The following is a 576716-nucleotide window of genomic DNA, read 5'->3' on the forward strand; positions in this document are numbered from 1 at the left end:
GGGAAACTTAGAGTGTGCGTGGATCTCAAGAAGGTCAATGCCGCCACTAGGAGGGACCATTACCCCTTGCCATATTCAGAACATGTGCTTGAAAGAGTCGTAGGGAAGGAAGCTTATAGCTTTTTAGATGGGTATTCTAGCCACAATCAAATCACAATTGCACTAGAGGACCAAGCTAAAACATCCTTTATAAGCGAAGCTCAAGCTGAGGCTAAAGAGCAACAACAACGCATAAGACACCAACAAAAGTCCAACCTTGGAGTTACACATGCATTCCACATTGAAATAGAGGATGATTGGTTGGACTCTGACACACCTCTACAATACCCTATTGAGCTAAATAGCACCTGTGGAAAAGTGCTATATAACGCCTTATTGGACACGGGTGCTAAGTATAATCTGATATCATATGGGGTGTGGTGTCAGTTAGGAAAGCCATCTCTATCTGAGAGTATTATCCAAGTCAAGGGTGTCGACAAGAAAAAAACTTCAGTTTTTGGAATTTGGCACTCAAGACTTTTGGTCATGCCTATTGGAACTATGGAAGGTAATATAAACCTAGGACGCACGTGGATGATAGCCACCAAATGCACTACTGATTGGGGGATTGGGGGTGTCATAGCACAGAAACCAACTCTTACCCTGCCACTCAAGACATAGTCCCTAAGATATGCCTCTTAAGAAAATAAAACCCAAAACATTGCATGTCCAAGAGGTTGAACCATATGTCCCCATAGCCCAACTCTCTAGAGCTTCAATTGCTGTAGTTGTAATAAAGCTTGAGACAGACAAGACTTATCATAATATAACAAAGAAAACATACATGTGGGTCCCTAAAGCTTCTTTAGAGACCATAGATAGTGCTCAAAGATAGGAGCCTGGTAAGAGACGTCCCACTCGCCCCAAGAAATGTAAAGAAACATTGCGTTGGATTCCTATAAAACTATTGGAAGCCCAAGGCTATTATGAAGGAAATGATCAAATCTGGGTGCCAAAACATAAATTGTGCTCTTACCTGTCACACAACCCATGTGAACCCAATCATGTAGCTCCAAAACGAATTGACAATCACGGAAAGAAACAAATCACAGAATGCTACACACTCGCTCCAAAGCTAGTTTGGGTACTGAAGAGAGAATGATTTGTTCCATCTAGCTCAGGAATAGGGAAGTCAAATGAAGCTTCTTGCTCTTCATGTAGTTCCTATGCGAAAATAGAAGCTTCAACACAACCTCCACCTACCATTGTACATATCCATACAAACAAGGAAGAATTTGCACCTTTCGTTGTAAGTTCACCACCTACAACAACGAATAAAGTCCTGGGAGAGTACCTTACCACCCTTGCAACTAGATGAAATGCATAGGGCGGTTGAAAACGATTGGTTAAAGCCTTCACCCATAACAACTTGGAACAATTGGTTTCGAAAGGTGATGACATCATTCCAAAAGGTATGATCTACCCAAGGAAGGGGGAGTGTTTGCTGACATCCATCATTCACGTGCTCCTCTCTCAACCTTTCTCCCTGACCTCTCAATCTCCCAATCTTAGGGAATGTATATATAAAGCCTTATACTCACAAAAACAAGATAAGAAAGTAAAAGAGCAAGAGCCACCAAATAGAAATCTGGAAACCTACGAGTTCTATACATAACACAAAATCATAGAAACACATTATGCACAAGGACACAACCTTTTGACAAGACCCGTATAATATTTTCACTCTAATCATCATCTATCTGTGTGTACAAATATGCCTAGTACGCTAGAGTCATCCACTCTTGCCTTGGGTTAGAGGTGCCCTCGTTACTTTTCACAAGTGTTTCACATGGTCTCTTTTGGTGCTTGCTTGTGAATGGGATTTGGTAGATACGCTAGCATGTGAGAGGAATTTTGAGGAGTTAGAATGGCTGATATGTCTCTTGACCACGACTAATTCATACTTAGTAGAGAGCGTCTCTCCCATTGCACAAGACTACCCTCTTGACCAAGATGACTATAGGTGTCTAGTGACCTTCTTAGTAAACATTGATGCCTCTAATGATGAATTACATGATTACACGGATGGCACATATGGTCTCACGGATGATGACTTTGTTTTTATCGACGATGAGGATAGGGGTTTAGCCTTAGGGTTCCCCCCCAATATCTACAATATCCTATTTTCTTGACTCTTTAGGGGGAGTGCAAATAATTAGGTTAGGGTTACTTATGTTGTTTAATTGTGTTCAATAAGGATTGGTACCTCTTTCCACTAATGTGCCTCTGGAAGATGGATGTTTGGTGGTGACTATTGCGCGATTTGTGACTACATAAAAGGATGCTTTTGAAGGACAACGACAATGGATGTTTACATGTTACAACGGATGTTCTCCATTATATCAGGTGTACTACTTCCTTTTATCTATGCTTTCCACAGTTACATGTTGGCATCTTGTTATTTGAGTTTCTAACAATGCATAAAATTTATGAAGTTGTGACATTGCGAATTTAGATGCTATGATTTTTTCAAACTTCTAGTACCTTGTTCTTCTCTTTGAATTTGGTCTATTAGTTGGCTTTAAGTAGGTATCAGGACCTTAGGCTAAACTAGGCAACTTAATTACTGACTTTAATTCCTAATAGTCTATTAATTGTAGTAAGTATAGTAATGTTTTAAGCTATGAGGATATAGTTCTATCTAGATTATTCCACCTAAGTGTGACTTGTGTTGTGGAAGTCCATGTGTTAAGCTGGTATTTGAGACCTCGAGTCTCTCGGCTAGTTTATGCTCAAGCTGGTATTTGAGACCTTGAGTCTCCCAGCTGCTAGTATTTGAGACCTCGAGTCCCCCAGCTACTTGTAGCAACTATGACAACAACAACAAAAAAACAAGAGAAAAAATAAAAATAAAAATAGCACAAACTTTCTTGTATTTTATATTGATCACACTTAAGTGCTATAAGTGACAAGATCACTAGTCCTTAGACCCTAACGAGCATGCCTAGGGTTAACTACTCTTTGGTGGCCTTTTTTTAATTAACGTTGGTCAATCTAGTACTTACTTTATTCCTAGCTCTTGTGTACTTCTCTTAGAGTCAACCTAATAGACCTTAACTCAATTGCATTTCATTTAGGTACTATGCTTGTTCTAGTTGGCAATGTTACAATTCATGTTTTTTTTTGCATTTCCTAAAATATCATGTATGCATCTCACTTATTTCATGCCTGCACATGCTGCCTTTGAGCTCTCACAATGTTGCTTTTCTTCTAACACAAGTACTCCTATCGTGGATCCCGATGCTGCGCTGTTATATTTTGAGGGAGGAATCTACTTTAGGAAGGGGGGACATGTTAACCACCGGTGTCTACTTCTAGTAGTCATGGGTCGGCGGGTTTATCGGTCCAATAGGAAAAGGGTAAGAGTGATCGTCGATGAGAGGCGCACTCTAACTGGAACATTCAAGGGTTAGTTGACTAAGAATGGGTGCCCAAGTGTGAATGGGCGAGCTCATATAGAAGTCACCTAAACCTAAAAATCACTCATTCTCTCATTTGTGCAATTGAAGAGTGCTCTTGCTCCATCTCCATCTCCATCTCCATCTCCTTCTTCATCTCCTTGTGTGTGTGTGTGTGTGTGTGTGTGTGTGTGTGTGTGTGTGTGTAAGAGAGAGAGAGAGAGAGAAAGAGTGTGTGTGTGTGTGTGTGTGTGTGTGTGTGTGTGTGTGTGTGTGTGTGTGTGTGTGTGTGTGTGTGTGTGATTGAGCATTGCGACGGCATGACGGCGGTGAGGCGGTTGAGCGCGGCATGGTGGTAGCTCCTTCTTCTTCGCGGCAAGGAATCCTCCACGAAGGCGAACGTAGGGGGTGACACACCCTTGCTCTCTTGAGCTTGCTAGATTAGTCTAGTTATGTTCTTGCATTCATTTGTGGCTTGCACACAATGTACGGCGAGTCCCTTGCTTTGACACGTGCAACAGACACACACACCTTACATCTGTGTCCATTTTACATGTATAACAATACTACAATGGGATCGAGTCAATTGTGGTGTCATATCTATAATCAATTATAAATATGTTTCCTAAGGATGTGCTCGACCAGTTACAAGATCCACTCGAACGACAGAGTATTGGAACTGCAAGTAGACATGATTTTTAGACCAGTCATGAACCATTTTTGCTTCCCTCATGAAAGGACATCCTAAAATCATCTCAGATGACATAGGGTGCTTAGAAAATCCATACAATAAAGGTATGCCTTATTTTTTTATGAAGGTATGCCGTATTTTGTATCCAAAGACCTTGATCTTGAGATCTACTAGCGTCACAATAGGTTTAACAATAGTCCCATTGGCCATCTTTACGAGTATTTTTGAGTCCCAAGGTGAGGTCTTCCCATAGATTCCCAACAACTTTTAGTTACAATGCTAACCCCAAGCCACCATCAAGGATTCCCTTCACAGTTAATCCCTTGGTAGTGATTGGTATGGTCGCATTGGATTCATCACCTTCAAAGTATTGTCCCAACTTATTAACAGGTATTTCAACAACAGAGTTCTCATCTAAGTTGGGTTGTGGATCTAAATGTTCCTCCTCTATTGGCATTTCCCAATCTCCATCCATCTGTGCAAATTGTGGTAGCTTGACTTTTAGTTCTCCATTAAGGAAAGCTCTAAGAGTTGAGAATAGCTTGGGGTCTCCATATAGTTTGGACATGATGGTGGTTCTGACTTCTGAAGCCATGAACTCCATCAATTTGGCAATATTTTAATGGCACTTTTTGGGCTTCAGTCCCTTGACATGGGGAAGATGGGATCTCCATTTCTTTGACAAGGTCAAATAATCCCTCTGTAACAATTCTCTCCAACAAGAAGGGAGTACGCCCACTACCCGATGACTTAAAGTCACTTTCTTCTTGGATGACACTAGGTATGGCTAGTGGTCTATGGTCTTTGTGAAGTTGCTTTTGCATAGGGAACATTGTGTCGGTGATCTGGATCTGCCTAGGTGCTGGCTCTAGATCCTTTGGGTCTTCTCTACTAAACCCATTAATTTCTTGACTCACTTGATCTCCTCTATAGGGTTTGGGTAAGTTCCTATCTTCTTCTTGGGTCCTGGCAATTGTGGCTCATGACAATCTTTCTTTTTTGTTTCTTTCCTAGTGGTGGTTTTAATCTCCATGGTCTCACCTGAATCAGAATCCTCTTCAGTGTCATTCATATATACGGTGTCGTTACCAGTCCCTATGTTGGTCTTTGAACTGGGATCTAATTTTGCTTCCTTTTGTGATCTCTTCCTTCGTGTTTTCTTCTTCTTTTGAGATTGGGCAATTGATGTTGTGTCTCTTTCTTCAAGAATATAATTTCGATTCTGGAGCATCAATCGTCTGAGTACATTTACTATTACCACAGGCGTACTTTTGTGATTGCTCCTCGGTAACCTCAATTAGGTTCAATGGCGTGATCTTTGACGCATTCGAATTATTCGGACATCGGGCAATCAAATCTATGCCACATCAATTATACATGAGTATCGGCATTGTAGATGTGCTCTCTTGATTGGTTTGCATCAGTGTGGCATTCTTTTGTAATCTAATAGGACACTCGGCTACATGATGTGGACCCCCACACTCGTAGCATTGAAGGGGTGGTCTCTTGGCAGTGAAATTGATATTTTGGCCTCTTGCTGCAAGAGCAGCTACTTGATAGACAGGTTTGACTTGCCCCCAATAGTCCTCCATATAGTATTGTGGACTTTCTTCAAGTGCATCAATCCCATAGGCAATATCAGGGTCTATATCTTCCTCACAGCCTTCCAAACAAGCAATAGATGACTCACAACTCACGATTCACAAAAGTGATTCTCAAATGTGGGGGTTGCGATCCTAGCACTGGAGGTGGTAACGGTGGTGTTTGAAAAACATTTTAGGTCCCAAGGACCAAGTGTTGTGATGGTCGTTTAAGAGGTGGGGCCGGCATCAATGCAGGCACTCGAGGTGTGTCCGTCCATGCTAAGGTGGGTCTATTGACCATCGTGTATTTAAATACTTGTAATCCTTAGCTTGATGACCATACCTCCCACGGGCATTGCAATTCTCATTAAATTTTACTATAAACATAAGGCATTCACTGGTATTATGTGGACCCCCTGTGGACCATAGCAAACTGAGCACCATTGTTGCTCCCTTCTTGGATACATATGGTTGTTTTGTGGAGCACGATTGTCTCTAAGATTTTCTTGAATGGCCTTGGTGACATCTACTAAAGTCATCTCAGATATCTTTGGCTCTTTAGAATTAGGCTTTATGGTCATTGGCTCATGCCGTGATGCTTGTGAACTAGTAGATTTAGGCTCAACAGACACTCTTTCTCCTTGAATCATTAAGTTGTCCTCCAATTGGATCGCATTGATGGTGATTGCTTCCCAAGTGGTGATACCTCTAATGACTAGGCCATTGTAGATATCCTCATGTTGTAGTCCTCTAAGGAATATATTGAGAAATTGGTTGTTATTGAAGCGCTCATTTGGATTACAATGAGAATTCAAATGCTTCAAACGACTAATAAAGTATCTCACTGACTCCCCTTCCTCTCATTGGGCTTTCTGGAGCTGAGATTCTACACCCCAAAGTACTCCCTCTCGTATGTACTCTTTCAAGGACAGTATCCTCAGAGTAGGGTAAATCATTTTCTCTTCCACCCTTAGGGTTCTATACCAATCCCCCGCCTTTCCACTCAAGGTCAAGCTTAAAGAATTACTTTTATGCAGGTCATTGTGTTCTCCTAGGGAATCGGATATTTGTTCAAATACTTCAATATTCTTTCTCACATCCCCGTCTCCCACTAAATTTTTGTGCGATCTTGGCTATTTGTACTTCCTTACTTCTAGGCTCTCTATCCTGCGTGTTACGCATATTTTCAGCAATAGATCGACCGATAGCTTGAGAAAATGTTTCCAAGTCACCCAAGTGAGTAGGTATAGTGGGGACATGCGCTGTCGACACTGCATGTGGAATGGGGGTTGGCATTGGGTTTGGCGTATATGCAGCCCTTGGGTTCCAAGTTGGGTACGATGTTGTGCCATGTGGTGGCCCAAAGTTCATATGTGTGGCCCTAGGCATGGCAGACATGGGATATGACATGCTAATGCCAGCTGGTATGGTCCCATTGGAATAAGAGCTTGGATGTTGTGGTTGTGGATCATAAGTTATTGAAACAATGGGAGGGGTAGGAGCTATATGAGTATGAGGACCTATAGGTGCATATGATTGATACACAAATGTAGGTATTGTTGTAGGCGTTGGGCCACCATGTAGCGGCGCTTTACTAATGAATGAGGTCCATGGAGTGTTTTTTGTCATGCCCATCACTGGGGTAGGCATGGTAGATGTGGTGTCATCAAGAGAAAGATGAGCTAAACTTGGAAAGGTAAAGCTATCACTTGTGGGCTCAGATTGTACTGAGACCCCTGGCGAAACAACATATGGAGGATCCACGCTTATCGAGGCAGTCTCCATTTGTGATAAAGTTGGTTGCTTAGCCTACCCTGTATTCAAGAATCTCATGGGACCCATTGAAGGCATGTGGATCCCCTTGTTCTGCCTCTCCAGCTCAATAATCCTATGGATGACATTGCAAACTCTTTGTTGTTGCTCCTCTACACTAGTAGCTCCCGTTGTGGATTGTAGGACATCTAACCAACCCATGTGATAGGTGTGGCCTGTGTATAGGTCGGTTAAAGTCTCTGTTTGTAGCTCATACTCCCATTTTTCATTTAGAAACGCTCCATCTAGGATTGAGGTGCTAGGGGTGTCCTTTGAACTAGATGCAATGTGGCTCTCTATGGGTTGACCCTTAGTGGCTACTAATTCAGGAGTACTCGATTGCTCACCTAGAATGAATGTTGACATAGGGGCCTTCGCTTGTAACTATCTCTGTTGCTCTACCTTGCATAGGCTCTCAATTGCCTTTTCCCTAGCCGCAATGATATATCTCTCAACCTCCTGCACTTCGGCAAGGCTTCTACCATTAGGTAATCTAAGCTCAGAAGGGAATAGCTCTGAAGATTCAAGGGGTTCAGGGGTGCAGTGAATGGATTATTCACATGCACACTCTCCAGGAGCATGGGCCTACGTTGGTCGTGAATGGTGACTTTACTTTCCCACCCCCTTCATTCACATTGTTAGCTTTATGTCCGGAGTGAGTGGCTCTACTAGAAGTCCCCTTCAAGTAGCTAAGCACGCTCAGCCCTGACCGTGGGTCCATGGCATGCATGTCTTCGCTTGAATATGGGGATTAGGCATTGAGTAACCTTCGTGATGTTGTAGTCAGAGGAAGAGTAACTACATGTGGGTCCTGAGTGGTACTACCTTGGTTCCCGTTGAGGGCTTAGAGCCTAATGTGGAGGAATAATGGGTGTTCGCGTAAACGAACACACTCTCTATGTAATTGTCCTCTAGCACACGACCAGATCGTAGGTTCACGTGACCTCAACACTCTAGAACTGTTGGTGAGTGCTCGTGAAGGCCGCTTACCTAGTTGTTTGGGCGTTTGCAATCCAAATTTACTGTCAATTTTTTTGTTTTTTAGATATTTTTTTCTAACCAAGCCACGGAATATGGCGTGTGATAGCTCAAAACGAGCATCATGGTTAGAGGGATGTGCCATGCTTTACAACCCTTGATTCGGTTATGTAAAGCCCTCAGATCCTAAAAACAGTCTTTTCCTAGTCGAGAAGAAGGCTAGAATTAGTAAGTCCAAAGGGTGAGTGTGAAGGGGATGGTGAAGGACTTGAGGAACTTGTCCCACATGCCCTTGCTTCACTTGAGGTCCTAGTCTTTATATATATAGTAGTGTCTATACTATATCATAAGACTGAGGCATGGGCTTGGACTTGAGCTCGGACAATGATCGCGATCTCGATCCCGATCCTTTCTTTTAAAATAAAAATTTTTAATTTCCTTTTTGTTTTTAATTTTCTTTTTTCTCATATTTTTGAGCTTTTTTTTTTTAATTTTTAGAAGAAAAAAACTTTTCTGTGGATAATGCTGCACGTGGGCGTCGAGCTCACGGGCTCACACAGTTGCCCCTAGCAGCTCTGTCAAACCTGCCTACAGCTAACATAGCTAATTAACACTAATTATCTTTGCTAACACCAATCACCTCTACTCACACACTGCCTATCATAGTAAACTACACACTGACAGAACAGTCAACCTTCTCACTGTCTACTGCACATTACAAAACTAAACACTAACTAACAAACCTGCTAATACCTACACATTACAGAACTTAGTAGATCTAGCAAAATGTTGGAATTAGGGTTGCAGAGAAACGTACACAGCTTGGAGAAGACAAAGGAATCTCAAGGCACACAACTGAGAGTGTTTTACTTAGTGTGCAATGGAAAGATAGATAGCCCTAGAGTGATGGGCGTATATACAATGCACGGGGGAAAAAAACTCCTAAAGAGGGGGAAAATGCCCCGATGGTCCTTGTGTGTTCACACACATCACTACCACATGTATATGATAACAAATCCCCCCTGGAGTGATGTGGTGAACAAGAGCTGGCACATGAGTAAGGGAAGTGCCATGCCCTGAGGACATGATCAGTCCACAAAGGGGAGTAAGCCCAAAGATTTGCGGAAAGCTTCAAGCTTCTCATGAGACAATGCCTTTGTGAAAAGATTTGCAAGGTTGTCCTGTGTTGGCACATAAGCCACGTTGATCTCTCCTGCTGAGAGCCTCTCCCTGACATAGTGGTAATGCACCTCAATGTGCTTTGTGCAAGCATGAAAAATTGGGTTCCTTGCAACTGCCAATGCGCTCTGACTGACAGTGTAGATAGTGTTGGCAGTGTCCTGTCCAACACCCAAATCAGCCATAAGGCGTCTGAGCCATACACACTCAACCGTAGCTGTGAAAACTGCCCTGTACTCAGCCTCACAACTTGAAGTGGCCACAGTAGGTTGCTTCTTGCTCAACCATGATATACATGAACTGCCAAGCATGAAACAAAAACCACTTGTGGACACTTGCGTGTCAAAACAACCTGCCCAATCTGAGTCCAAAAAGGCATGTAAGTCTGACGGCAATGATCCCCCCTTGGGATAAAACAAGCCAAGATGTAAAGTGCCACTAAGGTAGCAAAAAATCCTCTTGACAACCTGCCAATGCTTAGACCTTGGGCTATGCATAAATTTGTTGACCTGTGAGACTGCAAACTAAATATCCGGCCTCGTGTTGCATACATAAATGAGGCATCCAACAACAATTTGGTAAAGAGTGACATCAGCAGGATCGCTAGCATCATGTAGACTCAACTTCAAACCTGTTTCCATGGGAGTGGCAATAGGTTTGCAATCCTCAAGTCCAAACTTACATAGCGATGTCTCTATGTAACTTTTCTGACACAAGGCAATACCACCATCACACTGCTTAAACTGTATGCCCAAGTAATGATGCAACAGTCCCAAATCTTTCATCTTGAAAGCTTTCATACGACACCTGTTAAGTATATAAGTGGCACACATGATGGCCGCAAGCCAAAAAGAATGCGGCAAAGCTTGACTTTAGACCATACATTGTGCCATTTCCGTAAGTGACCTGTTTTTCCTGTCAGCTACACCATTTTGCTGAGGCGTATAAGGCACTGTACATTGGTATTTTATCCCACGACTAGCCAGAAATGCATTAAATTCATGAGACATATACTCCCCCCCTCGATCAGAATGGAGGGTGCCCCTAGTACATTTCAAGACATTTTCAACCATAGCCAGAAATTGTTTGAAGCACACAAAAACTTCGGGCTTTGCTTTAAGCGGAACTACCCATGCATGCCTCGAGTAATCATCAATGAAAGTCACAAAGCAAACGTATGCACTACAAACATCACTATGCACAAGCTGCAACCTGCATGTGGCCCCAATTGAACCATCCTTTGGAAACCTCGAACGCTGCATCTCACCCAAAATACAGCCTTCACAAACATGTTGGACAGGTGCTTCAAGAGGCGGCAAAGAAGCAACCATATCATATTTTTGCAAATACAGCAAACTGACAAAATTCAAAAGCCCAAAACGTTCATGCCACAGTTTTTCATCTGAAACAACCCTTGAATCTGCAATTGCATTTGTAAAATTTTGTCCACACTTGTCATACAAAGTGAGCTTATAGAGCCCACGTCACAAAAGGCCAGATGCAACAATTTCATCACCAAAACTGAGATCATAAATTGTACATTTTGTCATCCACAAATTTGACTACAAGTCCAAGTCTAGCAAGTGCAGGTACAGACAAAAGATTCTTCTTGATCCCAGGTACATAAAGTGCATCAACAAGTGTGAAAGAACTGCCATTTGTGGCAGTAAGCACAATCTTTCCAACTCCCTGAACAGGATAAGAGGCATTGTTGGCATAAGTGACTGAATTCCCATGAGGGACAGACTTGAGAGAGGTGAACAATTTATGATGTGAGGTAATGTGCTTTGTAGCACCACTATCAAAATACCACACATGTGAATCTGCAGCAACCAACATGCATGCATCATGGAAAACAGGATTGTAAGTGAACTCTACACTAAAAGCCCATTCTGCATCAACATCAGCATCATAGTCTCCTTTCATAGAAGACTCAACAATGGCTGCATTTGTAGTTGAACCAGTATTTACAGTGGAACCACCCTCTTTCTTCTTAGCCTCTTTGGCCTTCAACTTAGGACACTTCTTGATCAAGTGATCATTAGCTTTACAATAATGGCAACGCATCTTCTTTTTGCCCTTATCACCAGAATTTCCAGAAGAATTACTGCCAGCAGAAGCAATAGGAATAGAATTTTTGCCATCGCAGCAGAACCATAAGAAGTGGCTGCATTATTGTTACCACCCTTTCTTTGAGAAGCAATAAAATCCTTTTCAACTGCACGCTGCCTAGTCCTATTTTGTTTAGAAAGTGACTCTTGCAACAGCAATGTGCATAATGCATCAAACTTGATAACTTCAGGATTTCGTTGGGTCATAAGTCTCCAAGTACTATCAAAAGTCTGGTAAGAATTTGGTAAGGCATCAAGAATAGTCTACACAAGGGAACTGTCTGAAATGACTTCACCTGCAAAAATAAGTTGCTCATTGATATTCTTAACACCAGCAAGGAAAGTGTCCATATCATCTTCCTCATGCATAATCTTTGATTCCAGCTCTTTATGTAGCAAAGCAATTTTAGCCTCATTGCGGCTTGCATAAAGACCTGCTAGAATATCCCAAGCCTGGTTTGCAGATTTTGTTGAATGAATGTGAGAAGTAATGGTGCACTTCACAAAAAACACAATCAATGCATGAGCCTATGCATACTTTACATCCCAACAAGCTTGTTTTGTCGTAGGCAAAACAACTCTAATAGCAGCAATTCTTGCAGCAAGACCTGCAACATCCTCAACATCGCCTACATCCTTCAATGCCTTGCACAATATTCCAGACACCCTTTGACACAAGAACATGTTGCATCATGTAAGCCCACATAAGGTAATTATCCCCATCCAACCTGTCCTCAGCAGCAAACATCTTGAATACATATGTGTTGTGGTCAGCCATGGAAAATGTCTGCACTTGATGTAAAAACTGCTCGAAATGAGGAGAAACTGAGTGAGACTAGCACATGCTATATAGAAAAACCCGTAGTAGACTGTGTAGGACCTGTTATGCAAAAAATGGCATTGACAAAAATTCTGCACAAAATGATGAAATTGCCTGTGTAGACTTGCCTATAGTGGAAACGGAGGCCAAAATGAGCCCAAATCAGAAATCTCTATGAGCTATCCCAAAATTTTTATTGACCTACAAACACTCACCAAAGCTCAAAAAAATCGAAGTAAGTGAGCAGGTGTGTGTTGGAGCTGTTGGCGATTAAGCCCGGGAGGACGCAACCTGCTATGATACCAATTGCTGGAATTAGGGTTGCAGAGAAACACACACCACTTAGAAAAGATGAAGGAATCTCAAGGCATACAACTGAGAGTGTTTTACTTAGTGTGCAATGGAAAGATAGATAGCCCTAGAGTGATGGGTGTATATACAATGCACGGGGGAAAACACCTCCTAAAGAGGGAAAAAGTGCCCCGGTGGTCCTAGTGTGTTCACACACATCACTACCACATGTATATGGTAACGCAAAACATGTACATTGCAGTACTTAACAGGGCTAACAAAAACCTCCTAAAACCTTCCCATTGCAACCACTTAAAAGATCTAACATAACTCAACAAAAAACCATAATGGCAGAAGTGAATGGCTTCTTGAGGTCGCAGTGCTCCTCAATCTTAGTGCAAGGCAATCCCCGACAACGGTGCAAAAAATGTGTGCTTTGTCGCACGTGTTGGAGGTTGGAAACTTGCCAAAACATCGTGTGCAAGCCACAAATGGCTACAAGCACACAACTAGACAATCCTAGAAAGCTCAAAGGGGCAATGGTGTGTCACTCACCGCTCAATGCTTCCATCGTGAAGGATCCTATTCCATGAAGAAGAAGGAGCGGCTGTCGATGCCGCCGCAATGCTCTCTCTCTCTCTCTCTCTCTCTCTCTCTCTCTCTCTCTCTCTCTCTCTCTCTCTCACACACACACACACACACACACACACACACACACACGCACGCACGCACTAAGCTGAAAAAGATCTCATGTACAAAAATGCATCATGCACATGCACACATACCCATGTTCTATAGAGAGTGAGTTAGACCATCACCAATTTTTTTACTATTATTATATGAAATTGTATCAATAAATTTTAAATTTATATCAATTTATTTGATTCACAAAAAATGGTGAGAGTATGATTTGCACATGTATACACACACACACACACACACACACACACTAGGTTTTGATGTTTTACAAAGGTCCAGTATTTATTATAAAAAAAAAAACAAAAACAAAAAAACAAACACATACACACACACACACGCTCACTCTCAAAGTTAGGAGATCCCCCCTCCCCCCCCTTTTTTTGGTGGGTATCTTATTATTATTTGCTTAAAATGTTTTTTGGGTGTGACTCTCACCCAACCCTCAAATTTGAATGGTGGCCCTAGTTTGCATTTTGAAGGCTCATTAAAACTACCTTTTCACTAGATGCACAAAAAAGAAAGTCATACAAGTGCAGCCGTGCAAGGCCTTGAGAAAGCTCTCAATTTCTTTCCATACAAATTGGAAGGGTACAAATAGGATATCCAAATACTTTTTTGAAAATCTTTCACTTGTTTTAAAATGTAATGGATGCATTGACAAGGAAACATGTAGGACCATCACTATACTTTTTCTTTCCAAACAAAGACAAAAGATGGTAAAATACTTTCCCTACCCTCTAAAAACTTCTCCCACTAGCTCTCATGCACACCAAACAAAAGAAGTTTTGGACACACACACACAACTCTCTCCTAGGCATTGATTTTTAAATAAAAGGGTATTGCTAAAAGAGGAGGAAATGGATTGCAGCTTTGTTGTCTTTTATCATTCTCTCCATGTACACACACACTCTTACAATATTGTCTCTATGCAAAACAGAAATTGGTGTATCTAATAATAGGTCACTCTACTCTTCAACAGATTGAGGACATATGAGGACAAAAGGAGAAGAACAGTGATGGCTGCCTACCAAGAGAGCTTTGAGTATACACAAGCTTGAGTTGTACTACACAGTAAAGCTTGAAAGACCATTTGCTTACTTTCAATTTAGCATAATTCTATGATAGCTACATATGTTGAGAAGCCAATCAAAGTATAAATTGTAGCACTATATCAATCATCAAGGTACCCTTGGACATCACAGACTTGGAGGTGATTTACAACATGGCATTACTTCTTGCCACAACTTCACAGGTGTTGTTTAATTCATCGTTTTGTCATCAATTTTAAATATGGTGAAGAAATTGTTGCAATTTTTGTACAAATGTTTTCATATGTATTCACACACCCATAGGTACATACATGCGTGTGCATGTATGTGCGCATGCACACACACACACACACACACACACACACACACACACAAAAGCAAATCAAAACACACCCACACTTGAAAATACACTATACCTACAAAAATGCATGCACATGTATAAAATCCTGTGCGCATGTGCGTTCGTGTGTGCACGTGTGTACACACAATCACTCATTCAAATGTAAGTAAGCAAAGCTAGAGATTATAACTAAATATACTTGTAATCGACATGTGTGCGCGCGTGTACACACACACACACACACACACACACACAAACACAAACACACAGTAAGGAATTTTGACATAGTGCATATGTATATTGGTTTATTTGTTACATCCATACAATGAAATGTAGGGTTTTATGATAAATACAATAGGGGATTATATACTACAAACGTGGTGGTGGTTTTAAATCTATAAGTTTTATGGACACACCCTCTACATTTATAGATACATACATATTCACAATAATATTTTTGTTGTGAATTCAACGTCTTGAGAAGATGTTCTTAACTTGTGTGATTACTAAATAAGAGATTGTTGGGAGTTAAAACTCATTTCTATTAAATGGTGATTATTTTTTGCTCTCTCCTTCTCTCTCTCTCTCTCTCTCTCTCTCTCTCTCTCTCTCTCAATAGATAATTTACCTCATTATTGGAGAATGCAAGATGCTATGCATTGCTAGATGTGACAACTATAACACGTGGATGGGGGGCGCTTTACACCTGTCACCCATTCAATACATGATTAATTCTAACTATGTGTTGTCTGGTTGGTTGGCAGGTGAGTCTCTCATCCCTCATCTAGGAATGCTTGTGGCAGAAAGCATCTCCTACAAAATCCAATTTCTTTGTGAATTTATCTTTGTAAAGCTGATTAATGCTATGTTCTTTTGTAATTTATGATCATAAAGATAATTTATTTGTATTGAAACTTCAATCTAAATTGTACTTAAGCATATGATTCCAATTGTGGTTAGGATTAAAACATAAAACACACACACCCCTGTTTCCTAACTAGCCTTTGGTCGGGCTAGTATCATATGCTTAAGTGTCAATTTAGTTGAAATTTGTTTAGAGATCTAACTGTTTACATGTATTATTTAGGAGAAATGGATTCCATCATTGGTTAAACTTGGATATGCTGCTACTAAAGCTCCTATTCCCATTCCTCCCATTGGTACACAATGCATTTTATCTTGTTTTAAGGGCCCTGATTTTCATAAGAAACTCCTAGATTTTGAAAAATTATCATGTGAAAACAAAACCCTGTCTGCCCTTAACATTGCATCTAAAAATGATTGGATTTCTCTTCTCGTAACATCATGAAAAAACCCCACTGATTGTCTTGAGGCATTTAATAAGCTATTAATCTCGTTAATAGATTGCCAAGATTCATGTGATTTGAATTTTTACTTTTCCTCCCTACCTAATATTGTAAATAAGCTTTTATAAATAAATGGTATTCCATCTATTCCTATAGAGCTTAAATCTCAAGTGGAAGTTGTCAACCCTCTCTTGGATTTAGACTTATTGGACCCTGAAGAGAAAGAAGCATTGTTTAGTCTAGCTTTTCATTCTTCTGACTTATCTCCTTCTAAAAACATCTCTGTAGCCTTCTCTAGTTTAGTTCCTTTACTTCCTCCTCGACAAGTTGAATTGGACTCTATTCGACTTGATCACAAGCTATGGGATTTTGAGCTCATATCAATCATAGGGCTCCTTTCTCACTAGAATCCTTAGCCCTTATTTGTAGCATCTCCCCTGATCTTGTAGAGAATTGTAAAGCCACTGCTATCCAAGCAAAGCACTTACTATCTTCTGATTTTTTTTTTAGCTTAACCAAATCAAGCTTTCTGATATAGATTCTTCTAAATGCTCTAATTTGTCACTTATAACACGAACAAAAGGGCCCATTAACCAAGACAAATCCAAGGATCCAAAAAAAATCCTTAAGAATTGTTGGAATACCTTTAGACCCTTTTTAAAATGTCAATGCAAGAAGGCAGACCCTAACTTATCTTGCACAGCCTCTATCCTTTGGCTAGACCATCTTTTATGGTTTGTCTTCCAAAATTTACCCAAATTTTTCTCATTCTCTTCTAGACCAGCACAAGTCTATGCATTCATTGGGTGGGTAGCAACTATTCCCATAGAGGTAAGAACTGCTCTCATTGTATACTTTTGGTTTCATGAGCATATGCTAGAGGCAGCCCGTGGCCTAGTCCTCTATAGTCCCAATACTCCATTACTCCCAAAGCTAGTAAATACTCCTATCGCAAACACCATTGAGTCTATTCTTAAGCCTTCTAAAAACAAAGACTCATTCAAAAGGCTTCCTTATACCCCTGGAAGTATGCAATCCGCTACCAAAAAGCCAAGACAGTTTCGTGGATCAGAGGAATTGGGAGAAACTTCGAAAGCTTTGGATTTCAATGATGATGATGACCAGGTTCGCTTCTTAACTAGAAAAGCTAATCATCTCTTCTCTTGACAAGGGCAGAAGTGAATGGCTTCTTGAGGTCGCAGTGCTCCTCAATCTTAGTGCAAGGCAATCCCCGACAACGGTGCAAAAAATGTGTGCTTTGTCGCACGTGTTGGAGGTTGGAAACTTGCCAAAACATCATGTGCAAGCCACAAATGGCTACAAGCACACAACTAGACAATCCTAGAAAGCTCAAAGGGGCAATGGTGTGTCACTCACCACTCAATGCTTCCATCGTGAAGGATCCTATTCCGTGAAGAAGAAGGAGCGGTTGTTGATGCCGCCGCAATGCTCTCTCTCTCTCTCTCTCTCTCTCTCTCTCTCTCTCTCACACACACACACACACACACACACACACACACACACACACACACTCACTCAAACATACACACACATGCACGCATGAGTACACGAAGGAGAAGAAGATAGAGAAGGAAGAAGAGCACTTCTTAGCATGCACCTCAAAGAATAAGGATTTTAGGTCAAAATGGACCTTTTATAAGAGTTTGAGCCATTCACACAGGGGCGCCCACAGTGAACGATCGTTACAAAAATATTGTAAAAATAAGATAAGTGGTGTGCCTCTCATCAGCGATCACCTACACATCTATTAGACCGAGAAGCCCGGTCCATGACTTAAATAAGTAATAAGACATCCGTCAAAGGTGATAGGGTGTCCGTGAGGGTTAACAAGTACCTTCAACATAGCCATAAACAATTCTGCACCTAATGGCAAGCTAGTTTTCATCGATATTTCCAATGCGTTTCTCACTGAGGAGATTTGACGTCAATCTCTTAATACGAGTGGGCATGGTGATGTGTATGTGGCTAGTGGCAATGTGAATAGCAAAGGTAGTGTGGTTGTAGCCACGGTCATTCTCAGGATCTCACGCAAGGTAGTAGAAGGAGTCGTGGCAAAGACATGAGAAATGTTGAGTGTTACTACTGCCATAAAAAGGGACACTTGAAGAAAGATTGCCTGCACATAGAAGTGTGACAAGGGCAAAGAGAAAGCGAAGTTTGAAAAGCAGCGCGAAAATTGAAGAGATTAATGTGGTTGCAACCATTGAGACAGTTTTTGACGTGTCAAATGATGTGTTGATTTTCACATCGGATTTGAGTCCTGATGCATTGTTAACTCTTGACGAGTGTTATGCACAGAATTGGATTATGGACTTAAGTGCTAGCTTTCACGTGACTCCTCACAAGGAGTGGGTTTCTACATACAATGCCACACATGGCACAATATAGCTAGGAAATTCTTATGAGCTTAGTATATGCGATGTGGGTAGCATCCAATTTTCTATGCGTAATGGCACTGAGTTTATGTTGCACAATGTTAGACAATTACCCAAATTGACAAAGAGTTTGATGATTGTTGGACAGCTGGATGATTTGAGTTACACTACCATATTTACTCATGGTTCTTGGATTATCAAGAAGGGAACTTTGGTCATGCTTAAAGGCCAGAAGTCTGGCTCATTGTACTCACTTTATGTCTCTTCCATGAACGAGAATTATATTTGTGTAGCCGAGATGCCCTCTATAGAGTTGTGGCATAGCCGGCTAGGTCATATGAGTTAGAAGGGAAGGAAAGTCTTGGAGCGTTTTGGTTTTACCCATTTGTTATATTACTCTAACTTCTCTTTATGTGAGTATTGCATCTAGGGCAAACAAACTAGGTTGACATCAGCACCTTTAGACAAGGAGTTAGGGAGTCCTCTAGATCTCGTTCATAGTGACTTTTGCGGACTTATGCCTGTCCAGTCTCTAGGGGCAGCATTATACTTCCTGACATTCATAGTAGATGACTCTACTAGAAAGGTGTGGGTTTATCTCTTAAAGCAAAAGAGCGATGTCTTGAGTGTCTTTCAAAAGTTCTTAGCCCTGGTCAAGGACCAATCAGATAGAAAGATTAAAGCTTTGCAAAGTGACAATGGAGGCGAGTACATCTCCTCTGAGTTCAAGGACATTTGCAGTAAACAAGGCATTAGAAGATAGTTAACCACACCTTACACACCCGCCCAAGATGGTGTGGCTGAGAGAATGAATAGAACCATTCAGGAATGGGTCACTTCTATGCTGTCTACAACCAACTTACCTCAAGAACTTTGGGGAGAAGTTGTTATAGTGGCTGCTTACTTGATCAATCGTCCACCTAGTACACCACTAAAGTACAAGGTTTGAGAGGATATGTGGATGGAAAAATAGCCCAATTATGATAGGTTACGTGTATTTGGGGGTGAGGCATTCTCACATGTGCAAAAGCGCTTAGAAAAAAGCTAGACCCCTAATCACACAAATGCATTTTCATTGGATATGGTGTGGACGGAGAGATGGTATATCGTCCCTGGCACCGGGAATCTGGGAAGGTTATACGCAGCTCACAAGTGATATTCAATGAGTCTAAGACACATAAACAGCCAGTGAAAGTCATTGGGTATTGCAAAGTACGGTTTAAGGATGTTGTCCCACCACTAGTTACATAGAATGTTGGATGTGCTAGTGATGCACCCTCCACTAGTACACACACACATGTTGCTCCAGAGAGAGAAGAATCCAACATTCAGGCACTTCAAAGATCTACTTGTACATCTCGTGCACCTGAGCGTTTTGAGTCGGGATTAGACTACTTGCTAGTCACTGACTGCGGTGAGCCCACTTGCTACAAAGAGGATATTCAAATGGACAATAGCGTGAAGTGAAAAGAGGCTATGCAATTTGAGTTATAACTCAATCTTAGAAAATGAAACTTGGGAATTGACAGAGTTACTTGCGAGTAAACATGCATTGCCATGCAAATGAATGTACAAGAAGAAGTATACAACAGATGATCTCGAGCCTAAGTATAAGGCTAGATTGGTTGCTAAAGGGTTCGAGCAAACGAAAGGCGTAGATTTCGATAAAATCTTTTCTTCCATGGTAAAGATGACTACCCTATCTTTTTTGCTTGGTCTAGTAGCCATTGAGAACATGGAATGGTCCAAATGGATGTGAAGACGGCATTTCTTCATGGGGATCTTGAAGAGGTTGTCTACATGAAACAACCAAAAGGTTTTGCGATAACGCCTGAGAAGCCAACATGGGAAGAACTGTTGTATAGACTCAAGAAATATTTGTATGGGTTAAAGCAAGGATCAAGGCAATGGTACATCAAATTTGATAAGTACATTCAGTCCTAGGGTTACATACGGAGCCAAGAGGATCACTGCTTGTACACAAAGAGGTTGAATGATGGTTCCCTCATCATCCTAATTTTGTACGTGGATGATATGCTCATAGCCGTGAAGTCAAAAGATGAGATTGCACTTCTCAAGGATGCCTTAAGCAAGAAGTTTTCTATGAAAGATTTGAGTGATGCACATCACTTTCTTGGTATGCATATCAAGAGAGATCACAAATGTGGCATACTTGAACTCTCACAGGAAGAGTATATTCACAAGCTCTTGCAACATTTTAGTATGCAAAGGGGGAAATCATTGAGTACCCTAATGGCTGCATACAAAAAACTTAGCAAGCTTTATTATCCCAAATCAGATGCTGAAAAGGCAGAGATGGCAAAGGTGTCGTATTCTTTGGCAGTTGGAAGTCTCATGTTCGCCATGGTTAGCACACGGCCAGGCATTGCATATGCAATGGGAGTGGTCAGCAGGTATATGGAAAATCCATGCAAAAGCATTGGGAAGTAGTGAAGCACATCTTGAGATACATCAAGGGCTCAGCCAGAAAGTGCTTACGCTTTGGGAACAGTGATGCATTCATAGTTGGATACACTAATTTGGATTATGCGGGTTGTGTAGACAGTAGGAGATCCACATTTGGCTACATTTTCTTGTTCACTAGAGCAAAAATTTCTTGGAGATCATGTCTCCAGAATTGCACTTTGTATTTCACCACTGAGGCAAAGTATGGTGCAGTTCCCTGTTCCAGTAAGGAAGCTACGTGGTTATCTTGTCTAGTGGGAGACCTTGGTATACACCAAACTCTAGTGCTACGTTGCGATAGTCAGAGTGTGATTGTGCTAGCAAAGAACCCCGTGTTTCACTCCAAGTCAGAACACATAGAGGTCAGGTATCATGTGGTACAAGATATTTTGGCTAGCAAACACATTGAGTTAGTCAAAGTTCACACGGATGAAAACCCAGTAGATGCTCTAATAAAGAGCTTAGCCTCAAAGCGGTTTTCACACCCCGTAGCTTCTTCATTGACTTGGTCATGTGTCCACTATGAGCTACAGAGAGGGTGTTAAAGTTCCTGCATCTGAAGGGAATGCCCAATGAAACCTTTGTTAACATTTTGTCTCTTAGGTATTTATTTTACTTATTTGACATAATTCTAGGTAGGCAATTTCTATTGGGTAGTATATGACTACATCTAGACCCCCAATGTATTATATTCAATTCATTGCTTAGTTTATTGGTTCATCTCTCTCTCTCTCTCTCTCTCTCTCTCTCTCTCTCTCTCTCTCTCTCTCTCTCTCTCTCTCTCTCTCTCTCTCTCGCATTCTCTCCCTAGCTCTACACTTCCACATCGTTAACTTTGACACCTACAATACAAGTTATCCATCAAACCAAAGATAAGAGTGCTCAATTATACATGCGGAAATGGCCTTTGGAAAATTTATCATGTTTAGATGAATACTGGCTCACAACATGTATAACATCCGCAACTATTGGTGGATACCTGACTATGCAAAATGGAAGCAAGTATTAGGGATTCTTGGCATAGATTCCAAAGTGTTGCACTTTCACAAAACCAAGAGACACCTCATGAATCTTACTCAAATACTAGACAAGCTTGGGTCCCTACATGATATCAATTTCAACTCCATGAACATCAAGCCCCGTAACATCATCCACGTTGAAACTCTCCCTCTCTCTCTCTCTCTCTCTCTCTCTCTCTCTCTCTCTCTCTCTCTCTCTCTTTGTGTGTGTGTGTGTGTGTACGTGTCCTTGGCCTTTGCATGGCATTGCCCCGCGCTTTCCATGAGGACAAGTTGCTAACTACAACTTTATTCTCTTGCTCTCAAAAAAATAGGGCTATTTCTCTCAATTGGGGCTTGAAGAGAAATCTAATGTGGAAGCTGTGTGGTGTTGGTACGCATGTGGTAAGTGTAGAGTGACAGATTGTGTGTGGGTAGAGTACTCACTACTAAATGAGTGAGAGCCCTTATTAAGTTTATGTAGAAAGAATAAGATTAGTGGTCAGTAAGTTAATCGACGGCTGGACACTGGACGTTTGGCCTCGAGGCAAGGCACATGCCTTCTTTACCTCAACATACTCCCACTTAAAGGCGAATGTATTGATAAGTGGGCCCTACTAGATAGCTACTAGTATATACAAGTAATATAGGAAAGATTGCAGCTATATTAGCTCTAGTAATAGGAGAGCGTACATCGAGGCAAGACATATACCTTCTTTACCTCAACATACTCCCACTTAAAGGCGAATGTATCGATAAGTGGGCCCTACTAGATAGCTACTAGTATATACAAGTAATAAAGGAAAGATTGCAGCTATATAAGCTCTAGTAATAGGAGAGCGTAAAAATCGTTGTTAGAGCCTACATGCAAATCCTGCACACAACTTGGTATGGTCTGCATAGCTTCACAAGGCATCATGGTAGTGTTAGTCATCGTCTGACTAAAAATACCTACTGTAAATGCTCCCACTATAGCTGCTAGGGTGGACCTTGATACTAGTAAATCGTACACGAGATGCCCGAACACTAACAAAATTTGCGCAACCCCAACTATAATATCCTCCTCACTGCTATCTCCATACATTGTATCATGAGGACTACTTATCACGTATGGATGTGTCATCAATGACAGTGAGATGGCTACGTCCCTCTCATACATAGGAGGAACTATGTGTCTTGGCATCAACTCATTAGCCTCTAGCATGAGCATATCAAGGAACTCTATGTTTGTCATCTCTGCTTGTGCCTCTAGGGAGCATACTTGCTATAGCTCTGTCTGCACAGACTCTGACTGGAGCAATCTCGCTCCATATTCACCTCTCCAAAGTCCACTAACACATCTTGCATAGCTACATGCCGTGTCTCTTGATGAGCATACTAGAGCTCACTCACGAATGAGACGAGTCTCGTCTTCCGCATACCACATGTCAATGATGCAATCAAAATCATCTCAAACCTCAAACATGTCCAATGGAGCAGAAAAGCCATATGTAGCTCTTTTCACAATCACAAGAAATCCGCAAAAATGCATCTATACAGATTGATCTTAAAGCATTATATGACTACAACAATCTGTTAGTTATCTCTTTGAGATCAAACTCTGTGCGCTTTCAGGAACATATGCACATGCCGTAGCATAATAGATGCATTAGTAGATAATGACAAGCATACATTTCTTGCTCTTGCAATGTCAAACACCAAACCATTGGCCAAGTGCACACAATCAATACTCCCACTAGAGAAAGCTTTAAACCGCTTATGACATGGTGTAATGTGAAAGACCATGTCCTCACCTAGCAACCAATGGGAAGTATCACATATGCTAGACATATAAACATGAGGAATGCTAGAGTTAAACATGGCATTCATGTCACTGGCATACTGAACCACCTCTCTAGCGTGTGTCAAAACCATCTATGCATCTCACATACATTACTGCCACTACCTCATACATCAAAAGGTGATCGAAAGCAATGACTTCTAATGAGCCATGTGTGACCACAATGCCAACAATGCAAGTATCCGCATGAACGAGATCTCCACCTCTCACGAGTCATCTCAGTAAAATCTAAAATGTCACACATATATGCTAAATAGATGTCAAGAAACCAAAATCTGCATAGGCATCAAGTCGAGAAATCTTCAGAGAAATATGGCAAAGTCTCCCTTGTAAACTGAGCAAAATCTCAACTATAAACTACATCTAAGATGCCAAAGTGGGAGATCTCCTTGACCACTATACAACCATAACTATGATCAATGCATCAATCCGATGCTTGCATATCCAATATAGAGCTCAATGTAGCTCTATCAAAGAAACTTGTAGAATTTGTAACTTATGACTATTTGTAACCTGTCTCAATAGTAGACTCACGATCAGAATATCCATCAATTGGAAACAATGCATAGCCTATAACTCGTAGCCACTATAAGCATACTCGATAAATCACTCCTGCGAGAGTGGATACAAGAACATCAAATATGTGTCTGAAAGAGACAAGAAACCTGTCCAAGTGAGAGTCAAACTCAATCTCTATCAAAGTAGGAGTCACATGCAACCACTAAAGTATCAGAGAATAAACTACAAATACGTAGAAACTATGCAGAGAACTTGGAAAAAATCCGTTAAAGTTTCCGATGTAATTTGAGCAAAATCTCAAAAAATATCACCAAAAATTTGGCATACAGAAAACTTGTGAAGCCAACTAGGCTATGCGCATAAACAGAGATCGAATTTCTCGTCCACTGTTTGTCATAGATCAAGTCAAATTGACTAAAATCTCTCTAAACACAATGGAGAGAAGCAATACAAATTGTTGGATTGAACAAATCACATAAACTTTTCAAAGACAAAATTGTTTCAAATCACAAATTACACTCGTTGTCAATGGTGGAGTGGTCGTGCGAATATGGAAAGCCACTGCTTATGTGCAAGTATGGTGGCACATGAGTATAAGAGATGTGGGAGAGATGCATAGGGGAGACACCACCATCAATAAAGACGTGGGAGGAGGAAGAAGCCGGCGTTCACTTGCGGGAGATGCTGTGAATAGGGGGAGATAAGCAAGGGGGGCAGATCAGAGAGTGCTACGTGTGGGGGGCGAAGCAGATGCAGAACAGATAATTCTCGTACTTGGAGGATAGCAAAGACAACATACACATTGGGTTGTCGTGGACAAAGAACTCCATGACGTCGTTGAAGGTGGTGAAGAGTGCAGGCTGCTATATCTTCTTAGCAGTTGGACGGGAATGTGGTCGTGGGCGAAGGCGCCAAATGCCATGATGTGCAGGAGGCCTTGCGACAGAGAACAGTGAGCACTGTGCTAGAGGTAGCGTCGTGAGCTAACTGCTCCTGCATTTGCTTGCTAGCAACAAGGTGCGGGTCTTCTGAAATGAAGGCAGCCTGTTGATCATGCATTTGGGAAATATTCTCACCTGCACAATTGCTGCCTTCTTGATTGTTATACACACATTTTCACACGCAGAAAGTTACCTCTATACGAAAGGAGCAACCTCCGTCCATGATATCTCATCACTAGCTCTCTCTCTCTCTCTCTCTCTCTCTACGGACTCTCAGTTTGAGCTACTTAATTGTCTGGACAAAATACTTTCATTGCAATATATTGAAGCAATGAAGACCATACATACAGAGTTCTTGTGACAAGAAATCACATAAAAGAGCGTATGTGTGGGAACAATATTCCATCGCATCAAGGATTCCAGTAAAAGCCCCAACATGCAGAAAAACCATACATGCAAAGCCTTGACAGAAACTCCTAGATATGGCACATGCTTTCAACACACTCAAAAAAGTATGTTGTTCTCACAGATCAGATCTTGTCAATGTCCTCATCTTGAAATTCCAGGTAATCATCACCAGCACCGTCATCTTCTTCATCCATGCCACTTGCAGTGAGGCGGACATTGTCACGAAGCTCTCCATATGCCACGAGCAGACCAGCTTCATCAGGCTGATACTTGAGGATCACATCTACATCAGCCTTGTCATCCTGATAGTCACGCAACCCACCGAGAACCATCTAAGTACTTTCCTCTCTCTGTCTCTCTCTCTGCGCTAGGTGTGGAGTACAGTGCTGCTATATATATAAAGCTACGGTCGCTTCCTTTTCGCTCTCTTTTTTTAAAGCCTCTCTCTCTCTCTCTCTCTCTCTCTCTCTCTATACATCCTCATTTAGCAGCCCAATCACATGTGGCCACATGGCATAGCTAGCCTCGCTCCCTTCTCCAAGTCGATCTTAAATAATCAAGGTAAAAACAAGCTTGTACAATTATTTTAATAAAAAATATCAATATTGATCTTGAAAAAAACCCCTTGAAAAGATAAAGTCAAACATATCTTCAAAAATCAAATTTTCTTGAAATAATAAAATGTCCACTAAAATTACTTTTTTTTTTGTTATGTGGATTTAGATTTGTATAGTTAGTCTATGTAGAGTACAAAGTCTTTAGACTTTAAAGTTGTATTCTATCTAGAGTACATAGTCTTTTATCTTTAGGCCAGGTTCAGACGAGGCGATGGTAGAGAAAGGGGAAGTGGCGTGCGTCCTCCCTGGCAAACAACCATTGGGCAAAAGCATTGCAAAGCTTCTTCAGACCCACCAGCGATGGAACGAGCCCCCCCCCCCGAAAGAAGCCCACTATCGGGTTGCTTTTCAACGCAAATGCGATGTGCTCGTCTTGATCTCAGGCCTGCAGCTTCGTAACCACATGATCAATCATTGAGCACGTTCGCACCATTACAATATTACTACTGCTACTGTTTTGTGTGAATAGCACGGGTAGAGGCATTGCGAGCTGCAGGGTTGTGTCATCACCCTGTCTGAACCCAACCTTAGAGTCATTTCCTACAGTCCTATCCTTCTACATTTTAAATTAAATGTTTTGTAAAGATTTCTTTGAAGTGAATATATGAGTGTCAAGTGCATGCCTCCTCCTTCCTTGAAAATTTTAAGCACCATTATATATATATATATATATATATATATATATATATATATATATGAGTGACAAGTGGATGCCCTCTCTTTCCTTGAAAATTTTAAGCTCCATTATATATATGAGTGACAAGTGGATGCCCTCTCCTTCCTTGAAAATTTTAAGCTCCATTATATATATGAGTGACAAGTGGATGCCCTCTCCTTCCTTGAAAATTTTAAGCTCCATTATATATACTATAGATGCTCCCATGGACTCTAAAACAATTGCAATTTATATTTTCAATTTGAGTTAGTATGCCCCCCTCCACATGAAAACTTCAAAATCAAGGGAAGCTTTAATGGTGCTATCTATCACTATCTTCTTTCTCCTACGATGACGTCTCTCTCTCTCTCTCAGATATATATATATATATATATATATATATATATATATATATATATATATATATATATATATATATATATATATATATATGTGTGTGTGTGTGTGTGTGTGTGTGTGTGCTTTTGGAAAACCAACTTGCATCGTGAGTAGGTTGCTGGCACTATCTTGGGTAACTTGTTACAAAGAGGTGTCGTGAGGAAGGGGAGGGGTTGCTAACGTAGGAGAAAACTCACATTAGTGTAGATTGGGGGTTGTTGTAGGAAGTTGTGGTGAGAGAAGGAACGGGCTCAAGGGGGGGGGGGGGGACTAAAGGGCGTGGGGTCTTTAATGAAAATCCCATGATGGGATCCACGGTGATCAAGTGCATGTGCCAGGTTGACTCGATTGCCTGATTTTAAAGGGGCGTGTCTACTTTTTGTGTCCTAGTTTACTACTGGGTGTAACAGTTTACTATGTAAGTTTTTGTTTGGGCATTGGGGACAACAAAAGGCACGCGCCGACGTGGTTAGGGTATTGTGTTGCCTCAACATAGTATTGGGTTCGAGTCCGGGTGGTCACCAACACGTGCATCCTTTGCTTGACGTCCACTCTCCTTGAGATTCGTGAATGCACTTAGCTGCTGTAGATTCCATCATGGGGTCTTCATTCAAGACCCCATGCCTTTTAGGGCTTAATGAAAACCCGCGTCCTTTGTGGCTTTTTTTGGGGTGGGGGGGGGGGGGGGACTTTTGATTTAATGAACTTAATTTAACACTTGTCAATATGTCTAAACAATTTTATGAAAATCGTGAAAAAAGGGAATTTGGAGATGATCCCATTTGGAGCGAAGGCCAGAGGTTGGCGGTGAGGCAAGTGGGAGGGTAGAGTTTGGGATGGATGGTGCATGCCCCCCTTTCGAGTCGAAACTACCCATCGACATCTCTCTCTCTCTCTCTCTCTCTCTCAGCCTCTGAAGGGCAGTGGGCGGTAGCTCTTGGAGGCTTTTAAGCCAAAAGCAGGTTCTGTTTGTGCCGGATGAGCACTACTCTGTGTGTGTGTGTGCGCGCGCATGCATGTGCGCATCCTTCCAATATCCCTGCCTTGATTGTAGAGAGATGTGAGGTGTATGAGAGAGAGAGAGAGAGAGAGAGAGAGAGAGAGAGAGAGAGAGAGAGATGCAATGCCTACAACGAGATGAGACAGAGAGGGAGATTCGATGTGCATGCTTATGTGGGGATAGCATGTGGGGGGTAGATGCGACACATGAGCATTGTTTGGTGTGTGGAAGAGGCAACAACAGGGAAGGGCGGCAAAGCGCTGCAGACATGGGGGTTTACGCGAAGGGGGTTTACGTGGATAAGAGAGAGAGGGGGGGGGGGGGGGGGGTTTAACGTGGACAGGGGAATATTCCAGGGTATCCAGTAAAGAAACATGTTTTCTTTATTGAAGAGGAAATACATGTGCCTACGATTTAAAGAAATGTTTTGTTAATAAGAATCTATGAAGATGCTCTATAGAGGTGACGACTCACATGCAGGCGCGTAGTGGCATGGGTACGTGCGGTGGCCGATGGCATCCACCTTATCGACTGCAGAGTCGTGGGATGATAGGCGTAGGAGAAGGGTGGCCATCACAGCCTGTTGTTTTTTCTAATTAAAAAAAAAGCTGCTAGAGCAGCGCACGAAGAGTGGCTTCTTAGCTAGCTTGAAATCCCGGTATCGTCCGTGTATTCTATCTGTGTTCAAATCTCGAGCTTGGAATTTTACTGTGGAAAACTCAAGCTTAACGCAACATGAAGCTTACCGCGGAATGGAATCTAAAAAGATTCGTGCAAATATAGTAGAGATTTGAGAACCTGCGATAGGGTGGCACAAATGTGGACAGGAAGTATATAGTGTGTGTATGTCAATATATAATTATAGTTATATAGATTATGTGCTTTAATAAGGGAGAAGTGGCTACAATGCTTCTCTTTTCTTTCTCGCTTGCTTTGAGAAAGACTATAATTAAAAGAGAAAATTATGAAAATACCCCTCTAATTGTGGAAATTTCCAAAATACCCTTTAAATTTCAAAATTCCCAATATACACCTCATATTTTGTCATAAATTCCCAAAATGCCCTTCAAATTTTCCAAAATTCCCAAAATACCCATCCAAAGATAATTTTTTTTGTAGATTTTCATGAGAAGACGGTTGTCTATCAATACAAGATACTAAAACTAGAATTTGAGCTAGTTATGTAGGCTTTAAAGATGAATTGCTTCCTTATTTTTAGACATAATTGTCTTTTTTTGGGAGGTAATTAGTGACAAATTACATGCTAAGCACTAAAAAACGGATCTCCAGTGTCAAAAAAGAATAAAGATTAGGAAATCATGAACAATCCAACTAAAATAGATACAAGAGTATTTTGGGAATTTTTGAAATTTGAGGGGTATTTTGGAAATTTCCACAAATTGGAGGGGTATTTTGGTAATTTTTCCTAATTAAAATTATGTACATTATGTAAGGGAGAAGTGGCTACAGCGCTTCTCTTTTCTTTCTTGCTTGCTTTGAGAAAGACGCTCTCTCGCTGTCTTCTTCTTCGGAAGGGGTGGGAGATGGCGACCTTCGGGAGCTTCGCAGGCCTTGCTGCGGGCGCCATGGGTGCCCTCTCAAGCTCCGAAATGCAGCTACTGGGCCTTTACGACTACTCCGCATCGGGTTTCAGCCCAAAGTCCTCTTCCGAGGTAACTCTTGCGTTTACTCATCTCCTCTATGTTCGTGCTTTGTTTATATTGTTTGGTTCTTCATCTTTTCTTTGAGCAGATTTGGCTGCAAGTTTACTGAGACATTGTACTCTGAGAATTCGCAACTTAACTGAGTCTCAGACCTGTTTTATAAGAAACATTGCACACTCATTAAGTATGGCTTGTGGTGTTTCCAGATCTTGCGATTTCAGTGATTGGAAGTTTAGGACACAAACTTCAATCAACCTTGCAGAGTGTTGTTACATATTGCATTTTGTTTTCCTATCCCTTGTTTTGACATAGAAAGATTATTGGACTATAGTTTCTAGGCTGCCAACCCGTGGTCTTGTATGCTCACATCCTCATTGCTTGTACCCTTTTACAAAATGTCTGGTTGTTTTCTTTTGTTCTTTTTGGGGTGGGGTTTTGTCTTCATTTGTTTGCTGCACATTTTTGTGTGGTGATTGTGCATACTTGTATTTCATGTAGCAAAGCGGGCGCACAACATGTTAATAGATTGAAAAAATGATATAGACTCCAGATAGGGGATCAAAAGATGGATTGGCTTCGAAAGTATATGTTAGCTGTACAAGCTAGAGCTCGATCGCTTGTACACCATGTTGGGTTTGCATGTAATCAATAGCTTTGATTTGTAGACAGATAAGTATGAGATCGATTTCGGCACAACCTTTGCCTTGTCTGCCGCAATATCTTTAAAAGAATAGATTGGTCCTGCAGGCTCTAACAAGGAAGTTAGAGCAATCGCTGGAGCCTAACGTTGAGAATAGAATCGCACCACATTGCCTTCCTTCCGCAAATCTTTGAGTGTATTAGATGAAGTGTTAGGTGCAATGGAATTGAAATGGTGAAGATCTAGATTTTACACTTATACAAATCTTTACTTCTTTTTTTGCTTGAATGTGTGCTACTTAGCCTCCTTTTATTTCCTTAAAAAGGGAGAATGAGAGAGACAGACATGTGTAGAGGAGGGGAGAGTGAGAGGAGGAGAATGACACCTAATAGGGTCTCAATCAATCCTCTCAAGGCCGATGTGGTATTTGCTTTTGATTGTGTAAAATGAAATGTACACACATGCAATTTCTCAAATGCAGACCCTACACATGTCACAATCAGGAGCGCATAACAATATAAAATACATTCGGATAAATAGGATTTATCACTTATTATTGAAGCCAAAGGATATAGAGAGAAATAGATAAAGGGAGAGAGATAAGAGAGAGTGAGAAGATCGATACAGTACTGGGACCAGAAGATGGGCTTGTCCCCCCCCGTAATAGTATCTTCATTACTGAAGAGTAGTCTATACAAGCACTTGAATCGAACGTATTACCACGTTCATTCTAGAATAAGACTCGATGGTTCCTGGAAGCCTCAGATTCCGATTCCTAGGGCAAAACCCTATTCCAAGGAACTTCCATTCCTTATTCCAAATCCTCGAGAACTAAGGTTCTTGCCTTTGGATCTCACCTTCCAGACTCGGGGCATGGCATCCCTGCAACTCTTTTCCGACTCTGTTTCCAGAGTCCTGTTCTTGCATAATAACTCCGCTTTCTTGGACACGAAGTCCTTACTTGGGAATCTCAGCGTCCGGATCACAACTCGAGAGACTACCTCTCTCCGATCCGTGGATCTACTTCGCAAACTTGGGTACAAAACCCTTGGGCTGATCTGGCTCTAGTTCCTCAGAGCGCTTTCTCCTGCAGAGGCTCATGCCTTCCTCTGCTCCTACTCCCTCACTAAGAGGAAGTACACCTGCAAACAAATACTTAAAGATCATAACATGAAAATCATTACCTTTAAAGTTTCCTTTGAACCCATCTTCATTAAGTGCTTGCTTTTCCTTGTGCACAATTCTAACACAGTTCGGAATTTCCTCTTGATTATGGATATTCCCTTTCTGATGCACCTGTCACCCACCTTGTGACGCATCAGGAATACCCATCACCTAGTCTTTTCCTACCGAACTTACGGTACAATCTCCTTCGCGATTCTCTATGTCACCCATCCTATGACGCATCAGAGGTGTCCGTTCCCGGGTGGTTGGATACTTCTTCCCGATGCTCCTTGCCACCCATTCGATGTGACGCATCAGAAGTACCCGTTCTTGGTGGCCTTACAGATATTCCCGTTCTTAGTGCTCCCTCATTACTCTGAATGACACACTTAGAAATATCTGAACTTGGATGTCTCCAGTGAGAAAAACCCTCTCACTGAAAATTCCAATAATTCATTTAGAATTATTTTTTCTTAGTGTTCTAAGCGAGAAAACCCTCTCACTTTAGAATTATTTTCCTGTCAGATAAAGCCAATTTAGCAACAACACACATGCAATACCTCAAATGCAGACCCCATTGACTCGAATAGGGAGTGTCGTTGCGGTAACTCTTGAAATTGAAGCACCACCAAGGCTGATTGGATGCACCTTTGGATCCGTCTCGATGAGGGGTTGTTGATGGCACCAAGGGGTAGATTTGGGCTGGCTGCAAAAACGTAGATCTAGTGTCACAGACTTGGGCACCCCAAGTTGGAAATCGGGCACGACACACGAGAGAATCACTTAAAATACTTGACAACTTTAAAATATAAGTCGACATGGCCCGATGAAGTTCCGTGCCCAAACGTGTTGGCCCCAAAACCTGGCGTCCCTTTCGGTATTTCTTTACTTGAATGCTTGAGCAAAGTACAACACCCGAGGGGTCCTTTGCTCTCTGCATCCAGATGCTCTGAAGAGTGAGGCTCCAAAGGGTCTATTTATTCTTACAAGGGATGCCCAAAAAGCAGAGCCCCAAAAGCAGTAAACTCAAAAGCAAGAAGTCCCAAAAGCAACTGGTTCTCAAAAGCTGTCAAAAGCCATCAGCGCAATTTGCGGAAATCCGTACAGACCTTGCATGTCATCATCCAACGCAAATTTCGGGATTTCGTGTAATCTGCCACGCTAGCGTCCGTAGTGTCCGCGGGTGGTCATGCCACGTCATCATTTTGTGACATAATCCCCCTCTTGAAAAAATTCTAATCACCCTCAATTACGCCTGCAAATTCAGACATAAGCCATAAACCAGTTCAGTAGACACTGACTCTAAGTACTGACGCACTAGACGACACAAATCCAGCACTTGTACAAAGACGACAATCACATCACATCGCATCACATCACCATTGTAAGCCCTTGGAATATCTGTAACGTGTTCCACTATAGGACTGTCAGAAATTGGGCGAAATTTGGGCTTTGCTTTTTGCTTTTTGCCTTTTCTGTCCTCCTTGCTTGAGTTAGAAGACCTAGAAGAATTGTAAGAAGAAGAAGAAGAAGAACCGGGTAGTCCTTCAAATCGTACATGCTTCTTCTGCTTTCTTGCAAATGCAAAAGAAGATTGATGGCCCAAATAACCGGGGTATTCAGTCCCCTTGCGCTTTTTCACTTGCTTTTTTGAATTGCTTGTTCGCATCCAAACGCCGACTGATCTGTGTCTGAACCACCTCTTGTAATTCTTGCTCTGTATACATCCTCGGAGAAGGAGGTTTCTTGATTGCCAGTTTAATGGGTGGTTCTATGGCTTTCTGCCACACTGGATGTGCACTTGTGCGATGAATTGCTAAGACAAAAATTTTGCAAATTGCGGATCCTTCGCAAATTTAATCATTTGCTTTGTGCACTCGTCAACCTGTTGTCGACTTTCCATCTCTTGAAGTTCGTACTGAGTAGGCCGAGGTCGCCCGTACTCTTGCTGTGTTAAATCATCATAATCTTCTTCGTGATCTCCTCCTGCGGTAGCGGATGCAAAAGTAGTCGACTGCTTCTTGTTGGAATCCCTAAGTGTCGCGAGGGAAGAATCGGTTTTTCCGGTAAAAGAGAAATCGGCCGCGCTCTGATACCTCTGTAAAAAACTTTGACACCCCAAGTCAAGATTCTACCGCGACACAGGAGAGATTCACTTTAAAGTAGTTCACAAAAGACAACATGGCCCGGCGTAGTTCCGTGCCAAGAGTATTGGCCCCAAAGACTGGCGCTTCTTTCGGTATTTCTTTTTATATTAATCTGTGTGCAAAGTACAAAAGAGTCGGCGGGATCTCACACTCAGAATTTGCATCCAGATGCTCTGAGTAATGAGGGCCCGTGGACCTATTTATTGTTAGAAGGGATGCCCAAAAGCAGAGCCCCAAAATCTCAAACTCAAAAGCTAACTGTCCCAAAAGCTCTCACTTAAAAACTTCCAGCCAAAAGCAGCCAGCGCAAATTACGGAATTCTGTACATACTGCCACGTCAATAGCCCAACGCGTTTTACGGAGAACCTGCCACGTCAACAGTCAGCGGAAATTGCGGCATCCATATAGTTTGCCACGTGTCAGCCTGTTAGCGCGATTTCCAGCACGTTTTCCGGGAGTGAGCCAGCAATGTGTGTGTGTGCAGGGGCCAGCCACGTCACCAGTTTGTGACACACTTCCTATGTCCGTTCCCACAAAGGAGAGAAACCTCTTGAGAAACCTCCTGCCAAGAAAGCGAGAACTACAGTGGGACTTATTCCAAGCATCTATGCAATTTTTGTACCCGATGCTTCCAAGCAATTGTGAAGAGCTTATGGAAAGATTCATGGCCACAAAGCACTTATCTTCTTTGATCTCGGAGCCACTGAAAATTTCATCCACTCAAAATTTCTCAAGCTCATAGACTTTTTGAGTACGACCAATTTGCTAGAGGCATAGAGGCAGAGTTGGCTACAAGAGATACCAGCATAGTTGTCCCGCTTTTTTTCTTTTTTTAATGAGAAAAAGTAGATTGATAAATTAAAGAGAGCTGAAAAAAAGAGTAGTAAGTACAAAGATCCCACAGGAAGGGGGTGGGATGGCCCCATTTGTTGTCGGCCTTATTGGTACCCTTCTCGTCACCATTCAGGGGTACCACGACAAGATCAACCTTCACATCATGAAGGGGCACTGCGACTCTCTTTTGGGAATGCCTTGGCATGACCAAAACCATGCTACCTTCCCGTTCCCCAACAGAACTATCACCTTGAACCACGATGGCAAGCTAGTCATCCTCAGAGTCTGAATGGAACTTTCAACTCCCTCAGTCCGCGTCTTAAGTGTGATTTTCTATTTCAGTCTCATTGCGAATAAGTGCTAAAATTTGTTCCATTTGTTCTTTGATTTGGCAAGTGGTGCCCAAAGTGGTTACAGCCAGAGCCTCTTGCATTGTCTTCTTGGAGTTCCCTCCCCAGCTCTGGTTTTTGGGAGCCAGCTACCTTCAGCAAGTAGATTGGTCTCTATCCTACCTGGTATTTCCTTGTCTGCTCCAGTGCAACGCTTTGCTTGTCTTTTTGTGTTGGATTGGTCTAAACCAAGTTGACAGTAAATTAGTATATACACGTATTCTCAATGTATATATATCCCAAGTAATTAAAAAAAGTTTGTGTGCTTTGAAGATTTCAAAGGCATGTAGAGGGTATATCAAAAGTTTTGGGCAATTTTTACTCGAGTGCATCACCTTTAAAAAAATGGTGTTTTCATATGAAATTCTATATTTCTTTTTTTAATAATCATCTCCCTACATGCCTTGAGAACAAATCCCTGACAGGTTTTGATGCGTTTTTTTGTGATTTATGGGAACAAAATTTTACACAAAAGTTGCTTATAGCCATAAAAGTGGCTTGTGTTCACACAATTCTGGTGTTAACAGTGCATATGAAAGTTGACAATTGCTATGGCCCTTGTAGTGCCCTCCAGACCAACCTACAAACAAGGGCTTCAGAAGTAATTAGAAAATGCTGAGTGGAATCTTTCATTGCCATGAGAAGGAAATATACGTAGCTTGTTTGCATCTCATAACCATGAGCACGTGGAGCAGACTTTGTTAAATGAGCCACGTTTACCATAATGTCTCAAGATTTGAGAGAGAGATTCTTTGCAAGTAACAGCAGAATTCAGCTCACACTGGTCGTAAACAAGTTTATGTAACCATGAGAATGAATGCATATGCTGATCGAGTGGCTCTACCTTTGTTTGTGCTTAATTCAAAGCTTCATAGTGGCAGTCTGTTTGACAATAGAACACATTGATGCATGTGCTTTATTGCCATATAATTTTAAAGAAAAATTATGTGCTTTTCCCTCTGTGGGTCATACGTTAAGATAGTAAGTTTTAGATAGAAGAAAAGTTGTTTACTAGAACCTTGTTTTATTAACAATTGAGATTGTTGGTTCTTTAGGAAAACTTGCAGGCTTTTCAACTTCTCCTTTAAATTTTGTTTCAGGCTAGTCCTCCAGCACAGGATTCAAATCACCGCCTGCAGACGCCTGCACAAAGAAGTGGTTTACTGTCTCGATTTGCTCTTGCAAAGCTTGCTCCTGAGTTCAATGGAATTGGTTGCTTTGACACAGTCTTTGGCTGGCAGAGTCCTTGATGATGCGTAGCTTAGTTTTAGAAGATCCCTGAAGCAATCGAGGATAAGCTCTTTGTTTGTCATCTCATTTTGTGGACACTCAAAAAAGTACACACTTCAGATTTTATTTAGCTATGCAGTTTTGGCATTCGAGTGTCATGTTGGATTGATTTCTGGCTGTCTGCACGTGTGTGGATTCTCCCTTGTAGGTGTTAATCTGAGAGGTGAGGTGGCTTCTTGTTTCCATCCGTTTTGGATGTCCCCTTCAAGAGAATCTATTTTGTGTGGTTAACTGTGGACTCAAATATCCCCTTCAGCAAAATCTATTTTGGCGTTGATTTGTCTCGTGACGTGCTTCTCGTGACGTTACGGGGGTTGACACTCAGAAGGTTCCCCATGGTGGTTTCTAGAGAGAGAGAGAGAGAGAGAGAGAGAGAGAGAGAGAGAGAGAGGAAACTGGAATAACCTTTCTATCACCCAAGTGTGGTAGATTGGTTATCCCACTTCCCTCATGAATGAGGGGTATTGAGTTCAAGACTCGTCTGAGAGATCTTTTGAGGTCTCTTGGGATTGTTCCTCTCTCTCTCTCTCTCTCTCTCTCTCTCTCTCTCTCTCACACACACACACACACACATCTCCATAAGATCTCTCTCACACACACACACATCCCCATAAGAGAGAGAGAGAGAGAGAGAGAGAGAGAGAGTTCTTGAAGACCAATCATTCATCCCCATAAGATCTCTCTCACACACACACACACACACACACACATCCCCATAAGAAAGAGAGAGAGAGAGAGAGAGAGAGAGAGAGAGAGAGAGAGAGAGGGAACTCTCTCTCTCTCTCTCTCTCACACACACACACACACACTTCTGAATGATTGGTCTTCTCTCTCTCTCTCTCTCTCTCTCTCTCTCTCTCTCTCTCACTCACACACACACACACACACACACACACACACACACACACTCTTCTGAATGATTGGTCTTCAAGAACTCTCTCTCTCTCTCTCTCTCTCTCTCTCTCTCTCTCTCTCTCTCTCTGATGTGTGAATGTGTGTGTGTGCGCGAGAGAGAGAGAGAGAGAGAGAGAGAGAGAGAGAGTGTATTTGTAATTGTCAATGTTCTCTCACTTCCATTTACTTTTCTTGGCTCTATGATCTTTGTTGGCTCTATGCTTTACCCAGTTGAGATATTTTTCTGAGCTTGATAGTCTTGGCACCTTGAAAATTTAGCTGAATCACTCACTAATTCAGAGAAGCAGGCAAGTTTGTGTGCTTAAAAGGACTTAACAAAGCAGTTCATAGTCATCACATAACATACAGTTCTAGTAAAATGATTTTGTATCTATCAATGATATTACTTGCGTGTTTGAATGCACTTTCAAATAATTTTGCTTCACGAAGATAAATTTTTCTTAAGTTTATGTGAGATTAGCCAGCTTTCTAGACAGGCAAGCAATAAGGTGAAAAAAGTCATAGTGGCCTGCATAAGAGGATTAGAAAAGAGAGTCTCGGCCCGCTCCACTCTCTCTCATAGTGGCCTGCATACACAAAAGACAATGCTTAGTTAATCCCTCTCTTACAAGAATAAGAGGAAAAAAATGATTGCCATCACTAACTTGCTTTATCCAATGGTTTACAATTGCTCCCAAAAGTTTCATGCTTTACTATGGCCTTTGGGGGCAGGGAATGGCCTTTCCCCATAATGCAATGACCCTTGGTGATCGGTGGGAGCTGGGAGCCATGGGGAGTTGCATTGCAAGGGAAAGGCCACTCCAGGGCCATTCCCTCCTGTCAAGCGTTGGGGGGAGCGGGGCCAGCAGGTGTCATCTGAATCCATGGACAATCGGTACAAATTCAACATTCCGAGAGCTAAGGTGGCAGGTTGTGGGCATCTCGGGCTGCAGTTCTTCCGCTAGCTGAGGTGTCAACAGTTGCGTGCTTTCCCTGCATTGACATGCCGGATCCTCATTGGAAGCATGGGAGTGGGTTTCGGGTGCTGACCTGGCAATCATCTAACGGTTGCAGTTGATATTCCTGTCAGTAATGGTGAGCTGGTTGACGGCCATGATCTCTTGCCCCGCGATCGCCGACCTTGACGGGGGCCCAAAACGTTGTTGTATAAAACAGTCAAAAGGCGGTAGAACCTGCACAATGTATATTGGACGTATGCGCATTTGCTTGGCAAAATTACAAATTTGAAAGTGTCTTTGAATGAGGTTGATACTCGCTTGCCCCACATCAATGATGTTGAATCTCGTTTTTGTCATGTAAAAGAGCTTCCACTTTGTATCTTGTCTCAAACAGTGACAAGTGAATGTCAATTTGTAAAAAAAGCATCCTTCTTCACCTTTCTCTTTTACATGTGTTTTTTTCCCAGCTGTATATCACTTACAAATCCTTGTCATAATAGAAATATAAACAGATAAGATTTTGTCTCTAAAGTCCAATCAACTCTAATTGTAAATGAAAGCGAAACCCATTATCTGATCACTCTGGGACGAGGTAGAGTGTGTTGGTCACCATTAATTGATAGTTTAATTAGTTTCCATATAGAGTCTAACCAAAGGGTTTGGATGGCCTACACAACATACCGACCGTATTAACTTACACGTCTATCATTTTTTTGTCCATTTTTTACTTTTATCTCTTAATTCTCTCTCTCTCTCTCTCTCTCTCTCTCTCTCTCTCTCCTCATTTTGGTATGAACCCACAATCGAGGACGACAACTTTGATTTTATGTGACTCGTTTTAAGGTTAGTGTGCTTGTTTTGAGGTCAAAGATACATGAGGTCAAAGACACATGTACATTGTACCTCTCTCTCTCTCTCTCTCTCTCTCTCTCTCTCTCTCTCTCTCACTCAAAAGGTGGTCTAATTGTACCTCCATCAAGGTTAGAATCTTGTGATATCCAGCATTGAATTTCTCTCTCAAAGATTGTTTTTCTCTCTCTAGATAGCATCTCTCTAAAATTGGATTTTAGATATTCTCGACATATTTTCTCTCTCTAGAATCTATTGAAATTCTCTCTCTATTATACAATCCTCTCTATAACAAATGATTTCAATACTTTTAAAAAGAATGCTCATAAGATTCCCTCTCCCTCTCTCTCTCTCTTCCTCTCTTTATTTTAATAGCTTCTCTCTCTCTCTCTCTCTCTCTCTCTCTCTCTCTCTCTCTCTCTCACACACACACACACACACACACACACAGATTTCAACTTGGGAGAGTCTTTTGTTTAATTTATAGCACTAATTGTGCCTATAAGAGTGGTATTTCCAAGGGTATGACCTAGCTAATGCAAAATTACTCCATGAGTGTTGATGGACATTGATTGATCTCTACAAAGTTGTCTTTTTAAGAAAAGATGTCCTCAATCACCAAGATGCAGTGGATAAGTTCAATTTCACAAGTTGATCATTGTTTTATTTATAGCACTAATTGTGTCTATAAGAGTGGGATTTCCAGGGGTATGACCAAGCCAATGCCAAATTACTCAATGAGTGTTGATGTTCATTGATTGATCTCTTCAAAGTTGTCTTTTCAAGAAAAGACGTCCTCAATCTAGTGAATAAGTTCACAAGTTGATTACAATTACTCTGGGAGGAGTTTTCATACAGAGTCTAACCAAAGGGTTTGGATGGCCTACACAACATACTGACCGTATTAACTTACATGTCTGTCATTTTTCTCTCAATTTTTTACTTTTATTTCTTAAATGTTTCTCTCTCCTTATTTTGGTATGAACCCACAATCGAGGACCACGACTTTGATTTTATATGACTTGTTTTAAGGTTAATGTGTTTGTTTTACATGTACATTGTACCTCTCTCTCTCTCTCTCTCTCTCTCTCTCTCTCTCTCTCTCTCTCTCTCTAAAAAGGTGGTCCAATTGTACCTCCGTCAAGGTTAGAATCTGTAATCACTCATGGAATTTCTCTCTCTAGATTATGTTTTATCTCTCCGGATAGCATCTCTAAAATTGGATTTTATATCTTCTCGACATATTTTCTCTCTCTAGAATCTATTGAAATTTTATGTCTACTATACAATCCTCTCTATGAAAAATTATTTCAATACTTTTTAAGAGAATCATAAGATTCCCTCTCTCTCTCTCTCTCTTTGTTTTAATAGCTTCCCTCTCTCTCTCTCTCTCTCTCTTATTGAAAATGAAAAAATAAATAAATGTTATCTCTCTTCTTTTCAATGCTTTTTTAGAGAATGCCCATAAGATTCTCTCTCTCCCTCTCTTTGTTTTAATAGCTTCCCTCTCCCCCCCCCCCCCCCCCCCCCCCCCCCCTCTCTCCTCTCTCTCTCTCTCTCTCTCTCTTCCTTCCTTCTTGAAAAAGAAAAATTATTTCTCTCCTCTCTAGATAGCATCTCTCTAAATTTGGATTTTAGATATTCTCGACATATTTTCTCTCTCTAGAATCTATTGAAATTTTCTCTCTACTATAAAATCCTCTCTATAACAAATGATTTCAATACTTTTAAAAAAAATGCCCATAAGATTCCCTCTCTCTCTCTCTCTCTCTCTCTCTCTCTCTCTCTCTCTCTCTCTCTCTCTCTCTCTCTTAACCTTAAAACCAGTCACATAAATTCAAAGTCGTCGTCCTCGATTGTGGGTTCATAATAAAATAAGGAGAGAGAAAATTAAGAGATAAAAGTAAAAAATTGGGAGAAAAACGACAGACACGTAAGTTAATATGGTCGGTATGTTGTGTAGGCCATCCAAACACTTTGGTTAGACTCTGTATGGAAACTGCTAAAACTATCAGTTAATGGTGTCCAACACAGTCTACCCTGTCCTAGAGTGATTGTAATCAACTTGTGAAACTTATCCACTACATCTTGGAAGACTGAGGACGTGTTTTCTTGAAAAGAAAACTTTGAAGAGATCAATCAATGACCATCAACACTCATGGAGTGATTTTGCATTAGCTGGGTCATACCCTTGGAATACCACTCTTATAGGCACAACTAGTGTTATAAATTAAACAACAGACTCTCACAAGTTGAAATCTTATTCACAATTGGATCTTGAAATAATCATATCTCCCCATAAAAAGAAGAGAAAGATTCTCAACACCCATAAGAAGGTAGTCTTACTAGGTGTTTGAAATAAGAGATTACCTGCTTGGAGGCTCTCTTAGTCGATTCATGTCATCCCATGAATTAGTTGACTGATAGAAAGACCATGCCTTCTTACTATCCACAAAAAGCATCATCTGTATTGGTGCACCTTGTGCATAGAGACATGTTGAAGATGATGAAACAGGAAACAGAAGGAAGATAGCAACTCAGAGTAGGAAGAAGATGGAGAAGGAGAAGACACAGAGCTTGCGTACGAGATCTCTGTAGTCTATCTCTCTGTATTAGAATAATAATGTATCTCCAAACTCAAAGCTACAAAGCTTATATGAAACCCTAAGAGATAAGGTGTCCTTTCACACCAGATGTCCAAGGGGAAAAACCCAGTGGGAGAAAAATGCCCCTGGTGAAGCGCGTATACACACTAACACTACTACATGTCTACAAATCCCCCCTGTAGTGATAGTGTGAATCTGTACAAGGTAGCAGATCATCATGTGTATGAGAGTAAGCCCAAAGCTTTTCGGAAAGCTTCAAACTTTTCTCGTGATAACGCCTTCGTAAATAGATCTGCAATGTTATCCTGTGTAGGACAGTAAGTTAGTGTGATCTCCCCTGCATGTAGCCTTTCCCTGACATAGTGGTAGTGAACCTCTATGTGATTTGTTCTTGCATGAAATATTGGATTCCTTGCAACTTCCATAGCACTCTGACTGTCAGTGAAAATGGTAGTGGGTGCCTGTTGACACTCACAAAGATCTGCCAATAACCTGCGTATCCATACACAATCAACTGTTGCCGTGAAAGCTGCCCTGTACTCAGATTCACAAGTTGATGTAGCCACTGTGGGTTGCTTCTTGCTTAGCCAAGATATACATGCATTTCCCAAGAAAAAACAATTGCCACTTGTGGAATGTCGTGTGTCAAAATCACCAGCCCAATCTGAATCGCTGTAACCAAGAAGCTGCATAGAACTGTGCTTTCCATACATATCCCCCCTTGGAAAGAACATGGCAAGATTAGGGGTACCTGAAAGGTAACGAAGTATGCGCTTCACAGCCTGCCAATGATGCATACCTGGGCTGTGCATAAATCTGCTTGCTTGTGAAACCCCAAATTGAATGTCTGGACGAGTGTTGTCTGCCAAATATATCAAGCAACCAACCGCTGCTGCATAAGTATGTACATCAGAAGGTTCTCCAGCATCGTGCATGCTCAACTTTGATCCAGTTTCTACGGGTGTAGAGATTGGTTTACAATTTTGCATACCAAACTTGTCCAAAATTTTATGCAAATATTTTTCTTGCAACATGTATATGCTATCCTCTGATTGCACAAACTGAATACCCAAGTAATAATGTAGCAAACCAAGATCAGACATTTCAAAGGTTTTTCTCAAAGCATCTTTAAACGCTTCAATTTCATTTGCATTATTGCTTGTAAGAAGCATATCATCCACATAAAGTGTTAGCATAATGAGAACTCCATCTCTGTTTTTGACATACAAAGTACTTTCTGTTGGACTATTCTGAAATCCCTGGCCAATCAAATAAGTATGTATCTTCTCATACCATGCTCTTGGAGCCTTTTTGAGACCATACAAAGCTTTACGCAATCTACATACCTTTTGCTCTTGACCTTTTACAACAAAACCACTTGGTTGACTTACATAAACTTCTTCCTGCAAATCACCATTCAAAAAAGCATTTTTGATATCCAACTGATGCACTTTCCAACCATGATGAGCAGCAATTGCAACTAATGATCTAACTGTGGACGCACGAGAAGTAGGAGCAAAGGTTTCATCATAATCTATGCCTTTCTGTTGCGCATAGCCTTTTGCTACAAGCCTTGCTTTGTACCTGTCAACAATACCATCTTGTTTCCTTTTTACCTTAAAAACCCACTTTGTACCAATAGGCTTTTTACCTGTAGGCAAGTCCACTAGATCCCATGTATGATTCTTATGAATAGAATCAATTTCTTGCTGCATAGCATCTTTCCGCTGAACACACTCTAAAGCTTGTTCAAATGAATCAGGCTCATCTGCATCACAAAGAGTGCTAAAGCAAGCCAAATCTACTTGCTCTTTGCCAAAAGTAGTACCAGCACGTGTTTTTCGTGGCAACGGTGCATCCAACTTGCTATCCTGCAAAGTTTTCTGAACCCATTTAGGCAAGGTTCTTTCTTCCTTGAGAACTTCTTGCTCTTCACGCACAATTTCCTCTACATCATGAGGTGTCACATGCTAATCAAAAGATTGATCAAGATTATCAACCTGTTGTGATTCTTGATTCTCCACAAAAGAAGGAAGCAAACCTTCAAATACATCATGTGTCTGCATATGCGGTACATCAAAAGCAACCATAGGTTGAGCAGTAGTTTCTGCAAAAATTACATCACGACTTTCAAAAATCTTGTTTGTAGCAGGATTGTAAAGTCTATAACCTTTACTTCCACTACTGTACCCCACAAATATACATTTGATTGCCTTATCATCAAGCTTCCCACGTAACTGCTGAGGGATGTGAGCATAAGCAAGACAACCAAAAACACGAAGATAACTGACTGAAGGTTTTCTGTCATACCAAGCTTCATATGGAGTAATGGTCTTCAAGGCACGAGTAGGACACCTGTTCAAAACATGTGCTGCACAAGCAACTGCCTCCATCCATAGCTTATGAGGCAAACTCTTAGCCTTGAGCATACATCTAGCCGTCTCCATTAAAGACCTGTTCTTCCTTTCTGCAACACCATTCTGTTGTGGTGTGTATGGCATAGTGCATTGGTGTTTAATGCCTTTCTTTCCCAAAAAATCCTTAAATGCACCTGACATGTATTCACCTCCTCGATCGGTACGAAGAGTCTGTACTTTGCAACCTGTTTCATTTTCAACCATGGCGACATAATGTTGAAAAACTGCAAACACATCTGACTTTGCTTTGAGTGGATACACCCAACAAAACCTAGAAAAGTCATCAATGAAGGTCACAAAATAAAGGATGTTTCCTATAGATGGCGTCCTCATAGGACCACATACATCACTGTGTACAAGCTGCAACTTTCGTGTCCCTTTAACTGAACCATCCTGCGAAAATGCAAATCTGTGCATCTTTCCAAGAACTCAACCTTCACATACATGTCTTGGTGGCATCTCCAATAAAGACAAATCATGTATCATATTATGACGTTGTAAAGTCATCAAACTGCCATAACTAACATGCCCAAATCTAGCATGCCACAACTCAGCATCCTGCATGGCTTGAGTCTTTGTTTCTGCAATACATACCTGAATCTGCTTTTCATAACGATCTAGCACAAATAGTCCATTTTCCAGCGTACCTGTAGTGATAAGAGAATAACCATTCTCTCGATCTCGTACAACACATCTGTCATCCTCAAAAATGACCCGAAGACCATTTTTTGCAAGAGAGGATACAGACAACAAATTCTTCTTGATCCCTGGAACATATAAGACATCTGGCAAGCATAAATCTGAACCATCTGAAATGGTAATCAAAATCTTACCAACGCCTTTGATCGGATAAGAAGCATTATTTGCACATGTCACCTTCTTTCCTACTGGAGCTACATCCAATGAACAAAACAAATCCTTCCTTGAAGTAATATGCCTGGATGCACCACTATCAAAGTACCAAATCATTTGTGTCTTGTTAACATTGTAAGTAGAAAAATCTAAACATACTACGAAAGCATAAGAATCCTGCACAAAGTTTGCAGACTCTTCTTTAGCTGTAGAAGAATCACCAGAAGTTGAAACAACCAAACTTGACTCTTTCTTCTTTTCTTTAGCAATTCGCTTTTTACACTCACTAATGTAGTGACCAGGTTTCTTGCAGTAGTGACATTTACCTTTCTTCTTGGACTTGTCGGAATCACCTTTAGACTTCTCTGAAGACTGTCCTGCACCAGACTTGGAGTGATGAGCACTCTCTTTACCCTTGTTTTTTTTCTGTACAACAAGAGCATGATCCATACCATCCACCTGTAAAGACTTGTTCTTACGTGATTGATCCTCCTGCAATAGCAAAGCCACTAACTCTTCAAAATGAAGAGGCTCATGATTAGCTCGCAAAGACAGAGTCAAAGAAGTCTGAAAAGTCAGATAAGATGGTGGTAGTGAATTGAGTGTTTTGGAAACCAAGTCCTTCTCTAGAATCACTTCATCAATGCTAAGCAATTGCTCTTTAAGATCCCTGGTTTTTGTAAGATGCTCGACGATATCGTCACCTTCGTCCATCTGTATTTTGTCAAGTTGTTTTTCAAAAACTCTATCCTGACAGCGTTTCTTCCTCCAAACATAGCTTGCAGAGTGTTCCAAGCATCCTCAGAAGTTCTGCAAGATCTGATATGTGGTGTGATTGTCCTCTTTATGGTTAAGGCAATCACATCCATAGCTTGTGCATCTTTAGTATCCCATCTCTTTTGCTCTGGAGTGACTTGTGAGGGTCCTGCACCAAAAGCTGCACCACGACCAGGCGTGGCAGGTGCAATGTTAACTGGACGAACTTCATCTCCAGATACATAATCCCACAATCCTTTACCAACCAAAACATTTTTGGCCATAAAAGACCAAAGAGAATAGTTGGTACCATCCAATTTGTCTTCGGATGTAAACGCACCAAAAATCTCTTTCTCTGTAGATTGAGCCATACTGTGGATGCACACAAGAGAGCAAAAGAACCTCCAAGAGATTCACAAATCTCCTCTCCAATGCAAGCAAAACTCTACACAAAATCTCAGCACAAAGCTAAGACAAGCTGCTTCCCAAAAGAACTGTTTACCTGAAGAAAATCTGTCAAAAAACACACCCTCTTGATCTAAAAGCCTCCGAAAAGTAACTTCTGCTACGCTGATCTGAACAAAATTCTGAGGGCTCGAACGGCTTCGAAAGGGGGGTAAAACCGTAGGTCATCTGTTCAGAATACTCCCGGAACGTCGAGGATGCTCCCACGAGCAAATTTTCCGAAAATTGCTTGAAAACTGCGATTGCACGCGCGGACGCGAAAACGCAAGTAGAGGCTCTGGAAATCACCTTGCTCTGATACCAATTGTTGAAGATGATGAAATAGGAAACAGAAGGAAGATAGCAACTCAGAGTAGGAAGAAGATGGAGAAGGAGAAGACACAGAGCTTGCGTACGAGATCTCTGTAGTCTATCTCTCTGTATTAGAATAATAATGTATCTCCAAACTCAGAGCTACAAAGCTTATATGAAACCCTAAGAGATAAGGTGTCCTTTCACACCAGATGTCCAAGGGGAAAAACCTAGTGGGAGAAAAGTGCCCCTGGTGAAGCGCGTATACACACTAACAGTACTACATGTCTACAAGACAATGACATAAAGTGCCCACCGTTGTAGTCATATATACAACGATCACAAGCACATATACTAGCTTCAACTATTATCGAGCAAAAGGTGACAACTATGGGTAACCCCTACAACAACATCAATATGAGGAACATCAAGAAAAAAACGTTGAAAACAAACGAGATCGTACCTTGTCTCTGATAGAGTAGGGAGTGTTATAGCGAAAGCGTAAACTATGATAGGGTGGAAGTTATTCCACCTTACTAGCACACCATGCATGCAAATGATAGGGTGGAAGTCATTGCACCTTACTAGCACACCATGCATGCAAATGAGAAAATAAAGTGATATGCCCTTGGCTTCAATGACGATCTCAACAATTTGAGCCAATATTATGTGTGCCTTGCACAGTCTCTATTGGAGTGGATACATCACAATTCGACATTTCCAAACATAAAATGTGAGCTTATATCACTTTATTACCAATGTCCCAAACTTGTCTGCAATTGCTCTTGATCCCAAGTCAATGATCAGTACCTCGATATGTGGTAGAAGCCTTGCTTCTCCTCCAAAGCACTTTGATTTGCAAAGTAGAAGATCGTGTCCAATTTAAAGATTGAAAACATAGAAAACTTGAAGAACTTGAAATTTGCGAGCCTTGTTGCCCATTTGCAGCCAGTTTCCATGAAAGTTAGAAAGAAATTTTTGTTTGAGAGTGAATTTCAACCTGCTTTGGTTGTTCATGCTTAAACCTAGCTCATTTCCATGCATGCTGATGAATTTGGCTCATAGCCAGGTATGCTGATAAATTGAGAGCTGTCATATGTACCATGCATGTCCTCTTGGCCTGGTTCATAATGATACCCAATAAAAAATCACTTATAAAATATCACCCATTTTAGACTTTGATGATCCATCTAGACCTCAAAAAGTGTCACCATACAAGTAAGGTCATCACTTTTTAAGAGCTTATACAATTGCTAGTAACTCTTGTTTAGAGGTGAGTAGTGACGTTAAGCTCAAATGAACTTCTTAATGTCAAATACAATGGGGCGTCCCATTTGCAATAAAATAATCCAAGATCTATTTGGGTCCACACTACTTAAAATTGGCACTAAAGAAATTTTCCACTTTGAGTGTTTCAAAACTTATTTGTTAGGACAACCACCACCAAATAGTGTTTTTTGACTTTCACCATGATTGGTCAGTCAGAGGCATTGTGATGTTTGTATAGTTCTTTCAAATTTTTGATAAAAAACCAACACACCAAGAAAATCTACAATTCCTCAAGACTATATTGCATTGGCCATCTTAAAATAGTCTCCACCTCTCAAGCTCCATCTATGTTCTCTCGATGGATATAACTATCATCCAAATGACGATTTTTTTTTTGACAGAACATTTGCATTTGCTTTTCTTTTCAAATAAGGTGTGTCTACACAATATCTTATACACTAGACATAAATGTCTCAAATGTTTTCTACGTGACCTACTACATACAAGTTGCTCATGAGAACTACTACAAATTTTGCAAAGTATGGATGTAATAATCTATGAGCATCATAAATATTGTAGGTGCATTGGTCAGTCCAAACAGCAAGACCAAGAACTTGTAATGTTCAAAGCCATTCCTAAATGTGGTCTCAGGGAATCTTGTTCCATAATCTTGAGTTTTTGATACCTGCATCTCAAGTGAATCTTATTGTTAACTGAGTCAATGTCAGTTAACAGAAGCTGCTAAAGACCGAAGACATACGAATGCACATCGAGGATGAATGCAAAGAAGTAGTAAAGATTGGAGTTACACGTTTTCCACGTTTTTCCAAAATGGTCACGTATTGTAAATTCTCGATTTATTTCAAGCCATTGTAATATTTCTAATGTGTTACGGGCTCAATGGGAGTTCCAAGCTGTAAAGAATAGGTCACTTACAGTGCCTAGGTTGCAGATTGAGTAAGTGGTGAGCCCTAAAGGCCTTGGGCGGCCGGACATTGCATATTTTTAACCTAGGTATATAAGGCAGTGTGTAAAAGAAATTAGGGTTCTCAAGTCATTTGTTGAGAGCATTCTTTGGTGAGAGCTCTTGAGGTGTGTGGCTATGGAGTCCTTGAGCTTCTCCTTGCTCATAAGACTTGATTAACACTAATCAATGATTCATTCTCCCTCACTATGCCTCTCTCTTACTTCTTATGATTGCCTGTGATGCTTAGATTAACTAGATCTTAACTAATTAATGGTTAATCCCTCTCTAATCTTGTGTAATTTCCCTCTTTTGCTTGTGTGTGCATGTAAGTTTAATTGGAGTGTGGTGCTTGATGGATCTATGTGTGTGCTTGTGATTAGTGTGTTGCATGATAGGATTAATGTTGTGTGCGTCTTGCAATCGTAGTGTGTGTGATTGGGTTGATTAGAGGTAAAGAGAAGTGGATATGGAGATTGCCCTTCATTGCGGCTTAGCTCCTACATAGGTCGAGAAGCTCACCTCATAGAGTTAACCATTTGTGTTGCCATGATTAGCTCAGTAACTGTGTGAGTGTTTCCATGCCCTAGCCGGGTAGCTCATCCCTCCGGATTGATAATTTTGTAGGTCATTGGAGCTATTGCAACGATGGAGCCAGTGAATCTTATAAAAATATTTTTGCTCCACTGAGCTGGCCAAACAACGCATCCATACGAGACATAGAGTACTTATTTTTAACCATCACTTGGTTACAAGGCCTATAATCTACACACATTTTCATGGACCCTTTTTACTTCTTTACCCAAAGAACAAGTGATGCCCATGGTAAAGGATTGGATCGGACAAATTTTTCTTTATAAATCTAGCCAATTGCCACTCCAATTCTTGTGCCTTGGAGTGGCTCAGCTGAGAAGTAGGCTTGCTTATTGATTTGGACCTAATAGCAACTCAATGCTATGGATCACCTCATGAGATGGTGGAAAATCATCTAGCAAACTCATCCTATAAGTTTTCAAAATAGTTTCATACTTTATATTAAATTTGATCTTTGTCTCTTACCTTCGAATCTTCCTTGTTTAACTCACATAAAGAACTTGTCAAACAATGGAGCTCACATAAAGAACTTGTCAAACAACGGTTCTTACCCTTTTTTTTCAAATGTGGAAACACTCTTCAAAGAAGTTTAATCTAGAGGAATTGAATCAAAGATAATATAACAAGCCTACACTTGGTGTTACATGTCCTTTTTGAATGTATGGCATAAATCACTAGAGGAAATCATTGCGGTTTAGTTAGGGACACTAAAATCTCTTTGTAGTTTAATAACTTTTCCTTGGTGCTCACACTCTAAAAAATTGTGTAAATAGATTTGCGATAAGGGGGGACCAATGCTAAATAAACACTCATGTTACAAGTTTGGACACCTTCTTGTTGTATATGGTTAGTGTTACAATTGGGATAGTTGGCATGTAACGGTCAATTACAGTGCTGTCTTTTCATTTTTGAAATTTTGGGAGTTGAGAAGAAGGCCCAAATAATCTCTCTTGACTATGTTCATTTGCATAGTGTTTTAGTTATTGTGTCAATATGGTTTCATTGCATAAGGGTCATTCAAGAAGTGATAGCCCCACTAATGGACTAAAGTGTAAAGAGGAGCCTCAGATACCTGGCTCCTAAAATATATTAACATTAAATACTTAACTTCACCAAGAGGTGTAGTGGAGTTTGAGGGCTAGGATTTAAAGGCCATTCTTTTGCAAGATTCTTCTTTCTCACTCTTATGCTAAGTGTATGTGCAAAAATTATGTCTACATCTCCTCTCTTACATGCTTTCACTATCTAGTATATTCTTTGTGTGTGCGTGCGTGCGCACGCGCATGCGCACACATGGTGTCTTTGTCTGATTTTATGTATTCGAGTTTTGGGAGAGATGGTGAAAGGTCAATGATCATGTGTGTAAGGAAAGATTGAAGGGTTTTAGCTTTCGTTGTCCCGGAATCCCAATAGTGCTATTAGAGCGAAGCATTAGGAATTTTTTGGGGTCTTCTTGGGCCCTTTAAATTGGATGCTTAGTGATACATATTTGCATTCCTTTGAAAAAGAAAATAGGTTTCAGTCATATCTAGTCAATAGATCCTCTCAACCTTTTGGGCCTACTATACCCCACATCCCTTCATGTACTTTTGGGTGTTAGTGCAACCCTACATATCACTCCCCCGCTTTTGAATTTGAAAATTTTTGTCACCTTTCCCTCTCCCATTTTGGAGATGTTGCAAATGTACTTCTCTCTCTACACCCTCTCTCTAAAATGAGTTTGGAGAGTTATTCTTGGTTTTAGGCTTCTTTTTCCCTCTTTGGAAGCCCTAGCCTACAGATATGAAGCTCCTCTACCTACCCCACTCTCTCTACCCTCTCTCTCTCTCTCTCTCTCTCTCTCTCTCTCTCTCTCTCTCTCTCTCTCTCTCTCTCTCTCATAGGCTACTATGCATTTGTGTAGACCAGCACATCCTTGCAAATTCCATCTCTATCTCTAGCTCCAGCTCCATCTCCACCTTCACCTCCACCTCCACCTCCACCTCCACTTACACTTGCACCTGCACCTGCACCTCCATCTCCATCTCCATCTCCAACTGCACCTGCACCTTGATCGCCATCTCCATCTCCATCTCCATCTCCATTTCCATCTTCATCTCCATCTCCATCTCCATCTTGTCTCCATTTCCAACTACAATGGATGTGCTAGACATCACCAACAACAAGACTTCGAAGTAGTTCAACTTACACATCAATCTAGAGCAGGAGTATGAAACTTTGCGAAGCAATCGAGGCAGTGGGTCTATTCTGATGGACATGCTATGATTGCAAGGTAGGAATGCCGTTGACCTTTGGATAGATGGTGCGATTGACCCCCTTGATCCTCAGAGAGGTGCATCTCCACCATTCCGCAACATCACGCAACTCTTACGCTTTTTGGGCAACAACTACCACAGTTTTTTTGGCTATTGCTAGAGTCTTTACACTTTGTACTTACAAGAGCTCTTGACACGTAATCAAATTCGAACAAAACTATACATGCTGCACGTTGCAAGCTTAACTGAAAAGGAACAATTTCAGGCATTAGCCTTGACAGAAAAGGAGTAATTCATGGTGCAAATAGTGGAATTTATGGAAGCAACTTGCAGAGTAAAAGGTGAATCTTGTCAACAATAATGAAAGATCGGTTGGGTTGTAGAAAATTACATGTGTCTTCGGCATTCAACTCACCTTCCTATGGGATTCAAAAAGAGACAATGAAAACGCAGGGCTATGGGGCTCCTTGCTAAACTTGGAGGCGCTCATAAGAGACATATGCACCAAACAAGGTAAATGCAGGCTGTAATTGCATAATTTGTTAGTAGAATTTAGTAATTGACTTATTTCTATTTTCTTTTTCCAGACAATGTGCGGAAGAAATTCTAGGTGAATGCGTCCATACTTTGGCATGTGGTTGATGAGAAAGACATTCTAAGACAATCCCTTCATAAGCTAATGCTGAAGGAATTTAAGAATATTATTCCCACTTACGACATGCTTATAGTGCATGACTTAGCTAGGATCATTGATAAGGGGTACAAAGTATTATATACATGCATAACAGGGCATCTATGCAGCAAAGGAAAGGCTCAATCAATGTTACCAACCCCATATAGTGTGGCTATGGCAAGAAAAACCACAAACCACAATGTTTTGACTTTCCTAGGCGGGTACAAGTGGGTGGATGGCAACATGCCAATGTCTTCAAAGAGTTTTGTAGAAGAGCATATGGTGAGCATCATGGGCACTCGACACAAGGATCATGACAGTTTGAGGTGGTATTTCAACCTTTTAGGTATTCAAGAGGCAATTGATCGACAATGCAATGGGGAACTCCTCAATGTCCCTGGCATTGGTGACTTTGAAATAGAGTGGCACCTTGGTGGCAGCTTGAAGACCCTAAAATGCATGTTGGGCACTAAGGGTGGTGCAAATACTTTATTTCCATGCATTTTTTACTGCCATGCAAAGATGCCTAGGGATGCATTGGGGAAAGGCACAAAGGTTAGAAGAGCAAAAGTCCGTAAGCAAGCAGGTTCTAGGAGCTCAAACAAGAATCAAAAGGCTAGTGGGGGCACGCGTGGTTCAATGGAATCATGACTTGCAAAGAAAGCCAACATCTTGTGCAAAGGAGGATCTAGGTTGGTATCCCATTCTTTGAACTTCCCTTAATCGAGTGCATGTGTGTTTCTTGCACTTGAGACTTAGAACTTTGGAAAGTGCTAATGCTCCACATAAATTATGCATGGAACATGGAGCCAAGGAGTGCATTCGAGCGCTTGATGAAACGACCTCATCATCAGTGGGGTTTCACTCTGGTGCAATAACCCTCTCAAGGGACTGCAAGAACCCAAAAACCCACACAAGATAACCCTAATAAGATATACATGGGTGGTGCAATAGAAAGAAACTTGAGTTCAAACTAAGGTGAGGCTCAAAGCCACACTCCTTTTCAAATATGGAAGCAGGCGTGTGACATAACAACCTACCTTGGCAATGAGGCAACACTAGGGTTGAAGAGAGTGCATGTGTGGGAAGCATGCGATGAGATGATGAGGCTTCTTGAGTGGCCACACCTTACTGAAAATGAGATACAATCATTCAAGGTGTCTATTAATAAATTCATAGAGCTAATGGTTGATGCACCCATATCACACATTACATGCATATCTTGTTTGCCCATGCTCCATACTTTCTTGATGAGTATGGATCCCTTGCACTATGAAGATATCAAGGGATGGAAATATCACACTATCAAGTAAAGGCTACCTATTTTAGGAGCACTCAGCATGGTGGTGGAAAGATCGACGCGTTTCATGACATGTTCAATTGGTTCAACCATGCACTAACCAGTAGGAAGAAACAAAGGGCAGCGGGAAACTTGTCACTTAGGTGCCATATTAGGAAAGTGATGAGTGCCCAAACAATGCAAGGATACCATGGGTCAAATGCATGCAAGAGAGCATCAATGTGGCGGAGAAATCGGCAAAGAGTAGGATGCGTGTGGCTTCTCACATAGTAAAGTTTGTAGTTTCTACATTTTGGAGCATATTAATGAGAAATTGTAATTTATTTAAAACTTAGATCTTATAAATATTAAGTGCGTTTTTAAAAGTCTTTTATAAGTTTGTAAGTTCTTTCTCTCTCTCTCTCTCTCTCTCTCTCTCTCTCACACACACACACACACACACACACACACACACACACACACACACACACACACACACACACACACACACACACACACACACACACACATCTCCTCCTCCCTACTCTCATCTCCACCCATGGAAACCAACAACCAGGAAACAACCAACCAAGAAACCAACAACCAAGAAACCAAAAACATCACAAAAAACTTGGCCATAATCACAATTGTGCAGTTTTTTTATTGTCTTGATCCACTCCCACATGCTCAAAGGTCAGTGATACCCAACATCGAGCAACTACAATAGTTGAATGCAGAGGCAAAGAGATTACCATCCAAGAGCAAGCTTCAAGAGAAACAAACTTTGATCGGAATCAACAAGATATCTAGAGGTTAAAGGAGCAAGAGTTTTATGAAGAGGAAGAGAAGTATCTGATCGCAGAGGCAAAGAGGACTTATAAGGTGCTCCAAGAGCGACGATACCCACATAGTAAGATTGATGAGGTCTTAAACACAGAGATCACTACAAAGAACAAGAGACATGGGGAGTAGAGGCCTAACAAGATTCACAACTACTCATAGATGAGCAGGTGCTTGAGCTTATAGAGAAGTCTTTGAGAAATTCTTGCAAGACGAGAGGAGGAGGGAAGAAGAAATATGGAGGGAAAGGGGGGAAGAGGCAAGATGCCTCGCAAGGGAGACAAAAGAAGAAAAGAAGAGAGAGGAGGAGGAAAGGGCCAAGAAGGCCACCCAAAGGAGCCCCAAGAAGCTGCCTCTAAAGAGTCTAAAGAAGGCCAAACTGAAGGAGTATGAGCAGAAGTGCGACGCGCGAGAGAGTGCGAGAAGAAGAGCACGACGATATGGTGAACTCGCTCTACTGTAATGTGTAGAGCATAGTGAGTTCTTATTAGGTTTTTACAAAAGAATATGTGTACATACCTGGCGGCCCGCCCACTTACCTGGGCGACCACATTGGGCTTTATACCCCAACAACCTCCCACTTAAAGTCAAATGTGGTACTTTAAGTGTGAGAGAAGCTACTATACAAGCTAATATACAAGAGATGTAGAGAAGTGATGTACTACCCTACACCTAACTGCTTGCGAAAATGCGCAAAGCTCTCTGAGGGAAGTCCTTTTGTAAGTAGATCAGCAGGATTTTCTGTGGTGTGAACTTTGACAAGCTGAAGTTGCTTATCCTCGAGCATTTCCCTGATGAAATGATACTTCACATCCACATGCTTTGTCTTTGAGTGATAAACTGGATTGCGAGCCAATTGTATAGCACTTTGACTATCACAATATAGCACAGGCATCTCTTCTTTGATTCCCAAATCTGTTACTAGTCGATTAAGCCAAATTGATTCTTTGCATGCCTCTGATGCTGCAACATATTCAGCCTCTGTAGTAGACTGAGTAACACAATCTTGTAATCTAGAACGCCATGATACTGCTCCACCAGCCAATGTAAAGACATACCCTGACGTAGACCTTCGGTTGTCTAAGTCACCTGCATAATCTGAGTCTGTAAAAACCTTTACACTTAGCTCCTGACTCCCATAGCATATACGCATACTCTTTGTAGCTTTCAGGTATCTCAATATTCCTTTCACTGCCTCCCAATGTTTCTTGCCTGGGTTTGACATGTATCGACTTACTACTCCCACTGCAAATGCAATGTCTGGGCGAGTAGCAATCATTGCATACATCAAACTACCCACTGCAGATGCATATGGAATCTTATCCATTTCAACCTGTTCTTCCTCAGACACAGGACAATCTTGTTTGCTAAGTTTCACATATGGTGGCAATGGAACACTCAGTGCCTTTCCCTTCTCCATATTGAAACGTTGCAAAACCTTGTCAATATACTCTGTTTGAGATAACCAAATCAACTTCTTTGATCTGTCTCTCTCAATGCGCATACCAAGTATATGACTTGCCTCACCCATGTCTTTCATGTCAAACGATTTTTCCATCTTTGACTTCAAAGCTGAAATTTCTTCCAAGTGCTTGCCAGCAATCAACATGTCATCCACATACAAAATAAGGATCAGCCAACTACCATCCTTAGCCTTCTTTGTATATAGACAGTGATCGAACTCACTACGTTTGTAGCCTTGAGAAAGCATAAACTTGTGGAACTTATGGTACCATGCCCTCGGTGATTGTTTTAAGCCATAAAGACTCTTTAACAACTGGCATACCCAATCTTCCTTGCCTTTCTCAACAAACCCTTCTGGCTGCTGCATGTAAATTTCCACATCTAAATCACCATGCAAGAACGCTGTCTTGACATCCATTTGGTGCAACACCAAATCTAATATGGCAACCAATGCAAGAAAGCATCTCAATGTAGTCATCTTGACCACCGGAGAGAAGACTTCATCAAAGTCAATGCCTTGTTCTTGCTTAAAGCCCTTGGCAACAAGCCTTGCTTTGTACTTTGGCTGACTATCATGAGCGGTGATCTTATACCTGTAAACCCATTTACAAGGTAGAGCCTTTTTTCCCTGTGGTAATTTAACTAGCTTCCATGTCTGGTTTTTATGCAGAGCTTTCATCTCTGACTGCATTGCCAATTGCCAATTCCTAGAGTCCTTCATTTGCACTTCTTCCTTGTAACATGAAGGCTCATTGCAATCAGTAAACATGACATAGTTCATAGATGGAACAAACCTATCAGGAGGTCGCGTGATACGTCGAGATCTACGCACAATAGGTGGCTCAGGCTCAGCCACAACCTGTGGTTCCACTCTATCTTGTCCTTGCTCCTCTTGAGCCCTGACATTTTGTCTTGCACGTGCAGGTCCATCTTCTTGGAAGACAACTCTTCTAATCTCCTCAACCCTCTCTGGTTTAGAATGATATTTAGATTCATTAAAGTGAACATCATTGCTGCGGACAACCTTTCTGGATTCGGGATCCCAAAGTCTATACCCCATCTCACCAGAATTACCATAGCCTAGAAAGATGCACTTTCTACTCTTTGGCTCAAGTTTGTTCGTAAATTCCTTTGGAACGTGAGTATATGCCTCACAGCCAAAGACTCTGAGATGCTTGTATGAGGGCATTTTGCTTGACCATACCATCTCTGGCACTGAATCCTTCTGCAAAACCTTGCTAGGAGATCTATTTACAAGATGAACAGCTGTTGATACAGATTCAGCCCAAAACCCATTTGGCAGCTGTGCATTAGACAACATACTTCTGACCTTCTCTTGTATGGTCCTATTCATCCTCTCAGCAACACCATTTTGAGGAGGATTGTAAGGAGCAGTAAGTTCACGTTTTATACCTTTTGACTCACAAAAGTCCTGAAAGGCCTTTGAAACATATTCTCCACCATTGTCAGTGCGTAAGCATTTAAGCTTCTTGCCACTCTGATTCTCCACAAGTGTCACAAACGTTTTGAAAACACTAAACGCTTCATCCTTGTGCTTGAGAAAGTAAACCCATACTTTCCTCGAGTAATCATCTATAAATGTCATAAAGTAAGAAGCTCCCCCTAGAGATAGGTTAGGCATAGGTCCACACAAATCACTATGAACAAGTGCCAACTGTGTATCTCTTCTACTGCTTCTATGCTTATGTGGTTGCTGTGTTTGCTTACCATACAGACAATGTTCACAGAATTCAAAATCATTAAATGAAAAGCCAGGAAAATAACCAGAACGAGACAAGATTTCCATTCCCTTCTTGGACATATGTCCTAACCGGCTATGCCACAAAGAAACGTTCGGCTGCTCGGTTACATTGATTACATTTTTAGAGACATTTGATACATAAATCATGTAAAGTCCTCCAGACTTTACTCCATGTGCTACTGTCATAGAACCCTTGGATATCTTCCACATGTTCTGTCCAAAAGTGGTGACGTAGCCAGCATCATCAAGTAAACCTGTGCTGATCAAGCTCTTTGTAATTGCGGGAACATTCTCACATTCTTCAGCGTGAAAGAAGAGCCATTCTGAAACTTCAATTGAACATCTCCAACACCTAAGATCTAACATGTCTGCCCATTGCCTAGCCGAACATGATCTTTAGTGGTCACATAAGAGGTAAACCACTCCTTGTTTGGAGACACATGAAGTGATGCCCCCGAGTCTATAATCTAGTCACTCAAAGCATTTCCATCAGATGCTGTAAGAAGAGCTGAGTCCATTGTATTCTTCAAGAAGTAGATGTCTCCTGACACTAGACTGTCATCCTCTGCAACAGCTTTTGTCACATTTATTTCTTGAATCTTCACTAAGGACTTGTTCTTCTCACCATGGTCTTCAGCTTTCTCTTTGCCTTTTTCTGCTTTTATTCTCTGCAGTCTCTTTTCATGTGACCCTTCTTGCCACAATGGTAGCATTCTATGTCACTCTTGCCTTTAGCACTACGGGACTTGCTACGAGACCGATTCCTCTTTCCACCTTTGTACTTTTCTTTGGTCCTTCCCCTGACAACTAAGGCTGTTCCTTTGCCTTTGTCCATTGTCTTTCTATTGGTTTCTTCAGTAAGCAGACTTCCTTCTACACCTGCTATGTTCAAACCATCTGGAGGTGCAGAATTACTCAAAGCTGTGCGAAAAGTGTCCCAACTTTCCGGAAATGTGATCAACAGGAATATAGCTCTAACAGGTTCATCAAACTTGACACCTTGAGCTGACAACTGACTATAGATTGTGTTGAATTCATTCAGATGATTGGACATAGGTGTCCCTTCTTTCATCTTCAAGTCAACAAGCTTCTTAAGCCAGTATACCTGTGAAGCTGCACTCTGCTTCTCATAAAGATCACTCAGCTTTAACCATGCTTGATAAGTCGACATCTCGTCTGCTACATTGAAGTAAACGCTTTCTGCCAAAGTCAGCATAATGGTAGAAAGTGCCAATTCATCCATTTCTCTCCATTCATCTTCGTCCATATCTTCTGGTTTTATCCCCTTGAGATTTATAGGTTTTATCTGCTTCTTTTGTACCAACACGTGCCAAATCTGCTGCTTCCACAATGGGAAATTGGTTCCATCCAGCTTCTTGATATTGTAAAGAGCAGTGTCCTGTGATCCAGCCATAGCTACGCTTCACAGTAGTTTACTTTCCTCGGAAAAATTCGGCAGAGTTTCCCCTGTAAACTGACCTCTGAACCAATATCAACCTGTCAAATGAACCAAGAAAGCTTCAGATTTTGCTGAAATTTTGGCAGAGTCTCCTTTGTAAAATGGCTTTGGTGTACTAAAAACAGACCAAAAAACAACTCAAAAAACTACTGTCTCTCTGACACTGTAAGCTGTGGGTAAACCTGTCCTGCACATGTACTGTCTCTGACTGTCCTGTCACTGTCCTGTAAGCATAGACTGCGCCAATGCCTCAACGGCAGTAAAGCAAAGATGCAATCCCAACTGTCTAACTCACAGTCAATACATATTAGCTGCCTATCTAAGGGTGCTCGAGGGATCGCTCCAAGACCTGTATCACCGAAAGGATCTCAACATTCGAGAATCCCCCAGCTCAATAAAACCTCACTCGACCCTCAACAAAGGCTGCAGTAAATCTGACAGTACATAGACTTCCCACAAAGTCATACATCCACAAATTTCCCACTGTATGCTGTAACCGCTGCGGCGGTTGTTTGCTGCGTGACTCACAGCCAGCAAACCCTCAACAGACATACATCATCTCTGACAATACATCCCATGTGGAAGTACCTGCAATGTCAGGATGAAATCTGGAATATCAAGAAGCAAACACAAGCTACCTGATGAACTAGTGGATGTCGCCTATAGTCTGTGTGTAGATGTGCCCTTGTTGTATGTGACACGCCTCCAAGAACTGTGAGCCGTCCTTCGATGTGTAGACAGCCACAAATCAACACTCTGGGAGTGTCGATATCCTTAGCACCTGTAGTCGTAGGCCAAAAACCCCAAATTTGCAGAGTCGGATCTGCACCCGTCGAGACCACGTAGTCGAAAATGGCCTGTGCAGACCTTTGTCGAAGGCGAACGGTGGCCGAGATGACCTCAGAATGAAATTCTGATGACACCTAGCCGTTCGGGCTTTCCCACGAGATTTGGGGCCGTGTCTTCGCCTGTCGAATTTCACTCCAATCTGAGCTGGTGACTCTAGCCTCCTGTAGTGCTGCCCCGAGCCTCGATCTGAGCTCTGATACCAGTTGAAGGAGTACGAGCGGAAGTGCGACGCAAGAGAGAGTGTGAGAAGAAGAGCACGACGATATGGTGAACTCGCTCTACTGTAATGTGTAGAGCATAGTGAGTTCTTATTAGGTTTTTACAAAAGAATATGTGTACATACCTGGCGGCCCGCCCACTTACCTGGGCGACCACATTGGGCTTTATACCCCAACACAAACAACCCCCAACTAAAGCAACCGGTGAAAGTAGTCATGCACCAAAAGGGAAGATGGTGAAGAAAAGGAAGAATCCTCCACAAACTGCAGAGGAGGCCAACCAGTGTGATGAGAGGCACAACAAGTACTTCAATGATATTGCCCCTTAGGTTCACACTACCAAGCCTCCACCACCACCACCATTTCTCAAGAAGAACTTTCGCTGGAGACTTGGCACATGTGCATTGCGTGAAATCCACCTTTTGTGCCCCATTTTCTCGACTCGTGAAAGAGATTATGGATGAGTACTCAGAGAGTGTGACCAAGGTGCAAGCAACGACACTAGGTATGTTGTAGCAAGGAGTGGAGGATATCATTGTATCCCTCTTTCAAGACACCGTTTTGGCAATGGCCCATGCTAAGTGTGTGACTATTAAGCCAACAGATATTTCTTTAGCACTTTTCCTTCATGGTGATGATTAATTTTGTAATACCTAGATAGGAAAGCCGTTGTAACTTCTCGAGCAGCATCTTTGCGAGCTTTATCATATAATTGTTTTGACAATGGAATTATCATATCTATGTTTGGCAATTATAATATAGTGCTTGAGATTTTAAGCTTGTGTTGGTTATGTATTTGAATGTGGTTTCTTGGGTCAATTTATCCAATCAATAAACTCGCGGGGTCCGTGTTAGCCGAAAAGTAGCAATAAGGGGTCATGTGGTGGACCATCTGGATGCCCACGTGCCTTTTGTGCCCCGTCACAATGAACATGTCAGTTGAAGGAGCCGTTTCATGGCCCCGTGCACCACAAAGTGACTTTTGACTGTTTGACTTGCGACATGTTCACCGTGGTGGGGCACAAAAGGCCCGTGGGGCTCACCTAGGGCAAGAAGACATCATGCTAGTATGCAAATGGCTCGTGATGTACAACCAATCCAATGAATCCATATAGATATCCACAAGGTGCTCACAACAAGTGTTTTCATGCTCTTCATGAGGTCCGCGTTAGCTGGCAAGTAGAAATTAGGGGTCATGTTGTGGATCGTCCCGATACTCACGGGCCTTTTGTGCCGCACCGTCGTGAACATGCCGGCTGAAGGAGCCTTTCCGTGGCCCCGTACGCCATGAAACAACTCCTTCGATCGGCATGTTCATGGAGACAGGGCACAAAAGGCCGGTGAGGCTCACCTATGGCAAGAAGACATCATGCTAGTGTACAAGTGACTCGTGACGCACATGGATCAAGACAAAACTTTACTCAAGCTGATAACTTTATTGATTGAAAAGATACATTGAGACGTGCAATGCACATGGCTAAGATAGCCTTTGACAAGCTCATTGAAGGAAACCTAGGTTCCGTATAGATGGTTTCTCACCAATGCATGATACAATATCTTCTTTGTTTGTTATTCCTTGCAAAGGTCTCAATACCCTAAAAGGTTATCGGCCCCTCTCTCACCAAAACTATGGATTGCTGCCTCTCTGTTTACAAAGAGTAAATTTTTTGGCATTTAGGGCTATAGGAAACTTGGCCACAATAGAGCTTAGCACTCTACACTTGTACATCTCTGTTGATGCATAGTCCGTATACTCGTTGTGGATGACCCATACCATCTCTACATTGAAGCTTGGGAGATAATGGCATAGGGAGGCATCCTTTATGCCACCCTCCATACGAGATCACTTTTGTTGGGAAATTGATCCATATCCAAAGTGGACTGCAAGGAAACAACATTGGATTATGATTCTAAGAAATAACAATGAGTTGAGAGGAATGAAGTACTTACTAGTGTTGCATCATCTTGCTCTCAAAGGTTCTTGTTGGTTATATCGATTGTGCCAAGATCAGTGCGCTCTGAGCAGATGAGACGGTTGTGGGGAGCAAACCTACTCTCGAGCACACTCTCATAGAAATCATTCTCCTCATCAATGATTTGTATAGTTTCCACCACACGAGGGAATCCATGAAATTATGTCCCTCTAGCAAGGCGAGCATGTTGATGAGGGGAACAGAGGAGAAGTCCACCCAACTCGGTATTGTGAATGGGGTTCTCTGTATCACAAACCCCATCATATATTGCAAGAATAGAGAGGGATTCATCCTGATGCATCTCAAGGGAGTCGGTAATGTTGTCAAGGAAGAGAAATTTTTGACCGTCCACTATAATTGGATGCAGGGTACACAAGAGTAGCTCTAGGATCTCATCTTCAACATCCTCCCCTTATAGGACTTGGCCAACATCTACCAAAGGAGGCTCATCTTGGAGACATAGGAGGGCCAACAAAGCCTCTTCCTGGTTAGACATCTTCTCCTCTTGGGCTCCGTCCCCTTTACAAGAGTCTTGGAGATGGCTGCTTGCTGTCACTTGCTTTACTTGTCCCTTGTGTTGTTTTCAATTTCCTCCATCACCATCACAACAAGAGCCATGTCCCACAAATCTTGTGCGGATGTTCCCCATGCCAAGTTCTAGGAGGTTGTCCTCCTCTTCCTCTTTTGTAGTGTTCCTTGGTGAGCCCTTTGATCACCCTACCCAATTTGAAGCGAAAACTAGTGTCTTCTCTAAAGGTGTGCTTGAGGAGATCAACTGGCACCTACAAACCTTCTTCATATTTAAAATTGATGGAGTACTCTGATATGTGTTTTATCCATGTAGGATGTAAACACTTAAAATGCATCAGCATGCAGTTTGGTGGAAGCCTCCATGTTGATGGATACGTAGAACACAGTGCTAAGCTTTTCCATCATGTGTCCTAGGTCATGCGCAAGGAGTTGGTCAACGAGGGCTTGAGTAGTAGCAACCATTCTTACTGGCAGAGTGCAAGGGACAATAGTACATGCTTGGGGATGAATAGAGCAAGGTAGCAATGGAGAAGACGAGAGCAGGTCAAAAACAAGAAAGTGACTTTAAAATGGGCCTCACAAGTCTTATAAAAGAGATAATTAAAAAAAGGACACTTTTAATCAAACTTAAAATTTTAGCGATAATTAAAATTTAAACGTTCTCTTCCGACAATAACTCGGGGCTATGATGCATGATATTGCAGTCCAAACACCATAGTTTTAAACAACGCAACTCCACCACCCACCACAACTCTAAAGTCAACGCTTCTAAAATTGAAAAGACATTCTCGGATGATAAAAGTAGACAAAAATGTATCGTATTAATATGAGAATATTACATTGCAACGACAATTGTTTGCTTGATATGGATAGATTTAGGGAAGGGGATGCTCTTACAAAGAAAGGCTCTCTCCTTTCTTGTACGCAGAGGGTTGCCACCAATTACAAACGAGTAGTCCATCTTGAGCTCAAACCTAAGCATCAAGTACTCCCTTAGATTTGCCATATTCTAATAAGCATTGAACAACCACATGCCGCACTTCCTCTTGCTTGCACACATGCACTTCAACCTGCTCCATATCAGTGATGTCCGAATTGAGTGCTTCCCATTCACCTCGCGTTTGCTTCCACTGTCGGTAAGGGAATATAATGGAGATTTGCTGCTTTGCAATGTGGTATCGGATGGTCATTTTTTGTGTCACAACCATGCACTTTATGGTATCCCCATTGAGCTGAACGATCTTTGAGTCCCAAACAAAAAGATGTAGAGGGATAAAAGATGTTAAGGTTGCACAATGTGACCCGTATGTGCACTTCATTGCATTGAAGATTTTATTTTTGATCCGCTGCCTGGTTAATACAATAGAAGTAATGTTAGGCATTGGCCAATCACCGTCCATGACAGTTGGTGGAATTAGTGTTTCCAAGGTCCTGTAGCCATTCCTTGTCATTGTGACTACATACTCTGCATCAAAGAAAAAGATGGACCGTTTTGCAAGCTCTGATGTAGTGCATCTAGAATATAGCAATGAGCCGAACTCAAAGTGGTGAGCCTCAGAAGTTCCAGAGAGCGCCTCCAGACGCTCCCATTCCGTAAATGTTGACCAAAAAATATTTTCACATCCCAAACACCATGCCCACAGAGTTTCATCATTACAGACTTCATGCGAAAGCATAGCGTTTGCTACAAACATCACTAGAAATACTTACAATTAGCAAAAAAGCGCTTGCGAGATCGGCGTCGTTGATCCATACTTGAGAAGCCTCCAAGGTAGAAATGAAGATGTACATGCCTACACTAATTATTTTTGGAATTGTCTCATTTAGCTTCAAGCCATTGAACATGTCAAGCATGTAATAAATTAAAGTGTAAGTATATATATGGGTTAGCACTACAAATAAGTGATGAAGTAGACATGTTTCAGCCAGATTTACTATCCAAAGCTATTAATTTGGCTCTCAATATAGAGAGAAAGAAAGGCGGACATCAACTCCATATTGATCAACTAACTAACATTAACCATAACAAGAGAGTTTCTTTCTCTCTTAACTTTGACGAGAACAAATATCAAAGTTGTACCTTCTTCCAGAGATGTACGTCCTAATCAACCTTCCAACGGTAATAAAAAGTAAAAATGTTTCAAAATGTTTTCAATTTGGGCACTATGTTGATAAGTGCAGAAACAATTTTGCTAAGAGCAATGGTCATCCCAATAGCCAATCTATTGGAGTCGTACGCAATCACAACCAAAGACCATTCCACAAAAATCGACCAAATGGTGCACAAGTTAACCTCATCGAAGATGCTATTTCTAATGACAATGAAGTCAAAGTTACTTACAATGAGGGCTATGATCCCAATTATGATGCCAATGGAGATACTTCTCCAGGTATTCCTTGTTGGGCGGTTACGCCGTTAGCGGTGGCTATGATAGCGAGAACTCAACCGACAACCAAGAATGTCAGACAAGGATGGAGCTTGACCCACAGGCGCATGGAAACAAATAGGTGGGTGTCAAATCACCTACTCGACCTTCTAATGACAATCACTACCAAGGAAATCAAACCTAAGTTCTCAAATACGCAAATGATTGAAATCCGTACTACGAACAAATGCTATCCGAAACATGATCTAAAGTCATTGAATCAGCCTCAAACTCAAAGGGGGGTCTCTACACTAGGTAAGGACGATACCCTATGAATCTACAATACAATCTCAACCTGTAACCACTCCGTGCGGTAAACGCTTATGAAGATAGGCTGAAAAATTCAGGTGAATGAATTCCGACTCCGATGGTACTAATGTGTAGCTCTACTCACTGCGGTTCTATAGATATATGGCGTGCTCAATTTCGACACACAGGTAGGGAGAAAACTCACATAGAAGCTCGTGGGAGATCACCTCGCGTGGAAGTCGAATGCACGCACACTTGGTATCGGTGCGTAGCTCTCGCCGTTGCTAACACAATGGCTGTGTCGCTTCTCCAATGGCGTCTCCGTAGCTCGCGTAGCAAGAGGATAGACTCTCTCTCTCTCTCTCTCTCTCTCTCTGTGACACAGTCACGACGCTTCAAAACTTATCTTGATTAATGATTTAAAAATTTGTCCTTAGGTTTACAATAATTGTCTCTTATACCTCAACCTTGGAGGTGTGAACACATCTCTAATCTAATTACATAAGCAGGTGAAACTACTTGGGGAATACAAGCTGGAAACTCAATTGAGTCCCACTAATTACAATGAATCGGCTCCATGAAAAAATGAAATGTTGAAAAGACATTTATTACAATAAGTGTTTACAAAAATATGAGTGTGAGAAAAAATGTATAGGTGTAGTCCTCCATTCAACACTCCCCCCCTCCACGTTCATGTCGTCCCTGACATGACATCCTTGCTTTGTCTTTAGTGGAGTCTCGCCGATTTCAGCATCTGAAGATGTGACTCGTATCTCAGGTTTCCAATGGTCAGTGTAGGGCCGAATATCTTACTTTCATGAGTAAAGAAACTAGTATAGAATGCCTCCTCAAAGGCCTGCATGTGGAAGCTCGGCATAAACATGATTCTTTGATAAAAGAGGTGTAATACTTTTGGAGATGGCTGCAAGGCTAGATCATACATCATATTTGTCACAGTGTCGGCCGTTGACAACAATGTTGAGCTGGTAGCTTTATCCAGCGCGAACACTTCAATGCAAGCCAATAATGTTCTGCAAATCTTGTTGAACATTTGACACGAAAGGTCAGGAGAGCCAGTAAAGAGCTTAATGGTGCCCGTTAGGGTTTTCACCATGTAGTCCTTACTTATTCTCTCTCCCACCTTCGGTCCTGGCATCCTGGGGTAATTAAGCCAATTCGGCTTCTTTGTTGTGATTCTGTCATGTTCTTGCCAACTCCTGACACGTGGCATTGAACAGAATGTTGCATCTTCTCTAATTCCTTGGGTGCCTCCACCAAATAGATTAGGTATGGTGGGTACTTTGTCAACCACCCTTTCCTCCATCTCGGCTGGGAGTCTACTATCTTCTTTGATTCATCCTCTTTTGTGATGCCGCCTTCGTATAGCACGACATACTGCTCTTCTCATTAGAAAAAATGTGGACTCTCTTTGGGCCATATAGGATTAAGGTTAATTAAGCTCCAACCAATAGGAAGAGAGCAATGTATATAAGTCTAGAACCTAAGAAAGTAGAGAGAATAATAGGGTTGTTGTCCACTCATTTATTGCTTTGTATCCTAGAGGGAGGTGTGTTAGGAAATAAGACGTAGCTAAATAGATAATTGAGTAGATTACTTAATGGAGAGAGACAGATTTATATACACGAGATTATAGAGTAGAGAGAGAGAGAGAGAGAGTACACACGATATACGTGGTTCACCCAATGTGGCCTACGTCCACGAGAAAGCAGCCACTCAATGGCTTTAGTACTTCAAAACAAGAAGTAGTTTACAAAGGGATTATACCCTTAATGGAGCTCCCGCCTTGCTTCACTCTCACCACCTCACACTCACCTTGTTGCATCAACTTCACACTATGAAATGTGTGTAGAAATGGCCTCCTTTTATAGGCCAAAAGGGCTGCCCTCTCTTATGAGAGACAACCATGTGTAGCCGCCCTTGTGCGAATAAGTCCAAATCGGACCCTCCAATCCGCCCATGTGTGGCCGCCCTTGAAAAACAAGTCCGCTTTTGAATTCGGCCACCGGCCACCGGCCATTGACTTCCGACCACCGGCCATCGGCCATTGACTACCGGCCATCGGTCAACCGACCGGTTGTTTTGCGACCACTTTCCGGCCGCCGTCCGGCCATAATATTTCGGCGAAGAAGAATATTCCGGCAAAAAAAAAAGTCTCGGGGGCCTCCGCCCCCGAGGCCTTTAAAGTTGCCCCTGATTCTTGTCCGTGAAAATTTTGGTTTCCGGTGAGTGATTTTCCTTCACGCACGATAGCTTCTCCTCATAATGGGGGCCTTACAAATGTGCGCTTTTACCACAGAAAATTACAAGGGTAAATCAGGCTCCATACTTAACAATCTCCCACTTGGAGACTGATCTCCAAACCAAACCTGTGAGTGCTTTCCCTTCTGGCTTCTTATCCTTGAATGCCAATTGAAGATGAGCAAAAGCTCAACTTCTCCTTGTTGACCACCTTTGTAAACATGTCTGCAGGATTTTCACTTGTATGCACCTTTCCTAGCTTTAGTTGTCCCTCTTCCAAAAGAGTGCGTATGAAGTGATATCTCACCTCAATGTGCTTTGTCCTTGAATGAAAGGCTGAGTTCTTTGCAAGATGGATAGCGCTTTGGCTATCACTGTACAAGACACAATTGTCTTGTTTGAATCCAAGCTCTTCTAAGAATCTATGAAGCCACAAAATTTCTTTGCTTGCCTCCGTCATTGCTACATGCTCTGCTTCCGTGGTAGAAAGTGAAACCACTTTCTGCAGCTTTGAAGCCCAGCTTACTGCTGTGCCTCCAACCGTGAACACATAGCCAGTAGTGCTCCTTCGAGTATCTTTGTCACCTGCCATATCTGCATCAACCGTGAACACATAGCCAGTAGTGCTCCTTCGAGTATCTTTGTCACCTGCCATATCTGCATCAGCATACCCTTCTAGAAAAATATCAGTTCCTCCAAAATACAAAGCATTTGTTGTTGTCCCTTTTAGATACCTAAGTATCCACTTCACAGCTTGCCAATGCTCTTTACCTGTGTTTTCCATGAACCTACTCACAACTCCCACTGCATGTGCAATGTCTGGCCTTGTCTAGACCATAGCATACATTAGAGAACCTACCGCTGCAGCATATGGAACTTTAGACATATAGGCTATCTCCTCTTGTGTCTTTGGACACATATTCTTCGTTAGTTTAAAATGACCAGCCAAAGGTGTAGAAACTGGTTTTTCATTTTGCATTGCAAACCTTTCTAGTACCTTCTTGATGTAATCTTCTTGAGATAGCTTTATTGTCTTCTTCGTCCTGTCCCTTGATATTTTCATACCAAGTATCCTCTTTGCAGCACCTAAATCTTTCATTGAAAAAGATTTGGACAGCTCCTCTTTTAGGTCTTTGATGTCCTTCATGTTAGCACTTGCAATCAACATGTCATCAACATACAACATTAGGATGATGAATTTCCCATCTCCCAAATTCTTCGTGTAGACGCAGTGATCCGAGTTGCATCTTGTGAATCCATGATCCAACATCCATCGATCAAACTTCAAGTACCATTGTCTTGATGCTTGCTTTAAACCATACAAGCTCTTCTTTAATCTGCAAACCATTTTCTCCTTACCTTTTACTTCATACCCCTTTGGTTGAAGCATGTAGATTTCCTCCTCTAAGTCCGTGAGGGAATGCCGTATTTACATCCATTTGCTCGAGATTTAGATCATGAGCAGCCACAAGTCTTAAGACAAGCCTAATTGAGTTCATTTTTACAACAGGAGAAAATATTTCATTGAAGTCAATACCTTTCTTTTGAGAAAAACCTTTTACCACAAGCCTAGACTTGTACCTTTTCTTCCCACCTTCTTCTTCCTTTAGCTTGTACACCCATTTGTTTTGAAGTGCCCACTTACCTTTAGGCAACTCAGCCAACTCCCATGTTTGGTTGCGATGTAGTGAGTCCATCTCCACTTGCATGCTCTTCGTCCATTCTTCTTTGGATTCATGTTGCATAGCTTCTTCATATGATTCCGGCTCTCCAGAATCTGAGATCAAGAGATGGTTGAAGGAAGGAACAAACCTTTCTGGAGGTCTACTTGCTCTTGTAGATCTTCGGGGAATAGGTTGAGGCTCCTCATTTGGTTGACGTTGTTGCACATTGTCACCGTTTGCAGTCCTTGAGTCTTCACCGTCCTCAAGCTCCATGTACTCATCACCTGTTTCTTTTGTTTGTTTTCATTCCAAGTAATCTTTGTATATATTTTGTTCGTTAAAAATTACATCCCTACTCCTTAAGATTTTACCATCTTCAGGATTCCATAGGCGATGCCCAAAGTCTCCTTCTCCATAGCCAATGAAGAAACACTTTTTGGACTTTGCATCTAACTTTGATCTTAGGCTTCTATCTATGTGCATGAAAGCCTCACACCCAAACACTTTGAGAAATGCATAATTCACCAGTTTACCTATCCATGCCTCTTCTGGAACTCCCCCATCCAATGCTGTTGAGGGTGACCGATTGATTAAGTACACAGACGTACTTACAGCTTCCGCCCAAAGCTCAAGCGGTAGGCCTGCATGTAGCCGCATGCTTCGTGCTCGTTCCATGATTGTCCTGTTCATCCTTTCCGAAATCCCATTTTGTTGAGGTGTCCTTGGGGTTGTCCTTTGCCTCCGAATGCCATTGCTAGCACAAAAGCTTTCAAAAGCTTGGCTGCAATATTCGCCTCCATTGTTGGATCTGAGGCATTTAACCTTGGTACCTATTTCATTCTCCACAAAGGCTTTCCACCTTTGAAATATGGAAAATACATCGGATTTATTCTTCATGACATAAACCCATGTTTTTCTAGTCGCATCGTCTATGAATGTTACATAGTACAATGAGCCACCAAGTGATGGTGTACTTGCAGGACCCCAAACATTAGAATGAACCAACTCAAGTTTTTTATTTTTTCTTTCATTTCCTGATTTTTGAAATTTTACCCTCTTTTGTTTACCATAAACACAATCTTCACAGAACTCTAAGTCTGCTTCTTTCAAACCTGGTAGAAGCTTATTTGTTTGAAGGATTTGCATTCCTTTGGCACTCATATGCCCAAGTCGGTAGTGCCACACCGCATTGTCAACTTCTGTAGTTGCTGCACAAGCTGAAGTTTGCGTGCTAACAGTACACAAGTAAAGTGTACCGACTTTTTCACCCTTGGCAACCACCAAAGATCCCTTTGAGATCTTCCACCATTTGTTTCCGAATGCAATGTTGTGACCTTCATCGTCCAATTGTCCTGTAGAGATTAAATTTTTGCGAAGAGAAGGAACATGCCTAACATCTTTAAGCTTCCATTCATTTCCGTTAGCAGTTTTGACAGAAACTGTACCTTTGCCGACAATCTCACAAGCTTCATCATCTCCCAAGTATACATACCCAAAATTACCTTTGGTGTAGTCTTGGAAATGTTGCTTGTGTGGTGTCGCATGGAATGAAGCCCCAGAATCTACTATCCAGGAATTAGACACATTGTCTAATGAGAGAATTAGAGCATCTTGCTCTACTTTACCTGCCACATTGGCCTCCGATGTTGACTTGTTGTCTTGAGACTCTGTCTCCTTCTTCTTCTTGGACCAGCAATCCTTCTTGACGTGGCCCTTCTTGCCGCAATTCCAACATTCAAGAACTGACTTTGTGCGTGACTTGCTCCGCCTTGAGCGATCACGACCCTTTTGGTTTTTGAACCTCTCCTTAAGCCTTCCTCTTGTTTCCACTTATAGTGCAGCACTTGATGATTCTCCTGTGCGTCTCCTTCGCATTTCCTCGCTTAGGAGAACACCCACAACATCATCAAACTTAAGAGTATTTGTGCCAGAGATAGAATTACTTACAGCCATCACAAGGCTGTCCCAACTATCCGGTAGAGATGATAGTATAAGGAGAGCTCGCACTTCGTCATCGAAATTGATTTTCACTGATCGAAGTTGACTTATGTTTGTGTTAAAGTCATTTAGGTGTTCTGCAACTGAACCATTCTCTGCCATCTTTAGATTGAACAAGCGCTTGATAAGAAATACCTTATTGGATGCCGATGGTTTCTCGTAGAAGTCGTCAAGTGACTTCATCAAGTCCTCCGTGGTCTTCATGTTCGAAACATTGAAGGCCACCGTTGACGCCAAGCTTAACCAGATTGTTCCCAGTGCCTTTCGATCAAGGACATCCCATGCTTCATCTGCCATTGTTGCGGGCTTCTTCGCAAGACCGCCTAGTGGCAAATAGAGGTCCTTCTGGTAGAGATAGTCTTCAATCTGCATCTTCCAATGTTGGTAGTTTTTGCTGTTGAACTTCTCAATCTTGAGCTTCCCTTACTCCGCCATAACTCCCACTCAATTCAAGGAATCCTTTCCTTGAGATAATTTAGCTACGAGCAAACCTTGCTCTGATACCAGTTATTAGGAAATAAGACGTAGCTAAATAGATAATTGAGTAGATTACTTAATGGAGAGAGACAGATTTATATACACGAAATTATAGAGTAGAGAGAGAGAGAGAGAGAGAGAGAGAGTACACACGATATACGTGGTTCACCCAATGTGGGCTACGTCCACGGGAAAGCAGCCACTCAATGGCTTTAGTACTTCAAAACAAGAAGTAGTTTACAAAGGGATTATACCCTTAATGGAGCTCCCGCCTTGCTTCACTCTCACCACCTCACACTCACCTTGTTGCATCAACTTCACACTATGAAATGTGTGTAGAAATGGCCTCCTTTTATAGGCCAAAAGGGCTGCCCTCTCTTATGAGAGACAGCCATGTGTAGCCGCCCTTGTGCGAATAAGTCCAAATCGGACCCTCCAATCCGCCCATGTGTGGCCACCCTTGAAAAGACAAGTCCGCTTTTGAATTCGACCACCGGCCACCGGCCATTGACTTCCGACCACCGGCCATCGGCCATTGACTACCGGCCATCGGCCAACCGAACGGTTGTTTTCCGACCACTTTCCGGCCGCCGTCCGGCCATAATATTTCGGCGAAAAAAAAAGTCTCGGGGGCCTCCGCCCCCGAGGCCTTTAAAGTTGCCCCTGATTCTTGTCCGTGAAAATTTTAGTTTCCGGTGAGTGATTTTCCTTCACGCACGATGGCTTCTCCTCATAATGGGGGCCTTACAAATGTGCGCTTTTACCACAGAAAATTACAAGGGTAAATCAGGCTCCATACTTAACAAGGTGGATGGGTAAAAGAGGGAGGGGGAAAAAGGGAGGGGGGGAGTGGTGGGTCCACAGTTACGTTTTTGCAAAAACCCTAAAATTTCAAATTTTTCAAAAAAAAATTAAATTCAAAATATTCCATCCAAAACTCCCCCCAAACCTACCCTATGATCAAAAAGTCATTTTCTCACTCTAGAACCTTTTTTCCAAGACTCCCTTCCTCCATAGCCCCTTTCCATAACACAAAGCTCTCACTCTCTCTCTAAACTTTTACACCTTCCTCCTTCAAGAAGCTCTCCATTGCAACTTTAAGCTCCCACTCTCTCTCTAAACTGTCTCCCTCCTCCTTCCTCAAGCTCTCCATTGCAACTTTAAGCTCCCACTCTCTCTCTAAACTCTGTTTCCCTCCTCCTTCCTCAAGCTCTCCATTGCAACTGTAAGCTCTCACTCTCTCTCTCTAAACTTTGTCTCCCTCCTCCTTCCCCAAGCTCTCCATTGCAATTTCAAGCTCCCACTTAAGCATCCATGGAAAACAATGGTCAAAATAAACGCCCCAAACCCATCATTCAAAGTATGGTTCTCCACAACTCGAATAATGAGGAGCAGCAATGGGAACCTCAGCTTTTTCAAGAAGGTGCGTGGGTCTACATGCAACCTTCCACAATCGTTCCCCATCGTGTTCGTGAAAGAACAAACGTTGATCTCCATTGGAAGGGAAGACTACTAGGCTTCAAGCAAGTAAAAGACAAGGGTACGGTGGCAATCGTTCAACATGTTTTCATGTTTGGACACATGCGTCTACGAGGGATCACCAACCCAAGGGATTTTCCTTGTAATTGTACGTCCCTTGCACTTCAATGGTTTTGGTGGTAACAAAAAAATGGACTTTTTACATCTCACGGAATGTTTTGTTTCTATGTAGATGTTTTTCCTTCTAGCCTTGTGGAGGTGCAACCACTCTCGTGCCTTTCAGGTACATTTAAGGCCATGCATGCAAGTCTTGGGGATATGCTCTTCTCCAACACAACTTCATTAAACCTTGCACGACAGAGGGTGTTCTTCTACACCCACAAGTACATTGTACCTACAGATGAGGAAGGCTACGGAGAGCTACAACCTTTGGAGGCTACAACCTTGCGTAGCATGGACTGGCCAAAGCCAGATGCATTCAGTGTAATGTCTTTGAAAGCCAAGATTGTAGCTGATGTGAGAGCATCATTAAAATTTGGAAAAGCCTTGCGTTCCGTTGGGCTTGGATGGTGTTGTCCTGCTCATGTCTTCGCTAGCATCTTTGGATCTTTGCCTTTCCATCATACAAATACTATGTATGTTTGCAAAGATCTACAATACGATACATTGGAAGCCATCCTTGGGGAGAAGTGGGGGTATCTTGAAGGACTTCACAACGAAGATCGCTTTCGGTGTCAGGTTGGAAGTTTCGGCATTGCTATCCGTTTCATCAAGGTGCACTCCTCTCTTTACGTGCGGTACTTCTATGAAAGGTGGATGTGCAAGCTTGGTGAATGGATTCCATTGCAATCCACCGATGCTACGATTGAGGTATTTGATATTGCAATCAAATTGTCGAGTGGTGCCCTTGAAACCGTCCAAGTTTTGGACATTGTCCTTCCCCTTAGGCTCGTTGGAACCCTTGTTTTCCGTGGGCTTATTATTTCTTTTAGCCCCCATTTGGAAATTGATTCGAGAGGCCACCATAGTATGGTGTATTACCGCCGATATGGTACGTGGCCTTTGAGAGTTGACATAATCTGCCATTTCTTCGGTTAAGCCCGCACAAAATTGTTGCTTTTGCTATCCAAAATCCAACTTTTTGAAGATAGTAGCTTTGAGTTGTAGGTCCCAAAACTTGTCTACATATTTGTGGATGGATTCATAGGGAGAGAGCTTTAAGCTTCACCATTCGGTGAGTACTTTGTCTTTGGCATCGGTGGCCAAAAACTGCTTCATAATGGAAGCTCTTAAAGCTTTCCATGTTCGTGGAGCTTCACCGTTGGCTCGTAGGCTAGACCACCATTGCGTGGCAGACTTTTGAAAGTGCATAGCTACATGGCATAGCTTAGAGGACTCCATGAAGCCCTCATCTCCAAACGCCGCATCAAACTGTTGGATAAAGGCCAAGACTTTGTTCATAGCACCAAAGGTGCCATCATAGGTAAGGAAAGAAATGATCTTCCCTCCCTCTTTGAACTTCTTTAGCTTGGATGACCTCTTCCATGCGGCATAGGATTTCCTATGGCCTCTTCTTTTTGATGGTTCAAAGGTTGCACCATCACTTTCTTCAGAAGGTGAAGAATTTGAAGAAGGTGGAGAAGAGGGTGACCTCTTTCTCGCCTTTTTCTTGTCTTGATCTTCGTTGTCTTCACCATCACTTTCATAAGAGGAAGACGATGAAGAAGATGGAGAAGAGGGTGTCCTCTTTCTCGCCTTTTCCTTCTCTTGTTTTTTATCATCCCTCTTTGAATTATGGTGTGGAGAAGGTGTGATGGTCTTCTCCGCTTTGGTGGTGATGGAGAGCGTTTAGCCCGCCGTCTTCGTGGAGCCATCTCCACCGAGGTGGCGGGAGACTCACTTCTTTCTCGTTCCTTCGGTGGAGGCTCTTGAGTTCTCCTTTGGGAAGGAGATGCATCATCAAGAAGTAAATTCGTGAGCCCTTCGTATGGATTCTCTTCTTCTTCCCAAATCGGAGAGAGACCTCTTTTGGGAGTCTCACAAGGAGGCTTCCTAGGTGTTCTCTCGTCATGGTGATGAGCTTGGAGAATCCCGTGAGCACGGAGCTGCCGTTGCACTTCACTTTGGAGAGATGGATTGCCCATGGCTTGTTGAAGCCTAGAAACAAGATAGTTAACAAGCATCGGAGTATCATTAGTAGCTTGCTCATTAGCAAAATCAAAGTTATCAACATTAATTCCACTCTCTTTACTATTGTCATCCATTCTAACAACTTTTAGGTGTAAACTTTTTAGGTGTACTTTGGCACTTCAAGCCCTAGTTGCTACTCCTCTTTACCCCTTTAGAAAAATCACTCAAGCTACTGTACCCGTGGCTCGAATACCATTAATTGCAAGGAATAGAAGAGAGGGTCTTTCAACACCAAAATAGCACCGGCTCCTGTCAAGCTTCTAATAGCTCAATAGTGGTTAAGCCGTAGGCAAGCCCCGTAGGACTCCACTATTAAGACCATAGCTCTCGACGGTGATGCCCCGTTAACTGCAAGAAGGCAGGCTCACTGCAAGGCTGAAAAATCCCTATTCTACTTACTCACAGGCAATTAATAATACCAACCATTTATAGCTAGCTTGAGGACCTCCCTTCTTGAGCAAGAAAAGAGAAACCTTGTGCTCTGATACCAATGTAACATTTAATGGCCTACAAACTTGTGTGTAGCGGAAATTAGCATGAACATGGTGGGCATTTCATTAGAATAGATTCCTAATGAGAATTACAAGAGTGCTTGGGTGGAGAGAGCAACAAAAAGCATAACACCTAGTTAGATAGCATCAACAATAGTTTCAAAAGAGAGAGAAATTAAGCTATTGACAACAGTTGAGGACCGGATTTGCATGGAGCTAGTCCCCCCTCCAAAAGGCTTTGTATTATGGTTTCTCCCATCAAGAGAGAGATTGTACAATACAATTCTTTGTGTTCCTTCAAGATTAGCTAGTGCAATGAAGATGAAAGCTTCATGCACTAAGCAAAACACTTAGCAAACACAACATCAATTATCCCCGGTCTCAGACCCAAGACCTCATACACCTTCGAAGATGGTGAGAGCTAGCAGGCTATGAGAGTAGATTGAGAGGAAGAAGGAGTATCTTACGAGAAAGATGTACATCTCCTCACATAATCACTCATATTACCATAGCTTAGCTTAGTAATTAGCATGGTAGACGAGATGAGCATGCATTGAAGCTTGGCTCTTGGTTGGATTTGCATCCACATGCCAAGAGTGAGTCGATGTAGGCTTCTATCTCACAAGCTTGGAGTAGGTGATGAGCTCTCCATTAAAGCTTGGGAAGAGATAGTCTTTTTCTTGCTTCTCACATAGACTGTGTGAGAGTGTGTGTGTGATAATGCCTTGCAAAAATCAGCCCCCTCTCTCCTTTGGGCGACCCCTCTTGCTATTTGCTCTTGTTGTCCTCCCATTGGACCTCCCTAGGGCTAGCCAATGACAATTAAGCAGCATAAGTGATAGCCTTCTGACATGTGTCCCCCTTTCCCCTTTTGTGAGAGCTTTAGGTATTTTAATAACTCAACTAAACTCTCATTGGACCCCTTTGCCTCCTGGCCAATAGGAATCTGGCAAGCCATTGGGCTGCTGAATGCTCATTGGACCCCTTGGGAGACTGTCCAATAGTCATCCAGGAGACTTAATTTTCATTGGTTCTTTTTATTAAGCGTTTTTAAATTAATTAAACTAGATTTACTCTAGCCTAATTCTCATTGGTCCACCTCCAAGGCCATCTAATAGGAATTGGGTACACCTTGTGGGCATATGGGCTAGGGAGCTGACATGTGTCCCTCATTCCCTTTGTGTAAAGGGAGCTTGTGTGTGTGTGTGTGTGTGGCTTTCTCTCTCATCCCCTACATGCAAGGCTCGCCCCCTCCCGAGTAGGGATTGCAAAGACTTTTTTGTATACACACAAAGTATCCAATTCCCTTAAGGTTGACCTTTGGACACAACCTTTGAATTTTGGAACCTTAGCATTTTGGAAGTCTTAATGGGCTGAACCTTAGGGTCTTTTTAGCCCATTGTTGCACATGGCTCTTTTGCAGATGGCCCCCCCTTTGGATCCCTATTTTCCCTCCTTTGGATCCTTGTTGTGGCCGGTCTGCTAGCTTAACCAATATTCTAGCTTTCTCTCCATTGGCACTCCCCCATATTAAATGATCAATTTAACATGAGAAAATCATTTAGGAGAATTAGATATTGATTATTATGACATCACCTATATAACTTTCGTCTTCAATTGCCCTTTCTAAAACACATTTTTCGCGCTTCAGACTTCCACAGTTCGAAGCTCCACACATCCATAACTCTTTGGGTTTGCCTAACGAAGCTGGAAACTCTGATTCTGCCAAAGTAGCTGAATCAAACTCTTCAACTGGTGTTCGGTTCACATCCTTGTAGCTATGGTCTTTTAGGTTCACGCGAGTAGTGGTTTCCATATGTCTCAAGTATATGTAGTCGTAACCCCAATCGTGGACCATTTTCAACTGTCTCATGAACGGTCTTCCAAGTATAATATCATAGTTATTCTCCTTGCCAAAATCAACAATAGCAAAAGTATGCTCGTATTCAATTCCGCAAGAAGTCACTACAAATTTCTCTAACAGTCCCAAAGGTCTCTCCATATGTCCGTCCGCTAGTTGGAGTTTCAACCTCGTATTTCTTATCACCAGTTTTCCCCATTTTTTCCAGATTTCTTTCGTAGCATGGCTACTCCAGCCCCGCTGTCAAGTATTGCCATTGTGTTAACTCCATGGAATTCAATTGGTAAGGTTGTATTCCCCTCTTCGCCTTCGCAATACTCTCCGACCTTGTTCAAAGGTACAGGCTTAGCGTTTTTTTGTGGCGTACTCAGCTCTTGTATGCCCTCTTGCAGTTTTGCAGTTGGGTCTTTTATCCCAAATTTCTCCAAGCATTTTCCTATAGTTTTCCACATGTTTGGTCGTAGTCTCAAAAGCTCAGGTAGGGTGATAGTGTATGTCACTGGTGTTGACAAAATCTCTATCAATCCTTGCGAGTCTATAACTTTTTCTGAAGAGATTCCTTGTGAGGGAAGCGCTCTAATCTCAGACTTTGCTTTGTATTCTCCTAAGTATGAAGGTAAGGTTTTCAGCGAATGAGGTTTACTCTCTACTGTTCTAACAGAGCCTCCATCTCCCCAGTAAGAGTGTAGATCTAAGTCCACTTGAGATCCTGCCTCAAATTCCTCTATGGGAGGATTCCTGGCGTCCTTTTCCCCATTAGTCTGATTATCTTGACAACTCAGCTCGTTTGCAAAGTTTGCCTCTCTCACTTGTTTCCAAAACTCATTGTAATCCTCATCTCTTCCGTAAGACCTCTGTATCACAGGATGAAAACTCTCTATTTCTTGATCTGTGGTGTTCATCACTATACGTTCATCCTCGTGCATTTTTTCAGGCTTTTGTGCACTATTAGGCTTTTCAACTACCCATGAGAGGATAGTCTCTTTATGAATTGGGTTTTCTGCTCCACAATTCATTGGTTCTCTAGGTGGTTCTAACAAGGTTTGTGCAGTCTCAATCATTCTCTGACACATTTCGAGTCTCTGCTTTTCCAGTTCCGTGTTTGGATAAGTCAACCACCATTGTTCTTGTGTTTGGTTGCTCTTTAATCTCGCTTCGTAAGCTCTCATCAGTGCATCCAATGGTTCGTGTACTTTGTCGACTAACACTGATCCCCCTGAGCTCACACTCGTTGTCTCTTGACTCTCTTTAGTTCCGACTTTTCAGAGTCCATTTCCCGTATTTAGTTTTGACTCTCAAGTTTCTCTAATCTATCTTTTGTTTGTTTTAATTCCTCAGCTAGAATCGCGTCTTGCTGTTCTTTTTTCAGCTTCATGCGTGCTTTCCTAGCTTTCCATGTGTTTCTATGGCTTCGTCGTCCTTGAATTGCCAATTTTGTCTCTGACTTTCCATTCTCTGGTTCTCTAGTGGTTTTCTTTGCTTGAGCTCTAGTCACAACTTGTGTTGGTATCTTGGTTTCATTTTCAGACCCACTGCTAGTAGGAATCGACTCTAGCATGTTCAATGTCATCTTTTGCACTTTGTTGGGATTCTTTGAACAATCCTCAATGAAGTGAGTGACACCACACTCTGTGCAATATGCATTTATTCTAATGATCTCTGTGTGTGGACAAACATTCATCAAATGGTCACCTCCACACTTATAACAGGGTCCCAATGTAGGTCTTGGTGTCCCTTGATTTGCTCTTTGTGGGTAGGCTGGTCTTTGGTCTGAAAACTCCCCATGAGCTATGAACATAAGTGTTCTTGCATCCAAGTTATACCTCTCTTCATCTGAGGCATGTGCGGTTGTTGGTGGTCCAACATTTCCTATCATGCTCCAAGGTTCTGGTTGTTTTGGTTCTTCAAGTGGGTAATACACAGTAGGAGCCATGGGTGCACCAGAATCTTTGTAATAAGTCTGAATAGGCACTAAAGCTCGTTCTTCCTGATTCTCTAGGGTGGGTGTATATCTAATGCCCATTGGTCTCACTCGTGGTAAGGGTGGTTGTTGCCCCAATACCGCGGCTGTGGTCTTTCTATCCCCATAGGTCCTGGTACGTTTCCCGTTGGGTACCTAGGTACTGGATGTACCTGAGGTGGTGCTATTTGAGCTGGAGGTGCATACTGACGCTCCTTCTGATAACCCTTGTTGTAATAGCACTCCTCTGTTGAGTGATTCATCCATTTTTGTTCAATCGCACACCATTTCGTTAGTTTTGGCATTGGTTTAGGGTATGGTGCTAATATCCTTATAGCATCCTCTATCATTTGTTCCATGTTCGGCACTGTTGTTGTTTGGACATTCTTCTTAGTGGTGGTCTCGCTATCTATGGATGATGAGATACTGGATGCGACATCTGTTGGAATTAGGGTTGCAGAGAAACACACACAGCTTGGATAAGACGAAGGAAGCTCAAGGCACACAATAGAGAGTGTATTACTTAGTGTGCAATGGAAAAGATGGATAGCCCTAGAGTGATGGGAGTATATACAATGCACGGGGGAAAAAACCTCCCAAAGAGGGAAAAAATGCCCCGGTGGTCCTAGTTGTTCACACACATCACTACCACATGTATATGGAAACAAATCCCCCCTGGAGTGATGCGGTGAACGAGAGCTGGCACATGAGTAAAGGGAAGTGCCATGCCCTGAGGACAAGATCAGTCCACAAAGGGAAGTGAGCCCAAAGCTTTGCGGAAAGCTTCAAGCTTCTCATGAGACAATGCCTTTGTGAAAAGATCTGCAAGGTTGTCCTGTGTTGGCACATAAGCCAAGCTGATCTCTCCTGCTGAGAGCCTCTCCCTGACATAGTGGTAATGCACCTCAATGTGCTTTGTGCGAGCATGAAAAACTGGGTTCCTCGCAACTGCCAATGCGCTCTGACTGTCAGTGTAGATAGTGTTGGCAGTGTCCTGTCCAACACCCAAATCAGCCATAAGGCGTCTGAGCCATACACACTCAACCGTAGCTGTGAAGACTGCCCTGTACTCAGCCTCACAACTCGAAGTTGCCACAGTAGGTTGCTTCTTGCTCAACCATGATATACATGAACTGCCAAGCATGAAACAAAAACCACTTGTGGACACTCTCGTGTCAAAACAACCAGCCCAATCTGAGTCCGAAAAAGCATGTAAGTCTGGCGACAATGATCCCCCCTTGGGATAAAACAAGCCAAGATGTAAAGTGCCACTAAGGTAGCAGAAAATCCTCTTGACAGCCTGCCAATGCTTAGACCCTGGGCTATGCATAAATCTGCTGACCTGTGAGACTGCAAACTGAATATCCGGCCTCGTGTTGCATACATAAATGAGGCAGCCAAGAACAATTTGGTAAAGAGTGACATGAGCAAGATCGCCAGCATCATGTAGACTCAACTTCAAACCGGTTTCCATGGGAGTGGCAATAGGTTTGCAATCCTCAAGTCCAAACTTACATAGCAATGTCTCTATGTAACTTTTCTGACACAAGGCAATACCACCATCACACTGCTTAAACTGTATACCCAAGTAATGATGCAACAACCCCAAATCTTTCATCTTGAAAGTAGCATTCAAATCAGCCTTAAATTCAGCAATATGTCTCTCATTTGGTCCAGTGATCAGCAAATCATCAACATAAAGAACCACAATGAGAAGTACATCACCCTCACACTTTACATACAATGTGCTTTCTGTTGGACTGTTACGAAAGCCTCGTTTAACCAAATGAGTGTCAGCTTTCTCATACCAAGCATGAGGAGATTGCTTCAACCCATACAAAGCCTTCTTACATCTGCACACTTTGTCCTCTTGTCCTTTTATGACAAAACCACGAGGCTGCGTTACATAAACTTCCTCAAATATTTCACCATTCAAGAAAGCAGTAACAATGTCTGATTGATGTACATCCCAACCAAAATGAGCTGCCAATGCACATAGAAAACGTACAGTAGTCATACGACAAGTGGGAGCAAAAGTCTCTTCATAATCTATGCCTTTTTGCTATGCATAACCCTTTTCAATAAGTCCAGCCTTATGGCGATCGATCTCACCATCCGGTTTGCGTTTCAACTTGTAAACCCACTTCGTACCAATGGCCTTTTTGCCAGGAGGCAAATCACATAAAGTCCATGTGTCATTCTCTATAAGTGCATCATATTCTGATTGCATGGTAGCCATCCAATTTTTTGAATTCTGTGCTTCATCAAAAGACAGAGGCTCCTGAACATCATGTAAACTAGACACAGCCAAAGCATAACAATCCGATGCATAAGATGCATGGCGAGAGCTTGAACGAGTACGACTAGACAAAGGTGCATCCAATTTACTGTCACGCAAAGTGTGCACGAGCCATTTTGGCATACCTCTAGCCTGCTCATTTTCAGCCCTTTCCTCATCAAGTACATCATGTACATCTGCATCAGTAATAGGCTGATCTAAAACATTTTTAGAAACCCCCATAGGCTGTACATTTGCTTCATTGGAACTTACATTCGTATTTCCACCACTGAAAAGAGGCAACAGAGTGTCATAAATGTCCTGTGAGCTTACATTACTGTCTCTAGTACATGACAGCAAGGGCTGAACAGAATCTTCCACAAACACTACATCCCGTGAAACCAGAATATGTTTTTTTTGCGGATGATACAACTTGTAACCTTTCCTTTCAGCATTATAACCAACAAAAATACATTTGACAACCTTATCATCCAATTTTCTGCGCTGCACTTGTGGCACCAAAGCATATGCCAAACAGCCCAAAACATGCATGTGCTCAATAGAAGGCTTTCTATCATGCCATGCTTCATATGGAGTAATAGACTGCAAAGCTTTCGTAGGACACCTGTTCAGTACATAAGTGGCACACATGATGGCCTCAAGCCAAAAAGAATGCGGCAAAGCTTGACTTTTGACCATACATCGTGCCATTTCCGTCAGTGACCTGTTTTTCCTCTCAGCAACACCATTTTGCTGAGGTGTTTAAGGCACTCTACATTGGTGTTTTATCCCACGACTAGCCAGAAATGCATTAAATTCATGAGACATATACTCCCTCCCTCGATCGGAACGGAGGGTGCCCATAGTACATTTCGAGACATTTCAGCCATAGCCAAAAATTGTTTGAAGCACATAAAAACTTTGAACTTCGCTTTAAGCGGAAATACCCATGCATGCCTGGAGTAATCATCAATGAAAGTCACGAAGTACAGGTAATTGCCCAAGGACGGAGTTTGCATGGGCCCTCAAACATCACTATGCACAAGCTGCAACCTGCATGTGGCCCGAACTGAACCATCCTTTGGAAATTTAGAACGCTGCATCTTACCCAAAATACAGCCTTCACAAACATGTTTGACAGGTGCTTCAAGAGGTGGCAAAGAAGCAACCATATCAGATTTCTGCAAACGTAGCAAAATGGCAAAATTCAGATGACCAAAACGTGCATGCCAAAGTTTTGCATCTGAAATAGCCCTTGAATCTGCAACAACATTTGCAAAATTTTGTCCACACTTGTCATACAAAGTGAGCTTGTACAACCCACGACACAAAAGCCCAGATGCAACAATTTCATAACCAAAACTGAGATCATGAACTGTACATCTGTCATCCACAAATTTGACTACAAGTCCAAGTCTAGCAAGTGCGGATACAGACAAGAGATTCTTCTTGATCCCAGGTACATAAAGTGCATCAACAAGTGTGAAGGAACTGCCATTAGCAGCAGTGAGCGCAATCTTTCCAACTCCCTGAACTGGATAAGAGGCGTTGTTGGCACAAGTGACTGAATTCTCATGAGGGACAGACTCGAGAGAGGTAAACAATTCACGATGTGAGGTAATGTGCTTTGTAGCATCACTGTCGAAATACCACACATGTGAATCTGCAGCAACTGACAAGCATGCATCATGGACAGCAGGATTGTAAGTGCACTCTACGCTAAAAGCCCATTCTGCATCAACATCAGCAACACAATCTCCTTTCACAGAAGACTCAACAATGGCTGCATTTGTAGTGGAACCAGCATTTGCAATGGAACCACCCTCTTTCTTCTTAGCCTCTTTGGCCTTCAACTTAGGACACGACTTGATCAAGTGATCATTGGCTTTACAATAATGGCAACGCATCTTCTTTTTGCCCTTATCACCAGAATTGCCAGACGAAGTACTGCCAGTAGAAGCATTAGGAACAGAATTTTTGCCACTCGCAGCAGAACCATAAGAAGTGGCTGCATTACTGTTACCACCCTTTCTTTGAGAAGCAATAAAAGCCTGTTCAACTGCACGCTGCCTAGTCCTGTTTTTTCTGGAAAGTGACTCTTGCAATAGCAATGTGCATAATGCATCAAACTTGACAACTTCTGGATTTCCTTGGGTCATAAGTCTCCAAGTACTAGCAAAAGTCTGGTAAGAATCTAGTAAGGCATCAAGAATAGTCTGCACAAGGGAACTGTCTGAAATAACTTCACCTGCAGAAATAAGTTGCTCATTGATATCCTTGACACTAGCAAGGAAAGTGTCCATATCATCTTCCTCATGCATAATCTTCGACTCCAGCTCTTTACGCAGCAAAGCAATTTTAGCCTCATTGTTGCTTGCATAAAGACCTGCTAGAAGATCCCAAGCCTGTTTTGCAGATTTTGCTGAACGGATGTGAGGAACAATGGTGCGCTTCACAGACAACGCAATCAATGCATGAGCCTGCGCATCCTTAACATCCCAACGAGCTTGCTCTATCGTAGGCAAAACAACTCTAACAACTACAGTCCTTGCAACAAGACCTGCAACATCCTCAACATCGCCTACATCCTCAGAACCAGGACGTACATCAATGCTCTTCACAATGTTCCAGACACCCTTTGACACAAGAACATGTTGCATCATATAAGCCCACATAGGGTAGTTGTCCCCATCCAACCTGTCCTCAGCAGCAAACATCTTGAACACATCTGTGTTGTTGTTGTCAGCCATGGTAAATGCTGCACGTGATGTGAAAACTGCCCGAAAATAGGAGAAATGGAGCGGGAACAACCTGTGCTATATAGCACAAACCGTAGAAGACTATAAGGCACCTATTATGCAGAAAATGGAACTGGCAGAAATTCTGCACAAAATGACGAAATAGCCTGTGCAGTACTGTCTTTAGTGGAAACGGAGGCCGAAATGAGCCCAAATCAAAATTTTGAGCAGACCATGCTCTATGAGCTTTCCAAAATTTTTATTGACCTGCGAACCCTCACCAAAGCTCGCTGAAATCGGAGAAAGTGAGCAGGCGTGTGCTGGAGCAGCTAGCGACTAAGCCCGGGAGGACGTGACCTGCTTTGATACCAATTGTTGGAATTAGGGTTGCAGAGAAACACACACAGCTTGGAGAAGATGAAGGAAGCTCAAGGCACACAATAGAGAGTGTATTACTTAGTGTGCAATGAAAAAGATAGATAGCCCTAGAGTGATGGGCGTATATACAATGCACAGGGGAAAAAACCTCCTAAAGAGGGAAAAAATGCCCCGGCAGTCCTAGTTGTTCACACACATCACTACCACATGTATATGGTAACAACATCCGTATCCGTTGTCACCTCTCCATACACAACACAGTTATCCACTAAGTACAATGCTTCTCTAGTCACTTGCTCAAAACTTGTACAAGCTTTCAGGTGCAAGTCTTTCTTGAGAGTGTCATTTCTCAGTCCTTCTATAAAGAGGAGAGATAGTCTGCCATCTTGCGATCTTTCCCGTACTAGACATCTCTCTATGTATTGTTTGAAGCGAAGCAAAGCTTCCTTCATCTTTTCTTGCTCCTTTTGTTTGAAAGCAATACCGTGTTGTGTTTGATCCCTCTTTTCAAAAATTCCTCGGCAAACTCTCGCAGCAAGTGGTCAATGTCATGGAAAATCCACCATTCAGTGGTTGAAACCATGTCAATGCCGTCCCTTCTAAATTAAGACCAAATCCTTCGTATTGTGTGTGGAAATCTGTTATCTGCTTAGCTCTTAAGACTTGCTTAAAGAGTGAGACGTGTGCATATGGATCTCCTGAGCCACTATACTTCTTCGGCATACACTTGGCCACTTGAGATGGTCTCATGCGTCTATTGTCTGCCACCAATCTCATTGCTTCTGTATCCCGACTAAAACTTTCTCTTGTGTCATGGACTTCATGGGCTGCTCTAGTTGGCTCCCTTGCCACGAATCTACTACTAGGAGGTAAATGTGATGGTGATGCTACAAACATCGGACCTACCGTAGTATGTGTAGAGAATGGAACTGCACTACCTTGATTCGTAGCCATTGACTCTCTAGAATGTAATGTTCCCATTGGGCTTGGCATAGAATACTGAGGTCGACTGAAAGATTCAGTTACATGAGTCCTCTCTCTACCTTTTTCCATTGGGTCTGGCATGACAGTTGTAGGTGTTGGTCTCAGTGGGCTTGGAGTGACAAAATAATGGTGGAGTGGTCTCCCAAAGTATGTGTATCCTTCCAACTCCTTTTTATCGATTGCTGCATATCGTCTTCCATACTTGTCGTATGCGACAATCTTCATTTCTGATCCCTCTGTGTAGGTAAAGACATAAAGTCTTTTCCGCTCTGTCAACTCATCAACGTAGGGTTCCTCGCATCTATAATAGAGATCTTCCTCTCCATTATTAAACTTGTATAACCCCACATAGACGTTGTCTGTGTTGATTCTCAAAGTTGCGTTTTCTCGTCTTAATCTAGCATTAGGGAAGCTCATTGTTGGTGCTTTCTCTTTGGGTTCTTCATCTACTTTGGCTTTCGTGCCCATCAATCCCCACTTGTCCACAATGTTAGGATTCAGGACTACCATGTACATGATACCTTCATCATCTAGGTACCTATCTCCTTTATAGCTCACAGGCACTAAGTCCTTGAACTCACTTGGTCTATCTTCTATTTTCACACAGTAGCGGTCCATACCATCTTTGTAGATCTTGGCACCTTGCTTGTTGTCATATTGATACTTGATGAACAATAGCTTCATTGTGGCCGAAGGGTTTGATGGTCCTGCTGCCATGTTTTCTCTTTCGTTTAAGTTCAAGTATCCTAAGTGTTCAGTGAAAATCTCGTAAGATCTCTCTGAAGAAGTCTCGGAAATACTTCCTTCAAGGATCGGCTCTAACGGTCGCACTACACTTTGGTTTACACTCTCCTCGGTCGATATAACACTCGCTTGTTCTCTTTGTCTCGGTTGGTTATTCTGGAGATATCTACCGGATCTCAAATTCATCAATCCCCTAGAGGAATCTAACTTTCAGTCTCGGCAGTTTGTTTTATCCCCGTTTCTATGATCAAAAGTGATCCAAACTGAATGATACTTGGTCAAATGGTTTGTTTTGTCAATTGGAAGACTTCTGTTATCTCAAGTGAAAATTTTATATCAGATTTGCTCAAAAAGACATTATACGCGTATGATGTCTTTTTTCAGAGATTTTGGATATTTTTGCTTTGCTCACTCCCAGTAGCACCCTTATGCTCTGTCCACTCACAAAATTCAATTTGAACTCTAGTTGTGCAAGTTATGGTGAGATTAGGCTTTTCTAGGCAATTTCCCGATTTTTGACTTACCTGGGGTAAAATGTGATCCAAATGACATGAAACTTGAAATACAAGCTCTAGACAACTAGTACAAAGGATCTGTGATAGCAAAATGTCAAAATTTGCCCATAATTAGGTTGGAGACATCATAGGCGTATGATGTCTTTTTGTCCAATTTTGGTCCAAACTTGATATTCAGCTATTCACTATATTTGCAACAATGTTGTCAAGTCAAAACTCAAAAATCACATTAGCAAGTGCAAAAAGACATTATACGCGTATGATGTCTTTTTCCACAGATTTGCCCAATTTTCTATTTTAAGCTTCTCCAATTGTTTATCTTTAAGTTTCAAGTGTTTTTATCAAGTTTGAATGCAAAAATGAGCTCTGAATAAATTTTCCGTATTCTTTGCGTTTTCTTGCACTATGACTTGGTCTTTTGAGTTTCTAGGGTTGTTAAAGCCCTTGTTTTAAGTTGATCTTAGGGTATAACCCCCCTTCTGAACACTCTGGTAATGTCAAATTTTCTGTTTTGGTCTCTGTTTAGCCCCTAAGACATCATACGCGTATGATGTCTAATGTTACAGAATTCCAGTTTTTTGGCATAGAACTCTTCCAAGAGCTCTCTTAAGTGCTTAGCAACACTCAGTTTCACTGAAAATTTCTCTGAACTTTGTTTATGCCAGTTTCACTACCAAATCAACGGTTTAGTGATCTAACATGCCAACAAACACATCAAGCAAATAAATCACTGATTAATAGCTCTAGATCAGGATCAAATCAAGTCCTACCTAAGCTACTTCTAATCATAAAATGGGTTTTTGCAATGGTGAGTATAAAGAGATTCACTGCCACACACGGACTAGCAAATACCTCAATCTCAACAACCACTCAACACCAACAAAAATCAATCTATTCTAAACTAAAAAACTGTCAAACAAGAAAGACCCAGGAATCTCCAAGTTTCCTAGTACCTCTCAAAAATCCTCGGAGTCCACCACTCCTAGACCTTTCTAACTAAAATATATAAAGTAAATGAAACAATTCACCTCGTAGGATTAGTCTAAGGTCACCTACTTAGGGCTCTCGTCCCCGGCAACGGCGCCAAATGTTGGGTGGTTATGCCGCTAGCGGTGGCTATGATAGCGAGAACTCAACTGACAACCAAGAATGTCAGACGAGGACGGAGCTTGACCCATAGGCGCATGGAAACAAATAGGTGGGTGTCAAATCACCTACTCGACCTTCTACTGAACAATCACTACCAAGGAAATCAAACCTAAGTTCTCAAATACGCAAATGACTGAAATCTGTACTACGAACAAATGCTATCTGAAACATGATCTAAAGTCATCGAATCAGCCTCAAACTCAAAGGGGGGTCTCTACACTAGGTAAGGACGAGACCCTATGAATCTACAATACAATCTCAATCTGTAACCACTCCGTGCGGTAAACGCGTATGAAGACAGGCCAAAAAATTTAGGTGACCGAATTTCGACTCTGATGGTACTAATGTGTAGCTCTAGTCGTTGCGGTTCTATAGATATATGGCATGCTCAATTCCGACACACAGTAGGGAGAAAACTCACATAGAAGCTCGTGGGAGCTCACCTCGCGTAGAAGCCGAATGCGCGCACACTTGGTATCGGTGCGTAGCTCTCGCCGTTGCTAACACAATGGCGGTGTCGCTTCTCCAATGGCGGGTCCGTAGCTCACGTAGCAAGAGGATAGACTCTCTCTCTCTCTCTCTCTCTCTCTCTCTCACAGACACAGTCACGATGCTTCAAAACTTATTTTGATTAATGATTTAAAAAACTATCCTTAGGTTTACAATAATTGGCTCTTATACCTCAGCCTTGGAGGTGTGAACACATCTCTAATCTAATTACATAAGCAGGTGAAACTACTTGGGGAATACAAGCTGGAAACTCAATTGAGTCCCGCTAATTACAATGAATCGGCTCCATGAAAAAATGAAATGTCGAAAAGACATTTATTTCAATAAGTGTTTACAAAAATATGAGTGTGAGCAAAAATGTATAGGTGTAGTCCTCCGTTCAACATTCCTATATCCCCACACAGTCTACTCAAAGTGAAAGGCACAATTAAGGGTAAGATATCACAATTCTCTTAGATGATGGTAGTAGCCATGATTTCATTTCTACACAATTGGCACAACATCTTTCACACTCAAGCCAAACAAGCAATTTGAAAGCAAGGGAAAACATATCTAGTGCTTGTAAACCAACTCTCTACCCAATCTGAAACTTCTCAAGAGTCTTCACACAATGATTTTTCTCACAATTCAAGGATTATTTCATGCATGATTTGCCGCTTGGAATATCACCATCATGCCTTGAAGACCATAAAATTGATATATATCAGGTAGTGAAACTCCCTGCAGAGCACCTTATCTTGTAAACCCAACCACACACACAAAAATACAAAACCAAATCACAGATTTACTTGACCGAGGGCTTATTAGACCGAATATTTCACCATACGGAGCTCCAATCCTTCTTATTGAGAAGAAAGATAGAACCTTTTGTATATGCATTGACTACAGGGCTCTTAACAAGATCATCACTAAGAATAGGTTTCCTATTCCTAGAGTGGATGATCTACTGGAAAAACTGAAAGGGGCAAACATTTTCATTAAAATTGACCTTAAATCTAGGTACCACCAAGTTCAATTTTTTGAAGAAGATGTTTACAAAACTGCATTCGAAACACAAACAGGGAACTATAAATTTCTTATCATGCCATTCAGTCTGACAAATGCACCAACTACCTTCACTTAAATGTTGAGCTGAATTTTCATTGACCATCAAGACTTTGTCATTGTATTTTTTATGATATTCTTGTGTTCAGTAAACACGAGCAAGAACGTAAGGAACATTTAGTTCTTTGACCTTCTCCAAAAAGAGTTCATTTTTTTCAAATTGAAATTGAATATTTGGGACTCGTTGTATCGGAAAACGGAATATGTGTAGACCCCAAGAAGATGGAAGATATTCAATCATGGTCTAGACCCAAAAACTTTCATGAGCTACATTCTTTTCATTGGACTGCGCAGTTTTTATTGGAAGTTTGTTCTAATTTTTCTTACAACTCTCATTATTTGACTCTCTTGTTAAAAAAAACCCACACTCCATATATATATGGATTGAAGTACAAGAAAGCTCATTCACTGCACTCACGAATTCTTTGACTAATGCACCCGTGTTACAATTACTTGATTTTGATTGACCATTATTTGTTGTAGTCACTGATACTAGTGGAAAAGGTATCGGTGCAATTCTTATGCAAGATAACCATCCACTTGCTAATTAAAACTGACTTGATAATCAAAACTGATCAACAAAGTTTAGACGGTGGAAACAGTCCCCAGACAGATATTCAGACTGGTGGAACCAGCAATTACTAAGTCAATTATTGTGGTAACTACATAATGGACAATCGGTTAGAGACCCAGTTTGACACCTATAAATAGAGGCCATTACTTCATTTGACTAGGGGAGGATTTGGGGAGTAACACGCTATTGTATTGTGCTCTTGAGTCTAGTGTCTTGAAGCTCATAGTACTCTTGTATTCTTTTGCCTATAAGCTCATATCAATCCTCTAGATCATATTGTACTTTGTTCCAATTGTACTGAATTGAATATAATCCAAATCTGATTCCAGTTACAGTCTATGCGTCAATTTCATTTCAATTACTATTTCCATTTCCATTTCAGTGTTAGTGTCTTTGTCTAATTTGTTGTCAAGTCTACCGATCTAAAATGACTTATTTAACTCTTAACCTAACGTGGAAAAGTTGTCTAAAGAGACCGACTATTCACACAAGATTGTTTGCATGACTCGTGTATGGCCAGACAGAAACATAAAGTATCAAAAAAGATGCAGGTAACCACGGATGTGATGAATATGCAAACACAAGAACTCTTAAGTTTAGTGGCAGAAATTTCATGCTCAATGCCACACCATAAGATTGGTAAGTATGTGCTCTAGCAGAATGAACAACAACTCATCAAAATTTGGAATTTAGACTTGGTGGTGGAAGCCACAAAGATACCCTTTGATGCAGAAATCATCTAGCAAGTGGTAGATACTTTCAATCCAGACAAGGGGACAATTGAAATTCATGGCAGGACAGTAGAAGTTACAACGGGAGAACTATTCCATGGGCTACATCTGTGTAAGATTTCCAGCTTCTCCAATCAAGAAAAAAAAGTTCAAAGCGTATTTAAAGAGGATTGACTTTGAAAATCAATGAGAACTTGCTCAATTATAGCAAAGATTGATATTTTTGAAATCTTAAGTATGACAATGCTATAGCTAGAAATTTTCAGAACTGAATTCGGGCAAAAATCGACGCCACTCTTCCCCCTTTGTAATTTTTCACAGTTACTTTAATTCACAAAGATAATCGAAAGCTTTTAGTAATTATTAAAGCACAAGACTTTCATCATAACTAATTGGTATTTTTTAGATATTTATCGTTAAAGCAGAAAATGGGCTTGAAAATTACTAGATTTGAAAGTTAAAATGGGTAGGTGCTAGGAGGGGCCATCATGGACCTTCCATAGTAAATAATAGCAACAAGGGGTGCCATCTGGAGCTGGGGGGATAGTTGGGCTGCAAGAAACTGCTAAACACATCCCCTGTGTGCCAAGAAAAACTATAAATAGGCCCTATGCTTCTCAGTTGGAGTTAGACTTGGAGACCTTGGCCAGAAATCTCTTGTGCTTAGAGAGATTCTTCCCAAAAATCACAAAGAGAGCAAACCTCTTCTTATTAATCAAGGTGATTAGTAATCTATGTCTAATTTTCTTAATTACCTAATTAATTAGGAAAGAATAAACTTCTCTCTACTATTGATCGCATTATTATATGCTGTTAGACTATTGATTACTCAAATATTGATTATGATTAGTAATCAAAGTAGTTATTAACGTGTATTATGACTAAAATTCATTAATTTTGACCTTAATTCACCAAAAGCATATCATTTAAGCTTGATTAATTACAATATAATTTTCCAACTTAGTGCACAATGTTAAAAAGTTGTGGGAATTATTTCATAATTTTCTAATTAATTGAGAAAAATTTGTTTGATTTTCAACCAAAAAGTAAAGGAAAAATTAGAAATATAGATTTTAATTAAGCATGGATAATTATCAAAGAAATATTTAATTGTTAAGAAATCATGATAATTATCTCATAATTAGTTCATTAATTTTAGTAATTATCTTGACGTAAAAACTCAATTTATGGTTGAAAATTAAACAATATGATTAGCAAACATGTCTAAAAGTTAGTGAGATAATTATTGAAGAAATATCTAAGTGTTAATAACTCGTGACAATCAGCTCATAGTTAGTTAATTAATTTTAATAATTATCTTGGCCTAAAAACTTTGGTTTTGGCTAAACATTAGACAAGATAATTAGCAAACATATTCAAAAGGTATTAATATAACTATCAAAGAAAGATATAAGTGTTAAAAAATAATGATAATTAGTTCATAATTATTTAATTAAATTTAGTAATTATCTTGGCCTAAAACTCTATTTTTGGCTAAAAATTAATCAAGATAATTAGCAAAAATGTTTAAAAGTTAGTGAGATGATTTTCAAAGAAAGATCTAAGTGTCAAAAACTCGTGATAATTAGCTTATAAATAGTTAGTTAGATTTAGTAATTATCTTGGCCTAAAAACTTTATTTTTGGTTGAAAATTAATCAAGATAATTAGCAAACATGTTAAAAGTTAGTAAGATAATTATCAAAGAAAGATCTAAGTGTAAAAAACCTATGATAGTTAGCTTATAGTTAGTTAGTTTTACTAATTTAATTGATCTAAAAACCATTCTTTTTTGCCAAAAAACAATGGATATAAATAGTAAATCCATTTAGAAGTTTTTTAGATAATTAATAAAGATATAATACCCTATTAGAAAGTTGAGGTAAATATATCTTCATGAGATAATTACCATAATAAATAACAAGTAAAAAAGTCATTTTTAAACTTGATTAAAAGGGGAAAATTACAAAAATTACTCAAAAAATTATAAGATAATTAGAAAATCCTATAAATCTTATAAGAGAGCTAGGATAAAAATATCTTACATATGTTAATAGTTGAAAAATTATTAGGTCGAGAAGTTAGTAATTTTGACTACCATTTAAAGAAAAAAGCTAACAGATTAGTTTTCAAAAATTAGTCATGGATTCTTATGACTAAATTAAGGTATAAAGAGCTACGAGGATGATATTAATCCACAAGAATCTACTTATAAGAATATAAACAAATAAACTGCCCTAGGCTTTTCGTGAAAGGGAATTTAGATTAATTCATAGGAGTATGTTATGAAATTTTTATGGTAAAGTCAAGTTTTGATAATTTACCTATTGAGTAGACGTTATTTTTATAAGGATTAAAGTCACGGCTCCCAAGAGGACGTGTATAATTTTTCACCCCGGACTATGAATAAGGAAGGGTGCCATTTTTTACCCCAAACTATGAATAAGGAAGGGTGCTGTTTTCCACCCATCTATAGGTGTGCTTGAGACAAGTTGAGAACAGGTCAGGTTTTCATGGAATATTTTTAGTGACCGTACCTTGTCTTTAAGTTTAAAGATGCTTGTTTGTTAAAGATTGTTTTTGATACTAGTTTCAATACTTGTTTTAATGAATCACTGTGATGGAAAGTTAAAATGAACTATTATTTAAATGTTGAAAGAGGGTGGTAGTAATAAAACAAAACAAAGAAGCATGTGTGAGTGCGGGGTGGTAAGTGGATCGACCAAGGTTGTCAATCATGGACAGATCGACATGAGTAGTCAGGTAACTATCCATTCCCACGCACTAAATGTTAGAAGACTTCTTCATTGGAAGAGGAGTCCACCAGTGGCTGTGCCCTCACTCACATAGAGGGAAAACAACGTTGGACGAGGACCAAACTCCATATTAGAGAGCTTGAGATTTTAGAGCAAATTTGGGAATCACCAATGTCTTGAAGATTTGGCCATATGGACAAATCTCAAACTATTTTTTAAGGCGAAATACTTCCACAAGGTAGTACTTGAAAAGCTAGTCTGTGCCATGCTTGCAAAACTTTATCTAGAATTTGGCCATGTGATCAAATCTTAAGCTTGTTTTGAAAGTGGGAATTGGGAAATCCCAAATTCACTAATATGGTGTTACCAAAAAAGTTTTTGGACTTTTAGATTTTGTCTCGTTTTTGTTTGCGAGACAGGACTAGGTCTTTTTCTAGGGCTATAGTCCCAAGCCATTTCCAATGGCAAAGGTCTGTTCCCTAGATTTTTCTTACTTGAAGACTTTAGTTCTATTAGATCTAGAGACTTGTCAAGGACCCCATCTCAACCTTGGTGCCAACAGGTTGGGGACCTCTCAATATGCCATTTTCTACTCAGCCCACACCGTGCAACCCTAATGAGGTCAGTAAGTTCTTGAAAGAGGATGCATCAACTAAAAAGAAGCGCAAAACAGGAGGCTAGTGAATTCTACTAGTTGGATTAGAATGTAAGGATGTGTACAAATTTATTGATGAAGATATTAGCCTCAAAAACAACTCGACCCATGTATCTGAGAAGTTGTTTAGTATGTTACTGGCAAGAATTATGAACTCCAAGGCTGAGATCAATGTTAGTTACTTTTTGTACAACAGCATTATACAACAAACAAAAATTATTGTGCTACTTGCATACTAGCACATGTCAATGCTGAGAAGGTATGGAGACATTGGGAAGAAGTGACCCACTCAGTCAAAAACTTCAAAAGAGCAAGAGACAGAGCAGACTCTAGAGGGTAAGGGTAAAGACCTGGCAACAATCACTTCCAAAAGATCAACGGCCAAGTCAGACGCGAGCCCATCTGAAAAGAAACAAAAAACAATAGCCTTGTTGTAACAACTCTAGGGCAAGAGTGCACACAACTAGGGATAATAATCAATCTAAGGACACTTCATCAAAGAAAGTAGTCGACCTGGTTAGTACTCTAGAGGATCCACAATAGTTAAAATGAGTTGTCAAAATAGGGAGAGTAGACTAGTAAGTACAAGTCACGGCCAGGCAGCGACGAGACTATTGGGAAGGATAATGTGCATGCTAGCACATTTGAGGCTCAACTTGAATTAGCAGAGTATACATAAACTCAACTATTTCAACTACTCATGTTATAGAGGTCACAAAAACGACCTATGGAGGGAAGATCAATTATTGAAAAAGTAGACAAAGCATTACTACCTTATTCATTCATTTGAATATTTATGAAATTGATTAGACTGATTGAGACACAATTACATATAGTTGTGTAACTACCATTCAGACAAGATGGAATACAATAGTGAACGTGATGGACCAAATGATGGAGGCCCAAGGTTCATCTTCTAGGTTAGAAATGATTTCTTTGAAGGAGGAACTTCAACGCACTAGTGGGAAGCCGATATATTGAAAAAGGAAAAAGTAGAATGGAAGAAAAAGATACTGCATTATCAAATTGACTATAATCGAAATGCCAAGATGGTCACTACTCTCCAAAGAAAGATAAAGCATTGGACGGGCTGATAATGCAGTAATGGAAGAAGAAAAGAAGATAGTTGAATAGACAACATAAAAGTTCAAATGAATGCTAAACAATAAAAGAGTTGCTTTCAGTATGCTCAATGAAATACACAATCTAATGAAAAAGGCCATACTGGATAAGTACATCTATTAGTCCCTCATCAATATCACTGATACGGATGAAGATTTAACTTTGAATTTCAATGATCTACAAAAGTTTGTTGCATCTATCCAATCTGACCTGCAGCTAATGAAGTGCTTATGGAATATATACGAAATCAGGACCAAACATATGAAGATTATGAAAAAGATGAAAAAGAAGAGCCTAAGGATAATGATGTAGGTCCCAATGATCAAGGGGGTGAGAATAAGGACGATGATGTAGGTCCCAATGATCAAGGGGGTGAGAATAAGGATGATGATGATGATGACACCCCACCTTCTCCTCCACCACCAAGAGCAACAGGTGGGTCCGGGACCAATAATGGGCAAGTCTCATATGAAAAGAAAGATGGGGAAGCTAGTGGTCAGACATAAACAAGAGAATAGACAAGAGCCGACCCACCCCAATAGCCGACCCAATAGATCACCCAACAAAAATAAGGAAGGCAACAATCTAGATCATCAGTTCATAGCCCGGATAAGGATAAGCAAATTATCCTAGATTCAAGTTTGGATTCGAACACAAACCTGAACTTTTCTATTGAATTGCTAACACTAAATAAAAGCTTGAGGAAGTAAAAGATGACTCAAATTTAGGAATTTTTGCATGACAAGACAATTTATTCTGACCTAGAGCAATTTCAAATGTTGTACATTGGAGCCAAAAATGGTATAATAGTGGTAGAGCCGATCAAGTATCATGATCAAACCACTTATGAACTCTATCCTTACCCCAACTACATTCATGTACTGGAAATAATTCAAGCATGGTTCTTGACAATGATGATGTGGTGGTGAATCCACACATAAAAGAACCTTCTACTATCAATCTTTAGAGTCTAGGAATGCAATTAGAAATGCTACCACATGATAAACCCACATACAGATGTATGAAGGGTATCAAGGTCCAAATCATGGAGATGCTAGTAATAATGCAAATTAGTTGAGGAGTACTAAACCAAAAAATCAAGATGCTGCTAGAAAACAATGTACCTAGTAGCAAAGGGGTAAAAGCATGCATGACACTACAAGAGTAGGAGATACATTTGAAGAGCCTGTTTTGTCTCGTCATGATATACAGGAATATGCTCCAATAAGAAAATCAGATTATTAGGAATTTCATTGAGTTTGTTCCTAATTCATCGATCCTATTGTATGCTCTGTCACTTAAAGAGGATGAACTTTCTCATTTCAAATGTTGTACATTGGAGCCAAAAATGGTATAATAGTGGTAGAGCCGATCAAGTATCATGATCAAACCACTTATGAACTCTATCCTTACCCCAACTACATTCATGTACTGGAAATAATTCAAGCATGGTTCTTGACAATGATGATGTGGTGGTGAATCCACACATAAAAGAACCTTCTACTATCAATCTTTAGAGTCTAGGAATGCAATTAGAAATGCTACCACATGATAAACCCACATACAGATGTATGAAGGGTATCAAGGTCCAAATCATGGAGATGCTAGTAATAATGCAAATTAGTTGAGGAGTACTAAACCAAAAAATCAAGATGCTGCTAGAAAACAATGTACCTAGTAGCAAAGGGGTAAAAGCATGCATGACACTACAAGAGTAGGAGATACATTTGAAGAGCCTGTTTTGTCTCGTCATGATATACAGGAATATGCTCCAATAAGAAAATCAGATTATTAGGAATTTCATTGAGTTTGTTCCTAATTCATCGATCCTATTGTATGCTCTGTCACTTAAAGAGGATGAACTTTCTCATTGCTTTCCTACCCTCTACTTGAAGTACAATGAGCGAGCTGATCAACACTTCTACATCAAGATTGTGGATAAGCTGTGAGTTTGGTATGATGAGGGAAAAGCTTAGTGGGATCCAAATAATAGGGTAGTGGTTAGTGATGGGCAGCCAGTGACATGGCATGAACCCTAACAATCTCCCACTTGAAGGCCAACGTGGTCCAAGTGTCTATAAGTGTAAGGGTTAATATGTACAACTATACAAGTGTGAAGCATGACCATAGAATCACCCTACACCCATCATATGATATCTCTCTACAATGTGCAAAACACTTTGAAGATAGACTCTTTGTTAGAGCACCCGCTAGTTTGTCTAACTCAATGCATTTGGATATAGTGATGGGCAACCGGCCACTTGGCATGAACCCTAACAATATCCCACTTGAAGGCCAACGTGGTCCAAGTGGCTATAAGTGTAAGGGTTAATATGTACAACTATACAAGTGTGAAGCATGACCATAGATTCACCCTACACCCATCATCTCTATGCAATGTGCAAATCACTTTGAAGCTAGACTCTTTGTCAGAGCATTCACTAGTTTGGATAACTCAATGAGCTTGCCATTCAAATTATCCAGTATCACATGATACTTGACCTCGATGTGTTTTGATTTGAAACACACGGTTCTTTGCTAACACAATCACACTTTGTCAAAGAATCTGCTAGGTTCTCATCCGTGTGGAGTTTAACTCACTGCGTTCACTACCCAAATCATCCCATATCACATGATACCTAGCCTCGATGTGTTTTTATTTGGGATAAAACACACGATTCTTTGTTAATGCAATTGCACTTTGGTTATCACACTGTAACACTAGAGTTGAGCGTATACCAAGGTCTCCCACTAGACGAGTTAACCACATGGCTTCCTTGTTGTTGGCACTTTCAAGGTTAAAATCAGTTTTTTGTGCTAAAGAGATTTTAATTCTGGGACATATGTATGATCAAGAAGGAAGATGGCTAAGTCTAGCTAAAGTAGATGCTATACAAAAGATGAAAGAAACATACACTTCAGTTATTGAGGTTTGAAGTTTTTTGGGTGCATGTGTGTTTTATCTTATTTGGTTGCCACATTTTCTCATGTTATAGAGGTGCTTTATCAATTGCTAAGGAAGGGTAAAAGGTTTCTATGGGAAGAAGTTCATAGAAGGCCATCAAAAAATTGAAGAAGATGCTTCTTGAGGCTCTTACCTTGAGAAAGATTGACTATAAGTGTGGAAGGCCAATGTATTAACCGTTGACAATAGCCCAACAGGTATTGGGTGGACTATAGGGCATGATGATGAAGATGGTCATAGGTATGCAGCCTGCTTTGGGGAAAAAGTGCTTAATGCTTGTCAAAGAGGTTACCAACAGGTTGAGAGAGAATTTTGCGGTGTTGCTATTGTCGTGAGCTCTAACAAAGAATATTTCATAGGTGCTTCAATTGTAGCCATTAATAGGGATGATTGCAAACTGCTCTACTCTAGACATTGCAATGTTGTAATGGATAGCATTTATTGAGTCTCTTAAAACGAGTTTTTTCATATTGGAAGCATAGATAAACCTCTTTAGATATGTTGTCAAGGGCCAGGTATGAAGATGAAGAGGAGATTCTTACCACCAGTGATGATGTGGGCATAAAGTTCTACACCTCTTCTCATTTACTTGCAAGATGTGGTACTCTTGTTCGCATTTTTGAAGTCTTTTTTGAAAAGATGTACGATGGAGAATGGTTTTTAACAGGCTTCTACCTCAGCACTCTTACCAAGTAGGAGGGATGGAGTGATCAAGAGTACAAGAGATTGAGGAAAAAGTCTTATGGCTACTTTCTAAGAGTTGGTCATTTATGAAAGCAGCCAAAGCGTTCAGGAGGGGTACCACAACAATTTTTTTATATATAAAGAAACTCAACAACAAGTGATTAAAGAGTTTCATGAAAGGATATGGGCTGGACACAAACGGGTATGGGCAACTTTTGTCAAAATCAAGGACCGCTACGTGTATGCAATCTCTTTTCTCTCATGCAATGGTGCTATCAATCCCTTATTAATCAACACATCTTGCACACGCTGTCTAGATTGCAAAGTTTGTGCCATCAAACTTCTTAATGTAGTACTCATGTTTGTCTAAAGCAATACTAGAAGCCATAGTTCAAGAGTGTGACAAGACTTATGGAAAAAAAATTGAGAGAATTTTGGCAGAGTTTCCCGTATCATAGGGGCAAACCTCAAAACAAAATGCAGCAAAATCACCGCGTGTGAACAATCAAGTGTGCCAAGAACGCAAATGGATGACTCGTAGGAAAAATTTGGCAGTCTCCTCTGTTCGAAGATGACAATCTCAAGAAAAATTAAACAAAAAAATAGCGCATAAACTAGCAAAGAGTAATCACTGGGCATAAACTGAAATTTATTGCTCAAATAAACCGTCGAATGACTGCCTATGGTGGCGAGACCATGAAAGGAATCTCCAGCAACTTAATCCACCTCACACTAGGTAACCCAACCCCTAGTGCTTCAAAAAGCCTCATGCAACAACCCTCACAAAAGGCTATGAAGATTCAATGACTAGCCATGGTCTTAGAAAGGGCTCTTTTGGATTGAGTCTCAGAATCAATTGAGTAACTTCCAAAACACAAGCCAAAAAGAGGCTCCACAACATCGTACAGTGGTAGTATCTGCAGCTCAATGTACATGTAAAGGTAGTCACTACTAGTGTAGCAAGATCTACGCACAAACAGGGGCCAAAAAGAGTGCAAGAAAGTCTGAACCAATACCTCTCCTTGCGGGAAGTTAAAAAAAACCCACTCTCAACAGAGAATAGTAGAACTACAAGTGCTAATCATACATAAAACAACGCATAAAGCTCCCACTAGAGAAAAACTTGTAATGTGTGGCTCACTGGATATGCAATGAGAAATTACCTACCATAATTGTTTGTAGATCAACCACAATGCTCATACATAGGATCTCGATGGATCCGCAAGCAATTGGGAATGGTGCTATAAAACTAAGTCAATGATGTCAAGACCAAAACCAAATAGTGAGAGCTCACAGGCTCAAAACCGCATAAAAAATGCATGCAACCCTCTTGTAAGATCCACGTAAACATCATGCCGATCAATACTCATTGACAAGAATCAAATAATAGGGTCCAATGTTTGGTGTGAGCTCAGAGCTCAAGGCAGCCAACATGTAAACAACAAAAGCATAACCTGCCAAAGACAATCAAATCAACCCCCAAATGGCATATCAAAAGGGCTATCATCACCCTGCACAAAGAATTCCAACTCTCTTCCTCAAACCCCAAAGTGCAATAGCACACTCTAGCTATATAGAGGCCAAGCAGCCTAACCAACAACATCCCGATAAGGGCCCTACATAACACCCTACATGGTGCGTAAAACTTGCTCACAAATCCTTATACAATCGGCCTTGTTGCACATATCTATTTCCTTGTCAAAGATGTGTGTGCGTATGTATGTGCATACACATACACGCGTGCTTTTTTGTTGCTTTCAAACACCCAAGACGCTCTCGCTCATGATCTCCTTGCTCTCTCTCTCTCTTTGTGGCACTGCAAAAAACTTCAACGCCATTCTTTGTTGCTTGTAGTTCAACTGTATTGAACACTACTGTATACTAGCACTACCTTTTTTTATATTATACTCAGTGCTACAAAATGCTTAAATTCACCAACACTATCGCTTGCCTTTTGTAGTTAGTGCTACAAAGATGATAACTACACAATATTATCTTTTATAATCGATACCTCCCATATGCCCTGCAGTCTTGGTTCACGAGTAGAGCTTGTGAATCTAGAATCTCTTGCTTGCTTGATACCACTACTCAATTCGCTTCAAAAATTGCCAAGCTAGGGTGACAACAAACAACTGGTGGGGAGGAGAAAACCGGGTTCATGTCCGTGGAGTTGTTTTGATTGTGATGGAGGAGCTTCCAGTCCGAGATTTTGTCTCTTGGAACGCAGTGATTGTGGGATATGCCCAACTTGGCCAAGAGTTTTGGGTCGTTTTTGGCAGATGCAAAGCGAGGATGTCTCTCTAGATGCAATCCACCGAGCTGTGCCAAGAAAGCAGGAATATCCACTACACATGCAAAGATGGAGTAGAAGAGCGCAACATTCCTGTCCGCAATGTTGTCTCATGGAGTGCATTGATTGCACAATATGTAGAATAGGGTCATAGTTAGGAAGCTCTAGGCTATTTTAAGGAGATGCAGAGAGAGGGCATCTCTCCAAATGCATTCACATACACTTCCACCTTGAAGGCATATGGCATTACACAAGACACTGATATGGGCAAGAGAATTCACGTCGACACAAAAGCAAAAATCAAAAGGCAAAGATTCTATTTCAATAATCAAGTCCAAGGTTGCTTTTGCCAGGTATTTACCTATTTTGCAAGGTGAAATGTGAGTTACTCTACAAAAAATGCATTGGAAAGCCTAAAAATTTCAGAAAATCTTGAAAATTTGAAGGATAAGGGTGCCCTTCAAAAATCAACCCTCGGACTCCGACTATGATTCAAGCCTCAAGGAGCAAGAAAAGAGGTTTTGAAGCGTTCAAAGGACATGGTGCTTTTTTGTCTTTTTGCTTTACATTGGAAGTTGGAAACACTGAATTTTGATAACATGACGCCATATGGGCAAACAAAGCATTATCATTCACATGGTTACTGAAGGTCATCCTCTTTACATACTTTTGACATGCACAAGAATCAAAGTTGAATGCTAGGTTATATGTATCATTTGTACAGAAGAGGATCCATTCGTGTTTGGTAATGTTCTCATAGAAAGTAATGTCTTCACATGGGTGAGGGATGTTTTTGTCTCTTATGGTAGATTCCTAGATTGCCTTGTGTAACTAGTAGTAGCTTAGAGGGCTCTCACGTAGCGAACTTGTAGTCCTACAAGGAAAAGGGGCCAATAACGGACCCGGGTTCAATACAAGGGCAACATTGAATGAAATGGAAAACATTTTCAAGATATATGAAAATTATGATGGGTATGGCATGTGGAGTGACCAGAGTTTGCTATGAGCTATATTTTCACATCAAGTTCATTCAAAACTGCTAATCTTAGCATAGGATCTAGTCATTCCTTTTTATGTCCTTCTATTGCCTTCCACTTCTTAAGTGGCCTTATATTGGCCCCTTTACCCTTTCACTTTTTGCCTTTTGCAATTGTCATTGATGAGCTTTAAGATGCAGTGCTTGCATTTTTGATGGGGAGTGCTTGAAGCACCCTTCTACATCATAGAATCACCGTTTGACTAGCCGCAACATGTCTTGAAAGTGCATTACGATGGCATATTCAACAAATACGAGTATAACTCCAGCCTGCTACAAGTCAAAATGTGATGCAAATTTGGTATATGAGTCCTTGGCTTCAAAACGAGAGGGCCCTCTCGTTGCCAGTGTTCGGGAAAAATGTGTCTCAGCTTAATATCGTGCCATTTTCAATTTCAAAAATGCGGGTTGAGGGCAAGGGAAAAAGGAGAAATGCCGCCTTAGAATAGACAAAAAGAGTGTAAAAATCTAAAAAAATAACCTAATTTTCTAAAAGTTCCTCTTGAAATAAACAAGGAAAGGAATTTTGTATGTTTGGGAAAATGATTTTTCCCGAACACTGCTTGTTGTTGAAGGGCCCTCCAAGTTGCAGAGCCTCTGGAACAACACAAATATACATGGACCAATTCCGCCCACATTCTAGGCCGAATCACTCAGGGTTGATTTTTGACAAGCACTGTTGTCCTTCAAATTTCCAAGATTTTATGAAATTTTTATGCACTTTAGTGCAGGGTAGCTCACATTTTCACCAACAAAATACTCCAAAACGAGAAAAATGTATGGCAAAATGGAACTATGAGAGTCTGAGTCCCAGTGCTCGGAATAAACCTAGGTTTAGTGAAATGCCACCTTTTTAAATGTACCTCTAAATTTTATATTTGAAGGTGAGAAAATCTACGAAATTTTGAAAAAATTAGTGTAATTAGGTGTAAAAACCTTCAAATTTTGTGAATTTACCTCTGTTGTTTCACATATGTAGGTTTTCGGGAAAAGTTTTTTTTCGAGCACTAGATGTTGCCAGACTCCAGTGTATCTTTACCACATTCACGCAGATGTCGATGTCAGCGCATGGCAGGCCTCGTGATGTGGTTTTTTCCAAAAAAATTGGGGCAGCTTTTGTAAGGTTAAAAAGTAGCATTATTATTATTATTATTATTTTTATTTTTTTTGTTGAGTACTTTGTGCTTTGGGGCTCGTAGGTTGTAGGTCGGCAGTACTTTGTGGTCTGTAGAGAGAGTGAGAGAGAAGGGGGGCGTGGGAGGCTGCTGCGAGCTCGAGCTCTGATGGAGCGTAGAGCAGTTCGTCGTTGGAGTCGCGCGCGCGTGTGTGAGAGAGAGCGAGAGCTCCCTCTTGCAGATTAACGACATGAAATCCTGCGACAAGGGCTTCATGAAAGCATTCTTAAAGAACGTGTGTTGAGAGAGATAATCTGCACCAAATGGATGGGGACCAGCATCAACAACAGTTCCACTCCTGCCATTGCAGCAAACGCGACTCCAACCTCCCCTATGAGCGCGACTGTGAATCTTGTAATGACCACATTTGGATTTCTCATTAGTGCAATTTTCATCATCTTTGTACTGGTTCGTCTTCTCTGTGCACGCTTTTGCCGTCATCGGCATGCATCCGGACAAGGGGAACTTAATCAGGTACAGCCCCATCAGAGAGAGAGAGAGAGAGAGAGAGAGAGAGAGAGAGAGAGAGAGAGAGAGAGAGAGAGTTGCTTGCGTATATGTTGAATGTGAGAGTGATACGTTTTGCTCATGTATGGTCCTGAAACAGGGCGGTGGACGTGGTGCTTCAGGCATGGACCCACTCATGATCACCCTGTTTCCCACTATCATGTTCAGTGGGGATGTATTTGCATCACAAGAAGATGCGATGTGAGCTCTGTTCCTTTCACCTGTCGGAGTTTTCCTTGCTCATGGTTTTTTCTGCAGAGTGTATTTGCTCTATGCTGTATTTCTTGTCTTTGTCATTCCAAAAGAGCTTAATGCTTTTTTGGGTTACCCAGGTCTGGTAGTAGGGACATATGAGTAACTTCTGATGGAAAACTTGATGTGGGTACTGACACAAACGGGTCTCTTTTGTCTAACAGGTGTGCCGTATGTCTAGGAGAGTACGAAGACCATGACTTTCTACGCATTCTACCACATTGTGGGCACACTTTCCATGTGGGTTGCATTGATGCATGGCTTAGACGGAATTCAACTTGCCCAGTCTGCAGAGTTTTCATTCAAAACACACCTTCAAGAAGAAGAAGCTCATCACAATTGCTTAGTGAAGCTGCAAGGTCACGCTTTAGTCCAGGCGTGATTCCGGAATGTCTGTTTGAGCAACCGCTCTCCACATTAAGTAGCTCAATTTTGGATGCGAGGGCGGCACCTGCTCATTTTGCTTTGCATGTTAGACATTCTCATGGAGATCATGTTAATGGTGATGTCCATACCCATGTTAACCAGATTGAACCCACGGAAGACTCAAGGATTGCAGTGCGTGACTCTGTCTCATGCTATCAACTGCAGGGGCGCCTTGATGTGTATGAAACAATTGCATTTTTTGGGAATGTGCCATTTGCGAGTGCAGATCAAGAGAGAGCAAGTGCCTCTACCAGCACAACGGTGCAGGCACAAGAACAGGATTTTCTTTGCAAGCTTCCTGAAGATATCTTGTTTGCTAGTAAGCAGGGAGTTTCAGAGGGGTTTTCAGTAAACAAGTGCTCCCTATAAGTTGGCTTTTTCTATTTTCGGATTGCGAGCGTATTGGCAAGGACAGCGCTTTGAGGGTCAAGACTCAAGTTGAAGGAACCTTGTACAATGAGATGGGCATTTTGCAACTTTCTATGCAGAGCCAAGGTATATACCACAGCTGTAATGCTTGCGAGGGTTGTACCATAGAGGCCTAGGAAAGCTCTGTTATGTTAGTTTGGGGCTTGTTGTAAGTGGAGACCTTGGGTAGTAGATAATCAATGATTTATGCTAAACAGAAATGGAAGAAGCGGTGTTCGAGACTTTCGGCCTAGATCGAGATGGTCAAGAAATGGTGTTTTTATAGATTTTTGCGAAGTCAGCAGTCACTCGTGGCTATCTATTGTGCTATCTCCGAGGGATTGCAATGAATTCAGGCTACGAATCAGTTAATCTGATGGAGGATTCCTTTTGGGTTCTATCAGGTGTCTTCAAAGACCCACAGTTGTAGGTATGAGTGGGAATTAGTGGGATATGTATTGTACCCAATGTAGGTGCTACTTTTCTTTTTCACAACGCTGCCATTAACTTGGGTGCTATGAAGACTGTGGGACCCTGGAGGAGAGGCCAAAGGGGAAAGTGTTTGATGAAGCTTTCTGTACACTTATGTTAAAATGGTTATGGAATTCGCAATGCGGCTTGCTGCCACACCACAATATTCTATACCGACTGCATTTATGTAGGCGCCTTTGTATAAAGTGATGTGAATTGGTGGTTGTCAAGCTTGTGTAACTTCTATCTGATTGTGCTCCGTCAATCTCTCAGCTGCAAATAGGACGATGCAATGAGGGTGGACTGGTCACAAGAGTTACAAGGTATGGAATGGTTATTATGTGTGAAATTATTATGAAGTCGTCTCTAGCGTGCATCTTAGATCACTTTCCCGAGGAATAATACTTGGTTAGGGAAGCATTTCTTGCACATAGTGAGCCCCTCCCAGCTCTAGTGAGCCCCTCCCATCTCTTGTTTTTGGCTTTTGAAGACAAGCCCAAGTGAAGAAGGGAGTTAATCTGTTAGGCACAAGTTTGACTTTTGTATGTGAAGCATTGAATGGTGAATTCTTCCTGGGTATTTAAGTTGGAAACGGGGCATTCCATGGTTTTTGAATGCCAACTTCCCCTTTAAGGAGTTCATGTGGGACCAATGGCTCTTTGGTCATTGATGTACACAAAGCCTATCAGAAGTTTGAAGGATAGCCTAGCTTGTATTTGGAATTGATGGTAAAAAAAGGTTTGGAGTCCAATACTTGGATGAAGGGCGTGCTTTAGGAAGAAACTCAAGGGAGGGTTCAGCAAATTCTATTGATTTGTATAGACTGATCTTAGCATGGAGTGGTAGATGTTACTAGGTTTTTTTGGTATTGCAGAGACATTGATATCTTGTATTTTAATGGGGTAAGGTGGAAGGAAACATGTTGTAAAACCCATTAAATTATTGAGATGACTATTGAATGCTTATAGGCATTACAATTAAACATAACAATTTCTTTAGGAGTGATGGGTGAAACATCAAATGGATAGAGTGGGTGCCTAGCTTGAAGAACTACAATCAGGCGCTGGTTTGTCTTTATAATCACTGATCTTAGGAAGCTTGTCCTAGTGCTTGAAATGAGCTTTTTTTCTAACCCTTGGAAAACCTACACATAAAATTTTTTAGAGGTAAATTGATCATGCACATGCTATAGGCGATTTTAAATATGGGAGCAAAGTGCGAGGCATAAATACTTCAAGAAAAAAAAAACCTTTAGATAGATGTGCATTAATGCAACTTGCATTTGGGTGAAGTAAACTTCTCTCCATATATCATATCTTGCTCGTGTGCATGTATCTAGTCAATATAGCTAGTGCAACATACACTAGGTAGACTAAGTTATTAGTTGATTGAAACAACTAATTAATCCTTACACCAATCGATCCTTATAAAGGTATTCACAATCACCACTAATTAGTTTTCATTAGAAGCTTTCATAATTGGTGGACCAAATGTAGTAGTCTTTCGTAAATGGTAGACCAAATTATTAATGCAATTTCCTCCCTTTTGATTGGGACAAATGGAAACATGTTAGTATCCACAAACGATAATTGACAATACCTTCATGCAATAATAATAACATTGAATTTTAAATATTATAAATAGCAATTGTATAAACAATTTCGTTGAGGCTTAACTCTTCTATAGTGTAACTTGTGGCCTAATCATTACATCAAATATCACATTGCAAAGATTGCCAGCTGCCAAATCTTGACACAATACGTTACATATAATAATTATTGTCTCTAAATTCTTTTTTATAAAAAAGTGCGCAGTTGAGCTAGACTTGCACACGGTTCTCATATCCTTTGCACATGGTTTTCAAGAAAATAATACATCAAAGGGGGTTGCGAGAGCTCGATTACATTTACATACAAAGCTTACATTTTAAGCTCCTTTGTTTTAATTTAATGAACACAGTAGCTTCCACTGACACAATTCCAGAATAACATTGGGGTCCCCCTTCTTTTGAAACAGTAGTTCAATTTTGCAATTCCAAATTGCTCTCAACACAATAGCTCTTACAATGCAAATGTTCGTCAGAAGATCCATACTGTCGATGTGTCTAGACCCCATAGCAAGGTCTGGTCTAAAGAAGGGAATTCCCAAATGAGTGTACACCCACTTGCAAATAGAGGCCATGAAAGCTCTAATTTTCGAACAACCCCATAATAGGTGCATGAGGCATTCGTTCGGCTGCTTGCACCTGACACATAAACCTTCGCCTAAACCTCTTGCTTTAGCCTTGTCCCCGGTGGGAATGAAACCAAAGAGGAGTCTCCAAAAGAATACTTTATCTTTCTCGTCACATTTGGCCTTCTAGATGTTGCTGATCACTTGGCTCCATTTGGTTCAAATATGTGCCATGGGCTCAGTCTCTGGCACGTCTCCACGTGGGAGTGCAAAGGACAAAGTACTAGCTTGTACCGAGTTGAAGCAATATAAAGAAATACCAAAAGGGGCGCCAAAATTTGGAGCCAATGCTCTTTTGGGGTGGAATTCCGTCGCTCCCCGTCTCGTGTGTCGTGCACTCTCTCTCTCTCTCTCTCTCTCTCTCTCTCTCTCTCTCTCTCTCTCTCTCTCTCTCTCTTTCAGTTCAATTGTTATTTGAAGTGCTTAAAGTTGTTCAGTACGTTCTTTTTCGCTGGCATGTGGTGCCTGCTTGCAACCCACTTCTTGGACCAGATCGAGTTGAGGTGATCTATCCATGCTGCTGAAGTGCAAAGCTTTTCATAAATTGGTTTCGTCTCTTGGGCGAGCAAAATAGACTTTCTCTAGGCCATTTCCATGCTTTCCAATCAAGTGGTGTGGAACAGGGAGGAAGGGTAAGGTTTGAGATTTTTTGAAGTGGTCTTCCGATGAGGATTTCCTCATGGAGTGATAGATTGTTGTAGAGCTTCAGATGTTCAAATGAGCTCCAATCTCCGTTCTGGTGATCCTAAAGAGAATCCAAGTTGACAAATCCTTTCTTGTTAAGATTCCTGGCTATTTCAATCCACTGGCTATTTAGACCCAAGCCTTCCACAATGGGACCCCACGAGGACCAGTTCCGGCCAATACCTTTCCAGTATCTTCTCTCTTCCTTCCACTTGAGTGAGTATGCGGCTTTACAACATTTTTCAATAAAACCCCCAGTAAAACCTCTCACTTGAGCCCTAACTCCGAAAGGGGAGAGAAGCTTGTTTTGTATGTCGAGGATGGACCATGAATCTCCTTTAGACCTCATAGGGGTTGCCATTGCCATTTCCCTTGCCATCACTGCCCAACTCTCTTTAGAACTGGCAAGGGCGTAGAAAAATCTGGCACATAATGCTATATCATGAATGATAGGGTTAATAATGCCTACTCCTCCCTGAGCTTTCGGTTTAGCAATCACTGCCCATTTACCCCACTGCCAAGGTTTGCTAGCAGAAAGCTTATTTCTCCACAAAAACTCTTTGATTGGTGACAAGAAGGAGTTTCAAAATTTTTGGGATAATTGTAGGAATGGTGACGTGAAGGTTATAAACGGTATGAAGAAGGAGTTAATTATCATGGCTCTACAGTGGAAGGGGATCAAGATGAATTTCCAACGTTTCATTTTATTTTTAGAATTTTCTTGAACCCAATCAAAGTCTGTCTTGCGATTAATTCCTTCCCCAATAGGCATACCCAAGTGAGGAAAGATGTTACCTCTCTTGGCGTACTCCATCCCTATCATTGCAGCCAGGATGTTGTCATATATTGATCTTCCTTTAATAAAACCATCTTGGTGGGGAGAGATGACATCTACTAACACTGGGGTCATCCTTTCAACTATGAGTTTGGCCAACACCTTGTAAACCACTGTCATCATTGTAATTGGTCTCTAGTGTTTGAGTTGAGAGCAAGCTAATTGCTTTGGGATGAGTTTAATTATTCTTTTCTTCAGCCGTGATTCCTCCCAGAACTCTTGACAAAACTCGGCCGTGATTCCATCCCATCTTGGTGACTTTTCTTGGCCTAGATTTTTGAGTGCCCTCAAGCATTCCTCCGGGGTAAAGGGTCTCTTGAAGTAGCTTGCTCGGTCAAAGTCCACCATGTTGGGGTGCAAAAAAAATCTTAGTCCTGACTTTTGTGATTAATGGAGAGGGAGAGTCCTCCTTTCCAATGGTTTGATTGAGGTGATCAAGAATCGCTTTGCTCATTTGATCGGGATTGTTAATCTGGACTCCTTGGTTATCGATCAAGGAAGAGATTATAGCCTGACGTTTTCTTAGCTTGATCAATCTGAATAATGAGATTTTTTTACTTCCTCTATCTTAATGCACCTCTCTTTGGATTAAATCCCGAGGAGGTTAGTCTCATCCATTTCCCTCTCGTGCAATGTCTGCTTGATCTTCACCCAATCAGTGTGATCTCGGTCGAAGGCCTTACCTTGCATTTTCTTGAGGCCTATCTCCTCAAATCTAGGTTTGCAGATTGATATTGCCTAGTTGTTAGTCTTTTTGAGCATAGGTCCTACTCTCTTGATTGCAGTTTGGATTTTTAAACTAAATCTTTTCCATACAATGGTCCTTTCCAGGGTGATGTCTTGACTCAACTCTTCCACATCCCTAAACACCAGAGCCTTGAACTGAGAGTCTTTGAATACATTTGGGTAGGTGATGAGTAGCTTCTTGGCACGTTGCGACTTATGTATATACTATACATAGAATATCAAGGTTCCAAGAAGGGAAAAGTGGTCAGATAGATTTTCATTTACAAGGACCTGCATATACAATGAAGAAGGCACCCAATCACCACAGTGAGAGAAATAGATTCTATTGAGTCTGGAGGCCAAGTCTAGAGGCCAACTGAGAGGATTGTAGATAGTGGTAAGTGAGCCCCGCATCATCCTTCCAAGGATTAGTCTTTCGGGCCTCAACAAGAGACCATTTGTCCTCCAGGGAAAACCATTTCTTACGCTCACTCCTTGTAAGAATACTTGAAGGGCCCTGTCTATCTTGTCGGTAGAAAACATGTTAAAGTCTGCCACCAAGCAAAAATCACCCCTCTATTTGCAACATAGAGAGGTCATTCCATAGCATCTCCCTGTCTTTGGAATCATCAGGAGCGTAAATGTTGACAATGGTGAGCAACTTGTTATTTATCTTAATAGACATTGCAAGAGCCCTTTCGGACGGGTGTTGAAAAAAAACTTTGGGCTCAAGATCCCTGTGAACTCATGTCATCACTCCACTAAATCCATTAGGAGCGGTGCCGTAAATAAAATCAATCCACTAAGCATTTGTTTTCTTGACACTGAGTCATCAAGATGGTGTTCTTGTAGACACCAACATTTGGTGTTTTTGCAGACACCAACAATTGACATCTTTTCTCCTCTTCATCCACTGCCAAATATTTTCTCGCTTCTCTTTCATTCTTATTCCCTTCACATTCTAGGATAGCATTTGTAGTGTGGGGTTCATGTGGAGAGAGGGAAAAATTCCTCAACATCTGCCCCCTACCCAGACACTACAGTTCTGACACCGGGAGAATCTGGAGGCTCTTCAAAGTCTTAGGACTTCTTTATCAAAAGTACTTCAAAGGGGTTGTGTATCAGGATGCCATTAGTCCCCCCTTTTGGTAGAGCAGGAGTGGAGAGGTGCCTTTCCCTTTCAAGGCGCCAGTCGTCCCCAATGTCATGGATTCTCTTGCCACTGTCTTGACCCTTTTGGCCCTCTTCAGCCCTAGAATTTGAATTGCCGACGTTGTTGTTACTGTGAAAATATTAGGAGGAGAAGCCGGGGAGACTAAAGCATTCTCTTTGGACGGAGTAGCGGAGTGACTCTTTTCATCTCCACAACATTATCCTACACAACGGTGACCTCTTTGTCGCAAATTATAGCCTCTTTACCCTCCCTTGCACTTGTGACTTCATTACTCCTTATTTGTACCACAGTCTCTTCCGCTATTGTTTTGTTGACAAGGGCATGATTGTTGTCTCCTATAGTGTCATCTTGCATTGCAGGACTGTCACTTACTTTAGCTTTCAAGGGGAAATCCTTGGCAAAGTGCCCAAATTTGTTACACTCAAAGAAAGCCGCGAAGTAGGTTTTGAAATTGAGGGGAATAGTCATAAGGCCAACTCCAACATTGATCACCATGCTCTTTGGAGGTGTCTTGGAAACATTCCAGCATATGCAAACTTGGTTGGAGGTCCTGCCTAGACCTCTCTTATTAGGGACAAACAGAGGGGTGCCCAATTGGCTGGCAAGCAACTTGTATTATCCCAAAGCCAACTAGGCATCTTGCGAACTCTTATCAAGAAGCAGCTAGCTTTGCAGGATAAATTAATTCTTGTGTTTGGATTTAGTGGGAGAGTCTTGAATAGGTATGAGCTGACTCAATGGGTTCGGGGACCTCAAATTCTTGTCTCTAAATCTTAAGCACATCGTGAATCCATTTGTGTCTATTTGAGAAAATCATACAAAAGATGATGAAGGGATGTGTATCCTTACGCTTTAAATTAATTCTAATTTGAGAGGAATAAATTAAGAGAAATTGTGATGCCATGACCATGCAACATCCATTGTCCACATGCCATGACCATGCAACGTCCATTCTACACATCTTTGAGAAGCTTCCTTGGGGTTTGGGCTCTTGCTAGAAAGAGTGAAAAGAAACTAGAGAATCACTACCCATTCTACCTCTTACTGACATATAGCCCCTATTTGGATACCTTGTCTCTAGGGTTGTCTCCCACAAGATCCTTGTCTTCACACTACTCCCCCGTTATGGACGAGTTAAAGTAAAACATATCTTCTTGTAAGGTTTTTACTGACATATAGCCCCTATTTGGATAACTTGTCTCTAGGGTTGTCTCCCACAAGATCCTTGTCTTGACACTACTCCCCCGTTATGGACGAGTTAAAGTAAAACATATCTTCTTGTAAGGTTTTTACAAATAATTCTCATAATTGAATCCTTCTTGTGGTTATATTTCACTTGGCAAGTCCTTGTTTTCCAACGTAATGTTGCATACATTGCTCATTATAATCCACATTCTTGCTCATGGGGTTAAAACAAAAGTTCAATGAAATCCACGTGATGTTGCTTACATTGCTCATTATAATCCACATTCTTGCTCATGGGGTTAAAACAAAAGTTCCATGAAATACACCAACGTGCCTATGTCCACAACATATTTGAAATATAGAGTCATTTTCTCAAACGGCTCACCTAGAATACTAAATGGACACCCGAGTCAATAGATAATTACGACCTACAAGCAACCTTGGTGTTGGAAACATGGTTGCAGAAATGCATGCGAAGATGGGAAAGATGAGGAGAAGCTCAACAAAACACAACAAACTAAGTAGTATTATTTAGTGCTCTAATACAAAAATAAGGCTTGCCCTAGAATGATGGGTATATATACAAGCCGTGAAAAAAGACCTCCCATCAAGGGGAAAAAGTGCTTCATTGGTCCTAAGTGTGTTCACACAGACACTATCATTATATGGTAACAAATCCCCCTTAGGAGATATCGGAACATGAGTTGGCACTTCTATAGGAAAGTGCAAGACCCTATGTGATTAGTCAACAAATGGGAGTGATTCCAAAGTTTTGTGGAAATACACAAAAAAATTTTTCATTTTATCACGAAGGCTATGTCTCATGAGAAGTTCAAAGTGGCACACATGCCAAGGTAATCGTTCTTGTAGAGAGTGTCTCCCCAAGATAATGATAATGCACCTGAATGTGCTTTGTACGAGAATGGAACACTGGGTTCCTCACAACTACCAAATCACTCTAACTATGAGTGAAGATAGAGGTGGTAGACTCCTATCCCATACCCAAGTTGATCATAAGATATGTGAGTAAAATGCACTCAACCGTAGATGTGTAAACGATGCCTTATGCTTAGTCTCCCACCTAGAAGTGGACACCATAGGCTACTTCTTGCTCAACCAAGGTTGCCAATGAATATGAAACAAAAACCAAATTGTGTGCCATAACAACTAGCCCAATATGAGTGTGAAAAATCATGTTAATATGTCTACACTTGGAAATAAATAACCCACAATATATTGTTCCACTAAACTGTCAAAAGTAACAACCTTCCAATGCTTGGACCCTAAGCTATGCATGAATCTGCTCACCTATAAGGAAACTGACTAAATATATGGCCTCTAAAATGCATACATCAAGGAGGCAGTCATGAGTCTGCTGATAGATATTGACATCACAATAATCTCTAGCATCATGAATGCTAAGCTTGAAACCTATGTTCATAAAATTAGCAATAGACTCGTGGTCCTCAAGGTCAAATCCACAGAGAAATATCTCTATGTACTTTGTCTGACACAAAGCAATTTACTTCCATCACATTCCTTAAATTGTATGCCCATATAATGATGCAAAAGTCTTCAAACCATGCAAAGACGTTTTAAAAGTGCACACCTTGTTTTCCTCCCCCTTTTTAATCAAAACCATGAGGATGTGATCCATACACAAATCACCATGAAAAAATGAAGTCTTCATGCTCAATTGATGTTCCTTTCAACAATTGGGTCCTCCATGCTTTGAATGGTAGGTATACGATAATAAGCGGGAAAAAATGTCTCAACAAAATCAACGCCCTTCTCTTGAGCATAATCTTTTGCCGCCTATTTAGCTTTATAGTGGTTAACATTACGATCACACTTACATTTTTTAACTTGAAAAACCACTTATTTACCGATGGACTTTTTGGCAAGGGGCAAATCACACAAAGACCATGTGGCATCCTTCATAGTAGCATCATACTTCGGTTATATTGTAGACAACAATCAATTTTTGAAATTTGTGCTTCATCAAATTACAAAGGGTCTTTCCATCTCACATATAGACACAACCATAGCATACCAATCTGATGCATAAGGGGCTTACCAATAACTTGAACAAGTATGGCTAGATAATACTATTATTTGGTTGTGATGTGTGTACTATTATTTGCTTGTGATGTGTGTGAACACACGTAGAATTGCCAGAGTGCTTTTCTCTCTCACTAGGAGGTCTTTTCTTTGGACTTGTATATACATGCCCATTCTTCTAGGGCAAGCATTCTCTTTGTATTAGCACACTTTGTGATACTACTTCATGTGTTGTGTGCTCTTGAGCTTCTCCTTCATCATCTCCATCATTGCTTGCATTGTTGCAACCATATATCCACAAAATCAATATTAGAGTGGGCTTTGGCATCTAGGACATCATTGCCGACACCCTCCTTAGCACCCTCTTTGCTGAATTTTCCATATTGAAGTGATTTTTTGGTGAGTAGTTGTAGGGAAAAATAAACTTTGGGACCACTTGTACAATTAAGTATGGTTAGAGTTTGGATTTGGGCTCATTTTGAGCTTCGCTTTTAGTTTTGGTAGTATTGTGCAGGCAAGTTCATCCTTTTGTGGAGGGTTTTTAAGAATGATTTTTTTTCAAGAAATTATTTGTACCCTTTTGTGAGTTGTGCTATATAGAACCTGTCAGTTTTGTGCATTTTTTCCCTTTACATAGACCACTTTTGCATCAAGTGCAGTTATTCGCTAGCAATAACTATATTTTTGGCATGCTATCTTCTGAGGAAAAAATAGATGGAAAAAACTAACCACATTGGGCATACATGATGGATCAACTCCTCATTGAAAAATGTATTTGGAACATTGTGGGAGGCTCTGATATAAGACCACGTTCCGTGGATGTATGTTCTATGGATGATGATGCAATTCTTGCAGTGGAGTTTTTTTTTAGCAAGCACTTTTGGGTGTTAAAGATGCTCATGCTCATGAATTTATTCCCCTTTGGTTAAGAGTTACATTAGTCCACACGTTATCTTAGCACAAATAGAAATATGTAATTTCTCTTCTCTATATGCGGGACCTAATCTTGCAAAAATTGCTTATTTGTATAAGGACTTAGAGTCAAAGCTATGCATGAGCAAGAGGATATGGATGTATTTCTTACGAAGATTAAAGATCTCCATGCTAATTCTCATTGTTGGTGAGGTTATTCTTGATATTTCTCTTATGCAAATAGTAATTGATCCATTTCAATCTTTTGCCTCCACATTTAGGCTCGTGATAGAGAAAAAACTTGATGATATGAAGCTCAATGTCCTTGTCTCTCTATTGAGGCAAGAGGCCTAATCTAGGAAAAACAAGGCTAAGTAAACTACTACTAAACATGCATTTGTGGATGCATGGCAAAACAAGAATATTTTTGTTCCTACCTCCAATGCTTTTTCATGTAGCAAGCTTGCCACCATTGTTGCTTCTTCTTCAAACATGAATAGGTATAAAAAATGATAAAGGCAAGAAGAAGATGAAATTCCATTTATGTAAGGCAAATGATATCTCATGAAGAAATATTCTAAGTTTAAGGCTAAAGAGGCTTGCAAGAAAGAGACAAATGAAGCCATTGCAAATTCTTCTTCAGATGTAGATTCGAAACATGTTGTACAAGTTGCAAAATGAGCGTTTAGTGTGCAATGCCAATATGATCATTGTTTTCATGATGCAGGTACTACGAAATCTCTCGAGATTGTCCCTAACCAAAATATTTTCCACATGTGGCAACAATGCCTCTTATCTAGTTAAGGGATTTGGAAATATTGTGACGATTGCTAAAAGTTGTAGTTATTTTACACTTGCTTATGCTTTTTAAGTATGTAGGATCAAGAAGAAACTTTTGTATATATTTGCACTTGCAAATATATACAAAAGGCCAAGTTTGCACTTGAAAAACTTGGCCTTGTAATGAAATTTGTGGATGAGAGATGTGGCATGCATGGTTCAAATATATTGATATTATGGTGGTATTTGGTACTTTTCTTTGTAGGCTGTCTAAGCCCAATGCTTACAAGAAATATATAGAAGATTTATATTTCACAAATCTTGACTCAGAGGTTGTTTTTGATGAAAACCTTAGGCATGCTCGTTTTCAAAGAAAACGTTAGGCATGCACGTTTTGATCATCTAAACTTCACCAATTTGGTGTGTTCTCAAGATTATGATATAATTGCTTCATTGCTCACTATTTATTCATTATCTTAGAGTGCTATTGATTTAGTCCATAATCTTGTTTCTCATGGACATACCAAATACATTGATGTTCACTACCATTTTGAACAAAATTAAATTAAAACTGGTCATATAAGCTTGGAGCGTTGTCTTTGTATTGACAAAATTGCACATCTTCTTATCAAGCCTCTACCTTGAACTATATTGTATTATCTTCTTCACAGTGATGAGGAATTGGACCACCCATCTAAGTTAACTAAGTAGAGGAAAGTTTCACAAAACTACTATGGATATGGGTGGTCTTACATGCATAGGCAAACCACATCATGCTCAACACACAAATAATGCAAGCACAACAAGAATGCTCAAACACATGCAGATTATGCAAGTGAAAGAAATGTGCTTAAACACACTAAGAGTATAAGCAAGCACCCAGAGAAAGTTAGTGGAGAGAGTGAGGAGGAAGATGATGGAGACTCCATACCCAAGCTCTCAAGCCACTTAATGCCTCTCACCCTCACAAAAGGTGAGTTCACATTCTACAAAGTGTCTTTTATACTTATGTTACAATATGCATTGTCTCAACGCTAGTGAGGGGTTGGATGGTCCTAACTCTACGTGGGGCAGGTATGCAAGCTCTGACATAGAGGAGAGGGTGTATACAAAAGGTAAACCAAGGAGATAAAGTCCCTGATTGGATGAAAACATGCCCTTAGGGTGTCCAACTTCTAAAAATCACTTATAACATGTTTGTTTGAGAGGTATTTTTAAAATTCCTCCACACATATATTTCATCATGAATCAAGTGACCCCTTTTTGTCCATAAACCTAATTTATTTTCCAAAAGTCTATCTTTCAACCCATTTTGTAAATGCAATTTTGAAATTTAAAAGACCCTTCTTAATGCAATTATGTACTAAACTTATACATTTTGAGGTGGAACCCCCAAGGACAAGCTAAACATGGATGACAACAAGGCTAGCAATGATGTGCTATCAGACGCACGGAGAAAAAGGGTGTTGATGGCAAGAAAGGAAGACAAAAGATATGTACTGCGAAGGGAGATACTATAGAGGGGGATGTGGATCCCAACCACACAACATCTATGGTCGAGAAAGATCCAAGTGATAACAATGGTTCATCCACTTTTTAATGATTTTCTATGTGAGAGGAAAGAAGGACCCTTGAGGACATGGGTTAAAGCCCCATGCCTACAAGAGGTGTGGCTGCTGTGTGAGCCATTTACACTTTTCATGTTATCCTTTGAGTAAATCCAATGCAAGTTGTCTTTGTTTCTCATTGTCTTCATCCTTTGGTTTTTGTCTAGTTTTGTTATTCTTTGGTATTGTCTACTTTTTTCTTTCTTGTACGATTTTGGAAACTCTTAGTCCACTACCATATGTCAAAATTCAAACTACAGTACCAAGCATGGCACTAAAGAGTACCAAGTTTAGTACTACCAATTATTACATTTCTCACTTCATAGTGGCAAAATTGAGTCTCCATTTTCTTAAAGATTCTTTGAATATGATACAGAACCAAATCTTCTACTATAGACAACAAGTGTGGTGCTGTGGAAGTTAAAATGTTGGCTGTTGCTTTTGTACTATAGAGTACCAATCTTGATAGTGTATAGAACTAAGGTAGGTATTTTGTATTTTGTATTACTAGAATTGATACTATGTAGCACCAAGATTGGTACTGTGTAGTTCTAAGATTCGTACTACAGTAGCACCAACTTTGGACTCTTATAAATTATTTTTTAAGTGTGGTACTAGACTGCGTTTATATCTCATATTGTATGCTATCAGATTTGGCATTATGTAGTTACAACTCTTAAATCACATGTCTATTGCATATTAGGCCTCTTATGTGCATGTATTCTTCCACTCATTTATAGTTATATAATGTAGCAAGAAATGCTTGATGGATAGATGCGCAAACGCTAGCCATATAGATTCTAAAGGAATGGAGTGCTTCAAACTAGTGGCTAATTGTTCTTGATGTGAATGGTGTATTGCTAAAAAGTTAAGCGGATCCACCAAAAGAGAATTGAACCTTGCTAAAGGAATGCAAACTAAGGATTGTGTGTGTGTCAATATCTCTATATTTCATGCAGTCAAGCCTAACGGATAGGAGTTTATCCTTAGTCTAATGAAGAAAGCTAATCTTATGTTGTGATCCTACTACCAAAAGCGAGATTGGTGCTTACCTATGATCGCTAGATTCAAAATATTATGTAGCATGGGTTGGCAATGTGTGTAGATTGAAAAAATTCCATCACATGTTTACTAGAATGGAAAGTTGAGATGCACATTTGTTGGAAATAGGGTTGCAAGGAAACACATAGATCTTGGAGAAGATGAAGAAGCTTAAGGCACACAACAGAGAGTATATTGCTTTGTACACAATGTGAATATAAGTTAGCCCTAAAATGATGGGCGTATTCACATTACACGGGGGAAAATACCTCCTTGTGAGGGAAAAAATTCCACCAAACGGTCCTAAGTGTGTTCACACACATCACTACCACATGTATATGGTAACAATCCCCCCTAGGAGTGATGCGGTGAACAACAACTTGCACACAAAATATAGGTAAGTTCCATGCCTTGTGTGCATGATTAATCGACAAGACCAAATCTTTGTGTAAAGCTTTGAACTTGTCACGATGAAATGCCTTTGTGAATAGATCTACAAGGTTGTCCTGTGTCGGTACATAAGGCAAGTTGATCTCTTTTGTTGAGAGTCTATCTTTGACATAGTGATAATGTGCCTCAAGGTGCTTTATGCAAGCATGAAAATTTGGGTTCCTCGCAAGTGTCAATGCACTCTATTGTTAGTGTAGTTGATGTTGGTAGTGTCCTGCCAAACACCCAAATCACAGCCTTAAGGCATCTGAGCCATACACACTTAATCATAGCTGTGATGGAAGACTGCCCTGTACTCAACCTCACAACTGGAAGTGGCCACAATATGTTGCTTCTTGCTCAACCATGATATGCATGAACTGCCAAGGATGAAACAAAAACCACTTGTGGACACTCGCGTCTCATAACAACCAACCCAATCCGAGTCCAAAAACACATGTAAATCTGACAGCAATGATCCCCCCTTGGGATAAGATGTAAAGTGCCACTCAAGTAGAAAAACCTCTTGACACATGCCAATGTTTAGAACCAAGGCTACGAATAAATCTATTGACATGTGAGATTGAAGCATGAGTGTGATGTATTTCTCATCGTTGTTCTATATGTAGATGATTTTTTGATTATGAGACACACATTGCTAAATTCAAGGCTGATTTGAGTGCTACTTTCAAGGTAGAATGCTTGGGGCTTTTGCATCATTATTTGGGCACATAGTTTAAGCAATCTGATGGTGCTATTGCCTTGTGTCGAACGAGCTACATAGAGACATTACTATGTAAGTTTGGACTTGAGGACTGCAAACCTATTGCTATTCCCATGGAAACAGGTTTGAAATTGAGACTTCACGATGGTGATGATCCTACAGATGTCACTCTTTATCAGTGGATGCCTTATTTTTACATCATCAAAGTGCTTTTTGTTGGATTGTTACAAAAGCCTTGTTGTCAGCTTTCTCATACCAAGCATGAAGAGACTCCTTAATCATACAAAGATTTCTTACATTTTCACACTTTATCTTCTTGTCCTTTTATTGACAAAAGTGTGAGGTTGCATTACATAAAATTCCTCAAATATATCACCAAAGCTATAAAAATGTATAATTGATGTACTTCCCATCCAAAACGAGCTGCCAATGCACAAAGAAAATGAATAGTAGTCATATGACGAGTGGAAGCAAAAGTCTATTCATAATCAATCTCTTTTTACTGTGCTTAACATTTTGCAACAAGTCCAGCCTACTTTGTACCAATGGCAGAGGCAAATCATATAAAGTCTAGGTGTCAATTTCTATAAGTGCATCATATTCTAATTGCATGGTAGATCCAATTTTTTGAATTTTGTGCTTTATCAAAAGAAAGAAGTTTCTCCAAATCATATAAACTAGAAACAACCAAAGAAAAGTATGCACTAACCATTTTGGCCTACCTCTAGCCTGCTCATTCTTGGGCCTTTCGGCATCAAGTACATCATGTACACGTGCATCAGTAATAGGGTAATCTGAAACATTTTCAAAAACCCCCATAGGGTGTACATTTGCCTCATTGGAATATACATTCACGATTCCACCATTAAAAGGAGGCAGCAAACTGTCGCAAAAAATGTCCTGTGAGCTTACATTGCTATCTCCAGTACATGACAACAAAGGCTAAACATAATCTTCCACAAACACAACATCTTGTGAAACCAAGATACATTTCATTTGCAGATGGTATGACCTATAGCCTTTGCTTTCAGTACTGTAACCAACAGAAATTCACTTAACAACCTTATCATCCAATTTCTTGCACTACCTTTGTGGAATCAAAGAATAAGCTAAACAACAAAAAATTTGCATGTGATCAATAGATGGATTCTTATCATGCCATTCTTCATAAGGAGTCATAGACTTTACAGATTTTGTAGGAAACTTGTTAAGTACATAAGTAGCACACATGATAGCCTCAAGCCAAAACAAATGTGGCAAAGCTTGAGTTTTGACCATAAATTGTGCCATCTCGATAAGCGACCTATTTTCCTTTCAACAACACCATTTTGCTAAGGTGTATATGACAATGCACATTGGTGTTTTATCCCTGACTAGCTAGAAATGCATTTAACTCATGAGACATATACTCCCCCCTCGATCTGAATGGAGAGTGCCCATAGTATATTTAGAGACATTCTCAGCCATAATTAGAAATTTCTTGAAGCACATGAACAATTTGGACTTAATCATGCCTGGAGTAATCATCAATGAAAGTCACAAAGTATAGGTAATTACCTAAGGACGGAGTTTGCATATGCCCACAAATATCACTATGCACAAGTTACAATATGAATCTAGCCCTTACTGAACCATCCTTTGGAAAATTTGAATGATGAATATTATCCAAAATGTAGCCTTTCTCACAAACATGCTTTGAAGGTGCTTCAAGAGGTGGCAAAGAAGCAGCCATACCATATTTTTGCAAACGCAACAAATTGGCAAAAGGAAAATCCCCAAATGTGCATGCCAAAGTATTGCATCTAAAACACCCTTTAAATCCATAATTGCGGTTGCCAAATTCCACTTTGTCTTACAAAGTGCGCTTATACAACCCACAACACAATATTCTAGATGCAACAATTTCATCACCAAAACTGATATCATGAACTATACATCTGTCATCTACAAATTTGATGACAAGATCAAGTCTCGCAAGTGCAGATATAGACAAAAGGTTCTTTTTGATTCTAGGTACATAAAGTGCATCAACAAGTGTGAAAGAACTGCCATTTGTAGCAACCATCACAATCTTTCCAACTCACTTGACCAGATAAGAGGCATTGTTGATACACATGACTATTATATTCGCATGTGGGATAGACTCAAGAGAGGTAAAGAAGTCACCTTGTGAAGTATGTGCTTTGTAGAACCACTATCAAAGCACCACACATGTGAAGCTACAACAATTGACATACATGCATCATGAACAAAAGGACCATTAGTGTACTTTGCACTAAATACCCACTTTACTTCTACAATAGCTGCACGTGTAGTGGAACTAGCCTCTTTGTTCTTGGCCTCTTTTGCCTTTAATTTAGGTCAATTCTTAATAAAGTGACATTAGCCTTGCAATAATGGAAATGCATCTTATTCTTACCTTTTTCACTAGAATCCCTAGACAAGGTGTTGCCAACAAAAGCATTAGAAACAGGTGATTTGCCAACCATTGCTGTTACCACCTTTTCTTTGAGCAGCAACAAAGGCATGTTCAATTGCACTTTGTGTAGACTTGTTCTGTCTTGAAAGTAATAGCAATGTGCATAATGCATCGATCTTGAAAACATCAGGATTTTCTTGGGTCATAAGTCTCCAAGTACCAACCAAAAAGTCTGGTAAGAATCTGACAATGCATCAAGAATTGTGTGCACAAGTGCACTGTCAAAATTGACTTTGTCTATAGAAATAAGTTGCTCATAAATATCCTTGATATCAGCAAGGAAATTTTCCATGTCATCTTCCTCATGTGTAATCTTTGATTCTAGCTGTTTATGCAACAGTGCAATTTTAGCCTCATTGCCACTTACACATATAGACTAACCAAAATATTTCAAGTCATTTTGCTGATTTAGCTTAGTGAACGTGAGGAGTAATAGTGCACTTCATAGATTGTGCAATTAATGCATGAGCATGTGTATCTCTAAGATCCCAACGAGACTGCTTGATTGTAGGCAAAAAAACTCTAGCAGCAATAGTCGAGCCACCAAAACCAGTAACATCCTCAATAGAACCTGTATCCATGGAAGGTGGACGTACATCAATGCCCTACACAACATTCCAAAATTCCCTTTGACACAAGAACATATTGATCGTGTAAGTCCAAATTGGGTAGTTATCTCCATTCAGTTTATCCTCATCATCCAACATCATGAAAACGTCTGCATCAGTGTCAATCACGACAGTGAACAACACCTGATGTGAGAATGTCCAAACAGAGGAAAAACAAAGTAGGATCAACATGTGCTATATAGCACAACCAAATCAAGCATATAAGGGACCTATTCCATAGAAAATTGCGTTGACAAAAAGTTTGCACAAAATGACTAAATTGCCTGAGCAATGCTACTGCTTGTAATGGAAATGGAGGCCAAAATGAGCCCAAATGAAAATGAGAAGCAGACCAAGATCAATGAGCTTACCCAAAGTATTCATCAACCTGTTGACCCTCACCAAAGCTCACCCAAATCGCAGAAAGTGAGTAGGCAAGTGCAGACAATGCTGACGACTATGCCCAGGAGTACGCAACCTGTCCGATACCACTTGTTGGAAATATGGTTGCAAGGAAACACACACAACTTGGAGAAGATAAAGAAGATCAAGGCACACAACAGAGATTATATTTCTTAGTGCACAATGGAAAGATAAGTTAGCCTAGAATGATGGGCATATATACAATGCATGGGGGAAAAAAACGTCCTAAGTGTGTTCACACACATCACTAACACACGTTGGAGAGGGGGAATAGGGAACACACCCAACACACAAAATGTTTGCCTCTCTATAGCCCAGGGATTCCACAGCACCTCTAACCTCTCTAATAACACCTTCAAATTGGCTAATTTGCAATAACAACTCCACTTTGGCATACAGAACAACTATTTCACGCCTTTCAAAAAAACACCTTATAGCACAAACGCACCCACATTGCTCAACTCACCCTTTCTGACTCACAGGACACCCCAATTTTGTCCTCTTGGTAACACCCTTCAAGCTGCAAGAAAACCCTCTGCAAGAACTGGAAAGTACACAAAGAGCGAGAGAAAAGGAGGGGGATAGGGAGAAGCAACACAAGAAGTAGGGGCAAAGGTTTGGTAGTATTGCATAGGGAGACAGTACAATCAAGTATGTAGCTTCAATGGCAAGCTTGTAATACACAGGCTTGAGGACCTCCAATAACTCTCTCTGGCAAAAAAGCCCTCAAAAAATCACTTCTATGCCCTTTTATAAGGCTTGGCTAAGGCTAAAAAGAAAAAACAATGAGCTACCTAGCTCGTACAATTAACTGAAGCTCTCTTTAGAAGTTTTCTTGCATGACCACCACTTGGCACACTTGGTATTTTGGTATCTGCATGGTGCCAACCTCTTGACTCCTCGTCCGCTCAATTTAGCCTCCTTTGCATTTGCAACTTGCATTATGGTCTCCTTTTGGATGGGTTCCTTCTTTCTCTTCGTTTGCTCCCTTTTTGTCCTGCCTTTGGGCTTCCTCTCTCTCTTTCTTGCTCACTGCCCATGAGATCCTCCCCTTGACCAGCCTCGAGCTCACCTTCTGTTTTTCCCTCTCACCTCTTGCACTACCGCTGGACCCCTCCCCTCTACTAGCAATAGCAACATCGCTATTGGGGGGGGGGGGGGGGCTTCTCCCAAAACTTGGCCTCATGGTACGCGGGCACAAGACCTTAAGGGCCGCCACAGCACTGCCTCGTCGAGCCGCTGTCGAGCCGCTGTCCACTGGCATCGCCGAGCCACCGTCCATTGGCATCGCACCACTGGCGTAGGGCGCCAGCGCCCTTACTCTCCAAAAGCCGCTGCCTACTCGGCAGCGCCGCCGGCGCACCACACATGCAGCGCCCACGGCTGAGTGGCCATAGCCAAGGCACCACGGAGCTCCCCTCATGTTTACACACTCTGTATGATGCATATCCTACTCTAGAAGCTTGTCGAGGCTCAAAATATGCTAGATGGCACACCTCCCCATGTGGTCACAGGTGGACACCAACCTAGCCCCTGGTAAAATTTCAACTAGCCATAAAATGTAAACCGTGGCTTAGATTTGCAATACAAAAAGATGGGTGGGCTCCATAAATAGAGCACTACACACTTGTACCTTGACTTCCACTTGGACCACGTGTCCTCAGCTGCCTTGCCCGACAAGAATCTGCAACACATTGAACCTTCAACCTTCAATAACTTGGGCTCTGTAGATTTGTTTGATGAGCCGTTTGGACCTACTCCTTCACCACTTCAAGCTCTACATTCCTGGACCCAAAAGCTGCACTTTGCACATTCTTCACTTGCTACCCAAATTACCCCCTTATGGAGCCCTTCTTGGCCTATAAACCGCATCAGTCATACACCTCCGCTGCTACCTGTCAGTCCATGATCTTCCTAGCTGCTCCAGCCTTTTGCCAAGCTTCTGCTAGCCTGCACATATCTGGCCATGGCACCTTCTATGGTCGACACACTTTGGTTGTACCATCATTGCCCACCGTGTAGTTGAGCATTTATGCTCAACCATATAAGAGATTTATTACCCTACAAATTGCAAACACTGAGCAAATTATGAGAAAACCCAAAAAAACTCAACTGTATGTACATAATTTTATTCTTAGCGTATGAGAACACTGCTTAGGTTGGTTGCCCACCCCCTCCATTAGAACCTGATGCACTACTGGCACCAACTCTCTCTCAAAATAGTGCTTGAGACGCACACCATTAACCCTGTTCTTGAGAAAACGATCGTCCATCCTCATTATTGCATAAGTACCATTGGGAAAATCTTGATGGACCTTGTAAGGCCCTTTCCACTTTTTTTTGAACTTCTTTTGAAAGATGAAGTCAAGATAGCTTTCGTACTGCATCACTAGATCGCCCTTCTCAATCAGCTTTTCTGGCAAATGTTGGTTGAACTTTGCTACTCTTTTCTCTCGCTGCTTCACATAAAAATTTGCTGCTTCCTCGTGATCCATCTTCAAATTTTCAGGACTTGTAATCCTATCCTGCAAAACATCTTGATGAGTTTTATCAATTTGCCACAAACCTTTGAGAGCCCCTAACTGCACATGTATAGGTAATACTGCTTCCTTGCCATATACCAACTCATGAGGAGTAAAGTTGGTAGCCACCTTATAAGAAGTCCTGTAAGCCCACAAACATTTGTCAAGGTTAGATTCCCACCCTTCAACCTGCTGGTAGATGTACTTAGTAAGCATCATGACTATCTGTCCATTGGCACTTTCCACCAAACCATTGCACTATGGATGGTATGGAGATGAAAATCAATGTTGAATCCCCAACCTTTCCACTAGGGCACGGACCAACTTACTTCTAAACCCTTGTCCTTGATCCGATATAAGCACCCAAGGTACTCCAAAATTACAGCATATGTAATCAAAAACAAACTGAGCAACAGTATGTGCATTTACCTCTTTGACCGCTTTAGCCTCGACCCACTTGGTAAGGTAGTCTATGGCCACCACCATACTTTTTACCACTTGCTGACTTGGGCAATGGACCAATTGCATCCAAACCCCACTTTTCAAAAGCATCGTGTGCTATGATAGCCCCTTACTGCTCGGCTACCAGTCGTCTTTCACCCATCACTTGGCACTGATGGCTGTAAAGGATTCGATGTAGCACCCCATCTCTATCGTGCATCATAAGATCCTCTCCTATCATAGTGAACTTTCGAGCTCTTTGAACAACTCTCCTCTTTTGTAGCTTGGAGAGCCCTTCAGAACATTGGCCTGTACTCAAGAAATCATCTATGTCCTTCAAAGTCTCTCTACCTGCATAAGTAGCCGGTGCCACATACAAACTTGACACATGAGTGTGAACACAACTGCTAGACAACCGATCTGCTTCCTGGTTTAGTTCCCTTCTCACATGTTTGAACTGCACCTCTTCAAAAAACTTCAAAAGCTTCTTTATAGAGAAAAACCAATTCTTAAGAGAATCATATTTACCTGCCATTGGCCCAAAAGTTGTTTGATAACCAGTAGAGCATCACCTTTTACTACTAACTATGGTATGCCAAACTCTATACACTGCTTTAGTCCCAGATGTAGAGTAAGATACTCCGCCTCATTGTTGGTATGCACCTCTTCCAAGTCGTAAGCTTTGGAAAAAATGACTGTGCCGTGCGGATCTTGAATGACCACACCTCCACCTGCTTTAGGTGTTACCCTTTTGTAAGCGCCATCAAACCACATAGTGAAGGCCCCTTTCAAGTCTGGTTCCTCCTTATCCTCCTCTCGCACCACTCTTGGATAAATTGGTAATTTGACCTCCTTGTTGACTAGGATATCCGCTAGATGAGATCGACTCGTGTGATCTACTTTGAACTCAAACTCAAAAGCTTGAAGCTCTATCACCCATTTCATGATTCATTTCCCTGGCTTCAAGTGTAGAAGCACTTCAGGAAAAAGATTGTTAGCCATCAACACATAAAATTTACTAACAATCAAATGAACTTTGAACTTTCTGCAGGCAAAGACTAAAGCCATCACCCACTGTTCCACCTCCGTATAAGTAGTTTCCTTTGGACTAATGACCCTGATTTTGAAGTAAATAGGCTTATAACTCCTCCCCATTTCTGTAGCAATAGTGCTCCAATAGTCACCACACCCACCGCCATAGCAATATAGAAATCATCCTCTTGGTTAGGAGGGCACACTATAGGTAGCCGACATAAAATACCTTTCACTTTGTCAAATGCCTCTTGAGATTCCTCATCCCATTGAAATCCATGCACTTGTCGAGCCCTTTTTTGAAGAGGGTAAACATATTGAGACAACATCCAATAGAAGCGGGATAAATACTTTAACACTAGGTTGGTAATGGGACACTTTTATGTCCTGTTAAGTGACCATTTTCCTTGAATTATGTCAAGAGTTTCAAAATGGATTTTGAGGTGCTATCTATCTAGAAAGTTGTCTCATGAGCTCAAAAAAACTCGACAGTTTTTTGGAATATCAATTCTATCTTTAACCTTGTCCTTGCACAACATTTCACGACCTAAACTTTGTGAAAAAACGGGTCCTGTTTTTGGCTTTTTTCAACTTTTTGCAACTATACCACTCTAGAATTCATTTTTGTGAGGTCTATAATGCTAGAGAACTATCTTTAGTAGTCCTCAACATGTCCTGATGCTTCTAGGGAGAAATAAATATTAAAGTTGTAAGTTATGACCAAATTACAAAAATTGTCAAATCCTGTTTTTTAGCCAATTTTAGCTCTTCTATGATTTTTTTGGTGGATTTCATGATATCCAAATGCATTTTTTATTTTCTATGTCGCATATTGTAACATAAAGCTAATATTCCTTGAGTTTTGGGGCACCTAATACCCTATTTTGCATAGTACACAACGATGGTTGAGTTTTTCAATTATAGAAGAAAACGAAACATTCTAGTATATCAAGTATAGATTTTTCAATATTGTTAGTTTCTTGTGAAAACTACATGCATTTTGTAGGTAGTAACCATATCTAGTCATAAGGATCAAATTTGGCTAGATATTGAATAGTTTCTATGGGATTCTACAACTCATAATGTTGAACCCAGTTTTTTCATGTTTGCTGTATTTAGCACTTCATCTTTGTCCCCAAGATTCCCCTTGGTAAGAGATGTATTATTCTTTTGACATGCTCCATGGATCCTTATGACCATAAAGGACAATAGGGAACTAAGAAAACACGCATATATTATTTGTATTGAGCGTGGCTATAGAAACTTTGATGATAGGTTTGCAGAATGGTAAAAAATCAACTTCTTGTACCTATTTATTTTGGCAAAACCAAAAATAGTGAGTGAGAAGCAATCATATTTTCTGATCACCAACCCATTGAAGTTAACTAGGGAATTTATCTCAGGTCCTACAAAAATCCCTAATCTTATTTTTATGCAACAAAATGTAAGAAATGACTGTTTTGATGAAAATGCACTGGTCCATCAACTTTGGAGGCTTGGTGTGACCAAAAGATAAGAAATTTTACAAGTTTCTTATTTTTTCCATGTATAGTAGGCCTTGAACTATAAGCTCATGAAAGGATTTTACAAAATGAGTGGATCTACTATGGTTTTGGAGGTTTTTTTCAAAACCCTGAAAGGACACTTTTATGTCCTGTTAGGTTACCAACCTAGTGTTAACTTATCCACGAACGATGCCAACCCTATCACACTGGTGGGAGGCTCCATAAGAACCAATGCCTTCACCTTGTCTGGATCTGCTTCTATTCCATTCTGTGATACCATGTGACCCAAAAACTGAGCCCTTGGTTGTGCCAACTTGCACTTCTTTGGATTCAATTGACCTCCTTCTCCATCTAGCCTTTGAAAACACAGCCTCAACTTGGACAAATGTTCTGCCCTGGAACTATAACAACCAATATCATCCATGAAAACTCTGATGAACTTACCCAAGTATGGTCCTAACACCTTGTTCATCCAATCTTGAAATGTAGCATATGCATTCACCAATCCAAAAGGCAACGTGCGGCGGTAGGCAAAGCACCCCCATGGAGAAATGAAGGTAGTCTTTAACTGGTCCTCCAAAGCAATAACAATCTGAAAATATCCTGAAAAACCATCCATAATAGAATAGTGTTCGTGTCCGGCAACCTGGTTTAAAATCTCATCCTGAAATGGCAGAGGGTAGTGATTTTGCTTGGTTAGAGCGTTCAAAGGCTTATAGTCTACACATACACGCCATTTTCCATTCTTCTTTGGGGTAATGACAACAGGAGAAACCCACTTAGACTCTTTCACTGGATATATAATACCTGCCTCGAGCAACTTGTTGATCTCCTGCCATAGAGCCTCCTTTTGAATATCTCCCAACCTCCTTAGCTTATGTGCTTTTGGCCTGCATCCGTCTTTAAGTACGATCTAATGCTCCAGTCCTTTAGCTCCTCTCAGATCTTTATACTCTATCGCAAATAGGGCAGGATAGGATGCACATAGGCCCATATAGCCTTCCATCTCCTGCTTTGTTAAATCTGTACCTAGCATACCTTGCACCTCTTTAGCCTTTAGACTACAAACAGGGGCTTGCATACCTTTCCTTGCAATGGTAGAGTCTACGGTGACTTTGAATAGATCTGTATCTAGATTCAATAAATCTTTGTTGCTCTCCTCCTCTTCGACACTGGTGAACCCTTCATCATAAGTTGACTCAGTTTCATACTCGTAAGTGGTGCTGAAGTCTTGATTATCTCCCCCGGCTGATGGACGAAAGTGGCTCTCCTTGGTCTTTAGATCCAGCACAATTTGTCCTCCATTTTCTTGATCCGACAAAGTAAACACCCCATTCTCCCAATATTGCTTGGCCCCAATTGCCAACAACCATGGCCTCCCCAATATAATTGGATAAGCATTTTCTCCTGCTTTCATGACAAAGAAATCGATTAAGCATTCAACTCCTATAACCTTTACCTTCACATCTTGTGCCACTCCTAAACACCAAGCTTTGGCATGGTTGGCCATCCTCATTCGCACATTGGACTTGACAATAGCTTTAATACCAATATCCCTCATACTAGATTTGGTGATCACACAGACTTGGGCACCACCATCAATGTAGGCTTGGACATCCTTCTTCTTTTCAAGCAAAACGTCCACCACTGGAAGCACATCGGTCGGACTCCCCACCCTTAAGGCTAGATTCTGTACCGCATGCACATCTCCTTCTACTCGAGGAAGCATCGTACTGATGCTTGTTGATCACTGCCTCCTTAATTTAGGGTTTAATGCAAGCAGCTGCCCAAAAGTGATGTTAGCCTTTTGATTTTGAACATCTCTTACTAGATCATATTCCGGATCACCGCATCCCAACTGAAAATCCTTCTGAGTAATTCTTTGTCTTCGTCTTCTTCTGCTTGGATCTGGCTTCTCTCTACCTTCGTTCGCATCAACAGCGGAATCGTTTGAATTTTGCTATCTTCATTCGGCATATGCAGTGATAGCATATACAACTCGAAATGTGACATCCACTCTTCCGATCTTCTTCTCCGGTGAAAACTGGTTCATAACTATGCACTACCATCTCTCCTTGATGGAAACAACCGTCTTTGATCAACACAGATGAGGAATCAGTTGCTCCTCAGTGGGGGCACCAGAAGATGGAGAGGGGGAATAGGGAACACACCCAACAAACAAAATGTTTGCCTCTCTATAGCCCAGGGATTCCACAACACCCCTAACCTCTTTAATAACACCTTCAAATTGGCTATTTTTCACTAACAACTCCACTTTGGCATATAGAACAACTGTCTCACACCTTGCAAAAAAACACCTTACAGCACAAATGCACCCACACTGCTCAACTCACCCTTTCCGACTCACAAGACACCCCAATTTTGTCCTCTTGGTAACACCCTTCAAGCTGCAAGCAAACCCTCTGGAAGAACTGGCAAGTACACAAAGAGCGAGAGAAAAGGAGGGGGATGGGGAGAAGAAACACAGTAGGGGCAAAGGTTTGGTAGTATTGCATAGGGAGTCAGTAGAATCCATTATGCAACTCCAATGGCAAGCTTGCAATACGGAGGCTTGAAGACCTCCAATAACAATTAAGTGAAGCTCTCTTTAGAAGTTTTCTTGCATGACCACCACTTGGCACACTTGGTATTTTGGTATCTGCATGGTATCAACCTCTTGACTCCTCGTACGCTCAATTTGGCCTCCTTTGCATTTGCACTTGCATTATGGTCTCCTTTCGGATGGGTTCCTTCTTTCTCTTTGTTTGCTTCCTTTTTGTCTAGACTTTGGGCTCCCTCTCTCTCTTTCCTGCTCATCACTGCCCATGAGATCCTCCCCTTGACTGGCCTCGAGCTCACCTTCTCTTTTTTCCTCTCACCTCTTGCACTACCGCGGGACTCCTTCCCTCTACTAGCAATAGCGACATCGCTATTGGGGGGGGTGCTCTCCCAAAACTTGGCCTCATGGTGCGCGGGCACAATCCCTTAAGGGCCGCCACGTCATTGCCTTGCCGAGTCGCCGTCCAATGGCATCGGGCCAGTGGCAGAGGGCGCCAGCGCCCTTACTCTCCAAAAGCCGCCGCCTACTCGGCAATGCTACCGGCGCACCACACATGCAGCACCCACGGCCGAGTGACCATAGCGAAGGCACCACGGAGCTCCGCTCATGCTTCCACACAACACAATGGGCTTCATGCCCCATCCCATATACCATGAGCGCGCGAGCCATCTTTGCGCATGTGGGACTACTCACTGCCACGTGGCAGCCCCAGGCTCAAGCCACTCTTTTGAACCCCTTGAAAAATCCAAAATGCATTTTGAAAAAAACTTTTATTTACTGAACTTGTCCTGCCTGTTAGTTACCAACCGCCAATTTGACTGTCGAGCCTCAAAACCCGGCCACAACCTCACTTGTCAGACTTTGACTTCCACCCCACCTTGCCCCACTTCTCAATTCCCGAGCCCCCGAACCGAGGCCACAAAAACCAAGAAAGTCATCTGCAACCAACTCCGGAGAAATGCATCCAATCTTCAGAATTTTATATCTTTCCGCTCCGGGCTTCGCTTGATGTGCAATCAATTTCTGCTAGGTCTGTATGATGCATATCCTACTTTAGAACCTTGTCGAGGCTCAAAAGACGCCAGATGGCACACCTCCCATGTGGTCAGGTGGACACCAACCTAGCCCCCAATAAAATTTCAACTGGCCATAAAATGAAAACCGTGGCTCTGATATGCAATCTGAAAATACGGGTGGGATCCATAATTAGAGCACTAGACACATGTACCTTGACTTCCACTTGGACCACCTGCCCTCAGCTGCCCTGCCCGGCAAGAATCTGCAATGAATCTTCAACCTTCAATAACTTGGGCTCTATAGCTCTGTTTGATGAGCCGTTTGGACCTGCTCCTTCAACACTTCAAGCTCTACATTATTGGACCCAAAAGATGCACTTTGCATATCCTTCACCTGCTACCCAAATTAGCCCCTTATGAAGTCCTTCTTGGCCTATAAACCGCATCAGTCATACACCTCCGCCGGTACCTGTTAGCCCATGATCTTCCTAGCTGCTCCACCCTTTTACCAAGCTTCTTCTAGCCTGCACATATTTGCCCATGCCACCTTCTACGATCGACACACTTTGGCTTTACCAACGTATATGGTAACATCATATTCATTCGACATTTTCGTTATGATTGGACACTCTTGGATATTCAACATCACCTCCATCATCCATTGTCAACATCATGTTTTGGTTTGCAATTACAAAGCTCAGTGGTAGAGGAGCATCTGCAAATTGTTCATTTTGATCTTGCGTATCATTGGTTTTTCCATGATTCCCATGCTCCTTGGTTGCTATGGGAATGATTGCTCCACTAATTAATATAGCTAGAGAATAAACTTTGCATACACTCCACCAATATATTTGTATTTCCTTTACCTTCCCAATAGTCTCTAACTTTGTTCACCAAGAATGATTATATAGTTTTCTCTGGAGACTAATCTTGCTTCAAATCCTATAAAGCACTCTACTTAGACCTTTGATTCCCTTTTTATCTAGGCTTATTAGTCTTTGGAACACCAGAGAATACACTTGTAACCTGTGGATTCTTTGAATGAAATTCAATTCCCTTGGTTGTGCCAATGTGTTATACGCTAGGCATGAGGGTGAGAGATACACCAATGCACCAGGCTATGTGGGGGGATGCCAAGAGGTGTGATACATCCTTATAAAGGGATCCTACCATTCTAATATAAATCATCAAGCATTTATCCTTGCATTCATCCAATCAAAGTAGTTATGGCAGGTGATGCTTGGATCTCCCTCTTCTTTCTCATGTGTCAAGGAGAATGATAAAGAGAAAAAATCATTCCCTTCCCTTCAAAGATCTATGAATTATCTATATCAAAATCTTGAGGGCCAAAGAATATGAAAACCATCATCACCGACAATGCTGCAAATTACAAAGATGTAGGTCTTGCAATTCAAGCAAAGTATCTGGAATTAACATGGGTACCATGCGGTGCACATACTATCAATCTACTTATGAAAGACACTGCCAAACTTAACAAAATAAAAGCTACTTTGTTGGAAGCAAACACAATATTAAAGTTCATTAGAGAGCATCAATTTTCATATGCTCTACTTTGTTGGAAGCAAACACAATAGTAAAGTTCATTAGAGAGCATCAATTGTCATATGCTCTTGTCGAGTCACCTCTAGCGAGGCATTACAAATTTTTTGTGCGACTCAGTTTGCTAATGCATATTATGTATTGTCAACACTACAAGATATTCAACATGTGCTAGTGGAGACAACTGCCCGACAGATGATGGGATGTATGACTTAGCAAATATCCCAGCTACCAAGCTACACCCATTAAGAGTTCATCAACTCGTCAACTTTCCACTGTTTAAGAGAAATGTGGAAAAAGTTATCAATGTTACCAAACCCTCTGTGGACCTGTTGCGCTTGGTGGATAAAGAATCTTTTGTCTTTAGAAGATATATTGGTATATGTCAGAAGCCATTGAAAAACTCAAAAGACTTTCAAGGATACACTGGTAAAGATAAAACATTTCTAGTTTCATGTGCATAATCTCCATGGGCGCAAATGCACACACCGTTACACAGCACATCATTCGCTTTGGATCCATAATTTTAGCTCCATGAACAATCCTCCAATTCAAAAGTGATGCGTGGTTTCAAACCTGCGTCCATCTAACTCTTAGGGTCAAATGAGGGGGAAAGATGCATTTCATCAATGAGTTGACTATGCAAATAGGGTTGGTATGTTTGGTGATCCTTGGCACATTGACGCCATCAAAAAAGTTAGCGCACATATGTGGTGGAAAGAATATGGTGGAGAATAGATAGAACTGCAACACATAGCTGTCATGATATTATCGATTGCTACTTCAAGTGGTAGTTGTGAGAGAAATTGGTATGCATTTGCCTTCTTACACATTAAGAAATGAAATAGATTAAAACCAAAACAAGATGAGGCTCTGGTATATGTGTTTTGTAATAAGAGATTGTTGCATGCTCCAACCAACATTGTGATGAGAGCAATTGAACATTGTTTTGGTATAAAGCAAATGCATGAGGTAGTTGATCAGCTCTAACATCATCTTCTACAAGGGGACTAAACTTCTTGTTGTAATTTGAAAGCTTGCTTTGAGCTAGTGCAAGCTCTCTTTTGGTGGCATCAAGACGTGTCTCAAGACCTAACACCTTCAACCTCAAGCTTGCAGGAGTTTCACCTTGGCTTTCTAGGTCAACTCCTTGGCTTGCCATCTCCACAATGATTTCATGCTCCTCTGGTAGAATAACAACAGGACAATTTCATGATGATTGGGGTCTTTCATTCTGTGCTGAACCTTGTTGGGAATGCGGCCAAGGGGACAACACCTGTGTAGGAGGTTTATCATCCCAGTTGTCTCTCTTGCCCAATATGTAATGTGCATAGCACTGCTGAATGAAGTATATGGAAATCTGGTTATTATTGGGGATAGCTCGTTGTTGCTAGATAAATTGTTGGAGAAGAACTCGAGCTAAGCCCATGTGTTGCAAGCCAAAGAGCTTTACTAGTGGATTTCCTTTGTGTGGCCACTTATTCTGAAAAGTGTATTCTAGACAAAGTGGTTCGACATAAGTATTTGCATTGTTTGCGACTCAAGGGCTCACCCTCTAGGCTTGATTCATCCTCTTGAATGATGGCAATAACTGATAATTCTGATTGTCCTCATCAAATTTTCTCTGCGATGATAATTTGTTGTGCCTCGTCGTAATCAAGGTGTTTAGCCATATCTACAAAAAAAATACCAAAATTCAACAACCATATAACCAATGCAAATCTTTTGTAAACTAAAATTGACAAATCAACATATAAGCAATGACGCAAATGTCACTTCAACCAATTTCAATGATATAATGATATTTTAAACTAAAAAACATTATTGTCACTTGCATCGTGATGTGATATTGTCTTGGAAGCGCTCTATACTACCAATTGTCTACAAAAACTCTCTGATGGCAAGCTTGATTCCATTCGAGTGACAAGCTTGATTCCATTCGAGTGACATGCTTGTATCCACTACTCCACATGGCTGTCGTTCAACCATGTGAAGATAAGCATTGGCTGTGGGGAGTGATACACAATGCTATGTGATAGGATAATACCTTGGTGTTGGATATTTACAGCGATGGCTTCTTCCATGGTTTGTTGTGCAGCAGTTGGCTCGTATGGCTAGATTTTAAATACTTTAGCTGCATACACAAGGTCTGAGAAGGCAAGATGTAGTACAAGAACTTGCTTGACATATGCCCATCTACCTTCTTTGAGGTGGGGAGCTTGCAAGTGGAAAACGTGTTGATCTTGTAGAATGTGCAATGCTCGTGAATCATTACCGTGGGCTACTGCTTCTACATTGATCGGCTGAGCGGGAGTAGTTTCTATCTCATTGGTGGCTCAATAAGATCATCCACTCTCGATCTTTTGTAGGGCCTTCTATATTTCTCTTTCCTTTCATTTCTGCATACAATTGATGAACCAATTGCATTCTTTTGTGTCCTGAAGGGCTAGAGCGGACTTTAGGGTTTTATAGAGCATCAAAAGCAACCAAGACTTGGCCAAAAATTGCTTGACAAGCCCCTGCAATTGACCGCCACTTAAAATTGCAAATCAAATGATATTTTGGGGAATGATTTGTGTAAGCACTCGGAAAAATGTTTTGTCAATGTGTCGACAAAATCATTGAAGCTAGAAGGCTCTACAGTTTCAAAACATCGACGCAATTAATTGCTTCTCTTCCACAACGTGTAGGTAGGGAATCAATAGCTTCAGTGAGGGTTTTTTGTTGTGCTCATGATAGCTTTGTATCTGGCATGGCTATTAAAATAAATAATGATATATTAACACCAAGCATGTTGAAACAAAAAAATGCTTAATATCAACACTTAGAAAAATTAAAAGTGAATGATTTGTTGCAACAAATGAAATACTAATACAATTTTTATTGATTATGATTTTGGAATAAGATTTTGTTATCAATAATTGAAGAAATGTACATCCAATTTAAAAAATAGATGCCTAAAAGTTAACATTATGAAAAAGTAGTCCAACTGTGTGGATACTACTAAACACAGGTCACTGGAAGTTTACGTCACACGAAAGTTGTCTACTAGACTACAAAAAGTGTACAATACACACTAATAGCCCAATTGTGTGAGCTAATAGCTCTAACACAAGAGTGGCCACTATTATTAATTTGATTGAAAAATTAAAAAATCACTCTGGTCATTGTTGAAGCGTGAGAAAATCTCTAGAAAAATGCAACAGTCAAACCATTAATCATCATCTTGAAAAAGGCTATTTTTCATAGTTACAAGTCACACATAGAGAGTATATCTTTACTCACATATTGCAAGTATGAGACAATGATGAAAAGAGTAGCAAAGCTTCAACTTAACACTCACTATTTGATACTATTGCTTACGTGAAATGAAAGCATAAACAATAGTGCAAACCAAATATAAACATTGATACATTTGTAGTTGTAGAGAAAGTTAAACTTAAATCTTGACTCTTCAAATGTGGTAATGTGTATACTTTATTTATATTATAGTTTAGCTCTATCTCTAGTGTGTAAAGTAAACCATATTGAATAGAAAATTTTTAAATATGTTTGTATATTTTGCCAACTTCTGAAGTGTGAGTATTCTCATACACAACACGAAGCGACAAACCCTTAACCCATCTTTGAAATGCGAGGAAGGAACCTCTACACAGCACGAGTGGGATTATCCACTCCCTACGTCTCTCTCTAGAGTGTAACCAATTGGTCTACACAACCACATGACAAAGCTCTAATGTCCTATCTATTCCAGGAGTGTGACTATGTCGACACAACCTTGGAATAGGCCTACACACCTGCAAACTAATTTTGTGTGCGAGGTGAACCTCTATCACAACACAAATTAGCAAAAAAGAAAAAGTGAAAAATAATACTTAAAAATGCAATTATACATGCTTGCTCTATCACCTCTATCTATGTTAAGCCAAAAAGCTGCAATGCGCTCCTTTGATTGAAAAGGCCTATATATTTAATGGTTCTTTGATCAAAGGTTTCTTGATCAAATAAATTTTTTGATTATACGATTTACAAACGTATTATTAGAAAAAACAGTGAATAATCCAAATAATATGTATAATTTTCATTATACGATCGTAGAAATGCAACCAAGATTTACATACAAAGTGATTTTTGTAGGATTGTTACAAAAGCCTCCTTTAACCAAATGAGTGTAAGCTTTCTCATACCAAGCATGAAGAAACTGCTTCAACCCTGTAAGGTCTCTACTTTCAAATTTCACACAAGTTCTATTACGCATTTGAATTTTTTTAAACCATCACTCATTATTTAAGATATTCGAGTTCAAATTATGAATCGTAGGTTGGGAAAACCTAGAATTTAAAATTAACGCTACAAAATTCTGACATGTTTAGCTATATGAATCAATAACTAACTTATTGCAAGACTTATTTTACTGATTGTAGAATTTTCTTTTACTAATGTAAAGTTAATATAAGACTGTAAAGTTTAACTTAAAAATGTAAAGTAAGTTATCATTAAGTAAATAAATAAAATAATTATAAAGACAAAAGAATACACAGGGATGACAAATGAAGGCACATGGACTCACCTGGACTCACATAGGAGGGGACAAAGTGCGACACACTGTCACATGAAAAGAAGAGGTTAGTCTTGACTAATCTTAATGAGGGGGGGCTGTGTGGCCTTATCTTTTGATGATAATGACAAGTGGTCAAGCTGATGGGTACCACAAGGGTACCAAAAACGTGGGTATGATTTTTGGAATTTTTTTTTTTTTTTTGGAAAAAAAGTTGGACGTTTCTTTTCAGCTATAAATAGAGCATCCATGCTCACACTTTAGACATAGAGATTGCCTCTATAGTGCTCACGAAGTGCTGCCACTTCTCTTAGAGAGAAGACGTCCACAAACCATTAAAAGAGAGAAAAAACTCTAGTGGACTAATAAGGTGCGTATTAATTAAGCATTCAATTAACTTTAGGAATGATGTATGTGTGCTATCTCCTAATCTAATCTCTCTAGTAGATTAGTAAGATTCAATTAGTTTTAAGAAGGATATGTGTGTATGTGTGCTATCTCTTACTCTAATCTCTCTAATAGATTAGTAAGATTCAATTAGTTTTAAGAAGGATATGTGTGTATGTGTGCTATCTCTTACTCTAATTTCTCTAATAGATTAGTAAGATTCAATTAGTTTTAAGAAGGATATGTGTGTGTGTGTGCTATCTCTTACTCTAATCTCTCTAATAGATTAGTAAGATTCAATTAGCTATGTGTGTGTGTGTGCTATCTCTTACTCTAATTTCTCTAATAGATTAGTAAGATTCAATTAGCTTTAGAAAAGGATGTGTGTGTGTGTTCTCTTTTACTCTAATCTTCTAATGGATTAGTAATATTCAATTAACTTTAGAAAAGATGTGTGTGTATGTTTTCTCTTACTCTAATCTCTCTAAGTATATCTACTCTCTCTAGTTAGTACATCTTCACCATTAACTTATGCATAGTTAATTGAAAGTTAATACATAAGAGAACTCATCATATTCTTATTATACATGATGAAATTCTCATTCACCAATTTTATTGTCAATTAGTTTAAGTAGAATTTTGAATAATACTAAAAATTGATTTAGTTGAAGTATAAAAATTGAAGTTGGAATTGGATTAGAAATGTGAAGCATAAAAGTAATGCATTCCTAAACTTTCACTCGTAGTTTACACACTTAATTTTTGATTAATTACGATTAGCAAATATTTGATGTATAGAAATTAGATGTAGAACAACAACACTAAGTGTGAATCCGAGTTGGCGAGGATTCAAATTACAGACTCTCTTTGGAAACAAGGAGATTACTAGGGAAATTGACCAATTTAAAGTTCTAAGTGTATAATATAAGTGTAGTACAAAAAAAATGGCCCCAAAGCGTGCTCGGACCCAAGGTGCTAATGATCATGAAGCTGGTACAAGTAACGGTGGAACTCCTGCGGAACATGCTATGTCTCCACCAATCGGACCAATCGGAGCTATGGTACAGGTTAGTATTGCAGTTTCAAGTTATGCATTATTGCATATGCGAGACCATAGGAATATATTATTTACCTTATGAAAAGAAAACACGGATCGAAACCACGGGGCTTAACCCCAAGAAACTCAGCATATGTTTGACAAGTAGGAAAGATTGTTTGGTTAAACTGGTTGCTATAGGAAAGAATGTTTGTCCAAAACCTTCGGTAGGGTTTCTCTCAAGCCTATCTACTTATTAGCGCTGGTATTATGTGGCAGTTTCCGAGGCCTGAGATGACGCCCAGGATGGCACCGCTGATGCTGTGGTGGGAGTACACCCAGATTAGCCCAGTTGGATACTGCAGTTTTGTTTTGCCGTGGCGTGAGGATGATGCCTAGATTGGCACTATTGTTGCTGTGGCGGGAGTACGTCTAGATTTGCACAAGGAGTACTTGTCGAGCGGTATGGGACGCTCATGAGGACAAGGGTTTTTATAAATAATGTATATACAGATCGGACATAATAGCGCTAGTAGAGATTCTTGAGTGAACCTAATCCAAGGGTTGTTGGTTTAAAATTGGACGACTTCTTGTTTGACTATTGTTTGTAATACTGTTTGAAGAGCTGTTTTAACGAACCAGTATCATAAATAAAGTAAAGGAACATGTATGTTTAAACAGTGTGGTAGTAATTAGATAACAAAAGAAGGGTGAGTGCGGGGTGGAAAGTGGAAGAATGATACTCCGACGGTATCATTCTATGGACTGGTGGACCCGATGAGTCGGGTAACTTTCCAACGCTAGAAATTGTTTTTTTTTAAGTCATAAATCTTAAAAGAGACAAACCTTGGCGGCTGTGCTTCCGAAACATGGGAAAAAAAGCGCACAGGTTGGTCACTCTAAGATTTATACTTTTAGGTATAATTGATTATAGATAGTTTTTAGATAGGGTTATGGTGGTCACGCTCCACCATAGTGAGATAGGACCAATCCTTCACTAACGGTTCATGCCCGTGGCTACGTAGTAGATAAGGCAATGTCGTTGGTTTTTCCTTCTCAGGATTGGAGACCTATCAAAGGTACTCCGCTCCTCTCGACAAGGGGCAGGGACCTCATAAACCCATACAAAGTTTTCTTGCATTTGCACACTTTATCTTCTTGTCCTTTCTTGACAAAACTGTGAGGTTGTGTTACATAAACTTCCTCAAATATATCACAATTCCAGAAAGCAATAACAATGTATGATTGATGTACGTCCAATCCAATTTTTCCTTCACTTCAATGGGTGTAGCTTGCATCTATGTAGTGTGCCAAATCACTACCTAATATTTTTCTTCCAGATGATTTTCTTGTGCTAAATATGATATTGTAAGCCTTATGTTGAATTTTTCAGGGTGTGTAAATGAAGTGAATGTTGTTTTGGGTGCCACATGTGGGAAGTTTGAAGGAGTGAAGAATGGGTACTAAAGTCTATTGAAACTCATAGATTTGAGGACTATAAAGGATGTCCTACAAGACTTGAAGTTTAGTGATATAGAAGTAAAAGGGAGTGAAGTGGGGTTGGATGGTCCTAACTCTACGTGGGATAGGTATGCAAGCTCTGACATAGAGGAGAGGGTGTATACAACAAGTAAATGAAGGAGATAAAGTCCTTGATACGACAATATTGGGGGGGTTTTATTTTTGCGAGCTTTCAGTTTCGAGCTTTTACAATTGGAACCGTTTTTTCGAGCTTTTAAACCCAAATTTTACACCAATGATATCTTTAAATATCATTGTATAGTGGAAAAACTCAAAACCTTACAGTACAATCCTTCAACTACCAAACACTTTTAAGAAATATGGAAGCATGTCTATGCTTATGCAAAATGAAACTTTATAAAAAGCACCATTTGTATGTATTTTTGAGGCTGTACTGAAAACGGTGGGCTCCCACATGGGATTTCTTTCACATAAACTCTTATTTCCATCACTTTAATGATTTTGTTATCTCACAAAAATCAACACACAAGCCAATGGTGTCAACATAATATAACTACAAAAGAAATCTCCAATCAAAGTCATCTCCACATCATGTGGCGGTCATGTACCAAAAAAACACAAATGAAATATCCAAATGAAATGTATGGAGCATACCAAAATGCCATGTCAATGTCATATGGCTGCCATGTACATAAAAACATAAATCAAAACATAAAGATGTGTACTGTCAGAATAGAGTTTCCTCAACCAAATGTGCATCCGCAATCAACATTTCACAGGTCCACATGCAATATCGGTCAAACATCTTTCATAGAGCACATGATCTAGTTCTAGACACATGCAATGCCTCATATCTTCCGTAGAAGCTCGGCCCAAACCACCACACCCCGCAAACAAGTCCAAAACATAGTCATGAGGCTCAGTAAATGTTGCCAGCAACCACCTGACTATATAAAAAATAAATTAGAAACCGAATGCAAACACATATATACCATAACATTCACTAGTATCATACTTTGGACTAGTCTTACCGAAAGAACAAAGAAGACCGCTCTGCCCCGCCTCTAAGAATAACACTATCAATCTCAATGGGGAAGGCTACATCATCTATCATGTAGCTACAATCTGCTGGAAACAATCTCTCGGAAATTTTCTCCCCTGCCTCTCTATCATAGTGTGGCACAGGATGGCCAATACGATACCAAAGACACATGGTAAGATCAAGTACCTGTATGAATAAAAAACTCAAAGAATGAATGGCATAGCTACAATGTTTTTAGTTAGGAAATTAAACTATGAAACTAAGTTTGTTATCTTACCACCTCTCTAGTGAGTGGATGCCGATATGCCTTCTTATTACACATGAGAGTCCATGTACGTAAGAGCAGAAGTCCTACCCTAGTTGCATCTGCAATAAAATCTCCAATATGCTCGGCCATGCACATGGTCACTAAAAACCCCTCATCGGCCAAAAACTCATGAGCAACATCCATGCACCTTGTCACTAGACCCCTGGAAAATGTGTTCCACTTGGGAACACTCATGCCCTCTACAAAAGTGAATGATGACATGTAAGCATACAACCATAGTTAGTTGTAGGTACTAGTCCAAAGAAAAGTTACTTACCCAATGGGATTGGTCCTAGACCATCCACAAGCAAACTTGTAGGAAAATCTGCAAAGATAAGCCTAGCAACCTCACGACATGGCACACCATCTTTGCTATATAGATTTGTATTCTGTGTCGCAAAAAATTTGTTGATGCTATAAGAAAACCAAACATGAATTACGTTCAAAATCATAGAACAATGCAAGAAGAAAATGCAAATAAGTAAGCACTATGAAAATCTACCTATCAAGGGCAAACTTATCAATTTGTGATATATCCACAAGCAAAACATCTACAATAGTTTGGTAATGGAACCCTGCAAGCATTATCCAAATTAGCTTTGAATTAGGAAATATGAAAGATAGATATGCTAACAATTTTCTTAAACTTACCAACAGATCGTGTGATTGGCCTTCTCTCCCAAGCCTCTCGCCCAAGTGAAGACTGTGCAACAAACGAAGTAGTGTGCACCAATGAGGATGTAGTGGGCACATTAGAAGAGGGTGCCATATGGGGTATAGTGGTTCCCAAAGAGGACATGCCAGGCTCTGCAGATGGCACAATGGGAGGCATTGAAGAAGGAGTGGATTTCCTTGATGTACTTGGAGGCTCCATTTTACCTTTACCCTTCTTGAGTACATTGCTTGCTAGTGGAGTACCTTGAGAGCCACTCTCAATGGTGTTTTGAGTAACTCCTTGAGAAACGGGAGGGAGAGACTCTTCTTGTGTCTCCTGTAAGTACTCATCACTCTCATTTTGAAACCCTTCACTCAACAACCATATAGCACAATATCACATAAATTAGTACTAAAGTAAGACATATACATTCTCAAAATAAAAGAGCCACTAGTGTTAAGATACTTACTCTTACGTAATTCCAACTCTTGCTTTGGAATAACTCCTAGTGGATAATCCAACCACCAAGGACAAACCTTGGCTTCCCATGTTGTCAGATTCCTTTCAATCAAAGAGGGAGAGAACATTGTATTCTCATGATGTACATCAATCCACTTTCTAGTGAATAATGGGGCTTCATTCAATTCCTACACCTCAACGCATTGTATAACCGATCTACACAATTTTTAGAGCATCATCCACTTTGAAAAGCATATAAACGCAATGGCATAATAAATGTCATGTATCAAAAAAAAAAGTCAGAGTCTCCTTTGTATGGAGAATACTTTTTCAAAATAAACCATAAACCCTATCTTGGGCTCCCACAAGGGATTTAAGTGTTTTCAACATAGACATTATACACACGAATATTGTCAAAAGAACCATCCACCCCATATCCAGGGCTTCCATAGGGAATTTAAGGATTTTTTGTAAACACAAAATGAAGTTTCATCATTCTCAAAATGACACACTGTCACCAAACTATGACAAAAAAATGAAATGCTCTTTTTTTGCAAAGAGTACAAGTGGAAGATGCAAACCTGTAAATCACTCTCTTAGCCGACAACACAAGCTCCGGCATCTTCTCACTAGGGTCGGAAGACTTCACCGCATCCATTAGATAAATAAAATCCTACATACATAGTAACAATCAAAAAGCACACTCAAGTTGATCTTGTGTAAATTAAAAAAATTCTATATTCTTTTAAAAACAATGGTCAAACGTCTACCTGCAAAATATGATTCTTCATGCTCATCTTGTAGAATAGGTCAAAAGAATTAGGAAGTTGTGGACCTTCTACTTTCATCCTTTCAATCATAAGTGTAGCCTCCCCATGCAAGTGAGCCCAATAAGTCTCCTTTTTTATGTAACTTCTAAAAAGCTTGTAATCACCAAAATGAAGATATTGTGGATCCTTAGACTTAGTGAGGCTCATGAGGTGCAAAATTATCTTCTTTCTACAAGCAATAAGAACAACATACCACTTAATCATATAGAAAAACAAAATTGAATGAATACAAATAAAAATGAGAAACTAATAGCTTCAATACCTCTCAGGAGTGATTTTAGAGCTTGTCAAATAATAGAGCTTATCTCTAGTGATCTTTAGCATTCCAGGTTCATCCCATTTAATGCTAAAAAGAAACTTGAAGAACTCATCACCATTAAGAGGATTGGCGATTGACAAGTACTTGTAGCCCCTATCTTTCAACCATTCCTCTTCTACCTTTGTGGCCTTGTCCAGTCTCTTCTTCTTCTCAACATCATTTAGTCCAAGTGCATCTAGCTTTGCTCTTTCTTTGGACATAAATGCAGTGAACTCATCCTAATACAAAACACTGTATTGAAACCATAATAAAATTTTACATTAATTACCCAACATGTAGAGTAGGTATCACCTTCCACACAAGTTGAGATATCAATCCACATGGAGTGTTGTACCATGGTGCAGCACCATGGTAATACCTTGCCTCCACAGTCATCTCCACCCTAGCCCATTCTCTCATATTAGGTGTTGATTTTTGAAGGATTGAATCTTTATTTGCCATGCCAAATCTTTGAAACATATAAACTTCATGAGTGATGTTTGGCATGACATGTGCCCTAGAAATGCTGCAGAAAAATTGAAAACAAAGAGTTGAGCACATGCATTGCTTGCAAAAAAATGAGAGTCAACATGCAATTAACAAACTTACGCATTGGAAGTGTCAAGTGCATGAAGCAACTCTGCTTCTTTTGCTCTGGACAACTCAAGGAATTGGCAATGAACACTAACATGGTATTGACCATTGTCCGAGTACTCTATCACACACAAAAAAATCATCATTTGTAAAAACAAAGCTTTACAACAAAAGAGTGAAAAGGTGAAAGATCTTACTATCTTTGATTCTCTTCCACCATGTTTTTAGCCTATGGTTTCCATCCCATACCAGAAACTTTTTTCCTTTGAGCTCCTGCCATTATCTACCAAGTGATCTCTCGAATTCAGCATTTCTTTCCTGCCAAAGTGGTCCCCATTCCTCCAAATCCGCTGCGGTCACAAGAATGATATCTCCTCTAGAATCCCCAGCGGACACAAGGAAATGCCCCATAGTTTCTAAATACCCAGCAAAATCAAATGAGGAAATGAGCCATTCTACATCATCTCTAGCAAACCTAACAGCCTCATGCACCATGAGTCGACAAAGTGGAACCGGAGGAGGCAATGTCTTCTTCTTTACATAAAATTGACTTAGAACATCTTTCATCAAGCCAAGAGAAATTTGCTTGCCTAGGTGTTTGGAATTCTTATTCTCCTCATCCCCTTCATGATCACTATTTTCTTCATTGTCATGATGATCTTCAATGTGAACATTGGTCTTTGCATAGAGATAACAAGTGACAAACATTCAATTGTCCAAAAACATATGCAATTAGGATTAGATAGTGTAAAGTATTTAATTTACAGAAATTTTGCCAGAGTCTCCTTTGTACGGAGACAACTTAAAAAAAAAAAAAACCGCACACCCTAGATAGGGCTCTCACATGAGATTTAAGGACCTTTTCTCCAACATAAACAAAAACAATACTTAATATTTTCTCTAGCAACTATCAATGGTATGTATTTAAAAAATGGTTCACCCTTTCTTACTCTCCCACATGGTTATTAATTACCAAACTTTCCAAATGAAAAAAAACGTCCACCATCAAATTTAACAATCTACCATTGAAAAATTTATAATATAAACTACGTATTGACATAAAATTATAGCATACACTCATAATTTACCTGTGATCTCTACGTCATCTTCGATGTTGTTGGAGTCTTCATCAACTTGAGCCTCATCATCAATAAAAACACACCTTTTGAGAATCCTGTTCTTTTTATTTGGTGGAGTGTCCAAATGTCGGACTCGTGATGATGCCTCCTGATCGATAGCTCCCTTTGGTATACAACCAGACCTAATCTTCATGCTCACTTGACGGTTGCTAAAAGGAGAGACTGGAGGTTTTCTTTTCTTGCTATCCCTCTTTGGTGCCATTATCTACACAACACATATAATATAGTTTTTAGTTTATATAAGACCACATAAAAAATGCAAAAAAAAGGGGAGGCAGAGCTCCCCCATCATCCGCGTGCGCGCGGATGATAGGGGAGCTCTGCCTCCCCTTTTTTTGTCGACACAGATGATGGGGGGAAAACATTTCAAAAACCTTAATCAAAAGACTATTTCCAGCAACACCATTGACAAAGCTCACCAAATCTATAAAAAAAGGGGGTTGCTTTGTCTCCTCATTTTTTTTTGGTGCGTTTTTGATGTGTTTATTGAACAAATAATTTAGGTTTTATTTCAATAACCTCAAGCAAAAGATTTTTTCCTACAATACCGTTGACAAAGCTCACCAAATCTACAAAAAAAGGGGGAGCCAGAGCTCCCCTATCATCCGCGCGCGCAGTGTCGAGAAATTTGCGGTCTTGCCAGGAAAGCACCGGGCTTATGGCTATGAGAGTTTGTGAGAGAACTCAACAAAAACTATATGAAGGAGTTAAACCATAGATGCCATGAAGACTAGGGTTTGGAAAGAAGTGCAATCAAAGAAGACTCACTCTTTCTCTCTTGCACTCACACCTACAAAGAAAGAACACAAAAGAGAATGTCAAAACAATACAAAAATGAAAACATCAAGGCTATGGTCATATCGTATCATGGGTAATATGAAAGGGTTAATAGATGAGTTAATGGCATTCAATCTTGGTTGACCAAATAGGCTACGAATTGTTCTTTGGAATTGTAGTTTTGTGCTTACCATAATATATATATTTTGTCTAGTGATTGGGATTAATTGTGTGTACAAATCCTCTTGGTTCATAGCAAGATAACTACGCTTACGTCAAAAGAAAAGTTATAGTCTATGAGAGGTAGTATGATGGGATCCGGTGATAGAAGTATTTCATTAAGCCTTTCTGGACCAAAGAGAAACACTATACGTTGTTGAAAGTGTATTTTTCGGCTAATCCATACGTTAATTCTAATAGATCGTACCGAGTGAAAGCGATAGAAATGATCATCATGTGGGTTATTCATCTAGGATAGTATGTGAGAAATGTAGATATGAGAGAAGTGAAGAGATGAGAAGTTTCCCTCCCAAGCCCTATTCTTGCCCGTAGGCAATAAGGATACTGCGGGGGCGGGGAGAGATGTACCTGTAGCAAAGAGAACCTAAAATTTGTAGAGAGGATGAATTACTAAGAGTGAGAGAGATAGATTTGGTTAAGGAGATAATATTAGATATATATATATATATATGTTGGATTAGAGATGAAAAAGAAAACAACAAGAAATCAAGAAAACATCAATGTAGAACAAATCTTACTTGAAACCCTTCGGCACCATTATTGATGGGAGAGAGAAGAAGAGGGGAGAATTCAACGTTGATTGATACGCCAAGTACAACACCTTCTTTGATTAGAGTTGATCTTCTAAGGATAGCGTACAAGAATGGTTAGTCTTCCTCTAGGAGAAAGTGTAGGCTTGGGCTTATGTTAATGGGGCTAAGTACAATTAGGCATTACTACTCACTCCCTCAAGAATTCCTCTCATCAATGGCTTGAATGCTTGAGTTCATTTTCAAGGAAGAAGAGGTCCCCTTTTATAGGTGAAGGGAACCCCCAAGGGTTTACACAAGAAGAGAGGAGCCAGTGTGAATAGGAATTGGAAAAGTTAGAAATGAGCTGTCCCTGCATGATGTGGGTAGACTGGGGTCCAGTATTTTGATCATATCTCCTCAACCGTGGTTGCAAATAAAAAAGTAAAAATATGGGCAAAAACTTCAGCTCATTAGCTACGATTTTCATTTTAAAATCATTTTCCAATTTGAATTGGAACCTTGTGTAAAAAAATCATCAAAATAGGGTCCATTTCTGGCAGTAAAAGTCTTCTTGTTGTCCCCTTAGCCTAGACTTTCATTTGATTCCAAAGGACACCTCATGCCATACGAAAGCATGACATTGCTCCTTGACAAAGATTTGTAATCATTCTTGCAATAATGCATTAAAATAAGTGTATCTTTGAAATCATGCCACCTAGTGTCCCACTAAGATTTGATTCCCTCCTAGTAGCTATTTAAAAAGAAATACGAAAAAAATATGAAAAATACATAAAATATATATATATATTGGATTTTACCCTAGATATAGGATCTAGCTAGGGTGTGAGATGATAATGAGATAGTAGAAATAAAGAATCAATGATTTTTGCCCCAAGTTAAAGAGGCGGAGCTATTGATGCTTTTCCCATAGTATTTTTTTGATGGTAAAGTAAGAATAGGTTACTTTTGAGAAAAATAATAGGATGAGATAGAAGGCTTATTATTATACTTAAATATGCATATGTACATTATAGGAAAGATAATTATGTATCTAAAAAATTACAAGATAACTTTTGTAGAATGCGTTCCCACTATGTACGTGTCACAACACCACACACACCCCCTCTAAACCTGCACATCCTCCGGCATGTGCCAACCTCATGGTAACTTGTGAAAGCAACTGTATCCCTTGTCATCCCATGACCTCCTCCATGATCATATGGGTAACTCAAAAACTTGTATTGTACTAAGCATTGAGATTCTCCGCATCTTTTAATTCCTCTCGGATCAGAAGGAATTGTTATATACATCTGTCTCCAAAACATTTGTAACAAATCTCCATTATGGGCAAAATCTTCATGAAGTAGAGACATAAGTTCCTCATCCTCCTCTTCAAAAAACACTTCCAGGATTTCGGTAATATACTTGAAAGATTTTTGAAACTGCACTTTAATCTTCTCACCAACCTCTAAATCCATATGTACCTCTTTCGCATATAATTCTGAATCTGCATCTTCATTCTCAAAAGAATCCTCTAGATAGCCTTTCTCAACATCGAGAGAAACCTCAGAAATATGCATGGTAAACCTCTCATCAATTCTCTCACCTTTTACCAAATACCTCTCCAGGTTTACATCATAAAACTTTGCATACCTCTCAAATATGGTGTTTAATTCCCTCTCCAAATCATCCTGGTAGGTATGCTCCCGGTCACTTGTAACCGACTACTCAAAAACCTCCTTGGAGTTAGTCTCTGACACAATATCTTCACCCCTTCTTCCTTTTTGACCCATCGCCAAATTATCTTCAACTGAATCATGTCTCCACTTATATAGGGAGAATACTTCTTCATTACATGACTCTGGTGTCAGCATAGAGATAGCATCCTCTTCTTGCTTCAAGGCATCACCATGTATACCCTTCCTATCCATAGCAGATAGATGCTCACAAACCTGCTTGCAATTTATACCCTGTGACACAAGACCTAAATCCCTTTTATGCCTCAGATATTGTTTGCATACCTGCAGGCAACCAAAATTCTTAGAACCTTGTATAGTAGGCACTTTATGGCAAGCATCTTTATTTGCATCTTCACACAAATAAGAAATATCACCCCAATCACAGACCATATCCCAAGAGGTTTCTTGCTCTTCTACTCTATCCTCTGATGTCACTTCAACCTGTATAGCATAACCAAACACTTCTCTATCTTTGATTTGTGAATCTTGAAGATTCATAGCTTCATCCGCAGAACCCCAATCCTCATGCAGAGAATCTACATCTGTCATTACTTCCTCTACCATGGAATTGTGAAAGCTTGCTGCATCTTGGTCTAAATAAGGCACAATTTCATGAGTCATCTGCATCACATCTGCTACCCCATATATACAAGACATACATATTACTCTGTCAATGCACTCCTCTTCTTCCACCTCGTCTAACTGAGGTACTTCACAATCCGCAATGCTACTAGCAGAGCTATAATCACAAAGGAAGAGATTTTCAGTCACCCCCTCTAAATTAGCACTTTTGCAGCTAGGCATATCCATTTGGGTAGTACCACATGCATCAAACTCGCATAGGAAATCATTGATAATGTCTTCTTCATCCTGGTATATGTCTTCAGTATAGGCATCCGGCTCTTCTAAACTTGGTAAAAGTTCCTGGATCTGCTCAAAAGGAGATTGTAGCACATCACTAATATAGCCGTCTTCCACCTGTTTTCCCTTCACATCCTCTATCAAAACCATAGCATCCTCATCCTTGTATATACACTCATGTGCATCTTCAAACGAATCAAAAGGAGCATCCAAATCATCTATCATAGCCGGCGAGTTTGCATCATCCTCTAAGTCGCTTTGAGCCGTTTCAGGTGCTTGGATAGCATCATGAGAGTCATTATCTTGAGATACGAAGGTTACAAGACCCAAACGTGCATAAATAGCTTGCACTATGTCTGCTTCATCTGCATACAATAAATTTTCATCTTGCAAAAGATATGCATCTATTACTGCTTCTAAATTAGCCCGTATGGATGTGTTGACACTTGCATGGCTTACAGGAGACACCAACTCTAGCTGGTCACATCCACTTCCACTCTGCTCCATCTCTTGGTCTTGATGTTCCAAGCATACCTGTGTTATAGTTGTAGAAAACTCACCCTAGTTGCTTGCATATACATTTGCATAGTCTTGAACTTGGTGCTTGAAATCATCACTCACAAGTTCAATAAATGCTGCAATCATCCGAGATTCTGGAATTGCTTGAAGCCTCATCTCTGTCACATAGCACTCAAGATATCCTTCTGGATCATAGCCTTCGAATATATTAAGCTCATTATATACGGATCGCATAGCGCTTTTAATCGCTTTTTGAATCCGGTCTTCTTCTTCAAGCCATTTGCATCTGTCTGCAAGCTCTTTCATTTCAGCATATAGCTGCTCCACTTTACTAGCCATCTTTATGTACTCTCACCCCGGCTTGTTCGCGTCGGGTTCACCAAAAATATGTCGAGAAATTTGCGGTCTTGCCAGGAAAGCACCGGGCTTATGGTTGTGAGAGTTTGTGAGAGAACTCAACAAAAACTATATGAAGGAGTTAAACCATAGATGCCATGAAGACTAGGGTTTGGAAAGAAGTGCAATCAAAGAAGACTCACTCTTTCTCTCTTGCACTCACACACACAAAGAAAGAACACAAAAGAGAATGTCAAAACAATACGAAAATTGAAACATCAAGGTTATGGTCATATCGTATCATGGGTAATATGAAAGGGTTAACAGATGAGTTAATGGCATTCAATCTTGGCTGACCAAATAGGCTACGAATTGTTCTTTGGAATTGTAGTTTTGTGCTTACCATAATATATATATTTTGTCTAGTGATTGGGATTAATTGTGTGTACAAATCCTCTTGGTTCATAGCAAGATAACTACGCTTACGTCAAAAGAAAAGTTATAGTCTATGAGAGGTAGTATGATGGGATCCAGTGATAGAAGTATTTCATTAAGCCTTTCTGGACCAAAGAGAAACACTATACGTTGTTGAAAGTATATTTTTTGACTAATCCATACGTTAATTCTAATAGATCGTACAGAGTGAAAGCGATAGAAATGATCATCATGTGGGTTATTCATCTAAGATAGTATGTGAGAAATGTAGATATGAGAGAAGTGAAGAGATGATAAGTTTCCCTCCCAAGCCCTATTCTTGCCCGTAGGCAATAAGGATACTGCGGGGAGAGATGTACCTGTAGCAAAGAGAACCTAAAATTTGTAGAGAGGATGAATTACTAAGAGTGAGAGAGATAGATTTGGTTAAGGAGATAATATTAGATATATATATATATGTTGGATTAGAGATGAAAAAGAAAACAACAAGAAATCAAGAAAACATCAATGTAGCACATTTTACTTGAAACCCTTCGGCACCATTATTGATGGGAGAGAGAAGAAGAGGGGAGAATTCAACATTGATTGAAACGCCAAGTACAACACCTTCTTTGATTAGAGATGATCTTCCAAGGATAGCGTACAAGAATGGCTAGTCTTCCTCTAGGAGAAAGTGTAGGCTTGGGCTTATGTTAATGGGGCTAAGTACAATTAGGCATTACTACTCACTCCCTCAAGAATTCCTCTCATCAATGGCTTGAATGCTTGAGTTCATTTTCAAGGAAGAAGAGGTCCCCTTTTATAGGTGAAGGGAACCCCCAAGGGTTTACACAAGAAGAGAGGAGCCAGTGTGAATAGGAATTGGAAAAGTTAGAAATGAGCTGTCCCTGCATGATGTGGGCAGACTGGGGTCCAGTATTTTGATCATATCTCCTCAACCGTGGCTTCAAATAAAAAAGTAAAAATATGGGCAGAAACTTCAGCTCATTAGCTACAATTTTCATTTTAAAATCATTTTCCAATTCGAATTGGAACCTTGTGTAAAAAAATCATCAAAATAGGGTTCATTTTTGGCAGCAAAAGACTTCCTGTGGTCCCCTTAGCCTAGACTTTCATTTGATTCCAAAGGACACCTCATGCCATATGAAAGCATGACATTGCTCCTTGACAAAGCTTTGTAATCATGCTTGCAATAATGTATTAAAATAAGTGTACCTTTGAAATCATGCCACCTAGTGTCCCACTAGGATTTGATTCCCTCCTAGTAGCTATTTAAAAAGAAATATGAAAAAAATATGAAAAATACATAGAATATATATATATATTGGAGTTTACCCTAGATATAGGATCTAGCTAGGGTGTGAAATGATAATGAGATAGTAGAAATAAAGAATCAATGATTTTTGCCCCAAGTTAAAGAGGCGGAGCTATTGATGCTTTTCCCATAGTATTTTTTTTTGATGGTAAAGTAAGAATAGGTTACCCTTGAGAAAAATAATAGGATGAGATAGAAGGCTTATTATTATACTTAAATATGCATATGTACATTATAGGAAAGATAATTATGTATCTAAAAAATTACAAGATAACTCTTGTTGGATGCGTTCCCACTATGTACGTGTCACAACACGACAGCGGATGATGGGGGAGCTGTGCCTCTCTATTTTTTTGTAGATTTGGTGAGCTTTGTGCTATTTTCATTAATTTTGTGGAGTTAATCCCAAAATTTAATGACATCTATCTGATAGATTGTATGCTTTAATCCAAAATTTCCAACAAAAAGGGGGGAGGGCAGAGCTCCCCCATCATCCGCGCGCGCGGATGATGGGGGAGCTCGGCCCTCCCCCCCTTTTTTTGGTAATTTTTGATTAAAGAATACAATTTATTAGATAGATTTGTGATGAACACCAAAATCATTTTTAATCAGAACTTGAAGAAAGCCAATCATCGTAAGAAGATAGACCGCAGAGAACCGTTCAATGCGGAAAAAAGGGGGACGCAGAGCCCGCCTATCATCCGCGCGCGCCCGTTCAACGCGGAAAAAAAGGGGGGCGCAGAGCCCGCCTATCATCTGCGCGCGCGGATGATAGGCGGGCTCTCCGCCCCCCTTTTTTTCCGCGTTGAACGATTCTCTGCGGTCTATCTTCTGGCGCTGCAACGACAATAGTGTGTGTGTAATTGTGTGTGTGTGTGTGTGTGTGTGTGTGAGAGAGAGAGAGAGAGAGAGAGAGAGAGAGAGAGAGAGAGAGAGAGAGAGAGAGAGAGAGAGAGAGAGAGAGAGAGAGAGAGAGAGAGAGAGAGGAGGCACCAACATGATGCGCGCACGATGGTACTGGACTGTGTTAGCTCGAGCAGGTAGACGATTGGTTCTCGAAGTAGTAATGCTTCAAACCTAAGCTTTGACATTCACTATTTTTGACGATTGGTACTAGACTGGTACTGTACTGCTACTAGACTGGACTGGACTGGACTTGATTGGTACTCGACTGGACTGGTACTGTACTGCTACTGGACTGGACTTGATTGGTACTGGACTAGACTGGACTTAACTGGTACTGGATTGGACTTGACTGGTACTGGACTGGACTGGTATTGTACTGGACTGGACTAGTACTGGCTAGACTAGACTGCTACTAGACTGGACTTGATTGGTACTGGACTGGACTGGTACTGTACTGCTACTAGACTGGAATGGCCCGGTACTGGTGCTGGTATAATGTAATATAACTATATATACTATATACTTAAATACCATATATTCTATATTCTATATGTACTATTCTATGTCCATTTTAATTTTAAAGCGCTTAATTGGGAATATAAAAAACTATACTCTATACTATATATATATATATATATATATATATATATACATATATTATAAATAATTTTTAAAACATCGTATATTTTATAACTCCTATGTTCATTTTCTTAATATGCGCGTATTTGGGGAGATTTTGAAAGCTCGATAGGTGAACATATGGATTTGACAACATGCTGATTCAAATGTATCTTAATGGCTATGACTGTGCATATCTTAAAGAGTGAATATTCCAAATCTATTTAGAACAGTTTTCAATGAATGAATTAAATTTCGAACAGTTTTCAATAAACGCAGCAATAACTTTTTGCAGTTGCATGCTTTTACACTTTCTTTGTACCTTATGCACATTCTCTTCCTTCTCTTTTCGTCAATTTTTTTACCTCAAGTATTATTCCTCCTTGTCTGTCTCAAACATGACAGCTACAACTACAGCAATGCTTTCATGGACGATTAATGGTGCTCATATGGATTATAGAGTGTCATTAAGAAATGGAGAGCTTCTACTTAGTGAATATTTTCTTCAAAGCCTATTGCCTCCTTCTATTCACTTTGAAGGCTTGCAAGCAGTCGTTCAGACATGGATCTCTGAGTCTAAGGTCAATGTGTTGCCTAGATGGGATCATGAAGATCAAAAGCATTACCTTCTTGACCATTCTCTGTCCTCATCTTACCACATTCTTCATTCAGATGGCTATGTTTATGTGGCTGACAGTTTAGAAACAAATGAAGAAGTCGGTGATTCTTCTATGTTCGCTACACCATGTAACAAAAGCTCGACTCCATCACATTTAAATGTTGATATTGATGAAGGTACAGACACAGTTGTTTTGGAGATAGTGGAACTAACCAGATCATTAGGACCCTTTCAAGACACACAAGATGGGGTGGAGCATACAATGCAGGAGTATTCAAAGGATATATCCATCATTTCATGGATGAAAGACAAAGGTAAATCGTGTAGGTTGTCTAAACTTTTAGAGATTTGTGGAACTCCCAAAAAGGTTGTCGAGCTCCCAAATTTTTATAATGGCAATGTTTGTTTCGAGCTTCCTCCAATTCACAACAATAAAAGGATGCTCGGTATGGAGCAGAAGTACGACGGTCACCTTTGGTCTCGCCCAGCATCGACCAACATGGCCATAGATTGCACTGTGCGTTTGAGTTATTGTCTTGGAAGCCTTCAATGTTGCAGAGTGAAATGCCCTTTTTACCTTGGTGAAAGTAAATACAATGATGCCTTCTTTCATGGACATCTAGACAGACAAATCAGCATGGGCTATCCTGCTAGCGAAGGTAAATCTAAAATAACCTGCCACTATTGTGACAGAACGGTCATTTGTTCAAATGTTTGCAAGTGTATGATCTATTATGTGATGCCAAAGGAAACAAAAATAACACGTTTGGTGATCCATCTGGGAGTGCATGACCACAATGTACAGCCAGGTACTAGAAGGGAAGCTCTTGAAAAAGTGCGTAATCTTGTTAAGACAGTTTTAAAGATTGAGAAGGGGGGTCCTAGAAAAGTACAGATGTTAGTTGCTCGTCAAATGCTATTTCAATCATTGACTAAAGAAGATGATTTAGAAGCCACTGATGTAGAGCTTAACCATTTTCTTGAGGAAATGATGCCCCTTGTTCAAAATAGGGGATTCAAAAGTATTTTGTCAAATGAGAAAGCTAAACAGGGTCAGGTTGTTGGTGATGGATAGGACAATATACTATTGCTACAGAAACAGTGTGTTTTTCCATTCTTTCATGGAAGTCGTTTTCCAGGCCAAGGTGGACCTAACGACAAATGTTATGTATTCAAAATGTCCACAAAAGGACCTGCTTCTGGAGTTGAACTAGTCAATAGAATGAGGCGAGGAGGGACAGGAGATTTGAGTAGTGCTTGGGTGCACTTTGATCATACTCATCGAATTGAAGGATGGGCAACTATGTCCTGCTCGGTTTATGATCCTGGGTAAGTGAATTTATAAAAATATGTTAGATAGCATGTTTGATATAAGACACATGTTATTACTTATTTGTTCTATGTGTACAGCATGTGAGCATTGCAAGTGATTGCAATATGTGAATGTAAAGAAGAAGACGAAGAAACACAAATCTTGTTTTGGAGAAATTTAAACACAGTTATGGAGAGGTGTGGGCATGAACTAGCAGACTTTGTTGGATTTATGTCTGATGAAGCTGGGGCTAATTGGCTAGCAATACGAGTTGTATACAATGGTGGACGGCATAATGTAATGGAGGGAAGGGAGCGCTCATGTCTTTTCCATTGGGAGCAGAGTCTACACAAACATACAAAAAAACATGTCGCTAGAGATAGACAAATGCATCACATTGAAATGTGTGAAGCATGGCGCTTACCAAAGACTACAAATGAGGCCTCTCGTATAGCTTCCACAATACGAGAATGGTGGGTGAAATATGTGATAGGGGATAATAAAAAGGCTTTAGAGAGATGGTTTAATTGGTGGGAGCAACGGATTGCCCATTGGGGAAGCACTAAGACAATGGTATATCAATTGTTTTTTTGGCTCTTATTAAATACTTGAAGACAGAGATTTACATTTATATGGTTTTAATTGTTTTGTATTTATAGGTCAGTAAGAGTCCATGGGAGAGAGCTCAAATTCCAAGTATAAACTTGTCAGAGAGCATCCATGCTAGTTGGCTGGCAGGTGAAGGTGGTAAACGTAAAATCTCACTTTATGATGCATGTGTCAGTGATGTTTTGAATGCATATATTCAATGTGCAAAAAGATTGGGATACACCACAGGCAGATACATCGGAACGGGCCCTTCCATAGAAGCAATGATAGCCAGTTCCAAACACAGAGAATCTCCAAATCCAAATCATTTTACGAGTACATTAAAAGGCTTGGTTGCTGGTAGTCCTTTGTATGAGGAGCCTATGATGGAAGGTGATAAAGAGACAGTACAACGGAAGAAGAAAACATGTGAAGTCAGTACAAGCTCACATAAACTTGGATATGTAATGGAAGCAAGACAACGAAAAACCAGAGGGAGACCACGGAGTATACATTTTGATAGAGAGGATAATGAAGAAGTATATATTGTCACTGACAGTGAAGTAGGAGATAGCATTCCAGTGCAGCCTGGGGAGAATTCAACAAGGTGTATTCAAGAGGTCCAAGTTGCCCGTGAAGAGTGGTCTTTACGAAGGATGCCGGCCAATTGCATGAGGAAATGTTTTGGAATGGTAGGGAAGAAAAGTTGTGGTAACAAATTACAAAGCCGTAATGTGGGAATGGTTGCTCCTTGTTTTTGGTCTGAGAGAACTTTTAAAGACAAGACAATTGCACAGTGGATATGGTTCTGCAATTATGAAGTAGGCCACACACAAAAAGTACAGAGGCAAGTTAAATTCTCACCTGTCGTTCCTACTTTCTGGCAAGTGGATATTGGAACCAATTTATCAAAGGAAGAGAGTGACAACTTGGTACAAAGTGGATTTCAATTTGCAGATTTTGCAGCACCACTACGACGCATGAACAATACAAATGCTACTCTTACACAAGGAGGCTCCAGTAGTAGCAGGAAGCGTAAGTGGAGACATGGTATTTCCAAAGAAGCGCAAAAGAGATTGGAGTCATTTGCAAGCATGGTTGCAACGTTCTTCGACGAGAAATTAGAAAGTGAACAACACATAGTTTTTCGAATATTGACAGAGAGTTTTTATGATGTACACATTAAGGTAGAACCTAGTTGCACCTGTCCCGATTTTCAGAAGAGAGAATCTACACATAAAGCATTTTTGGCATGTAAGCACATGTACTATGTGTATGTAAATATTCTAGGGCTTCAACCAAAAGAGCACATGGTCATTCATCAGCCTGCACTAACTCCCACAGACCTTGCATTTGTATTAGGGCAAACCAGCAAGATAAAGCCTGTGGTGTAGTGAGCCTAAATCTTAGAGATTGCCCTGTAGAGGTATGCATTGAAGTAGAAATCTCTTTTGTATTAGATGTGGAGTAGCTTTTCTAGACATATGAGACTTTATTTCTCCTTTTAGTAAGAGAAGCATGCTTTGTGGTATCTATCTAGACAATTGTACAAGCTCAAAATTAGGGCTTTTGGAATCTTGTACATGTTTTTGCTGTGTATCGTTAAAAGAGACTCAAAATCTTAAGCCAATTTTTTGTGAGATTATAGATCTTTTTAGTCGTGTATAATATTTTGATGTCTTTGTTTTGGATTAATTTTTTGTGTCGTTAGAAAAGGCTCTAAATCTAAAATCAAAAAGCTCGCAAAATTGGGTTTGATTGCAAAAGCTCGAAATTGAAAGCTCGCAAATAAAATGCACTCCAATATTGGATGAAAACATGCCTCTAGGGTGTCCAACTTCTAAAAATTACTTATAACATGTTTAGGTACTTTAAAATTCCTCCACACATATATCTCACCATGAATTAAGTGACCCCTTTTTGTCCATAAACCTAATTTATTTTCCAAAAGTCTATCTTTCAACCCCTCTTGTAAATGCAATTTTGTAAATATTTGAAATTAAAAAAAAACCCTCCCAATGAAATTATGTACTAAACTTATACATTTTGAGGTGGAAACGCCCAAGGACAGGCTAGATGTGGGTGACAACAAGGCTAGTGATGATGTGCTATCAGACGTGTGCGGAGAAAAAGGGTGTTGATGGCAAGGAAGGGAGACAAAAGATATGTACTGCAAAGGGAGATACTATAGAGAAAGATGTGGATCCCAACCACACGACATCTATAGTAGAGAAAGATCCAAGTGATAACAATGGTGCATCCACTTTGTTAATGATTTTTTATGTGAGAGGAAAGAAGGACCCTTGGGGACATGGTTTAAAGCCCCATGCCTACAAGATGTAGCTAGTGTAATAGCCATTTATAATTTTCATGTTATCCTTTGAGTAAATCCAATGCAAGCTGTCTTTGTTGTCTCATTGCCTTCATTCTTTGGTTTTTGTCTTGTTTTGTCATTCTTTAGTATTGTCTAGTTTTGTCTTTCTTGCATGGTTTTGGAAACTTTTAGTCCACTACCATATGTCCAAATTCAAACTACAGTACCAAGCATGGAACTAAATAGTACCAAGTTTAGTACTCCCAATTATCACACTTCTCACTTAATAGTGGCAAAATTGAGTCTCCTTTTTTTAAAAGATTCTTTGAATGTAATACAGAACCAAATCTTCTACTATAGACAACAAGTGTGATGCTGTAGAAGTTAAAATTTTGGTTGTTGACTTTGTACTATAGAGTACCAATCTTGATATGTATAGAACATAGATAGGTATTTTGTATTTTGTATTACTAAGAGTGGTACTATGAAGCACCAAGATTGGTACTGTGTAGTTCTAAGACTCATACTACACCAACACCAACTTTGGTAGCACTCAAATCAGCCTTGAATTTAGCAATGCGTGTCTCATTTGGACTAGTAATCATAAAATCACCTACATATAGAACAATGATGAGAAATACATCACACTCATGCTTTGCATACAAAGTGCTTTCAGTTGGATTGTTACAAAAGCCTCGTTTACCCAAATGAGTGTCAGCTTTCTCATACCAAGCATGAAGAGACTGCTTCAATCATACAAAGATTTCTTACATTTTCACACTTTATCTTCTTGTCCTTTTCTTGACAAAACTGCGAGGTTGCATTACATAAATTTCCTCAAATATATCACCAAAGCTATAACAATGTATGATTGATGTACTTCCCATCCAAAATGAGCCACCAATGCACAAAGAAAATGAAAAGCAATCATACAACAAGTGGAAGCAAAAGTCTCTTCTTAATCAATGTCTGTTTGTTGTGCATAACATTTTGCAACAAGTCCAGCCTTGTAGCGATCAATCTCACCGTGCGGCTTATGTTGCAACTTGTAAGCCCACTTTGTACCAATGGCCTTTTTTCTAGGAGGCAAATCATATAAAGTCTAGGTGTCATTTTCTATAAGTGCATCATATTCTAATTGCATGGTAGCCATCCAATTTTTTGAATTGTATGCTTTATCAAAAGAAAGAGGTTTCTCTACATCATATAAACTAGAAACAGCCAAAGAAAAGTATGCACTATCCATTTTGGCCTACCTCTAGCCTGCTCATTCTTGGGCCTTTCCGCATTAAGTACATCATGTACATCTGCATTAGTAATAGGCTGATTTGTAGCATTTTCAAAGCCCCCATAGGCTGTACATTTGTCTCACTAGAATTTACATTCAAGATTCCACCATTAAAAGAAGACACCAAATTGTCGTAAATGTCTTGTGAGCTTACATTACTATCTCCAGTACATGACAACAAAGGCTGAACATAATCTTCCACAAACACAACATCTTGTGAAACCAAGATACTTTTCATCTGCAGATGGTATGACCTATAGCCTTTGCTTTCAGTATTGTAACAAAAAAAAATGCACCTACCAAGCTTATCATCCAATTTCTTGCATTGCCTTTGTGGCACCAAAGAATAAGCTACATAACCAAAAATTTGCATGTGATGAGTAGATGGCTTCTTATCATGTCATGTTTCCTAAGGAGTCATAGGATTTAAAGCTTTTGTAGGACACTTGTTAATTACATAAGTAGCACACATGATAGCCTCAAGCCAAAACAAATGTGGAAAAGCTTGAGTTTTGACCATGCATTGTGCCATCTCCATAAGCGACCTATCTTTCCTTTCAACAACACCATTTTGATGAGGTGTATATGGCATTGTACATTGGTGTTTTATCCCATGACTAGCTAGAAATGCATTTAACTCATGAGACATTTACTCCCCCCCCCTCAATCTGAATGGAGGGTGCCCATAGTACATTTAGAGACATTTTCAGCCATAGCTAGAAATTTCTTGAAGTACATGAAAAATTTGGACTTAGATTTAAGCATACACCCATGCATGCCTGGAGTAATCATCACTGGAATTCATAAAGTATAGGTAATTACCTAAGGATGGAGTTTGCATAGGCCCACAAACATCACTATGCACAAGTTGCAATCTGCATGTAGCCCTTACAAAACCATCAACTTTGAATGTTGAATATTATCCAAAATGTAGCCTTTTTCACAAACATGCTTTGAAGGTGCTTCAAGAGGTGGCAAAGAAGCAACCATATCATATTTTTGCAAACACAGCAAACTGGCAAAAGGCAAATGCCCAAAAGTGCATGCCAAAGTTTTGCATCTAAAACACCCTTTAAATCCATAACTACGGTTGCCAAATTTTGCCCACATTTGTCTTACAAAGTGAGCTTATACAACCCAAAATGCAAAATTCTAGATGCAACAATTTCATCACCAAAATTGATATCATAAACTATGCATCTATTATCTAAAAATTTGACGACACGATTGAGTCTCGCAAGTGTAGATATAGACAAAAGTTTCTTTTTGATTCCAGGTACATAAAGTGCATCAACAAGTGTAAAAGAACTGCCATTTGTAGCAGCATCACAATCTTTCCAACTCCCTTGACCAAATAAGAGGCATTGTTGACACAAGTGACTATATTCGCATGTAGGACATCCTCAAGAGAGGTAAACAAGTCATGTTGTGAAATAATGTGCTTTGTAGAACCACTATCAAAGTACCACACATGTGATGAGCTACAACAAATGACATACATGCATCATGAACAAAAGGACCATTAGTGTACTTTGCACTAAATGCGAGGCTTGCTTGGCACACATGCTTAGTTTGCACGTGTGTATAATTATTATGAGGTTGTGTAAACCTATACGTCACACTCATGGAGTGGATAAAAATTAGCGCCTTCTCTTGTGGTTGTGTATAAATTTTAGTCACATTCTAAAGAGGGCTATAGTGAGTGTAGATAGAATCCCACTCATGTTGTGTTAAGGATTCATCCTCACACTTCAGAGATGGGACAAGATTTTATGTTACTTCGTGTTGTGTTAGAGAATTTCCTCACACTCTAGAATTTGAAAGCAACATGCACATATCTAGAATGTAACTACCAGCTTTAGCTTGCTACAAATGTTAGAGACACAAAGAAAGCCCATTGTGTATATACAATATACACAGCGATAGAATTGAAGAGTGAAGAGTTAAGTTTAACTTTCTGTTCATGTCCTTTTGTGTCAATGTGAACATTTCTTTACACTATTGTCTATGATTTACTTTTACATGTCCCACTCGCCCAGCTGCATATATGCCAAAATCATTGCACTAGATTTTTAGGATTTTCCATCTTAAAACTTAACCATAATCCTACTGTGGTATTATTTGGCTATGTCCTTCACCATTTAAATGACGTAAGGAATAAACTTGACCTACAATTTTGTTTCTAGCTTCACCAAATAATTATGACAATTTGCTAAAAAGTTAGGACACTTGAGTGTGCAATTACAGAACTAGTGTTAAACGCTCTTAATTTGTTTTAAAAATATGATGTTCAAATTTTATGGTACTGAAATTTTATTGCTATTCATTTTGCTTCAACGGATATTTAAACATGAAATTGCCTATTATCTAAATATGTGAGAATATTGATCATTGAATATTGTAGACTTTTCTATCTTATGCTGATGTATCTATATTTGTTTTAATAGTAAAACTAGTAGTAGCCATGCCAAAGATGAAGATGTCGTGTGCGCTTCAAAAATCCACCACTAAGGTGCTTATTCAATATGTATGTGTGCTATATGATTTATTAATCTTGAAGCCCCTTCTCTCTTCATTGGATTCGTCATCAACAGATTGATGAAACATTGCTTTGAGTAGGTGTGATGAGCATTCTATGTAGTATTGCCATTTGATATAGAAATTCTTGTTGGCAGTCAACATAGGGACTTGTGCGACAAACTTTAGGGTAAGTAATGGTTTCTTTTGATGCTTTACAAAACATTGAGGTGCGATCTCTCCCCCTAGTGTGTAAAAGGATGCGTGTTATTCATCAATTGCACTGAGAATTGAAAAGAAAGGAGAAGCTAGTGATAGCCGTTTTTCGGCTCTCCATAATTGCCATACTAGATTACTCCACCCTACCAAATTCACCCAAATGCTATGGCTATCCCTACCATTTCACTGTACATAGGCGTGTGTGAGTTAGGGGGCTTTTCCCATATCTTCTTAAAAACCCTCAGCTAGCTAGTCACTGGGCTAGGTGAGCCAAAAAAAATAAAAAAAATAAAGAATAAAAGTATATTATGGCCTCTTTGTGTGTAAATATTTCATTGTATATATGGCCTAAATATAGGGATTTTTTATAATTATTTTGGTATTTTATTTAAATATTTCTACTTAGGTGTGTGTTTTATTAAACCTATGTACACCTTCTTTCATCCTCTTACACCATAAGTATATTTTTTGCCAATATGTACATATTCTAACCTCATTTTTTTCCTTTATACAAATCACTCCCACATTTCCACCCTCACCCTCGTGAAAACAAAAAATTGATTTCTATTCATTAGTTACGTTTATTATATTATTTACTTGCATACCTTTTCCTCTTTCACCCAAAATAATTCAAAGAGGGACCATATCATATGATTCCAATATCTTTCCATATCCATAACTCCTCCATATTTTTATTATTATTTTTACTCATTATTCTAACACCATGTGCTCATTGAGCTAAAGTCCATGAATAGTCCATACACTAGTCCCACCATGTATATATTTCTTTATTCACCAATAATCCTCCTCCATGCATGTGTCAAGGGCAACTTGGATGCTTTGTATTATGATATGACAAAGGAGGGGCTCACTCTTGGATGCATTGTACAAATTCAACAAAGGAGGGGTCCACTAAAAGACTTTTGCAAGCATAAAAACAGGCTTTTTGGTGAGAATTTTGGCACCTTTCTCCACTCCGAATTTGGAGCAATGGTCAAAAGAGAAAATGTAGCCCACGCTCTGAATAATCACCTCAAATTTTTTCATGATTTTTGAAGCTACCAGCGGTGAGCTATGATTTTTTGAGTGGACCCCAGTCTGCCCACTTTTTTCACAAGTAGCCCATAGTCTTCTCTCACCTCTTTCCACACTTCTACACACACACACACACACACACACACATTTCTCTCAATCCCTCACTCAAACCTGCACCTTCAATGGTTTCTCTCACCTTCTTCACCATTAACCTCCCCACTTACTCCCATAGCTCTCATATGAGCTCTCCATGTACATACACCATCTCTATGCCTCTCTCTATTATCTCCAAAGTACAATTCCATCTTACTCCTTATATATATACATAAATTCAGCATGTGTACCATGCTTAACCTCTGCAAATCAAAAGATCTCATCAACGGAATTACCATTTTCATCACGATGATCAACCTTGGCAGCAGTGGCGTAAAGAAGAGAAGACGAAGAAGAAGATCGATGGTCATTTTGAGAACCTACACAAGTAAGTCTAAAAATTCTTCAAGCTTCACCATCACAAGGATTTGATCACTTCATTCAACCATCTTACTCCAACCATCCCACCCATTCTACCCATTGTAAATATATCATTAACTTTCTAGTGATTACTAACACTAACCACTAATATACTAACACAAAATAGCCATTGACCTAACCATAAAAGACACCTCACCTCAAGACATGTATATAGTAACTCTCTCTCTCCTTACTTACTTTCACCTTATCTACCATCAATAATGCTCTCTTTTGAGCCCACACCCATGACTCAAGCAGACAGAGAAGGCCCACAATGTTTTGATATTCAAAAAAATCATAATCCTGATTTGTTAGCTTGTAAATTAGGATTTCCAATAATCCTAATGAGGGGTCTCCAACCTATAAATAGGCCCCTCTCCTTCTTGTAAAACAACCTCCAATATCTCACATAGCACCCCAACACTCTATGCATGAGGAGAGACTTAGGTGTAGCAACCACTTGTGAGCTTCACTCTGGGTGTGAGAGAAGCCTTCAAGCTACACATTGCAAGTGAGAGAGCGTGAGTTCCACAAATCTCAAAACCACTATTGTATATGCTCCTTCATCATCAATAAATTGAGGTTTGGTGCATCAAAGGCGTGATTTGACGTTCAAATCTTCGTCCTTCCATTTGTGCAATACGGTTTGGTGAATTCAAGGTGACTTGTGTATTTTGAGTTTTTATCGGTTGATCTTGATTTTAGAAAGTGTTTTAGTGTGTTTTTCATTGCCAGTTTTTTGTCCATTGTAAGAGGGTATTGTGGTGAGAGGTCTCCCACACCCTAAGACAGTGTGTGTGTGTGTTTTGGCAATGATTAGCAATCACTAAGCATTGAGTGAGTTTTGTACAAGTTCTACGATAGCATCATAATGAACCATCTCCATTTGCAAGTCACAAATAAGGTATTACGCAAGATCCTTTCCTCTCTCTCTTCCATTTGCTCTAGCTCTCTTTGGTCCATTTCATGTGTGTCTTGGTGTGAGGTTGCTTGTGTGTGTTGTGTGGTGCATCTTCTTGGTTGTGCCAAAATCTCTCTTGTGTCCTAGTTCGCATACCATAACTAGGAGGTGCCCCTATCTTGTTTGGGTTTGGCTGTGGGTTTGTTGTTGTGTTGTGCTTGTGGTTGCCCCAGCCCCAATTGAGCAGCACGGGAGCCTTGAGGGGTGTTTAGAGGTCGCCTCTCTTGTTGCCCGCCCCGGACCGCCTCAATTTTGGTGCCCCCACTGAGGAAGACTTGTGTATGTTTTGTGTAGGCTCAACCTTTAGCATAATCAAGTAGCTTGCATGAATCACGAGAATTTGTATGATCCCTTCATTCCCATTGCAAGGCAAAAGGTACACATAATTGTTAGTACTAAGTTGCAATTTCAACGTGTAATTCGTAGAATTTTAGGTCCTCTTAGGTTGGCAGAGATAAACGCATCAGTAAATCCTTTTATTTTGCCTCTCATTAGGTACGACCTTAGTTTGGACGTCTATATTTTTGTTTTGTTTTAAGCATAAGGTCATGCATAGACAATGGATAATGGCCCAAGAATAGAGGTTTTCCCCTTTCATTTCACTCCACACATTAGAATTAACATTGCAATTAGTAGAAAAATCCATTTTCAACAACGTATGGTGTTCATGTTTGGTGCCCAAAGAGTAGGAGAAATTCTCGCGTCACCAAACCCTGTCATCCTACCTCTCATTGATTATCATAGGTCATTTGATGTGAATATTTTTATTTTGTTGTAGAATAGATTGCAATTTAGAGAATATTATTGTGTAGATCTTTTAAAGAAAGAAAAAACAAAACGCGTGACTTTGAAATCAATTCAATGGAGAACCAACGCCAAATGTCTGGATATCCTCTTTTCTTTGGAGATCCTGGAGAGGATGCAGAATTATTTTTGGCAAATTTCAAGATGTCTTGTCGTATCAAGAGGATAGTAACTGATCAAGAACGTGTAGAAATGTTTGAGGTAGTCCTTAGGAAAGATGCTAGCACTTGGTTTGACTCTTTGCCTGAGGAAGTTAAAGAAAATTACATGGAAGTTGTCAATCATTTCAAGAGATACTTCTTTGATCCCCAAAACACTCAAAAGCTATGGCAAGACATTGTTTCTCATAAGCAAAAAGACTTAGATGACTACTACTTGTACAAGCAAGAGTTCCTACGTCTTTGGGCTCTATGGATACGAACTGTTGCTAACCCTGGTGATGGTGCAGAATTTCTAAAGAAGGAGAGGTTCATAGCCGGACTCTTTCCTGACCTTAAGGTAAAAGTTGAGGCGGGTGCACCTGCTACCTTTGATGCAGCTAAAACTAGGGCTGTTGAGAAATATAGGAAACTCAAGTGCTTAAGGGGGGAGGTTCCAATAGAAGGTCTTAGACCCAAAGGTAAGTCACAAGCATCAACATCTAAGGAGCTTCCTGAGGTAACGGTTGAAGTGATTGAGAAGTTAAATGAATCCTTAAGCAGCCTGTCAATTCACCTTGCACAAGCCGTAGGTCCAAAGGGACAAGCAAAGAAGTCTGAAGAGCGAGACCCAAGACCTAGGAGAGTCTTGCAATGTTGGAATTGCGGAGAGTCTGGACATGGGATGTATAATTGTCCTTGGCCCCGTGGAGAGCCAGGGAGACCTAACTTGAATTACCCAGTGATGAATGCAGGAGAAGGAGCTGGTCAACAACCAAGGCTTCTACAAAGGCCAAATGGACCAAGACCACCTCCACAAGGGGTAGAAGGAGTTCCACCTTTGCCAGATCCAAATGTGCATGTGGTAGAGGTGACAAATTCAAATGAGGTTGACATGGAAGCCAATGGCATTAAGCGTGGCCGACGAAAAGGTAAAGAGAAAGAAGGAGTCACATCACAGAGTGACCATGGACAAGGCAAGAAGGCAAAGGAAACCAAGGAAACCAAGAGGACTCGACGTCGTATCAACCTCCAAGACTTCCCTCTTGGACATGGTATGGCTCCGTACAACTTGTTGGAAGACATGAGAGGTAAGGGTCCTGATATTTCATGGCCTCAATTTCTTGCATTATGTCCACAAGTTAGGAGGGATTCAACAAGGGCAGTTAGCACTAGGAGAAAGGTAAAAGAGAGTGTGCCTGTTGTAAAAATTGCACAAGCTGAAATGAATGAGGACATTACACCGGTGCTAGACTATTACATCAAAGGGAGATTGGTTAGGAAAGGTCTAGTGGATGGGGGTGCACAAATTTGCATCATGACAGAGGGACTCATGCAAAGATTAGGCATGCACATCCATGAGACACCTGAAATCAAAGTGAAAATGGCAAACAATAGCAAGGCTAGGTGTGTAGGCATTTGTAAAAATGTCTTTGTAGAGGCCTTTGGCATTAAGAAAGCGGTGGATTTTTATGTTATGTCGACCAAGGGAAGTGGTTATCCATTTATCCTAGGAAGACCATGGCTAATGAAAATGCGAGCTTTGCAGGTTGGGAGAGTGGGAAATTAATTTGCAGGAATGACAATCATAAGAAGGTTGTCTTTGACATGAAGGAGCAACGCCAAGAGGAGCTCCATGAAGAATCATCTCAAAGTGAGACGGAAGAAGGTTGGACCGATAGCACTTCAGAAGAAGAAAGTAGCGGCAGCATTACTGAAGAGGAGTCTTCCATCGAGGTCATGGGGGTAAGGTTTAAGCCAAGCAACCAAGAGACCTCTTGTCAAGTCTTGGAGGAGGTAGGTCCTCAAGAGAACCAAAAGGTGGAAGATGAAGGAATGTTAGAAGGTATGTTGTCTACAACACTTACAAAGGATGAAAGAGAGGAGTTCAAATGTGTGCTAAGGAAATTTCCGAGGCTTTTTGCTAAAGACTACACCGATGTGCGTGGAGTAGATGTTGTTCAACACAAGATTGAGTTGAAGCCAGAGGCCACACCTAAGGCTCAAAAGCTACGAAGGCTAGGAGTCATTAAGGAGCAGGCTCTACTCAAGGAGGTAAGAAAGCTTCTAGCAGCAGGTTTCATTTATCCAGTGGAGAATTCAGAGTGGGTCTCTCCCGTTGTTGTCACTCCTAAGAAAAACGGCAAGTGGAGGGTGTGTGTGGATTATCGTCCACTCAATGAGGCAACAAAAAGAGATCACTTTCCCCTCCCATTCCAGGATGAGATACTAAATGAGGTAGCTGGTCATGAGAAGTACACTGTGTGCGATGGCTACTCAGGTTACTTTCAAATAGGTATCGCATTGGAGGATCAATTGAAAACAACCTTTATCACTCCTTGGGGTTGTTATGCTTTTAGAGTCATGCCATTTGGCTTGACAAATGCTCCTGCAACTTTCCAACGCTTCATGAACATGGTGTTTCAAGCATTCTTTGGAAAGTCCATTAGGGTTTTTATTGATGATTTTTGCATTTATAGCTCAAAATCATTGCATCTACAAAGGGTAGAAGAAGGTTTAAAGAAGCTCTATGACATGGGAGGTCAACTCAACCCCGACAAGTGTCACATAGCTGAGGATGAAGTGATCTTGCTTGGTCACAAGGTTTCCTATAAAGGCATTGAGGTGGATCCTTCAAAGGCAAAGGCTCTTATTGAGCTCCCATCACCGAAGAGTCTTAAGGAGGTCATCTCTTTCATTCAGAAGGTGAAGTATATGTCACGCTTCATTCACTTAGCCTCGGAGTTGCTTCATCCTTTGCAAAAGTTGACACAACAAGTAGAATTTGCATGGTCTGATGAGCTTGAAGAGTATTTTTGTAACATTAAAGTCATTTTGTCAGAGCTACCAACACTCATGCCTCCTTGTTGGGAGTACACATTCTTTGTTAGCTCTAGTGTTGGAAGGGAAACAATTGGTGCTGTGTTGCTACAACAAGATCCCCACAGTACAAGGATGCGACCCATCTACTTTGCTAGTAGGGTCATGAATGCTTTGGAGAGAGACTACACAGAAGCAGAACTCATGATGCTTTCTCTCATGTTTGCGGTGAGAAAGTTTAGATCCTACTTACTACCAAAACCTTTTGTAATTCTCACTGCAGAAAATTTGTTCCCTTGGGTGTCATCTCAAATGAATCTTAGTTCTAGGATCTCAAAGTGGATTATGGAGTTGCAAGAGTTCCAATACTCTTTCAAGGTAGAAGATAGTGTGCGTGCACAATTGGCAGGGATTCTCACTTATAGGGTACATGAGAAGGAAATTAAGGTGCCTCAAGTAAAGACCCTACCATTGCCACCACCAAAAAGTATTCCCAATGCTTTTACCTTGTTCTTTGATGGAGCTTTTCGACGAGCCACAGGAAAAGCAGGGGGAGGGCTAGTGTTGCTCAACCCAAGTGGAGAGGTGGTCATGAAAGAGAAGGTCAATCTACCAGGTTCAACTAGCAACAATGAAGCAGAATACGACACACTACTTCATGGTTTGAAGATGTGCATTGGCCAAGGGATAAAACGTCTCATGGTAAAGGGAGATGCACTTCTCATTGTTAAACAGATTTTAGGCATTTGGGCATGCAAGAATGAAAGCTTAAGGACAAAAGTTCATGCCATTCGTAAGATGTTTAATCAGTTTGAAGAAGTGCAACTATATCATATTCCGAGGAAACAAAATGAAGATGCCGATTTACTTGCACAACAAGCAGTTACATGTGTTGAGAGAGAAGTGCAGGTCATCATGGTGGCAGCAGCTGTCAAGCAACCGAGATACGAGGGATTGGAGTCATTGGCTCCCATTATCGGCTACATTTTGGAGGGTGAGTTTCCACAAGACTTCACGAAGGCTCAGAAGAGGAGACTCATGAAGAAGGCAAGTTTCTATCTCTTCCTAGAAGGCTTCCTCTATCAAAAAGGGAAGGATCAAGTGTGCAGAAGAGTACCAACTATCGAGGAAATTCCAGCCATTCTAAAAGGTTTGCATGAAGAGGCATGTGGTGGTCATTTTTCCCAAGAATCAACTATGAAGAAGATTTTGCTTGCGGGGTATGTTTGGCCAAGCTTGCATGTGGATGTTCAACATTGGTGTAAAAGCTGTCACAATTGTCAGATAAATGGAAATAGAAGGTTGGTGCATGGCCCGAGGCAAATAGTGCTTGCAAATGGACCCTTTGAAAAGTGGGGCATTGATGCTATGGGTCCTCTGCCTAGGACAAAAAATGGTAAACTCTACATTCTAGTGGCTGTAGACTATATGACTAGGTGGGTGGAAGCTCAAAGTGTGGCAAGAGTGAATGAGAGGACAGTTAGCAAGTTTGTGTACACTCACATTTGTTGCAGATTTGGCACACCTTTGGAGATTGTTTCTGATAATGGTCCAGGGTTTAGGAAGGGCTTGCTCACAGAAGTTTGTGAAGAGCTTCACATTCTACATCGTCATAGCACACCATACTACCCACAGTCAAATGGTTTGGTGGAGAAGGCTAATGGTGTCATTGCAGGAATCATTAGAAAGATGGTGCAAAACAAGACAAAATTATGGGATGACTTCTTGGATGGTGCCTTGTGGGCATATCGAACCACATATAGGGAAGCCACGGAGTTCACACCATTTCACTTGGTCTATGGTCAAGAGGCTTTGCAGCCTATCGAGCTCAACATTCCAACAATGCGACTTCATGGCAAAGGAGCACAAGATGATCAAGAGGTATGGATGGATCGACTTCTTACGTTAGTGGAGCTTGAGTGGAAAAGAGAAGCAGCATACGAGTGCTACAAGAGGAAAGCCACACAAGCGAAAGAAACGCACGATAAGAAACTGAAGGACAAAGGCATCAAGGAAGGAGAGCTTGTGCTAAGGTATGACAATCGACTTGACAATCGTTTTGATGACAAGTTTGAAACTAGATGGCAAGGGCCATACATAGTCAAGAAGGCTTTCAATTCTAGTTACTATCAGCTTATGGACTTGAATGGTAAAGAGCACTCCAGGAAGGTAAACGGGTATCGCTTGAAGCCCTATTTGAGTCGCCTTCTACCAAAGGATCTACCAAAGATCTATCCAAAGGCCGCTGTCTCATGTAAGTATTGTTACATGAAGCATGAGTGTAACTCCAGCCAAAATTCTGAGGGGCCAAACAATGAAGATCTCGTCAAGGACTCTGAAGCACTCTCTTTGGAAAAGATGCTCTATGATGGTACATGAATATACCATCATCCTGGGGGGAGGGCTAATGATAGCCGTTTTTCGGCTCTCCATAATTGCCATACTAGATTACTCCACCCTACCAGATTCACCCAAACGCTATGGCTATCCCTACCATTTCACTGTACATAGGCGTGTGTGAGTTAGGGGGCTTTTCCCATATCTTCTTAAAAACCCTCAGCTAGCTAGTCACTGGGCTAGGTGAGCCAAAAAAAATAAAAAAAATAAAGAATAAAAGTATATTATGGCCTCTTTGTGTGTAAATATTTCATTGTATATATGGCCTAAATATAGGGATTTTTTATAATTATTTTGGTATTTTATTTAAATATTTCTACTTAGGTGTGTGTTTTATTAAACCTATGTACACCTTCTTTCATCCTCTTACACCATAAGTATATTTTTTGCCAATATGTACATATTCTAACCTCATTTTTTTCCTTTATACAAATCACTCCCACATTTCCACCCTCACCCTCGTGAAAACAAAAAATTGATTTCTACTCATTAGTTACGTTTATTATATTATTTACTTGCATACCTTTTCCTCTTTCACCCAAAATAATTCAAAGAGGGACCATATCATATGATTCCAATATCTTTCCATATCCATAACTCCTCCATATTTTTATTATTATTTTTACTCATTATTCTAACACCATGTGCTCATTGAGCTAAAGTCCATGAATAGTCCATACACTAGTCCCACCATGTATATATTTCTTTATTCACCAATAATCCTCCTCCATGCATGTGTCAAGGGCAACTTGGATGCTTTGTATTATGATATGACAAAGGAGGGGCTCACTCTTGGATGCATTGTACAAATTCAACAAAGGAGGGGTCCACTAAAAGACTTTTGCAAGCATAAAAACAGGCTTTTTGGTGAGAATTTTGGCACCTATCTCCACTCCGAATTTGGAGCAGTGGTCAAAAGAGAAAATGTAGCCCACGCTCTGAATAATCACCTCAAATTTTTTCATGATTTTTGGAGCTACCAGCGGTGAGCTATGATTTTTTGAGTGGACCCCAGTCTGCCCACTTTTTTCACAAGTAACCCATAGTCTTCTCTCACCTCTTTCCACACTTCTACACACACACACACACACACATTTCTCTCAATCCCTCACTCAAACCTGCACCTTCAATGGTTTCTCTCACCTTCTTCACCATTAACCTCCCCACTTACTCCCATAGCTCTCATATGAGCTCTCCATGTACATACACCATCTCTATGCCTCTCTCTATTATCTCCAAAGTACAATTCCATCTTACTCCTTATATATATACATAAATTCAGCATGTGTACCATGCTTAACCTCTGCAAATCAAAAGATCTCATCAACGGAATTACCATTTTCATCACGATGATCAACCTTGGCAGCAGTGGCGTAAAGAAGAGAAGACGAAGAAGAAGATCGATGGTCATTTTGAGAATCTACACAAGTAAGTCCAAAACTTCTTCAAGCTTCACCATCACAAGGATTTTCTCACTTCATTCAACCATCTTACTCCAACCATCCCACCCATTCTACCCATTGTAAATATATCATTAACTTTCTAGTGATTACTAACACTAACCACTAACATACTAACACAAAATAGCCATTGACCTAACCATAAAAGACACCTCACCTCAAGACATGTATATAGTAACTCTCTCTCTCCTTACTTACTTTCACCTTATCTACCATCAATAATGCTCTCTTTTGAGCCCACACCCATGACTCAAGCAGACAGAGAAGGCCCACAATGTTTTGATATTCAAAAAAATCATAATCCTGATTTGTTAGCTTGTAAATTAGGATTTCCAATAATCCTAATGAGGGGTCTCCAACCTATAAATAGGCCCCTCTCCTTCTTGTAAAACAACCTCCAATATCTCACATAGCACCCCAACACTCTATGCGTGAGGAGAGACTTAGGTGTAGCAACCACTTGTGAGCTTCACTCTGGGTGTGAGAGAAGCCTTCAAGCTACACATTGCAAGTGAGAGAGCGTGAGTTCCACAAATCTCAAAACCACTATTGTATATGCTCCTTCATCATCAATAAATTGAGGTTTGGTGCATCAAAGGCGTGATTCGACGTTCAAATCTTCGTCCTTCCATTTGTGCAATACGGTTTGGTGAATTCAAGGTGACTTGTGTATTTTGAGTTTTTATCGGTTGATCTTGATTTTAGAAAGTGTTTTAGTGTGCTTTTCATTGCCAGTTTTTTGTCCATTGTAAGAGGGTATTGTGGTGAGAGGTCTCCCACACCCTAAGACAGTGTGTGTGTGTGTTTTGGCAATGATTAGCAATCACTAAGCATTGAGTGAGTTTTGTACAAGTTCTATGATAGCATCATAATGAACCATCTCCATTTGCAAGTCACAAATAAGGTATTACGCAAGATCCTTTCCTCTCTCTCTTCCCTTTGCTCTAGCTCTCTTTGGTCCATTTCATGTGTGTCTTGGTGTGAGGTTGCTTGTGTGTGTTGTGTGGTGCATCTTCTTGGTTGTGCCAAAATCTCTCTTGTGTCCTAGTTCGCATACCATAACTAGGTGGTGCCCCTATCTTGTTTGGGTTTGGCTGTGGGTTTGTTGTTGTGTTGTGCTTGTGGTTGCCCCAGCCCCAATTGAGCAGCACGGGAGCCTTGAGGGGTGTTTAGAGGTCGCCTCTCTTGTTGCCCGCCCCGGACCGCCTCACTAGAAGGCCCCAACAAGTGACAAATGATTTTTTTGCATCCTGGGTGACTTGACTTGAGATTCTTGAGCTTGTATCAAAGACTTCTCAATAATAGGAAATCTCGTATCTTCAAAAGAAGAAAGATGAGAGACCAATTTGGAATTTTTTACTTCTTTTGCCATACCCTTTTGGTTGTCCCTTTGCAAGCTTGTAGGCATGGTACTTGCTTGACATTGATGACGTCTTGTTCTCTCTAATTCTCCAAATGTACTTAGGCACCAACGCGCTTGATTTGGTATTTGAAATTTCCACATATATTGAGGTTGTTGTTGGTGGTTAAGAATGGGTAGCCAAATATGTGTGTTTCCCTCATAGAACCCCTTTACCTAAAGTAGCTTCATTGGGACCATCTGTTGTTGTCTTTGGATAACATTACATTCATTTTTATACCCCTAAATTGAAAGATTCATTTCCAGCTTTGTTGCTACCAATTGAGACTTTGGAACCCAAATCTGCTTAACCTTTTGTTGTTGGTGATGGTGTGTATAGTAGCACTCTTCTTGGAGTTCATGTTTTCATTTTGTGTCCTCCTTTTGGTTGTTGCTTTCATGGAAGATCCCTGAGGTGTTTGACCAGATGATAGGGTGCATCCCTTCTTTGCTTTTGTGGAAACCCATATGTTCATAGTTCCTTGGAAATATCCTTGTGCTTCCAATGATTGCCTTGACATGATCCATCCTATGGGTCTATCTTCATGATGCATTTGAGTTGTTAAACTAGATTGGCAGCTTGGATATCCGCCAACCAAGGGAACCAACACTTGGTTCTAATTTTTCTTCTCTGATGCCTTGAATGATGGGTACTTTGTTTGATAGAGTGGCTATTTTCTTGGTTCCTCTGAACTTATCATAGAGTGCGTAGGAGAGGGTGCTCTTGTTTCCTGATAGTGCTAGCTTTAGTTGTGGAGATGTATATAGAAAATTTTGTCAATGTTTTTGTTTCCACCTCAATCTCTTTTAGTTTGAAGATTACAAGTGAAGGTGGTGAATGAACTTCTTCCCTTGGTGGAAAGAACTCCTTTTAAATGTTTCCTTTCTCATCACCAATTACAACGTCTCCACTTTCCAAGTCCTTATCAAAGGTAAGTTGTACATCATTTTTTTAGCTTGCTAGACTGCAAACTATTTGATTCCAATGCCTCTGTGGCAAGAGCCAAAGCAATAAGTTGAGGTAAAGTAGACTTAGGATGCAACTCGGTGACCTTTTGAAACAGAGGAAGTAAGACTCCACTGAAATTTCTCTTCTTCTTTCCTAAATAATAGACAGAAATGGGGAGGCTTGTAGCAAAGCCTCCAAAACTTCTCTACATATTGTAGAACCTTCTTACTCTCTAATCGTCCAATTTTATCCCATATTTGAGTGAAGGTTTGCATTGATTTTGGTGGTAGAAACTGAAAAAAGAAGCATTCTTTATAAACTTTCAAAGTTGTGATTGGTTGAGGTGATAGATTTACAAATATCCACCAAGCGTGTAGTTGTATCTTTCAAAAACATGTAGTTGTAACTTTCAAAAACATACTTACATGACAAAGCATGGATTTTTTGATGAAGACTTCATTGTCAAAAACAATATCAAACTAAGCAAAAAATGCCAAATACTTTGCTTACATCATAGTCACCATAACATGGATTTAATCTTGTCCTTGAAGTATTTAGGCTCCATAGATTTGTTTGCATTACTCGAGTGTTGTAAACGCAAATGACACTTGAATGGAGCTATTGGCTGATGTATTATTTTCTCTTTTGGGGAAGGTATAAGTAGTTGTATATCACAAATTTTCACTCTAAATGGCTCTACATGATCACCCATTTGTATAGGGACATGTTCTTCCACTTCATCCCTATCATATGAATGCCTTGAAGCATGTTTTGCATGGGACATGTGACCATGGTTGCATGTGACTGAATATCCAGCCTATGAATTGATCAATGTGCATTAAGGTTTTTAACTAAAATTTGTGCATTTTCCACATCATACATCCCTTGTGACTTTCTTGCATAATTGGAATTGATGGAGGGCTCCTTTCTATGTGCATCCATCCTTTGCCTTTTTGAAAAGTGCTCATTGTCCTCTTATAAAGGTGTGCACTCAATTACGTTTTTCTCACCTACACCTTCATGACAAGCCAAATATGCACATGCTAGATCCAAGGGTTACATATATAGCTTGCCATATTGTTAATTCCACTTGATTTTTCATTATATGTGATTCATGTGGTACTTGTCTTGGATGACAACCTTTTGATTGGTGATTGGAAGAAGTAGGATGTGTGGACCATATAATTTAATAAATCAAATCAATTTCAATGTTTAAAGAGGGTTTGAGTGGATTCCCAAAGGCGTTCACAACTAGTATCTCTGAATTTTGAGCTTGTATGTACAATTTTGCAATCTATGGTGCAAAATCTAGAATGTTCGTACAACTACCATGTTAGCATATTATTTAGGGTCGAGTGATTTCCTTAATTTTTGGTCTCTTTGAGCACTCTAAAATAGGCCCTCTTCAATGGAATTGCCACATCATCAGTTAGTGAACATACTCCCTATATTGAAGAAGAGTAATCACTTGTGATTACTCTTGCAAAACTACTCAATTCAATTTGTAATCATAGGTGTAATCACTTGTGATTATACCTGCAAAACTACTCAATTCAATTTGTAATTACCAAACAACAAATTCTTTAGTTTGCATCACACCATACAATTCCCAATCAAATTTTCATCTAGTCAGCTCATTCACATCAGAGGTCTTGACCATCACATCCATATCTCACTGATGTCTAGAAGATGTCTTGATGCACTAAGATCACATAACCAAGAAATCTCATCCAATTGGAACTATTGATGCACCAAATTCATATGATTAAGAAATGCTTTAGAGATGACATAGATTTGTGCAGTCATACCCGGGGTATTTACTTTGGTTTACCAGATGGTGTCGGGGATAATAGAATTGTGAGATTTTACTTTAGATCTTTTTTTGAACATTTAGAGCTTTTTCGTTGCATGCTCAAATAAGCTTATTGTCTATGAGTACGAGGGGAAGCAAATTGAATACTACCTATGAACCATTTGTAGAGAATGATAGCCAATGGAGCTTGCACATTATATATATATATATATATATATATATATATATATATATATATATATATATATATATATATATATATATATATAGAGAGAGAGAGAGAGAGAGAGAGAGAGAGAGAGAGAGAGAGAGAGAGAGAGAGAGAGAGTCAAGGAACTTCAAGACAATAGTTTCCTCCCAAATTTTTCTCTCACAATCTTCTGAAGATATGTAACAACTGCATATTGCCGATCCTTTGGAGGGCATTGCTCTAGAGGCCTTCCTTGCCGATGCATATGTAGGTTGATTTTGGATGATCGCGGTGGATTTTGTAGTCTTCTTTCTAGTATACTATGTACTACATAGCTCTCAAAGTGGAGCCACATTTAATGAAGGTCTTTGACTTACGTTAGAAGTGTAGGGAAGGGTACTACTAATACTCTTTGCATCCATCCACCTTGTTCTAAGTTGTGCCCATTGCCATCTTAGAAAGATCTAGTGGTGGTAATTAATTATTTAATCCTTTTGACTGTAGTAGGATCAGGCGGCATTCACCCATGCGTTGCTGCACATTTGCAGAAGACCAGATTGAGCTAGAAGCAATCGACAGCTACAGTAAAATAATGAGGGAAAAACCAAATGACAAGATCTTAAGTACATGGAGTTCTTCAACTGCTATTTCTTTGTCACGTGTGGATTGATAAAGCATACTTGTATGTGACTTAGCGACTGTGCAAACACCTCAAGACAAACAAGATATTGAAAGCTTAAATCCATGGAGACTATGCACCCGAGATTGAACTCGCAGAGCTGAACATCGTCATCCACATGACACACATATGGAAATCTGGCAACATACTAATGATTGACTCTGAACAATAATATACCTTTTTTAGTCCTCCAAGCATTGACGTTGGACATGTGTCAAGAGAAATTTTTCAAATACCTCTAGGTTCCATGTACGTATTCTTTACCAGCATGTCTGTACCCATGTCTTTTTTATAGGAATCTTGAAAGATCCCTTGGGCTTAGGAGAAACAGAAAAGGAAAGGGAAAATTTTTCATTGGAAATCATAGTATGTAGTAGTGATTATGGTATATATTTGGAAGCTTGAGAACGTTGAAGCAAAAGTAAAAGGAGCATAATTTTTTCATTTAGTGGAAGCTTGTCTGTGTGTAGATCCGTGGAATGATGAGGAGTGTGCATAGATGGAAATGTCTAGCTGGGGAGGGATGTGTTGAGCCATGAGGCTAGCTCAAAGGTGCCAGGTGCCGGACCACATTAACACTAGAATGGTAACCTAACAGGACATAAAAGTGTCGTTTCAGGGTTTTGGGAAAAAATTCCAAAACCATAGTAGATCCACTCATTTTGAAAAATCCTTTCATGAGCTTATAGTTCAATAACTACTACAAATGGAAAAAATGAGAAACTTGTAATTTTTCTCATCCCTTGGTCACTACAAGCCTCCAAAGTTGATGGACTAGTGCATTTTGCCCAACACAACAATTTCTTACGGTTGATTGCATATAAATAAGAGTGGGGATTTTTGTAGGACATGAGATAAAATGCCCCGTTAACTTCAATGGGTTGGTGACCAAAACATATGGTTGCTTTTACCTCACTATTTTTTTTTGGGGCAAAAAAAATAGGTACAAAAAAGTTGCATTTTTGCCATTCTGCAGACCTATCATCAAAGTTTCTATAGTCATGCTCAATATAGATACTATATACATGTTTTCTTAGTTCCCTTTGGGCCTTTGGATTCAAAAGGAGCCATGGAGCATGTCAAAAGGATAATAGGTCTCTTACAATTGGAACCTTGGGGGCAATGATAAAGTGCTAAATACAGCAAACATGAAAAAACTGGGTTTAGCATTATGACCTCTAGAAACCCATAGAAACTACTCAATATCTAGCCAAGTTTGTAGTCTATGATTAGATATGGTTACTACCTACAAAATACACACAATTGGCCTAAGAAACTAGCAATATTGAGAAAGTTATACTTGCTACTCTAAAATGTATCGTATTCTTCAGCAATCAAAAAACTCAACCATCATCATATACTATGCTATATAGCATATTAGGTCCCCCAAAACTCAAGGAAGATTAGCTTTATGTTATACATTACACTTACACAATCAAAATTTAATTTGGATATCAAGAAAGCCACCAAAAAAATCATAAAAGTGCTAATTTTGGCCAAAAAACAGGATTATACAATTCTTGTAAATTGGTCATAACTTTCAATTTTAACACTTAGCTCTCCCTACAAGAATCAAAACATGTTGAGAACTATGAAGGCCTAACCTCTAGCCATCTAAACCTCACAAACATGATGTTTAGAGTGGTATAGTTGCCAAAAATTGAAAAAAAAGCCAAAAACAGGACCCGTTTTTTCACACAGTTTAGGTTCAAAAATGTTGTGCAAGAGTAAGGTTAATGGTGAGATAGATACTCCAAAAAAAATGCTAAGTTTTTTTCAGCTCATAAGGCAACTTTGTGGATATATAGCACCTCAAAATTCATTTTCATACTCTTCAAATAATTCAAGCAAAATGGTCACTTAACAGGACACAAAAGTGTCCAAGGACATAAAAGTGTCTTGTTACCATTCTAGTGTTAATGAAAGAGTTCAATGCATTTTTAAAGGGAGAATGACCAAAATATACCCCTCTAATTTGTGAAAAATTTGGTTTGGATTCTTCAAGAGTTTCTAATCTTTACTCTTTTTGACAATTGAGATCCAGTTTTGAGTGCTTAGCATGTAATTTGTCACAAATGAAGCGATTCATCTCCGAAGCCTACATAACCAACTCAAATTCTGATTTTAGCATCTTTTGTTGATACACAATCAATCTTCTTATAAAAGCTACAATTTTTCAATCTTTGGAGGAATCTAATCTTACAACCAGGGCATTTTGGGAATTATTTTAAATTTGAAGAGTATTTTGGGAATTTCCTTTAAAAAAGGTATTTTCTAAAACTCGGCCGTTCTCTCTCTCTCTCTCTCTCTCTCTCTCTCTCTCTCTCTCTGTGATATCTTGTGTGCATCCCCCGTCTACTAGCTATGTCAAGCAACCAATCTTAAAGGGATCTCTCTCTCTCTCTCTCTCTCTCTCTCTCTCTCTCTCTCTCTCTCTCTCTCTCTCTCTCTCTCTCTCTCTCTCTCTCTCTCTCTCTCTCTCTGTCTCTCTCTCTCTCTCCTGTGATGCGTGTAGGTATCAGTAGAGAGAGACGAGAACGATAGATGCGATCCCGGAGTGAAGGAGTCATCTTGAGCGAGACTCAAAAGATGGTGATAGGTCCGAGTCTACAAAGATCTCTCCGTGCCGAGGATGAACATGTAGGAGGGTACGAACACGCAAGCAAGAGGTGGGTGAGGGAGAGGGAAGTGTAGCCATGGGGCAAGCACAGTATTAGATCTCTCTATCTCGCTCCCCATAGCAAGAGATCAGGACCATATGGCACTTGTAGATTAGATATATCATTGTACAATCATGTTCTGCAATAGTTAGTGGCAAGGGTAATGAGGCATTCATGGGGAATTACACGTCTGCAAAGGAGGGGGGCACTGGGGTTTGTGGTGTAAACAATAGCTCCCCCCGTTCATCAACACCCCGCCAACAGCTATCTATAACATCGCTATCATGCTCAAGAGCACACAGTTCGTCTGCGCGTGTGGACGGTCTTCGAGCTTTTGCTAAGGATCTCACATTTCCTTCATTGTGTTCATTTAATATAAAAAATGTTACCAAAATACCCTTAAAATTTGAACATTGTGTAGGGGGACCACACGCTCGGGGGGTTCACTATGTGTAAAACTACCATATCACGTGCGTTCAAGACATGTTTGTAAAACCCCTTATCTGTGAATTTTGTCAAGGAAACAATGTACCCTTTTCTTTTAAAATCTATAAGTTTTTTCAAATTTGAAACTTCTGTTGAACTCACGTAATAGGTTACATTTTTATTAGGTGACCTCCTCGGGACCACACGTTTCCCCTGATTGTGTTCATTTGCTATCAAAAAAGTTACCAAAATACCTTAGCAATTTAAAGATTGTGTAGGGGAAGAGCTCACAGCCCGTCCACGCGCGCGGATGGATTGTGAGCTCTTAGTGATGCACGAAGTGAAAAAATCTTTCATGAAATTTTGAGACTAATTGCAGGAAGACCAAAGAAAACATCTTTTTTGCACACGAACGGTCTCTAAGTGGAAAATTATTTCTTGAAATTGTGAGACTAGACTTAGTGCGAAGGGGAAATTAGTACCCTTCAAATTCCAAAAATTCTGGTAATACCCCTTGTATTTTTCCAAAAAAAAATCAAAATGCCCTTAAAAATTTTTAAATTTCTCAAAATACCCCTTGTAACTCTCATAAACATCTCCAAACACTCTTCTTTCTGGAGCTCCTGATAGGAAGATGAGTTATCCCTCAATCAAAGATGACAAATCTATGGTTTTGGATGCATGGCATTGTGGGCTCTCAAACTAGAATGTATTATTATAAGTAGACACAAATGCCTCTATTTGTGAAAATATTATATAAATATGACACTTTAAGATGGAACTCTATTGTTAGAAAGACACAAATATTTGGAGCAATGCATTAAAATTGATAAAGGATATTTTGATAATTTTTAATTTTGATGAATATCTTGGGAAAAGATTTTTTCACTCGTTCTCTTGCAATAAATCCATGATTTTGGAAGAAGAATTCCAGTCATAATGCCGTTGAGAGATGAAAGATTGTCTGCACGACTCTACACAATCTTCAAATTTGAGGCTTATATGCTAGATAATGTTTTTAACAAATATAGCACAATCCAATATAATTTTTACCTTAGAAACCTTGAGAAAGATTGTGAGTGGAAGATTTGAAACTGGATATAGTTGTGGAAGAAGCAATTGAGTATGGCATTGGTGCTACACAACACATAGATAAAAGAATTTGGTAGATGAATAACAAAGAATCTAGCACCACCATGGTAAGGTTGAAAGTATCCCTAAACAAGTAGCCAATGACATCATTAATGAATACAAATGCAAAGATGTCTAGCTAGAAAGCTTTTTTTGTAATCAAAATACTACACCTTGATTTCTAATCTTATTACATGGATCCAGTCTATGAACTCTTTTTCTATGAACGCTTAGACTGTCCGTGTGTGGTCTCTGAGATTTTCCTATATGAAGATTTGGAAACTAAATTTTTTTGACCTAGATCTTAAACACTAATCTTTCAGCTTGCTAGTTACATCTTTGTGGTCTTTTCACACCACTCAAATTATTAAAAATGTTATTCTTCTATAAGCTTATAGACTATCTTCATTCATGCCATTGAATTGTGAGCTATTGTTGTATGAATATTTTAAAGCCAAGGCTTTATAGACCAGGAACAAAGTTCAGAATACCATTCTTTTAAGTTCAACACTTGTGCTTTATATTTTTTGGGTCTCTTTGGATTGGTCTTACAATGTAAAACTTGTACTTTTTCCATAGATCAAAACAATCTACACACTCCAAAATTACTTGCTTTACAAGTAATTCCCTAGAAGGCATAGCTGAAGTAAGATAATTTTTTTTTGCACTAATGTAGCATATGTAAAATCTACAGGTTCAAATGTATAAATATCCTTTATAGTTTCTTCAGTCCCATACTTGACCTTAATATATATTCCATCTTTAGTAAAATTTTCTATTATAATTGTTACTTTTGTTTTATCTAAATAGAAGCTTGCTCAAAACCCCAAAGTGCATACTTACCAATAGTCAAAAATTCTATCCTCAACCCAGTAGGGGAAGGGAGGGGAACAAGGATACCCCCAAAAATGTAATTATAGCATGCAAATCTCAAAATATGGGGTTTTCAATTGGGAATTTTTAAAAAACTAGAAAATTTGCAATTATAAAAGAGGTTCTATTGCATTATGGGAAACAAATCCATAAGTCTCTTAAGGAAAAGGGGTTGCCAAAGCATGCACTTGGATCATAGTACATTAAATTTCTCTATTTCCATGCAACATAGCTCAATATTTATCTATTTATTTGCAAGGCTTGTGCTAGAGCTACAATAGATGAAGAAATACAAAGTTTGATATCACATGTAAGAAGCAACGATAGTCTATGTGAATGCTAGAATACTAATGAAAATTAATTGCAATAAATTTATTTCTTAAGAGATTTTACAGTTCAAATCACATTCTTATGCACTTGTTTTGGATCCACATGTAGGTCTTAAAATAGGTTCAATGTGGCGCCTTCTAGGATAATGGTGTTAAATGTGCTTGATCTCCTTGTTAAAATGAATGCTCATATAAGAGATTGGATAACATGAAAATATTAGTAGTAAAAAATGAAGGGCTCCCCCTTGTTGTAGGGATTGTGTGTTCTCCTCAATGTGTTTACCACTTTGGAGGTAACTTGAATTTATTGAGTAGTTTTAGCAAGGGTATGTAGCATGAAGACAAGTGTCCCTACCATTTACCTGTCATATTTGTTTTTCATAGGAGTGACAACTCACATGATAATTCCGTAAACTTTTTCTCTTGTAGTTAACAATGCGCCTTGCTCTCTCCTCTCAATTTATGAGTGCCTATCTCCAAAGTCAATAATTCCCTTCACATACTATTTCCTAACAATGTAGCTTTGTTATATACACTCACAACCTAGTGCATAGCATGAAGAAATTAAAGTGAACTTCTATAGTATAGAAAAAGATTTTGGTTGTGAATGACATAACATAGGCATTACAATGTAATTTTGTTTACAAGGCTCACAGTCTACCGCATAGCATGAAGAGCATAATTTGAACTTTCATAGCATAAAAGAAGGCTTTGATTGTGAATGACACAATAGAGGCACCGTTTAGACTACTACAAGTTGTGTAGTCCAAGGTCTTCTACTTCAAGGGTAGAGGGGCCAATAACGGACCGGGGTCCAAAACAAGGCTACCTTAAAATGAAATGGAAATATTACCAAAATGTATAAAAATCATGATTGGGATGGCATTGGGAATGGCAAGAGCTTGATATGATCTATCTTTTCATATCAATTTCATTGCAAACTACCAATCCTATCATATAATTTTGATCATTCAAAGTGAATGTCCCTCTATTGGCCCTCATGTTTTAAGTGGCCTCATATTGGCCCCTTTACCCTACGTTGATAGATGCAATGAGGATTCTGATTTCTTTGAATCTTACTATTTAAAAATTGCTTAGTAGAAAAGTAGTATCTTGGTCTTATAAATACTAATTAACAAAGCATACTACACAAGCCTCTTGAGAAGCACTTAGAACAATGGTTTGAGGCATTTATTTGCTAATCAAAATCACTAGCTTGTGTCAATACTCAGTATATATTATACTTTATTTTAAAATGATTTGCTATGAGAATAATGATAGAGAGAGTACATTAGGGTTGATGTCTTGAATCCAAGTGTATTGATGTATTATGATCAATAATGCATTGAAAAAGATATTGTTTTGGGTACTACAATGAAAAATTAGCATCATGATTAAAAAGCTCTAAATTCTCTTTAAAAGCTCTAAATTAGAAGCTCACAAAAAATAAGCACTCGATGGTGTCATGTGAATGTACAATAGGGGGGTTTAATAAGACAAAAAAAGTAGATTTTACAAAGGAGGCTCCCATACGTAGGGGCAAAAAGGAAACTTTGGTGCACACAAGTGACATCTCCCTAGTACTAATAGTGAATCCCCCAAGCACTCACATAACCTAAAGACATCCAAATACAACCAAACACTCCCCAAATTGAAATTTTTTGTGTTGCTATGAGGGTTCCATATATGCCCAAACACTCCGCAAATTGTATCTTGCATCTTTAGAGGTTCCCATCTACAACTAAATGCTCTCAAGACTGTTGTCTTTGCTCCACTGACTATAGCCTGCATTGAGTATAGTTAAAAAAAGAACATTGAGACCAATATTAAAACCACAACCAAACAAATTAAATTAGCACCAACCAAGTTTAAAATTTATATAATTTATTACAAAAAAATTAAACAGTGTTAAAAAATTTCCAAAAGATAAAGCAAAGCTAAAATCATTCAAGATTGGTTTCTATTGATCAAACTCAAAGCCAATTTGGTTTGAAGTGATGGTTTTGTTGCGAGTATGAATGGTACCATCATTTTTGTGCTAGAAAATACCCAAAAGAGAATCACAATGCCCTAAATTCATGATATGAAAATCTACATACCTTGCCATGGTACCCTTGACTAGTGACAAGAAGAGCATCAATAAGTGGGACAATTGTGTTGGTATCTCTTGTAGCCAGATCTACCTCAATGCCTCCAAAACATTGTTCGTACCCAAAGTCCATATTCTTGAGGAACTTTGGGTAAATGAAATTTTTGGTGGCTCTTGGATCAAAGAAGATAAATGATTTGTGGCCACATGAATCTTTCCATAGGCTCCACACAATTCCTTGAAAGTATCGGGGATAGAAATTGCCTAAATATCTAGAACAAGCTCCATTGAGGTTTTGGATTTCTTTGTAGGAGGTTTCTTTAGAGGTTTGTCACTTTTGTGGGGATAGGCATAGGAAGTGTGCCCACTCTAGAAGCATTCACAACACGTGCCTTCTTGATGTCTCATTGGTGAGTGGTCAAGAAAGGTGTGAAGGTGGAGTCAAAATGTCATTAGAATCTTGATAATTTTTGCGTTGTGGTCGAGGATTCTATGTAGTTTTTGGTGGTCATCAATTTTAAATTCTACTCTTTGTGTCATTATTTTGTAGCCAACCACAACATGGTCCATGAGCTCTTGGATGGTAGAGACTTGCTTGGACAAACAGTATTCCGAAAGCGATGATGCAAGTTCTCTCATAGGCTTGAACATCCAAGCAAGAAATAAATAGAAACACAATAAAAAAACTACAAAAATTGAACTTGAATAGAGAGAGAGAGAGAGAGAGAGAGAGAGAGAGAGAGAGAGAGAGAGAGAGAGAGAGAGAGAGAGAGAGAGAGAGAGAGAGAGAGAGAGAGAGAGAGAGAGAGAGAGAGAGAGAGAGAAATGAAATGAAATGTTATATTAACGTCTGCAAAAGGCCAGAATGACCTATGAGACCAAACTGATACAAAAGTGGTGAATCTGTTACATTGTCTGGGTACCTTAGTACCAAAGTACTAAGTGTGAAAGTGTGAAAATAAATGTGAAAAACTAAATACAAAGTATTAAATAAACTTCTTAGGAGAATTCTGGGTGTCTGGCTAGAATGCTTCTAATCCTTTGTTGTAGTCTCCTCCGGTGAAGTGTGCTTCTGCATCTCGGTCGTGGTCGTGGTCGTCTCGATTTCCTAAGCTCAATCGCCTTGTCAATGAGGGTGCCTTTGGTATGAATGTGGGTACTCCTTTGTGCTGGCTGCTGGCCTCTTGCTTCTCCTTCCACTTCTGCTACTCTCGATCCGAAGAAATCTGTGATCTGCCTTTGAGGCTGTAGTGCTCTTTGTCTTCTCATTAGATTATCCCTGTGCCGATGTAGTTCCAGTAGGTACAAGCCTAAGCATCTTTGATCTTGGTATTGCATGACTCTATCTAGAGGTCCAAAGCCTTCTTTAAATAGGCAATGGAAACGCCCACATATCTCATAGTATATGGTGCAATGGCATATGTAGTGTAATTCTGTCTCTGGCTCCATTCTGCATAACTTGCAAATTCTGCTCTCAGGTGGGATTCCCCTAAATCTGCCAAATTCAATTTCCAGCTGGTGTGAGGATGTACGAATCTGACCAATAGCACATCTCAAACCATGAGATAGGTGGGTATCCATATAGCTCGGGCGAATCACAAATCCATCTTCAGATAGCTATAGGAAGTTTTCTTTGTAGTTGGCCATCTTCGTGCCCAATTCTTGTGTAGGGTCTACCCATGTCCTCTTAGTATCCAACTGTATAAGATCCCGACGGATGACTTTATTAATCTCTGTTCGTGTAATTTCCAGTGATGGAGCCGCAAGAGAGTATTGGAAGGGGGGTAATCTTTCCATACTAAACCCGTGTCTCTGAAACCACGAGGACAGTTGCGCATACCAGCATGATGTACCCCCTTGCATTGCTAATTGTCGAGAGGATTCGAGGGCCAGTCTAGTATATCGGCGATTATTTGTATCCCACAAGCCATGTATAAAGGACACTGATCTGGTAAGAGCTTCAATTTCTATCGGAGGGGCGGCTAGTTCCGCTCGGGTAATCGCGTGTGGTACGGAGGCCTTGGCTCTAATCATTCGGGAAATCATAGATACCAAAGGTCTCTCCATTGACTTCCAACTATCCTGATCCACAGATGGTCCCCAAATCTGGACCCCATAAAGCATAGCCGAAGCCACCACAGTATCAAAGCGCCAAAGTTTTGTTCGTGGTTCCTGAAACTGCACTTGTGAACACATCCTCTCCAACCCTCCCAAGGCCGCAGAGGCTCTGGACAATCTAGCATCTGCTGCTTTCTTAAGAGTAAAATTCGGTCCTACAAATACCACACCAAGGTATGTGTATGCATCTGTGTACTCTACTGTAACCTGGCCATATGCAAATGTAGGTGCCGATCTCCTAACCCACTGCGGTGTGGTGTTAAACACCATAACTTTGGTTTTACCCAAGTTTACCGACAGTCCACTGTCCTCCGCGAATTTTATGTAATGCATCTAGCTGCCTCTGCATTCCATCTGGTGATTCTGCTATCAATACAATATCATCTGCATACAACAACAAAGGGATCCATGACCTTGCAAGTTGAGCACCTCTGTCACCCTCTCTATCAATGTAATCTGATACCTCATCTATGTACATACCAAATAAAGTATGGGACAGTGGGCATCCCTGCTTTACTCCAACGGTGGAATGAGCAGTGTCGAAATCCCCTTCTAGAGTACGTACATAACCAGATACTGACCCGTATAAGGCCATGATCCCCCAAATAGTCTCTTTGGGGACCCCTAACTTTTGCATCCTGCGCATCAATCTGGCCCTTGGTACTGTATCAAAAGCTTTCCGAAAATCCACAAAGCAACAATACATCCTTCTCCCGCTTGCTCTTCCTTCCTCAATAATGGCTCTGAGCGTAAGAATATGATCTAAAGTGGAATAACCCCACCTGAATCCAGATTGTCTTGTTGCCCTTATGCCCTCATTCTCTGCCCATCTACTCAATTTTTGTTCAAGAATGGATGCGTACAGTCGGGCCAATGTGTGACCTACCATAATGGTAAGGTAGTTCTCGGGTATCATAGGATCCCCTGACTTGAAAATAGGTACGATAGTAGATAATTTCCAAGATTCAGGTAATCCTTCACACATGACCCGATTAAACAGACGAGCAAGGACTTCTGAAAGTAGATCCCTTGCATGGATCAGATGTTCTGCTACTAAACCCTCATGATCTATGCTCTTCTTGTCTTCATCTTATCAATGGATTTTTCCACCATTTCCGTAGTAAAGAAAGTACTAGTAGCAGGGCATGGCTCTAGCGGATCTGGTAATGGAGGCTGTCCAGATACCGTATATAATGATGTTACATATTGACCCCAAATCTCAGGAGAAGTAATTGTCAGAGGTGATGAGTGCTCGTGAAATAAACGCCAGGCCTCATGTGAGTCCTGACTCAAGAAGAGCTGATATAAATCCTTCTCTAGTTTGGCTAAAAATGTCCTTTTCTTGCGATGTACTATACACCGAAGAGCAATCCGAGACTGCTTATATGTGATGATTCCAAGTGCAAGCTCTTTCTGGATCTGGGTTCTCGTCTCTTTGCATTCCTCGTCATACCAACTATTTTGAGGCATGTTCCCAGATCCTCTCTTCTGATCAGGTTGAGTATGTGGGTATGCCTCTTGTGCTGCTCCATGTAGTATCTCTATTAGCTGAGAAGTAATCTCCTCTACACTATATACTGGCTCGACTGCCCACATCCTATTATAGATCTTTTCCACATAGACTGAATCAGTCTCTGGTGTGAAAGTATATCTTGTGTGTGTCTTCTTCCTTTGTACTTGAGAGGCATTGTATTGGAAGGAGATTGATAAGGTCAAGAGAGCATGATCCACTGCAATCCCAACCGGTCTGGGTCCCACCTTAAAGTCCTCGATACTAGAAATAAATCTTGGTGAAGTCATGACATAATCCACTGTACTGGCCCCATGCCTGTGCGGGAAACATGTGAATCCCCCAGATAAAGGGAAATTCTCTAGACCATTAAGTATGGCCAAACCATGTATAGTTGCCATTTCCTTGAGATGTCTCCCATATTCAGTGTGTTCTTTATCCAATGAGTTTCTAGTAAGCCCCTCCTGTGATAAATCCACTTCTCTGAGCATTTCCTCAGAGGTATCATAGAATACTTCTTGAGAGTTGGCCGTTCTGGCATTAAAGTCTCCTAAGAGAACGATGTCTCCATCTCTAGAGAAATCCCATATGTCATTATTCAATATGGAGAAAGGGGATTGTCCTTTAGGTGAGGAGTAGACTGATGTACTTGGAGGGAAGTAGCATATAGCGATATATAGAAATCTACCTATCTCGGCTCTCATTCTCACCCACATATACCTTGCTTGTTCATCTTTCCTGATAATCTGTAGTAGTGGTTTCAGCTTCTCTTTAAATAAGACTGCTACTCCTCCTGAACCCTGGCTACCTCGCAGAGATCTCTTGTCTAGTCGACCAGCTGTTTCCCATAAATACCCCTTCACATGTGGCATAAGCTGTCCCGGTATCTGGTGTGTCTCTGAGTAGAAAACTATGTCTGTGTCCCTAAAGATGTCTTCAAAGGCACCTACATCTAGCCTATATGATCCATTACAATTCCACGCCGCTATCCGGAGCGTTGCCCCATAGGTCTCGCACCGTCATGATGAGCGCTTTTCCAGAACCACTACTTTCCCTCCTCTATAAAAGGTGATTTTCCCCTTTTCTCTTGCTGCCCTGATCTCTGGCATCAACTCTTGCATGTGTGCCACTTGTGCCAATGTAGGGTCATCTCCCAGGAAAATACCGGTTTTCTTAAGAGTTGGCCTCTTCTTTAGAAATTCTTTCCTTATTTCTATATTCGGGAAGCGGAGAATATGTGCCCTATCCTTTACGTTTCCCTTCTCGTCGATTCCTTTCATGCCCACTCTCCATTCACTTATGTGAGTAGGCTCTATGATGCCCATGCGTTGTAGTAGTTCCCTCACTTCTTCATCTACATTCTCTTTGTCTTTGACTCCTGTGACCCGCACATGCAGAGCCCGATTCTTCCTTTTTTTCTCTTCCTCAATGGTCATGTTAATAATGGTGGAGGTAGGTGTGGTCTCAGGCCTCTGGGCCTGCCCTTTCTTTGCATCCTCAATCCATTTCTCTGCTTCATCAACCTTTTCTTGTGTCTTAACAAGACGTTCCTCCCATGAAGATGCCGTTTTTGATTTCTGTTCATCTCCTTCTCGTAGAGCTTTCATCTGATCCTTCATGTCCTCGAGCTCCTTCAGCACCGAAGGTTGGTCGTCTCCCTTATCCTTAGTTGCAAATTTGCAAGCCGCAAGTTCTCCTTTTAGCTCCTCGATTATTGCATCTTTTTTCCCCATGTGCTTTTCCATATTTGTTCTCCATGCTTCAAAACTTGCTACTGCCTCATCGAGTTCCTTTTGCATAACGCATTCTGTTACATTTACTTCGGCCTTGATTAGGTTTCGTAATTCCATTTTCAAGCTCTGAATTTCCTCATTCTGTACCCCTCGGATCTCTCTCATCATGTCTCTATACATGGAGTTCCTGTAGCTCTCAGCATTCGCATGCATTTCCTTCCTGATGTCATCCCTCATATGGTTTAGCTTTGATTTGAGCATCACCTGGACCTTTTCCATCAGTAGCTCATCATGTATCCTAGAGGTTTTCCCAACTCGTAAGGATCCTGGTGATAGCACAGTATCTCTGTTTCTCCGTTTAAATGTAGATGTTGCTTTTTTTGGGGTGGTGTAGCTATCTACCCCCGGCCCTTCCCCATCAATAGGCGGATCCATCGAACCCGAGCCACAAATGTGGCGAGAGAGAGAGAGAGAGAGAGAGAGAGAGAGAGAGAGAGAGAGAGAGAGAGAGAGAGAGAGAGAGAGAGAGAGAGAGAGAGAGAGAGAGAGAGAGAGAGAGAGAGAGAGAGAGAGAGAGAGAGAGAGAGAGAGAGAGAGAGAGAGAGAGAGAAGAGGATAGTCGACATGAAGCGATGGAGTTCTACTTCCACATGCACTAGCCCCAAATATGGTTCCCCTTTTGGTATCTCCTTCTTGATTGCTTGTTCACAAAGTACTACCATGGCTCTTTTCTCTGCAAGTCTACCACAACTCATTTTCTAGAGAGAGAGAGGCCCTAGGCTCACTTATAAAGGTACAGGGGACCCAGAAACTAGGTGTTCCAAAAAGCTACCAATCCTAAAAGCTGGTTCTCCCAAAAGAAGTACCCTAATCTAGCATTAAAATATGCACCAAGGCTGTCATACATCCACTCATGATTTGCAATGTTAATTTTGATGCCAGTTGGGTGTCCATTGGAGGGGGACACTTTAGAAACCTAGCCTTCTTTAGGGCTATGCCACTTCATCAACTTGTGACACCCTCTTGAAAGAAGATAATTTGACTTGATTATACACACAAAATAGAAAAGGACACAAAAAATAGCTTAGTAGACATTTCCATGCACCAGACTGCACATACCTAGTACTTGCACAAAGACACCAATCATTGACAATCATAACATATTCCTGTCTAGATCCTAGATACAAATCATGACCATTTGCATCACTAGAAAATCTTGGCTTTTTCTCTTTTGTTTCTCTTGGACCTTCTATGCCCACGTTCTCTATTTTCAATATTTTCTTTTTTTTTAATGGAATTCTTCCACTATGGGAGGCCCTTGCTCTTCATATGTTTGGTCAAAAACTAGACATGCTTTCTAATAGTAAAATCATTAATAAAATTATGAGATTTTGTATCAAGCATTGATAATAGACATGGTGTGTTAGTCCACAAATCCTTTATGATGCTCTTCCCACTCTTCTAGAATAGCAAGTTTGTAGTTCTCTCTTATATAAAAATATTATGCTCAACCAAGCCTTTGCATACACTATTTTTGAGTAAGGAGAATACCATTACCAATTGACATTTTTTTCAAGTGTCTCCTCCTATGAAAATTTAGTATGTCTGGACAAGCCTCCGTATACACTATTTTTGCATAGGGAGGATACCATTAAAAATGACATTATTTTCGAAGTGTGTCCCCTTTGCACGAATTTATCATAATTGGACAAGCCTTTGTATACACTATTTTCACATTGGGAGAATAATCATTAGCACTTAGTATCTTTTCCATTGTACTTTTGTTGATGATACAAGATTGGAATTAAGTGATGGTGGTAAGGACAAAACACTACAATAGAGGTCCCTAGAGAAGATGTCAAAAGGAAAGAACCATCAATGAGTCAAAGCAAGGAGAGAGCTCAAAGAGGAAGGAGAGAACTCAAAGAAAGGGTAAAGGGCTACATTTAAAAGAAATCACCCAAACAAGGACTTGATATCAAGCTCCTACTTCTAAAGAAGAGAAGTTTTTCCCCAAAAATGAATTTTTTTAGGGAGATTAGGAGAGCACAAAAGGATCTCATAGTGGAAATCCCTAGGCTACCTCTCCAAAGGATTTGCAAGTAGGTCATAGAGCAGTTTAAGATATATATGAGGTGGGAAAAAAGTGCCTTGGACTGTGTGTAAGAGTCTACTAAAGACCTTTTAATAGAGCTCTTCCAACACTAATGGAGAAAGACATTATTATATTGAGGAGGTTAAGGTACAGACTTTGCAACCTTCTTGAACTCGTACCTCTATAGGATGAGAAACCACCCTTCAATATCCTTGACATACCTTCATCAAGAAAACCTAAAGAGCCTAAAGTGGTAATTGATGAGATCATATAGGAGAAGGAAGATGTGAAGCAAGGGGAGGAGATGGATATTCATAGGGAGGTGTTGGAAACAAGGGAGCATTGAAGAAAAACTACCATCATTGTTGAGAAGTGTTAACCCCAAAGTCTATGTGGTCCCGGATGTCGAGAGTGCTGACATTCTTAAAAATTGGAAAAGAAAGGGATCAATGATTCTATTGTCTTGGCATATTTAAGGTTTGGCCTTGCACCTAAGTCCTTGCATTGAGGAAGCTTATTGAAACTTAATGAATAACCTTTGTATCTATATGTAGATTATTGATGCAAGATTATAAGTTAGATGTCCCCAACAAAAAGTGGAGGTGGTTAATCCAACATCTCCCACTATTAAAGAAATGAAACACTAGTTAGTGAATTGAAGAATTGGCTACTTGTGAGACTTTTGCTTGGCTTATGTGTCAGCACAAAACAACCTTGCAGATCCGTTCCTGAAGGCATTGCCTTAGGAGAAGTTCAAAACCTTCCACAAAGCTTTGGGATTGATCATGTCCTTAGGGCATGAGACTTCCCTATACACTATGTGCTAGCTCTCATTTACTGCATCACTCCCAAGGGGGATTTGTTACCATATATGTGGTAGTGATGTTTGTGAATACATTCAAGATTGCTGTGCCACTTTTTTCCTCACTAGGAGGTTTTATCCCCCATCATTGTATATACTCCCATCACTCTAGGGCTAACATCTTGAAGGTGGCCAACTATCGATTGTTCATACACATATTAATGTCTTGGATGGAGTTCTTAGTATAATCATACATCTTTTGATCTAAAGAGACCAATTCATCCCCACATGATGCCAACAATTGTTAAAAGATGATAGAATGAAATTTTGGATATAGATAATGTATTTATAGGTAATAAAGCGATATTGCACTTTGCAAATGACTCTATTCACTATGTTTTGAGTCCAAATTTCATCCACAAATTCTATTACATGTTTTGTGTCTAGGCACTTAAATGATATCATTGTTCTAAAACCTTTTACATTTGTAATTGTCAAAAAAAAATCCACAAAATAAGCTGATTGGCATAAAAAATTCACAATTTATGATCTTTGTTTATAATGTTAGCCTTTAGACATTTTTGGATTTCATAAAAGATCCAGCACATATAGATTTCACTTGTTGTTAAGTTTGGTACTGGCCATTCTCCACTCCTAAAATCAAGCAGTGCAATCTTGGAGGCACTACGCCGATTGTTCATGGATCTTAGTGGAACATAGAAACGATCATAAAAGAATACCTCCTTTGCAAGAAAGACATGAGTTATACCTTTGTAAATCTCCTTCCCAATGGATCCATGCAAAAATTCAAAATGTCTTTGACACACTCCACTAGTTTTAATTCTTCTATGCTTGAGGATACATGTCTGTAAGAATCATAGTAGTCCAAAACAAGCATAAAAATATAACAATCGATAGCACAAAGAAGTAGAGTGAAAAGAATAGTCAATAAACTAGTGTAAACATATAAATTACTTATAGTTAGCTATGTGCACAAGAAGATTGGAGCTCTCAAGATGCAGGTGAAGCTCCTTGCACATAAAAACATGTTGCACTAAAAATTCCTTCATTGTCTTCTTAGATCCAAAAAACTTAAAATATATCTCACTCTTCCTTTCCAAAATTACAACAATTGATTTTTTTGAGATATATTTCCTTCTCTTGCTCTACTGTATTTTAATCTAACTATCGTTGTTTATGGATATTGGGATCCACTAGTTGTGATCGTCTAATGTTCCATAGATGGTGATGGTTTCAATGGATGTGCTGGGGCACTTTGACTAGGTGGACTCCACTACTTAAGAAAGATGACACACAAACGATGAAGGTGAAGAGAGGGTAGCAGGAAGATGAGGGAAAGGGAGGTGGTGGGACAAGGAGGGAGGTGGAAATAGGAGGGAAAACAAGGACAATAGAAGATTCAAAAACTCTTTTTGGTTGGTGAAAGATACCTTATTGAGCTAAAATGATTACGTAATGAAAATTTACCTCATAATGTCTTTCAAAGAGAAGTCATTTAAAAAATTCAAAGGTAGTTTTTGAAATGAAGTTTCCATAGCAAATGCCCTCACCCCATTGGCCTAGAGCACTCTCTCTCTCTCTCTCTCATTCTCTCTCTCTCTCTCTCATTCTCTCTCTCTCTCTCTCTCTCTCTCTCTCTCTCTCTCTCTCTCTCTCTCTCTCTCTCTCTCTCTCTCTCTCTCTCTCTCTCTCTCTCTCTCTCTCTCTAAACATTAAAATGGAACAACAATACATAAAACTTTCTCTAATGTAAAGCTGAATTGGCAAATTTTTAAGTCAAATTCTTAAAAGTGGAAAATTGGTCTACATTGCCTAAACCTCTTAGTAGAACAACCTAAACTTTTCCAAAATAATTCAAAATTGTTTGAGTCTCTTATGGTGTTCCATAAGATTGAACATGGTACTCCATTTCGAAGCAGAGTTTACTGATTTGATGTTTTTGTAGTCAAGTCTTGATGCAACTGATGTTGTAATTTCAGATTTTTGGATTTTCTTGATGAGAAGAATGTTGTGACACTACAAATGCAGCAAAAGCCAAGTTTGTCAAAGTTTGAAGTTGAAGGAGTACAAATGCAAAGTTCTTCGGATGAGATTTTTCTTGACCTAATAGTGAAAAATCCAATGGTAAATTTGAATGTTTTGATGTTATCAAATGATGAGTATGACATGATAGTAGTGTTTCCTAAGTGTACATTAACAAAAATGTGTGGTCAAATTTTCATTGATCTGAGTTTTGATAATTCAAATTTTGGTGATCCAGATGCTTGTGAGATGAGCAAATAGAATTGCTTTTATGAAAAAGTTTTGAAGTTGAGTGACATTTGTTGTTTTGTGGACCTAAATCCCAAAGTATAAGGGAAGAGAATAAAAATGATTGATTTTTGCAAGGAAGTAAAGAATGCTAGCTTGTTGAAGATTACAAGTTTCCAATCGTGTCTAAAGTGTTTAATGCATATCCAAAGATGATGTAGAATCATTGTTTTCTTGTAGCAAAGATGGTTTTTTGCATTGAGCCATTTTTATGTCACTTTGAATAGAGATTTAACTTGTTTGAAGTAATCTTTGCTGCAAATTGATGACTGTAGTTGATTTTAGACATGTTTGTGAGATATTGGGAGCTGATTCTCAAAGTCACGGATTGTAGATATTTACTATGTTAGAGCTCTTGAAGATCAAATTTCTATATCTAAAGAAGATTGTTCTAGATATTATCTTGGACAAACTCTCTTGGAGTGCTCTTCCAATCGTACTAAAAGCGTATACTCAAAGAAGGAATGTATCGAGTCATAAGAATACACAAAGAACTGGGGAATCTGAGCATATTGGTGAGTGTCTATACAAAATGTGGTACCCTTACAAATGCATGATAAGTTCTTGATGGCTTCTTCTCCGGAATGTCATCACTTGGAATGTGTTCATTGTCAAATGTGCCAACATGGATGTGGAAAGGGAGCACGAAGCTGATTGTAGGATACGCCCAACATGGATGTGGTGAGGAAGCTCTAGGCTAGTTTAAGGGAACGCAACAACAAAAGAAAATTTTGGTTTATGCGTAGTGAAAAGATTCACCTTCAAATTTTATTATTCTTGAGCTTTGACTCAGCACCGATCACCACTCATGTGAACGTAGGGGGTGATATTCGCAAGTTGCAAACAAGTTGGCAATGCCCTGCATGGTTGTGGCGAGGAAGCCCTAGGCTGGTTTAAGGGAAGGCCTCACTCCAAATCCAACATGGCTATATCTATGAAAATCTGGACTGGTTTAAGTGAAGGCCTCTCTCCAATCACTTCTGCTTGCAACTTGATGCGGACTTACACAAGATGTTGCTACTCAGTTGTCTTGATCAATGTGTATGCCAAATGTGGTGCCGTCCCAAAAGCATGAAAGTTCTTGATAGGCATGCAGCCTCTAATGTTGTCACTTTGAATGCATTGAATGCAAGATATGTCTGATATGATATGCTTGTGCCTTGATTGCAAGATTCCCAATAGGGATTTGGAAAGGAAGGTGTGGGATTTTGTAACCAAATGCAAAGTGAAATCCTTTCTCCAAATGCAAGCACTTATGCTTGCACCTTGAAGGCATGGATCCTTGTAGAGTACCTTTCTCCAAATGCATTCACCTATGCTTGCATTTTGAAGTCTCCTGGCCTTACACAAGAGCTTCACATGGGTATGAAAGTTCACGATGAGAATTCTAGTCACAAGCCATTAAAGAAAGATGGCATGCTTGGTAGTGCTTTGATCAATATCTACAACAGATAAAACTTCAGTGTCTCTCGCTAGATAAAGTTGCTTAGAGTACTCTTACAAACCAAAATGGCTTGATTTTTTGCGAAGGCATTCACTTACGCTTTCACATGGAAGGCATGTGGCCTTACACAAGACTTTCATATGGATGTGATAGTTCATGATGGGATTGCTGGTCACGGCTGTTTGAAAAAGATGTTGTGCATTGTGGTGCCTTGATGGTCATTCTCTCCAGGATGTCGTCTCTTGGGGATTTCGTCTCGGGGATATAGTCTTGGAGAGTTGTTGGTTGAAAGATATGCCCAACATGTTTGAGACAACTACGTTGTGGGATACTTTAGCCACATGCAAAGTGAGGGCATTTCTCCAAATGCAATCACCTATCCTTGTAATCAAGACGATGCCAATATGATCATCCTCTAGTTTTGTCAATTCTTTGAAAGCCTATGGTCTCCCTGTGACCTTACACGACTTGATGTGGTATACCAATGGGAGCATGCCAGGAAACATGCCGGAAAGTTCATTCATAAAGATTTGCCTAATGGTTCCAATAATGGACAAATGAGTACCAAAACATATGGGTGTGTAAAATGCCCTAAACTCTTCTCTTTAATAACAATGCAATGAAAAGGACAAACCAAAAATTGCATGTTGTTGTGGGAATGACATGTTTCCAATTATTATAAAAACTGGGGAGGTCTATGCAAACTCTCCCCTGCAAGGAGACTTGTATGTTCTCTTTTTTCCTTTTTTTTCAAACATACAAAGTAAACAACATCTATAACTGAACATATTGAAAATGATATATATCATCAATTTATATAAGTTTTAGCCCTTCTTATCATTCTTTTGCAAGGTACATGGATCAAAATTGGAACGTCACAATCCCCATGTACTATAGAGGGTCCTAATTATAAGACAAGGTAAACATCTCTCTCTCTCTCTCTCTCTCTCTCTCTCTCTCTCTCTCTCTCTCTCTCTCTCTCTCTCTCTCTCTCTCTCTCTCTCTCTCTCTCCCCATTCTCTTCTCCAACGGATTTATACTCTTTTGAATTTTCAAATGACACAACCACAGTTACACAAATGACAAGCATGCATGCAAGAGAGCAAGATTGAATCAAAAAATTTATACAATTTATAACCTAAGGACAACTTTAGATATATCAAAATTGGGACATGAAGATCATCACGGACTAAACACAAGAGTATTAAGGTTACATTTGTGGAAAACAAAGCACAAGGTCTCTCTCTCTCTCTCTAAGCTTTTCTCTTCTAAAAGTTCTTGTTTAAAGTGAATCAATACATATAGCACATTTAAATTTTCCCTTGGCCTCACTTTAGTTCAGTACAAATGCAGCTAATGAAGTACTCTAGTTAGTACTCTTAATAGTACATCTGGAAGGAGTGCCTAAAAGGCATTGAGATGCCAATAGGTGGGCCTGGAGGCTAGAATTTGAACATAAAACATCATGGATCTGTAGTTGGTATGAGCTTGATAATTCAGCTTCAGAAAACTTGACGCATGACCCTCACAAAAGGTTATGCAAATACAATGATTAGCCACAGTCTCAAAAAGAGCTCTTTCAGACTGAGTTTTGAAAACAGTTGGGATTGCCAAAATAGGCTCAACACCAATGTACATAGTTAGTATCTGCAACACAATGTATATGAGTAATGAAATCACTGCATGATATGCACATTATCAAGCACCAATAATTGTGTAAGCAAAGATCATAAATGTATTAAACTCAACTCCCTATGGGGAGCCAACTCTCTCAATAGAGCACAAGCACTCTCAAAGTGCTAATAATGCATATACCGTATGTATACAGCTCCTAGTAGAACTTAAATGGCTGATATAATGCCTATAAACACTTGCCTCCAGTGAATATGTAACCTATCTAGACCTTAGATATCCAACTAAGCTAGAACAAATATCAAACCACAAATGTCATACATCATAGCCAAAAACACCTCCTATGGCAATGAAAATCTACTCTCAAAATGCATGGAAAGCTCAAAACACCTATGAACACATGAAATTTGTTGCTAATAGTAAGTAAGACTCCACATGTAGTTCCGGTGCCGAGTGCCAAAAGTTACAAAGGTCGTGTCAAAGTCAAGAAGTGTGTGTGTGTGTGTGTGTGTGTGTCATGGAGCGCACCTCTATCAATGTCTCTTGTCCAAGCCACAATCCTATCAATTTGTAGCTGCAAATGGGGTGTGTGCACGTGTGCCAAAAATTGTCGTTGAGTAGGCTGAGTGTGTGTAGCATGCACAACACCCTTGCCAAACTGAAAAACCATCCTACATTCTCACTACACTCCCTTGCACTATGTAGAAGATCTGCATCTTTGCTTTGTTGTGATGATTGGGTCAATGCCTTGAGCTCTCCCTCTCTCTCTATTGTTGCACTACCAGGTTGAAGAATACCATTGCTTGGCAATTTAATTTACCACTACTCATTCAATCTCAAACTAAAGCGCTACCCTATTTTCACGTTTCAAAAGACCTACTAATCACTAAATAAAAGTTTCATCAACTTTGGCCTTCTCTATTTGGAACCTCAAAACATTCTATTTTGAGGTCGAAATTGAATTTTTTGTCTTAACCTAAGTTTACCCTCTTAAGATAATCTTTCCATTGTTTTTATCTGTTTTGGATGTCTACTTTGATCATAGGATCATATTTAGTGAATTTTTCACGATTTTTGGCTTGGGAATTTCTTAACTTGGCCTCCAAATGTCAAAATGACTTGAAGCTTGATCTAGAAATTGGTATTGACTAGATTTTCCACTAGTAACGAGGTGGAAAGATTTCACGCTCATGATATGTTGCAAGAGACATTCATCCATAATGAATGATTGACGAAAATGGGGTCAAAACCCAATTTTGACTTTACCACAAGCATCACTTAAGCAATGACAAGTTTATACACCAAGTATCACTAGGTTTGAACTTTTGGTTTTACTCAAGCAAATGAACCCAAAATTGATACACAATATGGCACTAGCATGAATAATCAGTGGGATGAGTTTGGCCCAAAATTGACGTTTCGTTAGGCTCCCCTAGACATCGATGAACTTTTACTAGGACAATCTAGGGTGAAAATGAAATTTTTCAAGGCACTCTGGTATACTAAACATGCACATCATTTTTTGCCACATTGGACTTGTAAAACTCAAGATATGCAAATTCTAGCAAAATTTGGTATAAATTTGAGTCATTTGGTTACTAGATCTTGTCCAAGTTTCGAGATGATTCTCAATTTTGTAGTGAAAGGGAACTGCATTATAGTGAAAATAAGAGCGACTAGTTCATGGTTGTGTTTGTGTGTTAATCACTTGAGATGAGGAGAGAGAGAGAGAGAGAGAGAGAGAGAGAGAGAGAGAGAGAGAGAGAAATTAAAGTGGCAAATTGTAAGTAGATCGATGTATACAATGGAGTAAAAAATGGTCTAAAGTGATGGGGTAGTGAAAGGATGAGTACAAAGTGGGCTAGATTGATAAGGTGGCAAAGCATAAGTAGAACGATATATGCAAATGAGTACAAAGTGGGCTAGAGTGATGGGGTAGTAATTGGATGTAAGTTCATATATGAATTGGATACAAAGTGTGCAGCATAGGCTTCTTTTATAGAATTTAAAGAGAGTCTTCTAGTGATGTAAGCACTAATGTCAAAGTGTAGACTTCCAAACTAGAGGGGTCCTCACTTGTGGTGGTGCGGATGTGTCACACACTCCAACATGTAGGAGTGGTCCTTATGCAATGGTTAATGCCATGGCATGCAAGATTTCCCCAATCTTTGGCAAATCATCACCTACAAACATTTATCAGGATGAGTGACTTATATAGCAAATAAGAAAAAAAAAATCCCAACCTTTTTATATGCCTTGATTGCCCCAACACATTCATGTGCTTAAATCAAAATTTACAAATTTTAATACAAGATGGACTAGAGTTTTACAACTTGCCTTTTCACAATTTAAAGAATGGTTTTGTAGGTAAATAAGATGTCCAAAATGCATCGAAATTCGTGCACAAGCTATAAATGACTTGGTGAATTACAATATGCAATCGGCAGATGTTGGGTTTGACCTAATGAGGAATCCCAAAGTCCGAGCAAGTGTTTCCGAGCTAATACAAAATCCAGCGGCATCTAGCAAAGCACCTTGAACATATCCATGTTGTAACATTGATGCAGCTCATGATCAAGCAAGAAAGCATATTCAAAAGTACATTTTTACGATTTTTAACTTCACATATGCATCTTCTCCATCATCTATGTTTACGGCCTCGAAACATCACTTGTGCTTCCAAAATGTCAATGGACACAAATATACATGGTCTCCCATAGACCATCTATTGTCAACTTTCCAAAAACCAAAAGTCATGTAATTGTTTTGAAGAGTCAATTGTCCAAAAACCAGATAACTCTTTTGGTGTGTCAATTGATTAATATCCATGTCTCTCTCTCTCTCTCTCTCTCTCTCTCTCTCCATAGTCAAAGACTCAAATGTCATTTGCATTGATGATAGACACATGCGGGTATGAATGTAAAATCCCTACAAAATTCAAGTCCTAAAAATATCGCTTAGTTCTTGGATATCTTTGTGGTCTTGCTAAACGCGACTATAATTAGAGCAGCTTCAACACCAATAGCTCTTCCCTTCTTGCACCCTTCCTCTAACAAATAGCCTTTCCTTGGGCTCTCTGATATTCAAATTGATTTGAAAATGTATTCTTGCGTGCCTTTTTAGCCTTTGACGTGTGGATTCTCTCCACAAAGAAGTCAACATAGAACACACATGCATCTCAGCCACAAGACCTTGGATGGAACCACACTTCATCCTTGGCTTATATTAAATATTGGCTAGATTCCAAATTACAAAACCATCTTTGATGATCTTGGTGATTTCTTGCCATACTAAAAGTGAATTGGCCAAGGAAATCTCATTGACCTCATTGGGATTGGGCCATCACACATTTGAGAATGCTGGCTACCAAGAACTTCTGCAGCTTGAGAGAAACCATGGACTTCACGCGAGGTGACACTCACTATTCGCCCGTGTGTGTGTGTGTGTGTGTGTGTGTGTGTGTGTGTGTGTGTGTGTGTGTGTGTGTGTGTGTGTGTGTGTGTGTGTGAGTGAGTGAATGGACACATACTTAGGCCTTGGCTCTGATTCTATCGATAGAGAGTATGTGGAATGCAGCTTGACAATGGGGACCACTTGAATGGTATAACCTCTCTATCAAACAAGTGTGGTAGATTCATTATGCCATTTCCCTCTTGAATAACAGGTCTTGAGTTCAACTCTCCTCGTCTGATAGATCTTTAAGGTCACTCGAGATAGTTTCCTACGACCTTAAAATTCTTGTGTGTGTGGGTGTGCTAATAAAGAGGAAAATGGTATAATCTTTTTATCACCGAAGTGTGGTAGATTGGTTATGCCATTTCCCTCTTGAATAAGAGGTCTTGAGTTCAACTCTCCTCGTCGGATAGATCTTTAAGGTCTCTTGGGATAGTTTCCTACGAAGTTAAAATTCTCTCCTTCTTCTTCTTCTTCTCCCTCCCTCTCTCTCTCTCTCTCTCTCTCTCTCTCTCTCTCTCTCTCTCTCTCTCTCTCTCGGACTTCATGCCACTTCTCACTAATTATATAAGTATTTTTTATGGTTTGATTTAATGGGTTTTCCCCCCACTTATATCATTGTTACTGTTCTAGGGTTTATTTTTATGCAATGCAAAGCTGTGTGTGTGTGTGTGTGTGTGTGTGTGTGTGTGTGTGTGTGTGTGTGTGTGTGTGTGTGTGTGTGTGTGTGTGTTGTGTTTGTGTGTGTGTGAGAGAGAGAGAGAGAGAGAAAATATACCGACTATAGTATCTTCTGAATGAGCAAGGAGAGGATCCCACTGCAGGTTGCAAGCCTGCAGGCAAGCTGCATAAGCTCTTGCTCACCTACTGGCTCTCTCTCTAAAAAAATACCGCTAATACTTTAAAGATGCCAGATTCCTCATGCAGGTTGCACCATCCTCCTCAGCCTTTGCATGGACCTCTTGCTCCTTCTCCTTACCATCCTCCTCAACCTTGTAAGCAGGCTACACCTCCTCCAAGCCCAAGGGATTCCTCCTCATCTAGACACACACAGAGAGCCGTAAAACATCTTGCAAAATATTGGCTAGGCAAGTGATGAATGAGTTTGGCAGTTTACTCAGGAATCCCATAGCTGGAAGAAACACCCCCAGCTCGAGCTTCGCCATTCTCGTCGTCCTCATCGTCATCATCCAAACCTAAAAGTTGATGGGAGCCCTATAAGAGAGTAGCTGCTCCGCCTGAACCTAAATTGTGTGCAGCTATGCTAGATTTTGCAGCTTCTTCATCACGAGGAAAAAACAGAGAGAGAGAGAGAGAGAGAGAGAGAGAGAGAGAGAGAGAGAGAGAGAGAGAGAGAGAGAGAGAGAGAGAGAGAGAGAGAGAGAGAGAGAGAGAGAGAGAGAGAGAGAGATTCTCTTTAAACCTCATCCACTCACGGCTGGAGACACGGGGAAATGTCTCTTTGTGTTATTTGAGCGCAAAGGCTTCCACTCTGCATCCATCGCTACAATATAGGCTTGATCCAAAGCTCACAAAAACAATGAGAGCCGATCTGATGAGTCAATCGAAAGTGTTGAAGTGCGCACCATCGCTCGATAATGGCCACGGCTCCATCTGCTCTAACCTCTCACATTATTCACGGGAGAGAGAGAGAGAGAGAGAGAGAGAGAGAGAGAGAGAGAGAGATCACATAGTCCTTGATGTATCTATACATGACAACATGGATGTGCGCACACGGGGGTGAGCGGGGAGGCGGGTCCGAAACGAGTGTATGTCGAGTAACATGGAAAGAGATCAGAGGGAGAATTAGAAGTGAAGAAGGTGCACAATTGCTCCACCACCTCACAGCTCAGCTGGGGCACCCGAATTCTCTCTACTGCTCCATAGCTGCGTCTCTCATTACCTGCATCTAACATAGCGCAACATTCATCTCTCTCTCTCTCTGTCTCTCTCTCTCTCTCTTTCTCTATCTATTTCTCTCTCTCCCTCTCTCTCTCTCTCTCTCTCTCTCTCTCTCTCTCTCTCTCTCTCTCTCTCTCTCAGTGCAGCCGTTTTTTGACCTAGTAGACAGTAGTCCACTCTTTTGATCATAACTTCTTCATTCGAACTCCGATTTGGGTGATCTATAGCCTCAATCGAAGAGCACGAAGTCCTCTACGCATTGATGTAAAGACAAAAATTTTCAGAGTTATGGAAGGCGTTTCTGTAGCAGCATTTCTGAAGTGAACAGGCTCAACAAAATTGATTCTCATCTCCTATTTTACATACAATGTCTTCCGGCACTCGCAAGGGTTCTTCTTCTTCAACAAGGTCCACAACCATTGTGGAAAATGATCCAAAATCTCCTAAGTGTGGAGATAGCAACACAACCACCCAACCAACGACATCGAAAACCATGATCATGGCGTACTTGGTATCATTGCAAGAGACCGTAAACAAACAAGGCGAAGACTTACGAGCACTTGCAATGGAGAATGGCACACTAAGGGTACTTGTGGTTGAGAATGAGAATCTCAAGAGGACACTTGAGATGCAAACAACACGTTTGATGCAACTTGAAGAGGAAGTCAAGGAATGTAAACGCTCTCTTGTGGACTTGAATGCTTTGAAGGAGCGGATGAGCAAAGTAGAGCATGACCATGTATTGAAAGAGGAAAAATTTGACACTATGAGCCGGGATGTATGCGACATGAAAAATGTATGCACAAACAAGTCTTGGGCTGATGTATGTGGTAGCAATGTGGTTTCTAATTCCTCACTCATGCAAGCTATGGTTCAAACAAAGAATGTTGAGAATGTAGATGTGGAGGAGTTGAAGGAACGGGAGCGACGTTCCAAGAACATTGTTATTCGTGGAATTCCCGAAGAGAAGTTAGAGACACCTCCTTCTCTTGCCATTGTTATTGAAGATTTTTTCAAAATCCACTTTGGCATGTCCGGAGTTATGGTCTATGGAGCACATAGAGTGGGGAAGCAAGGAGCTCCTCGCTCGGGAGAACGGCCAATTGTATGCACCATGCCGGATGAGACCAAGCGAAAGATTATCCTTGATAATAGTTGGATCTATTTGAGGAATACAAAATGTTTTGTATGTGAAGATCGCACTGTTAAGCAACAAAATATGCGTCGCAAGGCATATGAGGAAAAGGATAATAAAAACAAGGAAATCTCTCATGAAGAAAATGTGCCCAAGGAGGAGGCAAGTCTCTCAAGCAAATAGGGATGCGTGACCTATGAGACCGAGTTACAATTGAAAATATGCTTTTGGAATTGTAATGGATACCCATGGAATGCGGGGGTTGGCATTGATAAACTAACAAGCAAAGCCGATGTTGTACTTCTTGTTGAAACTTGGGAGCATGATACACAAAGGATTAACGGCTTGGAGGATTACAATGTACATTCATTGATGTGGTCAAAGAATCTCAAGCAACGAAGAGGACAAGGAGGGTTAGCATGTATGGTTAAGAAAGGATTGGAAGATTTTGTATCAATTGTGAAAGATGACAAGTACAAACGTTATGTATGGCTGAAAATTATGACACCAAAAAGAGCACCCATTTTTGTAGCCGGTTGCTACATTCCTCATCATGATGCTCTCTTTTATGCTTGCATGGATAGAGATCAACCATTTTCTGATTTGGAAGAGGACATTGCTTATTTCAAAGGTGAAGGTGATGTTATTGTATTTGGGGATATGAATGCTCGCACAAAAACATTGCAACATGATACTCAACAATTTGATATGCCATACATTTCAAGGGAGTTGGAGGAAGTTCACTTGTATGATCGTACTTCAATGGATGAGAAAGAGCCGGATCACTATGGAAAGTTACTTTTACACATGTGTAATAGCACGGGTATGCTCATTGCCAATGGTGTATCTTTGTGGAGTGGAACCAATGGATTTACATGTAGAAGACATAATGGGGATAGTGTGATTGACTATATGCTACTCTCTGAAGCCATCATGTATTGCATAAAGAGTTTTATGTTTGGTCAATGGACCCCGGAATCCGACCATCGCACCTTATGTATTGACCTTTCATGTGGAGAAGCAACTAAGCATGATAATCTCAGCCAAAGGAAAGAGAAGTTATCACTATGTATGGATTTCAAACGGGCACCAATGTACATTGAAATGGTTGAGCAAAAATTATGGATGACAAAGCTTCAATCTGATGCACCATTGGAAACTAAATGGGAAGCTTTCAAGAAAGCTATTTGTTCTTGTGCGGAAGAATGCTTTGCCATAAAGCATCTCCATGGTATCAACAAAGATAGATCACGCAAAAGGTGGTTTGATAAAGAATGTCAAGATGCTCGAAAGTCCTTGATAAAGCTTGATGCAACTATGGACAAAGACAACTATCAAAGTCATTTGCATACATACAAGGCATTGATTCAAAAGAAGAGAAGAAGATGGGAAGTAAAGCAACAAGAATTTCAAGTCCAAGAAAAGGCACATGCATGTGGAAGATTTTGGAAAAACTTGAGAGGCAAGCGGGTTGAGAATTTTGGTAACTTGAGTCTAGTGGATATGTACACACATTGTAGGCAATTATATGAGCAAGAAAATACTGAAAAAATGCCATTTTATGGTTCACTCCCATGTATGCCGTCTTTTTTTACTATTGAGGATGTATGCGGTGGGCTTGAAAAGTTGGCCACTCGCAAAGCGGGAGATCTTCAAGGTATCAAGCCGGAGATGATCAAATGGACGGGAGATTTTACCCATGAGTGGATGTGTGATATGTTCAACCTTGCACTTCAACATGATATGCCTTATGATTGGAGTACTAATTGGGTTAAGCCTTTGCATAAAGGAGGGGATGTAAAGAATGTAAGCAACTACCGGACTATAATGATTGGGTCTCTTATGGCAAAGTTATTTGGGTGCATAATGGAGATGAAATTGAGTGATTGGGCTGAAGAGAATGATAAGCGTGCAAAGGGACAAGCGGGTTTTCGTCGATGCCATAGCACCATTGATCATCTTTTCACTCTTCGTGTTCTCATGGAGGAAAGTCGGTTGAAAGGCAAGCGATTGTATTGTTGTTTTGTGGACTTTAAGAAAGCCTTTGATATGATTCCACGTAGCAATTTGTGGAGAAGGATGGAAGAACTCCAAGTGCCAAGTGAGTTTATGCTTGCGGTTTCTCGAATCTATGAGAAGGTGATTTGTCAATGGCGCATGGGAAGAGAAATTTCAGAAATTTTTGTAAGCACTATTGGGGTTAAACAAGGATGTCCATTGTCACCAACTCTCTTTGGTCTATGCATCGATCAATTGGAACAAATGGTACTTGACTTTATGCAAGAAGAAGGCATTGAAGAGGTCACTATTTGCAATGCGGTAATCATGCTTTTGTTGTATGCGGATGATGTAGTGCTTCTAGCACACACTTTAGAAGATGCACAAAAGCTTATGGTTGTCCTTGAGAACTTTTGCTTGCATAGTGGGCTGATTGTAAATGAATCCAAAACAAAGGTTATGCTTGTGAAAACCAACCATAAGGAGAATCCATGCATTGTGTACAACAACGAGACACTTGAAGTTGTTGAGAGCTTTAAGTACCTTGGCCTTGAGGTTCCATCCAATCACAAGTGGCATGAATGTGCTATGCGTCGTTTGGAAGCGGGAAAGAGAGCATATTATGCATTTGAGAACATGTATAATGTGGGAAACATCAAGTGTTGGGTTCTCAAGAAGTATCTTTTTGATGCATTGGTGACACCGGTTCTTCTTTATGGAGTTGAAGTGTGGGGTGGGAGCATCTCAAAGTCTACTTGGAAAGAGTTTGAGAATGTCCAAAAGCGTTTTCTTACAAACTTTCTCCAAGTTAAGACACAAACACCATATATGCTCCTTTTTCTTGAGTCGGGATCTCTTCCAATTGAGGTTATGGGCATGGAAAGGGTTGTGGAGTACATGATAAAGATGCGTCAAAACCCCTCACATCGACTTCCTACAATTGCATGGGAAGCAAGCAAAAAAGTTCAAAAGACGCATAAAAGCAAGATCTTGAGCACGGGATGGATGCAAGACATAAAGAAGTGGTTTGGGAGATGGGATGCATTACACTTGCTACATGATGCTTCAATTGACTCTCAAGTGAATGAAGCTTTTCTACAACGCCAATGTTTTACGGCTTGGGAGAAATCCGGTGGGTCACGCTTCATACATTACACCACCTATATTGCCCCCAACTACAAAACCATGTTCTTCGCTGAGAGAGGAAACCGTACTCACACTTACATGCTTGAGCCTATTCCCTTGTCCGCGATACGCACTACAGCAGCAATTCGGCTTAGCTCCCATTTCCTTCGATGCGAGATAGGGCGTTGGGGCAATGGAGAAGAGTCAAATCGATTGTGCACATTATTCTCACTGCAAGTTCGAGAGTCTGAGTACCACACACTACTAGAGTGCTCAGCTTTTGATCACATCCGAACTTGCTTCTCTCACATTTTCAGCCATAACTTAGACCTACACACTTTCCTCTCCCAGCCAAAGTGTGGGCTCTCCATTGCGACTCTCATCACTACAATTTTGGAGCATCGAGAGTCACTCATCAGCCGTACACATACTACATCACATGTAACTTTGGTCCCATAGGTCATAGTTGACCTCCGAGGACGATAATAAAATCTATCTCTCTCTCTCTCTCTCTCTCTCTCTCTCTCTCTCTCTCTCTCTCTCTCTCTCTCTCTCTCTCTCTCTCTCTCTCTCTCTCTCTCTCTCTCTCTCTCTCTCTCTCTCTCTCGCGCGCGCGCGCACACACACACACACACACACACACCTTGGGCTTGTTGCAGGAGGGAACAAAAGAGTAAGGTTGCTGCTTCCAGCTCCATTACGAACTCGAAGCCCTCCTCACTCTCCGGCGTCACCTTCTTCAGTACTGATCTCTCTCTCTCTCTCTCTCTCTCTCTCTCTCTCTCTCTCTCTCTCTCTCTCTCTCTCCTCTCTCTCTCTCTCTCTCTCTCTCTCTCTCTATCTCTCTCTCTCTCTCTCTCTCTCTCTCTCTCTCTCTCTCTCTCTCTCTCTCTCTCTCTCTCTCTTTGCACTGTAGCATGGATTTGTAGCATGACATTAGACAAGAAAAAACAGTGACATGAAACTAGCCTTTCATCTTTGCGCTGTATCATGGCATTAGACAAGAAAAAATAGTGACGTGAAACTACCTGTAGCTATCCACGCCGGCGTGGATGGCTACAGGCAGTTCATTTTTGGGATAATTACCAAAATACCCCTTTAAGTTGTGGAAATTCCTAAAACATAGCTACGCTTTATCCCTCCTCCCCTACCTCCCTTCCCCTCCTTTCCTCTTGGCGCACAATTTCTTCCCCACTCTACTTCCAAGACACCTTGCCTATAGACAGTGCTTTCGCTGTGCACGCACGTACAGAATTGAAGCGAGGAGGGAGAATATGCATGAGAGAGAGAGAGAGAGAGAGAGAGAGAGAGAGAGAGAGAGAGAGAGAGAGAGAGAGAGAGAGAGAGAGACGGCCTTCACTACCATGACAACATTGAGGGAAGGAAAGAGAGAATGGCCTTTGCAGGCTTCTGTGCATGCGATAGAGAGGGAAAAACGTGGTTTGCAAAAACTTTGTTGCGCATGCGACAAAGAGAGAACGAGAGAATTCACACCACACATGTCTGCAACGAGTCGCCTCCCGAAATAGAGAGAGAGAGAGAGAGAGAGAGAGAGAGAGAGAGAGAGAGAGAGAGAGAGAGAGAGAGTCGCTACGACTAGAAAGAGGAAATCTGTAAAAGATTATGCATATTTTTTTTAAAAAAAATTGAACCACCTACTACCTTTCAAATTTAAAAAACTCCCAATGCCACAATGGTACATACTGGCTCCGCTGATATTATATTCATCGGATACTCATCAGATTCTAGTTCTGAGTTGAGATCTCTCTCAAGAGAGTAAAAGGCGGATGAGGAGTTCGAACGCGCGACATAATTATGGTACGACCTCACAATGTTCTCGTAGCCAACACAGCATGCAATAGGTGTTGCGATGTTGAGCACAATTCCCTGCATATAAAATATAGCCTGAACCTCTTGTGCCCCCATAGCTGCTAGTTCCTTGCGCGACAGGATGCAAAGCAGCTGCTGCAGCATGTGGCTGGAGCATGAGCAGCCGAATTCGCCTCGTATCTCCCCCCTCGCTCAGACGTTTGTCTGCAAACATCGACACCTCCCATTCAGCTTCGAAATGGATCTCGCATGATTCTATCATTTTTTTTATTTTCCCCAGCTGGGTACCCCCTACTTTGTCATAAATTCCCAAGATGCCTTTCAAATTTTCCAAAATTCCCAAAATACCCCTAGTTGTGAGAGTAAATTTGTCCTAAGATTAAAAAATTTGTAGCTTTTCATAAGAAGATTGATTGTCTATCAATACAAGATACTTAAACTAGAATTTGAGCCTGTTATGTAGGTTTTGGAGATGAATTGCTTCATTATTTTTACACATAATTGTCTTTTTTTTGGGAGGTAATTTGTGACAAATTACATGCTAAGCACTAAAAACGGATCTCCATTGTAAAAAAAGAATAAAGATTAGGAAATGGTGAACAATCCAACTAAAATAGATACAAGGGTATTTTGGGAATTTTTGAAATTTGAGGTGTATTTTAGGACTTTCCACAAATTAGAGGGGTATTTTGGTAATTTTCCCTTCATTTTTTGAACGACCGTGCCAATGTTTGTAGGAGTGACGGGTAAAGATTTCCATTCCACGCCGGTGTGGATGGCTATAGGCAATTCCATTATGCACCAAATAATTTCCTTGGTACATGTGGCGCTCATAGAAGGCAAATGAAACAACTCCACTAGCTACTTGTAGAAACTCATACGTAAAGATTTCCATTAGAAACTTGCATGTAGCAATTCGCACCGGTTTAGATGGCTACAGACACTTCCATTATGTACAAATAACTTTCTTGTCACATGTGGGTACTCTTACAAGGCAAGTTGAATACCCTAGCGAACACACATAGACAATGAGCCGAAGAAATGAAGGTCTCATCTGACTATAAAGTGTTCATGATGCCTCCTCGTGATCTAAAGTTCAAGACACTTAAATGTCATTCTTGCCTCTAATAAAAGGAATTTCTTTTTCTTCTCGAAGAGGTTGCTCTGAACAACAAACGTCTCTTGCAATGTAGCTTCTTGCCACAAGTTGTGCACAAACATAAAGTTGGGCATGTCCAAGGAGCAGACATATGTGACACGACCCACAATGTTTCATTCACATCATTTGAATGATGATAGATGTCTTGTTGCTATTCTAATGTACTTGCTTACTAAGACTTTATTTGTACCCCACAATGTCAACTTAGTTGATGGCTAGAGACACAACCATTGCAAGCATCATTGCTAGCACTTACACTAAATAAATAGCAATAGAGGGATATTAATCAATTGACACACCAAAAGCTACAAATTAGAACTAATTTTAATGACTTAAGTTGACCTTGTATGGCATGCTTTTCTCACAAAGAATTTCATGTAGCCATCCATGTTGCCAAATCCTCTCCATCCAAAAACCAAAGCTAGTGCTTATGGATTTTCCTTTTTTTCCACCTTTCATTGCATGTACCCATCCGTGTTGGCACTCATACCTACAAGTAATAGAAAGAGATGATTTTTTTGGGGTTATGCAATTCATATGTGCATGTAGGTTGTTGCATCCTAACAATATTCCGGGGTTAATCTCTGAAAATTTTGTATTTTAATTGAATAGATCACTTTCATGTTGGCTTAGATAAGTTGATGGTCAACTCAAATCCAATATGGATTGATGCTAAAACATCATTGGAGCTTAAGCTCATGTATAAATCTCCATTGCCCCCCCTACTTTTCAAATGGTTTACCCCCCTTCCCCCTACCTTTTTAGGGTCAAAGGTGGAGGAGACCCTACCAAAACAGCCCCATTCAAAGCCTTTGTCCCACTTAATCTTGGCAAGCTTCCTTGAAATTAGGGATTCTTACAAGGCCCATGGAGAGTCCATATTTTTCCTAATGAGTCCAAAGGTCAAGCATTGGGGGAATCAGATGCTTTGTGTGTGTCCCAAAAGTCTTTGGAAATCCCTACATAGGAGGGGACGAGCCTTGCAAGTAGGGGATGAGAGAGAAACTCGCACACACACACACACACACACACACACACACACAAGCTCCCTTTACACAAAGGGAATGAGGGACACATGTCAGCTCCCTAGTCCAGATGCCCACAAGGTGTACCCAATTCCTATTGGATGGCCTTGGAGGTGGACCAATGAGAATTAGGCTAGAGTAAATCTAGTTTAATTAATTTAAAAACACTTAATAAAAGAACCAATAAGAATTAAGCTCTCTAGAAGACTATTGGATAGTCTCCCAAGGGGACCAATGAGCATTCAACAGCCCAATGGCTTGCCTGATCCCTATTGGCCAGGAGGCAAAGGGGTCCAATGAGAGTTTAGTTGAATTAAATAATTACCTAAAGCTCTTACAAAAGGGGAAAGGGGGACACATGTTAGAAGGCTATCACTTATGCTGCTTAATTACCATTGGCTAAGCCTGGGGAGGTCCAATAGGATGCTAGCAAGAGCAAATAGCAAGAGGGGTCGACCAAGAGAGAGAGGGGGCTGATTTTTCAAAGGCATTATCACCTACACACTCACACTAGCTCATGTGTGAAGTAAACAAGACTCTCTCTCATTCTCAAGCTTGAATGGAAAGCTTATCACCTACTCCAAGCTTGTGAGAAGGGAGGCCTACACCAACAACTCTTGGCTTTGTGATGCAAATCCAACCAAGAGCCAAGCTTCAATGCATGCTCATCTCCTCTACCATGCTAATTAGTAAGCTACGCTATGATAATATGAGTGATTATGTGAGGAGATGTACATCTTTCTCGTAAGAATACTCCTTTTTCCTCTCAATCTACTCTCATACCCTGCTAGCTCTCACCATCTTTGAAGGTGTGTGAGGTCTTGGGTCTGAGACGGTGAGGGAATTGATGTTGTGTTTGATAAGTGTTTTGCGTAGTGCATGAAGTTTCCATATTCATTGCACTAGCTAGTATTGAAGGAACACAAGATATTGTATTGTAAAATGTCTCTCTTGATGGGAGAAACCATAATACAAAGCCTTTTGGAGGGGGGACCGGCTTCATGCAAATCCGGTCCTCAACTGTTGTCAATTGCTTACTTTGTCTCTCTTTTGAAGTATTGTTCATGTTATCTAACCAGGTGTTATGCTTTTTGTTGCTCTCTCCACCCAGGCACTCTTGTTATTCTCATTAGGAAGTTATTCTAATGAAATTCTCACTATGTTCATGCTATTTTCCGCTACACACAAGTTACTAGGACATTAAATGTTACATTGTATCAGAGCACAAGGTTTCTCTTTTCTTGCTCAAGGAGGGAGGTCCTCAAGCTAGATATAAGTGGCTAGTACTATTAATTGCATGTGAGTAAGTAGAATAGGGATTTTTCAGCCTTGCAGTGCGCCTGCCTTTGTGCAGTTAACGGGGCATCACTGTCGAGAGCTATGGTCTTAATAGTCGAGTCCTACGGGGCTTGCCTACATCTTAACCACTATTGAGATATTAGAAGCTTGACAGGAGCCGGTGCTGTTTTGGTGTTGAACAACCCTCTCTTCTATTCCTTGAAATTAATGGTATTCGAGCCATGGGTACAGTAGCTTGAGTGCTTTTTCTAAAGGGGTAAAGAGGAGTATCAACTAGGGCTTGAAGTGCCAAAGTACACCTAAAAAGTTTACACCTAAAGTTGTTAGAATGGCTGATAATAGTAAAGAGAGTGAAATTAATGTTGATAACTTTGATTTTGCTAATGAGCAAGCTACTAATGATGCCCCGATGCTTGTTAACTATCTTGTTTCTAGGGTTCAACAAGCCATGGGCAATCCATCCCTCCAAAGTGAAGTGCAACGAAATCTTCGTGCTCATGGGATTCTCCAAGCTCCCCACCATGAGGAGAGAACACCTAGGAAGCCTCCTTGGGAGACTTCCAAAAGAGGTCTATCTCCGATTCGGGAAGAAGAAGAGGATCCCTGTGAAGGGCTCAGAAATTTGCTCCTTGATGATGCATCTCCTTCTCAAAGAAGAATTCAAGAGCCTGCACCGAAGGAATGAGAAAGAAGTGAGTCTCCTTCCACCTCGGTGGAGATGGCTCCACGAAGACAGAGGGCTAAAGGATCTCCATCACCTCCAAAATAGAGAATACCATCGCACACTTCTCCACACCATACTTCAAAGAAGGATGAAAAAAAGCAAGAGAAGAAAAAGGTGAGAAAGAGGATACCCTCTTCTCCATCTTCTTCATCCTCTTCCTCTTATGAAAGTGATGTTCAAGAAAACAAAGATCCAAGCAAGAAAAAGGCGAGAAAGAGGTCACCCTCTCTCCGTCTTCCTCAAATTCTTCATCTTCTGAAGAAAGTGATGGTGCAACCTTTGAACCATCATAAAGAAGAGGCCATAGGAAATCTTATGCCGCGTGGAAGAGGTCATCCAATCTCAAGAACTTCAAAGAGGGAGGGAAGAGCATTTCTTTCCTTACCTACGATGACACTTTTGGTGCTATGGACAAAGTCTTGGCCTTTATCCAACAATTCGATGCGGCATTCGGAGATGAGGGCTTCACGGAGTCCTCTAAGCTACGCCATGTAGCTGTGCACTTTCAAAAGTCCGCCCAACAATGGTGGTCTAGCCTACGGGCCAACGGTGAAGCTCCACGAACATGGAAACCTTTAAGAGCTTCCATTATGAAGCAGTTTTTGGCCACCGATGCCAAAGACAAAGTACTCACCGAATGGAGAAGCTTGAAGCTCTCTCCCTATGAATCCATCCACAAATATGTAGACAAGTTTTGGGACCTAAAACTCAAAGCCACCGTCTTCAAAAAGATGGATTTTGGAGAGCAAAAGCAACAATTTTCTGAGGGCTTAACCGAAGAAATGGCGGAGTATGTCAACTCCCAAAGGCCACACACCATATCGTTGGTAATACATCATACTATGGTGGCCTCTCGAATCAATTTCCAAATAGGGGCTAAGAGGAATTCTAAGCCCCCTGAAAACAAGGGTTCCAATGAGCCTAAGGGGAAGGACAATGTCTAAAAGTCTCCTAAGGGAAACTCCAACAAAGCTAAAGAGAAGGGAGTTTATAAAGGAAAAAATAAACTCTCTCCTGAAGAGCTTAAGCGTTATCGAAAGGATAACCGGTGTTTCAAGTGCGACGAATAAGGACATGCGTACCTGCCCTTCTTCTGGTTCATCCTCCTTCTCTGCTTCTTCTTCCTCCTTATCATCATCCTTCTGTTGTTCAATATAATCAAGGATAGCTTGATTTTCTAGAGCACTGTTATATTCAGAAATTTTATCTTGCAAATCACTTTGCACTGTCTCCATAAGAGACCTCAAGTTATCCATGTTGAAAACAGCATTCCCTTTTGGATTCAAGATCTCGGCCATATTATTATAGATATATCTTTCTGTTAATGTGGCCTTCAGAACAGTGTGGCTGTCAATAAAGAGCTCTATTTCCATGTACATGATTTTTGTTAAAGATTCTAAAAAAGAACGTAATGTTTTAGCAAAGAAAATATACACAATCAAAAGGAATTAGAGCTATCCAATTTTCTTGAGGGGTTTCAAGATGTCTTTATTGACGACATCCTTGTGAGCTACCTCCTAAACGAGGTAATGATGACCATGCAATTGAACTTCTTCCAGGAAGTTCACCGCCTAACAAACCTCCTTATGAAGTTTCTCAAGATCAAAAACAAGAGATTATGCGGCAAGTGCATGAGTTAGTTGAGAAGGGTATGGTTAGACCTAGCTCATCTCCATTTTGCTCACCTGTGCTATTAGTGCAAAATAAAGACGACACATATCGTATGTGTGTCGACTATAGATCACTAAATAGGATCACTATCAAGAATAGGTTTCCCGTTCCACGGGTAGAAGACCTATTTGATAAGCTACAAGGGTCCACCTACTTTAGTAGGATTGACCTAAAAAGTGTCTATCATCAAATAAGGATAGTTGATCAAGACATTGTAAAGACCGCATTTTGCACTACGTTTGGTCTTCACGAATACATTGTCATGCCTTTTGGCTTGAACAATGCACCAGCCACATTCAACCGCTTGATGGAGAAGCTATTTAGGCCTCACCAAACCTTTATTGGAGTGTTCTTTGATGATATCATCATCTACTCTAATTCATTAGACGAACACAAGCAATACCTCCAGGTAATATTTCAAGTCCTAAGAGAGAATAAACTTTATGTTAATTGAAAGAAAAGTGAATTTTTCTTACAAGAGATTCATTATTTAGGTCACATCATCTCTCAAGATGGCATCCAAATGGATCCATCAAAGTTAGAGGTAATAAAAGGATGGCCTAAACCAAGGAATCTTCATGATCTAAGAAGCTTTATAGGTATGTGTGCATACTATAGATGGCTCTCACTAATAGCAGGACCATTACATGACCTAACAAAGAAACACGTTAGATACACAGGGTCTGCCAAGGAGAACAATGCTTTTGAAAAGCTTAAAGAAAAGCTTATCTCTCAACCTGTGCTTACACTAGTAGATCTATCAAAACCATTTGAGGTCCAATATGATGCTTGTGGTGATTTCCTTGGAGCTGTTTTGCTGCAAGAAGGGCATGCCATAGGCTATGAAAGTTGAAGGCTCGACCCTGTTGAGCAAGCTCTAGGCATATATGAAAAGGAACTCCTCACAGTTCTACATGCCTCATGGAAGCACTATCTATTGGGGACTCTTTTCATTCTGCAACAAACGGATCACCAAAGTCTTAAGTACTTCATGATGCAGACCAAGCTCTCCGACAAATAAATGAGGTGGGCAAATTTCCTTTTGCAATTTCATTTTCATATTGCTCACATTGATGGCAAGCATAATCAAGTAGCCGATGCACTCTCAAGACTACCGAGAGTGAATGCGGTTTCCATAGCAACTCACAATGATCTATCCTCTATGATAGATGAGTATGCTATTGACCCCGATTTTAGACATGTGATTTCAGCCCTTGCACTAGGAAATAAAGAGGAACCATTTACTTTACAAGATGTTTATCTTCTCTATGGTAATAGACTATGCGTTACTAACTCACTCTGTGAGAAATTAATGTATGAATCTCATGCTCCTCCTTATGCGGGGCATAGAGGGATTAAGTCTACCCTAAAGGGGATTGAAACATATTTCTATTGGCCTACCATGAAAGCAAACATACAAGAGTATGTTTCTAAATGTGTGGTATGCCAAAGACAAAGTTTGATAGAGGGAAGCAACCTCGATTGCTTCAACCTTTTCCAATCCCTAATTCACCATGGGAGAGCATATCCATGGATTTTATCTTTGGATTACCTAAGTCTATCCATGGGAATACGGGAATATGGATGATAGTAGATAGGTTCAATAAACAAGCTCAATTTATACCTGTCAAAAAGACTATCAAAGCCCATCAAATGGCAACCCTCTTCATTTCACAAATCTTCAAGTACCATGGCTTGCCAATGTCCATAGTGTCGAATAGAGATCCTAGAATGACCAATAATTTTTGGAAGGGTCTCTTTGAGAATTTAGGAACAAGGCTAAATTTCTCTTCGGCCTATAACCCGCAAACAGATGGCCAAAGTGAAATAGCTAGCCTAACAATTCTTGATCTATTAAAAGCCTATGTAACGGAAGTAGATCAAAGATCCCAATGGGAGAAGTACTTACCCTTAGTGGAGCATGCCTACAATAACACTATACATACTTCCATGGGAAAATCACCTCTTGAGGTAATAGAGTGAAGATCAAAAAGTTCCTAGCTACTTAAGGTACATGGGAAGATCTTCGCTGCAGATGAGTATAGCCGAGACCTACGAGAATCTTTCCAAAAGATTAAGGATGCTATCTCTATCTCATAGAAAAGGCAAAAGGCCGCTGCTGACAAGCACAGCAGATCCCAAGCCTTTAAAGAAAATTATTGGGTCTTACTCAAAATTCCCAAGGCTCAATTAAGGCACACCACGGGCAAGAATCCTACGGGACACCAAAAGTACTATGCCGAGTTAGCAAAAAGGTACTATGGTCCCTTTCAGATTCTTAGGCCAATCAATGAGATGGCCTATCAACTCAAGTTGCCCAACCACTGGCTCATACACAATGCTTTCCATGTGAGCCTACTAAAGCCTTATAAAGGAGAGCCACCATAAGAACCAACAATTGAAGACCCATCGAAGATCGAGGACCAAGAAGAGGTGCTACAGCCCGAGTCCATTCTCCGACATGAAGACAAGGTACTAAGAGGCAGTAAGGCTATCCAACGATATCTTATTAAGTTTAAGAATTATCCTTTTGAAGATGCTAGATGGATGCAAGGCATACAATTAAAGGATAACCTAAACCTTGTCAATGCTTACAATGCTTCCCTAGCAAATGTACAAATGTTAAAGATGAACAAAGCTTTTGTCTTATAAGACTCTCTTTTTGTTATGTGCACAAAAATGAAGTAGTATGCATGCTTAGATCAAGTTTGTGGAGACAACGTCTCCCAAAGACCAAGTAGAGCTTGTCACTCTACTATGGAAGGATGATAGGACTAATGTGCAGACATGCTTGCGGTAACTTAGACACTCAAGCACCAAATGGACTAGTCATCCATTCTGGAACGATGTTGTAGGGTAAGATAGGGATCCTCTACCCGCTAAGAAAAGGACTAATGAGTATGCTTTATCTTCTCTACCTCATAGTCGAGGACGACTATGATTTCAGGAGAGAGGTAAAATGTCATAAAAAATAATATCTAATTCTCCTAAATTATTTTATCATGTTAAGCTGATCATTTAATATGGGGAAGTGCCTGGGGAGAAAAAGCTAGAATATTGGTTAAGTTGGCAGACCGGCCAAAATAGGGATCCAAAGGGGGGGCCATCTGCAAAAGAGCAATGTGCAACAATGGGCTTAGAAGACCCTAAGGTTCAGCCCATTAAGACTTCGAAAATGCTAAGGTTCCAAAATTCAAAGGTTGTGTCCAAAGGTCAAACATTAGGAAAATTGGATGCTTTGTGTGTGTCCCAAAAGTCTTCATGCATCCCTAATTGTAGGACATGAGAGAGAAACTCACACACACACAAGCTCCCTTTACACAAAGGGAATGAGGGACACATGTCAGCTCCCTAGCCCATATGCCCAAAGGTGTACTCAAATCCTATTGGATGACCTTGGAGGTGGACCAATGAGAGTTAGGCTAGAGTAAATCTAGTTTAATCAATTTAAAAACACTTGATAAAAGAACCAATAAGAATTAAGCTCTCTAGAAGACTATCGGACAGTCTCCCAAGGGGTCCAATGAGCATTCAACAGCCCAATGGCTTGCCTGATTCCTATTGTCCAGGAGGCAAAGGGGTCCATTGAGAGTTTAGTTGCATTTATTAATTACCTAAAGCTCTCACAAAAGGGGAAAGGGGGACACATGTCATAAGGCTATCACTTATGCTGCTTAATTTCCATTGACTGAGGCTAGGGAGGTCCAACAGGATGTGAGCATGAGCAAATATCAAGAGGGGTAGACCAAGAGAGAGAGGGGGTTGATTTTTCAAAGGCATTATTGCATTACACACTCACAAAATCTCATGTGTGGAGCAAGAAGACTCTCTCTCTCTTCTCAAGCTTTAATGGAAAGCTTATCACCTACTCCAAGCTTGTGAGAAGGGAGGCCTACACCAACAACTCTTGGCTTTGTGATGCAAGTCCAACCAAGATCCAAGCTTCAATGAATTCTCATCTCCTCTACCATGTTAATTACTAAGCTAAGATATGATAATATGAGTGATTATGTGAGGAGATGTACATCTTTCTCGTAAGAATACACCTTCTTCCTCTCAATCTACTCTCATACCCCGCTAGCTCTCACCATCTTTGAAGGTGTGTGAGGTCTTGGGTCTAAGACCGTGAGGGAGTTGATGTTGTGTTTGATAAGTGTTTTGCTTAGTGCATGAAGTTTTCATCTTCATTGCACTAGCTAGTATTGAAGGAACACAAAGAATTGTATTGTAAATTGTCTCTCTTGATGGGAGAAACTATAATACAAAGCCTTTTGGAGGGGGGACCGGCTTCATGCAAATCCGGTCCTCAATTGTTTCAATTGCTTAATTTCTTTATCTTTTGAAGTATTTTTCATGCTATCTAACTAGGTGTTATACTTTTTGTTGCTCTCTCCACCCAAGCACTCTTGTTATTCTCATTAGGAATCTATTCTGATGAAATGCTCACTATGTTCATGCTATTTTTTGCTACACACAAGTTACTAGGCCATTAAATGTTACACACACACACACACACACACACACACACACACACGTGTGTGTGTGTGTGTGTATAAAATAAAAAATAATATATATATACATACATGTGTGTGTGTGTGTTTGAGTGTGTGTGTGTATAGACACACACACACACACACACACACACACACACACACACACACATGTCACTTTCATTTGTGACTTACTATATTATGAGAATGGATACTTGCTGACATTTAACACTACATGGGTGGTAGGTATAAGTTGCAAAAGTTTTAAGTAGGACATGGATAACAACTGCTGATAAGTTCATCGATACTTGTAATACGTTTTCAAGGCTAACAAATTTGTTGTCTTGTTTATATGGATGCATGTGATGACTCTATCTTTACTTAAGATCTTTTTGGCTAAGTTTCTATCCATCAAAGTTGAACTTGGCCTCTTTCATTCTAGAATAAGTTTTTCTTGACTATATTATGTATAAAACACTAGAATGAGACCTCATTCTTATATCTATGTACATAAATAATCTAAAGACTGAGTTGTTTTTGTGCTAGCCCTTATCACTCGTCTAAATCTAGTTGTCTCTTGAACTATTAAGTTCTTTTGTGTATATGTATTAATTTAAAATACCAAAACACACACACACACACACACACACACACACACACACACACACTTAAATGTGGGAAAGGGAGACAGAGGGAATTGTCATGTTGCATGCAAAGGTATTTTTTGAAAAGCATGCAAGATCTAGGTATATCTATATGCGGGTTATTATGGCATGGCATGGGGTCATTTTTTAGAAACCTCATTAAGAACTGATGTGGCTGATGTGGCCCCACCTGATGTATACACACCAAGCTAAAATGCTTTCCTCTTCTGCACCCTTATCACTAAAGCTACCCTGGTCTCCTCTTCTCCATCCTTCTCATCAAAGCTGCCCTACTCTCCTCTTCTCCACCCTTCTCACAATGCTTGCCATGAATCTCATCAGTAAGCCACCATATTGGATTAGTAATAGTCAAGGTAATGACCTCAAACATCAATTAGCTAGCTATCTCATTCATGGATTCATTCAACCCTATTTTGGTGGTACAACCAATAGCATCTAGAAGGAGGGAACTTTATTGTTTTTCCAATGTGGGAAAGGGAGATGTAGGGAACTTTCATGTTGCATGCAAATGTATATTTTGAAAATCATTCAAGATCTAGGTGAATCTGCATGCGTGTTTGGGTGAGTTTTGCAAGTTAGATATATCTCTTTTTCACATAGTCACATTTGTGTATGTTGTACCTCCTACTCATACATTTGAGTTCAAGGAGGAGGTCCTTCTCAGCCTCCACTTATTAATCCATCAGATATTCAAATGTGGAATGCTAGATCAGATGATGGGCTGGAAAATGATGATCACAGATTTGTCAATCAAGCTGATTTTAATGCATTTCATGCCAGTTTTACTATGTCAGGGATTATGTTTATGTTCTAAAGGATAATGTAGCCAAGCTCTTGCACTTGGTCATGACATTTATGTATTTGCATTCCATCACGGGTTTCAGTGTGCTAGAGGCCACTCCCCCAGTATTCTATCTTCTTATGTTCCTCCATCTAGTCCTCTTGAGTGAGCCAAAGTGTTTTGTGGTGAGAAGAAGGACTGGAATAAGTACACAATGAATACTTTTCTTAGTAAGTGGTCCAATATACATTGTATGCAGCAAACTACAGGTGTGGTTGCTATACACACACACACACACACACAAATATTCCTCTCTCTCTCTCTCTCTCTCTCTCTCTCTCTCTCTCTCTCTCTGTACATATATATATATATGTGTGTGTGTGTGTGTGTGTGTGTATATATATATATATATTGGAGAAGCCCTTGAATCTATATGCCTCCTCTTTCTCCCCCCCCCCCCCCCCCTCTCTCTCTCTCTCTCTCTCTCTCGTTGAACTAGCTTGGCAAGAAAACCTAGAAGAAATCAACACCGCACTAGATGCAGGGTGCTTCTTGGCTGTGCTGTTAGCCTCAATCCCATCCTCCCCCATGCCAGCCCTATCGTGCGAGCCAATCCTCTACTGCCTGTGACCTACTCTGCAAACACAACAGCAATTGCGACCTGCTCTGTGATGCCTACAAATCCTCGAACACAGTGATCATTCAAACACAGCAAACTGTGACCTACTCTGCTACCCATGACCTGTTGCTTGCAATGTCTCAAACACAGTGAGCATTCGACGATTAAAGTCTACCTTTAGGACAATGTTTGGTTATTTTTAGTTTTTGGTAATGACTTTGGGCTTAACCAATGCTACAAATATGCTCATGACTGAAAGGCTATGGTGGATATACAAGTGATACATTCTTAATGGGTTGAAGCATGTATACGTGGTACCACTTTTTTCTTCATTATGTGTTACGACCAATAGCCCCTAGAAGGAGGTAACTTTATTTTTTTGCAAATGTGGGAAAGGGAGATAGAGAGAACTCTCATGTTGCATGCAAAGGTATTTTTTAAAAAGCATGGAAGATCTAGGTGTATCTGAAAGCGGGTTATTATGGCATGGTGTGGGGTCCTCATTTTTTAAAAACCTCATTAAGAGTTGTTGTGGCTGATGTGGTCTCGATTGATGCCTACGCCCAAAGCTAACGCCCAAAGCTAAACTGTTTTTGTCTTCTCCACCCTTCTTGCAAAAGCTACCCTGCTCTCCTCTTCTTCACCCTTTTTGTAGAAGCTGCCCTACTCTCCTCTTTTCCACCCTTCTCATAATGCTTGGCATGAAGCCCATTTATAAGCCACCATATCGGATTAGTAATAGTCAAGGTAATGACCTTAAACATCAATTAACTAGCTATCTCATTCATGGCTTCATCCAACTTTGTTCATCGGCATAGGTGGCACTTATTTTACTGGTGAAGATGAAATAAAATATCATTTGTATGTGTATGGACTATTGTGGTCTTAATTTGGTTACTATTAAGAGTAAGTACCTATTACAACTTGTTGATGAGTTATTTGATCAACTTAAGGGAGTGCATTATTTTATGAAAATAGATCTCTGCTCAAAATATCATCAAGTTTGTATATGTGATATTTTAAAGTCTGCCTTTAGGACAATGCTCATGACTTTTGGCATAACCAATGCTACAACTATGCTCGTGACTGAAAGGCTATGGTGGATATACAAGTGACACATTCATAATGGTTTGAAGCATGTACAGGTGGGACCACTTTTTGCACCTTTTGGTGGTACCATCAACAGCCCCTAGAAGAAGGGACCTTTATGGCTTTTCAAATGTGGGAAAGGGACATATAGGGAATTGTCATGTTGCATGCAAAGGTATTTTTTAAAAAGCATGCAATACCTAGGTGTATATCCATGCAGGTTATTATCGCATGGTGTAAGGTCCTTGTTTTTAGTGGCTGATGTGGCCCCGCCTAACACCTACACGTGAAGGTAAAGTGCTTTCGTCTTCTTCACCCTTCTCACAAAAGCTACCTTGGTCTCCTCTTCTCCACCCTTCTCACAGACTCTACCCTACTCTCCTCTTGTGCACCCGTCTCACAATTCTTTCCATGAAGCCCATCAGCTCGCCACCACATTGGATTAGTAATAGTCAAGCTAATGACCTCAAGCATCAATTAGCTTGCTATCTCATTCATGGCTTCATTCAACACTATTCATCACCATATGTGTGACCTATTTTATTGGTGAATAAGAAAGAGGATATCATGTGTATGTATATGGACCTTAATTTGGTTACTATTAAGAGTAAGTATCTATTACCACTTGTTGATTTATTTGACCAACTTAATGGAGTGCACTATTTTATGAAAATAGACCTCTCTTCAAGATATCATCAAGTTTGTATTTGTGATATTTCAAAGTCTGCCTTCAGGGCAAGGTTTTGTCATTATTAGTTTTTGGTAATGACTTTTGGCTTAACCAATGCTACAACTATGCTCATGACCGAAAGGCTATGGTTGATATACAAGTGACCCATTCATAATACGTTGAAGCATGTATAGGTGGTACCACTTTTTGCACCTTTTGTGGTACCACCAATATCCCCTAGAAGAAGGGAACTTTATTGTTTTTCAAATGTGGGAAAGGGAGATAGAGGGAATTGTCATGTTGCATGCAAAGGTATTTTTTGACGAGCATGCAAGATCTAGGTGTATCTGCATGCGGGTTATTATGGCATGGCGTGGGGTCCTCAATTTTTGAAAAACTCATTAAGAATTGATGTGGCCTCGCCTGATGCCTACGTGCGAAGCTAAAATGCTTTCCTGTTCTCCACCCTTCTCACAAAAGCTACCCTACTCTCCTCTTCTTCACCCTTCTCACAGAAGCTGCCCTACTCTCCTCTTCTGCACCCTTGTCACAATTCTTGCTATGAAACCTATGTGTAAGCCACCATATTGGATTAGTAATAGTCAAGGTAATGACTTCAAATATCAAATAGCTAGCTATTTTATTCATGGCTTCATTCAATGTTGTTCATCGCCATAGGTGTTTCCTATTTTATTGGTGAAGAAGAAAGACGATATCATGTGTATGTGTTTGGACTATCATGATCTTAATTTGGTTACTTAGTAAGAGTACGTATCTATTACCACCTGTTGATGAGTTATTTGATCAACTTCAGGGAGTGCACTATTTTATGTAAGTAGATCTCTGCTCAAGATATCATCAAGTTTGCATTTGTGATATTTTCAAGTTTGCCTTTAGGATAATGTTTGCTATTTTTAGTTTTGGTTCTGACTTTTGGCTTAACCAATGCTACAACTATGTTCATGAGACTGAAAGGATATGGTGGATATACAAATGATGCATTCATAATGGGTTGAAGCATGTATAAGTGGTACACTTTTTGCACATTTTGTTTGAACCACCAATAGCCCCTAGAAGGACATACCTTTATTGTTTTTCAAATGTGGGAAAGAGAGATAGAGGGAGCTGTCATGTTGCATGTAAAGGTATTTTTTGAAAAGCATGCAAGATCTAGGTGTATCTGCAAGTGTGTTATTATGGCATGGCATTGTCGGGGGATATGTGTTCGAAACGTGAGTCGAGAAGGCATCGGGCCTCTGGCTGTGAGAGTTGAGAGAGAGAATAAGAACAACATGTGAAAAAAGCTATGGCAATCACCATAAAATTCAATTAATCAGATCAAGATCTAATTACATTCTAGTCAATAGCCAAGGTGGGCTTTTAGCACTGACACTTGGGTTCACTAAAATCTAGGAGTTTAGGCTCCCTTTACAGTTACTCGGGCTAGCAACACCGGGACTTAACATAATAATTAATCAATCTTCAAGCTGATGATGCTGATGGAGGTTTCCTCCATGTAGCTCTTCCTGCTTCAATTTTCCTTCTGAGATCTGCAAATTAACTCTCTATAGAATTCTCAGATCGCCTCTATCGTCCACCTCATGCTTAATTGAGAGAAATATTGAGAGAAATCTGAAAAATTCCTCCGTCTTCCTCGTTCTTCACCTCCTTCATAGATGCTCACTTTTACTCCTTCACTTTCCCTTAAGCTATCTGCCAAACTCGCCGATAGCTTAGGGTTTTATGGTTCTTGTCCAGGATATATGATTGTTCTCTCCTTTGATTAACCTCAAACCTTGGTTAGACCTTCTTGATCTTCTCGGTCATTCCATGACTGTGTTGCTTCAAAAGAGAGAGAGCGACCCCCCTTTGCCGAGGCTTTGCTTCTCCAACGAGAGAGAGAGAGAGAGAGAGAGAGAGAGAGAGAGATTTACTTTGCTTTGTTTGTCAGAGCCCTCTCTCGAGAGCCTTGCTTCAAGACTTGGCTCCGAGAACCCTTTCCTTTGCTCGCCGAGGACAAGAGAAAGAGATCCTCCGTTTGCTTGCTTTGCTTCTCAAGCACAAGAGAGAGAGAGAAAGAGAGAGAGACTTACTTTTTCCTCTTCAACACGAGAGCGAGAGAGAGAACCTTCCTTTGATTGCTTTGCTAGCTGAGGACGAGAAAGAGAGCGGGAGATCTCACCTTCCCTCCTCTCCCTATTCATTTCTCTCCTTCCCTCCTCTTGATTACGGCCAAGAGAGGGAGAGAGATCGAGAGAATCCCCTCCTTCAACCTTCCTCTGTCACATAACAATCCCCTCGCTTGCTTCATCGACCCTTCTCATGCTCCTCCTCGATGCCTCCTCACATTCATTCTTCCTTTCCCCATTTATTTTCCCCTAAAAATAGCCCTTTTATTCCTAAGAAGTGGCACTGCCATCATTGACGTGGCGCGGGATCAAGACAGAATGATGTGGCAAGTCCGGGCCTCAGAACAGCGTGGAAGTTGACGCTGGTAGTGCCAAACTTGGGCGCCCCGACCTCTTGAGCATAACCTGTTTCTTGGTCCTGCTCGTCTAAGCGCCTCCCAAGGAGCTACGACTCCCTTCCTTCCTCTCTGCGCTGCCTTCTACTCACCCGCCATGCCTCCTTTCTCTTTTCCCTTCTTGTACACACTTATACCCTTATTAAATATAATGGGCGACCTTAAAGGCATTCTCTTGGGCAGATGGCCCTTAAAGGGCACCCCATTTCGCATAGATATCAACCTAGGCTTTACATAGCACCACTTGCTCCGATAGCCCTGAGCTGGCAAGGTGAAAGCACAAGCAAATGCATTGCAGAAAGGCCTTCCCTTTGCATTCTATAAAAGCAGCTCAAAAGTTCCACGCCATAGCTATGTAAAATGTACCGCAAGAGACGACATTTAAAAATAAATAAAATCCACTCTCTGAAGTGCATCACATTTGGCATACATCTCAACCAAAGCACTACTAAAACATTGTATTAAGCATACTTATTGGCCAAATCATCATCCAAGCACCACATTTGGTATACACACTGGCCAGAGCATTACCGTGCTTCCATAATTGTTGACCTAAGCAGTGTCGAGCTCCATTTTTGCCTATTGAGCACATCCAGCTACCAATGCACTGCAAGTGGGGAAATTTTGGACAAGATTCTCCTTAATCACTTAATCTACTACATTCAAATCCCCTGGGTGCAGATCAAAACTCCCAGATGGCAAGTGAGCGGACTAGAGGCTGGTATAGAATCAGCCCCCGGTGAAATTTAATCTGGCGATATCTTGGTAGACGTAACTCTGATCTCACTGATATGAAAAGATCAACACGCTCCACAAAGTGAGCACTTCAGGCCCGTGGATTCACTTCATCTTTGTCCCCTCAGTTGCAGTTGCCCAATCCAATACGGATCTGCAATCGACTCAAAATTCAACCTGCCATAACTTCTTCATCGTAGCTCCAATCACGAGTTGTAAAGATAGGCCACTAGAGCACTTCAAGCACTATAATTCTAAATCAAAAACTACCATTTGTGCTCACTTCAAGCATACTACTTTTTAGCATCATCAAGGCATCTGTTGGCCTTTTTTAGCCGCATCTGGCATACATTAATCATTAAACTTAGCCTATTAGCAAACCCTGATCACTACTCAATAAATGTGTAGGCTTCAAAGAATCTTAGATTGCATTTCTTTGCTCATTTTCCCATCATGGAAGCAGAGCTGCACGACATCCACTCCCCTCTGAACCTGCACAACCTCCGGTCTATGCCAACTGCACTCCAACTACAATCTGCATCTGCTATAGGTACCTTAAGCTCTTTTCCATCATCCCACGTAACTGGTAAACATATGAAAAATAAAATAAGGTGTATATCCTATCATCAATGTTCTAGCTTAATCATTAGGTAGCTATCCATCACAAATATTTGAACCATATCTGCCGTATCTCCAAAGCATTCAAATTATGGAAAACATGTTTAGTGAACCCCGCCAAACTCAAGTGCTCCAGTTAATGATGCACACGGCTTGACCATCAAACTCGCTTAGAGAACCCTGTCATGCTCAAGTATGCCTTACTCTATTTGCACATGGAATGGCCGTCAAGTCCTTCACTTCAAGTTCTGGTAGCAAAACCAACTCAAAAGATGCGAAGATACTTTATCAATTGTCCAATGATTTTAACTGGAAGCTAGCCATGTAAGCTTATTGATTGCATAACCAAAGACTCTTCTGACTTAGCATAAATCTAGAAAACAAAACCTGTACCATGCAACCTGCTACAACAAACATCTGGTATCCTCTGCACCTGCAACTTGCACTTCAGTAGCCCCCATGATCAAATGGAATAATAAGGAATTTACCACACATGGGAGCATCATAATATCCACATGAGCATACATTTCATGTATCAATCAACATCAAGCATTTCTAGTGCAAATATGCTACCCCTAATAGCACACAATTACTATGCATACTTAACAACATCCATCCATATTGAATCTGCTTATGAATATCTTTAGAATCTTCTGAATCAAACACCATTGAGATCACATAGCATTGATGGGCTCCACAATATACTAGAGCTTCACCTGAAGCATAGTGCAGCACCCACATATTGTAAACTGTTGGTAGCTTAAGATCATTACCAAAAAGCATGAAAGAATTTTGACTCCCTTTTATTGGCAACCAAGAAATCACTGACATAAGCATCAATAGGAATAACATCCAAATCCAACCACATTTGGCACATTGTCCAAGGAAATGAAAAACCATATGCACTTTATGCAATATCAAGGATGATTTAGCATCATCACTCCCTCTAGCATGCACATTATGAGGGCAATATTGCTAGGGGCTTGACATGTGGCCTTAATGCCTCTTGAGTCTTGGGCTTGCCTTGAGTGTGTGTGAGTGTTCTCTCATATGCCCCTACCCTTAGGTCTCATCTTTGACTTGAACACCTCAATCACCTTAGTCCTTAAGCATGATAATCACCTCAAGCACCTTAGTCATCAAGCATGACAAGCACCTTAAACACCTTAGTCATTAAGCACACCAAACACCTTAAGCACATTCCTAGCTTGCCTAAAGTCTAAAGTACCTAAAGGTCCTAAGACTAAGGACTTTTAACAATAATCTTTGGAGGCCTTTAATGAATCTAACCCTAAGGTATTTTAAGCTCCAATATATTTTCATGGCTCTTTGGTAGACCATCTCCTTTTTGGACCCTCAATGAGATGTAGCTTTCTCTCCCTTTGGTCTTGTGCTAAGATAATTCTAAAAGCACATATGTGTATTCTAACTTTTGTTCCCATTTAATTTCTCACATCAAATGATTAGTTCAATATGAGAAAATCATTTGAGATAGGTAGATATTAGATTTTATGACATTACCTTTCTCTTGAAACCATAGTCATCCTTGACTATGAGGTAGAGAAGATAAAGCCTTAGTCATTAATCTATGTTTCTTAGCGGGTAGAGGATCCATTTTTATCCTTTGATATCATTCTAAAATGGATGACTAATCCATTTGGTGCTTGGGAGACTTAGCTTCCACAACCATGTTTGCTCTTTAGTCAGTATCATACTCCCAAAGTAGAGTGATAAATTCTACTTGGTGTTTGGGAGATGTCATCATCACAAAAATGATTCTAAGCATGCATACTAGTTAAATTTGTGCACAATAAAAAGAGAAATAGTCTTATAAGACAAAAGGATTTCTCATTTAAAAAGAATTTACATTTGCTTACTCTAGTGTAGCATTATAAGCATTGACAAGGTTCATATTATCCTTAAGATGTGTTCCTTGCATCCATCTAGCATATTCAAAATGATAAATTTTGAATTTAATAAGATATTGGTGGATAATCTTACTAGGTCATAGTATCTTATCTTCATGTCGAAGGATGGATTTGGGATGGAGCACCTCTTCTTGATCTTGGATCTCGAACGGGTCCTCAATTATTGGCTCTTTTGGTGACACTCCTTTGTAAGGCTTACGTAAGCTCACATGAAAAGCATTGTGTATGAGCCAATGATTGGGCAACTTTAGTTGATAGGCCATCTTGTTGATTGGTTGTAAGATTTGAAAAGGACCATAGTATCTTTTTGCTAGCTTAACATAATACTTTTGGTGGCCCGTAGGTTTTTTGCCCGTAGTTTTTCTTAATCAAGCCTTGGGAAACTTGAGTAGGAGCCAATCATTTTACTTGAAAGTTAAGTCCCTTTTGTGTTTGTTAGCAATAGCTTTTTGCCTTTGTTGTGAGATGGATATAGCCTCCTTAATCTTTTAAAAAGATTCTTGTAGGTCTCGACTATACTCATCAACAACAAAGATCTTCCCATGTACCTTAAGTAGCAAGGGACTTTTAGGTTTTTCCTCAATGATCTCAAAAGGTGCCTTCCTCCTGTAGTAGTATGGCTAATGTTATTGTACGCATACTCTACAAGGGGTAGGTACTTCTACCATTGTAAGTGTTGATATACTTCTGTAACATAGTTCATGAGTAGATCTAGAATGTAAGGTTAGCTATTTCACTTTGGCCATCCATTTGTGGGTGATAGATTGAAGAGAAATTTAACCTTGTTTCTAGATTTTCAAAGAGACCTTTCCAAAAATTATTGGTCATTCTAGGATCTCTATCTGACACTATGGATGTTGGCAAGCCATGGTGTTTGAAAATCTGGGATATGAAGAGGGTTGTCATTTGATGTGCCTTAATAGTCTTTTTGATAGGTATAAATTGGGCTTGTTTGCTAAACCTATCGACTATTGTACATATTCCCGTATTCCCATGGATAAACTTGGGTAATCCAAAGAAAAAATTAGTGGATATGCTCTCCCATGGTGAATTAGGAATTGGCAATGGCTGGAGTAATGCAGGTTGCTTTCCTCTATTATATTTGGTTCTTTGGCATACCACACATTTTGAAACGTACTCTTGTATGTCTACTTTCATGGTAGGCCAATAGAAATACGTCTCTACTCCTCTAAGAGTAGGTTGAATCCCTCTAAGCCTGCATAGGGAGGAACATGGGATTCATACATTACTTTCTCACAAAGGGAGTTAGTAACACATAGCCCATTGCGATGAAGAAGATAATCATTCTGCAAGGTGAACAGTTCTTCTTTCTTCCCTAAGGCAAGGGCTGAAATTATATCCTTGAAATTAGGATCAGCAGCATACTCATCTATCATAGAAGATAGATCATAGTGAGTTGTTGTAGACACTTCATTTACTCTTGGTCATTGTGATAGTGTATTGGCCACGTGATTGTGTTTACCAACAATATGAGCAATATAAAAATTAAATTGCAAAAGAAAATTTTCCCACCTCATTTGTTTGTCAAGAAGCTTGGTTTGTGTCATGAAGAAATTAAAACTTTGGTGATCCATTTGTTGGATGAATGGAGTCCCCAAAAGATAGTGCTTCCATGTGTCAAGGGCATGTAGACCAGCTAGTAGCTCCTTTTTGTATACGCCCAACACTTACTCATAGAAATTGAGTCTTTGATCGTCCTATGTTAGGGCATGCCCTTCTTGAAGCAAGACTAATCCAAGGAAATATCGACAAGCATCACATTGGACGTCAAATGGTTTTGAGAGATCCAATAAAGTAAGCACAGGTTGAGTGGTAAGCTTTTCTTTTAGCTTCTCAAAGGCATTTTTCGTTTTTGCAATCCATGTATACTTAACATCTTTTTTCTTAAGTCATGTAATGGTCCTGTTATTTGCGAGATTTTCCTATGAAGTGTCTATAGTATGCACACATAGCAATAAAGCTTTGTAGCTCATGTAGATTCCTTGGATTAGTCCATCCTTGTATTACCTCTAACTTTGCTACATCCATATGGATACCATTTTGAGAGATAATGTGACCTAAGTATTGAATCTCTTGAAGGAAAAATTCACTCTTCTAATAAAAAGTTTATTCTCCCTCAAAGCTTGAAAGATCACCTGGAGATGTTGCTTATTCTCATTGAGAGAATTGAAGTTACAGATGATGATATCATCAAAGAATACTACTGTGAACTTGTGGTAGGGCCTGAAAATTTCTCCATTAAGCAATTGAATGTGGTTGGAGCATTTTTTCATAAAGACCAAATGATGTACAAAAAGGGGTCTTTACAATATCTTCATTGGCTATCCTTATTTGATGGTAGCCACTTTTAAGGTCAATCCTACTGAAGTAGGTAGAGCCTTGTAGCTTATCAAATAGATCTTCTACCCATGGCATGGGAAATCTATTTTTGATTAGTGCTCTATAGTCAACATGCATATGGTATGTGCCTTCTTTATTTTGCACTAAAAAGACTAGGGAACAAAATGGAGAGGAGCTAGGCCTCACCATCCTTTATCCACCAGTTTATGTACTTGCCTCCTAATCTCTTCTTGTTGAACTTGGGAAACTTGATAAGAAGGCTTATTAGGCGGTGAGATCCTAGGTAGAAGCTCTATTCTATAGTCATTGAACTTTTCATTGACTTATCAAAAGCAAGCGTATTTACAAGGGGTATAGTATGACCTGACTCATTAGCATCTATGTACATGTTCTTTTCCTTGTAGTTAAAATAAATTCTTCTTTCATGGAACTTCATATTGATAGCCATGCAGTTGAATCATGGTGCCCCTAGAATAACATCCTCATGTTGGGGAGAGGGGGATGATTCATGAAAAACTAAAGGTCCTAGGTCTAAGGAATTTTAACACTAACATTTGGAGGTCTTTAATGAAGCTAACCATAAAGTCTTTTAAGCTCCATTATCTTCTCAGTCCTCTTTGGTAGACCATCTCCTTTTTGGACCCTTGATGAGATGTAGCTTTCTCTCCCTTTGGTCCCGTGCTGAGATAAGTCTAAAAGCACATATCTATATTCTAACTCTTGTTCCCATTTATTTTCCCACTTTAAATGATCAGTTTTATATGAAAAACTCATTTGGGATAGGTAGATATTAGATTTTATGACACAATATCATGTGTATGTGTATGGACTATCGTGGTCTTAATTTGGATACTCTTAAGAGTAAATATTTTAAAACTGAGGACATTTTCTGGTCAACTGGCCAAAAAGGTACATGGATCGTGATCCATGTTGGGCAAACAATCTGGGAAAAAACTGCTCATTTTGTCTCGTAAAAGCTTATATATCCATTTTTGCCAGGTTTTGTTGAGTTTAATTCAACTTTGAAGCTTTGACCATCACTATTGCAACTTTTCAGAGTTATGGTCTTTGGTACCAAAATAAGGTTTTGGATAGTTTGTGCCCTGATCCTTTTGGCCCCAATTAATGGTGGAAATTGTTACTTAACCTACTCCTATAAACTGAAATGTATCCACTAACATAAATAAGTTAAACAATGCAAAAATGACAAAGAAATGTATGGTGAAAAAATCCTTTTCAAGCATGGGAAAATCAAAGAACAGAATAATTTTTTGTATCTCACTCACAACTCTCTTTGCTCATAAAGAGTAGCACTGGGCTGGTCCTTGACTCCAGTCTCTACTAAGAACTAAACCTATGTCTAGCTGCTTTATGTCTAAGTGTAAATGAAATGTGTGTCAAAATCTTTGAAAAGGACTTTTTGTACAACTAGGTTACTCACCACCTAAGGATCGAATTCCCTAGCAATGGTGCCAATGTTAGCGGGTCGCCGTAAACGGATGTCTGTAGCATAGCTATATGGTACTAACATAATGTCAATAGGAAGTGACTCCGGATGGGGAATGGAGACTCAATGAGATTGTCAATTTCAAAGAAGTGAACCTAAAGAACCGTTCATACATCTATAATAGCAAATTAACCACTTCCTAGTCAAAAAATCACCCTATGTCCAATCTCACCGCTCTAGGTCATCACGCCTTTTCGGCATCCAAACAATTTTGGAATGTAATGAAACTTAAGGAGGGGTATTACAACCTCTAAGGGAATACCCTACCAAGTTTTGCAGTCATTTGGGAAGGTATATAAATAACGATCCATTCCAAAAAAATGTATAGAAAATTGAAATAGAACTACACAAAAAGGTTCCTTTAAGTTTAGAAACACTCTTTGTGGGATGCATGTCTAACCTCACCATCCTATCTTATTGCAGTATTAGCAAGAACCACGATTGATTTGTCAAACCATGGGATGAAGCTGACTCAACTAGTGCATAGAGGCTACAAGAGGGTGTCAATCTCTCGAAAAACAAAAACTCGCATTTAACTCAAGCTATACTCAAGTGACTGAAATCACCAAAAGCCAATTGCTCTCATCGACAAACAATTCACATCCGTTATAGCATCAAATGCCATCCAAACATAATGAAACTATTAGGACAAGTTTTGTAAGACCTAAGCACACATGCCTATGGCCTCAAACCCCACTTTAGGCCAAGTTCCAAAATCGCGAATATTAACAGTAGTGGATTTTTTATCTAGTGTTTTCGACCCAGAATGCCTCTAAATGCTTAGCAATGATGCCCCAATACCCCGCCTATGCTTAGTTTTTTATTTGAACATGTAAATTCTTAGGTATGATGAAATTAGGACGCCGGTCAACGACGCCAAAAGCTACAAAATACTGTGAATGGCTTACGTCAATGCGTAGAGCTCTTACCTGTGGTTGCAATGCAAAAAAAGTGACTGCAATGTGACAACAAGGGAGGGAGTAGGAAGCGCGAGAAGGAGAGGAGTGAGCGTCGTTAGCTCACACTGCTTTTCTATTATCCAAAAACTTATAAAAAACTTACAAAAATTGGCTTTTATACCTTAGCCAAGGTTTTTGGGTGGTCAAAACTAATAATCTGGAGTTCAACCAAAGCTGGGTAATGATAGGTTGATACAATCTAGAATCTTGTAGCCCCGACTCATTAATTACAGAGTTTCTCCGAGAAAATAGGAGTTACAATTTCCAATTTATCAAAATAATAAGTGTTTTACGAAGAGAGCTCCAAAAAATGGTATCCGTGTTAGCTTGCTGCTAACATTCCCCCCCTCCTCGCCTGTGTCGTCCCTTGACACAACTTTATGGGTTGAAATAGCTTCGAGTTGATGGTTGGCAAGGTGCTCTTTAAGCGCATTCAGTGCCTTCTGGTATCTGATTTTTCTTTCTTTATCTGGCACTTGCAGAAATTGCATGGTCACTCTGTTCTTCAGCTCTACCGCTGAGCAGCCTACAAATCTTGAGGTAAGGTTGCTGATCACCAGTGCAAATATCTTCGTTCGCCAGGTGAAGAATCCCTTGTAGAAAGATTCATCGAATGCCAACATATTATGTGATGGCAAGAACATACACCGGGCGTAGAAGCCATAGAGTACTTCTTTGTAAGGTTGACTACTGAGATCATAGCATAACCCTTTATTTCCCTGGAGGAATGACATCCACGGGGCGCCTGCTTGATTTGGCTCATGAAAAACTTCAATACAAGTGAGCAGCATTTGGCATATCTTATATAGAATTGCACATAAGAGATCTGGTAGACTCTTGAAGAAAGACATGGCGCCCATTAGGGTTTTCACCATGTATTCCTCTGTTGCTTGTCCTTTATCTAGAGCTGGCAGTCTTGGGTAGTTCAGCCAGGTTGGCCGCTTCTTTGTCAGTGCCTCATGCTCTTGCCATGTCCTTACTCTGGGTACAGGAAAAAATGTTGGATCTCTTTGTAGGGCTGCTAGTGCTCTTGTGAACAAAATCAAATACCACGGATTCTTGTTGAACTAGCTCAACCTCCACTTTCGGTGGTCTCTATCTACGTCATCTTCTTGCATGTAGAGCCTCTCTTTACCTGTAGTAGTTCCACTTTTATGAGGGGGTATGGCAAGGATTACTGATGCCAGAGCCTCTCTTTTACCTGTAGTAGTTCCACTTTTATGAGGGGGTATGGCAAGGATTACTGATGCCATTGTGCATTGATCTGATTGGGAGTGAGTTGAGTGACGTTGACAGAGTGTAGAACTCTCAACTCCCAATCCATCGCGGTTTTCCACTGCTCATCCACCTCTTGGGTGATCTTTTCTTTTAGTGCATCCTCCTTAGCTTTTGATAGCTAGACCATAGGCACTATGTTGTGCGCTCCTTGCCGCACTGTCGAAGCAAGGGACTTGCCAATACACCGTGTGCGAGCCACAGACGGCTCCAAGCACACAACAAGCCTAAACTAGCAAGCTCAAGAAAACAAAGGGTGTGTCACTCACCGCTCTACGCTCACCTTCGTGGTGGATTCCTCGCCGCGATGAAGAAGAAGCTGCAGTCGTGCCGCGCTCAACCGCTTCGCCGCCGTCGTGCCTTCGTAATGCTCGATCTCACACACACTCTCCCTCTCTCTCTCTCTCTCACACACACACACAAGGAGGTGAAGAAGAAGAAGATGGAGATGGAGCAAGAGCACTCTTCAATTGCACAAATGAGAGAATTAGTAAAAATTAGATTTAGTTGGCTTTTATAGGAGCTCACCCCATTCACACTTGGGCGCCCATGCTTAACCAACTAATCCCTTGAATGTCCAAGTTAAAGTGCGCCTCTCATCGGCGATCACTCTACCTTTCCCTATTGGTCCGACAAGCCCGGTACCTGACTCTATCGAATACATAATACGCGTCCATCGTAGGTGATGGGGTGTCCGTGAGCCATGAGGGTTAACATGCCCCCCTTCCTGATGTAGATTCCGTCCTCGGAAGCTATTGAGTTGAAGTTGGTTCGTCGAGGTGGAAGAGCATTTGAGATGAATGTCCTTAGCCTTCTTCAGTCACTGCAAAATCAAACAACATTGGCACAGTAATTGCATCCTCTTAAAAAGCATATGCAGTTTTAGATAGAAAAATTGATTGGTCAAAGAATTTCAAACAATTTGGTAGCAATGAACATTAAATTGCAATGTAATCAAATGCATAAACAGATGTAAAGGTAGAAAATTAAACAAGTCTGGGGTCGCTAATTTGACGGTCGAAAAGCACTAGAGATCGAATATTAATACCATGGGTAAGCTTCTTAATTTTCAGTGGTCAATTAAGTTGTTTAATTGCGAGAGCCAAGTATTCATGTTCGAGGGCTGACTAGAGGCTATATCTAGAAAACCTTGTAGTTAAGCTACCATAAAAGGAATTTCTCATGAAATCATCGCCTGACTGATTACTTTTTCTTTGACCCCCCACAGTCTTTTCACACTGATTCAATTATGATGTGGGTGCTTATTTTGTATGCCTTGGGTTTTTTGCTTCTCAAGGAAAAGCGCCCACACTGGGAACCTCTAGGGCTCTAGTACCATAGGCAATACATGTGAGTGAAGTACCAATTCAAGCTGAGATTTCTTTTCCAGCTTAAAATTTTACATTGTGGCACTTTGATTTTTTGTTTGTTCGTTTTCAACATTTTAATTTTGTAACTTTGGGGGGTCATATAACACTGTTACCCTCCCCAGGCTCATCACATTAGTAAAATCCCTTTATAATACTTAAGCTAAAGGTCGATAGGGTTAAGCCCACTAGAAAGCCCTAGTACAATTCACACAATGCTGCCTAAATCGGATTAAGAACCTAAGTAACCATTGCTTATTAGGAAGGCATTCCCCATGGTATTAAGAGAAGATCTCTAACACCTAGCTTGGTCAAACTAGCTTAGTTGGACTGCTTGATTTTTACACCTAAACAAGTGATTATGACAAAACATTACATTGAATTAAATGTTTGATACTAAGCAAATGCGCTGAATATTATGCTACCAATCACAATCAAAGCAGACAAACATGGATGCAAAAAAGATAAGGGCAATGCTAATGGACAAGAAACACCTGTTTGTGTCGATGGTCGCGCTTGATTTGAAGGTTCCATGAAGGTCCAAATCCTAACCACAGCAACACGTTCCTGTACACACTAGGAAACAAAAGGAATACCTCCAGGAGGCACATCAGTGGGAAAAGAGAACTTTGCTAATCACTCAACTCTAAAACAGAAACACTCCTATCGTACTAATCTTACCTACCCTCCATCACTCAAGTGATGAGGATCAAAGGTGTTTCATGGCATAGGTTTCTGTTTCACTGTACCAGATGTGACATGTGTAGGTCTGAGTCAATGTTTTGACTTTTAAGGTGCATACTCGTTTGCTAATTGCTCTTGCTCTTTTTTTTTTTTTTTTGAGTATAAAGCTTTATATGTACATTCCCTAAGATTGGAATTGAGAGGTCAGGGAAAAAGGTTGAGGGAAACAAATGAATAATGACTGTCAGCAAACACTCCCCCCTTCCTTGGGTAGATCATACCGTTTGAAATGAGCTTGTCACTCTTTGAAACCAATTGTTCCAGTTGGTAATAGGTGAGGATTTTTGCCAGTAGTTTTCTATTACCCTAGGTGCCTCGTCAAGCTGCAAGGGTGGTAAGGTACTCTCCAAGGATCGAACTTGAAGTGGTTCATCAGGTGATTCTTGAACACTGGGAGGTGTGGATTCTTTTGTAGCTTCATGGAGGTCCACTACTATAGATGGAGGCTGTGTAGAAGCTTTTACCTCTATGGATGGATTACATGAGGAGCTAGAATCTTCATGGGACTCCCCCCTTCCTGAGCTAGGTGGAACAAATCGTTCTTTCTTTGGTACCCAAACTAGCTCGGGAGCAGGTGTGTAGCATTCTGTGATCTTTTTCTTTCCACGATCATTGATTCGTTTTGGAGCTACGGGATTGGGCTCACTTGGGTCAGGTGATAGGTAAGAGCACAATCTACGTTTTGGCACCCAGATTTGATCATTTCCTTGATAGTATCCTTGGGCTTCCAATAGTCGTTTAGGGATCCATCGCAACATTTTCTTACTTTTCTTGGAGCGAGTGGTACGTTTCTTACAAGGCTTCTATTTTTTAGCACTAGCTATGGTCACTAAAGAAGCTTTAGGGACCCACTTGTATGTTTTCTTTGTTACATTAGGATGAGTCTTGTCAGAAGCGATATGCATCGCTTGTAGCATATTTAAGGGTACAGGAATTTCATCCCCCTCAGGTGTTACCCAGGTCGTCCCCCTATTTCCCCAAGTGTCTATGGTTGATGCTAGGTGGACCCAGTCTACATTGTCTGATTCCGTCATACCCGGTAACACATCCATGTAAGGAGAATCTTGGCCAATGTCTGTATCCTTCTTACAAGTGTAACAATATTGTAGTGGGGCCGAGTGAACTGTGGTGTCAGAGCGATGATCAATAATGGTTTTACTCCCTAAGGGGTGTACCTTACCAGTCACCAAATCCACTCTAAGGACAGAGTCTTGGAATTGCAAATAGACATGATTTTTAGACCAATCGTGAACCATTTGTGCTTCCCTCATGAATGGTCGTCCTAAAATCATTTCATATGACATAAGGTGTTTAGAGAAATCCATTACAATGAACGTATGTCGTACCTTGTGTCCTAGAACTTTGATCTTAAGATCCTTGACCATCCCCATAGGTTTGGCTATGGTACCATTTGCCATCTTTACCACAATGTTAGTAACACTGAGGCGGGGTTTTCCCATGGATTCCCAACAATCTTTTGTAACGATGCTAACTCCCGCACCACCATCAAGAATTCCCTTAATAGTTAATCCCTTGGTAGTGATGGATAGGGTCGCATTAGACTCGTCGCCTTCAAAATACTGCCCTAATTCGTTAATGGGTACCTCGATCACAGACTCGTGTCCATCTAAGTCAAGTGATTGCACATGATTTTCCTCATCAATCATAATCGAGTCAGGCCTATTTGGTTGCACAAACTGCGGTAATCCCGTTCGTAGCTCTCCGTTAAGGAATGCTCGAAGTGCAAGGAATAACTTAGGATCTCCATACAGCTTTGCTATGATCGTGGTTCGGACCTCAGAAGACATGAAGTCCACGAGTTTGGCAACATTCATTGGTGTTTTGCAGGGTGTAGGTCCTTGACTAGGAACTGGTGAGGATGGAATCTCATATTCCTCAATGGGATCAGGTATTCCTTCGTTAAACATCCTTTCCAACAAGAAAGGTGTATGCTCACTTTCTGATGTCCTGTCCTCACTCCCTTCTTGGATGATACTAGATATGGCTAACGGTCTATGGTTCATGTGGGGTGGATGAACTTGCGTGGGAAACACTGTGTCATGAATTTTGACCTGCATGGGTTCTTGTTCTAGTTTCCTTTGAGTCTCCTCCACTAAATCTCTTAGATGTTTCACCTGCTTGATCTCGTCTACTGGGTTTGGGTACGTCCCAATCTTCTTTTTACGATTCTTCCCTTTTTGCCCCTGCGGTTTATCTTGGGGGTCTTGGATTGGATTTGGAAACACTTGTGGTGTTTTCAGAGGCTCTTTATGGTTTTCTCTCATTCGGTTTTCATTTGGTCCCATGTTACGGTTTTCTTTGTCGGTCTTTCCCTTTGTGGTATTGGTTCTAGTCTCCATTGTCTCGACTGAATCTGAATCATCCTCGAGGTCATTCATATACACGGGGTCATCTCCTGTTCCTATGTTTGTTTTGGAACTTGGCTTTGAATTTTCCGTATTCTGCGACTTCTTCCTTCGTGTCTTCTTTTTCTTTGCTTGGATAACTGACGCGGTATCTCTCTCTTCGAGGATATGTCCTGGCCCTTGAAGCATGGACCGTGTAATCGCATAAGCGGGTGCGACGGGTGGCATTGGCGATGTCACACTAGCAATTTCGACCAAATTCAGGGGTGTGATTTTAGGCGCATTTGGGTTATAGGGGCATTGGGCAATCAAGTGATCTATGCCACAACGATTACATGTGAGTATTGGCATTGCAGACGTGCTCCCTTGATTCACTTGCATCTGTGCAGCATTCTTTTGCAGCCTAATAGGGCATTCCGCTACTCGATGTGGTCCACCACACTCGTAGCATTGAAGAGGTGGCCTCCTAGCCTGGTGGTTGATATTTTGACCTCTGGATGCGAGAGCAGCAGCTTGATAAACCGGCTTGACTTGTCCCCAACAATCTTCCATGTAGTATATAGGACACTCTTCCAATGTATCAAGTCCGTAGGCAATACTAGTGTCTATTTCCTCCTCACAACCATCTGCATAAGCATTAGATGGCTCGCAACCCACTTGGTTCATAGGGGCGACTCTTGGATGCGGGGGCTGCGGTCCTAGCACAGGAGGTGGTAGCGGTGTAGCTTGTACAACATTTTGAGATCTAGGGACCATGTGTTGCGGTAGTTGCTCAACAGGTGGAGTAGGCATCAATACTGGAGGTCGAGGCGCATCCGTCCAGGCTACAGGTGGTCTATTTGCCATCATACGTTTGATCATTAAACAATCCTTAGCTTGGTGACCATACCTACCACATGCGTTGCAAGTTCCATTAAATTTTACTCTAAACGTAGGGCACTCACTAGTGCTATGTGGACCTAAGCAAATGGAACACCATTGTTGCTCCCTTCTTGGATACATGTGACTATTTTGAGGGGGTCGATTATCCTTAAGAGACTCTTGGATTGCCTTGGTGAGGTCTGTCAAGAATGTCTTAAATACCTTTGGCTCATTGGCAATGGGCTTTGCAGTCATGGGTTCATACTCAATGGCTTGTGAGCTAGTGGATCTCGTGTCAGTAGACACCCTCATGCCTGCTATCATCAAGTTGTCCTCTAGTTGGATTGCATTGGCAGTGACATCTTCCCAGGTTGTGATACCTCTAATCACTAGTCCATTATAGATCCCTTCATTCCTCAACCCTCGAATGAATCGATCAAGCAGTTGGTTATTGTTGAAGCGCTCATTTACAGGGCAGCGAGAGTTTAAGTGCTTTAGACGACTAATGAAGTCCCTTACTGACTCTCCTTCCTTACGTTCGGCCTTCTGTAGCTGAGATGCTACACCCCAAAGCACACCTTCTCGTATGTACTCCTTTAGAAACAACCTTCGAAGGGTAGGGTAGATTGTTTTCTCGTCCACCCTTAGGGTTCTATACCAATCTCCAGCCTTCCCACTTAATGTCAAGCTTAAGGCATTGCACTTATGTAGTTCGTTGCGTTCCCCTAAGGAATCACATACTTGTTCAAACACTTCAATGTGTTTTCTAGCATCTTCGTCCCCATTGAATTTTTGCGTGAGTTTGGCAATTTGTACTGCCTTACTTCTAGGCTCTCTATCAGATGCGTGACGCATATTTTCTGCGATAGATCGACCTATGGTTTGAGCAAACGCTGCCAAGTCACCTATGTGAGGAGGTAGGGCCGGTGGTGATACTCTTGGAATCATATGTGGGAGAGGAACGGGTACCGGTCTTGGCATATGTGTAGATGATGCAGGATATGGAACATAACCGGGCATAGGTCCACTCGGATAAGAGCTAGGGAGCGGCACTCGAGGAGCATAAGCAAGTGGTACAATTGGAGGTGTGGGGGCCATGTGTGCATAAGGGGCTAGAGGCACATACGGTCGAGGCCCCATATTAGGTACTACAACACTAGGTAGTGGCACTGCGCTAACCGTAGATGTCATCGGTACATTCTCTGTTAGGCTTATCCCTGGAGTGAGCACTATGTTTTCCTTAATAGAGGGTTGAGCCAAGTTAGGGAAGCTAAAGTTTTCACTCGGGCTCAAATTGCATAGAGACCCCAGGTGAAATGACGTAAGATGGGTCCATGGGACTCATTAGAGGAGTCTCCATTTGTGATAGAGTAGGCTGTTGAGCCTTGCTCGTATCCAGAAATCTCATGGGGCCAGTTGAGAGTATATTTACCCCTCGGTTTTGCCTTTCTGATTGAATAATGCCATGGATAACATTACAGATCATTTTCTGTTGATCTTCGATGCTCGTGGCACTAAGGTGGATTGTACAATCTCTATCCATCCTACATGGTAGGCGTGGCCAGAGTGTAGATCCGTCAACACCTCAGTGTGGAGGTCGTATGTCCAATGATCATTAATGAACAATCCTTCTAGAGTCGACGTGTTAACGGTTTCTTGTGAGGTAGAAGCAATGTTGCTCCCCGTGGTTTTACTTGTCACCAATGGTACTCTAGAGGGAACTTCCGAAGGAGGCAGCTCAACAGGGCCTTCTTGGTAAGAAGTTGGTAGGATATCCACATGGACACTCTTTGGGGGTGTGGGGTCCACGTGCGATGTGAAAGGAGAGTCCACTTCCCCACCCCCTTCGTGTGCTTCATTTGCCTCAGGTTCCGAGCGAGTAGCTCTACCTAATGTTTCCATGAAACGGCTAAACATACTAGTACTAGGCTGTGGAGCTTCGGGAGGTGCATGGCCTTCTCTCTCAGTGTTTTGGGTAGGGTATGCTTCCATGATTTCTGAGTCGGAGGAGGAATCACTAGCAGCTATTTTAGGGTCTTGGGTGGTGCTACCTTGTGTCCCCGCTGAGGGTCTAGAGCTTATCGTGGATGGGTAATGGGTATCCGTATGAACAGAGGCACCCTCAATATGCTCGTATTCTAGCACTCGCCCAAAGCGTAAGTGCATATGCTTTTGATACCCTAAGGTGTCAAAAAGCTGCTCTAGGAGGCCTTGTGACTAGTTTTTAGCGTGTTTTTTGTTTGTTTTTTTGCTAGATTTTTTAGAGCGTGTCGTGGAATGGGCCGTGTGATAGCTCGAAACGAGCGTATCGGTCAGAGGGTCGTGCCGTGCTTTACAGCCCTCCGTTTGGTCACTCTATGCCCTCGGAATCCCTAAAACTGTCAATTTCCAGTAGGGAACTAGGCCCAAACTAAAAAGTCTAAAGGTGCAAGTGGGAAGAGAAAGGAGGAGAGTGGAGGACTTGTCCCACATGCTCTCATTCTCTCTTGAGGGAGTAGGGTATATATATAAGAGTGAGTCTAGTATATATCATAAGACTGAGGATTGAGGCCTGGGCTTGGGCCGTTTTAAGAGTCACGTTTTTAATTTTCGAAAAATTTCGCCGCCCGCTCATTCGCGTTTTTTTATTTTCGATTTTTTTTTTTTAAAAACTTTTTTTTTGTGCAGAAAATACAGAAATTAAAAACGCAGGTATGCAAAAAATGCAGAAATTGCAGAAAATTGCAGGAAAAAACGCAGAAATTGCAGAAATTGCAGGAAAAAACGCAGAAATTGCAGAAAATGCAGAAATTGCAGAAAATTAAAAAAACACAGAAATGCAGAAAATTGCAGAAATTGAAAACGCCGAACTTGAAAATGCAGAAAGTGCGGAAATTGAAAAACGCAGACAATAGCAGAAATTGAAACTTGACAGCAATTGCAGAAAACGCAAAAAACAGAAATCTCCACACACTCCTTCCCTGCCTTTCCTATGATAGAAATTGCACCACAAGGAAGCGTAAAGTGCTAACCGAGCTTAGTGTAGGGCATATCCCCGGCAGCGGCGCCAAAAATGTGCGCTCCTTGCCGCACTGTCGAAGCAAGGGACTTGCCAATACACCGTGTGCGAGCCACAGACGGCTCCAAGCACACAACAAGCCTAAACTAGCAAGCTCAAGAAACAAAGGGTGTGTCACTCACCGCTCTATGCTCACCTTCGTGGTGGATTCCTCGCCGCGATGAAGAAGAAGCTGCAGTCGTGCCGCGCTCAACCGCTTCGCCGCCGTCGTGCCTTCGTAATGCTCGATCGCACACACACTCTCCCTCTCTCTCTCTCTCTCTCACACACACACACACAAGGAGGTGAAGAAGAAGAAGATGGAGATGGAGCAAGAGCACTCTTCAATTGCACAAATGAGAGAATGAGTAAAAATTAGGTTTAGTTGGCTTTTATAGGAGCTCACCCCATTCACACTTGGGCGCCCATGCTTAACCAACTAATCCCTTGAATGTCCAAGTTAAAGTGCGCCTCTCATCGGCGATCACTCTACCTTTCCCTATTGGTCCGACAAGCCCGGTACCTGACTCTATCGAATACATAATACGCGTCCATCGTAGGTGATGGGGTGTCCGTGAGCCGTGAGGGTTAACATATGTCCACATCTGTAATGTTGATCTGAAAATCGTCTTCACCACTCGGCTCTGCGGTGGGCTGTGTCTCAAACTCAACAAATAAGACCAAGGGGTATATCTATCTACGGTGGCTCTGAAGTGCCTGCCTCTTCCTGTGTATCCGGCTTTCCTTCCCTCAGGAGCAAGTTAACTCTCTTGAGCTCAACTATTTCCTTTAGGAGCTCTTCTTCTCTCTGCACCCGCATCAATGCCAGGTCCTTGCGCTGTAACTGATCTAGCTTTAATATATACTCGAGGTCCTTGTTCTTCTTTTCTAATGCCTTGTATACTTCATTTGTCCCTTTGATCGAGGCCACGGCTGGATTTTCTCTGATTTGCCCGTAAGAATATTGCGTGATCATTTATTCTCTATTCAGAGTATTGCAAAGAAGCATTTGCAACATCCAATTGCACTTGAATTTTTTGAGCTGATAGGGATGTTGTAAGAAGTTCATTTGTAACTTCTGTCAGCTATTCATCTTTTGCCTTGCGAGCATATGATAATTTGGTGAGCGGATCACCTAACTCTTCCATTTCTTTTTGCTGACGATCTCTTGCTAGCTGATGCTGTTCAGCTTCGGCCTTCATCTCATGCACTTGCCTCTGAAGATCGGTGATGACAGTCATTCTGTAACTCTCCTTGGAGAGCGTCAATCACCATCTCGAGCTCTTTGGCCTTTGTATTACGGCCAAGTGCGGCTAAACGGAGTCTCTCCGACATAGCTTGCATCTGCCTTGCATATTCATTTACTTGCAGTATAACCTCATCATTAGACTGCTAATCCTCCTGTCTTGCCACCGAGTGGATGTGCCTGCAGCCTCTTGTGTATCCTTCTGCTGCGTTGTGGTTGCTGGTTCTTCTTGCGTGGAGGTAGAAGGTTGGTCTTCGGCTTCTTTATCTTCCTGAGGCTTTGATACCTCGGTTGTTTCTTGCTGTGTGAAAGTAGAGGATGCTGGCTCAGACTGTGTAGTCTATTCAGGTGCAGGGCTCACTTCCTTTTCGGGCTCAGGTTTTTTCTGTTGTTGTTGCTCTTACGCAGTGGTAGCCTCTTTTTGTTTAGGTTCTTGTGTAGCTTCTTTCTCTTTTTGTTTCTCTTACTGGTCAGCCTTTCGTGTAGATTCTGTCTCTTTGGTGGACCTAGATTCTTTGGCTCTTTCTTCCTCAGGCTCAGCTTCTTTAATTGGCTCTTTTGCGGTGTCTTTCCCTACAGGTGATGATGGTGGGCTTGGCATAGGATGGTCCTGTTGTTCTATAGGCGGTGAGGTGGGTCTAGGAGACTCATAGCCTTGCTCTTGTGCTTCTTCTCTAGCCGTCTCCTTGGCTTGTCTCTGTTCCTCTATCTCTTTTGCCTTTCTAGCCGCTTCTTCGGCTTCTTTCAACTTGAGGGTTTCAACTTCTTGGTACATTTTTTCCAATGTCTCCGTCGGATCCTCAGCCTCTTTTCTGGTGTGATGCTTCATTCTTGGGCCTTTAAGTCCACTAGGCACCCATTTCTGTGAGTCCTTTCCTTGTGCTTGTCGGCTACGCTGGTAGGCATGTTTTTCTCTTTCAAAGCGAGCTTGTTTCTGAGCGGGCTCTTCTTGGTGGGCGGCCACAACTTTTCTTTTCATTTCCTCAATTTGTTGTCTCCTTTCTTCATTGTCTGAACTCTCGCTGCTATGCCTTTTTGGCGAGCTTTCAGCTGTTTCTGCATTAGATCTATAGGCTCTCTTTGCTGACCCTGTAGCTCTTGGAGACGGTTGTGATGTCAATATCCATGTATTTTGGTCAGGGGCAGGTGGTAGATTGTCGGCCATGCTGATGGCATGGTATGCTATCCTTGTCAAAACTTTTGGCACACCCAAGTAAGTGATCTTGCCTTCTTTCTTCGTGCCCTTCAAAGTGGTCAGGATGTACTGAGCATGGTCCACTGGTTGCTTGGTTGTTGACTTTAGAACTTGGGTAAATGTGGTGGCAACCACGTGATTTGGCGTAGTACACCTTGGTGGCCTTTTTGCAAGAAGTGGAAGTGCTGATGGTATAATCGGGCTGGCTCTTCCACTTGTTTGTGAATCAAATCTGCAAAGGTAGCCATGACGGTCTCCTTGGTGAAGGTGCCTGCTGTTTTCTTGTCCCTTGCTCTCATGGTCATTCCTTTTGTAGGCAGTCTGAGTGTCTCTGCCACTATATCTTTGGTTATGACCATCTCGATCTTGTTTCCCTGAGTGTCAAATATTTAAGCCGTTCCATCTTCTTTGATTATGGATAAAATCTCATAAGCTTTCTGAAAATCCACTCCGCAAGGCTCCTGTTCATAAAACTCTCTGAGTCCTAGCCTGCGGTCGGCTTCTTTGGTCTCTGTCTTCGCGGCAACATCATATACTTCCTTCGATAGGAGTTGCAACTCCACCTGATGTCCCTCTTCACTCTTGAATCTGCCGGTGAAGACTGTAGTGTGATGCTCTTCAACTGTTCTTTGGAGAGGTATGCTACCTTGGCTACTTTGACTGATTCTGGATCCAACTAATATGCGGGCAGTTTTTGTAGCTTTCCCTTTTGGTTGAGCTTCTTCTTGGCCCTCTTTGCTGCTTGCATGGCTCACGTTCAATGAATAGAGTGCAAAGTTAGCAGATTTGTCGGAATTTTCTCTGAAATGTCCTTTAGTCTGAAATGCTGACAATTTTGGTCCAAATTGCTTCAAATCAATTTTTGAACAAGCAAAGATGCATAAAAACATGCAAGGAACAAAACTGTAAAGTCCAAACAAATTTTTGCAACCACAGTAAATAATCGTGATTATTTACAACTGAGTATTTTTTCCAACTTTTTGCAACTTTGGCTTCATAGGCTTGAAGTATATACCAAGTACATACTTTGTGTGAAGTATGGGCTCATTTGGATGCATAGAGTGAAAATGGTACCAGATTTTGGCTTTAGGTCTCTGAATCAGTAGATATAAAGGAAATTTGAGATTTTGAGCTCCAAATTGGTTCAAACTTGGCTAGTGGGCTTAACACATTATGTACTTTAGATGTATGATGGCAAAATATCAAAAGTTTCCCAATTTGGCTAGAAAGTAAATAATCGTGATGATTAACTTTTATCCCGAAATCAAGATTTTCTGGTACAATTTGGTTCTAGGCATTGTATAGACCATGTGTATGAGATATGAGGTGATTTGGATCTATAAAAGTTGTCCATAACCCAAAAATTGGCTTGCAAAGAATTCTTTGCGTTTTCTGGCAATTTTCCAAGTTATAGATGTTCATTATGGCTCATACTTGATTTTTGGCATGTAATAGGTGTATACACATGATAGATGAGGAGATGTGAAAATTTCCAAGCAAAAATGATGCAAAAGTAAATAATCGCCACCATTATTACAACAGTGACAAATTCTTTGCAAAACTTACAACTTTTGACCTAAACATATTCTATACACCTAAAACAAGTCCTAAATTGAATTTGGTCAAGTTTGGTCATGCCGACATCACTTTGTGCTTTGTCGACTCTAAAATCATCATTTTCTATGACTACACTTCCTGTTGAGTTGGTCAGTCAACTTTGAGGCTTTGGAATTGTCCGCAACATAGTCGTGAAGCAGCCTGTCCAATTCTGGCTCATTTGGAGTCAGTTTGACCCCGTATGTCGATTTTGATGCTTTGTAGCCTTTGAGCCGTTTTCTGCTTTTTGAGGGCTTCGCTTGATTGATTTCACTAAACCAGTCATATACAGTGTATATGAACCTTGTAGGCAAGATACCTGTGGAGTCAGATCAGAATTCTAGCATTTGCCAAAAATCTAGTTTTTTCTACTGGAGACCCCCTCCACCCCTGTTGAATGGTCAACTCTTGATATAGAAAGGTTCTATTATGTAAGGGCATGCTACAGTTCAAATCCCATCTGATTTGGTCGAGATAACAAGCCGCTATGGTCAGTTTTAGGTCGTAGATCTTCGTGCATTGCTCGATTTCTAGGGTTTTTTCTAGGGCTTTAGACTAGCTACCGGCCGTATAAAACGGATCATTGATGAGTAAAGAACTTACCCCTCATGTCTCCTGTGAGATGGCGATGAAAACGGGCAAGTGTGGACTCTGAGAAAGGCGCACGAAAAGAAGTCGAAAGCTCTCTCTGCAAAGACTGCTAGTGGAAATGAGGTGGTTTTAGCCTACCTTGGATATCTATACCCGGACTTCCTGAACCAATTTTCCCTAGTTTCCCCGTTAGTCCTACTAGGCCGTGAGATCTATGTTAGACTCAAAAATTTCTCGGATCGGATTCCTGTAGCTCATTCTGCAAGAATTTTGCAAAAGTAGGCCTGGCCACCTAATTTAGGCTTCCCGCTTCCATCTTCTGATTTCATTGAAAATTTTTGTGCTTGTCCACCTTGTCTTTCTAATCACCATCATGTATTTTGTTTTTCCATCTGAGCTTCCCTGCTATTTATTATTAATTTTTGACCTAATTATTTAAAAAATCAAAGAAAATAGAAAAATGCTTTGAAAAAAGTAAAATGAAAATACAATAATTAAGAAAATCCATCAAAAAACACAGTTTTATTGTTTTTTGTTGGATTTTTCTATTTTTAAGTCTCACTCTCACAAAAAATGATGAAAAATACCCAAAAAGGACTATTTTTTAAATGATTTTCTGATAGTATATACACTATTTACACTCATTGAGAAGATATTATCAGTAAATTTTTCCTTGATGATGAATCATAAGGGAATTACCAGGTAATTTTGCAAAAAATCACACGTTAACATCGAACTTTTTTCTCCCTGTTCAAACATTGCCCTTAATTACTTAGTACTACTTAGTACTTAGTGCCCTTTCACCCCTCCTAGATGGCATACTCCGGGACGACTGTGTGCATGGGTTGAAAAATCATGTCTATGCATAGCCATGGGTGGCTCTACCATGCTTTGAAGATCAATGCAGTTCAAACGAATATGTTGTGCAAGAGGTGGGTGTTGAGTAATTAACTCAAGGGTTTTCGATGTTGAGGTTTTCTGCTATGTCTTCCAAAGAGAAAATCTTGTAGCTTGTGTGCTCTCTATTTGATTGTACCATTAGGATGCTTCTGCACGCTGATTGCTTGAGCTGTTGCTAGCACTTTTGACAGTTGTCGAGCTTTTTCTCGCCATTGGTAGCTCGGTTTGCTTGTTCCTGTATGGATTGGAGGAGTCTTTTGAGACTTAACTCGCCATTGCTTGATTTGTTTTACAGTATGTGGAGAGGATAAGTGCTCCTTTTTCTTTCAAACCCATTTCATGTTAGGCTCCTTGTTTGGAGATGGTCGTCTCTGTGTCTTTACCCTTGGAACCTGCTTTTGTTTGCACCCAGATCTGAATCGGTTTATCCTTAAGCTGTGCTTTGGGTACCCAAATATGCCTGACTCCTTGCATGCTACTTGTAGCATTTTCTTGTCGAGGGGATGGAGAAGATTGACTACTTTGTGGTTTGGTCCGTTGATTACTTCTTTTCCACTCCTCCTTGCTTAGTGCAATTGGAACAATGAGTTGCCCACCTTTAGGTGATAGCTTTAGCTGATTTGTATCCAAATCTGGTACTGCTTTGTATGTCCGCATCCAGGGAATCCCAAGAATCATAGTCTCATCCATGTGTTCATCTGGTAAGCATACAAATTGATGAAAACATGAACAACCATGCACTATCACGTTCAAGTTGACTACTCCCAATGTTGGGGTTGGGTTCTGGTTGCATCCTTTAATTGTTGCTATTCGTGCTGTCAATGCTTGACTTGTTGCCTTCTTGTATGTGGAATAACTGACCGCATTTACTCTAGCTCCTGTGTCGACCAAAGCATTGGTGCTATGATTGTTGAGTTGTACTTTGATGCGCAAGTCCATTCCGTCTAACCTGTCATCATTTGTTGAAACTACATCCTTAGGTAATTTCCATTGTCGATCATCTATTTCCAAAGTGTTGATGGGAATCGATATCTGTTGATTTCTAAGAGCAGCTTTTTGTTTGAGTACCCGAAGCCAAGATTCCTCTTGGGCTTCATCAATTATTTGCTGTCGTTTAATCCTCCTTTGCTTGGTTGCTGCATGCATTCTTTCTAGCAATTCATTGGCTAGCGGAAAATTGTATTTCTTTAAACGACATCCACTAATCCAATTAGCCATTGGTTCACCATCTAGGGTGGACAATTTTACGGCTCCACTTGGAGATATATCTTCATTTACAAATGGTCCGTTTCCCTTTTTCTTAAACTTGGGAATGTGTTGCTTAAGGGAATAGACTAAAACTAAGTCCTCTTTCTTGAAGATTTTTGTGATTAAATGGGAATCAAAAAAATATTTTTGTTTCGGCTTTTGTGCATAGATGTGAGCTACAGCAGTTAGCCTTTCCTCGTCTAGCTTTTCCAACTCATCGAGTCTTTCTGACAATTCATGTCCAGTCCACTCAAGATTCTGTGCTACCCTTAATGTCAGCAATAGAAATTCTATTGGCAGTATGGCATTTAAATCTGTTTTGAATGAAACTCAATAAGCCCATAGAGCAGCATGGAGATTCATTTCCCAATCTGTTCTTCCTAAACTAACCACTTTAGTCAGCATCGACCTAAGAATTTTGTTCGTATGCTCAACTTGTCCGTTTGCTTGTGGGTGATAGGGAGTTGATTTGTTATGGATGACCATAAAGTCATTAAGAAAATACTCGATTATCTCATTGAGGAAATGAGTTCCCCGATCACTGAAAATTTCTGTCGGTAGTCAATATCTCGTGAATACATACTCCTATAAGAATGCAGCAATTGTTTTGGCATCATTCTTTTGAGTTGCTTTAGCCACGACGACAAGCTACTAGGTATCACTTGGATTACGTTTACGACTGTTTTACCCTTGTTTTAAGGATTTTTAGAACAATCTTACGAAAAGTTTCCTCCCCTTTTGCAACATTGTATGCAATAGGCTTCAACTGGTTTGAGGTTTTTGTCAGGCTCTGGACATTCATTTTTCGAGTGATCATCTGCACCACAGTTGTGACAGTTTCTTGTTCTTAGCTTAATCATGGGTCGTACCATGGGAGGTCTGACACCTTGATTAGCTACATAATACATTGGTGCGAGCTCTGGTGGAGCATAAGTCACGGTTTCTTCCATTGGTGGTGGATGTGAATTATATCAATCTCCTTCTACCATTACTGTAGATGGATTAGGCTCTGCATAGGGTGTAACAGGCACTAATGCTTGTTCATCTATGACTCCTTCCGAGTGCATGTCTTGGATAAGGAGATTGTTGTCCCAACACAGGTTGAGGTCTTTCCATACCCATAGGTGGTCTTTGAGCTTGGGCCATATTAGGTTGATATTTGTACATGGGTTGTCCTTGTGGCCTCAAAGGCACGTGCTGACCATTCCCATCATACTTTGGTCTGAAGTAACACCCTAAGTCTCATGGTTGGTCCACTTACCTACAATTGCACACCATTTTTGTGGCCTAATTGGTTGTCCCTGTTGAGGTATCCCTTGTCCTGGTCCCCTCATAGGTGCTTTTTGCATGTTGTTCATCATGTCGTTCATCCTTTTAAGCATGTCTTCTATGGCTGAAAATGGTGCTGCAGAAGCCGTTCCCACTTGTGCTGGTTTCGTGGATGCTGTTTTCTCACTTTGATTATCCTTAGGGTGTCATAATAATCAATATCTAATTCTCCTAAATGATTTTCTCATATTAAACTGATCATTTAATGTGGGGAAGTGCCAGGGGAGAAAAAGCTAGAATATTGGTTAAGCTAGCAGACCGGCCACAGTAGGGATCCAAAGGAGGGAAAATAGGGATCCAATGGGGGGGCCATCTGCAAAAGAGCCATGTGCAACAAAGGGCTAAAAAGACCCTAAGGTTCAACCCATTAAGACTTCCAAAATGCTAAGGTTCCAAAATTCAAAGGTTGTGTCCAAAGGTCAACCCTAGGGGAAATTGGATGCTTTGTGTGTAACTAAACAGTTTTTGCATATCCCTACATGGGAGGGGGCAAGCCCTTCTTCTAGGGGATGAGAGAGAAAGTCACACACACACACACACACACACAAACACACACAGGCTCCCTTTACACAAAGGGAATTAGGGACACATGTCAGCTCCCTAGCCCAGATGCCCACAAGGTGTGCCCAATTCCTATTGGATGGCTTTGGAGGTGGACCAATGAGAATTAGGCTAGAATAAATCTAGTTTAATTAATTTAAAAACACTTAATAAAAGAACCAATGAGAATTAAGTCTCCTAGAAGACTATTGGACAGTCTCCCAAGGGGTCCAATGAGCATTCAAGAGCCCAATGGCTTGCCTGATTCCTATTGGCCAGGAGGAAAAGGGGTCCAAGGAGAGTTTAGTTTAATTATTAAATTACCTTAAGCTCTCACAAAAGGGTAAAGGGGGACACATGTCAAAAGGCTATCACTTATGCTGCTTAATAGCCATTGGCTTGACTTGGGGAGGTCCAATGGGGAGCCTGCAAGAGCAAATAGCAAGAGGGCTCGCCCAAGAGAGAGAGGGGGCTGATTTTTGCAAGGCATTATCACACACACACTCACACAATCTCATGTGTGAAGAAAGAGAAGACGATCTCTACCAAGCTTTAATGGAGAGCTCATCACCTACTCCAAGCTTGTGAGATAGAAGCCTACATCGACACACTCCTGGCTTGTGGATGCAAATCCAACCAAGAGCAGAGCTTAAATGCATGCTCATCTCCTCTACCAAGCTAATTACTAAGCTAAATCTATGCTAATATGAGTGATTATGTGAGGATATGTACATCTTTCTCGTAAGATACTCCTTCTTCCTCTCAATCTACTCTCATACCCCGCTAGCTCTCACCATCTTCGAAGGTGTGTGAGGTCTTGGGTCTGAGAACGGGGATAATTAAAGTTGTGTTTGCTAAGTGTTTTGCTTAGTGCATGAATCTTTCATCTTCATTGCACTAGCTAGTCTTGAAGGAACACAAAGAATTGTATTGTACAATGTCTCTCTTGATGGAAGAAACCATAATACAAAACCTTTTGGAGGGGGGACCGGCTCCATGCAAATCCGGTCCTCAACTGCTATCAATAGATTAATTTCTCTCTCTTTTGAAAGTATTGTTGATGCTATCTTACTAGGTGTTATGCTTTTTGTTGCTCTCTCCACCCAAGCACTCTTGTAATTCTCATTAGGAATCTATTCTAATGAAATGCCCACTATGTTCATGCTAATTTCTGCTACACACAAGTTTTTAGGCCATTAAATGTTACATTGGTATCAGAGCACAAGGTTTCTCTTTTCTTGCTCAAGAAGGGAGGTCCTCAAGCTCAAGCTAGCTATAAATGGTTGGTATTATTAATTGCATGTGACTAAGTAGAATAGGGATTTTTTAGCCTTGCAGTGCGCCTGCCTTTGTGCAGTTAATGGGGCATCACCGTTGAGAGCTATGGTCTTAATAGTGGAGTCCTACGGGGCTTGCCTACGGCTTTAACCACTATTGAGCTATTAGAAGCTTGAGAGGAGCCGGTGCTGTTTTGGTGTCGAAAGACCTTCTCTTCTATTCCTTGCAATTAATGGTATTCGAGCTGCGGGTACAATAGCTTAAGTGCTTTTTTCTAAAGGGGTAAAGAGGAGTAGCAGCTAGGGCTTGAAGTGCCAAAGTACACCTAAAAAGTTTACACCTAAAAGTTGTTAGAATGGCTGACAATAGTAAAGAGAGTGAAATTAATGTTGATAACTTTGATTTTGCTCATGAGCAAGCTACTAATGATGCTTCAATGCTTGTTAACTATCTTGTTTCTAGGCTTCAACAAGCCATGGGCAATCCATCTCTCCAAATTGAAGTGCAACGGCTGCTCCGTGCTCATGGGATTCTCCAAGCTCATCACCATGACGAGAGAACACCTAGGAAGCCTCCTTGTGAGACTCCCAAAAGAGGTCTCTCTCCGATTCGAGAAGAAGAAGAGAATCCATACGAAGGGCTCAAGAATTTACTTATGGATGATGCATCTCCTTCCCAAAGGAGAACTCAAGAGCCTCCACCGAAGGAACGAGAAAGAAGTGAGTCTCCCACCACCTCGGCGGAGATGGCTCCACGAAGACGGCGGGCTAAACGCTCTCCATCACCACCAAAGCGGAGAAGACCATCATACTCTTCTCCACGCCATAATTCAAAGAGGATGATAAAAAGCAAGAGAAGAAAAAGGCAAGAAAGAGGACACCCTCTTCTCCATCTTCTTCATCCTCTTCCTCTTATGAAAGTGATGGTGAAGACAACGAAGATCAAGACAAGAAAAAGGTGAGAAAGAGGTCACCCTCTTTTCCACCTTCTTCAAATTCTTCACCTTCTGAAGAAAGTGATGGTGCAACCTTTGAACCATAAAAAAGAAGAGGCCATACGAAATCCTATGCCACATGGAAGAGGTCATCCAAGCTGAAGAAGTTCAAAGAGGGAGGGAAGAACATCTCTTTCCTTACCTATGATGGCACCTTTGGTGCTACGGACAAAGTCTTGGCCTTTATCCAGCAATTCGATGCGGCGTTTGGAGATGAGGGCTTCATGGAGTCCTCTAAGCTACGCCATGTAGCTATGCACTTTCAAAAGTCCGCCAGGCAATGGTGGTCTAGCCTACGAGCCAACGGTGAAGCTCCACGAACATGGAAAGCTTTAAGAGCTTCCATTATGAAGCAGTTTTTGGCCACCGATGCCAAAGAAAAAGTACTCACCGAATGGCGAAGCTTAAAGCTCTCTCCCTATGAATCCATCCACAAATATGTAGACAAGTTTTGGGACTTACAACTCAAAGCCACTGTCTTCAAAAAGTTGGATTTTGGAGAGAAAAAGCAACAATTTTGTGCGGGCTTAACCAAAGAAATGGCGGAGTATGTCAACTCCCAAAGGCCACGTACCATATCGGCGGTAATACACCATACCATGGTGGCCTCTTGAATCAATTTCCAAACGGGGGCTAAAAGAAATAATAAGCCCATGGAAAACAAGGGTTCCAACGAGCCTAAGGGGAAGGACAATGTCCAAAAGTCTCCTAAGGGCAACTCCAACAAAGCTAAAGAGAAGGGAGTTTACAAAGGTAAGAACAAACTCTCTCCTGAAGAGCTTGAGCGTTATCGCAAGTATAACCGGTGTTTCAAGTGCGGCGAACAAGGGCATGCGTACCGTGCTTGTCCCCAAAAGAACAACCGCCAAGATCCTCCTAGAGCTTCCTTGGTTGAAATCCAAGAGGAGGAGACTCACCAAACTCATCACAAAGGATCTCCTCTATGCCATTCTTGGGGAAAGGTAAGAGAACATGATGATTTTATTCTCTTTGACTCTGGTTCTACTCACAATTTTATATCTATAGAGTTGGCCACCAAGCTGGGCATACAATCCTACGAGATGGGAGATGTCCTACCCGCAGACGGTGCCTTCAAGGGGCAAGAAGCTTCAGTCACTCCCTTAATCGGGAAATTGAGGCTTCATGTCCAAGGCTATGTGGACAAAGAGGACTTCTTTATCTCTCCTCTCAAGCATGAGGATGTAATTCTAGGGGCACCATGGTTTGACTGCCTGGCTGCCGATGTTAAATTTCCTGAAAGGAGAATCTCCTTTAACTTCAGGGAAAAAGACATGTATATAGATGCTAAGGAAATGGGTAACACTATCCCCATTGTACATACACCAGATTTCAACAAGTCAATAAAGAGCTCTATTTTCGTGTACATGATTTTTGTTAAAGATTCTCAAAATGAACTTAATGCTTTAGCAAAAGAAAATAAAAGCAACCAAAAGGAATTAGAGTTATCCAATTTTCTCAAGGGGTTTCAAGATGTTTTTATTGACGACATCCCTTGTGAGCTACCTCCTAAACGAGGTAATAAAGACCATGCAATTGAACTTCTTCCAGGAAGTTCACCGCCTAACAAACCTCCTTATAGAGTTTCTCAAGCTCAACAAGAGGAGATTATGCGGCAAGTGCATGAGTTAGTTTAGAAGGGCATGGTTAGGCCTAGCTCATCTCCATTTTGCTCACCTGTGCTAAAAGAAAGATGGCACATATCATATGTGTGTCGACTATAGAGCACTAAATAGGATCACTATCAAGAATAAGTTTCACGTTCCATGGGTAGAAGACCTATTTGATAAGCTACAAGGATTGACCTACTTCAGTAGGATTGACTTGAAAAGTGGCTATCATCAAATAAGGATAGTTGATCAAGACATTGTAAAGACCACATTTGGTCTTTACGAATACATTGTCATGCCTTTTGGCTTGACCAATGCACCAGCCACATTCAACCGCTTGATGGAGAAGCTATTCATGCCTCATCGAACCTTAAAGTGAAATAGCTAACCTAACAATTCTCGATCTACTAAAAGCCTATGTAACGGAAGTAGATCAAAGATCCCAATGGGAGAAGTACTTACCCTTAGTGGAGTATGCTTACAATAACATTGTACATACTTCCACGGGAAAAGCACCTTTCAAGGTAATTGAGGGAAGATCAAAAATTCCCTTGCTACTAAAGGTACATGGGAAGATCTTCGCTGCAGATGAGTATAGCCGAGACCTACAAGAATCTTTTCAAAAGATTAAGGATGCTATCTCTATCTCATAGCAAAGGCAAAAGGTTGCTGCTGACAAGAACAAAAGAGCCCAAGCCTTTAAAGAAAATGATTGGGTCTTATTAAAGTTTTCCAAGGCTCGCTTAAGGCACACGACGGGCAAGAATCCTATAGGACACCAAAAGTACTATGCTAAACTAGTAAAAAGGTACTATGGTCCCTTCCAGATTCTTAGGCCAATCAATGAGATGGCCTATCAACTCAAGTTGCCCAATCATTGGCTCATACACAATGCTTTCCATGTGAGCCTATTAAAGCCTTACAAAGGAGAGCCACCTCAAGAACCAACTATTGAAGACCCACTGGAGATCGAGGACCAAGAGGAGGTGTTGCAGCCCGAGTCCATTCTCCGACATGAAGACAAGGTATTAAGAGGCGGTAAAACTATCCGACAATATCTTATTAAGTTTAAGAATTATCCTTTTGAAGATGCTAGATGGGTGCAAGGCATACAATTAAAGGATAACCTAAACCTTGTAAATTCTTACAATGCTTCCCAAGAGTAAGCAAATGTACAAAATGTTAAAAATGAACAAAGTTTTTTTTGTCTTATAAGACTCTCTTTTTCTTTATTGTGCACAAAAATGAAGTAGTATGCATGCTTAGATCAAGTTTGCGGAGACGACATCTCCCAAACACCAAGTAGAGCTTGTCACTCTACTATGGAAGACTGATAGGACTAATGTGTAGACATGCTTGCGGCAGCCTCAGGCTCTCAAGCACCAAATGGACTAGTAATCCATTGTGGAATGATGTCGTAGGGTAACATAGGGATCCTCTACCCGCTAAGAAAAGGACTCATGAATATGCTTTATCTTCTCTACACCATAGTCGAGCACGACTATGATTTCAAGAGAGAGGTAATGTCATAATAATCAATATCTAATTCTCCTAAATGATTTTCTCATATTAAAATGATCATTTAATGTGGGGAAGTGCCAGGGAAGAAAAATCTAGAATATTGGTTAAGCTAGCAGACCGGCCACAGTAGGGATCCAAAGGAGGGAAAATAGGGATCCAAAGGGGGGTCCATCTGCAAAAGAGCCATGTGCAACAATGGGCTGAAAAGACCCTAAGGTTCAGCCCATTAAGACTTCCAAAATGCTAAGGTTCCAAAATTCAAAGGTTGTGTCCAAAGGTCAACCCTAGGGGAAATTGGATGCTTTGTGTGTAACTAAACAGTCTTTGCATATCCCTACATGGGAGGGGGTGAGCCCTTCTTCTAGCGAATGACAGAGAAATTCACACACACACACACACAGGCTCCCTTTACACAAAGGGAATTAGGGATACATGTCAGCTCCCTAGCGCAGATGCCCACAAGGTGTGCCCAATTCCTATTGGATGGCCTTGGAGGTGGACCAATGAGAATTAGGCTAGAGTAAATCTAGTTTAATTAATTCAAAAACACTTAATAAAAGAACCAATGAGAATTAAGTCTCCTAGAAGACTATTGGACAGTCTCCCAAGGGGTCCAATGAGCATTCAGGAGCCCAATGGCTTGCCTGATTCTTATTGGCCAGGAGGCAAAGGGGTCCAATGAGAGTTTAGTTTAATTACTAAATTACCTAAAGCTCTCACAAAAGGGGAAAGGGGGACACATGTCAGAAGGCTATCACTTATGCTGCTTAATAGCCATTGGCTTGACTTGGGGAGGTCCAATGGGGAGCCTGCAAGAGCAAATAGCAAGAGGTCTCCCCCAAGAGAGAGAGAGAGGGGGCTGATTTTTGCAAGGCATTATCACACACACACTCACACAATCTCATGTGTGAAGAAAGAGAAGACGATCTCTACCAAGCTTTAATGGAGAGCTCATCACCTACTCCAAGCTTTTGAGATAGAAGCCTACATCGACACACTCCTGGCTTGTGGATGCAAATCCAACCAAGAGCAGAGCTTCAATGCATGCCCATCTCCTCTACCAAGCTAATTACTAAGCTAAAGCTATGCTAATATGAGTGATTATGTGAGGAGATGTACATCTTTCTCGTAAGATACTCCTTCCTCTCAATCTACTCTCATACCCTGCTAGCTCTCACCATCTTCGAAGGTGTGTGAGGTCTTGGGTCTGAGAACCGGGATAATTAAAGTTGTGTTTGCTAAGTGTTTTTCTTAGTGCATGAAGCTTTCAACTTCATTGCACTAGCTAGTCTTGAAGGAACACAAAGAATTGTATTGTACAATGTCTCTCTTGATGGGAGAAACCATAATACAAAGCCTTTTGGAGGGGGGACCGTCTCCATGAAAATCCGGTCCTCAACTGTTGTCAATAGCTTAATTTATCTCTCTTTTGAAAGTATTGTTGATGCTATCTAACTAGGTGTTATGCTTTTTGTTGCTCTCTCCACCCAAGCACTCTTGTAATTCTCATTAGGAATCTATTCTAATGAAATTCCCACTATGTTCATGCTAATTTCCGCTACACACAAGTTTTTAGGCCATTAAATGTTACATAGGGACATCTTCTTCGTTGAAAATTTCACAATTGTCTCCTAAGTCAATAGCATCTGACACACAAGCTTCTAGGGTTGTATGCTTCTTGCTATAGAGTATAGCATGAAGTTCTTAATCCTTCTAGAAACAATGATACTAGTCGTTCTTCTGCAGGTATCTCTAGCTCTGGGCATCTAGCAATGTATTGCTTCATTCGAGTTGCACAATCCCTAGCAGACTCACCATGTTTCTGTTTAAAGCTGTAGATTTGAGCGATCATATTGTGTTTGATCCTCGTTTTGGAATAAGCAGCTAAAAATCCTTGAGCTAAAGTGTTCAAGTCCATGATTGACCTTGGTGGGATGTTTTGGAACTATGTCAATGCTTTTCCTTATAATGTCATTCCAAACCCCTTGAATTGAGTATGGAAATCGAATATACGTTTTTATCTTAGCACTTGCTTAAAGCTTTCTAAGTGGTCGTATGGATCCCCTAATCCAATTAATTTTCTGATCCATTTCTAAAAATCAGATGGTCTGACATATTTGTTTGGTTCAATTCCCGGTCTCCTAGCAGTTGGGTCCTGTTCCAAGTCCTTCAAACCAGTCTGTTGGAAATAGTGACTCATGTAGCCCTGGACTGGCCTTAGTGTCACACCTGGTTTTCTACGTGATGAAGTGGTTTCTGGTTTCTTCACATTACTCCTAGATGATCTCTCACGGTGTTCATCTCTTGGAATTGTTTATGGTCCTTGTCCCAATATCCAAGCCCTTATGGAATACCCTTGGTATTTGGTTTGTACCTCCTCAGGAGTCATCATAACAAAGTTGTTGTTATAACAATCCCTAAACAGGTAGGTTGGTAGGTCTATTGATCCCTTATCTTTAATCTTGAAGATATAGATGATTGTCATGGTCGTTAGTTGTCCTGGCTTGGCATGCGAAGTCCATATGATGTCTTTTATATTTCCATCCTCCCAGCAATAGACTCCGATCCTAGGATTATCCGTACTCAGCCATTTCAAAGGCTTCAAATCTACTTGGTCGTATACCTCGAATTCTAAAGTTGGTGGTCCTTCTTTTGCTGGCATATCTGGGATTATGGTGTTTACTTCTAACCCCTATTTTTCTACCACATCAAGGTTTTCAACTTGTACATACTGAGCTCCATTTTGGTCTATGTACATTTTTCCTTGTTTGTTTGCCCTAATCTCTTCTTTGAACTCAATACCATGATCATCAATACAAATAGCATACTCCTTGTTAGGGTCCAGGTAAACCTGAGCTCCATGGTGGTTAGTCTTGTAAAAAGAGAGCATATGCTTATAGCGCATTGTCGTCCGATTTCCAAGGGAGTCGAGTAAGAAGACATTTCAAATGTTAAATTTTAAAAAGTGTCTGAGACTTCTTCAGGAATTGTGTGCAAGGAATTGCCTTGATTCACACTTTCTTCGGTGAATACCCTACTGGAGGTTTCTCTTAGTATGCCCTGATATAAGGTTCATAAAGACTTATGAAGCCCTGATTAGATTACTCACCTTTGGATTGACCTGTCATCAATTTCCACTTGATTCGATTGCAGCTTTCTGTCAAGCCATTGATTCCTTGTCTGAAACCTGATTCCTATACAAATTTGGTCAAGTTAGCTATTCTTCTATAAAGTCAGTAGATTTTTGCTAACTCTCGTGATTGGTCTATGTGTATCACTTCAACTCGAGCTATGTGAGTCAAAATTAGACTTTCAGCTTCGACTTTTAGCAAAAATCAAAGGTTAATCTGCAATCTGGAAAGTGAGTGAACATGTACCAAGTTTGATCCGACTGAACCCAAAATTGTCCGGTGGCTTTATATTATGTTAGTCTAACACTGTATAAGTTCAAAAGTCAAAATTGATGTCTCTGGATAGTAGTAGTAAATAATCACGATTATTTACTTTTGCTAGGTTTTTGCACTTTTTGGATTGGACTAGCTCCTTTCGGACTTCTTATGGCTCAATAATGGTAAAGCCGTAGGCAGCCGTAGGCAAGTCTAAAAAGACTCCATTATTAAGTCCAAAGCTCCCGAGGTGTGCACCATCCCCCACATAGTGGGCTTAACAAAACCGGTATTAGATCCCAGTTCCACTTACTCTATTATAATTAACAACATCAACCATTTATAGGCTACTTAAGGACCTCTCTTCTTAAGCAAGAAAAGAGAAACCAAATGCTCTGATACCAATGTAATGGAATTTGCCTATTCAATTTGAGAATAGCGGAATTTAATGAGAGTACTTTCAAGAAATGATTTTGTGAGCATAGCGGGTAGACATAATTGAAGATAGCAACATAATCATAGCAATTAGTTAACTTGGCATAGACAATACTTTTGCAAGAGAGAGAGTTTAGAGAACATGACAACAATTGAGGACCGGATTTATGTGGAGCCGGTCCCCCCTCCAATAGGCATTTGTATTATGTTTTCTCCCATAAAGAGATACTTGTTACAATACAGTCTTTGTGTTCCTTGTGACCTAGGTGATGCCATGAAGATGGAAGGCTTCATGCACCACAAACATAACATAAACTTGAAGAAAGCTTTAACTATCCCGAGCCTCAGTCCCAAGACCTAAAACACCTTCGAAGGTGGAGAGAGCTAGCAGGGAATGAGGGTAGGGAAGAGGAAGAAGAAACATTTCGTAGGAGAAAGAATTAGTTCCTCACTTATCATACTCTTGTTGCTAGCATACATAATAGCATAGTAATGAAGAAGAAGGATATGGCAAGCTTAAGCATTGAAGCATGGCTCTTGGTTGGATTTGCACTCCATAGCCAAGAGTGTTGGTGTAGGCTCTCAACCTCTACTTGCTTGGAGAGGGAGCTCTTGCACTTTGCATATCACACAATGAGAGTGCTTGTGAGTGTGTGTGGGTGAGTATACCCCCTAGGAACCCCCCTAGCTTGCTTGGGTCGACCCCCCCTTGTAGCTCATGCCTGAAGCTCATTGGACCCCTCCAGGCCTAGCCAATCACAAGCAAGAGCCATTACAAGCAACATGGGTAGCCTTGGGACAAGTGTCCCCCTTTCCCCTTTGAGAGAGAGGACTTGATAAATGCTAAAACAATTAGATAATTCATGTAATTTATCATTGGACCCCTTTGAAGCCTAGCCAATAGGCTTCAAGCAACACATGAAGGTAACATGGGTAGGGGCCTGACATGTGTCCTTGCTGCCTCTTCAAGTTGGGCTTCCCTTATGTGTGTGAGTGGGTGTTCTCTCTCTAGCCCCTAGGAAAAGGGCTCGCCCCCCCTCTTGTAGGAATGCTTTTGACTTTTAGGTGATCAAGCACCTTACTCACCAAGCATGACAAAGCACTTGAACTAGGGGGTGTTCCCACAAGCATCTCATGCAAGCTTCTCAAGGCACCTCAAGTACTTTAATCATGCAGCAAGTCAAGCACCTCAAGCATGGAGCCAGTCAAGCACCTCAAGCATCTTAATCAAGCACCTCAAGCATGAAAAACACCTCAAGCATGACAAGCACCTCGAGCTTGGGCCGGGTTCCCACCTCAAGCTCAGCCCTAGCTTACTTAAGGTCAAAGGACTTTTACACACATTTATTGGAGGTCTTCAATGAATCTAACCCTAAGGTCTTATGCTCCATTGGTTAGCCTTGCTCTTTGATATACCATCTCCCTTTTGGGCCCCTTTACCATTGGCCCCGTGTTGAGATAGATCTATAAGCACATACCTATATCTTAACACTTGTTCCCGTTTATTCTCCCACATTAAGTGATCAATTTAATATGAGAAAATCATTTGGGTTAGTTAGATATTAGATTTTATGACATTACCTCTCTCTTGAAATCATAGTCGTCCTCGACTATGAGGTAGAAAAGATAAAGTCTTAGTCATTAGTCAATCGTACTTAGCGGGTAAAGGATCCCTTTTTACCCTATGACATCTTTCCAAGATGGATGACTAATCCATTTGGTGCTTGGGAGACATAGCTGCCGCAAGCATGTCTGCTCTTTAGTCCATTTTATTCTCCCAAAGTAGAGTGTCAAATTCTACTTGGTGTTTGAGAGACGTCGTCATCACAAACATGATTCTAAGCATGCATACTAGTTAAATTTTGTGCACAATTAAAAAGAGGACTAGTCATATAAGACAAAAACATGAGTTATTTAAAAGAAATTTGTACATTTGCTTACTCTAATGTAGCATTGTAAGCATTGACAAGGTTCATACTATCCTTAAGTTGTACTCCTTGCATCCATTTAGCATCTTCAAAAGGATAATTTTTGAACTTAATAAGATACTGTCGGATAATCTTACCATGTCGTAGTACCTTGTCTTCATGCCGAAGGATAGCTTCGGGTTGTAGCACCTCTTCTTGGTCTTCAACTTCGGGAGGGTCTTCAATAATTGGTTCAATTGGTGGCTCTCCTTTGTAGGGCTTAAGTAAGCTTACATGAAAGGCATTGTGTATAAGCCAATGGTTGGGCAACTTGAGTTGATAAGCCGTCTCATTGATAGGCTTCAAGATTTGGAAAGGACCATAGTATCTTTTTGCTAGTTTAGCATAATACTTTTGATGGCCCGTAGGATTTTTGCCCGTCGTTTGCCTTAATCGAGCCTTAGGAAACTTGAGTAAGACCCAATCATTTTCTTTGAACATTAAGGCTCTTCTGTGCTTATCAGCAGTAGCTTTTTGCCTTTGTTGAGAGATGGCTATAGCCTCCCTAATCTTTTGAAAAGATTCTTGTAGGTCACGGCTATACTCATCGGCGGCGAAGATTTTCCCATGTACTTTCAGCAGCAAGGGACTTTTAGGTCTTCCTTCTATGATCTCGAAAGGTGCTTTGCCCGTAGAAGTATGTACAGTATTATTGTAGGCATACTCTACTAGCGGTAAATACTTTTCCCATTGTGAGCGTTGATCTACTTCGGTAACATAAGTCTTGAGTAGATCGAGTATCGTAAGATTGGCTATCTCACTTTGGCCATCCGTTTGTGGGTGATAGGCCGAAGAGAAATTCAATCTTCTTCCTAGATTTTCAAAGAGACCTTTCCAGAAATTACTGGTCATTCTAGGATCTCTATCTGACACGATGGATGTGGGTAATCCATGGTGTTTGAAAATCTGAGATATGAAGAGAGTTGCCATTTGATGTGCCTTAATAGTCTTTTTGACAGGAATAAAATGTGCTTGCTTGCTAAACCTGTCGACTATTGTCCATATTCCTGTATTCCCATGGATAGACTTGGGTAATCCAAAGATGAAATCCATGGATATACTCTCCCATGGTGAATTTGGAATAGGCAATGGCTGGAGTAATCCAGGTTGCTTCCCTCTATCATACTTGGTCTTTTGGCATACTACACATTTTGAAACATACTCTTGTATGTCCACTTTCATGGTAGGCCAATAGAAATACGTCTCTACTCCTCGGAGAGTAGGTTGAATACCTCTATGCCCTGCATATGGAGGAGCATGGGATTCATACATAACCTTCTCACGAAGGGAATGGGTAACACATAGCCTATTGCCGTGAAGAAGATAACCATCCTGCAAGGTGAATGGTTCCTCTTTCTTCCCCAAAGCAAGGGCTGACATTATGTCTCTAAAGTCAGGGTTAGTAGCATACTCATCTATCATAGAGGATAGATCATTGTGAGTAGCTATAGACACCGCATTAACTTTTGGTCGTCGTGAAAGTGCATTGTGCTTACCAGCTATGTGAGCAATATGAAAATTAAATTGCGAAAGAAAATTTGCCCACCTCATTTGTTTGTCAGAAAGCTTGGTTTGCGTCATGAAATACTTGAGACTTTGGTGGTCGGTTCGTAGGATAAATGGAGTCCCCAATAGGTAGTGCTTCCATGTGTCTAGGGCATGTAGAACAGCTAAAAGCTCTTTCTCATAAATGCCCAAGAATCGTTCATCACCATTGAGCCTTCGGCTCTCATATTCTATGGCATACCCTTCTTGAAGCAAAACCGCTCCAAGGCAATCACCACAAGCATCACATTGGACCTCAAAGGGCTTTGAGAGATCCGGAAGCACGAGGACTGGTTGGGAAGTAAGCTTCTCTTTGAGTTTTTCAAAAGCATTTTGCTCCTTAGCAGTCCATACAAACTTAACGTTCTTCTTGGTTAAGTCATGTAGTGGTCCTGCCACTTGAGAGAATTTTGCTATGAAGCATCTATAGTATGCACACATACCAATAAAGCTTCTTAGCTCATGTAGATTCCTTGGGTTAGGCCATGATTTTATTACCTCTAACTTTGATGGATCCATACGAATACCATCGTGAGAGATAATATGGCCTAGATATTGAATCTCTTGAAGGAAGAATTCACTTTTCTTTTGGTTGAGAAAAAGTTTGTTCTCCCTCAAGGCTTGAAAAATCACTTGGAGATGTTGCTTATGTTCCTCCAAAGACTTGGAGTAGATGATGATATCATCGAAGAACACTCCAGTGAATTTTCGATATGGTCTAAAAATTTTCTCCATCAAACGATTGAACGTAGCTGGTGCATTAGTCAAGCCAAAAGGCATGACTAGATATTCATAAAGACCAAATGTTGTGCGAAACGCGGTCTTTAAGATATCCTCATCCACTATCCTTATTTGATGATAGCCACTCTTAAGGTCAATCCTACTGAAGTAGGTAGAGCCTTGTAGCTTATCAAATAGATCTTCTACCCGAGGAACGGGAAATCTGTTTTTAATAGTGATATGGTTTAGTGCTCGATAGTCCACACACATACGGTATGTACCATCTTTCTTTTGCACTAAAAGGACTGGAGAACAAAAGGGAGAGGAACTAGGACTCACCGTCCCTTTGTCTACCAGCTCTTGTACTTGCCTCATGATCTCCTCTTGTTGAGCTTGTGAGACTCGATAAGGAGGTTTGTTAGGCGGTGAGCTTCCTGGAAGGAGCTCAATACGATGGTCATCATCCCCTCGTTTTGGAGGTAGGTCCATAGGGATATCATCGATGAACACATCTTGGAATCCTTTTAGAAAAGTAGACAAGTCTAACTCTTCTTGATTCCTATCATTTTCATTTGATGAAACATTATTAGCTTTTAGAGACTCTTTGACATAAATCATGTACGCAGAAACTGAGCTCTTCATTGATTTATCAAAAGAAAGAGGATTTACAAGTGGAATAGTGCGACCACGCTCACTAGCATCTACATACATGTTCTTTCCATTCTAGGTGAAGTAAATTCTGCTTTCAGGGAACTTCATGTTGGCAGCCATGCGATCAAACCATGGTGCCCCTAGGATAACATCCTGATGGTGGAGGGGAGAGATGAAGAAGTCTTCTTTGTCGACATAGCTTTGGACATGAAGCCTCAACTTCCCAGTCAAGGGAGTAACGGAGGCTTGTTGTCCCTTGAAAGCTGCATCAGCTGTTACTATATCTCCCATCTCAAAAGCTTGAATGCCCAACTTGGTGGCCAACTCTATTGATATGAAGTTGAGAGTAGAGCCAGGGTCAAACAAGATGAAGGCATCATGCTCTCGTACCTTTCCCCAAGCATAGGAGAGTGATGATCCTTTGCAATGAGCATCCTCTTTTGGAGCTTCGATGGTGGAAGCCCTAGGAGTCTCATTGCGAGTATTCTTCTTGGGGCAAGAACGATAGCCATGTCCTTGCTCCCCACACTTGAAACACTTATGGTCCTTGCGAAAAGCTTCAAGCTCTTCAGGAGAGAGTTTGTTTTTACCTTTGTGAACTCCCTTCTCCTTGGACCGATTGTTGTTGTTGTTGTTGGAAGTGCCTTGGGAATTATTTTGAGCATTGGATTTCCCCTTTGCATCATTTTTATCTTTGTTTTCCATGGGCTTGACATTACGTCTAGCCCCTTGATGGAAATTGATGCGTGAAGCAACCATGGTTTGGTGGATTACTTCGGTAATAGTACCGGGCCGTTGAGAGTTGATATATTCGGCCATCTCTTCTGGTAATGCCGCACAGAATTGCTGTCTTTGCTCGGCAAAGTCTATCTTTTGAAAGACAGTAGCTTTGAGATGTAAATCCCAAAACTTATCTACATACTTGTTGATAGACTCATGAGAGAGGAGCTTCAAGCCGCGCCATTCGGTAAGAACTTTATCTTTAGTATCGCTTGGAAGAAATTGCTTCATGATGGAAACTCGTAGAGTTTTCCATGTCTTTGGGGCTTCTCCATTGCCACGAAGGCTAGCCCACCATTGACGAGCTGATTTTTGGAAGTGCATAGCTACATGGCGTAGCTTGGAGGACTCTGTGAAGCCCTCGTCCCCAAAGGCCGCATCAAATTGCTGGATGAAAGCCAACACTTTGTCGGTAGCACCAAAGGTGCCATCGTAGGTGAGAAAAGAGATACTCTTTCCTCCCTCCTTGAACTTCTTTAGCTTTTGTGACCTTCGCCATGCAGGAAATGATTTGCGATGCCCTCCCCTCTTGTATTCTCTAGGAGAATAGCCATAACTTTCATCGGAAGAGAAGGAAGGTGAAGAAGAAGGAGAAGAGGGTGACCTCTTCCTAGCCCTTTTCTTCCTTTGTTTCCTCTCTTGCCTTTGAGAGTGATGAGGAGAAGGACTATGGGTTGCTCTTTTCCTCTTGGGAGGAGTAGGCGATCGTCTAGACCGCCTTCTTCGTGGAGCCACATCTTCAGAAGAACTTAGACTTTCATTGCTTTCTTTCTCTTTGGATTCCTCCTCTCGAATGGGAGAGAGTCTTCTTTTGGGGGTCTCTTCAAGAGGCCTCCTAATCTCTCTCTCCTCTTGGAGAGGAAGGGAAATTCCATGGGCACGAAGTTGTTGAGTAACTTCGGCTTGCAAGGTAGGGTTGCCCATAGCTTGTTGCAACCTAGTCACAAGATAATTCACAAACATGGGAGCATCATCATTAGCACCTTCATGTGCAAAATCAAAGCTATCAATGTTCATTCTACTCTCTTGATTATTGTCAGCCATGTTAACAAAATTTTATGTATGTACTTAGTGTATGCTTTGGCAATTCAAAACCTTAGTTGCCACTCCTCTTAGCCTTTGAAAATCGGCTCTTAAGTATCTACACCCACGGCTCAAAGTGGTTAATTATAGAGAGTAGAGGAGTAGGTCTAACATAGCAGAGTTGCCAAGGGCTAGCTCCTTTCGGACTTCTTATGGCTCAATAATGGTAAAGCCGTAGGCAAGTCTAAAAAAACTCCATTATTAAGTCCAAAGCTCCCGAGGTGTGCACCATCCCCCACATAGTGGGCTTAACAAAACCGGTATTAGATCCGAGTTCCACTTACTCTATTATAATAAACAACATCAACCATTTATAGGCTACTTAAGGACCTCTCTTCTTAAGCAAGAAAAGAGAAACCAAATTCTCTGATACCAATGTAATGGAATTTGCCTATTCAATTTGAGAATAACGGAATTTAATGAGAGTACTTTCAAGAAATGATTTTGTGAGTATAGCGGGTAGACATAATTGAAGATAGCAACATAATCATAGCAATTAGTTAACTTGGCATAGACAATACTTTTGCAAGAGAGAGAGTTTAGAGAACATGACAACAATTGAGGACCGGATTTATGTGGAGCCGGTCCCCCCTCCAATAGGCATTTGTATTATGATTTCTCCCATAAAGAGATACTTGTTACAATACAGTCTTTGTGTTCCTTGTGACCTAGGTGATGCCATGAAGATGGAAGGCTTCATGCACCACAAACATAACATAAACTTGAAGAAAGCTTTAACTATCCCAAGCCTCAGTCCCAAGACCTCAAACACCTTCGAAGGTGGAGAGAGCTAGCAGGGAATGAGGGTAGGGAAGAGGAAGAAGAAACATTTCGTAGGAGAAAGAGTTAGTTCCTCACTTATCATACTCTTGTTGCTAGCATACATAATAGCATAGTAATGAAGAAGAAGGATATGGAAAGCTTACGCATTGAAGCATGGCTCTTGGTTGGATTTGCACTCCATAGCCAAGAGTGTTGGTGTAGGCTCTCAACCTCTACTTGCTTGGAGAGGGAGCTCTTGCACTTTGCATATCACACAATGAGAGTGCTTGTGAGTGTGTGTGGGTGAGTATACCCCCTAGGCACCCCCCTAGCTTGCTTGGGTCGACCCCCCCTTGTAGCTCATGCCTGAAGCTCATTGGACCCCTCCAGGCCTAGCCAATCACAAGCAAGAGCCATTACAAGCAACATGGGTAGCCTTGGGACAAGTGTCCCCCTTTCCCCTTTGAGAGAGAGGACTTGATAAATGCTAAAACAATTAGATAATTCATGTAATTTATCATTGGACCCCTTTGAAGCCTAGCCAATAGGCTTCAAGCAACACATGAAGGTAACATGGGTAGGGGCCTGACATGTGTCCTTGCTGCCTCTTCAAGTTGGGCTTCCCTTATGTGTGTGAGTGGGTGTTCTCTCTCTAGCCCCTAGGAAAAGGGCTCGCCCCCCCTCTTGTAGGAATGCTTTTGACTTTTAGGTGATCAAGCACCTTACTCACCAAGCATGACAAAGCACTTGAACTAGGGGGTGTTCCCACAAGCATCTCATGCAAGCTTCTCAAGGCACCTCAAGTACTTTAATCATGCAGCAAGTCAAGCACCTCAAGCATGGAGCCAGTCAAGCACCTCAAGCATCTTAATCAAGCACCTCAAGCATGAAAAACACCTCAAGCATGACAAGCACCTCGAGCTTGGGCCGGGTTCCCACCTCAAGCTCTGCCCTAGCTTACTTAAGGTCAAAGGACTTTTACACACATTTATTGGAGGTCTTCAATGAAGCTAACCCTAAGGTCTTATGCTCCATTGGTTAGCCTTGCTCTTTGATAGACCATCTCCCTTTTGGGCCCCTTTACCATTGGCCCCGTGTTGAGATAGATCTATAAGCACATACCTATATCTTAACACTTGTTCCTGTTTATTCTCCCACATTAAGTGATCAATTTAATATGAGAAAATCATTTGGGTTAGTTAGATATTAGATTTTATGACACTCGATGTGGCTGATGTAGCCCTGCATGATGCCTATGCATGAAGCTAAACTACATTCCTCTTCTCCACCCTTGATGCCTACACGTGAAGCTAAACTGCTTCCCTCTTCTCGACCCCTCTCACAAAAGCTACACTGCTCTCCTCTTTTCCACCCTTCTCACAAAAGCTACCCTGCTCTCTTCTTCTCCACCCTTTTTACATAAGTTGCCCTACTCTCCTCTTTTCCACCCTTGTTACAGAAGCTACCCTGCTTTTCCATCACTCAATACAAAGATGAGAACTCCCATCCCTAAGTAGACCACACCCCCTAGGAAGTGGAAGGACCATTTCAAGATTCAAAGTCTGTTCAACAGACCCCATCATACGCACTAGAAGTGGAGCATGCTCAAGCTTCTTGGTCTAAATCCGTCCACCCCAGCAACAAAGTCTGCTTGGAAAGGTGCTCAAGTGTTCAAGTCCATGATTGACCTTGGTGGGATGTTTTGGAACTATGTCAATGCTTTTCCTTATAATGTCATTCCAAACCCCTTGAATTGAGTATGGAAATCGAATATACGTTTTTATCTTAGCACTTGCTTAAAGCTTTCTGAGTGGTCGTATGGATCCCCTGATCCAATTTATTTTCTGATCCATTTCTAAAAATCAGATGGTCTGACATGTCTGTTTGGTTCAATTCCCGGTCTCCTAGCAGTTGGGTCCTGTTCCAAGTCCTTCAAACCAGTCTATTGGAAATAGTGACTCATGTAGCCCTGGACTGGCCTTAGTGTCACACCTGGTTTTCTACGTGATGAAGTGTTTTCTGGTTTCTTCACATTACTCCTAGATGATCTCTCACGGTGTTCATCTCTTGGAATTGTTTATGGTCCTTGTCCCAATATCCAAGCCCTTATGGAATACCCTTGGTATTTGGTTTGTACCTCCTTAGGAGTCATCATAACAAAGTTGTTGTTATAACAATCCCTAAACAGGTAGGTTGGTAGGTCTATTGATCCCTTATCTTTAATCTTGAAGATATAGATGATTGTCATGGTCGTTAGTTGTCCTGGCTTGGCATGCGAAGTCCATATGATGTCTTTTATATTTCCATCCTCCCAGCAATAGACTCCGATCCTAGGATTATCCGTACTCAGCCATTTTAAAGGATTCAAATCTACTTGGTCGTATACCTCGAATTCTAAAGTTGGTGGTCCTTCTTTTGCTGGCATATCTGGGATTATGGTGTTTACTTCTAACCCCTATTTTTCTACCACATCAAGGTTTTCAACTTGTACATACTGAGCTCCATTTTGGTCTATGTACATTTTTCCTTGTTTGTTTGCCCTAATCTCTTCTTTGAACTCAATACCATGATCATCAATACAAATAGCATACTCCTTGTTAGGGTCCAGGTAAACCTGAGCTCCATGGTGGTTAGTCTTGTAAAAAGAGAGCATATGCTTATAGCGCATTGTCGTCCGATTTCCAAGGGAGTCGAGTAAGAAGACATTTCAAATGTTAAATTTTAAAAAGTGTCTGAGACTTCTTCAGGAATTGTGTGCAAGGAATTGCCTTGATTCACACTTTCTTCGGTGAATACCCTACTGGAGGTTTCTCTTAGTATGCCCTGATATAAGGTTCATAAAGACTTATGAAGCCCTGATTAGATTACTCACCTTTGGATTGACCTGTCATCAATTTCCACTTGATTCGATTGCAACTTTCTGTCAAGCCATTGATTCCTTGTCTGAAACCTGATTCCTATACAAATTTGGTCAAGTTAGCTATTCTTCTATAAAGTCAGTAGATTTTTGCTAACTCTCGTGATTGGTCTATGTGTATCACTTCAACTCGAGCTATGTGAGTCAAAATTTGACTTTCAGCTTCGACTTTTAGCAAAAATCAAAGGTTAATCTGCAATCTGGAAAGTGAGTGAACATGTACCAAGTTTGATCCGACTGAACCCAAAATTGTCCGGTGGCTTTATATTATGTTAGTCTAACACTGTATAAGTTCAAAAGTCAAAGTTGATGTCTCTGGATAGTAGTAGTAAATAATCACGATTATTTACTTTTGCTAGGTTTTTGCACTTTTTGGATTGGTTTGGTATACAATCTGTTAAAGTCCCTAGACAAGTTTCAACAAGTTTGGACAAATTTTGACCAAGTTTATCAACTGTTTTGTGTCTGTAGACTCTGATTTTAAGAATCTGGCTTAAGTCTCACTCTTGTGATCCAAATTTCACCAAAATGGATTTGTGAGGTCTACTTGATATGCTTGACCCTGTGGTATGTCCAAATTTGCAAAATTTCCAAGTTTTGAAGCAGATGTAAATAATCGTGATTATTTACTCCAGGTATATTTTTGCAACTTTTTACCCCAACTTTGACACAGATCTGTTAAGCACCTTAAGTTAAGGTCCCTAGCCAAGTTTTATGAAGTTTGGATAATTATTGGTCAAATGGTCATCAATTTCCTGTCCGCAGACTAACTTTGCAAATTTGGTCACAATTTTCAATCCACTGATCCAAATCTTACTAAATTTGGTTTGTGGGCTTATTACAACATGGTCAAACTAGTGGTATGCCGACTTGGTCAAAAAAGTTGAACAATTTCTCATATGTAAATAATCACTGACAAATTTTTGCATCTTTTTGGTCAATTGAGCATGTACACATGTTTATCACATCAATATAAGCCTATGAATCAATTTTCATCAAGTTTGGACAATTTTTTTCCCAAATTACACTCAAGATTCAAAAAATTAGTACAAACTTTAGTTTTTACCCAGGTTTTGACCAGTTTAGTGATCCAAATCTTTTGGGCCTTTGCAAAAGTTGTTTGTACACATGCTGTGAGTCAATGGTATGAACCTTGGTCAATTTAGAGCAGAAAGTTAATAATCACGATTATTATCTTCAGGCTTGAAATGAACACTTTTTTGCAGTTTTTTCACAGACAGTCTTTACATGAGCTATTTTAAGCCTATGAATCAAGTCAAAACTTAATTTAGCTTAAAATGTCAAGAAAAAGTAAATAATCTGAGTTTTGGCCAACTCTTGAAATTTTTACCTCGAAGTGTTTTTGAGCTTACCAGTTGGTTCAGACAACTTTTAAACTTACTCTCCACTCGGATTGAGTGGTTTCGAGTCTTTTCGAGCTATTTCTAGCCATAACCTGAAATTTTGCAAATTTCAATAACAAATCACTTTTGATTCTTTCAGAGAGAGAAATGTTTTGAAATCCACCCCGGATCCTACTTACCCTACTCCTAGATTCCCATGCAATGGGGTTGTGGAAAGTATCCACAAACACTAGTTTTCTTGTCTTTTACGATTTTCTGAGCACTGATCTTAAGACTTGTCTCATCTACCAATCATTCTCAAAATCCTAATCTATTTCTACAATCCTACAATCCTAAAGGCACTCCACAAGTACGATTACTTCCAAGCTACCTCTACACAGCAAAAGATGACAATCTTAAGCTATGCGGTTTCTAAAAGAAAGTTTTGAACTCTAGGCGAACCTAGAGGAAGTTAAAGGATAACTTCACAAGATGCTCGTGTTTTTTCCTAGTTTATGTCTCTTCGATCCCCGACAACGATGCCAAATGTGGACGCACGTCTAACCTCACCATACTATTTTATTGCAGTATTAGCGAGAACCACGATTAATTTGTCAAACCATGGAATAAAGCCAACTCCACTAGTTCATAGAGGATACAAGAGGGTGTCAATCTCTCGGAAAACAACTAACAACTCGCATCTAACTAGAGCTACACTCAAGTGACTGAAATCACCAAAAGCCAATCGCTCATCGGCAAACAATTCACATCCGTTACAGCATCAAATGACATCCAAACGTAACGAAACTTCTTGGAAAAGTTTATAAGACCTAAGCACACATGTTTATGGCCTCAAACCCCAGTTTAGGTCAAGTTCCAAAATCGCGATTATTAACAACAGAGGATTTTTGACCTAGTCGTTTTCAACCCAGAATGCATCTAAATTCTTGGCAATGATGCTCCAATACCCCGCCTATGCTTAGTTTTTGATTACATGTAAATTCCTCGTTATGATGAAATTAGACCGCGGGTCGGTGATGCCAAAAGCTATGAAATACTTTGAATGGCTTACATCAATGCGTAGAGCTCTTACCTGCGGTTGCAATGCAAAAAACGTGACTGCAATGTGACAACCAGGGAGGGAGTAAGAAGCACAAGAAGGAGAGGAGTGAGCGCCGTTAGCTCATGTTGCTTTTCTATTATCCAAAAACTTATATAAAACTTACAAAAATTGGCTTTTATACCTTAGCCAAGGTTTTTGGGTGGTCAAAACTAATAATCTGGAGTTCTACCAAAGCTGGGTAATGACAGGTTGATACAATCTGGAAGCTTGTAGCCCCGGCTCATTAATTACAGAGTTTCTCCAAGAAAATAGGAGTTACAATATTCCCAATTTATCAAAATAATAAGTGTTTTACAAAGAGAACTCCGAAAAATGGTATCCGTGTTAGCTTGCTTCTAACACTCTTCCAAGGTCAAAACATCAAAAAGTAACCATTTGAGACCTCAAATTAGCGCATTTAGCTCACATACAAGACGTCGCAAACCACAACATAATTGAGAATGATTACACTTAGATTAAAGAGCAAGAGACAAGGAAGACAAGGTGCTATTCGGAATCAAATTCTGATTACCATACAAGGAGAAAGGTTGATTAAAACTTATAGCAGAAGTACAACTCTCAATCGACGTCCAATAAATTCCAAAGCCTTAATGATGATGTCTCTCTCAAAACTAAGGGTTTTGACTTAAAAGCTTGGGACCTTTCCCATAGCCATTCATCACTTATAAGGCTTGTAGGTTCTGAGTGGGTAATAGAGAATGATAGACTATATTACAATTTGAGAATCATCAATAGCAGAATCACACAGCTTCTTTTGAAAAAATGATTGAATACAACAAAGTTTGATGTGTATCCGGCTTTTAGGTGACAATCCGCTATATCCACCAAACAATGACCTCAAACATCAATTAGCTAGTTATTTCATTCATGTCTTCATTTAACCCTGTTCATCGCCATAGGTGTCACCTATTCTATTGGTGAAGAAGAAAGATGATATCATGTATATGTGTATGGAATATCGTGGTCTTAGTTTGGTTACTATTAAGAGTAAGTATCTATTACCACTTGTTGATGAGTTATTTGATCAACTAAAGGGAGTGCAATATTTTATGAAATTAGATATCTGCTGAAGATATCATCAAGCTTATATGTGATATTTTGAATTCTACCTTTAGGGCAAGGTTTAGTCAGTATTAGTTTTTGGTAATGGCTTTTGGCTTAACCAATGCTACAACTATGCTCATGACTGAAAGGCTATGGTGGATATACAAGTGACACATTCATAATGGGTTGGACCTTTTTGCACCTATTAATGGTACCATTGATAACCCCCTAGAAGGAGGAAAGTTTATTGTTTTTCAAATGTGGGAAAGATCTAGGTGTATCTGCATGCGGGTTATTATGGAATGGTGTGGGGTTCTTATTTTTCAAAAATCTCATCAAAACTCGATGTACTGGAATTTGCCTATTCAATTTGAGAATAGCGGAATTTAATGAGAGTACTTTCAAGAAATGATTTTGTGAGCATAGCGGGTAGACATAATTGAAGATAGCAACATAATCATAGCAATTAGTTAACTTGGCATAGACAATACTTTTGCAAGAGAGAGAGTTTAGAGAACATGACAACAATTGAGGACCGGATTTATGTGGAGCCGGTCCCCCCTCCAATAGGCATTTGTATTATGATTTCTCCCATAGAGAGAGACTTGTTACAATACAGTCTTTGTGTTCCTTGTGACCTAGGTGATGCCATGAAGATGGAAGGCTTCATGCACCACAAACATAACATAAACTTGAAGAAAGCTTTAACTATCCCAAGCCTCAATCCCAAGACCTCAAACACCTTCGAAGGTGGAGAGAGCTAGCAGGGAATGAGGGTAGGGAAGAGGAAGAAGAAACATTTCGTAGGAGAAAGAGTTAGTTCCTCACTTATCATACTCTTGTTGCTAGCATACATAATAGCATAGTAATGAAGAAGAAGGATATGGAAAGCTTAAGCATTGAAGCATGGCTCTTGGTTGGATTTGCACTCCATAGCCAAGAGTGTTGGTGTAGGCTCTCAACCTCTACTTGCTTGGAGAGGGAGCTCTTGCACTTTGCATATCACACAATGAGAGTGCTTGTGAGTGTGTGTGGGTGAGTATACCCCCTAGGCACCCCCCTAGCTTGCTTGGGTCGACCCCCCCTTGTAGCTCATGCCTGAAGCTCATTGGACCCCTCCAGGCCTAGCCAATCACAAGCAAGAGCCATTACAAGCAACATGGGTAGCCTTGGGACAAGTGTCCCCCTTTCCCCTTTGAGAGAGAGGACTTGATAAATGCTAAAACAATTAGATAATTCATGTAATTTATCATTGGACCCCTTTGAAGCCTAGCCAATAGGCTTCAAGCAACACATGAAGGTAACATGGGTAGGGGCCTGACATGTGTCCTTGCTGCCTCTTCAAGTTGGGCTTCCCTTATGTGTGTGAGTGGGTGTTCTCTCTCTAGCCCCTAGGAAAAGGGCTCGCCCCCCCTCTTGTAGGAATGCTTTTGACTTTTAGGTGATCAAGCACCTTACTCACCAAGCATGACAAAGCACTTGAACTAGGGGGTGTTCCCACAAGCATCTCAGGCAAGCTTCTCAAGGCACCTCAAGTACTTTAATCATGCAGCAAGTCAAGCACCTCAAGCATGGAGCCAGTCAAGCACCTCAAGCATCTTAATCAAGCACCTCAAGCATGAAAAACACCTCAAGCATGACAAGCACCTCGAGCTTGGGCCAGGTTCCCACCTCAAGCTCAGCCCTAGCTTACTTAAGGTCAAAGGACTTTTACACACATTTATTGGAGGTCTTCAATGAAGCTAACCCTAAGGTCTTATGCTCCATTGGTTAGCCTTGCTCTTTGATATACCATCTCCCTTTTGGGCCCCTTTACCATTGGCCCCGTGTTGAGATAGATCTATAAGCACATACCTATATCTTAACACTTGTTCCCGTTTATTCTCCCACATTAAGTGATCAATTTAATATGAGAAAATCATTTGGGTTAGTTAGATATTAGATTTTATGACATTACCTCTCTCTTGAAATCATAGTCGTCCTCGACTATGAGGTAGAAAAGATAAAGTCTTAGTCATTAGTCAATCGTACTTAGCGGGTAAAGGATCCCTTTTTACCCTATGACATCTTTCCAAGATGGATGACTAATCCATTTGGTGCTTGGGAGACATAGCTGCCGCAAGCATGTCTGCTCTTTAGTCCATTTTATTCTCCCAAAGTAGAGTGTCAAATTCTACTTGGTGTTTGAGAGACGTCGTCATCACAAACATGATTCTAAGCATGCATACTAGTTAAATTTTGTGCACAATTAAAAAGAGGACTAGTCATATAAGACAAAAACATGAGTTATTTAAAAGAAATTTGTACATTTGCTTACTCTAATGTAGCATTGTAAGCATTGACAAGGTTCATACTATCCTTAAGTTGTACTCCTTGCATCCATTTAGCATCTTCAAAAGGATAATTTTTGAACTTAATAAGATACTGTCGGATAATCTTACCATGTCGTAGTACCTTGTCTTCATGCCGAAGGATAGCTTCGGGTTGTAGCACCTCTTCTTGGTCTTCAACTTCGGGAGGGTCTTCAATAATTGGTTCAATTGGTGGCTCTCCTTTGTAGGGCTTAAGTAAGCTTACATGAAAGGCATTGTGTATAAGCCAATGGTTGGGCAACTTGAGTTGATAAGCCGTCTCATTGATAGGCTTCAAGATTTGGAAAGGACCATAGTATCTTTTTGCTAGTTTAGCATAATACTTTTGATGGCCCGTAGGATTTTTGCCCGTCGTTTGCCTTAATCGAGCCTTAGGAAACTTGAGTAAGACCCAATCATTTTCTTTGAACATTAAGGCTCTTCTGTGCTTATCAGCAGTAGCTTTTTGCCTTTGTTGAGAGATGGCTATAGCCTCCCTAATCTTTTGAAAAGATTCTTGTAGGTCACGGCTATACTCATCGGCGGCGAAGATTTTCCCATGTACTTTCAGCAGCAAGGGACTTTTAGGTCTTCCTTCTATGATCTCGAAAGGTGCTTTGCCCGTAGAAGTATGTACAGTATTATTGTAGGCATACTCTACTAGCGGTAAATACTTTTCCCATTGTGAGCGTTGATCTACTTCGGTAACATAAGTCTTGAGTAGATCGAGTATCGTAAGATTGGCTATCTCACTTTGGCCATCCGTTTGTGGGTGATAGGCCGAAGAGAAATTCAATCTTCTTCCTAGATTTTCAAAGAGACCTTTCCAGAAATTACTGGTCATTCTAGGATCTCTATCTGACACGATGGATGTGGGTAATCCATGGTGTTTGAAAATCTGAGATATGAAGAGAGTTGCCATTTGATGTGCCTTAATAGTCTTTTTGACAGGAATAAAATGTGCTTGCTTGCTAAACCTGTCGACTATTGTCCATATTCCTGTATTCCCATGGATAGACTTGGGTAATCCAAAGATGAAATCCATGGATATACTCTCCCATGGTGAATTTGGAATAGGCAATGGCTGGAGTAATCCAGGTTGCTTCCCTCTATCATACTTGGTCTTTTGGCATACTACACATTTTGAAACATACTCTTGTATGTCCACTTTCATGGTAGGCCAATAGAAATACGTCTCTACTCCTCGGAGAGTAGGTTGAATACCTCTATGCCCTGCATATGGAGGAGCATGGGATTCATACATAACCTTCTCACGAAGGGAATGGGTAACACATAGCCTATTGCCGTGAAGAAGATAACCATCCTGCAAGGTGAATGGTTCCTCTTTCTTCCCCAAAGCAAGGGCTGACATTATGTCTCTAAAGTCAGGGTTAGTAGCATACTCATCTATCATAGAGGATAGATCATTGTGAGTAGCTATAGACACCGCATTAACTTTTGGTCGTCGTGAAAGTGCATTGTGCTTACCAGCTATGTGAGCAATATGAAAATTAAATTGCGAAAGAAAATTTGCCCACCTCATTTGTTTGTCAGAAAGCTTGGTTTGCGTCATGAAATACTTGAGACTTTGGTGGTCGGTTCGTAGGATAAATGGAGTCCCCAATAGGTAGTGCTTCCATGTGTCTAGGGCATGTAGAACAGCTAAAAGCTCTTTCTCATAAATGCCCAAGAATCGTTCATCACCATTGAGCCTTCGGCTCTCATATTCTATGGCATACCCTTCTTGAAGCAAAACCGCTCCAAGGCAATCACCACAAGCATCACATTGGACCTCAAAGGGCTTTGAGAGATCCGGAAGCACGAGGACTGGTTGGGAAGTAAGCTTCTCTTTGAGTTTTTCAAAAGCATTTTGCTCCTTAGCAGTCCATACAAACTTAACGTTCTTCTTGGTTAAGTCATGTAGTGGTCCTGCCACTTGAGAGAATTTTGCTATGAAGCATCTATAGTATGCACACATACCAATAAAGCTTCTTAGCTCATGTAGATTCCTTGGGTTAGGCCATGATTTTATTACCTCTAACTTTGATGGATCCATACGAATACCATCGTGAGAGATAATATGGCCTAGATATTGAATCTCTTGAAGGAAGAATTCACTTTTCTTTTGGTTGAGAAAAAGTTTGTTCTCCCTCAAGGCTTGAAAAATCACTTGGAGATGTTGCTTATGTTCCTCCAAAGACTTGGAGTAGATGATGATATCATCGAAGAACACTCCAGTGAATTTTCGATATGGTCTAAAAATTTTCTCCATCAAACGATTGAACGTAGCTGGTGCATTAGTCAAGCCAAAAGGCATGACTAGATATTCATAAAGACCAAATGTTGTGCGAAACGCGGTCTTTAAGATATCCTCATCCACTATCCTTATTTGATGATAGCCACTCTTAAGGTCAATCCTACTGAAGTAGGTAGAGCCTTGTAGCTTATCAAATAGATCTTCTACCCGAGGTACGGGAAATCTGTTTTTAATAGTGATATGGTTTAGTGCTCGATAGTCCACACACATACGGTATGTACCATCTTTCTTTTGCACTAAAAGGACTGGAGAACAAAAGGGAGAGGAACTAGGACTCACCGTCCCTTTGTCTACCAGCTCTTGTACTTGCCTCATGATCTCCTCTTGTTGAGCTTGTGAGACTCGATAAGGAGGTTTGTTAGGCGGTGAGCTTCCTGGAAGGAGCTCAATACGATGGTCATCATCCCCTCGTTTTGGAGGTAGGTCCATAGGGATATCATCGATGAACACATCTTGGAATCCTTTTAGAAAAGTAGACAAGTCTAACTCTTCTTGATTCCTATCATTTTCATTTGATGAAACATTATTAGCTTTTAGAGACTCTTTGACATAAATCATGTACGCAGAAACTGAGCTCTTCATTGATTTATCAAAAGAAAGAGGATTTACAAGTGGAATAGTGCGACCACGCTCACTAGCATCTACATACATGTTCTTTCCATTCTAGGTGAAGTAAATTCTGCTTTCAGGGAACTTCATGTTGGCAGCCATGCGATCAAACCATGGTGCCCCTAGGATAACATCCTGATGGTGGAGGGGAGAGATGAAGAAGTCTTCTTTGTCGACATAGCTTTGGACATGAAGCCTCAACTTACCAGTCAAGGGAGTAACGGAGGCTTGTTGTCCCTTGAAAGCTGCATCAGCTGTTACTATATCTCCCATCTCAAAAGCTTGAATGCCCAACTTGGTGGCCAACTCTATTGATATGAAGTTGAGAGTAGAGCCAGGGTCAAACAAGATGAAGGCATCATGCTCTCGTACCTTTCCCCAAGCATAGGAGAGTGATGATCCTTTGCAATGAGCATCCTCTTTTGGAGCTTCGATGGTGGAAGCCCTAGGAGTCTCATTGCGAGTATTCTTCTTGGGGCAAGAACGATAGCCATGTCCTTGCTCCCCACACTTGAAACACTTATGGTCCTTGCGAAAAGCTTCAAGCTCTTCAGGAGAGAGTTTGTTTTTACCTTTGTGAACTCCCTTCTCCTTGGACCGACTGTTGTTGTTGTTGTTGGAAGTGCCTTGGGAATTATTTTGAGCATTGGATTTCCCCTTTGCATCATTTTTATCTTTGTTTTCCATGGGCTTGACATTACGTCTAGCCCCTTGATGGAAATTGATGCGTGAAGCAACCATGGTGTGGTGGATTACTTCGGTAATAGTACCGGGCCGTTGAGAGTTGATATATTCGGCCATCTCTTCAGGGAATCCCGCACAAAATTGCTGTCTTTGCTCGGCAAAGTCTATCTTTTGAAAGACAGTAGCTTTGAGATGTAAATCCCAAAACTTATCTACATACTTGTTGATAGACTCATGAGAGAGGAGCTTCAAGCCGCGCCATTCGGTAAGAACTTTATCTTTAGTATCGCTTGGAAGAAATTGCTTCATGATGGAAACTTGTAGAGTTTTCCATGTGTTTGGGGCTTCTCCATTGCCACGAAGGCTAGCCCACCATTGACGAGCTGATTTTTGGAAGTGCATAGCTACATGGCATAGCTTGGAGGACTCTGTGAAGCCCTCGTCCCCAAAGGCCGCATCAAATTGCTGGATGAAGGCCAACACTTTGTCGGTAGCACCAAAGGTGCCATCGTAGGTGAGAAAAGAGATACTCTTTCCTCCCTCCTTGAACTTGTAGGAAATGATTTGCGATGCCCTCCCCTCTTGTATTCTCTAGGAGAATAGCCATAACTTTCATCGGAAGAGAAGGAAGGTGAAGAAGAAGGAGAAGAGGGTGACCTCTTCCTAGCCCTTTTCTTCCTTTGTTTCCTCTCTTGCCTTTGAGAGTGATGAGGAGAAGGACTATGGGTTGCTCTTTTCCTCTTGGGAGGAGTAGGCGATCGTCTAGACCGCCTTCTTCGTGGAGCCACATCTTCAGAAGAACTTAGACTTTCATTGCTTTCTTTCTCTTTGGATTCCTCCTCTCGAATGGGAGAGAGTCTTCTTTTGGGGGTCTCTTCAAGAGGCCTCCTAATCTCTCTCTCCTCTTGGAGAGGAAGGGAAATTCCATAGGCACGAAGTTGTTGAGTAACTTCGGCTTGCAAGGTAGGGTTGCCCATAGCTTGTTGCAACCTAGTCACAAGATAATTCACAAACATGGGAGCATCATCATTAGCACCTTCATGTGCAAAATCAAAGCTATCAATATTCATTCTACTCTCTTGATTATTGTTAGCCATGTTAACAAAATTTTATGTATGTACTTAGTGTATGCTTTGGCAATTCAAAACCTTAGTTGCCACTCCTCTTAGCCTTTGAAAATCGGCTCTTAAGTATCTACACCCACGGCTCAAAGTGGTTAATTATAGAGAGTAGAGGAGTAGGTCTAACATAGCAGAGTTGCCAACGGCTAGCTCCTTTCGGACTTCTTATGGCTCAATAATGGTAAAGCCGTAGGCAAGTCTAAAAAGACTCCATTATTAAGTCCAAAGCTCCCGAGGTGTGCACCATCCCCCACATAGTGGGCTTAACAAAACCGGTATTAGATCCCAGTTCCACTTACTCTATTATAATAAACAACATCAACCATTTATAGGCTACTTAAGGACCTCTCTTCTTAAGCAAGAAAAGAGAAACCAAATTCTCTGATACCAATGTAATGGAATTTGCCTATTCAATTTGAGAATAACGGAATTTAATGAGAGTACTTTCAAGAAATGATTTTGTGAGCATAGCGGGTAGACATAATTGAAGATAGCAACATAATCATAGCAATTAGTTAACTTGGCATAGACAATACTTTTGCAAGAGAGAGAGTTTAGAGAACATGACAACAATTGAGGACCGGATTTATGTGGAGCCGGTCCCCCCTCCAATAGGCATTTGTATTATGATTTCTCCCATAAAGAGATACTTGTTACAATACAGTCTTTGTGTTCCTTGTGACCTAGGTGATGCCATGAAGATGGAAGGCTTCATGCACCACAAACATAACATAAACTTGAAGAAAGCTTTAACTATCCCAAGCCTCAGTCCCAAGACCTCAAACACCTTCGAAGGTGGAGAGAGCTAGCAGGGAATGAGGGTAGGGAAGAGGAAGAAGAAACATTTCGTAGGAGAAAGAGTTAGTTCCTCACTTATCATACTCTTGTTGCTAGCATACATAATAGCATAGTAATGAAGAAGAAGGATATGGAAAGCTTACGCATTGAAGCATGGCTCTTGGTTGGATTTGCACTCCATAGCCAAGAGTGTTGGTGTAGGCTCTCAACCTCTACTTGCTTGGAGAGGGAGCTCTTGCACTTTGCATATCACACAATGAGAGTGCTTGTGAGTGTGTGTGGGTGAGTATACCCCCTAGGCACCCCCCTAGCTTGCTTGGGTCGACCCCCCCTTGTAGCTCATGCCTGAAGCTCATTGGACCCCTCCAGGCCTAGCCAATCACAAGCAAGAGCCATTACAAGCAACATGGGTAGCCTTGGGACAAGTGTCCCCCTTTCCCCTTTGAGAGAGAGGACTTGATAAATGCTAAAACAATTAGATAATTCATGTAATTTATCATTGGACCCCTTTGAAGCCTAGCCAATAGGCTTCAAGCAACACATGAATGTAACATGGGTAGGGGCCTGACATGTGTCCTTGCTGCCTCTTCAAGTTGGGCTTCCCTTATGTGTGTGAGTGGGTGTTCTCTCTCTAGCCCCTAGGAAAAGGGCTCGCCCCCCCTCTTGTAGGAATGCTTTTGACTTTTAGGTGATCAAGCACCTTACTCACCAAGCATGACAAAGCACTTGAACTAGGGGGTGTTCCCACAAGCATCTCAGGCAAGCTTCTCAAGGCACCTCAAGTACTTTAATCATGCAGCAAGTCAAGCACCTCAAGCATGGAGCCAGTCAAGCACCTCAAGCATCTTAATCAAGCACCTCAAGCATGAAAAACACCTCAAGCATGACAAGCACCTCGAGCTTGGGCCGGGTTCCCACCTCAAGCTCAGCCCTAGCTTACTTAAGGTCAAAGGACTTTTACACACATTTATTGGAGGTCTTCAATGAAGCTAACCCTAAGGTCTTATGCTCCATTGGTTAGCCTTGCTCTTTGATAGACCATCTCCCTTTTGGGCCCCTTTACCATTGGCCCCGTGTTGAGATAGATCTATAAGCACATACCTATATCTTAACACTTGTTCCCGTTTATTCTCCCACATTAAGTGATCAATTTAATATGAGAAAATCATTTGGGTTAGTTAGATATTAGATTTTATGACACTCGATGTGGCTGATGTAGCCCTGCATGATGCCTATGCATGAAGCTAAACTACATTCCTCTTCTCCACCCTTGATGCCTACACGTGAAGCTAAACTGCTTCCCTCTTCTCGACCCTTCTCACAAAAGCTACACTGCTCTCCTCTTTTCCACCCTTCTCACAAAAGCTACCTTGCTCTCTTCTTCTCCACCCTTTTTACATAAGTTGCCCTACTCTCCTCTTTTCCACCCTTGTTACAGAAGCTACCCTGCTTTTCCATCACTCAATACAAAGATGAGAACTCCCATCCCTAAGTAGACCACACCCCCTAGGAAGTGGAAGGACCATTTCAAGATTCAAAGTCTGTTCAACAGACCCCATCATACGCACTAGAAGTGGAGCATGCTCAAGCTTCTTGGTCTAAATCCGTCCACCCCAGCAACAAAGTCTGCTTGGAAAGGTGCTATAGTAGTCTTTTCTTGTCTGAGCAATGCATGTGTCTCACTATTGGCAACAAAACTAACTTCTCCTAGTCTTATTGGCAGCACCGTTGGAGTATCTAGAATTGTCATGATTTTGCTACTCTGCATTGGAGTTGCATCAGGAGTACGGGTTGAGCATGGAGGGAAAGGCCAAGGAGCTCACCAACAAGGACTTGTCACTTGATCAGTGGCTCACTATCTTCAAGGTGCATGAGAAGAAGAAGACCAAGGTCTTCTTCCCCATGGTGCATGACCACCTCTATGATGCTTGTTGCCTCCCTTTATTAGAAGGTATACCAGGTTTCCCCCTCCAACGATGAACACATGACCAAGTTTGCAAGGGGCTTTGCCTATGAAAATTGTCACAACAGCCAAAGCAAACCTTGAAAGCCACAGGATTCCATGGGTAGTGGTCGGTGGCATGGTCTTAGAGATTGTCAAGTCACAAAAGGGGGGGTTGAATATGAAAGTGATGAAATTCATGAGAGATTACGGTGTGCGTGTTTTACCAGGGCATAAGGATTTTGTTGTGGAATCCTACGGCCCTACTATGTCCAATCTCCCTTTGAACAAACTGAGATTGCAACGCACCCTTGTACAGAGAGTGGGTGGATCAAATTGCAGATGAACCCATAAATCTAAAGAGAAGGTCGCTTCTGCTAAATATGTCTTAGCAAAAAAGCGTGATTTATGGCTGCACAATGAAGGTAGCTACTCAGCTTGTGCTCCGAATATTGGAGAGGTGGGGAGGCTCAAAGAAAAATTGCAAGTATTGAAAGCATTTCCATCATGATGAAGGTCTTATCGTCCAAAAGGAAGCTGAGATTGGAGTGGTGATGAGGGTACTTTCAATTGGTGGTGGCTTGACCAATGTTGCAAATATGAAGGATGAGGTGTCTCTAATGTAGGTACTAAACTCTTACAATTCTAAATTGTTGTGTCTATACTTCAAAGTGCTTGGATGTCACTTGAAAGATCAAATCACTTGAAAGTGATTAGAGTACTTTAAAGTGCTAGGACCACTACCAAGTCCATGAGAAGTGATAACGCTTATAAAATTTTGAGACACGTTATACCACTTAAAAGGGCTTGTAAATACTTGCTAGCACTTAAAAGTTCTTGTAAGTACTTTGCTGTGCTTAAGAGGATTGTACATACTTGGTAGTGCTTAAAAGTGCTATAGAGTCACGTTTCAAAGTGCCTCAAAGTACTTGGAGTGCTTCATAACATCAAAGTTCTATAAATTAGTACAATGTGCTTCAAGAGTGCTTCTGATTGCTTGAGATTTCTTGCTTTAACTTCACCTTATGGGAATTTCTAGGCTCTCTACACCACTTTGAAGTGTTTCAAGTACTCCAAAGTACTTCAAAATGCTTCCAAGTGCTTAAGATTACTTAAAATGCTTCTTCTTCATAGAATCTTCAAACACTTGAAACCACTTTGAAGTACTAGAAAGAATTCCCTTGCACTTTGAAACACTCTGAAGTGCTTGAAAGTTTTTGAAAGTGCTTCATTGTGCTTCCAAGTGCTCTGATTCTTCAAGTGATAATGCCTAATAAACCTTCAAGCTTTCATGGTTGTTTGTGCAATTTTTTTATTTTCTTTTGTTTTTCATTTTGTATAGACAACAACTTAGGATATGGAGAGGATTCTACGTGAGGTTAGAAGGTAGGCCTCCTTCATAAAGGAGTCCTGCAAATTCTTAAAGAGAGAGGGTAGGGCCCTTCTAGTGCCTACTCCACTTTCCAAGTCTGCCTCAAGTGTTGAAACTATTATAATTGGTGTAATTGGTGGAAATTGTGTGTCTTGTCGACAAGTGCTATAGGGAAAACATGAGGCCGGGGTTTTTTATCTACCATGTGTCCACAAGTACCATCCGTTCTACTTTTCTGTTGTTTTTGCGACTAAGCCCAAGTGCGTTTTACCGGACTATCAATGTGAGATACCTATTATAGAAAGATGCTTGGGCCCTTGGGAGTGTGTATGAGGAGCCTATAGGTAAGCTGGCAAGTCCATAGAGCACGAAAGAGTGTTCATTACCTTACCATTGCAAACCTTCTATCCTCCCAACTTGCCTTACTGTTGCAAACCCAGGTTTTCTGAGTTACTGGATCCAAAAAATGGATGCAACCCTACAATTCGTTTTAGGGGAATTGCAAAAGAAAATAAAAAAGCAAGTGGATGTGCTGGCCTGTGACCTCAAAAAAAGTATTACCATACTTTCCCCCAAAACCAGAGCATTCAAGAAGATTTAGCTTCTTGTAGCCTTGTAATTTTTTTTCATGCTATCGTACTATCTCTCAACGTTATAATATATTAGTGTTTTCTCTCAGATTTTATTCATTTGTTATGTAGTTAAAATTCATGTCATTGGCTCAAAATACCCACCAATGAGGTACAACACATTGATCGCAAAGCTAGCTCCTCCTTGCATCATCATAGATTTTCTCACTTGCATTGATTCAAGTAACAAAGACGTTTCTATGGACCTCTTGTAATCAAAGAAATTTGGAACATGCTATTAACAAGTACCTCACTCAGGCCAAGTGTTGCTTGAGCTTGCCATGTTAGCAATCGATTTTTTGAGAACCCTCCAAAACCAATGTTCTTCAAAAAGCTAGAAACTTTTTGGTATCTTTTCCCTAAGTTCAATAAGTCAAAGACATTAGTGCTAGATGATTCTTTGTATGAGATGTACTTCAATAATCTTTCTTGATATGTAATTTTTTCTAGGTTGGAGCAGCAAAATGAGGGAGCATTTCTTGAAACAAGATTTAGCTGAATTTTTGTTACAATGGGATGAGAGTGCTAATAGAGCAAAAACCATTAGTGTCCAGGAAGGATGCTCTTGCACAATGGAATTGGGATATTGTGCATTATAAGGTACGATTCTAACATGAAAGTTCCTCTCTGTCCCTCCCAAAAGTGGCCCCAACCATACTCCAAATGCCCCATATAAGTGGCAAAAGATGGGAAAATTTCCATAGTCTTTATATATTAACATCGGTTCATACCACATATAATGAATTCAAACTTATACAGGAATGCAATGTGTTGGTTTCTACTTTATTCTTATCTTGAGTGTGTTGTAAATTGCTAGTCAAGTAGTGCGAACGTACTTTCAAGTAGTACAAAGTGCATGATTAATGGTTTCAAGAGGTTATCAAACAGATCGTGCTAATAAATGCTAGAGTGTGTCTATTATAAGTGTTGATAACTACTATCAAGTGGTGCTAAGTGGTGGTAAAGTGCTAAAAATGTGTTTTCAAGTAAAGCTTATTAGTGGTGAAGTGTTTTGTTTTGGTGAAGTGGAAAAATAGTAGTGCACAGTGGTGGTGAGGTCCTATAAAGTGTTATCAAGAGGTGCTAATTGGTGTGGTAAACTGCTAGAAATGTGCGTTCAAGTGGTGTTAAGTGGTGTAAAGTGCTGAAAGTGTGATGTCAAGCAGTGCTTATTGGTGGTGAAGTGCTAGAAAGTGCTATCAAGGAGTGATTTGCTTTGGTGAAGTGGTGAAAAAGTAGTGCTTAGTGGTGGTGAGGTCCTGTAAAGTGCTGCCAAGTGGTGCTAATTGGTGGTAAAGTGCTGGAAATGTGCTTTAAGTGGTGCTAAGTGGTGGTAAAGCGCTAGAAGTGTGTTGTCAAGTAGTACTTATTGGTAGTGAAGTGCTAGAAAGTGCTATCAAGAAGTGTTGCGTTTTGGTGAAGTGAAAGAAAAGTAGTGCTCAATGGTGGTGAGCTCCTATAAAGTGTTGTCAAGTGGTTCTTTTGTGGTGGTAAAGTGCTGAAAATGTGATGTCAAGTAGTTTTTATTGGTGGTGAAGTGTTCGAAAGTGCTATCAAGGAGTGCTATGTTTTGTTTAATTCCAAGAAAAGTAGTGCTCAATGGTGGTGAGGTCTTGTAAAGTGTTGTCAAGTGGTGGTTTTGTGGTAGTGAAGTCCTAGAAAAATGTTTTCAATTGGCTAAACTACTCCTATTGATTGAGTACAAACTATGGGCTAAATGATCACATAGATAGAACTTACAAGCTCTCTTCATGGGGCATGCTATTACAGGTTTGTTCAAATACATCATTTGGCATATCACATACATTACGCTCACCTTCCCTTGGGCACATTACAACCTACTGCATCACACCAGGTGGGAGTAGATAAGAGCAGAGAGCTTGTTGTCCAAAAGAACATAGGTATCATTTCACCCATTTACCTTGTCGTAGAATAGTCCCTCAACGACAAATGAAATTTATTTTAATACGGTCGTGCCATTCATCCCTTTCAGAGTTTATGATCGAGTGCTTTGTCTTAGTGCATTTGAAGATGTAGAAGTCTACGCCTGGCTCCTCTGCAGTCACTGCAAAGTTTTGGCCAACCATCAAGGCATCTCTCAGGTTGTCATGGTGGCCAGCGTATATGGTGGCATATTCATCCTCATCCTCACTTGACGCTTGATCATCCCTTTCATCCCTAACTGCTGGATGTATTTGCAAGTAATCCCACCCCTCCAAATGATTTTTGTTTGCACATCTCCTCCATTGACCTTTGATGAATGCATGGCAAAAGCAAGACAATATTTTGCACCTTAGCGCGTGCTTATTTGTTTGATTGTAGCCATTATCATAGTGAAATGATTAAGGACCTTTGATGCACACACATTACCATGTTGTGTCTCTATACACATTACCAAGGTTGACCTCCCAGAATAAATGATCGACTTTCTTTCCTACATGTGGACATTATTTTTTGAGGGTTGCATTGAGGAATGCAGCAATGCTTGAAGCATCATGAAGCACCCATCCATCAGGTTTCAAATGTTCATGTGTGAGATCTCTTTTGAGCACTACACCAGTCCCATTATGTTCACCCTTTCCATGGCCAGAAGCAAAGAAATCGTGCATCATCTTGATACCAGTCATATTGAAGAATCGGGCTACAAAATAGAATGGCCACCTTGCTTCGAATTGTGAAGCAACACCATCAGACCACACCCAATGTCGCTTGACACTATAGCCTTGAGTTTTCAACCACTCATTGTGCAAAACAAAATAGTGTTGCACAAACAAAGTGTCATGTGTTCTGTCATCATAGATGTAGAAGTGACTCACCGTCTCAATGGCACCAAGTGCATCACATAAGTATGAAATTTGAACCAAAATTGTGACCTGAGTTGAATACCAATACATTGATTGAATCTCATTCTGCACCTTGAAGGAGTAGTTCTCTGCAAAATCTACTGCAGACACCACTACATCGTCAGGAAATATATCAAGACATCCCTTGATTGTTGAGCTTGCCATCTATAGACATAGTTGTGTATAATGAAGTTCATTAATTTTCTTTGAAGCAAGGAAAGAACACATTGGACTAACCTGCCGAACCACGAGGTCTTTTTGGGAATTTTTGTTACCTTTCTCATCCACTTCCTGCATAGGAACCTCATCAAAAAACTTCACAATCATCCTAGAGATATCATCACTCTGTTTGCCTGGACGTAACGATAGCCTATCAATGCCACAATGTTTGCATGTTCCCAAGAGACATTTTTTCTGATGATAAGAATTGTCAATGTGATTTGGACACTATATAGACTCCTATAAGTCTGTTAAGCATGGAAATGTGGTATTTGAAGCTTTGCACTACGCTATTCCATCATGAGAATTGCAAACAACACACCTACAAAATCATGTCGTTCTATTTAGCCTGTATCTTCCTTGGCGCAACTGATTGAAGGCTTGCTTGAAGTATACAAGTCGAACATGGTTTTCACAGGAGTAAGTGTTGCAATCATTCAACTTGCATACGAAGTATGACTTCCCTCAAAGCATCTGAGGAAGATCCTAATGTTAGGATGAGCCTCTTGGAACCGCATGTAGAAGTATTTCTATGAAATAGAAGACACATTATTATGTACTAGAAACTACTTGCAAGCACAATAGCACACATATAGCTAGATTTGAGATGCTTTTAGAAGCACTTGGAATCAGTTATGAGCACTTGGAAGAACTAAGACGTATTTAAAAGCTTTTGGGAGTACTTGAAAGATTTTTAAAGAATTTAGAAGAACTTGCAAGCACTCAAAAACCTTTAAAAGCAATGGTAAGCACTGAAAAGGAGTGGAAGCATTGGGAAGCACTAAGAAGCACTAGGAAGCACTGGGAAGCATTGGGAAAACCTTGGAGGCACTCTCAAAATATTTTAGAAGCACTCAAAATAATTCAAAAGCACTGGGAAGCACTCGAAAGAACTGGCAAGACCTTGGAGGCACTTGGAAGCGTTTGAAAGCACTCAAAAGCATTCATAAGCACTTGGAAGCACTGGTATGAACTTGGAAGCATTGAGAAGCACTGGGAAGTACATAATAGCACTCAAAGGACTTTCTTTTGAATCACTTTGAAGCACTCAAAGTTTGTGTTGAGCTCGTGAAATCACTCTAAAGTATTTGGCTATTGGAAGCACTTAAAAGCACTCGGAAGCATTGAAAAGAACTTGGAATCACTTAGAAAGAAACATTTGAAATCACTCAAAAGTATTTGGAAGCACTTACAAGTACTTGGAAGCCTTTGAAATATATTTAAATCACTAAGAATCACTCATGGTCACTAATCAACACATGGAGGTACTCAAGCACTTCACATGGTAACACACAAGAATGGATTGTCAAGCACTTGGAACACTTGAAAAATTTGGAATCATTACGGGACATTTTGCACTTGGATGCACTAATAGGAAATCATAAGCAGTTGGGAATCATTTATCAATCTCAGTCAAGCACTATATAGCACGGTTAAGTACTATAATGGACAACCCTACACATGAAAACAGTTGGAGGAACCTTCAAGCTGTAAATGCATTTTGAAAAGATTACAAGCACATAGCTAAGAACCTAAATAACACTAATTAGAGCATTATGACACACTCCCAAGATGTTTAGGATGCTATACCTGAGGCAAATCGAGTAGCTATAGTGAATGTAGTACATGTGCACTCTTTCCTATTCTCTTTCTAACAACATCTTTCTTATTTGGTGAGATGCGGGTTTCCAGCAACCAAAATTGAAACACAATTCCTCTAATTTAGGTCGTTAAGATGCTTCCTCTATGCGTGACAAGCGTCTAAGGGAAGTGCCCCTCCTCCACATCATGGTGCAACAAAAAATTGGCAACAATGACATTTCTTTGGTGAAGTCCTAAAGCCTTGGCAACATTTCTACTGCTTATTTGATTGTTACCCCCACTTGCTCCATTGAGGCATTCCATGATAGTATCCCGTTTCAAAAACAACTTGTTATTTAAATTAGGTGTCTTCACCTCAGATAATGTATGACAAATGTTAGAGAAAAAGACTCTCCTTATAACATAAATGTTGTCAGAGAAGAGGGGAAACTATCAAATTTGTGTCATATTTGTTAATCCATATTCCATACACAATTTGACTTAATTCATAGCAAATGATGATATATTATGATTGCAATACATACATTTTACAATAGAGAGGAGAATACACAAAGAGAGAGATGGAGAGGTGTGAATAGGCTAGGAGTGTGAGGTACACTCACCACAAGAACTGGACCCTGTTATGTGTGTTACATAATACACGTAAACAATCGGAGTGTGAATGTGAATAACTCAGCTGGTGTGAGGTACGCTCAACACAAGTCCTGGACATTGTTGTAATGTTGATTGATAGTTTAATCAATCTAATCCTTGATGAAGTGTGTGGAACATACAACACAACCATCAGCGGCGGACAATTTAAAAATCTCGGATTGTAGTCAAACATTGTACATATTTATATCCAAGACAACACCAAGTCATCTACTGATGAGTGACGTATCAACCAATTAGAAAGTACAAGGCGTGTCATGCTAATATGAAGAGGGCATAGGTATGCATCTCTCCACTCTTAGGTAGAAAAATGTATCCCTCGTAGTAAGAATGATGATGTGACTTAATCTAATCCCTGATGAAGTGTGTGGAACTCATAACACAAACATCAACGGACAACTTAACAATCTCAGATGCATGCCAAATATCGTATGTATCTACATCCAAGACAACACCAAGTCATCTAGTGATGAACAATGATGTGTCTTTGGAGTTCAAAACACAAGAGTAACCAGTGTATCACACAAAGATGAAGAGGGCATAAACTATGCATCTCTCCACTCTCTGTTTGACAAACAAAACTCTTGTGTGTACGTGAAACAAACGATAATTTGAGTCGATCTAAAATTGAGTAACCTATAGGTCACTCTGGAGTGAGAGGTGTAGCATCATGCTTATTGCACACCACGAGTTGACGGTGAGAGATAGACAATTGCACCACACAAGTGAGAATCTAAGTCTCTCCTAAAACCCTTCTCTATAGTGAGCCAAGTGGCTGCACAACACAAGAGAAATGACTAATTTCTATACACTTCTGAAGTGAGCTAGATGGCTACACACCACGAAGTGGCCTATAACCGGCAAGCCAACTATGTGGTGAGAGGAAAACAATTGCACCACACGAGTCTGGAACAACACACAAAAACAAGTTAGAAAAGAGCAAGACAAGTTGAAAATACTACCTCAACCTCTGGCTGTCCCAAAATCCTCCTCAATCTATGGCACTGCTTTCGATTGAAGCCGGCTCAAGCTCTAGAATTGCTTTTGATCGAAGCCAACGACGGTTTCTTATATAATATATTTTTTGATCGAAAGGCTTTTCGATCGAAAGATATTTTGATCAAAATATCTTTCAGTCAGAAAGAAATAACACGGGTAGACGATGATTATACGAGATTTCGGCGTAAAATAGCATTTTATAGGTATATTTATGGACGTATAAATGCAACCCACATGGCATCGTGTGGCCCTATGGCAAGAGCGCGTGCACACACACACTTGCACCTACAGATGTGTGTGTGTGTGTGTGTGTGTGTCTGTGGGAGGGGAGGGGTGGCATGCGTGGGCCACACGCTACCAGGTGGTGGCATGTGGCATGTGGCAACATGTGGCCCATGCACGCTTGGCGCCTAGTGCCGTTGGGGAGCCACGCATCGCCCAACGGCCAGGTGGTAGACCACGTGGTCACGGGGTGTGGCCACGTAGGCCACCTCGTGGTTGTGGCATGCCATGATGGCCACAACATTGCCACGTCGGTGGCACGGTGGTGAGGTGGCATGCCACGTCTATTGCCACTAGGCAATGGTACACTTGGCATGACACATGGACTCTTTTAAGGGGCCATGTGTTGTGCCATGTGTATCGCCGCTCAATGGCAGTACACGTGGCCATCGCGTCGTTGACGTGGCAGTGTGGTGTCCACCGTGGCATGCCACATGTACTGTCGGTTATCGACGTTACACGTGGCCACGAGGCGACCTACGTGGCCACCTCGTGGGCACACGGTTTGTCACTTAGCCATTGGGCGGCGTGTGGCCCAAGGTCCATGCGTCGCCCAACGGCCCTTGACGCATGAACACGTGCTCATGCAATACGGTGTGTGGAGTGTGTGTGACACACACACATGCACGCATGTGTCTATGTTGTGTCAACAACACAACACACACACACACACCCATGCCAGGGTGTGTGTGTATGCGTGCTTTCCACAGACACACACACCCGCATGGGTGTCTGTGTGTGTGTGCTCGCCACACACACACACACACACACACACATTTGCGCACGCGTCACACACATCACACACACCGTGTGCACACACACACACCTACACGGGGGTGTGTGTACACGTACTTGCCACATACACACACACCTGCACGGGTGTATGTGTGTGCGTGTGTGTGTGTGCTTGCCACACAAAGACACACACATCCACGTGCGCGTCATACACATCACACACACCATGTGTGCACACACACACACATATCCATCACACACACACACACACACTCTCGTATTATTATAATATTTTTTTTAAATCAAAAAATATATTTTTATTTGAAACTTTAAAAATAGCTTTCCATAGTTCTTTTTCAAGTTCTCTCCATCTCTAGTTCTCTACCTTAAGCTCATTTTTCTCCATCCTTTCATCTCTACTTCTCTATCTTAAATTCATTTCTCTAGCTTTCACTTGATCTCACTTTCTTCCTCTCAAGCTCTTAAATTTTCATCTCCATTCCTTGTCAAGTTCTCAATTTCTCATAAACCATAACTTTCTTTATTTCTTTAGCTACATTATGAGGACAAGAAATCAATCAAAAAACAATGGTGTCGTAGATGAATTTTATGCTACTACATCGCAAGAAGTCCCCCCGCGATGCACTCAAGAGAGCGAACAATCTCAAGCTGTAAGCTCTCTAGATCAGATTGTGTCCATCATAACCGGTGTGGGTGGAACAACGCAATCAAGTGGAGAATTGATCCATCGTGTGGAAACTGTTAACACAACAGAAGACACAAGAAATGAAGCGTTTGCAAATGTGGTCAAGAAACATATTTGTTTGGGTTGGGTGGATTCTCATAGAGCTCCCTATGATGGCAAACTTCTGTGCTTACCTCTATGTCGACTTCTTTCAAACCCCGCCATCCACATGCATGATGAGCATGTGGTGCATTTGCAACTCTCCAGTGCAAATAAAAGCTATCAACCAACCATGGCAAGATTTATTGTAAGTAAGCGGATTCTTGGGGATGATCATAAGCAATTCTCTCATTGTGGTCACACTTCGAGAGATCTTGCGATGTCATATGACTTGGACGAAGAGCTTTGTCTAACCCCCAAGCTTAGTCACATGGTCGAGAGGTACTTTGGGGTTTGGGATGAAAATCACAGATTGGAGGCATGGATGCGGTGGATGAACGAGAATGACATCTCCATTGAGGAGACACCACCGGTGGAGTGCGTGCTTGTTGATTTTCAACCCCATGAGAGAACGGAGTTTCTATTGGTTTTGGGAATGATAAAAAGGTAAATCCAATTGTTTCTTGCAAATGTAAATGCATCTTGTTGTTTTTGACAATGTGTATTACATCCGAGTGTTAAACAGAGCCACAAGGGTTTCAGTCCCTCACACCACTGCGCATGATATACAAATTTTTTCAAAAATTTATATCATTTACAGGCTGGCGCGAGAAGACCACCAAAATGATACCATCTAGAGTGGCTGAGCTTGTGTGGGCATGCATTAGCCCCCAAGAGTAAGTAAATGTTTGTAAGTCATTTGATATCTTTCTCTTTTGATTATGTCTCAATGAAAAAGAAGACTCCCTTTTCCTATGCTATGAAGTGCCGCTTAATCAACTTGCTCCAAGCTGGGGATGCAACCTTGAAAGAGAATGGCATAGGGTTGACGGAGAAGGCATGGATCCAATGGCTTCTCTACCATGTGTATTGGTGGCAATTGGATAGGTGGATCAAGTGATTATGTCCTTGAATCAGTATGTTGGTGATCTAACTTGTGTCCTTTTATTTGATGCAAGAGAGTGCTTGAGATGGCTGCGAAAATGGAGGGCGAGAATCAACATGTTGCAAACCTACACGAGAAGGCTGAAGAGAGGCATGGTTGCACACTCGCACAAACATTGCAAAAATATAGATGGAACCACTTTGGCAAAGCCTTCAAGAAGTGGAGTGCACATTTCAAGTCCACACAAGATCCTGAAGAGCAACCCCACTTTGCTTGCATGACACTACGCATGTTCTACAGGTTGGATATCTTTGCTAGACCCATAATGTATGTTTTTTAGCACACACAAATCTTGTCATGGTGGCATAAAAAATTATTTGTTGTCTTGTAGATGGTGGAGATATGCTCTAGTCTTTCCCATTCCCGAGCATCCCAGTGATGCATGGCACATGTCGGAGAGAGACGAGACGGGCTTATATCCAGACACATGGATAGATGACTTGCAATCAAAGGAAGCATGGGGAAAGTGTCCTTGGTGGCTGGATTACTCGGATAAGGAGTACCCACCCAAAAGAGGAAGCACTTTACATAGGTATCATGCTATGTAGATTTTTCCTTTGCCAGGCAATACAACATGGGTATAGTAACCTTCCTTTTTTAATTAATAGCGGAGCATAATGATTCACGGAAGAAAGACGTTGTGATAGAGGATGCACTCTCTCCAAACAAAACAAAGAAACCGGCCTCAAAGAAAGACCCAAAGATTGGCTCCGGATTGGTCCCACAAGCCCCCTTGGCTAACCGGAAACGTGGGAAGAGAAGGAAGAGAGCTATGGCCTCCAGTGATAGTGAGAGCGAGCATGTAGTTGAGGAGAATTCTATAGGGGTCAACGATAGTGCTCGCAGTCTGGGTGCTATGAGCCGCAGTGCACAACACTTTCCTTCACTCCGAGACCAGTAGGGACACCCAAGAGTCACCTCCATCTTCACCATCACAAGACAGGGCTACAAAGGACCTATCAGACATGGCTAGAGTGGTCGAAGTAAACCCTCCAGGCATGTGAAAATGGTTAATGTTAAGTTTTTCTCTTTATCATTGCATGCAAGATATATTTAATCTTATGTTGAGATTACAAATATTCTTGTATAGCCATGCCACCTTGCAGTGCATGCTAGTATCAAGTGTTTGGCAAAAGCTATTCCTGATGTGTTGTACAATGTCAAATAATCCACGCTATTTTCTCTTCCTAGTTATGGCCACAATTTTAGTGCTAGCAAAGATTTTGTGTAGATCTACACAATCACTACGTAGATTCTTAGTCTCTCTAGCAGAAACAGGGCAGATGACCCCCAACTTGAGTTTGGGTGGCGTATGTTTGATGTACATGGCCTTTCCCATACACACTAGACCACATGCAGCTAGCACGAGTGGAGTTCCTTTATGGAATCAATGGGATAGCGAGCTTGTGGACGCTGCATTCCTTCTTGCAACCAAGTTTCTTTGGGTTGATGGCATGGTTGTGGCAACATGTCATGCAAAACATCTATCCATTGTCACTTTGAAGGCAGAGGGAGCTCATTCGTAGTTTTTGAGGATATTGTACATACGCCTGCCGGAGTCTAGCTACACGACTGTTTAGGACTATGTAGAGGGGGTACGGGATTTTTGTTTTATTGTTGATGATGAGTATATGTGGTGTTCAAATTTCAAAATATATTTTTTTAATGTTATTTGTAGGTTGGTACTTTGTTGCTAGTCATTTTTCCACCCACTAGAGAGGGCGGGTGTCAGCTTCCGAGGTATGATCAAGCGGATGGAGAGATTGCAACAAATGTATGTGGCTTCTCTGCAAATGACGACATGTTGTGGGAGAAACTACCAGGTACGGATCCACACAGTAGTGGACACTTGATCGTATGGGAAATCCTTATCATAGAGGTGTTGAGAGGAGTCCAACATTTGCTAGGTGCTTGAATCTTATTCGATGTTTTGACTTTATGTTCCTAAAAAAAATGGAGGTATAAAAAATCTAAGGATTTTTGTTGCTTTGTAGGTGGCTACTAGGTACCTTCACAAACATGGGATATGCTATGTTTGACTGTTTTGCAGGAGTGCGGACATTGGCATGTTTACTGCTACGCAGGCATTGCATCAATTGTAAGAAGGATTGGTAAGTTTTCAGTGCTTTGTCTAGGGCCGGCTGAGTGCCTATCTTCTGATTTAGGCTCGATATTGATGATTCGTAGGAAAAATAGAGGTCATGTAACTGAGCATCTGGAGCAAGTGACAGAGCAGATTCGTCCATTGGATCCACCTTTGCCTACACCACTCAGCAGTTAGGGGGGGGCAATAGCAGCTCCACATACGACTTTCACGGACCCAATCTTGGCATGGCCTGCAAACTAGACCATCCCCCAATGCATTTAGTGCCTCTACATCTGAGGCCCCACCCAGAGTCAATCCATTTCCCCCAACACTACCTATAGGCCTATGCACATATAGTTCGTACCCTCTACCATTTAGAGGAGTTCCCCCATCATTTGGTGCACTACCCCCATTTGCACGACCTTTGTTTCCTCTACGAGCATATGGCCCTCCACCGCCCTTCTTTCATCCACCCCACCCATGATGTAAAACCCCCCCCCCCCCATGTATTTACCTTTGATGCAATGGAACACATAGTTTTTTTGTTTGCTATATCAAATATACCATAATTGTGTGTAAGGAACTTCTCTTTGTCTTATCAATAGTGTATTGAATGCAACCATGGTGGTAAATCATGTTTTTGCGACAATGTAAGTTGGCCCTGAACATGCAAACTTCAATGTCACATTTTAGTTGAAAAGGGAGTGAGAGGCACATAGCTAATGGTTCTGGACTCTGTAATAGCCGAGAGAGATAGAAAGAGAGAGAGGTAGATAAAAAATCTTTTGGGAATCCGCTCGCTCGATTCTTAAAAAGCGCTCGCCAAAAATTGTGTCCATCATATAGCTTCATTAATATTCACTAATCTATTTACAAACACCATTAGTGCTTGGGCATGTACGTCTAATGTGCCACTGCCCTTCATTGATGTGCGTTTGAGAAGATATTAGTTTTCTTTTAAGAGGTGAGTATTTTGAGCCCTTTAAGCATCAAGATTTTGAGCCCTTTAAGAGGTGAGTATTTTGAGCCCTTTAAGCATCAAGATTGCATTTGTACTTGCTATATAAGGTGGATAAGAAGTCTTCCATGCAAGCGGACTTCCGAACCTTTGCTTGGTGAACGATTGCTCCAAGCTCTATTGAAGGAGTGATGACTATGTGTGTTAAGGCGGTTACGCCGCTAGCGGAAGCTAAATAGCGAGAACTCAACCAACAACAGAATTTGTCAGACGAGGACGGAGCTTGACCCGCAGGCGCATGGAAACAACTAGGTGGGTGTCAAATCACCTACTCGACCTTCTAATGACAATCACTACTAAGGAAATCAAATCTAAGTTCTAAAATACGCAAGTGACTGAAATCCGTACTACGAACGAATGTTATATGAAACAGGATCAAGAATCATTGAATTAATCTCAAACTCAAGGGGAAGTCTATACACTAGGTAAGAACAACACCCTAAAGACTTGAACTCCAAAATCAACCTATAACCACTCCGTGCGGTAAACGCGTATGAAGACAGGCCAAAAAATACAGGTGATCGAAACTTGACCCCGATGGTACTAATGTGTAGCTATACTCGTTGTGGTTCTATAGATATGCTGAACGCTCCATTCCGACACACGAGTTGGAAGAAAACTCACACCGAAGCTCGTAGGAACTTACCACACATAGAAGCCGATAGCGCGCACTCTTGGTATCTGTGCGTAGCTCTCGCCGTTGCTAACACAATGGCGGTGTCGCTTCTCCAATGGCGGCTCCGTAGCTCACGTAGCAAGTAGATAAGACTCTCACTCTCTCTCTCTCTCTCTCTCTCTCTCTCTCTCTCTCTCTCTCTCTCTCTCTCTCTCTCTCTCTCTCTCTCTCTCTCTCTCTCTCTCTCTCTCTCAGACACAGGCACGGCGCTCCAAAAAACTCACTTTGATTAATAATCTGCCTCCTTTAGGTTACAAAAACTTTGGCTTATATACCTCAGCCTTGGAGGTGAGAACATCTCTAACTAATTACATCAGCAAGTGAAATTACTTCGGGATTACAAGCTGGAAACTCAATTGAGTCCCGTTACTTAATGAATGGCTCTAATCAAAATTAATGTCGGAAAGACATTTATTACAATCAATGGTTACAAAATGATGAGTGTGAGCAAAAATGTGGGTGTGATCCTCTGCTGGCTCAACACTCCCCCTCGCCGCGTTCATGTCATCCCTGACATGACTTTTATGCTTGTTCAATAAAGTCCTGTCGTCTTGAGCATCTGCAAATGTGATTCGTATCGTAGGTTGCCGATGGTCAAGGTTGGGCCGAATATTTTGCTTTCGTGGGTGAAAAAGCCGGTGTAGAAAGCTTCTTCGAATGTTTGCATGTGGAAGCTAGGCAAAAACATAATCCTTTGGTATAGGAGGTGTAACACTTTTGGAGAAGGCTACAATGAAAGATCGTACATCATATCAGTCACTATGTCGGCCGTCGATAGTAGACTCGAGGTTGTGGCTTTATCTGGCGCGAACACTTCAATGCACGCTAAGAGAGTCCTGCAGATTTTCTTGAGCATCTGACATGAAAGGTTAGGAGAGCCAGTAAAGAGCTTGATGGTGCCCGTTAGGGTTTTCACCATGTAGGCTTTACCTATTCTCTCTCCTGCCTTTGGTCCTGGCATCCTGGGATAATTAAGCCAATTTGGCTTCTTTTCTGCAATCCTGCCATGCTCTTTCCAGTTTCTGACTCTTGGCACCGGGCAGAAGGTTGCATCCTCTCGAATCTCCTTTGGTGCCTCCACCAAGTAGATGAGGTAGGCTGGGTATTTGTTCAGCCAACCTTTCCTCCATCTAGGTTGTGAATCTACTATCTTCTTTGATTGTTCCTCCTTTGTGATGTCGCCTTCGTAAAGAGCGACATACTGCTCCTCCTCTACTCTCTTTTTCGTCTTTAGCACTTCAAATTTCATCAAAGGGAAAGGCAGGCTGGTGAAGGAGTACGAGCGGAAGTGCGACGCGAGATAGAGTGCGAGAAGAAGAGCACAACAATATGGTGAACTCGCTCTACTGTAATGTGTAGAGCATAGTGAGTTCTTATTAGGTTTTTACAAAAGAATATGTGTACATACCTGGCGGCCCGCCCACTTACCTGGGCGACCACATTGGGCTTTATACCCCAACAACCTCCCACTTAAAGTCCAATGTGGTACTTTAAGTGTGAGAGAAGCTACTATACAAGCTAATATACAAGAGATGTAGAGAAGTGATGTACTAACCTACACCTATCTGCTTGCGAAAATGCGCAAAGCTCTCTGAGGAAAGTCCTTTTGTAAGTAGATCAGCAGGATTTTCTGTGGTGTGAACTTTGACAAGCTGAAGTTGCTTATCCTCGAGCATTTCCCTGATGAAATGATACTTCACATCCACATGCTTTGTCTTTGAGTGATAAACTGGATTGCGAGCCAATTGTATAGCACTTTGACTATCACAATATAACACGGGCATCTCTTCTTTGATTCCCAAATCTGTTACTAGTCGATTAAGCCAAATTGATTCTTTGCATGCCGCTGATGCTGCAACATATTCAGCCTCTGTAGTAGACTGAGTAACACAATCTTGTAGTCTAGAACGCCATGATACTGCTCCACCAGCCAATGTAAAGACATACCCTGACGTAGACCTTCGGTTGTCTAAGTCACCTGCATAATCTGAGTCTGTAAAACCCTTTACACTTAGCTCCAGACTCCCATAGCATATACGCATACTCTTTGTAGCTTTCAGGTATCTCAATATTCCTTTCACTACCTCCCAATGTTTCTTGCCTAGGTTTGACATGTATCGACTTACTACTCCCACTGCAAATGCAATGTCTGGGCGAGTAGCAATCATTGCATACATCAAACTACCCACTACAGACGCATATGGAATCTTATCCATTTCAGCCTGTTCTTCCTCAGACACAGGACAATCTTGTTTGCTAAGTTTCACATATGGTGGCAATGGAACACTCAGTGCCTTTCCCTTCTCCATATTGAAACGTTGCAAAACCTTGTCAATATACTCTGTTTGAGATAACCAAATCAACTTCTTTGATCAGTCTCTCTCAATGCGCATACCAAGTATATGACTTGTCTCACCCATGTCTTTCATGTCAAACGATTTTGCCATCTTTGACTTCAAAGCTGAAATTTCTTCCAAGTGCTTGCCAGCAATCAACATGTCATCCACATACAAAATAAGGATCAGCCAACTGCCATCCTTAGCCTTCTTTGTATATAGACAGTGATCGAACTCACTACGTTTGTAGCCTTGAGAAAGCATAAACTTGTGGAATTTATGGTACCATGCCCTCGGTGATTGTTTTAAGCCATAAAGACTCTTTAACAACTGGCATACCCAATCTTCCTTGCCTTTCTCAACAAACCCTTCTGGCTGCTGCATGTAAATTTCCACATCTAAATCACCATGCAAGAACGCTGTCTTGACATCCATTTGGTGCAACACCAAATCTAATATGGCAACCAATGCAAGAAAGCATCTCAATGTAGTCATCTTGACCACCGGAGAGAAGACTTCCTCAAAGTCAATGCCTTGTTCTTGCTTAAAGCCCTTGGCAAAAAGCCTTGCTTTGTACTTTGGCTAACTATCATGAGCGGTGATCTTATACCTGTAAACCCATTTACAGGGTAGAGCCTTTTTGCCCCTTGGTAATTTAACTAGCTTCCATGTCTGGTTTTTATGTAGAGCTATCATCTCTGACTGCATGGCCAATTGCCAATTCCCGGAGTCCTTCATTTGCACTGCTTCCTTGTAACATGAAGGCTCATTGCAATCAGTCAACATGACATAATTCATAGATGGAACAAACCTATCAGGAGGTCGCGTGACACGTCCTGATCTACGCACAATAGGTGGCTCAGGCTCAGCCACAACCTGTGGTTCCACTCTATCCTGTCCTTGCTCCTCTTGAGCCCTGACATTTTGTCTTGCACGTGCAGGTCCATCTTCTTGGAAGACAACCCTTCTAATCTCCTCAACCCTCTCTGGTTTAGAATGATATTTGGATTCATTAAAGTGAACAACATTGCTGCGGACAACCTTTCTGGATTCGGGATCCCAAAGTCTGTACCCCATCTCACCAGAATTACCATAGCCTAGAAAGATGCACTTTCTACTCTTTGGCTCAAGTTTGTTCCTAAATTCCTTTGGAACGTGAGTATATGCCTCACAGCCAAAGACTCTGAGATGCTTGTATGAGGGCATTTTGCCTGACCATACCATCTCTGGCACTGAATCCTTCTGCAAAACCTTGCTAGGAGATCTATTTACAAGATGAACAGCTGTTGATACAGCTTCAGCCCAAAACCCATTTGGCACTTGTGCATTAGACAACATACTTCTGACCTTCTCTTGTATGGTCCTATTCATCCTCTCAGCAACACCATTTTGAGGAGGATTGTAAGGAGCAGTAAGTTCACGTTTTATACCTTTTGACTCACAAAAGTCCTGAAAGGCCTTTGAAACATACTCTCCACCATTGTCAATGCATAAGCATTTAAGCTTCTTGCCACTCTGATTCTCCACAAGTGTCACAAACGTTTTGAAAACACTAAACGCTTCATCCTTGTGCTTGAGAAAGTAAACCCATACTTTCCTCGAGTAATCATCTATAAATGTCATAAAGTAAGAAGCTCCCCCTAGAGATAGGTTAGGCATAGGTCCACACAAATCACTATGAACAAGTGCCAACTGTGTATCTCTTCTACTGCTTCTATGCTTATGTGGCTGCTGTGTTTGCTTACCATACAGACAATGTTCACAGAATTCAAAATCATTAAATGAAAAGCCAGGCAAATAACCAGAACGAGACAAGATTTCCATTCCCTTCTTGGACATATGTCTTAACCGGCTATGCCACAAAGAAACGTTCGGCTACTCGGTTACATTGACTACATTTTTAGAGACATTCGATACATAAATCATGTAAAGTCCTCCAGAATTTACTCCATGTGCTTCTGTCATAGAACCCTTGGATATCTTCCACATGTTCTGTCCAAAAGTGGTGACATAGCCAGCATCATCAAGTAAACTGTGCTGATCAAGCTCTTTGTAATTGCGGGAACATGTCTCACATTCTTTAGTGTGAAAGAAGAGCCATTCTGAAACTTCAATTGAACATCTCCAACACCTAAGATCTCACATGTCTGCACATTGCCTAGCCGAACATGATCTTTAGTGGTCACATAAGAGGTAAACCACTCCTTATTTGGAGACACATGAAGTGATGCCCCTGAGTCTATAATCCAGTCACTCAGTGCATTTCCATCAGATGCTGTAAGAAGAGCTGAGTCCATTGTATTCTTCAAGAAGTAGATGTCTCCTGACACTAGACAGTCATCCTCTACAACAGTGTTTGTCACATTTATTTCTTGAATCTTCACTGAGGACTTGTTCTTCTCACCATGGTGTTCAGCTTTCTCTTTGCCTTTTTCTGCTTTCCATTCTCTGCAGTCTCTTTTCATGTGACCCTTCTTGCCACAATGGTAGCATTCTATGTCACTCTTGCCTTTAGCACTGCGGGACTTGCTACGAGACTGATTCCTCTTTCCACCTTTGTACTTTTCTTTGGTCCTTCCCCTGACAACTAAGGCTGTTCCTTTGCCTTTGTCCATTGTCTTTCTATTGGTTTCTTCAGTAAGCAGACTTCCTTCTACACCTGCTATGTTCAAACCATCTGGAGGTGCATAATTACTCAAAGCTGTGCGAAAAGTGTCCCAACTTTCCGGCAATGTGATCAACAGGAACATAGCTCTAATAGGTTCATCAAACTTGACACCTTGAGCTGACAACTGACTATAGATTGTGTTGAATTCATTCAGATGATTGGACATAGGTGTCCCTTCTTTCATCTTCAAGTCAACAATCTTCTTAAGCCAGTATACCTGTGAAGCTGCACTCTGCTTCTCATAAAGATCACTCAGCTTTAACCATGCTTGATAAGCCGACATCTCGTCTGCTACATTGAAGTAAACGCTTTCTGCCAAAGTCAGCATAATGGTAGAAAGTGTCAATTCATCCATTTCGCTCCATTCATCTTCGTCCATATCTTCTGGTTTCATCCCCTTGAGCTTTATAGGTTTGATCTGCTTCTTTTGTACCAACACGTGCCAAATCTGCTTCTTCCACAATGGGAAATTGGTTCCATCCAGCTTCTTGATATTGTAAAGAGCAGTGTCCTGTGATCCAGCCATAGCTATGCTTCACAGTGGTTTACTTTCCTGGGAAAAATTCGGCAGAGTTTCCCCTCTAAACTGACCTCTGAACCAATATCAACCTGTCAAATGAACCAAGAAAGCTTCAGATTCTGCATAAATTTCGGCAGAGTCTCCTTTGTAAAATGGCTCTGGTGTACTCAAAAACAGACCAAAAAACAGCTCAAAAAACATTGTCTCTCTGACAGTGTAAGCTGTGGGTAAACCTGTCTTGCACCTGTACTGTCTCTCACTGTCCTGTCACTGTCCTATAAGCATAGACTGCGACAATGCCTCAACGGCAGTAAAGCAAAGATGCAATCCCAACTGTCTAACTCACAGTCAATACATCCTAGCTGCCTATCTAAGGGTGCTCGAGGGATCGCTCCAAGACCTGTATCACCGAAAGGATCTCAACATTTGAGAATCCCCCAGCTCAATAAAACCTCACTCGACCCTCAACAAAGGCTGCAGTAAATCTGACAATACATAGACTTCCCACAAAGTCATACATCCACAAATTTCCCACTGTATGATGTAACTGCTACGGCGGTTGTTTGCTGCGTGACTCACAGCCAGCAAACCCTCAACAGACATACATCATCTCTGACAATACATCCCATGTGGAAGTACGTACAATGTCAGGATGAAATCTAGAATATCAAGTAGCAACAACAAGCTACCTGATGAACTAGTGGATGTCGCCTACAGTCTGTGTGTAGATACGCCCGTGTCGTATGTGACACGCCTCCAAGAACTGTGAGCCATCCTTCGATGTGTAGACAGCCACAAATCAACACTCTGGGAGTGTCGATATCCTCAGCACCTGCAGTCGTAGGCCGAAAAACCCCAAATTTGCAGAGTCAGATCTGCACCCGCCAAGACCACGTAGTCGAAAATGGTCTGCGCAGACCTTTGTCGAAGCCGAACGGTGACCAAGATGACCTCAGAATGAAATTATAAGCACACTGAGCCCTTCGGACTCACCCACGAGATTTGGGGCCGTGTCTTCGCCTGTCGAATTTCACTCCAATCTGAGCTGGTGACTATAGCCTCCTGTAGTGCTGCCCCGAGCCTTGATCTGAGCTGTGATACCAGTTGAAGGAGTACGAGCGGAAGTGCGACGCGAGAGAGAGTGCGAGAAGAAGAGCACGACGATATGGTGAACTCGCTCTATTGTAATGTGTAGAGCATAGTGAGTTCTTATTAGGTTTTTACAAAAGAATATGTGTACATACCTGGCGGCCCGCCCACTTACCTGGGCAACCACATTGGGCTTTATACCCCAACAGCTGGGTTGCATCCACTGTTCATGGAGCACTTTTGTGTCTAGTCCCTGCAGTCTAATGGAGATTAGGAGTCTCCTCTCCCATTCCATTTCCGCCTTGGCACTCTCCTCTGCTGACTTTTCTATTTGGTCATGGAGCCTTTGTTCTTCTTCTTCAGAGATTCTTGAAGTCGAGGCCACCTCTTGAGCTGGGGCTGGATCTTCAATTGTGGTTGCCTCTCCAGTTTCTGGTAGCTCTATGGCTGCTCCACCTGATTCTTCTTGTGGTGTCTCTGTCTCTCTTCTTTGTTGCTCTTGTAGATCTTGGAGCTGTTTGCGGAGGGCCTCATTCTCTGTCCGTAGTGTTTGATTTTCTAATGTGATCCTCTCCTCTGCGGCCAATGATCCCTCCACAATGTGCAACCTTTGCACTTGCTCTAATCTCAGCTCTCTTTGTAAGCTTCGGACCTGGTCTTCCAAAGCTGGTATGATAGCTCCCTCTTGTTCGGTTCGTGCTCTTCTAGCTCTAGGGGTAGTCCTGAGTCTAGTGATTGTTCTTTCTTGGAGCTCGACTCTCTCCCTTAGCTCAATGAGCTCATCGTTGGCCACCTCCAACTCATCCTCTATCCGCTCCCTTGCTTCCTGTGCACTTGTTACTTCTCTTGAAGCCTCCGCTAGCTGGAGTATCAAGCCGTCTCTCTCGTTTTCCGCGTCATAGAGTGATGCTTTATGACTTTCAGATTCAGTCATAGCATTCTCTAATTTTCTCTGCAACTCCGCTTCCCTTTGTTTGGCTGTCTCAATCTCTACTTCCTTTGCCTTGGACCTTTCTTTTATCTTGCTGAGCAGTTCATGCACCATGTGCATGTCTTTTTCATCATGATCTGTCAACTCTAAAGCTCTTTCTGCCACCACCTCCACTGGCTTTGGATCTTCTAGTACCTTCCGTTCGTCCAGTTTCTCTTCACTTTCCTTTTCACTCTTTGTTTTTTCCTCCGTTCCTCTCCGTTCATCTTGTTTTTGTAGGGTGATCCCATAAACTGCCTCAAGGGCCTCTTCTTCGGTGTATCCTATCTCTACCAGATCCTCATAATCATTTCTCTTTTGCTAAACTGGATCTATCTTCTTTTCTTTGGTCTCGGCCTCTGGCTTTTCCAAATCATCTGTGTCCACCTCTACTGTGGTCTCCTCCACAATTTTTTCCATCTTCTTAGGGCTTGGTACATTAGTCATAGAGGGATATCTGTCCTCAGCTTCCTTGGCTTTCCCTTTGTCGGCTTGCCCATCTTTCTCTTGAGGCTTAGTAGACTCATCTACTTTCCTTTTCCCCTTGTCGTCTTTTTCAGCTCAGCTTTTAATTGCTGTACCTCCTCTTCAGTGTATGGCTCGACAGGTTGCTGCTCCAGAATAGCCTTTGACTCCTCATAAGCTTTAATATATTGATCGTATTGATCAATATGTGGCCTGGCTAAGCTAGTTCCGATTTTAGTGGGGTCTGGCACCCACTTTTCTTCAAAGTCACCCTTTAGAGCTCTTTCCGCTCTAAACTACTCCACTAGTCTTTCCATTCTTGCCGCTTTCTGACTTTTGGTTTGCTTGGGAGCAACCTTCTTCTTTACTTTCTTCTTAAGCGGCTCGTCCACATCCTCTGCAGGTTCTGAAACTACTTCTAGTTTCCGGCGTGCTCTTGTGGATGCCCTCTTGGATACTTCGAGCTGTTCTTCCTCCTCGTCGGCTTCTCTAAGCCACTCATTCTAGGAGGGAACCTTTGGCCACTAATCTCTAGCTCCAATAGCTTCATAAGCTATTCCTGTCAGAATTTTCGCTCCTCCTATGTACTTTGGCTTCTCGTTGTGCATGGCAATTACTTGCTCGTGGATGTGTTGAGCGTAATTCACCTCTTTTGGCATATTGCTCTTTAATGCCCATGTGATGGTGGTCGCAATGGCATGGGGTGGTGTCGTATACTTTTGCGGTCTTTTACTGCAAACATGAAGAAATTGGTTGTACAGTCGGCAAAGGGTTGCCGCTCTTGGGTCCGCCATATCTCCATAGGTTGCATTTTGCTTCTTGGGCCCATAGACCTCTATGGTCTCCCTTCTTTCCCTGACCGAGCTCCCTTTGTTGTGCAGCTTCAATGCGTCTGCAATGAGCTGTGGAGTGATCTGTACTTCTACTTTCTCTCCATCCATGGCTGTCAATGTGGCTTTTGCATCCTTCTGAATGGATGTTGCCAACTCGTACACTCTTCTTGTATCCACACCTGATGGTCTCAAGGTGAAGAAACTGTGCAAGTGTGCCCTTTCCAGGTACCTGATGACGTCTTCTGACTTGCTATAATCTACCAATTCCTGTGGGATCATCGGTACATCCACCGCTTGCCCTTGAGGATCTCTGAAAGTCCCCTGGTAGATCTTTATTCCCTCTTTCTCCAATACTGCTTCCTCCACCCAAGTTTTGGTTGGCTTGAGGGTTTCTGCTGGAATGCCAAAGGGTTCCGCTTCTGCAAGAGCATCTTTGATTGTCGGTCTTTTTCTCTTCGTTGCCGATGACTTGGCGGAATCCATGGATCCTGTAACTCCAATTTCATAAGTTAGCGTCGTTTTAGTACTGAAAGCCGAAATGAAGCTTTTAACTATTCAAATGACTTGAAAATTGAAACATGAGCTATTCAGGGCCTAAGGATGCAAGGTAGGTGAAAAAATATGCAAAATGGACTCAAAATCATTCTGTAGACATCGTACGCGTATGATGTCTTTTGTGTCAAAATGACTTCATATTGGTTGTGCTTGTAGCTGATAGTGTATACATGAGTATCATATGCTTGGATTTGAGTTTGGATCCCATTTGGTCAAGTTTTGGCCAGTTTAGTCCAGTTCTGGCTCTTGGCAAAATTTTGAAAGGGATTTGGATTTTATGATCCAAATTGGATAAAACTTGGTGGTTCACTTTCAAATGGCATGTAGATCACTTTTGTTTGGTGGTTGAAGCCCTGAGGTGCCAAAATCACATAGTGAGACATCATACGCGTATGATGTCTTTTAGTGTATTTTTGGATCAAATTTCTCTATAAGCTTGGATTTGGCTATAGATAGGCTTATTCAGTGGATTTATGAAGTTTGGATAGATTTTGGCTAAAAATGGCTCTGGAGACATCATACGCGTATGATGTCTTTTTCATCATGTTTGCATGGGATTGGTTCTGTGGACTCCCCATGTACTAGTAAAGGAGTGTTTCTACTCAAATCTTGGTTTGAACTTGAGTATGTTGGATTTGGGCCAAAAATAGGCTTTAGGTGAAGGATTTTCCCTCAATTGGACTAATGGGGTGATCCTCTTGACCAAATGGTTCCAAATTTCATATGTAGCATGTATTAGATATATATAATGGATGTATGATGACAAATGAGCAGTTTTGGCTTTGTAAGTGCAAATAGACATCATACGCATATGATGTCTTTTGTGTCAAAATGGTGCTTTTTGGTTCCAGATAGCTTGTAGATGTGTTAATCAACAATCCTACAAAGTTTCAATGAGTTTGGAGTTATTTTGACAAAATTAGGACCAAAAATCAATTTTATGGCCTACTTTGCGTCTTTTTGGTTTTCCTTGGGTTTTCTAACTCCAATTCTCATGATACTTGGTTCATAGGATGTGATTAACATGTGGAATGAGGCTATGCACTCAAATGTTGAAATGGATGTGAAATTCATGTTGTGAGACATCATACGCGTATGATGTCTTTTCTTGAAATGTTGGTCTTTTTGTGCAAAGAATGCTTTGTGCTAGTGCCCTAAGCCCTGCTAACTAGTTTTCAACTTAAAAAGTCATCAGTTTAGCTAAAAAGCCCCCTTATAGGCATTTCAGTCTCCGAAGTCGTCTTTTTGCCTTGGAGTTGAATTTCTTCAACTTTTCTTCTAGAGAGTTGCATTTCCAGCTCATTGGATATGTTGTGAAGCCATCTATTTGGTTGAACTTGACTTTGGCTCCCCGTTCTCCATCTTTCTTCTTTTGGTTGCCCGAAAGCGTCTTTTTCACCATCGATAAGTGAATCAGCTTTCTTTTGGTTTTTGCTTGCAAACATAAGTCATCCATGTATATTTGAAGCTGCTTGTGAAGTTTCATTTCATTCGGTCGTCAATTTCAGCCGTTATGCCAAAATGACGCTTTGTGTATCCGCAGCCGAATCGGTTGTTCCGACCTACTTTTGGTGGTCCAAACCTGGAGATACTCCATGGTTGCATTGCCCTCGATGTTGTTAAGCTTCCTGAGAAGTTTTGTGTCGTTTCGACAACTTTTTCCTGTTTGCCTCTTGCAGGCTCTGTTGACCTAGGGTTTTTCCAATCGTTCTTTCTCGAGCTTTGAGTGTTAGAAACCCATCTTCTATACTAGGGTAACCCACCTATAAGTTCTTGCAAGGTTTGGTTAGGCGGTTGTGCCACTACCTAGCATTCTACCGCATTCCCCGTCTGCTCTTGTTTCTTGGTTTTGGTCAGTTTTCGCGACAAAAGTTAATGATAAGCATCAAAAGCTTATGGCAACGAGTCTACCTCTCATGTCTGGTGTCCTCTGAGCTCTCGTAGTAGTCGTAGAAGGCTGTAGAAGGTTGGATGCTCCTGTGTGCTCTTTGCTCTCTCCAAGAAGGTAATAGTGGAAATGAGCTTGAAAGTGATGTGAAAAATACTTAACTTCGGACTTCCCGGATCACTTGTTACCAAATTTGACATGTGCTCCTATCTCGTCGTGAAATGCACTTTAGGATTTGAAATTTCTCAATTTGGACTCCGTTTGACCTGTTTCTGAGAAATCTTTCCACTTTGCCAAAATTCTGTCATTTCGGACTTTCCGCAACTTTTTCAGAATTGTACCCAATTTTTACCATGGGTTGCCCTTGTCATTAGGACCATCACCGTCTATTCTTTTCTTTTTTCCGATCTCATTTCACCTGCTTTTTTTTATTTTTATTTTACTTTTATTAAGAAAATCATAAAAAATAAAGGAAAATAGCAAATTGAAGCCAAAAAATTCCAAACATACACAATAAATAGCTGGTAATCCTGTGTATATGAATATACACTTATTTGTGATTTCTGGACTTGGATTACCACTTTTTTTCACTTTTTAGCTCCAAAAACACTCTTATTTAGTGATATTTACACGTCTAGAGACCCAAATTCATCATTTGATCTCTTCTTGTTGCAAAACAAGGTATATAAGGGCATAAATATTATCAATATCCGCAATCAAACATAAAAATTACAAAATCATGTAAGACACTGCCCTTGTAATATAATTTTTTGTTTTTCTTTGTTTTTGTCGCTTGTAGCTGCTTTGTAGCTCCTGTATACCTGTATACCTCCCCCCCCTCCTAGTCTGAGTCCTCCTGGACGACTATGAAGTTTCTGTGGGCGAAGCATTGTAGTTGTTTTGGTCATAATTTCCCAATGCAATTGTAAAGCGATGATACAACAGTCTTTCCAATAAAGCTGCTCTTTGTTTGATTGAAGGGTTGGTGGTCGGGTTTTGGGTTGGTTTTGGCACTTCGGTAGTAGAATCAATAGATGGATTCTTCTTTACCTTGTTGTTCTTTTTCACAATCCAAATCTGCTTCCGCTTCACTTGTGCTTGCCACAAACTCTTTGCGACCCAAACCTGCTTTGTTCTTTGTGTTGATTTCCTCGCCTTGAAATACCTAGGAGTTTCCGTGGATTGTACTGAAGGGAGTTCCTGTTTACAAATCCTTGGGATCCAAATTTGCTTGCTATAGCTTTGTGCCGTCATGAACTTCTTTGGAATCCAGATCTGTTTCACTGTCCTTGATTGTCTGGAATCACTCTGTTGTCTGGTATTGAAGACTCTGTTTTCCACCTTTGTGTTCTCTGGCACAACCTTTTTTGGTCTCCATACCAACGTTGACTCCGTTTTCTCCCAAGGTTGAGCCGTTATATTATTGCTTGTCTTCCTTATCCAATGTTGAGAGTTCCTCGTCGAAGAGCAATCCAGTTGTATAGAAACTTTTGGTTGCCATTGCTTCTTCTTTTTCTCTGGTTGTTGTTTACCTTTGTTCTTGGATTCTTCCTTTGGAGTTGGCTCTGCTCCTTTGGTGAACTTAACTGATTGACTTTCACCGTCGTATTTGATAAGCACTGATTTAGAACTCCGGTCAATCATTGCATTGTATTGCTTCTGCCATGGTTGTCCTAGCAATAATGGATGTTTTGTAGCTTGGTCTTCAACCACGTAAAACATATGAGGATACACATACTGGTTAATCTGTATATGTAAACCTGTGCATCCGACAGTTTTGATTGAATTCTCAGAGTAACTCTTTAACTCTTGCTTGGAAGTTTGTAATTTAGTGTCATTTGTCAATTGTCTGTACAAACTGAGTGAAAGTAGGTTAGTTTGAGCTCCTGAATCCAATTGTGCTCTGGCTTTGATTTGGTTGGTTCCTACTTTGCATTCAATGATGGATTCTTCTTTGTCATTATCCATTTCTGTTATACTGACTGCGTTTATTCATATTGCTCCTTCATTGCGCTGTTTCTGACGTAGTAGTCTTCTTTTCTCCATTCTTTCCTTCACCTCGGCTTGCGCTTCCTCCACAATCTTTTTCTTTTTCTGGACACGCAGCTTTTCTTGATGTATTTTGAGAAGCATGTCTTGGGTTAGCAGCAAAAGATACTTTTTCACTCTGCATCCACTAATCCAATTGGGCATTTCTTCTCCGTCTAATGTAGCAAGCTTGACGGCTCCACTTGGTGATAGATCTTTAATCACCAGAGGTCCCATCCCTCGCTTTTTAAGCTTCTTAGCATGCTGTTTCAGAGTGTAAACTAGGACATAGTCCCCAACCTTAAACTCTTTAGTCTGCACATGCTTATCAAAAAATTCCTTTTGTCGCCTTTTTTGAGCGTAGATACAAGCTACTGCTTTTAGGCGAAGCTCGTCTAGCTTTTCCAGGTCATCTATTCTATCAGAAAGCTCGTGCCCTGTCCACTCTAGATCCTTAGCCACCCTTAAGGTTGAAATCAAGAATTCTATTGGTAAGATAGCATTTAGCCCAAAAACCATGTTATATGGGGTCGTTCCTATTGATGTTTTATATGCTACCCTATATGCCCATAATGTTGAATGCAACTTCTGGTCCCAGTCAGTTCTCGACTCAGATACAATCTTCGTAAGGACCGTGCATATGGTTTTGTTTGTTGCTTCAGCTTGTCCGTTTGCTTGTGGATGATACGGGGCTGATTTCCTATGGATTACCATGAATTCATCTAGAAGGATCTCTATCACTTCATTTATAAAATGTGTGCCTCGATCACTCACAATTTCTATTGGCAATCCATATCGTACAAAGACGTATTCATATAGAAATTGTGTCGTGGTCCTGGCATCTGCTTTTTGAGTTGCCTTTGCTTCGACCCACTTTGTTAGATAGTCTGTAGCCACAACGATGTATTGTGCATGAGTCTTATATGCAGGAGGTGAAATGGGTCCGACATAATCAATCCCCCATTTTGCAAAAGCTCTTGCCCCCATCATTGGTCTAAGCGGCATATCATCTCTTTTAAGTGGTACTTTGGTCCGCTGACAGTCATCACACCGTTTAACGTATTCCTCAGCGTCCATATGTAATGTTGGCCACCATATTCCTGCGGCTAAGACAAGTTTTGTTGTCTTATCACCTGAGAAATGGCCTCCACCTACTCCTCCATGAGCTTGCTCCAGGATTATCATATACTCAGACTCTGATGCACAAATCCTAAGCTGGTTGTCTTTACCTCTCTTATAGAGTTGATCTCCTATTAAAGCGTAATCTCTAGCTTCTGTCTCTACAGATTTCTGACGAGCTTTTGACGTTCCTTCTAGGAAAGTTCTATTTGTGAGATATTCAACAATATACTGACTCCATTCCGGAGCGATCATTATCTGATATAATGTCGAATACTCTGCTGGCGGTTTTGATGAACATACAATACATACAGTGACATATTCATGTACGCTTTCTTTCATTCCTGGCCAATAGACTCCCAATTGCAACAAATTCCTATATGTGTTCCTTCTTGAACAATGAAATGCACATTCCTGAACATGTGCTTCGCGCAGATATATATTATATTCCTCAGGATTGATGCATAGTCGTAAAACATGATCATTTCCCAATTGATACAACCTTCCTGCAACCAATTGAAGATTCTTGGATTGCTGAATAGCAATATGTTTCTGGTTGTATTCTCTTCTATCAAACTCTCCTCCATAGGTTAATAAGCTAACGACATTTTGAGACCACTTCGGTATCATTTCTATGTTGAACAAGTACGCGTCTGGCATGTCGTCATCTACTCCTATAGGGTCTTCCCCATTCGTCAATCGTGAAAGATGATCAGCTCTAAGATGTGTTTTTCCTTTCTTTACTACTACCGTGAAGTCGAATTCCAGTAAGATAATGAACCATCTCACTATTCTCCCGGTATTGCATGGTTTATTCACTAGGTAGAGCAAGGCTTGGTGATCCGTAAAAAACACAAACTTGTTGGCTAGAACATAATGCCGAAATTTCTTCACAGCATATATCATTCCTAATCCCTCTCGCTCTGTTGTGGTGTAATTCTTCTCTGCATTGTTGAGCTGTCGACTTGCGTAACAGATAGGAAAATCCATGTTTCCTTCTTCTGGCTGAGCCAGAATGCATCCTATTGCATATGCCGAAGCATCTATATACACATGGAATATCTTCTCCCAATCTGGTGATTTCAAGACTGGAGTAGTAATGAGTGCCTCTTTCAATTTCTTGAATGATTCCTCACACTCCTCTGTCCATTCAAAGTTCACTATTAGCCTGTAAAGTGGTTGGCCTATTATAGGGTACATGTAAATGAATCGTCTATAATATCCGCAATGTCCCATAAAGCTCTGTACTTGTTTCGCATTGGTTGGTCTAGACATATCCACTATAGCTTTTATCTTCTCTAAATCCGTGGATATTCCGTTTTGTGAGAAAATATGTCCCAGAATTCTGCCCTGTCAGACCATAAACACACATTTCTCAGGATTGAGACAAATGCGATATGTCCTACATTTCTCAAATACTTTTCTTAGGTGTTCTAGATGCTCATCTCTCAGAAGAGAATGTACACATAAGTCATCCATGTATATTTCTAGAAACAACCTTAAGTATTCTTTGAAAGCATGCGTCATCAGCCTCTGGAAGGTTGCGGGAGCATTGGTTAGACCAAAAGGCATAACCCGATAAGCATAAATTCCCCACTCTGTTGCAAAAGCTGTTTTATGTTGATCTTCCGGTGCTATGGCTAGCTGGTTATATCCTGAAAAACCATCAAGAAAGGAGTATGATGTTTTCCCTGATACACGCTCTAGAACATGATCAGTTATCGGCAGGGGATAATTGTCCCTGATTGTTGCAGCATTCACTTTCTTTAAGTTGACACACACTCGGAGTTTTCCGTTCTTCTTGGGTACCACCACAATCGGAGATACCCAATCGGTGTGTTCAATCTCGTATATGAATTCAGCTTCCATTAGCTTATCTATCTCTTCTTTGATTCGCTTAGCAAACGTATCATTATATATGTATGGTCTCTGTCTGCTAGGCTTTGCATCTTGTTTTAGTGGGATTGTGTGTTGGCATATCGATGGGTCAACTCCCCTTAAGTCCTTATAAGACCATGTAAACACATCCCTGTACTCTCGAAGAAGACTCAAAAGTCTCTCTTCCTCGCCTGGAGACAAATCTGTGGCTATGTACACCGGTCTAGGTGTCTCACCTGGAGCTGCTAAATCAACTTTTTTTGCATCCTCCTGTCCGTCATAAGATTCGTTCGCCTTTCTCTCTCAAATAGGTTGGGTTAATACCACCTTCCTATCCTCTATTGTGAATTTCCTGTAGTGAGAGGGAACATCCATGTTTTTCTTGATTTTGGCGTTTTCGTCCTCTCCTCTCTCAATTTCTGTCGTCCAAACTTCTTTCAGAGTTTTCTTGAGCTCTCTGTACTTGTTTCTACGTTCTAACTTGGACTCCGTGTGTTCTCTGTTGCGCTTGTTCTTTTCTGATTTTTCTGTTTCAGTTTTCGTTTCATTCTTTTGAACTTGATTTCTTGAGCTTCTTTTGTCTTTTCGTAAGCTCTTTTGATCATTGCCTCTCATTCTTCCAGAAATCTTGTCCTTAACACAATCTTCCGCCTTTACTAGCATTAGGAATTGATTTTTTCCTCTTATTCTAGGCATCGGATTGGTTCTAGCCCCCTTTGTTTTTCTCTTTGCTCTATAGCGTTTCTGGCGTTGTTTAGTTTGGTTCGGAAAATCATAAAATCTGACATCCGTTATAGTTTCTTCATTTCCGCTTGAATTGTCCGTTGACTTGTTGTCTGCTTCATTTCCCCACTCTGGATGATCGAGAATGTCGTGAAACACCTCTTCTTCATCTTCCTTTTCCAGTATATCGTTCTTTTCAGTTTCTTTTTCGAGTACAGTTCTCAACATGAAGTACGGAACCACGTCGTACCCGTCCTTGTCACAAAATTTTGTTGTGGGACCATCCAAAATTGCACAAACATCTAGGGTTGCTAGAATGTGTGTCCATTCTAATGGTTCAAGCGTGTCCTCTGGAAAGGGTTCTCCTATATAAGTTTCGTCTTCGATAGCCCTTTCTAAAACATATTCTTCTCGCCTCAGACTTCCACATTTCGAGGCTCCACACATTCATAACTCCTTGGGCTTACCTAACCAAGCTGGAAATTCGGATCCCGCCAAAGTAGCTGAATCAAACTCCTCTACCGGTGTTCGGTTCACATCTTTGTAGCTATGGTCTCTCAGGTTCACACGTGTAGTGGTTTCCATATTTCTCAGGTATATGTGATCGTAGCCCTAATCCTGGACCATTTTCAACCGTCTCATGAATGGTCTTCCCAGTATGATATCATAGTTATTCTCCTTGCCAAAATCGACAATAGCAAAAGTATGTTCGTATTCAATGCCGCAAGAAGTTACTACGACTTTCTCTAATAACCCCATAGGTTTCTCCATGTGTCCATCTGCTAATTGGAGTTTCAACCTAGTCTTCCTTATTGCTGGTTTCTCCCATTTTTCCAGATTTCTTTTGTAGCAATGGCTACCCCAGCTCCACTGTCTAGTATTGCCATCGTGTTCACTCCTTGGAATTCAACTGGTAAGGTTGTATTCCCCTCTTCACCTTCGCAATACTCTCCGACCTTGTTTAAGGGTACAGGCTTAGCGTTCTTTTGTGGTTTGCTCAGCTCTTGTATACCCTCTTGCAGTCTCGATGTTGGGTCTTTTATCCCAAATTTCTCCAAGCATTTTCCTACAGTGGTCCACATATGTGGTCTTAGCCTCAAAAGCTCAGCTAGAGTGATAGTGCATGTCACTGGTGTTGACAAGATCTCTATCAATCCTTGCGAGTCCATGACTTTTTCTGATGAGATTCTTCGTGAGGGAAGTGCTCTAATCTCGGATTTTGCTTCATACTCTCCTAAGTATGAAGGTAAGGTATTCAGTGAATGAGGTTTGCTCTCCATTGTTCTAACAGAGCCCCCATCTCCCCAGTAAGATTGCAGATCCAAGTCCACTTGAGATCCTGCCTCAAATTCCACTATGGGAGGATTCCTGATGTCCTTTTCCCAATTTGTCTGATTAGCTTGGCAACTTAGCTCGTTTGCAAAGTTTGCCTCTCTCACTTGTTTCCAAAATTCATTGTAATCCTCATCTCTTCCGTAAGACCTCTGTATGACTGGATGAAAACTCTCTATCTCCTGATCGGTTGTGTTCAATACTATGCGGTCATCCTTGTGTGTATCTTCAGGCTTTTGTGCACTGTGAGTCTTTTCAGCTACCCGTGAAATGATAGTCTCTTGCTGAATTGGGTTTTCCGTTCCACAATTCATTGTTTCTCTTGGTGGTTCTAATAAGGCTTGTGCAGTCTCGATCATTCTCTGGCACATTTCAAGTCTCTGCTTTTCCAATTCCGCGTTTGGGTATGTCATCCACCTCTGTTCTTGTGTTTGGTTGTTCTTTAACCTAGCTTCGTAAGCTCTCATCAGTGCGTCCAATGGTTCGTGTACTTTGTCGACTAGCACTGATCCCCCTGAGCTTAAGCTCGTTGTTTCTTTGATACTCTTTTGTTTCGTTCTTTCCGGGCTCATCTCTCGTTTCCCGTTTTGACTCTCAAGTTTTTCTAATCTATCTTTAGTTCGCTTTAGTTCCTCAGCTAGAATAGCGTCTTCACGTTCTTTTCTCAACTTCATGCGTGCTTTTCTAGCTTTCCATGTGTTTCTCTGACTCCGCGGTCCTTGACTAACCACTTCAGTCGCTAACTTTCCATTCTCAGGTTCTCTAGTGGTTTTCTTAGCTTGAGCTCTAGTAACAACTTGCGTTGGTATCAGAGTTTCATTTTCAGACCCACTGCTGGTAGGAATAGTTTCTAGCATATTCAATGTCGTCTTTTGCACTTTGTTTGGATTCTTTGAACAATCCTCAATGAAGTGAGTAACCCCACACTCAGTGCAATAAGCGTTAATTCTAATGATTTCCGTATGTGGACAAACATTCATCAGATGGTCACCTCCACACTTGTAACAGGGTCCTAGTGCTGGTCTTGGTCCCACTTGATTCGTCCTTTGTGGATAGAATGGTCTTTGTCCCGTTAACCCTCCATGAGCTATGAACATCAATGTTCTTGCGTCCAAATTGTATCTCTCTTCATCAGAAGCACTTGTAACTGTTGGTATTCCAACATTCCCAATCATGCCCCATGGTTCTGGTTGTTTGGGTTCTTCTAGTGGGTAATACACAGTTGGAGACATGTGTGCACCAAATTCTTCATAATAGGCTTGAACAGGCACTAAGACTTGTTCTTCCTGATTCTCTAAGGTTGGTGCATATCTAATGCCCACTGGTCTTGCTCCTGGTAAAGGTGGTTGTTGTCCCAATACCGGTTGCGGTCTTTCTATCCCCATAGGTCCTGGTACATTTCCCGTTGGGTATCGAGGTACTGGATGTACCTGAGGTGGTGCTAATTGAGCAGGAGGTGCATACTGACATTCCCTTACATACCCTTTGTTGTAATAGCACTCCTCTGTTGGATGGTTTGTCCATTTTTGTTCAATAGCACACCATTTCAGTGGTTTTGGCAATGGTTTTTGGTATGGTGCCATCCTTTTTAGAGCATCTTCTATCATTTGCTTTACATTTGGCATGGTTGTTGTTTGAACATTCTTTTTAGTGGTAGTCTCGCTCGCTACGGAGGAAGAGCTACTGGATGCAAAATCTGTATCCGCTGACACCTCTCCATAAACCGTACAGTTATCCACTAAGTACAATGCTTCTCTCGTTACTTGCTTGAAACTTGTACAAGCTTTCAAGTGCAAGTCCTTCTTGAGAGTGTCGTTTCTCAATCCTTCAATAAAGAGAACAAATAGTCTATCATCTTATGGTCGTTCATGTACTGGACATCTCTCAATGTATTGTTTGAAGCGAAGTGAAGCTTCCTTCACTTTTTCGTGTTCTCTCTGTTTAAAAGCATATATTTGTGAGACCATATTTGTGCTTAATCCCTCGTTTTGAGAATTCCTCAGCAAACTCTCTTAGCAAATGGTCAATGTCATGGAATCCCCCTCTGCTCAGTGGTTGAAACCATGTCAATGCCGTACCTTTTAGAGTAAGACCAAATCCCTCGTATTGTGTATGGAAATCTGTTATCTGCTCAACTCTTAAGACTTGCTTAAAGAGTGACACATGTGCATACGGATCTCCTGAACCACCATACTTCTTTGGCATACACTTGGCTACTTGAGATGGTCTCATACGTCTATGGTCTGCTACCAATCTCATTGCTCCTGTGTCCCGGCTAAAGCTTTCTCTAGCATCATGGACTTCATGGGTTACCCTTGTCAGTTCCCCTGCCCTGAGTCTACTACTAGGAGGTAAATGTGATGGTTCCGCTTCGAACCTTGGACCTCGAGTGGTATACGTGGGGATTGGAACTGCACTACCTCGATTCGTATCCATTGACTCTCTGGAATGTAATGATCCCATTGGTCCGCGCTTCGAGTACTGAGGTTGACTGAAAGAGTCAGCAGCCTGAGTTCTTTGTCCTCCTGTCATCATTGGGTTTTGCACTCCATTTGTTGGTGCTGGTCTTTGTGAGCTAGAAGTAACATAATACTGATGTAGTGGTCCCCCAAAGTATGTATATCCTTCTAATTCTTTCTTGTCCATTGTTGAGTATTGCCTCCCATACTTGTCGTAAGCGGCAATTTTCACTTCCGATCCCTCTGTGTAGGTAAAGACATAAAGTCTTTTTTGGTCTGTCAACTCTCCGGTGTAGGGTTCTTCACATCTATAATAGAGATCTTGCTCCCCATTATTATATTTGTATAGCCCCACATAGATGTTATCAGTGTTGATCCTTGTAGTTTCATTCTCTCTTCTTAACCTCACATCAGGGAAGTTCATTATTGGTGCTTTCTCCTCGAGTTCTTCATCTACTTTGGCTTTGGTGCCCATCAATCCCCACTTGTCCACAATGTTAGGGTTTAGGACTACCAAGTACATGGTACCCTCGTCATCTAGATATCTATCTCCGCTATAGCTCACAGGCACTAAGTCCTTGAACTCACTAGGTCTATCTTCTATCTTTACACAATAGCGGTCCATTCCATCTTTGTAGATCTTGGCACCTTGCTCATTGTCGTACTGATATTTTATGAACAATAGCTTCATTGTGGCGGAAGGGTTTGATGATCTTGCTGCCATATTTTCTCTGTTATTCATGTTCAAGTGTTCCAAGTGTTCGGTGAAAATCTCGTAAGATCTCTTCGAAGAAGTATCAGAAACACTTCCTTTAAAGATCGGCTCTAATGGTTGCACCCAACTTTGGTTTACACTTCCCTTGGTTAATATGACACTTGCTTGTTCCCCTTGTTTTGGTTGGTTATTCTGGAGATTCCTGCGCGATCTCAAATTCATCAATTCCCCTAAAGGACTTTAACTTTTCCGTCTTGGCAATTTATTTTCCCAAGTTTTTGTGGTCAGAATTGATCCAAACTGATTGATACTTGGTCAATTGTTTAATCTTGTCAGTTGGACAACTTCTGTTTCATCAAGTGAGAATTTTGTTGCAGTTATGCTTAAAAAGACATTATACGCGTATGATGTATTTTTTCATAGATTTGGACTATTTTGGTTATGCTCACTCTCAGTAGCCCCCTTATGCTCTGTCCACTCACAAAATTCAGTTTGAACTCTGTTTGAGCAAGTTATGGCTAATTTAGGCTTTTCTTGGCAATTTTTCGCTTTTGACTTGTTTTGGGTCAATTGTGATCCAAATGGATGAAACTTGAAATATAACCTCTAGACAGCTATTACAATGGATCTGTGTTGGCAAAGTATCAAAATATGTCCAAAATTAGGTCAAAGACATCATACGCGTATGATGTCTTTTTCATCAATTTGGGTCAAGACTTGATAATTATGCTTTCTACAGTGTTTGTAACAATCTTGTCAGGTCAGATATCAAAAATAAGCAGTGGATGTGCTAAAAGACATTATACGCGTATGATGTCCTTTGTCCCAGATTTTGACTATTCTTGGTTTTAAGCCTTGTCCAATGTTTATAATTGAGTTTCAAGTGTTTTTGCCAGGTTTGAATGTAAAAACAAGATCTGAATCCAAAATTTCCTATTCTTTGCGTTTCTTGGACTCCGGCTTGTCTTTTTGGGTTTCTTTGAGTGTTAATGCTCTTGTTTTAAGTTGAAATTAGGGTATAACCTCCCTTTTGAACACTCTGGTAAAGTCAAAATTTCTGTTTGGTCATTTAGACATCATACGCATATGATGTCTAAAGTTGCAGATTTCCAGTTTTTTGGCACAGAATCCTTCCTAAAGCTTTCTCAAGTGCTCAGCAGCTCCCAGATACACAGAAAATTTCTCTGACTTTTGTTTATTGCAAGTTTCACTACTAACTCGACGGTTTAGTGATCCATCATGCAATCAACCATATCAATCAAATACTCCAATGATTACTGGCTCCAGATCAGGATCAAATGAAGTCCTACCTAAGCTATTCCTAATCATAAAATGGGTTTGGTAATTGTGATTTTAAAGAGATCCACTATCACTCATGGACTAGCAAATTCTTCTTCTATCAACAACTACTCAACACCAACAAAACAACAAACAAATCTAAGCTAAACTAAAAATACTGTCAACAGTGAAGACCCAGGAATACCCCACTTCCTAGTATCTCTCGAGATCTTCGGAGTCCACCACTCCTAGATCTTTTCTAACTAAAGTATACAAATTAGTTTATACGACTCACCTCGTAGGATTAGTCTAAGGTCACCTACTTAGGGCTCTCGTCCCCGACAGCGGCGCCAAATGTTAAGGCGGTTACGCCGCTAGCGGAAGCTAAATAGCGAGAACTCAACCAACAACAGAATTTGTCAGACGAGGACGGAGCTTGATCCGCAGGCGCATGGAAACAACTAGGTGGGTGTCAAATCACCTACTCGACCTTCTAATGACAATCACTACTAAGGAAATCAAATCTAAGTTCTAAAATACGCAAGTGACTGAAATCCACACTACGAACGAATGCTATACGAAACAGGATCAAGAATCATTGAATCGATCTCAAACTCAAGGGGAAGTCTATACACTAGGTAAGAACAACACCCTAAAGACTTGAACTGCAAAATCAACCTATAACCACTCCGTGCGGTAAACGCGTATGAAGACAGGCCGAAAAATACAGGTGATCGAAACTTGACCCCGATGGTACTAATGTGTAGCTCTACTCGTTGTGGTTCTATAGATATGCTGCACGCTCCATTCCGACACACGAGTTGGAAGAAAACTCACACCGAAGCTCGTAGGAACTTACCACACATAGAAGCCGATAGCGCGCACTCTTGGTATCTGTGCGTAGCTCTCGCCGTTGCTAACACAATGGCGGTGTCGCTTCTCCAATGGCGGCTCCGTAGCTCACGTAGCAAGTAGATAAGACTCTCTCTCTCTCTCTCTCTCTCTCTCTCTCTCTCTCTCTCTCTCTCTCTCTCTCTCTCTCTCTCAGACACAGTCACGGCGCTCCAAAAAACTCACTTTGATTAATAATCTGCCTCCTTTAGGTTACAAAAACTTTGGCTTATATACCTCAGCCTTGGAGGTGAGAACATCTCTAACTAATTACATAAGCAAGTGAAATTACTTTGGGATTACAAGCTGGAAACTCAATTGAGTCCCGTTACTTAATGAATGGCTCTAATCAAAATTAATGTCGGAAAGACATTTATTACAATCAATGGTTACAAAATGATGAGTGTGAGCAAAAATGTGGGTGTGATCCTCTGCTGGCTCAACAGTGTGTATAATAAATCAAGTTCTTAATTGGACTTCACTCATTCAAGGTAGCCAGAATTGAAGGAAGAAAGTTGGGTAAGCGCAATTGAAATTGGCCTCACACACAAAAAGAGGAATTAGCCCCTACAAGCCTGCTCTTCATGTGCAAAACCATAACCAACCCACCTACTACCTCACTTGCCAACCTTGCCCTGTAGAGGCACTTAAACTAAGGGGTGAAGCCATTTTACAAGCAATTGGTCAATTGAAATGTTAGCTTGCTAATTGCCCAATCCTCCTCCATGATTGCATCATTAGCTTGAATTGTCCAATCTGCCTTTTCACGCTTCTAAGCTTGTACTAGCCATCACTATTGAGGTAATCAATGCTATTGATTTTAGTCAATTAGATGGGGCTACCATGAGAGAGCCATCCACAGAGAGCCATCCAACATCGCAAGTTCTCCTCAATAGTGGTCTATCTCCCATGGCCATGTTGACTTTGCTAACGCTACCTACACGTACACACAGTTTTTGGCTCTAGAGTCCAGACGCTTGACAAAAAAGTCCCACGTATCTCTCTCTCTCTCTCTCTCTCTCTCTCTCTCTCTCTCTCTCTCTCTCTCTCTCTCTCTCTCTCTCTCTCTCACACACACACACACACACACACACAAATACACACTACCATTTTCTGCCTATCCTCCCATTCATAATTGATTCCAACCCTGGCCAACTGCACACACACCAGTATTTGATTGAATTTACCCTACCCACACGTTGATCTCCCTCATTTGATGACCTCCATGTGGCTCCATAATTGGTCCAATCTTTCTTAGCTTGAAATTGTATGAGTGGTTGATCACGCACAACATACATTACAAAACATTTAATGTTCAAAGCGCTCTGAAGGATCCATTTCCATTGCTCCTTATCCAAGTAGAAAGTGGCTCAAGCTAGCAGATGTGGTTAAAGATGAAGGGGAACTTGAACATGAGAAATTCATCAATGAAGGAAAATCTCATTGACAAAGCATCATTACCATTGTCTGCACATATCCATTTTTATGTTACAGCACACAATATCAAAATTATGTCATGGTTACTATGTTTCTTTGCATGAGTTTAGACACTGTCGCACATGAAAGGTGGTAAGACCTACCCTAAAACCTATGCATGGATGTATCCAAGTGTGAACCCAAGAATGATGCATCTAATTAGAACCGTGTCTTTATGAATTCAATTGTGAACTCATGCCTATTCCTAAGGATGCTATTGTGAACCATGAGTTTTTGAATCCACTGAGAACTAGCCATGATGTATCGAGGCATACCTAGGATGAATCTAGGTTTAAGGTGGCAATTGTTAGGGAGACCCTATCTTCATCCATGTATCCTCTCTTGTGTCACCATGAGTTAATGAATTCAAAGAGAACTAGCCATGATATATCCAAGCATACCTAGGATGAATTTGGGTTTAAGGGGGTGATTGTTAGGGAAACCCTATCTTTATCCATGTATCCTCTCTTGTGTGTGCAACGCCTCTTACAACTTGACAGCCATGTGTAAGCAAAGACTTTAGCCTCATGCATGTAATGACACCTAGAAGCTCAGGTGTTAGCATGTGTGTCAAAAAGCCACCTCTCCCTCTATTCCTATATAAGAGGCTCTTTCTACATGAATTTTTATCTATCTAGTAATATTAAGCATCTTTTTCATTAAGGTGAAAGCATGTTTAGGTGGTACCAAAAAGGAGTGCCTTGGATACTCCTTTGGAAGGAGGGAAAGTGGGGTGTGGTTTGTTTAATTTCAAATGTTATAAGTAAAAGTAGAAAGCGGGAGGGAATACGGTGAGCGGGATTGGAATTTTTAAATGTATAGAAAATGGACTTGGACCATTAAAGCTATTGAATATTCTACCGCCACCGCCACTAATTCTGGACTTTGTAGAGCTCGCTCAATGGGTCCCTCTCTCCCTTGAATTGTTCATGTGCCATCTCTCTCTCTCTCTCTCTCTCTCTCTCGCCCCCCCCCCCCCCCCCCCCTTCTCCATTGCCTTTGCTTTTGGGCTCCTTAGTCTTGTGGTTTAGGGCTCATAGTGAATTCCATCTCTCTCCTTCATAGCCTCTATAATTGCTTTGGGGCATGCCATATTCAATAGCAACTAAATTTCTCATTATCTGGTAATTTTAGTATCTTAGTAACGTAGCATCTTAGTGTCCTCTCTCTCTCTCTCTCTCTCTCTCTCTCTCTCTCTCTCTCTCTCTCTCTGAACTTACTATTTCTGTGTTTTGATGGTCTTCTTTGTTGTATCATTAGCCTCGTTACTCGTTCCACATGGAATCACATGATGTCAACAATGACACCCTTTATCTTCCTCAAACTCGATTATATAATCTGTGTAACGGTTTTCAAAGAGTAGCCCATGCAACAATCTGCTATGAAGCTCAATCTCCAGCATGGAGTAGTCCATGAAATATTGCAAAATCCTCTTGTGAAGCTCAACCTCCAGCACAAAACTTGTGATGAAGCCAAAGCAACCTACATCAACCTCGTGTGACACAACAAGCAATCTACAAACTTTTGATGAAGTACTCCAAGAGGATCTTGAACATGAGAGACAAGGAACAACAAAAGCAATGGTGATGGTAGACATGATAGCAAAAGTGAATGCAACAATCGATCGATTTGATGGAAGAAGTCATAGAAGATATGATGATGGAGATCAAAATAGACATGATTGACTGAATGGTGACAATCGTGGTAGACATGATCGACATGAGATAAGTATGGAAGGCGAAGAGAAAATGGCAAAGAGGTTGAATGTAGAAGGGATGTTAGCCACAAGTATGATGATCGAAGGACTCACAAAGAGCATGGTGTATGGTGATTGAAGGATGCACTTTGATGAACAAATCTCCCTTATCATTATCAAGTTATTGAGTTTGAAACGTACAACTGAGAGCGGGGACTCTCACGCGACTTGTAATCTTCATATCTTAAGCTCTAGTAATCACATTTCAAATTTGAAACTTGCATTGGGTTCCTTGTGCATTGCTCTTTCATCCAAGTATACTCATTGTCGATTCTGCTGTGATTTTTTACTAAGTGTTAGTAGGCTAAATTCATTCTTTTGAGTGCATTGATAATTGTTTTTGACATTCCCACCATAGGAGAGTGTTCCTAGACACTAGGGTGACTTTTTTGGTATGTTCTGTTGCAATTTCGAGGACCTAAATCATGATGGATTGTGATTTTGGTACTTTCTCATATTGCAACCAAACTTGGTAGGTTAGTGACCCTAAGTGTTTTAGACCTCCTCCTAAAGTTTTGTAGCATTTGGACTTCGTTCGAGTGCCGAAATGGGTTGATGACTGAGTGCAGTGACATAGGACATAGGCAAATTGCAAGATTCAAGAGTGACAGATTTGTATGCGCAAGAGATATTTTGTAGGTTCACTTCTTGAGGTTGACACCCTCAAAGAGTCTCCGTGCCCCATCCGAGTTGCTTCCGTGAGTATTGACATTATGTTAGTGCCAAAAAGCTATTCTATAGACGTCCATCACCGCAACCCGCTAACATTGGCGCCATTGCCAAGGAAAGTGATCCTTAGGTGGTGAGTGACCTAGTCGTAGCTTTTTTTACTTAGAGACTTTGATTTGATTTCCACTTCATTTACACTTTAGCAGTTAGACAGCTAGACACAGGTTTAGTGCTTGGTAGAAGCTAGAAGTCAAGGACTTGCTAGGTCTACTCTTAAGAGGTATAAGGAGTTGTGGGTGAGATACAAAATCATTTCTGGATATTCTCTGATGCTTTGAAAGTACTATTCCATATTCCATTTTTCTTCCAGTTTTGCACCAGTTGTTGGTGTTTAGTCATAGGATTTAATTATGCACTTACGAGTAGGTTAGGTAACATCTATAACCATCAAATTGAGCAAAAAGGATCAGATTAAAATTTGTCAAAACCTTATTTTGGTTGCCGAGACCATAAACTCTAAAACTTTAGAAATCTCATGGTTTGAATTCAAAAGAAAATTTAAATTAAAAAATGAGTGAGACAAGGGGTTAGGCGAGGCATAGAGAACTGATCTGGAAAATTTTAGAGCAAAAAGGGTAGGAAGATGGATCGTGATCCAGGACCCCCTTGAGACAGATTGAGAAAAAACTGATACTAGAGGGTTATGTTGGGTTCCAAATCTCTAATTACACACATTTGGTGGAAAATTGATACTAAAACCTCACTCAAATCAGGAAAATTAGGCTAAGAAACAAAAAACCTTGGAGTTAAGACCAAAAATGAAGGTTTTTGACTTTTTGGTGTCTAAAATTAAAAAATAAGTAAAGATCTGATCTCTACAGGGTCATACAGCTGACCAAATTCCATGACCAGATGAAGTGAACATGGATCTGCCGGCGCGCGCGGATGATGGGGGATCTTTACCACCACCACCCCCCCCTTTTTTTCTTATTTTTAAGAGAAATGCTGGAAATTCATCAAATTTGTGCTTTGGAATTTTGATAAATCTTTGCAAAAAATGAATAAAAAATGGAGAGGCAGAGCTCCCCCATCATCCGTGCGCGCGCGGATGATGGGGGAGCTTTGCCTCCCCTTTTTTTATACAATTTTTGGAAGAAATTTCCGTGTTGGAGCTTCAAGTTTTGGCTTATCTACTCCATAAGTTTCAAAATATGAATATCTACTATATAGTATAAATATATCGTATATATAATATATAGTATAAGTGTATATAGTATATTTATAATATATAGTTGAAGTAAAAAGTATATATGTTTGTAACTATAGTAATCAATATAGCTTTATTCATAGCATGCTAGAAGTCTCTACAAACAAGCAAAGGGAAATTTCATGAAAGGTCCGCCCTCCAGCACACCACATTTGGCATACATGTCGACCGAGGCAGTGAACATGGGGAGCTGCTTATCCCTTTCAAATATATTTAGCAATGAAACATGGTCGGACAAAGGCTGCATAGCATGGGGCAAGAGCCACGCGTAGCATCACCAATATGGCCACCTAATTGATGCATGAGAACGACGAAGAGAACTAGCCATACATAAAAGTTTGAAAAAAAAGGGGAGGGGTTGGAGCCCTCCCATCATCCGCGCGCGCGCGGATGATAGGGGGGCTCCTGCCCCTCCCCTTTTTTTTGCTTTGGCTCTATGTTGTACTGGTTTCTCTCTCTCTCTCTCTCTCTCTCTCTCTCTCTCTCTCTCTCTCTCTCTCTCTCTCTCTCTCTCTCTCTCTCTCTCTCTCTCTCTCTCTCTCTCTCTCTCTCTCTCTCTCTCTCACACACACACACACACACACACACACACTCCTGCACAACCCAGCAACAGCAGTAGTAGCTGATGGAAAGATGAGGTGTGTAGGGTGGCTCCATAGGGGGAGTAGGGCGAGGCCCGGGCAGGGAGCACCCACACGTGAGGCGAGGCGGCAGATGAGGCGACCAACACACACACACACACACACACACACGTGCACGCATGGGGGAAGGAGAGGGTAAAGCTGGAGGTGCAAGCCAGAGGCTGTGCAGGCGAGAGTGCTCAAGCGGGAGGCTTGGGGAGGAGGTGGGTTGGGTAGGAGAGTATGTTTTGCTTTGCATGATTTGAGTGTGTTGACACTGCAGTTGCCTACACGGATAAGCTTTGAGCTAGCTGGCTCTCTCTCTCTCTCTCTCTCTCTCTCTCTCTCTCTCTCACACACACACACACACACACACACACACACACACACACACACACACACACACACACACACACACACACACACACACACACACACACACACACACAGACATAGTGGATCACCACGTAAGATCTCATAGCTATATATTCATATATTGGGTGATTTGGGATGAGTCCTCAGTGCCTAATGAGATTATTCTTGTGCGCACTAGCTACCTCCCCTCTCTTGGTGGCCGCCAGCATCATGCAGAGGAAAACATGGAGGGAGGAGTTGTGGGCCACCAACAGCATGCAGAGGAGCGCATGGAGGGTGGAGTGATTAGCAATAAGCAAGCACTTTCTTTCACCAGAGAGGTAGGCCACGAGCAGAAATGAGGAGATATAAGCGGCCTGCAACTGTACTTTATAAGGGAGGAGAGGTGGTAGAGCATGAAAGGGGGGGACCGAGCAGGACCTAGCAGCAATATCGTAGAGAAGGGGCCAATAGTTGCAGATAGAAAGTTTTGAGAGAGGGCTCTCCAATTGTCGAGGCCGACGCTGCTTAAGGCTCTCGTGACGAGTCTTGAGTCGCCCTGACCACGAGCGCTACAGAGAGACACACCATGCTGGTATGGGCTTGAAATCATGGTTTCAATCACATGGCTTCAACATGGATAGACTAACTCCATTTCAGTACTCCTTGCATGCACCCTCCCTATCTCTCTCATGTTCTCTAGACTTGTATGTCGAGGTTTGATTCACCTAGATACTATAAACATATGGATACAGCCAATTCACGAGATGGAAACGATAATGGATTTTTATAGAGAGAATCTTCTCCAACTAATAGAGGATGGATATGTGATCAGACCAATCTATATGGACCACTCTATATGGACACTCAATTATCCTATGGGATATGATATGCTATTGGTCATATGCACACATCATTGCAGCAGTTAGAGATTGGCAGATTTAGGAGAGTACCAATAGATTTGGTAAATTCCTCAAGTTGATTTTGCTAAAGCTATGCAAACACATGCAGAGTCTCTTGAAGAGATCATGTAGTTGGAGACATTCACAGAGGGAGATCACTGACTTCTTTAGATCAGGGACTTAGCAGCCAAATGAGCATGCTTCATAACAGACTTCATAGCCCACTTATACCAGAGGATACTAGTTGATAGAGCCATTGAGCTTGTGAGAGCTAGACGCCCTCGGTCTACGAGAGTGACAACAATATTGATGGAGGCTCCATCATAGGACTAGGAATATTCTAGCACGACATGGGAGAGGCCCAATATGACTATTTACAGAGGCATACATTGACAAAGCTCTTCAACGACCAATGCAATACTTTTTCAGACAAGGCCCGACGCCAGGCATTTTCAAGCATTGATGATGACGATGATAATTTTAGTCTTTCAATTCACCTAGACATTGGATTAGATCCACTAAGATTGTATCAATTTGTTCTCATAGGTCATTTTGGCCTTTTGAAGACGTTTAATATAGCATTTCATCTCTCTCTCTCTCTCTCTCTCTCTCTCTCTCTCTCTCTCTCTCTCTCTCTCTCTCTCTCTCTCTCTCTCTCTCTCTCTCTCTCTCTCTCTCTCTCTCTCTCTCTCTCTCTCATGCAAATCGTCATCAAGCACTTGTGTTGTCTTTACTAGACCACCACATTTGGCATAGATATTTGCCAAATAGAGTCCCCTCCCCCAACAGCTCCTGTTTCATGATATCATCATATATTTTCTCTCTTTTTTCAAGTGGTTGAATGCTAGAACAAGCTTTTTGAAGCGAAACATAGGTGACTACATCAAGATGCTTTGAATTTCAATGCATCCACACATAGCAATTCAAAGCATCTTGATCTTTTCCATGTTGGGCATAGCCCCCCAGTCAGTACAAACCAAGGGACCACATCACAATTGGGCAGCACCTGAAATAATTGTTGAGCTTTTATTAGAGCACCACATCTCGTACACATATAATGTCCAAGCGTAGTATTTTTTTCCTGGGAATCCTTGTCTGGAAATCTATTTACAAACTTGTTTCCCCAAGTCAATATCTTCTACATTGCCACATGTTTTTATGTAGCTGGAAAAAGTCACCCTATTCAAGGAGAAGCCCTATCGGTGCATTCATTCTAAACACATTAAAGAATTGATCCTGGCCGATTTGGGCACATCCTGGTAGAACTGCATTCCAAAAGATTACATTTTGTCACCAAAATATGTAGGTGTTTTGCCAAGGCATGGCAATTGGCATGCATATCAACTCACAAAAGTGTCCAACACTACATCACTTCCAAGTAGCTCTAATGTGTAGCTACCTATGCCTCTGAGACACTTCATCATGATTGTTATAAAAAAATTTTATGGTAGACAACACATAATAGTATAAAATTAAAACCTTACATCACACGACCTCCTCCCTAATTTGTACACCAACTATTGACATGCTGCTTCTAGAGATATGAATATTGTTAATTATTTTCTCTCCCTTGACTGCTAGGGCATACAAGACTATAGCTGCCTATGCCTCTAAGACACCTCATCATGATTGGTGTAAGAAATTTTTCAGGCAGACAACATATAACAGTATGAAATCAAACCTTACATCACACTGCTTTCTCCCTAATTTGTACACCAAATATGGGCATGCTGCTTCTAAATATCTGAATAATGTTTTTGCTTTTGCTCTCCTTTGATTGCTAGAGCATATAAGACTAGGAGCCTTTGGAGCCAACAACCCCTTTTCCCTCCATTTGTAACAGCCCCTTGCCATACCATATGACCATCTCTAAAACAAGTTGCTCATGAAATTCATCTTTCAAAAAAGTACAACAAGAGCAATGCTTCATGTCAAACTCCCAAATGCCATAGGTAGTAGCTTCTGATTGACACATTTTTGTGCATTCATACTATCCCTTTTGAACATCTGATGCGCATTTTACACCTTGTAGTTCACAAAAACATTCATTATTGATCTTTAACCATACACAAAAGAATAAGGCTAAGTCAAGGCTTTATTTTCACAATGCACATTGGCCTCTTGGCCCTCATACCTCCACTCTGTGACAAGTCTCTCCTCTCTCTTCATTCCTGACCTCCCTTCGCCTACGACTTCAAACTCTCAATTGACTATTATCCCCTCTTTTTGAAAACAATAATAAGCATGATATTCACTCGAAATACACACAAGCCTATCAAAATGATCTCTAAAGTATGTTGTTTGCTATTCTTTAGAATATAAAGCTCAATCAAAATTTATTAGAAATGGTTCTTTTTTTAAAGTTACATTTCAGGAAAATAAGAGATGCGCCACAAGCAAGTCCATGCATGCATGTTACATTTGATTGTTTGGTAATTGAAGAATTTTACAATCTATTGAAGATTTTTCTCATGCCACACTAATATTTAAAGATATCATTAGTATAATATGAGCATTAAAAAGCTCGAAAAAAATGTTTCAATTCCAAAAGCTCGAAAACGAAATCTCGCAAATATAAATTCCTCGAGAGAGGGCAGCCCTTTTGGCCTATAAAAGCAGCTTCTACACACATTCATAGTGTGAAGTTGATGCAACAAGGTGGGTGTGAAGTGGTGAGAGTGAAGCAAGGCAAGAGCTCTATTAAGGGTATAATCCCTTTGTAACCTACTTCTTGTTTGAAGTACTAAAGACATTAAGTGGGTGCTCTCTTGTGGATGTAGTTTACATTGGGTGAACCACATATATCGTGCTCTCTCTCTCTCTCTCTCTCTCTCTCTCTCTCTCTCTCTCTCTCTCTCTCTATAATCTCGTGTGTGAAAATTTGTCTATCTCCATTAAGTAAGCTACTCAAATATCTATTTAGCTACGTCCTATTTCCTAACACAAATAGCTTCAAAAGGAGTACAAGATAAAAACTTCTGCAGGCCAAAAAGAGGGGTGCATTGACAAAGCTTTTAAATAAAATACAACAAGTGGAACAAGAGTTACAGAGATTCCAAGGGCTTACAATGGTGATCTTGTTTTAGAATTTCCACCTATCATAGGGAGGTTGCACCATGTGGATGCAATGGAGCATAAGTATGATCCTCATTTGTGGTCGAAGCCACAAACGTCCAATATAGTTTTCCCAAGTGTAGTGCATCTTAGTCATTTCCTAGGATCTTTGAAGTGCGTGAATGAACAATGTGACCGCTTGGTATTTTATCATATTCCCAATACAAGTCATTTCAATGGGTACATACTAAAGGCACCTATACTCGGACAATATTGTAAGATTGGAGATAAGATCCTTACATGCCACTTTTGTAAGGCAATAGCTTTCTGTACTGCAACATGTATACTATGCCATGCCATCAGATGAGACCGCTACCAAACTCATGATTGATCGTGGCACACATAGACACGGTGTGCGCGGCAGCACATCCAAAACACTAACAAACAACACCAACGTGATGGTGCAAAGGATTTTGACCGTTGATCCACATGCAGGAGCCAGGAAGGTTCAAATGTGTTTGGCAAAAGAAATTATAAGTACAACACTTCTTTGTAGCAACATCAAAATGAGGGAATTTTAGGTGAGCAACAACTATTTTCAATCGCTGAGGAGTTGGGACCATTGGTGCAAGATAATTGGTATGAGCATTTCTCAGATTCTTATTTCAATGCAAAACTCTATGTTGAATTATTTTTGCTCTGAACACTATGAACGTTGCTATGTTTTGAAGGTCGGTATCTAGTTTATAGAGAGGTGGTGAAAAAGAATCTTTTGGCATTGATGCGATCCTAAAGCTGAAGCGAGACTGCACATATGACTTTTTCCATGGAAGCAGGTTTCTTGGTCAAGGTACGGAGGGAAGGAAATATTATTTCTTCAAAATATCCACAATTGGTCTAGCATCTGGTGTGGACCTGGTGAACCGAATGAGACAAGACGGGGATGGCGATCTTCGACGTATGTGGATCCAGTTTGACCACACTAAACACATGAACGATTGGGTGACTATGGCATGTCATGTCTATGATCCAAGGTACGTGGCACACCTTGATAGCAATGTGGGTTGCCTTTGAATCTCTCTCTAACAATTTGTTTACAACATGGAGGACCTTCTAACTATTGCAACTTGTGAAATGAAAGAGGAAAACATGGAAACACAATTTCTATTTTGGGAGTGCCTCAATGATGTAATGCTATCATGTGGGTGTAAAAGAGCTAATTTCTTTGGCTTCATGGCGGACGAAGCTCAAGCAAATTGGAATGCAATTGAATTGTTTTCAATGGATGTAGTGGAACGCAAGGTCAATGAGTCAATGTGGTCCATACGACGAACTTCACAAGGTAGTAGAGTCACATGTAGTGGCACTCCAAGAGGAGGACAAAGGTGTGGAAGCAGTATTGCAGGTTCAAGCCTACGTATACCAGCCCCATCTTTTGAAGGATATCAAAAGCATCCAAATGGTGCGGTGCACCAGTGGTTTTAGTTTTGTCTGGATCATGTCTTGCATTGCCACATAGTAGACCAGAACATTGCGCCGCAGCCTCAGCATCCACCACACATTTGGCCCTGCAGAGGATGCGGTGCAAATATTGCATGAAGGGGGGTATCAAGTGGAGTTCAGGAAAGAAGGAATCTCTACTATGATGCCGGTTGTTCCTGCACAAAATACAACCAATTCTCCTTTCAAGTCAAAAGATACATCCACTCCTGAAGGCAGTGCACGATTCATAGTGCGAGATGATGTGCATGTATAGTACCGAACTTCCATTTTTGGGGACGTGCTCTCAAGATCAGTCTAGCACTAGCGCTGAGAGCAAAGCTCGTAGAAGAGATATCTGGGGCAGATGATGTTAATGAGGTCTTAAAAATAGAGACCAAAGGTGAATGTAAGATCCCCAATTTTTGGGTCTTTTCGTTCAATATGTATTTTACTTAACACTAGGTTGGTAACCTAACAGGACATAAAAGTGTCCTTTCAGGGTTTTGAAAAAAACCTCCAAAACCATAGTAGATCCACTCATTTTGTATAATCCTTTCATGAGGTTATAGTTCAAGGACTACTACACATGGAAAAAATAAGAAACTTGTAAAATTTCTCATCTTTTGGTGACACCAAGCCTCCAAAGTTGATGGACCAGTACATTTTCATCAAAATAGTCATTTCTTACGTTTTGTTGCATAAAAATAAGATTAGGGATTTTTGTAGGACTTGAGATAAATTCCCTAGTTAACTTCAATGGGTTGGTGATCAGAACATATGATTGCTTCTGACTTACTTTTTTTTTTTTTTGCCAAAAGAAATAGGTACAAAAAAGTTGAATTTTTACCATTCTGCAAACCTATCACCAAAGTTTCTATAGCCACGTTCAATACAAATAATATATGCATGTTTTCTTAGTTCCATATTGTCCTTTAGGTTCATAAGGAGCCATGGAGCATGTCAAAAGAATAATACATCTCTTACCAAGGGGAATCTTGGAGACAAAGATGAAGTGCTAAATACAGCAAACATGAAAAAACTGGGTTCAACATTATGAGTTGTAGAATCCCATAGAAACTATTCAATATCTAGCCAAATTTGATTCTTATGACTATATATGGTTACTACCTACAAAATGCATGTAGTTGTCACAAGAAACTAACAATATTGAAAAAGCTATACTTGATATAATAGAATGTTTCGTTTTCTTCTATAATTGAAAAAATCAACCATCGTTGTCTACTATGAAAAATAGGGTATTAGGTGCCCCAAAACTCAAGGAATATTAGCTTTATGTTACAATATGCGACATAGAAAATCAAAACTGCATTTGGATATTATGAAAGCCACTAAAAAAATCATAGAAGTGCTAAAATTGGCTAAAAAACAAGATTTGACAATTTTTGTAATTTGGTCATAACTTACAACTTTAACATATATTTCTCCCTAGAAGCATCACGACATGTTGAGGACTACTAAAGATAGTTCTCTAGCATTATAGACCTCACAAACATGAATTCTAGAGTGGTATAGTTGCAAAAAGTTGAAAAAAAGCCAAAAACAGGACCGTTTTTTCACACAGTTTAGGTTGTTGTGCAAGGACAAGGTTAAAGATGGAATTGATAATCCAAAAAAATGTCGAGTTTTTTTCAGCTTATGAGACAACTTTCTAGACAGATAGCACCTCAAAATCCATTTTGAAACTCTTGACATAATTCAAGGAAAATGGTCACTTAACAGGACATAAAAGTGTCCCATTACCAACCTAGTGTTAAGATGCTTGATTGACAGTATTGGAAGGTTATAAAGTTAAAAGCTACGTCGTTTCTATATTCCAGTAGGCTAGATGGACGTTTGGTACAGTTTTGAAAAAATTTGCTATTTTTAGTTTTTTCATGCTTTTTATGGTTTTAGGTGTTTTTTTGCAAAAAGCAAGGTCGGATCCTTAATCTACATGTTCCAAAGAATCTATGGTTCAATTTTATAAAAATCTGCTCTTTGAGTGCTTTTCACGCTATTATAGCTTTTCATGATTTTTAGTGCTTTTTAGTGAAAAGCGAGTCCGCTTTCTTATTCCGGTGGACGAGGGAAACCCATGTTCAATTTTAGAAAATTTTACTTTTTTTGTTTTTTACGCTATTTTTAGCTTTTAGTGCTTTTCGGCGTTTTTGAAAAGCAATGTGCTTTTTATGATGACCTAAATATAAAAATATTAATTTAAGTCTTCATCGGATTTAGAAATGATCACTCGAAGCAAAAACGGGACCTGACCGAATTTTTACGGGAATTCTTTTTATAAAAAGCGATACCATAAATACGTCGGGCAGTACGGAAAACTCATAATTATGTCGGGACATTACAGTGCGGCATAGTCTAGCTATGGTGTCCATTAGTTGGCTAGATACTGCTCATATGGCCAATTTTACGATAAAAATTGAATGGTAAGTGGGAGAGTTGACCACCAAAAGCAAAGGCTTGTTTTTAGCAAAGTTCCTAGAAGCTTGCATCTATTCTTGGCTCAAAAGCTAGCTCTAGTTTTTTACTTGGGACACACTCCAGCCAACTGCAGAGCCTATAAATTCACCTGCAAGCTTCAACTTTCAGTGTCGTCTGTTGCATCTACTACCGCAAGGCTATATGTATTTATCATACAGAGTGGTGTAAGCTCTTCATTACCATCTCCATAAGCTCTTCTTTCTTGGGAAGAAGAAGAAGCAAAAGAAGAAGAAGAAGAAGAAGAAGAAGAAGAAGAAGAAGAAGGATACTCTCTCTCTACTTGCTAATTATCTTTTCTCTCATTTCACTGTGTACGCACTCTTCGGAAGCTTTCGTGGCGGATACCTCTACGTAGCTCTCATCACCGCTCTCTTGCGGCAAAGGAAGAAGCCTTTTGACAATCCCTAATCGATTCCAAAGCACGTTGGGAAGCTCTAAAATCCATAGCCATCATCTCTCTCTCTCTCTCTCTCTCTCTCTCTCTCTCTCTCTCTCTCTCTCTCTCTCTATATATATATATATATATATATATATATATATATATCGTTTTTCTGAGTAGTCACCCTTTCGGTGATTGTTTTTTTGCATACGAGTGCAAGTATGGATTAACCGAGTACATACGAAGTTTCCCCATGATTATTTCATCATGTTTAACACGCTTATTTATGCACATGATGCGTTTATGATCACGTGCGTGCATAAAAAGTGCTTTTTGTTTCACGTCATAGAGGCGGTAGGGACATTGTTTTGGTCATAAATCACAAACCGAACCCTTTATAACAGAAATAAAACACATCACTTAGAACATTTTCTCTCTTGGTTGTCATGTGAAAAACATGCACGAGCTAAGAGATATGGTCAAAAAACAGCTTGCTGCCCATTGCACAACCAAATTTTTTGACTATAGGCTCTTTGGAGAACCACTATATACATTCACAGGATGGGCAAGCCCACTTAAACAATTGAAAAACTTGATGAAACTTGATGATAAATGAATTTAGTTCTCCGTTATCACTTCAGGAATGCGAGTTATTAATCACTCTATAATCGGTTTTACATATACGTATAGGGGTGTTACCAAGGGGGGGTACCATATGACGTCGTGAGTTGACCAAGCTGTTTTTATATGTTTTATGGTTTGTTTTGGTGATTTGATTTCAACTATTAGATGGCCATAAAGTTATGTGGGAGTATATGGTTAAACATCCCAAACCGCATAGGCATATATGATTAAAGTGGCTTTCTTTTGGGGTTACCGTTTGTTGTGTGAGTACCATATGGTCGAAGTGATGTGATAGAGTAATGGAGCTGAACTCGATGCATCAGTTTGAGGTCAAATACTTTCATTTGCATGTTTTGCATGCTCTCGAAAATGTCAAAAATTTGTTTTTTGCATATGTGTGAAGTTATGGTTTATGGTTGACCGAGAGGTCGGAGCTGTTTTGCATCATGTTTATGGTGTTGGAATGTTATCATATGATTTATGGGAATTCATGGATTGATGTGGATTCCTCATATGCATGGTTATGATTGCTTTCCACCTTTCTAGGTCAAAAGTAGATCTATAATTGTAAAGACATAAAGTGCAGATGTGATGCATCAACTTTGCATGGTTGGATGTTGTCAAAATTGGATTTTTACATCATGATTAGTTGTTGGTTGGCCTCCTATTTATGCATGAAAGAATCACGTCTTAAGAGTCACATGTATGTGGACTCTGATTGATTGCAAGGGATGTATCAAACTCCAAGTGTGAGAGTTGGTTCAGTGTGATTATGATTTATGGTTAAGGGTTGAGATTCCCTCATGGATTATGGTGGAAGTCGTGTGGCTTATGGGTTTTGTTTCTTGATTTGGTTATACTGTCGAAATTTTTGCAGCCATGTTATGTTCTATATTGGTTATGCAAGATTGGTCGTACCTCACCCAAGTAGGGTAGAGTGCTCACCCATGTGGTGTGATTGGATTATGGTTTATGATTTTGGATTGGATCATGAAGTGATCAAGATGGTTTATGGCACACATATAAGGGTAGAGACCTTGTACATTCTAACTGTTTGGAAAAGGATTGTTTGTGCATATGAAAAGTGCTATTGTGATTGGACTCATGTGTTATGTTTCTCATGGCAACGTCGCTACAAGACTAGAATTACCTACTTCGCTTAGCCTTAGACTAAAGGGTCGTTGACTTGGGGCTTTGCTAGATCGGGGGTGTTTCCTAGGTCTTCTTCTTTTTGTTAGGCTCATCTACAAGGCTAGTGCGTTGGGGGTTGAATGACCTACATGGCTAACACGTTTGGGATTTTGCCTTGGCTTTGCCTAAGTACCCGATGCTGGGCATCGAAGAGACGTGGCGCCTAAAGTGGTATGATTGGTGTTGATATCTATCACCTACTAGTACTTGGGATCCTTTCAGAGCTCGGGTTCATGGAGGGAGGCGAAGCGGCCTCAGCCTATGTCTGGCTAAGGTAGGTTGGAGGTGTTTTGGCCCACTCCCGCAAAGTGAAATTCTCCATGTCCGTAGTAGAGCGGAAGTGGATGGGTGGACTGGTCGATCCCTATACAAGGTCCGATGCTCTGCTAGTTATTTTGTTATAAACTTTTTGATGTTATGGTATACCCAGATTTTGTCATTGCATTAATACATGGTTGCCTGTTCCATTTAGATGGGCATTTAAAGATTCTTTTTTGTCATCTTCTCATGTCTCCGTGCACTCTATCTCACCCTCCACTATATTCTCTTTCTCTCTCTCTCTCTCTCTCTCTCTCTCTCTCTCTCTCTCTCTCTCTCTCTCTCTCTCTCTCTCTCTCTCTCTCTCTCTCTCTCTCGCTCTCGCACTCACAGCACAGAGTACAAATATATTCACCCTCCACAATGTTGTATTTTTCTTGAGTATGCTTTCATTCATAACACCAATTCAGGGGTAGCACTAGTCGCTAGGTACCTGTAGATGTAGTCCAGCTCATGTCCTAAACTCTATGCTTTATCGGATGCTGAGAATTCTTCCCCTATGAAAATGCTTTCGCAACTTTGACGTATATTGAAAATTGTATAAAGGTGTGAATTGTATATGTTGTGCATAGACCCCCGGGGAGGGGTATCTCTCACCTGGTATCAGAGCCAATGCTTAAGGTTATCGGGATAGCTTAAATCCTAATACTTGTCGGGTTAGTTATGCATTGTGCACGCATTCATGCATGTTGTTTGAGAAAGGACATTGTATTCATGATGCATCTTCAAGCGATTTTGGTTGGTGGTACTTGTTTGACTTGTCTTCTTGTGTGGAAGTGTTTGGTTTGAGTTATGATAAAGTTTTTGAAGTGTTCATTGACAATGATGTAATTTTATTTGAATGTTTGTTTTATAGCAACAAATGGATCCCAGAGTGACGTCTGAATGCTTTAGTCAAGGGAATGAGGTTTTGCCATAGTGTTCAACAATATGGCGACACGATTGTCAAGGGATGAACATGATCTCTTTTACTTAGAAATCAAAACCAAAGTCTTTAGCATACCAGGAAGCACAACTTGTTAGAAGAGTGTTGACCGTAGTTACCTTACCCGTCATCAAGAACACTTCCATCAAATCTTCATCTATATTGACGACAGTCCAAGAGATTGGTTTGTCAACCTCAGACTCCTTCAACTCAGAATATGGTTAGGCTTAGAAGACATGTTCTACTACTTGGTGATGCGTTCTCAAATGTTAAGGATTGCCAAATTCACTAAGAAGTTTGAAGCTTTTGCAACAACTGTCATAAGAAAAGAGAAGTTGGAAGATAACTACAGACCACGTTGTCGCGTGGGAGGTCTGAGAGAATACCCTATTATGAGAGTTAAAAGAATATTTAGAGAACTAGCTCCACGACATCCATAATATTGTAATGAAATCATAAAGATAAAATTTTGATGAATAAAATAAGCGTAAACTTAGTTTTGGTTCACATGTGTATTAAGTTTTCTCTCTCATTGTCTTGTTTTGGATGAATCTTCTAAACTGTCTAGATGAACTCCCGAGTGATTTTGCACAAAGAATCTTTTTCAATTATGCGGTTGGATTCAATCTCCATTGGGAAATTGAAGTGGCTTGAATTAAAAAGGAGACTACAGATTACCTTATACCCAACACTTACGTAGCATGGGAGTTATATGTTGATGCTTAGCTTGAACATCAAACACAAGTGCCTGATAGGTTCATGACCAACCCACAACTTTGGGTGAAGGAAAAGATCCAAGAATGCGATGTTAAAGTGCAAGGATATGTTCTTTATCTTAACTTATGCTCTCTTTTGGACATACCAAGTCGTGAACTCATACTTAATAAGAAGGCCCTTATGCTAAACCGAAGATACCGATTTTGTGAGAAGGTCATAATCAAAGTATGGAGAAGTCAAATGACGGCAACCAATTCTATTTTGTACCCCAGGATTGGTTCAATAGGGTCTATGGACCTATTCTCAAATACAACCCTCACAATGTTACTATTACCTTTGATAACTACCAGAAACCAAGGTACATTGGTGACTTTGCCCGAGCACAACCAATAGCAGTGAACATGAGTAGATACTTCTACAGAAAAGATATAAATGATGCCATGCTCATGTAAACTCCTTTAATGGATTATCACACAAGGATGTACCACGAGGGAAAGAATGGTAAGAAAAGAAAGACGTGACTTTTAGTGCACAAGTTGAAGTATTAAACTTTGACACCCGAGATGTGAACAAGTATAAGGGTAGAACCACAATTGTAGGAACCAAGAATTGGTTCATAAGACCCTTTCGTATTTATGTATCTCCTTAGAAACACTGTATATCTTTGGTCTTTTGCGGTTATAAAAATTTGATTTTGATATAGCACATATTGTTTTGAGGATATAATATTTGAGTTTGAATCTTGGTTTTCATCATTCTAATTAACATGAACGATGGGGTGTGTGTGTAGATGACTGACCATTTACCTCGAGGGATATGGGCAGATATACTCTCTCTCGCCTTATGGTGGAAGAGCATTTCCAAACTGGAGTGAAAGTGCAAAGGCTTGTCACTACCACGCATAACGCGAGAGGAAAGAAAAGGTTAATGTCTACCGATTTCATTGTACCAAATACCTTCCGAGCTTGGTATCATTATCCTGTAGGGAACCCCGAGTTTAGACCACCTCAATGCAAACCCTCGCCTGTTGGGAGTATCGAGTGGATACAATCTAAGTTGGGAATGAAGATTGTTATCACTAAATAAATATTGTATATAAATGCTTATAAAGTTACCCTAAGATCGACAAAAGAAACGTGGATGGCCAAAAGCATACTTCCTTTAGTAATGGCTACGGGATGGTTTGCCATTGTTATGTTTAATGTATGGGGCCGACAATGCAAAAACAACGACCGACATTCCTTCAGCCCGGCACCTTAGGAGTTATTCTTTGACTTATTTGGAAAGTCACTAATCTACAATCCTTGCAATGTAAAAAATTTAGACAATGCCTATAGTAGACCTCAATGCCTTGCAGATTGTGCAAATGTTCTTAGCTCAGTGGGATGGAACACATCGGATAGGTTTTCAAAGGAATCTGCTTTCTTCGATGACTACTTCGGATACAGGAAGACGATTATTCACACCGAAATGGTGGTACGTGTAACAAACAAATCTCTTACTCAAGAATGGTATGACTCACACGCCAACGAAGAGATGTTCGAGCCAAAGATAGGTGTTGGCTTTCGAATGCTATTGCATGGCCTTCTTGATTGAGCATAGCACCAATGCAATTGCCACAAGCATCTGCTTCAACGCTGAATGGTTTTGCCAAGTCGGGGATAATGAGAACAGGGCCCGAAGTGAGTGCAATTTTAACCTTTTAAAAGCTGCCTTCTCTTTCTCCTTCCATTGAAAAGTGTTATTCTTCCTAGTTAGGTCATGAAAAGGAGAAGAAATATGGAAAAATGTTCGATAAAGCGGAGATAGTAAGAGCATAACCCAAGAAAAGATCGCACTTGATGAACATCACAAAGATCTGGCTATTCTTGAATTATTTTTCTCTTTTCTGGATCTGTTTGGATACCTTTTAAAGAGATCACATGCCCAAGATAATTTATCTTCTGCATGAAAAACTCGCTTTTCTTACCATTAATGAGAAGCTGGTTCTCATGAAGAAGTTGTAAAACATTTTCCAAATGTTGACGATTCTTCTCTTTATTCTTGCTAAACACAAGAATATCATCAAAGCAGGTGCCGACATATTGGCGGTGACCCCTAAAGATGTGCTCCATCATGCGATTGAAAGTTGCTGGTGCATTAATTAATCCGAAAGGAATCACCAAGAATTCGTATAATCCAAAAGAAGTATGGAAAGCAGTCTTGTGGGTACTTGTGGAATCACCCTCATCTGGTTATAACCCCTCTTTAGATCAATGTCGCTGAAAATCTTGGCGCCACCAAGGCAATCCAAAATGTCATCGATTTGTAGAATGGGAAACCTGTTCTTCATAGTTATTTTGTTGAGTGCACGATAATCGATGCACATTCTGAAGGTGCCATCCTTTTTCTGGACAACAAGAATTGGAGAACAAAAGAGCGAGCTACTAGGCTTAATCAACCCACGACTAAGTAGGTCTTCCACTTGCTTCCTAATTTCCTCTTGTTGAGGACGGCTCACTCGATAAGGCGCAATGTTGGAAGGAGAGATACCAGAGATGATATCTATTTGATGATCTTCAAGCCTTTCTGAAGGTAGTTGATAAGGAAGATCTTCTGAAAAACAATCTTTATACTTTTCCAAGAGAGTTGTTCTTGATTTTCAACATGCATCTTATCATGGCTATCATTTACATAAAACAAACAACATTGCACACAATCCTTAATTGCTCTGGAGGCTTGAGTATGGCTTACCATGGGTATGGTGTCCCCACTTACGCCTGCTTTGATCTCGTACTTTTTGCCTTTATGGGTGAACTCGATGGTCTTCTTTTGAGAGTAGATAGCTGAATCCACTCTATGGTTCCAAGGCATGCCAAGTATGACATCTGCGGCGTCAAGATCTGCAACGCAAAAGGTATCTTGATCTTTGAAACCTTGAAACTCAAATTTAATCTTGCCGATGTAGGGTACAATTGTCTTCAATGTGTCTTTGTCATTGGCATTTAGGGCTTGGTGAATCTCTAAGGGTGTCTCCAAGTCGTCATTCTTCAAGCCAAGTTCTTTGGCTAAATTTCAAGAGATGAAATTTTCGTTTGCGGCGGGATTGATTAGAAACAAAGCTTGCTTTCCTTGAAATTGTCCCCAAGCTTTAAGTAATTGGCGCATTGCTGGAGTATGGTTTGTATTGCCAACCACATCTCGTATAGCGTTGATTGTGGCCATTGGCTTGGCTTTATCTTCAGAAGAAACCTTGTTGTTTCCTTTGTTTGCACACTGCTTTGCTATGTGTCCGTCTTTACCACATTTGAAGCACTTCCCTTCTTTCATATATTGTTGTTTCTCTTCCTTAGTAAACTGCTTCCTTGGAGGATATAAGGTTGAACAAAACTAGCGAGCACCAGAGGATGAGTAGGGCTTCATCCTCTTTGGGTTTGGGGCTGATTTTTTGTGCTAATTTTGTCCCTCTTTAGGGGCTGAATTTGTTTCCCCATTTTTTTTTCAAGAAAGAGATCCTTCTATTAGTTAATGAAAATGCCACTAGAGAGGACTATAACAAAGTTACAAGCATAAGGGGAGACTCTCCCAATGAAAAAACAGCATATGTACAATGAGGCTAAATCAGGAGATGGGAGGAGGGAAAAGCCACACAGGTGGACGGTAGTGCCATCTGAGCACACCCAAGGCCATGGTGAAGAAAGGCCCAGGGTGCCAAAGTCGAAGGAACACCTCTCTACGCTCTCGCATGTAGTCAGAGCTTCCCTGGAGTCTCTCGAACTATCCCCTGAGAGTATGGATCAGCTCTAGCTAGAAATCTCAAACAGTCTAAACTGGTGGCACAAGGCGAGCCTCAAAGATGCTGAAGCAACGGGCCCGATGAACGAGAGTGACAGGCCACAAACGAGCTCCCAACACTCTTCTCTCTCACTACACTACTCCAAATTTAAAAAAACCCTTCTGTTAATATAGTCCTATTGAAATTTTAAAATTTTGGCAATTAAAAAACCCATTCATTCAAACATATGTGATAACTTACATGTCTAAGAGGTGAACCCCCCGAGGACATCACCGACTCTTATCATATAGATACCACACCTATCAAAAGGTACAAAATCTTGCCCAGGGAAAGCTTCCGACCCAATAAAATGACCATCATAGGTTTATATTCTCTTTCAGCTATAGAAGCCGTGAGTTTTGCCAGACAATCATTGTCTTTTTCAGAGTCCGCATCGCTCTAAACACGCTCAAGGTAGAAGGCAAGAACGTTACGGCCCTCGTCAAGCTGATATTGGATGATTTCTCTAAAGGTCATAACGCATGAAGCTAGTCAGTTTATTTTGCTCATTAAGAAGGGTTTGACGTAAAAGGATATAAGCGTTTTATTTTGTGGAAAGAGCTCCATGAAGGATTTCACCTTAAAATAGTTTGCTAGCCCTTTAGATTAGCTGTTTATGTGCTATTAGAGATGGCTATTTTCTTTTCTCTTTATGCAAATTTTACCATTTTGCGTGGTTGGTATGCCGAATTAGCTTGTGTATTTTAGCTCTTCCACACATAGCATCAACATTTACATCAATACCACATGTTAAGCGTTCAGTCAAGCTTTGACTCCTTTACTAAAATACACAAGCTAATGCAACATACCAACCACTCAAAATGGTAGAATTTGCATCAAGAAAAAAGCAAATAACCATCTCTACTAGAACATGAACAGCTAATCTAAAGGGCTAGCAAGCTATTTTAAGGTGAAATCCACCATGGAGCTCTTTCCACAAAATAAAACGCTTATATCCCTTTACGTCAAACCCTTCTTAGCGAGCAAAATAAACTGACCAGCTTCATGCGTTACGACCTATAGAGAAATCATCCAATATCAGCTTGTTGACGAGGCCCGCAACGTTCTTGCCTACTATCTTGAGCGTGTTTAGAGCGATGCACTCCCGAAGCATCCCTTCCAAAATCATCCATCGCTCCTTGCCAACTTGAGTATGAGCGTGCTCATTCACCTGTTCGTAGGACATTAGCAAAGTCTCCAACTGTTTTGCTCTACTTGGACTAAGAAGCTTGGCAGCATTAATTGCTGTCCGCCACATCGCAAGCTTATTCTCTGCTTCCCTGAGCTTTGAGACTAAGTATGACGCCTTCAAGCTAGACACTTTATCTTTGTCGACAATATGCTCCTTCAGATTTATGACATCCTTGATGGTTGCTTTCAAAGCATCCACGGTCATATTGCTGTGAGGCTCCAACTTCTTGCAACCGTAAGTAGCCAGTCTCCTTTTTCATCAATTTCATAAGAACCCACTCTAGTTGTTTCGATTCCAGATTAGAAATCCGTTACTCCATTTCCTCCATCCTTCCCTGACTATCCTTGAGACTCTTCTCCATAAGTTCGCGCAAGCTCTTCATCTCGTTGGCATGCCTTTTCTGTTCTTCTTCCTTGGACTTTTCCATTGTTTCTAGTTTAATAAAGATTTTTTCAGTCATATCACTTTCTACAAAACAAGAAAAAATGTAACTTTAGCTCTCTCTCTCTCTCTCTCTCTCTCTCTCTCTCTCTCTCTCTCTCTCTCTCTCTTCCCTTCCTATAGAAACACCACTGAACAAAAAAAGGAGATTGTTAGATATTTTTTTTCGAGAAAAAGATCCTTCTATTAGTTACTGAAACTGCCCATAGGGCTACAACCACCTCTTCAAGAGAGGGCTACAACAACCATGGTGGGAGACTCTCCCAATGAAAAAACCAGCATATGTACAATGGGGCTAAATTAAGAAATGGGGGGAGGGAAAAGCCACACATGTGGTCGGGAATGCCATTGGAGTACACCCTAGACCATGGTGTAGAAAGGCCCAGGACGCCAGAGTCGAAGGAAAGCCTCTCTGCGCTCCCACATGTGGTCGGAGCTGCTCTGTAGTCCCTCAAGCTGTCCTTTGAGAGTGTGGATCAGCTCTAGCCAAAAATCGCGAACAGTCTTTGCTGGTGGCACGGGGCGAGCCTCAAAGATGCAGAAGCAACGGTAGCAGGCTGGAGGGTAGGTCGCCCCTCCTGCATCACTATCATCCTGCAGGTGGAAGAAGCTCAAACTGAAGTGCAGGGCCTGAGAGGGTGGACCAAGCCGCTGCTCCCCAAGTTTACTGTCAAGCCGTGGAGAGAGCAGGCATTAGCCGAAGAACTCGTAGCCACACCTGCTAGGCTGAGGGAGAGTCCCAAAGACAGTGACGCTGACTCTCCACAAGGTGGTCACAAGCTGCACATGCGGCCGAGAGACCACTATGCACTAGCCAGCTCCCAACTACTGTAGCTCTGTGTGCGATCAGCCACTGAAACAAGGTGACTCGCCTCGGCTGTCTGGAGTCCCACAACCTCTCCCAAAATGCTACCAAGAACTCAGCTGTGAGACCCTCCTCCTGCCAATGAGGTGCTGCAACGGGGCGGGCCTCTCTATGTGCTGCTAGTATATGACATCCCAGTCAAACAGTGTACTGAAAGAACGGGACTCTTGGGTGGTGTGCAGAAGAGAAAGGATCCCTCCATAGCCACTCATTAGGATCCCACTGTACGTGTGCCAGTGGAAAACACTTCCAAGCCCACAGCCTCCCGTGTCCAGTCTCAAGAGCTGCAGGGTCAGGGTCTATGACACAAGTCCTCCCACAGATGCCCACTACTTGGATCCTCTGAAAACACCACTCTGCTACCTGCAGGGCCTCTACTGCAACTCGCTGAAGGCGTCCCCCACCCTGAAGCTCGAAGAAAAGGGCTGGGACAGTCTCTGAGCAGGCCCTAATTGAGATGAGAACCTCCAGTTGTGTGAAGGATCTCATCCACCGGGGTGCTACTGGCTCGAGAGGCGTGAGCCACTCTGCTGGAACTGACTCTGAGATGTCCTGGCACATGCTCTGCACCCCTCTCATGCCCTATAGCGGGAGACCTTGCACCTCCTCTGACAAACCTGTGAACTCTAGCCAGTCACCTAAAGAGCGCGTTGGACTTGCTGCCATGGGACCCCAGGAAACATGAGGCCGATTACCAACCAAGTGGCCTCTCTGAGTGCTAACCATGGAGTTCCAGACGAGGGGCCACCATAGGCGCTCCTTCGTCCACATAGGATGTCTCTGCTCCAGGCCACGCCGCAAATGCTCCCAAGATCGAAGCAAACTCACAGCGAAGCGGTCCTCCAATCTCCTACTCAAACCAACTCTGCACATCTCTGTAAAGATCCATCTTGTCATAGGTTGCCAAGGGCCTCCTGCCTGAGGCACCCTAGCACAAAGCCGCTGTAGCAAGAACTCCTTCCAAGGCTCCTCACCTGGAAGAAGTCCTCTGACGATGAGCTTCCCAAGAAGGGCTCTGCTTTGCTGTGCTGGATCAATGATCCCAAGCCCTCCATGTGAACAAGGAAGAGTGATGACCTGCCAAGCCACCTTGGCTCGGGCTATCTGAGTGTCACGTCTTGACCAAAGGAAGTTCCTGATCAGCCTGTCTACCTGGCTGATACAAGAGCTCAGGAAGATCCAGGAGGAAGTGATGTACCACATAGTCGCCAACAACACCTGGTTGGAAACTACTACTCTGCCAGCCAAAGAAAGTCGTGCTGAGCTCTAGTGTAACAAATTTCTCCCAATAGACAAGAGAAGGGGAGCAATCTGCTGCTCGATAGACAAGTCCAAACCAACCTGACAACCCAAGTACCGAACTGCAGTCCATGGGGGAATCCACCTAAAACCCTCTCCTGGCATCCAATCTAGCACATGAGCACTACCAACCGAGAAATCCATTGTCTTTCTCCAGTTGATCAGTGCGCCCGATGCACAATAGAAGGCCTCCAGAGCTTGCTCACACCTATGAAGGTTGGCCTCCTGGCCATCTAAGTACAAGGCTGAGTCATCGGCAAACTCAACGTCCAGTAGCTCATCTCCCCGAATAGGGAGTGCTAAGCCCCGTAGACCAACCTGTTGCGACACCAAAAACCTGCTCATCACCTCTGCATAGAACAGAAAGAGGAAGGGGGCAAGAGGACAGCCCTGTCTGACCGAGTGTGTAAGCATGAATCGATCACCTGTACCTCCTGCCAAGAGTACCTGACTATGAGACTGTCTGTACAAAGCTGACACCCCTCTGATCCAAGCATCTGAGAAGCCCATCTTGCGTAGAGTGCCCTCTAGAAAGTCCCAATCAACTCTGTTGTATGCCTTCTCAAAATCGAGAAGAAGAATCACGAGGTCCTCACCATGGAGCCATGCCAGGGCAGAAGCCTCCCAAAAGTAAAGATGTTGTCAAGGATACTGCGTTCCTTGACAAAACCTGTCCGAGTCCCATGTATAAGGCTCTCTAGAAGTGGCTGAATCCTCAAACTCGGAGCCTTGGCAAGAATTTTGTAGGCTGAGTTGAGGATGGTGATGGGGCACCACTGTCGAATCTCATCCAAGGAGCCACCCTCCTTGGAAATGAGGTAGATTAGGCCCTCACTCATGCTGTCAGGCATCACTCCTGTGTGCAAAATGTACTGAAAAGCACTGTAGAGATCTGGGCCAAGCAGGTCCCAGTACTCCAAGAGAAAACTGGGAGTCAAGCCATCCTCACCTGGACAGCTTCCACGAGGGAGTGCCCTAAGAGCCGTGTGCAGGTCCTTAAGCTGAAGTGGCAGCTCAAGCCTCTGACGCATCTCCTCTGTCACAAGACAAGGCATCCAAAATTGCTCCCTGCATGCATCCTGACGCTCTGATTGGGACTCCGCAGACAGTAACTCAAGGTAAAAGTCAGTAGCAACTGCACGTGTATCCTCGGGCTCAGAAGCAACTCACCCGTCGGGCCTCCTCAACCGACTGACCTTGGCATGCGAGTGCCAAGGTCCCAGTGCCTCAAAGAAAACACCAGTCACTCTGTCGCCCCCTTGGGTCCACTGAGATGCCTGTCGGTGGAAAGCAAACTCGTGTCGCCTCTCCTCTATGCTAGCAAGCTCCTGTCGAACTTTCTGTAACTGCTCCTCCAACCAAGGACTGTCGAACTTTCTGTAACTGCTTCTCCAACCAAGGACTGTCTGGATGCTGCTTCTACATCCTCTGTAATGAAGCAATGCCCCGTCTGAGACGCTGCTCTGCCTGTCATAAAATCTAATATCTAACTAACCCAAATGATTTTCTCATATTAAATTGATCACTTAATATGGGAGAATAAACGGGAACAAGTGTTAAGATATAGGTGTGTGCTTATAGATCTATCTCAACACGGGGCCAATGGTAAAGGGGCCCAAAAGGGAGATGGTCTATCAAAGAGCAAGGCTAACCAATGGAGCATAAGACCTTAGGGTTAGCTTCATTGAAGACCTCCAATAAATGTATGTAAAAAGTCCTTTGACCTTAAGTAAGCTAGGGCTGAGCTTGAGGTGGGAACCCGGCCCAAGCTCGAGGTGCTTGTCGTGCTTGAGGTGTTTGTCATGCTTGAGGTTCTTGATTAAGATGCTTGAGGTGCTTGACTGGCTCCATGCTTGAGGTGCTTGACTTGCTGCATGATTAAGGTACTTGAGGTGCCTTGAGAAGCTTGCCTGAGATGCTTGTGGGAACACCCCCTAGTTCAAGTGCTTTGTCATGCTTGATGAGTAAGGTCCTTGATCACCTAAAGTCAAAATCATTCCTACAAGAGGGGGGGCGAGCCCTTTTCCTAGGAGCTAGAGAGAGAACACCCACTCACACACACAAGGGAAGCCCCAACTTGAAGAGGCAGCAAGGACACATGGCAGGCCCCTACCCATGTTACCTTCATGTGTTGCGTGAAGCCTATTGGCTAAGCTTCAAAGGGGTCCAATGATAAATTACTTGAATGATCTAATTGATTTTTCATTTATCAAGTCCTCTCTCTCAAAGGGGAAAGGGGGACACTTGTCCCAAGGCTACCCATGTTGCTTGTAATGGCTCCTGCTTGTGATTGGCTAGGCCTGGAGGGGTCCAATGAGCTTCAAGCATGAGCTACAAGGGGGGGTCGACCCAAGCTAGCTAGGGCCTTGCTTGAGGGGTATACTCACCCACACACACTCACAATCACTCTCATTGTGTGCTATGCAAAGTGCAAGAGCTCCCTCTCCAAGCAAGTAGAGGTTGAGAGCCTACACCAACACTCTTGGCTATGGAGTGCAAATCCAACCAAGAGCCATGCTTCAATGCTTAAGCTTGCCATCTCCTTCTTCTTCATTACTATGCTATTATGTATGCTAGCAACAAGAGTATGATAAGTGAGGAACTAATTCTTTCTCCTGCGAAATGTTTCTTCTTCCTCTTCCCTACCCTCATTCCCTGCTAGCTCTCTCCACCTTCGAAGGTGTTTGAGGTCTTGGGACTGAGGCTTGGGATAGTTAAAGCTTTCTTCAAGTTTATGTTATGTTTGTGGTGCATGAAGCCTTCCATCTTCATGGCATCACCTAGGTCACAAGGAACACAAAGACTGTATTGTAACAAGTCTCTCTTTATGGGAGAAATCATAATACAAATGCCTATTGGAGGGGGGACCGGCTCCACATAAATCCGGTCCTCAATTGTTGTCATGTTCTCTAAACTCTCTCTCTTGCAAAAGTATTGTCTATGCCAAGTTAACTAATTGCTATGATTATGTTGCTATCTTCAATTATGTCTACCCGCTATGCTCACAAAATCATTTCTTGAAAGTACTCTCATTAAATTCCGCTATTCTCAAATTGAATAGGCAAATTCCATTACACTGCCTCTCTCGCTACATCCCGACGAGCCACAGACTCCTCGAGAAGAAAATGGCTAATTTGAGCTAGGCCTGAAGCCACTCTCTCAGCAGGAGAGTCCTGCCTGTCCAAGCCCTCTATCTAGAGAGCCTCTACCCTTTCTCTGAGTGCTGAGTCCAACAAGACCCTCTCTGGGATGCGAAGCATCGTGCTCCCACTCTTCTGCCTGTCTGCTACTGTGAGGATCACTGGTGCATGGTCCGAGAAGGAGGTCCCTACCAGGATGCCCACTGTCCCTCCCAAGTCACTGAAGTGGTCACTAGTGTAGAAGCGATCTATCCGCGATGGATTCACTCCTCCCACTTTGTGGTCCGATCGAGAGAACGCAAGGCTGTCTAGGGGCCTCACAAAACCAGAGTGCTGCCAAACATCCGAGACCCTCAAAGTCATACAAAACCTCTCCCAAGCTGCCAACTCAACTCCATGCACAGTAGCATGGCTACCACCAATCCTGTTAGAAGGGTCCTCTAGCATGTTGGAGTCCCCTCCTATGCACCAATGTTCTGCCTGCGGCAGAGACTTAACTATCTGTGACCAAAACTCTACACGAGCACTCGCCACATTGGGCGCATGGATGTTTAGGAAACCCACTAGGCCACCCTGTACCTGCATAGTAATCCAGTGAGCCTTGCCTGGCACAATAATCCCTCTGCCCACAATGGCTTGCGGCAAAGAGTTCGCAATAGTCATACATACCCCACCCTGGATGCCTCCAGGTCCAAGAGCAGCTGACCAGAGGTATCATATTGTCCACGCAAGAGCTGACCACAACGTCTAATGCGGCTCTCACACCGATGGTGCTTCTGAAGCATAAGGAGATTAATCTCTCCTCCCACAAGGCAACGCTGAAGTTCTTGACGCAGTCGGCCCCGCAAATGCTGAAACTGGGGCCCACCTAGTCCCTGCACGTTCCATGAGACAATCCTCATGGGGAGCGAGAGAGAACAGATGTTGCTGCAGTAGCTAGACGGGCTATCTTCGAGGCTAGCTTGGATGGGGAGTAATCCGCATCCGAGCGTCCTCTAGATAGGCATGACTGCGACGAGTGTGTGGTCCAAGCCCAAGCAGAGCGAGCCGTACGTAAAGCAACCTCCTCTGTCCAGGAGTCCTCATGAATGTATACATAGCATGGCAAGCACTGTGTATCGGCAAAGAAGTAAACCACAATGTGTCTACATCCTGCTGAGTCTGGAGGTGTCACCGCAAACTTGGCCAATGGCCACAAAGTCTGGAGCATGTCTGTAACGCCTAGTTCTCCCATGTGGTGAGAGAACTCTACGACTTGTGTGTGTAACCATCCCAACACTGAGTTGAGAGTCCACTCTGTCTGGTCTTTGCCGCAGAGGGGGAAGGAGAAGCCAATTGCTGATTCCAAGGCCTCTGTCCCCCTAGTGGCAAGGAACAGAACATGGACCCTGAAGCAGGCTGCCTCATGGTCTGCTGAGGGGTCGCCGAGAAAACGAGTAAAGCGGTAGTCAAAGAAGTCCCATCAGCGCCGGATTTTAATGCTCATTAGACCACGAGGGATAGCTGCAAGGGAAGATGTCTGTACCTGCAGAGGGGGCCGCAAGAAAGGCTGTCCCTCTCTCGCTAAGCGGCTCGTGGCAAAGGCGCTGCCAAGAGATCTCCTAGCTGTAGGAGAAGGCCCTGCCCCCTGGGTGGACTGTGGAACTGAAGCAGGAGGGGGGGGGAGAAGGAGCTGGGGGGAGCGGTGGAGAAGAGGGACGGGAGGGAGCGACAGAGGTAGAGGGGCGGGGGAAGAGGCGACGGGAGCAGGAGGCGGGGGGGAGGATGAGGAAGAGGGAGGGAACTCTTGGGGGGGAGAGGCTGTCGAGGGTGAAGCTGGGGTGGGGACTGGAGCAGGGGCCTCATCCTGCTCAAGAGGACCAAAACGGTTCCCCGTGGGAACCCACTGCTGCTGAGTAGGCGCCTGAGGACCACTCTGAGTGCCAGGCTGATGTTGTGGCCCCTGTCGTTATCTACCACGGGCCTGCTGCCATACCTCCTCCGCTGGAGCCCCAGGCTCAAAGGGTGGCTCTGCCTGTGTGCGCTGTGTCTCTGGCTGTGTCTGCTGGCCAGCCCTTGCAGAGAAGCTATGGTGTAGGTCGAGGCCTCCTTCGTGGACAGGCCTTCGCTAGATGGCCCATATGTCGACAAATGAAGCATTGGTTCGGGAGGCCCGAATACTCCACACTCTGTCTAAACCAACCCCCACTCACCCGAGGCAGAAGAATAACCTTCGAGAGCGTGTGAGTGTCTCTAACCAAAACGCGAACTGAGGGAATGCCAGCCGCCTTGGCAGCTACTAAGGCTGCCATGCGAGGTGTCTCCATGACAATCCCAATGGCCGAGCCAATCCTGGACAATGTGGTAAGTACTCCCGCCACAAACCTGGAAAGCAGACAGAGATGGGGATGTCTGCCTCCTCTATTAGAAAATCCGAAGCAGGGTCGAAACCATGTCTCCACTGTCGAAAGTGGACACGTGCTGCTTGGATGGTCAGTGGACTCATGGCGATGACCTTAGACACCATCTTGGAGGTCTCAAACTCGATCTGATAGTAACCTCGTCCGAGTATCTGTACGTCCAAGATCTTGCCTACCTCTGTGAGAAGGCGGACCTGGAGAAGGTCACGCAGCTCTCCTCTGCTAGGTCGGGTGCCGAGAATCTTGCAAATGACAGAAGTCGCCTTCAATCGCTCTACCTCTGCGGCTAGGATCGCTTGCTCTGTCGGCGAAAGAGCAAGTCGAATGGTGGGCTTAGCGGGGTCGGACGAGGGGGCTTCGGACAAGTCGCTTTGTGGTGAAGCTCGATCTGTGTCTACTACTGTGGCGAAAGAACGGGCGGTGGAGAGAATCTGCAAATGAGTGCGCCGAGCACTACCCAAAAAAGTCAGTGCGGTACGAGCCAAATTGCAGGAAGCTTCGGGGAAAAAGGAAAGCACGCGGAGGGGGGGGGGGGGGGAGGTGGGGAAGTGCAGGTGCACAAGCGGCAGCGGGCGGGGGAGATTTGGGGGGGGGGGGGGGGGGGGGGGGGGGGGGGGGGGGGGGGGGGGGGGAGGCAGCGGGCGGGGGCAGCGCTAAGGGGGGGGGCAGAGAGGGGGGCAACGGGCGGGCGAACAAGGACAACGGGGCGGCAGAGAGGGCGGGCAACGGGCGGCGAACAAGGACAACGGGGCGGCAGAGAGGGCGACAGGGACAGTGGGAGGGCAGCGCGAACGGGGGGGGCAGCAGGGCAGGCGGGGGGGCAATGGGGATAGGAGGCAGCGTTGGGGCATGGGGGGATTTGCGATGGCGCAGGAAGGGGAGGCGATCAGCAACAGCGAGCGAGCAATAGCCGATGTTGATATTCTTCTGTCTTTCATGAGATCTCTAGAAGATTGTTAGATTTGCTCTCATCTTTCATTCTTTTTCTCTCTTTGCATTTATTCATAGCCTTCACACAACCTGTGCGCACACATCACATTTCAATTTCCTGCATTACATTTGCGTGACACGTGTATCAGCACAAAGTACAATTTTCCCTATGTGTCTCTTTGTTTTATCTATTGCATGCTAAGCCTTTCACAATCACATTTTTTTCTTTTTTCTTTTTTTCTTATTTCTTCCCCTTCCCTGTGACAAAACCAGAGAACATGTCTCTCGATCAAGGGCTCGCTGCTGCTTCTGTGGCAACCACTAACCTTAGTTGGTTTCTCTCCTGTGATTTTTATTTATTTTTGGGCTTTTGAGGTCATAGATGGTCGGACAATGTGGACAGTGTGAAACAGATGACGGCCAAGAGTTTTACCCGTAATCGAGAAGGGCAGGTCGCCACGAGATGGTCGGGCCAGTCGCATTAAAATCTGAGCAGTAAAAGGATGTTTAGGCTCAATTCAAAGTCATTTAGGCCCCTCGCTACACTTTATAAGTTCGGTGGGTACTAGGAAATTAACTGAATGTAGGTTGTGAAGAGAGAATTATCACTTAAATTGCTTTTGTCTTAGCGTATGCATTTTGACTTGCGATCTCGCCAAAGGTCACAATGCGTGAAGGTAGTCAACTTATTTTGATCGCTGACAAGGGCTTGGCAAAAAGAGATATAAGTTTTTGTTTTGTGTAAATAGCTCCATGGTGGATTTCACCTTAAAATAGTTTAGTGGCCCTTTAGAGCAAATGTTCATGTGCTACTGGAGATAGCTATTTGCATTTCTCTTTATGCAAATTTTGCCATTTTGCCTGGCGGGTATGCTAAGTTAGCTTGTGTATTTTAGCTTGACTGGACGCTGTAAATGTTGATGCTCTGCTATGGAAGAGCTAACTAGAATTGTGTCGTAAATTGTGAAGAGAGAATTATCACTTAAACTGCTTTTGTCTTAGCCTATGCATTTTGACTTGCGCTTTAAAGCAAGAATGAAGGGTGCTTTTATAGACCTTAGGGCTTCTGCGCATCAAGTGAACATTGGGCAGGTCTTAGTGTCTCTCTGGTGCAAGAACGATGATTACTATAGGAGACGCCTCGCAGTTTCTAGGGATGGTATCCATTATCAAGAGGTCTTGCACTCAATTAAGATGCAAATTTTGAGAAGTTAGAAAGATTATTATAAGCCAAGAAGAATGGTAAAGCATGTATGTGTAGTACTTGCTTGTTTTTTAAGTCAAGCTCGAAGATTTTCACAAAGTTATACACACAGATTATTTAAATGGAAGAAAGAAGTAAAATTTTCAGTCATGGTATCGTTACCAAAGTTATATTTTTTGGATCTACTGACATCCTAGGGTTTACAACGTACCCGCTTTGAAAGCTATGGTAGTAGAATAGACAAATTGAAAATATGGTCAAGGAGTTAGGTAGTTGAGATAATGAGCTTGATTAAACTACTAGTAAAAGAAAACAAGAGTATGAAACAAGAGGGACAAGCTTAGCTTTGATAGTGGATGGAAGTTTCAATGTCAACTTTGTGTGCCATCTTGTGGGGCCCTATCCTATTTACTCGCTCTCCCTTCATTAAGCGGAATCTATATAGATTCCTACTACTCGCTCTCCCTTCATTAAGCGGAATCTATATAGATTCTTTCATTCCTCCAAGGAGAGCCTCCCTTCGAATGCTATGAATCGAACCAAAGTCGATGCAACTACCACGTTGTCCACATCATCCCCCTCACCCCGAACTCCCATGGAGACCTTAGCCCGTCTTTTGCTCTTCTAGTGACCATTGCAGGAGCCTATTACTGCACAGCCATGCGAACCATAGCAAGCATAACCCATTGTCATGACCATGCGCTTCAATCCATGGCGGCACAGTGAAGCCCATGCATGGTGCAATACTCTCAATCCACGGCAACAAAGTGAAGCCAACCAGTGCGCAGAGGGCTTAGGCCTTGCTGCTCGTCATCGCTGCTGCATCTACAAGCCGAGCTCGGGTCTGTTGCTTGCTGAGAGGTCACACACTCTCAGTCTTCGTGAACCCAAGCTATCTCTGTTTTGCACACTTGGACCTAGAAGGAGAAGGAGAAGAGAGAGAGAGAGAGAGAAATCGTCAGGGCTCTTGGTCGGTGACTACACCCTGCTCCCGGCCATGGATATTTGCACTGCACGCGGCATCCTCTCTCTCTCTCTCTCTCTCTCTCTCTTCGCACCTTTCGTCATTAATTTCCAAAATGCCCTTCAGATTTTGATGTAAAAAATATACCCCTGGTCGTGAGATTAAATTTGTCTAAAGATAAAAATGTTTGCAAATTGCAGCTTTTCGCAAGAAGACTAATTGTCTATCAATACAAGTTGCTAAAACTAGAACTTGAGTTGGTTATGCAAGCTTTTGAAATGAATCGCTTCATTATGTTTAGACATGCGTCCAGACCTACCTACTGGGTCTATGTTGCGTCAATTAATTAATTTCCGCTCGAGATTCCTTCTGCTTTTGAGTTTTAACCAGTAGCATCTTGATTAGAGCCGATGCACGCGTTGACCCTGTTCTGCTTCCCACCCTCCTCACTGCAGAGAGAGAACCCATCAGTGCGCAATCATGTCGCCCTCTACCCATGCTTGCACCTGACCCCCTCCAAGATCCGTCGGCTACCTGTAACTAGCTCCAGCCTCTCAAAGACCCCAGAGCTGAGTGGCAAAGAGAAACGGACCTGCTCGCCCGTCGTTGGTCCTCCTGCTCGCCCGTCGTTGGTCCTCCTGCTCGCCCGTCGCTCACTGGCCTGCAGCATCGCCCACGCCTCCTCTTGTGGTTCTGCTCGCCTCATGCATCAACCAGGCCCCCCCGAACAGCATGAGGGCCTGGCATGTGCGATCGATACACACGCCTTGCTCCAGGCAGGTATGTGCGGTCGATACACACGCCTCGCTCCAGGCAGGTATATGTTGGCGTTCACACATAATCATCAGGGCAAGTCGTGCAATCCCTCCGTCTCTTGCCCTGAGAGCGTGCAGGCAATGCCTCTCTCTCTCTCTCTCTCTCTCTCTCTCTCTCTCTCTCTACAAAGGTCGCCGCCTACGTAACTGCAAAAAAAATCAGCGCCTCTCAAGCAACTCGTGACACTTGGCTCTCTCCCCACTTCTCTTTATAATGGACACTTTCCTTTTCCTTTGGTTTTTTGGCGGTATCTGATCAGATACCGTCTAATTAGACGTGCTTGCAAGATTGGGACAACATACTCGCTTCATTATGTTTAGACATAATCGCTTTTTTTTGCAAGGCAATCCATGACAAATTACATGCTAGGCACTCAAAAACGGATTTCCATTCTCAAACAAGAATAGAGATTTGAAAATCTTGAAGAATCCTACCAAAATAGATAAAGGGTATTTTGCGAATTTTTGAAATTTGGTGAGAGAGAGAGAGACAGAGAGCACCTTTAGAACATTATGGCCTTGCTCACTCGCAACTTAGCACACACCCTCTCCCCTGCGCACCAAGAACTACAAAACTCTTCGGCCCTGCTTGTTGGCTCGCGCGCACACTCCCCCCAGGTTATATTCATGTCGACAAGGTTCTACATGCGTTTGGGCGAAGCTCTTTTTGCAACCCCTCTCCTTTCACGTGTCTCTCGTTCAAGCCCGAATCAAAAAAGAAAAGACACACACCCATATTGTGTAGCACTTGCGGCAGAGAGAGAAGCTTCTAGACCGATAAGGGGAAACCCCCCCCCCCCTTTCTTCCCCCTTCTTTCTTTCTTTTCTTTTCGTTTTGACCATTAACCATTAATCTCTAAGCAAAAGTCTTTCTTTCTTCTCTTTTCGTTTTCACCATTAACCATTAATCTCTAAGCAAAAGTTAACTTTCCTTCTTTTTTGCTTTTGTTTCCCTCTAACTCCTAAGTCCTAAGGGATCTACGAAGATTCTTATTACAAAGACATGCGTCCAGGTCTCTGTCGAAATCGAAACTCAATTAATTTGTATTCCAGATTCCAGATTCCAGATTCGGTGCGAATCTGTCAAATTGGAAAGGAAAAGATGGCTATCATCCTGCTTCGCATTGCGTGCTCGCCCATCGTCCTTGCCATCGTTGGCTCTGCGGATTGCTTGCCGCGAGAGATCGCCGCTCGTAAACCTACACCCCAGGTCCTCCGTCCCCACTCTTTTTGTCTCTCTGCCTCTCCGCCTTAGCCCACAGGCCTTCCTCCTCCTATCCCCATCTTGTGATGCATGCAATCCACCCCTGCCCTCCCACCATGGCCGAGCAAGGCCCTGTCTCTCCAGGCCTACCCTCAACTCTCTGCTCGTATCTTCCTTTGTCACTCATTGTCAGACATTGCATATCTCCCTCTGATCCCACTGTCTCTCTGCTCCACGACCACACACCTGCTATCGGATGCTCCCACAATCTCTGATCTCTCTATCCCCCCGACTTTGCGACTCGCTTGCAAAGCGAAGGGAACAAAGGTACCTCATGCCTTGCATCTCCCAGATTCTCACCTGGCCTCAAGACGGATTCTGCTCCTTTTCCCTCTATCTCCACCCTCACGTCTTCTTTGGTGCTGGCGCCGCCTTTCTCGTCCTGCTTGCAGAGTCTATCTTCTTTTTGAATAGACCTGGGAGGTTAGGAGTGCGATTCTCTCTCTCTCTCTCTCTCTCTCTCTCTCTCTCTCTCTCTCTCTCTCTCTATGGTTCCTGTGCAAACCGCAAAAAAAAAAACATTTGCCTCTGCCCGCTCATGGTGGGTCTCATTCCCTCCCTTCCACCACGTGCCCCCCCTCCCTCCCCCCCCCAAACCCTATTTTCCGTCGAAGCTTCAAGAGCATCTTTTGAGATTCATATTAATCACCCCCAAACGAAAATTGGCACGACCTACTTTGAGTGAATGCTTGCTTGCTACCCTCAACTAAACAACATTCTCAATCAACTAAAAAAGCCACCAGGTGCTTCCCTTCCGGGAGGCTTATCATCCATGGAGTGAGTGACCCCTTGGATGTGGAAAGTTTTTAAGCTTCCCGCACGTTGTCTCCCCTTTATCTTACCTCCTTGCGTATCATAGCCATGTCCTCAACCAAAGGCCATTGAAAGTGCATGGCTTCTTTGGTACAAAATGTATGCTTAATGAGAAGCTCCACAAAGAAATTTCCAACCACGCCCTTGAACTCCACACCGGCATACACCGGAGTGTACCCACCATCTAAAATGCTTCCAGCATTTTTTTTTTTTCCCACAATGAAGCTCTCACACTTGCTCGTTAACCCTATCTAATAATTATACATGGCTTTCTTAGGCAATAAAAAGGTATTACAAGGATTATAAAGGGTGAGCCCTTTGTGTCATGTGTGTTGATACCCTCTTTAGAGGCCATGGGGCCTCTGACTTCAAGTTTTGTAAAAGAACAATTATGTTGTTTAGCTCCATACTCACATGTCAATGCAAGCTGATAGCTCTTTGTGTGTGGTGTTTTGTGGAGAACAAACACTTTTGGAGGAGAAAAGAGAGATTCCATGTATAGTTTAACCATTGGGACCAAAAATAGTGGCATGGCATAAGCACTAGCTACCTTTGGTTTCTAGATATTTTCTTCGACTTTGTCTTGCTCACTCTTTATTCTTGGATGTTGTTGTGTATTTTGTAGACTGAGAGATTGTGTAACAAACTGCTGGCGTGTCAAAGCCTAAAGAATCGAGCCAACTTACAGATGTGGCCGAGGGGCCTAAACTGTCACAAAGTGATGACGTGGCTGTCCGAGAGCAGAAACCCTAACCTTAATTTTTGCCAAAAACCTTAACTGTTGAAACCCTAATTTTGAAAACCCTAACCCTAAAACTTGCAAACCCTAATTCTGGAATCCCTAACCCTAAAACCTATAAACCCTAATTTTGCTTCCAGAGACCCTAAAACTGCAAAAAATTTAACCCTAACCCTAAGGACAACAAGGAGATTTCCAAAAATTGCGCTGGCTGATGACGTGGCAGGCTGTATAGATTTTTGTGATTTACGCTGGTAGCTTTTTGGGCTTTGCTTTTGGACAAAAAGCTTTTGAGTTTTAAAGGCTTTTTTACTGTAACTGCTTTTTACCTTCAAATATGAGGTTAGGGCTCATTCTCTGGCATGCTTCCTAGAGAAGGTGCAGAGTCTGGAGTACTGGCTTGTACTGTGTTGATGCAATATAACGAAATACCGAAAGGGACGCCAAGGTTTGGGGCCAATACTCTCTGGGGTGGTATTCCACCACTCCGTATTGCACGTCGTCTCTCTCTCTCTCTCTCTCTCTCTCTCTCTCTCTCTCTCTCTCTTTCAGTTCAGTTGTTATTGAAGTGCTAATATTCGTTCAGTCTGTTCTTTTCTATTGGCACGTGGTGCCCGCCTTGTAACAGATTGGCATGAAATCTGCAAGCAAATATGCTTTGTAAATCCCCCTTAGGAAGTGCAGATTAAACATGAGAACATCCACGTAGCCAACTTTGTCAAAGAGAACAAGCAATAGCTTCCTACTATAGTGGCATCTAAGGAAGACAATTGTACACAACTGAAAAGTGAAGCTCACAAGGTCTGACCCTAAATCTATACTAATAGATAAAGGGGGAGGAGATTCCGGCTCCCCCCCCTGACACGTGTCAAATGGAGATCCATCCGACAGTGTCGCCTGCAGGCCCGGGCAACACAGTGACGCAAGGAGAGAGAGAGAGAGAGAGAGAGAGAGAGAGAGAGAGGCGACGAAGCCGCCGGCTACACTAGTCTACATAATGTATGCATTGGTCAACGTACTCGAGAAGAACATCCATTTCACCAATGTACATAACATAGTCATTACAAAATAATCTGTTGCCTAAGCTGGTAGAAGGTTACCAAAGGAGATACTTTGCCTCTTCATGCACCCCAATGCTTGACAACGACAATTGACCAAAACTCCGGCAATGGTACAAGCAGTCTTCACACATAGTTCTATACTAACGGAACATACAATTTACTATGGCATTCACACCATGATTAAAATTTTTAATTCCTTCCTTTCACTTTAAATAATCTATGCGTGTATAACTTTGTGAAAACCTTCGAGTTTGACTTCAAAAACAAACAAGTACTACACATACATACACTTACTTACTGGGTCTACATTGCTCTTTTAAACGGAATCTCGCCAGATTCCTTCCTCCCTTCATTCCCAAAACGCGTAAAATAGGTTGTCTCTCTCTCCTCTCTCTTCCCTCGGTCGTCGCCCGACCTGCTTCGCCATCGTTGCCCTGTGAGCCCTGCTGCACAGCACCTGCTCAGCACGATCTCCAGTGAGGCGCACCCCCCCCCCGCCCCCCCCCCCCCCCCCCCCTCGCTTGCTGGATCCCCTCCGTGGCCGCGTGTGTCTCTGGCTGGATGTCCTTGCCGCCACGCCCATCTACGCACTTCAAGCATCACGTTGTCTCTCTGCGGTTGCCATCTTTCTGGCCTGCTCTTTGCCCATGCACACATTGAAAACATCGCCCTTTTGTGTCCCCACGTACCATCTCCGTGGCCTGTTGCGCAAAATATCGCAGCCGTTTAACACAGTTCCAGTGCAAGGGCACAATTTCCAGTGCAAGGACCAGGCATTGCAAGCATCGCCCTCCCTCTCTCAATCCTCTGGTTTGTGCCCACACTCTCTCCACAAGCCGACCCCGTGATAGCGTTGCACAGAAACGAAAAACACACAGACACACACACACACACCTCCTCTTGGGGCTTCAGGCATGGCAAAACCACCTGTGTTGCATTGACAACCGAGAGAGAGAAAGAGAGAGAGAGTTCTCCCCTTGCGGGTGCTTTCCTGTGCCTCCGCCTCGCCTCTGCTTGGACTGCCCGAGACAAGCTCCTTTGTTGCTGAGAGCGCAACACCCACTTTACAAATATCTCCAGGCTCAGTAAAGATATGCCCTTCACAAAATAAAATTTATCCTTGCGCCACTTGTCACCGCTTTCAACTTTGCCTTTGGATATGAGAAGGTATCCTTTGAGATACCCTTTAAACAACCCCAAAACCAACATTGGCCGCTGCTACTACTGGGTCTATGAGCTCATTAACCCGAATCTGGCCAGATCCTCCGAGAAACGAAAAGACGGAAAATACTCATTCTCTCTCCTCTCTCTTCCCTCGCCTGCTTCGCCCCGTGCCTGCACAGCCATGGAGAACAGCCCCGTCTCCAATCCTGCTCCCCTCCAGCTTGAGCGCAACTGCCTGCCCTTCTGTGGCACCACCTCCGTGACAGCCCTACATGCTCGTACACTGCCCTCCCTATGCGCCATGCAGCGATCTGCTCCTGCCATGCATTGTCCTGCTCCTCTTCTTGGACCTGTCCGCGAATGGCCTGCACTGCCAGAACCGAGGCTCCCACCCTGCAAATAGATGGCCTTGGGCGCGCGCTCCCTGGAATGCACCCCCTCCCTCCGCCTCGCAAAAAAATCTACCTCCTCTCTCCACCACGTGCCCCTCCACCCCTTTTTTCCCTCAAACATTCAAGGGCATCTCTCAAGATACCCTCTAATCAGAGGTGCTTCAAAATTGGGCAGACATACTTAAACGCTGTATTGCTTTACCATTCTTGGCTTATACTAATCTTTCAACTTCCCAAAATTTGGATCTTAGATAAGTGCAAGACCTCTTGATAATGGGCACCATTGCTGGAATCTGTGAGGTCTTTCCTATAGTAATCATTGTTCTTGCACCAGAGATACACTAAGACCTACCTAATGTTCACTTGATGCGTAGAAGTCCCGAGGTCTATAAAAGAACCTTTCATTCTTGCTTGGGAGAGCAAGTCAAAATGCATAGGCTAAGACAAAAGCAATTTAAGTGATAATTCTCTCTTCACAATTTACGACACAATTCTAGTTAGCTCTTCCATAGCAGAGCATCAACATTTACAGCGTCCAGTCAATCTAAAATACACAAGCTAACTCAGCATACCCGCCAGGCAAAATGACAAAATGTGCATCAAGAGAAAAGCAAATAGCTATCTCCAGTAGCACATGAACACTTGCTCTATAGGGCCAGTGAACTATTTTAAGGTGAAATCCACCATGGAGCTATTTACACAAACAAAAACTTATATCTCTTTTTGCCAAGCCCTTGTCAGCGATCAAAATAAGTTGACTACCTTCATGTATTGTGACCTTTGGTGAAATCGTCCAACATCGGCTTGACGATGTCGACAACATTCGTGCCTTCTACCTTGAGCGTGTTTAGAGCGATGCGCTCCTAAATCATCCCTTTCAACATCACCTGTAACATTTTAATGGCCTAATAACTTATGTGTAGCGGAAATTAGCATGAACATAGTGGGCATTTCATTAGAATAGATTCCTAATGAGAATTACAAGAGTGCTTGGGTGGAGAGAGCAACAAAAAGCATAACACCTAGTTAGATAGCATCAACAATACTTTCAAAAGAGAGAGAAATTAAGCTATTGACAACAGTTGAGGACCGGATTTGCATGGAGCCGGTCCCCCCTCCAAAAGGCTTTGTATTATGGTTTCTCCCATCAAGAGAGACATTGTACAATACAATTCTTTGTGTTCCTTCAAGACTAGCTAGTGCAATGAAGATGGAAGCTTCATGCACTAAGCAAAACACTTAATCAAACACAACTTGAATTATCCCCGTTCTCAGACCCAAGACCTCACACACCTTCGAAGATGGTGAGAGCTAGCAGGGTATGAGAGGAAGAAGGAGTATCTTACGAGAAAGATGTACATCTCCTCACATAATCACTCATATTAGCATAGCTTAGCTTAGTAATTAGCTTGGTAGACAAGATGAGCATGCATTGAAGCTTGGCTCTTGGTTGGATTTGCATCCACATGCCAAGAGAGTGTTGATGTAGGCTTCTATCTCACAAGCTTGGAGTAGGTGATGAGCTCTCCATTAAAGCTTGGGAGGAGATAGAGTATTATTTCTTCACACATGGTCAAGTGTGAGTGTGTGTGTGTGTGTGTCAATACCAAGCAAAAATTAGCCCCCCCTCTCTCTTGGGCGAGCCCTTCCTGCTAAATTGGTCTGGCTTTTGCCTCATTGGACCTCCCCAAGTCAAGCCAATGGGTGTTAAGCAGCATAAGTGATAGCCTTCTGACATGTGTCCCCCTTTCCCCTTTTGTGAGAGCTTTAGGTAATTAAATAATTAAACTAAACTCTCATTGGACCCCTTTGCCTCCTGGCCAATAGGAATCAGGCAAGCCATTGGGCTCCTGAATGCTCATTGGACCCCTTGGGAGACTGCCCAATAGTCTTCTAGGAGACTTAATTCTCATTGGTTTCTTTTATTAAATGTTTTTAAACTAATTAAACTAGATTTACTCTAGCTTAATTCTCATTGTTCCACTTCAAGGGTCTTCCAATAGGAATTGGGCACCCCTTGTGGGCATCTGGCCTAGGGAGCAAACATGTGTCCCTAATTCCCTTTGTGTAAAGGGAGCCTGTGTGTGTGTGTGTGGCTTTCTCTCTCATCCCCTACTAAATGGGCTTGCCCCCTCCTTTGTAGGCTTTGAAGAAGACTTTTGTACACACACTAAGCATCCAATTTTCCCTAGGGTTGACCTTTTGGACACAACCTTTGAATTTTGGAACCTTAGCATTTTGGAAGTCTTAATGGGCTGAACATTAGGGTCTTTTTCGCCCATTGTTGCACATGGCTCTTTTGCAGATGGCCCCCCCTTTGGATCCCTATTTTCCCTCCTTTGGATCCCTACTGTGGCCGGTCTGCTAGCTTAACTAATATTCTAGCTTTTTCTCCCTTGGCCTTCCCCACATTAAATGATCAGTTTAATATGAGAAAATCATTTAGGAGAATTAGATATTGATTATTATGACATTACCTCTCTCTTGAAATCATAGTCGTCCTCGACTATGGTGTAGAGAAGATAAAGCATGTTCATGAGTCCTTTTCTTAGCGGGTAGAGGATCCCTATGTTACCCTACGACATCATTCCATAATGGATGACTAGTCCATTTGGCGCTTGAGAGCCTGAGGCTGCCGCAAGCATGTTTGCACATCAGTCCTATCAGTCTTCCATAGTAGAGTGACAAGCTCTACTTGGTGTTTGGGAGACGTCGTCTCCACAAACTTGATCTAAGCATGCATACTACTTCATTTTTGTGCACAAATAAAGAAAAAGTGAGTCTTATAAGACAAAAATTTTGTTCATTTTTAACATTTTGTACATTTGCTTACTCTTGGGAAGCATTGTAAGCATTGACAAGGTTTAGGTTATCCTTTAATTGTATGCCTTGCATCCATCTAGCATCTTCAAAAGGATAATTCTTAAATTTAATAAGATATCGTCGGATAGTCTTACCGCCTCTTAATACCTTGTCTTCATGTCGGAGAATGGACTCGGGCTGCAGCACCTCCTCTTGGACCTCGATCTTCGGTGGGTCTTCAATAGTTGGTTCTTGAGGTGGCTCTCCTTTGTAAGGCTTTAATAGGCTCACATGAAAAGCATTGTGTATGAGCCAATGATTGGGAAACTTAAGTTGATAGGCCATGTCATTGATTGGCTTAAGAATTTGGAAGGGACCATAGTACCTTTTTTCTAGTTTAGCATAGTACTTTTGGTGGCCCGTAGGATTCTTGCCCGTCGTGTGCCTTAATCGAGCCTTGGGAAACTTTAACAAGACCCAATCGTTTTCTTTAAAGGCTTGGGCTCTTCTGTGCTTGTCAGTAGCATCCTTTTGCCTTTGCTGTGAGATAGAGATACCATCTTTAATCTTTTGAAAAGATTCTTGTAGGTCTCGGCTATACTCATCTGCAGTGAAGATCTTCCCATGTACCTTAAGTAGCAAGGGACTTTTTGATCTTCCCTCAATTACCTCGAAAGGTGCTTTTCCCGTGGAAGTATGTACAGTGTTATTGTAAGCATACTCCACTAAGGGTAAGTACTTCTCCCATTGGGATCTTTGATCTACTTCCGTTACATAGGCTTTTAGTAGATTGAGAATTGTTAGGTTAGCTATTTCACTTTGGCCATCCGTTTGTGGATGATAGGCCGAAGAGAAATTTAGCCTTGTCCCTAAATTCTCAAAGAGACCCTTCCAGAAATTACTGGTCATTCTAGGATCTCTATCCGACACTATGGACATTGGCAAGCCATGGTATTTGAAAATTTGTGAAATGAAGAGGGTTGCCATTTGATGGGATTTGATAGTCTTTTTGACAGGTATAAAATGAGCTTGTTTACTGAACCTGTCTACTATCGTCCATATTCCCGTATTCCCATGGATAGACTTAGGCAATCCAAAGATAAAATCCATGGATATGCTCTCCCATGGTGAATTAGGGATTGGCAAGGGTTGAAGCAATCCAGGTTGCTTCCCTCTATCAAATTTTGTCTTTTGACATACCACACATTTGGAAACATACTCTTGTATGTTCACTTTCATGGTAGGCCAATAGAAATATGTTTCAATTCCCTTTAAGGTAGACTGAATCCCTCTATGCCCCGCATACGGAGGAGCATGAGATTCATACATTAGTTTCTCACGCAGGGAGTTAGTAACGCATAGTCTATTGCCATAGAGAAGATAACCATCTTGTAAAGTAAATGGTTCTTCTTTCTTCCCTAATGTAAGGGCTGAAATCACATCTCTAAAATCGAGATCAATAGCATACTCATCTATCATTGAAGATAGATCATTGTGAGTTGATCTAAAATCGAGATCAATAGCATACTCATCTATCATTGAAGATAGATCATTGTGAGTATGCTATTGATCTCTAAAATCGAGATCAATAGCATACTCATCTATCATTGAAGATAGATCATTGTGAGTTGCTATGGAAACCGCATTCACTCTCGGCCGTCTTGAGAGTGCATCGGCTACTTGCTTATGCTTGCTAGCAATGTGAGCAATATGAAAATGAAATTGCGAAAGGAAATTTTCCCACCTCATTTGTTTGTCGGAGAGCTTGGTCTACGTCATGAAGTAATTAAGACTTTGGTGATCCGTTCGCAGAATGAAAGGAGTCCCCAATAAATAGTGCTTCCATGAGTCTAAGGCATGTAGAACTGCAAGGAGTTCCTTTTCGTATATCCCTAGAGCTTGCTCAACAGGGTCGAGCCTTCGGCTCTCATAGCCTATGGCGTGCCCGTCTTGGAGAAAAACAGCTCCAAGTCAATCACCACAAGCATCACATTGGACCTCAAATGGTTTTGAGAGATCCGGTAGTGTAAGCACAGGTTGAGAGATAAGCTTTTCTTTAATCTTTTCAAAAGCATTGTTCTCCTTAGCAGACCATGTATACCTAACGCTTTTCTTTGTTAGGTCATGTAATGGTCTCGCAATTTGTGAGAACTTTTCTATGAAGCGTCTATAGTATGCGCACATACCTATAAAGCTTCTTAGTTCATGAAGATTCCTTGGTTTAGGCCATCCTTTTATTACCTCTAACTTGGATGGATCCATTTGGATGCCATCTTGAGAGATAATGTGACCTAAATACTGAATCTCTTGCAAGAAAAATTCACTTTTCTTTCGATTAACATAAAGTTTATTCTCTCTTAAAACTTGAAATATTCCCTGGAGGTGTTGCTTGTGTTCCTCCAATGAATTAGAGTAGATGATAATATCATCAAAGAACACTCCAGTGAAGGTTCGATGAGGCCTGAACAGCTTCTCCATCAAGCGGTTGAATGTGGCTGGTGCATTGGTCAAGCCAAAAGGCATGACAATGTATTCGTAAAGACCAAATGTAGTGCGAAATGCGGTCTTTACAATGTCTTGATCAACTATCCTTATTTGATGATAGCCACTTTTTAGGTCAACCCTACTGAAGTAGGTCGATCCTTGTAGCTTATCAAATAGGTATTCTACCCGTGGAACGGGAAACCTATTCTTGATAGTGATCCTATTTAGTGCTCTATAGTCGGCACACATACGATATGTGCCGTCTTTCTTTTGCACTAATAGCACAGGTGAGCAAAATGGAGATGAGCTAGGCCTAACCATGCCCTTCTCAACTAACTCATGCACTTGCCGCATAATCTCCTCTTGTTGAGCTTGAGAAACTCTATAAGGAGGTTTATTAGGCGGTGAACTTCCTGGAAGAAGTTCAATTGCATGGTCATCATTACCTCGTTTAGGAGGTAGCTCACAAGGGATGTTGTCAATAAAAACATCTTGAAACCCCTTGAGAAAATTGGATAACTCTAATTCCTTTTGGTTGCTTTTATTTTCGTTTGTTAAAGCATTAGGTTCATTTTGAGAATCTTTAACAAAAAACATGTACACGGAAATAGAGCTCTTTATTGACTTGTTGAAAGCTGGTGTATGTACAATGGGGATGGTGTTACCCATTTCCTTAGCATCTATATACATGTCTTTTTCCCTGAAATTAAAGGAGATTCTCCTTTCAGGAAATTTAACATCGGTAGCCAGGCGGTCAAACCATGGTGCCCCTAGGATTACATCCTCATGCTTGAGAGGAGAGATAAAGAATTCCTCTTTGTCCACATAGCCTTGGACATGAAGCCTCAAGTTCCCGATTAAGGGAGTGACTGAAGCTTCTTGCCCCTTGAAGGAACTGTCTGCGGGTAGGACATCTCCCATCTCGTAGGATTGTATACCTAGCTTGGTGGCTAACTCCATAGATATAAAATTGTGAGTAGAACCAGGGTCAAAGAGAATAAAAGCATCATGTTCTCTTACCTTTCCCCAAGCATGGCATAGAGGAGATCCTTTGTGGTGAGTTTGGTGAGTCTCCTCCTCTTGGATTTCAACCAAGGAAGCTTTAGGAGGATCTTGGCGGTTGTTCTTTTGGGGACAAGCGCGGTACGCATGCCCTTGTTCACCGCACTTGAAACACCGGTTATCCTTACGATAACGCTCAAGCTCTTCAGGAGAGAGTTTATTCTTACCTTTGTAAACTCCCTTCTCTTTAGCTTTGTTGGAGTTGCCCTTAGGAGACTTTTGGACATTGTCCTTCCCCTTAGGCTCATTGGAACCCTTGTTTTCCGGGGGCTTATTATTTCTTTTTGCCCCCGTTTGGAAATTGATTCGAGAGGCGACCATAGTGTGGTGTATTACCGTTGATATGGTACGTGGTCTTTGGGAGTTGACATACTCCGCCATTTCTTCGGTTAAGCCCGCACAAAATTGTTGCTTTTGCTCTCCAAAATCCAACCTTTTGAAGACAGTGGCTTTGAGTTGTAGGTCCCAAAACTTGTCTACATATTTGTGGATGGATTTATTGGGAGAGAGCTTTAAGCTTCGCCATTGGGTGAGTACTTTGTCTTTGGCATCGGTGGCCAAAAATTGCTTCATAATGGAAGCTCTTAAAGCCTTCCATGTTCGTGGAGCTTCACCATTGGCTCGTAGGCTAGACCACCATTGTCTGGCGGACTTTTGAAAGTGCATAGCTACATGGCGTAGCTTAGAGGACTCCATGAAGCCCTCATCTCCAAACGCCGCATCGAATTGCTGGATAAAGGCCAAGACTTTGTCCGTAGCACCAAAGGTACCATCATAGGTAAGGAAAGAGATGCTCTTCCCTCCCTCTTTGAATTTCTTCAACTTGGACGACCTCTTCCATGCGGCATAGGATTTCCTATGGCCTCTTCTTTTTGATGGTTCAAAGGTTGCACCATCACTTTCTTCAGAGGGTGAAGAATTTGAAGAAGGTGGAGAAGAGGGTGACCTCTTTCTCGCCTTTTTCTTGTCTTGATCTTTGTCATCTTCACCATAGTTTTCATAAGAGGAAGAGGATGAAGAAGATGGAGAAGAGGGTGTCCTATTTCTCGCCTTTTTCTTCTCTTGCTTTTTATCATCCCTCTTTGAATTGTGGTGGGGAGAAGAATATGATGGTCTTCTCCGCTTTGGTGGTGATGGAGAGCGTTTAGCCCGCCGTCTTCGTGGAGCCATCTCCGCCGAGGTGGCGGGAGATTCGCTTCTTTCTCGTTCCTTCAGTGGAGGCTCTTGAGTTCTCCTTTGGGAAGGAGATACATCATCAAGAAGTAAATTCTTGAGCCCTTCATAAGGATTCTCTTCTTCTTCCCGAATCGGAGAGAGACCTCTTTTGGTAGTCTCACAAGGAGGCTTCCTAGGTGTTCTCTCGTCATGGTGATTAGCTTGGAGAATCCCGTGACCACGGAGCTGTCGTTGCACTTCACTTTGGAGAGATGGATTGCCCATGTCTTGTTGAAGCCTTGAAACAAGATAGTTAACAAGCATTGAAGCATCATTAGTAGCTTGCTCATGAGCAAAATCAAAGTTATCAACATTAATTTCACTCTCTTTACTATTGTCAGCCATTCTAACAACTTTTAGGTGTAAACTTTTTAGGTGTACTTTGGCACTTCAAGCCCTAGTTGCTACTCCTCTTTACCCCTTTAGAAAAAGCACTCAAGCTACTGTACCTGCGGCTCGAATACCATTAATTGCAAGGAATAGAAGAGAGGGTCTTTCGACACCAAAACAACACCGGCTCCTGTCAAGCTTCTAATATCTCAATAGTGGTTAAGCCGTAGGCAAGCCCTGTAGGACTCCACTATTAAGACCATAGCTCTCGACGGTGATGCCCCGTTAATTGCACGAAGGCAGGCGCACTGCAAGGCTGAAAAATCCCTATTCTACTTACTCACAGGCAATTAATAATACCAACCATTTGTAGCTAGCTTGAGGACCTCCCTTCTTGAGCAAGAAAAGAGAAACGTTGAGCTCTGATACCAATGTAACATTTTAATGGCCTAATAACTTATGTGTAGCGGAAATTAGCATGAACATAGTGGGCATTTCATTAGAATAGATTCCTAATGAGAATTACAAGAGTGCTTGGGTGGAGAGAGCAACAAAAAGCATAACACCTAGTTAGATAGCATCAACAATACTTTCAAAAGAGAGAGAAATTAAGCTATTGACAACAGTTGAGGACTGGATTTGCATGGATCCGGTCCCCCCTCCAAAAGGCTTTGTATTATGGTTTCTCCCATCAAGAGAGACATTGTACAATACAATTCTTTGTGTTCCTTCAAGACTAGCTAGTGCAATGAAGATGGAAGCTTCATGCACTAAGCAAAACACTTAATCAAACACAACTTGAATTATCCCCGTTCTCAGACCCAAGACCTCACACACCTTCGAAGATGGTGAGAGCTAGCAGGGTATGAGAGGAAGAAGGAGTATCTTAAGAGAAAGATGTACATCTCCTCACATAATCACTCATATTAGCATAGCTTAGCTTAGTAATTAGCTTGGTAGACAAGATGAGCATGCATTGAAGCTTGGCTCTTGGTTGGATTTGTATCCACATGCCAAGAGAGTGTTGATGTAGGCTTCTATCTCACAAGCTTGGAGTAGGTGATGAGCTCTCCATTAAAGCTTGGGAGGAGATAGAGTATTCTTTCTTCACACATGGTCAAGTGTGAGTGTGTGTGTGTGTCAATACCAAGCAAAAATCAGCCCCCCCTCTCTCTTGGGCGAGCCCTTCCTGCTAAATTGGTCTGGCTTTTGCCTCATTGGACCTCCCCAAGTCAAGCCAATGGGTGTTAAGCAGCATAAGTGATAGCCTTCTGACATGTGTCTCCCTTTCCCCTTTTGTGAGAGCTTTAGGTAATTAAATAATTAAACTAAACTCTCATTGGATCCCTTTGCCTCCTGGCCAATAGGAATCAGGCAAGCCATTGGGCTCCTGAATGCTCATTGGACCCCTTGGGAGACTGCCCAATAGTCTTCTAGGAGACTTAATTCTCATTGGTTTATTTTATTAAATGTTTTTAAATTAATTAAACTAGATTTAATCTAGCTTAATTCTCATTGGTCCACTTCAAGGGTCTTCCAATAGGAATTGGGCACCCCTTGTGGGCATTTGGCCTAGGGAGCTAACATGTGTCCCTAATTCCCTTTGTGTAAAGGGAGCCTGTGTGTGTGTGTGTGTGGCTTTCTCTCTCATCCCCTACTAAATGGGCTCGCCCCCTCCTTTGTAGGCTTTGAAGAAGACTTTTGTACACACACTAAGCATCCAATTTTCCCTAGGGTTGACCTTTTGGACACAACCTTTGAATTTTGGAACCTTAGCATTTTGGAAGTCTTAATGGGCTGAACCTTAGGGTCTTTTTAGCCCATTGTTGCACATGGCTCTTTTGTAGATGGCCCCCTCTTTGGATCCCTATTTTCCCTCCTTTGGATCCCTACTGTGGCCGGTCTGCTAGCTTAACCAATATTCTATCTTTTTCTCCCCTGGCCTTCCCCACATTAAATGATCAGTTTAATATGAGAAAATCATTTAGGAGAATTAGATATTGATTATTATGACATCACCCATCCCTCGCTGCCGACTCAAGTGTGAGCGTACTCATTCATCTGTTTGTAGGACATCAGCAAAGTCTCCAACTATTTCGCTCCACTTGGACCAAGAAGCTTGGAAGCATATATTTTTGTCCACTACATCACGAGTCTATTCTCAGCTTGCCTGAGCCTCGAAACCAAGTATGATGCCTTCGCGCTAGATGTGCCACCTTTGACGGCAATTCGCTCCTTCCGCTTGGAGAGACTTCTCCATGAGTTCCCGCAGCTCTTCATCTCATTGGCATGTCTTTTCTCTTTTTCCTCCATTGACTTTTCCATTGTTTCTAGTTTCTTTACATCACACTGAACTTGGCTAGAGGCCAAAGTGTCTGTATCAAATATGTCACCCCTAGGTACCCCATGTGGTGTGAGAACTCTAGGGCTTGGACTTGGAGCCACTCAAGAACGACGTGCAAGGTCCACTTTGTGTCATCCTTGCCACACAACGGAAAGGAGAAGTCTATCGCTGTATCCAAAGCCTCTATGCCTCTGGGTGCTAGAAATAGGATGTGAACTCAGAAGCAAGCTGCCTCAAGGTCAGGAGATGGGTCGCCGAGGAATCGGGTAAAGGTGTAGTCAAGAAAATCCCATCGTTGCCCAATGTCAAATCTCGTCAGCCCAGGGGGGACAGACGCAAAAGGAGGGACCTGTACTAGAAATGGCGTCCTCAAGTAGGGTTGTCCCTCAGGAGCCATTGGGATTGTAGTGAAAGAATTACCAACTGAGCAACCAGCTGCAGATGAATGTCAAGTCCCTTGTGTCGGAGGGGGAATATGGGATGGGTTGAGTGATACGGCTAAGGGCGCATCGGGGGGAAGGGGAAAGCAGGAGGAGGGTAGGGTGGGGGGAGGGTCTGGAGGGGGAGGATCAGAGGAGTTGGTAGGTAGAGGGGGAGGGGAGGAGCCGGCGACGGTGAAACCGAGGTGGAGGAAGACTCCTTAGGGAAGTCGTGCTGCAAAGGGTCGAAACGGTTCCTTGTGGGAACCCAATGTTGCTAGGTTGCAAGAGGTCGTCCATAAGGGGGGCCACGTGGCTATGGCGACGACGGCCGTGCACTTGCTGCCAGCCATTAGCTGGCGGATTGGTGGCCTTTGTCGAAGTGTTAGCCTCTGTGTCTTGGATACCTGTATGTTGTGCATGTTCAGCCGTCGGGGGCTGACCCTGCACTGTAAGTCGAGATGTCCTGCGAGGAAAAGCCTTTGCTAAGTGGCCCATTTACCTCCAAATGAAGCACTGGTTTGGGAGTCTTGAATACAACACCTTCTGGCGTAGCCACTAAAACCTACCCGTAGGGCGGTAGACTTTAGCTTTCACCCGATCCTTTTACCGGGCTGAAAATGGACTACTCTAGCCTAATTTCGGCAGCATAATCGCAATAGGAGGCCTCACAAAAAAAATCTCCATGCAAAAAGTGACTTTCCCAGTCATGAAAGCACTTTCCCAAACCTCGCGAGAATCTGTAGCACACTGAATTCTCTGTTTTCTGCCTCAAAAATGCACCAGATCACCTGTATAGTGATCCCATCGCTTCCCTAAAGTTCCTCGGGGTATTAAGAATCAATTAGGGTCAAAACCCTAAACCTACAAAATTACACAGTAGATTGTAATTTACCGTTTCGGGCTTCGTTTCGTGTGTTGGTTGCGTCTGTAGCAAGCCATCAAGCTCCCGCACTTGTATGGCTACTTGCCCTTTGAATCGGACGAGATTTCTCGCAAGATATCTCTCTGAATTCACTTGTACCTGCAGGGGACTAGCAATTAGCTAATCCAGGATCCGTGCAAGAGGCTCTTGCCTTGGCAATCGTGCATGAACCCACACAACTATGCATACAGATGAAAAGCCCTTAACCAAGGCACACAATTTTGAATTCAAAAAGGGAAGGAGATGCACGAGAGCAGAATCATCGTGATACATACAACAAGGGAGAAGACAAGCTTTTCATTAAAATTGTGATCACGTACACCCACTACTCACACACACAGTAGTTCACAATGTGGCAAAATAAATCAGCTCCTCTCTCGTGTTGGGTCAATTTTGGGCGCCCCCCCCATGCTGACTAGACTGGCAAAATCACCTGGAGCCTCCATGTGTCCAGTTTGCCTCTTTTGAGTTAAATTCCTAGTACCCACCGACTTATAAAGTGTGGGGAGGGGCCTACATGAATTTCAACTAAGCCTAAACACCCTTTTACTGCTCGAATTTCAGTGCCGACTAGCTCAACCATCCCGTGGTGACCTGCCCTTCCCAACTACGAGTGAAACTCGTGGCCATTGGCTATTTCACACTGGCCACACAATGTCCGGCCATTTGTGACTTCAAAAAGAGGATCCCAAAAAATAAATAAAAATCACAGGAAAGAAACCAACAACTAAGGTTAGGGGTTTCCACAGAAACCAACAACTAAGGTTTAGGGGTTTCCATAGCCTCGTGACATCCCCCCCTCTTGAAATCACAAATGTCCTCGATTGCATGCCACATATACATGCCATAGATAATATAGTATGATTAACCCTTTTATCATCACATCTATCCTCAAGAAAGGTCATGAAACATAGATACAATTGACTTAATGAAACCTTCATACTTTTCTTGTTTCCATCTATCATAGAAGTGAGCATAATACCTTTAACATTTGTAGAACATTGTAAGCTTGAAACTTGGGACAAGATCTGAAACTGTGGGGCTCGCTACTGCCTACGCCCCCCCCTTCCCCTTTGCTGCTACCTTCGCACCCCCTCTCCTGCTGTACGTTTCAGCCAACGCGCGCCCGCCTCTCGCTGCCTCGCCATTGCCCCCACCCGCTGCCTTCTCCCGCTGCTTATCTTCCAGCCTTCCCTCCCCCCTCCCCCCCCCCCCACCGCTCATTTCATTTGCAGCCTTTCTCTCCCCAAAGGTGTTCTTTCGACTGGCTCCGACAGTGCTGGATTTCTAGGCAATGCTCGTCAAGGTCTGTTGCAGAGGAACTTCTCTTTCCGACTCTTTTCTGTTCTTTCTTCGCCACAACAGCAGCAGACACAGATGGAGGCTCCAGCTCCGCCACAGAGGGACTCATCCGAAGTCCCCTCAATCGACCCCACTGAGCCCACCATTCAACTTGCTCTTTCACCGACAGAGCAAGCGAGCCTAGCTGCAGAGATAGAGCGCTTTGCAGGCGACTTCTCCACTTTACAAAACCTGGCGAGAAATTACGACATAACCACCATAGAAGTCTCCACGGACAAAATCCCAAGTAAACAGTGACTTTCCACACACTTTTACAAAACCTAGTGAACAGCACGCAGAAATCCCTATTTTTGGCCTCCAATTTGCACCAAAACACCCCTAGCTTTCTCGAAGCTCCTGAGACCTGTAGGCATCAAAATTATGCCAAAACCCTAAACCTAAAAATAATTACAACAAGCTGTAATTCTCTATTTTGCGCTCCAATGTGCGTGCTGGATCACTCTTGTGGGTAGCCCTCGAGCTTTCGCACTCGGAGGGTCACCTGCCTATTAAATTAGACGAGATTCCTCGTGGGAATTCTTTCTAAATTGTCATGTACAAGCACCCATCGCCTTCCCAAGGTTCTGCTGGCTTTACCTTGCAGTTTAGGTGCAAAACCCTAAACCTGCAAAAAAAACACAGCAAGCTGTAATTTTCTGTTTTGCATCATTTTGAGTGGATCAAACACGTATACGCGTTCCTCAAAAGCTCCCGCACGCAATGGGACAGTTCCTTTGTAAATAGGACGAGTTTTCATGCGAGAAAACTCTCCATTTTCGCATTCTTCACGATGGAACTGTGCGTACTTGAAGAGGATTAGCAATTAGCTAATCCGATTCTTGTACAGAAGGCTGTTGCCTTGGTGAATGCGCATAAAACCCCAGAACTGTACATTACCAATTCTGAGAAGCGCAACTAGAGGGACATTACCATATGTGTAAAGGGGAGAGAGAGATGCACCAGAGCAAATCATCGCGCTGCATGAGACGAGGGAGAAGGCAAGCTTTCCATTAAAGTTGTTGAACCTGAAAATCCACCACAAAGCTCTGTCTCTCAATTTTCAAACCCTCAAGGATCAAGCTATCTCTTTCTCAGATAATCCAATTATCCATGGCCTCTTCTTCTCGTACAACCCCTCCGTTCATGCAGGCAACACCCAAAAGGAAAAGGAATGGTCGTGATGGGAAGAAGTGACCTCGGAGGGCACCTTGTCGGTGGCTGGAGGTTCTCGTGCATGGGCATACAAGCTATGCTCTTACACGCAGAAAGGGGGGACATGACAAAGTGAGGGCATGCTTTATTCAAGTGTCGGGACATGAGGTGAGATTGCACCGTTATAACCATCAAGAAGTGGAAGGAGCTTGAGGAAAAGGATCGGCAACTCAATCGTAAAGCCAGGCTTGCACGCAAAGGTATCGATCCAAAGACTCTAATTTTTCCTTCTTTTTCTTTACTCGATGATAGTGGAGGTGGACCTTCATCGGTCCGATTCGTTGCCAAAGGACCCTTGCCACCTCTTGGGACCCAAAGAAGGAAGAGGTGGATGCCCCCGTAGCCCGATTTTTCTATCACGACCATATCCCATTTGTTGCGGCGAGGTATGCTTTATCAATCTCTCATTTCTTCCATTATCATCGTTTCCGTCATTATGATCTCTAAAGTTTAAACTATGAATAATCAATTACCATACTAACCTCTTCTGTGTGTGATCGAAATAGGTCGGAGTATTGGAAAGTTATGGTGCAGCAGATAGGAGATTACGGCACTGGCTATGTGCCGCCATCTTCAGAGGATCTCCAAACCACTTTGATCGATTGAGAGAAGGCGATCGTGGAGCAAGCAACACTCAATGTTCAACAGCTTTGGGCAAAACATGGCATTTTCCTCATTGCCGACGGGTGGAGCGATACAAGGAAGAGATCTATCCATGGCTTTGTCGCATACTTGAGTGGAGAGATGTGCTTTGTGCACTCTCATGATGCCGCCGAGAGTGGCAAGTCCGTCGATGTCCTCTCTGCAGAGTAGAAACGATTGGTGAGCAACGCGTGGTGGCCTTTGTCACAGATGGGGAGGCATTGAGCAGGGTAGCAACAACTATTGTAGAGGACCACTATCTGCACGTGAGTCTACTTTTGCATGGCACACTGCTTGAACAACCTTCTAAGAGGCATCGACAAGCTAGAATGGATCACTCTAGTCATTGCTGATGCAGTAAAAATTGTTACTTTCATCAACAATTCCAACTTGGTTCGGAGCTATTATCTCAAGAGGTATGGCGGCAAAGTGCTTCTAAAGTATTCAGACACCTACTTTGCATTCAACTTTCTTCTTGTGCGCAGGCTGTCTGAATGTCAAAATGCGGTCCGACATGTCTTCATTAGTGATGAGTTCACCACCTCCCCCTATGGAAAGACAGTTGTTGCAGGGATTTTGTGCAAGGAGAAGGCAGAGGATCTTGAGTTCTGGAAGGAGCTCAAGAGTCTAGACGCACAAGTAAAACTGGTGGTTCATTTGCTTCGAGTTTTGGAAGGCATGGACCCTTGCATTGTCAAGGTTTATGAGGCAATGGACCGCATGATCGAGCAGCTTGCATAGCTTGAGCCGAAAGCAGAGCGATATGAGGAGATTCATGCGCTTTGCAGCTCGAGGTGGAATTCATATGCCTCTTCTTTACATGGGGCAATGTACATGGTGGATCCAGAGTTTCAAGGTGCAGGGCAAGAAACAGATAGCGAAGTCATGAACCAATTCACAGAGATCTTAAGCAAAATGGTTCTAGACAAAGATGGGTGACACATTGTCAGAGATCAGTTGAGACAGTACAGAGAAATGCGGGGATCATTTGGCAGTCCAGATGCTCATATTGATCGCATGAAGATAGGTTCAATGCTATGGTGGGAGGACTATGGCTATGATGGCCCTGAGCTTCAGAGAGTTGGCGATCTGTATTCTCAGCCAGTTAGTTAGTATCTATGCTTGAGCAATTGTGGAGTACCTTTAGCCACATTTCTTCCAAGAAGAGGAATCGGCTTGGAGTGGAGAAGGCAAATGATCTTATCTTTGTGAGCGCAAATTTGAAGATTCTTTGCAAGAGTGCAGGTAAACAGACAGATCCTTTTACATAGTGGGAGATGGAGCAAGAGGCTCCTCACGCAGATATAGAGACACTAACACCAAGTACTTCATCCATGGCTGAGGTTGAGCCGTGCCTAGAGCTCGATGATGAGGAATGGGAGGAAGTGCACGACAACAGCTGGCTACTACGAATTGGAAGGCTTCTCAAGCTAGTGGCTCTTGAGTCTTGAGTCTTGAGACTCGAGAGTTGAGACTTTAGGACTTCCATAATCCATCATCCTTACCTTTTTTTATTGAGGCTTGCCTCTTTGTAGAATCTTTATGCCATATGACATAAGTCACTTTTGGTCTTTTTGTATTGTGGTTTGCCCCCCTTTTAGTCTCATTATGCCATATGGTATATGTCACCTTTGGTTTTTTTTGTAGCGCCTTGGCGGGCCTTGTTAGCCAAAATTAAGTGAAAAGTGTATTTTGTTCAATGTTATGACTCACTTTCAAGTCTTATCTTTGACTTCTACTCTTGCAAGTATTTGAGAGCTCTGTAATTGCATATGTCATTGTGTATGGGCATTATGTATGTACCATGACTGCGGCGCCACACATCACAATCAAGTCATAATAAGGTTGAATGGTCTTCAAATCGTGTTTTTTGTGGGTAGTAAAGTCAAAGGACTCTAGTACTACTTGTATTCAAACACATACTGCTAAAAATTACATTATTTAGGTGTTTTTTAAGCCTCCTGTTCCGGACTCGTTCTCGTTCCCCTGTTCCGCAAGGAGGCCCGTCGCCGTTCCTGTTCCATGTTCCGGGTAACTCTGCCTGAAATAACTTCAACCAAGAAACATGGAAAATGTTGTACATTGACCATGAGTTTGATAACTGCAATTTCATAGATACATCATTTATCATTTTAATGTCTGGAAATGGACCATACATCCAAAAAGACAACTTTGGACACTTCTTTCCTACTTGCTAAGATGTTGCTTCATGATTTTACAATAAACCTAATCTCCTTCCTTGATAGTAAGATCCTGACGATGCTTATTAGCGTGTCATAAATAAGATTCCTGAGCCTTGCTTAGCTGAAGCTTTACAATCTTAGTAATCTCGTCTAAGGACTGGCTCGCAGCATTGGCATGAGTCAATTGATTGACCGATCTAGTCAACAAAGACTAGAACAGATGGCCAAATGCTTCCGCATATAGAGTTCTATCAATGGCACTGGAATAAAAGTCATTTAAAATTGATTCAACTAGTGGGAGATAATGCTTCGAATGAGACTGTTGATCATGCATAGAAGACTTTAAGACATCGAAGGCTAACTGATTATAGATCTCAGTTTGACCATTGGACTATGGATGAAATGCATATGAAAAATTCATCTTAGTGCCAAAATTCTCAAAGAGTGCTTGGCAAAAATGTGATGTAAACTTGACATCTCTATTTGATACTATCGAATTAAGCAAACCACAAAGGGGATACCAATGCTTAATGAACAAACGTGCTACATCATGTGCTGTGAGTGTGGCCTTGCAAGGAATGAACATACAAGACTTGCTAAAATGATCAACGTGATTGTTAAACACTGTGTATTCCTTGAATGCAAAATAGGTAGGAGATTAGTCACAAAATCCATGAACATGTCGTGAAATGGGCCTTTGGAAATAGGCATAGACATCAAAACACGTTGGTATTTACCCCTAGGGGCTTTTACGTTTTGACAAATGGAACACTGTGTCACGTGCACATCTAACCCTATGTGTACGTGGACAAGCTACTTCATGACAAGGGTTCAGTTTAGTTAGCTTAGGAAGTGTTTTGACACTTGTGAGTCTGTTCGCAAACCGTGCATGTCCAGGCACTTAGAGTAGATGCATATCCTCTGGTTGCACGCAACATGATTGTGCGCGTATGTCGTACGTGTCAATGCAAGGAACTTGCCGATACACCGTGTGCGAGCCACAAATGGCTCCAAGCACACAACAAGCCTAAACTAGTAACCTCAAAGAAGGCGATGGTGTGTCACTCACCGCTCTACGCTTGCGTCGTGGAGGATTCCTCGCCGCGAAGAAGAAGGAGCTGTCGCTTCGCCGCGCTCAACCGCTTCGCCGCCGCCGTGCCTTCGTAATGCTCGATCGCCCACACACACACACTCTCTCTCTCTCTCTCTCTCTCTCTCTCACACACACACACACACACACACACACACACACACACACACACACACACACACACACACACACACACACACACACAAGGAGGTGAAGAAGAAGAAGATGGAGATGGAGATGGAGCAAGAGCACTCTTCTATTGCACAAATGAGAGAATGAGTGAATTTTAGGTTTAGTTGACTTTTATATGAGCTCGCCCCATTCACACTTGGGCGCCCATGCTTAGCCAACTAATCCCTTGAATTTTCTAGTTAGAGTGCGTCTTTCATCGGCGATCACTCTTACCCTTTTCCTATTGGACCAACAAGCCCGGTAACTGACTCTACCAAATAAATAATACAATGTCTGCCGTAGGTTACAACGTCCGTCGTAGGTAATAGGGTGTCCGTGAGCCATGCGGGTTAACATGCCCCCCTTCCTGATGTAGATACCGTCCTCGGAAGCTATTGAGTTGAAGCTTGTTGTGTCCATGTTGTAGAGCATCTGGATTTGAATCTGCAAGGCAAAGTCACTGTTTCAGCAAGCAGAATTATATGGCCATAAATCATGAGGGGAATGCAAAGTACATGTGGAAATGAGTAAATGCAAGATTTATGAAATGTTAGACTTCCATTAAGGATAAATAAATCGTACTTTGAGTAAATTAATTAATCAAGAGTTTTGGGTTTATGGGTGAGTCTATCAATTAGTTAGCTATGACTAAGGTTAAAATAACTACTCTAGTACTAGCTAAGCTAAGAAGATTATTTAAATGCAAGATTCCCTAATTGTGCTTTTTAGTTTTGATTAGCCAACTAGCTCTCACAACTGTAAACAAAAGCTTGAAATGTTAACTGTAAGCTCGATGGAAGTCTTTTAAATGTCATTCATTTTTTTCTTTTTCTCTTTTTTACTTTGGTTCACAATCATTTGACGTGTGTGCTTATTTTGTATGTCCAGGGCTTTTTGCTTCTCAAAGAAAACTGCCCACACTGGGAACCTCTAGGGCTCTAGTACCATAGACAATACATGTGAGTGAAGTACCAAATCAAGCCAGGATTTCTCTTCCAGAATTAGATTTTTCATTTGTGGCACTTATGTTTTTTGCTTCCATTTCCTTTGTATTCTCACTAGTGTTTTTGTTGTTTAAGTGAGCAAGTTTCTCTATGCCTTAAACATTCCTAAGGTCTCAAATACTCAGATAATTTTATCAGCAAAGGCCTAGTGGTCAAGTAAATGAGTTAACCTAAAGTCACGGTCTCCTAATCTCAAGGCTCATCCATAAGATTAAACTCTAGTTCCATCAACTTAAGCAAAGACAAATTTATACATCTATAATGGCAGATAACAAACATAACTATTGCACTCAAACAAACCATGAAAAATCATTATTAGCAATTATACATATCCACCAACATGAATCATGGAAAGTAGTACACTTGGAGGTATGGAGTTGCTCATTTCGTCGAAGCAGATGTCCTCAGCTATGTGGATAAAGATCCATATAAGTCCTACCTAACACATCCAAAAAAACAAGCACTATACCTCTATGAGGCATGTCAGTGTGAAAAAATTAAAACTCCTAGAAAACAAACTCAAAACACAATCCAGACCCCTAACCTACCTATCTGTCATCCCTTTTAGAATCAAAGAAAGAGGATATTATATAAACCGGGTGGCCACCCTAAGGCTAGGCCTCTAACCTCATCATCTAGATAAACGAAATCATTTTCTGTGAGGCCATAGTCTTCTTCGGTCTCTATTATTTCTTCTTCATCATCCTCTTGCGCAAGCGTGTTAATCAAGAACCTCGCGATGCGTGGATACTCATCCTGTTCAAAAGAATAAGCATGTGCCACCGGAGAAACATTCGCTACTGGGTAGGGATCACTAGTTATCCATAGACGTATCAGCCATTCTAACTCCTCAAAATTTCGCTCACGCGCAAGTCTCTCTACCAAATCCCATTCGCAAGAAAGTACAGGGTAGCAGATGTGAAATACTTGAGAAAAGGAAAAAGGGTACCTTTCATAAAAAATAGAAGCGCATGCCTCTGGTGAACTATCCATCTCTGAGAATACAGATAGATTTGGTTAGGTCTTTAAAACATGAGTTGTTTTTGTGTGTTGCTTGATGTGACATGGTGAATTTAGACTTATGTGTAGGATCTGATAGGGTGCTCTCTCGTTGCTAGTCGCTCTTGCTCTTTTACTTTAATAAAAAAAAATAAAAAATCTTTTTTTGTTTGTTTGCTAGAACTACTATAAGGCTTTATATATACATTCCCTAGGATTGGAGATTGAGAGGTCAGGGAGGAAGGTTGAGAGGGAAGCAAGTGAATGATGGATGTCAGCAAACACTCCCCCCTTCCTTGGGTAGATCATACCTTTTGGAATGATGTCGTCACCTTTTGAAACCAATTGTTCCAAGTTGTTATGGGTGAAGGCTTTAACCAATAGTTTTCGATCGCCCTATGTGTTTCATCTAGTTGCAAGGGTGGTAAGGTACTCTCCCATGATTTTATTTGCAACATTGTTGTAGGTGGTGAACCTACAACAGGAGGTGCAAACTCTTTCTTGCTTGTATAGATATGTACAATGGTAGGTGGAGGTTGTGTCAAAGCTTCTATTTTCGTATAGGAACTACATGAAGAGCAAGAAGCTTCATTTTCTTTCCCTGTTCCTGAGCTAGGTGGAACAAATCGTTCTTTCTTTGGTACCCAAACTAGCTCTGGAGCAGGTGTGTAGCATTCCGTGATTTTTTCCTTTCCACGATTTTCAATTTGTTTTGAAGCCACAAGATTGGGTTTACATGGGCTAGGTGACAGGTAAGAGTACAATTTACGTTTGGGCACCCATATTTGATCATTTCCTTCATAGTATCCTTGGGCTTCCAATAGTCGTTTAGGAATCCAACGCAATGTTTCTTTACATTTCTTGGAGTGAGGAGGACGTTTCTTACAAGGCTTCCGTTTTTTAGCATCAGCCATGGTCACTAAAGAAGCTTTAGGGACCCACTTGTATGTTTTCTTTGTTATATTAGGATGGTTCTTGTGTGTCTCAAGTTTTCTTTCCACTACATCAGTTGAAGCTCTAGAGAGTTGGGCTATGGGAACGTATGGTTCAACCTCCTGGACATGCAATGTCTTGGGTTTTATTTCCTTAGGCAATATCTCAGGGACTATGGCTTGAGTGGTAGGGATAAGAGTTGGTTTTTGCGTTGTGACACTCCGAGTCCCCCAATCAATAGTGCCTTTGGTGGCTATCATCCACGTGCGTCCTAGGTTTATATTACCCTCCATAGTTCCAGTAGGCATGACCAAAAAGTCTTGAGCTACAACCCCATTGTCATAACTGAAAAAAGTGTGCCAGATTCCAAAAACCGTAGTTTTTTTCTTGTTGACACCCATGACTTGGATAATACTCTCAAATAGAGGTGGCTTCCCTAACTGACACCACACCCCATATGACAACAGATTATATTTAGCACCCGTGTCCAATAAGGCGTTATATAGAACATTTCCATAGGCATTATTTAACTCAATAGGGTATCGTAGAGGTGTGTCAAAGTCCAACCAATCCTCGTCGATTTCAATGTGGAATGCATGTGTGACTCCAAGGTTAGCCTCTCGTTTTCGTCTTATACGTTGTTGTCGCTCCTTAGCCTCAGATGAGCTTGTATCTTCCTCAATTCTATTTGTGCCTTGGCTGCCTTTTTTGTATGGATGGCATGCAACTCCTCTTGGCTTAAAGGATCATAGTAGCTTTTAAATTTTCTCCCATTGAGGAATCCAATGGTTTCAACTCCATCAAGAGTCTCCACACGAATGGTTCCTTGTGGGGTGATCTCACATACTCTATATGGTCCTTTTCCCGCATATTTCAACTTTTTCTTTTCGTTACGCACTCCATACATAAGAACTTTATCACCAACATTGATATCTGTGTTCTTTAGATGACAATCAAACCATTTCTTCCTCCTATCTTTCTCCACAAGTGCATTTTGCACAGCTAATTGCCTCTCTTCATCTAGCCTTTCAAGGATATATAATCGCTCAACTAAGGGGTTACCACCCCAACCTTCTTGAGAAGCTACTCGAAGACTAGGAACCACAAACTCCCATGGCATAACCGCTTCTTGGCCATACTCCATCTTGAATGGTGTGCAATTAATGGCAACTTTATACGTAGTACGATAAGCCCATAGAGCTGATGTAAGCTTTAAATCCCAATCTGTGCGATGAGCTTCCACCGTTTTGGTTAAGATAGAGATTAAGGTCTTATTGGTGCTCTCAGCTTGGCCATTTGCTTGTGGATAATAAGGTGTGGACTTATGGTGAGCTATCATGAAGTTAGTAGTGAGTTCTTTGATTACTCCATTTATAAAATGAGTACCATTATCACTCACAATCTCAAAGGGACAACCAAATCTTGTAATAATGTTCTCAAAGAGAAACTTGGCAGTTGACCTTACATCGGCCTTACGTGTTGCCCTGGATTCCGCCCACTTTGTCACATAGTCAGTGGCAACGATAATATATCGAGATTGAGTGCTACGAGATGCCAGACTAATTGGGCCTACAAAGTCCAAACCCCATTTTTCAAATGGTTGAGTCACTTTAACAGGATGTAACGGCATCCTATCCTTTTGTTGTGTGATTTTGTAACGTTGGCATTCATCACATCCTTTTGCAAAAATTGATGCATCCTTAAATAAGGTTGGCCACCAATAGCCTGATTGCAACACCTTTCTAGGTGTTAGTTCCCCCGAGAAATGTCCTCCGGCTATAACCATGTGGGCTTCTTGCAGTATGTATAAATACTCATCCTCACGGGCATAACGTCTAAGAATATCATCCTTCCCTAGCCTGTAGAGAGTTCCCGCAATGAGAGAGTAAGGTTCACATTCTTTTAATAGTTTTTGAGCTATGTCTTTACGAAGCTCTTTGTGTGGAAAACCATTAACTAGAAAGTTCACAATCTTCTCACTCCATTCAGGTATGGTTTCGACTAGGAATAGAGAAGTATCAGGCAATTCATCATCGACTCCAGTAGGGGCTTCACCATTCGGTATGCGAGACAAATGATCAGCCATGACATGTCTTTTACCAGGTCTCACCACAATGGTAAAATCAAACTCAAGGAGAATTAACAACCATCGTGTAATTCTTCCCATGGAACAAGGTTTATTTACTAGATACAACAAGGCTTGATGATCAACATAGAATACAAACTTGTTGGCCAGAAGGTAGTAGCGAAATTTCTTCACTGCATAAATCATACCTAAACCTTCTCTCTCTGTAGTGGTGTAGTTTCTTTCAGCATCATTCAAATGACGACTTGCAAAGCTAATGGGGTAGTCCAGTCTATGTTCTCCTGGTTGAGCTAGAACACACCCAATAGAAAAGTTCGATGCATCAATATGCACATGAAAAATTACATTCCAATTGGGCACTTGTAGAAGAGGAGCGCTAGTCAAGGTCTTTTTCAATGACTCATAAGCATGGTCACACTCCGCAGTCCATTGGAACCCAATAAGAAGCTTGTACAAAGGACGAGCTATCTCGGCAAAGTTTAAAATAAACCGTCAGTAATAACCAACATGGCCCATGAACCTTTGAACTCCTTTATAGTTTGTAGGTGGTGGCAATTCAGCAATGGCTTTATTTTTGCTCTCATCTGTGGAAATCCCATTTTTGGACACTATATGCCCTAAAATGACTCCATGTTTAACCCAAAATTGGCATTTGAAAGGGTTTAAGGAGATGCGATACAATCTACACTTCTCAAACACTTTTCGTAAGCATGATAGATGTTCTTTCCAAGAGGAATAAACACAAAGGTCATCTAAGAAAGCTTCACAAAACTCCCTCAAATATTCTCTAAAAGCAGTGTTTATTAATCTTTGAAAGGTAGCCGGGGCATTGGTTAAGTCAAAAGCCATAACACGAAATGCGAACACTCCAAATTCGGTTATAAAGGCTGTTTTAGCTTGGTCCTCTAGCGCAATTGTGATTTGATTGTAGCCAGAGTACCCATCTAAAAAGCTATAAGCTTCCTTCCTCGCAACTCTTTCAAGCACATGTTCTGAATATGGCAAGGGGTAATGGTCCCTCCTATTGGCGGCATTGACCTTCTTGAGATCCACGCAGACTCTGAGTTTCCCATTCTTTTTTGGCACAATCACTATTGGTGACACCCATTCTGAGTGCTCAATAGGGTATATGAATCCGCATTCCAGAAGCTTTTCAATCTCTTCTTGAACGATTTTTGCATATTTAGAATTCGTTGGGTAGGGTCGTTGCTGAACTGGTTTAGCCATGCTATTCATGGGGATTGTGTGCTGCACCACGGAAGGTGGAACACCTTTCATATCATGATATGTCCAAGCAAATATATCCATGAATTCCTTGAGAAGTTCTTTAAGTACACACTCCTCAGTCGCTGTCATATCTTGGGCAATGAAGACAGGTTTAGACTCTTCTCCTGGGTCTGCTAACTCTATTTCCTTAACTATCGTTGGACCATCATAGACTCCATTGCTCCCATCGATATGTTTTCTTTGAGCCTTTGTATACACAACCTTACATTCCTCTATGGTATAGGATTTGAAATGTTCAGGTGCAGGGTGTAAGTCTGTGGGGTCCTGTTGTTCTGTGGACTATGATTTAACTTCTGATTCCTTTTGTTGTTGAGCTAACTCTCGATTTTGTCGTCTCCTTACGGTAGGCTCAACTTTGCCTTATCTGTAGCCTCTAGTTGTGCGATGTCAATGGGTTGTGGACTACACCACATAACGCTTTGAAGGTATTCACCCCAGTTATCTACCAACTTTCGATGAGCATCACATGCCCCTATATAATTAAGCCATTCTGCGGTAGATTTCTTGTCATTTATTCTAGCACGCACATTTGCTCGATATCGTCGCCTCTTATATCTCTTACTCTTCTTGTTTAATTCTCGATTACGGTCGATTTCTAGTGAAGACTCACTAGATGAATCACTACTTGTTTCTTCTGCTCCCTTGGATAGATTATCATCTAGGTTACCACTGGGCCCTGAATGGTTTGTCCCCACATTTGCACTAAGATTTAACTCAAATTCTTCGTCCTTAGAGTCAAAGTCAATTGATGATTCTGACCCCAAATCGTGTGGGCTATAGTCTTGTGAGGCGCTACTGGTTTCAATGCCAGTCAAACTTTCATCTTGTAGATCATTAGAAGCTATATGCATTGCTTCTAGCATGTTTAAGGGTACAAGTGGTGGTATTTCATCCCACTCAGGTGTTACCCAGGTCGTCCCCCTATTTCCCCAAGTGTCTATGGTTGCTGCTAGGTGGACCCAATCCACATTGTCCGACTCAGTCATCCCAGGTAGTACATCCATATAAGGAGAATCTTCCCCAACATCAGTGTCCGCTTTACATGTGTAACAATACTGCAATGGGGCCGAGTGAACTGTGGTGTCAGATCTATGATCAATTATAAACCTGTTTCCTAGAGGTTGTGCTCGACCCGTCACAAGATCCACTCGAATGACAGAATCTTGGAACTGCAAGTAGACATGGTTTTTAGACCAGTCATGCACCATTTTTGCTTCCCTCATGAAAGGACGTCCTAAGATCATCTGCGATGCCATAGTGTGTTTGGAGAAATCCATAACAATAAAGGTAATCCTTATTTTATGTCCAAAGACCTTGATCTTGAGATCTTCTAGCATCCCAATAGGTTTAACAATAGATCCATTGGCCATCTTCACTACTATGGTTGTGGTTGCAAGGTGAGGTCTTCCAATAGTTTCCTAGCAATTTTTAGTCACAATGCTAACCCCAGCGCCACCATCAAGGATTCCCTTCACAGTTAATCCCTTAGTAGTGATTGGTATGGTCGCATTGGATTCATCACCCTCAAAGTATTGTCCCAACTTGTTAACATGTATTTCTATAACAAGGTTCTCATCTAGGTTGGGTTGTGGATCTAAGTGTTCCTCCTCTATTGGCATCTCCCCAGCTCCATCCATCTGTGCAAATTGTGGTAGCCCAAACTTCAGTTCTCCATTGAGGAAGGCTCGAAGAGCTGAGACTAGCTCGGGGTCTTTATATAGTTTGGACATGATGGTGTTCTAACTTCTGAAGACATGAAATCCATCAATTTGGCAATGTTTAACGGAACCTTTTGGCCTTGAGTCCCTTGAAGTGGGGAAGATGGGATCTCCATTTCTTCGATAGGATCAGGTAGTCCCTCTATAATTATTCTTTCCATCAAGAAGTGAGTACGCCCACTTTCCCATGACTTTAAGTCACTTTCTTCTTGGATGACACTAGGTATGTCCAAGGGTCTATGGACTTGGTGAGGTTGTTGTTCCGTAGGGAACACGGTGTCTATAATCTGGATCTTCCTAGGTGCTGGTTCTAGATCCCTTTGGGTATCTTCTATCAAACTCCTTAATTGCTTGACTCGCTCAATCTCCTCTGTAGGGTTTGGGTAAGTTCCTATCTTCTTTTTGGATCCTGGCCATTGTGGCTCATGAACATTTTCCTTGTTGGTTTCTATGTTAGTGGTCGTTTTGGTCTCCATGGTTTCACCTGAATCAGAATCTTCTTCAGCGTCGTTCATATATACGGGGTCATCACCAGTCCCTATGTTGGTCTTTGAGCTGGGGTTTGACTTCGCTGCTTTTTGCGATATCTTTCTTCGTGTTTTCTTCTTTTTCTGAGATTGGGCAATTGATGCCATGTCTCTTTCCTCAAGAATATAATTTTTTTTTTGGAGCATCGATCGTGTGGGTACGTTTACTGGTACCATGGTGTACTTGGTGATGGCTCCTCGGTAACTTCAATCAAGTTTAATGGCGTGATCTTCAGTGCATTTGGATTATTTGGACATTGGGCAATCAAATGATCTATGCCACATCGATTACACATGAGTATCGACATTGTAGACGTGCTTGCTTGATTGGTTTGCATTAGTGTGGCGTTCTTTTGTAGCCTAATAGGACACTCTGCTACACGATGTGGACCTCCACACTCATAGCATTGAAGAGGTGGTCTCTTAGCAGTGTAATTGATATTTTGGCCTCTTGCCGCAAGAGCAGCTACTTGATATACAGGTTTGACTTGTCCTCAATAGTCCTCCATGTAGTATTGCGGACTCTCTTCAAGCAAATCCATCCCATAGGCGATATTAGGATCTATATCTTCCTCATAGCCTTCCAAACAAGAAATAGATGACTCACAACCCACTTGATTCACAGAAGTGATTCTCGGATGTGGTGGTTGCGGTCCTAGCACTGGAGGTGGTAAGGGTGTTGTTTGAACAACATTTTGGGCCCTAGGGACCATATGTAGTGATGTTTGTTCAAGAGGTGGGGCCGGCATCAATACAAGCACTCGAGGTGTGTCTGTCCATGCTAAGGTTGGTCTATTGGCCATCGCGCGCTTAAATACTATGAAATCCTTAGCTTGATGACCATACCTTCCACATGCATTGCAGTTCCCATTGAATTTTACTCTAAAAGTAGGGCATTCACTGGTACTATGCGGTCCATAGCATACTGAGCACCATTTTTTCTCCCTTCTTGGATACATATAATTGTTTTGCGGAGCACGATTGTCTCTAAGACTCTCTTGAATAGCCTTGGTGAGATCTGCTAAAGTCATCTCAGATATCTTTGGCTCCTTAGCAATAGGCTTTAGGGTCATTGGCTGATGCCCCGATGCTTGTGAGCTAATAGATTTAGGCTCAAGAGACACTCTTTCTCCTTGAATCATTAAATTATCCTCCAATTGGATCGCATTGGTGGTGACTGATTCCCAAGTGGTGATACCTCTAATGACTAGGCCATTGTAGATATCCTCATGTCGTAATCCCCTAATGAATCTATAAAGCAATTGGTTATTGTTGAAGCGCTCATTTGGATTACAACGAGAATTCAAATGCTTCAAGCGACTTATAAAGTCTCTTACCGACTCTCCTTCCTCTCGTTGGGCTTTCTAAAGCTGAGAGGCTACACCCCAAAGCACTCCCTCTCGTATGTATTCTTTTAAGAACAGTCTCCTAAGAGTAGGGTAAATCATATTTTCTTCCACCCTTAGGGTTCTATACCAATCCCCAGCCTTTCCACTTAAGGTTAGGCTTAAAGAATTGCTCTTATGTAGGTCATTGTGTTCTCCTAGAGAATCGCATATTTGTTCAAACACTTCGATATGATTTCTCACATCCCCGTATGCACTAAATTTTTGTGTGAGCTTGGCTATTTGTACTGCCTTACTTCTAGGCTCTCTATCAGGCGTGTTATGCATATTCTCAGCAATAGATCGACCAATAGCTTGAGCAAATGTTGCCAAGTCACCTAAGTGAGCAGGCACCGTGGGTGAAGGTGCTCCAGAGACTACATGTGGAGTAGGTATTGGCATTGGGCTTGGCGCATAGGAGGACCTTGGGTTCCACGTTGGGTACGATGTTGTGCCGTGTGGTGGTCCATAGTTCATATGAGTGGCCCTAGGCATAGCAGACGTCGGATGTGACATGCCAATGCTAGCCGGTATAGTCCCATGGGAATAAGAACTTGTGTATTGTGGTTGTGGAGCATAGGTAGTTGAAACAATGGGAGGGGTAGGGACTACATGAGTGTGAGCCATAGGTGCATAGGATTGGTACACACTTGTAGGTACTGTTGCAAGCATTGAGCTACCATGTAGTGGTGCTTTACTAACAAATGAGGTCCATGGCGTGTTTCTTGGCATGCCCATCATTGGGCTAGGCATGGTAGCCGTGGTGTCATCAAGGGAAAGATGAGCTAGACTTGGAAAAGTAAAGCTATCACTTGTGGGCTCAGATTTCATTGAGACCCCTGGCGAAACAACATATGGGGGATCGATGGGACTCACTGGGGGAGTCTCCATTTGTGATAGAGTGGGTTGTTTCCCTTTGCCCGTGTCTAAAAATCGCATAGGACCCATCCAAGGTATGTTTATTCCTCGATTTTGCCTCTCGGATTGGATAATCCTATGGATGACATTGCAGATCATGTGTTGTTGTCCCTCTAGACTAGTGGCACTAGATGTGGATTGTACAACTTCTAACCAACCCACATGGTATGTGTAGCCCATGTATAGGTCGGTCAAAGTCTCCGTGTGTAGGTCATATTCCCAATTTTCATTGAGAAATACCCCGTCCAAACTTGGTGTACTAGAGGGTTGCCGTGAGGTGGATGCACTGTTGCTTCCCGTGTTTTGACTTTTAGTCACCGCTACCTTAGAGGCGACTTTGGAAGGTGGTAGCTCGGTAGGGCCCTCAATAAATGAGGTAGGTAGAATATCCATGTGGACACTCTGAGGGAGTGTGGGGTCTACAAGAGATGTGAATGGTGATTCTACTTCCCCACCCCCTTCGTTTACTTCACTAGCCGTAGGTTCAGAGCGTGTAACTCTACTAAAAGTTTCCATCAAACGGCTAAAAACACTAGTTCCAGGTTGTTGTGCCTAGCTAGGCACGGTTTCATTTGTTCCCCCGGGGCTTTGTGTAAGATGCTCTTCCATAATATCGTAGTCAGAGGAAGAGTCGCTAGCCGCTATATTTGGGTCTTGGGTTGCACTACCTTGGGTCCCCGTCGAGGGCGTAGACCCTAGCATGGAAGGATAGTGAGTACCCCCGTAAATCGAAGCACTAGCTAGTTGTTCGGACTCTAGCACACGACCAGAGCGTAGATACATGTGCTTTGGGTGCCCTACAAGTGTCGGCAAGTACCCTTAAAGGTTACTTGCTTTGTTTTGTGGGTGTTTTGCACCCGGTTTTCTACTTGATTTTTTTTTTGTTTTTGATATTTTTTGAATGTTTTTTAATGTTTGATTTTTTTGATTAAAGTGTGTGATAGCTCGAAACAAGCGTATCACTTAGAGGGTCGCTGTGTGATTTACAACACAATTTTCGGGCATCTGACGTTCCGTTGGTCCTCAGAAAATTGATTTTTAGCTACGTTGAAGGGAGCAAAGCGAACCCCGAACCCCGACGGCCTCTAAAACACCGGGGACCGAATGGCGCGCCTCGAGCCTGTCATGGTAAAGCAAACAGGGGCACCACCTAGCTTCAGCGGCTAGGACGCAAACAACACACCACCATAACAAAGTTTTCATCCAAGAGAGATGGATGCTTGGGAGTAATGATGAAGAGGAAAGGGAATGAGATCAAGTGAGTGAGAGAGAGAGAGAGAGAGAGAGAGAGAGAGAGAGTGAGGGAGGGGGTATAGCGGCTTAGTACTTAGGCACCACAAAAGGATGGCGAATCCGCACACCCTTCACACATACACAAGCTCACTCCAAACACAAGACTAGGTGGCGATTCCGCACACCCTTCACACAGGCAAAACATTGCAAGAAAACATACTCACAAAACCTCAAGCTTTATTTAGAGAATAAGGCGATGAAATGGGGAGCATAGGGTAGGGGAATGAGAAGGGAGAGAGTGGTAGAGCACATGGTGGATAGGTGGGAGTTGATGGCGAAGACTCCCATGAGGGTTATGGCCATCATCCTTCATTTAGTTGCCCTTCATCTTCCATAGCCAAGGGTGTAGAGGTCATGCTCAAGACAAGCATGGTGATTGCGGTGATGGTGATGGTGTGGGTGTGTGTGTGTGCACTAGGCACACACAGTGCATAGTGTGTTCTTTGGTGATGTTGTGTGTGGTTTAGTGTGATGGTGACCCCTCTTTATATAGGGGAGGAGGGGGAGAAATTCTAGAATTTAGAAATGAAGAAATCATTATCTACATAGGCCATGTGGCTGTGGGCCCCACTTGTCTGGCTGTGTGTATATGTGCCAGAACAGCAGTCTCATGAGAGAGAGACTAAGAGAGAGAGATGGGTTGATGAAAAAAAGTGAGAGGTGACATGGAGAATAAAGTAATTACAAGAGGGGAGAGAGGGGAGTGTGTTCAGAGGTGAATCTGTGTGCAGATGTGTGTGAACACAAGAAAAATCGGGTAACCACCGGGTGGGGATGGGTCTGTGGGCACCTTTTTCAGTGAAACTGAGTGTGTGTGAGTGTGGGGGAGGTTATTTAGCTACAAGACAAGAGACATGGTGCCCTTTAGAGAGAGAGAGGGGGGTATTTGGGTCATGGGATATGATATGAGAGTGAAAGAGGGGGTGGGGTATACTATTTTGGAAGATAGGGTAAGTTGCATGTGAGTTAGGGTGCATTATTGGTGAGTTATAATGCATTATTGGTGAGAGGTGGGGTAGCTTGAGTGGAGAGAGAAAGGAGAAAGGACAAGGGGAAGAGAGAGGGGGTTGACCTTTTGAGTGGAGGAGAGGAAAAGGGACACCCGGCGGGGCAACAGTGAAGAAAAAGGAGGCAAGGTGGGCATGGACTACCCCGTAGGCATGAGGTGGCCTATTTTACCTTTCTTATATATTTACATAATCATACTTTATTTTTTTCTTACTTTTTTTCAATGCCTTTTATCACTCCCTCCCTAAGAGGGGGTTTTCATGGGGTGGGGACGAGAGAAGAGGGGTATGGGAGCTTGGCTTGTGAAAAGCCCCCATCAGTAGCCCTCCCCTTTTGGCTAGAGGCATTCATGTCTCTAGCTCATCTGTTTGATCATTATCGTCGGAGGTGGCGGCTGATGGTGTGTCCTCATCTGGAATGTCAATTGGTGGAGCCTGGTCAAATCGAAGAAAATAAGGTTTAAGTCGCCAATCATTTACCCTGGTTTTATGAAGTTTTCCATCAGCCTCCATAAGCTGGTAGCTTCCATTGGCATACTTTTTCCTGATGATGAAAGGGCCTTCCCATCGGAGCAGGAGTTTCTTATCCTTGCGCGTGTCGAAGCGATTGTCGTAGCGGAGCACCAACATTCCTTTCTTCAATTCTTTTTTCCGGAGATGCTCATTAAAGCTAAGCCGTCTATGCTCTGCTTGTGCTGCATAATAATTTATTGCTTCTTCTCTGTCCAGCTGCAGTCTTTCCAAGTTGATGATGTGATCTCTCAAATGCATGTTGGGTTGTTGAAGTTGGCTTGCCATTACTCTGAGACTTTGTAGTTGCACTTCAATGGGCAAGATTGCTTTCTTACCAAATACTAGATGATACGGTGTGAATCCCAAGGATGTACGAAATGAAGTTCTGTAGGCCCATAAAGCTGGTAGTAGATACTTATCCCAGTCTCTGAGATGATTGTTTACCTGCTTGGTAATAATTTTAGAAGCCATTCCATTTACCTTTTCAACTAGGCCATTACATTGAGGGTAATATGGTGAAGAGTGCCTCCTTGTAATGCCCAGTTTCTGCATTAATTCTCCTACCAAGTCTGCTCTGAAACCTGGCCCTCTATCAGAGATGATCTCTAAAGGTGTGCCAAACCTATAGCATATGTGCTCGTAGATAAATTTAGCTACCTCTACCGCTGTGATTCTAGTGGTGGCTGTAGCCTTTGCCCATCTAGTCATGTAGTCGACCCCCATGATAATGTAGAATTTTCCTGAGTTGGCCCTAGGTAATGGCCCAATGGCATCGATACCCCATTTTTCAAATGGGCCATATGAGAGAATAGGTGTCTGTGGTTCAGGCATAAGTGACCTAGTGCCGGCCTTTTGACACAACTTACACGTTTTGCACCAATGATGTACATCACGGTTGAGGCTAGGCCATATGAAGCCTGCCTGCAAGATTTTCCTACTTGTTATGTCTAGGGAAAAGTGACCACCACAAACCCCGTCGTGACAGCTAGCAATTACTCCCGTGATTTCCTGAGAGAGAGGGACCTTCCTGAGTATTTGGTCCTTACCCTTACAGTACAAAGCGTCATTGATGAGTCGATACCTTGTGGCCTTCCGCGTCAGCCATTGCTTCTGTCCCTTTGTTAAATCTGATGGGCATTCCCCTATTTCCAAAAAATGCATGATGTCAAGCAAGGCATCACTGCCTTGAAATAGAGGGAGCTTTAGTTTTATTGCTCCAACCACCACTTCCTGTAGTCTTTCACTTGCTAGGGCATCTGCTTCTTGGTTTTGAGCCCTTGGGATATGGTGTATTTGAACTTCTTCAAACTTACCCAGTAAGGTTTTTACACCACTTAAGTGAGTCCTTAAACTAGGATTCTTGCATGTCCATGCTCCATTTACTTGCCTTACCAGAAGTAGAGCATCCCCAAATACATTAAGGCGTTGTACACCTTGTGAGACGCACCATTGTAGACCCTTGGTTAGTGCTGCATACTCAGCTTCATTGTTAGAATGTGAATCTAAAAATTGGCCCAATGAAAATACCTTTGTCCCTTTGTCATCAAAGACCACTATGCCTGCATCTGCTTTGTCGGACTCTCGCTTGTAGGCTCCATCAAAGTAGAGAGAGTATGCTCCTTCTACCATCGGTGGTACTGGAGATAATCGGACTTCTCCTTCCCTTCAAAGACTTGGTAGGTCATGAGTCCCCCCAAACTTGCCCTTGTCGTGCTTTCTACCTGTACCGTGTAGTCAAACTCTTGCAGACGAACTAGCCATTTAGTAATTCTAGCAGACACATCCATGTGTTGTACAACATAGGGAAATATTTCATCCGTGGTTAGAATCACAAATTGCTTAGGCAGTAAATATGACCTAAACTTTGTAGTTGCAAATCTAAGAGCTAGGACTAAGTGTTCCACATGGGTGAAACCTTTCTCTCCTGCTGTCATCATTCGACTAGAGAAGTAGATTGGCCTCATGAAAGATGTCGTCGTATCCTTTTGGAGTAGCACAGCCCCCAATGAGTCATCACCAACACTTGAGGTGACATAGAATTTTTCATCCCACTTAGGTGGTGAGATAGTTGGCAGAGTGGCTAAAACCTCCTTTACCTTGTTGTAGTGATGTTCGCTTTCCTCGTCCCAAGTGAAAGTTGATCTTTGAGTGAGTTGTTGCAGTGGTAGAACAAGTTGCGATAGTAGATGTATGAATCTACTTAAGTACCTCACCTTCTGTAGAAAAGAGACCAGTTGACGTGCGGTCGTTGGTGAAGGTAGGGCTATGAGTGCGGACACCTTACTTGGGTCGGCGTTGATACCTCTTGCTGAAATTTCATGGCCTAGTAGAATGACTTTACTCTCCCCAATGTGACATTTATCCACATTTAATTGCCCACCTAGGCTCTGCAACCTGGCCAAACCTTCAGTTACCTTTTCTAAATGTGAAATACGGGAGCTATATATACAAAAATCATCAATGAACACTCTTATGGATGTTCCAAAGAACGGTTGAAAAACATATGTGACATATCTTTGGAATGTGGCAGGTGCATTTGTGAGACCAAATGGCATAACCCTGTATGCAAAACAACCCCATGACGTGATAAAAGTGGTTTTTAGCTCATCTTCCAAGGCTATGCGTATTTGAAAGTATCCTGAATAACCATCACAGACGGTATAGCATTCAAAACCCGCTACTTCATTCAGAATTTCATCCAAGAAAGGGAGAGGAAAGTGGTCTCTCTTTGTAGCTGCATTTAGTGGTTTGTAGTCAACACAGACCCTTCACTTACCATTCTTTTTAGGCGTCACCACTACGGGTGACACCCATTCTGAGTTTTCTACAAGATAGATGAATCCCGCCTCCAGCAGTTTCCTTACCTCGGCCAAGAGTGCCTTTTCTTGTATGACCCCCAGTCGTCGTAGCTTTTGCACAACTGGTTTTACCCCTTCCTTCAACTTAATATGATGTTCCACCACTGTAATGCCTGTGATTCTTTCATAGTTGTCAATGAACAGGTTAGGAAATCCCATCAACATTTGCAAAAAACTATCTTTCTCCTCAAGTGTTAATTCCGTAGACAACATACCCTTCAACCTACTTCCTCCTAGGCCAGGTGATTTGCTCTCCTCTTCATTGGGTTTCCCTTTTGGTGATGGATCACCAGTTGTGCTTACCCTTTGTGGATCCTTCATAATGATACCCATCACATCAATGGAACTGTCACTTTCGTCGGTGGATGTGGTCTCCTCCTCAGAACTGGAAGATTCGCTAGTGGTTTCATCTGCCGATGTTTCCAGATTCATTTGCTTCTGCTTGCCAATCCTCATGTCGTAGTAGATTGTCTCCCCTTTCTTACCGGTCATGCGTAGAAGGCCAGTACCCCAGTCCTGTTTTGTCTTCATGGCCATCAACCATGGACTTCCCAAAATTAGTGGATAGCCCTCCCCCTTAGTAGGCATTACAAAAACATCTACCTCTACCTCAGTGTTGAAAGCTTTGATTTTCACGGCACTTACCACACCCACACACTTTACTTTTGCGTTGTTTGCCATCTTTGCCTTGCATGGAGAAGGCCTGTCAACCTCGAGCCCTAATCGAAGCATCATAGCTTCGCTCATTACACAGATTTGTGCACCGCCATCAATGTAGGTGTTTCCAACCCTCTTTCCTTTTATGTTTACGTCGACAATTGGAAGGATGTCATCCATGTTGCATCCCGAAATTGCTCCGGCTACCTTTGTTTTGGAGCGTCTTGTACTTACCATTTTAGACCATTGTCGCCTTACTTTTGGTGCAAGATGTAGCAGCTGTGGCCATGTAATCTTCGGTCCTTGCTCTGCCACATCCAATGTTAGATCATAGGGCTTAGAACTTTCCCCTAGCTGGAAGTCGGTGATGCCCAATTTCCGTCGTGGCCTGGATGGCCTCTTGCTAGTTTCTCCTCTCATGCTTCTCTCATCATCTGATTGTGTAGCTTTCTCCCTCCTAGCTCTTTTCACAGTCATGGCTTCAAGTGGTTCTAAAAAGGTTACCTTCTCCTTACCCTTGTCCCTCTGCTTTGCTCTGGGTGGCTCCACTACTATGGCTTTTCCTTTCTCTTCTAGCCTTATGATGTTTACAGGGCGATCAGGTGGTGGGGCTGGTGGAAGAGGTGGGATGGATGCTTGTAGTGGTGTCTGGGGTGGACGTAGAATTTGTGTTGGTGGGGGTGGTGCTCGGGGTGGGGGTGTTCTTTCTCTAGGGGGTGACAATTGGTTCCTCCTACCTCCTCTATTATAGTTTTGTCGTGGTTTGGGACAGTAGTACATACCGTGACCGTCTTCTCCGCAGTTGTAGCAATGATACTCCCTGTTTTGTCGTCGTGCTCTTCCAGGGTCTTAATCTCTTTCTTGACTCCTCCCTTGTTGTATTAAGTGGACGGACAAATTCTGCAGTTGGTCAGTAATATGGGCCAACATATCTTGTTGGTCATCTCTTACCCCAAGAGCTGGTGGTGGTGGTGGAATGGTGGTTGTCGTAGTTGCTGGTCGACGCGATGTTCCTGATTCTGTTGACTCGGTTTCTTTGGCTTTCATTCGCAGCTTCTTGTCTTTAAGGCGAGCAATCTCAACGGCTAACTCGTACGTAGCCGGGAATCTACCTTTCACCTTCTCCTTGAGAAGCGGCCATAAGCCATGCGTGAACCGATCTTTTTTTAGGAAATCAGGTGCAGCTTCCCCCCTAGCCAGTGACTCAACCCACCATTCCCACAAATCCACAAATTTGGACTCATAGGTGGCATATTCTAAAAGACCCTCCTGCTTCAAGTCTCTCAACTTGTCCCACAACTTTTCTGAAGTGGTACCTCCCCCAAAGCGCCTCTTAAAAGCGGTTTTTAAGGGTTCCCAGTCATCCTTGGTTGCTTGTGGAAGTGCATTGTACCATGATCTAGCTTCTAGCTTCATGAGATGCTTAAAGATTCTAACCCGGGATTCATCCTTATCTTTGTTGCTCACTACACATGCTACTTCAAAGTCATCTAGGAAGTCTGTTACCAAATCCTCCCCCTTCTTTCCTTTAAATGTTGGAAATGCTACACTTGCCATGATTAATGAGAGAGAGCTAGAAAGACACACTGCTTAACTTGCAAAAGTTTTTTTCTTCTTTACAAGGAGGCGTGTATACCCTCTTATACTAGGACATAGATTAAAACTTCAAACGGTACATTGCCTTGTACCAAAGGTAAGACAAATGGTTGATCTGATGCCAGAACCTCCAAAAACCGCTCCCCACCCGGCATGGTGTCAATGACGTGCTGGTAGTGAGCCTTCAAATCCATTATTACCTTGATTGAGCGTATACGTGTTGGTATGTGTGATCTATCTTGAGGTAGGTTGTACTGATTCATGTGAAGCTTAGAGGTGCTTAGTCACTGTCCAAGCTTGTGGGAGAGGGTGGTGTTCTTTCCTGAAACAAACTCAGTAGATCCCTAGTTTCTCTAGTGAGAGTGTGAGCCAATGATTCCGTTATCTGTGCTGCAGCATCAGGTGCGACTTGAAAACTGACTGTGATAATTACCTCGGTGACTTGAGTTACCCGATTCTCAAAGTAGAATAGTGTTGATTCTCTATTGTGTAGAGCTCCTTCCATTTTGTTGTTGTGGGTTGGTTGTAGGTTGCGGACATGGTTTCGACCTTCTCCTTCTTCTTCTTGGCACTTGGCCTATGTATATCCACTGGGTTTGGCGTGTTGCTCTCCCACTGCAAATCGATTACCGTTACGCCTGGCACTCGAGCTTCGATGGAGATGCGGACTTCGTCTAGTTGTGCTTGGAGCTCTTCTTCTTCTGTCGTCCAATTAGCAAATCTTGCTAGCCATTCATCCATTCACAATAGTTTAGGGGTTTCAATCTTGTAAACTGAAGGGTTTCATGAAAAGATCCTCAGTGGGGGCACCAAATGACGGGAGCAAAGCGAACCCCGAACCCCGACAGCCTCTAAAACACCGCGGACCGAATGGCGCGCCTCGAGCCTGTCATGGTAAAGCAAACAGGGGCACCACCTAGCTTCAACGGCTAGGACGCAAACAACACACCACCATAACAAAGTTTTCATCCAAGAGAGATGGATGCTTGGGAGTAATGATGAAGAGGAAAGGGAATGAGATCAAGTGAGAGAGAGAGAGAGAGAGAGAGAGAGAGAGGGAGGGGGTATAGCGGCTTAGTACTTAGGCACCACAAAAGGATGGTGAATCCGCACACCCTTCACACATACACAAGCTCACTCCAAACACAAGACTAGGTGGCGATTCCGCACACCCTTCACACAGGCAAAACATTGCAAGAAAATATACTCACAAAACCTCAAGCTTTATTTAGAGAATAAGGCGATGAAATGGGGAGCATAGGGTAGGGGAATGAGAAGGGAGAGAGTGGTAGAGCACATGGTGGATAGGTGGGAGTTGATGGCGAAGACTCGCATGAGGGTTATGGCCATCATCCTTCATTTAGTTGCCCTTCATCTTCCATAGCCAAGGGTGTAGAGGTCATGCTCAAGACAAGGATGGTGATTGCGGTGATGGTGATGGTGTGGGTGTGTGTGTGTGTACTAGGCACACACAGTGCATAGTGTGTTCTTTGGTGATGTTGTGTGTGTGTTTAGTGTGATGGTGACCCCTCTTTATATAGGGGAGGAGGGGGAGAAATTCTAGAATTTAGAAATGAAGAAATCATTATCTACATAGGCCATGTGACTGTGGGCCCCACTTGTCTGGCTGTGTGTATATGTGCCAGAACAGCGGTCTCATGAGAGAGAGACTAAGAGAGAGAGATGGGTTGATGAAGAAAAGTGAGAGGTGACATGGAGAATAAAGTAATTACAAGAGGGGAGAGAGGGGAGTGTGTTCAGAGGTGAATCTGTGTGCAGATGTGTGTGAACACAAGAAAAATCGGGTAACCACCGGGTGGGGATGGGTCTGTGGGCACCTTTTTCAGTGAAACTGAGTGTGTGTGAGTGTGGGGGAGGTTATTTAGCTACAAGACAAGAGACATGGCGCCCTTTAGAGAGAGAGAGGGGGGTATTTGCGTCATGGGATATGATAGGAGAGAGAAAGAGGGGGTGGGGTATACTATTTTGGAAGATAGGGTAAGTTGCATGTGAGTTAGGGTGCATTATTGGTGAGTTATAATGCATTATTGGTGAGAGGTGGGGTAGCTTGAGGGGAGAGAGAAAGGAGAAAGGACAAGGGGAAGAGAGAGGGGGTTGACCTTTTGAGTGGAGGAGAGGAAAAGGGACACCCGGTGGGGCAACAGTGAAGAAAAAGGAGGCAAGGTGGGGATGGGCTACCCCGCAGGCATGAGGTGGCCTATTTTACCTTTCTTATATATTTACATAATCATACTTTATTTTTTTCTTACTTTTTTCCAATGCCTTTTATCACTCCCTCCCTAAGAGGGGGTTTTCATGGGGTGGGGACGAGAGAAGAGGGGTATGGGAGCTTGGCTTGTGAAAAGCCCACATCAACGTGTGAAGCTAAAATTCATTTTTTTAAAAAGCGACTAAGGCCTAGGCCTGAGCGTGAGCTTGGGCTTGGGTCTGAGCTTGGGTCTGGGAAATATTCCCGATCCCAGTCCTACCTTTAATTTTTTTTAAATTTTTTTAATTATTAATTTTTATAAAGGATAAGGTCGCCGCGGCCTGCGCGAGAGCACACACACACACACTCTATCTACCTACTTCTAACTAATACACCTACTCTTACACACTAGCACACTCTATTAACTCTCACTAATCTATTTCCTACTTACTGTACACAGAAAACTAACTACCTTAATACACAGAGAATAAACACAGAACCTTTGAAATCTCCATTAACAAAAAAAAATAACTACCTTAATACACAGAGAATAAACACAGTACCTTTGAAATCTCCATTAACAAAAAAAAAACACACAGTATAACACCAAATCCCTCTTCTCAACACACACACACTCTTTCCCTACCTTTCCTATAATTGAAATTGCACCACGGAGAAGCACAGAGTGCTACTCGAGCTTAATGCACGGCATTCCCCGGCAACGGCGCCAAAAATGTGTATGTATGTCGCACGTGTCAATGCAAGGAACTTTCCGATACATCGTGTGCGAGCCACAAATGGCTCCAAGCACACAACAAGCCTAAACTAGTAAGCTCAAAGAAGGCGATGGTGTGTCACTCACCGCTCTGCGCTTGCGTCGTGGAGGATTCCTCGCCACGAAGAAGAAGGAGCCGCCGCGCTCAACCGCTTCGTCGCCGCCATGCCTTCGTAATGCTCGATCGCCCACACTCTCTCTCTCTGTCTCTCTCTCTCTCTCTCTCTCTCTCTCTCACACACACACACACACACACACACACACACACACACACAAGGAGGTGAAGAAGAAGAAGATGGAGATGGAGATGGAGCAAGAGTACTCTTCTATTGCACAAATGAGAGAATAAGTGAATTTTAGGTTTAGTTGACTTTTATATGAGCTCGCTCTCATTCACACTTGGGCACCCATGCTTAGCCAACTAATCCCTTGAATGTTCCAGTTAGAGTGCGCCTCTCATCGGCGATGATTCTTACCCTTTTCCTATTGGACCGACAAGCCCGGTACCTGACTCTACCAAATAAATAATACAATGTCCGCCGTAGGTTACAACGTCCGTCATAGGTAATAGGGTGTCCGTGAGCCGTGAGGGTTAACAATGATCATCAGATTACCATTAGAACCCATTATGAGCATTTTTGTAGTGCATAGACCTATTTTCCCTATTTTAGCCATTTTTCACTTATTATTTTTTGGTGACTTTTGTTGGGAAATTGGGTAGGGCAATTTGACCAAGGATGGATATAAGAAACCGAGCTCTAACAATATCTGGTAGAAGAGGCAGCAAGGACCAGACATTCGACAGTGCACCTTCTCAGCAAGACCCCCCTGATGGCAAGAACAATCCCAGTGTTTTCAGCCAAGAACAAGCCCAGCGTTTTCAGGTTTGCAGATCAGCCCAACGTTTTGCGTTTGCAGCAGCCTCGTGACAACAGATCATAAACCAGCCCTAGCATTAACAGAACAATAGAATCAGCCCTAGCATTTTTGGGAAAGCAGAACCCTTAGCGTTGTGTAGATTCACTGCGACAGAACCAGCAGATGCACTAGCGTTTTGCATTTTCAGCATCAAGACACTGCAGAACAGCCCCGAACCTTGCAGATCTCACCTTCCCACAACAGATTCTCGCTGCACGATCAGATTAGCCAAGGTTTGCAGATTCAGTCCGAAAAACGCAGATTTCAACATCTGCGTTTTCAACACATCGTCGTCATTGCCGTCGTCACCGACATAGAGTGAGAATTCAGCATATACAAGATATGCAGATTTCATCCCTTAGCGCTTTCAAATTTCAGCCCGTCTCGTCGTCGTCCTCATCGTCGTCGGCAAGTCCATTGCATTGTAGAGATTTGTGCAATTAATAGTAGACGGCTCTTGCCATAGAGAGTTGGCCTTCGGAGGAGGGTTTGACAACATTCTGGTGTCGTATTCTTCTCTCTCTATCTCTCAATCTCCGTACCTTCATTCACAGTGTTTACCACTTTGTTTGTGATCATTTGCACTCTCTCACTAAAGGAACGGAAGGCTCTCGAGTCTCCCTTTTGTAAGTAAAAGGAACCTTGAGCACATTTCGGAGCACTCATCTTGAGCAAAGTTCAACATTCACTTCCGTTGCACCTTACATTGGTATCAGAGCTTTGGCATTGTTCTGTATCACTCAAGGAAAGGACCACAAGATTTTTTTTAGCTTGTTGTGGTCGCACATAACCCAAATTCTCTTGGGCGTGCCGATTCCTAATCGTGTTTTTGAAGAGTGACAGGAAAACCAAGAAAGAAGGGCTTGTCCAGCCTCCCCTTGTTTCTCTTTTCACTCATTGAGAGCGGACCGTAAACTTAGCGGCCGGCCAATCGATGTGAGGTGGGAAAAAGCAACCTTGGTGTGAGCGCAAGGCCGCCAAGGGGTGCGCCCGTAGGAAAGAGAAGAGCTCGGGTAAGAGAAGATCATTCTCTAATATAGATTGCAAGCTAAAGAAGAACCTCAAGAACTCAAGAAGCTCAAGAATTCATGACCCTCAAGAACCTCAAGAACCTCAAAACTCAAGAACCTCAAGAACCAAGATCCACAAGAAGCCACGTTCCTCGTGAACTTAAGAGCAGACAATCTCAGTGTATGGTCATCACCCAAAGCGGAATGGATACTTTGCATGAAGGTGATGAGCATGAGGGTGGTGAAGAAGAATTTTCCCCACCATGAGGTTTTTTCGACCCTCCCCCTTCCCCATCTACGCCACGGATTGCACTGACTCCTATGGAGGCTTTCGGCAAGATGATGATGGACAGGAAGTTAGAACACGAAGAAAGAAAAGCAGAATTGGATCTTGAACATGAAGAAAAAAGAGCCGAATTGGATCGCGAGCGCGAAGAGCGTGAAGCGCAAAGTGCCCAATGCATGCATCAGCTGGTCCTACTATTTTCTCATGTGCAGACACAGATTGCAAAGAAACAAGAGAAGGAGACTCTCTCCGTCTCTTCTTTTCCAAAGCACGACATCCATGATTTGCATGATAAGGATAAGCATGATGATTTGCATGATCAAGATGTGATTAGTCACGAGCATGATGATTTGCATGATCAAGATGTGATTATTCACGAGCATGATGATTTGCAGGATAAAGATGTGATTGTTTACAAGGATGACGGTTTAGTTGATACTTCGTCTAGTGAAGCTAACCTCGTTGCCGATCGATCAATCACGATGAACCGATCTTGACTCTCGAGTCGAGGTCCAAAGAACCCCCACAGGAAGTACTATGTGTTCGAATTATCAGTCAGCACGCATTGTTCGAGTGTTTCATTCGTGATGCTTTTCTGTATTTTAGTCACCATCCTTATGTGATCCCTTTTCACAAGCATGCCATATTGTACGATGAACACGATTCACTCATGAATGAGCACGGATGTATGCGGATTACTCATGAAAAGATGAAATGTTTGCATTCAAGGACTTCATATTCCATGTCTCTTCCTTGGCATGACACAATAATAACCGAAAGAGCACAAGAAAGATTGAGCATCAAGCATCGGCATTTCCATTGTGATTTGCCATAGTTGATACATTTAGATCAGAAAGAAAAGTTTCAATTGCATTGTTTGCGTGTGTTTGATGAACAGTTTGGCACTCCGTCTATATGTTCATCTACATTGCATGTACAATCTTTAAAGAAGTCTAGAATTTTTCCAGTCACTTTACATGGAATGGGTATGTTCATGTTTTTGTGTTGAAAGTGGTTTCAGAAATTTTCATCCTTGGAAATTCTTGAAGAAGGTAGACACATGACTATAGATGAAGTTGAAGCATCGAAGGAGCCACAGATGACTTTGTGTAGCTTTCAACGCGGCCCAAAGAAGTAAGCGTTGCAAGTATCGCATGACCCACACATCAGAGTGGACCAGCGCGAAGAGTCCTTCCCAGGATTCATCCAGACACTGTTGGCGATCTCCCTCAATGCCATACAGTTCATACCAGTACCTCACTTTGAAAAGGAGGGGATATCAGTGCACATCTAACCCTATGTGTACGTGGACAAGCTACTTTATGACAAGGGTTCAATTCAATTAGCTTAGGAAGTGTTCTGGCACTTTTGTGAGTCTGTTCGCAGACCGTGCATGTCCAGGAACTTAGAGTAGATGCATATCCTCTGGTTGCACACAACATGATCACTCATCAGATTACCATCAGAATCCATCAGGAGCATTTTTACAGTGCATAGACCTATTTTCCCTATTTTAGCCATTTTTCACTTATTATTTTTAAGTGACTTGTTGGGAAACTGGGTAGGGCAATTTGACCAAGAATATATATAAGAAACCTAGCACAGGGACCAAGCATCTGGCAGTGCATCTTCTTAGCAAGCCCCCCCCCCCCCGGCATGATCACCTAGCATTTTCAGCCAAGAACAAGCCCAACTTTTTCAGCTTTGCAAATCAGCCGAGCGTTTTGTATTTGCAACAGCCTGGCGACAACAGATCACAGACCAGTCCTAGCGCTAACAGAAACAATAGAATTGGCCCTAGCGTTTTTGGGACAGCAAAAACCTTAGCGTTGTGCAGATTCACTGCGACAGAACCAGCACATGCACTAGCGTTTTGCATTTTCAGCATCAAGACACCGCAGAACAGCCCCGAACCTTGCAGATCTCACTTTCCCGCAACAGATACTCGCTGCACGGTCAGATCAGCCAAGATTTGCAGAATCAGCCCGGAAAATGCAGATTGCAGCATTTGCGTTTTCAGCACATCGTCCTCGCATCGTTGTCATTGCTGTCGTCACTGACATAGAGTCAGAATTCAACAAATTCAAGATTTACAGATTTCAGCCCTTAGCGTTTTCAGATTTCAGCCCGTCTTGTCATCGTCCTCATCTTCGTTGACATTGTCGGCAAGTCCATTGCATTGTAGAGATTTGTGCAATCAATAGTAGACCGCTCTCGCTATAGAGAGTGGGGCCTTCGGAGGAGGGTTTGACAACATTCTGGTGTCGTATTCTTCTCTCTCTATCTCTCAGTCTCAGTACCTTCATTCACAGTGTGTACTACTTTGTTTGTGATCATTTGCATTCTCTCACTGAAGGAACAGAAGGCTCTCGAGTCTTCCTTCCGTAAGTAAAAGGAACCTTGAGCACAGTTTGGAGCATTCAAATTGAGCAAAGTTCAACTTTCACTTCCACTGCACCTTACACACTGTGTGACATAAACACATCATTTTGCATTATAGTCTAATAAAAAAATCTTTCTATTTTTCCTAATGTGGTATTTATGTCTCTATGCCTACCCGTGAGTGCATCATGTGCATCGTGCAATAGTGCCTAAGAGAAGGTAACACACAAAGACGACGATGAAAATACAAGAGACCATCACGAATGAGAGGCCACGTCATCAACGTAAAACGCGACAACTGCCACATCATCAGCAATTTGGCAAGAGATTGATTGGTCTTGCTTTATTTCAGTCCCTTTAGGTCACTTGGTGCAACCGGCCCGTGGGGCGGTAGGCTTTGGCTTTCACCCGAAATTCTTTACTTTACTTTAGAGAGAGAGAGAGAGAGAGAGAGAGAGAGAGAGAGAGAGAGAGAGAGAGAGAGAGAGAGAGAGAGAGAGAGAGAGAGAGAGAGAGAGAGAGAGAGAGTACTTTGGCAAGGTAACCTGCGACGATGGGAATTAACACTTAAGCACACACACGGCTCGGAAGCTAGAATGCTCCGAGCAAACGCCGATAACCAATAGGCCCCAAAATTGAGGCCCCTTTCGGTATTTCTTTGTTCCTTAAGAGGGTAGATTACAAAGTAGAGGCCTGGGAATCTTTACCTATATCCAGCTAGATACCACATGTTTTGGCAAAATTTTGGCAGCATAACAACCCCAAAACTTGCACGAAACCAATTTCCCTGCTGGAACTCACTTTCACTGGCATAAACCCTCTGATTCCTGCCCAAAAACAGTAATTTCAGCTCGCTATAGTTACTGGTTTTTGCCCTATTTTCTACCCTAAACAGTCCCGAACGACCCTCTAGTAGTGGGGCACTATTCCCAAGGGTTTTGGCGTCTGTTTGACTGAAAAACAATCAAAATACAATGCATAATCAGCGTTGAAATCGCACCTGTATGGTGAGGTTATCACCCTCACCGGTGCCTGCTTTTTGAGTAGCAGTTAGCTACTCTTGTTCCTACTCAAGGAGGCTCTTGCCTCAACACAAAAGCATGAAACCACACAGCTGTACATCAGTCAAATGAAGAGCCCTCCTGTGGGGCATCACATAACTGCACGTAGGGGAGAGAGAGAGAGTAGTGTGTAGTGTGCAAGTCATCACTCCTAGCACCACACTGTACATAAAGTGGAAAGCATGCACTCCATAGCTCTTAACCTGTGGTAGGAAACTTGCAAATTAGCCTCCCAGCTATAAAGTCAACGCCACTTCTTATTGCATGAGGAAAGTGCACAAAAATGCGCCACTTGGCGCGTTTACAAGCCATTTTCCGTTTTGGGGTTGCCGCCTAAAAATCTCCCAATTGATTGCCCAATTGACTTTGTGGCAGAGTTGTAAAATGTTTCCCTTGTCATTCCGAAGGTAATGATGCGAACACATTTCATGGCCGAAAGTAGCAGTTCCCTAATTTTTGGGAGATTCTTCCGTTGGGCTCCCACTGGTCTTCTGACCATCTATCCCCATTGGGACCGCATCCAAAAATGCAATGTGGCCCAACTGTCGGGTATTTTCTTTTGGTGACCCCACCTTGGCTTTATGCCTTTATTGAGTTCACTTCCTAGTATCCACCAACTTGTAAGTGCGAAGGGGGGACCTACATGATCTTGAACTGAGCCTAGACACCCTCTTACCATACGAATTCCAGTGCCGACCCACTTCCCGTGAAACTACCGTTCACATTGGCCATACAATGTCCGACCATTTGCAACTTCAAAAAGAGGGTCTCAAAATTAAAACAAAAATCATTGGAAAGAAACCAACAACTAAGGTTAGCAGTTGCCACATCCTTGTGACATAGTTAACAGTTGCCACGTCCTCGTGACACTTGGCCCCATTGGACGGGGTCCCATAAGTTGGTGGGAACTCCTCTTTTAAAATAGTCCACTCGGCAAGACTTTGCAAGTTGGTAAAACTTCTTTTGCTGCTTCTGCTTCTCCTAATGCTTCTTCTTAGGGTTTAGGCTCCTTGGCTGGGATCTGCATGTGGGCTCCGTTCGTCGGTGGCTTAACACGTTAGGAGTTTGTGACACCCTCCCTTCTTGAAAGAAAGTAATCGTTCGCGATTACAACATATCTGCAAAACAACTCAAGTTAGCTCAAAAATTTCGGAGGGTCATTATGAGGGACAATCAGTTTTCTCATTCCAAATTGGAGCTCTTGATATCCTAGGTTGTTGGCTTCTCAAAAAAAAATCATCCATTAAGGAATCTCATTCCAAATTGTTGTTGGGAGCATAACTAGAGAGAGGACCCTCGGACGTTGTACTTTCTGAAGCATATAATAAAGAAATATCGAGAAGGGGAGCCAGTCTTTGGGGCCAGTGTAGAAAGTTATCCCTACCTGAGGCACCGTGGCACGAAGCCTCTGTAGCAATAACTCCTTACAGGACTCCTCACCTGGAAGAAGTCCTCTGTTGACCGCTGGGCCAACAACACAACATAACTCAAGTTTCGTACCAAAGTCTTATCTTTTGCGAGTTATGAAATGCTGCGGATTATGGCTATAAACGTCATTTGTAATGAGTAGTTATTCTAGTTTCAGAAGCCGGGGTGCAATGGAACTTCCAGATTGTAAATACAAAGCCATTTGACCCTTTCAACCCCATTTTTGGTTAAACCTAAGGTAGCCTTAGTATATAAGGTACCTAGGTCATTTTGTAAAAAAAGGAATTTAATCATAATCAAAACTTTAGCGCTACCGTCTATTGTGTGTGAGAGAGAAAGAGAGTGAGCGTGAGCTTTATAATCTCGCCACGCCCGGCTCGCTCAACACATTGGAGATCCGACTGCACCATTGTTGTAGGCTCGAGGAGAGCTACGCGACAGCTCCAAGCATTCCACACGAGACGAAGCGCACACGTCGACGCATCTACGAGCTATTTGTGGCCGTAAGTGTATCAAACGATGTCTGTTTTCTGCGTGCTAGTAGTCTATAGAATTGTGGCAATATAAGCTACGCATAGGTACTCATAAATTTCAGTTTCGGGCACTTTCAAAATTCTGCTCTGTCATCCTACGCATTTTCCGAAGATGGGTTTAGAGTGAGGGTTTTGAGTGTAGAAGCTTAGGGACAGGTGTATCCTAGTGAGGGGATGGTGTTCCTTAAGTTTCATACGAATCTGGCATGATTAGGTGAGTTACCTTCCGTATGTGTGTATGTGGCTAGGTGGTGTAGTTGAGAGCAGTGAGGTTCTTGATTATGGTTTAGTTGGCCTTCCAGAGTGTTGTATGTGTAGGATGGTCTCAGTCTGATAAGCTAAAGAGATTTCCTCCGTGTGCCTATCGTGTCATCTGTGTCCTCGATTGACATTATGTTGATCTAGGTAGTGTTTGCATGCACTTCATGGGTGTGTGAGTTGCTCCTCCAACATTGGCACCGTTGCCGGGGACACAAGGACCTAAGTAGGTTTCCTACTAACACTCGTGTGATGGTTGCTTGATTTAGTTTCAGCTAAAGAAAGTGCTTTTCTTAAGTGGATCCGGAAGAGGATATTCCGCGATCAAGTGGATAGCCAGGAAGCGTGTGTCTTGCCGAGGGTCTGCGACTAGATAGGTTTAGTTAGGATCTGTGGATTAGAGTAGTTGTTGGTGGTCGAGTGATTTGTGAGGTGATAAAAGCATTTACTAGTCCGTGTGTGGTAGTGAAGCGTTTTTCTACTCACAGATGCAAAACCCCATATGATTTGTAGGAGTAGCTTTAGGTAAGTGATCGGATTCTGATCTAGAGCTATTCAGGACTGAATTATTTGCTAAAGTGCTTGATTACATTTGAAATCACAAAAAAGTGTGCTTTTGAGGGTAAAAATGCATTAAACAAGCTTTTGTGGATATTTTTGTATGAATGAGTGATGCTGTGCATATAAAAGAGCATTTGCAAAGGTTCTGTGAAGAAAACCTGCAATTCTGTAAACATAGACATCCTACACGTAGGATGTCTCAAGGGGGTTCTGGAGACCAAATTTGAAAATTGTGACTGCACCAGTGGGTTCAGAGGGTAGGTTTTACCCTAGTAACATATTGACTTGGGTGTTTTTCCCTATTTTTGTTGACCAAAAGCCAAAAGGCGGAGTCAGAAAACGTAAAATTTCAGAAAAGGCTTAAATTGAGTGATTTTTGCATGTTTTTGCAATTGTGAAGCATACTTGCACTTGCTGAGAGCATAAGGAAGCATCAGGGACACTTCAGTCTCAAAAAAATCAGCAGTAGACATCCTACGCGTAGGATGTCTACATGGTGATCTGGTGGAAATTTTGAAATTCTCAGTTGACCAGTGTGTTCAGAAGGTAGGTTTTACCCTATTTTCACCTGGAAAGTGGAAATTTGACCAAATTTTGACAGATCAAAGCTAAAAGACGAGAATTGCCAGACATCCTACCCAAATTATGTCCAAGGCCTAATTTTGAGACCAAACCATAGAATGACTCCAAAGGCATGTTCTAAATGTTGTATTAAGTGCATGTGATAAATTTCATCTCATTTGGGTTAGTGAAAGTGAAGATTGAACAGACTTTAGCATTTTTTACTGAAAAAGGCAAGAATAGCTAGTTTTGGGGTCTTTTGACATCCAAATTAAAATCTAAGGATAGCATTGGGTTGCTGACATCAAGGGGAAGCTGTGGCTCAAGTTTGAGGCAATTATAAGCACTTACACATCCTACGCGTAGGATGTCTTCACCATGATTTAGCACTCCAAATCAACCTCTGAGCATACCACAGTGATCAGCACCTTAAGGGGAGTCTATGGTTCAAATTTGGGGCAATTCTGAGCAGTTAGACATCCTACGTGTAGGATGTCTAAAGCATGATTTAGAGGCCAAATTCAAACTGTGGACATAGCAGGGTGTTTTATAGCCTTAGGAAAGCCTCCTAGTCAATTTTGGTCCAATTTGGAGTTGATTTGACTTAGGAATTCATCAAAACAGACATCGGGCGTTTGCAACAGATTCTTGATCATTTGACCAACCTATAGGTGTCAGAATCAAAAAGTAAAAATAGCTGTGACTTTAGCACATCAAGGGGAAGCTACAGTGCAAGTTTGATCTGAAACAGAGCAAAAAGACATCCTACGCGTAGGATGTCTCCAGGGTCATAAAGTGGTCAAACTTCTACTTTGGCCATATGGAGGTTCTAAGTGTCTCAAGGATTCCAGAACTTTTTTTCAAAAGTGAATTTGGACCTTGTTTGGCCTATTTACCAAGCAAAGACAAGAATTGTCAGACATCCTACTCTTGGAGTGCACTAGAAGCTTATGCAGCCCAAATCTTGACCTATTGGCATCCAAATTCAATTTTGAGCATACCATTGGGTTGCTGAGCACTAGGAGAATCTTGGGATCAATTTTGGACAAAATCTGAGTAGTTAGACATCCTACGCGTAGGATGTCTCCAGCTTGCTTTAGGACTCCAAACCAACCTATGAGCACACCACTGTGATCAGCACATCAAGGAGAAGCTGGGGTGAAAATTTCAAGTCATTCTTAGAAAAAAGACATCCTACGCGTAGGATGTCTCAAGGCCATTTTTAGGTCCAAATGAAATTCTGAGCATACCATTGTGTTGCTGGACTTAAGAGGAGTCTCTAGACCAAATTTTGTTAAATTCTGAGCATATAGACATCCTACGCGTAGGATGTCTCTAGGCCAGTTTTAGGGTCCAATTGTACTTTTGACCATACAGGAGTGTTCACAGTGTCACAGAGATCCCAAATCTTCTTTTAAAACTGAATTTGGACTCATTTTGACCATTCTAAACTGCATTTCATTGTTTTGTCCATAAATTTCACAAACGGTATCAGATCGGAAAAGTTTTTATATCAAAACGTAGCCTGAGAGCGGCTCTACAGATCTTAGAGCAGCAACCATTTAGTTCAACTTTGAAAAAAACATCGTTTAAGGCCTCAAAATGCATCCGGAAGTTAGGGGTGTCTGAAAGCAACAATTTGCGAGAATTGTGACGAAACGGTTGCGGTTTTGGACATAGTTTCGACTTTTCCCTAACCAAAGCACTTGAACACATTGGACTAAGTCTACTTGAACCAAGCAAAAGCTCTTAAGCCCAGAAATCATGTCTACCCTAGATTCAAACGCAGCTTACACAAGCTTGGAGATCCCAACGATAGAGGAATATCCTCCCACAATGGATCTTCCAAACTTGCAATTGATAAAGATCCATCTTGTTGAGAGAGTTTGGATGATTGGTCATGAGAGTGAAGGACTATATAGATACATTGACGACAATGAGGTCAATCTTTATAGGTGCTCAGATCCATACCTAGAAGAGATAACGGATTACAAGCTCTTATATGTCTACACATACGAAGTCGACTGTCAATGGAGATCTATAGTTGTCGACAAGTTTGGACGAGAATACAGAGTTGTAGAAAGCACAAATCCACAGACTGTACTAGAAAGAGGTGGATATTTGGTCAATGAAGGCCACAAATGCCTCCACCAAACACAAGAATTCCTATAGAAATTCCAAGAAGAGAGCCCCCAGGATTCCCTTCAAGAGCGATAACGAGAGAAGGATTGGGAGAGTCTCTGGTTAAACTTGTAGACAATCGACGAGTTAGACCATCCCAAGTCCAGAAATGGGTAAACAGAAAATACTCCTGAGATAAAGATCCGAGAGATCACGTAACGGCTTTTAGAAGAGTTATTAGAGTAGAGGAAGTTTCAGATTTTGCGACACAGTTTGCGGGATTTGGATTGACTCTAGAAGATGATGCAGCTACATGGTTCGACTCGGTGGAAAAATGGGATTTTGAGACCCTAGATGAGCTGTTTGAGGAGTTAATTGAAGAATTCTCGCCAAAAGGCATTGCTCACAACACGGTCTCGCAAATCCATAGATTCTAACAGAAAGAGAATGAATCAGTACGCAAAGCATCATTACGGCTCAAGAGGTATGTTAAGCTCTGTCCGAGAGCGGAATTACCTACGCAAGCACGACTGATGCTGATCTTTATCCAGGGAATGAGACATGCGGGCCTTCAGAAGGATCTGCATGTGATAAGGAGGATGACGCTAAATGAGTTGATCAAAGAAGCTCTTTATCTAGTAGATAATTGTGAGGCATACAAACAAAAGGACTTAAAGAGTCAAGGAGATGACACATCCTCTCAGCACAGTGTTTCACAGATAAGTGAGTCCATTGCCAAGCCAACGGCACCTATTGATCAAGAAAATTTTATCGACGACTTGGTCAAGAGGTTGATTCCTCTTGTAAGGTCTGATTCGGGAGAGTCGAAGTGGTGTGAAATTAAGAGAAAATGGACGAACCATATGGGGGAAGAGTGCTATTATAGCATGGAAAATTCTAGGGAGAGGTATGTACAACCTGTTCCAGAAGAACCTACTCCACCTAGATACATTACGGGGAATGCGCCAGGACCAGTAGGAGTTTTAAGGCCACACCTTGTCTTAGGACAACAACCTCCGCTGCCAGGTGCTAGAATGCTGATAGACATGAGATACATGTCAATGATGGAAGCATCAAATAAACCAACGCCAGTACCAGCTACAATGTGGTATAGCAACCAAAGTGAGTACTACCCTTCGGAGCAACAAATGTGAGAGAAACACATGGAGCGGTGAGGCCGGTACAACCTCCACCTCCTGGGTTTCAGTCGAAAGAAAGAAGGTATGAAATGGAAGAAAGGACATTGCGATTCATTGCAAATAGCGGCTTATCTAGGTCAAAGCTTGCTTATAGCCAAGAGGAAATGCTAAAAGAATCTCCTCAACTAGAGACAGATTGTCACAAAAGTCGTGACAACCACTTGGTCAAACAATGTCCTCATACGGAGATCACTGAAGTACATGCCTATTGTCTTGAGTGTGGCATCACTCACTTGATCCCCGATTGCCCGAAAAACCCAAACCAAATCAGGAAAATCACGACAAATGTATTAGGGATTGTTCAGCTCCCTAGTAGCTCAAAAAATGAAAATGTTGTACTAGTTCAAGTAGTTACGAGAGCACAAGCTCAAAAGAAAGCTGATGAGAATCCAGAGACAAAGAACACGGAAAGTGACACGAGCCCAAAGACAGATGATGGACCAAAGATAGACGCACCTAGTCAGAAAACAAAGAGCAAACGAAATAGTTGGAAATCTAGAAAGACTAGGATGAAAGCACGCAGGGAACGAGAGCAAAAATCCCTAGCTGAGAAGCTTACCGAAGCTGAGGAGAAGATAAAACAACATGAGGAAAAGGAGGCACCTTCTCTTACACAGATGGTTAAACCTCTAGAAGAACCATCCACGGATGAGAAACCGAGAAGTGCTAGTTTAGGAGGATCTGTGTTGGCAGAGAAGGTTAATGAGACATTAGATGCCCTCTTGAAAGCCTATGATGCGAGGCTCAAAAACAACCGAACCCAAGAACACAGGTGGATGACATATCCCTATGCAGAACTAGAAAAGCAAAGGTTTGAAATGTGCCAGACAATGATTCAAACAACCCAAGATTTACTAGAACCACCAGCTGCAAAACCTGAGGATGTGATCCGTGTCATGCCTACACAAGTAATCCCACCAAACCAAGAACTAAAAGAGCCATATTCTAGTCATGAGCACATACCAAACCTCAAAGACCTAGCATTAGACCAAGGATAGTACTGAATACCACGGACAACTCTTCCGAGGGATTTCACCAAGCTATAATCGAGGATTGTAAAGAGATAGATGGTCTTGATGAATTGTGGAAACAAGTCAGAGAGGCCAATGAAGCCGATGACCTAAGAAGACGAGTAGACAAGACTGGTGATGAACGAAGAGTGTTTCTATCACCAATAGAGGAATTTGAGACTGGATCTCAAATGAATCTAGACGTGCGATCGTATTGGGGCGACAAAGGATCTGTACAATCTATGGAGAGTCAACCCCATTCCCTAAGAACACTACCGTCCTACATGGGAGAGTACGAGACCAAGTCAGATGTGGTTGCAGTCCCATCACAGAGACTGTCTCCCAACAAGGCCATCGATTCAAAGGGGCTAGTAGATATTCTATCTACCCCAGTCACCTGTACAATAATGTTAGCCGAGCTGCTCAGAATAAGACCAAACATGTGGACTAATGTGGGTAAATTTCTAGAGAAATTTGGTGTAAAAACCCCAATGACTCAAATCGAGGAAGGCATCAAAGAGCTTGAAATGCCTCAGCTAAATACTAGGCCAGTGCCATTAAACAAGGTAGGCGAGTATTACGAGGGAGAAGATGGAAAGACCACCCTTCCTGTGGAATTCAATAATGTAAAAACCATGGCAATCCTTGACAGTGGAGCTGGTGTGGCCATTGCAACCAAAGAGGTTTGGAAAAAATGGGGAAAACCTGCCTTGATATCCACACGAATGACCCTCCAGCTTGCAGACGGACACAAGGAAAAGCCCCTAGGACTAGTAGAAAAAATACTTATTACTTCTTGTGGCATTGAATATGAACACATTTTTGTTGTTGTTGACTTTGGCTAGAAGAACAACTATGACATCATTCTGGGAAGACCATTCATGCGAAAATTGAAAATGGTCCAAGATTGGGGTTATGACCATATATACCTGAGACATATGGAAACACTAACAAAGGTAAACTTGAGGGACCATAGCTACAGGGATGTGACGAGAACACCGGTTGAGGAGTTTGATTCCGCCACAGTTGCAGGATCAGAACTTCTAACTTGGTTAGGTAAGCCTAAAGAACTGTGGATGTGTGGAGCTTCACAATGTGGTAGCTTGAAACGTGAGGAATGTATCCTAGAGCGGGTTATAGAGGATATGGACTATATCCCAGAACCATTTCCTGAAGAAGAGTTAGAGCCTTTTGGATGGGAACACATCTTGGCTACTCTGGACGTGTGCGCCGTGTAGGATGCTCCCACAACAAAGTTTTGTGATGAAAATGGCTATGATGTCGTTCCTTATTTTACAGTGAGTGTAATCCAGGAAAACGAAGAGAACCAGACATCAACAAGCTCTCGACATAAGGAGCAAACAAAGAAATGTGGAGAATCAAAAGATGAAGAAGACAACGAGTTCTATGACTCTGTAGAGCACTTCGAGCTTCAAGACGATCAACGACTCGGGAATCAATGTCATCGCTACACAAATAACGTGAATCAAAAGTGGATTCCAAAGTACTCGGTGAAGACACATCCACCACAAGCATCCTCATACATGGCTCCTAATAAGGATGCAAAGACTCAGCTAGGAGGAATACGACCAGAGCAACGAGCTAGCAATGCTCTAATCAATGGGCTAGAAAAGTCCTCCAAGAAACTACCACCCACGAGCAAACAGACAGTAACTTTCCACTACCAGCCAAAAAATCAAGGAAAAGTACAAGAAGTCAACCTTGCTGAGGATAGTAGTGATAGTGATGAATCTTACGACATCCCCTATCATCAAATCAGGCCATCACTATCACCAACCCCTTCAGCAACAACCATGAAAGGTCAAAAGAACAGGACAACAAGTCAAAGCCAAAAAGCTCGACAAATCTGGATACCAAAAATCCAGATCGGCCAAAAACAGATATGGATCAAGAAGACAAAGATCTCTAATGACAAATCACAAAATCCAACACCAAAACAAAAACAAGGAAGCGTGCACGAATGGGTAAGAATATCACAAAATTGCAAGCTTTCACAACTCAGGTTTGGGCTCCAACGAAGTTGATTCAAGTACGAAAAAGTCAGGAATTCATTTGGATTCCAAAACAACCACAGTATCAACTTTCAAAGTCCGAATCCCGTCCCCAACCAAGCGTACAAGGGCTGAAGCAAAGACCACTGTTGACTCACACAACAAAAAGGTGGATCCCAAAGAAGTCTCTTCAAACACAAACGAAGCATGGGCAAGTATGGGTTCCCAAATGAGAGGCAGCGACAAAACAACCAATAATCGCAAAGAAATGGGTCCCAAAGAAGAACAACAAAACTGTTGTCAGTGCATCACCGCTTGAATTCTTACAATTCTTCCAAAGATTACAATACAGTTAGAAGAGAGCAAGTAGCTTCAATCAAGCAATGATACAGGAGCTTCACAGACCATTACATTGCTTAGAATAGGAAGCCTTGCCAACAAATGCCAATAAGCAAATTGCTTATACCCACATCTTGCACAACATAAATCTTTTCCATGCATTGACTGTGTATGCATAATAGGGCTACATTACAAGGCCTGCATAGGCACAACTTTTAATTGCCCAAGCACAACACATACCCTTTGCGATACCCTGTCATAAAGGATGACTCCAAATAGGAAGGGGGGAGGCAGTCTGAATGCGGACCTAACATTATGACTATTAGAGGGAAATGTTTTGTCAAATGCATTGAAGTTTTGCAATTTATTGTGATAATTTTTTGACGAAATTTAGAGTATATGCCCTCATAGTAGTGTTACAGAGGAGTATGGGGACAAAATCCATATATGAGCCCCTAGGGACATGTGTATAGTGTACATAGCATTTAGATTTCTATTTGAATGATTTTTCTTTTGTTGAGTTGTTTTAAGATTTTCTTGTTTATTATTAAGAAAAAAAATCCATAATCCACATGAAGAAAAGATTGACGAGAGGCCTGAGCACTACAAAGAGAAGAAGGTGCAGGAAAACGATGAAACTTCACGAAGTATGTCTCAGCAGACCCACTACAACAGCCGAAGAACTTGTCACAAAGCAGTGTCAACATGCAACCGACAAGTCATACAAGTCAGAGTCGAGTAGCTAAGCCACAAAATGAGTGAGGTGTTAGTCCCAAAGCTTCAAGTAATATTCTCTCTGGTCTAAGCGTCTTAGCTATTCTAGGCATTGCTCAAGCTGGAAGAGTTGAGCATATTTACGTGGTGTCTCTCATGCTGGTATAGGTGAGCAAAAGAGTCGATGACTAAGTACTTAAGTCTGGTGAAGTGAAGGAGAAGGTCCAAAAGACACTCACGTACTGAGCATAGTGAGATATGAGTGGAGAAACTTCTACATCGAAAACCCTTCTTGGAAAGGTGGAAGCTATTGAGACATCTTTTGATGTCACATGTGCTACATTTATTCCTCGAAACACCCATCATCTCCTTCTTTCACATTGCATGCTTTTGGTGACAAATTTCTCATATGCATATAGAGTGTCCCATAATTGGCACTTGCATCAGGAACTCTTTCCGTGTTTCACCCAAGCACTCACCTTTCATGAACATGTACTTCACGTTCAACTGCTCGACTCCAATAAGAGCGTATACCAAAGGCATTTTTTTTCCCACCCGGTTTTTTTCCTTTGGTCATCCAGGTTTTAGACCCTAATCTAAAGACACCTATCACCATCCTCTTTTACATATTCCTTCTACATCAACAATAAGGAAATTCTACTCAAATCAATTGACAAATGAATTGGAGCACCAATTTCAGATCATAGCATACTTCTCGTCAATGGCGAGTCGAAGAATGGCCTACAATGACAAAGCCGCAGACAACACTAACAACATGATTGCACAGGAACAAAGAAGTCCCCAATGAAGAAGAGCAGACATAAAAGTAATCAGAGGATCTCAAAAGATGAATGGTTATGATGATAGATGTCCGCTCTAATGGATCATAGTTCTTGTTGTGGTTCGACAAAGTTACAAGCAGTGCAACAGATGAAGCCAAAACGACAATAAAGACCACATCGCCATCGACAATCAGGTCATGTCAGGGACGACATGAATGTGGAAGGGGGGAGTGTTGACCGCTGGGTCAACAACACAACATAACTCAAGTTTCGTACCAAAGTCTTATCTTTTGCGAGTTATGAAATGTTGCGGATTATGGCTATAAACGTCATTTGTAATGAGTAGTTATTCTAGTTTCAGAACCCGGGGTGCAATGGCACTTCCAGATTGTAAATACAAAGCCATTTGACCCTTTCAACCCCATTTTTGGTTAAACCTAAGGTAGCCTTAGTATATAAGGTACCTAGGTCATTTTGTAAAAAAAGGACTTTAATCATAATCAAAACTTTAGCGCTGCCATCTATTGTGTGTGAGAGAGAAAGAGAGTGAGTGTGAGCTTTATCCTCTCACCACGCCCGACTCGCTCAACACATTGGAGATCTGACTGCACCATTGCTGTAGGCTCGAGGAGAGCTACGCGACAACGCCAAGCATTCCACGCGAGACGAAGCGCACACGCCGACGCATCTACGAGCTATTTGTGGCCATAAGTGTATCAAACGATGTCTGTTTTCTACGTGCTAGTAGTCTATAGAATTGTGGCAACATAAGCTACGCATATGTACTCATAAATTTCAGTTTCGAACACTTTCAAAATTCTGCTCTGTCATCCTATGCGTTTTCCGCAGATGGGTTTAGAGTGAGGGTTTTGAGTGTAGAAGCTTAGGGACAGGTGTATCCTAGTGAGGGGATGGTGTTCCTTAAGTTTCGTACGAATCTGGCATGATTAGGTGAGTTACCTTCCGTATGTGTGTATGTGGCTAGGTGGTGTAGTTGAGAGCAGTGAGGTTCTTGATTGTGGTTTAGTTGGCCTTCCAGAGTGTTGTATGTGTAGGATGGTCTCAGTCTGACAAGCTAAAGAGATTTCCTTCGTGTGCCTATCGTGTCATCTGTGTCCTCGATTGACATTATGTTGATCTAGGTAGTGTTTGCATGCACTTCATGGGTGTGTGAGTCGCTCCTCCAACAAAAAAAATGGGGAAAACCTGCCTTGATATCCACACGAATGACCCTGCAGCTTGCAGACGGACACAAGGAAAAGCACCTAGGACTCCTAGGAGTTTGATTTTGTAAAGATCCATCTGGTCGAAGGTTTCCAAGGGCCTCCTGACCGAGGCACCCTGGCACGAAGCCTCTGCAGCAAGAACTCCTTCCAGGGCTCCTCACCTGGAAGAAGTCCTCTGACTATGAACTTCTCAAGAAGGGCTCTGCTTTGCTATGCTGGATCAATGATCCCAAGCCCTCCCTGAGAACAAGGAAGCGTGATGACCTGCCAAGCCACCTTGGCTCGGGCTATCTGAGTGTCGCGTCCTGACCAAAGAAAGTTCTTGATCAGCCTCTCTACCTGGCTAATACAAGACTTGAGAAGATCCAGGAGGAAGTGATGTACCACATGATCGCCAACAACACCTGGTTGGCAACTACTACTCTGCCAGCCAGAGAAAGTCATGCTGAGCTCCAATGTAACAACTTTCTCCTGATAGACAGGAGAAGGGGAGCAATCTACTACTCGGGGGACAAGTCCAAACCAACCTGACAACCCAAGTACCGAACTGCAGTCCCTGGGGGAATCCACCTGAAACCCTCTCCTGGCATCCAATCTGGCACAGGAGCACTACCAACCGAGAAAGCCACTGTCTTTCTCCAGTTGATCTGTGCGCTCGATGCACAACAGAAGGTCTCCAAATCCTGCTCACATCTGTGAAGATTGGCCTCCTGGCCATCTAAGTACAAGGCTGAGTCATCGGGGCAGACTCAGCGTCTAGTAGCTCATCTCCCCGAATAGGGAGTGCTAAGCCCCGTAGACCAACCTACTGTGACACCAAAAAATTGCTCATCGCCTCCGCATAGAATAGAAAGAGAAAGGGGGCAAGAGGACAACCCATTCTGACCGAGCGTGTAAGCATGAAGCGATCACCTCTACCTCCTGCCAAATGTACCTGACTGTGAGCCTGTCTGTACAAGGCTGACACCCCTCTCATCCAAGCATCTTAGAAGCCCATCCTGCATAGAGTGCCCTCTAGAATGTCCCAGTCAACTCTGTTGTATGTCTTCTCAAAATCGAGAAGAAGAATCACGAGGTCCTCACCACGGAGCCGTGCCAGGGCAGAAGCATCCCAGAAAGTAAAGATGTTGTCAAGGATACTGCGTTCCTTGACAAAACCTGTATGAGTCCCATATATAAGGCTCTCTAAAAGTGGCTGAATCCTCAAACTCAGAGCCTTGGCAAGAATTTTGTAGGCTGAGTTGAGGATGGTGATGGGACACCACTGTCGAATCTCATCCAAGGAGCCACCCTCCTTGGGAATGAGGTAGATCAGGCCCTCACTCATGCATTCAGCCATCACTCCTTTGTGCAAAATGTACTGAAAAGCACTACAGAGATCTGGGCCAAGCAGGTCCCAGTACTCAAAGAAAAAGCTGGGAGTCTGTAATGGAAATGGCCTATGAACTTAGAGAATAGCAGAATTAAGAGAATTAGAGTGAGCAACATTGAGAGCATAGATGGTGAACTTAATTGGTAGTAGCAACTTAATCATAACACTTAATTAACTAGGCATGAGCAATACCTTTGCGAGAGAGAGAGAGAGAGAGAGAGAGAGCGAGAGAGAGAGAGAGAGAGAGAGAGAGAGAGAGAGAGAGATTTTAGAGAATATGACAACAGTTGAGGACCGGATTTATGTGGAGCCGGTCCCCCCTCCAAAAGGCATTTGTATTATAGATTCTCTCATTAAGAGAGACTTGGTACAATACAATCTTTGTGTTCCTTGAGACCTCTTTGGCAGTATGGAGATGGAAGCTTCATACACCAAGCTTGTGCATAATATCAACAATCAATCTTAGCTTGAAAACAATCAAGAAATCGTGAACATCATTAGTCTTTGTGTTCCCTAAATCATTTGAGTGCATGAGGATGTATACTTTTATGCATCAACTTGTGCCTAAAGCAACAATTAATCTTCCTTGCAATACAGTTAATCTACTTGCATTAAGTAACTAATCTACTTGCAATAAACCATTAGCCTTCTTGCAATAATCATAACATGCACTTTGTGGAAAGCACTAACTATCCCAAGCCTCAGTCCCAAGGCCTCAAACACCTTCGAAGGTGGAGAGAGCTAGCAGGGAATGAGGGTAGGGAAGAGGAAGAAGAAGTATTCCATAGGAGAAAGAAATAATTCCTCACTTATCATCACTCTTCTTGCTTAGCATACATAATAGCATAGTAATGAAGATGGAGAATATGGAAATCTTAAGCATTGAAGCATAGCTCTTGGTTGGATTTGCATTCCATAGCCAAGAGTGTTGGTGTAGGCTCTCAACTTTTCAAGGAGCTTGGAGAAGGAGATGGAGCTCTTGCACCTTGCCTAGCACACAATGAGAGTGTTTGTGAGTGTGTGTGGGTGAGTATACCCCCTAAGAAACCCCCTAGCTTGCTTGGGTCGACCCCCCCTTGGAGCTCATGCTTGAAGCTCATTGGACCCCTCCTGAAAATAAGAAGGAGGAATTACAAGCAGCAAGGGTAGTCTTCAGACAAGTGTCCCCCTTTCCCCTTTGAGAGAGAGGACTTGATAAATGCAAAATCAATTAATTAAATCCCCTAAATTATCATTGGACCCCTTGGGTGGCCAACCAATAGGCTTTAGGCACACCATGAGGGCAACATGAGGAGGAACTTGACAAGTGTCCCTTTTGCTTTCTTTGTACCATGCATGCCTTGTGTGGGTGTGTGGGTGTTCTCTCTCATCCCCCCCTCATGTAGGGCTCGCCCCCTCCTTGTAGGGATTGAATCTTTGACTTTTTGACACCTCAACCCGTCATGCATAGGCCCAGTTCCCACCACAAGCTTGGCCCTTAAGCACTTTAAGCGTGGGCTGGGTTCTCACCTCAAGTAAAACCCTAACATCTCAAGCATGTCAAGCACCTCAAGCATCTCAATCATTAAGCACCTCAAGCATCTCAAGCACCTCAATCATCACCACAAGCACCTTATTCATCAAGCATGATAAGCAAGACAAGCACCTCGAGCTGGGTCGGGTTCCTGCGCCTCAAGCTCAGCCCTAGCTTACCTAAGGTGAAAGGACTTTTACACACATTATTGGAGGTCTTCAATGAAGCTAACACTAAGGTCTTATGATCCATTGGTTAGCCTTGCTCTTTGATAGACCATCTCTCATTTGGGCTCCTTTACCATTGGCCCCGTGTTGAGATAGATCTATAAGCACATGTCTATATCTTAACCCTTGTTTCCGTTTATTCTCCCACATTAAGTGATCAGTTTAATATGAGGAAATCATTTGGGTTGGTTAGATATTAGTTTTTATGACATTACCTCTCTCTTGAAATCATAGTTGTCCTCGACTATGAGGTAGAGATGGTAAAGTCTCACCCGTTAGTCCATTGGTCTTAGCGGGTAGAGGATCCATTTTTACCCTACGACATCATTCCAGAGTGGATGACTAATCCACTTGGTGCTTGAGAGACATTGTCTGCCGCAAGCATGTTTGCTCTTTTTAGTCCATATCATACTTCCAAAGTAGAGTGACAAGTTCTACCTAGTGTTTGGGAGACGTAGTCACCACAAACATGATCCTAAGTATGCATACTTCTTAAAATTTGTGCACGAAACATAAAAGAAAGTCTTGTAAGACAAAAACATGGATCATTTAAAATGCATTTCTTTTACATTTTCTTACTCTTTTGTGTCATTGTAAGCATCATTAACAAGGTTCATTATCCTTAAGCTATGTTCTTTGCATGCATTTAGCATCTTTGAAAGGATAATTCTTAACTTAAATAAGATACTGTCAGTAATCTTACCATTTCTTAATACCTTGTGTTCTTGTCGAAGGATGAACTTGGGTTGGAGCTCGTTTGCTTCATCCTCGATCTCTAATGGGTCTACATTTATAGCCTCTATTGGTGGCTCTCCTTAATAAGGGTCGAATAGGCTCTCAACAAAAATGATATATATGAGCCAATAGTTGGGCAACTTTAATTGTTTAGTAAGACCCAAAGAAAGATTTATTTTTCTTTAAAGAATAAGGCTCTTTTATGCCTAATGGCAGGAGCCTCTTTTGCCTAGCTAATAGATGGATATAGCTTGTTTAATCTTCTAAAAAGATTCGTTTTGATCTCGCCTATACTCCTTTTCAATGAAGATCTTCCCAGGTACCTTAAGCTACAAGGGACGTTTGGATCTTCCATCTTTAGCCTCGAAAGGTACTTTCCCCTTAGAAGTATGTTCATGTTATTAGAGACATACTGTTGTTAGGGTAAGTACTTCTCCCATTTTGAGCATTGATCTACCTCAAATCACAAGCTTTTAGTAGATCAAGGATCATTAGTTTTCTAATTTTCCTTTTGGCCATCCGTTGGAATAGTAGGCCAACATAAGAGGGTTACTCTAGTTCTGATAGAGACTCTATCAGAAATTAGTGGTCATGGTAGGATTTCTATCCACACAATTAGATGTTGGCATGCCATGGTCCTTCTATCATACTTCATCTTTTGGTATACCATACATTCTCTTGTATGTCCTTGTTTCTTGGTAAGCCAATACAAGTATGCTTTTATTCCTAAAATAATAAATTCGAATTCCTCTTTGCCTCGCATATGGGAGGAGCATGGGAAGTGAGGAAGATATAGCCTATTGAGGTATGGAAGATAGCCATCCTCTAATGTGAGTGGTTCTTTTTCTTCCATTTGTAAAGGCTATTATTATATCCCTAAAGCCTGGGTTAGAAGCATATTTAACTATCATAAAATATAGTTCATTGTAAGTTGCTATTGATATCCTATCTACCCTTGGCCATCGGGAAAGTGCATCGGCTACATGTTTGTGCTTGCCAGCAATGTGAGCAATGTAAAATTTAAATTGCAAAAAGAAATTTGCCCACCTCATTTGATTGTCGAAGAGCTTGGTTTGTATCATGGATGGAGTCCGCAAGAAGTACTTCCATGTGTCAACGGCATATAAAACAGCTCGTAGTTCCTTTTGTATATGTCTAGCATTCGCTCATTGGATTTGAGTCTTTGAATCTCGTATTCTATGGTATTCCCTTCTTGAAGCAAATTTTTGCGTGAAGGCATGCATCCAGGCATTACATTGGACCTCAAATAGCTTTGAGAGATCCCGCAGTGTAAGCATAAGTTGAGAGATAAGTTTCTCTTTGAACTTTTCAAAAGTATTTTTCTCTCTTTGTAGTCCATGCAGTACACTTAACGTTCTTTTTTTTAAAGTCATGTATTGGACCTGCTATAAGCATGAATTTTTTCTATGAAGCATCTCTAGTATGCACTCATACCTTTAGAGCTTCGCAACTCGTGTAGACTCCTTGGATTAGGCCATCTTTTTATTACCTCTACCTTTTGTGGTTCCATACAAATACCACCTTTAGAGACAATGTGACCTAATTATTGAATCTCTTTAAAAAAATCCACTTTTCTTTTGGTTAGAGGAAAGCCTAATCTCTCTCAAAACTTACCAGTTCATGCTATTGCCTTTTGAACTCCTCTTGTAGAGCTTATAAAGCTCAATAAGGAGGCTTATTAGGCAGTGAGCTTCGTGGTAAAAGCTCCATTTCATGGTCATTGTCCCCTCATTGTGGAGATAGCTCACGGGGGTATCATCAATAAAAACATTTTGGAATCCATTTAGGAATGTAGAAAATTCTAATTCCTCTTGATTCCCGTCCTTTTTTTTTTTGTTATTGGTTGAAACATTGAATTCATTTACAGACTTTTCAACAAAAATCATGTATATGAATATATAGATTTTCATTAACTTACGAAAAGCATGCATATTTACATGGTATAGGATGCTACCCGACTCATAAACATATATGTACATATCTCCTAGCTTAGGAAAAACAAAAGCCTTTTGCTATGAGCATCCTCTTTTGGAGTTTCCAGCATAGAAACTCAAGGAGGCTTGTTGCATGCATTTCTTTGGGGACAAGCACGATAGAAATGCCCTTGTTGTCCACACTTGTAGCATTTGTTATCCTTACGATAACACTCTATCTCTGTTGGAGAGAGTCTATTCTTACCTTTGTAGACTCCTTTCTCCTTAGCTTTGTTATTGGTGTTGCTAGAGTTGACTTTGGAGGAAGTTTGAGCATTATTCCTTCCTCTAGGCTCATTTTGATCCTTCACTTCCATGGGCTTAGAGTTTCTCTTAACCCCTTGTTGGAAATTGATTTGAGAGGCGACCATAGTATGGTGTATGACCGCCGATATGGCATTAGGCCTTTGTGAGTATCATGATATACTTGGCCATCTCGTCAAAAAGACCCGCACAAAACTGTTGCTTTTGCTCCTCAAAGCCTATCTTTTTGTAGACACTGGCCTTGAGAAGTAAATCCCAAACTTATCTACATACTTCTTGATAGACTCCTAGGGAGAGACTTTCAAGATTTGCCATTCTGTGAGGACATTGTCTTTAGTGTTGCTTGCCAGAAATTGTTTCATGATGGAGGCTCTTAAAGCCTTCCATGTCCTTGGAGCTTTCCTTTGGGCTCGTAGGCTAGCCCACCATTGACAAGCGGAGCTCTGAAAATGCATAGATACCTGACGTAGTTTAGAGGACTCCATAAAGTCCTCATCACCAAAGGCCACATCAAACTGTTGGATGAAGGCCAAGATCTTGTCCGTAGCACCAAAGGTGCCATCATAGGTAAGAAAAGTGGTGTCCTTTCCTCCCTCCTTGAACTTCTTCAGCTTCTTTGGGCTCTTTGAGAGAAGAGCCGCTACCTTCATTGAAATATGAGGAAGGTGATGAAGATGGAGAAGAGAGTGACCTCTTTCTCTCCTTTTTCTTCTTTTGGTACCTCTCTTCCTTTTTGTGATAATGAGGAGGAGGACTTTCCGGCAATCTTTCTCTCTTGGGGGGGAGTTGGAGATCGTTGAGGCTGCCTTCTTCTTGGAGCCACACCTTCAGAAGTATTGGGAGACTCACTTCTTTCTCCTTCTCTTGGGGAAGGCTCTATAGTAGAGACTTCACCTTTCTTCTTGGATGGAGGTAAGCCCGCTAGTAATCATTTAAGCGCTTCATATTGGTTCTCCTCTTCTCTCACCGTAGAGAGACCTCTCTTGGAAATCTCTTGAAGAGACTTCTCAGGTGCTCTCTCTTTTGGGGGAGTTTGGAGAATCCCATAACTATGAAGTTGTTGGAAAACTTCACCTTGTAGGGCTGGGTTTCCCATAGCTTGTTGCAGCTTAGAAACAAGACACTTGATAAACATTGGAGCATCATCATTAGCACCTTCATGTGAAAAATCAAAGTTATCAATACTCGTTCTACTCTCTTGATTATTGTCAGCCATGTTAACAAAATTTATGTATGTACTTAGTGTATGATTTGGCAATTCAAAACCTTAGTTGCCACTCCTCTTAGCCTTTGAAAATCGGCTCTTAACTATCTACATCCATGGCTCAAAGTGGTTAATTATAGAGAGTAGAGGAGTAGGTCTAACATAGCAGAGTTGCCGAGGGTTAGCTCCTTTTGGACTTCTTATGGCTCAATAATGGTAAAGCCATAGGCAAGTCTAAAAAGACTCCATTATTAAGTCCAAAGCTCCCGAGGTGTGCACCATATCCCACATACTGGGCTCAACTAAACCGATAATAGATCCTAGTTCCACTTACCCTAATATAATTAACAACATCAACCATTTATAGGCTACTTAAGGACCTCTCTTCTTAAGCAAGAAAAGAGAAACCAAATGCTCTGATACCAATGTAATGGAAATGGCCTATAAACTTAGAGAATAGCGGAATTAAGAGAATTAGAGTGAGCAACTTTGAGAGCATAGATGGTGAACTTAATTGGTAGTAGCAACTTATGTTAAGTATGGAGCCTGATTTACCCTTGTAATTTTTTGTGGTAAAAGCGCATATTTGTAAGGCCCCCATTATGAGGAGAAGCCATCGTGCGTGAAGAAAAATCACTCGCCGGAAACCAAAATTTTCATGGCAAAAAATCAGGGGCAACTTTAGGGGCCTCGGGGGCGGAAGCCTCTGAGACTTTTTTTTCCCCTCGCCGGAATATTCCTTTTCGCCGGAATATTATGGCCAGACAGTGGCCGAAAAGTGGTCGGAAAACAAATGTCAATTGGCCGGTGGCCGGTAGTCAATGGCCGGTGGCCGAATTCAAAAGCGGACTTGTCTTCTCAAGCGCGGCCACACATGGGCGGATTGGAGGGTCTTATCTACACAAGGGCAGCTACACATGGCTGCCTCTCATGAGAGAGGGCAGCCCTTTTGGCCTATAAAAGGAGGCCATTTCTACACACATTTCATAGTGTGAAGTTGATGCAACAAAGTGAGTGTGAGGTGGTGAGAGTGAAGCAAGGCGGGAGCTCCATTAAGGGTATAATCCCTTTGTAAACTACTTCTTGTTTTGAAGTACTAAAGCCATTGAGTGGCTACTTTCCTGTGGACGTAGCCCAACATTGGGTGAACCACGTATATCGTGTGTACTCTCTCTCTCTCTCTCTCTCTCTCTACTCTATAATTTCGTGTATGTAAATTTGTCTCTCTCCATTAAGTAATCTACTCAATTATCTATTTAGCTACATCTTATTTCCTAACAACTTAATCATAACACTTAATTAACTAGGCATGAGCAATACCTTTGCGAGAGAGAGAGAGAGAGAGAGAGAGAGAGAGAGAGAGAGAGAGAGAGAGAGATGTTTTAGAGAATATGACAACAGTTGAGGACCGGATTTATGTGGAGCCGGTCCCCCCTCCAAAAGGCATTTGTATTATAGATTCTCTCATTAAGAGAGACTTGGTACAATACAATCTTTGTGTTCCTTGAGACCTCTTTGGCAGTATGGATATGGAAGCTTCATACACCAAGCTTTTGTATAATATCAACAATCAATCTTAGCTTGAAAACAATCAAGAACTCGTGAACATCATTAGTCTTTGTGTTCCCTAAATCATTTGAGTGCATGAGGATGTATACTTTTATGCATCAACTTGTGCCTAAAGCAACAATTAATCTTCCTTGCAATACAATTAATCTACTTGCATTAAGTAACTAATCTACTTGCAATAAACCATTAGCCTTCTTGCAATAAGCATAACATGCACTTTGTGGAAAGCACTAACTATCCCAAGCCTCAGTCCCAAGACTTCAAACACCTTCGAAGGTGGAGAGAGCTAGCAGGGAATGAGGGTAGGGAAGAGGAAGAAGAAGTATTTCATAGGAGAAAGAAATAATTCTTCACTTATCATCTCTCTTCTTGCTGAGCATACATAATAGCATAGTAATGAAGATGGAGAAGATGGAAAGCTTAAGCATTGAAGCATAGCTCTTGGTTGGATTTGCATTCCATAGCCAAGAGTGTTGGTGTAGGCTCTCAACTTTTCAAGGAGCAAGGAGAAGGAGATGGAGCTCTTGCACCTTGCCTAGCACACAATGAGAGAGTTTGTGAGTGTGTGTGTGGGTGAGTATACCCCCTAAGCAATCCCCTAGCTTTTTTGGGTCGACCCCCCCTTGTAGCTCATGCTTGAAGCTCATTGGACCCCTCCTGAAAATAAGAAGGAGGAATTACAAGCAGCAAGGGTAGCCTTCAGACAAGTGTCCCCCTTTCCCCTTTGAGAGAGAGGACTTGATAAATGCAAAATCAATTAATTAAATCCCCTAAATTATCATTGGACCCCTTGGGTGGCCAACCAATAGGCTTTAGGCACACCATGAGGGCAACATGAGGAGGAACTTGACAAGTGTCCCTTTTGCTTTCTTTGTACCATGCATGCCTTGTGTGAGTGTGTGGGTGTTCTCTCTCATCCCCCCCTCATGTAGGGCTCGCCCCCTCCTTGTAGGGATTGGATCTTTGTTTTTTTGACACCTCAACCCCTCATGCATAGGCCCAGTTCCCACCACAAGCTTGGCCCTTAAGCACTTTAAGCTTGGGTTGGGTTCTCACCTCAAGTGCAACCCTAACATCTCAAGCATGTCAAGCACCTCAAGCATCTCAATCATTAAGCACCTCAAGCATCTCAAGCACCTCAATCATCACCACAAGCACCTTAGTCATCAAGCATGACAAGCAGGACAAGCACCTCAAGCTGGGTCGGGTTCCCGCACCTCAAGCTCAGCCCTAGCTTACTTAAGGTGAAAGAACTTTACACACATTATTGGAGGTCTTCAATGAAGCTAACCCTAAGGTCTTATGCTCCATTGGTTAGCCTTGCTCTTTGATAGACCATCTCTCATTTGGGATCCTTTACCATTGGACCCGTGTTGAGATAGATCTATAAGCACATGTCTATATCTTAACCCTTGTTTTCGTTTATTCTCCCTCATTAAGTGATTAGTTTAATATGAGAAAATCATTTGGGTTGGTTAGATATTAGTTTTTATGACAGAGTCCACATATCCTCACCTGGACAGCTACCACGGGGGAGGGCCCTAAGAGCCGTGTGCAGCTTGTCAAGCCGAAGTGGGATCTCTAGCCTCTTTCACAAGACATGGCATCTGTGCCCAAACTTGATCCCTGTATGCATCCTGCTGCTCTGACTGGGGCTCAGCAGACAGTAACTCACGGTAGAAGTCAGTAGCAACTGCACGCATATTCTAGGGCTTACAAGCAACTGACCCATCGGGCCTCCTCAACTGACTGACCTTGACATGCGAGTGCCGAGGTTCCACTATCTCAAAGAAAGCACCAGTCACTCTGTCACCCACCCGAGTCCACTGAAATGCCTGTCGGTGGAAAGCAAACTCATGTCGCCTCTCCTCTGTGCTAGCAAGCTCCTGTCGAGCCTGCTGTAACTGCTCCTCCAACCAAGGACTGTCTGGATGCTGCTCCTGCATCCTCTGTAATGAAGCAATTCCCCGTCTGAGACATTGCTCCGCCTCTCTCGCTACAGCACGGCGAGCCAGAGACTCCTGAAGAAAAAAATGGCTAATCTGAGCTAGTAGGCCTGAGGCCACTCTATCAGCAGGAGAATCCTGTCTGTCCATGCCCTCTGTCCAAAGAGCCTCTACCCTCTCTCTAAGTGCTGAGTCCAACTAGGATGCGGAGCATCGTGCTCCCACTCTTTTGCGTGTCTGCCACTGTGAGGATCACTGGTGCATGGTCCGAGAAGGAGGTCCCTGCCAGGATGCCCACTGATCCTCCCAAGTCACTGAAGTAGTCACTAGTGTAGAAGCGATCTATCCGCGATAGATTCACTCCTCTCACTCTGCGGTCCGATCTAGAGAAGGCAAGACTGTCTGGGGGCCTCACAAAACCAGACTGTTGCCATGTATCCGAGACCCTCAAAGTCATACACAACCTCTCCCAAGCTGCCAACTCGACTCCATGCACAGTAGCAGGGTTGCCACCAATCCTTTCAGAAGGGTCCTCCAACATGTTGAAGTCCCCTCCTATGCACCAATGATCTGCCTACGGTAGAGACTCAACAATCTGTGACCAAAACTCTGCACGAGCACTCACCACGTTGGGCGCATAGATGTTTAGGAAACCCACAAGGCCACCCTGAACCTGCATAGTAATCCAGTGAGCCCTGCCTGCCACAATAATCCCTCTGCCCACAATGGCCTGCTGCAATAGTCATACATACCCCACGCTGGATGCCTCCAGGTCCAAAAACAGCTGACCAAAAGGTATCATATCGTCCACGCAAAAGCTGACCACATCGCTGAATGCGGCTCTCACACAGATGGTCCTCCTTAAGCATAAGGAGATCAATCTCTCCTCCCACAAGGAAACGCGGAAGCTCCTGACGCAATCGGCCCTGTTGACGCTGAAACTGGGGCCCACCTAGTCCCTGCACGTTCCATGAGACGATCCTCATGGGGAGCGAGAGAGACCAGATGCCGCCGCAGCAGCTAGACGCGCTATCTTCGAGGATGGCTTGGATGGGGAGTAATCCACATCCGAGCGTCCTCTAGATAGGCGTCACTGCAGTGAGTGCCTAGCCCAAGCCCAAGCCCAAGTAGAGCGAGCCGTGCGTAAAGAAACCTCCTCTGTCCAGGAGTCCTCATGAATGTATACATAGCATGGCAAACACTGTGTATCAGCAAAGAAGTACACCACAATGTGCCTACATCCTGCTAAGTCTGGGGGTGTCACCGCAAACTTGGCCAATGGCCACAAAGTCTGCAGCATGTCTGTAACTCCAAGTTCTCCCATGTGGTGAGAGAACTCTAGGACCTGTGTATGCAACCATCCCAACATTGAGTCGAGGGTCCACTCTGTCTCGGCCCTGCCGCAGAGGGGGAAGGAGAAACGAACTACTGAGTCCAAGGCCTCTGTCCCCCTAGCGGCAAGGAACAGAGCATGGATCCTAAAGCAGGCTGCCTCATTGTCTGTTGAGGGATCGCCGAGAAAGTGAGTGAAGTCGTAGTTAAAGAAGTCCCAGCGGCACCGGATATCAATGCTCGTCAGACCACAAGGGATAGCTGCAAGGGAAGATGTCTATATCTGCAGACGGGATCGTAAGAAAGGCTGACCCTCTCTCGCTAGGCGACTTGTGACAAAGGCGCTGCCAAGAGATCTCCTAGCCGCCGGAGAAGGCCCTACCCCCTGGGTCGACTGTGGAACTGGAGTAGGAGGGGGGGGAGAAGGAGATGGGGCAAGCGATGGAGAAGAGGGGCAGGAGGGGGCGACATAGGTAGAGGGGCGAGGTGGAGAGGCGACAGGAGCAGAAGGCGGGGGGAAGGATGAGGAAGAGGGGGGGAACTCTTGGGGGGGGGGAGAGGCTGTCGAGGGTGAAGCTGGGGTTGGGGCTGGAGCAGGGACCTCCTCCTGCTCAAGAGGACCAAAGCAGTTCCCCGTGGGAACCCACTGCTAGTGAGTAGGTGCCTGAGGGCCACTCTGAGTACCAAGCTGACGATGTGGCCCCTATCGTCGTCTAACACAAGCCTGCTATCACCCCTTCTCCGCTGGAGCCCCAGACTCAGAGGGTGGCTCTGCATGTGTGCGTTGTGTGGCTGTCTGTGGCTGCAAGCCAGCCCTGGCAGGCTAGGGCTGAGGCTGTGGTGCAGGGTGAGGCCTCCTCTGTGGTGCAGGGTGAGGCCTCCTCTGTGGACAGGCCTTCGCTAGATGGCCCATCTGTCGACAAATGAAGCACTGATTCGGGAGGCCCGAATACTCCACACTCTGTTTAAACCAACCCCCACTCACCCGAGGCAAAAGGATAACCTTTGAGAGCGTGTGGGTGTCTGACCAAAAATCGAACTGAGGGAATGCCAACCGCCTTGGCAGCTACTGATGCTGCCGTACGAGGTGTTTCATGGACAGTCCCAATGGTTGAGCCGATCCTGGATAGAAGTGAAAAGTATTCCCTCCGTAAACCCGAAAAGTAGACCGAGATGGGGATGTCTGCCTCCTCTACTAGAACATCCGAAGCCGGGTCAAAACCATGTCTCCACTATCGAAAGTGGGCACGTGCTGCTCGAATGGTCAGTGGACTCATGGCTATGACCTTGGACGCCATCTTGGAGGTCTCAAACTCGATCTGATAATAACCCCATCCGAGAATCTGTACATCCAAGATCTTGCCCACCTCTGCGAGAAGACGGGCTTGGAGAAGGTCACGCATCTATCCTGTGCTAGGTCGGGTGCCGAGAATCTTGCAAATGACCGAAGTCGCCTGCAATCGCTCTACCTCTGCGGAAAGGCTCGCTTCCTCTGTCGGCGAAAGAAAAAGTCGAATGGTGGGCTCAGCGGGGGTCGGACGAGGGGGCTTCGGGTGAGTGCCTCTGTGCGAAGTTGGAGCCTCCATCTGTGTCTACTGCTGTGGCGTAAGAAGAGGGCGGCGGGAGGACTCTGCAAATAGGCACACAGAGCAATGTCCCAAAGGAGACTCAGTGTTGAAGGAGCCGACTTGCAGAGAGCTATCGGGACGAAAGAAAGCAGGTAGGCAGGCGGGGGGGCAACGGGCGGGAGCGCTGACAACAGTTGGTGGGGATGACGGGAACGACAGGAGCAACAGTGGTGGGCGCAGGCGGCAGCAGTGGGCGGGGACGGCGAGGGCAAGCAGGGACAGGCAAGGCAGTGGAGGCAGGCAGGGCAGCGGGAGGGGGGGGTTACAGGGGCTGACGGGCAACGCTAGGGGGGAGGGGGGGGGACGGGGGAGCGATGGCGCAGCGTGGGGGGAACATTCTGAGGTACTCTCTTTTCAGGTGAGGGAAGTAGACCGAAATGGGCAGATTTTCTTCCTTAGCAAGAACATCGGAGGCTGGCTTGAAACCATGGCGCCACTATCGAAAGCGAGCCCCGATCGCTCGGATGGCCAGCGGGCTCATCGAGATGACCTTGGCAACCATCTTGGGAGTCTCAAACTCCATCTGGCAATATCCTTGCCCGAGAAGCTATATGTCGATGATCTTTCCTACCTCTGCTAGGAGACGGGCCTGAAGGTGATCACGTACCTCCCTCGACTGGGTCGACTGTCAATTATCTTGCAGATAGTAGAGGTGGCTAGAAGGCGCTCCACCTCTGTTGCAAGGCTGGTTTGCTTTGCGCGCGACATAGCAAGTTGGATGGTGGACTCGACGGGGTGGGGGCTTCATCTGAGTCCCTCTAGGGCGGAGCAGGAGCTTCTATCTGTGTCTTGCAATGCGGTGGAGGGAGAGAGGAAGCGGGATGGGGCAGCGGGGGGTGGGCATGGCCGCAGGTAGTGAGAGGGGTGGTCAGTGAGGCGGCGAGAAGGGTGTTGGGGGGGGGGGGGAGGTCGTCGAGGGACATGTTCTCTGGTTTTTTCACAGGGCTTTAAAGGGAAGAAATGAGAAAAAAGAAAAAAGAAAAAAATGTGAAGTTTGTGAAAGGCTTAGCATGCAACAGGTAAAATTGAGAGACACACAGGGAAACTGCACTTTATGCTAATGCAGGTGTCACGCAAAAGAAATGCAGGAAATTGAAATGTGATGTGTGTGCGGGTTGTGTGAAGGCTATGAAGAAATGCAGAAAGAGAAAAAGAATGAAAGATGAAAGAAAATCTAACACTCTGGTTTTGTTGTTCTCTGGTTTTTTCACAGGGAAATGAAAGAAATGGAAAAAAAGAAAGAAGAAAAAAAATGTGGACTTTGTGAAAAGCTTAACATGCAACAGGTAAAAGAGAGAGACACGGGGGGAAAACTACACTGTGTGCTAATGCAGGCATCACGCAAAAGAAATGCAAGAAATTGTAAATGTGACCCGTGCAGGTTGTATGAAGGCTATGAAGAAATGCAGAGAGAGAAAATGGGTTGTTGTTCTCTGCCCGAACCTAGAAGATTCCTTCTTGAACAACACCTTGCTGTTGTCTACGCAAACCCTAAAAGCCTGCGTGAACCCTAACTTGCCTGTGCGAACCCTAAAAGACATGGCGTGAACCCTAATCGGTGATGTCCTACCTGCGTGAACATTGCCGTGGAGAGAGAGAGAGCTAAAGTTGCATTTATGCTTGTTTTGTAGATATGATAGAGCAGCTAGTGGCTGGATGGGTCTTTAGCAAAGGCCTAGCAAAAACTCCAACCAAAGGCGATGATGTGAGGCCATTGCGGCTAGGGAGACACCTCTCTCTGACATTACGGAATATAGTCAATGATCAATCTCCCTCTTGGCCATCCTGGCCTATATCTCACACGGGCATGGGAGGAGATGGGATCTACGGTGGGATGATTGAGCACCGTAGATCTCGGGCTTCCGTGGACAATGTAAACTCGGGTATAATGTAAACTCGGGTACCCGAGTTTACTTCGCCCCCCTCCCCGCCCCCAAGGATTGAACCCACAACCTAGGGTTTGAGGGCCATGTGGCCTATCCACCACGCCCGCGCATGTCACTGTGGAATGTACACGTTTCCATGGAGTTTTGACGTGCAAAAGTATCGGGGCGGGCAAAAGTAAACTCGGGTATTTTTGTAAACTCAGGTACCCGAGTTTATAAAAATACCCAAGTTTGCTTTTGCGACAAGATCTACGGCGCGCGCCTAATGTCGGGGCCCAAAAGTGATGGGAGCCTTTGATCCCATCTCCCATGTCCGTGTTAGATATAGCTGAGGCTTGGCCATCGAGCGTTCAAACCATCCACATTATTCCTGGAGGGGAGGGGACAAAAAGTGATATGCTTGAAAAAATCTTAAAGAAACTAGAAACAATGGAAAAGTCAATGGAGCAAAAAGAGAAAAGACACGCCAATGAGATGAAGAGCTACGGGAACTCATGGAGAAGTCTCTCCAAGACAGCTAGGGAAGGATGGAGAAGATGGAGCAACGCATTTCTAATGGAAAAGTCAATGGAGCAAAAAGAGAAAAGACACGCCAATGAGATGAAGAGCTGCGGGAACTCATGGAGAAGTCTCTCCAAGACAGCCAAGGAAGGATGGAGAAGATGGAGCAACTCATTTCTAATTTGGAATCAGAGCAAATAGAATAGTTCCTTAGGAATTTAACAAAGAGGTGGCTGGCTACTTCGAGTGGCAAGAAGCTGAAAGCTCATAGCAATATAACCGTGGATGTTTTGAAAGCAACGATCAAGGATATCATGAAGCTGAAGGAGCAAATTGCCGCCAAAGGTGGCGCATCTAGCACGAAGGCATCATACTTGGTTTTGAGGCTCAGGCAAGCTGAGAATACACTCGCGATGTAGTAGACAACAATTAATGCTTCCAAGCTTCTTGGTCCAAGTGGAGCGAAATAGTTGAAGACTTTGCTGATGTCCTACAAACAGATGAATGAGTACACTCACACTTGAGTTGGAAGCAAGCGATGGGTGATGTTGAAAGGGATGATTTGGGAGCGCATGGCTCTAAACACGTTCAAGGTAGAAGGCACGAACGTTGTCGGCGTCGTCAAGCTGATGTTGGACGATTTCGCCAAAGATCACAATGCATGCAAGTGGTCAACTTATTTTGATTTTGCTGACAAGGGCTTGGCGAAAAGGGATATAAGTTTTTGTTTTGTGTAAATAGCTCCATGGTGGATTTCACCTTAAAATAGTTTGTTGGTCCTTCAGAGCAGGTGTTCATGTGCTACAGGAGATAGCTATTTGCTTTTTTCTTGATACAAATTTTTCCATTTTGCCTGGTGGGTATGCTGAGTTAGCTTGTGTATTTTGGCTTGACTGGACGCTGTAAATGTTGATGCTCTGTTATGGAAGAGCTAACTAGAATTGTGTCGTAGGTTGTGAAGAGAGAATTATCACTGAAATTGCTTTTGTCTTAGCCTATGCATTTTGACTCGCGCTCTTAAGCAAGAATGAAGGGTGATTTTATAGACCTTGGGGCTTCTGCGCATCAAGTGAACATTAGGTAGGTCTTAGTGTCTCTCTGGTGCAAGAACAATGATTACTATAGGAAAGACCTCACGGTTTCCAGCAATGGTGCCCATTATCGAGAGGTCTTGCACTTATTCAAGATCCAAATTTTGGGAAGTTGAAAGACTAGTATAAGCCAAGAATGGTAAAGCATTAGAGCGTTCAAGTGTATGTATGTGTAGTACTTGCTTGTTTTTGAAGTCAAACTCGAAGGTTTTCACAAAGTTATACACGCATAGATTATTTAAAGTGAAAGGAAGGATTTAAAATTTTCAATCATGGTGTGAATGCCATAGTAAATTGTATGTTCCATTAGTATAGAACTATGTATGAAGATTGCTTGTACCATTGCTAGAGTTTTGGCCAACTGTCATTGTCAAGCATTGGGGTGCATGAAGAGACAAAGTATCTCCTTTGGTAACCTTCTACCAGCTTAGGCAACAGATTATTTTGTAATGACTATGCTATGTACATTGGTGAATTGGATGTTCTTCTCGAGTAGGTTAACCAATGCATACATTATGTAGATTTAGGGTCAGACCTTGTGAGCTTCACTTTTCACTTGTGTACAATTGTCTTCCTTAGATGCCATTATAGTAGGAAGCTATTGCTTGTTCTCTTTGACAAAGTTGGCTACGTGGATGTTCTCATGTTTAATCTGCACTTCCTTAGGGGGATTTACAAAGCATATTTGCTTGCAGATTTCATGCCAATCTCTCAGTCTACAAAATACACAACAACATCCAAGAATAAAAAGTGAGCAGAACAGAGTCGAAGAAAATATCTAGAAACCAGAGGTAGCTAGTGCTTATGCGATGCCACTATTTCTGGTCCCAATGGTTAAACTATACATGGACTCTCTCTTTTCTCTTCCAAAAGTGTTTGTTCTCCATTGCTGTAAATATAACTCCCCCCCCACCCCCCAAAAAACACCACACACACAGAGCTATCAGCTTGCATTGACATGTGAGTGTTGAGCAAAACAACATAATTGTTCTTTTACAAAACTTGAAGTTAAAGGCCCCATGGCCTCTAGAGAGGGTATCAACACACATGACACAAGGGCTCACTCTTTATAATCGTTTTAATACCTTTTTATTGCCTAAGAAAGCCATGTATAATTATTAGATAGGGTTAACCAACAAGTGTGAGAGCTTCATTGTGGGAAAAACAATTATGTTGGAAGCATTCTAGATGGTGTGTACACTCAGATGTATGCTGTAGAGTGTTCCTCACCATTATATTCCCCAAGTGTATTGTGGAGTTCAAGGGCCCGGTTGGAAATTTCTTTGTGGGGCTTCTTATTAAGCATACATCTTGTATTAAAGAAGACATTCACTTTCAATGGCCTTTGGTTGAGGTCAGGGCTATGATATGCAAGGAAGTAAGATAAAGGGGAGACAACGTGCGGGAAGTTTAAAAAACTTTCCACAACCAAGGGGTCAGTCACTCCATGGATTATAAGCCTCCCGGAAGGGAAGCACAAGTTCGCTTCTTTAGTTGATTGAGAATGTTGTTTAGTTGAGGGTAGCAAGCAAGCATTCACTCAAATAGGGCCCCACAAGATGGCACACAAAGTTGACATTGAAGCTTCCATCCACTATCAAAGCTAAGCTTGTCCCTCTTGTTTTCTTTTACTAGTAGTTTAATCAAGCTCTTCATCTCAACTAGCTAACTCCTTGACCATATTTTCAATTTGTCCATTCTACTACCATAGCTTTCAAAACGGGTACTTAGTGAATCCTAGGATGTCAGTAGATCCAAAAAATATAACTTTTGGTAAGAATACCATGATTGAAAATTTAATTCCTTCCTTCCATTTAAATAATCTGTGTGTATAACTTTGTGAAAACCTTCGAGCTTGACTTTTAAAACAAGCAGATAGTCATTTCTGAGACTTGACTATACGCGATTTGCATTAGCCTTCGTGAGAGGGTCGATAGCGTGAGGTTTTATTGAACTGGGGGATTCTCAAATGTGGAGATCCTTTCAGTGATACTGAAGGGGATCGGGGAGCACCACAGACGAAGAGTGAGAGAGAGAGAGAAGGAGACACACAACACGATGTGGGTGGGGAGACTCAAAGAGTGAGCAGCCCCCTATACACTTATGCTATGTATAAGGTATACAAGTTAGTGGGCACCCAGACTCTGGGCGACCGGGCAAGGCACAGACGCCTATACCCCAACAACCTCCCACTTAAAGGCGATTGTGCCTTTAAGCAAGGGAACCTAGTCTAAAGACTACAAAAGGTGAGAGAAAACCGCTCTCAACCGATGCCCACTGGCTGGCTGTGATCGTGTGCATCCGGCTGTCCTGCTCCCGTGTAAGTCCATACACCACCAGACGTACCGCACAAGTACTGCAAGTATGTACGCAATACCTGCATATCTCCCTCGTGCACTATGCCATCATCAGTCAACAAACGACTGACAACCCCAACTGCAAATGCTCCCACTGCAGCTGCGATATCCGGTCTCAAGATCAACATCTCATACATGAGACCACCGAATGCCGATGCAATGCTAGCGGGCCCTGCTAGCTCTACGGAGCATGCATCAACATATATATCCCTGGCAATAGGCATCTCTGACTGACAAGGCGTATCAGCCACATGCATCTCCTGACTGTCCGCAAAAGATGCATCAACCTGTCGTGCAACCTCAGAGTAAACTAGTTGCTCTAGGTGTCTGCTGGAAGACATATCTTGCACAACTATATCCCCATGCTCACTGTCGAGCATAGAAAGGAATGACTGCATAATCGCTGACATCTCAGTCTCCTCTGCAATCATCTACTGCAAACATGACCACTCAATCTGCTGTGACTCACTAGAGCTCTCATGCTCTACCTCCGTATGCATAGACTCTTGCACAACGTCCTCCTGTCGTGACTCACTAGAGCAAGACCACTCTACCTGTCTATCCTGCATAGAAGTATCTCGCACAACTGACTCTCTGCTTTGCTCAGTCACTAGCAAAGCATGCATGTATGACTCTGTCACCTCTCTGTGTGACTGCTCAAGTCGTGCCCCAACTGTGTGCACAACGAGCTCACTACTCTGCACTCCATGCAAAGCATCCTGCAACCCACAAGCAAAAGAGACTCGCCTGCTCTCTCGCTCTCTACCTGGCTGCGTGATCAGAGAGACAACACCGTCTCTCTCGTGATCAACATGCAATGGGTAACCTGTACCACTCCTGGCACCTCTCGCAATCACTAGCGAACCCAAATGCATCACAAAATCTTGCTCTCGTAGCGAAATCTGACATCCACAATCTCTAAGCTGACCAATCGAGATCAAACTCACTGTCAAATCTGGTACATAGCGCACATGTCGTAATAAGTAAGATGCACCACTTGGTAATGACAGTCTCACATCTCCTGCACCTGCTATCGTATGCACCGATCCATCGGTCAAATGTACACTGCCAAGCATCCCGCTAGAATAGCTACAAAACCATTCACGATGCGGCGTGACATGAAACATAGCATCTGCGTCTAGCAACCATTGCGAAGGGAGTGCACTATCCACATGTATAGCATCTCGTGCATAGCTCGAGGTAAAAGTGACATTCCCGTCACTAGTATACTCCGACACTACATGTGCCTCAACTGTCAAAGCAACTGAGTCCATGGCATCACTACATACATCTCTGAGACTGCCATGTCTCCTACGATGTCGCATACGACGAAAACAGCGCCGTCTAACGTGTCCAGAATGACCACAATACCAACATGTCACCTGTCGGCGTGCTCGTGAATGTACATGTCTCACATGAGTCCGTGATGACTCAGATCTATCATACATATCATGTAATCTGCGCCAAAGTGCTCTCGAAGTAGTCTCATACATAACAAGAGCATATACAGATTCCACAAGGTGCAAAGAGAGTGTAGATAGTGCCATCTCCTCTAGCTCTTGCCACTGATCGTCAGACATATTTGAAGGTCTACCTACATCACCACTCAATGGTCGATGCAACCCTCGCTGTGTCAATGCAAGAAGATTACGAGAGATCCTGGAATGTCCTTTGCCTATTGTAATTCCGATGATTAACTATGAAAACTCATTTGATGTGCATGTGTTTGTTCTTATCTAAAGTTGAGCTCCATTGAAGTTTCTGGGAATTGAGTCAGTCAAAAGTTTTGGGTTCTTGCACGTGTGTTCGAAGGGGTTCTTAAATCATTGAACTTGGGTAGCCATGGCTTTCTCTTATCCAGAGTTTCATGGAAGAAGTGATGAAGATGTGGAAGAATTTTTAGAAAAGATGGAAGTTGCATGCATTAGCAATCAGATTCATGACCCGGCGCAGATGTTACGCCTTCTCCAAATTTGTTTGAAGAGCGATGCACAAGTTTGGTCCAAAGAATTTGAAGAGGAGTTGCGTGGGGCTGATCCACTCGTAAAGTTGAGTTGGGACAATCTAAGGCATGGATTAGAAGTGGAGTTTGTGAAGATAGAAGATCATGACAAAGTGTGGCAAGAAGTACAGGGTTTAGTGCAAAAGGAAGGTGAGCCAGTAGATGCGTACATACGAAAGTTTTCATTGGCATGGGAGAGGAGGTGCAAGGCCTTAGCACCACAAGTACCCCCGCCTGACGTGATGAAGAAGGACAGGTTCTTGGCTGGTCTTTGGGAGAATATACGTTGGAGAGTGGAGCTAAAGAAGCTTAGGACATATGAAGATGCACTAGAGGTGGAAAGGAACAAAGAGTGGAAGCTAAGAAAAATGAGCCAGCTAGGAGTAGAGTCTTTGCCCATGAGGTCTGAATTTCAGCCTACAGACTCTTTACAAGGTCGCATGCCAGGGGTTTATCATGAACTAGTGGTTTCTGTTACTCCTCAAGTTATGCCAGCAGTGGTCACTACAGCAGTGCAAGATGATGGCCTAAGGCAAGACATGAGGCAAGTGGTAGATTTAATGAAGAATCTCAGCCTAAACATGCTTGGTCAAGTGGGAAATAATCGAGGTCCAGGGAGGTTTGCAAATCATCCAGGAGGTGAAGAAAGACCTAGGAATGGTGTTGGACAAAGTAATGGTAGGTTTTGGAGGCAGATGCCCACATGTTATAATTGTGGAGAGTTGGGCCACATCAGCCCGCATTGTGATACGCCACCAAGGATGGGGAGAGACATGTATCCATTGCCAAGACAGGTGCTAACTAGGTCAAATGATTATGGCATCGAAATCAAGGGAGAAGAAGGAACCAGTGGATTAACCCAGGAGGAAAAGGGAAAGACAAAAGTGATAAGTGTAGTCACCTTGGAGAAGGCATCAAAGCTAGAGGATACATTAGTGATGCCTATTGGGAAGAGAACCACAGAGGACAAGAAAGGAAGAAGTGCCCCAGGTCCTAGCAAGAAGAAGGGAAAGAGCCATGAAGACGAGGATGTCAAGGCCAAGAGGAAAAGAAGGGCTCGTCTCGCAAGTTTCATGTTTCAGATTTTCCACTAGGGGATGCGCAATTAAGCTATGACTTGAAAGAGGATTTGACAAGCAGGAAGGCAGATGTTACTTTTGGGCAGCTTATAGAGATGGTGCCTAAGCTAAAGAGACAGTGGAAGAAGATGGTTAATCCAATGGAGAAAGAGCCATAGAGAGGTTCAGTAAAGGTGTTGGCGATGGATGAGCTACCAGACATTTGTCCAATAGTAGATGTGTGGCACAAAAGAAAAAATATGGGACAAGGTTATGTTGATGGCGGAGCCCAAATATGTGTCATAACACACTCATGCGTTGAGAAGATGGGTCTTACAGTGAATGGGGTGTCAGGGCTTCGGACTAGATTGGCAAACCATCAAAAAGTAAAATGTTTGGGTGTTGTAAAGAGCTTAGAAGTGGAATCATATGATGCAAAGACAGTGGTTGATTTTCATGTGATGCCAGCAGGGTTGGGAGCATATCCTATTATATTGGGTAGACCATGGTTATGTGCAGTGGGAGCTGTTCAAGATTGGAGACGTGGTACGATTAGCCTCTATGGAAAGACAGGTGCCAAGAAGCTATATAATATGGACACAAGGAAACGATTGGAAGAGCTTTATGAAGATGAGGATGAGTCTAGTGATGAAGACTATTCCACAGTGTCTGACGAGGACAGTGAAAGTACTACCAGCAGTGATGAGGATGCTGATGTTGCATTTCTTTTGATGGACAAAGAAATCCAGAAGTCTGGTTTAGTCGTATTTGCAAATGAGGTTGAGGATGAAAGTGAAGGGCCTTATGAAGTGATTGAAGGGCTGATGCAAACTAAAGCTGAATTATCAAAGAAGCAGGAATTGATGACACAAATGATCAGTGGAGACCTCTCAGCTATGGAGAAGGAGATATATTTGCACATGTTGGCTAGTTTTCCTGATTTGTTCATTACTTCATATGAAGAGATCAGAAGGTTCAAAGGAGAAGAGATGTATATAGAGCTGAAAGAAGGTGCTAAGCTAGTGTGGCAAAGGCTAACAAGGATGGGTCAAGAGCAGATGGCAGTCTTGCGGGAAGAGGAGGACAAGTTATTGAAGGCAGGGTTCATAGTCCTTGTGGAGATCACAGAATGGGCGAGTCCAGTAGTTGTCAGTCCAAAGAAGGATGGAAAGTGGAGGATTTGTGTAGATTTTAAACCCTTAAATGCAACCACTAAGAAGAACCCATATCCTCTTCCATTCATTGATTAGATCTTGGATTCAGTGGCAGGTTATGAGAGGTACAATGTGTGTGATGGTTTTTTAGGCTATTTTCAATTGAAGATTGCTCTTAAAGACCGAACAAAGACAACTTTCATTACGCCATGGGGCTGCTATTGCTACATGATATTGCCATTTGGGTTGTCAAATGGACCATCTTTCTATCAAGAGAGAGAAAATTGGATATTGGAACCATTCATTGGCAGTTGTGTTAAAGCTTTTATGGATGACTTCTGTGTCTACAGCAGTAGGGTTGAACACCATGAGAAGCTGCAGATGGTATTGGCTCGATATGATGAATGTGGAGGACAACTAAATCCCAAGAAATGTCATCTAGCACAGCCAAGGGTGAAGTTATTGGGCCATGTGGTGTCAGAAAATGGCATTAAGGCTGATCCAGACAAGGTTAAGTCTATTATTCTTCTTCCATCACCTATGAGTACGAAGCAGTTGACAACTTTTATACACAAAGTGAAGTACATGGCACGGTTTATTCCATTGTCTTCACATCTCCTTTACCCATTACAACAAGTGGCAAAGCATGCTCCATTGCAATGGGATGACAAGTGCGAAGAGGTGTTTCAAGAGGTCGAAGAGGTGTTAGGGGGGTTGTCAGCCATGCAGGCTCCTGATTGGGAGAATTTTTTTTTATGTAAATCCATCAGTAGGGGATGATGCCATTGGAGCCATGCTATTGCAAAAGGGGAAGGGCAGCCATTATATGAGGCCAGTGTATTGTGCAAGCTGAGTGAAGTTGGTAGAAGAAAGAAAATTCTCAGAAGTAGAGCTAGTAATGGCCAGTGTAATATTTTCTTGTCGATGATTTCGTCATTACCTGCTACCACGACCTTTTTTTTTCTTGTTGACGAGTTACGCTTTTTTGCCACAGTTAATTAATGGCACTAACATGTCAAATGTGGTGAAGAAATGGGTAATTGAGCTGCAAGAGTTTGAGTTCTCTTTTCTAGTGGAAGACAATACAAGAGCTACACTAGCTGATTTGTTGACTTACAAGGAGAATCCCCTTCTTGTTAAGGAAGAGGTGGTGAGAAAGGTAGTTGAAGAAGTGCTACAGATCAGCAATGCACATGTTTTGTTCTTTGATGGCTCATATAGGAAGAGCCATGATGCGGCTTGAGGGGGTATAGCACTTTATGATCCAGAGGGGAAGCTAGTATGCAAGAGAGGGTTCAAGTTGGATGCGCATAGTAACAATGAGGCTGAATATGCAACGTTGGAAGCCGGATTACACATTTTTTTGAAGCATGGGGTTAGAAGGTTGAGCATCAAAGGTGATGCCTTGTTAGTTGTGAAGCAAGTGCTGGGTGTGTGGAAGAGCAAGAACACCTCATTGAAGGAAATGTGTTTCAGAATTAAAGACCTATTAAAAAAGTTCAAAGCATGGAGCATCAGACACATTGAACGTGCTCTAAATGGAGAGGCACATGAAGCAGCTCAAAGCATGATTGGGGAGCTATTTGTGTTGAGGACCACTTTACCTCTATATCATGGCCGGGAAAGTTTGGCTCAAGAAGAGGAGTTTTTGCTAGCAGGAATCATTCCGAAGGACATTCAGAAGTCTAAGAAGTACGGCTTTGTGCGTAGAGCATACAGGTACAAACTGATTGTGATATCTTATACATGAAAGGGGTTGATCTTGTGTTGAGACGTGTACCTTGGCAGGAGGAGCTTTATAGAGTGTTGGAAGAGAATCATGAAGGCGCATGTGGCGGACATTTTGCTTTAAAGATTACCTTGCATAAGATCTTGCAAGAGGGGTATGTATGGCCTAGTTTGCACAAGGATGTTCACCATTGGTGTAGGTCTTGCAATTGGGGTCAAGCATTTGGGAAGAGAGTGTTGAAGCCAGAGCTATGAGAAACCATTATGGCGTTTGATGTGTTTGAAAAGTGGGGAATTGATGTAATAGGCCCGTTACCTATCACAAGCAGGGGCAAAAGCTATATTTTGACTGCAGTAGACTATCTCTCTAGATGGGCAGAGGCTATAGCAGTAAAATAGATCACTGCAAAGGATGTGGAAAAATTTGTGTATGATGAAATATGTTGCAAGTTTGGAGTGCCATTGGAGCTACTTTCAGATAAGGGGCTAGGATTTAGAGCTAAACTGCTAGATTTTTTATGTGCAAAGATGAAGATTAGGCACCAGCATACCACTCCTTATTACCCGCAATATAATGGCTTAAATGAGAGGTTCAATGGTGAGTTGGTACAAATTCTTTCGAAAGTGACAGAGCACCAAGGAAAGAATTGGGATTTGGAATTGCTTAGTGCATTATGGGCTTACCGTACGTCAGTGAAGACAAGTACATGGTTTACTCCATTTCATTTGGTGTATGGAAAGGAAGCACTATTTCCTGTGGAAGTAGAGTTGCCTGCAGTAAAGATGTTAGAAAAGTTTCTTGGGCCGCCTAGTGATGCATTCAAAGAGAGGCTCTTGCAGTTACAAGAGGTTCAGTTGGATAGGATGAGTGCATTGGAGCATTATGGGCAGATGCAAGATAAGGCTTTGGCAAAGATAAATGAAAAGGTCAAAAGTAAGGGTATCAAGAAGCATGACTTGGTTTTGCGCTACAACAGTAAGCTGGACAACACCTTCCAAAAGAAGTTTCAGATTAAGTGGGAAGGCCCTTTCAAGGTAGTGGAGTGTTTTCCGAATGGTACTTATCAGTTGGCTAACCTCGATGGGATTCTACATAAGTCAAGGGTGAATGGATTGCGTCTTAAATTATATCATGCTAGGTTAATGATGGTGGAGAAAGATGATCTGTCTGTGGAGAAAGCAATGTATGTGATGGATGAGGAGACGTGTGATGGAGCGAGTCTTATATCTCTTTTAAGGTAGTGGAGTGTTTTCGGAATGTTAGTTATCAGTTGGCTAACCTGGATGGGATTCTACATAAGTCAAGGGTAAATGGATTGTGTCTTAAATTATATCATGCTAGGTTAATGATGGTGGAGCAAGATGAGTTGTCTATGGAGAAAGCAATGTATGTGATGGATGAGGAGACCTGTGATGCAGCGAGTCTCATATCTCTTTTTGCTGCTTCTGATCATGAATGATCTAGCAGGCTAGGGGATGGGCAAATTATGTCAAGAATTTTTTGGAGCAAGTGATTGTGCATATGTACATACCCATGCATGGTGCACCGAATAAAGGATTGCCCATTTTCCAGAGCCAGGTGGTTACGTGGGGCCCGCATGTGTACAGGTAGGACAACATGTACATAGTGCATCGATTTTCACTATCACCAGTATCAGTGTGGTTTTTATATAATAATGAGGAGTTGGTATCGCGTAAAACTTCTCGAGGAAGCTATTTGTGGGCCGACGACATGAGGTAAGCAGATGCGTCAGATGGCATCTAGTGGCGTCAGGAGGTTGAATGGGGTCAATACTTGCACTTGGAGAAGTACGGACACAACGTGGATGTTTTCTTGTGATAATTATGTAGAGAGTCATCATGAGGACCATCTTTTGGGGCCACTTCACGTGGTGACGGGATGCATTATTGGAAAAAGTTGAGTGCCAGGTGTGCGGATGATGCAAAAAGTTGACAACTATGCACTACGAGGTCAGTGTTTTTGGCTTGTTCGGGGTCCGTTTAAGGTCATCTAAAAGGCCAAGGGTGCCTAGTAATAAAGCTAAGTGTGGGAACTGAAAAAACAAAGAGAAGACTAGAAAAAACGTGGAGAGAAGAGGAGGAACAGCCGCAAGTGTGTTTTTACTCATTTTGGAGCCTGTTTTGGGCGTAAACTGCTCATCCGAGGTCGGATTTGAGCACTTTGACATTGTAGAATGGGGTTTTGGGATGTTCCAGACGCAATGGCGCTATCCATTTTGCCAAATTCGTCACTCTTTTTTTGTTTTTTTGGTTGTGTAAGTTTCTCCTATGAGCGAAGCTTCTCCTCCAATTTGTAATTGTATCTGGCATACTTTACCCATATTGTGTGAGCTATTTGCCCCATTGGTGTTGGCCCAAACTCAATTGTATCTAAACATCAGAAATTCTCCTCTTTTGAGCTGAGTTTTTTGGGTGTGTGTCTCTGTGTGGAGTGGGCAAGTGGATAGTCTCTCTCCTCTCACTCCATCGGTGTGTTCCCTGTCTCGGCCAGGTGGGTTGTGTAAGCCGAGTGGTGCCCCATAGTGTGTGTGTGTGTGTGTGTGTGTGTGTGTGTGTGTGTATCATTCCAAGAGTGTGTGGTGGGTCATTATAGAGGCATTGTGTGTGTTTCCATCCCGCTCACAACGCCGTCGCAACGATGACGATGCAGATGCTGAAACCTACGAACAGTATGCTGAATCCACAAATGCTGGTTGACCTGACCATGTCGCGAGGATCTGCTGCAAGAAGTCAGGTCTACGAAGTTGACTAGTCACCCGAAAGTTGTTAATTTTTTACATAGATAAAGCAATTCAATCTTTGCGATGACTGTAAATTGTGGGGATATCTCAGAGTACTACATCAAAATGTTGTCAAACCTTTCTCTGAAGACACCACTTCCTACGGTGAGACTAATCTACTACTAGTTGCACAAATCTATACAATGCAATGGGCTTGTCGACGATGTTGATGACGAGGAGAACGATGATGATACGGGCTGGAAACTGAAAATACTAAGGACTGAAATCTATAAATCTTGTTACTACTGAACTCTGACTCTACGTCGGTGACGATGATAATAACGACGACGCAACGATGGCGATACAGATGCTGAAACCTACGAACAGTGAGCTGAATCTACAAACGCTGGCTGACTTGACCATGTCACGAGGATCTGCTACAAGAAGGTCAAGTCTACGAGGTTTGGGGGTTGCGCTACGGAATCTAACTGCTAATAAAATTGAAAACACTGATGCAATGTAGGTAAGTGTTTCTGTTGATTTTTATCATCGGCCTTATTGAAAGCTGCATTTCAAGCCCTGGCTTACATGATAATTATATCAGTTGCTTCCAAAAGGGATTGGTATCGGCTCGAAGGGTCACTCCCTATGGCGAGAGCGGCCTACTATCGACTGCACGAACCTCTACAATGCAGTGGACTTGTCGAGGATGTCGGCGATGATGAGAACGACGATGAACTGAAAATTGAAAATACTAAGGCCTAACATCTGCAAATCTTGTACCTGCTGAAGACTGATTCTACACGCGATGACGATGACGTGACAATGATGTATCGAAAACGTAGATATTGAAACATACGAATAGCGGGCTGAATGTGCAACTAATAGCTAATCTGACCGTCCAGCAAGGATCTGCTTCGCGAAGGTGAGATATGCAAAGTTTGGGGGCTGCGATACAGAATCTAACTGTTGAAAACTGAAAATGCTGATGCAAGAGAGGTAAGTACTCCCATTGTTTTCTACCATCGGGCCATTGAAAACTAGATTTTCAGTCCTGGTTTACATGGTGATTCTCCATCACTCTCCTAGTGTAATATCCTATTGCCTTACCTCCAGTAAGGCTGTAAGACACAATACCATCATCATTACTAGTAACCAAAAGAGAAAAACCATACTAAAACTCTCTGCGATTAGCTTCTTACTGGAAAGGGAAAGGCCTGAATCTACATCTTCTTAGCAATCATTACCCATTAATTCAGGGCAAGTGTTCCAATCTGAGGTAACCACCATGGGAGTCCGCAAGCATCGTGAGCCTACATTTGGAACCACATTTTTTATAGAGACAAGGATTTATCTAGAGCTTCCATCTTCCATTTTTTATAGCTTCCATCTTTTAGCAATCCAGTCAAAGCCCCAAGATGAGTCTCTACCTGAGGGGTGTCTATAAAGCGAGACCCCGATCTACCTATTCCACAAGCTGATAGACAACGCCCATGCTCGCATGTTGCATTTTTTGTAGCAAGATTCCAGTTGTTCATTCCAACAAAACTAATTCTGTAGTATTCAACAAGTCGCCAAAACTAGAGAGGATAATCCATCCAGTTACATCCAAAAGAAATCATGATACCAAACAAGAAAGATATTTTGAGGGCTAGTCACCTGAAGATTGTTAATTTTTTATATAGCTAAAGCAATGTAGTCTTCGAGATGGCTGTAAATCATGGGGATATCTCAAAGTACGACACTAAAATGTTGTCTAACCTTCCTCCGAAGGCCCCACTCGCTATGGTGAGGTCAATCTACTTCTAATTGCACAAACCTCTACAATGCAATGGGCTTGTCGACGATGTTAGCGACGATGCGGACAATGATAAGACAGGATGAAAATTGAAAATGCTAAGGAATGAAATCTGCAAATCTTGTAACTACTGAAGTCTAACTTCCCGTCGATGATGACGGCGATGACAACGATGCAACAATGACGACGCAGATGCTGAAACTTATGCACAATGGTTGAATTTGCAAACGCTCGTTGACGTGACCATGTCACAAGGACCCGCTGCAAGAAGATCATATCTACAAGGTTTAGGGGCTGCGGTCCGGAATCTAACTGCTAAAAAACTGAAAGAGCTAATGCAACGAAGGCAAGTGCCTTCGTTGATTTCTACCATCGGCCTCATTGAAAGCTGCATTTTCAGTCCTGGTTTACATGATAATTCTGTCTCGTTTTGCATGTCAAATCCATGTTTTTTTGTAGCTAAATGTGACATAGAAAGATAGTACAATTGCAGTATAGGCGATTGCAGAGGTTCTCCATTTGTATCTCCGAGCTTGCCTAGTTTCAACATACAGACCTCCTCACTTGTACATGGCTGTTTTATAGTGCAAAAAGATACGTGGCTGCTCTTCTTTGGCCAAACACCCTCGCCATTCCGACAATGGCAAAACAATGAGGAAATATGTGCATCGTGTCTAAGTAAACGGCTACCATGACGTCTACCTTACTGCAAGCCTACGTAAGATTGCGCATGAGAGTACAAAACCAAGAGGGCTATTTTGGGTAGCCCTACATTCTTTGCAACTTGCCATCCATTAATGCGTGGATTAGTCTTCTCACAAAGGGATGCAACTGTGCAGGGGTTTCATTCAGCAAGACTTGCAATCTCAATGAAAAAATACCGGATGCCCAATGGAGGCAGGGGCAAAGTCTGCATCCACCTGTATATCATGGAATCAATTATCAAATTGGACCCTTCTTCTTGCTAATGCAATAGACCATGCTTGCAGCCTTGTATAATTACGTCACTTTGACCTTTGCTACCTAAAAAACGAGTTAGACTAATAAAACCATATTTACTTTTCCTTCCCAATCGCAAGTTCCCACATAGTCCAAGTTCAAATGGATTAATGCAGTCGGAGGCGTCCAATACTGCTTTCTCTGCAGTGAAGGTACTACTAAAGACTAGGTAGTGAATATTTGATGCATAAGCAGTAGACTCTCAACATATCAGGCTCCTTACACTATAGAATGATTCATTTTTAATCCTTGTTTGTTGTTTGCATAAAAGACTTGAATTGGACTCCAACACGTATTCTTCATCTCATACTTTAGCACCATAGAATTTAAATTAGTAAATATTCTATGTGATCAAAACTTCCAAAGTTTGCTTACTCTATTGAACCATCTTCAAGTCTTCCAATTAAGTATAAACTTAGAAAATAGTAAAATTAAATATTTTTTGAAACTTGTTTCTTTACATTCATGAAAAGAAAGAGAGAGAGAGAGAGAGAGATAGAGAGAGGGAGGGAAAAAATAGAAAGAATATTCATCTAAACTATGTAAAAATGGTATACATATTAATAACAGTTTCCACTGAATGAATGCACGTAATGTGTTGTGACTTGAATACAAATTTAAATTAGATTTTTATTCGTGAATCTCAACTTCTTTGTTTGTCTTTGTAGAAAATTTATGGTTCTTTCACGAGAAAAAAAGATTGATATTGATAATAGTTCATTGAGACTAAACAAAAGAAATATATATAACAACTTCGAATATTACATGAGGTAAATTTGATTTTTAAATATATCTAGATTTAGTTTTTTCCCCCTTTTGAAATGCACCCACCCTATTGTCCTATTCTCAGGACGTAATTGTGCGGGTAAAATCTTTTTCATATTCAAACACATCAATGTCTTCGTCCGAAGACTTGATTGTGTTCTCAAAAGGAAATAAATGTGCATATAAGTGCACTATTATGTCTTTCAAAGACAAAATAGTGCAACAGAGAAAAAAAAAAAACAATATTTAACCTCACTCTAACGTCTTCTTCTAAAGACTTGGTAGTGCTTTTAAATTAAATATGTGCAATCTTTTACATCATATTTCAATGTTGCTAATGATCTCAGTTTGCAATGCTCATTTTTCATAGCGTACAATTTAGAAGTGTTTTTTTTTTTGCACTGTATATGCTAAAAGTGACAAGATGATTTGTAAATAGATGCAACTTTATTTACATAGAGTGAATTTTTTACATTGAACAGCGAAGTTAAAATATTGTAAGGTAAATGTTCCATTCGAAAGCTGTTCTTTCTTCCAACATTCCTTTGTATGTTCGCTTTCCATCTGGTATATTGATGTATATTTTATGGCTATGTTTTTTAGCCAAAAGAAATGTTTCTATAGTGCTTGAATATACATCGATGTTTTTGCTTGACATCACTTGCACTACTATAAAATTCTTGCTTGGTAGAAATATGTACATTGTACACTCTTCTAGAAATAAGTTGCTTTATGGAACTCTACATTTGTGTATAAGAAGTTTGCTTGAATTCTGTAGCAAAAACTGTCATATTCAAAACTTCTGCATTCAGATAATCTATTCGTAAATTAGTGTGCATTTTGTACTTTTGGATAATCTACTTGCAGGTCAACATGCACTTTGTGGTCTTGTTTCGTTTGTAGACAAAAACTGGATTCTTGAAATGCTCAAATACATGTCGATATTTTCATTTGGTGTAAGCTTACAATAGTTGTGAAAGATTGCTCAGCAGGGACATTTACATTGCGCATTTTTTCAAATAACTTGTAAAATTTTGCATTTGTATATAAGAAATACATTTTTTTACAGCCATGGTTTTTACGTTGACCAGTCATATTCCAATAATAGATTGATAGATTAATATGTGCTTCGCAACTGTGTGTTGATTTTAGACAGGAAAAAAAATATATTTTACACTGCTTGAATAGATGCTGATATTGTCGTTTGATATCTGTTTTCCTTAGAAAATTATTTAACAGGAACATTGTATATTGTATTAAAATACTCTATAGAATTCCATACTTGCATATAAAAAGTCAATACTTTTATTGGCTATGTTTTTTATATTTGTTAGATGTATTTTTTCTTAGAATATTTCAATGTATGCTAATGATTTCATTCGATATTTACTTATATTAGTTTCAAAATACATATGCAGTGGAAATATTTACGTTACACTGTATGTTTAGAAAAAAACTACTCTACAAAATTTTATATCGGTATATGAAGAAAAAAATTTCTTGTTGATCAATTAGGATTGCAAACCAAGATGTATAACATATTACACTTTTATAATAATTTTCAATGTAAATTACTTAAAGTTTTAATTTGTAATAGTTTTTCTACTGAAGGAAAGATAACTTGCCGTCCCTTCTCTTGTTTAATATAATTTTATTTGTTTCTATATAGACTATGGAAATTTCAACAGAGAAAAGAACTTTAGAGAAAGACGAGCGTCAATGTTTGGTGACCGCAATTGTCACGAGATGTTTGTCTTTCAGTGACCAAGAGCTTGAAGACTTTTTTGAGCCTACCTACACCGACGTGCAAGAGTTATTTGTGGTGTTACAGGAGGCAAGTATCGCTAGGTTGAAGGCTACATGGCCTTACTGTGAGCATTGCAATAATTTTATTTCTTCGAAAGCTTTCTCAATGAAATATCTAAAGCTCTTGGTGAAGTTAAAAAGTCATTTTTACAGTTAGAGAAAAATGTACAAACAGATTCTCATAGTACATCGAAAGTCAAGAAAATAAAACGAATGTATAAAACGTTTCAAGAGGCGAAAGAGAAACGGAAATAGAAACAGATTTTTCATACGCAGAATAAAAAAGTCCACCGTGGTGAAGGCCCTTCCCAGTATGTGGACATTGTCTTATTACAGCGTCAACAAATCCATTTTATCGATGACTCACAACGAGTCCATCATGCATATGGCAATTACTGTTGCATGTGTAAAGTTTTGGAAGACACATTCACAGAGATTATATACACATCAAAAATCTTCAATGCTGCAGAAACCCTTGCTTCGCCAGAATTACGTGCAATCGATGAAGCTACACATTAGGAAAAATATGAACCCTCTAGGGGCCCTTTGGGATTAAGGTTAATTAGAGGCCATCCAATGAGAAGAGGGTGGTGGACACACTCTATGCCCTCAAAAATGTAGGGGGACAAAGTAGTCTTACACTTCTTAAATGGGCTCTTACCTAGTGAAAAGGTGGGGTGCGGGGGGGGGGGTGGGCCATATGGAACCTCCAACTTCCCTCCTTTTTGATCCGGTTGTGAAAAAATCCCAAAATTTTGAAATTTTTCAAAAATTTCAAAACTCAAATTTCATCTTTTGAAAACCCCCCTAAAACTATTTTATGGTCAAAAAAGCATTTTTTGATCTCAAAAAGTCAAAACGTGCATCCAAAAACCCTAAAATTCAAAATTTTTAAAAAACTTTTAAAAAATCTTTTTTTGCTATCCAGAGCTCCCCCAAAAGTAATTACTAGGCAAAAAGTGATTTTCTCTCTCTAGAACCCCTTTTCCAACCCCTCCTTGGTTGCAACCATCACACTCATCCTCTACTCCAACACTCTCTCTCTCTACACCATCTCCATTGCTGCAGCAAGGAAGCTCCTCTCTCCTCCCCTACCACCTTCCATTGCCACACCAAGCAAGGGTTATCCACCTTCTCCTCCCAGTGCCACACCAAGCAAGGGTTGTCCACCTTCTCCTCCCATTGCCACAAGGGTTAACCAATTTCTCATATCACTTTATCCCACCTACATTGTAGCAACAAGCAAGGTTCTTCTCCTTCTCCTAGTTTGCTTTGCTCAACCATGGCCAACTCTACTTCGCAAAGGCGGCCAAAGGATGAGGTCACAGCACTTGCATGCCACAACACTAGAGGTGTAGATGATGAGTGGGTGCCACAAGAGTTCACCAAAGGTGCTTGGGTATACATACAACCATCTGATGTTGGCCCTCATCGTGTGCGGAATCGTGCGAACTTGGATCTTCATTGGAAAGGAAAGCTCCTTGGCTTCAAGAACCGCAAAGACAAGGGGACCGTAGCCATTGTGCAACATGTTTTCTCAATGTCAACCATGCACTTGCAACAACCACCTCGATTTCCAACACATTGTAAGTACATGTTTTGAGAATACAAAGCTAGGTGTGAAATCACAGTGTAATGTTATTATGGATTCATACTTAACATTTGTCATGCATTTATAGTCATATTTCCATCCACGTTGGTGGAGGAGCAGCCACTACATAGTCTCTCCGGCACATTCAATGCTATACATGCGGATATTGGAGCAATAATGTTCCCACATCTTTGCCCAACCAAACTGGTTCAAAGAAGGATTTTCTTCTATTCTCACTCCTATATTGTCCCTACTTCTACACAAGCATTTGGAACGCTTGAACCCATCAAAGTATTTGGAACGCTTGAACCCATCAAAGTAACTTCCTTATTAAGTATGGAGTGGCCGGTCCCAGATTTGTGGTCGGTAGCATCTTTCAAGCAAAAGATGATAATGGATGTCCAAAACTCTTTGAAACACTCTAAAGCTTCTAGGTCTGTGGGCTTGAGTTGGTGTTTGCCTATTCATTGTTTTGTGCACATTTTTAAAGAGTTTGGATTTGTGGAGACGACCACAATGCTTGTATGTAAAGATGCGCATTACGAGGAATTAGGAAGGCTTTTAGAAGAGGACTGGGGTTTTGTGGAGGGCATGCACAACGGGGACCGATACCGTTGTAAGGTTAGAGCTTCAAGTATTGGAATGCGCTATTTGAAATCCCGCACCTCCTTGTACATACGATTTCACTATGATCATTGGATGTGCAAGCTTGGAGTGTGGACTCCCTTACAGAGTGTAGACGGCGCTATTGCAAGCTTTGACATTGCAGTGAAGTTGTCCAACGATGCTTTGGAGGCGGTCCAAGTGAACAAGCATTGGACTCTCAGTAATGTTCGAGAACATTTGGTTCTTATGGGTTTTGAAACCCTTCAACAAGCACAATTTCGTTTACAAGGTCACAAGGTGAGAATCCTTCCACCACATTTTCAATACATCATGGTTTGTCGATCATTAGATTCTTATTGTAATGAATGTCCGCAGATTGGGAAGAGAATGGAAGACAAATTGAAGGTCGAGGAGGACTGGGGGATAGATGGAACTATGCTATCGATCTTATAGCTTTGTAACTCTTGCAATTTTCATATTGATCCCCGCTGTAATCAACATGATTTGCTTCGACAAATCATGCCTTTGAATATAATTTTTTGCATTGGGATGAGAAATCATTTTTTGGTGAAAGTGCCTTTTTTTAAATGTCTTAAAAAAAGGGTCCATTATAAAAGGGGGGCCACCTAACTCATTCACTATTTTCACTTTTGCAACTCTTGAGCTCCTCCACTCTCTATCCACACCCCAGGTTAGACATGGATGCTGCCACAGCCTCTGCATCTGCACCCACATCCACCCCTTTGTCACGCTTCATCCTCTTCCTCGAGGACACCAAATACAAAGGGAAGTTGGACCTCCACACCTTTTTTACTCGTCTCCCTGACCTTGACGCCACAGTTGCCCTTCACATGGATGCATTTGAGGAGATTTCTGCGTTCATGGAGGAGCACATCATAAAATATTATGTATCTATCCCCCCACATACAGGGATCTAGGTGCCTTGCAATCTTTTGCGCTATATACACAAAGGTGATCGCCCATTCTCCAAGCGGTTGCAACCATTCCAAGAAATTGCAATCGATGCAGGCCATTACTTGGACGAGCAAGCCCCTGGGGTGTCAGTGCTCAAGAAGCGCAAGTTGGGGGTGGAGTACCTTTCTCGGCTCGCAACATTTATCTTCTTGGTGAGGGAGGAACCTGATTTGGAGGACCTCCCCTTACCACACCTTCAAGTTGGGTCCTTTATCAAGGACACCAAGGAGCAGCAGGTTATCCCCATGAACCTTGTAGCAGAAGGAAAAGCACACCGGCTCGAGTACCCTAGGGGTCTTGAGGAAGTGGTTGAGAAATCCATAGTTGCGGCTGGCCCTAGTGACACTCCAGTGCCACTACCACTGACGGATGTGGCAATCCCAAAGGTAGAAATCAGCCACTTCTCCTCAGTGTTAGTGGATAGGGAGGAGTATGTGTTCCTGCATGATTTGGAAAAAGCATTTGGCCTGCGCATGGATGAATGCTTGCGCATGCTATGCAGCAGCAGCAAATGTCCCTTAGACAATACGCCAGATGCCCTAGAAAGCAAGCTCTTGCCAGATGGGGACTCTGTTGCTGACACTATTGCAGTTGTATGTGCGGAGGTCCTGGCAGCAGAGCAGTTGCATGTGGCTGATGAAGATTTCCAAGCCACCCAAGCCAAGGTTGAGGCTACTAGGATGCCTATGCCATAATGCGACCTCCCATCTGATGATCCAAAGCTTGTATCTGTGGTGCATGGGAGCATTGACTTGGATGCAAAGGGCAACAGGGAGGAGGACGACAAGGAGCAGGAGGTAAACTGTATCCTAATTTTCATGTTACTGTTTTATCCTTCATTGTCTTTTTTCTTTACCTTCATAGGTTTATGACAGGATGTTGTGGAGGTTGATGATTTTGTTGCAAGGACGGGTGGCAAGCGGACGGGCTTTGGACCTCAAGCTTCCCTTGCGCATTACCTAGGACAATTCCCCCCTGGCGATGTGGCCATTATCCATAATGAATTTACTCCCCAAGCCCATTTTATGATTTGGTCGTTAAAAGCTTTGAGCAAGTTTTTGTGTTTGAGCACCATTGCTCAAACTGCGCATCAAGTGTTCCTAGTGCGTAGATCCCTTGTATGCACAGCGTTTGGCACTGGCTTTCATGGTAAAGTGCTTGCCCAGATAGGGATACATGCTTCCATTGGCTCAACAGACCCAAATGCCATAGCGCAGTCCCTCTTGACTGGGGAGTTGCCTTACGCGCAAAATAGGCGCCAGGAAATGGTCAAAAAAATTATGAACTCCTCAGATACATGATGTAAAATCACCGTGCTGGAAGGAATAAAAAATATTTGAAATTGTCTCTCTATATTGCAAATTCTTTTGAATCTGATTTGTCAATCTTGAAAATTGTTTCAATTGGTGATATGAATTGTTTTTTGATTGGTGACTTTGTTATTTCAAGTTCTGTATGTAATTGCAGTCAATTTCAGTATATTTTTGCTTTTTAAGTACCCTAGGGGGTAGATTAGCCTATAAGGGGCAAAAAAATGCCTGGCCACAAGGGCGCGCAAATGGCCCATCCATCAGTTTTGGATGGGCCATTTGCGCGCCCTTGTGGCCAAGCATTTTTTTGCCCCTTATAAGCCAATCTACCCCCTAGGGTACTTAAAAAGCACAAATATACTGCAATGGATTGGTTTTGCATCATTCATTTAAATGCACCCTTTTTATGGCAATTCCAGTATATGTTCAGACTCGAGGACACTAGAAAAGCTGAAATCAATTATGAAATGAATTTTCCAGCACACTATCACCTGCTTTAGCTCTACCTAGTACACCCCTCCACCAAAAAGTCCAATTGCATTGGACATTTGAAAAATCCAAATTAATGTTGCATAGACACTTGGTTTCACAATATGTTATTTGGTTTGATATCCTATAAGGAATTCAAAGCTTGAAATGACCAAAAAAAGGTGTCCACAAGGATCCATGTAAAATATTGATGCAAAACCAATAGGTTTTAGTAAATTTGTGCATTTTAAGTACCCTTGGGGGTAGATAAGCCTAAAAGGGGCAGAAAAAGGCCTTGCCACAAGGGCGCGCAAATGGCCCATCCATCAGTTTTGGATGGGCTATTTGCGCGCCCTTGTGGCCAGGCATTTTTTTGCCCCTTATAAGCCAATCTACACCCTAGGGTACTTAAAAAGCACAAATATACTGCAATGGATTGGTTTTGCATCATTCATTTAAATGCACCCTTTTCATATGGAAATTCCAACATATGTTCAGACTCAAGGACACTAGAAAAGCTGAAATCAATTATGAAATGAATTTTCCAGCACACTATCACCTGCTTTAGCTCTACCTAGTACACCCTTCCACCAAAAAGTCCAATTACATTGGACATTTGAAAAATCCAAATTAATGTTGCATAGACACTTGGTTTCACAATATGTTATTTGTTTTGATATCGTATAAGGAATTCAAAGCTTGAAATGACCAAAAAAAGGTGTCCACAAAGATCCATGTAAAATATTGATGCAAAACCAATCCATTGCAGTATATTTGTGCTTTTTAAGTACCCTTGGGGGTAGATAAGCGTAAAAGGGGCAGAAAAAGGCCTGGCCACAAGGGCGCGCAAATGGAAAATCCATCAGTTTTGGATGGGCTATTTGCGCACCCTTGTGGCCAGGCATTTTTTTGCCCCTTATAAGCCAATCTACCTCCTAGGGTACTTAAAAAGCACAAATATACTGCAATGGATTGGTTTTGCATCAAATTCATTTAAATACACCCTTTTTATGGAAATTCCAGCATATGTTCAAACTCAAGGACACTAGAAAAGCTGAAATGAATTATGAAATGAATTTTCTAGCACACTATCACCTGCTTTAGCTCTACCTAGTACACCCCTCCACCAAAAAGTCCAATTACATTGGACATTTGAAAAATCCAAATTAATGTTACATAGACACTTGGTATCACAATATGTTATTTGTTTTGATATCCTATAAGGAATTCAAAGCTTGAAATGACCAAAAAAAGGTGTCCACAAGGATCCATATCAAATATTGATGCAAAACCAATAGGTTTTAGTAAATTTGTGCATTTTAAGTACCCTTGGGGGTAGATAATCCTAAAAGGGGCAGAAAAAGGCTTGGCCACAAGGGCGAGCAAATGGCCCATCCATCAGTTTTGGATGGGCCATTTGCGCGCCCTTGTGGCCAGGCTTTTTTTGGCCCCTTATAGGCTTATCTACCCCCAAGGGTACTTAAAATGCACAAATTTACTGAAATTGACTGCAATTACATACAGAACTTGAAATTACAAAGATAATAGACAGAGTAGACACAACTGTTGATCATATTGTCATTGGAAAGTCAAATCATTACAAAGATAAGGATGTGCAATACAAAAAGAGGGATAACTTCGGCTAATGCTCGAAGTCTCGTCGCAATCGACGTGCAAGCTGCATATCTTTTGGCTGTATTGTCACTCGCTTTGCATGAATGGCGCATAGGTTGGTATCTTCCAACACCGAAATGATGTGGGCCTCTGCAGCTTCTTGAATAGCCTCTAGCGCTATTGCTTGCATTCTATACTGATTTCCATAGCTTTGAAGCACCTCCTTCACAGTGCGAGCAAAGGGGGCGCGTCGAATCAAGAGCTCCGTCGTCTTCTGGTAGTTGTGGATTTTTGCAAATGCCCTTGCTATTTTTCGGCGGCGCTACGGTTGTCTTGGGGGCACTTGCACATTTGCTGGCAGGCGGCATTTAGGCTTCTTAAAAAACTTAGACTTGCAACTATTTACATGCTTAGGGGCTGGTTTTGCAGCCTCTTCTGATTCTTCTTCTTCCCTTGGTTGCCGATCTTGTCGTGTGGGGAGAGCTCCCTGGCCTTGAGGCAATGTCTTCCCCCCAACGGCCACCCAGTGTGTGCACGGTATTTTTCTCGCAGCCATGGTGGCTCACTCTCTAATTCGGTGTCTGTATGGACCACCCGAGTCCTGGATGGTCCTGCTTGTGATTGGGGGCGCGACGGCTGCTCCATATCGGACTCTGATGTTTGATGGCCCTCTGCTTCTCTCCAGCGCTGGGCACGTTGCTTCATTCTCTTTCTAGGTGTTATATCTTGAGGAGGTTGAGATTCAACAGTCCTTGATGACTCTCGTGCCCTACCACCATGCCCACTACCAAAAGAGTTCCTGGAACGGCCAGGTGTTTGTGGCCGTTTTCTTGTGCCTTTAAGACATGACGACTTCTCACATCCTTGGAGGGTGTTTTTGTTGGCAGGCGGATGCTCTTTCGCGATTTGTTTGGTGCGCGCCATTTCGTTGGTAAGAGCTCACCTGTTCTTAAGAAATGAGTGATTTATGAGAGCATGCAATATTTATAAGGGCCCATTTAAAAAGGGCCCTGTTCACACTAATTTTTTTAAAAGAAGTATTATTTTTAAAATAAACATGTCGCTAAGAGTTGGACCCTATGTTCACATTTAGTGACTCGCGTAGTATCCACTTTGATCCTTGTCGCACTCTGCATCGCCGCCATGCAGCATGCTTGGTGGGACCTTGCGACATTTGCCACTTGTTGTTATGGTCTTGACGACTCCATATACGCACTTCAATAGCAATCTTGGATTGTCGCGCACGCTCCATTGTGAGCTTACGAGCAAATGTTGTGCGAAAAAACCAGTTGAAGACTCCATTTACGCACTTCAATAGCAATCTTGGATTGTCGCGCACGCTCCATTGTGAGCTTACGAGCAAATGTTGTGTGAAAAAACCAGTGCGAAAAATGTTGTATGGGATAATGCTCGAGTATCAGAAGGAGCAGTGGATCCAGACTCTATCTTCTTTATGGATCACCTTACTGAGAGACAAGCTTACGTCAATAAAATTCGTTGTCTCCTACCTTCTGATATTTCAAATATTGAAGAATGGTACAAGGAGCACGACAAGCTTATCGATACAGAGCTGAATATGCGTAGGTTAAGTGAGTTTACACAACAATTTCAGAATGTAAAACCCATAGCTAAATGTAAAATTTGGGAAGCTGATCCTTACTCTATATTGCTTCCCCACCAACCATCTGAACATCTTAAAGTAGAAAATTACTAAGTTGTAATTTTTAGAGTGTTACAGTTTTTATTGAAAAATAATAGTACGATAATTTAGACGGTTATATTGTTCTCCACGTTATATAGTACATTGTCGTGGGTGACTTTTAATAAAATACAACTTGAAATGCGTTTAGACATAGAACCTACTCTAGTTTGCATGTATTATACTTAATAAAACATACTCTTCTTTTAAGGCGGAAAAAATATAGCCTGCTTGACAAAATAAATAACCTGCTTGACAAGCTTACGTCAATAAAATTCGTCGTCTACTGCCTCCTGATATTTTGAATACTGAAGAATGATACAAAAAGCACGACAGGCTTACCGATACAATGTTGAATAAGCGTAGGTTAAGTGAGTTTACACAACAATTTCAGAATGTAAAGCCCATAGCTAAATGTAAAAGTTGGGAAGCTACTCCTTAGTCTATATTGCTTCCCTACTAACCATCTGAACATCTTAAAGTAGAAACTTACAAAGTTATAATTTTTACAGTGTTACAGTTTTTACTGAGTAATAATAATACTATAATTTAGACGGTTATATTGTTCTTCATCTTATATAGTACATTTTCGTGGGTGACTTTTAATTCAATACAATTTGAAATGCGTTTACAATGAGAACCTATTCTAGTTTACATATATTGTACTTAATAAAACATACTCACTTTTTAAGGCAGAAAAAATTTACCCTGCTTGACAAAATAGATAATATTTAAAAAAAGATAATTGTACAAACCAAAATACAAATATACCAACTTAAAAAACTTTACTGAGATTTAAATATGAAAAAGGTAATATATCTTAGTAATAAGCTAATTAGTATTCCAGCAATATCTTGTTTGTACCATCTTTACTATTCCAAAATATTCTTTAATAGCATTATACCCATATATATAGAACCTATTTTAGTTTGCGCATAGTACACTTAATAAAACATACTTGTATTTTAAGGCGAGAAAAATAGAACCTACTTGACAAAATAAACGATATCCAAAAAAAGATAGTTGTAAAAAACAAACTGCAAATATACCAACGTAGAAAATTTCATCGAGAGCTAAATAAAAGGTAGTAAATCTTATTGATAAGCTAATCAGTATTTTTGTAATATTTTGTTCATACCATCTTCGCTGCTCCCAAATACTCTTTAATAACATTACACCCGTATATATTCTACCTTTTTAATAGACATTTACAATGAATTTTTATGTTGGTATTGCCTTTAGTCGTTCCGTACAGTGATTGCTTGCTCTTATTAGCTTGTAAGTGTATCTTCGGTTCTAATTTACTTTCATGAAAATACTTATTGCAAAATATATAACGGCCCACTTCAATTTTGTGTTGTCTCTTCCTCCAGTCCAATCTTTGTCATACTCTCTATTCTCTGCTGCAACTATTGTACCCCTACAGTCTATTAATTGTGTAATAACATTAAAATTTCAGATGGTATTCTAAGTACGCATCATCTTGATTTTTATACAAATCATTCTTGACATTTGCACGTCTTAAAACCAATGTCGCTTACTTACGTTTCCTTCTTTGTTTTAATTTATTTATAGACCTCTGAAGGAAAAAAAGAAAAGAGCTAGTTGAAATGGAATCATCCAATATCGAACAGGTAAGAACTTACATTGAAAAGAATTCCATTCATTTTGTAAAAGAAACTGGACAGGAAATTGTTGGATTATTTAGGCCTAGATTTATAATTGACCACACCATTCAAAATAAATACTACAAGATAAAAAAAATACTCGCATTACATTTATCTGCAAAGAGATTACATGCTTGAATACACTACTTTGACTGGTCAAAATATAAATACAATATAGAGTACATATTTAAAGAGTGTAAACAAGTATTCAGCTGTAGAGAAATTACATGTTTGAATATACTACTTTGGTTGATTAAAATATAAGCACAGTGTAGAGTACATACTTAGACAATGGAAATAATTAAATAACTTTAATAAGAAATACTATTGACAATTTCTTTCCCTTTCTCTTCTTTGACCTCGTTTCTTTAACTTTTTTAACAATCAGATCGTTCCTAGTAATACACATGTAATGAAGGTTGGAGATTTCACTAAACAAATGAGATCTGGGTTAGTTTTCGAAGGCTACATTCTTAATAAGTACGAAACATACGACCAAGCCCTTACTACAAGTATGACTCCGTTCCTTCAAGCAGATCTCGTTGATGAAGAAGGGTTTATAACAATTACACTACAAATCAATAAGTCCCAGATAAGCAAGTTTGAAACCATTGTTCAAAAAAGGACATGGGTTAGAATAGAACGTTCCTTAATCCAACTAAAGAAACCTTTATACAACAAAGGCGACGCTCTAGTGATCATTGTCCCTGACAACAATACAGTAATGCGTAGACTTCCCGCGAAGAGCATAGAAATCATGTTTTTCTCAAATACAAAAATCGTTGAGCTAACTCATATTCCAGATCACGTTGAGAAAGAGGACACAGTTTCTGCTGTAGTAATTCAAGATAGAGGTACAAAAATTACAGGCAAAGATAAGACGATTTTCCACGTACAGTTCACAGATGGTGTAAATGAATATGATTGGCGTACTGTAAGTATCCAACTGGCCTTCCTACATAGTGCTTGCACAAAATTCTATATACTTGCTAACACTTTTTAAAATATATATGCGTGAAGATTGTTTTTATGAGTGGATGCGAAGAAGACCGGAATTTTATTTTGAACGAGTTCTATAACAAACAGTACGCAATGTTCGTATTGAAGAACTTGTTCTCCAACTCATACAGAGGCAAATGCTCTTTAAAATTTATAACTTCTTCTTCCCGTCTCACTAACAATGATTGTAAACAACATTTACAAAATTTTGTGAACTTTTGGAAAATACTGAAAGAGGTAATATATATTATTATATATGGTTCTCATCTTTGTAAACAAAAAAAGAAAGGAAAACTCTGCGTACTTACACTTTCAAATACACGTACATAGATACAAAATTTAAACTACGTTTATTTGTATAGGTTAATGGCTGTTTGGTATTCTCTTCTCCAACTCGACCTTGTATATATTTTGTGAACACTGCAACTCCAGAGTTCAAGATAGTTCTTGCTCTTTATCTACCATCGATATAGTAGAACTATATTGTACACGATGTACCAGAAATACTCGTGTGAAACTCATCCCATACTTAACGGGAACAATCCAGAGTGACAAAATCTGCATGAATGTACCTATTGTAAACGAGTGGGTGGCAAAACTCTTTGAAATAAACGAACCGATCCACTTATTTTTTCAGAATCATAAAAAAAAAAAATTTACAAAAAAGTAATTATCGCACGTATCCAGAGCCATTTCAAAATAGATCATACGAACACTATTGTTGATTATGAAGGAGGCTCTTTTAAGAAAACTAAAATTGGTGAATCGTCACAAGTACGTATCATTCTTAATAAATTTTACAAAAAAGTACTTGTTCCTTTTCATTTTTCTCATTTTTTTATGTCCCCGTTTGCAGGAGTCTATCACACGCTCATTGGAAATATAAACTCAGGTACTTACTTCCATGGTCATGTAAATTTTGAATGTTTTTATTGCAAAATGATATTTCTAATATTTGTTGCAGGATCTTGATACAAACAGTTCCGAATATTCCAGTTCCCTAAAAGCTGTAATTGTAGATGTACTTAGCTCTTCTTTCCAGTATACAAGCGTTTTATATGTACATGTTGTACACATACTTGTAAAAAAACGTAGGAACCTCCTTTAGCTTTATAAACCAAAATAAAATATAACAACTTGTCATGTGCAAATTACACATATCTTGAAGTAGGATTACAATGTCCAGAAGATTATATATATGTACCTGGTGACTGTTTGTTTAATACCTTTAGTTATTTATTGCACAAAAGAACTTCTTCTACTATGATTCGTAAAACTATCATTGACAACTTCATTCTTTGCACAATCATGATAGTAAGGCTCTAACATGTTTAAGAACTTTTTTATCACTCGATATTTTATTGTCTCTACACAATGTCCACTCAGTAAATGAGTACTTTGAAAAAATGTGATTGCCAGCTTCAACTGGAGGTTTATGGGGAGATCACTTTTTCATTTTTTGGTTTGCTCATTTATTTAGGAAAAGTGTCACATTATGGTCTAAAGTAACAAAAAAAAATTATATTACTTACTCGACTGAGTTTAATGAAACTTTACATATACTATATGATGATCGGGTTGCATATACTGGACATTTCGAACCATTGATCCTATATCAAACTATATCGACTTCTAGTTATACAAATATAATAATACAAGAAACTAATACACAATTTCCACAATTTCATGACTTCCAAACAATTAAAATTTTTAATTTTAATATTGGTGATTGTATGTTTTACTCCATTTTTATTTCTCTTCAATCACCAAAATATAGAAGGACAAACAATTACTACAAGTGAAGAACTGAGACAAAAAAGTATTACTACACTAATCGAAAACTTCCCTGAAAATGATTCTACAGCTATTGAAACTGTACAAGTTCATTTAACACAGTCTTTCTTACAAGAAACTCATAATATTAATACTGCAGAAGAATATATTCAGCGGATGATACTGCCATCAGCTATAGGTGGTTTATGGGGAGATGCAATTATATTATATTGGGTTGCACAAGATTTTAATTCAAATATTAATGTTTGGGGTTCTTCCCATCATACAATACTATTTAATACAAATTTTGTAAGTAACAGTGAAACACTAAATCTACTTTTCCACGACGAGTGCGGAAAAGACGGACACTATGAACCTCTTATTCTAATAAATAGAAATAAGAACAAGAGAAAATCAACTACTAAATATCGAGACAAAAAAATAGCATTTGGGGAAAAAAAAATAAACTGCCTTAAAATAAGAATAGCAAAAAATATAATTTTACTCCTCAAAATGAAAAAAAGCAAACAAATACAAACAAAAAAACATATACAAAATGGAATAAAAACTTGGAACAAAACTTGCTAGAAACCTTTGACAATAACATACATTCAACGAAAAAAAAATATGTAGTATATTTTTGAAACAAAACCAAGTGTAGCAAAGTTAAGCGCAGTAAACATCAAACTCAAAAGATTATTAAAAAAGTATTCTAATGAAAATTATGAAAATATAGAACACAGTGCCCCATTTAAATGGACACCAGACATAAGTGTAAAATTACTCAATCAATATAAAGAACAACTAGTAGCATCCAAAAAAGAGATTTGCACTAAGTTTTTGCAACATATTAATATATCGAAAAACAGTTTTAATAGAGTAAGAAAGCACTTAGATTCTCTGATTAAAAAAATATATTGACATCCACTTAGAAGAAAATACAGCATTTAATGACGTTGATGATGAAATCCAATATGCCATGAGAGAATTCCATGAAATTGTACAAGATACACCCACAAATCCTTGTATCTGTTGTAAACAATTGTACTTCTCCTACCAACTTAACACAGATTGTATACACGAAATACGAACAATTGAGCATGGAAGCTCATCCACTTTTAATGTCCATGATAATACGTCAAAAAATCATCTTTGCTACATATATTACTACAAAAAATCAGCTGTATATATTACTACAAAAAAAACAAGATCCCGAAGTTTACATCTCCTCCATTTATTCAAATGAACAAAACCATTCCATCAGTCAACATTCTTAATGAACTTGAAGAAGGTTTAGTTGCACCAAGAAAAACGTTTGGATAAATCCATCAATATTTATAGCACGGATAGTTATAATATTCCAACAGTAGTAGATATAATTTGTAGATTGTTGCCGCAAATAAACATTGAAAATATAACTATAGGTGTAGCTATAAAGCAAAGACTAGAATACAAATCTATTTATAAGAGCGGTCAAATTCAACCACGACACGTAATCGAGTCTTTATTCGACTTGGTCCACACTCCATTGTACACAGAGTATGCAATACAAATTCAAGAACAATTTATTGGACAAACTTTTCCTGACGCAAGCTTTACAACCTGATGGTAGTAAACATGAATTTCATTCATTAGATAATACAAATTTCGAAGACCTTAACGTCAAAGATACCGAGCTATATGAAGAAGTAGTTGAATCACATACAGATACCTTAGTACATAAGTTCTTAGATTCAAACGACTTCTTTGATGCTTCTTCAAATATTTTAACTATTGCACCTTGCCAAAACAAAAAACCATTAGGTATATTTGTTGATAAAGACTGTGAAGAATTAAACTTCCCTTCCTTTTTCCATGGAGAAAGACGTTGTAAACTACTTGGACCCTACCAATATACATACCAAGATATTTTCCAATGGGAAATTATGAATAGAGATCGACGATTTGCCTCGGGGGGTTCACTATGTGTAAAACTACCATATCACGTGCGTTCAAGGTATGCTTGTAAAACCTCTTATCTGTGAATTTTGTTAGGAATATAATGTACCCTTTTATTTTAAAATGTGTAAGTTTTTTTCAAATTTGAAAAAATGATGCCCTTCTGTATATATATTTCTGTAAGTTTCAAGAACTTTAAATACCCTTCTGTTGAACTCACGTGATAGGTTACATTTTTATTAGGTGACCTCCCCGGGCGATTTGCTAACATATAACAAATATATTTTTTAAAACAATAAAAATAATGATACATCAAATTCATTCATCAACATGGATAAGACTTCGAAAAACAACATTGAATGATCAAACACTTCGTGTTAAAGACATTAAAACCAAAGGAAACCTTGAAAAAATACTACAATCAAACATTGGCTACAGAGATCTTCAACGATTACGAATTTCTCCTGGTTATTACAAGCAGTTAAGAAAAAATATTTTTTCAATGATTCGTCAACTTGGACCGCCTACTTTTTTCGTGACATTCAAGAGTGGAGAACGGAACTCGAAACCACTACAAAAAGCACTCGAACTTCTTTCAAAAGACAAACTACCCTAGAAAGAAAGACCAACTTTACAAGATTACATGAGAGAAGACTTAGTCACATGTGCGCGATATTATAATCATCAGATATCATGTTTACAAGAAACATTGAAACATACACCATACATATATGAAACAATAAAAGATTTTTTCTTTGTAACTGAGTTTCAATCACGTGGCAGTGAACATGATCACAGTCTTCTTTAGATTGATAACGCTCCGATTTACAATGGTAGAAATGAAGAAACAGTAAATTTTATAAACTGCTACATATCCTACAGTAAAATGCAAATTACAAAACATTTGCGTCAAAGTCAAAGGCATCTCCACACACACACATGCAAAAAATATAATTTAAAAAAAATACAGATTTAAATTTCCAAAACCGCCACTTTCAAATACAATTATTCTTAAACCTTCAGAGAATGTAACGAGCAATGATTTAAAAAAAACGCTAGTAAAATTCAACAATATTTAGAAACATACGACGAGAGTCAGCCTATTGATTTTCACCAACTTCTTCTTATTTTAGAAATGACCGAAACTGCTTATTTAAAAGCAATATAATCAACAATTAGAAGACCAACAATTTTCTTAAAAAGAAGTTTACAAAATATACTGACAAACGCATTTGCAAAACACCTTATTAACATTTGGGAAGCTAATATAGACTCCCAATTTATTTTAGAACCATATGCAGCAGCACAATATTGCACTTCGTACCTAACAAGAGTCGATAACACTCTCACAAAAGCTTTCCAAGAAATATTGAAACGTGCAAAATTAGAAGATACACATGCAACTGAACAAATTAAACAACTTGGATCAACATTAATAAATACACAACAAATGCCAATACAGTAAGCTATCTATATAATATTGTCATTATCTTTCTTCCATGCAACACGAGCATTCCAATTTATAAACATAGCGCCTAAAAATGAGCATGCCTTCCTCCTGAAGCATCCACATGAATTAGAAGCCTTTGGCAGATGAATCTACAAGCATAGTGAAAGAGTCAATTATAGACAAATATTATCAACGACCATCACATTTGGAGCATTGTATACTAGCAGACAACTATGAACAATATTTCAAAAAAGAAAACAAGAAAAAATAATTAGATCAATCAAATACAGTAAAGCACGAGATCCAAAAAATTACTACATAGAAATGGTACTTATGTATTTACCTTTCCGACACAATGAAGAAACCCTTACCAACGGACATACAACTTGGAAAGAGGTATTTGAAACTAATGAACAAATAATACAGACAAACTACGATAAATACAATTACAAATTAAATAGCACTACACAAAAACAGTGGAACAATATTGAAGAACTGATAAAAAGTGTAGAAGACAATTCAGACTCCAATAATGACGATAACGACTGTATTAAAATTACGAATATCACAGAAATAAAAACTGTTGATATCGATACTCAGATTGGAAAATGGCAATGTAAAACATTGGAATACCAAATACTAACATTCCCCTGGTTCAATTTTAGAAACGCCTCAACATCATATGCAAATATGAAATCTTAATATACAACAACGATGTTTTTTTGATGACATACAATACAGATTACATTACGATTCAGAAAACCAAATATTTGCCTTCGTAACAGGTCGAGCTAGTACAGGTAAAACAACTCTTCTACGAGCACTTAGCAAAGAACTTATTAGATTTTATAATTCCAACAAAAATTGCAAATTAACAAAACCAAAAGTTCTTAGACTAGCATACACTGGTAAAGCAGTATACAAAATTGATGGTACTACAGTCCATTCAGCTCTGCATATATCGATAAATCAAAAAACCTTGACACAAATTCTAGACATACACTTAGATAATTTAAGTAAATTATATAAAGAGGTAAAAGCTATTATTATTGACGAAATTTCATTGATAGGGGCATGAATGTTTTCGTACATAAATAAACGCCTCCAAACAATCAAACATATTTACCATCTATCATTTGGAGGATTACATATGTTCTACTTTGGTGATTTACATCAGCTCCTCCCGTAAGAGATAAATGGATATTCTCAGATCTTCATCCACTTGCATCAAATATTTGGAAAACTCACTTTATGCAATATGAACTAACACAAGTTATGCGACAAAATGATCCAAATTTCATAAACATATTAAATAGAACCAGAATTAATCAAAAAACAGAAAGTGATATCCAAATTTTGAATAGTTTATGCTTGAGAAAAAACCTCTATGAGCTCTGCATACCCCACTTATTCTACACACAGCAAGAAACCCAGAAACATAATAACAATGTTCTCGAATCAACAGAAGAACCAAATTTTACTCTCACAACATTAGACATGCCTCTTATAACTAACTCTACAATCTTAACTAACGCAACTAAAACTGCAGGCCTGCATACCACCATAAAAATAAAACCATTGATGTTGATTGAACTATGTGCAAGGAACTACGATATTTCTGATGGCCTTGTAAATGGAGCAGACGGGTATTTCAAAACTATTACGATGTACAACAAAAAAAAAAAATCATGTGGACTCAATTTTTAAATAAAAAAGTAGGCCAAAATACACGTACAAAATATAAATTATTATACGACTCTACTATAGATTCTACGTGTACATCTATATTTTCAACAATGAAAGAATTCCAATTAAGAGAAAATACTAATAAACGAACATATAGAACACAATTCCCAGTTCAACAAGCTTCTGCTCGAACAATACACCGATCCCAAGGACTTTCATTACAAACAATGGCATTTTCTCCAAAAAAATGACATGGATTAACTTACATAGCTCTATCACGTGTTCGAACATTGGAAAACCTATACCTATTGAACTCCTTCTGTAAAGAAAATTTTATTTAGATAAAGACGTTGAAAATGAAAACCGTAGACTTTCTATAAAAGCAAAGTAGCATACAATATCGAGCGAAAACAATATCATAATAATAACACTAAATACTAGATCATTTTCTAGTACCTATTGAACTCCTTCTGTAAAGAAAATTTTATTTTAGATAAAGACGTTGAAAATGAAACCGTAGACTTTCTATAAAAGCAAAGTAGCATACAATAATTCCAGAATTGAGCATATCGAGCAAAAACAATATCATAATAATAACACTAAATACTAGATCATTTTCTAAGTACTTGGATGACATACAACACTAAACGTCCTGGAAAACACGACTTAACTGTTTTAGATGATGCAAGCAACATTACTGTTCTTATGAATTTCTTCGAAATCTACAAAGCAAGTATATAGTTGCTACTTGAATGATCACCTTCTCATAGACTACTGCAAAAATATTGATTCATTCTCTATACGTACGCAACCTAAATTCACCACAGAATACTGGATATAATAAACAAGATTTCTATGAACAAAAAACACAGCAGCCCCAAAGTTAACACGCTACAAAGTTTAAAGATGACAGTCATTTTTCTAACCAAAAGTCATTTCTCACCTCGAAACAAGTGCCCACCGTCTGAGACATTTTTTACTACAATTTGAAGACGGTATCAAAAACTCAAAAAGAAAAACCCCCACTGCACAGCTTCCCTAAAATGAAATAAGAATAAGAAAAAAACACGGCAATTCGAAAGCTTCCTGATCATTGTATTCCACTTTCTACCGGATGATGCATTCTAAAAAAGGTACTTCTCAGCATTCTTGCAGAGAGTAGACCAACAAGAAAATATGTCAAAATTGTGTAATGTACACGCAATATGAAGACTTACTGCCACTTTACCAACTCAAATAAAGACTACCGTCATAGTATTTGTCCGTGATAAAACGCCATCGAGATTGATTTGATGCACCTTTGAATCTGAGTTGACGTGGGCTACCAGTGGCCTCTACCGGGCTGAAATGCGCAATCAATGTAGGGAAAAAAATTTGAAACCGCATATGTCAAAATTACCAATGATAGATATCAATGGAACACTTGCTGCGGCAAAGAAATGGCCGAGAAGAGGCTCAATGGGCTTGCAAAGTGACAGAATGCGATGGAACGGAGTGATAGTATACCTAAATACTACCAGTATACTTCACCTACACACCGTAGCATTCCTACCCCAAAGTAAAATTCATTTACGTTCTATTTTATATATCGATGTTGATACACAAACAAAGCCTTACCATTACACTATTCTTGTTTGAAAAACTTGCAGGTGGATTATTCTCAGTCATGCATATTCCTGTAGACAAATTCAATAAAGATATACAAAGCTTGAAATGTATATTGCTGGAAATAGCCACAAGAAGATACACTCTTCCCCTTGTTTTTGACTTCTGAAGGAGAAATCAACTTTCTTTTAGCCAGAGGATTTGTGGAAACAACAGGTTTAACCTTGCCTTCCTTCATAAATAAGACACTACGCAATGCAGAAACTGTAATAGCGGTTGGTCTAAGACTAGGGCCATCGCCTACAATTTCTAAATACCCTGCTATGTAAAATGAAATAAAACGATAGAAACACTTGATGTTTATCTAAATATTGTATAAACTCAACCTCTTTTTCCTGATTAGCTCCAATTTTGTAAACTTCCAACTCCCTTCTATTTTCGAAGCCAAACCATCTACCAAAAAGTACTTTGATGACGTTTTCAATAAACCTACAGTCAATATTAATATTTTTAAATTTAGTCACTCTCTCAAATCAGCATTTACAGGACACATTGAGAACAATTTACGTTGCTTGTTATTGTCGACCACGACCATGAACTACATTTGTATGATTTTCCGTAAATATAATTCAACGATACTTCTACCTAATAACTCTAATGCTTAACTAGAGGTAGTGCCTTTGTCTACTGTAGACGACCTTGTTATCAATGCTTCAACATTTATTGGGTCAAATGGTTCATTTCAAATAAAATACATCAGTGACAAGATTACTTTTCGAGGAACCAATCGACTAGTTGCTTCTCCCTCTCTGCCCTTTGCTTGCCTCTCTACTCCTTGTGCAAAGATGACGACCTTGAGCTATGCGCCACCTCTGCCCCCAGTGTTTCCATGTCTGCACGCCTTGCGTGCCCCAGACTCCAATGCACTGTGTGTGTGTGTGTGTGTGTGTGTGTGTGTGTGTGTGTGTGTGTGTGTGTGTGTGTGTGTGTGTGAGAGAGAGAGAGAGAGAGAGAGAGAGAGAGAGAGAGAGAGAGGGAGGGAGGCCGGCATGGAAGTGGTGCTCATCGGGACAGGTTGTCAAACGTGGTAGACGGAAGATATAGATGTTCATGGTTGAATGCTCCCCCAAAGACGAATGCAGCTCATGCCCTCATCTGCTTTCGTCACCTATGTGTGCGCACTCTGGGACTAAGAGAGAACAAGAGAGACAAGTAACCTTGGCGCACACGCGCGCGCGCGCGCGCGCGAGAGAGAGAGAGAGAGAGAGAGAGAGAGAGAGAGAGAGAGAGAGAGAGAGAGAGAGAGAGAGAGAGAGAGAGAGAGAGAGAGAGAGAGAGAGAGAGAGAGAGAGAGAGAGAGAGAGAGAGAGAGAGAGAGAGAGAGAGAGAGAGAGAGAGAGAGATGGACACACAACCTAGCTCAAACCTACACATGTGTAATATGTGTGTGTGTGTGTGTGTGTGAGAGAGAGAGAGAGAGAGAGATGCATGGACACAACAATCCTGCTATGCATGCACGCGAAGCCACATCTACTGCTTTTTTTGTTGTTTTATGCTCGCTCGTTTCAGTATCGCAGAAGATTCTTTTTTATTTTATTTTATTGAAATGTGTAGCTCATACTTGAATCCATTTGTTAGCACATAGTGGTAACTATTAAATTAAAATCAATAGAAGCGAATATCCCCTCCTTGGCTTCGATCAACCTTCCTTCTCCCGCCCAGCACCTACATGATCTATGCCTCCCATCTTCCTGTCCTCCCCATCCCCCTCTCTACTGCTTCAGCTAAGCCACTGGTCCATGTGCCTCTCTTCCTCCTTCCTCCTTCCTCCCCCTCAACACGGTTCACAATCTCGCCACAAGAAAATCTCCCACGATGTCTTCATGGATTCTATCAATGCACACATGCACACGCGCACGCACACACACATAGAGCTCGTCGAATGGATGAGAGAGAGATCAGAACGGCTGTTGTCGTCATGGGTTGATCCTGGAGCATGTAGGTTGGAGGAAGAGACCATTGGGATTAAATTGGCTTCCTCAATGGCAACCGAGAGAGAGAGAGAGAGAGAGAGAGAGAGAGAGAGAGAGAGAGAGAGAGAGAGAGAGAGAGAGAGAGAGAGAGAGAGAGAGCACGATGCGATACTGTGCATCACACCGTAGGGAAAGAGCCTTACATGCAGCCTTCACATATGTGTGTGTGTGTGTGTGCGCACACACACACACACACACACACACACAAAGAGAGAGCGCACACAAACACACAAAGAGAGAGAGAGAGAGAGAGAGAGAGAGAGAGAGAGAGAGAGAGAGAGAGAGAGAGACGCACACACACACGCACACAAAGAGAGAGCGCACACAAACACACAAAAGAGAGAGAGAGAGAGAGAGAGAGAGAGAGAGAGAGAGAGAGAGAGAGAGAGAGACGACCTTCACCCCACACTTGTCGCCTTTTGCATGTGCACAGTGGGCATACTCTTCATATTGTCGTCTATTTTCTTTTTTTCAAACAATTGGACCCATTTGTTTAAAGAGAATATACACAAATACTCTTTGGCTTAATATTGGGATTGCATTTCTTTAAAGGGGAAGGGGAAAAGAGTTTAATCGAGAGTATCTTGGAAACCGAAATAAAAGTCGATTGTGGTGTATACATATTTGACAAGTGACACATCATCAATTGAGGTGACAAGGGGGAGGAAATGCGAGTTGGGCGGCAAAAAGGACAAGCATGGCAACCAGGCATTAGGGAATTTCGGAGGTCATTTGGAGGGCCTTCTAAGAAAATGTATTTTTTGCACTCTCTCTCTAGAAAAAATGGTAAATAATAGAGCTGGTTCTTTCATAGTAAAGGTTCAAAAAGTGTACTTTAAGTAGATTCCTTACTCTTCTGAACATTTGTTTGTAGTGATTGAGGGATAATCCTCTTTTTAGTTGCATTGAATGAACCTCGTCAATATGGAGGGAATGAGGCTAACATGGAGGGACGAAGGTGCAGCCGCTATTCACTTTCCATTAAACCTGCACATTTGGCTAATGGCGCACTCCTCAAATGGCACAAATGTTACCCAAAAACGAGCCAAATATCACCTTCACATTGATTTGGACAATGAGTACCAACCATTGATTAAGCGTAGTAAAACAAACACACATGTACCTCCCGCTTCCATAGACACGCTCAGAGCTCAGGGATCTAAACACATAGATATCTGGACGAGAGGCTCTCTCTATCCTAAGCATCCAATGACTAATGTGTCTCCACCATTTGTCAATCCTACAAGCTTATTGACCTTTGCTGGTGATGGAGAAAAGGGCCTTCTGGGTTATTGTAAATCTCTTACAAGAGAAGCTGAAACTTACAAGGGCATTCTCCAAGCTCAACAATGTGAGATTCCTTCGCCTTTCACATTTACATTCTACAGATCAGGTTACCATTTTGCAACATAAATTAGAGGTACAAGAACTGAAAGGAAAGGTGCGAAGTTGTCAAATGAAGGACACCATCTTGGGTGCTCGTATCCGAAAGAAGAAATTGCGAAATCTTGAAACATTGCAGGTTGCATCAGGAGGTCTCAAGAAAAGAATTCGAGCATTAAGGTGATACTTCTTGGTTGGCTACATTGTCCTAGTTAAGTAATCTTTTTGTTTTTTCTTGTTATGCATTGTTTTCATGTGCCTAAATAGTGTTAGTGAAGCAAATTTTCTGTTATTTACTTATGCATTGTCTTCATGTAGAGATTCAATCTATCCTGACAAGGAAAACATTGACCCCAAAGCCAATATAGGAAAGAGATTGAAGCCACTTATAAGTAGAAGCCTGGCAGCAGATTTAGTACATGACAAGAAGTTTAAGGTCCTACAACGAAATGTAGTGGACCGCTTTATTTCAGAGAACTCAGTGCCTGCAAAAGAGATACAAGGCACACTTGATTCACTTGGTGTAAGCAAAAGAGGATATTCGGCTATCCAAAAGTCTGTCTCATCCATCTTTGTTAAGAAGGGTATAAAATCCAAACTTCTACCATCAGCCTCAAGTGTTTGGAAAGAGAGGCTTCAGCTTAATGAGGCACAGGGAGACTATCTTGGACAGCCCTTTCATATTAAAGCAACTTACAGTGGCCATGGAGCAAATAGGGAATATGATGAGTTCAATAATATTTTTATGGACTTGCGGATATTACAGAAGAGAATGGTGGAGTTTTACAACATCACATTTGAAGAGTCACGAGGGGTATTACATTTTGTGTTAAAACTGGATGAGTGTGAGCTTGTTAAAGAGTAAAAGCTAGAGCGTGTTACTATTACTTTAATGAATAGAGCCCTCTCAAAGTGTCCCAGTGATTATCCTTTATATTTTAGTGTTCAATCAGAATCTAACATATGGTGGCTTGGTGTGTTTGAGGTAAGCGAGATTCTCAGGTAAGCTCAAATGTTCACATCTACTTAAGTCTCATTTATTTTGTGTTGCAGGTAAAGAAAGAAGATCATGAGATTCTATATTGGGTGTTCCATCGAACTAATATTCCGGAGGTGATTGATCGACAGACTAACCAGGGAGAGGTACTACGTCTAGATGGAAGGGGAGACTTTCAAGTTCAGTGGCATCTTGCAGGTGACCTCAAAACATTAAAGTGCATGTATAATTGTGGAATGGGTGCAATGGCAAAGTCGCCATGTTTGTTCTGCATGGAGCCTACAAAGGTCATGGACCCAAAGTGGTGGAGAAAAGCTCCAACACGTCACATTGAGGATCCTGCTTTTCGACCGGTTTTGAAAATACCACTTGTGAATGTCCACATTTGTACAATGCATGCCCTTTGTAGAATTGTGGAGAAATTGGTCTACTTATATATCGGGTTTGCTTGGAAGATTAAGAACTCGGCAGAACAACAAGTAGCCCTGCAGTGCTTAGAAATGGTACTGTCGGATATGGGGCTTCATGGTGGCAATGTGAAAATCCAGCGGGATGAAAAGAGATCAACTGCTGAGAAGGATGTCCCATGCAAACCATCCACCGGTGGGGTGAAGGCAGGGAGGTTTTTATCTAAACCCCAAGGTACAAGAGATCCGAAGCTAACAAAACATGGAAAAATATATAACACATCTTATGTTAGCAAGGTAGAGTATCAGAGCTGGAAAAAGCTACATATTGCAGTCAAAGACCAAGAACCAACTACTCGTAACGTGAAGGCTGATCAATAGACATCCTGTTTTTGATGTGCGACAAAGATGACTGGTCACAAGGTGATATGAACAAGTTCAAGGAGAATCTCAACCTTTTGAAAAAATCATTCAAGACAGCATGGACAGACACCCAGATTACTCACTACATGGTATTATCGTGTATTTCATTCTCTGTTATGTGCAAATATGTGAGTGTAAAACATTCTAACTAATCTGTTTTCATATCCAGCACATCATCTTCAATCATTTACCATATTTTATACAAAAGTATGGGAACCCGGCAATATGGAATACCCAAGGGATGGAAAAGTCTCATTACATGGCGAGAAATGCTTATTTCAGGCACACAAGACATAGTGACTCTCGAATCAAGGCTAACAGTTTGAGAGAACTATTTGAATGGTTCTATCGTAGAATCATTCATCGAATGCAGGCAAAAGAAGTCTTGGCAAATTCAGCAACAGCACAAGCCATCAGACATTTACAACAACAAAAAGTTAAAAGATCAATGGCATACAACAACTCTGGAGCTCGTGAAAGTCAACGAAGGTGGAGAGAGACAATGGTGTATGTGAATCACAAGTGGAGAAAGATACTCTGAGTGGATGACATTGTACAAAATTTATGTAATACATGATCTTATACAATTGCTACTTGAAGTGTATCAAGATTTTGAAGGTTCAATTTTGTTTTTTGGCACGTCACCCTTGTAACGAATCATGAGATGTTTGCCATACTCTAAAAGTTCATCTGGGTTTTGTCTACCAAGAGCTAGTGCCATTGCTGTGTAGGTGTAGAAATACGCTGCCCGACCACCTGTATAGCCCGTGCAGTAACCAAAACAATCTCTAGCAAACACTTTGTCCACAAGAATGACTTTATCTGCACTTTTGGGCAGCACGGGTCCACCCAAGAAGCGTGATAGTGTCTTGAATGTGTAAGTTGCTATTGAACCCTCTTGTGACATGGAATTGTGAAAAACTACTATCGGCGACTCGCAAAGCTTTGAAAGGTACTACGCTAGGGCCGCATCCCTTCCACGATACTCTCGAGTCCACCGCCGAAGGAAGTCATCCTTGTCAGAAATCCAAGACTGCACATATCATGTCAGAAGTGACACAAAGAGAGAGAGAGAGAGAGAGAGAGAGAGAGAGAGAGAGAGAGAGAGAGAGAGAGAGAGAGAGAGAGAGAGAGAGAGAGAGAGAGAGAGAGTTACCATGAAGCTCTCATCCTGCAGAAAGAGGTTTTCCTGCCACAGGTCTATAGATGTAGTTGACCCCTGACCTGAATGGTTAAACCAATCCTCCACTTCTTTGTTACTTGTTGATGATCTTAGGCTTTGTCTTATTGCTTGGAAGGTGGCTTCATCAGGTAGTGTCTCCTTGTATTTTTCAGCTTTCTCAAAGCATCTTCGGAGGCATTCCATTGGATTGCTGGATGTTTCCATTGCCTCATCATCACTACTATCCTCTGAAACAAATCCACTCCTCTCCTCTTGGACTCTGGAAATAATAGCCAGGGAGAAATCCTCCCTTAAATAAAAGATGCTTTGCACATCATGTAAGAAGATATAGGTCCTGTCTCCAATCTTGAAGTCAGGCACAGCAGGCAACATCATTTGAGCATGCTTCTCAGTGAAGTTACTGACATCCAATGGAAGTTTGATTTCTGTGGTTTTCACAGAGATCATCTTACTTCTTTGTACTTCAATTGCCTCAACCTAAAGGTCGACTGTATCTTCAACCTCCTCAACTTCTTGTATATGAGTTGTCTCCTCGCATTCTTCATCTGGTGCTGCATCCTGCTCCTCTAACACCTCATCAGGATTCTGCATGAGGAATCCAAACAGGCTGTTCAGGTAAATCATAAAGCCAAAAGCTTCCTGAATGAGTTTGCATTCTTTTTGGTGCAAAGGGCAGGCTAAATGTCGGCAAGAAGGTGATAATTCCCTATACTTCTTCAGTCCCTGTCCCTTTCCACCACAGTCATTTAAATGCACAAGAGTCATAGTGGGCAGAACAACCCTCCCTACCTGCACCATCACTTGAAACTTATCTCTGTAGGACTGCAAGAAATTACTGTGCTGAGCTAACAGGTCTTCAATGTCAAACTTTGGATTAAACATAGAATGAACTAGATCAAACTTGTCCCCAACACCACAAGATGCTGCAAAATCAAATAGCCTCTCATCAGTTGCAGCTGGGTCTTCCAGAGAAGACACATCCTCTTTGGCTTTACATTTAGTTGCACAGGGACTACTTTCTGGCACATCTGCATCATCTGAGAAGTCTATATTCCTCTTTCTTGTATTTTTCTTGACAAGTACTGTACAGGGTGAGGGAGCCTTGTAGGGTGAGGGATCCTCTTGGCCTGGTGACCTCTCTGATTGATCTTCACCAATTGACTCTTCTTCAGATATGTCCTGACAAAATTCAACAGTTCTTTTGGCAGAAACATTAAGCAACTGAGCCTGCAAAGGTTGAAATCCTGGCACAAGCTCTGGGTCTGGTTTTAGCCTCTTTTGCCTACTGGACCTTAATCCTATTCATTAGGAAACATGACAAGTCTCACTCTCTCTCTCTCTCTCTCTCTCTCTCTCTCTCTCTCTCTCTCTCTCTCTCTCTCTCTCTCTCTCTCTCTCTCTCTCTCTCTCAAAGAACATTAAAAAAACACACATAGACTCTCTCTCTCTGTGTGTGTGTGTGTGTGTGTGTGTGTGTGTGTGTGTGTGTGTGTGTGTGTGTGTGTGTGTGTGTGTGTGTGTGTGTGTGTGTGTGTGTCTTTGTACTAAAGGCGCACAAGGACGACAACATACTTTTTGCAACTCTCTACGCGCGCCTTAAGTACAATTGAGAGACACACACAGAGAGAGAGAGAGAGAGAGAGAGAGAGAGAGAGAGAGAGAGAGAGAGAGAGTCATAACTATACTATAGGCGCGCGGAGAGAGCTGCAGCCAGTGTTTGGTTGGCTCTGCGCGTCGTTAGTAACGGGGACAGAGAGGGGAGGGAGAGAGAGAGTGTGTATGTCTCTGTGTGTGTGTCTGTGTGTATGTGTGTGTGTGTGTCTATGGAAGTCTATGTTGAGGTGTGTGTGTGTTGAACAACAGTATGGGTTTTTCTTTGTTTACACACACACACACACACAATTTGTACCAACTGTTGGAAATACAGAGAGAAAGAGTGAGAGATCACCTTTTGTTGGTGGGATTTGCAGAAACTCCAAGGGAGGTGTCTCCTCCATTGCTTTTTGTCTGTCAAACTGACTCTGTCTCTCTCCCTCTCTCTCTCTGAGAGTAAGGAGTCCCTCTCTCTATCTCTCTCTCTCCTTCTCTCTTTCTATGGTTCTCTCTCTCTCTCTCTCTCTCTCTCTCTCTCTCTCTCTCTCTCTCTCTCTCTCTCTCTCTCTCTCTCTCTCTCTATCACTCTCTCTCTCGATCACTCTTTGGCAGTAATGAGGCTCTCTCTCTCTCTCTCTCTCTCTCTCTCTCTCTCTCTCTCTCTCTCTCTCTCTCTCTCTCTCTCTCTCTCTCTCTCTCTCTCTTTCTATTGTTCTCTCTCTTCCTCTCTCTCAAAATCACACTTATAACGGATACACACGGCGGCGCCCCACGTGTTACTATAAAATAGAGTATAATTGCATGTTGTCGCATGTGCGGTCATTATTGAGACCGTATACTTTTGTACGTCATATATAGAGGTCATGAGAGAGAAAAACCACACCTCGTGAAAGAGAGAGAGAGAGAGAGAGAGAGAGAGAGAGAGAGCGAGAGAGAGAGAGAAAGAGCCGTCGTCTGCGTCTCCGACAGCAAGCCGACCCATCTTAGACATAACGAAGGTCTGCGTCCTCAGGAGGTTTGGCCCTCTCTCTCTCTCCCTCTGCTTCTGAAATTTCCCTCTGCCTTTGCCTCTCTCTCTCTCTCTCTCTCTCTCTCTCTGTTTCTATCACAGTATATTGCATATCTAGCTCTGTCTTAACAAACAACACACACATACAGTCACAAACACAACACACACACACACACACACACACACACACACACAGAGACACACACAGACACACAAATAAAACATACACACACACACACACATACGGACACACACACACAGAGAAACAGACAAATATAACATACACACAAACACACAGAGACACAAATATAACATACACACCAAAGACACACACACTCACAAACCCAGAGACACACAAATCTAACATACACACACACACACACACACACACACAGATACAGACAAATATAACATACACACAAACACACAGAGACACAAATATAACATACACACACACACACGCACACACACGCACAAACACACACACACACACACAAATATAACTTACACACACACACACACACACACAAATACAGACACACACACACACACATACACACACAAAGCTTCAATGTGATGCACCATTGGAAACTAAATGGGAAGCTTTCAAGAAAGCTATTTGTTCTTGTGCGGAAGAATGCTTTGCCATAAAGCATCTCCATGGTATCAACAAAGATAGATCACGCAAAAGGTGGTTTGATAAAGAATGTCAAGATTCTCGAAAGTCCTTGATAAAGCTTGATGCAACTATGGACAAAGACAACTATCAAAGTCATTTGCATACATACAAGGCATTGATTCAAAAGAAGAGAAGAAGATCGGAAGTAAAGCAACAAGAATTTCAAGTCCAAGAAAAGGCACATGCATGTGGAAGATTTTGGAGAAACTTGAGAGGCAAGCGGGTTGAGAATTTTGGTAACTTGAGTCTAGTGGATATGTACACACATTGTAGGCAATTATATGAGCAAGAAAATACTGAAAAAATGCCATTTTATGGTTCACTCCCATGTATGCCGTCTTTTTTTACTATTGAGGATGTATGCGGTGGGCTTGAAAAGTTGGCCACTCGCAAAGCGGGAGATCTTCAAGGTATCAAGCCGGAGATGATCAAATGGACGGGAGATTTTACCCATGAGTGGATGTGTGATATGTTCAACCTTGCACTTAAACATGGTATGCCTTATGATTGGAGTACTAATTGGGTTAAGCCTTTGCATAAAGGAGGGGATGTAAAGAATGTAAGCAACTACCGGACTATAATGATTGGGTCTCTTATGGCAAAGTTGTTTGGGTGCATAATGGAGATGAAATTGAGTGATTGGGCTGAAGAGAATGACAAGCGTGCAAAGGGACAAGCGGGTTTTCGTCGATGCCATAGCACCATTGATCATCTTGTCACTCTTCGTGTTCTCATGGAGGAAAGTCGGTTGAAAGGCAAGCGATTGTATTGTTGTTTTGTGGACTTTAAGAAAGCCTTTGATATGATTCCACGTAACAATTTGTGGAGAAGGATGGAAGAACTCTAAGTGCCAAGTGAGTTTATGCTTGCGGTTTCTCGAATCTATGAGAAGGTGATTTGTCAATTGCGCATGGGAAGAGAAATTTCAGAAATTTTTGTAAGCACTATTGGGGTTAAACAAGGATGTCCATTGTCACCAACTCTCTTTGGTCTATGCATTGATCAATTGGAAAAAATGGTACTTGACTATATGCAAGAAGAAGGCATTGAAGAGGTCACTATTTGCAATGCGGTAATCATGCTTTTGTTGTATGCGGATGATGTAGTGCTTCTAGCACACACTTTAGAAGATGCACAAAAGCTTATGGTTGTCCTTGAGAACTTTTGCTTGCATAGTGGGCTGATTGTAAATGAATCCAAAACAAAGGTTATGCTTGTGAAAACCAACCATAAGGAGAAGCCATGCATTGTGTACAACAACGAGACACTTGAAGTTGTTGAGAGCTTTAAGTACCTTGGCCTTGAGGTTCCATCCAATCACAAGTGGCATGAATGTGCTATGCGTCGTTTGGAAGCGGGAAAGAGAGCATATTATGCATTTGAGAACATGTGTAATGCGGGAAACATCAAGTGTTGGGTTCTCAAGAAGTATCTTTTTGATGCATTGGTGACACCGGTTCTTCTTTATGGAGTTGGTGTGGGGCGGGAGCATCTCAAAGTCTACTTGGAAAGAGTTTGAGAATGTCCAAAAGCGTTTTCTTTCAAACTTTCTCCAAGTTAAGACACAAACACCATATATGCTCCTACTTCTTGAGTCGGGATCTCTTCCAATTGAGGTTATGGGCATGGAAAGGGTTGTGGAGTACATGATAAAGATGCGTCAAAACCCCTCACATCGACTTCCTACAATTGCATGGGAAGCAAGCAAAAAAGTTCAAAAGACGCATAAAAGCAAGATCTTGAGCACGGGATGGATGCAAGACATAAAGAAGTGGTTTGGGAGATGGGATGCATTACACTTGCTACATGATGCTTCAATTGACTCTCAAGTGAATGAAGCTTTTCTACAACTCCAATGTATTACGGCTTGGGAGAAATCCGGTGGGTCACGCTTCATACATTACACCACCTATATTGCCCCCAACTACAAAACCATGTTCTTCGCTGAGAGAGGAAACCGTACTCACACTTACATGCTTGAGCCTATTCCCTTGTCCGCGATACGCACTATCGTAGCAATTCGGCTTAGCTCCGCTCCCATTTCCTTCGATGCGAGATAGGGCGTTGGGGCAATGGAGAAGAGTCAAATCGATTGTGCACATTATGCTCACTGCAAGTTCAAGAGTCTGAGTACCACACACTACTAGAGTGCTCAGCTTTTGATCACATCCGAACTTGCTTCTCTCACATTTTCAGCCATAACTTAGACCTACACACTTTCCTCTCCCAGCCAAAGTGTGGGCTCTCCATTGCGACTCTCATCATTACAATTTTGGAGCATCGAGAGTCACTCATTAGCCATACACATACTACATCACATGTAACTTTGGTCCCATAGGTCATATTTGACCTCCGAGGACGATAATAAAATCTATCTATCTATCTATCTCTCTCTCTCTCTCTCTCTCTTCTTCTCTCTCTCTCTCTCTCTCTATACTAAAGGCGCGCATAGAGAGGCATAACCGGTGTGCATGTCTCTATGCGCGCCGTTAGTACTGTGCATCGACCAGTGTATGTGTGTGTTATAGAGAGAGGATGTAAGGGGGGGAAAGAGAGAGAGAGAGAGAGAGAGAGAGAGAGAGAGAGTGAGTCTTTCTTTTACCTTATACTAATGGCGCGCGGAGGTGTTTTTGAGGTCAAAACATGCTCCGCGCGCGCCTTTAGTAATGGGAGTCTCTCACTCACTCTCTATTTAAATATGCTAAGCTATAGAAAGGAGAGGGAGAGGGAGAGGGAGAGAGAGAGAGAGAGAGAGAGAGAGAGAGAGAGAGAGAGACTCCTCTTTTTGTATACAGTGAAATGGCTAGAACAAAAGCTACTGCAAGGAAGGCAGGCAAGGGACCAGGATTAGCAGCTAAAGCAAGTAGCAGATCTGCAACCCCAAAGAAAAGACCTGGAAAACCCAATAAAATTCTGAAAGGTCCAAGGGTGAAGAAGTTACAAACCTGCATGGGACTTTTCAGAGAAATCAGAAAGGCACAGAAATGTGTAGATTTATGCATACCAAAGCTGCCCTTTCAGAGGATGGTGAGGTCCATATGTGAAGAAGCTACCTGGGACACCAAAAGGTGGAAGGTGGTGGCATTAATGGCTCTACAAGAAGCAGTAGAGGACTTCCTACTGGAGTACTTCAGTGACATCACCATTGTTGCAGCCCATGCCCACAGGGTTACTATAATGGACAAAGATAGTGAGACACTGAAAAGAATAAGGTGGAGGTATGACAAACTACTGGTCCCCAATGTCTGCAGGGATAAGAAAATGAGGGAAATTTTGTTATACCCCCCTGAGCTAGTGCCACAACTCACAATTGTAGATGTCACACATGATGTGAATACAAGGGCAAGGGCAGAGACTATTGCTCGCCAAACAGAGGACATGAGGGAAGCAGAGCTTAAGGAGAACGCAAAAGAAGTAGTGGAGTCCCAGAGGCAAACGGAATGCAATGTGACCCTGTCCATAGAGGCAAGCAATCAAGAAACTCTACTTTCAATGAAGGATGGTTTGCTTGCAGAGATACCATTTGTAGATGGAGCCAGAAAGCTAGCTCTGGAAAAAGTGGACATTAATTTATTGCAGAATCCAGATGCTCAGATTTCAGACACAATTATCTATGCTTGTCTTAAGTAAGTGTTTATCTTGCTAGCTTTGAAAACTCAGATAATAGGTTTGCTAACTCAGGTGAACTCTCTGCAGCCTGATCAAAAGTCAACTCCCACTACACACCCACACAGAGGTGTTTCTTCTTGATCCACAAATGTCAGTGATTATTAGACAAAAGAACAGTTCATCTGGGACCTTTGAGAGTTGGTTTCTCCACTGTGCTATGCTGGAAGTTACTGTCATCATCTTTCCATATGAGAACAACCATCACTGGAGTCTCATATGCCTTGATGTTGACCAACCAACAGTGTGGGTGTTTAATTCAATAAAAGGAACCCACCCTAAAATTAGGTTGTAAGTGTTTTGTATCAGAAAGTGTTTCTTATAGATATCCATGTAAATTTGAAGCCTCATGCTAACATCTTGACGCTGCTTTGTGCAGTTGTATAAAGAGTTTGTTGCTTGCCTATGGCAAGCTATGTGGAAGGTATGAACTATACAAGGCCCCAATCAAAGATGTACCTGTCCCAAATCAAACCGATGGAAATTCTTGCGGCTGGAGATGTCTTCTCCATGCAGAATATGTCCTGCAAAGCTACTTTGCATTAAAACCTTTCATGACTAAGGTAACCATTTGGCAATGCATTCAGTCAGTTTTGGTTTAGTTTATAAAAGAATTCTCACCATGTGGTCTTTCAATTTTGCAGAGTGCTTTAAAAAACTACACATATGATTATTTGCAAAGATACCGGGTAAGTTTAATACAACACCTACTTACTATGTCTAGCCCCAGAGAGCTTGAAGATAGCGGCTTGGATGACCGCACTATTGATCTAACAATACATGACGTGCCACCATGACAAACCCCTGCATCCGATACAGTGGAATCACAACGGGCCGAGGGGGTCGTATCAGCAGAAGATGAAAGAGCCGAGGATGAGGAAAGGTCAAATGAGCATATGGAAGGTGCTAGTGTACAACCAGAGGAGACAATGAAAGAGCCAAGTCAGCCAGTGGAGGAGCCAAAAGAGCCTATGGATGAAACCCAAGATGAGGAAAGAAGGCCTATAGATGAGCAAAAGGATATGGATGAGGAAAGCAGGCCTCGGGATGAGCAAACTGATATGGATCAGGCAAGGATGTATGAGGCAAGCCGGTCAACCGAGGGAGAGGAAAAGACCTTGGAGGAAACCTTGAATGAGGCAGAAAGAGCCATGGGGGAGACCCCTGATGAAGATGTGAATGATGAAGCTAAAGCAGAGGAGAGCAACAACGACATCAACACTACAGAGACCCAGTATGGACCCTTGCTACCTATAGATACGGTTGTTCCGGTAATGTCTATTCAAGTATGGCAAAATATGTTCAGCTTCTAACTACTTATATGTACTTGTCAACTTTTACAGAGGTTGATTATCTTGGACGTCAATGGATTGCTGCTGATGCGCGTGCCTCTCGGTGACACAGAACCCTTTGAGGATTTGCAAACGTTTCGGATGGGAACTTGTCGAGTCGTGGTTCATCCAGGAACCAAGGAATTTATTCAGTTTCTTCTTCCGCGCTTCAGAGTTGCCATATGGTCTTCAATGCAAAGGCAAAACTTATCGCCACTAGTTACAATAGTTTTCAGTGTATGCGGCGCTCACACGTCAGATTTTGCCTTTTTGTATGATCAAAGAAAATGCGTTACCGTTGAGGGCCACTACCACCCTAAAAAACCACACTTACCTCTTTTGTACAAACCGTTTAGCCAAATCGGTGTACCCTTTGATGCAACTAATACACTACTGATTGATGATACTCCTGAAAAGGGAGAACTAAATCCGCCGGGAACAACTATCTCACCACCTTCTTTCGAGGGGCATTCCTTCGATTTTTACCTTGAAGACATTCTGATTCCATACTTACAGAAATTGTATCTCAGTCCATTGTTCACGGACGAGTTTGTACTTTCTAATGAATTAAGATGACTCTTCTATCATGTCTTTGTCTTGTCTAACATTGAGAGAGAGAGAGAGAGAGAGAGAGAGAGAGAGAGAGAGAGAGAGAGAGAGAGAGAGAGAGAGAGATTTGACATGGTAAAGAAATGTATTTCAAGCACACTTTTTCACAGGGCACAATTGACAAATGAGCTCAATAAATTTCATGTATTGAAAGTCATTTGTATACACTTGGGTTCACAAGAATATCTGTTACATTGATACTACTTCACCCGACCATCCAACTCTTTGCACAAAATATCTTTTTCCCTTCGCCGCATCACCTTATGGCCAGCTAGGAAAAAGGAAAAATCTGATAGGTCCCTGTCCATTGACTCTTCAATTATGTCATGCCGCAAATGCTGAAGACTGCATAGCTCCCTTATTGTAACCACCAACAGTAGGCCATGCTCTTTATCAATCACTTCCACATCCACACTAGGATTATCTTCCAAACCTGCAGAAACCTGGTCCACAGGAATGTACTTACCATTGAGCATTTGTGATCGCATATACCAAAACGAGAGTAACAGTGATTGGCTTGCAATCATGTACTTGACAACTAGAGTATCAAGCGCGACCTCGCACCGTAAACCAATCTCTTCCTTTACATACCATCCTCTGTCAAGAAGTTTGTCACAGGATGACTGCTAAAATGACTTGCACATGAACATAGTTTTCGTAACACGGATGTTGTAGCTATGAAACAACTCTATGAAGAGTGCAACAGGACAAAAGTTTGCAATTCTAACCAGTTTGGTGGGAATAGAGCTACGTAGAGACCTCTGTATATCCTTGTAGAGGCACAGTGTTCCAATCGGTTGGTAGAGGCACTTTCACCAACATGCCATTCTTATTCCCTGAGCTGAGTTGGTAGAAGTGGTCATAAAAAATTATTCCCTCATCAGCCAGGCTTTTGCTGCTCCTCCCTGAATACTGTAGAGAACCAATGTGGGCATGAACAACATGGAAGAGGCCTATTATGCACTCCACAGGCTCCCATTGCTCATAAGAAGAGGGATAAACGTCTGCAATATATATAAGAAGAGTTAAACTAAGAGTATCAATAAGTAAAAATGACAAATCTAATGTAATTGAGCTGTGAAGAATGGAGACATTGCTCATAAGAAGCGGGAGAAACATTGCAAAATACATAAGAAAAGTTATAATGAGAGTATCAGTAAGTTCACATGTCAAGAGTACTTACAATTGCAACGTGGTTGATGTATATCTGATACATTTCCACCGTTTTCTATCACCTCTGGATGGGTAAACATATGCTGAACAAGAACTTCCTTTACAAATCTTTTGCCGATTTCAACTTTGAAATCCAACACTCTGGCCTTCCATGCTGAGCGGTAAACGTTGATACCACTAGACCTCTTGGGTCTTCTTGGTTGCATGAGGACCCACGAACCTTTGTTTATCCTTTGTCCAACCCATTGGTTCTCTGCACTTATTGAAGTTGATATTGTAATTGAGGATATGCTACTACTTGGCCTTCTAGGCAAAGTGCAGCTGTTGGTTGTTGGTGTGAGAGACAGTAAACACCTGGAGCTTCTTTGGCGAGAAGACGTGGAATCCATAGCTCTCAGAGAAAAGCTTTAGTGGAGGGAGATTCACTTTGAAAGCATTCTAATGGAGGGAAAGTGTTTTAGAATTCCAATATCTTGTGCGGGCTTAATGGTCACCCTCCAGTACGTTAATGACCATAAGAGAATATCAGAAGTGGGACCACATGCAAGCACCTAAAAGCTCGGTAAAAGGAAGGAAATTACGATGCTACAATCCTAGATTCGTGAAAGTTTCATGCTATTTTCCTATTTTTTGAGTCTTTCCACGTACTTTCCTACATAACGTAGCCTTCGTGCTCATTGGACGCGCTCTATTTTTCTCTCTCTTCATATGGCCCTCCAAATGACCTCTGAAATTTCCTAATGTGATAGTCATAGGAGAATGCGAGCAGGCCATAGCCAGGTGGTAGTTGTAAGGGAATGGAAGTTGGTGCAAACAGCCAGGGACAATAGTTTAACGAGGTAGGGACATAATCGACTATTTTTTAATGTGAGGCCCCACATGGGCAGCATGGAACGGCTCTCAATGGAGTGCTCAGCACACAAAGCCGCAACTAAAGAATTAGGTTGCAAGCTCGATTTTGGCATGTTGATTCTTTGTTATGCTTCGAGCGTACAATCAAGTTAATAATACGTGGAATATGTGAAAAGAATCTATGAAGATTTCATCTAATGAAGTGGAAAAGGAGTGGCTAAGGGCTAGAGAGCTAATCTAGGGAGTCATGGATTTATACAGGAGAGTCATGGGGCAGGTTCGAAATCATGCAGGTTACCTGAGCATATTCACTCCACTCGTGGAATGAAAAAGGGATGCCCACTCTCCCCTACATTGTTTGGTTTGTATGTAGATGAGGTTTCCGGTTACATTGCGAGGGGAGGCGGCAGAGGAGCACAAGTAGTAGGGACATGGATTCCATTACTATTGTATTCAGAGAATATTGTGTTGATCTCAAATTCACACGAGGAGATGCAGCGACACTTGGATGCATTGTACACATTTGCTAGTGATAGCGGCTTATCGATGGACCTTGGCAAGACCAAAGTTATGGTGTTCAACACCACAGTATAGTGGTTCATGCGGTTTACACCAACCTTCACATAGGGTTGGCAGATGGTTATACAAACGCATACACTTACCTAGGATTGGTCTTCAATGGTCCAGTGTTCTCCTTGAGGAGAGCAGCAGAGACCATACTGACAAGAGAAAATGCACCTTTGGGGAGTATGGAGAGGACGTGTTTACAAATTTAGTTTCAAGGAGCTCGAACAAAGCTCTAGCTATTTTGACACATTGTTACTTCAGCTATGCTTTATAGGGTGCCAGGACCATCAGTAGACCATCATAGTCAAGTTGGCAGTTACTAATGGATGGAATGTATGGAGAGTCCTCTTGTCTCTACGATTTCCCAAGTGATTAGGGCTAAGGCCTCTATACCACATGAGATTATTCGTGCAGAGCTTGTTGCTCCCTCGTTGTCATAGAGGCACTTACTAGATCCATCTCTTTTATACATAGTATCTAGGATCTCCCCAAAGATAGCTATGCTCACCTAGATTTGGAGTCTTCTTGACAGATAGTGACTCGACTAGGGTATGGAGGCAGTCACATGTCATTACAAGACGGATCCAAGAATATAATGTCAATCCTCGGAAGCAAGTGACTCAACTAGGGCACGGAGTCACACCAAGAGGTTGTCAATCTCTGGTCTGAACACAATACACTATGATGATACTCACTCTACCTACACTTTGTTTTTATCTCTCCAATACAATCACTTATCCACATGCAAAACCAATAGCAAATCAACTCCACACAATCCCAAACTTAATAGGCATCATCCATGCATGGTCGGGAACACATCCGGGTCATCAAACCTAGAATCTTCTCACGAAAAAAAATACATTTTTTAAAGCAGCAATTTGCAGTTTATCTAATGTCAAACATGCCTACTAGGTGGTCCAAAGTACTGGGAATCTGATGCAATCAACAAAATCTCAAAACAACACTCGGATATTGAGATATGTTACCTGGAAGGTTGTGGAAGCTGACACTTCTGACACTTCGATCTCTCAAAATTCTTGCAATGTAGGTATCCACGTGTAGAGCTCAATGAGACTAATCCAAAGGTGCCCTCGAAATTCTAATACAGCGATCATGTGGTGCAATAGAGACACAATCAAAAGTGATAACACACTGTACAATGATAACCTTATCTGCTAAATTTTCTTAGTAGTAATGATTCCCCAAAACTTTATAAAAGTTGCCTTTTATACCCTGGCTCCTGGTTTTATGTACAAGGGCTGGATTTGTTTCAAGAATAGCATAAATTACAACTTGAGAGTTCATAACCCCAAATTCTTCATGACTACTGAATGAACAAGGGGCTAATGGTTTTGAGCAAGATAATTACAATCATTTTCCATTACAAATCTTCTTGGATATCTCCTTTTCTAGAGCCATCATTTGTTGCTATTGGAATCTTCCAACACTTCCCCCCTCCTATTTCATGTGGTCCTTGAAATGAGTCAATGCTGAGGTGTTGTTCAAATTGCAGATTGACATTGCATATAGCGATTTGCATTCCACCTGAGTCCTTCTCTATATTCCTTGGCTAGTTGGAAATCTTCTTGGGCATGAGGCTTGATAATGTCATGTTGGTGGAGCTCCATAGCATGTAGCTGAGATATCTTGTTTGAAGGTCCAGTGTGAAGAATCTTGTGTAAAAGGCCTCTTCAAAGGTGCTCATGAATTATGAAGGTATAAACATCAGGTGTGCAAAGAAGCCATGCAAGATTTGTTCATCAGACTGCTTGCTGAGATTAGACACTAAGCCTTTATTCCCCTCCAAGAAGGACATACATGGAGTTCTTAAAATTCACACTTTATGGTACATATTGATGCAAGCTACCAACATCCAACATATCTTTGGGAGCATTTGGCAAGACAAATCTGGCAAGTCTTCATATTGCTTTACTATTGTGGTGAGAGCGTGTAGCATATACTTCTCATTGTACCTTTCATTGTCGTACAATCCTGGAAACACTAGGTAATTGAGCCAATTGAAATGTTTCCTCTGCATTGTCTCATGTTGCCTCCAAGTTTTGACTCTAGGCACCAGGAAAAAGATGAGATCTTGCTGGAGTGAAGAGGGTGCTCGCACTAGGTGAATCATCCATTTGGGATGCTTATTAACCCATGCCTTTCTCCATTTTGGTTTCCAATCATTGGACTAAGCTTCAATCATTTCTTGCTCTATGGCCGCTTTGTGGTGAGCACTTGTATCTAATCAATGGGGGTGGGAGGGCTTTAGTAAACCAATCTTCATTGATTGTTGTCAGCCAAAGTAGTTGTATATTGACTGAATGTAAAATTTTGGTCTCCCATTCCATGGCTCTTTTCCAGTGCATCTCTTTGGTTGTGGTAACGCACTCTTGTAGGTCATTGATTGCTAAATCTGTTAATCTACAGGTCTTTTCCACGAGTGTCTCTTGAGTTGTAGACTCCCTTGTGCCTTCTATTGGTGTCCTTTGGGTAGTGCTTGCAACAGACGGAATGCTTGGTTGTCCTACAAAATACCCAAAACAACACGCTTCATATCATAAATGAACGAATCAGCATACCTAATGCCTCGCATAGCACATAATCAACGATGTATGCGAACAGGGGGAGAGAGAGAGAGCGGGAGAGAGGAAGAGAACATGCGCAGGTGCACCTCCTAGAGCAGAGTGCTATGCCTGGCATGGCGAGAGAGAAGAGAAGAGAGGAGAGAAGAATGAGACGAACATTGGATGCAATCTCCCCCTGTGCAAGAGTTAGCATTTTCCTCTTGCACGTATTTATTTATAGATTCTTTAATGCTAAAAAATGAATACACATTGATCCGCCGGACTTAAATGGCCTTAGCTCATAAAGAGAATTTAAATAATGAAATGTCCATAAAGATGATATCCTTTAGCATAATCCTTAGCCTTTTCCACCTGTCACCTTCACTAGATAATAAAATATAAATTCCATTACAGTGCTCATCTTTGGTACTTCTTGAGTTGTCTCTGTTGCAGTTTGCTGATTTCGTGTGCTTCTTTCACCTCATGGTTTGGATGTATTGGTTACCACTGATGACAAAGTGTTCTCTTTTTGTTGATGCACTTGTTGTCTCTTAGATTCCCTTTGTGTGTCTTCATCATCTTCATGATCATTTGTATCAATGAATTCTGGTTGTTTACACTCGAGCTTCACTTGTAGTGTCGCTACCATTGCTCACAAATCCTCATTCTCTTTCTTCAAAGATTCATTCTCTCTTTTTGTAAATCATCCTCGTGAGCCATGGCTATCGACGTGGTATCTTGTTGCATGTGCTCTTGTACTCCGATAGCTTTCTCTAATTCTCTAATTCAATCTTCCACATTCAAAGATGTGGCTTTTGCATCTGTAAGCCGTGCAAGCCTAGGATTCGTCTTGATTTTCTTGACTAAATGCTTTTGGGCTACCAATTTTTCTTATGCGCTCTCTAATTGCACCTCTACAATTACTAGCTTGTTTTCCAATGCGTATGATTGCTCAACGATATCTTTGATCTCCTCTCTCTGGGAAACGCGTTGAAAATATCACCATAGGAGCATCCGCTTGATTGGGAATAAAAAATGGTTGACATGTTATCCATACTCAGGTCCTCTCTGTATCTTTAGTGGTTTTAGTCTCCTTGGTGTCTCTTTCCATATTTTCTCTCTCCATTTGAGCATAGAATTCTTCAAGTTCTTTGGCCTTTATGGGCCAAACCATGGGATTCTTTGTCCGCACTTTTTTGGGAATCCAGTTTTTTGCAAAGTCGCCTTTGTCCACCCTTTTCTTTTTGAGTTCTTTGGATACTCTTTTAGCTTGAGCTTGCTTTTGTGCTTTCTCTTCTTTACACAATTTGTCAACTGTCATAGGTTTCTTCCCCTTTTTATCAGCATGTTCTTCTTTAGTGAACTCGGACTCTTGAAATTTCTTTTTAATCTTGTACTAGCTATAGTCTAAGTTGATTCAGACTTTGTAGTCTATTCATCACTCCCCTCTTCTAGGTATTGAATCCAGTTGTTTTGAGTGGGTGCTTTAGGCAACTGCTAAGCACCTCCAATAGCCTGGTATACAATTCTTGTAAGTATCTCTAGAGATCCAGGACATGTAATCTGTCTGTGTCTCGACTAACAGGGACCTTGGTCCACTCCATATGTGAGACAAAGGCCGGGGCTCCAAGCACACAAATAAGCTCTACAATAGAAGACACCATGTCACTCATCTCCTGTATTCTTGTCGTTGAGGGAATATCACACACGCAAAGAGAAAGAAGTTGTTGCTCTTGCTCATCCTCCTTGTCGATGCTCGATCGTCTATGTCCTCTCTCTCTCTCTCTCTCTCTCTCTCTCTCTCTCTCTCACACACACACACACACACACACACACACACACACACACATGCACGTGTGTGTGCACGTGCACGTGCACTCACAAGTAGTTAGTCCCAGAGGATAAGGAAAGAGCAAAGCTTACTAGTAGCTCCAAAATGAGGAAAAACTAGGTTTACAGTCCTTATATATGGATCCATCCCTTTCATATATGGGCGTCCACATTTGGCCAGCCATCATAAAAAATAAGTACGGTGCGCCTCTCATCAATGATCACCAACCCTTGACCATAAACCTATGGGACCAAAAAGCTTGGCCAATGACTAAAAATGTGAAAAAATAATAATAATGGCATCATAAGCATTATACATTAAAACCCAATATAATAAAACTCACTAGCACTTGTGGAGGTCAACAAATCAAGGACTCTAACTTTACTAGTTTCAACATTAGTAAGGCAATAAAGATCAATTGTTAATCCCATAGTCAATCTTTCAAATTCTTTGTATTTGATTGAGTTGTTTAACCGTGAGAGCAAAGTGTTTCATGTCCCAAAGTTGACTAGAGGCTATATGTAGAAGTTCCCTAATTTAAGGTATGATAAAGAAAATCAAACATGAGATCATCGCCTAAATTGATTTCCTTTAGTTGACTCCCCAAAGTGTTTGTGCTATAGACTTTGTTGCCACGTGGAGCCTTAATTGACTTTTAGGATCATTTTGTTCTTTTTTTTGTGTGTGTCTTTCCCTTAAGTTGATTTTCAATTGTGTATCTTTTGGGGTCATCTTGACATTGTTACCCTGCTTAAACTCATCACAATAGTCAAACTTATTTTATAATATTCAAGCTAAAGGTCAAGAGAGATTAAGCCCACTAGAAAGCACTGACACACTTAATATCAAATTAAGAGCCTAAAGTAACCATTGAGAATTAGGAAGGCATCTCTTACGATTTTAAGAGAAGATCTCTAACGCTCTACCTTGGTTAAACTAGCTCAGTCAGAACTCTTGATTAACAAACCTAGACAAGGAGTATGAGTTAAAATTATTATTGAATTTAAGGTAGAATATTTAAGCAAGTATGTTAGAGACTTTGTTACCAACAATTACTCTTGAAATAGACGCATGAATGCTAGAAAAAACAAAAAAAGTAACAATAATGGATAAGAAACACTTGTTTTCTGTTGGCCACAATTCTTTGATGTGGACATGTCAAGGACCCTGCCTGCATGCTAAAAAGTTGAGCTATTCCAACGTCTTCTTGTACACATTAGCAAACAATACCACATACCTCTAGGAGGCTCATCCGTGGGGATAGGGATTAACCATTTATTTAACAACATTAAAACAAAATATAGAACTCTAACCTATCTCTTTGAACCACATTACAAGATCAAGGGAAGAGAATATTGTACAGATTGGCTGGAAGCTCTAAGGCTAAACCTCTATCCTTATTGTCGTCAAGATATTAAAAATCATCCTCAGTGAGACAATGGGTTTCATCCATGAAATCTGATAAATCTTTCTCATCGTCCCATGCACATAGGTTCACTAAGAATTTCACTAGCATGGATATTCATCTTGCTCAAAAGAATAAGCTTGTGCAATCAGGGATACATTCTTTATCAAGTATGGATCACTCGTGGTCAATAGACATATCAACCATTCTAATTCCTCAAAAATTTTCTCACACGCTAGTTTATCTACCAAATTCCATTCAAAGGTAAGCACATGAAAAATCATGTGAAACACTTGAGAAAATAAAGAGGGACCTCATATTAAGTGTAGAAGTGGATAACTCTCCATATCTTAAACACATATAGATTTTGATTAGGTTAAAGTATTTATAGGGAGTTGGTGTGCATGATGTGACATTGTGAGTTTTGTGGATTTTTGATGTCTTATTCTTGTTATAAATGGATCTTGCTCTTTTACTCCTTCTTTTGTCTCTTTGTTTACTTTTTTGGCCAGTCTAAGTATAAGGATATATATAGGTACACGTTCCCTAATATTTGCAGGTTTACAAGGTCAAGGAAGTAAGGGAGTCCTACCATATGGCGAGCAAATATTTTCGAGCAAGGAAATAACCGAGCGAACAATCTGAGAGAGAGAGAGAGAGAGAGAGAGAGAGAGAGAGAGAGAGAGAGAGAGAGAGAGAGAGAGAGAGAGTTGGCCCGTGACTCCCTAAAGAAAACATGTATAGTCAGAGCCAAACTAAGTATTTGGTGTCACATAAATGAATCAATTGGTCATACTTGATCTAGAAAAATTGCTTCCTCTCCTCAATTGGACTCGCACCTCTCTTATACCCCTTGAAGATCATAGAATATTTTCACGATAATCACAAAAACAATGACCATGGCTTGAAACTCTTTATATCCATGATGTTGATTGAATTTTCATTAAAAGTAAAAACATGCTTTACCCAAGAAATCAAAATAGCCAAAAGAAATATAGTGAAGAACCATAAAGAAAGGACTAATAATCAAGTCTAATGAATGAGTATACTTTGTCACCAACCCTACCGTATCATCTTTGCACAAAATAAGGGTAAGGTTTTCATTGTAACCAAGCTATCGCGTCTTTTCCTATCAATAGATACTTAATCAAAAAGTTGGAATGAACAACTAGCATTTCACAATGGAACATGCCCATGAAGATTCATCTCTCCAATTATTTTCTTTCCCTTCTTTAGTGTGTTTTTTACAATGAAAGGAGATCATGTTACGTTTCTATATCTTGAAACTGGGGAGCAACAATGTGTAGTCTCTCATGTATATTTAAAAATAACAATATATCCATCTCTTTGTATTGTTTGTAGCTATCTGCGGTAACACAAATGGGTGCATGCAATGGAAGGTGACAAAGAAAGGAGATTGTGAGCACTAGCTTTGGTTTCTGGGTGCAAAGGACTTGCAGCAATTCAAGGTAGCATGGATATATATGTGCAATTCTTTATGGTCAAAGAGGGCCATCTAAGGCAATGAGATTTAGTATAATTTATAATTTTTGGTGTACATTAATAATATTTTTCTCCATTAATGTTTCTTTAGCCATCAGTGCGGATAGAGTTTGCAAAACTCTGTCCTCTCTCTATGCATTTTTGTAGGCACTTTACAAAAGCCAACTAAGACCGTTCGCGATTGATCAAGTAAGCAAAAATGTTACTCTTGTTGCATGTGAAAGTGCTCAAAGGGATTAAGTATACAAAATTTGCCATTCAAAATTCCTTAAATCTGTCATCATTTGAATCTCATAACTCTATACTGGTAGCCCTGTTATTATATTACCTAGAATCTTTTATAGATCACTTTAAGTTTCATTTGATGATTCTCAATAATCCTTCAACTCGAACAAAAGATCACTACAGTATTGGGAATTGAACCCGGGGAGCCGGAAGTACCAACGAGTTGATGCAGCCTTGTATCTACAAAAATACCATGTGGTGGCTTTTGCGTTCATCTTCTTGCCGTTGTCCACCTCTGCGCTGCCCCGCCTTGGTAGCCTCCCATATGTCTGATCATCGTGTCTCGACTGACTTGCTTACTCCTGCCTACACCCCTTGCTCCGATGCAACACGGCCCTGGAAAGTGCTCGCATCTTCAGAGATTCAATATCATTTATGATTTTTTTCAAATCGTGGAGACATACTTATACTAACATACTCGCTCAAATTTATTTAAAAACACTTTTCACAGATTCCCTCCATTACCGTCCCCTCCAGACACCCCCCTACCACTGCCCCCTGGGCATTGCCCCCTGCGTACTCCACCTACATGCCCCTCATCTCTCACCTACGCCGAGCAGCTCATTGCTCATCCCTCTGCACGGAGTGAGAGATCGCCATCGCAAAAGCAGCAAAACAACTCTCTCCGGAGAGAGACAGAGAGAGACTGCAGCACCGAGCTGAGTTTCTCTCTATACCTGCGAGCATGTTGTTCTCTCTACCTGGTCACCTCTCCATCGCACCTCTGACGCTCATCACCTCCTCACATTTGCACATCCAGCTCGCCCCCTTGGCGCAGTCAACAGACAGTATAGCTACCCTCCCTCAGGCTCTTCACTGAACTCAAGGAAACCAGCATGCGCAGCCCGCCAGAGAGAGAGAGAGAGAGAGAGAGAGAGAGAGAGAGAGAGAGAGAGAGAGAGAGAGAGAGAGAGAGAGAGAGAGAGAGAGAGAGAGAGAGAGAGAGAGAGAGAGAGAGAGAGAGAGAGAGAGAGAGAGAGAGAGAGAGAGTAGCCTGCGCTCCTGTAAGTGGCTCACTCCGGGTGAGAGAGACAGAGAAAGAGTTAAAAGCCTGCGAGAGTCGCCCACTGACTCTAAAACAGGCTGCGAGAGAGAGACAGAGAGAGGTAGAGGTGTCAGACCATCTTTGGGCGGTTTCCATTAAATATGGAAGCGAGACCTGCATACGCATGCACCACCCGGCCTCCAGAGAGAGGTTCGAGATAAAGACTTTGGTTGCCCCGCCTGATCCGTCCGACTCGTCAGGCCGCTGACCCCTCTTTCTCCTCCGGTGTTGCCACATGGACGACAAAACGTATCTTCCCAACATTCTCTTCAATTCGTCTTTTTTCATAATCGACCTGACATACTTAAACTAGTATGCCTTGATTGCCAAGCTTTGGAGGAGAAGGCATAAAGTTGGAGAGTGCTGGAATGAGTTATGATAAACTTATACATGTACAAATGCTAAGTTGTTGCTACATGGTTTGTTGCTTATTAGTTGATCAATTTTTGTAGAAGTATTAGACATGGGGTTGCTGGAATGGATTGTCTATTTCTCTTGATGTTATTGCAAGACATTTAGGGGACTAGTATCTTGATCAGTCTTGGAGCTGCAGTACATGTAGCGGTTGAATCCTAAAATTTGAAAGCTGAATGATGTTCTTGTAGAGAAAAATAAGAACATAAGCGAATAGTCGTTCACATCCACCCAACAACAGAAGTAAAATTCAGTTTTCTTCTTAATACCCTAAATTGATATGTTCACAAAAAATAATTCAGTTTTCTTCTTAATACGCTAAATTGATACTACAGAAAAACGACCTCTAAACGTGGAACTATAGATTGATAATACTAAACAATATACTAGCAATCAATTGATCCCTGGATTTTCAACAACAACATCATAGTACTGCATAATGGATGAGCAACCTTGATCACTAAATCACTAACTGATGATAGAGTGTTAAGGAAATATGGTTTCTCAATAAAAAAGGCAATGCAGAATTTTTGCGGTAATTGATAGCATGGAATTATTTGTTGCAGTAGACCGTACAATACAACAACATGCACGTGGATGTACACAAATGAGAGAAGATGACATTTGCAATCAATAAGACAATTGATGTCGACATGATCAGGCTTTTGGAGTTTCATATAGGTCTCTATATTTACGTTGCAACATAAGTAAATTCAATTTTACAGTTTAAGATGGAGGCGTGCACAAATGAGATGATGACCATAGTGTGTGAATGGGGGAGCACGACATTTGCAATCGAGAGGAATTTTGATGTCGAAGTGATCAGGCTTTTGGACAGTCATACAGTCCTTCACATCTACCCAACAACAGAAGTAAAATTCAATTTTCTTCTTAATATCCTAAATTGATATGTACCCTAAATTCAATTTTCTTTTTAATACCCTAATGACAGAGTATTAAGGAAATAATGTTTCTCAATAAAAAAGGCAATGCAGAAGTTTTTCGTTAATTGACAGCATGGAATTATTTGTTGCAGTAAACCATACAATACAGCAACATGCACGTGCAAAATGCTAGTGTTTTTTGTGCAAACATCGTGCACAGAATGCTGGTGTGTTGTGGGAAAAAAAACCATACATAAGTATGGTGTGGAGTTGGCACAATTCTCCACATTTTTAATAATACCGTAAGGAATGTGCCTTTCCCCCGCCACTTTTATCCCCTCCAGTGTTGAAGGGGGACTTATGCTTTTCCTCTAGTGTTAGAGGGGCTAGTCTTTTTAGTAAAATCTTTTTTTTTTAAATGACGATAGTTTGTTAGCTTCACTGTGTTACATTTGATTTAAGGAACAAGCATGCATGCAGTAATTTTTTAAGAAAGGACTAGCATGGCCACTTCAAAAAAGTAATTGGGTGCTGCTCAATAGTATAATAAAAAAAAAATAGTATAATCGAAAAGCCTTCCACTAACAATATCATCGTGAATTACTTAAAAAAAGTAATTGGCAACAGTATAATCGAAAAGCCTTAGACTAACAATATCATCGTGAATTACTCAAGATGCACACAGAGCTCCTCTCTCTCTCTCTCTCGTCTCTCTCCATCTCTCTCTCTCTCCTCTCTCCTCATCTCTCTCTCTCTCTCCTCTCTCTCTCTCCTCTCTCTCTCTCTCTCTCTCTCTCTCTCTCCTCTCTCTCTCTCTCTCTCCTCCATCTTCTCCCTCTCGTCTCCATCTCTCTCTCTCTCTCTCTCTCAAAGCGCACCACAGTTGGTATACATATCGACCAAGGCCGTGCCAATCACCCCTGCTATTCGCCAGTTGCACGCGTAGGTGATTGGGTCCCAGACTGCAGTCCCTCCCCCCCCCTCCCTCTCTCTCACTCTCTCAGTCTCTCACTCCTCTCGCTCTCCTCTCCTCTCCTCCTCTCCTCTCTCTCTCTCTCTCTCTCTCTCTCTCTCTCTCTCTCTCTCTCTCTCTCTCTCTCTCTCTCTCTCTCTCTCTCTCTCTCTCTCTCTCTCTCTCTCTCTCTCTCTCGACTGCTGCCATGGTTATCACTTTCGAGGGCACCTCTAACCGGAGAGAGGCAAGCTCGAGCATAAGAGTTGTGTGAACTGCCTCTAGTGGAAGGCGGTTAGTGAAACTTAGGGCCTTTAGTGGTGGTCTCTCTCTCGTGGCTTAGGACAACACTACGAGCGCTCGTGGCGGGCAAAGACTCGGTTGCGTGCGAGGTTGTGTATTGCCAAATTGGTGCAGAGCCAAAATTGAAGGTGTGAGCAAGGGCAGTAAACGGCCGCCAACGTAGCAGGAAACGGCCGCCTCTGCAGCGATATGCATCCCATGTGTTGGAGGGCTTGCAGGTAAATCTAAGCAGTGAGGGAAGGGTAAGGGGGAATGGACAGCAGAAGGAGCGAAGGCCAAGAAGAGCATCTCTGGATACAACCCTGACAAGATTTCGTCTCTGCAGTCTGATGCAGCACCATGCTGGAGAGTCTGTTTTCTTTGAAGTGTATGACACTCTATGCCAATTGGCTGAAGCGCACGATAGTCTACACCAGTAGCGATACTCCCTCTCTTGCCTTCTTGCGACCATGAGACCTTATACTCCTCTGCTGCTTTCCCGCAACAACAATCTTGACATATCATGAGTGAGAAGCCATAGCGCTCTTGCAGGCGGACAAGCCATATTGCTTGATTGCCCATCTCTAGATACAACCCTGACAAGATTTCGCCTCTGGCGTTATGCAGCAAGATGCACGCCTCTCTCTCTCTCTCTCTCTCTCTCTCTCCTCTCTCTCTCTCTCTCTCTCTCTCTCTCTCTCTCTCTCTCTCTCTCTCTCTCTCTCTCTCTCTCTCTCTCTCTCTCTCTCTCTATCTCTCTCTCTCTCCTCTCTCTCTCTCTCCCCCCCTCCCCCCCTCTCCCCTCTCACCCTCTCTCTCTCATCTCCCCCCCTCCTCTCTCTCCCCCCCCTCCCCCCCCTCCCCCCCCCCCACCCCCCCCCCCCCCCCCTCCCCCCGCACCCCCCCCCTCTCCCTCACCTCTCTCTCTCACCTCTCTCCTCCCTCTCTCCTCTCTCTCTCTCCTCACTCCCCCGAAAGCAGCATGGAAAGGAATTACCTCTGCTCTGCGTCTACTCCGCGTCAATTCCTTTGCTTGTTCTCTCTCTCTCTCTCTCTCTCTTCTCTCTCTCTCTCTCTCTCTCTCTCTCTCTCTCTCTCTCTCTCTCTTCTCCTCTCTCTCTCTCTCTCTCTCTCTCTTCTCTCTCTCTCCTCTTCTCTCTCTCTCTCTCTCTCTCTCTCTCTCTTCTCCTCTCTCTCCCCCGAAAGCAGCATGGAAAAGGAATTACCTCTGCTCTGCGTCTACTCCGCGTCAATTCCTTTGCTTGCTCTCTCTCTCTCTCTCTCTCTCTCTCTCTTCTCTCTCTCTCTCTCTCTCTCTCTCTCTCTCTCTCTCTCTCTCTCTCTCTCTCCTCTCTCTCTCTCTCTCTCTCTCTCTCTCTCTCTCCCCGCTAGGCAAGGACGCTGCTATAACTAGAGCATGGCTGCTATATAAGTTGGATGGCCGCCATGCTCACCATTCTTTTCTCTCTAAAAGTCTGCAAGCTTTAACGCTCACGCTCAACTCTCGCTTTTTGTTTTTTTACCTTGCTTGTTCTTCAAATCAATGGATGCCAAGTGGCATGCCTCCTCTTGCTCCATTCCAGAAATCGGTCTTAGATAATCAAGGTAATAAAATCCTCAAAGTTTCCTGATTCCGCTACCCCTCCTTAGGTTCCCCCCCCCCCCCCCCCCCCCCCCCCCCCCCCCCCCCCCCCAAACACAAAAGAAAAAACACACGTCGGCACACCCTGTGCCCAGCCAAGCTGCGTGCTACCTGCCAGCCTTCCCTTCCGCCACCTCTCGCATCCTCATAACAAGATTGCAGGTGTCCTCTAGAGAGAGAGAGAGAGAGAGACAGAGAGAGAGAGAGACAGAGAGAGAGAGAGAGAGAGACCGCATGTCGTTGTTCCGACTTTGAAACCCTCGACCTTCGCCACTCGCTACCCTCCGTCAGTCTCTGTTGAAATAGCGGCAGTCCTACCTTGCGTGCTAGAGAGAGTGGAAGCGTTCAGCTTCCCCAAAGAGTTCGCACTCCCAGCTTGCGCATGAGAGAGAGAGAGAGAGAGTTGCTTGTGTCTTTCTCCTGCCAAGGCACTATAGCCTTAGCGTGAGCTCTCCATCCTTGGCCACAAGTCGACGCAGGCAAGTTATGTGTGTGTGTGTGTGAGTGTGTGTGTGTGTGTGTGTGTGTGTGTGTGTGTGTGTGTGTGTGTGTGAGTGTGTGTGAGAGAGAGATAGAGATAGAGAGAGAGAGAGAGAGAGAGAGAGCTCTTGCTCGTGGCTTAAAAGCTTGAGGAGCCGCTACCCATGCCACTGTCTCTCAAACCGACAAGAACGGCGGTTTCGAATACAAAGGGGAGAGATTTTTGGATACGCCACCTGTCCCAAAATCTTCCCTCCCGCCTGCTTCGCCGCCAACCTCTCGCCTTAGGTCGAATAGCATCATCTTCAGATCCCCATTTTTTTAGGATTATTTTGAAATCGTGCAGACCTACTTTGAAAGATTCCTCCAACCTGAGGCTTGCTACCCTTCAAAAAATTGGATGTAGGATCCGTACTCAACCCGACAAGCATCACAATTTACAACTCGATGTGCACGCTTGCTGTACTGCAAGCGTTAGCGCTGTCATTTAATGGAAAAAAAATCCCTAACCCAGCCGCGTGGTACCACCTTGCACTCTTATGCCTTCGCCTGCTTTCCCCCTCTCTCGCGGCCCTCGCTGTACTGCAAGCGTCAGCGCCATCATTTAATGGAAAAAAAATCCCTGACCCAACCGCGTGGTACCACCTTGCACTCTTAGGCCTTCGCCTGATTTCCCCCTCTCTCGCGGCCCTCGCCTTGCCTTCACTGTCGATCGCCCCCTACACCTGTCTCAAGGGATCTCCCACTCCCCTACTCCCGCATCTTCCTAGATTTGCACTTGTTTTTCTTTTCCAAAATTCATAGCACCTAACTACTGACATACTCAAGCATACTTACTACTTTTGTAGAAAATGAAACTGCCTGTAGCCATCGACCCTCACCTTTAAGTTTCATCTTACATTATATTCATTACCTCCTGTGATACTTTCCTTTACATCCAGCCGACGTCGTCGAAGTGAGCGTTATCCCACACATTTTAAAAAAACTCTTTATCTCTTCTGCGCCTCAGCAAACGCGCTCGCATCTCCCTGCAGCGCCCCACTTCCTGCTCTCTCTCTCTCTCTCTCTCTCTCTCTCTCTCTCTCTCTCTCTCTCTCTCTCTCTCTCTCTCTCTCTCTCTCTCTCTCTCTCTCTCTCTCTCTTCTCTCTCTCTCTCTCTCTCTCTCTCTCTCCGCGAGTACTGCAGTCGGGACCTCCAGGTTGGACAAATTTTAAAAAAACTCTTTATCTCTTCTGCGCCCTAGCAAATGCACTCACATCTCCCTGCAGCGCCCCACTTCCTCTCTCTCTCTCTCTCTCTCTCTCTCTCTCTCTCTCTCTCTCCTCTCTCTCTCTCTCTCTCTCTCTCTCTCTCTCTCTCTCTCTCTCTCTCTCTCTCTCTCTCTCTCTCTCTCTCTCTCTGCGAGTACTGCAGTCGGGACCTCCAAGCTCCAACCTGGTTTTCTTTCTGCCCGCACTTGCCAAGATTCTCCACGGTTATCTTTTTCAAAAATCGTGGGCACATACAGGTAGGTTTCTTTTGTAAATTACATTCACAATATAAATTCAACATGAATCTAATAAAATGTTGTTTCAAATATTACGAATGCGTCTTTGTGTATGAAGGCCATGTCGACCTCGCAACACACAAATAGGAGCCCTGCTTTGTGCCCATGCATGCTCGCTGCGCTCCTCAACATTTTGGCCTCTACTAATTGCAAGCAATTCATTAACCATGTCATCGGAAGCAATGTCTGGCTGATCTCTCTCTCTCTCTCTCTCTCTCTCTCTCTCTAAATTCTACAGCAAGAGGTGAGGGTGAGGTAGCTCATAAGCATGAAAACTCGTAACTATAAGGCTTTGGCATCATGAGCCAGCCAGAGCAAAGACACGCTGGTATGTGAAGAGATCTAAGGGTTGGAGCACTCAGAGCTAGCTATGGGGGAAGGCAACCGGCAGGAGGGAGGTAGCACTGAAGAGGAGATTGTGAAGGGAAGCCTGAGGTGCCAACATATTATAAAGAAATGGGAACTACAGACATTCGCTGGAGGATAAGGGAGGTTTAGATGGTGCAAAGAAGAGAAAGCTCACCCAACTAGCATGGGCAACCAATTACATGCAACTCGAGGATAGTTCGAGCTTGTAGGGGGCCTGATCAATTGATGTGCGCTGTGAAAGGGGTGCATGGGAGTAATTCATGAGTGACTCAAAGGTGGATTTGCGAACAAGAATGATAGATGTGCCATTAGGGGGAAGCTCATAAGAATGATAGCTGGCAAGTATTGTAGAAGGAGTGATCTGAGCATGCAGGTATGTGTAATGGGAGGCGGCCAAGTGTGGATGGTGAGACGGTGGAGTGGACGCAAGCTATAAGGGTGTGGTTACCGCATCATTGTTCTGGCTAGATTTGTAACTGCTTACAAGCTTGCATGATGTGGTGATGTTGTGGACCTTAGGTGCCTCATCGAGTTGCAAGGGTGGCAAGGTACTTTTCCAAGAACAAACTTGAAATGGTTCATCATGCAATAGTTTAACAATGGGAGGTGTAGATGCTCTCAAAGCTTTGTGGGGAATCATAGTGGTAGGTGGAGGTTGTGTAGAATCTTTTACATCTATGGATGCATTAGATAAGGAGCTAGAAGCTTCATGTAACTTGAGCTAGGTGGAATAGATTGGTCTCACTTTTTGGAACCTAGCTCCGAAACATGTGTATAGTATTCCATGATCTTTTGCTTCCCATGTTCTTCAATCGGCTTTGGAGTTACAACGGTTTGACTCACATGGATCTATACATGACAAGGAAGAACCCAGATTTGATCATTTTCGACACAATAGCCTTGGGTTTCTAATAGTTGTTTAGAAACCCAATGCAATGTAACTTTGTCTTTCTTAATCTAAGTAGATGTATTCTTTTGAGGTTTCTTTTGTGAATGAACTTGTAGTGTAGGAGGGTTTGATAATGATGCCTTGGGGACCATTTATATGTATCTTGTTGGGGTGGTAAAGCCCAATGTGCCGCGCATGAGTGTTGGGCGGCCGGAGACTAACCGAGAACTACTAACCGAGAACTAACACTCACCATTCATTCTACATAAAACAATAAGGACTCATAACCCTAACATTGTTTTGTTTGGAGTCCACCCAAACCTGTGTCTTGTCTCTTCTCCATTTCTATACACACATATACTCTGATACCAATTGAAGTGCGGGTGCGGTATATGTCAAATCCAGGCAAGAAACATTGGGAGGCAGTCAAAGGGGTTATGCGATATTTGAATGGTACAAAAGACATGTGCATCTGCTTTGAAAGAAAGGAAGGATGTGTTATGGGTTACATGGATGCAGATTATGCAGGAGACTTGGACAAGAGAAGGTCCACTTCAGGCTATGTTTTTGAATTCATTGGAGGTGTTGTTTCATGGCAATCTCGTTTGCAAGATTGTGTTACCTTGTCTACTACAGAGGCTAAAATATTTTGCAGCTTCAAAAGCTTTCAAGGAAGCTATATGGCTTGGTCGGCTGGTAGGAGACTTGGGAATCAATGTTGAGATGCCTGTGTTACATGGTGATAGCTAGAGTGCTATACAATTGGCAAAGAATCCAGTGTTTCATACAAAGACAAAGCATATGGATGTGAAGTATCACTTCATTTGTGAGGTGCTTGAGGACAAGACATTGCACACCACTGAGAATCTTGCTAGTCTTCTAACAAAGGGCGGGCTTACTTTTAGAGCGGTTTTCACATTGTCGGGCACTCTTGGGCATTGAGCATATGATCATGGTCATTCTCTACCTGTATTATATGTATATATACATTTCACCCCAGCTTAAAGGCACATTGTTCTTTAAGTGGGAGGTTGTTGGGGTGGTAAATCCCAATGTGCCACGCCTGAGTGTTGGGCGGCCAGAGACTAATCGGGAACTAACATTGACCATTCATTCTACATAGAACAATAAGGACTCATAACCCTAGCACCGTTGTGTTTGGAGTCCACCCAAACCTATGTCTCATCTATTCTCATCTCTTCTCCATTGCTACACACACGCGCGCTCTTGCACGCACACACCATATCCTTTGTCCAATCCAATGGAGTCTTGGTTATTGTAACTGTCTAGCCGTGGAGGTGAGGTTGAAGCTTCAAAGGGTTATACTACAGGCAAGGATGTTTCAACTCCTTGGATTTGCAACGTTTCATTGTACTTTGTGTTATCAAGAGGTGATAGTTCATGTGCTATTCCTTGAGCAGTAGGAATAAGAGTTGGATTTTCCGAATCCCTCAATCTATATTACAGTTAGTTGCAGACATCCACTTGCACCCTAGGTTTATGTTACCCTCCATGGTGCCAATGTGCATGACCAAAAAGCTCTGAACCATGTTCTTGGTGTCATAAATGACAGAATTGCATAGGATTCCAAAAATAGTGCTCTTCTTCTTATTATAATCCTTGACTTGGATGGTACTTGTGGATAAGGGTGGTTTTCCTAGCTGACACCACACTCCATAGAATAGAAAACTATGTTGAGCTCCTATGCCCAATAATGCTAGTAGTTTTCCATAGGAGCTATTCAACTCAATTGGGTACCATAGAAGTAGAGCCGTACAAGTGGTTCATGGTCTATAGAATTCTCATTGGCGTCAACTTGGAATGAGTGCACGACTCCAAAATTAGCTTCTCGTTGGCGTCTAATACGTTGTTTTTGCTCTCGAGCTTCAATCTTGGCTTGTATCTTTTTTAACTCAACTTGTTCTTTTGCTTCTTTCTTTTGATGTATGGCATGCAACTCCTCTTGGCTTTAGGGGATCATATTATCTTTTGAATTTACTCCCACTAAGGAATTCAATGGTACAACTCCATATAGAGTTTTCATACAAAGGGTACCTTGTGGGGTAATTTTGCATATTCTATATGACCCTTTGTCAACGTATTTCAACTTTTTCTTTTCATTACACACTCCATACATAAGAACCGACTTTGATGTCCTTCTTCTTTAGATGGTGATCAAACCATTTCTTTCTGCTATCCTTTAGCCTTTTGAGGATATATAAACGCTCGACTAATCTATATATATATAACATGCATACATACATACATATACATACACACACACACACACATATATACATACATATGCATACACTTAGTTTGTCACTTCAGGTGGCACTATCTGGCTTATGCATGATGGAGTTGATAGTTATCTTATGGGTGATTACCCATGAGTCTTTACCTTGTGTGTGTGCACGCATGCACACACACACACATACATGCAATTGTGTTTACTATAATTACCTTGATCCTCAAGCCCTTCTAATTTCTCCCCACCAAATCTAGGACTATAGAGAGGTTTTCACTCTCTTAAACCTGCATACTTATTGTATAATACTCTCTATAATTTGATTTTTCTGATCATCCCTCTACAAAAACCCATCACCTTGATGATTTTTGTACTCTAACCCTTGAAGAGTTCTTGTTCAGTGGGAGATTCTACTTATAATATTTTTACTATGTCTCATACACTTCAACTCCTAGCGACGCTTGGCCAGTGGTATTAACCCCTTAATGAAACTCTCACTAAATTGATGGGAGGTTCCCATTTTGCTTCCATCCTGGTAGAATCGAGCTGACTCTTCTACAAGCATTATTGGTTTCTCCCTTGCTGCGATGGACTACCACCTATTTTACCCCCTATGTTTTTTTGCATTATGTGTACATTTCAAAATCAATGCTCACCTCCCCCCTACGGTGGACTACTTACATCACCCATCGATAATCTCTCTCCTTGAATACCCCAACACCCTAGCTAAGGGCCATAGGTGCATACCGATATTGTGAAGTGACTGATAATGCTTGTCTTCAAATGGTGGTTTTTGGTTTCTTGCTTAGCTGACCCCTAACCTCCCCTAGCCTAATGCATGGACATCCTCTCACTTACTTTGGCTCAAAGAAGAAAAGGCATTAACTTTGGATGAATGGTGAGGTATACCGACTATCTTCTCTCATCCTTTTCTATTACCTTGTACACAAATTTAAGGTATTTACCTTTTTCATTCTTTCCCCTTTCCCAGATTCAATATGAATGTTCTCTATAGGTTTTTTCTTTTTCAACAATTTCATCTCATTTTAATGTGGTTTTCATTTTCAAAACTGACCAATATCTAGCTAACAGACCTAGGTGCTCCTATGATCTCATCACCTAATTGATTTTGGTATAAAATAGAGTACTACTAATTTATTATACTGCATGATTTGTGTCAATCTTGAAAACTATTTACTAGTCTTTATACCTCCTTTTGGCTTTGGGCTCATGATTGAGGACTTTACACCTCCTTTTTGCTTTGGACTAATGCTTCAACTTATATTATGATTATGATGGGAATTTATTACGTAAGATGCTTGGATTGGTTCTAGTGTTTTCTTTTCACTTGGTTGTACTCACCTTATAATGGTTGTTTGCTCAAGAACAAAGTAGAGATGATATAGCTCTAGCTTTTTGCAAGGTTCTCATGGCATGGTTGACTTCTTTCTCTACGTTTTTAGGGCTTGCACATGTATCAACATACACTATTGGCATTTTGCATTTGGAAAAATGGTTGATCTCTTTTGATTTAGGATTTTTTGCTTTCTCATGCTAATTTTGGGCTTGCATATTTTTGGCTTGTACTAACTTTTAAAAGTACATATCACTTTTCCTAACTAAGGCTTGTAAGCTTCTTTTGGGGCTTGTGTGGAGGGTGAAAAAATTTTGTTGTACATGATGTGATTTATAGAAATGACATGACACTCTTATATTTTGGGATTGGGCTCTTATTATTTAAATGACTTTGTCTTTTCAAAGTACTAGATTTTGAATTGTCTTATTTTCTTTTGGGGTGTCTTCTAGCAATAGATCTTCTTGGTTAGTTGATTTCAAACATGACCGTAACTATTTAGCAAGATAAAATTCGATAGTTGTTTTAGTTGTTACTTCACTTAGCAGGGTTTGTTCCCATTAAATGTCTTTTGATGGCATTAGTCTATGTGAATTAAGGAAGATCCTTACTATATGGATCTAGTTGCAAACATGGCTTCTAAAACAACCTTGTTAAAGTTTGCATACAAATTATGAACTACTTATGGATAGATTATACAAACTAGAAATCTTTGATAAACCAAATATTTCTTTAAAGTAAGTCTTTCATGATCATGTGGATAACACTCTAGAAATATCAGTTTGGAAACTTTGATTGAGGAAATTACTTCAAATTTCTCTTGCTTGCCATATGTAGCCAAGTCTAATGAAATCTATTGTGTTGTCTATATGGATGCACGTGAGAATTCTATCTTGGCTTAAAAAGGTTTAGCTTTGTTGCATTTCTGACATTGGAGATGAAGGCATATTTTATACTCATATATTGGTTAAATCATGATATATAGGATAACTAGAATGCTAGTTAATTCTAATCAAATTGTACAAAAATGAGTTGAATGCAGAATTGTTTTTATGAAAATCACCTTCCCAATGTCTAAACCCAATTGTCTTTTATACAAAATGTTCTTTTGGGTATAATATATATCTTAATACAACAACAACAACACACACACACACACACATACAAAATTTATTACAAAAAATAATGTTGCCTTTTTTAGTCCATTGGGAGGTCGCCACCTTGTTTCGTTGAGAAAGTTTTGGGCTTCGATGTCAATAAATAATAAAATACGAGGAAAATTTATTTATTCATTCTTTTGCACTTTGGATTTTGGCTTGAATTTTAAACCATGCATTTCAAGTAGACATGTTCAAGAGACACTTAAAAAACATGATAAATCACTAGACTTGCCACTTGGAGAGAGGAGTGAAGAGTGTGTTTTAGCAATGGATGAAGAATGCTAACTCACTCTCATCAGATATATGTACATGAGAGGGACATGCACAAGTTACAAACATAACATATAAGACTACAAATGCAGAGAGTCTATTGAGGGAGGAGGAAGACCTGTAGGCAAACATAAGCAACATGAGAGAGAGAGAGAGAGAGAGAGAGAGAGAGAGAGAGAGAGAGAGAGAGATTGAAGAGGGAGATCAAGAGTCTTTTTAAGTACTCCTTGCTCTTGTCATGCTTACAAAGTTCATCTCAATCCCAAATCTTCACACTATGCTATCCATCCTCCCTATTGTGTACTCATGGTGCACTAGCTACACCTCTGTTCTCTAAGACTTATACTATTCAGTGAAACATCCCTCTCCACCACCGGCTTGATCTCACAGCATTGTTAGGGATAGTTGTATCGCATCTTGAAACAGTAATTGAAAATAATCCATCTCCTCCAAATCTATGCTCCTTGTTGTTGTTACTAGAGCTTGAGAATCTCCACCGGAGAATTATGGCTTATGTGTATGCAAATACAGGATTCTTATTTGGATGCAAAAGCCTACGAATGGGTGTGTATATATTAGACCCAAATACATTTATGAAATTGAGATGAATATAGTTCCATAAATACATATGGTTGTGCCCATGAGAAATATTGCAAACTTACCATGTTAGACTAGCTGTGTCCTGTATTGTTGATATAAGTAAAATGACCCAGACTTTTAGATGATCAATGCAATAATTCAAAAATAAATACAATTCCATCTTTAACACTATGATATGTTACCAATGCCGAGTAGCTCTGGTGAATGCAAGTCTTCTTCCTAATTGCTTGTAGGCTATCCAATAAACTTTCCAAAAAAGACCACTATTGTCTTCCACTACAACTAGACCTTCAGATCCTACCAAATATCAAACCAATTTTTAGTTAAGCATAGCAAGGTATACTCAACAAAGCCCACCCAAACATGAATATTACTACTAAATATGCAAAGCACTAAAGCACATACTCAAACCTAAGAAAACCTAAAGACATCAAAGATTATTGATTAGACATGTCATAATCAAGTGTGACCTTGTCTTCTAAAGCCTTAGAATTGAGCTCACTATCCGATTTCTCCCCTTGTGTTTATGTGGTGACATGAATAGCAAGAACAACAAATCATGGTATTGGTGTCTTCCATTAGGTGCAGACTCTTCCTTGAGTTCAAGTCCTACCTCTTCTAGCTAGTAATGCTAGTAGCTTGCCTTCAATTTCTTTTTTTTTTTTCCATTTTCTACTCATATTTGTGCAACATCCACCTTCAATCACGCTACCCTAATAGCACTCCCATTAGGAATGCATGACTTCAAACTCAACACTCGTCCCCTTTTGTCATGAGTGTCAAAGCATCTTCCTAGGACTCTGCCAAGCAAAAGATATCAAGCTTCAAGTCTAGTATCACCCCACCCTAGAAAGTATACCATTAACCCCTCACTCAACATCAACTTTCCTTCAAGAGTTTCACATGTAAATAGTTGGGCTCTATCTATCGTTTGAGTGGGATTGAATGCTCTAGTTCATGACAGGCAACCACTAATTTCTGATGTCACCATTGACCAGCTCCTATTTGTTTTCTTGTCACTTATCTTCATACCATATTTTGCTACCACATCTAGCCCCACAATTTGCTATCTTGCACTTGTTTAGATGACACTACCATAGAACTCCTTTGGAACTAGATACCAAACTCTCCATGCTTGTGGTTTTGCAACTAAAATCACACCTTTTGAAGTCTCCCCCATAGCTTTGAGGTTTCCATTAGCTTGAACTTCTATCATCCTTCAGCCAAAAATGATCGATTGGCATCTATAATAATATATGGATGATACCTTTTATCACTGACAATCTTATTGGGTCATCAACACAACCCTTTCTGGCTCAATTCTGTAACATATCATCCTTCCACCTCTCACTACCATTCCCATCACCCATGCCTTTGCTCTCTCTTTATTTTTAGCTTGATGAACCTTTTTTTGGTCTGTTTTCTTCCTTTTTGGTTGTTGCCTCTTTCTACCCCCCACCATAGCCATAGCTTGCACTTGTCTAGAATGTGTGACTATTCTCGACTTTCGACCACCAATTGTCCTTGTTGGCTACTTTTGGTGCAATTAGCTCATGTGAAAAACATGAGACAATAGCTTGATTTATTATGATAGATGCATCTTGATTATGCAAGAGGTCCTCGCTCTCTTTGAAGGCCCAGCTATGGTATGATTCAAGCAAGAATCTCTTTATAGAACTCTGATTTTGATCCAAGATTGTCAACTTCTCTCAGTAGGACTCTGTCTCTAATCCAAGATTTTCAAATTCTCGTAGGTTCAAGGAGTACCTCTTTCCAATGTGAGAAGAGCCTAATCACAATCTCAATCTCAACATACCCCATGGAATGAGTTGATCACTTAACAACTATCCCAAACTTAGGCTCAGAGTAAGTGGTTAAAAGTTCAGACTTCATATGTCAGATGATTAGACAAACAAATTGAGATGACTTGACATTAGACTTCAAATAACTGACTTGACTAAATGAATAGACAAGTTCATATTAGAAGACATTGAATAAAATATAGTTCATATTCGAATTGAGATTTAGAGTACAATTGGACACAAATGATCTAAACTTTGGATATGATTGACTCAAGACCGGAGATCATGATTTGGATTACAAAGTATGGATGATACAATTGATTAACACTAACTGCTTTTAACCTCTCCTAGGATCTAGAATTACAAGATACAAGAGTCAAGAGAGCTAAAATGCTCGGGGGGTTCACTATGTGTAAAACTACCATATCACGTGCGTTCAAGACATGTTTGTAAAACCCCTTATCTGTGAATTTTTTAAGGAATAAAATGTACCCTTTTCTTTTAAAATCTGTAAGTTTTTTTCAAATTTGAAAAACAGTATCCCTTTTGTATATATATTTCTGTAAGTTTCAAGAACTTTAAATACCCTTCTGTTTAACTCACGTGATAGGTTACATTTTTCTTAGGTGACCTACCCGGCCTAAAATGGGATTCCACGAGAGTCTCATAGTGGGTTTTGATTTGCAATATTTAGTCCTATAGTATAGAATTGCTCCAATGTGCCTCCAAGTTGCATCTACCACTAGTGTGGTAACTTTGGAAAGCTTCAAGTGACAGACTCCAAAGAGGATGAGTAGGCATTTAGAGGGAGCTTTTTTCCTTTTTTCCCTTAAATTTCATGCTAACAAAAAAGCTTGCTCTAAGAGAATTTGGAGTGAGCTTTTTATTTTTCTCCCTCTCCCCCTTTATCTCTTTCTCTCTCACTCCCCTTTTGCTCCCTCTACCTCCCCCCCTTTCTCTTTCTCTCTATCCCCCACTCCTTCAATCTCTCTCTCTCTCTCTCTCTCTCTCTCTCTCTCTCTCTCTCTCTCTCTCTCTCTCTCTATATATATATATATCTATCTATATCTATATATATATATATATATATATATATATATATATATATATATATATATATATATATATATATTCATCACTTCTTTGTATTCATCTTCAATGTGCATCCGTAAGGCTCGGGCCTTTAACAACTTTGGTTAAGCTGACGTCGGTTCAGTTAACATAGAGAGGGGTTGAGCAAGATATCTATGTATATAAGGCTCGGGCCTTTAACAACTTTGGTTAAGCCGACGTCGGTTCAGTTAACAGAGAGAGGGGTTGAGCAAGATATCTATGTATATACATAGATATCTTGCTCAACCCCTCTCTCTGTTAACTGAACCGACGTCGGCTTAACGTCGGTTCAGTTAACAGAGAGAGGGGTTGAGCAAGATATCTATGTATATACATAGATATCTTGCTCAACCCCTCTCTCTGTTAACTGAACCGACGTCGGCTTAAATATACATAGATATCTTGCTCAACCCCTCTCTCTGTTAACTGAACCGACGTCGGCTTAACCAAAGTTGTTAAAGGCCCGAGCCTTACGGATGCACATTGAAGATGAATACAAAGAAGTTCTGAATATTGTAGTTACACAAATTTTCAATGTTAACAAAAGTTGCTAAAGGCCCGAGCCTTGCAAATTCATATCAATGATAGATGCGGAGAAGCAGTGAAGATTGGAGTTATACAATTTTTCACATTTTTCAAAATGGTCAAGTATTGTAATTTCCCGATTTATTTCAAGCCATTGTAATATTTGTAATGTGTTACGGGCTCAATGGGAGCTCCAAGCTGTAAATAATAGGTTAATTGGTGTGCCTGGGTTGTAGATTCAGTAAGTTGTGGAGCCCTAAAGGCCTTGGGTGCCCGGACACTGCATATTTTTACATAGGTATATAAGGCAGTGTGTAAAGTAAATTGGGGTTCTCAGCCTCATTTGTTGAGACCACTCTTTGGTGAGAGCTCATGAGGTGTGTGGCTATGGAGTCCTTGATCAGGTGACTTGATTAACACTAATCAAGGATTAATTCTCTTTCACTATGCCTCTCTCATACTTCTTATGCTTATTAGTGATGCTTTGATTAGCTAGACCATAACTAATTAGTCGTTAATCCCACTCTAATCTTGTGTGATTTCTCTATATTCTTTGTGTGTGCATGTAGATTTGATTGGAGTGCGGATGCTCACTATATCTATGTGTGTGTGCTTGTGATTAGTGTGTTGCATGATGCGTCTTTACAATCGTTACTCTGTGTGATTGGGTTGATTTGAGGTGTTGAGAAGTGGATGTGGAGATTACCAGACATCGTGGCTTAGCTCCTCCATAGCCCGAGAAGCCCACTTCATAGAGTTTCCATTTGTGTTGGAATGATTAGCTCACTAATCGGTGAGTGTTTCCATGCCCTAGCAATCGCGTAGCTCATCCCTCTGGATTGACAATTATTGTTGGTCATTGGAGCTATGCTATGATGGTACCTCCAACATTTGGTGTTGTTGCCGAGTAGCGATGGCCTACACTAGTGTAATTATGGCATAATCAAATGGTTTTCTCACTAATTTCACTTGTGTGTTTATGGTTTTGTGGATTTTGGATGTGTCTGCATGAAACAATGTGTTTGATTTTTTCTACTTCTACATCATATCTTACTAATTGTGTGCCTACACATTCTAATTTCACACTAACCCCTTGCTCATTTCACTAATTTTTGCTAACTTACACACTAATTTTATACTAATTGCACTAACATTTTGTGCTTATGCTTTGATATTTGGCTAATTAGAGGCTTATATTGCATTTTAACAATGCAGGTTTATGCTAATCACTTCATGATTTGATGGTTTTGGAATCCAAGATTAGGGCTTTGTAGCATTGACGAAAGCGGCCTACATATTGTGTAATCGGCGGTTGGTTGGTGCTATTGGACTCAAATCTTGTGCAGTATGCATCATTGTTGTCAATTTGATGATTTGGAAATTTTGATTTTGTGCGTTTGCATGCCATCGTAATGTCGAAATTTTCTTGGAATTGAATGTGCAAATTGATGGTTTCATGGCTAGTGTACAGTATTGATTTGCCTAATTGCATGCTTGGATTATCTATTTTAATTGTGTGCACTAAAATCAAGTGTGTGTACCTTCTAATTAAGTGTGTGTATGTCTAATTTTAGGTGTGTGTACCTTCTAATTAAGTGTGTGTATGTCTAATTTTAGGTGTGTGTGCACTATTCTTCCCTTGTGTGTGCACCAAAAAATTAATGTGTGCATAATGATTTTGCTAATTTGATGATTGGTTTGTTTTATGGTCATGTCCACTTAGAGATTTGTGAATTCAATTTGCATGATTAACACTTGTGTGTGCCACCTAAAAATTGGTAAAAGCTGCCAATTATTAGAGTGTGTTTATGTGTGTGCGCCTAAAAAAGTGCTTCATGTGCATGATTATCAATTTGAAGCATGTAATCTTTAATTACTGCAAGCTCAAAACAGGGATTAACACACTTGGATTGCGTCGAATTTTTATCTAATTTTGCAGATTTAATTGCCTAGTTTTAGTTTTTATTGGTAAAATTAATTGGCAACTGAATCGATGTGATTATTGAGTTTGGATTTGGCTACACTCATCCCTATGTGCAAAGATTTTTCAAATTTTTTGGGTATTTTTAAGATAATTTTTGTAACTTTTGGTAATTTTTGCATTAATTTTGTGAAAAATTGATATCTTGTGATCTTGATGAGCTATTTTGTATGTGTATTTTGGTATCATTTTGACCATGTTTGTATCTTGAGTATTGGGTCGAGTATTGAACATTTTGCTATTTTCGGGGACCGGGTTGTTGATTTTGTTGTAATTGGTATTCTTGGCAAAAAAAATTATTTTTGGATTGTGTGTGTCTAAAGCGTTAGATTGTGATTGCTAATGATTTTGTGAGGTTTATGGAAATTTGTGGGATTTGTCCAGATTTTTTGGATTTTTAGATGATTTTCGGCTAATTTTTGTATTTATGGGCAAAATTTTAACAAATAAAAATTGAAAAAAACTGGTTTCAACGAGCGTCGATAGTTGATCGCAAGCTTGGGCTACGCTTCGACAAATTTCGACGATCGTGCGGACTCGGCGGTCAAATTTAGAGTTCCGATGCGAAAATCCAACCCTGACGGTTTGTTTAGGTGAGAACTCGCTATTACGTCTATCAAGGTTTGAAATATTTCCGACAAAAAAATTCGACGATCGTGCAAACTCGGCGGTCAAATTTTGAGTTTCGATGCGAAAATCCAACTCTAACGGTCTGTTTAGGTGAGAACTCACTCTTGCATCTATTAAGGTTTGCAATAATTCAAAAAAAAATCCCCCCTCCCAAGCCATCTTGAGCATGCACAAGATACCCTCTCTCATTCCCACTCCTTTCTCTTTCTTCCCCCTTGGTCTGCAAACATTTTTTTTTTAAAGGTCAATCTCTCTTTCTCTCTCTCCTTGTAGTCTACAGTGCCGAAGATAACCTGGTCAACACCTAAGATGACTCTCCTTCTTTTACTCTCTTTTGAGTTTTAGTTGTTGGCACTCTCTCTCTCTCTCTCTCTCTCTCTCTCTCTCTCTCTCTCTCTCTTCGTTTTCGCCACAACTCATGCGCGTCGGCTGCCAATGTGAGTACATATTCCCTTTCTCTCTTGAGTGGTGTGCGTATAGCCTCTCTCTCTCTCTCTCTCTCTCTCTCTCTCTCTCTCTCTCTCTCTCTCTCTCTCTCTCTCTCAGTTGCAACTTGCCCCGCCATCACTCCTCGACTTGCACACTGCCAATGTCCACAAAGCTCTACCATCGCCTATAGTTAGTGAGTCCACATCCTCTCTCCCTCCATAGGCCCCATACACACACACACACACACACACACACACACACCAACAGCGTGAGTCTGCGACGTTCTCTCTCTCTCTCTCTCTCTCTCTCTCTCTCTCTCTCTCTCTCTCTCTCTCTCTCTCTCTCTCTCTCTCTCTCTCTCTCTCTCTCTCTCTCTCTCTCTCTCTCTCTCTCTCTCGATTCCTCTCGCTTGCCTCATTTCGTGTGCGGCTGTCACACCAAAAAAATTTGCCCATCATCACTGCATTGCACATTGATAGCTAACCGCCATTTCCCACCTAATCGTCTCCGTGCGACGCTCATCACGGGCCTCCTCAAGTAAGGTCCATGGTAATTTTAATTAATATTTAATTTAAGTTAATTATTTAATTTAGTTAATGTTTCATTATCTTTAGTTAATAAAAAAACAAACCAAAAATCAAAAATAAAAATCCAATAAAAAGAGCATTAGAAAAAGAAAAAATATAGTTAGTTTTTTTAAATAAAAATAATCCCAAAAAAAGAAATTACACAAAAACCCCAAAAGTGAAGAAAAATATGATTTTTTTTAAAAACACACAAAAAAGCAAAAAAATCCATAAAAATATTCCCCGAAAAAAGGAGTCATAAAAAGTTTGCATAAAAAGTTAAAAAAGTAAAAAAAGGCATAGATAAATCACAAAAAAAACTCTTTAAAAATCTTTAAAAAAAGATAATTCTTCAAAAAAATCTCAAAAATGCCAAAAAATAGAAAATTATAAAATTCCACAAAAAAAAGAGAGAGGAGGCATCAAAAAAGCAAAAAATTTTGTCAAAAAAATTTACATCACAAGCACAAACAAGTCAAGCAAGAAAAGCCAGAAGAGACAAAAAAGCGAATAAAAAGCGAGCGAAACTGAGTCTTGAGCCGGGTAAAAATATTGAAATTGTAAAAAAAGTAGCAAAAATGAAACCGAGCAAAACCACGAAGTGCGAAAAGAGTTGAATCGAGACGCCATAGCCGCAAAAATTTCAAAGTTTGTTGAAAGCGAGCAGAAACAAAACCAACTGAAATCAACAAATCGAAGTTGTGTTGAAAGTTGATCGGCTAGGATATGTTCACATGAAAACCAATTCGAAATTGAATTTTGAGTAAAATTTGGTTGTTAGGGCATTGTTCACATGCCGAAATTGCAAAACGGGTCTGAGATTAGTAGACTTTGGGAAAAATTGGCAAAAAAGTGAGTCGTAAGTGTTGCTGAAGCCTAGAGTTTGACCTAGAATCAGGAAAAAACTCTTGGGAACCGGGACTTAATCATTTTGATTAAGAACATCATTGTTCTAGCCCAGTTTTGGATAATGTTTCCATCGTTCAGTCACGCCAGAAGCTAGAAGTGATTCTGTCGGCCAAAAATTGGCGAGTGCAAGTAATTTCATTGCAAATTGGGTCTAGAATTGGACGAACATGGGCACTACTCATAGTGATTGCAGAATAAGCTATTAAGAGCTCAATTTTTCATCATGTCAAAGGACTCCAATCAATTCTAACGCATTTGAGCTAGAGTTAATCAACTCTTGTGAGTCTAGAGAGCAGTCAATTGCAAAATTGCTTTGGCATAAACAATATTGTCGACCCGAGCTAGAGAAATTTTATTGAGCAACATCAAAATCTTCTAAAAGGTAACCTTAGAGACCAAGCCAACATGGATTCAAGTCAAGCCAAGAATTCAAGTATAGCAGAGCTAGCCAGTAGTAGTGGCAACACAAGCACAAGTGCAGCAAAGCAAATTTTACAGCTATATGGCTACATCGGAGACAAAGTCTTGGATACAAATTTGGAAGGCCACAGATATTCAATGAGCACAGTAAATAAAACATACGAGCCAAGATCCTATTGATCGGAGTGAAGCCACATATAGAGAACTCATAAATGTTTATAGATTTCAGTAGAGCCAGGTATTGCAAGCTCAAAGATGAAGTACAAATAAAAGTACAAAATATTTACCCAAGTGTTTATCCAGATATCTGTACAAGCCATCATACCATACAATTGGTGCATATGCAATCAGGGTCATTGTACATGGATTATAATGGTTGAATCTACAGTCTAGAGACGAAAATAAACGATCCAACATATCAACCAATAGAAGCAATTCTTATCAAAGAACCAAGTCAAAAGTGGTACAAAGGTCAAGATGGAGCAGTCTATAGCTTGATGCTCAGTGTTTTGAAAGAAGATGTCGACAACTTTGTTAGGAAATATACGTAGCTTTGTAAATAATTGAGTAGATTACTTAATGGAGAGAGATAATTTTCACACACAAGAGATTATAGAGTAGAGAGAGAGAGAGAGAGAGTACACACGATATACGTGGTTCACCCAATGTTGGCTACGTCCACGGGAAAGCAGCCACTCAATGGCTTTAGTACTTCAAAAAGAAGTAGATTACAAAGGGATTATACCCTTTTGGAGCTCCCACCTTGCTTCACTCTCACCACCTCACACCCACCTTGTTGCATCAAATTCACACTATGAAATGTGCGTCGATTTGGCCTCCTTTAATAGGCCAAAAAGGCTGCCCTCTCTCATGAGAGGCAGCCGTGTGTAGCCGCCCTTGTGTAGACAAGTCCAAATCGGACCCTCCAATCCGCCCATGTGTGGCCACCTTTTGAGAAGACAAGTCCTCCTTTGAAATCGGCCATCAACCATTGACTTCTCTAACCACCGGCCACCAGTCATTGACTACCGGCCAACCAGCCAAACAATCGATCGTTTTTCGACCACTTTTCGGCCGTCGTCTTAGAATAATATTCCGGAAAAAAGGAATATTCCGACGAAGGGTTTCCGATGAGAGATTTTAGTTTTTTGCGAGTGATTTTTCTTCTTGCACAATGGCTTCTCCTCATAATAGGGGCCTTACAAATGTGCGTTTTTAACACAAAAAATTACAAGCGGTAAATCAGGCTCCATACTTAACAAACTTGACAAGCACAAAAGCAAAAACTCCTCAGAAAGAGCTTGAGATGACAAAATCAATTGAAATGCCACCAGTCATGGTGTATTGCTCAGATTTTGGAAGAAAAGGTGGACATTTTTCAAAAAATTGTCCAAGAAATCCAGACAACAGAGACACGAAAATTGCAAAGCAAAGCATGGAGCATGCTGGAAATGCAAATCCCAATGTAAGTGCCTCTAACTTGTCATTTTTAGTGCAATCGGATGATTCAACGTTACCATTAATTAGAAGCTCCAATAATATCACAGCAAGTTCAGAATCAACATTGATGCACAGGCATGTGACAAGTTTAAAATTGATCCTTTGAACAACAAATTCCTGCGTGAATTTGGTCTAAGTATCCAATTATCACCGAAGGTCAAAAAGAGTGTTGGGTTTGCAAATGATTGTGCATCCACTTCCACTAGTGTGCAATGATTCACGAGTCTAAGGAACGCATCTAAGCGAACTTCGTTAGCGGGTGAAAGCATGAATAGGTGGAAAGCTATATATGTGATATAATTAAATAGCATAGCATGACATTAGGGGTGTGGTCACTGGTACCATATTTCAGACGTCCAAATTTATATTCTAAAAAATGTTATACTAAAAAATTCAGCCTTCACACACCCACTTTGTTTCATGAGTAGTTGGCAGTTTCAAACACCGTGCCCCCCGACCCCCCACCTCTCTCTCTCTCTCTCTCTCTCTCTCTCTCTCTCTCTCTCTCTCTCTCTCTCTCTCTCTCTCTCTCTCTCTCTCTCTCTCTCTCTCTCTCTCTCTCTCTCTCTCTCTCTCTCTCTCTCTCTCTCTTGCGCGCGCGCGCGCGCGTGCTCAAGGTCTACTATGCTTAGAGCTTCTACTGTGCAAGCTTGGCTGCTTCAAGGACGATTGTAGTAACCGCCCTCTTCTCTTCGAGGTATGTCTCTCCCATTGAACATGTACACTCTCTACTGCTTGAGCACGTGCGCCCCACCTGGGATCATTTAGCTACATTAAGCTCCATTTGGAGCTGCATGAGTGCCACACCTTGCTCATTTGCAACAAGAGGTGAGCTCCCGAGGTAATTTGCTAGTCCACAAGCTGCATGAAATCTTGGGGAAAATCCCATAGCACATCACCTTGAATGCCCTGATTACAAGAGCAGGCCCATGAAGTTCTTGTTTCTTTTTAGCAGGGATGATAAGCGAGGGCACACCATGTCTCATGAGTTCATTGGATGATGTGCAGGTATATCACTTGAGACTGCATCATGGTACCTTCCTCAAAGCATCCAATTCAAGCAAGCAGCAGCCTAGTTAGGAACATTGAACCACCTCTGCATACGAAGTTTTGTCATCTTGCCGAGGAATTTCATATGGAGCGTGGATTGCCATTGGAGGGAGTTGATCCGCGTAGCTTGACAGGAAACAATGACATCTCTGAGGGACTGGGAAGTTGTCTTTATATGCCCAAAGCCTGTTCTGGGTAGCCAGAAGAAAGTGAAGGCATACCATGCTCGGTCGGAGTTCTTACAAAAGCTTGTGTGGAGACACTGGGATGTCTACTAGGAGGGTCCCTTCATGTATGAAGTAGGGACTCGATTTGCAAAGGCCTTTGCATTGGAAAACTGCAGGGAATCTGGCAAACATCAAATTTCTTGGGCTATCTTTGCAGAGAGTGCAATCAGAGCCTCAGAAGAAAGACACAACTTGCAAAACAAGATCAAGAGGTGGGAAGAGCAAATGAGTGGTAGAGGGAGAGGTTCCAAAACCACTGCTGCCTCTACTAGATCATCATTGAAAACTGAAGGTACGTCTGTACCATTTTCAAGCGTGCCTACAGGAGGATGCCTGGTACAATTGGTAGAGGAGGATAGCAGGGCACTTGCAGAAATGAAGAATATTGCAGAGGGCAAATTGCAAGACTATAAGTCAAGACTTGAGGGTGCAAAGAAGCAGGTAGAGGATCAAGTTAGAGAATTGCATAGGGCTGAGGGTGCTCAAAGCTCAAACACTTTGGCCATAAAGTTGCAAACGGAGATTGATTGCGTGCAAGACCCTGTAGCTCGACAACGCCTGATTGATTTGATTGGATAGTTCTCGAGTACTACTAGAGAGAACGTTGCTGAATTATAAGCCAATGTGGCTAAAGAAAGGTGCATACCCTCCTACATGTGCTTCACTTTTTTTTGGAGTATGTGGTTCACTTCCATGTGGTTATGTGGTTAGAGTGTTATGGATTGTATGGTTATGTACTGTATGAGCATATTCTATTTCTGCTATGTGCTATATGGACACAACATAGCCATCATCTTCATGGAGTGGGTGGTTATATGCTATGTGCTATGTGCTATATGGTCACAACATAGCCATCATCTTCATGGAGTGGGTGGTTATATGCTATGTGCGGTTATGTGCTATGTGCTTTATAGTTCAATCTAGGTGCAGCATGTTCACAATAGTACCCTCATCTATTTGGAATGTGTGTGATGATTCTATGATATGTGCTTTGTGTGGTTATGTGCTATGTGATACATAGCACAATGGACATGTGTAATATGTGCTATATAGCATACCTATATGCTATATGCTCACAGTATAGCCCTGAAGTGTGTGTTAAATATTGATATGTGCTACATAGCACAATCTTTTTATGTGCTATGTGCTAAATAGCACATTTTGTGTGTTATATGTTCACAATATAGCCCTGGAGTGTGTGGAATAGTGAATTGTGCTATATAGCACAATCTCTATTTTTGCTATGTGCTACATAGCACATCTCTAATTGTGATATGTGCTACATAGCACAATATTTGTGCTATATACTATGTGCTATGTCTCATATAGCCCACTCCATATCATATACCCAACAAGCTTCTGCTATATAGCATATAGAGAAAATGTTTGGGCTATATCTGGTATTTTAAAAAGTCTCTCTGCTATGATCTACAGTGCATACTCTATGTAGCACTTATAGCACATTATACTTGGACTGTGCTATGTGCTATATAGCACAGTGCATATCATATACCACATCAAGCTTGTGTTTATAGCATATAGAGTAAGTGCTTGTCTTATATGTGGTATTGCAAATAAGGGATAAGATTCACACTGCATATTCTTTTCAGCAATCTGCTTTTGTTGGGTTATTGAGACTTAAATTAGATGTGTTGTCTTCTTTGTTTCACAGGCACTACTTGCAGAAGTAGAGACCAACATAGCACAGGAATCAGAGCACTTTAAATTTTGTGTTACCATGGAGAGGACTTCACATAACATGGGAGCCAGTTTGATGAAGCCTTTTCCTCCTGTGGATTTTAAGCAGAGCATTAGCGAGGTGGCACTTAATGGGTTCTACCATTGTGTAGGATGTGGATTTACGTTTGATGCCAGAAGCTTGGATGTATTCTCCCTACCTTGCACCCATGTGTACCATATGCTATGCTTCGCGCATGTATGTAGGGACTATGGCGATTGTGTTGCACTAGATTGCAACATGTCTGTTCCCCCTAGAGCTAAGCATATGATTGGTCTGAAGGTGAAGAGTGAGATGAAAGAATCAAGTGCAGGTAGTCACTGTGTCAATCATTTACTACTACAATTGTAGGCCCACTTTCCATTGGTAGTTTAAACTCTTGCATTTAATGAAATCATTTGCAGGTATAGACATTGCAGCAGAGACCTGTATACAAGAATCATTGAGGACAAAAACAGAGAGAGTCTCTACGCAGGCCACTGGTAGGTACCAAAATCAGTATTTATGTGTGTATTTTGGGATACTCCAAGTGAGACTTTGTAAATAGCTTGCTTTGTAGAACAATCATCGCATGCTTGCTCCAACAAGACAATGCATTCCACAAGGAAGAATGGCATGATTACCCCAGGGATGCATCCAGGCCTTGAAGCGGAGTCTATCCGCGGGATGCAGCCAGCCCTTGAAGCGGAGACTGCCGTAGGGATGCAGTACGTGGAGTAGTTGAAGACATCTTGATGGCAAAGTCTTCTGTAGTCAAATCACCTAGGCAACAACTAACTCCAAGAAGGCTGTTGCGTTCTCCGTTGAGTGCCAAAGCATCACCAAGTGTGGACACTAGAGATGATGCATCAGATGAGGCAGTTGCAGATGCGGTGAAAGCAACACCCCCTCCAGCGGGGAAGAAGCCAACACCAAAGCGCAAGAAATCGACTCCCAAGAACTTAGGTGGAAATCCCACAATGGATATACCTCTTGATTCATTTAGGAAGAGAAAGAAACCAAATGCAAAGTAATGAGTGTGTTTTGTTTGTAACTTCATGCAATTAGAAGATGTCTTTAGAAGGCATGTGCAATCCATTGCACCCCTATTGTATCCATGCTCATTGATGAATCAAGTGTTGGAATTTGTTAGTGACATGTCTTATAATTCTTTGCATCGAGTAGTTGCAAACTATTTGATTTATTTTCTGTACATGTTTAGTAATATGTTTCTACTTTCTCTTGTCGTAGATAATCAAGAAGCTGAAAAAAGAGGAACTTGCATGAGACGCACTCGCTCTTCAGGGTTTCTAGATGAGGGGTCTGTAGGTTCACTGGCTCAGTCTTATACTGTGAAGAATCCAAGAAGGGGTGCTACAGCTTCTAGGGGGGTTACAGGAAAAAAAAAAGTGTCTTTTGATACAGTTGAGGGGTCTGTAAGCTCACTGGCTCAGTCTTATCTTGTGAAGAATCCAAGAGGGGGTGCTACAGCTTCCAGGGGGGTTACAGGAAAAAAAAAAAGAGTCTTTTGATACAGTTGATCCCTGCACACCTACTAGTACTGCTGAATTTGTTCCAAATGTGCCTAATGGAGTTGATGTGCAGGTTGTGCATGATGATGTGCATTGTGCGCTCCTTGCCGCACTGTCGAAGCAAGGGACTTGCCAATACACCGTGTGCGAGCCACAGACGGCTCCAAGCACACAACAAGCCTAAACTAGCAAGCTCAAGAAAACAAAGGGTGTGTCACTCACCGCTCTACGCTCGCCTTCGTGGTGGATTCCTCGCCGCGATGAAGAAGAAGCTGCAGTCGTGCCGCGCTCAACCGCTTCGCCGCCGTCGTGCCTTCGTAATGCTCGATCGCACACACACTCTCCCTCTCTCTCTCTCTGTCTCTCTCTCTCTCTCACACACACACACACAAGGAGGTGAAGAAGAAGAAGATGGAGATGGAGCAAGAGCACTCTTCAATTGCACAAATGAGAGAATGAGTAAAAATTAGGTTTAGTTGGCTTTTATAGGAGCTCACCCCATTCACACTTGGGCGCCCATGCTTAACCAACTAATCCCTTGAATGTCCAAGTTAAAGTGCGCCTCTCATCGGTGATCACTCTACCTTTCCCTATTGGTCCGACAAGCCCGGTACCTGACTCTAAATAATACAACGTTTATAGATCATAGGGTGTCCGTGAGCCGTGAGGGTTAACATGCCCCCCTTCCTGATGTAGATTCCGTCCTCAGAAGCTATTGAGTTGAAGCTGGTTCGTCGAGGTGGAAGAGCATTTGAGATGAATGTCCTTAGCCTTCTTCAGTCACTGCAAAATCAAACAACATTGGCACAGTAATTGCATTCTCTTAAAAAGCATATGCAGTTTTAGGTAGACACATTGATTGGAAAAAGAATTTCAAACAATTTGTCAGCAATGAACATTAAATTGCAATGTAATCAAATGCATAAACAGATGTAAAGGCAAAAAATTAAACAAGTCTGGGGTCGCTAATTTGACGGTCGAAAAGCACTAGAGATCGAATATTAATACCATGGGTAAGCGTCTTAACTTTCTGTGGTCAATTAAGTTGTTTAATCGCGAGAGCCAAGTATTCATGTTCAAGGGCTGACTAGAGGCTATATCTACAAAACTTTGTAGTTAAGCTACCATAAAAGGAATTTCTCATGAAATCATCGCCTAACTGATTACTTTTTCTTTGACCCCCCAAGGTCTTTTCACATTGATTCAATTATGATGTGTGTGCTTATTTTGTATGCCTTGGGTTTTTTGCTTTTCAAGGAAAAGCGCCCATGCTGGGAACCTCTAGGGCTCTAGTACCATAGGCGATACATGTGAGTGAAGTACCAATTCAAGCCAGGATTTCTCTTCCAGCTTAAAATTTTACATTGTGGCACTTTGATTTTTTGTTTGTTCATTTTCAACATTTTAATTTTGTAACTTTGGGGGGTCATATAACATTGTTACACTCCCCAGGCTCATCACATTAGTAAACTCCCTTTATAATACTTAAGCTAAAGGTCAATAGGGTCAAGCCCACTAGAAAGCCCTAGTACATTTCATACAATGCTGCCTAAATCGGATTAAGAACCTAAGTAACCATTGCTTATTAGGAAGGCATTCCCCATGGTATTAAGAGAAGATCTCTAACACCTAACTTGGTCAAACTAGCTTAGTTGGACTGCTTGATTTTTAAACCTAGACAAGTGACTATGACAAAAGATTACATTGAATTAAATGTTTGATACCAAGCAAATGCACTGAATATTATGCTACCAATCACAATCAAGGCAGACAATCATAGATGCAAAAAGATAACGGCAATGCTAATGGACAAGAAACACCTGTTTGTGTCGATGGTCGCGCTTGATTTGAAGGTTCCATGAAGGTCCAAATCCTATCAATAGCAACACGCTCCTGTACACACTAGGAAACACAAACAATACCTCCAGCAGGCACATCAGTGGGAAAAATTAAAACTCCTAAAAAACAAACTCAAAACATAATCTAGACCCCTAACCTACCTATCTGTCACCCCTTTTAGAATCAAGGAAAGAGGATATTATATAAACCGGGTGGCCACCCTAAGGCTAGGCCTCTATCCTCATCATCTAGATAAATAAAATCGTTGTCCGTGAGGCCATAGTCTTCCTCGGTCTCTATTAGTTCCTCTTCATCATCCTCTTGTGCAAGCATGCTAATCAAGAACCTCGTGATGCGTGGATACTCATCTTGTGAAAAAGAATAAGCATGTGCCATTGGAGAAACATTCGCTACTGGGTAGGGATCACTAGTTAGCCATAGACGTATCAGCCATTCTAACTCCTCAAAATTTCTCTCACATGCAAGGCTCTCTATCAAATCCCATTCGCAAGAAAGTATAGGGTAGCATACGTAGAACACTTGTTGAAAAGACAAGGGGTACCTTTCATCAAAAATAGAAGTGCATGCCTCTGGTGAAGTAGCCATTTCTGACAAGAAAGATAGATTTGGTTAGGCCTTTAAAACATAAGAGTTGTTGTTGTGTGTTGCTTGAATTGACACGGTGAATTTGGACTTATATGTAAGATCTGATAGGGTGCTCTCTCATTGCTAGGCGCTCTTGCTCTTTACTATTTTTGTTTTTTTGTGAGTATAAGGCTATATATATACATTCCCTAAGATCGGAGATTGAGAGGTCAGGGAAAAAGGTTGAGAGGGAAACAAGTGAATAATGGATGTCAGCAAACACTCCCCCCTTCCTTGGGTAGATCATACCGTTTGAAATGAGCTTGTCACCCTTTGAAACCAATTGTTCCAGTTGGTAATAGGTGAGGATTTTTGCCAGTAGTTTTCTATTACCCTAGGTGCCTTGTCAAGCTGCAAGGGTGGTAAGGTACTCTCCCAGGATTGAACTTGAAGTGGTTCATCAGGTGATTCTTGAACACTGGGAGGTGTGGATTCTTTTGTAGCTTCATGGAGGTCCACTACTATAGATGGAGGCTGTGTAGAAGCTTTTACCTCTATGGATGTATTACATGAGGAGCTAAAAGCTTCATGGGACTCCCCCCTTCCTGAGCTAGGTGGATCAATTCGTTCTTTCTTTGGTACCCAAACTAGCTCGGGAGCGGGTGTGTAGCATTTTGTGATTTTTTTCTTTCCACGATCATTGATTCGTTTTGGAGCTACGGGATTGGGCTCACTTGGGTCAGGTGATAGGTAAGAGCACAATCTACGTTTTGGCACCCAGATTTGATCATTTCCTTGATAGTAGCCTTGGGCTTCCAATAGTCGTTTAGGGATCCATCGCAACATTTTCTTACTTTTCTTGGAGCGAGTGGTACGTTTCTTACAAGGCTTCTGTTTTTTAGAACTAGGTATGGTCACTAAAGAAGCTTTAGGGACCCACTTGTATGTTTTTTTCGTGACATTAGGATGAGTCTTGTCGAAAGCGATATGCATTGCTTGTAGCATATTTAAGGGTATAGGCATTTCATCCCCCTCAGGTGTTACCCAGGTCGTCCCCCTATTTCCCCAAGTGTCTATGGTTGATGCTAGGTGGACCCAATTCACATTGTCTGATTCCGTCATACACGGTAACACATCCATGTAAGGAGAATCTTGGCCAATGTCTGTATCCTTCTTACAAGTGTAACAATATTGTAGTGGGGCCGAGTGAACCGTGGTGTCAGAGCGATGATCAATAATGGTTTTACTCCCTAAGGGGTGTACCTTACCAGTCACCAAATCCACTCTAAGGACAGAGTCTTGGAATTGCAAATAGACATGATTTTTAGACCAATCGTGAACCATTTGTGCTTCCCTCATGAATGGTCGTCCTAAAATCATTTCATATGACATAAGGTGTTTAGAGAAATCCATTACAATGAACGTATGTCGTACCTTGTGTCCTAGAACTTTGATCTTAAGATCCTTGAGCATCCCCATAGGTTTGGCTATGGTACCATTTGCCATCTTTACCACAATGTTAGTAACACTGAGGCGGGGTTTTCCCATGGATTCCCAACAATCTTTTGTAACGATGCTAACTCCCGCACCACCATCAAGAATTCCCTTTATAGTTAATCCCTTGGTAGTGATGGGTAGGGTCGCATTAGACTCGTCGCCTTCAAAATACTGCCCTAATTCGTTAATGGGTACCTCGATCACAGACTCGTGTCCATCTAAGTCAAGTGATTGCACATGATTTTCCTCATCAATCATAATCGAGTCAGGCCTATTTGGTTGCGCAAACTGCGGTAATCCCGTTCGTAGCTCTCCGTTAAGGAATGCTCGAAGTGCAAGGAATAACTCAGGATCTCCATACAGCTTTGCTATGATCGTGGTTCGGACCTCAGAAGAAATGAAGTCCACTAGTTTGGCAACATTCATTGGCGTTTTGCAAGGTGTAGGTCCTTGACTAGGAACTGGTGAGGATGGAATCTCATATTCCTCAATGGGATCAGGTATTCCTTCGTTAAACATCCTTCCCAACAAGAAGGGTGTATGCTCACTTTCTGATGTCCCGTCCTCACTCCCTTCTTGGATGATACTAGATATGGCTAACGGTCTATGGTTCATGTGGGGTGGATGAACTTGCGTGGGAAACACTGTGTCATGAATTTTGATATGCATGGGTTCTGGTTCTAGTTTCCTTTGAGTCTCCTCCACTAAACCTCTTAGATGTTTCACCTGCTCAATCTCGTCTACTGGGTTTGGGTACGTCCCAATCTTCTTTTTACGATTCTTCCCTTTTTGCCCCTGCGGTTTATCTTGGGGGTCTTGGATTGGATTTGGAAACACTTGTGGTGTTTTCAGAGGCTCTTTATGGTTTTCTCTCATTCGGTTTTCATTTGGTTCCATGTTACGGTTTTCTTTGTCGGTCTTTCCCTTTGTGGTATTGGTTCTAGTCTCCATTGTCTCGACTGAATCTGAATCATCCTCGAGGTCATTCATATACACGGGGTCATCTCCTGTTCCTATGTTTGTTTTGGAACTTGGCTTTGAATTTTCCGTATTCTGCGACTTCTTCCTTCGTGTCTTCTTTTTCTTTGCTTGGATAACTGACGCGGTATCTCTCTCTTCGAGGATATGTCCTGGCCCTTGAAGCGTGGACCGTGTAATCGCATAAGCGGGTGCGATGGGTGGTATTGGTGATGTCACAGTAGCAATTTCGACCAAATTCAGGGGTGTGATTTTAGGCGCATTTGGGCTATAGGGGCATTGGGCAATCAAGTGATCTATGCCACAACGATTACATGTGAGTATTGGCATTGTAGACGTGCTCCCTTGATTCATTTGCATCTGTGCAGCATTCTTTTGCAGCCTAATAGGGCACTCCGCTACTCGATGTGGTCCACCACACTCGTAGCATTGTAGAGGTGGCCTCCTAGCCTGGGTGTTGATATTTTGACCTCTGGATGCAAGAGCAGCAGCTTGATAAACCGGCTTGACTTGTCCCCAACAATCTTCCATGTAGTATATAGGACATTCTTCCAATGTATCAAGTCCGTAGGCAATACTAGTGTCTATTTCCTCCTCACAACCATCTGCATAAGCATTAGATGGCTCGCAACCCACTTGGTTCATAGGGGCGACTCTTGGATGCGGGGGCTGCGGTCCTAGCACAGGAGGTGGTAACGGTGTAGCTTGTACAACATTTTGAGATCTAGGGACTATGTGTTGCGGTAGTTGCTCAACAGGTGGAGTAGGCATCAATACAGGAGCTCGAGGCGCATGCGTCCAGGCTACAGGTGGTCTATTTGCCATCATACGTTTGATCATTAAACAATCCTTAGCTTGGTGACCATACCTACCACATGCGTTGCAAGTTCCATTAAATTTTACTCTAAACGTAGGGCACTCACTAGTGCTATGTGGACCTAAGCAAATGGAACACCATTGTTGCTCCCTTCTTGGATACATGTGACTATTTTGAGGGGGTCGATTATCCTTAAGAGACTCTTGGATTGCCTTGGTGAGGTCTGTCAAGAATGTCTCAAACACCTTTGGCTCATTGGCAATGGGCTTTGCAGTCATGGGTTCATACTCAATGGCTTGTGAGCTAGTGGATCTCGTGTCAGTAGACACCCTCATGCCTGCTATCATCAAGTTGTCCTCTAATTGGATTGCATTGGCAGTGACATCTTCCCAGGTTGTGATACCTCTAATCACTAGTCCATTATAGATTCCTTCATTCCTCAACCCTCGAATGAATCGATCAAGCAGTTGGTTATTGTTGAAGCGCTCATTTACAGGGCAGCGAGAGTTTAAGTGCTTTAGACGACTAATGAAGTCCCTTACTGACTCTCCTTCCTTACGTTCGGCCTTCTGTAGCTGAGATGATACACCCCAAAGCACACCTTCTCATATGTACTCCTTTAGAAACAACCTTCGAAGGGTAGGGTAGATTGTTTTCTCGTCCACCCTTAGGGTTCTATACCAATCTCCAGCCTTCCCACTTAATGTCAAGCTTAAGGCATTGCACTTATGTAGTTCGTTGCGTTCCCCTAAGGAATCACATACTTGTTCAAACACTTCAATGTGTTTCCTAGCATCTTCGTCCCCATTGAATTTTTGCGTGAGTTTGGCAATTTGTACTGCCTTACTTCTAGGCTCTCTATCAGATGCATGACGCATATTTTCCGCGATAGATCGACCTATGGTTTGAGCAAACGCTGCCAAGTCACCTATGTGAGGAGGCAGGGCCGGTGGAGGTACTCTTGGAATCATATGTGGGAGAGGAACGGGTACCGGTCTTGGCATATGTGTGGATGATGCAGGATATGGAACATAACCGGGCATAGGTCCACTCGGATAAGAGCTAGGGAGCGGCACTCGAGGAGCATAAGCAAGTGGTACAATTGGAGGTGTGGGGGCCATGTGTGCATAAGGGGCTAGAGGCACATATGGTCGAGGCCCCATATTAGGTACTACGACACTAGGTAGTGGCACTGCGCTAACCGTAGATGTCATCGGTACATTCTCTGTCAGGCTTATCCCTCGAGTGAGCACTGTGTTTTCCTTAATAGAGGGTTGAGCCAAGTTAGGGAAGCTAAAGTTGTCGCTCGGAGGCTCAGATTGCATAGAGACCCCAGGTGAAATGACGTAAGATGGGTCCATGGGGCTCATTAGAGGAGTCTCCATTTGTGATAGAGTAGGTTGTTGAGCCTTGCTCGTATCCAGAAATCTCATGGGGCCAGTTGAGAGTATATTTACCCCTCGGTTTTGCCTTTCTGATTGAATAATGCCATGGATAACATTACATATCATTTTCTGTTGATCTTCGATGCTCGTGGCACTAGAGGTGGATTGTACAATCTCTATCCATCCTACATGGTAGGCGTGGCCAGAGTGTAGATCCGTCAATACCTCAGTGTGGAGGTCGTATGTCCAATGATCATTAATGAACAATCCTTCTAGAGTCGACGTGTTAACGGTTTCTTGTGAGGTAGAAGCAATGTTGCTCCCCGTGGTTTTACTTGTCACCAACGGTACTCTAGAGGGAACTTCTGAAGGAGGCAGCTCAACAGGGCCTTCTTGGTAAGAAGTTGGTAGGATATCCACATGGACACTCTTTGGGGGTGTGGGGTCCACGTGCGATGTGAAAGGAGATTCCACTTCCCCACCCCCTTCGTGTGCTTCATTTGCATCAGGTTCCGAGCGAGTAGCTCTACCTAATGTTTCCATGAAACGACTAAACATACTAGTACTAGGCTGTGGAGCTTCGGGAGGTGCATGGCCTTCTCTCTCAGTGTTTTGGGTAGGGTATGCTTCCATGATTTCTGAGTCGGAGGAGGAATCACTAGCGGCTATTTTAGGGTCTTGGGTGGTGCTACCTTGTGTCCCCGCTGAGGGTCTAGAGCTTATCGTGGATGGGTAATGGATGTCTGTATGAACAGAGGCACCCTCAATATGCTCGTGTTCTAGCACCCGCCCAGAGCGTAAGTGCATGTGCTTCTGATACCCTAAGGTGTCAAAAAGCTGCTCTAGGAGGCCTTGTGACTAGTTTTTAGCGTGTTTTTTGTTTGTTTTTTTGCTAGATTTTTTAGAGCGTGTCGTGGAATGGACCGTGTGATAACTCGAAACGAGCGTATCGGTCAGAGGGTCGTGCCGTGCTTTACATCCCTCCGTTTGGTCACTCTATGCCCTCGGAATCCCTAAAACTGTCAATTTCCAGTAGGGAACTATGCCCAAACTAGAAAGTCTAAGGGTGCAAGTGGGAAGAGAAAGGAGGAGAGTGGAGGACTTGTCCCACATGCTCTCATTCTCTCTTGAGGGAGTAGGGTATATATATAAGAGTGAGTCTAGTATATATCATAAGACTGAGGCCTGGGGCCTGGGCTTGGGCTTGGGAAAATGATCCTGATCCCGATCTATCTTTTATACAAACCAACCCGTCCGTTTTAAGAGTCACGTTTTTTATTTTCGAAAAATTTCGCCGCCCGCTCACTCGCGTTTTTTTATTTCCGAATTTTTATTTTCTTTTTTTTTTCCTTTTTCTTTTTTTTATTTTTTTTTTTGGGAGAAAAAATAAAAAACTTTTTTTTTTTTTTTGTGCAGCAAATACAGAAACTGAAAACGCAGGTATGCAAAAAATGCAGAAAACGCAGATATGCAGAAATTGCAGAAATTGCAGAAAAAAACGCAGGAATTGCAAAAAATGCAGAAATTGCAGAAAATTAAAAAAACGCAGAAATGCAGAAAATTGCAGAAATTGAAAACGCCGAACTTGAAAATGCAGAAATTGCAGAAATTGAAAAAACGCAGACAATACCAGAAATTGAAACTTGACAGCAAATGCAGAAAACGCAAAAAACAGAAATCTCCACACACTCCTTCCCTGCCTTTCCTATGATAGAAATTGCACCACAAGGAAGCGTAAAGTGCTAACCGAGCTTAGTGTAGGGCATATCCCCGGCAACGGCGCCAAAAATGTGCGCTCCTTGCCGCACTGTCGAAGCAAGGGACTTGCCAATACACCGTGTGCGAGCCACAGACGGCTCCAAGCACACAACAAGCCTAAACTAGCAAGCTCAAGAAAACAAAGGGTGTGTCACTCACCGCTCTACGCTCGCCTTCGTGGTGGATTCCTCGCCGCGATGAAGAAGAAGCTGCAGTCGTGCCGCGCTCAACCGCTTCGCCGCCGTCGTGCCTTCGTAATGCTCGATCGCACACACACACTCCCTCTCTCTCTCTCTCTCTCTCTCTCACACACACACACACACAAGGAGGTGAAGAAGAAGAAGATGGAGATGGAGCAAGAGCACTCTTCAATTGCACAAATGAGAGAATGAGTAAAAATTAGGTTTAGTTGGCTTTTATAGGAGCTCACCCCATTCACACTTGGGCGCCCATGCTTAACCAACTAATCCCTTGAATGTCCAAGTTAAAGTGTGCCTCTCATCGGCGATCACTCTACCTTTCCCTATTGGTCCGACAAGCCCGGTACCTGACTCTAAATAATACAACGTTTATAGATCATAGGGTGTCCGTGAGCCGTGAGGGTTAACATGCATACAGATGTTGACCGTGCTAAACTTGAAAAGAGTACATTACCCACCCCCACCACAGTTAAATCTGGCACACATGCCATTGATGATGCTATGGTAATTGATGCCTGCACAGATGCCATTGCTGATGCTACGCTAGTTGAGGCCTGCACAAATGACATTGTGGATGCTATGGAAGTTGATGCTCGCACAGATTCTGCTGCTGATGGCAATGTTAATGATGGTGGAACAGAAAGTATTGTTCATGCTGTCATAGATGCCCTTCTTGATGCAGTTGTGGCTATGGGTACAGATGCCACTGTTGAATCTGGCACAGATTCCATTGATGATGCTACCACAGTTGATGCCTGCATAGATGCCATTGCTGATGCTACGGTAGTTGAGGCCTGCACAAATGACATTTTGGATGCTATGGAAGTTGATGCTCGCACAGATTCTGCTGCTGATGGCAATGTTAATGATGGTGGAACAGAAAGTATTGTTCATGCTGTCATAGATGCCCTTCTTGATGCAGTTGTGGCTATGGGTACAGATGCCACTGTTGAATCTGGCACAGATGCCATTGATGATACTACCACAATTGATGCATGCACATATGCCATTGCTGATGCTACGGTAGTTGATGCCTGCACAAATGACATTGTGGATGCTATGGAAGTTGATGCTAGCACAGATGCTGCTGCTGATGGCAATGTTAATGATGGTGGAACAGAAAGTATTGTTCATGCTGTCATGGATGCCCTTCTTGATGCAGTTGTGCCTACCGGTACAGATGCCACTGTTGAGGATACCAGAGGCATGGGTGAGGAGGTCCTCATTGAGAGAGAAGCTGGAACACGTGAGGCAGTGGGTGCAAGTGATGTCACAGCTCAAGCCCAGGTGGTCTGTCCAAGTGATGCAGCTAATGACATTGTTGATGCAGAGGAGGCAAAGGGTACAGATGCCGCTGTTGAATATATGGGAGTCTTGGGTGAGGAGGACCTCACTAAGAGAGTACCTGGAATAGGCTCACCAGTGGGTAACGGTGATGTCGCAGCTTCTGCCGACACAGCTGAGGCATACGACAGAGCAGTTCAATCGGGAGAGGCAATGTGAGAAGTTCTCGTGGCTGCTACAAACATGAAAGAGGCAAATACACGTAATACAACTGAGGCATGTATAGAGCAAAACAATGAGGCAGGGAAAGGCGCAGAGGTGCCCACTGACAGAGCAGCTCAATCGAGAGAGGCAATGGGAGAACATTTCATGGCTACTGTGGACACAAAAGAGGCATTTGCACATGATACAACTGAGTCTTGTACAGATCCCACTGTTGGGAATACCAAAGGTAAAAGTCCAAAGGTCCCTATGGGTCGAGTGGCTGCTATAGATACAAATGAGGCAGGTACAAAGAATGCTGATAAAGAGGCCAAAAATGGACATGAATATGAGAGGCAAGAGAGGCCGTGTCTTGTGGTAATGCCAGTACAGATTGTTGCACTGCCTCCTGCGTCTTTTGAGGACAAGAAGAGAAGGGACAATTTATGCATCATACTGGATGTGAATGGGCTTCTCATAAGGAGGTATAAGGTCTCCTTCTACAAAGGAATAGCGAGAAGCAGTATTCCTGATTGGGCAAGATCAAGGTATCAGGTAGTCACTGCGCCAAATGCTACAGGAAAGATGCAATTTGAATATGTGGTCAGGCCCAATGCATCAATCTTTTTGCATGCACTGCTGCAAAGAGCACAAGTTGCACTATGGAGCTGCATGATCTAGGACAATCTAGCACTTGCTTTGAGTGCATGCTTTCCTAGGTTGAACAAACAGCATTTCCTCGATATTATCGATCAAGAGGGGTGTAGAGAGGCGAGCTTCAATCTAAATGAAGTTCCTGGGATCCCTCCATGTAGAGATAACGCAAAGCCAATATTTCTCAAGTGTTTGAAAGACTTTTGGAAGCACCATCCTAAGTTCAACTCTGATAATACACTGGTGGTGGATGACACACTCTACAAGTGTCTGCTCAACCCTCCCGGGACTTATGTCTGTCCTACTTCATTTGAGCCAGCAGATATTTGTCAGTCCCCAATTTACGTGGTTAGCACATTGTTCCCTTGGTTAGTCAAGTGGACAATCTCACCCAGCCCTAATGCTTATGCAAATTTGAACCAGTTTGAAAATCCTTCGAACAGTGTGTTTGCTCGTGTCATCAGCCACTATAGAAGTCAACAAGAAGTATGTAAGGAAGGTTGATTGTGGTTATGGAATCATGTATACAGCATTTTGTGCACTGAATGTACTTGCAATTACTATACAAAAAACTGACCTGTTCAAAGTTCTCTAAACTTAATGATTGAATGATGTAATTTTATTTTGCTGATATGATTTTGTCATACTCTGATAGAGTATTTCTACATGGCACACATAATAGCATAGACAGGACCATCGGGCTATTATTACACATATTTATGCTATATAGCACTCATACTGCAAGAAATACTATGACATAATACCATAGATAGGGAGATTGGCTATTACACACACTTACGCTATATGGCACACATAGTGCTCTCAATATGTAATATAGCTCTTTCACATACCACATATCATATCATAGACAGGAACATTGTGCTATGTGATACACACTTTTATTGTATAGCACACATGTTGCTATCTTACTACAATAGAGTCCTTTTATATCATAGGCAGGGACATTGGGCTATCATTACACACACTTGTACAATATAGCACACATAATAGCCTAGGTAGAGACAATGGACTATCTTGACACATTACTTGGCTACATATCACATATAGTAGCATGTACACAACTCCATAACACCCAATGGGTAGCTATTCATAAGAGTGAGATGATTGTTAGAATGAGACATGTTTACCTGAGATTCATCAAGAAAGTGAATGGGATGCTCTTGATAATGTTTTCTTCCCAATCGTTTCTGACAAATATCTTGGCTAAATTTTTTCAAGGTGCAACATGTTCACAATAGTAACCTCATTATCTGAAATGTGTGTGATTCTATGCTATGTGCTCTGTGTGGTTGTGTGCTATGTGATACATAGCACAGTGGACATGTGTAAGGAGGTACTGAATGGTGAAGGCTATATAGAACATAATATAAGCCTGTTAAATAGGTATCATGCTGCTTCATAGGGCATGGCATTGTAAATGGTTTCATGTAGTTCCGGAGATAAATAATATGTCTTTGAGGTAGCATGTACCAAAGGCATGTCAAACTTGATTGCCCGAACAAGGTGAGAGTACAGGTTAGTAACTCCCCTATCATCAAGTAGAGTGTAGTGATTTGGGTCCCCCTCTTGCTGTTGATAATAAAACCCTGTGACAACATAAGTGTTTTTATCACATTTTTTTTTCCACTTATCTCTTAAGATGCAATCTGTCATCCATTTTCTCTTTGTACATCTCAAAAGAAAGAACTCTACACCTTCTGCATTGCCAGCGTCTGCATTGACTGCAAAGCTATGACCTTCAATGAGATACTCACTCAGCATATCCTGGGATCCCTCAAACATTGCAGCTTCATCTTCTGGTACCTCAGTCTCTTCTGCTACCTCAGAGAGTGGTTTCAATGCCTTATGTGTCCACTTGCCTGCATATGATTTGCTGGAACAAGTCCTCCAATGGCCCTTCATGCAAGCATCACAAAAACAAGAAAGCCGCCTGGTCCTTAATTGAGTAGGATCATGACGACAAAAGCCTGAAATGCAATGGAGTGATCGAGATCCTGGTACTCTCTCACAACCCCATAGATTATACCTGTCCACTTCTGTCTCTTTTACTAGCCAAAATTTCATGTTTATAGTAGGACCTGCTTTAGTGGATTGTGCATAAGAGCTACATGCAGCATTGGACATTGTTCTCGTAAAAAATGCAACCACGTCTGCAGCTTGCCTAAGAACAACTCCATTACTCTTGATTTGTTCATGTGTAAGGGCTCTCTTTATCACAGCGCCAACGCCATCATGCTCCCCCTTGCCATGGCCAGAGCCAAAAAAATTCCATGTCATCTCTGTACCTGTTAGTTGGTAATATCCAGCAACAAAGTAAAATGGCCTTGCAGCCTTGAATTGCGAGGCTGCACCATCTGACCACACCCAGTGCTTCTTGAAATTCAACCCCTGGTCTTTAAGCCACTGATCACAAAGAAGAAAACAATGCTGGACAAATAGCGTATCATGTTGCCTATTATCGGAGATGTAGAAATGCATATGCTTGATAATACTGTCATCTTCGTTGTCACGCATGTACGTTATGTGAACAAGGATGGTGCATTGATCTGTATGCCAATGCATGGATTGTACTTCATTTTGCTCTTTGAACGAGTAATTTTCAGCAAAGTCTACTACAGATATAATGGTATCTGAAGGAAACACCTTCAAACATTCTCTGTATTGATGTGCCTGCCATCTGTAAGTGAAATTGTGATCGATGAAGATTCTGATGTCGTCTTTTATCCTCCCTGTCAGCTCACTTAAAGCCACCTGTTTGAGTGACAACATCTTTCTCTTACTTAGACCATGCTTAGTTTGAACTTAAAGTCCTCGAAGACTTGCAGTGGAACTGTCTTTGTCATCTCTGCAAGTTCTCGTGGACAAAGGCTGAGCTTTTCCACACCACAGTTTTTGCATTGGCCCATCAAGCAAGTGTGTTTATGGAACATATCCCCCTCAGCCTTTGTACATACGCATGATTCCCACAACTTCGTGATCCCTGAAAATGAGTGCTCAACGGCAAGACATTCTGCATTCACCCCATCTGATTTGCAAACATTGCATTTACATGTACATGACCTCCCATGAAAACCAAAAGCAGATGATCGCATAGCATTAAATGCATCTTTGAGATACATCAGTTTGATATGATAAACACAACAGCAAGTATTTCGATCTTTCAACTTTCGCACGAACCAAGGCTTCAGCTTCTCAAAGGACCTTTGCCCAATTGTCACATGTGGGTGGCTATCTTTAAACTTCAAGAAATACTCTGTCTGCTTGAAAAAAAAATGCATTAGAATTACATTTTGCTATATATCACACATAATAGCATAGCTACAGATGCATTGGTATAAATACACATAGCTATGCTACATAGCACAGATAATAGCATAGATAGATAACTCAGCTTTCATTACATGCTCAATTTTGTTATATAACACATAATAGCATAGATAGGGATTTTTAGCTGTTATTACACACACATCACACACGTCTGCTATATAGCACACATAGTGCTCTCATATTATAACACAGTTCTTCTACATAACACACAAAAGAGCATAGACAGGGATATTGTGCTATTATTACACATATCACACTCTACATAGCACACATAATAGCATAGACATGGATACCGTGCTACTATTACACTAACATCTGCTATGTAGCACACATAGTGCTCTCATAATATTATAAAATCTGATAGCACACATAATACCATAGATAGGTATATTGTGCTATTGCTATATAGCAGACATGATGTTGTCATACTCTGATAGAGTCCTGCTACATGGCACACATAATAGCATAGACAGAACCATCGGGCTATTATTACACATAGCTATGCTATATAGCACTCATACTGTAAGAAATACTATGACATAAGAGCATAGATAGGGACATTGGCCTCTTATTACACACACTAACTCTATATGGCACACATAGTGCTCTCAATATGTAATATAGCTCTTTCACATACCACACATCATATCATAGACAAGAACATTGTGCTATTCTTATACACACTTTTACTGTATAGCACACATGTTGCTATCTTACTACAATAGAGTCCTTTTACATGGCACACTTATAGCATAGACAGGGACATTGGGTTACACTTGTGCAATATAGCACACATAATAGCATAGGTAGAGACAATGGACTATCTTGACACATTACTTGGCTACATATCACATATAGTAGGATGTACACAACTCCATAACACGCAATGGGTAGCTATTCATAAGAGTGAGATGTTTCACTTGAGAGTTATTCATTGTAAGAATGAGACATGTTTACCTGAGATTCATCAAGTAAGTGTATGGGATGCTCTTGATAATGTTTTTTGCCCAATCGTTTCCGAAAAATATCTTTCTTGTTTGGAGACACTCTATTGTGCTCTATCCAAAATTTAATAATTGTCTGCTTCAATTCCTCCGATAAGGACCCAGCATTTCCAGACTTCCTTTTGCATAAGTCGAACCTCAGCATACTTGACATAGGATCACTGTCAAGTCTACCCAAAGCTGAATATAAATTACTTGGATGAACATTTAATAGCTTTTCCACTTTATGTAGAGTAACACCTCTACCTTGGCTCCCATTATCATGCAGTAATCCATTCACCAGCATGCTGAATGTGCTTCGTTTTAAAAACATCTCGTCAGCTGATTTTGGAATCTTTAATTCCTGTAAGGAGACCTTGAGTGCAGAAATAAGGCCATTTTCAGGAAGATACAAATCTTCATAGAATGGCAAGATTCTATCATCATTGAAAACACCTTGAAGAATTGCATTCTTATCTTCTTTCCCGTAACTATGCGAACAATATTCTGAATAGTATGTTGCTTCTTGTCTTCCTTTGTGTGTACATCGACGTCCTCCCTATGACAATCTTCCCTATGAAAATCTTCCGCAAATATGGTTGTCTAATATGGTACCAAATATGTACTGTCTAATATGGTTGCGGACAATATCTAAATAATACTCGAGTTGCTCCAGGTAAACATGACAGTCAAGAAGGAATGGTTGCTACCTTGAGCATCCAGAAGCATGAAGAGCACTCAAAGTTCCAGGTAAAGTCTTCAAAAGACATGCATACAAATGTCATCCTTGGATATCAGTGGGGTTAGCCTTAGCACAAGGCCTACAAAGAAGATACAGTGCTAATACTCTCTTTTTTTAAGAGGTAGCAAGCAACAGCTACCATTAATTCTAGATTCATAGTTGCAAAAAATAACAAGAATTAAATACAAATCTTGCAGAAAAAGGTGAAAGCTAAAGTGGACCTTCCATCGACTAGCATGAAAGGTGTGATAACATATGCCTCTACATCAAAGAACCCTCATGGATCAGCTTCTTCAAGCAAATCAGGCTTTCAAAAGTTCAAGTCAATTGTTGCTGACCCAAACAAAACCTCTAGGGAGCCACCCAGAAAAGCAAAGGTATTTCAGCCCAAGTACTCAAGAAAGCAAATGAAAGTCTTTTAAGTAGTTTAATCAAGGTCAACCATTCATGAAGACAAAATATCAACACAGCAAGACAAACACATGGGATGGATAACATCACAATGGAGCTTTAAAGAACAGGAGTACTATAGAGATAACAAACAAATATGGATACCAAAACCAAAGACTAGAGCATATGAACTGAAATCAAGACCCTCCCAAGAAAGAAGGCCCACTAGGTATCAATCTCAAAATCATCTCAGGATACCTAAGAAACAGGTCTACAACAAAATAACATCGAATGCTGCTAAAGTCTACCACAAATCTCAAGAGGATACATAGCAAAGACGGATTACAAAGAATCTGGCTCTTGGACAAGGATTCTATAAAAGCTATACAAAGATTTTTCAACCAATCAAACAAAGACCAACTGCATTTACAGAGAAGATGTATGAAGATCTTGAGATTTCAACAAGACCTCAAGCCAGAAAAAGTCATCTAGGAAGGTACAAAGGTCATAAAGAGATTTGAATTCCTAAGTCTTTGAATGCTTCGAGTCAAAGGACATATGTTGATAGTCAACAAAGGCCTACGACAACCTCAAAGACTCCTTACAACATGCCTAACTGGAGAACTCACTGGAGAACCAAATGGACAATGGAGTCTTTACAGTCAAAGAAGGACAATTCAATCCACGAAGATGCAAATTCCAAGATAAAACAGGTACGGCAAAAGAAACCTTCAATGCCAACTTGGTCCTTCAATAATCCTCTTTTTGACGATTCAAGCTTAATTTTACTTGTGACGAAATGTTTGTATAGTAAGCTCAAGAATGTAGAAAGTCAAGTTGCCGGGGTGCAAAAAACACTCTTTGGCATAGTCAGAGTTGAACTACCGAGCCACAAAATGAGAAAAGTGTTAGTCCCAAATCTTTAAATCATATTAAACTATGTGCTAAGAGTCGTAGTTATTAGGCTTACACTCAAGCTGGAAGAGTTGAGCATATCTAAGTCGTGTCCCTGATGCTGGATGAGATAAGTGTAAGAGTCAAAGTCTATTAACTTAATCATGGTGGAGTGACCTAGAGTCCAACACTCACGCATAGTGCAAAATAAAATGAGATAATATCCTCGACAATGAAAACCCTTCTTAAAGAGGTGCCAGCTTCTAAAGCCATGTCATATGCTTTTATAGCTACACCTTCTTTTTGAAAAACCCCTCAAAAGTCTTTCTTGCACATCATATTGTTTTCCATGCATTTTTTTATATGCATGTATAGGATGTTCCATCATTAGACATATGCAAAAGACACTCTTTTTTGCTTCCACATATGCACCTTGAGTGGACTACAATTGACAAAACAAAGTTTCATCATGCTAATCACATATTTTCTGCCATCTTATTTCCATATCCATCAGCAAATCATCCCTTCAGTACTTTATTAATATTTTCCATGCTAAGAAGTACTCCAATAATGTGTGTATCCCAAAGACACTTTTTTCCCACTAGAGTTTTTCCCTTTGGTCATCCAGGTATTATACCCAATTTAGATCCTCATCATTCTACTTCCCTTGTACATACTCTTAATAAATAAATAAATAAAGCCTCATCATATGCTGCTACAATGGACAAATGCAACATCATATTTGTAACATGTTACGGGCTCAATGGGAGTTCCAAGCTATAAAGAATAGGTCAATTAGTAAGCCTAGGTTGCAAATTCAGTAAGTTGTGGATCCCTAAATGCCTTGGGCACTTGGACATTGCATATTTTTACTGTAGGTATATAAGGCAGTGTGTAAAAGAAATTAGGGTTCTCAGCCTCAGTTATTAAGACCACTCTTTGGTGACAGCTCATGAGGTGTGTGGCTATGGAGTCCTTGAGCTTCTCCTTGATCATGTGACTTGATTAACACTAACAAGGATTAATTCTCTTTCATTATGCCTCTCTCATACTTCCTATGATTGTTAGTGATGCTTTGATTAGCTAGATCATAACTACTTAGTTGTTAATCCCGCTTTAATCTTGTGTGATTGCCCTCTATTCTTTGTGTGCATGTAGGTTTGATTGGAGTGTGGATGCTCAATAGATCTATGTGTGTGTGATTGTGATTAGTGCGTTGCATGATGGATTAGTGATGTGTGCGTCTTTGCAATCATTAGTGTGTGTGATTGATTTGATTTGAGGTGAAGAGAAGTGGATGTGAAGACTGCCAGACAATGTGGCTTAATTCCTGTATAGGTCGAGAAGCCCACTTCATAGAGTTTCCATTTGTGTTTCCATGATTAGCTCACTAATTGGTGAGCTAATTGGTGTGTTGCATGATGGGATTAGTGATGTGTGCATCTTTGCAATCATTAGTGTGTGTTGAGCTGATTTGAGGTGAAGAGAAGTGGATGTGAAGATTACCGAACAACGTGACTTAATTCCTCTATAGGTCAAGAAGCCCACTTCATAGAGTTTCCATTTGTGTTGCCGTGATTAGCTCACTAATTGGTGAGTGTTTCCATGGCCTAGCCGGATAGCTCATCCCTCTAGTTTCAATTATTGTTCTTCATTGGAGCTATGCTACGATGGTCCTCTCTCTCTCTCTCTCTCTCTCTCTCTCTCTCTCTCTGTGTGTGTGTGTGTGTGTGTGTGTGTGTGTGTGTGTGTGTGTGTGTGTGTGTGTGTGTGCATGTCTCTGTCTCACTCTCACTCTCTCTACCTCTATCTCTCTCTATCTTCCTCTATCCCCTCTCTCTTCATATATATCTGTCTATTTCTTAGTCCCCCCTTCTCTCTCCCTCTCTCTCTCTCTCTCTCTCTCTCTCTCTCTCTCTCTCTCTCTCTCTCTCTCTCTCTCTGAGCATAGGATGGATTACACCACCCATATTGCACCCAATTACAAAACCATGTTTAGCTCCCATTCCCTTCATTGCGAGACAAGGCATTGGGACAATGGAGAAGAGGCAAATAAATTGTACACATTATGCTCACTGGAACTTCAAGAGGCTGAGTACCACACACTACTAGAGTGCTCAGCTTTTGGTCACATCCGAACTTGCTTCTTTCACATTTTTCAACCATGACGTAGACCTACACACTTTCCTCTCCCAGACACAATGTGGGCTCCCCATTGCAACTCTCATCACCACAATTTTGGAGCATCGAGAGTCACTCATCAGCCATACACATACTACATCACATGTAACTTTGTCATATTTGACCTTTGAGGATGATAATAAAATCTATCTATCTATCTATCTAAGCACACTCTCTCTCTTTCTATCTCTCTCACTCTACTCTCTCTCTCTCTCTCTCTTTCTATCTCTCACTCTCTCTCTCTCTCTCTCTCTCTCTCTCTCTCTCTCTCTCTCTCTCTCTCTCTCTCTCTCTCTCTCTCTCTCTCTCTCTCTCTCTCGTCTCTTTCTCCCCCCCCCCCCCCCCCCCCCCCCCCCCCAATTGAGTGCAAGCCTTGCATGATCTATCCCATGGCCACTCAAAAATTGACATACACCATCCCTTAGATCGAGAATGCATGGTAAAAAGCATGGCTAATATTAGTGGCCAACTCTATATATGTAAGGTTTTCAATTAATAGTATATAGTATGTTTTGTCTCTCTGCTCTCTCTTCCCTTGCTCTACATGCTCCCATCCTACCATGACATGCTCTCCTCAGCACCCTCTTCTATAGCCTAGCTGCACCTAGCATTGGTATTAGAGCACCTGGGCATTGTTGGGATGGCTTCTCAAAACACTGCCATTCACAAGATACATGGTGGTCTCCAAGGCACATAAAGATACATGCAGCATTCTAAAATGCTATCGACGATAGAGTCCAAGAAGCGGCAGCATTACCTACAAGTAGTGCACGTTTTTGCTAGTGTTTCAAAACACCACTACAGAGTTTGTTGGCTGACAAGGGTGCATCTCAAAATGCCACTGTAGAGCTTGTGATCGGGAAGGTTGCTTTTTGAAATGATGTTACTACAACAACGGTCAATGAAGGTGAGGCCCGGGTGAGGCAAGCAATTTTTCTTGGTAAGCTTGGAAATTTTGCAAAGCATTTCAAAACACCTAGTGCTGTGCAGTTTTGTAAGCATAATTAAACATCACTAGATGGTGGTATCTAGCAAAGATAGAGACATTGGTGGGTGGATAGAACCCCATCCCCAGTGGTGGTCTTGTTGACCTTAACAACATCAAGCGGTGATTGTATCAAATAGCATGGCATCCAAAATCAATAAGTTTTACAGATGCAGTTTTCATACTTGGAAAATCAGAGTTAAGGGACATCTGATGCAAAAAAAGCTTTGGAGTGTTGTCAAGCCTCTTTCAACTGATGAAGTAGGAACAAGAGCTATAATCACATTAGCGGAAAGAGAAGCAAGCAGTGGGTATTATTTTGACTTCTTTGGAAGACAATTTTACTCATTATTTGGATGATACTACATCTTCTAGTGCTGCTTGGATAGAATTAGAGACTCCTTTGGGCACCAAAGCCAAATATTCAAAGATGAGCCTAAAAATGGAATTGTATTCTCTTATCATGCATCTTGGTGAAAATAAAGCAACATTAGCTAATACTTTGAAGAGAATCATAACTTAGCTAGTGTATATTGAAACTCTAGTGCATGATGAAGATCTTATAAATGTTTTACTTAGTACCTTACCTATTGAATTTTGTCAAATTGTGACCATTTTAAAGGAGAAAGATCCTCTACCTTCTTTGGATGGTACTGTCCATTGTTACTAGATCTTGTGCAATTTGTGGGTGATTTTATGATCAAAATTTTAATTATTGAGTTGATTTAAGGTTAGCTCCTCAGTAATCCAAGGTTTTTTTCTCTTGAGGAGACGGGATTGATGTAGCAGTGTCATCTGATCCTCTTTGTCCTTGAAAGTGAGAACATGGTGCTCAGGGGGCACCTATCTATGTGTTGTTGATCCAAGAAATGGCTTATGGCTTGATGGTAATTGGCTGAAGGATGCAATTGAAGTTAGTGATTGCTTCTTCAAGGGTGTATTCAGTGGTGCAACAAGGTGAGTGGAGCCCACCAATGCAAACTTTGAGGGTGTTCTCTTCTTGGCGTCTTCCTTCATAAAGCTCTGTTGTCACATAAGTCTTCACTTTGGTGATAGCTTGTGAGTGAGTTTGGGTGACATTTGCTTCAACTTCCTTTACTTTGTCAGTGGCGAGATTGACCATGGAATCAAAGTGTGCCTCTAGCTTGCCAAGGCAAGATTTCGATTCACTATTTTCTTCCATGACTTGATGGAGGATTGCTTGAAGTTGGGTAAAGGGATCAAGTTTTCTATGGATTGCTAGCATAGCAAAAAAACTGTGGCTTGTGCTTATGGGAGTCCTTGGGGTATTCATCATTGTTGAGCTCGAGAAGACCTAGACGTTTTGCATATGACTTGGTTCTTGGTAGTTATCTTTAACTTGGTCAAAACACTAATCATAACTTTGGAAGAATGTGCAAAAACAAAACTTTGGAAAAAATGGCTGCTAGCTCAGAGTGTCACCTCAGAGTGTTGCAGAACAGCTATGAGAGAATGTTGCCTCCACAAGCTTGTCAATTCCACATAGCAGCTCCACCAAGAGAAGACATGGATTGGAGCTACAGGGCTTCATAGGGCTACCATGCAAACAACATGCAAGTTGATTTGAAATGCCAAGAGCTCATCTTAGCAAGCTTGTTAGTAGATGTGATCTCTACTCTCATAAGGTGAGAGTCACTAACAAGAGGTTGTGTGCACTTGTGACGTTGTTAGCGACGGAAATACATTGAGTTTTTATACTCCCTGACGTCGCTAAAATCGTCGCCAACAGCGTCGATACGGGAACGTCGCTATGAGCATCGCTATAACGGTCTCTATATGCGTTGCTATATTCATCGCTATATAGCGACGCCTATAGCGACCATCATAGTGATGATCACATGCCATCTATAGCGCTGTTTATAGCGACACTGCAGAGCCTTATATAGCGACGGTCATAGCGACGCCCGAGAGAAGAAAAATTTGGTGGCAGGGCATTCTAGCAGGGCATTGAATTCCCTGCCACCCATCAACCATAATGAATGTTTCATTACTTGATTCACCTTTGAAAAAAAGTGCAAGCTTAAATATAGACCCAAAGTGTTCAACCACAAGACAATATAACCATTAACTCCATCATCCATAGTATTGTTTGCAGAATAAAAATACAAAACTGACAAAAGTAAATTGATGAAAGTAAATCAATGACAATTGTACACATCATAGGCAAAATCACTTGATTGTTAAAATTTGCAAATGTAATAGTTACAACACCATTGTCATTATTGAAAAAATATATATGGTTTTCAAAAAGACGTAAAAAAGTCATCTCATGATACATATGCTATGACAAAAGGAAACTAATGCTATCTAGCTACGGCTAGACTGACGTCGTCTAATCAAACGTCTCATCGCATCCAAGCGGTGTATCTGTCGGATTCTGCAAAAAAAAACAATAATACAGCTTTCTGTAAGTATAAACATATAGCGACGTTTATAAAACAATACAACAAATAGAAAAGAGTAAACCTTTGTGCGCTCCTTGCCGCACTGTCGAAGCAAGGGACTTGCCGATACACCGTGTGCGAGCCACAGATGGCTCCAAGCACACAACAAGACTAATCTAGCAAGCTCAAAAGAGGGCAATGGTGTGTCACTCACCGCTCTATGCTCCTGCCATGGAGGATTCCTCGCCGCGATGAAGAAGAAGCTGCAGTCGTGCCGCGCTCAACCGCTTCTCTGTCGTCGTGCCTTCGTAATGCTCAATCGCACACACACTCTCCCTCTCTCTCTCTCTCTCTCTCTCTCTCTCTCTCTCTCTCTCTCTCTCTCTCTCTCTCTCTCTCATACACACACACACGAGGAGGTGAAGAAGAAGAAGATGGAGATGGAGATGGAGATGGAGCAAGAGCACTCTTCTATTGCACAAATGAGAGAATGAGTGAATTTTAGGTTTAGTTGGCTTTTATATGAGTTCACCCCATTCACACTTGGGCGCCCATGCTTAGCCAACTAATCCCTTGAATGTCCCAGTTAGAGTGCGCCTCTCATCGGCGATCACTCTTACCCTTTTCCTATTGGTCCGACAAGCCCGGTACCTAACTCTACCAAATACATAATACACGTCCGTCGTAGGTGATGGGGTGTCCGTGAGCCGTGAGGGTTAACATGCCCCCCTTCCTGATGTAGATTCTGTCCTCGGAAGCTATTGAGTTGAAGCTCGTTTGTCGAGGTGGAAGAGCATTTGAGATGAATGTCCTTAGCCTTCTTCAGTCACTGCAAAATCAAACAACATTGGCACAGTAATTGCATTCTCATAAGTGATCAAAAAGCATATGCAGTTTTAGATAGACAAATTGATTGGTAAAAGAATTTCAAACAATTTGTCAGCAATGAACATTAAATTGCAATGTAATCAAATGCATAAATAGATGTAAAGGTAAAAAAAATTAAACAAGTCTGGGGTCGCTAATTTGACGGTCGAAAGGCACTAGAGATCGAATATTATACCATGGGTAAGCTTCTTAATTTTCTGTGGTCAATTAAGTTGTTTAATCGCGAGAGCCAAGTATTCATGTTCGAGGGCTGACTAGAGGCTATATCTAGAAGACCTTGTAGTTAAGCTACCATAAAAGGAATTTCTCATGAAATCATCGCCTGACTGATTACTTTTTCTTTGACCCCCCAAAGTCTTTTCACAGTGATTCAATTTTGATGTGTGTGCTTATTTTGTATGCCTTGGGTTTTTTGCTTTTCAAGTAAAAGCGCCCATACTGGGAACCTCTAGGGCTCTAGTACCATAGGCAATACATGTGAGTGAGGTACCAAATCAAGCTGAGATTTCTCTTCCAGCTTAAGATTTTACAGTGTGGCACTTTGATTTTTTGTTTGTTCATTTTCAGCATTTTAATTTTGTAACTTTGGGGAGTCATATAACACTAATACACCTCCCCAGGCTCATCACACTAGTAAACTCCCTTTATAATACTTAAGCTAAAGGTCAATAGGGTCAAGCCCACTAGAAAGCCCTAGTACATTTCACACAATGCTGCCTAAATCGGATTAAGAACCGAAGTAACCATTAATTATTAGGAAGGCATTCCCCATGGTATTAAGAGAAGATTTCTAACACCTAACTTGGTCAAACTAGTTTGTCGGACTGCTTGATTTTTAAACCTAGACAAGTGATTATGACAAAAAATTACATTGAATTAAATGTTTGATACTAAGCAAATGCGGTGAATATTAGGCTACCAATCACAATTAAATCTGACAATCATAGATGCAAAAAAGATAAGGGGCAATGCTAATGGACAAGAAACACCTGTTTGTGTCGATGGTCGCGCTTGATTTGAAGAGTGAGTTGAGATAAAGATTCCATGAAGGTCCAAATCCTACCAATAGCAACACGCTCCTGTACACACTAGAAAACAAAAGGAATACCTCCAGGAGGCATATTAGTGGAAAAAGGTACCAACACTTATTGAACACAACAAAAAACATAAGGAACCCTAACCTAATTATTTGCACTCTCCCTAGAGAGTCAAGGGAATAGGATATTGTAGAGGTTGGGGGGAAACCCTAAGGCTAAACCCCTATCCTCGTCGTCGAGATAAACAAAGTCATCATCCATGAGACCATATGTGCCATCCGTGTAGTCGTGTAAATTTTCTTCTTCATCATAGGTGCCCATGTTTACTAAGAAGGTCACTAGACACCTATAGTCATCTTGGTCAAAAGGGTAGGCTTGTGCAATGGGAGAAACGCTCTCTACTAAGTATGGATCAGACGTGGTCAAGAGACGTATCATCCATTCTAACTCCTCAAAATTCCTCTCACATGCTAGCGTACCTATCAAATCCCATTCACATGCAAGCACTGGAAAGACCATGTGAAATATTTGTGAAAAGTAACGAGAGTCCTCTCACCCAAGGCAGGACTGGATGACTCTAGCATACTAGCCATATCTGTACACGCAAATAGATGATGGTTAGAGTGCAAATATTACAAGGGTCGTGTTCTTGTGCATAATTTGTTTTTATGATTTGTGTTATGGCTCTTGCTCTTTTACTTTTTTATCTTGTTTTTGTGAGTATAAGGCTTTATATATACATTCCCTAAGATCGGAGATTAAGAGGTCAGGGAGAAAGGTTGAGAGGGAAGCAAGTGAATGATGGATGTCCACAAACACTCCCCCCTTCCTTGGGTAGATCATACCGTTTGAAATGATGTCGTCACCCTTTGAAACCAATTGTTCCAGTTGGTAATAGGTGAGGATTTTTGCCAGTAGTTTTCTATTACCCTAGGTGCCTCGTCAAGTTGCAAGGGTGGTAAGGTACTCTCCCAGGATCGAACTTGAAGTGGTTCATCAGGTGATTCTTGAACACTGGGAGGTGTGGATTCTTTTGTAGCTTCATGGAGGTCCATTACTATAGATGGAGGCTGTGTAGAAGCTTTTACCTCTATGGATGTATTACATGAGGAGCTAGAAGCTTCATGGAACTCCCCCCTTCCTGAGCTAGGTGGAATAAATTGGTTTTGCCTTGGAGCCCAAACTAGCTCTGGACTAGGTGTGTAGCCTTCTGTGATCTTTCCCTTCCCACGGTCTGCCATTGGCTTTAGCGTTACACTGTTTGACCCATATGGGTTTGTTGTCGATAGGGAAGGACACATTTTACGTTTAGGTACCCAAATTTGCTCATTTCCATCATAGTAGCCTTGGGCTTCTAATAGTTGTTTTGGAATCCATCGTGTTTTTGGTCTTGACTCTCCTAGGGCGCGCTCTTGGTTTTTCCGGGAAATTTTTTCTTGGAATGGATGGGAGGGTTGAGGTAGTTGGAAGTAAGGCCTTGGGGACCCATTGATATGTACTCTTAGGTCGTGCAGGTTGAGTACTTGCAGTATTACTGCTTGCTGCAACTACAAGTGTTGAAGTGCTAGATTCATGGGTAGCCGGAAAAGACGAGTTAACCACCTTGGCTTGTGAATGTTGGCTATCCTTCAACTTTGCTAAAGTTTGCAACGTAGGTGACTTTGATTGAATGATAGGGGTAAGAGTCGGTGGTCGCGTCGTGACACTACCAGTATCCCAATCAATAGTGCATTTGGTTACCAACATCCACGTGCGTCCCAGGTTTACATTGCCTTCCATAGCTCCTGCGGGCATGACTAGAAACCTCTGCACTATGCTTCCATTTTCATAGACAACAGGGTTCTGAAGGACTCCAAGAATAGCAGTTTTCTTTTTATTAATGCCCTTGACTTGCATCGTACTCGGGGATAGGGTCGGTTTCCCTAATTGACACCAAACTCCATAGGATAACAAATTGTGTTTAGCTCCCGTATCTAATAAGGCATTGTATAGTACTTTCCCATAGGGGCTATTTAGCTCAATTGGGTATCGTAGGGGTGGCTCAGATTCTAATGAGTCGTCATCTGTGTCCTCGAAAAATGCTTGCGTGATTCCCAGATTAGCCTCTCGTTGGCGTCTAAGACGTTGTTGTCGTTCTCGAGCCTCAACTCTTGCTTGGATTTTTTTAAACTCTGCTTGTTCCTTGGCAGCCTTCTTTTGATGGATGGCTTGCAACTCTTCTTGGCTTAGAGGATCATAATATCTTTTGAATTTACTCCCATTAAGGAATCCAATGGTTTCAACTCCATCTAGAGTCTCCACACGAATGGTACCTTGCGGGGTAATTTCACACACTCGATATGGTCCCTTACCAGCGTATTTCAATTTCTTTTTTTCATTACGTACCCCGTACATAAGAACTTTATCACCAACCTTGATGTCTTTATCCTTTAAATGGCAATCAAACCACTTCTTTCTCCTATCCTTCTCCACTAGAGCATTTCGCACAGCTAATTGCCTCTCTTCATCTAGCCTTTCCAGGATATATAATCGCTCCACTAAGGGGTTACCATCCCAACCTTCTTGAGAAGCTACTCGAAGACTAGGAATGAAAAATTCCCATGGCATAACTGCTTCTTGGCCATACACCATCTTAAATGGTGTGCAATTAATAGCAACTTTATACGCAGTACGATAAGCCCATAAAGCTGATGTAAGCTTTAGGTCCCAATCAGTGCGATGAGCCTCAACTGTCTTTGTCAAAATGGAGATGAGAGTTTTGTTGGTACTCTCAGCTTGGCCATTTGCTTGGGGATAATAGGGTGTAGACTTGTGGTGAGATATCATGAAGTTTGATGTGAGTTCTTTTATTACTTCATTTATAAAATGAGTTCCATTGTCACTCACAAGTTCAAAGGGGCATCCAAAATGCGTGATAATGTTCTCAAAGAGGAACTTAGCTGTTGTTTTTGCATCTGCCTTTCGTGTTGCTTTTGCTTCATCCCATTTGGTTACATAGTCGGTAGCCACAATGATATATCATGATTGCGTGTTACGTGCAGCCGGACTAATCGGTCCTACAAAGTCTAAGCCCCACTTTTCAAATGGTTGGGTTACCTTGATGGGATGTAGAGGCATCCTATCCCTTCTTTGTGGCTTGTTGAAGCGTTGGCATTCATCACATCCCTTTGCAAAAAGTGATGCATCCTTAAACAGAGTGGGCCACCAATAGCCTGGGAGGAAACATGTCATGGTGGATCATTTATCTCGTATCCCTAATGGCGAAGCTCCTACGGGCGATACGAGATAAATGGCTTTAATCTTACTCTCATCTTTCGGGCAGTCAAGTTTCCTGAAATGGCTTTAATCTTACTCTCATCTGTGGATATCCCGTTCTTGGACACTATATGCCCTAGAATGACTCCATGCTTAACCCAAAATTGGCATTTGAAAGGGTTCAATGAGATGCGATAAAATCTGCACCTTTCAAATATTTTTCGTAGATATAACAAATGCTTCTCCCAAGAAGAATAAACACAAAGGTCGTCTAGGAAAGCTTCACAAAACTCCCTTAGAAATTCTTTAAACGCAGTGTTTATTAATCGTTGGAATGTAGCAGGGGCATTCGTTAAGCCAAAATCCATAACACGAAATGCAAACACTCCAAACTCTGTGATAAAAGCAGTTTTAGCTTGGTCCTCTAATGCAATTGTGATTTGATTGTAACCAGAGTACCCATCTAAAAAGCTATAAGCTTCCTTGCCCGCAACTCTTTCAAGCACATGTTCTGAATATGGCAAGGGATAATGATCTCTCCTAGTAGCTGCATTAACTTTCTTGAGGTCCACACACACTCTTAGTTTCCCATTCTTTTTTGGCACAATGACTATTGGAGAAACCCATTCTGAGTGCTCAATAGGGTATATGAATCCACATTGGATAAGTTTTTCAATCTCCTCTTGTACAATTTTGGTGTACTTAGGATTCATTGGATAGGGTCGTTGCTGGACGGGTTTAGCAGTGTTGATCATGGGAATTGTATGTTGCACCACAGAAGGTGGAACGCCCTTCATGTCATGATATGTCCAAGCAAAGATATCCTTGTATTCCTTGAGGAGCTCCTTAAGTACAGCCTCTTCAGTTTCGGTAAGGTCTTGAGCAATAAAGACTGGTTTAGACTCCTAACCTGGTTCTGCTAATTCTATCTCTTTAACTACCGTTGGACCATCATAGACTCCACTGCTTTCATTGGTAGGTGTTCGTTGGGCCTTGGCATACACAACCTTTCGCTCCCCCGTGGTATAAGATTTAAAATGTTCAGGAGCCGTATGTAAGTCAGCAGGCTTTTGTCCTGACGGAGACCTTTCTTTTAGTTCTGCCTCCTTTTGTTGTTGTGCTAACTCTCGGTTTTGACGTCTTCTTATAGTTCGAATCAATTTCGGCTCTGTAACCTCCAATTCAGCGAGGTCAATGGGTCGCGGGCTGCACCACATGACACTCTGGAGATGTTCACCCCAATTGTCTACTAGCTTTCGATGAGCATCACATGCCCCTAGATAGCTAAGCCATTCTGCAGTAGATCTTTCCTTGTTTATCCTAGCTCTCACATTTGCTCGATATCGTCGTCTCTTATATGACCTTTGTTTCTTGTTAAGGTTTTGATTTTGATAAATGTTTGAACTCGACTCGCTTGATAGGTCTTCGCTTGTATCTTCTTCACTCTCATATAAATTACCATAGATGGTCGTACTAGACCTTGAGTGTTCAGTTTCTATACTTGGCTCACTCGATGTTTCCTCAGGTTCTGAATCCATTTCTCCCTGAGATTCCGTTTCTGATGTGTATTGGCCTGAAACCTTTGAGGAATCATCGGTTTCACTCTCAGGTAGGTGTGCCTCTTTCTTATCATCGGATGTTACATGCGCTACACCTAACATGTTTACTAGTGCAATGTATGGTATCTCTTCCCCATTTGGTGTTACCCAGGTTGTTCCTCTAGCTCCCCATGTATCTATAGTTGACGCTAGGTGTACCCAATCGACATTGTCTAACTCAGCCATTTTGGGTAGGATATCCATATAAGGAGATTTCTCCCCAATATCCGTGTCTTCGTTACACGTGTAACAATACTGTAATGGAGCTGAGTGAATTGTTGTGTCTGATCGATTATCAATGATGAATTTATTTCCTAGAGGATGCGTTCGACCACTTAAAAGATCAACTCGAATGACAGAGTCTTGGAACTGTAAGTAGACGTGGTTTTTGGACCAGTCATGCACCATTTTTGCTTCCCTCATGAATGGACTCCCTAAGATCATCTCAAATGACATAGGATGCTTGGAAAAATCCATAACAATGAAAGTCTGCCTTACCTTGTGTCCTAAGACCTTGATCCTGAGATCCTTAAGCATTCCAATAGGCGTAACAATAGATCCATTAGCCATTTTTACCACTACGCTTGTGGCTTCAAGGTGAGGTCGCTCCATAGACTCCCAACAACTCTTTGTCACCATGCTGGCTCCCACACCACCGTCAAGGACTCCCTTTACAGTTAATCCTTTAGTAGTGATTGGCAGAGTAGCATTAGATTCATCACCTTCAAAGTATTGCCCCAACTTGTTAACGGGTACTTCAATTACAGATTCATGTCCCGCTAGGTCAGATGGTGGTGCTAAATGTTCCTCATCATTCATTACCGAGTCAGGTTTGTTCATATGTGCAAACTGTGGTAATCCGGCCTATAATTCTCCATTGAGGAAGGCTCGAAGAGCTAAGACTAGCTCGGGGTCTTTGTATAGTTTGGACATGATGGTGGTTCTAACTTCTGAAGACATGAAATCCATCAATTTGGCAACATTTAATGGCATCTTGTGGGATGTAGGACCCTGACAAGAGAATGGTGAAGATGGAATCTCCACTTCCTCAAGGGGGTCAGGTATTCCCTCACCAAACATTCTCTCTAGTAGGAAAGGTGTGTGTCCACTTTCAGATGTCCTACCCTCACTCTCTTCCCGAATGATACTGGGTATAGCTAACGGCCTGTAGTTCTTGTGAGGTTGAACTTGTGTGGGAAACACTGTGTCCGACATTTGGATGTGTTTGGGTTCAGGTTCTAATGTTCGTTGAGTTTCTTCCACCAAACCCCTCAGTTGCTGGACTCGTTCAATTTCCACTGTTGGGTTTGGATAGGTTCCAATCTTTCTCTTGCAATCCTCATTTTTCGTCTCTCGTGGCTTATCTTGGGGGTTCGCAACTGGGTGGTTTAACTTTGAATACTCTTTTGGTGCGCGTCGTAATTCCCTCTCGTGATCCTCCTCACTGGCTTTTTCCTTTGTAGTAACAGTTTTGGTCTCCGTGGTCTCTATTGAATCTTAGTCATCCTCAGGGTCATTCATATACACGGGATCCTCTCCTGTCCCTATGTTAGTCTTTGAACTAGGTTTTGAGCTAGAAGCATTAAGGGATTTCTTTCTTCGTGTTTTCTTCTTTCTCGCTCTGCCAATGGATGTAGCATCTCTCTCTTCGAGGATGTAATTTTGCTTTTGGAGCATCGACCATGTGAGTGCATTCACTGGTGCTATGTTTATAGTTGGTGGTGTCCCATCAACAATCTCTATTATGTTCAATGGTGTGATTTTCGGTGTGTTTGGATTGTTAGGACACTGTGCGATCAAATGATCTATGCCACAACGATTACAAGTGAGTATTGGCATTGCCAATGCACTCCCTTGACTTGTTTGCATTAGTGCGGCATTCTTTTGCATTCTAATGGGGCACTCAGCTACTCGATGTGGTCCACCACATTCGTAGCACTGAAGAGGTGGTCTCTTGGTAAAACTATTAATGTTTTGGCCTCTTGCTGCTAGCGCAGTAGCTTGATATACCGGTTTGATTTGTCCCCAATGGTCTTCCATATAGTACATGGGACACTCCTCAAGCATGTTGACTCCATAGGTGATACTAGAGTCTATTTCCTCTTCGCAATCTACATAAGTATTAGATGACTCACAACCTATTTGGTTCATAGGTGTAACTCTTGGATGAGGGGGTTGCGGTCCTAGGGACCACATTTTGGGTTCTAGGGACCATGTGCTGTAATGGCAACTATTGCTCCATGGGTGGGGTAGGCATCAATGCAGGAACTCGAGGTGATTCTACCCAAGCTATAGGCGGTCTATTTCCATGATGCGTTTAGGCATTAGGCAATCCTTCGCTTGATGGCCATACCTACCACACGCGTTACAAGTCCCGTTAAACTTTACTCTGAAAGTAGGGCATTCACTCGTAGTATGTGGGCCCAAGCAAATTGAGCACCATTGTTGCTCCCTTCTTGGATACATATGAGTGTTTTGTGGAGCACGATTACCCCTAAGGCTTTCTTGGATGGCCTTTGTGAGATCTGTCAAAGTCATCTCAGATATCGTTTGCTCTTTCACAATTGGCTTTATCTTCATTGGCTCATGCCCTGATGCTTGCGAGCTACTAGACTTCGGCTCAGCAGACACTCTTTCTCCTGCAATCATTAAATTATCCTCCAATTGGATTGCATTCATGGTGACTACTTCCCAAGTAGTGATACCTCTAATGACTAGGCCATTATAGATACTTTCATGTCGTAGTCCCCTAATGAATCTATCGAGCAATTGGTTGTTGTTGAATCGCTCGTTTGGATTGCATCGAGAGTTCAAATTCTTTAGGCGACTAATGAAGTCTCTCACGGATTCACCTTCTTCTCGTTGGGCTTTCTGGAGCTGAGAGGCTACACCCCAAAGTAATCCCTCTCGTATGTATTCTTTTAAGGACAGTCTCCTAAGAGTAGAGTAGATCGTTTTTTCTTCTACTCTTAAGGTTCTATACCAATCTCCAGCCTTTTTGCTTAGGGTCAAACTCAAAGCCTTACACTTATGTAGCTCATTGTGCTCTTCCAAGGAATCTCACACATGTTCAAAGACTTCCATATGCTTTCTAGCATCTCCGTCTCCATTGAATTTCTATGTGAGCTTAGCTACTTGAACTGCCTTGCTCCTAGGCTCTCTATCAGGTGCACTACGCATGTTTTCCGCAATAGAGCGACCGATAGTTTGAGCAAATACTGCCAAATCTCCTATTTGAGCAGGTATAATGGGTGTATGTGCTCCTGGAACCACATGTGAGATGGGAGTTGGCCTTGGCCTTGGCATACGCGCGGCTCTTGGGTCCCAAATTTCGTATGGTGGTGTACCATACGATGGTCCAAAGTTTACAGGCGTGGCCCTAGGCATAGGGGGTGCCTGATATGGCATGTTATTATTAAATGGCATGGCTCCACTTGTATAAGATCTTGGATAATTCCATTGTGGATTGTAAGCTCTTGGAATAATCGGAGGTGTAGGAGCTACATGAGGCTGAGGTACGACAGGTGCACATGATTGATACATACATGTAGGTATAGTTGGGGGCACTGTGCTACTAGGCATCGGCGCAGTGTTAACAAATGAACTCCATGGTGTACTTCTTGTCATGCTCACCATTGGGATATGCATGGTAGCCGTAGTGTCATTAAGAGAAAGATGAGCTAGATCTGGGAAGGTAAAGCTGCCACTTGTGGGCTCAGATTGTACTGAGGCTCCTGGCGAAACAACATAGGGAGGATCAATGGGGCTCACTGAGGGAGTCTCCATTTGTGACAGGGTTGGTTGGTTGGCCTTTCCCGTATCCAAGAATCTCATTAGGCCTATTGAAGGCATGTTGATCCCTGTGTTCTGTCTTTCTAACTCGACAATCCTATGGAGGACATCACAGACTTTCTGTTGTTGCTCATCTATGCTAGTAGCACCCGATGTGGATTGTAGAACATCTAACCAACCCACATGATAGGTGTGTCCTGTGTACCGATCAGTTAAAGCTTCTGCTTGTAGGTCATACTCCCAATTTTCGTTTAGGAATATCCCATCTAGGCCTGGCGTGCTGGAGGTTTCCCTTGAAGTGGAAGCATTATTGCTCCCCATAGCTTGCCCCTCCGTGATTGCTACCTTGGGAGCACTCGTTTGCTCGGCTGGCATGATTGTTGTCATAGGAGCCTTTGCTTTCAGGGCTCGACTTTGTTCTAGCCTTCGTAGGTTCTCACTTTCCCTCTCCCTTGTTGCTTGCATATAGCGTTCGATCTCTTGCACTTCGGCAAGACTCCTACCATCGGGTAGTAAAACCTCAGAGGGAGATAGTCCTAAAGGATCAGGAGGTGCAGTGGATGGAACATTCTCATGCACACTCTCAAGAAGCATAGGGTCCATTTTAGGCAGGAATGACGAATTTACTTCCCCACTCCCTTCATTTATTTCATTAACCGCATGTTCGGAGCGAGTAGCTCTACTAAGGGTCTCTTTTAAGCGGCTAAACACGCTGGACCCGGGCCGTGGGCCCATGGCATGCATGTCTTGACTTGAAATATCAGGGTTTGGTGTAGGATACCCCTCCATGACTTCGTAGTCAGAGGAAGAATCACTAGACGCGATATGAGGATCTTGGGTCGCGCTACCTTGAGTCCCGGCCGAAGGTCCAGAACCTAGGGTGGAGGAATAATGGGTGCCCGTGTAAATGGAGGCACTACCAATATACTCGTGCTCTAACACTCGTCCAGAGAAATAGGTTCATATGACTTGGATCCCCTAGAAGTGTCAGTGAGGGCCCGTGAAGGCTGCTCACCTAGTAATTTTGGGTGTTTTGCAACCCAAGTCTTTTCTTACTTTTTGATTTTTTGGTTCTTTTTTTTCTGACCCAGCTATAGAATAGAATGTATGATAGCTCAAAATGAGCGTCTCGGTCAGAGGGATATTCCGTGCTTTACAGCCCTCCGTTTGGTCACTTTATGCCCTCGGAATCCCTAAAACCGTCAATTTCTAGTAGGGAACTAGGCCCGAATTAGAAAGTCTAAGGGTGCAAGTGGGAAGAGAAGGGAGGAGAGTGGAGGACTTGCCCCACATGCTCTCATTCCCTCTTGAGGGGGTAGGGTATATATATCAGAGTGAGTCTAGTATATATCATAGGACTGAGGCCTGGGCCTGGGCTTGGGCTTGGGCTTGGGGAAATGATCCCGATCCCGATCAAAATTTTAGTGTAGCCCCCAGTCACTCACGCTTAAATATTTTCGTTTTTTTTTTTTATTATTATATATATATATATATATTTTTTATTTATTTATTTTTATTTTTTTTTGGGCGACGATCGCGCGCGGATTTGGTTACCCTTTCTTGGCCACACACTCTCACCTACCTAACCTCCCAGTCAACAGCTCACAGACAGCTCACTACCTTATCTACTTACTAACAGTGCTGCTAACCACTAACTAATCTACTAACTAATCTGTTAACTACTTGCTGACAGTGAGCTAACTGTCCACCTACTTCCTCTCTCACTACCTGTTGTGCATACACTTTGTGCAGCCAAACCTTGACAGAAAACTGTGTGCAAACAGAAATTGCTAACTGCCTTCCTGCTTATTCATTCACTGCAAACAAGCTAACGACTACTAATTGTGCAACGACTGTGTGCAAACAGAAAACACAACATTATGCAGAAATCACAGAACTTGCAGACAACACAGAAATTAACAACATACAGAAAAACAACTCATTCCTCTTCCTCTTCCTCTTCTTTCCTACTACAAACAACTCATAGGAGAAGCACAAAGTGCCTCTTGGGCTTAGTGCAAGGCGATTCCCCGGCAGCGGCGCCAAAAATGTGCGCTCCTTGCCGCACTGTCGAAGCAAGGGACTTGCCGATACACCGTGTGCGAGCCACAGATGGCTCCAAGCACACAACAAGACTAATCTAGCAAGCTCAAAAAAGGGCAATGGTGTGTCACTCACCGCTCTATGCTCCTACCGTGGAGGATTCCTCGCCACGATGAAGAAGAAGCTGCAGTCGTGCCGCGCTCAACCGCTTCTCTGCCATCGTGCCTTCGTAATGCTCGATCGCACACACACTCTCCCTCTCTCTCTCACTCTCTCTCTCTCTCTCTCTCTCTCTCTCTCTCTCTCACATACACACACACACACGAGGAGGTGAAGAAGAAGAAGATGGAGATGGAGATGGAGCAAGAGCACTCTTCTATTGCACAAATGAGAGAATGAGTGAATTTTAGGTTTAGTTGGATTTTATATGAGTTCACCCCATTCACACTTGGGCGCCCATGCTTAGCCAACTAATCCCTTGAATGTCCCAGTTAGAGTGCGCCTCTCATCGGCGATCACTCTTACCCTTTTCCTATTGGTCCGACAAGCCCGGTACCTGACTCTACCAAATACATAATACACGTCCGTCGTAGGTGATGGGGTGTCCGTGAGCCGTGAGGGTTAACAACCTTAATACTAACCATGCCGCCGCAAGAACTCAGAATGTCCATCAAGGCGTTTAAGCCCTTCCTGCCTGCGTACTCGCACTCGTACGATGTGGGGTCACGTCCTGTCATCGACCACTGTCAAAACATACAAAGAATCCATTATGTTAGAATTTAAAAACCCCTAAACCCTAAACTATCAAATCTAAAGAGCAATGCCAAAACACTTACAAAATCGGCCTCAAATGATGCCCACCCGCCGCTCCCCAAGTGGTGCGAGCTCCCCGCCTCTACTCGCGCTTTGGCTGCCTCCTTTTGTTGCCTCCACTTGTCGGGATTCTCGCGTACTGCTTTCTTCGCATTCTTCCAATCTTCTTTGGCCAGCCAATCTGGTCTGTTCCACCCATGCTTAATTGTTTTTTGCACTTCAAAACGCTTGTGCTTGCAGTATTCGCGCATTCGAACCTTCATCAGGTCTTCATTGAAACAGTCATCTCGTGTTGGAACGGGAAACTTGTCATGAAGCATGCTGATGACTCTGTCTTATAAATCACTTGGTACTTCACTCCAGGTGTTTAGTATGTAGTGTCTAGACACCTGAGAGCAAAGACCACGCATGCGCGAGATCACCTTCTTGCCTTCATCATCCAAGATAATGCCGCCGTTGAAGTCGGCGGAGTAAGGCAAGCCCTCTCGCCGGTGACGCGTGAACCTGGGTTTCCCGGTAGGGGTCTCTAGCGGCGTGTCGACAGGGGTACGGACGTCAAGTGTCTCCACTAAAGTCTAGGCCCCGAAGCGAGGAGTGTCGACTGGAGTGACTCTTGGAGGAGTAGCTAGTGGTGTGTAGCCGCTAGGAACGGCCGTCAGCCGTGCAAAACCTGGTGTTGATGGCGATGCCGTGGCTGGTTTCGGGGCGGGCAAAGAAGGGGAGGGTAAAGAGCCTCGTCGAACACGAGGCGGTGTCGAGGCATCGGCGGCGGCATCCCCACAACAACCATCGCCGCCACCACTAGAGCACCGGTGCCTAGACGAGCATGAAGATTGTCTCGTCGACACCGAAGCTTTGGAGCATGCTAAATGCTCCGAAACAGAGGGAGATGCGGCCTGAGCAGGCACGCATGATAGTGCGCCAGAGCGATGATGCTCCACGTACCACTGTCTCTCCTTGGGTGGCAAAGAAGAAAGAAACTGCTCATCATCCATCCGTGCATTAAACACACGAACATTTAAACTTAATATTGAATGAATGGAGAAGAAAACATGGACAAGTAGAGAGAGAGAGAGAGAAAGAGAGAGAGAGAGAGAGAGAGAGAGGGGACTCATAAAGAGGGAGGGATTCCTGTGTAGAGAGATTTCGTTGAATTTCTGTGAATTTGTAAAAGCACTACGCTCCGGGTGCGATGGAGACTGAAGCTACATCACGAAGGTCTGATCATAGAAGTTGCTTGCTCCACCACTAAATCTAATTGATTGGGTGAAAGAGACGTTGAGAAGCAATAGTAGTGCTTCTTAGTGTCTCTTTCACCCGATCAGCTAGAGCTAGCGGTGGGACGAGCAGCATCTATATTGAGCAAACCAGCTTCACGATTGCAACTTCAGTCTCCATCCCACTCGGAGCGCAGTGCTTGTCGTCCCTGCTTGTGAGAACATACTTAGAGAATACGTACCTGGAGTGGATCAAAGACCATTAATCGGTTGATTTTAGCCTCTAGATCTTCCGTCATCTTCTTCTCAGCATTGAGATTGCACGTGACAATCCCAGATATGCGCTCATCATCTATGGTTCGCCATAGCGTGTCCTGGGCTTTATCAAATCCGTCACCTGCTTCCCCTCATGGGTCATAATGATCTCATCGGACATACGATTGATGAGATACGCGTATCCCTTTGGCATGTCCCTCACGTGAACTATAGCAACCCTATCCGGTGAATGCTAATCATCTAGGCCTCTAGGCGACCCCGATGCAGTGTTCGGGTCACTCCTCAGCATCTCCGACGCAGTGGCCGGGACACCACTCTCAAATGCGTAGGCAGTATGATCCTTCGGTGTAGTCTAAGTAGTCTCACAAGCAGGGACACTCCTCGGGTGTGTCCTAGAGACTCTGCAACACATGAGCTCCAGGAACGACGTGCTCCTTGCCACAACAACCACCACCACTAGACTGACGTGGAATTGTTGGTCCACATGGTCCATTGAACATAAATCTAGATCTAATTTAATCTTAAACTCAAAATAAAACTAAATTGAATTTAATCTAACGTAAATCTAAATCTAACATGCGTAAATAAACCTAAACTAATCTAAAGTAAATCTAACTCAAAATAAACCTAAATCTAATCTAATCTAATCTAAATAAACCTAAATCTAATCTAACGTAAATCTAAATCTAGCCTAATCTTAAACAATAAAAAGAGGAAAATGGTATAACCTTTCTATCACCCAATTGTGGTAGATTGGTTATGCCATTTCCCTCTTGAATAACAGGTCTTGAGTTCAACTCCTCACCAACTAGATCTTTAAGGTCTCTTGGGATAGTTTCCTACGATCTTAAAACTTTCTTGTTCTCAGGTGTGTGTGTGTGGGTGTGCCAATAAAAAGAGGAAAATGGTATAACCTTTCTATCACCCAAGTGTGGTAGATTGGTTATGCCATTTCTCTCTTGAATAACAGGTCTTGAGCTCAAATCCTCGTCGGCTAGATTTAGATTTACGTTTCTATCACCCAAGTGTGGTAGATTGGTTATGCCATTTCTCTCTTGAATAACAGGTCTTGAGCTCAAATCCTCAAATCTTTAAGGTCTCTTGGGATAGTTTCCTACGACGTTAAATTAAACTCTCTTCTTCTCGGGAGTGTGTGTGTGTGGGTGTGTGTGTGCGCCAATAAAAGGAGGAAAATGGTATAACATTTCTATCACCCAAGTGTGCTAGATTGGTTATGCCGTTTCCCTCTTGAATAACAGGTCTTGAGTTCAACTCCTCGTCGACTAGATCTTTAAGGTCTCTTGGGATAGTTTCCTACGACATTAAAACTCTCTTCTTCTTCTTCTTCTTCTTCTTCTCTCTCTCTCTCTCTCTCTCTCTCTCTCTCTCTCTCTCTCTCTCTCAAAAACACAATGTGTGTGTGTGTGTGAGAGAGAGAGAGAGGGGGAGAGAGAGAGAGAAAGAGGGGAAGGGAACATGAGAGAGAGGAGAGGGAAGGAGCATACCTGGCTCTCTTTCTCTCCTCGTGTGTGTGTGTTTGTGTGTGGAGAAGAGAGAGAGAGAGAGAGGGAGAGCGTGGGTTACCTTTGCTTGCTTGAGCACCAAAACTCAGATTTGAGATCTGAGTTTTTGGACGCCCTAGATTATTTTTTTACCCTTGTCGGCGTCGCTAATTTACTTGTAACTTAGCGATGCCGTGGGTTTTCACTTTTGAGCGTCGCACTGCGAGCGTCGCTAATATTAAGTACCTCTTGTAGTGATTATTTTGAGCTTTGGTTGGGGTGTGGTAGAGGTTTACCCCCCACCCCCCCCCGGGTTATGCCATTTCCCTCTTGAATAACAGGTCTTGAGTTCAAATCCTCATCTTGGGATAGTTTCCTACGATCTTAAAACTTTCTTGTTCTCGGGTGTGTGTGTGTGGGTGTGTGTGTGTGTGCCAATAAAAAGAGGAAAATGGTATAACCTTTCTATCACCCAAGTGTGGTAGATTGGTTATGCCATTTCCCTCTTGAATAACAGGTCTTGAGCTCAAATCCTCGTCGGCTAGATCTTTAAGGTCTCTTGGGATAGTTTCCTACAACGTTAAATTAAACTCTCTTCTTCTCGGGTGTGTGTGTGTGGGTGTGTGTGTGCGCCAATAAAAGGAGAAAAATGGTATAACCTTTCTATCACCCAAGTGTGCTAGATTGGTTATGCCGTTTCCCTCTTGAATAACAGGTCTTGAGTTCCACTCCTCGTCAACTAGATCTTTAAGGTCTCTTGGGATAGTTTCCTACGACATTAAAACTCTCTTCTTCTTCTTCTTCTTCTTCTCTCTCTCTCTCTTCTCTCTCTCTCTCTCTCTCTCTCTCTCTTTCAAAAACACAATGTGTGTGTGTGTGTGTGAGAGAGAGAGAGAGAGGGGGGGGAGAGAGAGAGAAACAGGGGAAGGGAACATGAGAGAGAGGAGAGGGAAGGAGCATACCTGGATCTCTTCCTCTCCTCGTGTGTGTGTGTGTTTGTGTGTGTGTGTGTGTGTGTGTGTGTGTGTGTGTGTGTGGAGAAGAGAGAGAGAGAGAGAGAGAGAGGGAGAGCGTGGGTTACCTTTGCTTGCTTGAGCACCAAAACTCAGATCTGAGATCTGAGTTTTTGGACGCCCTCAATTATTTTTTTACCCTTGTCGGCGTCGCTAATTTACTTGTAACTTAGCGACGTCGTGGGTTTTCACTTTTGAGCGTCGCACTACGAGCGTTGCTTATATTAAGTACCTCTTGTAGTGATTATTTTGAGCTTTGGTTTGGGTGTGGTAGAGGTTCCCCCCCCCCCCCCCCCCCCCCCCCCCCCCCTCGCCCGCCCCACGTGATTGATTTGAGAAAGAAGAGTTACTCTTTGAATCCCTTGATGTTTAAGCAACTTTCTCTTTATCCCTACATACTCAAACCAAGTGCTCTTTGTACCTTTAGTGTATTGGGTATATGATGTTTGCTTGGGTAGTTGCTCCATGGATTGATTTGATTCTCGTTTGCCTTACCAATGGCTTATCTATATCATCATCCTCACCATCATTGTTTGACTTTGGAAAAATATTTGGGTCACATTTTGTAGTGTCATTGTTAGCGAGTCGCCACAACTGGGCGTCTACAACATGGAAATCTGGCACTAACATAATCTCAATACTCAGGGAAGCAACTCAGTTGGGACATGAAGACTCTTTGAGAGTGTTAACCTCAAGAAGTGAACCTATGGAACTAAGCTATCATCAACACTAGCAAATCTATCACTCTCTAATTTGATTTTCTCTTTCCAACCTGAAATTGAGTATTTAGGACATATTGTATCGGAAAAGGGAATACATGTAGATGCCAAGAAAATTAACGCTATACAATCCTGGCACAGGCCCAAAAACCTGCATGAGCTACGTTCTTTTATTCGTTGATGCAGCTGTTAAACGAAGTTTGTTCGTAAATTTGCTAACAAATCTCATTATTTGACTCTCCTATTAAAGTAAAACACCCCATATATATGGACTCACTTACAAGAAAGCTTATTCATTGCACTCAAAAATGCTTTGACGAATGCACCTGTGTTACAGTTGCCTGATTTTGATCGAGCATTCTTTGTGGTAGTCACTGATACTAGTGGAAAAGGTATCAGTGATGTTCTTATGCAAGATAGCCATCCAGTTGTATTTGAAAATCATAAATTTAAACCATCTCAATCTAAATTTAGTACATATGACAAAGAATTGACTGTTGTAGTGCATGCTCTAAAAATTTAAAAACCTTATCTAATGGGTACTGACTTAAATCTAAATTGATCGATTAAGTATCAAGTATTATTATCTCAACCCCTAATAGACGATAGACATATTAAGTCTAATGCTTTTTTTAAAAGCTTTTAGCCCAACATTCAGTATCAACCTAGTAAACAAAACATTGTGGCTAATGCTTTGAGTCAAAGACCCTCTCTTAATAATCTATCAATTATTACGAGTACTTTATTTGATTTTATGCCTGATACATATATACAAGACGGTGACTTTAAAAGCACGTGGTTGCTTATGCTTGAAAATTCATGTGCATACCTTTCTTGAATACACTATACAAGAAAACCTCTTTTACTTGAATAAACAGAAACAGTGTGTCACGAAACCATTTCGTGTTTTACTCATTGAAGAATTACATAAACAACCCTATGTTGGACATAGAGGTTTTTCTGCTACTTTTCAAAACTTATGTCGTGATTTTTATTAACCTGCTATGCAAAATGATGTTAAACATTATACTTCATCTTGTTATTAAAAGCAACAATAGGTAAGAAGTTAGGTGAGTTACATCCTCTCCTTGTTCTTGAAAGATCTTGGGAACACATTTCTATGGACTTTGTTACTGGTTTCCCACTCATAGCTTACAAACACGATATGATTTGGAGTTATTGATTTTTTTTCTAAGCAAACATATTTCATTCCATGCAAGAAAACTCTCACTGCACATCAAGCCACAGTTCTCTTTTTAAAAGATATTTTTTCTCATCAGGGTTTACCAAAAGTTATCATATCTGATAGAGATTCCAAATTTTGTAGTTCTTTTGGCCTACAAATTTTGAAAATCTTGACAGTACACTTGATTTCACTTTTGTATTCCATCTTGAGTGTAATGGCCAAATAGAAGTCACTAATCACACTATTATTGATTTATTGAAAGCTTATATGTCTTCCCAACCTAAGAAATGGGATGATTACCTGTATATTTTATAATTTTCTTATAACAACACAAGTCACTTTGCTACTGGTAAATCTCCATTTGAGATTGTGTATGGTCACTCTCTTTCTACTTCTGCTTCAAGAGTTTCTAACATTGTACCCTGTTGCTGATACTTTCACTACTAATTTACATGATATTTATGAAGATGTGCACTCTAGTATTAAGCATTCACAAGAATTATACATTAAGCATGCTAATAAGCACCACAAAGCACATGAATTTAAGAAAGAAGAGTAGTTATTCTTCAAATTGAAAAGAAAAAAAATAAAAGTATTGATACATATGTTTTTGTTAATCTTGCTCGTTTTTATGGTCCATTTAACTGTGATAAATGATGTCACATTTCTCTTAGAATTACCTTCACACTAG

At 41.5% G+C, this 576716-nt stretch overlaps 2 protein-coding genes and 1 pseudogene across 3 annotated transcripts; 2 read left to right on the top strand and 1 right to left on the bottom strand.

Moving 5' to 3' along the window:
- Positions 1-25984: 25984 nt before the first annotated feature.
- LOC147454490 (eukaryotic translation initiation factor 1A pseudogene) lies at positions 25985-26197 on the bottom strand (annotated as a pseudogene).
- Positions 26198-30010: 3813 nt separating this feature from the next.
- LOC147454491 (uncharacterized) lies at positions 30011-36752 on the top strand. 2 transcript variants are annotated; one of them, XM_086516429.1, is made up of 3 exons: positions 30011-30209; positions 35383-35501; positions 36476-36752. In XM_086516429.1, the coding sequence occupies exons 1-2, from the start codon at positions 30081-30083 to the stop codon at positions 35479-35481; spliced, it is 228 nt and encodes a 75-aa protein (XP_086372555.1). In that variant the 5' UTR covers positions 30011-30080; the 3' UTR covers positions 35482-35501; positions 36476-36752. The 2 variants fall into 2 exon arrangements, with proteins under 2 accessions (XP_086372555.1, XP_086372554.1); XM_086516428.1 differs by lacking the exon at positions 35383-35501 and having other exon boundaries at positions 30019-30209.
- A 67581-nt stretch (positions 36753-104333) lies between these two features.
- LOC147454492 (uncharacterized) lies at positions 104334-106619 on the top strand. Its single transcript, XM_086516430.1, has 5 exons — positions 104334-104799; positions 104933-105033; positions 105249-105829; positions 105955-106005; positions 106137-106619. Exons 1-5 carry the CDS (start codon positions 104593-104595, stop codon positions 106202-106204), a joined length of 1008 nt encoding a protein of 335 aa, XP_086372556.1. The 5' UTR covers positions 104334-104592; the 3' UTR covers positions 106205-106619.
- The last annotated feature ends 470097 nt before the right edge of the window (positions 106620-576716 follow it).

This window comes from Adiantum capillus-veneris, chromosome 7 (genome assembly GCF_014529385.1).
Source record: "Adiantum capillus-veneris isolate H3 chromosome 7, ASM1452938v2, whole genome shotgun sequence".
Lineage (NCBI taxonomy): Eukaryota > Viridiplantae > Streptophyta > Polypodiopsida > Polypodiales > Pteridaceae > Adiantum > Adiantum capillus-veneris.

Excerpts from the sequence above, each read along its gene's own strand:
- LOC147454491 (XM_086516428.1), top strand. The coding sequence starts at position 30,081 with ATGGCGACCTTCGGGAGCTTCGCAGGCCTTGCTGCGGGCGCCATGGGT. Across the intron at positions 30,210-36,475 it reads GCCCAAAGTCCTCTTCCGAG|GCTAGTCCTCCAGCACAGGA; the intron begins GTAACTCTTGCG and ends ATTTTGTTTCAG.
- LOC147454492 (XM_086516430.1), top strand. The coding sequence starts at position 104,593 with ATGGGGACCAGCATCAACAACAGTTCCACTCCTGCCATTGCAGCAAAC. Across the intron at positions 105,034-105,248 it reads GCATCACAAGAAGATGCGAT|GTGTGCCGTATGTCTAGGAG; the intron begins GTGAGCTCTGTT and ends TTTGTCTAACAG. Across the intron at positions 106,006-106,136 it reads ACTTTCTATGCAGAGCCAAG|AAATGGAAGAAGCGGTGTTC; the intron begins GTATATACCACA and ends TATGCTAAACAG.